The sequence below is a fragment of the Neocloeon triangulifer genome, unplaced genomic scaffold (genome assembly GCF_031216515.1).
Source record: "Neocloeon triangulifer isolate White Clay Creek 2 clone unplaced genomic scaffold, ASM3121651v1 ptg000020l, whole genome shotgun sequence".
Lineage (NCBI taxonomy): Eukaryota > Metazoa > Arthropoda > Insecta > Ephemeroptera > Baetidae > Neocloeon > Neocloeon triangulifer.
In genome coordinates, this window is record NW_026775561.1 from 1,816,992 (window position 1) to 2,369,771 (window position 552,780).

The 552,780-nt window shown below is 37.7% G+C and overlaps 62 protein-coding genes and 1 long non-coding RNA gene across 102 annotated transcripts in view; 37 read left to right on the forward strand and 26 right to left on the reverse strand.

The window, feature by feature from the left end:
* The first annotated feature begins 22,886 nt into the window (after nt 1-22,886).
* Nucleotides 22,887-32,473, forward strand: LOC132203979 (proto-oncogene tyrosine-protein kinase receptor Ret). Of its 2 annotated transcripts, none has more exons than XM_059632160.1 (11): nt 22,887-23,066; nt 27,491-28,135; nt 29,084-29,281; nt 29,588-29,687; nt 30,160-30,334; nt 30,418-30,532; nt 31,328-31,517; nt 31,588-31,714; nt 31,768-31,897; nt 31,961-32,165; nt 32,214-32,473. In XM_059632160.1, the coding sequence occupies exons 1-11, from the start codon at nt 23,009-23,011 to the stop codon at nt 32,395-32,397; spliced, it is 2,127 nt and encodes a 708-aa protein (XP_059488143.1). In that variant the 5' UTR covers nt 22,887-23,008; the 3' UTR covers nt 32,398-32,473. The 2 variants fall into 2 exon arrangements, with proteins under 2 accessions (XP_059488143.1, XP_059488144.1); XM_059632161.1 differs by having other exon boundaries at nt 29,591-29,687; nt 32,214-32,472.
* Nucleotides 32,453-35,198, reverse strand: LOC132203980 (uncharacterized). Of its 4 annotated transcripts, none has more exons than XM_059632163.1 (9): nt 35,049-35,198; nt 34,805-34,983; nt 34,712-34,748; nt 34,405-34,539; nt 34,107-34,334; nt 33,751-34,050; nt 33,573-33,689; nt 33,378-33,523; nt 32,453-33,321 (listed from the first exon to the last, which is right to left on the reverse strand). In XM_059632163.1, the coding sequence occupies exons 2-9, from the start codon at nt 34,943-34,945 to the stop codon at nt 32,707-32,709; spliced, it is 1,719 nt and encodes a 572-aa protein (XP_059488146.1). In that variant the 5' UTR covers nt 34,946-34,983; nt 35,049-35,198; the 3' UTR covers nt 32,453-32,706. The 4 variants fall into 4 exon arrangements, with proteins under 4 accessions (XP_059488146.1, XP_059488148.1, XP_059488147.1 ...); XM_059632165.1 differs by having other exon boundaries at nt 35,086-35,171; XM_059632164.1 differs by having other exon boundaries at nt 35,089-35,170.
* A 134-nt stretch (nt 35,199-35,332) lies between these two features.
* Nucleotides 35,333-58,759, forward strand: LOC132203814 (calcitonin gene-related peptide type 1 receptor). Of its 4 annotated transcripts, none has more exons than XM_059631897.1 (11): nt 35,333-35,437; nt 44,336-44,602; nt 47,573-47,698; nt 48,166-48,272; nt 48,453-48,544; nt 53,078-53,204; nt 54,006-54,232; nt 55,115-55,412; nt 55,471-55,512; nt 56,861-56,950; nt 57,896-58,759. In XM_059631897.1, exons 2-11 carry the CDS (start codon nt 44,512-44,514, stop codon nt 57,941-57,943), a joined length of 1,248 nt encoding a protein of 415 aa, XP_059487880.1. In that variant the 5' UTR covers nt 35,333-35,437; nt 44,336-44,511; the 3' UTR covers nt 57,944-58,759. The 4 variants fall into 4 exon arrangements, with proteins under 4 accessions (XP_059487880.1, XP_059487883.1, XP_059487884.1 ...); XM_059631900.1 differs by having other exon boundaries at nt 47,576-47,698; XM_059631899.1 differs by lacking the exon at nt 35,333-35,437 and adding an exon at nt 41,197-41,336.
* Nucleotides 58,755-86,407, reverse strand: LOC132203813 (muscleblind-like protein). 11 transcript variants are annotated; one of them, XM_059631896.1, is made up of 9 exons: nt 86,065-86,402; nt 75,808-76,708; nt 73,117-73,293; nt 72,788-72,985; nt 71,352-71,387; nt 71,146-71,287; nt 64,140-64,285; nt 63,063-63,147; nt 58,755-62,127 (listed from the first exon to the last, which is right to left on the reverse strand). In XM_059631896.1, the coding sequence occupies exons 2-9, from the start codon at nt 75,991-75,993 to the stop codon at nt 61,829-61,831; spliced, it is 1,269 nt and encodes a 422-aa protein (XP_059487879.1). In that variant the 5' UTR covers nt 75,994-76,708; nt 86,065-86,402; the 3' UTR covers nt 58,755-61,828. The 11 variants fall into 11 exon arrangements, 10 of the variants coding, with proteins under 10 accessions (XP_059487879.1, XP_059487869.1, XP_059487870.1 ...); XR_009442467.1 differs by lacking the exon at nt 64,140-64,285 and having other exon boundaries at nt 61,985-62,127; nt 86,065-86,394; XM_059631886.1 differs by lacking the exons at nt 58,755-62,127; nt 63,063-63,147; nt 64,140-64,285 and having other exon boundaries at nt 66,334-71,287; nt 86,065-86,403.
* A 432-nt stretch (nt 86,408-86,839) lies between these two features.
* Nucleotides 86,840-89,454, reverse strand: LOC132203812 (asparagine synthetase domain-containing protein 1). Its single transcript, XM_059631885.1, has 7 exons — nt 89,200-89,454; nt 88,930-89,133; nt 88,243-88,869; nt 87,852-88,190; nt 87,608-87,793; nt 87,211-87,382; nt 86,840-87,159 (listed from the first exon to the last, which is right to left on the reverse strand). The coding sequence occupies exons 1-7, from the start codon at nt 89,440-89,442 to the stop codon at nt 86,891-86,893; spliced, it is 2,040 nt and encodes a 679-aa protein (XP_059487868.1). The 5' UTR covers nt 89,443-89,454; the 3' UTR covers nt 86,840-86,890.
* Nucleotides 89,455-89,553: 99 nt separating this feature from the next.
* On the forward strand, nt 89,554-91,143 carry LOC132203815 (small ribosomal subunit protein uS3). Its single transcript, XM_059631902.1, has 4 exons — nt 89,554-89,714; nt 90,156-90,475; nt 90,677-90,864; nt 90,930-91,143. The coding sequence occupies exons 1-4, from the start codon at nt 89,685-89,687 to the stop codon at nt 91,106-91,108; spliced, it is 717 nt and encodes a 238-aa protein (XP_059487885.1). The 5' UTR covers nt 89,554-89,684; the 3' UTR covers nt 91,109-91,143.
* Nucleotides 91,144-91,230: 87 nt separating this feature from the next.
* Nucleotides 91,231-93,029, reverse strand: LOC132203912 (syntaxin-12). The gene is made up of 7 exons (XM_059632078.1): nt 92,881-93,029; nt 92,558-92,690; nt 92,421-92,490; nt 92,120-92,367; nt 91,844-91,986; nt 91,637-91,792; nt 91,231-91,581 (listed from the first exon to the last, which is right to left on the reverse strand). The coding sequence occupies exons 2-7, from the start codon at nt 92,664-92,666 to the stop codon at nt 91,486-91,488; spliced, it is 822 nt and encodes a 273-aa protein (XP_059488061.1). The 5' UTR covers nt 92,667-92,690; nt 92,881-93,029; the 3' UTR covers nt 91,231-91,485.
* Nucleotides 93,030-93,238: 209 nt separating this feature from the next.
* LOC132203873 (Krueppel homolog 2) lies at nt 93,239-95,863 on the forward strand. Its single transcript, XM_059632024.1, has 6 exons — nt 93,239-93,376; nt 93,623-93,841; nt 93,901-94,082; nt 94,578-94,645; nt 94,700-94,833; nt 95,078-95,863. The coding sequence occupies exons 2-6, from the start codon at nt 93,660-93,662 to the stop codon at nt 95,310-95,312; spliced, it is 801 nt and encodes a 266-aa protein (XP_059488007.1). The 5' UTR covers nt 93,239-93,376; nt 93,623-93,659; the 3' UTR covers nt 95,313-95,863.
* A 1,446-nt stretch (nt 95,864-97,309) lies between these two features.
* LOC132203848 (troponin T) lies at nt 97,310-103,518 on the forward strand. 2 transcript variants are annotated; one of them, XM_059631994.1, is made up of 13 exons: nt 97,310-97,457; nt 98,436-98,486; nt 98,797-98,805; nt 100,512-100,545; nt 100,604-100,729; nt 100,814-101,029; nt 101,093-101,311; nt 101,370-101,440; nt 101,499-101,520; nt 101,580-101,660; nt 102,332-102,410; nt 103,065-103,292; nt 103,351-103,518. In XM_059631994.1, exons 2-12 carry the CDS (start codon nt 98,461-98,463, stop codon nt 103,289-103,291), a joined length of 1,110 nt encoding a protein of 369 aa, XP_059487977.1. In that variant the 5' UTR covers nt 97,310-97,457; nt 98,436-98,460; the 3' UTR covers nt 103,292; nt 103,351-103,518. The 2 variants fall into 2 exon arrangements, with proteins under 2 accessions (XP_059487977.1, XP_059487976.1); XM_059631993.1 differs by lacking the exon at nt 102,332-102,410 and adding an exon at nt 101,981-102,059 and having other exon boundaries at nt 97,311-97,457.
* A 709-nt stretch (nt 103,519-104,227) lies between these two features.
* Nucleotides 104,228-137,138, forward strand: LOC132203960 (ryanodine receptor). The gene is given in 92 exon segments (XM_059632138.1): nt 104,228-104,514; nt 108,794-108,898; nt 111,509-111,607; nt 112,733-112,810; nt 112,902-112,977; nt 113,032-113,144; nt 113,412-113,611; nt 113,664-113,846; nt 113,919-114,090; nt 114,144-114,313; nt 114,370-114,494; nt 114,551-114,751; nt 114,807-114,976; nt 115,031-115,221; nt 115,571-116,005; nt 116,069-116,279; nt 116,501-116,709; nt 116,769-116,859; nt 116,931-117,154; nt 117,215-117,294; nt 117,349-117,436; nt 117,488-117,608; nt 118,330-118,429; nt 119,226-119,424; nt 119,487-119,711; nt 119,768-120,033; nt 120,083-120,294; nt 120,349-120,644; nt 120,716-120,890; nt 120,949-121,095; nt 121,153-121,364; nt 121,425-121,622; nt 121,674-121,917; nt 121,971-122,133; nt 122,185-122,348; nt 122,410-122,508; nt 122,560-122,709; nt 122,760-122,880; nt 122,936-123,026; nt 123,086-123,268; nt 123,387-123,564; nt 123,629-123,843; nt 123,897-124,051; nt 124,101-124,225; nt 124,286-124,486; nt 124,541-124,819; nt 125,370-125,590; nt 125,753-125,843; nt 125,895-126,205; nt 126,268-126,436; nt 126,517-126,802; nt 126,860-126,983; nt 127,045-127,249; nt 127,309-127,427; nt 127,853-127,963; nt 128,020-128,122; nt 128,181-128,316; nt 128,369-128,450; nt 128,508-128,671; nt 128,729-128,921; nt 128,976-129,091; nt 129,154-129,311; nt 129,369-129,548; nt 129,605-129,736; nt 129,797-129,955; nt 130,014-130,253; nt 130,414-130,526; nt 131,103-131,196; nt 131,261-131,500; nt 131,661-131,840; nt 131,903-132,393; nt 132,448-132,593; nt 132,648-132,718; nt 132,784-132,849; nt 132,915-132,994; nt 133,056-133,217; nt 133,277-133,433; nt 133,489-133,699; nt 133,702-133,945; nt 133,998-134,177; nt 134,229-134,366; nt 134,421-134,547; nt 134,604-134,723; nt 134,813-135,076; nt 135,129-135,259; nt 135,314-135,472; nt 135,526-135,586; nt 135,641-135,787; nt 135,856-135,987; nt 136,044-136,200; nt 136,260-136,425; nt 136,479-137,138. Coding segments are annotated over 92 exon segments (15,291 nt in total). The 5' UTR covers nt 104,228-104,460; the 3' UTR covers nt 136,639-137,138.
* A 75-nt stretch (nt 137,139-137,213) lies between these two features.
* On the reverse strand, nt 137,214-138,206 carry LOC132203959 (histone H2A-like). Its single transcript, XM_059632137.1, has 3 exons — nt 138,050-138,206; nt 137,665-137,872; nt 137,214-137,527 (listed from the first exon to the last, which is right to left on the reverse strand). Exons 1-3 carry the CDS (start codon nt 138,069-138,071, stop codon nt 137,344-137,346), a joined length of 414 nt encoding a protein of 137 aa, XP_059488120.1. The 5' UTR covers nt 138,072-138,206; the 3' UTR covers nt 137,214-137,343.
* A 974-nt stretch (nt 138,207-139,180) lies between these two features.
* LOC132204109 (large ribosomal subunit protein uL15) lies at nt 139,181-140,458 on the reverse strand. Its single transcript, XM_059632377.1, has 4 exons — nt 140,312-140,458; nt 139,684-139,845; nt 139,418-139,570; nt 139,181-139,360 (listed from the first exon to the last, which is right to left on the reverse strand). The coding sequence occupies exons 1-4, from the start codon at nt 140,312-140,314 to the stop codon at nt 139,232-139,234; spliced, it is 447 nt and encodes a 148-aa protein (XP_059488360.1). The 5' UTR covers nt 140,315-140,458; the 3' UTR covers nt 139,181-139,231.
* Nucleotides 140,453-149,296, forward strand: LOC132204107 (abnormal spindle-like microcephaly-associated protein homolog). 2 transcript variants are annotated; one of them, XM_059632371.1, is made up of 21 exons: nt 140,453-140,563; nt 140,866-140,990; nt 141,052-141,249; nt 141,320-141,523; nt 141,587-141,796; nt 141,853-143,002; nt 143,057-143,499; nt 143,558-143,699; nt 143,751-143,892; nt 143,944-144,127; nt 144,194-144,369; nt 144,431-144,647; nt 144,705-145,791; nt 145,846-146,118; nt 146,181-146,525; nt 146,584-147,905; nt 147,957-148,040; nt 148,090-148,354; nt 148,411-148,589; nt 148,648-148,767; nt 148,831-149,296. In XM_059632371.1, the coding sequence occupies exons 2-21, from the start codon at nt 140,928-140,930 to the stop codon at nt 149,020-149,022; spliced, it is 6,996 nt and encodes a 2,331-aa protein (XP_059488354.1). In that variant the 5' UTR covers nt 140,453-140,563; nt 140,866-140,927; the 3' UTR covers nt 149,023-149,296. The 2 variants fall into 2 exon arrangements, with proteins under 2 accessions (XP_059488354.1, XP_059488355.1); XM_059632372.1 differs by lacking the exon at nt 140,453-140,563 and adding an exon at nt 140,635-140,784.
* Nucleotides 149,297-149,752: 456 nt separating this feature from the next.
* On the reverse strand, nt 149,753-152,677 carry LOC132204108 (interferon-inducible double-stranded RNA-dependent protein kinase activator A homolog). Of its 3 annotated transcripts, none has more exons than XM_059632374.1 (8): nt 152,557-152,677; nt 151,645-151,892; nt 151,418-151,586; nt 151,052-151,360; nt 150,881-150,999; nt 150,495-150,641; nt 150,298-150,412; nt 149,753-150,240 (listed from the first exon to the last, which is right to left on the reverse strand). In XM_059632374.1, exons 2-8 carry the CDS (start codon nt 151,768-151,770, stop codon nt 150,104-150,106), a joined length of 1,122 nt encoding a protein of 373 aa, XP_059488357.1. In that variant the 5' UTR covers nt 151,771-151,892; nt 152,557-152,677; the 3' UTR covers nt 149,753-150,103. The 3 variants fall into 3 exon arrangements, with proteins under 3 accessions (XP_059488357.1, XP_059488356.1, XP_059488358.1); XM_059632373.1 differs by having other exon boundaries at nt 152,451-152,632; XM_059632375.1 differs by lacking the exon at nt 150,495-150,641 and having other exon boundaries at nt 152,451-152,632.
* Nucleotides 152,678-153,762: 1,085 nt separating this feature from the next.
* Nucleotides 153,763-155,044, forward strand: LOC132204032 (coenzyme Q-binding protein COQ10 homolog A, mitochondrial). The gene is made up of 3 exons (XM_059632248.1): nt 153,763-154,006; nt 154,248-154,394; nt 154,454-155,044. Exons 1-3 carry the CDS (start codon nt 153,921-153,923, stop codon nt 154,920-154,922), a joined length of 702 nt encoding a protein of 233 aa, XP_059488231.1. The 5' UTR covers nt 153,763-153,920; the 3' UTR covers nt 154,923-155,044.
* A 42-nt stretch (nt 155,045-155,086) lies between these two features.
* LOC132204027 (NUAK family SNF1-like kinase 1) lies at nt 155,087-192,624 on the reverse strand. The gene is made up of 7 exons (XM_059632243.1): nt 192,298-192,624; nt 169,227-169,439; nt 168,738-168,876; nt 158,345-158,471; nt 157,687-157,735; nt 157,296-157,475; nt 155,087-157,230 (listed from the first exon to the last, which is right to left on the reverse strand). Exons 1-7 carry the CDS (start codon nt 192,516-192,518, stop codon nt 155,601-155,603), a joined length of 2,559 nt encoding a protein of 852 aa, XP_059488226.1. The 5' UTR covers nt 192,519-192,624; the 3' UTR covers nt 155,087-155,600.
* On the reverse strand, nt 188,107-189,388 carry LOC132204069 (heparan sulfate 2-O-sulfotransferase 1-like). The gene is made up of 6 exons (XM_059632316.1): nt 189,271-189,388; nt 189,102-189,213; nt 188,883-189,050; nt 188,540-188,827; nt 188,310-188,464; nt 188,107-188,246 (listed from the first exon to the last, which is right to left on the reverse strand). The coding sequence occupies exons 1-6, from the start codon at nt 189,386-189,388 to the stop codon at nt 188,107-188,109; spliced, it is 981 nt and encodes a 326-aa protein (XP_059488299.1).
* A 2,570-nt stretch (nt 192,625-195,194) lies between the features above and the next one.
* LOC132203998 (ataxin-7-like protein 3) lies at nt 195,195-197,830 on the forward strand. Of its 3 annotated transcripts, none has more exons than XM_059632192.1 (6): nt 195,195-195,352; nt 196,017-196,324; nt 196,380-196,600; nt 196,647-196,885; nt 196,939-197,033; nt 197,096-197,829. In XM_059632192.1, exons 2-6 carry the CDS (start codon nt 196,024-196,026, stop codon nt 197,383-197,385), a joined length of 1,146 nt encoding a protein of 381 aa, XP_059488175.1. In that variant the 5' UTR covers nt 195,195-195,352; nt 196,017-196,023; the 3' UTR covers nt 197,386-197,829. The 3 variants fall into 3 exon arrangements, with proteins under 3 accessions (XP_059488175.1, XP_059488177.1, XP_059488176.1); XM_059632194.1 differs by having other exon boundaries at nt 196,659-196,885; nt 197,096-197,828; XM_059632193.1 differs by lacking the exon at nt 195,195-195,352 and adding an exon at nt 195,360-195,544 and having other exon boundaries at nt 197,096-197,830.
* Nucleotides 197,831-197,908: 78 nt separating this feature from the next.
* Nucleotides 197,909-199,736, forward strand: LOC132203999 (carbonyl reductase [NADPH] 3-like). Of its 2 annotated transcripts, none has more exons than XM_059632195.1 (7): nt 197,909-197,982; nt 198,290-198,334; nt 198,476-198,604; nt 198,674-198,805; nt 198,858-199,111; nt 199,170-199,378; nt 199,456-199,736. In XM_059632195.1, exons 2-7 carry the CDS (start codon nt 198,311-198,313, stop codon nt 199,578-199,580), a joined length of 873 nt encoding a protein of 290 aa, XP_059488178.1. In that variant the 5' UTR covers nt 197,909-197,982; nt 198,290-198,310; the 3' UTR covers nt 199,581-199,736. The 2 variants fall into 2 exon arrangements, with proteins under 2 accessions (XP_059488178.1, XP_059488179.1); XM_059632196.1 differs by lacking the exon at nt 197,909-197,982 and adding an exon at nt 198,120-198,143.
* Nucleotides 199,737-200,685: 949 nt separating this feature from the next.
* On the forward strand, nt 200,686-202,792 carry LOC132203968 (glycoprotein-N-acetylgalactosamine 3-beta-galactosyltransferase 1-like). Of its 2 annotated transcripts, XM_059632145.1 has the most exons (8): nt 200,686-200,924; nt 201,063-201,151; nt 201,208-201,363; nt 201,422-201,563; nt 201,612-201,730; nt 201,792-201,905; nt 201,961-202,130; nt 202,506-202,792. In XM_059632145.1, exons 1-8 carry the CDS (start codon nt 200,755-200,757, stop codon nt 202,707-202,709), a joined length of 1,164 nt encoding a protein of 387 aa, XP_059488128.1. In that variant the 5' UTR covers nt 200,686-200,754; the 3' UTR covers nt 202,710-202,792. The 2 variants fall into 2 exon arrangements, with proteins under 2 accessions (XP_059488128.1, XP_059488129.1); XM_059632146.1 differs by lacking the exon at nt 202,506-202,792 and having other exon boundaries at nt 201,792-201,926; nt 201,982-202,077.
* A 558-nt stretch (nt 202,793-203,350) lies between these two features.
* LOC132204077 (uncharacterized) lies at nt 203,351-209,015 on the forward strand. Its single transcript, XM_059632325.1, has 23 exons — nt 203,351-203,585; nt 203,663-203,843; nt 203,896-204,008; nt 204,100-204,255; nt 204,308-204,446; nt 204,513-204,631; nt 204,687-204,797; nt 204,861-205,018; nt 205,071-205,205; nt 205,800-206,062; nt 206,122-206,222; nt 206,286-206,441; nt 206,491-206,629; nt 206,684-206,796; nt 206,852-206,956; nt 207,007-207,167; nt 207,335-207,539; nt 207,589-207,744; nt 207,797-207,935; nt 207,988-208,106; nt 208,159-208,269; nt 208,327-208,484; nt 208,538-209,015. Exons 1-23 carry the CDS (start codon nt 203,558-203,560, stop codon nt 208,673-208,675), a joined length of 3,204 nt encoding a protein of 1,067 aa, XP_059488308.1. The 5' UTR covers nt 203,351-203,557; the 3' UTR covers nt 208,676-209,015.
* Nucleotides 209,016-209,239: 224 nt separating this feature from the next.
* On the forward strand, nt 209,240-210,829 carry LOC132203966 (glycoprotein-N-acetylgalactosamine 3-beta-galactosyltransferase 1-like). Its single transcript, XM_059632143.1, has 8 exons — nt 209,240-209,414; nt 209,466-209,557; nt 209,614-209,763; nt 209,817-209,955; nt 210,006-210,124; nt 210,175-210,288; nt 210,344-210,498; nt 210,550-210,829. The coding sequence occupies exons 1-8, from the start codon at nt 209,266-209,268 to the stop codon at nt 210,736-210,738; spliced, it is 1,107 nt and encodes a 368-aa protein (XP_059488126.1). The 5' UTR covers nt 209,240-209,265; the 3' UTR covers nt 210,739-210,829.
* A 166-nt stretch (nt 210,830-210,995) lies between these two features.
* Nucleotides 210,996-213,431, forward strand: LOC132204031 (glycoprotein-N-acetylgalactosamine 3-beta-galactosyltransferase 1-like). The gene is made up of 8 exons (XM_059632247.1): nt 210,996-211,219; nt 211,282-211,379; nt 211,436-211,591; nt 211,653-211,791; nt 211,845-211,960; nt 212,021-212,122; nt 212,173-212,333; nt 212,839-213,431. The coding sequence occupies exons 1-8, from the start codon at nt 210,996-210,998 to the stop codon at nt 213,337-213,339; spliced, it is 1,497 nt and encodes a 498-aa protein (XP_059488230.1). The 3' UTR covers nt 213,340-213,431.
* Nucleotides 213,432-213,457: 26 nt separating this feature from the next.
* LOC132204034 (uncharacterized) lies at nt 213,458-214,656 on the reverse strand. The gene is made up of 3 exons (XR_009442496.1): nt 214,499-214,656; nt 213,811-213,952; nt 213,458-213,725 (listed from the first exon to the last, which is right to left on the reverse strand). It is a non-coding gene; the product is annotated as an uncharacterized LOC132204034 (long non-coding RNA).
* A 400-nt stretch (nt 214,657-215,056) lies between these two features.
* LOC132203965 (uncharacterized) lies at nt 215,057-215,806 on the reverse strand. The gene is made up of 3 exons (XM_059632142.1): nt 215,671-215,806; nt 215,400-215,532; nt 215,057-215,303 (listed from the first exon to the last, which is right to left on the reverse strand). Exons 1-3 carry the CDS (start codon nt 215,704-215,706, stop codon nt 215,122-215,124), a joined length of 351 nt encoding a protein of 116 aa, XP_059488125.1. The 5' UTR covers nt 215,707-215,806; the 3' UTR covers nt 215,057-215,121.
* A 1,116-nt stretch (nt 215,807-216,922) lies between these two features.
* LOC132203928 (glycoprotein-N-acetylgalactosamine 3-beta-galactosyltransferase 1-like) lies at nt 216,923-218,713 on the forward strand. Of its 2 annotated transcripts, none has more exons than XM_059632099.1 (8): nt 216,923-217,028; nt 217,085-217,318; nt 217,366-217,521; nt 217,599-217,710; nt 217,765-217,883; nt 217,935-218,045; nt 218,141-218,265; nt 218,320-218,713. In XM_059632099.1, exons 1-8 carry the CDS (start codon nt 217,019-217,021, stop codon nt 218,500-218,502), a joined length of 1,050 nt encoding a protein of 349 aa, XP_059488082.1. In that variant the 5' UTR covers nt 216,923-217,018; the 3' UTR covers nt 218,503-218,713. The 2 variants fall into 2 exon arrangements, with proteins under 2 accessions (XP_059488082.1, XP_059488081.1); XM_059632098.1 differs by having other exon boundaries at nt 217,569-217,710; nt 218,320-218,708.
* A 197-nt stretch (nt 218,714-218,910) lies between these two features.
* Nucleotides 218,911-281,157, reverse strand: LOC132204033 (uncharacterized). Of its 2 annotated transcripts, none has more exons than XM_059632250.1 (4): nt 280,919-281,157; nt 220,177-220,428; nt 219,679-219,904; nt 218,911-219,354 (listed from the first exon to the last, which is right to left on the reverse strand). In XM_059632250.1, the coding sequence occupies exons 2-4, from the start codon at nt 220,210-220,212 to the stop codon at nt 219,011-219,013; spliced, it is 606 nt and encodes a 201-aa protein (XP_059488233.1). In that variant the 5' UTR covers nt 220,213-220,428; nt 280,919-281,157; the 3' UTR covers nt 218,911-219,010. The 2 variants fall into 2 exon arrangements, with proteins under 2 accessions (XP_059488233.1, XP_059488234.1); XM_059632251.1 differs by lacking the exon at nt 280,919-281,157 and adding an exon at nt 220,882-220,898.
* Nucleotides 222,820-228,775, forward strand: LOC132203997 (uncharacterized). Its single transcript, XM_059632191.1, has 4 exons — nt 222,820-223,016; nt 224,416-224,521; nt 224,578-224,638; nt 228,364-228,775. Exons 2-4 carry the CDS (start codon nt 224,417-224,419, stop codon nt 228,567-228,569), a joined length of 372 nt encoding a protein of 123 aa, XP_059488174.1. The 5' UTR covers nt 222,820-223,016; nt 224,416; the 3' UTR covers nt 228,570-228,775.
* On the forward strand, nt 236,864-245,311 carry LOC132203946 (doublesex and mab-3 related transcription factor 3, truncated). Its single transcript, XM_059632118.1, has 4 exons — nt 236,864-237,331; nt 243,509-243,673; nt 243,838-244,094; nt 244,347-245,311. The coding sequence occupies exons 1-4, from the start codon at nt 236,881-236,883 to the stop codon at nt 244,884-244,886; spliced, it is 1,413 nt and encodes a 470-aa protein (XP_059488101.1). The 5' UTR covers nt 236,864-236,880; the 3' UTR covers nt 244,887-245,311.
* On the forward strand, nt 259,676-262,972 carry LOC132203880 (CCR4-NOT transcription complex subunit 10). The gene is made up of 14 exons (XM_059632032.1): nt 259,676-260,026; nt 260,098-260,280; nt 260,335-260,464; nt 260,522-260,712; nt 260,760-260,939; nt 260,998-261,098; nt 261,158-261,297; nt 261,381-261,559; nt 261,622-261,737; nt 261,793-261,967; nt 262,022-262,242; nt 262,301-262,467; nt 262,525-262,637; nt 262,695-262,972. The coding sequence occupies exons 1-14, from the start codon at nt 259,898-259,900 to the stop codon at nt 262,830-262,832; spliced, it is 2,163 nt and encodes a 720-aa protein (XP_059488015.1). The 5' UTR covers nt 259,676-259,897; the 3' UTR covers nt 262,833-262,972.
* Nucleotides 265,129-266,494, forward strand: LOC132203987 (uncharacterized). Its single transcript, XM_059632179.1, has one exon. It carries the CDS (start codon nt 265,164-265,166, stop codon nt 266,436-266,438), a length of 1,275 nt encoding a protein of 424 aa, XP_059488162.1. The 5' UTR covers nt 265,129-265,163; the 3' UTR covers nt 266,439-266,494.
* Nucleotides 266,602-267,956, forward strand: LOC132203988 (uncharacterized). The gene has a single exon (XM_059632180.1). The coding sequence runs from the start codon at nt 266,655-266,657 to the stop codon at nt 267,915-267,917; it is 1,263 nt and encodes a 420-aa protein (XP_059488163.1). The 5' UTR covers nt 266,602-266,654; the 3' UTR covers nt 267,918-267,956.
* LOC132203888 (uncharacterized) lies at nt 269,049-270,450 on the forward strand. The gene has a single exon (XM_059632042.1). The coding sequence runs from the start codon at nt 269,111-269,113 to the stop codon at nt 270,371-270,373; it is 1,263 nt and encodes a 420-aa protein (XP_059488025.1). The 5' UTR covers nt 269,049-269,110; the 3' UTR covers nt 270,374-270,450.
* Nucleotides 281,158-302,181: 21,024 nt separating the features above from the next.
* LOC132204028 (golgin subfamily A member 6-like protein 22) lies at nt 302,182-307,566 on the forward strand. 2 transcript variants are annotated; one of them, XM_059632244.1, is made up of 5 exons: nt 302,182-302,350; nt 303,154-303,224; nt 305,426-305,867; nt 305,944-305,991; nt 306,090-307,566. In XM_059632244.1, the coding sequence occupies exons 1-5, from the start codon at nt 302,333-302,335 to the stop codon at nt 307,149-307,151; spliced, it is 1,641 nt and encodes a 546-aa protein (XP_059488227.1). In that variant the 5' UTR covers nt 302,182-302,332; the 3' UTR covers nt 307,152-307,566. The 2 variants fall into 2 exon arrangements, with proteins under 2 accessions (XP_059488227.1, XP_059488228.1); XM_059632245.1 differs by lacking the exon at nt 305,944-305,991.
* Nucleotides 307,567-310,403: 2,837 nt separating this feature from the next.
* On the forward strand, nt 310,404-315,130 carry LOC132204030 (uncharacterized). The gene is made up of 6 exons (XM_059632246.1): nt 310,404-310,492; nt 311,523-311,578; nt 312,996-313,607; nt 314,065-314,320; nt 314,382-314,550; nt 314,622-315,130. Exons 1-6 carry the CDS (start codon nt 310,448-310,450, stop codon nt 314,933-314,935), a joined length of 1,452 nt encoding a protein of 483 aa, XP_059488229.1. The 5' UTR covers nt 310,404-310,447; the 3' UTR covers nt 314,936-315,130.
* Nucleotides 315,131-315,226: 96 nt separating this feature from the next.
* On the reverse strand, nt 315,227-328,074 carry LOC132203893 (sodium-dependent proline transporter-like). Its single transcript, XM_059632054.1, has 12 exons — nt 327,886-328,074; nt 323,602-323,940; nt 321,005-321,136; nt 320,687-320,933; nt 320,431-320,563; nt 320,238-320,372; nt 320,072-320,175; nt 319,558-319,795; nt 319,366-319,494; nt 318,916-319,116; nt 318,535-318,829; nt 315,227-318,390 (listed from the first exon to the last, which is right to left on the reverse strand). The coding sequence occupies exons 1-12, from the start codon at nt 327,980-327,982 to the stop codon at nt 318,338-318,340; spliced, it is 2,103 nt and encodes a 700-aa protein (XP_059488037.1). The 5' UTR covers nt 327,983-328,074; the 3' UTR covers nt 315,227-318,337.
* A 1,115-nt stretch (nt 328,075-329,189) lies between these two features.
* Nucleotides 329,190-330,873, forward strand: LOC132203898 (mannan endo-1,4-beta-mannosidase-like). The gene is made up of 8 exons (XM_059632062.1): nt 329,190-329,343; nt 329,403-329,561; nt 329,650-329,891; nt 329,948-330,114; nt 330,176-330,288; nt 330,344-330,465; nt 330,534-330,653; nt 330,704-330,873. The coding sequence occupies exons 1-8, from the start codon at nt 329,268-329,270 to the stop codon at nt 330,833-330,835; spliced, it is 1,131 nt and encodes a 376-aa protein (XP_059488045.1). The 5' UTR covers nt 329,190-329,267; the 3' UTR covers nt 330,836-330,873.
* A 92-nt stretch (nt 330,874-330,965) lies between these two features.
* LOC132203892 (pyruvate dehydrogenase phosphatase regulatory subunit, mitochondrial) lies at nt 330,966-334,758 on the reverse strand. The gene is made up of 13 exons (XM_059632053.1): nt 334,180-334,758; nt 333,917-334,129; nt 333,696-333,859; nt 333,403-333,639; nt 333,240-333,350; nt 332,811-333,179; nt 332,576-332,752; nt 332,344-332,510; nt 332,140-332,288; nt 331,788-332,085; nt 331,560-331,739; nt 331,305-331,505; nt 330,966-331,243 (listed from the first exon to the last, which is right to left on the reverse strand). The coding sequence occupies exons 1-13, from the start codon at nt 334,413-334,415 to the stop codon at nt 331,031-331,033; spliced, it is 2,715 nt and encodes a 904-aa protein (XP_059488036.1). The 5' UTR covers nt 334,416-334,758; the 3' UTR covers nt 330,966-331,030.
* Nucleotides 334,591-337,780, forward strand: LOC132203897 (myotubularin-related protein 9). Of its 2 annotated transcripts, none has more exons than XM_059632060.1 (11): nt 334,591-334,981; nt 335,139-335,318; nt 335,403-335,565; nt 335,624-335,781; nt 335,836-335,961; nt 336,016-336,165; nt 336,221-336,332; nt 336,390-336,618; nt 336,678-336,940; nt 337,003-337,312; nt 337,373-337,780. In XM_059632060.1, the coding sequence occupies exons 2-11, from the start codon at nt 335,172-335,174 to the stop codon at nt 337,512-337,514; spliced, it is 1,800 nt and encodes a 599-aa protein (XP_059488043.1). In that variant the 5' UTR covers nt 334,591-334,981; nt 335,139-335,171; the 3' UTR covers nt 337,515-337,780. The 2 variants fall into 2 exon arrangements, with proteins under 2 accessions (XP_059488043.1, XP_059488042.1); XM_059632059.1 differs by having other exon boundaries at nt 334,593-335,021; nt 337,373-337,779.
* Nucleotides 337,381-340,451, reverse strand: LOC132203896 (early endosome antigen 1-like). 2 transcript variants are annotated; one of them, XM_059632058.1, is made up of 10 exons: nt 340,325-340,451; nt 339,856-340,264; nt 339,686-339,797; nt 339,430-339,625; nt 339,219-339,343; nt 338,846-339,151; nt 338,656-338,787; nt 338,357-338,593; nt 337,989-338,296; nt 337,381-337,938 (listed from the first exon to the last, which is right to left on the reverse strand). In XM_059632058.1, the coding sequence occupies exons 1-10, from the start codon at nt 340,359-340,361 to the stop codon at nt 337,800-337,802; spliced, it is 2,001 nt and encodes a 666-aa protein (XP_059488041.1). In that variant the 5' UTR covers nt 340,362-340,451; the 3' UTR covers nt 337,381-337,799. The 2 variants fall into 2 exon arrangements, with proteins under 2 accessions (XP_059488041.1, XP_059488040.1); XM_059632057.1 differs by having other exon boundaries at nt 338,846-339,154.
* Nucleotides 340,452-340,599: 148 nt separating this feature from the next.
* Nucleotides 340,600-348,695, reverse strand: LOC132203891 (uncharacterized). Of its 3 annotated transcripts, none has more exons than XM_059632051.1 (13): nt 348,510-348,695; nt 348,048-348,306; nt 347,727-347,933; nt 345,550-347,504; nt 344,816-345,484; nt 344,520-344,763; nt 344,285-344,462; nt 344,037-344,228; nt 343,820-343,983; nt 343,597-343,771; nt 343,346-343,537; nt 342,955-343,287; nt 340,600-342,895 (listed from the first exon to the last, which is right to left on the reverse strand). In XM_059632051.1, the coding sequence occupies exons 2-13, from the start codon at nt 348,275-348,277 to the stop codon at nt 342,092-342,094; spliced, it is 5,343 nt and encodes a 1,780-aa protein (XP_059488034.1). In that variant the 5' UTR covers nt 348,278-348,306; nt 348,510-348,695; the 3' UTR covers nt 340,600-342,091. The 3 variants fall into 3 exon arrangements, with proteins under 3 accessions (XP_059488034.1, XP_059488035.1, XP_059488033.1); XM_059632052.1 differs by having other exon boundaries at nt 343,597-343,762; nt 348,048-348,309; XM_059632050.1 differs by having other exon boundaries at nt 340,601-342,895; nt 348,048-348,309; nt 348,510-348,694.
* A 120-nt stretch (nt 348,696-348,815) lies between these two features.
* On the forward strand, nt 348,816-351,037 carry LOC132203901 (protein immune deficiency). Its single transcript, XM_059632065.1, has 5 exons — nt 348,816-348,892; nt 349,986-350,172; nt 350,229-350,369; nt 350,424-350,581; nt 350,786-351,037. Exons 1-5 carry the CDS (start codon nt 348,884-348,886, stop codon nt 350,930-350,932), a joined length of 642 nt encoding a protein of 213 aa, XP_059488048.1. The 5' UTR covers nt 348,816-348,883; the 3' UTR covers nt 350,933-351,037.
* Nucleotides 350,973-352,718, reverse strand: LOC132203900 (deoxynucleoside kinase-like). The gene is made up of 6 exons (XM_059632064.1): nt 352,348-352,718; nt 352,094-352,275; nt 351,743-351,876; nt 351,565-351,683; nt 351,346-351,503; nt 350,973-351,294 (listed from the first exon to the last, which is right to left on the reverse strand). The coding sequence occupies exons 1-6, from the start codon at nt 352,415-352,417 to the stop codon at nt 351,166-351,168; spliced, it is 792 nt and encodes a 263-aa protein (XP_059488047.1). The 5' UTR covers nt 352,418-352,718; the 3' UTR covers nt 350,973-351,165.
* Nucleotides 352,719-352,837: 119 nt separating this feature from the next.
* On the forward strand, nt 352,838-356,986 carry LOC132203894 (uncharacterized). 2 transcript variants are annotated; one of them, XM_059632055.1, is made up of 15 exons: nt 352,838-352,998; nt 353,277-353,582; nt 353,946-354,144; nt 354,269-354,408; nt 354,463-354,589; nt 354,645-354,803; nt 354,868-354,968; nt 355,023-355,143; nt 355,195-355,295; nt 355,350-355,551; nt 355,613-355,731; nt 355,796-355,947; nt 356,001-356,117; nt 356,178-356,327; nt 356,398-356,986. In XM_059632055.1, the coding sequence occupies exons 2-15, from the start codon at nt 353,286-353,288 to the stop codon at nt 356,501-356,503; spliced, it is 2,091 nt and encodes a 696-aa protein (XP_059488038.1). In that variant the 5' UTR covers nt 352,838-352,998; nt 353,277-353,285; the 3' UTR covers nt 356,504-356,986. The 2 variants fall into 2 exon arrangements, with proteins under 2 accessions (XP_059488038.1, XP_059488039.1); XM_059632056.1 differs by lacking the exon at nt 352,838-352,998 and having other exon boundaries at nt 353,471-353,582; nt 353,827-354,144.
* A 382-nt stretch (nt 356,987-357,368) lies between these two features.
* Nucleotides 357,369-359,846, reverse strand: LOC132203899 (phytanoyl-CoA dioxygenase domain-containing protein 1 homolog). Its single transcript, XM_059632063.1, has 6 exons — nt 359,659-359,846; nt 358,422-358,568; nt 358,251-358,364; nt 358,040-358,190; nt 357,738-357,983; nt 357,369-357,663 (listed from the first exon to the last, which is right to left on the reverse strand). Exons 1-6 carry the CDS (start codon nt 359,683-359,685, stop codon nt 357,488-357,490), a joined length of 861 nt encoding a protein of 286 aa, XP_059488046.1. The 5' UTR covers nt 359,686-359,846; the 3' UTR covers nt 357,369-357,487.
* Nucleotides 359,847-360,668: 822 nt separating this feature from the next.
* LOC132203865 (anaphase-promoting complex subunit 2) lies at nt 360,669-363,954 on the forward strand. 2 transcript variants are annotated; one of them, XM_059632013.1, is made up of 11 exons: nt 360,669-360,892; nt 360,948-361,094; nt 361,167-361,669; nt 361,720-361,855; nt 361,906-362,068; nt 362,131-362,372; nt 362,426-362,591; nt 362,649-362,823; nt 362,891-363,002; nt 363,061-363,189; nt 363,243-363,954. In XM_059632013.1, the coding sequence occupies exons 2-11, from the start codon at nt 361,020-361,022 to the stop codon at nt 363,825-363,827; spliced, it is 2,286 nt and encodes a 761-aa protein (XP_059487996.1). In that variant the 5' UTR covers nt 360,669-360,892; nt 360,948-361,019; the 3' UTR covers nt 363,828-363,954. The 2 variants fall into 2 exon arrangements, with proteins under 2 accessions (XP_059487996.1, XP_059487997.1); XM_059632014.1 differs by having other exon boundaries at nt 360,669-360,888.
* An 892-nt stretch (nt 363,955-364,846) lies between these two features.
* Nucleotides 364,847-369,512, reverse strand: LOC132203876 (suppressor APC domain-containing protein 2). The gene is made up of 9 exons (XM_059632026.1): nt 368,927-369,512; nt 368,356-368,862; nt 366,969-367,458; nt 366,846-366,916; nt 366,681-366,778; nt 366,473-366,622; nt 366,222-366,404; nt 366,078-366,169; nt 364,847-365,256 (listed from the first exon to the last, which is right to left on the reverse strand). The coding sequence occupies exons 2-9, from the start codon at nt 368,459-368,461 to the stop codon at nt 365,166-365,168; spliced, it is 1,281 nt and encodes a 426-aa protein (XP_059488009.1). The 5' UTR covers nt 368,462-368,862; nt 368,927-369,512; the 3' UTR covers nt 364,847-365,165.
* A 1,436-nt stretch (nt 369,513-370,948) lies between these two features.
* Nucleotides 370,949-373,533, forward strand: LOC132203875 (microfibrillar-associated protein 1). The gene is made up of 7 exons (XM_059632025.1): nt 370,949-371,148; nt 371,301-371,430; nt 371,578-371,721; nt 371,791-372,074; nt 372,136-372,296; nt 372,354-372,686; nt 372,740-373,533. Exons 1-7 carry the CDS (start codon nt 371,073-371,075, stop codon nt 372,977-372,979), a joined length of 1,368 nt encoding a protein of 455 aa, XP_059488008.1. The 5' UTR covers nt 370,949-371,072; the 3' UTR covers nt 372,980-373,533.
* Nucleotides 373,534-381,467: 7,934 nt separating this feature from the next.
* On the forward strand, nt 381,468-437,626 carry LOC132204004 (homeobox protein Nkx-6.1). Its single transcript, XM_059632206.1, has 6 exons — nt 381,468-381,692; nt 383,405-383,876; nt 391,896-392,191; nt 435,902-436,221; nt 436,359-436,549; nt 436,612-437,626. The coding sequence occupies exons 2-6, from the start codon at nt 383,411-383,413 to the stop codon at nt 436,725-436,727; spliced, it is 1,389 nt and encodes a 462-aa protein (XP_059488189.1). The 5' UTR covers nt 381,468-381,692; nt 383,405-383,410; the 3' UTR covers nt 436,728-437,626.
* Nucleotides 437,627-440,398: 2,772 nt separating this feature from the next.
* Nucleotides 440,399-442,343, forward strand: LOC132203982 (BTB/POZ domain-containing protein 6-like). The gene is made up of 6 exons (XM_059632168.1): nt 440,399-440,542; nt 440,606-440,736; nt 440,786-440,990; nt 441,049-441,381; nt 441,431-441,649; nt 441,876-442,343. Exons 1-6 carry the CDS (start codon nt 440,444-440,446, stop codon nt 442,230-442,232), a joined length of 1,344 nt encoding a protein of 447 aa, XP_059488151.1. The 5' UTR covers nt 440,399-440,443; the 3' UTR covers nt 442,233-442,343.
* A 1,684-nt stretch (nt 442,344-444,027) lies between these two features.
* Nucleotides 444,028-447,172, forward strand: LOC132203967 (cuticle protein 19.8-like). Its single transcript, XM_059632144.1, has 4 exons — nt 444,028-444,139; nt 446,301-446,408; nt 446,476-446,648; nt 446,723-447,172. The coding sequence occupies exons 1-4, from the start codon at nt 444,089-444,091 to the stop codon at nt 446,988-446,990; spliced, it is 600 nt and encodes a 199-aa protein (XP_059488127.1). The 5' UTR covers nt 444,028-444,088; the 3' UTR covers nt 446,991-447,172.
* Nucleotides 447,173-447,485: 313 nt separating this feature from the next.
* LOC132203935 (uncharacterized) lies at nt 447,486-450,322 on the forward strand. 2 transcript variants are annotated; one of them, XM_059632108.1, is made up of 6 exons: nt 447,486-447,600; nt 448,127-448,383; nt 448,450-448,602; nt 448,658-449,156; nt 449,219-449,619; nt 449,677-450,322. In XM_059632108.1, exons 2-6 carry the CDS (start codon nt 448,147-448,149, stop codon nt 450,271-450,273), a joined length of 1,887 nt encoding a protein of 628 aa, XP_059488091.1. In that variant the 5' UTR covers nt 447,486-447,600; nt 448,127-448,146; the 3' UTR covers nt 450,274-450,322. The 2 variants fall into 2 exon arrangements, with proteins under 2 accessions (XP_059488091.1, XP_059488089.1); XM_059632106.1 differs by having other exon boundaries at nt 447,494-447,703.
* Nucleotides 450,314-454,986, reverse strand: LOC132203934 (iron-sulfur clusters transporter ABCB7, mitochondrial). Its single transcript, XM_059632105.1, has 13 exons — nt 454,676-454,986; nt 452,796-453,032; nt 452,549-452,744; nt 452,322-452,488; nt 452,168-452,269; nt 451,939-452,115; nt 451,708-451,882; nt 451,503-451,660; nt 451,288-451,451; nt 451,092-451,221; nt 450,890-451,033; nt 450,708-450,839; nt 450,314-450,650 (listed from the first exon to the last, which is right to left on the reverse strand). The coding sequence occupies exons 1-13, from the start codon at nt 454,856-454,858 to the stop codon at nt 450,429-450,431; spliced, it is 2,187 nt and encodes a 728-aa protein (XP_059488088.1). The 5' UTR covers nt 454,859-454,986; the 3' UTR covers nt 450,314-450,428.
* LOC132203936 (SET domain-containing protein 4) lies at nt 453,130-454,668 on the reverse strand. The gene is made up of 2 exons (XM_059632109.1): nt 453,736-454,668; nt 453,130-453,676 (listed from the first exon to the last, which is right to left on the reverse strand). Exons 1-2 carry the CDS (start codon nt 454,432-454,434, stop codon nt 453,188-453,190), a joined length of 1,188 nt encoding a protein of 395 aa, XP_059488092.1. The 5' UTR covers nt 454,435-454,668; the 3' UTR covers nt 453,130-453,187.
* Nucleotides 454,987-460,575: 5,589 nt separating the features above from the next.
* LOC132203925 (rootletin) lies at nt 460,576-470,224 on the forward strand. The gene is made up of 29 exons (XM_059632096.1): nt 460,576-460,585; nt 462,208-462,309; nt 462,370-462,564; nt 462,626-462,834; nt 462,886-463,030; nt 463,086-463,295; nt 463,358-463,504; nt 463,559-463,752; nt 463,807-463,921; nt 463,982-464,218; nt 464,273-464,570; nt 464,625-464,755; nt 464,812-464,979; nt 465,046-465,240; nt 465,292-465,651; nt 465,702-465,894; nt 465,954-466,137; nt 466,191-466,366; nt 466,418-466,603; nt 466,669-466,913; nt 466,966-467,181; nt 467,237-467,557; nt 467,616-467,792; nt 467,852-467,959; nt 468,015-468,194; nt 468,251-468,463; nt 468,521-468,829; nt 468,891-469,205; nt 469,258-470,224. The coding sequence occupies exons 1-29, from the start codon at nt 460,577-460,579 to the stop codon at nt 469,504-469,506; spliced, it is 5,787 nt and encodes a 1,928-aa protein (XP_059488079.1). The 5' UTR covers nt 460,576; the 3' UTR covers nt 469,507-470,224.
* On the reverse strand, nt 470,201-472,051 carry LOC132203927 (neuralized-like protein 2). The gene is made up of 5 exons (XM_059632097.1): nt 471,906-472,051; nt 471,240-471,564; nt 471,008-471,178; nt 470,665-470,952; nt 470,201-470,602 (listed from the first exon to the last, which is right to left on the reverse strand). The coding sequence occupies exons 2-5, from the start codon at nt 471,547-471,549 to the stop codon at nt 470,487-470,489; spliced, it is 885 nt and encodes a 294-aa protein (XP_059488080.1). The 5' UTR covers nt 471,550-471,564; nt 471,906-472,051; the 3' UTR covers nt 470,201-470,486.
* A 496-nt stretch (nt 472,052-472,547) lies between these two features.
* On the reverse strand, nt 472,548-475,064 carry LOC132204022 (ras-related protein Rab-2). Its single transcript, XM_059632237.1, has 6 exons — nt 474,904-475,064; nt 474,650-474,721; nt 474,518-474,585; nt 474,273-474,448; nt 474,042-474,222; nt 472,548-473,983 (listed from the first exon to the last, which is right to left on the reverse strand). Exons 1-6 carry the CDS (start codon nt 474,947-474,949, stop codon nt 473,888-473,890), a joined length of 639 nt encoding a protein of 212 aa, XP_059488220.1. The 5' UTR covers nt 474,950-475,064; the 3' UTR covers nt 472,548-473,887.
* A 74-nt stretch (nt 475,065-475,138) lies between these two features.
* Nucleotides 475,139-476,199, forward strand: LOC132204024 (uncharacterized). Its single transcript, XM_059632240.1, has 3 exons — nt 475,139-475,454; nt 475,517-475,699; nt 475,753-476,199. The coding sequence occupies exons 1-3, from the start codon at nt 475,403-475,405 to the stop codon at nt 475,968-475,970; spliced, it is 453 nt and encodes a 150-aa protein (XP_059488223.1). The 5' UTR covers nt 475,139-475,402; the 3' UTR covers nt 475,971-476,199.
* LOC132204019 (uncharacterized) lies at nt 476,018-478,809 on the reverse strand. The gene is made up of 6 exons (XM_059632234.1): nt 478,381-478,809; nt 478,056-478,323; nt 477,542-477,966; nt 477,086-477,486; nt 476,767-477,030; nt 476,018-476,711 (listed from the first exon to the last, which is right to left on the reverse strand). Exons 1-6 carry the CDS (start codon nt 478,608-478,610, stop codon nt 476,503-476,505), a joined length of 1,797 nt encoding a protein of 598 aa, XP_059488217.1. The 5' UTR covers nt 478,611-478,809; the 3' UTR covers nt 476,018-476,502.
* Nucleotides 478,810-479,060: 251 nt separating this feature from the next.
* LOC132204021 (solute carrier family 35 member F5) lies at nt 479,061-482,193 on the forward strand. 2 transcript variants are annotated; one of them, XM_059632236.1, is made up of 10 exons: nt 479,061-479,267; nt 479,319-479,428; nt 479,486-479,610; nt 479,688-479,831; nt 479,890-479,946; nt 480,009-480,281; nt 480,338-480,520; nt 480,576-480,883; nt 480,966-481,235; nt 481,290-482,193. In XM_059632236.1, the coding sequence occupies exons 2-10, from the start codon at nt 479,377-479,379 to the stop codon at nt 481,369-481,371; spliced, it is 1,494 nt and encodes a 497-aa protein (XP_059488219.1). In that variant the 5' UTR covers nt 479,061-479,267; nt 479,319-479,376; the 3' UTR covers nt 481,372-482,193. The 2 variants fall into 2 exon arrangements, with proteins under 2 accessions (XP_059488219.1, XP_059488218.1); XM_059632235.1 differs by having other exon boundaries at nt 479,061-479,428.
* Nucleotides 482,190-489,208, reverse strand: LOC132204018 (protein MTSS 2). Of its 3 annotated transcripts, XM_059632231.1 has the most exons (17): nt 489,056-489,208; nt 488,768-488,864; nt 488,379-488,440; nt 488,239-488,312; nt 488,065-488,149; nt 487,857-487,948; nt 487,528-487,799; nt 487,362-487,469; nt 487,086-487,301; nt 486,827-486,922; nt 486,170-486,505; nt 485,989-486,112; nt 485,793-485,926; nt 485,546-485,648; nt 485,353-485,448; nt 484,626-485,197; nt 482,190-484,565 (listed from the first exon to the last, which is right to left on the reverse strand). In XM_059632231.1, exons 2-17 carry the CDS (start codon nt 488,828-488,830, stop codon nt 484,107-484,109), a joined length of 2,892 nt encoding a protein of 963 aa, XP_059488214.1. In that variant the 5' UTR covers nt 488,831-488,864; nt 489,056-489,208; the 3' UTR covers nt 482,190-484,106. The 3 variants fall into 3 exon arrangements, with proteins under 3 accessions (XP_059488214.1, XP_059488215.1, XP_059488216.1); XM_059632232.1 differs by lacking the exon at nt 486,827-486,922; XM_059632233.1 differs by lacking the exon at nt 485,353-485,448.
* A 67-nt stretch (nt 489,209-489,275) lies between these two features.
* Nucleotides 489,276-491,180, forward strand: LOC132204023 (gamma-glutamylcyclotransferase-like). The gene is made up of 5 exons (XM_059632239.1): nt 489,276-489,437; nt 490,075-490,252; nt 490,309-490,442; nt 490,502-490,591; nt 490,650-491,180. The coding sequence occupies exons 2-5, from the start codon at nt 490,079-490,081 to the stop codon at nt 490,873-490,875; spliced, it is 624 nt and encodes a 207-aa protein (XP_059488222.1). The 5' UTR covers nt 489,276-489,437; nt 490,075-490,078; the 3' UTR covers nt 490,876-491,180.
* Nucleotides 491,181-493,873: 2,693 nt separating this feature from the next.
* Nucleotides 493,874-552,780, reverse strand: part of LOC132203977 (discoidin domain-containing receptor 2-like) — a 64,452-nt gene continuing 5,545 nt past the window's right edge. The window contains exons 2-15 of one of the 2 annotated variants that reach the window (XM_059632159.1): nt 551,981-552,086; nt 523,830-524,061; nt 518,128-518,275; nt 507,055-507,240; nt 505,897-506,030; nt 503,927-504,140; nt 503,711-503,869; nt 501,574-502,011; nt 500,411-500,658; nt 500,143-500,298; nt 499,148-499,425; nt 498,234-498,326; nt 497,541-497,682; nt 493,874-497,386 (exon numbers count right to left, since the gene is read on the reverse strand). In XM_059632159.1, coding sequence (XP_059488142.1) covers nt 497,078-497,386; nt 497,541-497,682; nt 498,234-498,326; nt 499,148-499,425; nt 500,143-500,298; nt 500,411-500,658; nt 501,574-502,011; nt 503,711-503,869; nt 503,927-504,140; nt 505,897-506,030; nt 507,055-507,240; nt 518,128-518,275; nt 523,830-524,061; nt 551,981-552,086 — 2,843 coding nt within the window. In that variant the 3' untranslated portion in view covers nt 493,874-497,077. Of the gene's footprint in view, nt 497,387-497,540; nt 497,683-498,233; nt 498,327-499,147; nt 499,426-500,142; nt 500,299-500,410; nt 500,662-501,573; nt 502,012-503,710; nt 503,870-503,926; nt 504,141-505,896; nt 506,031-507,054; nt 507,241-518,127; nt 518,276-523,829; nt 524,062-551,980; nt 552,087-552,780 lie in introns of both variants that reach the window. The other variant, XM_059632158.1, reaches the window with a different exon arrangement.

Consider the following 552,780-nt stretch of genomic DNA (forward strand, 5'->3'; position numbering starts at 1 on the left):
TATTTTTAATTGTTCAATGATGAAAATATTATGTATAAATAATGTAAAATGGATACGAATTTATTATAAAATTAAGAAAATCGTGTTTTGCTTCTTTATTCATCATCATATGTCTCTATGATTTTATCTTTTTTATTGCTACTTTTTTTTAGCGAATTTTTAAGCAATTTTTTGCGGGAAATAAAATCACTTTGATATTGCTGTTTTGAAATTTCTACTGTAATCAGTCGTAAAATCGTCATGGATTTCTGAAAGCAGTAAAGTGCATTAGTTTTATGCCGGCAGGAAGTTCTGATTTGGTGTTAGTGCAGAATAGACTCGTTCCTGGAAAAAGACAAAGCAGCGCCAAAGCCATTCATTTTAACACGCGTTAAAAGTTTATGTGCAGCGACCGCCATTAAAGAAGCTCCATCGGCAGGAGAATTAAAACTAATTGTTAAAAGAAAAGCCAGCCCTGTCACATTAGTGGTTGTGTGTGTATCCCTGAAAAGAACCCAAGCCACAAAAGATCCATTTTGATCTTACCTGCGCAGCGGCCACCAGAATACCACGCACTCTTTTTCTTTTTATCTTGCTTGGTTTCCGGTGCTGCGCTGCTGCGTGTATTTTGTTAGCGGAGCAAAGAGGATTATAGAAAATGGATTTGCTTGAATATCTTGGAAATCCATTCAGGTTGTCATAAGAATGTCACAAAAAAAGCCAGAAGAGGTTTTCATTACAGCAGGTGTAAATATTTTCTCAATTGAGGGTGGCCTCAAATCCAAATCTGCTGCGAGATTTTCTTTTCGGCGATTTTACAGAACAGATATGTTTCATCAATATATAAAATAGTGGTCGCTTTAGGAGTTTGGTGAATATACACTTTACTTTGATGATGAAAAATATCAGCAGAAAATGGAAGAATTTTAAGTTACCATTAATTATCCCTACATATTTAAAATTAAACAAAATATTCATACTTATAAAGGCAAATTTAATTTGCTTAATATTTAAAATGAAGACATAAAATACTTTCTGACAGTTAGAAATTTTTAATTAAAAATAATTTTTTAAGCAAAAGTATTTTCTTGAAATGTAAAAAATAAATTAAGTGTTGTTTTATTAAACAAAACGTTATACGATAGGCGGCGGTGTGGACCTGGGGAAATAAAAGAGAAGAGTTGCCTCCTCGATGTGTGTGGTCCAATTTTTGGGGCTGCAGTGCGAGAGCAAAGCCTTGTTAGCGGCCGGGCCGGCACCGAGTATAAAACGGGCTGCCTTGTTAGAATTATAATGTTTTTATTGTACCTGCATGTAATTTAATTTAAAATAAAAATACTATTCTTTCTTGGCTAAGTTTTATTGCCGCTGATTTGGAGGAAATTTATGGCGCGCAGCAAACGGGGGAGTGCTGATGGGATGAGACGCCAGAGAGTTGAATGAAGGCTCGCAGCTTTATGGTAATTCGCTGCTGCAGCGGCGGCGGCAGCGGCCAACTTCTTACAAGAGGAGGCCGCGCGCATATATAGGTGGGTAATTTGGATGAGGCTTTTTTACTCCGCGCACCTCCCCACCCATCCACCTTGTTAATAAAAGAAAAGGTACCGACACAGAGGCACCGTTCACAACCCAAATTGCCTTCTCCTTGAAGTTATAATCTTATAAGCTTTGTGGTGCTCAAATATAGATTGCTGGCCCAATGGATATCAAATGCATCCAATTTTAACTTTTATCGAGGATCAAAGATTTTGGGACAAGATCGAGACGGTCTTCGCTTTTATGCTGTTAGCAAAAAATTTATAATGTATTAATATTATTTATTTTTTATATAAAAAGTCTAGTCTATGCCAAATTTTGTTCATTATGCAATACAATGTAAACTCCGTGGCAATCTATTAATTAATTTCTTCTGAAATATATCAAATTAAATCAAGGTAAATTATAATCTCACACTATTTCTTCCAAATTAAGCTATCATTGCTGACGCAGCTAATGTCTTAAAAAAATTAATGATAAAAGGTCCCTTTGATTATTCAAACTTAAAAATATTCAATATTATGGCAAAAGGTCTTGTTGAAAATAAGATCAGAACCTGTTGTATCGCAAATACTATCCAGCAGAAACTTCCCTGCTTCTTATTCGTTTGATCCCCTGGGTCTGCCCGCCCGCACACCTTTTCCTCACAGATAATAGGCATCAATTTGCACACTTTGTAGAATGAAATCTCGTCGGCAACAAAGCGGCGAATTTGGCAGAAAATGACATGAGAAATACATTTTTGTGGCGTGAGGGGCACAAAAAATGAAATAAAAAATAATGTGGCTGCAATGTGCGGGACCGTGCCTTGTGCAGCTCAAATTTCAAAAGGAAACCGCGGCTGTTGCCGCTGCTCAAGAGGATTTCTTTCTGATCTGCGCTGCTGGTTTGTTCCTTCTCGCAGCTCGTTTGCAGCGCTCATCGCCTAGGGATTTTGTTTCTAACAAGGCACACCTTGAATTCTTCCAATTTGTAAGCTTAATTTTTTATCAATGGAGCAGATCGTTTCGAGGCTTTCCAAGTAAAAAAGTTTTTCCTTAAGATTTAATTATTAGCATGTCAAAAAATTGTCCCCCTTTTGATATATATAAAAAAATCTAAAAATGTAAGCTGCTTCTAAACATTTTGAAAGTTCTCTTTTCTGGATGCGGTTGTGAAAAGCGGCGGAAAACTTTTCATGTTTTATAAGGTTGTTGGTTTTTTCAAGCTGATTATGCACCAACCTTGTAAATGAATAGGCTGATGTGAGCAGCGCGCGGGGCAGTTTCTAAAGCATATTTATTCAAGCCTGGTGGGGGTAAAAAGTGGAGCTGTTATGTGAAAGCTACAGGCCAGCATAGCATCACAATGGTCTGCTGTCTATTCAGTATCATAGAGTCCCATCTCTTGCACACATATTATTGTCACAAAAAGTCATCAATCACACACCGTGTCACACCTTCAAATATGCATAAAAATTCCACCTTTGATCTTGGCGCACGGGAAAATAAATGCGCGTGAACTGGCCCCTTTGGAAAACCTTTCATTCCAAATTCAAGCAGAACCATTTGCAGCTTTTTGTTTATGCGCTCCGAAAAAAAAATCTTTAAGGGGAAAACAGAGTGAAAGAAAATACAGAAAACTGTTTCATCGTGCGGTGCCCGTGTGGAAATTTTAATGGTGAAAATTTATTCCGTGGCTCCTCCGAAGAGCCGTTGCTCCTCCAAAGAGCCGTGGCTCCTGCGAAGAGCCGTGGCTCCTGCGAAGAGCCGTGGCTCCTCCGAAGAGCCGTGGCTCCTCCGAAGAGCCGTGGCTCCCCAGAAGCCGTGGCTCCTCCGAAGAGCCGTGGCTCCTCCGGAGAGCCGTGGCTCCTGCGAAGAGCCGTGGCTCCTGCGAAGAGCCGTGGCTCCTGCGAAGAGCCGTGGCTCCTCCGAAGAGCCGTGGCTCCTCCGAAGAGCCGTGGCTCCTGCGAAGAGCCGTGGCTCCTCCGAAGAGCCGTGGCTCCTGCGAAGAGCCGTGGCTCCTGCGAAGAGCCGTGGCTCCTGCGAAGAGCCGTGGCTCCTCCGAAGAGCCGTGGCTCCTCCGAAGAGCCGTGGCTCCTGCGAAGAGCCGTGGCTCCTGCGAAGAGCCGTGGCTCCTCCGAAGAGCCGTGGCTCCTGCGAAGAGCCGTGGCTCCTCCGAAGAGCCGTGGCTCCCCAGAAGCCGTGGCTCCTCCGAAGAGCCGTGGCTCCTCCGGAGAGCCGTGGCTCCTCCGAAGAGCCGTGGCTCCCCAGAAGCCGTGGCTCCTCCGAAGAGCCGTGGCTCCTCCGGAGAGCCGTGGCTCCTCCGGAGAGCCGTGGCTCCTCCGAAGAGCCGTGGCTCCCCAGAAGCCGTGGCTCCTCCGAAGAGCCGTGGCTCCTCCGAAGAGCCGTGGCTCCTCCGAAGAGCCGTGGCTCCTCCGAAGAGCCGTGGCTCCCCAGAAGCCGTGGCTCCTCCCCAGAAGCCGTTGCTCTTCCGAAGAGCCGTGGCTCCTCCGAAGAGCCGTGGCTCCCCAGAAGCCGTGGCTCCTCCGAAGAGCCGTGGCTCCTCCCCAGAAGCCGTTGCTCTTCCGAAGAGCCGTGGCTCCTCCGAAGAGCCGTGGCTCCCCAGAAGCCGTGGCTCCTCCGAAGAGCCGTGGCTCCTCCGGAGAGCCGTGGCTCCTCCGGAGAGCCGTGGCTCCTCCGAAGAGCCGTGGCTCCCCAGAAGCCGTGGCTCCTCCGAAGAGCCGTGGCTCCTCCGAAGAGCCGTGGCTCCTCCGAAGAGCCGTGGCTCCTCCGAAGAGCCGTGGCTCCCCAGAAGCCGTGGCTCCTCCCCAGAAGCCGTTGCTCTTCCGAAGAGCCGTGGCTCCTCCGAAGAGCCGTGGCTCCCCAGAAGCCGTGGCTCCTCCGAAGAGCCGTGGCTCCTCGGGTCTCCTTCCCGTCCCGTTCCCGCTGCTCTTAAAGAAAACGGTGCCTGTCCCGCGGGAACTCGTCGGAACTGAGTCCCGTCAAACACTCTAGTCGCCAGAAAACACGAATTTTTTTTAGTTTCGAGGCCGGATCTAGGGGTGAGGGGGTAAAAATTACTATTTGCCAAAACTAGTTAGAAATGATCAGAATAACCTATTCAAGATTTTTTGATAGTCGCCAAAAACCATGATTTTTTTTAAATTTTTAAAGATGGGGTCGAGGGTGGATCAGATCTAGGGATTAGGGGATAAAAATCACTGTTCACAAAAAGTATCAAGAAACGGTTAGAATGGTCTCTCCTGGATTTTTGCACAGTCGCCAGAAATTGTGAAAAAAATGTTTTATTTTTAATTATTATTATTTTTGTTAAGGAATGAAATAATTTAACTTTTTAAATAAATTTTTTTTCGTTATATTTATAATTCATAATTAATTATTATTTTGAAAACTGAACTTTAAAAGATTAATTTTTTAAATAATATTGTTTCGGCTGATTAGTGATTGTGTCGTCAAGATTTAATAAATTCTAAATGAAATGAATTATGAAGCTTGAATCATATAATGTCGTGAGAAAATTTTTGTTCTATAGCAAAAAAGCAAATGAGCGAATCGAGCAAAATTTTTCGCTCCAAACATTATTTGCCTAAAATATTTTTCGCAAATTAAATATATTTTTCTTTTTAATTTGTTTCCACTTTGTCGGGCCCCGCGGGGCTTACCGCGACCCGGTGCCCTTGTAAATTTCCGCCCTCGACACCCTTGTTGCCGCCACTGGAAAACTCCAATATGTATGTCAACATATTAATAACGACAGATGATTTTTTTTATTGCAAATAGTTTCAAGATACCATTTAAAATTAAGGCTAGATGGTAGTATTCAAAATTAGGTGGATTAGGTAATATTTGAAGACTGATTTTATTAAATTTCTTCTACAAGATAGGCCCGACATTAATTGACAAATAAAAATTAACCTCAAAATTTCCGCCGTGTTTTAGTAAAACACAAAGCCTGTCAATAATTTCAATGAATAAAAATAATACAATACTATAAATTCCGCTAAATTCATGAAATATATTTGAGGATTTATGAGTTTTTAGTAACAATTTAAAGTTCTCATTTCTCTGAAAATATTATTTGAACAGAAAAATTTTGGGCTTATAAATTTATGCATAAAAGTTGAGAGCAGATGCGCACATATGGCATAGCTGTGGGTGAGGGGAAGATCTGTCATCATCGCATCGATTTGCAGCAGTGCGTGACAGCTTTTTAATTTTGTCGGCACATCAAGGCGTCAGTTAGAAAAATGTCACAAAAATGGGCTTTAATAGAAGTGAGAGGGGAAGAGAGGCGTTGTGAGATGCGAGGTAGAAAAATGACTGCACTTGGATCAGTAGTTTAGATTATATATCTGCCCTTGTGTGTGGTGAGTGCTTTGCCTTTGAAGTTGCCGCATCACCCCAAAATGTCACATCCCTTAGAAGGCCTCAAGTCTGTGGGTTGACAACATCTAAAGCGCATTTCATTTTTATCGCCTGCGACGAATCTTTAGATGACGCTTGACAATCTACGTCCCATAATTATTAATTATTGCTACTTAAAAAGTTAACTTTCATTTCACAAGAAATAATGATTAAAAGATATAAAAATGAATAAAAATTCAAAAAATAATGTGATCAAATTTTATTAATCACCAAACAGGGAATAATTTATATATAATAAAAGAAATTACATTAAAAAAAAATGAAATTTTCAAAAATGCAAATAAAGTTTTGATAAAGGATCAACAATATTTCTGAATAAAAAGCAATGATATGCTTGATGTTATCTTTTTTCTTAATCTCATTGTAAACTTATAAAAAGGTTAAAACAATGATTATAATCTTATTGTAATCTTGAAAAGAAAATACTGTAGAACATAATTGCGTTCATGATTATAATTCGCATTTAATATTCTAATTCTCTTTTGGCTCATTCAAATTAATTTGATTTTATTGATATGATAACTAATAAAAATAATTATCAATGAAAATAGAATTTAAAAGAAAAAAATATTAACATAGAAATCAAAATTCAAAAATAGTTATTTCTAAGAGCTTATTTTACCCCATTTTACACATCGAAAAAATATCAACAAAACAGGAAAATTTTGTGGAGTTTTTATTTAGACTGTAGCTGAAGGGAGACATCTTTTGCCACAGCATGAAAGCAGAATAATCGATTTGATTCAATGCTAATACGGGAGAGCGCAGCTCTTACCTCAACGTCACCTAAACCTTCGTAATTTTTATATCAAAATATAAAATCAATAAAAATCTGTTGAAGTGATATATATGAACATTATGAACGTATTTACTTAATTAACTTCTAAAAAAAAAACCCTTTAAGTCGTGCTTCTTAAAAAATTACAAATAAAAACTTGGTGAAAATCATGAATTTAATTTTTTTCCTTTAACCGCCAGAATATATCTTATTAAATTTTATTGTTCTGGCGCATTAAAAAACTTTAATCAAACGCGCTGGCCAAACCGAGTCAATATTAAAAGTTGGATTCTGTAACAATGTCTGGTAATTATTTTTATTTATTTGGGTTACTTTATTATCTATTTTGTTTCCACAAATTCGACAAATTCTGTATAAATCGTTAACGAATATACATAAAACACTAGTTTTTGCATAATTTATTTGAATCTTTTGAATTCATGTGAAATAAAAAACACAACATTTAAAAAAAGTTTTACGTCAATGATATGTTTTAATGGCGTGTGTTTTAAATTTTGCTAATTTTTTTCCTTAGGGTTGCAGACCGTGACCGAAAGTGGTAGATCCGTTTTGTTTTTGAATAAAAACAATCTTAGCAACGAGGATAAGTCCCAACTCTTCATTTTTTTTTTTTTTAAATAATTTCAAATGAAATCTTTATATTGAGTATTCTCATTAGAAGCTACAAGGAGTAATCAGAAGTGCAATAAATGATACAAAATGCTTAAAATTAACGTAGAGGGTTAAAGACCATTTAGATCACAATAATTGTAAATAAAAGTTTAATGAAATAGTAATAAAAATGTTTAATCACTTTGGCTCATCAGCCCAACAATCCATCAAGAATCTGGAAGAACTGGCACTAATTTTCTTATTCATTCGTTTGATCTGATTTTGAAATAAATTGTGTAAGAAGTATAAAGAACTTACACGGAATCAATTTTGAATTTACATGTCAGCAGTGCGGCGCGGCATGTAACGGCACTCAAATTAGTCGCCTAAGCCGTTTTGGTGATACAACGAATCACGCACGTAGCTCTTTAAAATAAAAGCAAGCCCGGCCTTTTATTTTGCCATGGCGTGCCGCGTGAAAGATCGATGCATATTATACACTCGTGCATGCTGCGAAATTTATTTGGCAGTCCAAAATATTAATTGCCACCCACCCACTAATTCCGCTCCTAAGTTAGTCCAGCACTGGAGACGACTGGCGGAAAGGTGCGTTAATTTATCACCGCGGCAGATCGTTGTCGGCCTCTCTCGCTCTGCCTCACGTCTACATTCATTTTCTCGTTTGCGTCTCCCCTGTCGCTCCTTTCGCAATCAATCAAGTGTCCTCACTTCCAGCTTTGTACGTCCACAATGAGCGCGATTTGAAGAATCTCGTTGCGGGTTGCTCACACCGCCCGCCCGTGTCATCATTATTATGCGGCCCTCTTGAATATTAATTGCAGACATCAGGGGGATGAGCCCCTATATTTAGCAACCAATGTTATCACATCTTTTGCTAGATTAATTTGAACAACTTTAGTTTATTAATGACAGTACTAAAGTTTTATTCCTTTATGAACTTAATTTGATTTTATTTCATTTTATATTATTGAGGAAACTTTTTAACATAAATAGTATAAATCTATGGAAAGGTTCATTCCCTTCGGTTCTATAGGTAAAATTTTATTTTAAATTAAAAAATGTATTCAGTTATGTCTCACAATCGATATTTTGTTACCTTTAATTAGTTCCAATGACCACTCTATAAGATTTTTTTAATATAAACGATTTAAACAATTATGTACTAAAATACAGATCTTAAAATCTAATTTTAAAATGGTGTGAAGTAAGAATGCCTTATAAAAAATTTTGATTTGCACAATAATCGCGGAATTAAATTTACCATTAATTTTATTGAAAACCCTGTCACAAAAGTTAGTGCTGCGCGCATACATTCCCATTTTTGTGCTGTACAAATTTCCAAGCTGAAATTATTATTATGAATTTGACCACACATTATGCACGTTTTTATCGTTTTTATTATTTTTAATTTTGGTTGGAGCGTCAGTCTCGCCAGCCTAATTAAGTATTTATTTAGCCCCTGGGAACTAAGATGACCACACCTGTTTTTTGCACTGCAGATAATACTTTACTTCCTCTATACCTTGGCGTGGCATATCCATTAAAAATGATGAGCCCCTGCGCTAAATTATAAATCATGTCGATCCCTACCCGTTTGCGGAAGGTGCAGAGAAATGATGTCCAGCAAGCTTGGATACCTCAAAGACTAATTTAAGGGTTCCAATTTCCCAAACCTTTGGTGTTGATTTGCAGCTCACGGTGTTGCGGTGTTGCATCGTCAAACATCCCCTCCCTCCACTCCCAAGCAAGATTTTTGTGTTAGCAAATTAGGTAATGCTGGTGAAATCCATGTGATATCGTGATGTGCTGGCCTGTTGATGGTGGTAAACTAAACATCTGACTCAAGACAGCAAATACCTGCGATATTTTGGCCTGGATTAAAGTTAGTCCTGCCATGCTTAACTGTTATCGTTATTATTTTATTTTGTCTTACAAATAAGGAAGATATTTGGTGAGCGGGCAAGAGAGAAAGCAACGAGTGCAGGTACATAAAAAAAGTAACTAAACAACAAACGCCGCGCGTTGCCTTGAAATTTGACTTCGTGCAATGCTTTGGTTGCTTTCTCAAATTTTAATTATTTGAAGGTTCCGCGATTAATATAGGAGCGAAGCAAAAAAACTCTGCTTGCAAGAGTTAAATAATGTGTTGAGGCGTCTCTTTCACTTCATTTTAAAGCTATTTTTCTAGATTTTAAAGTGCTTCGTGCTTCGTGCAATGCTTTGGTTATTTTCTCAAATTTTAATTAATTGAAGGTTCCGCGATTAATAAGATCGAAGCAAAAAATTCAGCTTGCACCAAGTTAAATAAAGTGTTGAGGCGTCTCTTTCACTTCATTTTAAAGCTTTTTTTCTAGATTTTAAAGTGCTTCGTGCTTCGTGCAATGCTTTGGTTATTTTCTCAAAATTTAATTAATTGAAGGTTCCGCGATTAATAAGATCGAAGCAAAAAAATTCAGCTTGCACCAAGTTAAATAAAGTGTTGAGGCGTCTCTTTCACTTCATTTCAAAGCTATTTTTCTAGATTTTAAAGCGCTTCGTGCAATGCTTTGGTTATTTTCTCAAATTTTAATTAATTGAAGGTTCCGCGATTACTAAGATCGAAGCAAAAAAATTCAGCTTGCACCAAGTTAAATAAAGTGTTGAGGCGTCTCTTTCACTTCATTTTAAAGCTTTTTTTCTAGATTTTAAAGTGCTTCGTGCTTCGTGCAATGCTTTGGTTATTTTCTCAAATTTTAATTAATTGAAGGTTCCGCGAATAATAAGAGCGAAGCAAAAAAATTCAGCTTGCACCAAGTTAAATAATGTGTTGAGGCGTCTCTTTCACTTCATTTTAAAGCTTTTTTTCTAGATTTTAAAGAGCTTCGTGCAATGCTTTGGTTATTTTCTCAAATTTTAATTAATTGAAGGTTCCGCGATTAATAAGATCGAAGAAAAAAATTCAGCTTGCACCAAGTTAAATAATGTGTTGAGGCGTCTCTTTCACTTCATTTCAAAGCTATTTTTCTAGATTTTAAAGTGCTTCGTGCATCGTGCATTGCTTTGGTTATTTTCTCAAATTTTAATTAATTGAAGGTTCCGCGAATAATAAGAGCGAAGCAAAAAAATTCAGCTTGCACCAAGTTAAATAATGTGTTGAGGCGTCTCTTTCACTTCATTTTAAAGTTTTTTTTTTAGATTTTAAAGAGCTTCGTGCAATGCTTTGGTTATTTTCTCAAATTTTAATTAATTGAAGGTTCCGCGATTAATATAGGAGCGAAGCAAAAAAAAACTCAGCTTGCACCAAGTTAAATAATGTGTTGAGGCGTCTCTTTCACTTCATTTCAAAGCTATTTTTCTAGATTTTAAAGTGCTTCGTGCTTCGTGCAATGCTTTGGTTATTTTCTCAAATTTTAATTAATTGAAGGTTCCGCGAATAATAAGAGCGAAGCAAAAAAATTCAGCTTGCACCAAGTTAAACAAAGTGTTGAGGCGTCTCTTTCACTTCATTTTAAAGCTTTTTTTCTAGATTTTAAAGAGCTTCGTGCAATGCTTTGGTTATTTTCTCAAATTTTAATTAATTGAAGGTTCCGCGAATAATAAGAGCGAAGCAAAAAAATTCAGCTTGCACCAAGTTAAACAAAGTGTTGAGGCGTCTCTTTCACTTCATTTTAAAGCTTTTTTCTAGATTTTAAAGAGCTTCGTGCAATGCTTTGGTTATTTTCTCAAATTTTAATTAATTGAAGGTTCCGCGATTACTAAGATCGAAGCAAAAAAATTCAGCTTGCACCAAGTTAAATAAAGTGTTGAGGCGTCTCTTTCACTTCATTTTAAAGCTTTTTTTCTAGATTTTAAAGAGCTTCGTGCAATGCTTTGGTTATTTTCTCAAATTTTAATTAATTGAAGGTTCCGCGATTACTAAGATCGAAGCAAAAAAATTCAGCTTGCACCAAGTTAAATAAAGTGTTGAGGCGTCTCTTTCACTTCATTTTAAAGCTTTTTTTCTAGATTTTAAAGAGCTTCGTGCAATGCTTTGGTTATTTTCTCAAATTTTAATTAATTGAAGGTTCCGCGATTACTAAGATCGAAGCAAAAAAATTCAGCTTGCACCAAGTTAAATAAAGTGTTGAGGCGTCTCTTTCACTTCATTTTAAAGCTTTTTTTCTAGATTTTAAAGAGCTTCGTGCAATGCTTTGGTTATTTTCTCAAATTTTAATTAATTGAAGGTTCCGCGATTACTAAGATCGAAGCAAAAAAATTCAGCTTGCACCAAGTTAAATAAAGTGTTGAGGCGTCTCTTTCACTTCATTTTAAAGCTTTTTTTCTAGATTTTAAAGAGCTTCGTGCAATGCTTTGGTTATTTTCTCAAATTTTAATTAATTGAAGGTTCCGCGATTAATATAGGAGCGAAGCAAAAAAAAACTCAGCTTGCACCAAGTTAAATAAAGTGTTGAGGCGTCTCTTTCACTTCATTTTAAAGCTTTTTTTCTAGATTTTAAAGAGCTTCGTGCAATGCTTTGGTTATTTTCTCAAATTTTAATTAATTGAAGGTTCCGCGATTAATATAGGAGCATAGCAAAAAAAAACTCAGCTTGCACCAAGTTAAATAAAGTGTTGAGGCGTCTCTTTCACTTCATTTTAAAGCTATTTTTCTAGATTTTAAAGTGCTTCGTGCTTCGTGCAATGCTTTGGTTATTTTCTCAAATTTTAATTAATTGAAGGTTCCGCGATTAATAAGATCGAAGCAAAAAATTCAGCTTGCACCAAGTTAAATAAAGTGTTGAGGCGTCTCTTTCACTTCATTTTAAAGCTATTTTTCTAGATTTTAAAGTGCTTCGTGCTTCGTGCAATGCTTTGGTTATTTTCTCAAATTTTAATTAATTGAAGGTTCCGCGATTAATATAGGAGCGAAGCAAAAAAAACTCAGCTTGCACCAAGTTAAATAAAGTGTTGAGGCGTCTCTTTCACTTCATTTCAAAGCTATTTTTCTAGATTTTAAAGTGCTTCGTGCTTCGTGCAATGCTTTGGTTATTTTCTCAAATTTTAATTAATTGAAGGTTCCGCGATTAATAAGATCGAAGCAAAAAATTCAGCTTGCACCAAGTTAAATAAAGTGTTGAGGCGTCTCTTTCACTTCATTTTAAAGCTATTTTTCTAGATTTTAAAGTGCTTCGTGCTTCGTGCAATGCTTTGGTTATTTTCTCAAATTTTAATTAATTGAAGGTTCCGCGATTAATATAGGAGCGAAGCAAAAAAAAACTCAGCTTGCACCAAGTTAAATAATGTGTTGAGGCGTCTCTTTCACTTCATTTCAAAGCTATTTTTCTAGATTTTAAAGTGCTTCGTGCTTCGTGCAATGCTTTGGTTATTTTCTCAAATTTTAATTAATTGAAGGTTCCGCGAATAATAAGAGCGAAGCAAAAAAATTCAGCTTGCACCAAGTTAAACAAAGTGTTGAGGCGTCTCTTTCACTTCATTTTAAAGCTTTTTTTCTAGATTTTAAAGAGCTTCGTGCAATGCTTTGGTTATTTTCTCAAATTTTAATTAATTGAAGGTTCCGCGATTACTAAGATCGAAGCAAAAAAATTCAGCTTGCACCAAGTTAAATAAAGTGTTGAGGCGTCTCTTTCACTTCATTTTAAAGCTTTTTTTCTAGATTTTAAAGAGCTTCGTGCAATGCTTTGGTTATTTTCTCAAATTTTAATTAATTGAAGGTTCCGCGATTAATATAGGAGCGAAGCAAAAAAAAACTCAGCTTGCACCAAGTTAAATAAAGTGTTGAGGCGTCTCTTTCACTTCATTTTAAAGCTTTTTTTCTAGATTTTAAAGAGCTTCGTGCAATGCTTTGGTTATTTTCTCAAATTTTAATTAATTGAAGGTTCCGCGATTACTAAGATCGAAGCAAAAAAATTCAGCTTGCACCAAGTTAAATAAAGTGTTGAGTCGTCTCTTTCACTTCATTTTAAAGCTTTTTTTCTAGATTTTAAAGAGCTTCGTGCAATGCTTTGGTTATTTTCTCAAATTTTAATTAATTGAAGGTTCCGCGATTAATATAGGAGCGAAGCAAAAAAAAACTCAGCTTGCACCAAGTTAAATAAAGTGTTGAGGCGTCTCTTTCACTTCATTTTAAAGCTTTTTTTCTAGATTTTAAAGAGCTTCGTGCAATGCTTTGGTTATTTTCTCAAATTTTAATTAATTGAAGGTTCCGCGATTAATATAGGAGCGAAGCAAAAAAAAACTCAGCTTGCACCAAGTTAAATAAAGTGTTGAGGCGTCTCTTTCACTTCATTTTAAAGCTATTTTTCTAGATTTTAAAGTGCTTCGTGCTTCGTGCAATGCTTTGGTTATTTTCTCAAATTTTAATTAATTGAAGGTTCCGCGATTAATATAGGAGCGAAGCAAAAAAAACTCAGCTTGCACCAAGTTAAATAAAGTGTTGAGGCGTCTCTTTCACTTCATTTTAAAGCTATTTTTCTAGATTTTAAAGTGCTTCGTGCTTCGTGCAATGCTTTGGTTATTTTCTCAAATTTTAATTAATTGAAGGTTCCGCGATTAATAAGATCGAAGCAATAAAATTCAGCTTGCACCAAGTTAAATAAAGTGTTGAGGCGTCTCTTTCACTTCATTTTAAAGCTTTTTTTCTAGATTTTAAAGAGCTTCGTGCAATGCTTTGGTTATTTTCTCAAATTTTAATTAATTGAAGGTTCCGCGATTAATAAGAGCGATGCAAAAAAATTCAGCTTGCACCAAGTTAAATAAAGTGTTGAGGCGTCTCTTTCACTTCATTTTAAAGCTATTTTTCTAGATTTTAAAGTGCTTCGTGCTTCGTGCAATGCTTTGGTTATTTTCTCAAATTTTAATTAATTGAAGGTTCCGCGATTAATATAGGAGCGAAGCAAAAAAAACTCAGCTTGCACCAAGTTAAATAAAGTGTTGAGGCGTCTCTTTCACTTCATTTTAAAGCTATTTTTCTAGATTTTAAAGTGCTTCGTGCTTCGTGCAATGCTTTGGTTATTTTCTCAAATTTTAATTAATTGAAGGTTCCGCGATTAATAAGATCGAAGCAAAAAATTCAGCTTGCACCAAGTTAAATAATGTGTTGAGGCGTCTCTTTCACTTCATTTCAAAGCTATTTTTCTAGATTTTAAAGTGCTTCGTGCTTCGTGCAATGCTTTGGTTATTTTCTCAAATTTTAATTAATTGAAGGTTCCGCGAATAATAAGAGCGAAGCAAAAAAATTCAGCTTGCACCAAGTTAAACAAAGTGTTGAGGCGTCTCTTTCACTTCATTTTAAAGCTTTTTTTCTAGATTTTAAAGAGCTTCGTGCAATGCTTTGGTTATTTTCTCAAATTTTAATTAATTGAAGGTTCCGCGATTACTAAGATCGAAGCAAAAAAATTCAGCTTGCACCAAGTTAAATAAAGTGTTGAGGCGTCTCTTTCACTTCATTTTAAAGCTTTTTTTCTAGATTTTAAAGAGCTTCGTGCAATGCTTTGGTTATTTTCTCAAATTTTAATTAATTGAAGGTTCCGCGATTAATATAGGAGCGAAGCAAAAAAAAACTCAGCTTGCACCAAGTTAAATAAAGTGTTGAGGCGTCTCTTTCACTTCATTTTAAAGCTATTTTTCTAGATTTTAAAGTGCTTCGTGCTTCGTGCAATGCTTTGGTTATTTTCTCAAATTTTAATTAATTGAAGGTTCCGCGATTAATATAGGAGCGAAGCAAAAAAAACTCAGCTTGCACCAAGTTAAATAAAGTGTTGAGGCGTCTCTTTCACTTCATTTTAAAGCTATTTTTCTAGATTTTAAAGTGCTTCGTGCTTCGTGCAATGCTTTGGTTATTTTCTCAAATTTTAATTAATTGAAGGTTCCGCGATTAATAAGATCGAAGCAATAAAATTCAGCTTGCACCAAGTTAAATAAAGTGTTGAGGCGTCTCTTTCACTTCATTTTAAAGCTTTTTTTCTAGATTTTAAAGAGCTTCGTGCAATGCTTTGGTTATTTTCTCAAATTTTAATTAATTGAAGGTTCCGCGATTAATAAGAGCGATGCAAAAAAATTCAGCTTGCACCAAGTTAAATAAAGTGTTGAGGCGTCTCTTTCACTTCATTTCAAAGCTATTTTTCTAGATTTTAAAGTGCTTCGTGCTTCGTGCAATGCTTTGGTTATTTTCTCAAATTTTAATTAATTGAAGGTTCCGCGATTAATAAGATCGAAGCAAAAAATTCAGCTTGCACCAAGTTAAATAATGTGTTGAGGCGTCTCTTTCACTTCATTTCAAAGCTATTTTTCTAGATTTTAAAGTGCTTCGTGCTTCGTGCAATGCTTTGGTTATTTTCTCAAATTTTAATTAATTGAAGGTTCCGCGAATAATAAGAGCGAAGCAAAAAAATTCAGCTTGCACCAAGTTAAACAAAGTGTTGAGGCGTCTCTTTCACTTCATTTTAAAGCTTTTTTTCTAGATTTTAAAGAGCTTCGTGCAATGCTTTGGTTATTTTCTCAAATTTTAATTAATTGAAGGTTCCGCGATTAATAAGAGCGATGCAAAAAAATTCAGCTTGCACCAAGTTAAATAAAGTGTTGAGGCGTCTCTTTCACTTCATTTTAAAGCTATTTTTCTAGATTTTAAAGTGCTTCGTGCTTCGTGCAATGCTTTGGTTATTTTCTCAAATTTTAATTAATTGAAGGTTCCGCGATTAATATAGGAGCGAAGCAAAAAAAACTCAGCTTGCACCAAGTTAAATAAAGTGTTGAGGCGTCTCTTTCACTTCATTTTAAAGCTATTTTTCTAGATTTTAAAGTGCTTCGTGCTTCGTGCAATGCTTTGGTTATTTTCTCAAATTTTAATTAATTGAAGGTTCCGCGATTAATAAGATCGAAGCAAAAAATTCAGCTTGCACCAAGTTAAATAATGTGTTGAGGCGTCTCTTTCACTTCATTTCAAAGCTATTTTTCTAGATTTTAAAGTGCTTCGTGCTTCGTGCAATGCTTTGGTTATTTTCTCAAATTTTAATTAATTGAAGGTTCCGCGAATAATAAGAGCGAAGCAAAAAAATTCAGCTTGCACCAAGTTAAACAAAGTGTTGAGGCGTCTCTTTCACTTCATTTTAAAGCTTTTTTTCTAGATTTTAAAGAGCTTCGTGCAATGCTTTGGTTATTTTCTCAAATTTTAATTAATTGAAGGTTCCGCGATTACTAAGATCGAAGCAAAAAAATTCAGCTTGCACCAAGTTAAATAAAGTGTTGAGGCGTCTCTTTCACTACATTTTAAAGCTTTTTTTCTAGATTTTAAAGAGCTTCGTGCAATGCTTTGGTTATTTTCTCAAATTTTAATTAATTGAAGGTTCCGCGATTAATATAGGAGCGAAGCAAAAAAAAACTCAGCTTGCACCAAGTTAAATAAAGTGTTGAGGCGTCTCTTTCACTTCATTTTAAAGCTATTTTTCTAGATTTTAAAGTGCTTCGTGCTTCGTGCAATGCTTTGGTTATTTTCTCAAATTTTAATTAATTGAAGGTTCCGCGATTAATATAGGAGCGAAGCAAAAAAAACTCAGCTTGCACCAAGTTAAATAAAGTGTTGAGGCGTCTCTTTCACTTCATTTTAAAGCTATTTTTCTAGATTTTAAAGTGCTTCGTGCTTCGTGCAATGCTTTGGTTATTTTCTCAAATTTTAATTAATTGAAGGTTCCGCGATTAATAAGATCGAAGCAATAAAATTCAGCTTGCACCAAGTTAAATAAAGTGTTGAGGCGTCTCTTTCACTTCATTTTAAAGCTTTTTTTCTAGATTTTAAAGAGCTTCGTGCAATGCTTTGGTTATTTTCTCAAATTTTAATTAATTGAAGGTTCCGCGATTAATAAGAGCGATGCAAAAAAATTCAGCTTGCACCAAGTTAAATAAAGTGTTGAGGCGTCTCTTTCACTTCATTTCAAAGCTATTTTTCTAGATTTTAAAGTGCTTCGTGCTTCGTGCAATGCTTTGGTTATTTTCTCAAATTTTAATTAATTGAAGGTTCCGCGATTAATAAGATCGAAGCAAAAAATTCAGCTTGCACCAAGTTAAATAATGTGTTGAGGCGTCTCTTTCACTTCATTTCAAAGCTATTTTTCTAGATTTTAAAGTGCTTCGTGCTTCGTGCAATGCTTTGGTTATTTTCTCAAATTTTAATTAATTGAAGGTTCCGCGAATAATAAGAGCGAAGCAAAAAAATTCAGCTTGCACCAAGTTAAACAAAGTGTTGAGGCGTCTCTTTCACTTCATTTTAAAGCTTTTTTTCTAGATTTTAAAGAGCTTCGTGCAATGCTTTGGTTATTTTCTCAAATTTTAATTAATTGAAGGTTCCGCGATTAATATAGGAGCGAAGCAAAAAAAAACTCAGCTTGCACCAAGTTAAATAAAGTGTTGAGGCGTCTCTTTCACTTCATTTTAAAGCTTTTTTTCTAGATTTTAAAGAGCTTCGTGCAATGCTTTGGTTATTTTCTCAAATTTTAATTAATTGAAGGTTCCGCGATTACTAAGATCGAAGCAAAAAAATTCAGCTTGCACCAAGTTAAATAAAGTGTTGAGTCGTCTCTTTCACTTCATTTTAAAGCTTTTTTTCTAGATTTTAAAGAGCTTCGTGCAATGCTTTGGTTATTTTCTCAAATTTTAATTAATTGAAGGTTCCGCGATTAATATAGGAGCGAAGCAAAAAAAAACTCAGCTTGCACCAAGTTAAATAAAGTGTTGAGGCGTCTCTTTCACTTCATTTTAAAGCTTTTTTTCTAGATTTTAAAGAGCTTCGTGCAATGCTTTGGTTATTTTCTCAAATTTTAATTAATTGAAGGTTCCGCGATTAATATAGGAGCGAAGCAAAAAAAAACTCAGCTTGCACCAAGTTAAATAAAGTGTTGAGGCGTCTCTTTCACTTCATTTTAAAGCTATTTTTCTAGATTTTAAAGTGCTTCGTGCTTCGTGCAATGCTTTGGTTATTTTCTCAAATTTTAATTAATTGAAGGTTCCGCGATTAATATAGGAGCGAAGCAAAAAAAACTCAGCTTGCACCAAGTTAAATAAAGTGTTGAGGCGTCTCTTTCACTTCATTTTAAAGCTATTTTTCTAGATTTTAAAGTGCTTCGTGCTTCGTGCAATGCTTTGGTTATTTTCTCAAATTTTAATTAATTGAAGGTTCCGCGATTAATAAGATCGAAGCAATAAAATTCAGCTTGCACCAAGTTAAATAAAGTGTTGAGGCGTCTCTTTCACTTCATTTTAAAGCTTTTTTTCTAGATTTTAAAGAGCTTCGTGCAATGCTTTGGTTATTTTCTCAAATTTTAATTAATTGAAGGTTCCGCGATTAATAAGAGCGATGCAAAAAAATTCAGCTTGCACCAAGTTAAATAAAGTGTTGAGGCGTCTCTTTCACTTCATTTCAAAGCTATTTTTCTAGATTTTAAAGTGCTTCGTGCTTCGTGCAATGCTTTGGTTATTTTCTCAAATTTTAATTAATTGAAGGTTCCGCGATTAATAAGATCGAAGCAAAAAATTCAGCTTGCACCAAGTTAAATAATGTGTTGAGGCGTCTCTTTCACTTCATTTCAAAGCTATTTTTCTAGATTTTAAAGTGCTTCGTGCTTCGTGCAATGCTTTGGTTATTTTCTCAAATTTTAATTAATTGAAGGTTCCGCGAATAATAAGAGCGAAGCAAAAAAATTCAGCTTGCACCAAGTTAAACAAAGTGTTGAGGCGTCTCTTTCACTTCATTTTAAAGCTTTTTTTCTAGATTTTAAAGAGCTTCGTGCAATGCTTTGGTTATTTTCTCAAATTTTAATTAATTGAAGGTTCCGCGATTACTAAGATCGAAGCAAAAAAATTCAGCTTGCACCAAGTTAAATAAAGTGTTGAGGCGTCTCTTTCACTTCATTTTAAAGCTTTTTTTCTAGATTTTAAAGAGCTTCGTGCAATGCTTTGGTTATTTTCTCAAATTTTAATTAATTGAAGGTTCCGCGATTAATATAGGAGCGAAGCAAAAAAAAACTCAGCTTGCACCAAGTTAAATAAAGTGTTGAGGCGTCTCTTTCACTTCATTTTAAAGCTATTTTTCTAGATTTTAAAGTGCTTCGTGCTTCGTGCAATGCTTTGGTTATTTTCTCAAATTTTAATTAATTGAAGGTTCCGCGATTAATATAGGAGCGAAGCAAAAAAAACTCAGCTTGCACCAAGTTAAATAAAGTGTTGAGGCGTCTCTTTCACTTCATTTTAAAGCTATTTTTCTAGATTTTAAAGTGCTTCGTGCTTCGTGCAATGCTTTGGTTATTTTCTCAAATTTTAATTAATTGAAGGTTCCGCGATTAATAAGATCGAAGCAATAAAATTCAGCTTGCACCAAGTTAAATAAAGTGTTGAGGCGTCTCTTTCACTTCATTTTAAAGCTTTTTTTCTAGATTTTAAAGAGCTTCGTGCAATGCTTTGGTTATTTTCTCAAATTTTAATTAATTGAAGGTTCCGCGATTAATAAGAGCGATGCAAAAAAATTCAGCTTGCACCAAGTTAAATAAAGTGTTGAGGCGTCTCTTTCACTTCATTTCAAAGCTATTTTTCTAGATTTTAAAGTGCTTCGTGCTTCGTGCAATGCTTTGGTTATTTTCTCAAATTTTAATTAATTGAAGGTTCCGCGATTAATAAGATCGAAGCAAAAAATTCAGCTTGCACCAAGTTAAATAATGTGTTGAGGCGTCTCTTTCACTTCATTTCAAAGCTATTTTTCTAGATTTTAAAGTGCTTCGTGCTTCGTGCAATGCTTTGGTTATTTTCTCAAATTTTAATTAATTGAAGGTTCCGCGAATAATAAGAGCGAAGCAAAAAAATTCAGCTTGCACCAAGTTAAATAAAGTGTTGAGGCGTCTCTTTCACTTCATTTTAAAGCTATTTTTCTAGATTTTAAAGTGCTTCGTGCTTCGTGCAATGCTTTGGTTATTTTCTCAAATTTTAATTAATTGAAGGTTCCGCGATTAATAAGATCGAAGCAAAAAAATTCAGCTTGCACCAAGTTAAATAAAGTGTTGAGGCGTCTCTTTCACTTCATTTTAAAGCTATTTTTCTAGATTTTAAAGTGCTTCGTGCTTCGTGCAATGCTTTGGTTATTTTCTCAAATTTTAATTAATTTAAGGTTCCGCGATTAATAAGATCGAAGCAAAAAAATTCAGCTTGCACCAAGTTAAATAATGTGTTGAGGCGTCTCTTTCACTTCATTTTAAAGCTTTTTTTCTAGATTTTAAAGTGCTTCGTGCTTCGTGCAATGCTTTGGTTATTTTCTCAAATTTTAATTAATTGAAGGTTCCGCGATTAATAAGATCGAAGCAAAAAAATTCAGCTTGCACCAAGTTAAATAAAGTGTTGAGGCGTCTCTTTCACTTCATTTTAAAGCTTTTTTTCTAGATTTTAAAGAGCTTCGTGCAATGCTTTGGTTATTTTCTCAAATTTTAATTAATTGAAGGTTCCGCGATTAATAAGATCGAAGCAAAAAAATTCAGCTTGCACCAAGTTAAATAAAGTGTTGAGGCGTCTCTTTCACTTCATTTTAAAGCTTTTTTTCTAGATTTTAAAGAGCTTCGTGCAATGCTTTGGTTATTTTCTCAAATTTTAATTAATTGAAGGTTCCGCGATTAATAAGATCGAAGCAAAAAATTCAGCTTGCACCAAGTTAAATAAAGTGTTGAGGCGTCTCTTTCACTTCATTTTAAAGCTATTTTTCTAGATTTTAAAGTGCTTCGTGCTTCGTGCAATGCTTTGGTTATTTTCTCAAATTTTAATTAATTGAAGGTTCCGCGATTAATAAGATCGAAGCAAAAAAATTCAGCTTGCACCAAGTTAAATAAAATGTTGAGGCGTCTCTTTCACTTCATTTTAAAGCTATTTTTCTAGATTTAAAAGTGCTTCGTGCAATGCTTTGGTTGTTTTCTCAATATTTAATTAATAGAAGGTTCCCACGCACGCAGCCCGCACTTTTGTGTCATCTCTATGATTTTCACAAAAATCTGATTTGATACAGTTTTTTCCTTGAAATTTTGCCCAAATTTTTTAAAGTTTGACGATCTTTTTATAACCAGTTCATTTGAATTTAGCTCGAGTCAAATGTTTGTCCCGACGAGCGGGCTAAGAAAAGTTATGACAAAAAATTGAAATCGGGATAAAAAATATTTAACCAGGGATATGGATTTATCCCTGGATATCTTTTATCCCGGGAGAGCTAGGTCTATTGAATCTCCCCCAATATATTTGAAAAAAAAACTCTTTTTTTAACATTGAATGTAAAAAAAATAGATACTTGGTAAAATTCCAATTTCCCACATTTTTAGACACTTTTATATGCATTGAATATTATTTAGATTTTAGCAAGGTTTTTTTAATACTTTTTGTTTTGATTTCAATTTTTAATAAAACTTGCAATTATATTTTGCAAATGTCAACAATTCGATTTTTTGGTGGTTAACATAATAATGAAACTTTTTCATCTCTTTCAGCTCTTTAATTGGTTTGGATTGGACCGAAATTAACACTATTGAAACGTAATGGTAAAACAATTTGCAATCCATTAATATTGCCATCAACTTGGTTTGGCTCACTTTTTAAATAGCAGGGACGCCCACCGTCTTTATAAAAGCATCAAAAAGAAAATCGACCGACATAATGAGGAAAAGTTAGCAGCGGGTTAATAAAATAACGCAACCCCGCCGGGTCGGCATTTTCCTGCTTGCCTCTCGTAATTAATAAAATGGGCCCTGCCCACACATCAAGGTGAACGTGCAATGTGTACTCACTAGCTTATGCATATACATGTTTGGCACGTTAGTGTACAGGGGATGGGACGAATGGGCGTGAGGGGTTGTTGGACTTTTGTAAGGCGAAACGATACCCTTTGGTAAAATTGAGCGCTGCAAATGTGTACTTTCTTGACACAGAAATTTTAACAACATTACAAGGTTTCACAAAGCAGGTGCTCTTGGAAAAGTAGGCGGAAATAAAATGGAAAAACGAAACGGTTAAAAAAGAAAACAAACACTAAATACATCCATAAAAATGAAAAAATTTAATTGTGTCAAATCATTGGTCTGAAGATGATAATATTTTTAATATGCCATAAGAATATATGTTGCTGTTTTTTTTTTTTTTTTTTTTTTTTTTTTTTAATAAATTAAACTTGACAAAAATAATTAGATTTTGATGTTAAAAGTAGTTGCAGGATTTATATTTTTTCATTTTAAAATTCTTTAAAGATTTCAAAAAAAAAATTAAATTGCCGATATGCAATAAAAAATAATTATTCATGTAGTTCCTTGATGTAATTGTCAAAAAAATGAATTTTTATACTTTGGCCCTCATTGTTACAATAGTTAAATCCGTTTTAAAATTTAAAAGTTTATTATTTTTCTACAGAAATTAAAAAAACGGATAATCCCTTGTCCCGATGGCCGACTCGCCCTCGTGCGCCGGCAGCCTCGCTCCCTCCGAACGGAACTAGACGACGCGTGCGTCTAAGCCTCTGATACTCGCAGTCAGTCTCTTTTGTACGTCAGCAAGTGGTGTGCGCGTTCCATTATTGCTGTTGCCGTCTTTGGAGGCGGCTCGAGCGGGGGCGGCCCACTAATTGCCATGGCTTGATCCAACTTCCTGTTCCGAAACTAGCCTAGACCGGTTCTAGATGCTGCTCCTTAAGGCGACTCTCTTCACCTGTACCTCGCTAATCGTTCTTCAGTCAGGTGATTAAGTTATCTCTCCAAAATTATGTATTTCCTTTTACTAATTTTTACCGCCTCAAAGAGGAACAGTTGAAAAGATTTTGTTAAACTATTAATTTTTAATTACCAGGTTGAATATTTATATAATAATTCTATTTTTTGAAGACCTGCATGGTAAAATATTATATTTATAATTTTTTCACAATGCTTATAAAATTAGAAAATTTAAAATTTGCTTGACCTTTGGTCTGTAATTGTCCGTAATATTTAGTCTTCAGCTTATTAAATAAAAAAAATCATTACTTTTTATTGTATTTTTATGTCATTAATTATAGTTTAATAATGAAAAATTCCAGCCAATTTTCCAATGTTTTTCCATAGAGCCAGAAAAATATCAAAAATGAAACGTGACATGAAATTAAAAGTTCAATTAATATTCTGTTAATGTTAGTCTGAAATTTAAATATCAAGCATAATAAGCTTTTTGTAAACACCTGTTATATTATTCAAATTTGTCCCTCCACTTTAATGTGAAGGCCGCAAATGGTATTATTGTGCATTACTTTCGTGTTTCGACATCTCAGCATTACAGTTTTTCCGCAACTCATTAACCCCCTTCACGGTGCCGCAGCTTTTCATTTTCTGCGTCTTAAATATTGCTATTAGGAGTTGAAAGTGGCTCGCGTGCACATTTGTTTAAAAAAAAGTGCAAGCAGCATGTGAGCGTGGTGTGGTGCGCCTAAATTATCGATTGCAGCAACCACCAAAGCAAAGGGACATACTAACCCCTCTGTTTTTATCACAGTGCGGCAGATATAAGGCACGCGTGGGGTGGGTTTTTCGCGATCCGCCTCCAGCTAGTGGGAATTAATTCAATTTGGATCCACTGTTTATTTGTTTTATGTTTTTATATACCTCTGACCTTTCACATCAATGCGCTGAGTAGACAAAATTGCGGCAGAGTAGAAAGCACTCAATCATTTTGATCACGGTTATTCTTCTATTTCCTACAGGATAAATTTAAGTCTGGATCAGCACAAATAAATCAAAAAAGTTTGAATTGGTTGAACAATATTTTATATTGATTTAACAAAATCATTGCCCATATTGAAACTTATAATACATTATATACAAATTCAAAGTTATTTATGCAGTTGAATTAAGAAAATAGAACAAAATTTAAATCTCATTGCTTTATAAAATTGTTATTTTAAAAAAAAATTTTAAAAAGACATTTTAAATATAATATTCTGACACAAACTTTCCCATAATAATAAAAATATATTTTCTTGTGCTTATCGAAACGGTTTATCGAGATCATCTCGACGAGATGACGTATTTTCTGCAAATAGAAACTGACAGAAGCATAATATTATAAAAGGCACGCGTGTGTGCTCTTTGAGTATGTATATTTTCCTAGTTTCTTTGAAAAAGGCGGGTGAAGGAAATAAGCTGGATTTGTTACTCTTCTTTTTCTCTCTGCGTCCAAAGCGCTCAAACCCCGAGCAATTTATGACCTCTCTGATGGAATGGTGTTCGTTTATCCACCTGCTGTGCCCTGATATAGATCGCCATTTGTTAAGCGATATAAATTCCCATCCGCCTCTGCCTCAGCCCGAAATAGCTCTACCGCTAATTAAAATTGTCAAAACGAGGGCATTTCGTGCTGTCACTTTTTGACATTTACGTTTATGGGATTGGAAATAATTCTTCTCTCGCGTTTAATTTTGCGTGATTAAACACAAACACGACGGCGGGTAAAAGTCTGTGCCGCTTGTTCGAGCTTGATGGATTCATATGACGGTTTTGCGCGGCGCAGAGAATAGGAACTTTTGGCCATTATTGTTTTATAAAATCTTGAGTTTGTTCCTGCTTTCGAATAATGAAAAAGAAATTTCCGCGTCATTTATTTCAATCTGATTTTTCCTTACAACTTTTCCGTGCTGTCACGTTGATTAATGTCTTGGCTGGAGAGGCTAATTCTCATCCCCAACTCTTCACACAGAAGCGGCTCAACCATTGTTTCTGTATTTTGCGGCGTCAAAGGAGGTAGCTGCGGTTGTACGCGCGGAAATAATTCATCCATTGTTATCGCGAATCGTGCCGAGGCTAATGCTTTAATCGTTAGCGCATATGGCGTTTCGCCACCCTCCGCCCTCGTCAATTAACGCCCAATTAGATCACAAATCTCGTCTCGAAACCTGCGCCGCGATTGTCTCCCCTTTCCAAGAAATCACGTCCGGCCTGATTAAACAGCCGGGGCAATTATTATATTTGGCACCAGAGTTAGTGTATTGATTTTGCGGCTCAACTCAGTCGCATGAATTTTGCACACTATCTGTGTGATCAGCGCGAATCAATCGCCTTTTTGCGCCCTCGACTGACGCCGGGAATGTCAAATTAACGAGCATAGTGTTCTACAGGGCAGAGATGAAATAGCCCCATGTAAGTCTCATATTACACGAAATTGATTTTCACTCATCGTTACAAGCAGACCAATTATTTCCGATGAGTATTACATTTTTTTTAAAGACAATTTCAGTCTTGGAAAACTTCCATTTGTAATATTTTGGAAATAAAAGTTTTCTCCAAGTTAATCAAGACAGACTTGAACTTGCTTAACCCTCTTACCATGTATTAAATTATTCAAAGAGAGCCTGAGTAGATGCTAATCAATTTAGCTAGGCGGTTGTCGCCGAGGATCATGTGATGAGAGCTGCATGTTTACTTGCGTAGGCGTAATAAAGCGAAAGCAAGCGAGCTTGTGGCGGGCAGGCGCGACTCTTTGCGAAAGAGAGCACCTATATTATATCCTTTGCAGGGCAAGGTCAGACACTGCCTCGGGGCGGGGTTATTGAGGCATAAATCCAAGTGACAAGATAATCCGCAACAGACGCAAGTGCATTAATATTTATTGTTGATTTTGATACCACCGCCTTATATTTTTGCGTGCCGCTTATAAACATCTCTCCCTCTCTTTTGTTAACTTTTAATACCCCAGACGAAGCGTTTGTTTCATCTAGACTTGATGTCCCCAGCGACCGAAGAGCAGAAATAATCTCTCCATTAACCATAGAAGGTGGACCATTTCGTGCACCATTTTTCTCGCTGGCGCTCGACTTTGACGAAGTGCGGTTTTTCTGTCAGCAGGGCTAGATAACAACTCACTTGGTCGTCGCTAACTCGCGTAGATCCCGCAAATAAAAATCTTTTTATTGGCCAAAGCCGTTTGTTTTTATCCCCGCAGTTTCTGCGGCTGCTCGTGCGGTATATATGACGGCGCTTTTTATCGCTGGCGCTAGCAAATAATAATCCCGCGGACCTTTATCTCTCAGCGCCTGCCGTTGTCCCCGTGGCAAGCACATGACGCAGTGTTGCTGCCAGCTTTCTTCATGCATTATGCATTGTGCGCCGATTTAAATTTATCAATTCCTAGAAATTGGCCGCCGCTTTCAACGCAAACACTAGTTTCTTGGTCACGGCGGTGCTCGAAGCCTGCGTATTTGTTGCGCCGAGCGAGCAGATAATTTGATTAACTTTTCCTGCTTTTCCACCGCGCCAGCTATCCTAAATTGTCGTGAAAAGACTCTCCTGCCTCCCTTGACGTCCGATTGGGCCGAGACCGTGTGTCGTTTTATCAATTTACGAGCTTTTCACGCCGGCTAAATTCGCAGCTCCGGAAACAGTACACATGCGCAATGAAATTCACACAAAAAAGCACACACAAAAATAATAATAAATACATCAAACATAAGAACACAGATCTGTGAATTCGACAATGATGGAAAATCCAAAAGACGTAAAAAATTAAAGCTTCAAATAACTACTGATACTGAAGAAGAAAGGAGACGAAAGTAATTCCTTCAGATAAAAAAAGCTAGACAGACTTCATTATAATTTTCTTTAAAACTTTTTAGTTTCTTAAGTCGAGTATAAAAATTTTAGGCTCTTCTTTAAATCGTTTCCATAATTTGCTGCGGAAACGCCTTTACAACTACTTCGTCGACTTCTTGCGACGCAAAATTTGGCAGATATAATTTTTCCCTGGTAAGAGACTGATATAGAAGAAAAGTTAAAATCGCGCTTTAATGGCTCTCGGGCACGAGCAGCGTGTTAAGCAGTTATACATTAAATTTATATATAGCATAACTAAACGTAAGCCTCTTCTCTTCGTCGCGCGTCTCCTCCAGGAATTAATCCGCAATTTATCCTTTTCTGGAAAGTTAGCCCAGTGATTAAAAAACTTCCCTTGCCTCAGAATATCCGCAACTTTTTTTACACGCCTGCAGTCTCCAGGGAGAGGAATAAAAAAGAAAATCAGAGCAACACCTGAAACGCATTTATCTTGTCCTTGCCTGCGGTGCTGACAATTTATACAAAATCAATACAAAGGAAAGCATTTAGTTGAAAATCTTGGTTAATTCCGATGTCTTTTTGGTTCGCAGGCTGCGTCCATTCAGCGAAAGAGGAACTTTTATCATCAACTGCATCTCCTTCTTCCAAAACGGCAAATAGAAGCAACAGATCAAAGGAGCGACTCAAAGGGCCTCTTTATCCGGCAACAAAGTTGATCGTTTCAAGAAATTCTGCACTTTTTCAACGAGTTTCGCAGCCAAAAGGCGGATTCAAACCAGTTAAAGGGTGGAAGTTTAGATTGGAAAGCTCGACTGAATGGGCGGCCATCACACCAAATTCGGGCATTATTTACATTTCTAACCCAAAAGCCCTTCACTCATACAAACAGGACTCGGAAAACTTGACAGTTTCGGTTTACAAGGCGGCTAACGAGTCCGAGAGTTTTTTGCATTGGATTGAAATTGAGCTGGACAGAAATGAAACCCAGTGTGGCAACGATTCCGAAAATGAAACTCTTTGCGCTGAATTTTCCACAAGAGAAACATGCAGAAAGGGCTGCGGCGTGTCAACTTCATCATTTTGCTCATGGCGCAGCGCCCAAATCGCACTTAATGCCACTTCTAATTTTACGCAGATTTATGCCACCTGCACCCCCGACATTGTCTTCTGCCCTAATAGAGTTTGCGATGAACTCGAGGAGATGGATTTTCATATTTGCCCGCAAGACTGCACAGGTATAAATAAACTCGTCATTTACGTCACTTTTTCCAAGTCATATGCAATGTGCGTAACTTAAGTTAATATAATAATCTATAGTTCAAGCGCTCTTTGCGTTAAATCGATACGCTATATTTTACTAGAAAATTCCTGACTTATTTAAATGCGTATGTAATAATTTATTAGCACCTCTTTTTAATAAAAGTTCTCATTTTATATTTACAAAGCAGATCTAAAAGAAAAAAATCAGAAATGCATTTACTTATACGGAAAAATGTGACCAATCGTCAACGATCAGTCAAAATTTCTTTCATTAATTAAAACATGAAAAACAATAGCTACTTTTTACCTATTTTTTATTGTAAATAAATTTGTGCGCATTGATAATTTATTATTTTCACTACCGTTTAGCGGCGCGCTCAACGCTTTATTAATTTTCGCAATTTGTGCCAAAATTCAAACTTATATACGCGTTGTTAGCGATTGGAAGGCTGTGTTCCAAGAAGGCGTTTGCAATCATGAACACGTGAATGACGGGAATCAAATTATAATTGAATCGATGCTTTTGATTATATAGTGGCTTTGCAATATTCTGCTTAAGGCAAAATCGAAAACCGGCGATGTTTTAAACATTGAGCGTGCAGGCGAACTGGTCGCATATAATAATTCAAACGTAAAATTTTAACATTAATTAAGTTGATTAATAAAACTTTGTTAATATTAAAAATCTATATTATTCATAAATTAATTACGATTATCATTCAAATGATTAATGGCATCGACAGATTACAAGAGAAATGTGTCATAAATTTGAATCTAAATTTGTTGAGCTGTCGTGTTTGTACAAATCATTACAAACAACTATAGATATTTTTACCTGTAAACTTATTATTGCGCACCCGACATTTAAAACTCATTAATCATCAGGTATAAATCCCTCGTCATGAGAAAAATTAAATTCACAGAGTATGTTTACGGATCGGGCATGCTGAATGATGGGGAAAGAGGCGATCGAGGGATTAATGCTGCCTCAGGGGTCTGCTTCTGCAACAGTTTTGGCAAATGCACTTGCTCTAATGAGAAAAGTTCAGCCGCCTCATTTCGAAGTCAAAAATCAGACGTCACTCGCGGCAGTCTGGCGCGCGACAAGCCAAAGGAGAACTGTAAGTATATCAATATAAAATTGTTCAAACTTTGCAAGCTGTGACACATTGCCTGGGAGTTAATGATTTTCATTTTAAATTAATCATGTTTTCCAATCAATATAAACCGATCCAAGGCTTATTATTTAATTTTTTTAATTGTCCTAGCTAATATTGTACTTTATGCAAAATATTGCTGTGATTTCCCTGGTTCCAACTTCCAAGTGGTTACTTAATTCAACCTCTCTTTTCAAGATTTTTTTTTTATTATTATAATATTTTTTTAATGAATTCGTTAAAAATTACAAACGTATTTTGTATTTCAAGCAGCAAGTAGCGGGTGTGATAGAACTTGCATGGTTTTCCTCAGTGGGTGCGTAGTTCTCCTTCTTGTAATCCTGCTTGCAGCAACCGTTTACACTAAAAGGTAAGCGCACATAATTTAATTCACCAATTTCAAGAAAACTAATTGCTTCAATTAAAGCTATAAACTAACGCAATTAACTGTTTATGATAAAAGATAAAATTATTATTCAGATTCTTGTGGCATCAGCACTTTAATCGTTCTGTTTATTTTTATTGATTGTCCACCGCAATTTTAAAATATTTTACTTTTATTTAAAATCAACCAGCATGGTATGAATTTGGTTATTAAGTTAAAAACGTGATTATTTATGTTGAAATCGAATACATTTATTGCTCGCCATGTCACGTTGTAAATTGTAAATTAACCATTCAACTAAATAATGCATCATCAGCAGCAGAAATTTAAGCAGTCAACTGTGGTTTCCAGTACACGCGCTTCAAATATTATTTCACGTTTTTTTTTCAATTCGAGGAAGCATTCATTGAGTGTTTATAATGAAATTATGAAACATATTTCCTGTATATTATTGCAGACTCGTACATTTTGCGCGAATTATTCTGACGAGAAGAGAGGCTTTGCTGGAGCCAAAGGAGAGTTCTCTGTGCGAGTGGGGCGCCGCGCAAACAATAGAAAACGCTGGTGCAGGAGCAACCTGTGACGAGCAAGAAACAAAACTGTATTGTGTCCCCAACGTAAAGTACTTGCCGGTGGGTTCTTTTTTCTGCAACTTTGTCCCGTCAGCCGAAATTAAAGTGAGCATTAATAATTCGCGTGAATATTTTACACACAGCTCGATCCAAAGTGGGAATTCCCGCGCGAAAGGCTGCACATTGAAAAGGTGGTGGGTGAGGGCGAGTTTGGCCGAGTCCTGCAAGCATCTGCTATCGACCTGCCAGGTGTTCCAGGTAATGTCTATGCCAAGAACGCACATAAAAAGCAATTTATGTTGCTGCGGCGCTCGGCGCGTGGGCGTCCGGCAGTCTCTCTCGTCCCTCTTTTGCTGAAAATTTTACTATTGTGGATGTGCGCTGAAAAGAGCGAGAAGGGCATGCAAACGGTGCTTGCGTAATTCAGCCTCGGCTTGCTTTAATAATTTATGAATCAGCCCTTTTAACTCTAAAAACTTTAACCCCTGTCAGCGCTCGGAATGAATTAGAGCATTTGCATTTTTTTTTGTCGCATCACTTGCATGTTAATTCGTGTTTCCTCAAAATTTATAATAAATATTTTTTTAAAGGGCAAAAAACTAGATTATAAAATTTGGAAGTTTTTCCTCAATCGAGGATAAATTTTTTATTCAAATCTGCTCTGGAATTCAATTTCTTGAGGTTAATGGAACCCAAGTTATGCAACCTGCTCGCCTCGTTGGACATGCGGAATGCATACCCAATTTAAACGTGTAGTTTAGAGACAGATATCGATTTTCCTACTCCTCTTTTCGCACCTACACATTTTTGTAAGCTAATCAGAGCCGCTCGCTCCTGAACAAACAGACGCTGCTCTGTGAGCCTATCCCGTTTATCAATCTGCGTTTCGTACGAGAAACACATACATATATAATATATGACTTTGTGACTCTTGCAACCTTCGGGGTGCCGTTAGGGCCCTCCATTGTGCGTGCAAATTGATTTTTTCCACTCGGGGGAAATTCAAAACAAATATTTGCTTGCTGAAATCGGCTTCCTACTTTTTTCTCACAGGTCGAACTATGGTGGCTGTGAAGGCGTTGAAGAATGGTGCTGGCAGCAATGAACTCAATGACCTACTCACAGAATATGAGCTACTCAAGGAGGTGTCACATCCAAATATAATCCGTCTGCTAGGTGCCTGTACGTGTACGGGAGGCCCAATTTTCATCATTATCGAATATGCAGACAGGGGGTCGCTAAGGTCATTAATCAAGATCACAACCATCATTTTTAATCTAAATAAAATATGCTATTTATATTAAATTTAACAGGGGCTATTTAAGAGGATGTAGGAGGGGAGGGAGAGAAGCTCTGGAAGCCGAAAGACTCAGTTTGAAAACGTTGATCTCATTTGCTTGGCAGATTAGCAAAGGAATGGAATATCTTAGTGAAATGAAGGTGAGCACATTGATACTGAATGCGAGAAAAATAATAATGAAAAATACGCAAAGATGGTGCACAGAGATTTAGCGGCTCGAAACATATTGCTGACTTCCAAGGGAGTGTGCAAAGTTTCAGACTTTGGGCTGTCACGAGATGTGTACGAAGATGATACATATCTAAAGCAAAGCAGAGGAAAAGGTTATTAAAAAAAGGAAAATTTTCACAAAGAAAATCTTTTGTTGATTATATTATTTTAAATAGTTCCGGTCAAGTGGATGGCCCTGGAGTCTCTATCAGAACAAGTCTACACGAGCAAATCAGACGTGTGGAGCTACGGTGTTTTAATTTGGGAGCTCCTTACCCTAGGACTGGCGCCGTACCCCGGGATTGCAATACAAAGCCTCTTTGATTTGCTCCGAGCAGGCTACAGAATGGAAAATCCAGTGCCAAATTCTAATTGCAAATTGTAATTAACGTAATCATTGAAATTATTTTTTTATAATTAATATTTTAGGTATCATTTGATGCAAGCCTGCTGGGAAGTACATCCTGTTCGAAGGCCGAGTTTCAAGCACATAACCTCAATTTTGAATACAATTCTACAGGAGGGCTCTGATTACCTGGACATTACTACAGACATTGTTATCAATCAAGAATATATGCACATTCAGCCTGATGGTCTTGATGTTGAATGTTAAAATATGATTATTATGTTGGTGTCTACTACAGAAAATGAAATAAATGGTCTATATGCACCTTTTGGACCAATTATATTTTCAAACACACACATACATCAGCACACATAGCAAAATAATTATATTAAAAAAAATAGTAAAATACAGCATTAGCATATAAAACTTATCCCTTTTACAAATAGATAAATATTAAATGGAAAAGATCAATCTCATTTGAAAAATATACAATTACACAGATTTTCTTGTTAAAATTATTTTGTGCTTAAAACAGATCAAACTCTGAGTGGGTCAGGAACGCATAAAAGACGAATCTTAAATTTTCTCATTCTCGAGCAAACTTCTTATTTGAGAATTTCCCTCCCTTCCGTTATCGCCATCTTCCCCGAGCAACTTCATTCTTTTCATATCTGGGTATTGAGATGGGCTTTGGGGCTCGGTGGGAACTTGTTCGTATGACTTAGTTTCATTGATTTCGTCAGCAACATCTTCAATCAGTGGTAATGTTACCATGCTGCCTTTTGTGTCTTCTTGAACATCATGGGCTTCCATATAAAGACCCGCTTGGTAAATGTTTTTGTTTAAATTGATCAAATCAGAACCCTCCCTTTTAGAAAAGGGTAAAACAAGTGCGTGGGCCGAATTATTTAGATTGTGCACAAAATTAATAAGAGAAGTCATTTCTCTTGGGATGTTAAATATTGTGTAGTTCATCTTCGCAGGAAAATCTCGGGTGCTGCAGTATGGCAACTGAACGCGGACAAGACGACATTTTGGTTGCGCCACGTTGTTTCTTATTTCTCTTTCCATCGCATCATATACTTGCCTTCCGTAAATCCCTTCACCTTTATTAGGACAGCAGGAGGGACTACTCACAATGAGAATAACATCAGCATTGTAGATGACACCTGAGCACCATTTTGATGGGTCCTGTAATTAAACACTTGACATTAAAAACCAGAGATACCGAAGAGTAAAAAACATACAGGGTCAGAAAGCTTTGAAATTTCATCAATGTCAAGATGAATGTCCATATTTTTTGAAGTAAGAAAATCTGCGAAATCCTTGACAAGGCTCGAATGGAAATCGTGGTTTCCATTGTACATGATGACAACTGACGGCTTTGGTATTCCTAAATGATAATATTAATAAATTTTTTCTGATCAAAACCATAAATTTACCAATAAGCTGGTGCCTTCTCTTTGTAGGAATATAAACAAAAATGAAGAGTGCAAAGATGGCAAGGACAATCAAGATGGGAACGATGGAAAAAACAAGAGCAGCGTAAGACGTAGGCTCTGAAATGAATTAATAAGACATAAACAGTTATTTTCTCTGCAAAAATATGACCATTTATACCATATAAAATAGTAAGGGTTTTGGCAATGCGGCAAGCATTGCGACAATTCTCTCCAATAGGCTCCACGTAGAAAAAGAGAGGAAGCTGAAGTTCCGAAGATTTGAAAGTAGCCACAGTCGAATTAGTCAGCTTTTCTGCGATGATTTTCTCTTTGCCATCAACTACATGGACAGCCTTAACTCGGTAGGAAAAATTTCCAAACTCTTTTGGATTTTCCATGTGGACGGAGATTTCTTCCTCGGAAGTCACATCTACGTAGGTAAAAACTTCCCATTGATTTGCAGATTTGGCAACATGTTCTATTCATAAAAATTTAATATACTGAAAAATATGACTTTTATATTTTAATGCTCACCGTGATATTCATTTTCTTGAATTCGCAAGGCAAGTTTTTTATATGTACGCTGGCTCCCTTTTGCGAGCATAACCTCCACTTTCAGCCTTCCTTTTTCCTGGGATATATTCCACCAATTGCAATCATAAGTGAGTTCTTTCTCAGGCAAGACGATCCCTGATATTTCAAACGAACGGCAAAACATTTGTTCACCTTCTTTCCCATGCAATGTGTATCTCATTATGGCATCTGGAAGCGAATATAACAAATTTTGCCTTTAGCAATTCGACAAATCTACAAAAATATTATTCAATCTTACGATCCCATTTGATGTTTGAAAAGGAAATATTGTATGAGACTAATCGAGATGGTTCCAGGTTGTAAAAATATGAATTTATAGTAATTTTGCCAAGATCCTCATTGTTTTCACCACTGAGTTGCTGATTGGGACATTCTATTCAGACAAAATAGAGAAGAAATTAATACAAAATGCATGTAGTAAAATATTAAATGGTTAGCAATAAGTATGAGAAAGTGGGTATGGATTGAGAAGACTTAAAAATGTTTTTGAAGTTCTTCATATACTGCCTCTATATTATTTGACATTACATGAGTAATAAACCTACCACTTCTTTCAATTTTTTTCAACTCGCATGTGTCCGACTGGAAGTAAAAAAATGCATAAATAGAAAACTCTTGGTGAAATAAAGGATACTTACCGAAGTTTTATGCTCTCCAAAGACTTGCTCAGAGCAATCATCTAGCGTTTGATTGTTGCAATATCTTGATGGTTGTGAGAGAACAATCAGCAAAAAGTGAAAGAAAACTAGCCAGTTCGGCCAAATTCTGTCGAGGCCCATCCCGAATGATTATTTTGGTTACGTACAAACTTGACGTGCTGAAAAAAATAAGAACTGTTAATTCTTAATTTGAGGGACTAATATAGAATAATGCACTGCATACACAAATAGGGTACAATAAGAGAGGAAAACTTATGAACCACCAGACATTTGACGTCGAAAATAATTTAGCTTCGCTTTTTCCTGGTTTTAGTCACATTTAGCGTTTCTTTCCTCAGAACCGTCCAATCAGAAACTGTTCCGAGCAAAACAAAACCAACGCCCACTTCCATTCAAGCCTTTTGCCCGCTGCTGCCACCTAACGAGTGAAGCAATGCTTAAGCCAATGCACAGCGATTGGTTGAAAGGGACCCTAGCAACCAATCAGCGCAGAGTTCAATGGGAAGGCGCAATCATTGTAACTCGGAATGAAATCCTCCTCGTAACTCGCATTTTCACTTTCGGGTCTGCTGAAAGGGAAAACTGCCGTCGTGCCGGGAACCGCCGGTTGAGGTAAGTGCAAAATGACTCTGCGACCTTCACCCCTTTTAGTTTACTAGACAGCACTAGACAGTTTTAAATTTACAATTAAAATGGCCAGATAAAAATTAAAAGGAGAAGAAAGATAACATGATGCATGGTCAGATTTCTGCAATTGACAACATGCGCGCAGCCCTGATACAGCCGTACATAATAAATAGGCAGGTTACTATTGATTGATTAAATAATTATTAATAGACAAATTATTTCAAATTATCTCTCTAAGTATGAACATATTTATAAGATAAAATAATTTTGACAAAATTTTTGTCCTCTTGCAGAACTTTATTAATATACGTCTACGTCTAGCCTACAAAAGTTGACCTACATGAACAGAAATATCAAAATTTAATAATAACAAATTTAATAGTTCAGCATGGTACTTTCATCCTAAAATAACAAAATCTGCGCCTTTCGTGAAAGAAAATATTGCATCAGTTATTTGAAGTAAAAAATTTACTTTCAGTAATTTAGAAATTGAACTAGAAAATTTCAGGAAAATTTAATAGAACGGAAAAAAGATCGAGGTAACTTAAAATCATACAAATTATATCAAATTTGAAGAGGCGAGAGCAGAGAAAGAAATCAAGTTGTATAATCAGATGAGTGAAGAGCTAACAATTCATTTTTGCATAATTCGCCACTCACAGGAGAGCAAACAGAAAATCTGTGAACGTGTTTCATGCGGCTCCACGCATTTTCACACACGCTTCATTCAAATCGAAATTTTTCAGCAAACAATTTTATGGCAGCCATAAAATTTTTACAAAAATCTCCAGCAAGAGAGTGTTTGCGTTTTTCATATCAGTGGAACCGCTAATGACATTAACCACTCGGCTAATTAAATGTTTACCTTTTATACTGAGGCAGCCCGCACTTTGTGGAGACAAAATCAATAAATTTGGCACACATATTTTGCACATTGTCGGGCGAAAAATCTTCCCGTGGGTGTTTCCGACCTCGGCATCCTCCCCGCGCCCGCAAAAGCTCTGGATTCTGACCGGCTGCGCTGCTTTCTCACAAAACAGAGCGAGTGAGTCGTCATATTTTATACTCAAGTGTTCGTTATTGATCATTGTGTCTCATCCTCACTCATAAATCAACCTATTTTTGCAACTTCTTATTCCATGTTAAAAATTTATATTGTCCTTGTAAAAATACAATCCATTAAACAGAAACTTCCGCGGAAAACAAAGCAATCAAGAATATGGTGCGACCAAAAAAAAAGTGGACGGAGATTCTTTTCTTGAGCTGATTTTCTCAGCTGCCCAATCTAACAGTAACAAAATATATCCAGAGTGTATTAAATTCTGCTATAAATTCAAAATCTTTTGTAAATGTGTGTTGGATTTTTGACACTTTTTATTTTATCTTAAATTTTTTACTATTGGTAGCGAATATAAAGCCAAAAATTCCAATATAATGTTTAACAAATAAATTCAAATTGCTGCTTATTCTAGTGAAAAAATTGACAAAGTTTTTATTTCTGCCGGATTTAAATTAAAATCTGCTTATGTTTGTTATGAGGGATTTAACTTTTAAAGGAAATATTTTTCATTGAAGCTATATCAATCCAAAATTCTCATAAGCGGATTTTAATTTAGTTAATAACGCTTTTTTTCCTATTCAACAGTTGTACTCATAATTGGTATATTGTTACAAAGGATTATAATTTTTATTGAAACATAAAAAAGTGTATAAAAAACACTTTAAAAATAATTTCGCAAATTAATTGCTGTAAAATGTTGTATTCAATACTTTTACTATTAATAGCTCCAACACTTTTATCCTTCTTGCTTTTTTTAGAAGGAGATAAAACTTTGGAATAATTTCCGGCGGGCTCGTCGAGGTTTAATATATAAAATATGAAAAATGGGATGATCTGTCGTCAACATGAATAATGCATGATCTGCGCGCACTTCATTCCAAGACACGCACCAACGACAGATAGGGTGTCCTGTAGTGCAAAGTCCCGAAAGCATGCTTTGCAAATAGCCTTCTGAAGTTATATAGAAATCGATCAAAATATGTGCCGTGAATAAATCACCCCTTGGATTTGCCAACAAGTGCCGCACACTTCCTACTATGCTGGGAGACATAATATCTGGTGTCAACGGGGGGTATATTAAGGCCGTTTTAATTGGCACTTATTACAAAGCTCGGAACAGAGAACAAACATGGTCGTTGACAAGCGAGAAGCGAATGGTGATTGATGCGCTCAATTCGAGCAGGGGCTCATCGGATTTCAAAGATCGAACGCGCACCTTGGGCGCTCCTCATTCTCGGGGGGATAATTTGCTGACAGCTTGCAGAATTAATTTTCGAGTGCCTTCTCGACGTCGCAGCGAATTATACTAAAGGGTTGATATCGCCCCTCGTATCACAGAGTGCCTTATTATTTGTCAGCGAGGTGTGCACGCGGCATCCATATATGCATTAGAGTGCTGCGCTCGCAATCGAATCATTCAATTTCTCGGCGTTCGTTCATTTCCCACCATTTGTATGGATGTAGTAGGCACCAATAATGCCAGCAGCCGCCTCCATGTGTACAACTTGTTGTCGGCTCCATTAGCCCCATATCCAGGCACCTCATGCTCGCAAAAATAGAATCGCGCTCGCACATAATATGTGAATGGGGGAATTTATTACAAATTTTTCCTTGCCATTACTGCCCTCTTTATCGCAATCAGAGTAATATCGTGGTTGTTGCTATAAAAATGTCCGTTTCCTTTTTTTCGCCGGCACACTTTCTTGATTAGTGCAGCCAACTGAATGAGAATTTGGAGAATTTGACATTGATCAAAAACTTTGTTTTAATCACTTCCTTATTTTTTATGAGGAACTGTTCTTAAATATTGCCAATAATTTTAGATTTTTAAATTCATCAATAGCTTATTATTCATTCTCATAGTAATTTAAATAAAACCAATGAAGGCAATAAACTATTTTACATTTATGACCATTGCTAATATTGACAAAATCCGATGATATGAAAAGACCTGAAAAAAATACGAAGCTAAATTTCGATTTTTGAAAACACACCGTATGAAAATATCCTGGACAAAAGTAAAAAATAAAGCAAAAAGGGAAGCTTCTTTTTCATTGAATTGGATTCAATTGTCATTGCACACTGAATGACTCTTTATAGTGCTATATGAACATATAAATAAGCACATTTTTTTTTTAATAGCACACACCTTTTATTTGCCTTTGCATAATAAGCGGAGACTGATGAAATCTCAGCTTAATATACTGAATGGATTTAGCAAACAAGAAGAAAATTTTACTTTTGAAAAATGGTCTTGTTAGCAAAATAAATATTAAATACATATATCACCAAATACTTTGATTAGCTTTTGTTATTTGGAGTTTGAACAGTGAATCAATTTAATTATATGCTCAACGCGAATAGACCATTTTTATACCCCCAAGGATCGTCGGCAGCAGGCATTATGCCAAGAAATCCGGTGTTTCCTCTTCTCTTTATCTGCGCAGCACGCTATATTAAATGAATGGGCCGAGCAAAACATTCGTCTCAAACTTGAATCTCTCAATTCATTAAAACTAAGAGATGCTGGAAAGATATAATATATTATTTGACGTGAAACAAAACAAAATTGGTTAAGGCCTGGGGGTGCGTCAAATGGAAATTCTCCCGTTAGACGAGATGCGACTTGTTGCTAAAAATCCTTTTTCCTTTTGGGAGGGAGATATTTCAATTTCATTGGAGCTTCCTGCAAAAAATTTGGTTGAGAATCCATCGTCGGCAGTCGCTTGAATTCAATAAAAAGACGATTTTTATACAACTTGGTGCGACTTGAGAGCGCGAAACAAAAGCAAATCCGACCACGGCTCCATGGCGGGGCGCGCTTGCTCTCTCGCCAACATATTCTTTTTCACTGCGCATATGTATATTTGAACAAAAGGACCGAAAAGGACCATTGTATATTTTTATTCGCACGACTTGCTTGAGTTTTACGACATTTTGCTGCGGGAGGAAAAGACAGTAAGAAGGAAAAGTCATGAAGAATGAGGCGTGAAATGTTTCTTAATTTAGAACAGCTTTCTCGACAGCGTTTTTAAGATTGCTCTTGATAATAGAGTAATAAGTTTCAACACATTTTATGTCATGCGGTGTGTGGTAAAATTGTTGCTAAACTTTAATGACTTGTAAGCACACCAACTTTGCTTAAGTCAATACTTTAATTTCGGCTAAATTAATACTTCAGGAGGCCCTCAAATAGTCTTATCTAATATCTCTTGTGAAGGGAGTAGCGCAAGTTTATTGCGTATTAATTACAAGTTTGTTGTAGACACACCGATGACGTCACAAACGTGCCATTAAAAGGCTCGAGAGACTTTCCAAAAACGGCGAGCTGGTCTAATTTTGGGAAGCTAGCCGGATTTTTCATAGATTATTAACGCACACCACGTTACGGCCAACTCGAAAGTTTGGCATTATCAAGAGGAAATTTTCAGCTCGGGATTTTCACCTCAGGCTGTGGGATGTACACGTATGTACATATACTTAGTTCAAATCTGCTGGGGTTTCCTCTTGGCTTTGCTACACGAAATGCCTTTTTATGTGAGTTGCAAGTTATGGCGCCGGCTCGACTCCATAATTTATTAACGTAGGTGCTGGATCTGGCGCGAAGAAACCCTTCAGCCAAATACAAGATGGAATTTTAAACAAAATAAAAGTCAGGGGCCGCGATCATCATGACAAATTGCAAGCAGGTCTTGCGTGTAATAAAGTTTTCACGCCAAAAGGTCAGCGAGGCAACCGACCCTAAACCATTTATCTTCGGCGCTCACCCCGCGCAACAGCCGCGAGAATGTCTCGTCCACGCGCATAAATAAAATTTTACATCTGCTTCCAATCACCGAGGCAAAATTTTTTATTACCTGCGCACATATAATCTTATTTGTCATGTCAAAGTTGGACGAAATGATGCTGATCAGGACCAGGAGAAATGCCAGGCCGTAAGTCAGTCATATAAAAGGTTTGTTTTTTCAGCAGCCGCCACCGCCGTTCCGCCACTCACGCATTTATATTGATCTCGGCTCGCATGCTGCCGGGGTTGATGCCTTCAACTCTCTCGTAATGTTCTTCGTTTATCTGCGGATATTTACTGCTGGGAAAAGAAGGAGGAAGAAGAAAGTTGCGGTCGGGAAAGTGAGGACGACTCCTCGTGGCTTATCTGGCGCGATAAATCGGGCGCACCGCTGCCTGCCTCACTTTGTTTCACAAAAGCAAAAGCAGCAGTCGCAGATACTTTTCGCAGAGCAAAGGTCAGCGCCGGCCGGTTCAGCCCAAGGGTCAAAATCGGAAAGAGGATCCTTGATGAATTTATTAAAAAAAAAGAGTCAGAGATAAATTGAACGCGTTGGAGCGTGGAAGGGAAAATAGGAAAGAAAAAAGCAGTGACTCTCGCATAAAGGCTTAATGTGCTCGGATGAACAACGTTTCATCCCCGTGGGAGTCGCCTAAAGTTAAAAGATGAGTTAGTATATTATGTAACTGCTTTTATCTGCAAACCAGCCCCTCATTTCACATTTATCCTCGCACATACCCACACACGTTATATGACATAAGCAGCCGAGAGTGCATTTGTGTTATATTATGTGTTGTGCCTCTTGCGTGGCGCGGCTGGCGCTCATGGCGCTTCATGCGCACCATTGTATCCACAATGCACAAAGAACACTTTTGTTTATGAGAGATCGACAGGACGGCGGCTGCGGTGGCGGCAGCGGCGGCCCCCCCTTCCACACGCACGCCCGTGATACTCTTTTTTTCACATTGAACACCTTTGCGCTCACAGTTCAGTCTCAGTCAGTGCGGTGTGTACCAGTTGCTCTTTCCCTGCGGAAGGTAAGAGAAAAATCGTGCACGTGGTGAAGTTGCACCCGCTTGGATCAGAGGGTGCACCAGCGAGCGACCCCTCTTTCGATGAATCCCTCTTTCTTTTGTGCGCCACTCGGGAGTTATTTGTTTGCGAAAACTCTTCTTTTCGCTGACGGTTTGTGCAGCAGTAAAGTTTGTTTGGCAGCATCAGCCACTCATCGCGTCTGTCTCTTTGTGCGCGCCGGCCTTTATATGTGTATGTTTTTTGCTTGATTATTTCCTCTCGGGGGATGAGAGCGCAATTTTCATTTCCTGACGATTGCAGCTGGAGGGAAATATCGACGCGAATCCGAGTTATGGCCGGGTTTAAAACTCGTTAATGGAAAAAAGTAATGCCATTATACTGTCACATCCAAGGTGAAAGGAAATGGGCTCCGAGCCGAGTTATTTCTTAGTCGTTATTGCTCTCCAGACCCCAGCAATTTGTCACATCTTCGTCTCCGGAGCTGCGAAACACGGCGGCGGGTCTTTTCTTCTAATCAAATCCCAAAGGAGCTTCTCTCTTTGTGGATTAACTGACTGGCTCACACAATTAATCAAGTTGTATCGAGAACGATTGAAGTTCTTTGGTCTCGGAATTGAACTCGCGCAGATCACTAACTAACTAAAGGAAAGATGAGATTAGTTTTCGAAGCCAATACCTTTTCTCCATAATTTACTGTTAACTTGTTTTGTAAAAATTTGTCGATTGTAGGAGAAATGTTCCATGGAGAGTTATTCCACAACCTTTTGTTCCATTGCATTTCAATCAAAATATTGCTTTGGTTTTAATTTTGTTCTTAAATAATCAAAGACGTAAGCAAAAACACATTTTATAAATTCTGTAGCTAGTACCTATGAAACTTGGTTGGAATTTTTTTAATTTTTCTGATTCTTATCTTTTAATTGTTTTCGTTAAATTAAGATATTAGTAGCTTTTTCCATTTGGAATTTTTAAACAATATAATTTTGTACATTAAAGCAAAGCAGAAAATTAATTCTCTAATTTAAAAGAAACAACTTTTGACGCAAAATAATAACACACAAAGCAAAGACAAAAATAAATAAATTTCATTTTAATATACATATTTTAAATTTTTTTTAATACCATTGCAATAAAATTGTTGAATTAATTAATTTAGTAATTTAGTCAAATTGAGCGTTGGAGTTTCTAAATTTTCTTGGGGTTTCCAATTTTTTTATTTAAAATCTTGAATTAAATTTTAGTGAAAAAAATGCTTAATTGAATTATCAGTAATTCTCCGTACACCAATTTTTCGTGCGCCTTTTTAATTCAATCAAAAACTGCCGTAAAACATGTTTGTATGTGTTTATATGATTCATATATAAATATTTTTAAATTACATATCTAAAAATCCTTGGTTTTAAATCGCCTGAAATTTGATGAATTTTAATTTAACCCTCTTATTATTATTTGTCCTCCCCCGTAATTGGCACGGGCACGCTAAAGACGATTGAAGCACGTTTTTACAAAGAAAACTTTGCCGAATTTAATCCAATCAAAATTCCTTTTCTCTGCAACGCACACTCGACTCTTCGAAAGGCGACGGCTCATCAAGCGCAGGTCCTCATCGCACGTATAATAAAGCAGAGAACTTTTCGCGTCGAATATCATGAATAAATTAGATTTCGGAGCGCAAAAGTTCTGGTGCGACTAATTTAAACGGCGCTGCCATTAAAAATTCCATTGGCACCCATAATTCAATTCGCTCCCCTTCGCGCGACGGTACACATGCAGACAGGCACGCTTTTTTGCTGGTGAGCAATAACACGTCCCTATTATGAAGGCTCCATGGACATTACACAAGGCAATTTTATTTACTACAACCCGCCATAAAAAGACGCACGGCCGCATTTTTTGTTTGACTGGGCCAAGTTTACGATCCGATTGTTTTTATCAGCGAATTGGCGAGCAGCATCACTAATGCCACGGAGATGCAGAGCGCCGGGCTCGATCTCGGCGGCCCGGCGGGCGGACGCGCCGCCCGAGTGTATATGAAAGGACCCCAGTTGGCTCGGCGAAACGCACAGGGCGTATGATTTACGACGCACAAAGGAGGGTACTGTGCGCATAAATTACATCTCCTTGCATCTCCACCGATATTTCATTTTTCGCAAACACTTGTTCCTATAAATTGGCCCACGCGAAATCAAGAAGTTGGTGCCGAAAGACATTAAAAAAAGCAGTGTGGAGCTACCAAGTTTTCTTCACAATCAGATCGATGGAAAGAAAAATTGTTTTTCCTCTCGCTTTCTCTGCAGGCGACTAATATCTAGAGAAGAAACGAGAGGTGAGGATTATAAGGGATTTATACGTGAAGAGCTCCGTGTAATATGTTAGGCTTCGGAAAGTTTCATCAAGAGTTCAATATTGTATCTCCTTACATTTTATTTGCCTGAGATAGGTTGTTTCAATTCCAAAGAGTAAAGCGGAGCCAGCAAACTTTTCAAAGACATCTAAGTAGATTGAAACTTTTCCGTTTTAATTATATACCGGTGTATAAAGTCTCCTGACGGCAGCAAAATATCTGCCAGACTGAAAATGCGATGCTGAAAAGCATTACGTCATTTACAATAATTGTCTCGCGGGAAACGTTAACAGTAAAAAAATAAAAAATAAAAACGCCTCGCTCTCTTATCCATTCTACAATGCTGGACCAATTTAACAAGCAATCAAGTTTCGCGGCACGATTTCCTCTTAAGATGGGCAGACACGGAAAGATGGAGGCGCGGTTTTGTAAATCCATGAATCGCCGTCGAGCGTTTAAGATCAGATTCCAGAATGAAATGAGAGAGAGGAGTTGTAACTATTTAATATTGCTCCAGGTCGAACATAACAGTATCATTACTCTCTTCCACTCCAACTTTTTCTCCCATATAATCGCTGCTTTTATCTCTGGCGCTGGTTTTTATTTTTCATTCTCCTCTGGCTCGCAACACGATGAGAGATGAGTTTTGTTTTAAAGTTTCAGCATCGACCTGGGCGGCAACGGCACACCATGAAGCGGACTACTAAAATTAGATCTCCTCACCTGTTGTGCTGTCGCTGCTGTTATTGTTGAATCGGCGCGGCGGAGTGCACGCTGCTTCGCTGCCGCTCATGTCGACGGCGGACTTTCGCTTGGCAAATTGATTTTCCATTATGGAGCTCATTGTCGAGGAGCGGCTCAAGCAATGCACCGAGAGTCCCGACGTCGTAAAAAATTCATCAAGCCCGGCTGAGGCGCGAGCAGGTAATGTTAAAAGATGTGTGAAATTAATTAACGCGTGGCCCTTTAACCCTTCGCTCTTGCAGCGCGCTTTGTTATTCAAATATACGCACACGCATGAAATAATTAGTACCTCCATTGTGCACACAGACTGGAAGTGCAAAATGCTGTTGCCAACTCGCATATTAGTTTCCACCCAATTTCGATGTTGAATGTTTATTCTGTAGTAACTCCCGCCGTTTACGCTTAACGAGTTTTATAATTGGGAGCTTTTGTTGTTGTCATTAGATCATAATTCGTCGGCTTTAACCAAATTTAATTACTTGCATGCGAAATTACAACCATTTGTAAGGCTTAAGAGCCACAGTGATGCTTTTAATACACATTTATTTGTAACCCAATCCATTTCATTTTGCAAACAACTCAGTATCAGATGATAGGGGAAAATTTTTCGCAGAAGCACAAATAAATCCATTCAACTTGAAAAATAATCAGGCTCGAAGAGAAAATATGATTTATTCCAATTATTATTTTTTCATTCCATTTTAATCTGGAAAATTGACGGAAAATCTTTCAAAATGATGTCCTTTTTTAACAAGTTTATGATACCTTTTAAGGAAAAAATAATTTCTCAGCAATTCATACAATTCATAAATGAGATGCCGACTTCCTGGGTCGCCGCCAAAAGTTAATAAAATTAAGAGCAGAGCTAAGTTCCCCCAAGAGAAAAATTTTTCACCGCCCCAATTGTGCATTCTTGGCCTGTGGCTATTGATTTTCTGCTCAGTAAGTGGCTCTATTGGGAATTCTCAGTCTCTCGTATAAATTAAATTTCTAAGCTAAACAAAGGCGAGCGCTCACCCTTGAAAGCAACTCATCCCTCACTTGCTCGACCCCATCCATATTCCTCGTTTTGAGCACTCGCGGTTGAGATGCTTTACTGCAGCAAAGGCTTCGAGGAGAGACACTCGAATTTGCATGAGCACCAACCAAGAGAAAGAAAGTGGTGGGAGGCTCAACAAAATCAGCACGGTGCTGTCGCCTCACATTGAGAGGAAATTGATAATTTCCGCAACTCCTTTGTCAATTCTAAGAGCATTGTGTCATGAGAGAGAGCCTATTGTGTATTGCTAATGAAGTGCCGCTGTAGATCAGGTGTAACTCATGCACGCAGACCCCTAGTCTTCCACAATGTAACCTTGCGCGTGCTGTGTACACCCGCGAATATTCATATCGACCCTTTGCATGTGTTACATTCTGACCAGCCTGTGTATGTGTTTTGTGCGCGAGAGGGTTGCTACAGAGCCGGCCGGCCTCATATCAATGTGCGCGCTACCCAGACTTTTGACATTCAAATTAGCAAGGCCGACTTCAAAGCGTTCGCTATCATTACCCATGATACCCAATCGTTCGAGCGAAATACACGCCAATTATATTTGCATTATTTGCCAACTCCGCCCCTGTTCCGATATTCCGCTCGCTTTTTGCTCTCTTTCTCTGCAGGAGCCATTGTTGCAAACGACTCAGCTTTTTGCTTAATGCGGCATATATCCCTTTTCCTCGTTTTAACAAGGGGTTTTTTGTGGCTCAGCGAAAAATTGCTGGCATCAAATGTGATGGAGAATTTTTTTTCTTATAATGAAGCTCTTTCTTTTGAATTATTCTAAAAAGAGAGGAAAAAAACGTTTTTTAAATCACTCTTTATTGAAGTTTGCCCGAACGAACTTCAATGAGCGAACAAGGAATTGTCGCGCAAACTTTTTTTCGTTCTCTTGAAACGTCCACGATTGAAATATATATGAAATATGATGTTCTCGCAAAATTACGTCACTATCACGTCACAAAATATATGCCTACAAATCAGCAATAACAAAATTAAAAAAAATATATTCATATTATCATACTTTTTTTAATATTATTATTTTTTACATAGAGTATACCGGTCAAAATTTTAACTTATTTTAAATCAATTTTTGGGAGGAAAGAGGAAAACGTTGAATTGTTCAATTGCTCGATAATAAGACACCACCACTACAAATAATTATGCTAAAACTTGGTAGATTAATAAGACCTATAGACTTTGATAAAATTCAAGTTTTCAGCTAAAAAGTGACCCAAAAATATTGAAATGGAATTGAGAAATAGATTTATATAATTTTCAAATTAAATTTTTCCTATAATAATCTTATTGTACCTCAAAAAATAAATACCCATTTAAAATATTTGATTTTTTTATATTTGTTAACTATTCAAAAGCTCAATGAGATCAAATTAGAATGAACCCAAAAATTATCATCAAACTAGGAAGAAATACAAAACATTAATAAAAATCCATTTTTCTGTTAAATCGATCGAGTTCAACGGTTTTGGATTTTGGAGGGATTGCAATATATAATAAATGTGAGCCGCTTTTGTTTGCAGTACGGTTTCCCTTTTGCCCAGTCACCAAGAAAATTCATATTGCTCGCTTCAGCGGATATTGAATCATGCGTGCCCCGCCGGCGTCCGGCATTTCTTCGCAATATTTAAAAAGCAAAGCAGACCAATTTGCAAGCCGCACTGATCTAATATTCGGCAGGGTTTGAACGCAGCAGACACACGTGAATGCTCCTTACGCGCCTTCATTATGCATGACCCCGAAAAAGAGCTCGCATGAAAAAAAAAAACAGAATGAAACAAAGGGGCCGCTCGCATTTGCCGACAAAAGCGGCTTAACTTGGCGAGCGCAAACACCCGCTTGAATGCCACACATTATTTTCCGCCGTGTATTTGCATGAAATGTTACACGTGTTGCTTACAAGTCGGGAGCTTTTCTGTGTGGGCTGCTGCGAAATGTTGGAATGACCTGTCAGCATGCAAGTGCAATATTTGACTAGACGAGTGGAAGAATTTATACCTGCGCAGAACAATGAGTTGCGTTGATGGATGGATGTTGAGAAAGTTATTATATTTCTGCCTTGTTGCTCAAATTCGTTTCTTCTTCTCTGTTTCCAGAAGGCGATGACGGAAGACTTTTTTGCCCTCAAGTCTTCGACGGCTGGTCATGCTGGGCGAAAACGGCGGCTGGCGGCGTGGCTGAAACGGCCTGCCCTGACTTCATAACAGGATTTGACCCCTCCAGTGAGTGTGCCCGTTCATAACTCACCGCAAATATTAATTAAAGTGTCTCTACACGTGTATGGCGGTTATAGGGACTTGGTAAAATATTTTCGCCGTCATAATAATTTGCCAGACTTTAGATTTATGGCCCAACATTTTTCATCTACCGGCTCTCAATATAGAGTTCATTTTTTGAATAATAATCTTCAGGATGAACAAAATATATTAACAAAAAACGTTTTCAATTTGCATATATGTAAACGAGCTAAAAGCAAATCTGCAAAACTGTAATATCCATTCATATTACGCCTGTATAAACAAGCACGCAAAACCACTTTTTTATATGTTATCATCTCTGACATGGCGATCATTCAGTTTGATTGACACTCGGAATCCCGAGTGCTGCGGAATTGTCACATAAGAGGAAAGCCAGTCTCGTAATATCATTTGCGCTTCGCCCGTTCTCTTGAATATTTGATGTGTTGCAGGACTGGCTCACAAAGTTTGTAATTCGAACGGAACGTGGTTTACACACCCAGAATCTGGCAAACCCTGGTCAAATTACACCACTTGTGTCAATTTAGAGGACCTTGAGGTAAGAGGCTAAACGTGTGCTATTTTGACTTGAATACATTATTATTAATTATTTTTTTTTAATTTCCTCAGAATTTTCTGAAACCATTAATATATTCAAATCTCAAAGTAAACACATGTAATATATTATATTCTTCAAAATAGTAAATTGTGCATGCTTGTCTGTTTCTCTTCTGTGTAGTGGCGACGTCAGGTTACTAAAATTTACGAAACTGGCTATGCAATATCATTGGCAGCTATAATAGCATCGCTTTTCATTTTTATCTATTTCAAGTAAGTAAACTTTTCACTCTGAATTTTCGCTGTATTTGTGTACATAACGTAGATGAGAATCGTTCTAGATAGCAAATGTTCTGTGCATCCATAATGTAATGCATGTCGCGACCAACGGCGAGTTTGTGATGCGGCAATAACTTAATCGAGCAGTCGGCGAGTCGGTCGCCGCTTTTATGCGATAATTTAAGTGGAGCGCCTGACTGCGTTTGAATTTTTCGTTTCAACTCCCATACACACACACACAAGCAACCTGGTGGCCGTGTACTTGATTACTCTCTAGCATGCTGCGCGCATTCTAATGCTGAATCCTAATTAGACGCGACGGCATTTCACCTGCTTTTGCCCTCCAAGAGCTGAATAATGAGCCTCGTAATTACAGAGAGCATTGAAAGCGATAGTGCCGGCCGGCCGGCCGGCTCTTTTGTGCGCTGCATTTGATTTATATGGTACCTCAGCCAGTAAACTTGCAACATCTTTTATGCTTGCAGCTCGTTATGACTCGTGGAGGTTCTCCGCCTCCGAACCATTCATCGGCGCCTTAAGCGCTTTTGGATGCTTGACAATAAAATGAAACCATGGTCAGCGGCCGATCAGTGGATGAGTTATGAGTGTACTGGCAGAAATTGAAGGTGCATGCGCAGAATGGAAAAGTACTTAGAACAATACCTTCATGACTTGCTAATGGGTTTATTTATAAAAGTATACGTTTGCAGAGTTGATAATACATCTGCACATTAGCACGTCCTAAAATTTGATTACGCCCACGACTGTGCAAGCGGCATTCATAATCTCCTACAATTTCTCATACAAGCACATTGATAATAAAAAATAAAAAATTGAAAATGCCAAATCAACAAATATAATAATTAAAAAAAACTTTTACATTTTGTTTCAAGTTAGATTTATAATTAATTTTAATATTTAATAAATACTCAATAAAATTCATAGTTTTTAAATTATTGGAAATAACTTGAAAAAAAGTTTGGAGCTTAAAAATTGAACTATTTATAATTTTGGTTAAGTTAAATTTGTTAATTTTTAATATTCAATTTCATATACTTTATGCAACCAAAGCACTCTGAAAGTAGGGGGACTGCGCCTTTTTTTAGATTTATTGTACAGGAAGAAAAACTCTTCTTGACTCATCCTAAATTAAAAAGATCAGGTTTTTTGAGCTATAAAAAGATCCGCGCTGAAGGGAGTGCGAGAGACTTGAAATGTGCATATATCATTTTTTTTGCTTGATAAAAATTCATTTGTCAACGCTTTAAGCAATTCACAGCGATTTATTTTCATTTTTAGAAAGGGAAAGGGCACAAAAGTATTAATTTCCATTGTATGCTGGTGTCCTTCCGTTCGTGCGTCTTGTATAAAGTAATCTGGCTTAATTGAGTTTCTACCGTGCGCTCCCAGCTGGAAGGGTCTTTATGCCACCAGCCAAGCTTGTGTCTCTTCGATCCGAACGCGTAGTTATCAGACGACCCACAGAAGCAGGCCGAAAACTGCGGGACACGCGCTCCGCCAACAACACTGTCCATTGATAAAATCTGCTGGCATGTGTGGTGGAAACGCACACAAATCGTCTGGTCAGCCAGAAAGCGAGTTGAAAGCAGCGTTTGCGGCGCACCTTGCATTAGCCAGGCCCGTTTTGTTGCTCGTTCCATGTGCGCCGCTTTGAATTAAAAGAGCTGCAGGGCTGCGCGCGTGTTCGAAGCAGGTCAAAGACAAGGGTGCAGGCTGGAGGGTGGTGCTGTGATGTTGACATATAATTAAGCCTGGTGCAAAATCATTGCAGTAATTAGACAAAATGAGGCTCCCCAGGGTTTCGAAAAGAATGAAGCTCGTCGTACCGGCGACTTCGTACCAGCTGTGATTTTTAGCGTAATTAGGCTCTCAAACACTCTTGCCTCGTCGCAAGCCTGCTTGAAACTGGAGCCACTCTTTATCTTCTTCATGGAAATTTCACATTTGCAACGAAATTGCTCCTCTCAAGCACACCGTACTCAAATCTTTAAACGTATACCCATTAAAATAATATGCATTATTCATTAGCAAGTGCTTGCAAGTGAAACTTTGTATCCCACTATTGTATTGCGAATAATTTATGGTGCAAATTTTCATAACAAGCAGTCTGGCTGGTTCGAAAATCGTTTCTTTTACAGCAGAGAGAAAAGTATCACCTCGGTCTAATTTTTTCTCAAGCTTAAAAATTTGATTTTAATCGCCTATTATTATTGTCATTAAGAGTTTTATTGGGCCGTAAACAGCTTTTTATAAGTAGATTTATAAAATGCTTTTATTGCCTTTTTTAAATAAAAAAAATATTAAAGTGGATTCTTTGAAACGGTACTTTTATTATGATTTTTGTCTGATCCTAATATTATTTTTTTTTTCTGTTCAGCAGAAGTTTTATTTTTATCACAATCGTTCAATGAGCAAACAATTTAAATCGCTCTGAAAAATTGCCTCTGTTTTCAAATTTGTAATAAGCTTAAATAAAGCTGTGGAAGCGCCCTATTCATTTTAAATCTCTTTGATGTCAGGAATTTCTTTGAATGATCTCATTCGCGGTGCGTACACGAAAGAACCTTTGACGTGAATCAAAACTTTTGAAACACGCAAGAGTGAAAAATCGAGCTTAAATCTGCTTTTAACTCTCTGCACAGCCTCTTTCTGTTTCGCTCCTGAGCCGAGACCCCAAATAGTGACGCCACAAATTTAGAACCAAAACCATGGCGATTCTGCATCACATTTAATATAATTAAGCGAGTAGTTTGGCGACAGGCTTGGTTTGCCGTGACGAGCTTGCAAGACACAGACAAAACGTTCATAACATTAAGCTGCTTTTTCAGTTTACAAAAGCAGCGCCCATTAAGTGCTATACTAATAAAAAAAAACATCAACAAAATAGCTGACACCGTATGAACGTCATCATTATACAACAATTTCCTTGTAAATTAGCACTTAACGGCATACATACTTAAAAAATTCCATTATCTCTCGACCGAATGGGCCACAGGCAAAGCAGAGAATCTTATCTGAAAAGATGCAATTAAATTGTAATAAATTCAATTTTCGGCATGTGCCAAAAAGTTAGTTCAATTTAAAACTGAAATTGCTTTTTAACCAGCTGCTTTGAGGTAAACTTTTGAGTTTGAGCAGTTTAATTTTAACTCACAATATGATAGCCGGCAGCGAATTTTGGATTACGCGCCTCCATTTGACAGGCGCAACTCTCAAAGGATTTACAACGCTAATAACTTTGGAGCCGTCGTAAAGCTAAATTTAGTTCTCCACGGGGTGCACTACTGTCTTGTTTGTTTGTTTTTTGTGAAATTTAATGTTCGCTCATTTAATATCCGCCTTTCAACAAATCTCCTATTTCGTGGCCACACTAATTGATGGACCAAACCCGTTTCAAATATAAAATATAGGCTGAAAGGCTCGACATTGGCTTGAAAGATAATAGTGGTCAAAATGGGCTTCTGCGTCCGCTTCATCTCTTGGTCGAAAATTGCGTCTCTCTCATCATGCATAATCCGCCAACAAAACCGAACTCGTTTGCCGGTTCGCCTGCTTTTGCAAACCTTTCATGGCGCAAGTTAATGAGCCGCTCAGGCTTTTTTGCAACAGATTCGCGGAAACAACGCGCACTGACGATGAAAGTTTTTATTTACAAAGAGCGTTTTTATTTTGTGATGCTGCGACAAGCATTTGCTTTTCCGGCCCGCCACACGCGGGGCGTACGTACTGCTTGGGGAAATGCTAACTTTGCGTGGCTGCTGAAATAATGCTGAAATGCGGCGGCGTTACGGATCCCAACTGACACTTGACGCGTGCTAATCTCTGAGCTCGCAAACTCTTGTGAAGGAAAAAAGGCCCTCTTTTAAAATGAGAGCTGTTTGCGCTTCCCAAAGCATCAATGTTGTTTATTTTTGTTTAACACACCCAAATTACTTTGAAATTAGCCTTTTCCGCATGCGTCTTTTTGAATTATTTGTGCTTTACGTTTGGAAATAATTGGAATAATTTTGATTTATATGGAGACTAAAGAATTATCCCGGTTAATTTAATATTTTGCTATTTAATGCATGTTAAATATTTAGCTGTATAATTATGTATTATTTACTGTATTCTTAACATTTTAAATTACAAACAATGATGATATTTATTAAGATACTTCACTTTTTTAAGGTTGTGGAAAAAAGTTTAGAATTTAAAATTTAATTAGTTTAAATGTATTGATTATTTAAAAATTATAATTATTATTTTACGTGTATTTCTTATTGATAGATGTTCCCCCCTAAACGATGTTGTCTCTGTCACATTATTTTCGTGGCAATTGTCTTGGCTGTTGACTTCTGTCAATGTGGACTAGACATGCTATAAAAACGCTTCTCTCCAATGTATCGTAAAATTGAGCTTAACGATATTACTAAGCATCTTGTTGGTAATTAACGACGCTTTTTTATGTCTCTGCCGTAGCTGTAAAGAGCGTCAACTTAATGTTCTCGTTTGTAAATTTGGTAGGTCGCTGCGATGCACGCGCATCATGCTGCACATAAATCTATTCATCTCATTCGCAACCAACAATGCGCTGTGGATCCTGTGGTACAGACTGGTAGTAGAACAGCCGTCCGTGTTATCAGATAATGAGGTTAGTGCCGAGATTGATATTAACATATAGCACAAGCGCACACAGTCATTGTTCATGCGTGTCGCTCCTAATGTGTGTATTGTGCGTCTTCCTCTCACGCTCCCCCGAAGGCAAACACCACTAAATTAAACGCTGGCATTTTGTAAATGGAAAATAAGTTTTTACAACCGTCGTAAATTATTCGCGTGCTCCTCTCTCTCTCTCTCGCCCGCGCGCACACACACACTGATATTCATACGGACCGCCGCCATCATAGTACAGCAGAAGAATAGAAGTAGTAGTTGTGTAATCTCTTTAATGCGCATCCACTCGGTGCCCAGAAAAAGGGCCTGAAATTTCATTCGCGCAGTTAAAGGGGATGCGTCCATAAGGAAAAATGGGGAAAGAAGTTTTTCGATCATTGTGACACAGAGCGGAAAATCTTTTTCCTCTGAAAAAGTTTTCAATTTGAGCCCCGTGCTTCCTTTTCATGCGCGACCCCAAAACTCTTTTTAAACCGATTTGCGATATTGAATAACATTATTGTCACAATTCCATCATCCTGTAACTTTTTCCTGGCTGAAATAACTGCAAACTCCCCAACCAAAATATCCCCAAGGCAACCGTGGCTCTTTCCCAAATCGCATTTTGATGCAATAAAAAAAAACACATTCTCTCGTTCTATATTCCTCCATCAGAAAAAACCTGGCACCAGAGTTATAAATTTTTTCCGACTAGACTCACTCAATCTGTCCCTCTGGCGCCTTTGCGTATTGTATTGATTACGTTTTGATCTCATGCTCGCCTCTCACTAATCTTCAGGTCGGATGTGCCCTTCTCCACATAAGTCTCCATTACTTCCTGCTCTCCAACTACTTCTGGATGTTCTGTGAGGGCTTCTATCTGCACATCCTCCTGGTCGCCACCTTTACCTCCGAGGACAAGCTCAAAAAGTGGCTCTACCTGTGCGGCTGGGGCTTGCCGGCGGTGGTCGTCGTCCTCTACACTACCCTCAGAATCACCGACCACGACCCTCTCGAAACCTCCGAGTATGCATCCAATCGATAAAAAAGGCACATTCGCCGCCAACAGAGTCGTTCGCTCGTTTGCCCGTCCGTGAAATTTATTCCAGACCTCCCTTTTCTGCGTTGAAAACATTGAGTTCGCTTTCACCCGTGGCACAAACATCAATGCAAAGATTCCCCTTTCACATGTTTCCATTCGTTCGGAAAAAGCGCTTGGTTTATTATTAATTTTTTTTTTAATAGCAGCAACCAACAACAAAGCCTTTTGAGTATGATCGCTTTGATCCTCCCAAAATTAATCAACGAACACCTAAGGCCAAAAAATCTCTTGTGAATTGTTTTTATTTTATTATATTTTTTACTACTTTCACGGGCGGGCTACATTTTTTGTGAGAGTATTATAGGGGCGCTTAGCAAAAAATGAGGCAGGAACTTTGAGCTGCTTGCGGTATAGAGAGGCCCTCATAATTTTTCTTGTCACGTTGCAAGGCTCACATCCTTCTTTGATATAAGACTTCTTTTGTGCTGCCGGGTTCTCCCTTTTAGATTAAAATTGCTCTCTTACAAGTCCAGTTCATGTGTCCTATATTGCTATATAGTCCAGTTCAAAAAATTAATTCATCAAAATTTTTTATCTAAGAAACTAGAAAATCAGTCAATTTCAATATTAAAAATGAATAATTTTTGTTCGAGAATATATTAAAAATTATCAAATATGAAAAATCGGCCGCTCCTTACAAAGTTTTTGTTATTATTTTTTTAAGGAAAGCTGTCCTCATTGTTTTTCAAAAGAAAATAATTCTAAAAAAATTACTTATTGCAAAAGAGCCCTACTTTTAATTCTTTAAAACAGATGATCCCACCTACCAAGGAAGAGCCATTTTTGTTTATTTATCATTTATTTAGGTGTTGGATCCATGAGAGCAAATTCAACTGGGTGTTGGTGGTGCCCGTGTGTCTGTCCCTGGCCGCCAGCTTCACCTTCCTGTGCAACATTGTGCGCGTGTTGATCGTCAAACTGCGCGCCGGTCCGCACGTTGGCAGCGGCCCTTCTCCGTCAGCCCTGCAGGCCGTCAGGGCAACCCTGCTGCTGCTGCCGCTGCTCGGACTGCACTACCTCATCACCCCCTTCCGTCCAGAAAGCACCACTCACCCCCTCCTGAAAACTTATGAGGTCCTCTCGGCCGTATTCACCTCTTTCCAGGTTAGAGTCGGAACGAATTTTGCATTTTCTTTATCACAGTCGACCCTTTTTGTCGCAGGGCCTTTGCGTGGCTTTCCTTTTCTGCTTCTGCAATGGCGAGGTAAGTGATTTTTTTGCATATTTATCTTTATTTGCAGCAAATTAAGGTGGTTCTGTTTTTGTTCAAAATATCACATTGCTGTAACAAGCCACTGAATTTTTTTATATATGCCATGCGCGTGTTGTTGCCTTTTGGCGTTTCCGCATTTCAATAAAGTTGTTAACAACTTGATCTAAATTCAAGAGTTGCGTGCAAAGTCAGTGGCGCATACTTAAAAAGCTGTGTCAAGAAAGGGAGGGTCGATTTGCTTCCAATTGAAATTTTAATTCTCCAATTAAAAATTTAATCAGCTTTGTGCGAGTGACGTCCACTTAACCTCTGCGTCTTTTTTTCTCTTCGCTCAAAAACCAAAGCTCATTCTCCGCATCATTAACCAAGCCATTATGCGCCCGTTATTTACCAAACGACCAAGCTCAGAATAAAGAACCGCCCTCGGTGGTCTCTAACCACACATAAATCGTTGCAAACTCAGTTGTAGGAGAAGAAATCTGGCGTGAGTGTCAATCTCAGCAGTACTGTTTTGCTAAAAAGTTTTATAGGCAATCGAGGAAGTAATTTGAAATAAAATACTATTTTTGTGTGCATAGAAAAATTGATATGATAAAAAGAACGCTGAAACGTTTTTTGCAATTTAATACCACAAAAACAAAAATATAATAGAGAGGATGAGGTTTGATTGGTCCAATAATTTTTTTATTTGTTTCAGTCTCTCCATTCAGAGATTTCTGTAATGATCTTATAAAGAAACAAAACCTCTTGTGGCAGACCAACTATAAAGAAGTTCTAACTTACACAGATCAAATATCAAATCAAATTATTGCAATAACAATAAAGTCATTCTCCTTATTTTATATGAACGTATTGTAATTAAAAATAACTTAAAGTAAAATGAACCCTGATTGAGAATTTACTTATAATAAATATTGTATAAAACAAAGACTCTGCAGCACTAGATAAAGTTGTATTAATTCAACATATTTGCAAATAAAAGCTTCCATTCTACTATGGTTCTCATTTTTCACCTCTCACGAATAGTCTGGGGATGCCTTTTCGCCACCCAATAAATCTGCTAACAAGGAAGTTCGCGATCTCGGCCATTCACAGCGATTGCTGAACAATAGACGTGGGATTCGGTTCGCAATGAGTTAAAGCACCCCCTGACCTGGCGTCAATCACGTCCTCTAACTTCGACCGAGCGCTCAATTTGGACCAACTGCCTCGGGCCATTTTAATCCGCCCTTACCCTTTATCACCGTAGACTTCTTCTCTAATCCTTAATTTCTTTTCGACTTCAATTGTCTTCGTCTCTGGAATCGCCGCAACTGATTAATTCAATTCCAAATGTCAGGTAATCACCCAAATCAAGCGCAAATGGAACCTCCACGTGTCGCAGTTCAGGCCGAGGGCCAGTTCGTTCACTGCTGCTACAACAGTCACAGTAAGTTGTTTTGAACTTATATTTTTTTACCTCAATCTCGACGTTTTCTTCTTTATTTTTGAAAAGTTTCTCTCTTCTTTTCAAAATCTTACCAAATTCTAAGTAGATTCAACACTATATCTAATCAAATAATTCTGGCCTTTTTCAAAAACCAAAAGGAAAGAACATTTTGAAAATGTGAGTTTTTAGATATGCGTCCTAGATTTTAAATTTTTGTGTGCTAATTAAATTTTATAGTGCACTGATTTAGAAATTCAATACGTTATGTTTAAGAATAATTAGATTTTGCAATCGCATATTTTCGGAAATATCTTATACAATCTTATTATAATCTTTTTTCACTTTTGTAAAAATCTGCTACTCATTTTAATTTTGCATGATCATGCTTATAATTATTGATTTTAAACATAATTTTGGTCTTGATCGAGGAGCGCGTCGAATTTAATTACATTTCTTATCCGGATCATCCGAGAAATATGTAAATATTTTTGTGTCGAATAATTTCTAGTGCTATGTATTATTTTTTAAATTCGTTTGCCGTTCAAAGTTCAGCATATATTTTTGCTAAGCTAGTTTTTAATAGAAGTGCTGCACAATTAGTCATTGCGCACAAGCAGCGCTAATCAAAAGTTATGCACAAATTTTTATAATTACCATTTTCAACTGAATATTTTTTGTTTTAAATTTCTTATTGGCAGAGATTAATCAGAATTTATTTAATAATTACCTGAAGTTTTTTTTTACGAGAATCTGCTAATTATTTTATTTCTTTGAAACTGCTTTGAATTGAGTCATAATTGACTTAATAATAATTAAGAGAATGGAAAAAGATTTATCAATTGCAATTGGTTTCGGCACTTAAATTTCTCATTACATCAAATTTTCAAAAATATAAATGAAATATTTATAAAAGCATAAAATACGGAATGCTAAATATTTTCACAGTTTATCCGCTCGACTGCCGCACCCTTACCTGGCGAAGAAAAAGTGTAGATGAAAAGCTCAAATGTCGTGATTAGGTCAACTAACCTATAGAAATCTCCCTGGAGCCAGTTTTGAGCGAGGAGCTTACGAGTCGTCAATGGAAGGGTTATGGGCAGAAAAGAAGACTTACAAAACTACTCTTAATTCATCTTAATTAAAACTGAAACTAAAGAAAATAATGCTCCCTTTCATATTGATAGAAATTGATGAAAGGAATTAAGGCAACAAATCAAGAAATAAAAATTATTTTGGAAGATGGTAATAAAAATTTACAAATTTGCCCAAATTGCAAGGTTAAATTCCTTTCCTTTGTATTATTATTATTACTCGCGACCAAAGTCTTTGACTATTGTTTTAAGAAAACCGTTTAGTATGGTGTCTAGATTGTGTGCCACACAGCCCGGGATCGATTTCCGAGGCGTGAGACTTCCTCCCAAGCGAGCACTCTCTTTGTTGTGGAAAAATTTAAGACAATTTACATGCATAATGCATAAATATAAATGTACGTAAGTATTTTTGATGTGAGTGCACGTGTGCGCAAAAATACCGAGATCGACGAGGCGCACAACAAATTCATGTGCTGGCCAAGTGTTGTGTTTAGAAGTCTATTAATTAAACACATTTAACTGTCATGGATGTGTCCTCTTTCCCTTTCTACATACCAAAAATCAACACAGGCTGAGCCGCAGAAATATTGTCTGTTCATTGTCAACTTATACACGCAAATGAAATGGTAGCAAAGAGATGGTATATTATGATTGTATAAAAAAAAATTATGTATATAAGAGAATTGAAAACTCTCGAAATAAAACACTCGAAGTGAAAACACAAAACTCGCCATTTTCTTTTATTTATTGTTTCATCCAAGTGACATAAATATAGAGTATGGTAATAATTATACTTTCCAATACATTGCAAAAATTATTTAATAATAACAGTAGTTAAATAATAATTAATTACTATTATCTGACGTGTGTGGTGTGTGTGTTCGCCTCTATAGTTAAAAATTATACAAGTAATATCTTTTATTTCGAATAATATAATATAAACGTTTCTCTTATATAACTAGCTTTTCTTCTTTTCACGCGTTGTTTTCAAAATTTTTCACTTTTATTTCTCTAGTGCATTTACTTACAATTAGTAATGTGGTGTGTGTTTGGGTGTGTTCTGTGTGTGTGTGTGAAAGAGCTGCCCTATTTGATTTTCTGTTTCCTTTTTTCCCTTAAATCATTAATGTTATAATTATATACTCTCGTTTTTCGTTCACCTTGTCATTCAATTATTTAGAAAAATTTGCTGCTTCACAAAATCCACCTCTCGTATTGTATTAAAAATTAGAAAAATTATCATATGTGATTTTGACATTGTGTCACTGCTTTAGTTCTCAAAGATGCCTAATGTAATTGCCCAAGAAAGGTATCTTTGCGATCTAAAGTTTTGTAATTTGATTTAAGGCTCAATCGAAGCACATTGGCAACTTTGTTTGCTCTTCATATAATTATCGCTTCGATTTACTCTTCGCAGTTGCAAACGTGTTTAGTTTATTATCATTATATGTTCTACGCTTATTAACTAAATGAGATTTCATTCAACAAATATAATAATACACGCTATTAGTCACTTTGAAAAAAAAATTCGTAATTCACCATCAACGAGGACAAAATTTATTTTTGATTAAAATAATCAGATTTTTTTTATTCGTCGGTTATAATCGCGATTTATAATACTTTGGAGGTTGCGAAACTAGAGAAATCGTCAATCAGTACTTTTGTAAAAAACATGCACCCATTCGTAATGGAAAAAATGAAAGTCCTCTCCTTTGTTCAACTACATTTTTATACTGAAAAAGGTCTTTAAACATTTTACGTGTGAGTGTTAATTTCTACATCCATTATTCATAATTTGAAGAGGTACTGTGCTATTATTTTACTTTGAAGTACTGCTTGCTGCTTGTGATGTCGAGATGCTTTCAATCGTAAACTGACACGTCTTGAGTTTTGCTCGATCGTTTTCATTTAGATTTTAGATCTCTCCTTATGATTGATTTTTTTCAAAAGGAAAAACGTACACGAAAGGCTGTCCACGGAAAACTGTTTGCTATACTTTTCACTTTTTTTGTTTTGTCGCCGTGTACGTGAGTGTTTGTGTGTGACACATGCATGAGAACAATTAATAGCAAGAGTATTATACCTCGATATTATATTATAAACTTATTCTAAAAATAATTATCTTGTATCACTTTAGGGTCATTTTCGCAAATAAATGCCAGATAACATCAAATTTCTATCACAGATTCACAGAAAAGTAACACATTTAATATATGTATGACAGTTATCTTCAGTGTCTCTTAATTAAAAAATTTCATTTGTTTAAAACAAAATAGATAATATTTTGTATATTTATAAATACTTGCGTATTTCATTAGAGAGAGAGAGAGAGAGAATAGAGAAATCACATCACAATAAAAATGTAATTTTTAACTTAATACTTACTAAAATGGACTATCGCTAACTAAAGTATTTGACGCCTACGATTTAAAAATTATGAGGATGTCGCATCTCTAACACAATAAGTAGTAATTGATTTTCATTTTTAAATTACTTATTATATAAAACGCAAACGGTGAAGGAACCAATTTTAATGGCAAACGATTACTCTCGAATACTGTACGTAACAACTGACTTATTTTGATAGATAAATAATAAATTAGCCTCCTGTGAGGACGAGACTGAAAAAATAATGCAGACAAAATAAACTTTCAAAGACAAACAACGATAATATGTTTCTACTGCCAACAAAATATAAAAACTACCTACGACATTTTTAAGTTTCCTTTCCCATTTATAGTTACATTTTGATGGAAATATTAACATTTACTTTACTTTAATATTATATTCATGTTGATTTTTGACCATTTAAGTTTCTTCGTTCTCTTTCTTCAATAAAATTAGTGTGTATGCAGTACAAAAGAAATCGCACTTTATAGCCCAGACATCTTTTCATCACCATTTCAGTAGTGTTAATATTTATATATTAATTATAATTAAATTTACATCCACGTTTCTTGTTGAAAGAGTTTCATTTCCTCGTCGGGAAAGTAGTGTGTGTGTGTGTGTGTGAGTGTGTAATAGTAGTGTGTGTGTGTGTAGTGTGAGGCTTTTAGCCTGCGCTCCTAAGTTAATAATTAATACCTATGTTTGATCTCTGTAATCATTCAAAGTACAAAATTAAATGGCATCAGGACGAAAGACCCTTTGAATCAAGTGACATGAAGCGACAGTGCTTTCGCTCTCCTAGCGCTAACAACCCACTTCTCGCCCGCCGAGCTGAAAGGTTTTTGATCCGCTGGGGTTTTGGCCAGCGTCGGCTCTCCAAAGTAAATGGCATCTCAAATCCCTGAGCGCTGCGTGTGATCGAGTGGAAAAACGCAGAGGATAGGGAGTGACGAATGGCCGTGTTAAGGAATTTCGAAACGGAATAATTTAATCTGCAACTTGGTTGACTAAGTTGACTTTTGATTTGGAAAAATAATAATGAAATAAGCCGCAAGGAGGCACACCAATTTTGCTTTACTTAGAAATTTCAAAGTTAGAAATGTGTGGAAAAATAATTGATTTTTTTCTTTTAAGTAAGGTAAAAATTTTAATAGTGTACGCCCCTCGAAGCCGTTCCAAAAAGTCCGCCCGAACGGTAGGAAATTTGTTGAAAGACTCTAAAATATGAATTGTTTCGATTCTTTTCTTGGACTCAAAAGAGACAACCCCATATTTTGCAACGAGATCTAATAATATTTTTCCTCTATATTTGGTAAAAATCAGCAAAAACCTTCGAGCTCGGCGTTTGATACTTCTCATAGCTTTCGTTTCTCTGCCTCTCTTTGAAGGCATCATATTTTTAAGGTCCATTATTGTTGTTGGCTAGGGGTGGCTCATTATCGTTGGCGACCCATGCGTCGGGAGCGGCGTAGACGATGGGGGCGGCCTGCTGGTGCACCACCGTCACTTCATGCTGTTGCTGCGAGGAATCCAACTTGGCCGCCGACGGTTTGTTGACAAGGCTGTGCAAACGGGCCATTTGCGGAGCTGGGGGCAGTTCCACAGGTATATGGTAGTACTTGCAAAGGGCGCGCGTGCACCGGCCGCTCACGTCATCACGACAGACAGTAACGTGGTTGTCAACCACCTCCACATTACCTGCAATCCAACCACCCTGCTTAGTCGTGCGTGCGTCATGGCCGTGTCAATAAGCCACCACAATTTGCTGCGCGCACTCTCTCCGTCTATTATGTCTTTTTGCTCATTAAACAAAATATTTTCAAAGGTGATAAAAAATATTTACTTTATATACGAATATTTTGAGAAACTTAATGAAGTTTAAATAAGTGCAATTTTAACTCAATTTCTCAAAGGTTTTAATTCGACAGACCCATCAATATTTTGTATTAAAATTGAAAGAAATTATTTAAAAAAAAGTTTCATTTTAGACGAATTTTTTCCTACGTCGACTTTAATTTCTTTAAATCTTTGAACGAAAATGTTTAATTTGAAAAAGGTTTTAGCGGTTTTTAGTGCTTTTTGTTTCTTAATCCTATCCCAACATTTTTCCCAAAGCTATTGTTCGCCTTTCTCTGATCAATAGAGCCGTATTTTCTCAAAATAAGCCGCTACCCCAAGGGATAGAGGCGCCGTTTAATTTGTGGTTATGGACAAGTACCGACGAGACGAGAACTTCTCCCTCGCTTCAACACTTTAACGCCCTGTGTGTTATAATTAAACTCGGGTCCGGAGCAATTACGCTTTCATGGCCCGGGTGCGGCGGATTAGTGACCCTGGCTGGGATAAGAAACAGAGAACGGAGCTGAATTATGCATTTGGGGGGTGCGAGGTGAAATATGAACGTCGAAAGAATTGATTCTGAATCTACCGATTTCGAAATGTATGCAACCATCGTAACAAGTGGGCCGCGCCGGTTGCATACGCCGGCGACACGCAGGGGTTGTGCTTTTTCTCAAGTGTTCGTGCAGACGTGGAATCGCGGCAATCGACGGAGAGAGTGCGTGGCTGCATTTTTTTTTTTTCAATAAATATGTAATGACGTGGTGTGTCTGCTTAGCGTATCTCGCACTTACTCTCTGTGAGATGAACAAACTTGCAGGCCGGTCTCTTGCAACAATTTCGACTAAAATCTTGGCAAACCGGGAGGGTGTCCAGCAACTACAATCAAAACATGAAAACCCCCTCATCAATACCCTCTCAAGCCGCAGCAAATTGGTTTGTTTGCAACCACTGAGACAGAAGAGCATCCAACACAAGTAGTGCCGCAAAACACTAACCAAAAATTAATCAATCTCGGTTAATTTGTATTTTTATATTTTTAGCGTACATGTCAATCATATCAGTGGTGGTGGTGTTAGAAACTGCTGCAGAGAAACACGCATGCAGATGGAAAATTCGATAATAATGAATGGTAAAAAACAGTCAGCAACTGGCCTATATGGACTCATATAAAAAACACTGATAAGCGAAAACTGCAGGACAACAATGTATTGCAAAAAATCGTGTCTGTCTTCGGTGGGTATCTTTTTTTTGGGACGTGTTTTCTTCTTCTCGGTTTTGGTTGTTTGTGTGGAGAGATGTATGTCAGTGTTTGTATGTACATGTTTGAGCAACTTTTTCTACTCTGCCCATGTAGCCCTTTGATAAGCACCAAAAGCAGTGGCGAAACGGTGGTGCAAGCCAAACACTACACACTAGTTGTTTGTATTTATAGAAATTTCCAGCTCAAAAGGAATAATTTTAAGAAATGAAACTCTTTAACTCTTTTCGTATTAAAATAAAATTGAATGAGGAAGAGGAAATAAATGTTTAAAAAATTGATTATATTGTGCGGATATAAATTTTATATTTATTTAAGGCAAAGATAAATTCAGGCAATTTTGGTCGATCAGAAAAAATCGATTATATCTCCATGAAAGACGTGTAGGACAGACCATATATATATATTTGTAAAAATTTCAAAACCTTTAATTTTTATAGAATTTAAAAAATATTGTTCATCTACGTGGCGTGACTAAAGCCAAGTTTAAAAGACGCGGCTTCGATTGCAATAATATTACGTCCTAGCATACATAATAAATGGCGCTCGCCACTTGTTGAAATTAAAAGCGTTTTTTTTTTTTTAAATATAATTTTGCTTGTTTTTGTACCTGTCCTTCTGCGTCTGTGTACACGACCGAGTGAGCATTGCTAATTAGAGGCGTGAAGGTGATCTTTTCGGCCGGGTTAAGAGCCGCGGGGACCATGAGGCCCTGCGCGGGGCCGCTGGCCGTCTGCTGCGAGACCGTTGGAAGCACTGAGACCCATGCAGCCCCGAAACCCAGCAGCGGCAAGCCAAAAGGACAAAGAAACGAAAGGCGGCATGCGGCAATTCCGGCGTCCACGACGAGAGACAAAACATTCATTTGCATGCAAGAACAGAAAGAAATCAAACCGAGGGTGACGTGTTAAAATTTTGATCATTTTTAATGAGAAAAATAATAAAAATGTTCCACAAGCCGGCCTGCTCGCGTGATCCGAGCGTTGGCAGCGCGACAAGTTATTGATTTTCGCCTCTTTCCACAGCGACGGTTCACAAACAGGTCGGCTGTTGGGACTTTGGTTAATACTACGTGCAAATCTACTTTATGCTAATGACCACGAATAGAGCGCGGTGGAAAAAGTTGCGTGAGATTAAGATTTTCACTGAAAATCGCGAGCGGCCAGGCAGGAGCAGTTTTTCCTGCAGGGGAAATTTAGTTAACTACATTTTTTCCAAGCGTAAAAGGAAATTTAAAATGAATCGAATGAAGTACTGGAGTAATTATTAAATAAAAAGTGAAGAGATTTTGCCAACACTAAAAGGTGCAAAAGCCAAATAATAATATTTATGCAAATTCAACTTAGCCTCTAAACACCAAAATTTACTTCACAATCAGCAGTGATTTTTGTGTGTGGTAAATCGTAGCTCAAGGCTGAATTCAGGGGTAAAAATACAGACCACCCCTATGACCAAGGTCTGAATAAAAGCATGGGATATGAAACTAAAAAGAATTAGGCAGCCGAGTCAGCGGGGCAAAAATGATCCCAAGTGTAAAAAAATGTTCTATTAAAAAAAAATGAAATTCCAGCAGCGGGGCTATCAAAGCATGCAATGAATTATTGCAAAAGAGAAAGGGGGCTGAGGGGAATCGTTGGTGTGGCAGCAGTCTGAGGTCGCTGCAGGTCAGGTGGCGTGCGTCGTCCTCTTCTTCTCTGCTTTGTGGACTCTTGCAATCACCGACAATCAGCAGACAGAAATTTTTCGTTCATCCCCGACGCGATCGAATCCTTATTATTTTCTCGCGTTCAATTTGTGGCGCACCAAGGACCATCTTTTTTCACAAAAGAAGAGCTGCAGGTCTGACAGACTGAGAGAGCGTATGTGAAGTGCGAAAAATCAACCCATTGACACAATCATCAGCAGAACCAGCGACAGCTTTTTTGTTTCATTTTTTTTTTTAGCAGAGGCGCACACAAAAATTGTGAAATCCTCGTCGTTTTTTTTTTTTAAATGAAAATCAGAGCGAGAGAATTATTTTGAACGCAAAGAGAGCAAAACTCGTGTGCTATCAAAGTATATATTTTTTGTGTATAGTAAATAAATTAGCGCTTCTAACTGTAAGTAGGAATTCCAAAGCAAGTGGCTGAACTTAAATTTCACTTTAGCTTCCTTCCACCTATTAAGGACAAGGACAGTCAAAATCGCTGCTCAGACTAGCGTGCTTGTTTGGCATTATTTTGTTTTCTTGCCGAAGCATTTTTCAAATATATTAATTAATCTAAATTACTATCTGGGTGTAAAGCGAATGAGAAAGATCGTCCGTGCCCCTAAGCGTCAAAAGCGAGATTTGGAGAACCTGATTTGTAATGCAGTGGCTCAGATCAATTGAAATATTGCTAAGTTTATTTTTACGTAATGAGGTTTAGTCTAATTAAATGCCACTGTTTTCAGCACGCTAAGATCCAACAAGGTGCGCCTTTCTCAAGACACGTCAGCCGTGCCATTGCCTGGTTGCAGTTTTTTTTCTCGCCATATATTTACAGCGAAACACACAATCAGTTGTCTGGACAACAAAGCTACTGCTAATAAAGAGTATCACAATGAATAAAATAATGAGATAGAGAGAGAGAAAAAAATGACGCCAATGAAATTGCCGTGACTTAAGGCTGGCAGAGAATGGCATGCAGATTTTTTTTTTGCTGGCAACCAGGCGATGGCATGGCAAAACGTTGAAATTTTGAATTCAAGGGCGGCGGCTTGGTTTGTGTGTCATAAAAAGAGGAGAATGGAGCTAGGAGTTTGAAGCATTAATAAAACAAATATTCATGCATATCAGGCAATTATTATTTCCAAAATACTGGGGCCATCCAAAAGGAAAAACGAGATACAAGACATGGTCAAGTGCGGACGAGCCAAAAGTCGCTCCAGCAGCCCTTTCGGAAAGCAGCAGCGAGTCGGGCCCCGACTCGCTCTCACTAACGCGCGTGTAATTTTGTGTGCGTCTAAGGAAGCAGCTTGCTTGAACCTTTTGGCTCACCCATGCACTTGCAACAAAGCTTAAAGCACCAGGAACAACACGCAATAGCTCAGAAAATAAAACAAATCAAACACTTTGCCTCAACAACTTAATTGCATCGAATATACGAACTTTCACAATAATTATTTAAGATAGGCACTTGTATATAATAATGTATATATATTTTTTTCTGCTTTCACAAACACTCTTCTCGAACTATAACGGTGGTCATAATGTGGTTGCATGGTATCATTTTTTTTTGCATCATATATAGAGCAGAAGAAGCTTTTTAGGACTGTTCTGGTTTGGTCTTGTACAAACAAGGGTAGTTTTGCTTGACCTTGGTGTGCGTCAAAATGCAATTAATCAGGGCAAAGTGAGAGCAATCATATATAAATAGGGAAAAGCTAATTCAAGGAGTGGAACTCGTGCCAATTTTTAGCAAAGCGTGATCTACAAATACATGAACAACTGTAATTATGTGGCCTATGCAGCTGGTAGCAAAGTGTAGCATCAATCGATCCAGTCATGTCGCAGTACATGGATTCTGTATTCGTTTTTTTTTAAGGTCTAGAGCAGGGGACATTTTTCAACCTTTTCTTGTTCAACAAAAAAAACAATACGACTAACAAATTTTAGGGCGGGGTCGCCTCTTGGAATGGAAAAGAAGTGTTTAAAAATTTCTCTCTGATATCACAGTCCTGAACTGGTCGCTCGGAGTCGTACATTTTTTTTTCTTTCAAATCCGACCCAAAACACTCCAAGTGACCTTACATTCCGAATCTTTACAAAATTTCTTTGCGTTGTATGAAATGATGTGTGGTGTGAATTTTCCGAGGAACTTTGCTCTCCTCCAAAATCTTTTCACATCTGTTTGTATGTTTTGCAGCCTATTTGAATCAACAATCACAAAATAAAAGGCACTGTCACAAATTAGAAATCAAATTAGCCCGCGCGGGCCGCTTTTTTTCCAACACATTAGTGTTTTTTCTTATACCAATGATAAATTCAAGTCCCCAGCATATACATATTTCCAAAGGAAACAGCGTTTAAGCTTAAAATGAATAGACTTTTGACCATACGTGGGATTTGTTTTGGTGCCTAGTTTAGTGAAAAACCAAATGCTCTCTTCAAACAAATCCTCTTGCATCACATCAATTCTTCAAGATAGCCCCATACGACAGCCGTTCGGCCTTAGGGTTATTCCATTATGTACTACCTTACACGAGTAAAAATAAAACAATATTAATAATACGTTATCATCATGTCATATCTGTACGTGGTAGTATTATACGCATGTGACAGTATCAATTAATGAAAAAAGGCAAGAGGCACATGATTTTTTTTACTTTACTTTACTTGTAATTCGAATGCGTTTCTTCATTGTATTCCATCCTACGGTTTTAATTAATTTCTGTTCCTCTACATTAAACTACGGCAAATTTTTGCTTCTGCATCTATTAACTGTTTCAATATAATATGTACACACACATCATTGTTGTTGAACATAGAGTATTGCGAGATCTCCAGGATCTCGATCTGTGTAGATTGATTTGAGAAATGGCTACTTTAGTGTTGGAGGCTGGCGACGGGCACTGTCCGAGAGCGCGGTTTCACGGCAGACATCAGTGGCTGTTTCAGATTTTGCTCTATTATTGTCGTAAAAAATAAGACGTGTCGCGTCACAAAATATAAGGCAAATTTTGGCGTCTGTTGAAACTGGCCGCGCCCTTCGCAACTCCCGGCAAGCCTCCTCACGGGTGAAAATCATTCGTTATTATAACTAGTAGATTATACTTAAAATGCTAGGAGACATTTTTAACAATACAATATATATATAGTTCACGTAGGAACAATACAAATCAAAGCGTCAGGCCTAAAGTGTATGGAAATACTTTATATTTGTGACCGATTTTCATTTTTTTTTTCTTTCATGTATCAAAATTGATTTTTGTGGTCTGTATTAGAAAATATATCTGCGTTTCTGTGACTTATTCTTGTTACGTTCAATCACTTTTTTACTTGTATAAAAAGCATGTCCAGATCAAAACAAAATAATTATCAGTTAGTGTTAACACCAACAAATGCAACAAGCTTTTCACGAATAAAATTAAAAGATAAACAAACGTCATTACATGTGAATCAAAATTTTCATACCAACAACAAAAATTCGAAAAATTAACTTGGCTCATTTTTGTAATGATTTTAGTATGCCGCCGACGGCATATTCTTTTACAGAATTTATCACATAATTTTTAATGACTACACAACAATAATGTTATAATCCATATACATAAAATTTTACTCAGTTTCTAAAATTCACATCGTCGCTACAACTTAGCATTCAAGGCAAAATATGCGAGATCTGCCTTGTCTGGTTACTTCTCTTAGTAGTGATTCACTTTTATATCTGCAGCTCATTTCATTGTGAGAAATCAAATCTGTTTAAAAGCTCTGCAGGGTTTTGCGCTCTCTTGGTAATCAATTGATGAACGAATGCTTAGTCAAACACCATCGTTAAAAGCATTTATTAGCAGAAAACAAAAGTAGTATGTGATTGGTGCGCATTGGAATTTGTCTCGTTAAATGCATCTTGAGAGTTAATTTGCTTTTCCTGAATGTTATATTAGAAGTGCGTGTGAAATTCAGATAACAAAGATTTCTTAGCCCGCTGTTATTATTAAAATACAATTATTTCTATCTGTCGAACATCGGTCTGTGGAATTCAAGCGATCAAGCAAGTAGTGTGTCACCAACAAAAGCCACCTTCCACAAGCATTGGATCCGCCTCATTTTGTTGCACAAATTTTTAAGGGAAAGCTCAAGAGTCCAGTGAAAAAGCAGATGATGTGTACTGTGTACTTGAAAGCAAATTTCCCCTTTTTTCGATTCGAGACTGCAGTTGAAGTCGCTTTTTATTATCACAGCTACCCTGTGTAAGGTATTTTTTTGGGTTAATTTGGACTGATGCAATTTTTTTTATGTAAAAAAAGAAGAGGGATGTGATTTTAAAACGGCAGCAAATGACGCGATTTGACAATTTAAATTAAAAACACAAAATTACTTTCCTAAATAGACTAGTAGGAGGAACTAGGGGAAGAGAAACTGATTAAATTTGAACCCTAAATAATCAAAGTAGTGGATTTTGTGAGTTACCTAATAGTAAAAAGGATGGGGGCGTTGATGAGGCGCGCACTAACAATGGAAGGTAAATAGTTTGCGACTGCACGCATTTCAATAGGATTTCATTTCCACGAGTAGGATAGAGCTAGGGTAAATGTGAGAACTACTAACTGCTATTGGTTATGTCTTTATCTTCTACGTACGCACATTCAAAGCATTCTAAAGTCTAAGTTTCTGTTCGATTCAGTGAAGGGAAGGGGTAGATTCAAGCCAGTGGCAGGAACTAAACAGGAGGAGAAAAATTAAACGAGTATGCTTGAGTTGACGGGGGCATGGCATTTTGCGACTAAATTTGTCAATTCACATTCCCTTGTACTGTTGCATATATGCGAGTGTCACATATATTTTTTTTTTCACAAAATACGAAAATACAATTTGTGTATTTGCATCGGTCTGGCTATTAAAAGGCCTTCGTCAGCCAAAAAATGGAAAAGCCACTCAACTTCCGCCGCCTCCCCTGGTTCACCATAGTATGGCACAAATGCAAAGACTTTTTTTCTCGAGCGAGTCTCGGGGCAAGATTGGAGTGGACCCAGCGATTAGATCGACTTCATCTTTTTGTAGGAGAGGGCCGCGGCGGCCACGCTCTGCGGCGTGGAGCCGACCGCCTGCTGGCCGCTGGCGGCCGCCAGGGGCAGCGCGTACGGGTGGTAGTGGTGCAGCTGGGCCTGCTGCATGAAGCTGGGGTGTGCATGCGGCTGCGAAACCTGCTGCATCATCCCGAACTGGCTCAGCATCTGCGGCGACAGCATCAGCCGCTGCTGCTGCTGCTGGGCCGCCATGAACGGGTTCAGGTAGGACATGTTCATGGTCGGCTGCATGAGTTGCGAGGCTGCAGCGGCTGCGGCCGCCGCCGACTGGCCCGACGCCGCCGCGTTCATGTTGGCCCTCATCAGCAGTTGCTGCGAAAAGGCGTTTTGCGCGGCCGCGGCCTGGTTGCCGGCGGCCATGGACTGGAACGGCAGTCGGGCGGTCTGATTGATCATCTGCTTGTTCAAAGCAACCCCCGTGTAATTCAAGGCAGTCATCGGACTTATGGAAGGCGCAATGCTCGTGATTGTGCTTGCCTGTGACATTTTTGGTTGGTAATAGGCAGAGACGTCGCACGTCTCTGTTACATTGTTGTTTTTCTCGTTTTCGGTTTCGTCGTTTCCGTTCTCCGTTGGCTTCTGTTGCAGACTGTTTTCAATGAAAGACTGAGGCAACAGTGAGGGTGAGGGGTTTTTACTCTCTTCAGGTCCATCGGTATTGTTGACCAGAGGGAAATTAGTAGCCAACGTAGGTGTGCTTGCGGAAGGGGTTAAGGATGCGGAGGAGGAAACAGAGGCCATAGAGTTTGTGATCATCAAGGCAGAAGCAGTGGTGCTTGTTGTAGTAACATGGGAGGAAGAGGCCTGCGGGTTGGTGGTACCACCGGTACTGCTTGAATACTCACACGTTACAGGAATATACGAAGTAGGCTGCTGTTGCAGGGTCATCAATTGTTGAAGTGTGTTTCCACTTGGTTGCGGGTACACAGGCACACCTGACTTGTCAGTGGCTGCTCTCTTGTAAGGAACGGCCATTCCGGTAAATGCCTGCGGAAAGACGCCAGGGGCTCGGTTAGTTTTCGATGAGCTGCTTTTCTACCGCATTACTTACGTCGTAGTAAAAATTGCCCAGTGACTTCACGTCCACCTAAAAATCGTGAGCAGCATTGATTAGACAACGGCACGCAGATAAAAGTAAGGAACTTCTTTAAAAGGGTTGGGCCTTGCTTTCATGCTCCAATAAGTTTTCATCCACCCAAAATTTCACTGTCTCGGGAAAAACTTTTTTTAAAGCTTACTGGCGCGTTGCTTTCCAAAAACAAAACATTTCATACCGCATTGCTCATTCAGTTAAAAGTGCAAGGAGTATCAAAAGAATGTCACACAAGAAAAAGGAAGTTAGTTAAGTTTCATGCGAAAAATCCCAACACAAAAGAGTTAAAAAAAGATATTCTTCCCGAAGAAATTAAAAGTATAAGGAAAAATGCGGTCTACACCGCAAAGAGCCCAAGATAGAAAAACTGCTTTGCCCGACAAAAAAAAAATGGGATAAAGAGAAATGCCCCTGTTCGCACGAAATGCTTCCTGTCTTTCATTAAGTTATATTGAGCGCAGGCAGATCGAAGTGATCCCCTGCGGGGGTCGTTTGATTGGATCCAGAGGGTGTCCATCGTGGGTGATTTGTGGCACCGCAAGGAGTCGGCGCCAAACTTTATCATTGGGAGGTGTGTGTGTACCATTTGTAGGGAATCCTCTGGCAATCCAGCGTTAAGGACTGCAAGTGGTGCAGACTGCGGTGCAGGTCGCTTTCTATTTGCTTTAGTTTCAGCAGACAACATTTGGAATGCGTTATCTGAGCTCTGGTGAATTACAGGGTTGGAATCTGAGTTGGGCAATGCAATGTCAGCAGCTGATGCAGTCTTTTAATTGGCGGGGTAAAGTGAGAGTATTACATGCAGAGTTTTCGACACAGCCAAGCGGCACACCAATTTTTTTAAGCAGCGTCCCATTCCGTAGCCATCCAGCAGACAAAGCAGCGCAAGCAAACAAACACAAGAGAACTCGGTGTAGAAAGCTTTATTATTTCGCCGGGGGTCAGAAATAGAGCCCAATGATTCAAATGAGACTGCCAGCCAAAATTCTAATGCTCGTGACGCACACTTTTCATTGCAATACTTGCCAAAATGTGGGTGGCAATATGCATAAATTTAAAATTTATTGCAAAAATAATAATTATCAAAATTATTTAAATAAGAATTTTGATTAGTTTTTTGACTATCGGTTTCATTTGAATGCACGTTGGCCAAAATATATTTTTCGACATTAATAAAACAAACCATCAAGAAGTAGTCAGCCGAAAAACGAAACTAATTGTTAGAAAGAGAAACCATACCGATGAAACTAAAGCCCTTAAACTTAATTGTACGGTTGGTTTAAGTTGCATGCAAGAGAAGTTATTTTTATCATCCCATTAGACAGGCATTGGCTTATGTAGTAAGTTAGTGGTAATAAATTTGATTAGTTGGTAGAGAGAATGCAAAATCTTACCTCAAGACGATCTGATCGAGCTAATTTTTGATGACCAGTGACGCCCTGAGGCATGACTGCCAACTGTGAGGCAGAGTTATCAGCAGGTATTACAGGAAGTAGTCCAGTGGGGACAGAGGAACCTGGTGTATAAAAAGGGGAGAAGGAACCTGCAGCAGCCACCTGAGCAGGGATACCCAGGAAGGGAGCATTACCAGCCTACACAAGTAAAAAAGAAAACATTCAATTAAAATTTGGCACTACACAAACCATTCCGGTGTATTAAAAAGTGAGAAAAAAAAAACAGCAAGTCAGTATAAATATCAAGACAAAGGATGTTGCCATCTTACCACGGCTGAAGCAGGCATCTGTCCTGGCACCAGGGTCTGTCCTGGGGCCAGCCCCATTTGCTGCATCAAGGCGTTCTTCAGTGCCAAGTGGTTGCGCCCGTTGATCAGGAGTTGGTCCTTCAGGTGCTGTGGAGGGTGGAAATACTTGCATGGTGGCTTTTCCCGGTTGCATCGGCCCTGAAAATTAAATCGTTTCAATAAATAAATAAATTAGAAAACAGCTTTGTAAAAAAAGGACAAAAACGAAGGCTCTCGAGATTTAATTTTGTTTTTTCAACGCAAATTGAGATAAAGTAGCAGATGTTTTCATTTGTCGGAGGCAAACATTGGAGGTAGTTTCGATCAATTTCACTTTATTGCGGGTGTGTGTGTGCAGGGGGAGCGCGCTGGCTTGCTTGCTTGCCCGCTCCGTCTGTCATCCCGTCGAGGTTTTGTATTTATTTGGGCCTCCCAATATGGTGGTGCCGTGTGTCATTTCTAAGGGTCCCACCAAGAATAACTTTGTACGCTGCGAAGCCTTAGACACGAGAGAGGGCTTATGTATTTTAATAAAATGTAGCTCGCTGGCGCGCATGCTAGCTCGTGTAGAGCCAGGTGTATTCGGCAGTAATGAATGTGGAAGGCGAATTAATAAAACAGCAGCAGCATTTCTCTAGCAGCCCAGGCCACTTGAAAATGCCGTTCATCTTGTCGTGTCCCTTGCAACTAACTCTCCTGCCAGAGATGTGTTGGAGTGCGTGCGCGGTCGGCGAATTAAATAAAAAGCCTCGTGCTTACACATCGAAATTAATTTTAGCAGGGGTAGAAAAAGCCACTTCCTCCTGCCGTCCATTCAAACTTTCGGCCTGGCCCCACTTTTTCTTGGCGTCGAAACTAAAATGCGTTAAATTTTCTTGCGGCTTAAATATCACCGGGGATAAAAAGCTTGACGTTCCCCCAGCAGTTGTTATAACTTAATTACAGGCAGATGCGTCACCGCGAAGAGATTTAGGGGACTCTTGGTTTCTAAATAAAATGAAATTATTTCCAGTTTGATTGAAATAATAATTTTTTGGATTAATTCACCTTTCGTGAAAACGACACCCCTTATTTCAGCCCTTTGATTAAAGTTAAAGAAAAAACAAAAGACGCTGCCTAGCAGTGTGATTACACGATTTTGTGGTCACGAAGGCTTTTAACTTTTGTTGACCTCAAAAAGTTAGCAATCTAGCCTCGCGCTGAAAATCAGCAATAAACCCGCATTAGCCGGCGGATGGAAATAGAGCGTCTGAAATCGAATTAAGGTTCAAATCCAACAAGAGCTGTGGATTGGAAATCGATTTTGCAATCTAGAGAGGACGCACAGGAGCAGGTCGCAAGCAAGCCGTTTTGCATAAATTTTTGCGGTGGCTCGGCGGGGCCGAGCGAAAAACCGCGACGGGACAGACAATGCTCGAAAAACAAGCTAAGGAGCCGCTGCACGAAATCGAGCGCGAGAGTCACTTCTTGTCCTCCTGATGCCGGGGTATTGAGTACGTAAAAGGAAAGTTGCTGAGAGTAAGGCAATCAGCTTTTTTACAAAATTGCAGTGCACCGAATGGCGTCGGTGCTGCCATAACGAACACGTCTGCATTGGGCCAGCCGGCCTAACCGAGAGGGACAAAAAGACCAAGAGAGAGGAACCGGTTCTCCACTCTCGGGCAACCTGTTTCTTTGGTTTTGTTTTACCGCTTTTTGCGTGCGGGCAATCGGTGGAAGAAAGAAGAGTGGTCTCCCCGGCCAGCTCATCTCGTGGGCACAATTATTATTATTATTTAAGAGGGGTGAGTTGTTCCAGCGGGGAATTGTTCCATTAAAAACGCGAGTTATTCCGGCCAATCACAAGAGAGTAGCTAGGGGAATTGTTCCAAGGCTATATTAATATTTGAGCGTTACCTGCACGTAAATTTAGGATACAATTTATATGAAGTAACTTTTTTTAACATTGAGATAATAATTAAAGAATATGGAGTGTGGAAATCCAGAAATAAAAGAAAAACATCAATATATAAATATGTAAAATCTCAAACTTTGTAAAATTAGTTGTAGGGTAATTGTTTGAACATCAATCATTAACAAAATTTGTAAAGCAGTACACTTAAATAATTTAATATCACAATATAAAAAATTTGCTCTCTGAAACGTTTTGAATGCAGTCTCTAATTTCATGAAATATAAGAGCAGAATGTTTAAAAAATTATTATATTAACGTCTCAAGTTTTTGTACCAGGTTTACTATTTACTATTCGGTAGATTCAAATCAAACATATTTTTTTAACATTTTTTCTTCGTAATTTACCTTTTCTATAGCGAATATTTTTACTACAACTTCCTCACTACATTGATCTTTAAGAAATGCATGGCTTAATTGCTCATTTTCCATAAAAAATTTATCACATGAAAAAGTTCAACTTTATATCAACTGATTTCTACTTAAATCATGGTGCTGGATATGAAATTATTATTTTGCAAAATCTACTGCCAATTCCTTGTTTTTAAGAACCGGTACAATATACCCAGGTTCCTTTACTTATTGTCATGCATATATAATTATTCCCCTAGCGAAGTTTGGAAGCGGAATCTCTTTTCTGATTGACCGGAGCAACTCACCATTTAGAGGGGCTGTTGGTTGGCGTGAGCCGCGCAATGAAAGTGGCTAATGAAATGACTCACCTTGATTGAATCGTAGCAAGCGGTGACGCGCCCGTTCTGGACCTCCACGTTGGCAGGGGGGTGTGCGAACTTGCACTCGGTGTCCGGCCTTGAACACTTGTTCCGCTGGAACTCACGGCACACTTCCAGCTGCAGCCACCTCGAGTCTTTTCCGTTGAGGAGATTGTTCATGTTTACCATCGCCATGTTCGTTGTCGTCTTCTTAGTCGAGCTCCCGACACTTGCAACAACTGTTTTTGGTCACACAAAAAGTTGCAGTTGATTGTTTTGTTGTGTTGAGGTCTCCGAGTCAGTGAAACTCAGAGAGGTGGTGGCCGCCGCGCTGTTTGTTGTAACAAATACTTATAAAAACTCGCATGGCTTGCTTAAAAATTTAAAAAATGCAGCTTATACAGAAAGTCATCACAATACAAAAATTGTTGTTTGTATATGCAAAATAGATATCGGGAAAACTAAGATTATCACAATACTAGTGGAAATACATTCCCGCCTCGCTTCAGAGTTGTTTTTCAAGTTGTGTGAGTGTCCTTGGTTTCTTCTTCTTCTTACTTTTTTTTTTGTTGGCGATTATTGTTTAAACGAGATGCTGATTGCTGTAGTGTTTAGAATGGGCATTCTTTTCGCTGACCATTTATGGAGCTCAAATTCAGGCACAAATCCACCTCATAGAGGACATTGACTAGTTTTCATGTGTTTATAAGAAAAATCATGGCTTCTCACAAGAAAGATTTGGCCAACCTTTCCGTATCACAAGAAACAGGTGCTGCTGCTGCTGCTGCTGCTGTGGCTGGCAATTTCGCTGAAATGGCTTTCTGGCTGGCTGCAGGCGAAGCTTCTTCAGTGAATGCAGATCTTCTTGGGCAACTCCAGATTTGTGGCATGGCACGACAACCGAAATTTCCTGAAACCAAACGGACAATTCCATTAGTGGCCCGCTTGGGCGTTTTTGAGTTATTTTCGGGGGCACGGGCCATTGGCTCTGGCAAGGGAGGCGCGACCGCCGAAATGAATACCTGCGTGTGTCACAACACGCGCCGCCGATTTACGGCCAATAAAGCGGCGGCCCAGAGACAATAAAGACGATGCATCTCGTCGTTAAACGCAAAGTGAAATGAGTCTTGGGTGATAAATGGCGAGCATTTCGCGATCGGGACAAATTACGCGCGGCGCGTGGCGTGAAATTCTTCTCGCGGCAGCCTAACGAGGATAGGCAGCGGCAGTACGACCAAGACGACCGACCGCGCCAGAGTGCGAGAGCGGCGCGCGGCTATTTTCGACTCATGCGTATTAATATTCTATTTCCATAACGTTACGTAGAGAATCTTTGGCACACGAGCGTATTTTTAATACTTTCAAAAATATTCCTCCCATTTTTAAATAGACGTCGTTCAATGAGCGGCTTGACATCGCTTCGTTTACCATCCGGCCAACTCGTCCTCAAAAGAAATGACATTAGACACGTTCCATTTGAGTACATCGCAAGTGGTGTGTTTTTAAACATGGGCTATTGTAGGATGGATTAATTCAATTTTTTTTTATAGTTCAATCTTTTAGTAAAATTGTTTTATTTGCATTATTTTAAAAGAAAGGATTTTTCTTCTCTTTAAAATTCAACGTTCATTCATCTTGTTATGATTTCAAAAACTAAATTGTATTAAAAGTCCAAATTTAATTTTATATGATATTAATCTCAAAAATTTCCCAGGAAAAAGGCTCACTGAGGCAAAGGGCGTGATTTTAATCTTGGAAGTTTTAGATTATTTATTTATTTAAGTAGTGTAAAAAATAGTTTGGTGCAAAAATTTACTTTTTAAAATTTTTTTTCATTGTAATTTTTGTAGCAATCTGGAAAAAATTAGAAAAAATTTATTAACAATTTTTTGGGCTCCAATTTGATAAATTTGGTAAAAAAATTATTTTAATTGAAAAGAAGGTTGTATTTACAGAAAGGTAGAATAATAAACTAAAAAATTCAAGCTTATAAATAAGCGGCGTAGACGGTAAATCGTGCGGCTTTTGAAGTCGCTCACCCCGAGATAATTTGGTTCGGCGCGTGTTCGCCCAAATACCGACAATTTTCCTCCCTGGCCCAAGAATCGATATGCGCACCTCCGGCAAGTTACGTGTGTCTCATGTGTAGCGTTACGTGCACTCTGTCTTCCTCGGCTGCCTTTGTCGGACGCGAGGCAGCAATCGATGCGAATCAATCCACTCAAAATTCTGGCGATCTGATTTCGTATTGAAATGAGGAGAAATTGTTGCTGCCCGACAGACACGACTTGGTCAAGGGACCGACTTATATTTTATTTATACCGCTATACCGCGGATTTCCCGAATCCAAATAGTCGGAAAAAAAGAGAGAGCCTCTTCGCTTTGAATAATTGGTGTGTTGAGAGGAGAATCGATGCCGCGACACGATGGCAAATCAGATAAAAAAAATTGTGGGCTAATGCAGGTAATCCGCATGACATACATATCACGTATCACGCGTCTTGCTGTTTGTCTTTTCTTTACAAGCTGTTTGCATTTCCATAATTAAGCTCTGCATTGATATTATTACTTATTATGCTTTTTGGGTAATTATTTTCCCGCAGAAATATCAGGTTCAACGATAATTAATGCACTTCTTCGTCAGTACTGCGACAAAAGCATGGGAGCGTGATTTGGAATAATCAAGTTGAATTTATTAAACTTCCGGTTTAACGAGCAAACTCGGCTAACAACCGTCAGTCTCAATTAATTTTTGTGCTACTTATTATAATTATTTTTAGACGTCATGCTGCTACTTTATATTTCTATTTAAATATTTTATTTTTTGCAATTTTCTTATTTAATTTATGAATTGAAAAAAAAGGAAATTTTCTAAATAATTTGAAATAATTCCAAATTACAAAGGGCTATATATTATACAGATGCAACCGAGGAATACTTCAATATAATTAAATCACAAACCAGATTTGAAAGAATTTATGAAACCAAATTTTCAATACTTTTTTTATAGCAATTTGCAAAATTTCTTAATTACGTTGAATTTTGAGGATTACGATTACATTGTGTAAAGCAGCCGAGTGTCAAATTCTTCTCAAAGGTTGTTTGTGACAAGGTCGAGTGGATGGTAATAAAAGCGAAAACTAGCCATGTAACAATGCCCATTAGGATAGTCTGGGTCGGAAAAGTACGACGGAATAGGAGTTGGCCGGTAACTCGAAACGGACGGGCACCACTGCGGCTGAAAACGCCCCTTCGTGAGCCTGGTTAAATAAACCACGAGGCTCGGCGGCGTCGGAAAGTGTCGATGGATCGCGAGCAAAACACGCTGCTGCTGCTGGAGATGCCGTGGCAAAAGTTGGCTGGCAGACTTCCGAGTGAGAGAAAGAACGAGCGGCGTGATGGATAAAATCAATTTTTCTAATTACCCGCAATGGAGAAAGAAAGAAAGAGGTCTGCAGCAACCCTTGCTTCCGTCCTCGGCCGGCAAACACAGCGCACGAGAAATAATTAATTTGATTTCAAAGCAATAAAAAGCGATCGATCGGGTGGTGCGGGAGGCCAGTCTGGCGCCGCGCACACACGAATTATGGCCGGCAAGACGCGCTTGTGCATGTACGCGAGCACTCACTCAGCCCACTATGTAGTCGTAGATATAATTTTCCGGTCGAATTAAGCAAGCGGGCGAGTGCAGAGAGCCGCCGGGAAAACTTTCCGTATCGCCGGAAGTCGGGAGCCGCGGTGTTTACCAGCAGAGAGTCGCGAGTTCGCCGGACGATAACACTTCTTTTTTCAAAACCCAATCCAATTAAAATACATGCACGCATGTGAGTGAGTGAGTAGCAAGCCTGACACATTTTACCATACATGGGCAGAGCGCACTTTGCGCTCTGCGATCTGCGCTCGCGCTCTGCGCTCATGAGCGCGAGCGCAGAGCGCGATCGCACGATTTTCAAAATCGTGAGCGCGAGCGCAGAGCGCGAGCGCATTGGTCGCTGAGCGCAGCGCTCAATTGCGCTCATTTTGCGCTCAAACCAAAAGTAAAAATTCCCAAATTTGATCAAAAATTGTAACGAAAAACAGTGTTTTTATACCAAAAACTTCAAAACTGATCCCAATTTTTGTAATTTAACTTCAACTTTATCATTTTCAATAACCGATGGATTTTTTTTTATATTAAAAAATTGCCTAAAAAGTCGCACTTTTTCTTCGGGTAAAAATATTTTTGAGCGCAAAGCGTGAGCGCAAGACTTTTTAAAAAAATGAGCGCGAGCGCAGAGCGCGAGCGCAACATTTTCAAAATCTTGAGCGCGAGCGCAGAGCGCGAGCGCACTGTTGCCAGTGATCGCGAGCGCGAGCGCGAGCGCAAAATTGTTGAGCGCACCCATGTATGCATTTTACTACCCACCACTATATTTATGGCGACGTTGCGTCGGCAGCCTGCGGTTTTGACAGAATTTTTTGTCGCCTAGAGTTTCCGCTCCGAATGTTTTGATTTAGTAATCTATTTTCAGAGTATGTGCAGCAACCAGCTATATAGGCAAAATTTCAATTCAAAATTTAAGGCAGTGTATACATGAAGAAATGGTATTAAAAAAAAAATGACACAACGATTGCCAATTTTTGGACACCTTTGTACCTAAAGAAAAGGACGCTGCATTAACCAATAATGGTTTTATTTTTGAAAAAATTAATTGTTTCTATTAATATTGAATAAAATATTAAAATTAATTACACAAAATTTTCGGCTTCAATTTTCCTAAGCCATTTTGTAATTCTTATAAAAATTTCATTTTATATCGTTAACCACTCTAATAATTGTGTTTTTATTTTTTAGAAAAATCTTACAAATAATGAATGATATTCACATGAAAAGTAGAAGCTTAAGAGAATTGCCAACTTAGCGTGTTCATATTTCCTATTAAAACTAAAATTGTAATTTAATTTATAATATTTTTTACTTATAACTATACCCCACGCTGAACTTAATCTTAAAGCAAAATAATTTAATATCCATTAGCCATGAATTTTTGCAATAATAATTATTAGTATAATTAGTATTATAAATTCTCAATTTACCACCTCTGATTGAAATAAAATTGGTTCGATGGTCTTGAGCTGATCGTTTTTTAAACAATCATTGCCGCTTTTGGTCTCATTTCAGGCGGCCAAAGCCTTTTGATTTAGGCATCCCGCCGAATCCGTCTGCAGAGAATTTGCCTACTTTGGCCCATTTCAGGCATTTTACGAAATTTCTTGCCGTCAGTCATCGTTTAGGTTATTATAAAAATGATTTTCGTCACAAGTGCACCTGCCGCTGAAAGCCCTTCAAAGAAGAGCACTGATTATTGATTGCGCCAAGTGTAGGTTTTCCTCTCGAAGGAAAAGCAGGCAGATTGCCATTGATTAAAGGGGGGCGACAATCTCACTTCAGCACCTCTTTTTTGTCCCCCATCTGTGTGGCGCATTGTTCTCCGGGCCTGGCCCGGCACGAGTGATTAGATTAAGTGGCTTAATTGGCAGATTGTGTTTTATATGCGCGCGCGCTCAATTTCCCAGCATAACAGAGAGACTGCTGCAGCCATTAACTAATTAGGCGGAGCGGCACAAATGTATAATATTCAGAGAATTGTATCATCTTTCCGGGGACGCGGCCAAACTCCTTCCCCGCCGGCTTCCTCGCGGGATGAAGCCATAAAATATATTATTTTTATTCCGAGTGCCAACCCGAGCGAGAGAGCGAGCGAGGGAGTCCTACGTGTGAGCTAGGCGCGCTCGCTATTTACTTAAATTCATGCACCCAGGTCGGCGACGCGCACCAAGCGAGCGCACAGCCTCAAAAACGCCATAAACTTTTCAAATTATACTACAACTTTTATATTCGCTCGTATTACTCGGCCGGCCTGTGTGCAGTGCATAAAAATACGGCTTGGAAGCCATAATAGTTTGTTCAGACGCCAGAATACACAATGCGCGCGCGACTCCTTCCTCTTCTTATTCGAGCTGCTTTGTATTTTTCTCTGCCCGGCAGCGAACCTAAAAAATCTGGATTAAACGATTAATAATGCAGAAAACAAACGTCTGCAGTGCCGCAATGCCTCTCACGCGGCCCTCACTCACTACATCATTGTCCTTGTGTGTACAAAAAAAAAAAAGATATTGCGACGAATCTCGTTCACGCCGTGGGAAAATGTGAAAATTCGTGTCTTCATTACGGAGGTGTTAAAAAGCGCGTCTCGTCGCCTTTTATTGCATTATTATTAAAATCCCGACGGCACTTTTGGAGCTTTAATTCGTCTGCGCGGACAACTTGTGTAATTAACTCTGTTAGGTGAATCGAAAGTGCTTCTGATATGCAAAGCGTAAAAAACGCCAGCAAGCTTTTTCCCGATAGCACATGGCTCTTGTAGGACGTTATCGAGCTGGATACAAAAAACAGGGGCCGGAAGGGCAGACCGCTGTTTTCACTGATAAATTTTCCTTTTCGCCGTATCAGTTAAATTTACCACACTGATTGGCATTTCCTGACATATTTCACATAGAAGCATTTGTAACTTAACGAAAAGTAGGAAAATCAGATATTTTATCATTTTCCTAGAAGCTGAAAATAAATTATTAAAATATGTTTATTTGAACTGGAAAATTTACTTTCTATAAAATAGTTCAATTTGTTTTGTAGAATTCCTTGGAATTTTCAAAAGAAACACGGAAAATAAAAATAAATGGATAGATGTATTTCTTATAATCTTTGAATTTTAGTAATTTTTATTGGATGAACAAAATACGCAATTAAAAGCTTAATTTCCGAGAAAAAAAATATTACAGTGAAAAAGGGGCAAATTTTTTTTATCTCGGGTGTTTACACAATAGCGTGCCACCCTCCACGATTCAGGGAGCAGCCTGTCTAAAAACGAGGCCACAAATTAATCGCAGCATCGAAAATCGGCCCGAATGGAGGGAGTTTCTGTCTCCCCACCACAGTGATAAAGGACATTTTAAATTCAAAACATAGAGCCAATAATTTATGACTGCTGCTTCTCCCGCGCGCACACAAGAAAGATAAATTGCGAAAATGAGCGCACACTTGACCTTTCCACCTCTTTTGATAAGGAAGCGCTTTGCTGACTCGGGGAGCAAAAACAAACTCGCACTTGTGCCACCACAGCCTGGCGAGTAATAAAAATGTGCGCACCCGCCCTGAAATTCGAGTAAATAATTCAAACCCCCGCTTTGCTCGCTCGCTCGGACGACGAGATATGTATGCATGTATGTGGAGTGCACACGCAGGGCAAATTCATTCGTCGTTCGCATTAAAATAATTGCGTCACGCATAAGCGCTTGCACCGACAGCAAACACACGCTCGTCGTCAAATTGGAGTAATAAAAACCGGCTGCCGCCTCTAATGCACTCGGGCGCAAAAATTTTTCTAAAGGGTTGACGTCGCGAAGGGCTGTTTGCAAGAGGGAAAACCGACTCCTTTATGCGCTCCCTCCGTACTGACGACGCCTATTCAAAACCAAGGTAAATAAACGGTGCAAAAATTTATGCTCATGAATACTTTGCGAAAAGCGCAAAAATCTCAATTTGGCAGCGACAAAGAGAATTTCAAAGTTTTTGCGAACACACACTGGAGCTCAAAGAAACCATCAAGATAAAAACTTTTTGTTAAAAAAATTAACATGTTTGGCCAAATTTATGAAATAAATTAATTTAAAAATAAAAACAATAAATAATTGTTAGTTATTTCAAGAAAGATTGAGACATTTTCATAAATTATATTTGTAAAAATATATTATGTTTACATTACATATTCGTCAGGCAGCGGTTTACTGATAAGGTGATATCACTGAACGCACGCTCGACCAAGCAGTGTTGCAAAAGTTATGAACATTTCTTTATCCACCAATGTACTTTGAATTACTTCGAAATGGGAAAAACCAAAAGTGAACGAAAAATATCATAAATTATTGAAAAAAAACTTATGTAACTATCATTTAGGAATCAATTTTTACGGAACTATTTTATTTTTTATTTTAAATATTCATTTTTAATAAGTGGCATTGTAAGCCTTGAAAACTCCAATGTCAAATTGTGGAGTTTGAGGTTAAGAGATTATTATTCCTTTCGAGTCACTAGTCACTATAAAAATAAAAATGTGGAAAAACAGAGAAGAAGGGTTTAAACAAAAATAGCAGAGGTCAGCTGACATTAAAAAAAAGAACCGCCAGAAACCGATGATAAAAATTTAGAAGCTAATTTAAAAAAAAACTGTAAGCAAAGTGGTATGAAGATAAAAAGTCAGTAATAATAATACTCTATTAAGATTGATCACAATATTCTCGCAAGTCAAAAACAATAAAAAGCTATCCGCGCAAGATTGCTCGATTCATATAAATAAAATAAAATAAATAAATTAAGTCAATCTCGGCAATATTTATTTAACCCTTTTTGAAAATGGTTCTTCTGTCAAATAATAAAAAAAAATAGTGAATCTATATTTGTCGGCTGACGTCAAGGAAAGATTGGACGCGATTTTTCGATTTTACTTCCAGGAAAAGATGACGGGAAATCCAGAGAATTACGCCCCCGAGTGGTGCCAGCGCGCCCCAGAGCACATACATAAGTAAGAATGCTGGCAATTACCCCGGTGGTGTGTGTGGTACGTGCCTTAGTGGGTGCACTGCTCTTTTGCACAGCCCACTTGCATGCCATTAATTACGGCGGCGACGGCGGCGGAAAAAGGGCGAAAAAGGAGGAACTCACAAGCAGTCAGGCAGGCTGGCGACGACGACTCTGCACTGGTGCTGCTGCTAGTGCGCGACATTTGCAGCAAAGCAAGAAGCGGCGGCGGCGGCTGTGTGGCTCTGGCCGGCGGCGGCGACCAACTAACTAAACACACACACATTCAAAAGTCTGCACTGCGCCACAATGGTCGTCGGCGGAGGAGAAGAAGACGAGAAGCGGACCAAGATAAAAATAAAAAAATGAATAATAATGGAGGGCAGAAAAAAAAATAATAATGTTAATATTGCAGTGCGTACGCGGAAAATCTGTGCTGCCTGCTGATTTTCTTAAGGATTAGATTGAATTACACACTCTGTTCTTACTCGGGCTCGGCTGGTGAGAAATAAGGGGTTGGTCGGTCGCTTGGTTGGCTTTGCTGAAAGTGACACTTGATATTGGATCGCATCCTTCGACCTCCAGCCAACTGTGACGCTTTGTTCACAAACGCGACCCGCGCGGATGGATTAGAATGAGAGAGAAAGAGAAAGAGCGTCCCGAACAAACGCTCACTGCTCGCCCGAAGGTGCTACTTCTTAATAATACCTTTCTTCTTGTTCTCCGTCTGTGGAGAATGCACTGGCCTACTTTCAGCGCCGACTGATTTCCCCCGCGCTCGCTCGCCAATAATGCAGATCTCCGATAATATCTCTCTCTCGCATGCATATGATATATTCGGAAGGACTAAACGCTATAATTGCCCACCGCCAAAATAATTAACTAATTAAGTGGTTGCTTTGCGGTTGTCTCACCACTCTGGCTATGCCCGCCGCTGAGAAATTAATTCGCTGCGATAATGGGCACCAAGGAGCACCGTCGTTCGCCGACACGTTTTTAATAACAGTTCGCTGATAAGATAAGGAGCCTTCCGCTCTCGTCTCCGTTCAACCGCCAATGTAATTCCACTCTGCACGAGAATAATATGAAACTTTTCCCTCGGCAACAAAAGCTAAAGGTCAGATCGCAAAAGGCGAGCCATTTTGGTGACCACAGACAGTCCGACTATGCTCGCGCCCGAAGTGCGTTTTGACGATCAAATTGAACGCAGATTGGCTTGGAATGGTGGGCGAAGCAAAATAAACCCTTTGCCGGAGCCGTTGGGCGCGATTAAGGTTGAATTCGGCTAAGGGCGTTGTTTACGCAAGTGAGTGTGTACGTACGTACGCCATTCAGCGACAAATCAATACCTGCAGTATATAGACGGTCGGGCAAATCAGGGGGCTCTGCTCACCTTACGTCTGCGGAATTGCAGCGAAATGACAAACGCCCGAAATGCAAGCGCACGGCGTCGGCCGAAAGGGTCTGGCGAACGGTCAGGTCAAGAACGCGAAAATGCGGTGGGCGCGCGAACGATTGCCTGTCATTGCGCTATATACACGAGAGGAGCGCGGAGAGGTGAATTTGCGTAATGGCAGGCGGACGGTTGTTGGCTAACTAAAAACTTAAGTGGCATATGATTATGCACGCAGATAAAGAGACTCACTTACTGCCAGTCAGATTCACTCATGGTTCGCTCTGCTCGGCCCAAGGTCTGGGTGGCGCGTCTCGGGGTGGGTGTCTGTGGTGGTGGCTGCTTGGTGTGCACACTACGGTGTCTGTTTCCGGGGGCGGCTGCAGGACAGTGAATGCACTCTATTCCACTCGCAACGGACGTTCGGCAGGTGGCGGAGGAGGACTGCTGATTAAGAAAAGCGTGCGGGTTGTGGACAAGAGAGTTCAAGATGTTTTTCAACAATATGTTATATTGGGTGGGGCCGGGATAAAGCTGGGCGCGACAGGCGACAGAAGAAATGAACGCAAGATGCAGAGGGGTAAAAAATAGGGCGTGACATCGCAGAATGCAGTGCTGCCAACGGAGCAAAGCAGACTTTGCGGCGGCACGTGCATTCGTGATCAATTGCCGACTGCCGCGAATTGCCTGCACGATTTGCACGGCAACTTCCAAGAAATTACTGATGCCATCGTGAGAATTGCTGTCCATTCGGATGGCTCGTCAACGGGTTAACGTACACCCCCAATCCAGACAGCCATTGCCAACCTTACAGGGGCACTGCAGATGAAAAGCAATTAACTTGTGACCTCCTTGCCGCCATGGCGTCAGCGCAAAGTTGCGCTATCGTTTATGGTGCTGTTTCAGCCACCTGTAGATTAGCATAAGAACGGTGGCGCACTAATGCTCTGGGCAGTAATTTGTATGAGCCCTTTTTTTCTCTCTCCACTTATTGCAAAAAGATTTTAAACAATAAAATTCTTCAACTTGAAACGTTTCAATTTTTTTCTTTTAATTAAATCTTTTAAAAGCAGATATAAATTTCACTCTGGCAGTAACAGTCTTGGACAAACATTATGACCCTGCTCGCTTTTGCCCTCCAGCCCAGCAATCTTTGAGCCAAACTGCAAAGCCCTCTTTGGAGCTGTCGACGACACTTGCAGTCCTATACTATATGCAGCCAAGCGAAGAAGCAATTTTTCTCCAACTCCAAGGGGCAAGAAGCCAAATGGAGCAGTCCTAAGATATGCTGGCACCGTTGCGATAAACTGCACAAAATTTTCCGACAAAAATGGGTAGCGGGCTTGACGTCCTAGAATTTAAACAATTAATTTTTACATTGTTTTTATTTCTGTTTTACTACCTGAATCACTGACAACTCGGTCATCTCTTCCAAGGTTTCTGTAGGGTATCACAGCTAAATCATGGGCTAATAAGGTTGCTATTTTTAACCAGTCTTCTTTTTTTCCAAAGTCTTTGCGATACTTTGAGTAACCACCTAACAGCTCATCAGCTCCCATTCCAAGCAGCAAAATCTGGAACAAGAAAATTAAAATTAAGCATCTCTATTTATTTATACACATTTGGGCCAATATTTAATAAATATGTAGTAAAAACAGAAAAAATGGCACACTGATCTGATAAAGGAACCAAAGTGTTATAAAAACACACCTACTAGTGCTTTGTATTTTTTTTTTTTTTTTTTTTTTGATAAATCTAGATTCAAAGATGTTAACAAAAATAAAATACTTATCCCATACATTTGCTGTTGATGTGTATTCCCGCGAAACAATTTGTCCGGTTGAATTATGCTTGATGCCTTTTCCCCTTGCAGCGAACCACAAGGCACACCCCAAGCTGTCATCCAAAATTGATTTAAGTGGATATATCAGATCGGCAATATGCTTGTTTCTGTTTTCTATGAGCTCATCTTTAGTAACGTTGACCTGCATAAATGAAACATTTTATATCTTGATAACTCAGTAATTCTAAATATCAGTATACCTCAATAAAATTTAATTTAGTTGTTGGGAAGATTTTTGACAATTCTGCAAAAGAAGCTTTCCCAGTTTTTCTATCGGGGGTTTCGTAGTTAGGATCAGTCTTTATGAGTAGCTCTTCAGGTATAATCTTCTCTCCAACATTTATAAACGGATCTGCAGGTTGTTTCTTTTTTGATGAGAACGTTGGTTGTGAATAGGGAAAGGAGACATTGATGAGGTCAATGCTCCTGTTTTGCTGAACAGATGCACAGGCTAGAGCGGCTATGAGTGTCGAGTCCAGCCCACCAGAGAATAGAACAGCCACGGTGGAGTGTTCGCATTGGGCTATTCGACTAGAGGCCTAAAAATAATTTTAAAAATATTTGCATATAATTTTTTCTTAAAATACCTACGCAAGTTTTGCATTTCACAGGTTGGAATCTGCATCTCACGTCAACAGCTAATTTCAACTCGTAGATTAATCTTTCTACACGGGATTTCACTTTTGGCTCCGTCAGAAGAACTTCATAAAACGTTTTGACGTCAAATTCTTTAGTTTGATTGGCATAGTCCTTGATTAGGCCGATGAAGTTGTCATATTCAGCAGGCACTTGAAGAGTACTTGGGCAGTAATTCGAGACCACTTTCACATCATCAGAAATTCTTAAATTCAAAATCTTTTCCAAGTGAAAAGTTTGGACAGCAGCACGAATTTCTGTTGTATGCCAAGGGTACAGTTTGAGATTAAAATTCTCATCAGAGATATTGCCAACAAATAATCCAATAGCTGGAACCTCTTCTAAGTCGTATCCACGTTTTCCAATTGAAGTCACCACTAACGAGTTCTGCGACTTAGTATTCCACAATAAGCTGTGTCTGCCGAGCGCATCTCTTCCAAACCAGAGTTCTTTTTTATCTTCGCACCAATAGATGAAACTCCAAGGTCCTTGAATGGAGCTTAAGACTTGGAGGATTTGTTCGTGAGATCCTCCAGTTGCTTCCAGCGCTTCTGACAAACCAAGGGTGTCACTCATGCCTTCCTGAAAGATTGCAAAGATGATGTGTGAAAGGATTAAATCAACATGATTAAAAATAATTACTGCAACAGGTAATCCTCCAAAAATGTCTCCATTCCATAATAGAATATTTCTGTTTTCATCAATCTTTGGTTGTTGAGCTATTTCATTTCCTTGAAGCCACAGGACGGAAGCAAACATGCATACTCTCCAATCATTTACTTCAAAACATTCTTCTCTGCAGTAATCTGGACCTCTTCTTTGGATAGCATTCTTGACAAGTGGCAACTGAAACATGATAAAAATACATATTATTATTTGTTATTAAAATAAACGTGCAAATTTTATACGCACCAGCCTCTCATAAATTGCTTTTTCAGCAAATTCATCTCTTCTGCAAAGGGTGCATAATATTCCGCACATTTTATGGCAAAGCAAAGTTTGCAGATCGAAACAGGTCACCAAAATAAAAACAAAACATTGTTCAAAACTTAAGAAGAGCGTTTTTGCACGAAACTCCTGATTTATATGCAGTCCCGCATCCCGCAGCATGTGCGTAACGCGTAACTGCGTTAGGACCTGGTTAGGACCGGTCATTTTATACTTCTTGGGACCGGTTAGGACCAATAATTTCAGAAACCTCCTTGTAAACATAATATTCATTTTCACTCAACTTTTCACTCGTGATTGGTAGCTCACAAAACCTTGCACCAATAGGATAGCCCCATAACCAGATTTTGTAATGTGATTGGCTGTGCGGTTTTGTGGAAGTTTCTGTTGGACGTGTAGTTTGGTCGTCCTCCTTGGCCTCGTTGAGTCCACCTTTAACACGTTGGAGTATGGCGGCACAAATTTCCAAAAAGCGAAAGGTGAGTTAATCCTCATTTATTTCTGTAATCGCTGAATTCCAGCGCTATATTTCATTTCCGAATTAAAATTTCACCTTTGCTGTTGGTATTGAAACTTATAAATTCCCAAAATGTTTTACCCTGCTCTCAAAAATAGTGGATCAAAAAAGTCGCTCTCAAGTTGTCATCCAATTTCATACTGTTTCATACGTTCGGCATGTTTTTATTTTTTTAGTAAATTTTATCAAGTATTCATTCATTATAGATAATTTATATCAAGTTGCAAGCAAGCGTTTATGATTTCTGTAAATTCAATAATTTAAGTTTTTTTTTTTATCTCAAAACGTAGAAAAAAAACGTAAACAAAGGACATGTCACACCGCTAAAGGCTTTTCCAGACATTAGATAGCACATTAATTAACAGACTTTGAATAATTAAACATTAATTTATTGTGTTCTTAGTTCGTCGGCGACGGAGTCTTCAAGGCTGAGCTCAACGAGTTCCTGACTCGTGAGCTCGCTGAGGATGGCTACTCCGGTGTTGAGGTGCGAGTTACCCCAACTCGTACTGAGATCATCATCATGGCCACCAGGACACAGAGTGTTTTGGGCGAGAAGGGTAGGAGGATTCGCGAGTTGACCTCTGTTGTGCAGAAAAGGTTCAACTTCGCTGACCAGTCGCTGGAGTTGTATGCGGAGAAGGTGGCCACCAGAGGATTGTGTGCCATTGCTCAGGCTGAGTCTCTCAGATATAAGCTCATCGGTGGACTTGCTGTCAGGAGGTATAATATATAATATGTTTGAATAAGAACTCAGATTAAATTAACATATTTATTTGCTAATTTTCTGCCTTGTCACGTCTATTTCAAATTACAAAAGAAATGTATTTTGCAAATAAATTAGATTTTACTTTCTTATTAAAAATATTAAGAGCCAAGAAAGGAGGTTTAATATTGTAAGACTAAGAAATTTCTTAATTTCAGAGCTTGCTATGGTGTCCTGAGGTACATCATGGAGTCTGGGGCGAAGGGTTGCGAGGTCGTTGTCTCTGGCAAGCTGCGTGGACAGCGTGCCAAGTCGATGAAGTTTGTTGATGGACTCATGATCCACTCGGGAGAGCCCACTAATGAATATGTTGACTGTGCGACTCGTCACGTGTTATTGCGTCAAGGTAAGCACAGCAATTTTTTCACCCAATAATGTGAAGATAATAATTTTAAAAAATGATATCCTCAGGCGTGCTTGGAATCAAGGTGAAAATCATGTTGCCTTGGGACCCACATGGCAAAATTGGACCCAAGAAGCCCCTTCCTGATAACGTCTCTGTGGTTGAGCCTAAGGAAGAAGTTCTGCCTACTCAGCCCATCAGTGACCATAAACCTGCCGTCGCAGACCCTCCTACGAGGATTATGTAATTCTTTTTTTTCCATCAATAAAAACATTAAAACAACTTTTTGAGTCATTGATTTAAAATAAAAAGACCAAAAGTTTTTTTAATATTCAACAATATTAAAACGCAACTGGATTTTCATCAAAATTATTTTTATTCTCTGAGAGCAGATAGCAAGATAATCTAATTTAAAGTGTTGAAAGAAAACCTTTATATTAGAATAATTAATAATGACAATAGTAGGTTTGGAAGGGTGCAAGAGATGTTACAAATTATGGCAAAAACAGAAAAGGAACTTTACTGGTGATAGATCATAATTGGAATGACAATGAGTATTTAGAATAAATAAATCTATATTAAGAAGATCCTAAGTTGATCATATCTGTATAATATATTTCCCGATTAATTTGATAATTCGTAAATAATATATGCAAGGATCACAGCCACAACAAACGCCAAACAGGAGAAGAAAATGAACTTCTTCATCCGCGCCTTTGACTGAAATCAGTTGACTATATAAACAACACATTTATCTGACAGCAAATTAACAAACCTGATAGGTGCTGGCTTGACGTAGCTGACTTGTTCCTTCAGAGACAAAAATCTCAGTTTTCTCGACATGAGCTTCTATACTGTCAATCACCTCTCCTTGCTCATAAACCATCTGACCCAAATCCTTGAAGATTTGGTTAACATCTCCGATGTCACTCTGGAGAGCAAAAATTATATAACATATACATCATGGGCAACCTAATCTTACTTCTAATTGCCTGATTGCTTGTTCCCGCTCCTCGAGTTCCCTTAGCTCGTGTTCCTCTTGTATCTGGGCTTGTCTCATTTCTTGCTGGTCCTTTAGTTCGATTAGTTGCTCAGATTGTCTAGTGCTGGCACCACCAAAACCATCTAGTATAAAATTCAAAATTAGCAAATTCACAATAAAAACTTAAATTTTAGTCGTCTTATGTTCACAGAAATATATCTTAGTCAAATTAATTTATGAGAATTTATCATAAGCAAATTTTCAAAATATAACTACCCATCGACAAGGCAACTCTGCCTGATGCTTGCTTTGCTCTTTTAATATCATCCTTCTCCTTCTGAGCTTCTAGTCTCTGGACTTCTTGGAAAGACGTGAGGGCAGATGTGAATTCTTCGGTGAGTCGCTCCTTCTGCATTTTCCATTGCTGCTTTTCAGACGGAATCGATGTGTTGATTTTCGAGAGCTCCTTTATGTTGTCGTTTGTATCTTTCACCAATTGCTGAGTGTAATGCTGAAGCTGGCGCCTACAATTTTAACAATTTAATATCTGAATATTGTTTGTTTAGGAGAAATTTACAATTGAGATTTAAGATCCGAGCTCTCTTGCGGGGTTCCCAGCTGACTGACCATTCGTTGCATTGAAGTGACTGTAAATTTAGTAAAGAAAAAAAATACATGAAGTGATAAAAAATGATATTTAAAATTGAAACAAACCATTTTTGGAGATTTTTTGGATGCTGCTACCTATTGAATGAGCCAACTCGTTGAAATCGCGCTCGCCTCTGCCGCCGCTGTTCTGATAGAGCGAATAGCCTACATCCATTGTGGCCAGCGGAGTGTAACTCGTCTGGTAAACACAGGTGGAAATTATCTTAGTTAGTGCGTCACCGACAAATAATCCGATTATGGTCAAACCCAGGGCCTCATCGCAAGGAAGAATTTCAAAAATAACAAAATCGAGCTAGCTGATAGGATTTATCTAAATTGAGATGCATCTAACTTAGCGATTACTGCACGCAAAAGAAGTAGAGTCTTACCTAAAGATCAGAATAATCTTTATCTGCAGAAGCAAACAAGATAAACCTATTCGAACGCTAAAATAGCGGCGTGAAAAGGTGAGGAAACGAGAAAAATTATGTACAGAGGCAGAAGCCTTGGGCAGAAGTGTCAAAATTTCAGAGCAAAGTCATCTGATCGCAAATACGAGTGCCAACATAACAAAATATATTCATATAAAATTAAATACCTTTTTCAACGAAGATTAAAATAAAAACGATTAATTTAATCGAAACACGAAAAAAAGTGAAAAATAATTTTTTTAATACGCCGAATTCAAGCAATAAAATTTATTTGCGTATTCTTTCCTATTTTTGGAAAGTTGTTACCACTGTTGATGACTTGCCGTGCCCCGTTTCGCGTTTTGCTTTCGCTATTCATTTGTCCCGTTTGATCGTTGGTCGGCCAGTCTGAGGAGGTCAGAAACGAGAAAGTCCTGCGCTCCTTCGACCCTTTGTGGGCCATATCAATTCTCTGGTAATTTTCTTCAGTGTGTTCCTGTGCCATTTATCGATCCATCGGGAGATCTTGAATATTTCATGAATATTTGCACAGCAGGTCTTAAAGTGGTGCTTTCGAGTCATAAAAGTGACCACGCAAATTCCCTTCAACACATTGCAGGCAGGGCCTTGGGGTGCTTTGCAGCTGTTTTCTGTCAACTGCAGTCTCATTTATCCGAATAACACCGTCAGTTAATACCAGTTGTTTTGCTTTTTGTCACAGGTTTCACCGACAACCTTCAGTAATTAACAAGCTAAAAATGAGTTCAGACGCGAATTCAGGACCTGACAGCGCGCAGCAAGAAAGTCGGCCTGCGGGAAACCCTTTGAACTGGAACGGACTTGTCGACCACATCAAGGCGCACAAATTGGATTTTGCCTTATGGTGCACAAGAGTTTGTACAATTTTCTTCACCATCATGTACTTCATCCCACTTACTGGGTAATAAAATACTTTTCAAACTATGAACAGGCATTTAAAACCCTTTGGTCTTCCCACAGGAATGCATACAGTTGCTACTACAAAGCTCTGATGGCTAATGCTGCTACAAGTGCCCTGCGGTTGCACCTCCGTCTGCCTCAAGTGCAACTGTCACAACAGTTCTTTGCCCAACTGGTTGCTGAGGACAGCTGTCATTACCTCTTTTTCTCGCTCATCTTCCTCTACGTCTCGCCGCTGGCTCGTATCCTTTCATAATTTAGCACTGGTCGAAGGAATAATAGCAAAAAATTTCTTGTAATAGATAATCAGCTGAAATTAATGCCACATCACAAATTTTTTTATCTATACTAGGTTATTATTGAAAAGTATAATGAGAATTTGATCCCTCATAAAATGCTAAATTGCAATTTGAGCTCAACTCAAAATATGTTAATCAGATAATATGCTATGTAATTTTTCTCATCTATCAGAAGTTCCTAATTACTATTTTGAATTTTTAATGTAATTGAAGCAAGATCGATTTACTATCGGACATAATATTCCAAGTAAATCATTACCTAATGTTCTATTCAGGATATTGTAGTTTGGCTTGTACAGGGCTAACGGAAAATTTTATAGAAATTCTTTTGAACAAAATTTCTTCTTTCTGAATTATTTTCATTTTGTAGAAATACAATAGTAATTTGATTGATAATTTAAATCATTTGCAGATATTTTCTTTGACCATTTATTACAGTGGTGCTTCTGCCTGTTGTTTTGTTTGCCATGCTCCACTCTGCCAGCTACTCCCTGACACTCTTGGATGTAAGGATTTTTTCTCATTAAAGCAATCTCCCCAAACTTTTAATTTAATTTCAGCAACTGGGCCAGAATTCTTGGTGGGGTGCAAGGATGCTCATTTCCTTAGTAGAGTTTCAATCAGTCAACATTCTGAGAATGGTAGCCTTCACGGAAATTTTACTCATGCCATTCGTCTTCATTATGATTTTCTTGTAAGTACTCCAGCCTCAAATTTTTATTTTCGACAATATTGGATATGGTACTTGCACCAGTGGTCGCACTGTTTGCTTTGTCGCACACGCGGCTGCGCAGCCCATTTACCAAAATGGCTTATGGGCCGCGCAGCCGTGTGTGCGACAAAGCAAACAGTGCGACCACTGGTGCAAGTACCATATCTAAACTACAAAAAATTTCTCAAAAATGTTAATTAAACTGATTTTTGTGTTTGATTTTAAGGGGCAAGGCTGGTCTTTTGACACCATTCATCTACTACAATTTCCTGACCCTTCGCTATTCTTCAAGACGCAACCCCTACACAAGAAATATGTTCCGGGAGATCAGAGTCAACTTGGAAAACGTTGCCAACAAGCCCAGTTTCCCTGCCTTCTTGAAGGGTCCTGTTCACAGTGGAATAGCACTGGTGAGCCGCTTGGCTCCCAGGCAGGTAGAGGCTCAACCCACCGACCAATAATTCAATCACAAGACTCTCTCTTCACCTATTTGTAAATGCACATTCCACTTCTTACAGCCCAATGATGAATTTATCATAACTTTGCATTATTTTGAAACTTAAATGAGAGCTGTTTTGCCTTTTTCGTAGGACTTGCTCTTTTCGCTAATTTATTTCCTGTGTGCTTTATAAATTTTGATTATTGAATGGTTCTTTCAATGGAAATGGAATATAAGCTGGTCATAGTATTAACATGCGAATCAAACTAACACTTTTTAAAATGTCAACAAGACTTAAAATAATAGCAGAGTCGGCTGTTGCTTCTGCTATTTTAAAACAATTTATAAAGGGCTTACAACATGCCTGCTAATGTAATAGAATAGGCGGGAAAATGCCTTGCTTTTTAACATAAAAAAATGGAACATTCTCTAGAAACCAAAAATTGATATTTGGTTACATGTACTAATTTTCTTTGACCAGCTATAGCCTTTTAAATTATGTATTCACTGGATCCAATGATGTTATTGTTTGTTCAATTCATTCTTTTAATAAATAAAAATGTAAAAATAAAATGAGGTTCATTTCATTTTGAGAAAGAAAATAATATTGCAATTGAGCCATAAGAATTGCTTAAGCAAGAGAAGCAGCTTTCAAGCGTGTTGAGTCAAGCTGACATCTGGCTGCGTTGAGCGAAGTTCTTCGGCGCTAGCCAAGTATTTTTAACCTGTAGAGCAGACCTTCTCGCGTTACGAAAGTGTCCTCCTTAAAAGGGATGCTTGCCAGATTAATTTAGACTGGCTCTCCGTCTGCAGCCCAGCGCTGTGGGAGGAGAGAATATCGTAACTAGGGAGAGAGATTTTGGATCTTTCGTCTCCGACTGCCACCTTTTCTAAAATTAGCTTGTATTTAGATCTGTTCATTGACCAGAAAATTTTTAATCTATTACGAGTGGAGGATTTCAAGTGCGAAATAAATTTGGCACTTCCAAGATTAGGTTTTGGCTGTGAAGCTGTCATTTACGGCGGAAAAAGTTTTTGCAAGTGCCAAGAATAAGAACTCATTTTTTGTGCTCTTTCACTTCTGCAATGGAAGACATATTGATTGTAGGAAACCAATAGATAAAATCTAACAAGCAAGTGCGATCTTTAGACAGGCGGTTCTGGCTGGCCTGTTGAAAGCAATTTCTGGGTGACTAATCTTTTGGCAATGTCTGCGTCAGTTCAGTCAGTCGATACTCAAGGTAGAACATTTTTCGGACTTCTATTGTTAGGCCAGGCGCGCTGTTGTATTAACAAAGTTAATGAGCATAATTATGTTGTCGAGTATGTGGTGGTGATTAAGGTGGAACTGAAATTAAATTTTGGCAAAAGGAAAGTCCTTGTATATGAATTTTTATCTGAGAGATTGCCTAATCAATAAGTGTGAATTTTAGAATCGGCGTATATTTTCTTGCTTATATGGGATATTCCATTTTCCATTCAGATTCTTTTTAAACCTTGACTTGGGATTGTGTGATCAATACATGCATATTTTAAATTTGAGTTCTTCTTGGACTGACACTTCTATTGTGACACAATAGGCACGCACTTACTAAAGCTGCGGTTTGCGTAATGTCTTTGAAAATAAACTGCATGATGTTTCCTCTTTAGAAGTCTTCAATAAGATTGTGTCAGTAACTCAATTTCACTCTCTGAACTGTTTTTAAATCGCAGCAAATTAAAGCTTTTTATGACGTTAATTTATAAAAGATCAAAAGATCATGCTTGAAAAAAATTTAAAATTGTATGATTAAATAAAATAACATATAATAATATTTTTAATTATAGAAAAGTAAAAAAACTGACTTTTTTATGAATTTTAACTTTTTTTCAAAATTTAATAAAATGCTTTTTTGTAGCAGCAATCTAAATGTTTATATTAACTTAACAGCTTCACCAATTGTTTTAAAAATTAAAGAATCCTTTATTCAAGGAATGCGCCCCTCGAGTCGGGCGGTGGACCGACTTGAGCAAAGAGCGAGAGCGCTGCGTGCCCTGCGCATAGGCGTTCTCTGCAGAGATGGCTCTGAAGGAAGCGCCAAAAAGAGCCACTCACATTCCAGGCTGCTTTTCTGTTTGGTTCTCGGGTCTTGCACGTCCACTGCGAGACCTATTAATTCCTAGCCAAGTGAGTTGCCTCTTTCTCTTTGGGGTTTCTTTCCAGTTGTGAGTGATTTTGGTGAATTTTTGTGAATCAACGGGACTGTGGAATATCAGTGCTTCGATTTTTGTGAATTTTCGATTTTTTTACCACAATTCGGTCTACACTAAGTGCCACAATCTGAAACTTGCATCAAATTTCAATTGTTTTAGCTTCAAGTAAAAATTTTAAACACAAGATTTTTGAAATGCGGACTCATCTTAAAAACTGCCCTTGCTTTTTTAATATTTAGATTTAGACACTGTCAAAATTACTATATTTTTGTTTTACCTTTTTATATAACCGTGCTATAATTATTTTAAATAGATGTAAATTAAAAAATCTCAGCCACTCCAATTAATTAAAAAAAATAGATTTTCTAAAAAACGGTTTAATTTGCCAGTGAATGGATCTGACTCAAAATTAACTTATTATTTTAATAAACTTTCTCTCTTAAAAGCAATCAAATAATAGAGTTTCTAGCTCAAAGACAATAATATAAAACAGGACGGCTGCACCAACAGCGCTCCTATATTTGACCGTCGGCTGAAAATAGAACACATCACCGTGTTTTCTTTCTTTAGTCTTTGCGCTCCTCATTTTACATTAACCTCAAACTGTATTTGCTATCCTCACTTCAACTCTCAAATAAATTTAAAATACAAAGTAAACATCACAAATTGCTTAAAATGAAAAATAAAAAAATTAAATAATGATACCATTCTTTTAAGAAAAGAAGAGAAAATGGTGAAAAGCCCAATAGTTAAAAATACATTTAAACAAACGAAACTAAATGATGAATTAGTTCAATCTAAAAATCGACTGATATTTGTTAAAATTAACCAAATCACTCAGGGGGGGGGGGGGCAGGGGGGTAATATTCTGATCCACAATTTTAATATGATATTCTGTATCATAAAAAATGGAATGATTAAATGTTTATTTAAAAGTTTTTAATAATTCCAGCCTTTGAACCTCACAAGCCAACACCATGTCGGATGAAGAGAGTGTTTACTCGTAAGTAATCTTTTTTATAATTATCTAAAAATAATAAAATCATAAAAATAATATCTGGCTAATATTTGCAAATTTTTAATTTAAAAGTGCAGTGAGACAAATTATAATTCAGTGGTGCCATAAAGCACCAATGGCTGTCCCAAATTTGTTGAACTCAAAGTTGGCTGCCAACCAACTTTTGGTCTGGGTTAAAAATAAAGCTCACGTCACTTTCAACATAATCGCCCGTGCCGCTACGTCCGGCCAAGATTTCCATGCAACAAACACCAAAAAATATAAACTGATCAAATTCCTTTTTTTTCTGTTTCAGCGATGAGGAGTGAGTATTGCAAGATTAGTCAGCGACTCTGAAAAATTTTAGTCTCGTAAATGCTGAGAATTTTTGAAAGTAGATATTTTCAAACGAGCAATCTAAAATACCAAATTTTTCCTAGACAACCGCCTTAGTCATAATTTTTATCTTTTTCAGAAAGTAAGTAAAAAAACGATTCATCGCAACCCACTTTTCTTTACAAGTTTGACCTCTGGGACACAAGTAATGGGTGTGGGTTTTTGTAAAAATGTAGAGTAGTCGTAGTAGACCTCTGTCGTGGGTAAGTCAGAAGCATTTCCATAAAAAGCTAGCTAATATTAAAAAATATGCTTCTTTACGTGTGCCCAAAAAATGGTAACAAATGTAAATTGAAACTTGTAAAATGTGTTCAAATGCACTTGGGTTGCACGTAGCAATAAAAACTGAAAATTTTGAGACATATATTTCAAACATCAGTCTCAAAATGCTCTAAACTTTTAATGCTACCAGACCTGCTAAAACACAAAACGTAAATCAATTAAACACAAATAATTACAATCATAAATAAAATACAGACGAGCAAATTTCAGCCCCCAGTCATTGAAAAAAATGTACCTATGTGTAAACCCTACGTCAGTCGACTAGTATTCCAAATTCAGTCCCATCGTGTGCTCCTAAATGTAAATAGGAAATATAAAGCCACTTCTCAGCTTGCGTAACCTTTCAAGTCCTAAGTAGAAACCTGTTAGGTCATTTTTTTATTCAATCATTAATCTCCAATGCTTGTTCCCTTTTCCTGCCCTGCCTCTGACCTGATTTGGAACCATAAAGGGAGGAAGTTGAAGTTGAACACCACACCACGAAAAGCGTAGCCGATGAGTAAGTTTGTTCAACACAAAAAACAAGAAAGCATAAATGAAAAATTCTTCGTTTCGCTTTCAAGTAACTCAAATTTATTTTTCACTGATATAATATATTTATTGTTGTTTTTATAATAATTTATTTTTCGACCAGCAGACTAAATTTTTGTTGTCCGCAGCAGCTTTTTGTGAATAATGTTTTTCACTATTTTGTCTGTCCACAATATTTTATCGTGCTTTTGCTTTTTGCTTTTAAACACTACTTTATGATATATTTGACATTTTGGTAGGCAACAAGTTAAGCACTTTTGAATTGGGGTTGCATAACTGCATAATTTTGCAGGCGCACTCCTCCCCTAAATGACTATAATTATTAAGAGGCACCTGATGATCAAATTAACGATCTTTTCTACAGTAAGGAGCAGTCCTGCTGTTTCCCTTTTTTATGTATTAATTGCGCTACAAAAGTTTTCTCCCTTTTGAAATTTCACCAAAACCCAGCATACGCAGTAATCCCCCTTCAGTGCAAGATTTCTTGATTTAAAGCCCTATCTTCCAAGTCAATATGTACCACGTCTCCATTCATCTACATGTCTTCTGCATGCCTTTTTAGCAGTCCTACATTCCTTTGTGGTGTGTTTCTAACCCGAATAGCTCACTGCAATTTACACAGAGCGTATAACCATGTGAAACAATTCATTAACAGTTAAGCAGTCACACAGAACACAAAGCTGCGAAACTGATATCTTTTTGTTTAGTTGGTTTCATAATAGTTTTCGTATGTTACATAAATAATACAATAAAAAATGTTACATCTTTTCTCTATGTGCGTGATAAATGTTAGAAAAAATCTAATGTAAAGAATAATTACAGGGATGAGAAGGAAGGAGGACCCGAATTCATCAAGGTATATAGAATAGCGTTTTAAGAATTTACCTATTTTATAAATTTCAAATGTCCAACAGACCCAGCAGCAGAAGAGCTCCAACCTCGATGAACAGCTGAAGGAGTACATCGCTGAGTGGCGAAAACAGCGCTCAAAGGAGGAGGATGACCTCAAGAAGCTGAAGGAGAAACAGGCCAAGCGCAAGGTGAATCGCATTAAATTTATTTTAATAGAAAAAAACCTAAAATTCATTGACATTTCGGAATAAAAATATATAAATTGTCTACAGGTCGCCCGCGCTGATGAGGAGAAAAGGTTGACTCTGAAGAAGAAGGAAGAGGAAGAACGTCGCCAGCGTGAGGCTGAGGAGAAGAAGCAGCGTGAGATCGACGAGAAGAGGAAGCGTCTCGAGGAGGCTGAGCGCAAGCGTCAGGCCATGATGCAGTCCATGAAGAACCAGGCCCAGAAGGGACCCAACTTCACCATCACCAAGAAGGACAACACCGTAAATACGACTAATAATTATGCCCTATTTGAAAAATTGAAAACGATTTTAACATGATTGCAGTTCAACCTCTCCAACGCTCAGATCGAGCGTAGCAAGACGAAAGAGCAGCTCGAGGAGGAAAAGAAGATTTCTCTGAGTTTCCGTATCAAGCCCCTGGCCATCGAAGGACTCGGCGTGACTAAGCTCCGCGCCAAGGCCAACGAGCTCTGGGAGGCCATTGTCAAGCTGGAGACAGAGAAATACGACTTGGAGGAGAGGATGAAGAGACAGGACTACGACGTGAGTTTTTGATTGTTTGTTCTAATTTCAAAAATTTTGACTCGTTTCGAATCTCCAGTTGAAAGAGTTGAAGGAACGTCAAAAGCAGCAGCTGAGACACAAAGCCCAGAAGAAGGGTCTTGACCCTGAGTAAGTTAAAATTTAAGGTTTGAAGAGAGCATTTTTTTAACTGCCTTTTAATTTGCAGAGCCCTCACCGGAAAGTATCCTGTAAGTAGTCAAGGAAGCCTTTAAAAGCGTCAGCAATCTTTGGAAAAATTATTTTTCAGCCCATGATCCAAGTAGCCTCCAAATACGAGCGACGTGTGGACACGAGGTCGTACGGCGACAAAAAGAAGCTCTTCGAGGGTGTAAGTTGGAATTTTCAATACTTTTGGTGTTATTTTATTGGACAAAATATCTTTACTTCCATCCAGGGAAAAACAAATATACTTAACACAGACTACCAGCACTTCACTGTTGAAGTAATTAACACTTTCTCACACCATTTTTCTTCGTTTAAGGAAATGAGCTTGAGAGGAGTTTCTCCGACACCCTTGTAAAGCTTCATTTAATCGCAAAACGGTCTGCAGATTAAAAATCCAGAAGGCTTTTCAAAATTCGATAATTTGAAGCTTTGCGGGCAGTTTTAGGAAATTAATAACCTTTGAACCCGTCATTAACATTGTAGGGCTGGACCACTATTAGTGATGAATCGATCGAGAAACTTTGGAAACAAAAGTACGAAACGTTCACTAAGAGGAGCAAGAGTAAGTAAAAGGGCCCTAAATATACCGCCTGCTGCCGGAGATGTTTATATTATACCATACCGAATTTTCTGCGATGAACCAGCAACTCCCGAAATTTTGAAACAAAAACCACTGCTAATAATTTTTCTACTAACCCTGCAAAGATGATGGGACGAACGCCTGCTAGCTGCCCCCTCTAAAGCTGACTAAAATTCAAATGCAAAAACATACAAACTTTGAGTGTGGCTTGCTTTCCGAGTTTGTGGTTACAAATTTTTGATTCACCTGCGCAGGGTTTAGAACTTCTAACCAAAGAAACTATGGAGCGTCAATGGGCAGATAGGTTGGAACAGTTTGGCCAACGTCAGAAATGTAAGTTTTCTTATCAAATGACAGAGAATTGAAAACGAAAAATTCAATAAGACAATTAAAATTTATGATTTTATGATCCAATTGGCTTTAATTAAAACTAAAAATAATTATCTTTTTTATTTTTGTGTATTTTCCAAATTCACGTTGTTCTCATTTTACTTTTGTGATTTATGTTTTGCTAAAAAAAAATCATTTTAGCGCATTTCATCTGACTTAACAACTCAACCTTTTCTTTATAACTTAGCACAGCAAGGTTTTTCAGTCTTTTTCCAGTTTCAGTGTCGATATGCAAACAATTATCTTAGAGCAATCTACTGACATGTAATAGAGATATAGAACCTTTCTGTTAGCTCTCAGGGAATTATAAGTAACTGCGTGTGCACGATTTCTTGGGTTTTGGATTTGGATTGAAACTTCCTATTCAAAATGCATGATCCCCCCTCAATAATACTAACATATTTTTTTATTTTTTATTTAGATATTTTTAAATTTTAAACTATATTACTTGTGTGTTATTATTATAATTAATTGTGTGTGGATGTAAACTATCAAAACAATCAAATGGTTAAAAGGGCACAGCAAATATTCTGTGTTCGTCTGTCAAGAATTTTAGCAAATCCAAAAACATTTTGACGATAATTTGCACAATTTCAGCCAAGTTGCCCAAGTGGTTCGGCGAGCGACCTGGCAAGAAGAAGGGCGAGTCCGACACCCCCGACGATGAGGAGGGTGGCAAGGGAGCCGCCGACGACGACATCCTGGAAGAGCCCACCTTCGAGCCTGAACCAGAGGAGGAGGCCGCCGAGGAGGAAGAAGAAGAGGAAGAAGAAGAAGAGGAGGAGGAGGAGGAAGAAGAGGAAGAGGAGGAAGAAGAGGAATAAGGTTTGCCACTTGATAATTTTCTTGATACAAATGAACTAAAATCATTTAAAATTTTCAGCGCCTGGAATCAAAACTCATCTGCGCCAAACACGAAAATGCAACACCAATCAAGTTTCTAAGTCCACAACTCAAATCTCTTTCTGTATCTTTTTCTCAAGTGTCAGTTTGGATTTGTAACATGAATCAGTGTATTTATCATCTGCAAATAAATTTAACATACAGATAATTTTAATGCGAATGATTGATTGTACAAGATAAATTTTCGGAATTGAGGCAAATTATTGCAAAAGCGTCTCTATAAAAAAGAAATTCTGCGACTTTTAGTAAAGAAAAGCCGCTTATGTGAACTCCCTAAGCTTACAGGATCCAGTCGCTACCATTTAATTGGTTTTCAGCCAGACGCGAACTTGCAAATTCAGCTCAGTTAATATGCTAATAAAATTGAGCTTTCTTGAAGTAGATTTGCATGCCAAAGTTTGCGCATTTCAGGCACAAAAAACTTGTTCCCAGGTAATGAAATGGTTTGATTGGTTCAAAGTTTTATCAAAGAGTTAGAATTGAACAAGCAGATCGCAATATGCAAGTAGAAATTATCATGGAAAATTATTTAAGTTTAAGCAAACAAAGAAGAGAATTGGAAGAAAAGTATTTGAGAAAATGAAGACTTTATCAAGCGCAGATGTAGTTTTGTCTGCATCATCTGGGATCGGCGTCGGAGAACAAAGCAAGCGAGCAGCAATTTGGCCGACGACAGGCGGAGCATGCAAATTTCGCGAGGCACGCGTCGCAATTGGCGGCGGGGCGAAAGTGTTATCATTATCAGAGGGGGTGTTTGGGTGGTGTGCGGCGCGTCCAGCCCTGTGCTGCTGGCTGGCGTGGGTCGTGCGGAAAACGTGCGATTGTGGCGCTCACTCGCACTCACTCAGTCAACACAGGCCGGGCGGAAGGCACTATTTTTGACCAGTGTGCTCCTGGTGCCGAGCTCGAAGAAGAGGTGCTTGAGCGCACTGAAGCCAGCGACCGCACCGACCGACTCGGCTCGCTTGGTCTCCAAGCAGGGCACTTTTTCCGATATGTCAATTCTGCTGCCGCACTAGGCAACTGGTTTCGCGCAAAAATCACCACCGATCTTTCCGCACAGGATTAAGCAAGACTCTCCGACTGCACCATGGCGGACAGCGAAGGAGGGTCCGAACAGGATGATGTTTCATTCCTTAGGACGGTAAATAATTTTTTTCTTCAATTTTGTTCTTCAATTTAAATTTAGCTCTGAATTCACGAATTTTAAAGAAGCGACGGGAAAGGCTAGAAAAAAATCATAATTGCTTTTAAATAATTAGTAAAAACATTTTTATACGTTGCACAACAATTGAAAAGTGCCCAATATAAATCTGAAATAGTTTCAGATATTTTTCTGTGCAGCAGTATTGCAGAGAAATCTCGTAAGCTCCTTATAGTGATCAAGTGTAAACTTTACCTCCAGCTGGGCATATAAGCGTGTTAGCTCAAACATAAATAATACGAGCAGCAGGAAGTGAAAGGATGTGATTTCAATTTTCCAGCTGACTAAAAACCTTCCAAATTAGAATCGAAACTTTTCCTCAGTTAAAAAATAATTAAAAAATATAATTTATTTTTAATTATATAAGTTGCAAGTCTAAAAATAATTGTAAGGGGTCTACCACGAGGCGTTTTTAGCATGTAAAAACAAAGGACTGTGTTTAATTAGCTACGCTTCCCCTCTCAAGCATTCCGATTGAATTCAAGTTTGCAGATCCCCCTATTAGAAATCAAATTTACTGAGCCAAATGCACGGTTGCAATATTATTTGATAGAAATGCGAGTAAATTTTTTAGTCATTACGTAATTTAATGGTATTTTTTTTTAAGTGCCTTTTTAATCCATTTAATAATATAATTAAAAACTTCTATCTAGAAGCTCTAATAATACTGGCAGAGAAAAGTGTGGGGTTGGGTTAATTCCATTAGTGGGTGATTGTGACAGTCAGGGAAATAGACCCGCCGCTGACCTTATGCATGATGCGCGTTTTCTATTTCGGCTCTGCCATTTTGGCCGATAAAGAGCTGCGGCCGTTGTTGATCTGTTGCGCTGCTGCTTCTTGAGAGGTTTTGTTTTTATTGCTCTCGATCCGAGCGGCTGGCCGGCCGGCCGGCCTCTCGCTCACTTTCTTTTCCACCCTGCCCAGCTCTGCTGTATCTCCCTTTTCCGCGGTGCGCGGTGCAGCATGCGGCAATTCCAGGCTCGGCAACGCTCTGGTTGCGCTTCTTTTGCACCCAGACGGATTATTCTCTTTTTACATCATACACGCTTTGCTCGCAACGCTTCCCTCTTTAACCGAGGGGCAATAACACATTTGCGCAAAAATCGATTTCACTCGGCCGGAATTGTTTTCGTTATTTCATTTTTCCCCCCGCACAACACACTAGTTGCTGAGAGGGCACTTCCCATTTAATTATGTATTTTTTTTTTTACTGCAACTTTGGGCAAAATGGGTAGTGAAAATAATGGGCGGTTTGAATTTGTGGAGGTGTGCGTTTCGGTGGTGACAGGTGACAGCTCAGCCAGCTTTGGTGGGAAAAATAATGATCACACGCCATCGCTGGCGAAAGTCCCTGGAAAAAGCACGTACGCTATGTACAGAATAAATGAATGGTGCGGTTGTGCAGAGCAAAAGAATCGGAACCTGAGCACTTGTTACGTGTCATGCTTCTTTTGTTCGACGCACCCCGCTAAAGAAACACACTCTAAAGCATTTTATTTTGGCGAGCACTGCGGCAAATTAAAAAATTTATTGTAAAGTCTGCGCGAATGTCATAAATAAAATGAAGCAGAAATACAATAAAAGAGAAAAACTATGGCTGCAAAATTTTAGCATTAAATATAAATGTACCAAAAAATTTTAATAATCACATATTAATGCGTGAAAAAAATGACAATGGTCAGCAAATTTAAAAAGAGAATATTTTGCTTCTTAAAATTTAGTCTGACAATTTTTTTTTGTTAAAACTGATTGTAACAATATGCTGTTCCAAGATTAGGATTATTATTTTTTTTAATTATTGTTGTTTATTTGTCCATTTAAAAAAATGTAGTTTAATAGATTTTTATTTTTATAAATTCAATAACTCAGCATTTTATAAATTACATCCACAACAATGTAGTGTTCCCTGTCAACAATATGGCAAATAAAGAACAATGGTAAAATAATGAATTTCAAATTTATAAACAGTGCGTTTTAACAATCAAAATTTAAAATACAAATTTATAAAATTGAAAATATCGGGGAGAATTCGCACCTTACATTTTTTATTGGTCTCTTTTTTCATCCAGAAATTTTGCTCAAATGTAGAACAAATGAGGTAAAATATTGCGTTGATTATTATGGAAATGAGAAAAGCAAGGGTTTAATGCATTAGACCGATAACAAAGCAGCTGTTTTGACGTCAGATATCAAACAAACCCAGAATTTTAGTATGATAGGAATGTTCCTCTGAGATAACATAAATTTCAGCCTATTTAGCATTTTAAATTTGAACAAATGGCTGCGGCGTTTCATGGAGCCGCTTTTTTGCAGTGGTCCCAAATTGAATACAAAAATATAAATGGCATTTAGAATTACAAAATCAATTATTATATAACAAATCAAAATGGATCAAAATGGAAAAGTTTCAAAAATAGCCTTTGGTTGCAAAGAAAAGTTCTCGTCGTTTTTAGCTCGAGTTTACCTTTATTAGAGTGCGATTGCAGCAGCCTCTTGCGTCCTCAAGTAATCCCATCAATTTTGCCCGCTTGCTAAAAATACCCGAGATCAAAGTATAAACATAACAGGCTGCAAGAGCCACGATCGTCATCGGGTGGCATTTTGCGCGGTTCGTGGGGTAGGTCAGGAAACATACATCAAATAAATTTTTGCCACTCGGAAACACGTCCGTTCGCCCACCTCGAGGGTCAACCGGCGAGAGAGTGCTCGGGCCTTAATTAAGGTGCTGTGCTTCACTCGAATTCATTTTGCCGCATTCATGAGAGTGCGGCGGAGGGAAAAATGTCGAGGCGTGAGAGCGTGGTTCCGTGCACATTTCCGTATCGATCGGCCCAACGTGTATGATAATCATGCAGTATTCATACTTTCGTGCCTCCTGCCGGCGGATCTGCATTGCAAAATGCCTCTCGCTGCGCCGCTGTTTTGGCAACACAACCATGAAATCTAATGCAAGCTAAATGTCTTTTGTGGCAAATTATAATGAGAGGTCTAGAGACACTTTTCATTTCCATTTTAAGAGACAAAAGAGGTTAATTCCGATTTTTCCCATTCAATCTTTATAATCGTTGTTTGCTTTAAAGCTATACACAATTTTTAAGGATGAAAATTGTTCCAATTCAGACGCATGAATTAAAAATAAAAATAAAGATTATTTTAATAAAATATGAGCTTGAGATAAAAGTTAATTTTTATATAATAAAAAGTGTCTATAGTCTATATGGATTTTTTTTGGTTATTAAAAAAATGCTATATTTGTAGCTAGTAAGTAAATACAATCTTGTTAGAAGACCAAAATTCTGAAAAATATTGCAATTGCGACAAAATTTAATAAGTTTCTTGAAAGCAGATTTAAAGATTTTCACATTGTACAGTATTTTTTTAAATTAGTTTCTCATTTCATTAAATTTCATATTTTAGCATTAATTCAATTGTAAAAATTGGTGAAATAAATTTTTGAACAATTTAAATATCTTAAAATGAGAAATAGAAAATCACATTGATGTGATTGCTCATTTCTAAGCGGAAATTTTAATTCTCTGCGTTTCAAAGAGTAAATATTGGTAATTTTCACTGAACGAGGTGAACGGCTGCTGGTGCTTCAAAGCTTGGACCCGAGTGCACAAAGCAGCCTCCGCTCTCACACACGCACAGCAGTGAGTCTGGTTTAAAATAGATCATGAAAGCTGTACATAGGCAGCCGGGATTCTTTGGTCCTCTTCAAGGTGGTGTCACGCTGGTGATCACCCCGAGACAATAAACGGCGGAGGCGAATTTCCCAAATCAAAACTCTGAATCAATTTAGAAACATTAAACGATGTTGGAAAATTAAATTAAAAGCAACATGTTGTGTGCAGTGAGAAAAAATTCTAGGATTTAATTAAACATGGGTCCGAACCAACAAACAAACAAAGTTACTTTCCCGGTAGTAAAAAAGCAGCAGCTGGAAAGGACTAGTTTTGCGCTTTAGAAAGTCGCAATCCCGACCCGCAGTCCGCAGAGGCAGACAAAGGCCCCCAAATTAGAGCAGGCACGAATGCCCTTTTGCCTCTTTAATCCTGCGAAATGCACGCGAAATAAAGAGAATTTTACGAGCTCACTTTATTGCGAATTTTTACGACACGCGCGGTCTTTGAACAAAAGCAGCACTTTTCCTTGCAAAAGTGACGTTACAACATGTTATATGCGCGGTCACTAATTGTGTTCATGATTAATATTTCAGGAAGACATGGTTTGTCTTTCGTGCACTGCCACCGGCGAGAGGGTTTGTCTGGCGGCAGAGGGCTTTGGTAACAGGCACTGCTTCTTGGAGAACATCGCAGACAAGGTAAGTGTCAATTTATCATTGCTTTCAACCCGACCGAGCCCCTGGCGCAGGGGGAGTGCAACTTTAAACTCGAAAGAAAAAATTCCATTTTTTTTTTTTTTTTTGTGTGAGCCTAATCTCCTCCGAAGTTCCGTAATCTACTTTAATTTATTTTAAATAAATATTTAAACATGCTCAGTTAAAATGATTTAAAAAAGGAAATTACTGAATAACTGCAGATTTACAAAGTGTGATAAAGCAGAGTTTCCATTCTGTATTCGCACCTTGAACTGAAGGAATATTTGAAATGACGAAAATTATTGGAGCTTCAACAAGTTTGAAAATAATAATTAATGGACATTTTGGCAACAGAAGATCTCTTAATGTGGGGAATAATAAAATTTAACAATTTTGTATTCTTTATATAATAATTAGTTTTTTATTGTTTATAAAATGACCACTTAAATTACTTTCAATTTAATCTACTTTAAATTCAAACAAAGCAATAAAGATTGTCTTTTGAAATGATGCGCTGGCTCCATTCAACAGTCGGGAAGCTTCACTTGATTTATTAAAATGTGAAGCAGAAATCGTTCAGGTCGAATCACGCAGCCAGCCTTGCACATTAATTAAACTCTGCCTTTTATTCGCCATGTGCAAAATATTTGCAGCCGTGTCGACAGCTGAATTTATTACGAAATACCGCCTTTGCCTTTTGTCTGTGACCCGCAGACCCAGCAGCTCGGTGCTTATTGTTAGCCATCCTACCACATCGCACTCCACCATTCATTCCACTTTTGTTTCACCGCCGTGCTTCAAAACTTTGCTGCAGACATGATTATCGCTCCGCTAATTGCGAAATGCTGTCGCCTAATTTAACACCGTTCATTTTTCAGCCGCAATTTGGAATTCAACGGCGTCAAATTGATCTCATATTTTTAGTAGGTATGCGTGTGGGAAAGGCATTTTTTATTTTTGCTGTCATAACTGTCTGTAATCCGGAGTCATGAAAAACTAAGTGCGTAATCAACAAAAGCGACAGACCTGAAAATTAACAGCACTTTCACTAGCGCCGTGTCGCTTTTAACACACGATCGATACAATATCCTGCAAGTTAATTTTGTGAATCAAATTTAAGTAGCATTTCAAGGCGGTACATCTTTTCCAGCCAATCTGCCTGTTCCCAAATTGATCTGCATAAAAGATCAATTTGAGTCTCTCGAGAGATTGGAGTGGGGGAGAGGAAATTGCGATTTCAACCTCGCGCTTTAAAAAGAGTTCTCCGCGTTTGCGAAGACGACGTTTTATTATACAGTGCGTCACCAACGTGACTCGCTTAGTGTCTCTGTAAAAGGTTGGTTCATTCACGGGAATATCAAGAGCTGGATGAAAAATGGATGTCGCCGTGCAAATTCCACCCAGAGGCAAAAAATCCTTGTTTACTGCGCGCCTCGAGAGCATCTCGAAAGTGGTTTGCTCAGCGATGGTGTATGAATCATTGATGCTCTTGGAAAAAGATTGCCGCAACTGTGCAGACTCCCACGTCGCCTCATTTGCTGGCAAAAAAAACGTGATTTTTTTCCAAAAAAATCCAGAGTCATTGGAAATATTGATTTATAAAAAGTTGCGTGTTTCTCTCATTGATTTAGAATTCACATCGTAAAAAATTAATAACGCGTTTCCTTAAAAATTAAAGGAAAAACGGAATCAGTTCAAATTGAAATTCAGTAAGCATTTTTTTTTATAAATACGGTACAAATATTTGTGTGGATACTATTTTTTTTTTATCAAACAGAATTTTCTTGTCTTTGCCTCGGTCTTCTGGTTCAATTTTTATTTCTTTTTTGTAGCTCTTCTTTGCTTCTTTATGCGGAAAAACAAAGTTTCTATGCGCAAATATATAAACTTAAAATTATTTTTACTCGAAAAAGTTTTACTACAATATGACATAAAATTTAAGTTTGATAAATTTTTACCCCAAAACTAATATGTTATAAAGATTTCCTTTAAGCATCTTCTTTTCTCAGCTCAAAAGGTCAAAACAATTGCTGCTGGGATTTGCAATTTATGTCTACACGAGTTGAATTCAAAACGAAACGATTACGATTTCACAGCAGCTCGGGCTTAAATTCAATTTCAGCTGATATGTTTGCCATAGGCCAGGTCGACGGGCGGATTCAGAACTTGGCAACGTTCCACAATATTTCACATGTGAGCGTCCCCATTCTCTCTCCTAATAACCAAATCTACTTGTGCATTTTGTTGTTTGAAGGCGAGTAAATCCCAGAACTGCGCAAGTCTCCGGCAAAATTCATTCTAGTTGTCGATGCCAAATGTACATACACTTGATGGCTCACAAATTTGTGTACCGGGCCGTCTGGAATAGGAATCGATACCCCAGAACTTTCTCAATGACGTCTTGTCTGCTCTCGTCAAATTTTGAATGATAATCGATAAGAGCGTTCCAATTATTTTCTGAACCAACAATAAATATTTAATTTCTTTTTAATTTGCTATTTTTATAAATAGCAGGAAAATATTCCTGAACAAAGGTTAAAAATTCCACTGCCAAAGTAATAATTAAAAATTCAGATTTGGGACAAACCTGATGCTATTTTATTTTGATTGCAGAACATCCCTCCAGATTTGTCACAATGCGTGTTTGTCATCGAGCAGGCTCTGTCAGTGAGAGCCCTCCAAGAATTGGTCACTGCAGCAGGATCTGAAACAGTGAGTTGTGAAATCATTCGGCGTCAGTTTGCAATTCCGCGACACTCCCACCAATTTAAAACTTTTGAAATATTAATCTCTGATTCTCATTAATTATCATGACGTGCGTGTTGTAAATAATACTTCACCCATAAAACGAATTATAAAAAGCTAAGAGAATACTTTTTGATTAACCACGCAAGAGCACTTTTCATTGGCGGGAATTGTTATTTTTCCACATATGTCGTGTCAAATACCGCTTTTTACCATTTGAATTTTGTTCTCTTTCAGCAGAGTAGTAATAATGCCCTTGTAAGTACCGACGGTGAATGCTTTCTTTCAAAATCGTTTCTTTTCTTCTCGAAATTTGAAACCAACTAATTATTGCTGCAGTTTTTGTGCTTTATTTCACTTTGGCTCCGCTAATAAAGAAATAGCATTTTACTGTTTGGGAGGAAAGGTTCATTGGACAAAACGAACCGCAACTGCCAAGTGGCCTCGCCTCCAACTCTAGGCTTTTCATTGTACTCATACATAATTTTCACTATTTAGTATATTTATGCACATCAATCAATTACAGCACTCATTAACTCTCCTGCATCATGAATCGGAGGATGCTCGTGTTTCAAAAGTTGTTATCAATTGGCAATTTATTGGAACGAAAATAATGAAATTTAACTTGACTGGAAAACCAGTGAAATGCATGATTTGTTGCAAAACAAATTTGGTCAAACTCACAATTAAAGTTGTTTGAACAAAAACCGGACGAAATTAATCGATTCATGAATTTTCGAGAGTGATTCTCCAATATATTTACATTCCATCAAACTTAAAAACATTATAATTTTACAAAAACACGTAGCTACGTAAGTGAACTGATTGAAAAATCACTAGATCGTTTTTATTGTTTAATATCTTGTAATTGGAATCATTTTCAAAATTGAACTCGAAACAGAAAATTAACCATTTTTGTGTTTCTTTGAATTCGATTCGGATTAAAAGAGTTTATAGTAACTTACCCTTAGAGTTTGCATTTGCAATGCACTTAATTGGTCTTAATTATGACAAGGACTTAGATTTAGAAGCTAAAACGATTCTATGGATGTAAAATTCACTTAACTTAAACAAATTACTAATCAATTTTAGGGCAAAGGAACTGGATCTGGACACAGAACTTTACTTTACGGCAACGCTATCCTCCTCAGGCACCAGAACAGCAACATGGTAAGCGCCTGCAACTTCCTAATTATGCAACCGGCCGAACACCTCTCTTGCAACTGAATCAAGACGAGTACTAAAAATTTATTGATTTCAGTACTTGGCCTGCTTATCGACAAGTTCCTCAAACGATAAGCTTTCTTTTGATGTTGGTCTGCAGGAGCATTCACAGGGTCAGTGCCAAAAAATGTTGAATTTATTTCGTTAAAATTTTTTCTCAACATCAGGTGAGGCATGTTGGTGGACGGTCCATCCTGCCTCAAAACAGAGATCTGAGGGTGAGAAAGTGCGAGTCGGAGATGACCTCATTTTGGTCTCGGTTGCCACCGAGCGCTACTTGGTAATGAAATCAGAGTCGCCACATTATGCCCTAAAAATTGCATGTCAGAAAATTGAAAAACCCCAGATATCAGAATATTTTTAGAAAGAAAATAGAATTTCAGAAATATTTTCTAAAATGTCAGAAAAAATAAGATTGGAATATTAAAAATTTTACTGGCATTTTTTACAAAATTAATTTCAAGAGGTTATAATTATATATAAAAATTAATTTTTTAATTGGCCTATAAAAATAAATAAATAAATTTGATGTAATAAATATTTGCAGCACACTGCCAAGGAAAACGACATCTCCGTGGTGAACGCTTCGTTCCACGTGACCCATTGGTCAGTGCAGCCCTACGGCACCGGCATCAGCCGCATGAAGTACGTCGGCTACGTCTTCGGGGGCGACGTGCTCCGATTTTTCCACGGCGGCGACGAGTGTCTCACGATACCATCCACGTGGAGCGAACAAACAGGGCAAAAGTATAACACAAACCTCATCCTCTTTCCAATCTAATTGAGCAAAAAAATACAGCATTGTAGTTTACGAAGGCGGCAGTGTTATGAGTCAAGCCCGCTCTCTTTGGCGCCTCGAACTGGCCAGGACAAAGTGGTCTGGGGGTTTCATCAACTGGTACCACCCGATGCGAATCAGACACATCACCACTGGTCGCTACTTGTGCGTCAATGAGAACAACGAACTTTACTTGGTGCAACGGTGAGATTTTATTTTATGTTTTTAAAAATTACCAGGTGATTCATTATTTTTAAAACATATAATTAATTATAGAGACAACGCGACGATTTCCTCATCAACATTCTGTCTGCGTCAAGAAAAAGACGATCAGAAAGTTGTGCTTGAGGACAAAGATCTTGAGATCATTGGTGCGCCAATCATCAAGTATGGTGACAGTACAGTCATCATGCAACACGCCGAATCAGGGCTTTGGCTGTCTTACAAAGTAAAAAATAAAAAATAGTTGGTTAAGTTTAAATTATAATGAATTATTCGCAGTCGTATGAGACAAAGAAAAAGGGCGTTGGCAAAGTGGAAGAAAAACAGGCCATCCTTCACGAGGAAGGAAAAATGGACGACGGTCTGGACTTCAGCAGGAGTCAAGAAGAAGAATCGAGGACGGCTCGTGTCATCAGAAAGTGCAGCTCGCTTTTTACCAAATTCATCACGTGAGAAAATTTTGCTCTACACGGAAACAATGTGCTAATTTTTTGTGAATAATTAGTGGTTTGGAAACGCTCCAAATCGACAGGAGGCCATCGTTGTTCTTCCAGTCTGTTAATCTTGGCGAGATGGTCATGTGCTTGGAGGACTTGATTAATTACTTTGCTCAACCAGAAGAGGATATGGGTAGGAAGAATGCCAAAATAATAGAAGCCAAATCGACAAATTCATTGCTTTCACAGAGCACGAAGAAAAGCAGAACAAGTTGAGGGCTTTGAGGAACAGGCAGGATCTGTTCCAGGAGGAGGGAATTCTGAATTTGATTCTGGAAGCCATTGATAAAATCAATGTTATCACCTCGCAAGGATTTCTCGTGTCCTTGGCGGGCGACGAGTCTGGCCAGAACTGGGAAAAAATTTCTGGCTACCTTTATCAATTGCTCGGTTTGCCGGCCGAATTTTTTACAAATAAAAAATTTAAAAATAATGAAATTTACAGCTGCCATCATCATGGGAAATCACACCAACTGCGCTCAGTTTGCCAATTCGAACAGACTGAACTGGTTGTTCAGCAGATTGGGTTCTCAGGCGTCCGGAGAGGGCACCGGAATGTTGGACGTGCTCCACTGTGTGCTCCACGACTCGCCCGAGGCTTTGAACATGATGAGGGTGCGAGATTTTCAATCAAAATTTTATAACTTTCTCTAATTAATTCTCATTTAGGATGAGCACATCAAAGTGATCATTTCGCTTCTTGAAAAGCACGGCCGCGACCCAAAAGTTTTGGACGTGTTGTGTTCACTTTGCGTCGGTAACGGTGTCGCCGTCCGCTCTTCGCAAAACAACATCTGCGATTTCTTGCTGCCTGGCAAGAATCTGCTTCTGCAAACTATGCTGGTTGACCATGTGGCCAGGTAAAGTCAATTGAAATAAATTAGCTAAAGAGCTGAAACATATTTTATGTTACTTAAAAGTAAATTAAATTAGATTTAGTTATTTAATTTAAAGTGAAAATTTTCAATTTTTATTAATACATAAATTATTTTTAAATAAATAAAAGTTCAATAAATTTAAAAATTATTTTTTCATTGCGTCTTTGGTAAATAAATCATGAATTTCTATTTGTTAGAAGTTTTAAATAAAATTAGCTTTCACTTTTTGATGTGAAATAGAAGCCGTCATTTTTATATTCGATAAAACCTTAAAAACACTTCAATTTAAGTAAAAAAAATAATTATATAATGGGAAAATTGTAATTTTTAGTGTGCGACCAAACATCTTCCTTGGCCGAGTGCAAGGCTCAGCCCAGTACCAAAAGTGGTACTTTGAGGTGACGCTCGACCACATGGAGCAAACCACCCACATGATGCCTCATCTGCGCATCGGCTGGGCCAACACGGCCGGATACATCCCTTACCCCGGCGGCGGTGAAAAGTGGGGCGGAAACGGAGTGGGCGACGATCTTTACTCCTTCAGTTTCGACGGCGCCAATTTGTGGACCGGCGGCCGCTGCACCACGGCCATCCCCGAAATGACTGAACCGTACATCAGAAAGGGAGACGTGATTGGCGTCGCCCTTGACCTCACCATTCCCTGCATTTCTTTCACTTTCAACGGTGCCCGAGTCAAGGGCACCTTCAGAAACTTCAACCTTGACGGCATGTTTTTCCCTGCCATCAGTTGCTCCTCAAAGCTGAGGTTAATGAAAATAATAGAATTTTATTTCAAAAACTAATTTAAAAAAAAAATATATTTTAATAGCTGCCGCTTCTTGTTTGGCGGAGACCACGGCAGGCTGAAATATCCTCCACCCGAGGAGTTCTCGCCTTTGGTCGAGAGTTTGCTCCCCAACCAAATTCTTTCAATCGACCCGTGTTTCTACTTTGGAAATTTGAACAAGGGCGTGATGTCAGGTCCTTGGCCAGTTGAGGACGACACTGCCTTTGTTCCTGTGCCTGTAGACACGACCACGGTAAAGAAAATTCAAAGTATCAATGTCGTCGTTATTTAGGTCTAATTTTTAATAACACTGAAAATATTTCAAATTAATAATTGCTTTTCTTACGATTTCTCTCTAAATTTTAGCAACTTTAGTTTGTATCAATTGATTTGAGTTGATTAATAGAAAAATATAAATGGAAATTAAAAATTCTGAAATTGCAATTAAATTAATTGCCATCGTTTTCCTTTCAGATTTCTCTGCCTAGTTACATAGAGAGTATTCGTGACAAACTGGCCGAGAACATTCACGAAATGTGGGCGATGAACAAGATCGAGGCTGGCTGGTCTTACGGCGAACGCAGAGACGACATGCGACACATCCACCCCTGCTTAACGCAGTTCGCAAATTTGCCACCCGCCGAGAAACGATACGACTCGCAGCTTGCTGTGCAAACACTAAAGTGAGATTGCGCCACAAAAATAAATAAATTTGGCCTGATGAAAAAAATCTCGTTCGCAGGACCATCCTGGCGCTGGGATATTACATCACCATGGATAAACCGCCCTCGCGCATCAAGAACGTGCGCCTGCCTAACGACCCTTTTATGCAGGCAAGTTATTCTTCTTCCGGCGGAAATGAAAATGCATCAAATTTTAATGCGCAAAAAAAATATGTTTCTAGGGCAATGGGTACAAACCGGCGCCACTCGACTTGAGCGCAGTGACTTTGACGACAAAAATGGAAGAGCTGGTCGATTCTCTTGCCGAAAACACTCACAATTTGTGGGCCAAGGAAAGAATCAATCAGGGCTGGACCTACGGCCTAAACGAGGACCCCGACATGCGTCGCAGTCCTCACCTTGTGCCCTACAACAAGGTCGACGACCTGATCAAAAAAGCAAACAGGTCTGCAATAATGAAAAAATTATTGTCCGCGGCGTTTTGAAACTCAAATTCTATAAATAGGGACACTGCAAGTGAAACTGTGCGAACCCTGCTTGTTTACGGGTATAATTTGGAGCCACCAACCGGAGAGGCGCACGAAGGTTTATAATTTGGAAATTAATACGTGGAAAAATAAATTAAAATAATTATTTCAGCAATGCTTGCTGAAGCGGCCAGAGCAAGGAGAATTGAGTTCAGAACCTACAGAGTTGAAAAGAACTACGCCTGCACCAGTGGAAAATGGTATTAAAATTTGCCTCTGTTAATTCAATTATGTATTATTTTTTTATCTAGGTACTTTGAGTTTGAAGTTTTGACCACTGGTCCGATGCGCGTTGGATGGGCGAGAGCCGATTGTCCCCCGGGCTGCCAGTTGGGCAGTGACGAGTTCTCTTGGGCTTTCGACGGCTACAACGTAAGATGAAAATTTCATACATTTTTTTTTGCTTTGGGTAAAACATCGGAAAAATTTTGGGGAATGCGCCCACTTTTTGCAAATACTATTAAATCTGATTCTCATTTCGCCTTTCTCTCTACATCTTGATTTGAAAAACACGCAGGTTACTAAGGCTCATCTTGGCACGCATGAATCTTTTGGCAAAAAGTATCAAGTGGGAGATGTAGTTGGCGTTATGTTAGATTTGCACGATAGAACGATCAGTAAGTAAAAAAGGAGACGCGTCGAGATCTAATTAAAAAAATGTGAACCCCCCAGCAGCACAATCAATTAATACGAGTGCCTATATCTGTCATTAAATAATTTTTTGTGCAACCTCAAACTATCCCTCTCTAGATTTCATTATTTTTTTTTATACGTACACATAACTAGATGCCTGATGTGGGATATTGATAGTCACACACGTGCCACTGTTTTGTAAATAAAAATAAAATAATACCTTTCACTGATATTCTTAGCAAAAAAAAACAGACCAAGCAGACACTCTGTTTCTCTCTCTCTCCACCTTATTTGTTTCGCACTTTCAATCCCCCTCTCAAAACCTGAACCCATGCAAAAGAGCGTCTTTCTTTGATATAGGTGGGCTGACAGTTTTAAAAAAGTTGCAAGTCGAAAGGCTTTCAGAAATTGGTTCAAAGGACGACTGGCTTGAATGTTTTTGTGCAATTTTGTTTTAAAGGAAGAAAAAGTTCACGGCGGCTCCGGAGAGACATTTGGCAAACAATGGGTAGTGGGCGATGTTGTTGGCGTCTGCCTCGATCTAATTGATCGCACGATCAGTAAGTCAAAAAGGATTAAAGAGAGCCCACGCATGGCTGGCTCTGCATATTTATTTATTATTACTCTTCTGGGAAAAAAGTTATTGCCACTGTATTGCCGCTGCAGAATGCATGACCATGCTTTTTAGTGGAAAATCGATAATATTCAGTCGGCTTTTGCCTATCACGTAGACGTAGTTTCGCTCGCTTAACACTGGTTCTAGCCACAAAACCAGCAGGCCTGGATGATCGTTGAAATATTCATTAATGCATCAATATTCTCTAATTAATTAGTGCTGCTCGCAGAGGATCATTTGCCACTTCCCCAGCACTTCCGAACCGCGTTCAATCTCATTTTGCTGATAATATTATATTAATTCGAACGAAAAAAAAAACTTATTAAATGTCATTCCAATATTAAGCAACTTATTTTGATTCGGCATTACATGATTGAGTTATTCAAGCTGTGCGTCCAATTGGAGATGTTCCCTGGAATCTATCAATATCAGCTCATGTTATTCAAACCCCACACCCAACCCTAGCCCTGTTTGCTCAAAAGCACGAAATTGTCCTTTTGAAAATGAATTTGCCTCTGCACCTCTCTTCACTGTTGCATTTTTTTGTCAAGAGAAACCCCGTCTTATAAATTCATCCCAATTATTATTTTAACAATCACCTTAAAATAATGTAACTCACAAACTGTATATCAAAATTTACTAACAAAATTAAAAAAAAAATGCATTTTTGCTTCCCGTCTGGTCACACGCATCCACTTTTTAAAAGAAAGGACGCGAATTGACAATTAATTTATATGAAGGTTTCTCACTCAATGGTGAGCTTCTGATGGACGCACTCGGAGGTGAGACTTCGTTTGCCGACGTCCAAGGCGACGCGTTTGTCCCTGCCTTCACCCTTGGCGTAGGCCAGAGGGCCAAACTCACCTACGGCCAAGACGTCAACTCGCTCAAGTTCTTCACGATGTGCGGCTTGCAAGAAGGTTACGAGCCATTCTGCGTGTGAGTTTTAAATGATTGAACAAATTTAATGAAGGAAATAATTTAAAATATTTTTAAAACAGTAACATGAAGAGGCCAGTTACGTACTGGTACACAAAAGATCAGCCAATATTCGAGAACACAGACGATATGGCCGACACCAGAATTGACGTGACAAGAATTCCTGCCGGCTCAGACACTCCACCTTGTCTGAAAATCAGCCACAACACATTTGAGACCATGGAAAAGGCCAACTGGGAGTTCTTGAGACTTTCACTTCCAGTCATTTGTCAATCATCTTTCATTGAGTAAATTTAGTCAAAATTTTTTTAAACTTAATAAAAATATTTTCCTTTATTTTTAGTGAGCATGAGAAAATGATGAGGTGGCAGGAGATTAAAATCAGGCAGCACAGGCTGCTTTCTGAAGCCGACCAAGTCAGCCCTGGACACATTGAGCAAATTATCAAGAGTGGTGGTTTCAACATGAACGACATTAAGAGCCTCCAGAGGGGATTTTCTGAAGACGGACCCGAGTCGGACGAAGTAACCGGAAGACCTGGTTTTCCCAACAGACCACCACGCAGGGCGTCAGTTTCAAAGACAAACGGTTATGACGTTACTGATCCTGGTATATTCAACAAAATTATTGCACTTGCAAATATAAAAAATAATTTTAGGCAAGAGAGCCTTGAGCGAGAACCCGACAAACGGATATGAAGAACCCGACGACAAGAAGAAGAGAGGAAGGTCACCTTTCAGGTTCTTCTCCAAAAAGAACAGGGATGCCAGCAATGATCGCGGCAAGAAATTGGGCAACAACCTTGAAGTGCCCTCTGAAAGAAATAAGCCTGTCGACATGAAGAAAAACGCTGCCCTTAATATGTCATCGGTGAAAATAAAATTTTCAGTCAAATTTCAATATACATGATAATTTAAATTTTAGACCGACTTGAAACTGGTTCCGCCCTCCGTACCTGACAGGCAACCCAAGGCTTTGAGTGGCTCCCTGTCCAACTCCAAGATCGAGACCATTGGCAACGAAATGTACGACGCCGATTGCCTGAAGCTGATTAACGAGTACTTCTACGGAGTGCGAATCTTCCCTGGCCAAGACCCGACCCACGTATATGTTGGCTGGGTGACCACCCAGTACCATTTGCACAGCAAGGAATTCAACCAGGACAAGGTCAGGACCTCTGGCGTCTTCATTGTGGATGAAATCGGCGACGTTATTGAAAAGTACACGAAATATTTCATTTAATTATAAACAATTTAAAATTTTAATCAAACTTTTTCTTTAAATTTGGCAGCGTCGACCGCCAGAGTTGCTACATGCTGAGGGCTGACGAATTGTACAACGAGGTGACCAATGATGCCTCAGGAAAGGGTGCGAGCCAGGGTATGTTTGTTGGCTGCTGCCTGGACACAGCCACTGGCTACATGACCTTCCACTGTGAAGGAAAAGAGACGAAGCACAAGTATAAGGTAAAAACAATATTTTTAAATTTAAATGAACTATTCATAAAAATAAAATAAATTATAGATGGAGCCGGGAACTAAACTGTTCCCTGCAATTTTCGTCGAGGCCACGAGCAAAGATATCATGCAGATTGAACTTGGCAGAACTTCCACCACACTGCCACTGTCAGCTGCCGTCTTGCAGAACTCCGAGAAGCATGTCAACCCCCAGGTATTGAAAGAAAATTTCCTTTTAAAAGGTGGTGAATTTAAATTTGAATATTTTTAGTTCCCTCCGAGGCTAAAAGTTCAGTGCCTGAAACCCCACCAATGGGCCAGAGTGCCGAACCAGAGTCTCCAAGTCCACGCTCTGAAGCTGTCTGACATCAGAGGCTGGAGTATGTTGTGCGAAGACCCAATTTCCATGCTGGCCCTGCACATTCCGGAAGAGGACCGGTGCATTGATATTCTTGAACTTATTGAAATGGAGCGCCTTCTCAGGTATAATGATACAAATTATCATAAACGCAAATATAATTTTATTCAATACTATTTTTTCAGCTTCCATTCCCACACTCTGACTTTGTACGCTGCTCTTTGCTTCCAATCCAACTACCGAGCAGCGCACACGCTTTGCCAACACGTTGGACAGAACCAGCTTTTGTATGCAATTAGGTCTGAGTACATGTCTGGTCCGTTGAGAAGAGGATTTTACGACCTTCTCATTGCCCTCCATTTGGAATCCCACGCTACAACCATGTAATAAAAAATTTTACTTTCCAATTTTCTTTCTTCACTTAATGTTAATAGGGAGGCTTGCAAGAATGAATACATCGTGACTCTGAGCCCTGACCTCAAGGAAATCTATAGTGAACCTGACATGTGCCACAGCCTCCACTCCCTTCGCACTGAATCCGTTCAACCGACAATGAAAATGACAGACATCAATGATACTATTGACAACATCATGAACCTGTACAGTCCATACTTCCCTCTCGAAGAGCTAAGAGATTTTGCCATGACTGCGCTGGAAGAAGCTGTTACGATCAACCAGGTATTATTTTACACATTTCAGTAAGCTTCAATTTAATTTAATTTTCCCGGCAGGTGCATAACCGAGATCCAGTCGGAGGAAGCAACGAAAACCTTTTCCTTCCGCTCCTCAAACTTACTGACAGGCTTCTGCTTGTTGGAACTTTGTGTGACGAAGATGTAATGAAGTTGCTTATCATGATTGACCCTGACACTTGGGACCCTTCCTTTGAGAGAGGTCACTATAAAATTTAATAATTCATTTTGGAAATTTAATTATCGGTTTCAGAGGGCAAAGATGAGCACCGCAAGGGACTGTTGCACATGAAGATGGCCGAAGGAGCCAAACTTCAAATGTGCTACTTGTTGCATCACTTGTGTGACGTTCAATTGAGACATCGCGTTGAATCAATTATCGCCTTCAGTTATGACTACATAGCTGAAATTCAGACTGTAATTTTAAAATGAAAAAAATGTTATATTTTCTTTTAATATTTTATTTAATAACTGATAGGATCAACTGAGGCGTTATATTGAAATCAAAGCATCTGATTTGCCATCGGCAATCGCTGCAAAGAAAACAAAGGAATTCCGCTGTCCACCAAGAGATCAGGTTTGAAAAACTGCAAAGGGAAATTCAATTTATTGGAAATCAAAATTATAGATGAATGCAATTTTGGGATTCAAAAACCTGGAAGAGGAAGAGAAAGAAAACTGTCCATTGGGCGACGAAATGCGTGAGAAAATGAATGCACAGCACCAAGCTTTGATGGAAATAGTGTCACTTAATGCACTGAAGGAACCAGAGGAAGAAGTAAAACTGCTCTCAATTAAAGATTTATATTTTTATAATTTTTTTTTAAGTGTGAAGCTGACAAAGTCAAGCCAGGACCGATTCAGCGTCTTTACAATTTGATAAACGCCGTGAAAGAGCTGGAAGAGGAGCCAAAGGAAATTCCTGAGCCAGTTAAAAAAACTCCCGAGGGTAAAATAGCTCATAATTTCAATTGTGTTCAATCTATTTATTGGGAAAATTTCAGAGGTGTTCCGCAAGGTACTGATCAAGACAATTGTTAGGTGGGCAGAGGAGGCTATGATAGAAACGCCAAAACTTGTGCAGGAGATGTTCGAGTACGTTTTTAAATAAATTAAATGCGGATTTCCAAGATTCAAATATTAATTTTAAATAGCTTGCTGGTTCGGCAGTACGACACTGTCGGTCAATTGATCAGAGCCCTCCAGAAGACGTACGTTATTGCTGCCAAAACCAAATCTGACGTCGAGCTGATGTGGGTTGGACTGAGTCAAATCAGAGCACTTTTGCCTGTGCAAATGTCTCAAGAGGAAGAGGCGCTAATGCGCACCAGACTTTGGTAATGAAATTTTCAAATAATTCGATGAAGCAATAAAATTGACAACAAATGCATCACCGGTTGCATAAATTCGAAACATGCAGGCGTTTTAATCCGAGTGTTTATTTTCTCTTTTTAGGAAAATGGTCAACAATCGCACTTTCTTCCAACACCCTGATCTAATCCGTGTCCTCCGTAACCACGAGAACGTCATGGCCGTGATGATGAACACCCTCGCCAGGCGCGCTCAAGGTCAATCTGACCAACAAGCTCAAGCAGCCAGTGCAGAAGGCGAAACTGCGGCTCCCAAAGAGAAGGTGCGCGCCATGATTTATTTTACAAATATTATAATTTAAAAAAATAAAATAAAATTAATTCCAGGACACTTCCCACGAAATGGTGGTAGCCTGTTGCCGATTCCTTTGCTACTTCTGTCGCACATCGAGACAGAATCAGAAAGCCATGTTCGACCATCTGGCTTTCTTGCTGGAAAACAGCAACATTTTGCTTTCGAGGCCATCCTTAAGAGGAAGCACTCCATTGGACGTTGCCATCTCCTCTTTAATGGAAAATACAGAGCTTGCTCTTGCTCTCAGGTAAAAAAAGAAAATACCAAGTTTTCAATAAAAATTTAATTAATCGATTGCAGAGAGCATTATCTGGAGAAGATTGCTATTTACTTGTCACGTTGCGGTCTGCAATCAAACTCCGAGTTGGTTGAAAAGGGCTACCCTGATTTGGGTTGGGATCCCGTTGAAGGCGAGCGATACCTCGACTTCCTCAGATTTTGCGTCTGGGTCAATGGTATTATCGATCGGTTCAAGTTATGCGGTTACTTTTACTTACTTTCTAGGTGAAAGTGTGGAGGAAAATGCAAACTTGGTCATTCGTCTGCTGATCAGACGACCGGAATGTCTTGGTCTTGCCCTGCGTGGCGAGGGCGAGGGTTTGCTAAACGCGATTACTGAGGCCAACAAGGTATTTTTTTTTTTTCGAAAAAGATGGAAAGGAAAATAAATTTTTAAACTGTGACTTCAGATGTCTGATAGAATAACCATACAAAGAAAAATGATGGACGAGGCCGAGGGAACAATGTCAACGGCTCACTTTGATCATCCCTTGCCCGAGGGAGACGACGACGAGGATTATATTGACACTGGCGCCGCAATTCTCAACTTTTATTGCACCTTGGTTGATCTTTTGGGAAGGTGTGCACCTGACGCATCAGTCATTGCCCAGGTGATTTTTAATTACTTTTTTTTATAATTTTTTTTATGTATTTAATATTTAAAGGGCAAAAATGATTCGCTGAGGGCACGCGCCATTCTCCGCTCGCTGGTGCCCTTGGAGGACCTCCAGGGCGTGCTGAGTCTCAGATTCACCCTGCAAGCCCCTGCTGCTGGCGAAGAGCCACCAAAGAGCGACATCCCGTCTGGTCTCATTCCCGGACACAAGCAGAGCGTTGTTTTATTCTTGGAGCGAGTTTATGGCATTGAAACGCAGGAGCTCTTCTACAGACTGCTCGAAGACGCTTTCCTGCCTGATTTGAGAACGGCTACCATGCTGGACAAGGTAAGACGTTAGACGATTACGCATTTAATAAACGGCAAAAATTTTAAGCTTTGAAAAAAACTGCTGGTTGCAAGCTGCGTAAAAGTAGTGCTCAAAAGTAGTGCTTTTTCAGTTTGTAGAGATTTTTCATTTTTTTTTCCTTTTTGCCTTTTTATTAAAACTTACTTTTAATAAAATTTTGTCAAATTCTCTTCAAAAATATTAGATTAATTATATATTTTTAACTTAATATTTACTCAAACGTCAATGAATATTTTTTATGTGATTGTGGAGAATATTTGGCACAAAATTTATACCTCTATGCGAAGAGCGTCTAATTCTTTTCCTCAATATTAAAATTAACTTCCATCGGAATAGAACTCCATGGAAATGTTAGGGCCATTTTAATGCATCTTCTATTCGCAAATTCATCTTTCCACGCAAAGCTGTCAAGTAGACCTGAATTTGGCGCTGTCTGAGAACATAACCCTGCTCCGCTGCTGCTGCTTTGGCTGCTTTCATGCTAACCTGAATTTCTCTGTCACGAATCACTTAGCCAATTACTGCTCAGAATGACGGCTATGAATCGGCGATGGGACTGGCAATGAATCGCTATATTGGCAACTCGATCTTGCCGCTGCTCATCCAACACTCGGCTTTCTACAATGAGGCTGACAATTATTCCAACTTGTTGGACGCCACCCTCCACACAGTGTACAGACTTTCAAAGAACAGGATGCTTACAAAGGGACAGCGAGATGCGGTTTCTGACTTTTTGGTTGCGCTCACTAGGTAAATTTTAACGAAATTATAGACTAACTTTTTAATTAAAAAAAAAATTGAAACAATTTCTTATTTAACACTTAATTGAAGTTAATTTTGTATTAGATGAAAAGTTTAATGAAATAAACAACAAAGTTATCATTTTTAAGTTTTACACAAATTGCATTTCAGCCAAATGCAGCCAAGCATGCTTCTAAAGCTTCTACGAAAACTCACCGTTGATGTCTCCCAGCTCTCTGAATACACCACCGTTGCCCTCAGGGTAAGAAACGCATTAATCAAAGTTAATAAAAAAATAAAACACTTTCTTCAGCTGCTGACCCTGCATTACGAGCGCTGCGCCAAATATTACGGCTCTACTTCAGTTTCTCAGAGCATTTACGGCGCTTCGAGTGACGAGGAAAAGCGCCTCACCATGGTTTTGTTCAGCAACATATTCGACTCGCTGTCCAGAATGGACTACGACCCCGAGCTTTTCGGAAAGGCGCTGCCTTGCTTGACAGCTATCGGTTGCGCTCTGCCTCCAGATTATACACTTTCTAAGAACAACGACGAAGAGTGCTACGGAATCAAGTCCAGCAGCCCGGACGGCCCTTACGATCCGCAGCCAATCGACACTAGCAAGTAAATTGCACAAAAGGTTCAAAATAATAACCAGTCATCTAAAACTTTACATTTTTCTTCAGTGTGCAGCTGAATAACGATTTGGTGAACATCATCCAGAAGTTCAGCGAGCATTACCACGACGCGTGGGCGAGCAGAAAACTCGAGTTCAGCTGGCAATACGGAGAACAGTGGTCGGACAGCTCTAAAACTCACCCGAGGCTCAAGCCTTACAGCATGTTGGGCGAATTTGTAAGTTTTTTGATAAAAAAAAAAGAGTTAATTGTTTGAATATTAATTTTATTTGTAAAAAATTCATTGTCACCAACCAGGAACGTGAGCGCTACAGAGACCCAGTGAGGGAATCAATGAAAGCTTTGTTGGCCATCAACTGGAGCGTCGAGCACGCCGAGGTCGAGGACGAGTCGAGGGGCAACTCTGGACGCAGAGCTTCAAAGGGCCCAGGCGACACAAACAACCCCTTCGACTACCACCCCAGGCCTGTGGACATGACGAACTTGACGCTCAGCAGAGAAATGCAAAATATGGCCGAGCGTTTGGCTGAAAACGCGCACGACATCTGGGCCAAGAAGAAGAAAGAGGAACTTCTTGCATGCGGTAATAATTATGAGAAATAAATTTGAAGTCACTTATATGGTTAATCGCCAAATTTAGGTGGGGCTGTGCACCCTCAGTTGGTGCCTTACGATCTTCTCACCGACAAAGAAAAGAGGAAGGACCGCGAACGCTGCCAAGAATTCCTCAAGTACCTCCAGTACCAAGGCTTCAAGCTCCACAAGTCAGTTTATTTTTCATTGAATTTATTGACGGAAAAAGAAAAATCAAAATTTCTCTCATAGGCCTACACGAGGAGGATCTGTCGAGAGTGAGGGTGGAACTGCCGGTGCAGCAGTGGAGCTGCGTTTCGCCTACAGTCTGCTGGAAAAGCTCATTCAATACACCGACACTGCGTCCATCAGCATGAAACTTTACAAACCGTCCAGCACATTCAGCAGAAGAAACAGCTTCAAAACTTGCACCAGAGATATTAAATTCTTTTCAAAGGTAAATAGTTGAAATTTTTTAATTATAATATAATATTAAATTTTTTTGATAATCTTAAGGTGGTGATGCCATTAGTGGAAAAGTACTTTAGCGCCAATCGCAACTATTTCATCGCTGTTGCCACTGCCACGCACACTGAAGGAGCAGCCTCCTTGAAAGAAAAAGAGATGGTTGCCAGGTGAAAATTTTTTTAAATTTTTTAAGTCAAAGATACATTATTCTTTTGCCGCTTTAAAATGATGGAAAACTTTGAAAGCTTCAATTTTATCTCAATTTTGTGACGATTCGTTCAACTTTCATATCAAAAATTGTGAAAATATGAAATTAACAAATTACACGTCTGCAATCAGCAGGACTAAAAAAATACGATTCGTTTATTTCCCTTGGCCGCCACAGAATTTTTTAAATCAAAGATGGATATACTTTTGCCGCTTTAAAATGATGGAAAACTTTGAAAGCTTCAATTTAATCACAATTTTGTGACGATTCGTTCAACTTTCATATCAAAAATTGTGAAAATATGAAATTAAATTTATTTCCCTTAAAAAAATTTTAAAATTAAAAATTAATTGAATAAATATTTAATTTCTTAAAAATCTTCAGCTTGTTCTGCAAGCTAGCCAACCTGTTGAGAACAAAGCTGGCAGCGTTTGGTGCAGATGTGAGGATCACGGTGCGCTGTCTGCAAGTCCTTGTGAAATCAGTAGACGCAAAGTAAAAAACTGAACCAATAATTGGAGCCACTTTTTTCCTAAATCAATTTTCTTTAGATCTCTGGTAAAGAACTGCCCAGAATTTATTCGCACATCTATGTTGACGTTCTTCAACAACACTGCCGAAGATCTGGGCCATACTGTATTGAACTTGCAAGAGGTGGAATATAAACTCCTTATAAAAATGCAAGATATGTCTAATTTTCTTGATTCTGCAGGGAAAATATAGCCACTTGAGAGGCACCCACCTCAAGACTTCCACCTCCCTTCAATATGTGGACGGAGTCATTTTGCCAGTGTTGACAGAAATGTTTGACCACTTGGCGGCCTGCGAGTACGGCAGTGATCTTTTGCGTAAGAACAAATTGGTATTTTCATTTGAAATATTCCAATGTCAATTTTGCAGTTGACGACATTCAGTGTGCGGCGTATAAAATCCTGGCTGGTCTGTACACACTTGGAACAGACGGATCACTCACAAATGACAGGTTAATATTTCAATAAATTAAAAATTATTATTTAATTATCATTATTTTGGCTTACAGAAAGTTTCTGAAAATTGAGCTGGGAAGACACAGACCAGCCCTTGGCAGCTGCCTTGGTGCATTTTCGTCTTGCTTCCCAGTAGCATACTTGGAGCCGCACTTGAACAAGCAAAATCATTTCTCAATCCATCACAGAATGGCCGACCATTCTTTGGAGGCTCAAGGTATTCACAATAATTATCCTCATAAAGTGAAAATTCAAGTTCAAATTTAATTCCTAGACGTGATGGCGAGAATGGACGCAACAATGCCCACGTTGGAGACGGTCTTGGGCCAAGTGGAGGCGTACGTTGAGTCGGAAAATACCCATGCTGACGCGCCTCACATAATTGACGTTATTTTGCCCATGCTCTGCTCGTACTTGCCCTTCTGGTGGTCGCAAGGACCAGACAACGTTGGTGCCAATCCTGGCGGGTAATTTTTGCTGATGATTTTTAAAAAAAAGGTTTTAAATTAAATTTCTAACAGAACGTACGTGACAATGGTGACCAGTGAACACATGAACCAGCTGCTGAAGAACGTGCTTAAAATGATCAGAAAGAATATTGGCAACGAGAATGCCCCTTGGATGACCAGAATTGCTGGTATAATAATTTTTTTACTAATTTACTTCAGGGAAAATATTAAATGATTTGTATGTGCGCAGCTTACACCCAACAAATCATTATCAATTCCTCCGAAGAATTGTTGAAAGATGTGTTTCTGCCTTTGGCTGAGAGAGTTCGCAAGAGGACAGACAATATGTTCCACAAAGAGGAGTCCATGCGTGGCTTCCTGAAATCTTCAGCTGACGACACCTCTCAGGTTAATTTTAAATTGACATTTTAATCCGAGTGAGAAATAAAAACAACTCAATTACAGCTGGAGTCTCAGATTCAAGAGGACTGGCAGCTGCTTGTTCGTGATATTTATGCATTTTACCCTCTGCTCATCAAGTATGTCGATTTACAAAGGAATCATTGGCTCAGGAATAATATCGCTGAAGCTGAAGATTTGTACAATCACGTTGGTGAAATCTTCAATATCTGGTCAAAATCACAGGTTAGACCGATCAAAAATCTCTGAAAAATTGCTTCATTCAATCATTATTTTTTAAGTACTTCTTGAAAGAGGAGCAAAACTTCATTTCCGCCAATGAGATTGACAACATGGTGCTCATCATGCCCACTTCCACCACTAGGAGAACTGCGGTTGTGAGCGACGGAGGAGCTGCTCAAGGGGGTGGAAAGGTTTGAAGAATTTTTTTGTAATTCTGAAATTTCTGAATAATAATTTTTTTGAATTAACAGAAAAAGAAAAAGAACAGAGAGAAAAAGAAGAACAAAGACAAAGAGCTGCAAGCGTCTTTGATGGTTGCTTGCTTGAAGCGTCTGCTCCCAGTTGGTCTCAATTTGTTTGCCGGACGTGAGCAGGAGCTTGTCCAGCACTGCAAGGACAGATACTTAAAGGTTTCCTTAAAATATTTTTATTTTTCCAATTTGCAAAAATTTATTTTATTCTCTGCAGAAAATGCCAGAATACGAAATTATTGACTTTGCGAAGACGCAACTCACACTGCCAGACAAGATTGACCCTGCCGATGAAATGTCCTGGCAGCACTACCTCTACTCCAAATTGGGCAACAAAAAGGAGCCCGAGGGCGAAATTGCCGGTAACACACCGAATAATAATGAGAAGACCAAGATGATCGACGACGTTGTCGAGAGAATTGTGGCCATGGCCAAAGTGCTGTACGGTTTGCACATGGTGAGTCCCAGACTGCACTTTATTGATAGTTGGATTTACACATCGCAAAATATATACAAAAACTTTCTTTCTGTAAAAGTATGACGGCCACAGTCACTTGATTTTTTTTCCTATGCTTTTTTTGTTGGTTTATAATTTAGTTTTCTTAATTGAAATTCAGATTGACCACCCACAACAACAACAAAAAGGCGTCTATCGTTCTGTCGTTTCGACACAACGCAAACGAGCTGTCATTGCCTGCTTCAGGCAGGCCACTCTCCATTCGCTTCCCAGGTACAGGACGAGACCCTAAAATCGTGCTACAGATTATCTTTCTCTATGTCGTGTTTAGTTTGGTGTGTAGTTAAAATGTTTTAATGATTTATAATTTGCCAACTATAACCGTCTAAAATAATTTCACTCCAAATAACAAAAACGTGCCCAAAAACTCTACCAACCGATTCTTACTCTGCTGTGTTTATTTTATTAACAATTAACTTTTTAGATGAGTTTTAATAAATGTACACAACACACAATCTAAAGCACTAACACAATTGACAAACACAGAAAAATGTAAATATATATTTTTATTTTTGCTGAGCATTCAAAACTAAAATAGACCGAGAAAAACTAACACGACTAACCGATAACAGGCGCAGAGACCACCAAAGCCCAAAAAGAGCAGCTGGAGAAGAGCAATTTCAGCGTACAGGAAAAGGGCTGCGGTGGCTTGCTTGAGAACGGTACCCTTGTATGCCATTCCAAGGTAATGACTAATAAACTAACTACCGATTTTCAACTAAACCATAAACCATTAACTTTTAATTAAACCGACTTTTTAAATTAAATATTTCGTTATTTTTTAAACAGGCACAGAGCAATCAACTTCTTCCTGCGTTCCTACCACGAGCTCTGGCTGCAGGATGAAAACGTTGGAACTGAGATTATGATCGAGGACTTGACAGTGAGTGAATGAAAAATATTAATATAAAACAAATCATGCTAATTAATTGTTAAAATTCCAACAGCAATCGTTCGAAGACTCTGAACTGAATAAGGGAGAGGAAGAGGAGGAGGGCAAGCCTGATCCTTTGACCCAATTGGTCACCACCTTCTGCAGAGGCGCCATGACTGAACGAAGTGGCGCTTTGCAAGAGGATCCGCTTTACATGAGTTACGCGGAAATCATGGCAAAATCCTGCGGCGAGGAGGAAGAAGAGGGTGGAGACGAGGGTGGCGAAGGTGAAGAGGGTGGCGCCTCTATTCATGTGAGTGGATTTGCACATAATTTTTTTTTTATTAATAACTAACAAAATTAATCTAATAAAGTCAGCAATGGACAAACTTGTGGTGGGTACACGCTAACTTTAAAATTAAAAGCAAAAAAATTTCAAAAAGCCGATTTTAAAATTATGAAAAAATGTTTAGGAGCAAGAAATGGAGAAGCAGAAACTGCTGTTCCACCAGGCACGTCTTGCAAACAGAGGCGTGGCAGAAATGGTGCTCTTGCACATTTCGGCCAGCAAGGGTCAGCAGAGCGAAATGGTTATGAAGACATTGCAACTCGGCATTTCGGTGCTCAGAGGAGGCAACCTGGACATTCAAATGGTGAAGAACAATTTTTTTTTCAAAAGTGTAAAAATAAAAGAAAAATTTTGTTCTGAATTTAGGGTATGCTGAACCACCTGAAGGAAAAGAAGGACGTCGGTTTCTTCACCTCAATCGCCGGCCTCATGAACTCCTGCAGCGTCCTTGACCTTGACGCTTTTGAGCGAAACACAAAGGCCGAAGGTCTCGGCGTCGGCGCCGACGGCGCCGCCGGAGAGAAGAACATGCACGACGCCGAGTTCACGTGTGCCCTTTTCCGATTCATCCAACTGACCTGTGAAGGTCACAACCTCGAGTGGCAAAACTATTTGCGAACCCAGGCTGGCAACACGACAACCGTCAACGTGGTCATCTGCACGGTCGATTACTTGCTGCGCCTGCAGGAGTCCATCATGGACTTCTACTGGCACTACTCGAGCAAGGAGCTCATCGACCCTGCGGGCAAAGCAAACTTCTTCAAGGCCATCGGCGTCGCTAGCCAAGTGTTCAACACCCTCACTGAGGTCATTCAGGGCCCTTGCACACAGAACCAGCAGGCGCTTGCCCACTCCAGGTTATTTTGGTGGTAAAAAAATTGAACGCAATTTTGAGCAGAAAAATATTGCAGATTGTGGGACGCCGTTGGTGGTTTCCTTTTCCTCTTCTCACACATGCAAGACAAGTTGTCAAAACACTCGAGCCAAGTCGACCTCCTCAAAGAACTGCTTAACTTGCAAAAAGACATGATCACAATGATGCTCTCTATGCTTGAAGGTTTGAATCTACGTGATATTTTTTTAGTTTAAAAATTACATATTTTGATGCTAGGTAACGTTGTGAATGGTACCATTGGTAAGCAGATGGTGGACACCCTGGTTGAATCTGCAGCCAACGTTGAGGTGAGACTCGTAAACTATAACAATTATGTAAAAATTAATTCAAAAAATTTTAATTTTTTTTCCAGTTGATTTTGAAATACTTTGACATGTTCCTCAAACTCAAGGACCTCACTGAATCCTCAAGCTTCCAAGTAAATATAAAATAAATTTTTATCGTTTTAATATTTACTTAAAAATCCGTTTAATTGAAATTCAGGAAGTTGATTTGAACAAAGACGGATGGGTGTTCCCCAAAGATTTCAAGGAAAAGATGGAGCAGTCCAAAAATTACACTCCGTAAGCAAACTTTTCTTGAACCGCAAAGATTTTATCCTTTTTTTTTCTTTTAATAAACTAGCGAGGAAATCAGCTTCATTTTGGCATGTTGCGAAACCAATCACGACGGAAAAATTGACTACGTCACTTTCACTGAGAGCTTCCATGAGCCTGCAACTGAAATTGGTTTCAACTTGGCTGTGCTGTTGACCAACTTGTCTGAACATATGCCTAACGAGCCTCGGTACTTTTAATTAAAACCCCCACATAATTATTTTTAACTAACATCAAAATTAAATTTAGCTTGGCGAGATTTTTGGAGACTGCCGGTAGTGTGCTCAACTACTTTGAGCCTTTCTTGGGAAGAATTGAAATTTTGGGCGGAAGCAAGAAAATCGAGCGTGTCTACTTTGAAATCAAGGACACAAATATTGAGCAGTGGGAGAAACCACAAATCAAGGTTTGATCAAAAAACCACAGTTGAAAATTAAAACAATAGTTAATTATAATTTCAGGAATCAAAACGCGCCTTCTTCTATTCCATTGTAACCGAGGGCGGAGACAAAGAAAAACTGGAGGCCTTTGTCAACTTCTGCGAAGACGCGATCTTTGAAATGCAACACGCGAGTGGTCTCATGTCGACTGACGATTCCGGAGGTGTTGGAAAGTCACGCGAAACTTCATACAACTACCTCTCCGAAGAGGAGGAAGAAAAGTGAGTAAAAGTGTGAAAAGGTCAATAAGTTATTTTAAAACCTTAAAATCCCTCAGACAAGCAAGCCCGTTACAAAAAGGTGTTCAATCTGCAAAGGGCGCCCTTCATGCTTGCATGGCCATGTTCTCCCCTGCCAATGTCAAACTCAAATTGGCTGAGATACAGCAGATGAGTGTTCCTGAGCTGGTAGTCGGATTCTTCAAACTTTTCTTCTACATTTTCTACTATTCAGGTTTCGGCGTTGCCACAGTCATTCGGTAAAAGAAAAAATATCAGACGTTGCAAATTTCTTTAATTATTTTCCTTCAGGTACTTCACTGGTATTTTGATGTCGTTGATGAGAGGACCTCAAGTTGAAGAGCCCGTTGTTGAGGTTAAGGAGGAGGAAAAGATAGGTGTAAGAAGACACGCATTACCAGCACCACCGGTGGCTGACGAATCAGCTTCGCAGCAACTCGCCTTGACTGACTCTCCAAAAGACGAGGCTGCGTAAGATGGAAAAAATTATAAATGAAGGGAAACTAAAAACTTATTTTTTAGAGCAAGTGCTGAGGGTGAAGCTGCTGCTCCTAAGACCGTTGCTGAAGGAGAGGGCGAGGCCTCTGCAGAGGAGGGTGGCGAAGAACACAAAGCTGAAGGTGGCGAAGGTGGAATTATTTCGATTTCAGACCTTCTGGGGTAAAAACTTAGCGAAAATGTCAATTCGTATGTACAATTTAAATGAAATTTTAGAGGAGAGCAGGCGAAACTGGCAGCCGCCGCTGCAGCCGAAGCTGCTGCCCAACAACAAGCAGCAATGGCAGCTGTCGAGGCTGAGCAGAAGCAGGAAACTGTTAAAGAACCATCTCCTGTGTCTCAGGTGAGCGACAATTTTTTTTCTGTAGTTTTAATTTTTAACAAAATTTGCGAATCTAGATCAACTTTGGCGAGTACAGCAAGCATTTTGTCAGCTACTTGGCTAGGAACTTCTACACGATGAAATATGTGGCTCTGGTTTTGGCTTTCAGCATCAACTTCATGCTTCTTTTCTACAAGGTACAAGAAACAGGCAACCTGCCCAACACGAGTGTCCAACCGGTTGCATAGTACGAAGATTTCAGGCGCTATTAATTTTTATATTTTAGGTGACAACTTTGGGCGAAGATGACGAGGACGATGATGATGGAGGCGCCTCTCAACAAATGGAGGACTTGATTGAAGAGCTTTCTGGAGAAGTGACGAACTCGACAGAGGGGCTTGACGACGGCGATGATGAGGACGAAGAAGACCCTATTGAATTAGTACACGTGGATGAAGATTTCTTCTACATGGAGCATGTCTTACGCTTGATGGCCGCTATTCACTCTCTGGTCTCTTTGGCTATGCTCATCGCCTACTACCACCTGAAGGTACGACCTTTCATTTAAAGAAAACGAAAATTCATGCCCATCTCTATGTTAGGTTCCATTGGCTATTTTCAAGCGCGAAAAGGAAATCGCTCGCCGGCTAGAGTTTGACGGTCTTTACATTGCAGAGCAGCCCGAGGATGACGACATAAAATCGCACTGGGATAAACTCGTCATTTCCGCAAAGTAACTGAATTTCTGGACGAATAGATAAGCAAGGGTAAAAAATTTAACTTCCAGGTCGTTCCCTGTAAATTATTGGGACAAGTTCGTCAAAAAGAAGGTGCGCACAAAGTACAGCGAAACGTACGAATTTGACGCAATTAGCAACATGCTTGGAATGGAGAAAACGTCATTTGCTGCCGCTGACGAAGAAAAGCCAACCGGAATACTCAACATGTAAATTTTAAAATTTTGATTTTATGATTGTTCTTAACTTTTTCCACTCTTAGGATTCTCAATATCGACTGGCGCTATCAAGTTTGGAAGGCTGGCGTTACTATCACAGATAATGTAATATCTACCTGCAAGTTTTTTATACGAATTAAATCTTTTTTCGAATTCTAGGCTTTCCTATACAGTTTATGGTACTTTACATTCTCTATCCTTGGAAACTTCAACAACTTCTTCTTTGCGGCCCACTTGCTTGACGTTGCAGTCGGTTTTAAGACATTGAGAACCATCTTGCAGTCAGTAACACACAACGGAAAACAGGCAAAAATTTTAATGTTTTCCTGACTTAATAATCTTTTAATTTTTTTTTTTTTTTTAATTCTCCACAGCTCATATTGACTGTCATGTTGCTGACTATCATTGTGTACATCTACACCGTCATTGCTTTCAATTTCTTCCGCAAATTCTACATCCAAGAGGAAGACGATCAAGTCGATAAAAAGTGTCACGACATGGCAACTGTATAAGATTTAAATTTACTATCATAAATGAATTTTAATTAACTTTGCATTTTCAGTGCTTTGTGTTCCATTTATACAAGGGAGTACGAGCTGGTGGCGGTATTGGTGACGAAATCGGAGACCCTGACGGAGATGATTATGAAGTTTACCGTATCATGTTCGACATCACGTTCTTCTTCTTTGTCATTGTCATCCTGCTGGCCATCATTCAGGGTAAGAAACCGGCGCGTGCCCAAATAAATTCTAAAAAATATCAAATCGTCCTTCCGCAGGTTTGATCATTGACGCCTTCGGCGAGCTCCGTGACCAGCTTGAGAGCGTGAAGGAGGACATGGAGTCCAACTGCTTCATTTGCGGCATAGGAAAAGATTACTTTGATAAAGTTCCGCACGGATTCGACACTCACGTTGCACAGGAGCATAATTTAGCCAACTACATGTACAAATGCTAATCAAATTCCTAACTATTTTACTAAAATTATTCAATTTCAGGTTCTTCCTGATGCATTTGATCAACAAACCTGACACAGAATACACAGGTCAGGAGACCTACGTGTGGAACATGTATCAGCAAAGAAGCTGGGACTTCTTCCCAGTCGGAGACTGCTTCAGAAAGCAGTACGAAGACGAGCTGGGTGGCGGGGGTGGATAAGTGACCAACCCCCAGCACATTTTATAATTCAATCACCCCCTTTCTCTCTTTTGTATAATAATCTCATCAATTTCAATCTGTAATGGTAATAAAGATTTCCTTGTTGATTTGTGGCCCTTAGAGTACTTCCCGTCCATCTCAAGTGGCTCTCTCGTGAACCTCTCTCTTGCCCTCGTGTTAAAATGTAAGACACACGTTTGATAAATTAAGTGGTTGTGACTTAATAAGGACGCATGATGTACTTGCCCACTTCCTTGCGTTCTCAATAATAATAATATTATAAAAAAGATTAACCGACCCAGTAGCTTTTATCATGTTGTATCTTTTGCAAGCAATCCCCGAGAAATTTTAAGAAGGCATGCGGAAATAAAAGGGGACTGTACTCACCAGTAACAGTGCCTTTAAAATCCTTGGGCACCTAGATAATTCAAAGTTATGAGAAAATGTTGTTTAGACTTATAAATAAAATATTCAAATCTTCTGAGATATGTTGAGACATACCTTGTAGTTTATTTCAAGTGAAGAAATTTCCATGGGCTAGTATTTTTGGTCAGGTGAAAACATTTTCTTTTCAAACCGTTTTGAAATGGTTCGATTAATTTATTCACAATAAAAGTCAATAATTTAAGCCTGAGCTTTGAGATTAAAACTGACAGAATATTTTAAATTTACGTAACGAGTAGTAAACCAACACACATCTAAAGTCTAGAAGTCCTGGGAGGCTTGTTTGCCGCCGCCGGACTTGGCAGGGCCAGTCGAGGTCTTCTTAGGAAGCAGAACTGCTTGGATGTTTGGCAAGACACCGCCTTGGGCAATTGTGACGCCCGACAGCAGCTTGTTCAGTTCCTCGTCATTTCTGATAGCCAACTGGAGGTGGCGAGGAATGATTCTGAAATATTAAATATTTTTTTCAGTTAAAATAAGCTTTTTTGGAACTATTTTTACATTCAATGAATATTTTATCAGAAATATAAATATCATTGAAATTTTTTGTGAATTTCTTGGAATTCTTTTTTATGTACAAACCTGGATTTCTTGTTGTCACGCGCGGCATTTCCAGCCAATTCCAAAACTTCAGCAGCCAAGTATTCCATGACCGCAGCAAGGTAGACAGGAGCGCCTGCACCAACACGTTCAGCATAGTTGCCCTTGCGAAGCAGGCGGTGGATTCTGCCAACAGGGAACTGCAGTCCTGCACGGCTAGAACGAGACTTGGCCTTGCCCTTTGCTTTTCCTGCAATAAGAGAGAGTAAAAGAACGATCAGTGCGGGGAAAATGCTAGATTTTCAGGTTTAAAGCGACTGAAAAGTAAAATTCCTATCCAATCCTCAAGTGCAGGTGGTCATGGCGAAAATCAAACCGAATTTTTAACTAAAAACCCAAGTGAGTTGGATTTTTTTGTTATCCTCACCTCCCTTTCCTCGTCCAGACATCTTTCCTGAGTTTTCGTGGGGTTGCGGGTGAAATTAACACAGGAAACACGGAATTCCTGCTCCAAAATTAAAGATGAAGCACACGCGAGACAGAAAACGACACAACTGTGGAAAACTGCAACGGTCTGAATGAGCGGGAATATTGACCAATGGGAGTCGAGCTTTGCGAGGAGGTTTTTCTTTTTGCATGAGAAAGGCGCGCGCATAAATTTGCTAACTTGTAATTTCAGAAAAATTTATTTGGATCCTTTTTGACAGAGAAGTGGCTATTTATCCATCTTAATTAAGAATAATATTTTGCAAAAATTTCTGTGAATCGTGGATGATCTTTGTTACATTATTTAAAATCTCTTTTAAATGTAGAACATAGGCTAATTTTTGTATTATTTGATAATTAATTTCATTTTTATAAGACAGTATACAAATTTTTAAATTTGTATAGAAAATTGAGGAGAAAAATTGATAGCAAAATGTTAAGAAATTAAGAAAAATGGGACCGCAGGCGCAGGATACTTGTCCAAAATGCATTATAAAGGTACCAAATATTTGGTACTTTTATGATTATGATAAACATATAACAAACATAATATTGAATGACTGAATTCAGTAATCTCATTTAAAAAAAGTGAAAAAAAGCTTAACAGCATTATATAGTGCAGGATTGATTTTACAACTTTTATTTTATTTCTGCTGCAAAGTGCAATCATGCATTGATTTACTAGATTAAATTATTAGGTCCATGGCTGCAATTTAATAATCTTGGTATTTTGCAATAGCGGCGCTGTTATGAACATACAAAACAAAAAACGATCGAAAGAACTAACTTTACAAACAGAATTAGGTGTCTCCTTGGGCAGTCAATCATGTTACATCAATGCTATCTTTAAAACCGATGCTTTTACCAGATGACCAGAGAGCTTATTTAGTAGGTCTTGTAACACCATTTATAACATTTTATAACATTAAATTATTGAAATGTGATACAATTAAATGATGTTTTAACTAATAACTGCAATATTTAAGCTTATACCATAAACAGCGATCAACAGACGTTAGTATCATATCAAATATAAACTAACAAAGAGGTTGTCTTGATGATACTCATAATACCGATTTTCAATTTTATCCTTCTTTTTTATTTGCATACAAATATGGAAAGGTTACGCCTGAAGCACACAGCATCCACCCACAGATTTAATTTTCTCTTCTGCCAGTTTTGAGAAGAACTTGGCTCTTACGATAACAGGCTGCTTAGGCAGACGTCCCTTACCCAAGACTTTGTAGTATCCCTTAAAAGGCAAAACAAGATTAAAATGAGACTAAGCCCAAAAAGAGAGCAAACTTACAGCTCTGACAACATCAATAACAGGGGCTTTGCCATTTTTGCTGTCTTTGTAAGCCAGTCTGGTCTGTTCGTTGACAAGGGTCCAAATCTTGTCCAGGTTAATGGTCGGGCAGAACTTCTGATTCTTTCTTTCGTGGAAGTTCCTCATACCAACCTACAAAAGTTTTAAATTTAATTACTTTGATGGTGCGCTTCAAGACCTGCATTATGATTTTTAATAAATGACATGAATGGATGAGATACAATTATTAAATTGAAATCACAAACCTTGCCAAAGTAACCAGGATGGTACTTGTCGTAGTTAATCCTGTGGTGATGCATACCACCGGCATTACCACGGCCACCAGGATGCTTTCTGTGCTTGCCAATGCGGCCATGGCCATGACTGACATGACCTCTCAACTTCCTTGTCTTCTTCTTTTGTGTGGACTGAAATAAACAAATTTCATATTAAATAAAATTTTATGTTAATTATGTATGTGTTGACAGCTTTCTTTGTCTCAAATTGAGCAAGTTTAAATGGTAACTTGTATTATTTGTTTACAGTGTGGAAAAAAAACAAAGGATCTTTATTTCAATGCAATCATGCAGCTTAAATAAGAAATAAATCCGCAAGAAATTAAATAAACAACCGGAACAGATAGAAAATTGAAAAAATTGTTTTGAGTTTCTCAACTTGAAGCTGAAGATCTCAAAAACATGTGTGACTGTGAACGTGTCGGTAAAGACCGAAATTGCAAGTATGATTAGGCTTCAAATATAACGTAGAAGTAAAAACTAATAGGAATTATTGATAAATAACATACTTGGGAATATTAATTGAAAGTTTTGAGCGAGAAAACGGCCGAAATAAAGAGGATGTATATGAATATTAAAAATGATTTCGGTCACTCACCATTGTTGATCTGCTTCCACTGCAAAGACGTCAACAAAGAAATTTCTCCTTGGTAGATGCCGGCGAAAGAGCGAAAAACAATTTTAACCTCCTTGTACGACTTCACGAGATTACGCTCCACCCCCTTTCCCCCTAACCAATCCTAGCCGTTTGCATCGTTGCGCGTTGTCGTTATACGCAGGGCGCCTATTTATAAATTTCTGTCAGTTCGAATTCATGGCGATTTCGGTTCGGATAAACACGTAAATACAGGTAAATTTGACTCCAAATATTTATAAATGCCGAGAATGTTGCAAATTTTCAAATAACTCACGGCAAAACATAATTTTTAGTAACACGAATTGTTGGTTTCACGTCTTGCTCTCAAATTTAAAATTATCTCTGCTTATAAAACACCAAATTCCTGACAAGAAGCTTGAGTATGTTGGAGTGTATTTTATTTTAGATAGAAATCGACACTCGATCCTTAATATGTATGTAATTTATTCCTCACGGCTCAGAAAACATGATTGCTTGATCTTTCATGCATGTTCCATGCTGTTTCGTTGTTCTAGAATTTTTGCGTGCAATGGGATTTTTTGCCGAAAGCTGAATATTTTGAAACTTGCCTAGCAAGATGGATCGGACAAACTTTGCTATGACTTCCTATAAACAGACGACGGTCCAGACGTTTTTCGAGGCAAGTGCCATGTGGAAGTTCGCATTTGGCATGCTGAAATAATATTTTGTTGCATTTATAGGTCAGTCCTGTTCGAAAGGTCAAGTCTGCACCTTCAGGATCTGCAAAAATGTCTATGGGCGACGTAGAGGAAGAAAAACCAGAATTGGTCTTAAAACCGTTTGCTGCAAAACCAAGAATTGTGTTCAAAGGAGTTCTTGTTGGTAGCACAAAGTGCCAAAGTTTCCTGATCACAAATCCAGATTCTAGTGATTTGGCGGTAAAATAATTATTATTTATAAACCATTGCAAGTGTTATGAAAATAATTTTTTTCTCACATATTATTTAGGTTGAGATCACAGTTCCAGACTGCTTCATTCAAGTAGAGTCAAGTCATTTCCATGTCCCAGCCAAATCGTCCATCGAAGTCAACCTTACTTGGAGCCCACAAGAGAAGGGAACATTTTCAGAGTCAATCCATGTGAAAGATAGCAAAGGACGACGTGGAATGGTGTCTCTAGCACTTGAAGCTTTGGTTCCCATGCCAAAAAAAGTAAAACAATCAGTTATGTGACCAATTTATTTTTATGATTAATGTATTTTGCTTGTCCAACAGGGTTTGAAAAAGTCTGCTTCAATGAGGCCTTCTGTCAAAGGTCCTCCAACTGTGAAATCGAGGGTCCAAAAGCCAGTGCCTTTAAAAAAAGCAAAGCCTGCTTGGCAAAACTCGTTCCCTTCTGACGTCCCTAGAGAGGTTCTCAAACCTGTTCTTGCTTCTGCTCAGCAAACACAACCATGGAATAATTATGAAACTGAATTGCCTGTTGTAAGACATGAATTATTAATGTTGTGTCCACCATAATATATTTGTTAAAATTTCAGGAAAGTGAACCAGCTTGCAACACCCCTCTCCGAAGGGAAACATTTCTTGTGAGTGGGAAAGAAAATGATGGCTCACCAGCTCTTCCAAAAACTCCTGCATTTGGGAACATGTCTGCTGACAGTCTTGATATGTCTCCTAAAGTCAAGAGCACCACTAAACGACTAAGACACTTTAAGACAAGACCGGATGTGCAGGACCTTCTAAGAGAGTTTATGATCAGCCCACAAGTGAATAACTTGGCTTCTGTGTCTGAGGAAAATTCCATCTTGGAATCCAGGAACGACTTTGCTGATTTTGATCCTACACTTCCGTCAATCAGTGAAATTGAGACTCCTAGCTTCGAAGCCCGCCGTTGCTCCACGGCTTTCAAACAACTCTCTGCTGAAATGATTCGTAAGCCCAAAGGAGTCTCGCCAAGAGAGCTGTTTCAGTTGACAATGCATCAGGAGGTGCCAGAGAGTCGTTTAAGCAGCGCCACATACATTGCCGATCGAAGAGAAAGCAATGAAACCTATGTAGCTGACAGAAGAGTGAGCAACGAGACTTACGTGGCCGAAGGTAGGCTCAGCACAGACACATACGTCCTAGGCAAATTAGACAGCTTCGAAGGAGCATCTGGCGATTTGACAGTTCTTCAAAACTTAGTCTGTTCTCCAGGACTACAACCACTTGCAGCTGGTGCTGGATGTGAAATCATCACGGCGGAAAAGATATCTGAAGCTTGGGAAACAAAGCAAACTGGAGAAACTAGTGAGGTTGACATGGTTGATGTTCATATCCCTCTGGACAAAGAGGTGTCAGGCAATTCGCCTCAATGTTCTGAAAATGGAACACCTACTGTAGATGCACCGTCGACTCCTGACCGAACGATCAGTTTGCCAGACCCTGCATTGACTTATACAGAGAAAAAGAGTAGAAAACGATTTGGCAGTGAACTAGAATATGTTCAGTTCCAGTTGCACAGCTCTTTGGACCAAGAAAATGGAGAAGATCTGCCAAGGTACAACTTGAGATCATCTGGGAAAGTGGTCCATGTCCAAGAAGTCCAGTCTCTAGCTTCTGTCACAATGGACATTTCACCACCAAAAAAATTTAAACTGCCCACTCTTGGCTCGACTGAGAAGTGCAGTAACCAAACCTTCATTCATAGTAAGCAGAAAGAAACTAAAGTTTATTTTGTAATATATCATATTTTATTTTAAGGTACACAGAAGGCTGACAAAACGTTTGTGCTTACGTCTGCAGCATCTGCCTTATACATTCCATTTGGTACTAAAAAGAAGCTCATTCTGGAAAAGCCTGCTAGTTCTGCCACAAATAAGCAAACGGCCGATGTTGAGTTTGACGCACTCCCAAACACGGTTGATGACATCTTGATGGACTTTGCAATGGCTAAAATGTCTACGCCGGGACTTTTAGAGGACCCATTCTACATGAACCCACTTTTGAATGATGCCATATTAAATAAGTTTGAAATCGACTTCAAAAAGTGGCTCAACTCTGTGTTGACTCCACCTGAAGAGCTGGAGTCAAACGATCTGATCAAAGTAAATGCAGCAGAAATGTGGGCTCAAAGCACCAAAACTGTTGACACTTCCCTGGCACCAAGTAAAGAAATGGTCTCATCTAAATATCTCTCTGTCAAGGTAAATATAAACATTATTTAAAGATTTGCTAAATATTTAATCTTTTTTACAATTCTAGTCTCGTCTTGATCAGCTAAGGCACGCAGCATATTTACTGTTTAGCAAACATGAAATGAAGACTGTCCTGTGTTGCGTTAACTCTAGAGTGGACAGTGGAAACATCAAAATCAGGCAAGACAAAGCTCTGCATATTGACCAAGGTATTAGTTTGCAAATACGACTTGTCTTAAACTTAAATATACATTATTCAGGATTAAAACATGGTGTCCTAAATTTGTTCATGAGCTACAATCCTTTGTGGCTGAGGATCGGATTGGAAACCGTTTGTGGAACTCTGATTCCCATGAGATCAAACACTGATGTGCAAACGCTGTCCTATTTCTTGATCACAAGGTAAATAAATTAATATAAAAAAAGCATTTTTAAACTCATTTGTAATATTAGGATACTCTCTCCAGAGGCAGTTGTGGGCAAATCTTATTTGCTGCTTAAAGATGAGTGCAGACAGAAATACAACAGATTTGTTGTCAAAAAATTCCTTATGCTTGTATACTTCTTGGACAAGGCCAAATGCTTGAAGTTGATTCGCCATGATCCTTGCCTCTTCTTGAAAAACTCTACCGTCAAGGTGTGTGCCTCTTTTATCATTACTTTTTCAGATATTAAAAGAAAATTAACAAAATTTATATTCCAGACAAGTAAAGATATGTTGACTTCTTTCTCTCGAATGGTCCTTGCTGGTGAGGGTGACATCACAAAACATTTGGGCTACATGGGCTACAAAGTTAGCCACGTCCAAGGCTACCTTGACGAGTTCAAATTTTCTGTCGAGCATTTAGGAGTTGACTTAAGAGATGGTGTCAGGCTAGTGTAAGTTGATTTAAGTGAAATGATAATGTATCATAATGATGATTTCCAATGTTCTTTATAGGAGAGTCGTTGAACTTGTCACAGGATCAACTGGTTCCAGTGCAAAGCTGAGAGTTCCTGCAATTTCTCGACTTCAGAAAATCCACAATGTTGAACTTGCCCTGAAGCGTCTGGAGGCTAATGGTTTTTCAGTTAAAAATTTGACAGCCCAGGACATTGTGATGGGACACAGAGAGAAGACATTGTCTTTGATTTGGCAGATTATTCACGGCTTTCAAGTAAGACTAGCACTTTTTATTAATTAACCCACATTTTACAATGGCACATCCCATTAGGTTCCACGTTTCAACAAAGCTGCTTTAGTCATTCAAAGGTGGTGGCTGCGCCCTTCCCTCAGAACTGCCGTTCATCGCAGAATACAGAGGAAGCAAATCTTGCATGCCACAGTCGTATTCCAAAAGTTCACTAGGGGATACCTGTGCCGCAAAAACCTGGATAAGCTGAGGGCACAGATCAAGAATGAAAGGCTGAGAACTCGTAGCGCAACTGTCATCCAAAGAGCTTGCAGACAGTTTTTTCTGAAGAGACGGGTAGCACTCATGGCTCGCAGATACAAAGAAAATGAGGCTGCCCGGAAAATTCAGTCTGCGTTTCGAATGTACAAGGCTAGAGGAGTTTTGTTGCACTTGAGGGAGGAAGCTGTCATTGAAGCGACTGCCAAACGAGAGACGGCAGCAATGAAAATCCAGGCCAGTTTCAGAAGAGTTGCTGCACAAAGGAAGCTACAGGCGTTGAAGTTTGAATATACTAAGAAAGTTGCTGCGGCTTTGAAAATCCAATGCTTCTGGAGGCAAAGCACTGCCATTCAAAAGTTGCAGCACCTCAAAGCTGAAATGCAGATGAAGGTACATGCAGCAAAAGTGTTGCAGAGCATTTGGAGAATGAAAAAAGCTCAAGCGGAGCTGAAGAAATTGAAAAAAGACCAACTAGAGAGGCAGTTTTTGGCAGCCTCAGTCGTGCAGAGATCCTGGCGATGCTATACTGCTCGAAAGATGTTGCAACTCCTCAGATTGAAGAATGAGCAGAGAAGGACGTCGGCTGCCTTAACATTGCAAGCGGCATGGAGATGCGTCGTTGCCAGAAGATTGTTGCAAGAGCTGAGACTGAGGAACAGTGCTGCTATCAAGATCCAGTGCGCTTGGAAGTGTTTGTTAGCCACAAGAATTTTGCATAAATTGACAGATGAAGAACATAAAAAGAAGGCTAACGCTGCCAGCACTAAAATTCAGTGCGCTTGGAGATGTTTGGTTGCGAGGAGAGTTTTGCAGCAGTTGAAGGCTGATGAAGAAAAAAGGAGAGCTAATGCAGCTAGCACTAAAATTCAGTGCGCTTGGAGATGCTTCAAAGCAAGAGAAGCATTAGGTTTGTTATTTACCTTGAAGCGATAACTTTTAATTAAATATTTTTTTACTTCAGCACACCTAAAAGCCATGGATCTTGACAGGAAAAATTCTGCTGCTTCAAAGATTCAGTGCTTCTGGCTTTCATACGTAGCTCAGAAGGAGTTAGCGAGGCTCAAATTTTTGCAGCATCAAAAGAGAGAAGCTGGAGCTCTCACCATCCAGTGCGCCTGGAAGAGTTATTTGGCTCGAAAAATCCGAAACGGACTGCGTCTCCGCGCACTTCAAAACTCCGCAGCTCTCACAATCCAGTGCTCTTGGAGACGATTTGCTGCAAAGAAACTATTAGGTATGCTATATATGCAAAAATAAAAAAAAAATTACAATATAACACATCAAATTTTAATTTAGCTCACCTTGTTCAAGAAAACATTGCTAAGGGAAATGCTGCAACCACCATTCAGTGCAGCTGGCGATGCTTCAAAGCAAGACAAGAATTGGAAACACTGAAACGAGAGGCGGCAGCTTTGGTTTTGCAATGTAGTTGGCGATCCTTTGTGGCCAGACAAATTTTGCTAACACTCAAGACCGCTGCACGAGAAGCAGCTGCACTGAAGCTGCAATGTTCTTGGAGGAGCTACTCTGCCAGACGTACACTGCAAAAACTGAAAGAGGAATTTGAGCAAATGAGGGCCCATCTTGCAGCCGTTAAAATTCAGACGGCTTGGAGATGCTACTCTGCCAGGCAGACACTTGGTAAATAATATAATCACAAATGAACCATAATATCTATAGCTGATGTAATTTTGTCTAGCTCGCTTAGTTGAGGAAGACATAGAGAGAAAAACAAAGGCTGCGACCTTGGTCCAGAAGAGATGGAGAGGAAAGGTTGCCAGGCGCTATGTGCAGCAAATGAAGAGGGAGTTGGAAATCAAGAGAAACACTGCAGCAACCGTCATTCAGTGTACTTGGAAATGCTTTGCAGCCAGAAAGGCGCTCTGCCAGCTTCGTGAAGAACATGACAGGAGACGAAGCGCGGCAACCAAAATTCAATGCTTCTGGAGACGAGCGTCTGCCCAGAAAACGTTGGAACATTTGAAGGTGCAAAAGTTCAATCGAATCAGCTATGCTGCCACTGTTATCCAACTGGCGTGGAGAGGCTTTGCAAAATTGAGGCATGAAAAGAGGACTCAAGCAGCACTGAGGATTCAAACATTCTGGCGAATGAAGTTGGCAATGAAGGAGCTTGCTGAATTGAAAATTCAGAGATTCGTGTTGATGTCCTCTGCTGCCACACTAATCAAGTCATATTGGCGGAGACATGTTGCTATGAAGCAGCTCACCTTCCTAAAGGCTCAAAGGAGAAAGAATGCAGCAGCTCTGAAAATCCAACTCTTTTGGAAAAGATACATTGCTGATCGAGAGCTTTCCAATTTGAAACAAGAAAAACTGGCAAAACTTAACCATTCTGCAGAAGTCATTCAGTGTGCTTGGCGGTGCTTCCTAGCCCGGAGGATTTTGCTGCAGCTGCGGGAATTAGCTCAGAAACAAAACAACTCAGTAATTAAAATTCAGCGTGCTTGGAGACGCCATGCAGCTCAGAAACGTTTATCTGAGTTGAAAAGTGAATTTGCCAGAAAGCAGTGTGCTGCTGCCACTAGGATCCAGTGCGCTGTCCGCTCCTTTTTGGCTAAACGAGTCTTACTTAGACTTATTCATAAGAAGAGATCTGACGCAGCCATCAAGCTGCAATCCCAATTTAGACGCCTGCAAGCTGTGCGAGAATTGTCAAAACTCAAGCAGGAGCAATTGGAGAAGAGAAAGGGAGCTGCTGTCACAATACAGAAGTTCTTCCGCGGACAGCAGGCTCGTCTGCAGGTCCAGAAAATAAGAGCTGAAGTGGCAAAGATGAAGGCTTATGAAGTGCAAAACAAAGCTGCTTTTAAACTTCAAAACTTCTTCCGGATATTGCTTTGGCAAAGGGCTGTTGCAACCACAAATCTTGTCAGAAAGGAGTTGATTGGAGTGGAGACTGAATTGGGAATGTGGGAAAGGATCCTACTTCAAGACGATGCAACTTTCCTTAGTTTCAGGATTTTATTGTCTGTTCTCAGAAGCCAACGCGCTCTTAGAAATGTACGGTGACAAATCGATCTCATTTTAATAACTAATTCATATTTTTTATAGAAACACCACCTGTATGCAAAATTTATTCAACAAAAGTGGCGGACATATTATGCTCCAAAAATGAAGGCTGCTACAAAGATTCAGGTATTTTTTTCTCCCAGCCTAAAATTTTGATCTCATATTTTATTTTTAGGCTCTCTGGCGTGGGTACAAGTGCAGAGAGAAAATTAGACAAGCTGCGATGGCCAAGAAAGCTGTTGTTATCACAGATCATCAAGTGCAGCAGGAAATCAAACTAGACCAAAAGGTTGCATTGCAGTTGGTTAAAAAGTGCGACCAGATTCAAGAGGCCAGCAAAAATGTCACCGAGGAACAAACTGTCGGATACAAGATCCTTTACGCTCTTCAAAATTGGCAGAAGACGTTTGACTTTGAAATTGGAACATATACACTATTTAGTATGTTTTTAATTTTATTATGCTCAAACAATTATTAATTACCTTACATTTTATAGATGGTTGTCTTGAAGCCTCTGGCTCATTAGTAATGCTGATCCTACCAGGGATACCAATGGTGGTTGAAGGATTTTTGGGCAATAACCGGTCTGTGCCTGCTATGAAATTGGCTGTTTTAGCATCGGAGATTTTACTGAGCGTCGTCAAGTTTCCTGAAGCATTGCCAGATTTGAAAAAGGTATGTAATTTGGGACAATATTATTAAATAAACCATTCTAATGTTTGTTTTCCATCAGGTATACAAAATGATTGATGCCGTTTTGTTCAACTTAAAAGTTTCCACTGCTAATGACAAACTGTTCCTGAATTGCTGCACCATTCTTTGGGTTCTAGCCCATGATGAAGAAATGAAAAAGGTGAGCATCCAAATTTTGTATAATTATGAATGCTAGTTTAAACACAATATTTTTGTTTTTTAGAAAATTTTATCCACCAAAGGCATAGATTATCAACTCCGTTCTGTTAAGCCTAAAGAAGGGAAACAAACTAGAGGGAATAGCAGAGTCGCTGTTGAGTTACCAAGCTTGAAACTGCACAAGCAGCCCAGATGCTTCTCCAACAAGCAGCATGCTTACCAAGCCCTAATCAAGAAACTTGGAATGCAACCTTAAAATCAGACTTCTTGTGTGCCAACTGCGACTTGCTAACAACTATGAAATATGTTTATTTTAATATTGACAAATTTCCTGCACTTATATTGCTAAGGAAAATGTTTTAAAGGGTGCCTTAAGCTTCTCCTTTTACGTGCTATCACATTGCTTAATATGAATTAAGAGAAAAAGTTTTGTAATCTCAACAGATATACTTATAATAAAAGTTTTCTAACTATCTCTTATGTTTTTAAATAAAGTACTATATAACATGAAAATATTTGGAGTAATCGTCGCTTTTTATTGGCCTCTTGATTTTAGGATTATTTTATAAAAAAAGCTGTATTTACTTTGAAGTGAACAATTTTATTTTTTACTTATATATTATAAACACCAATCAAAGTAACTACGAAAATAGTATAATGCAGAAAGTGGAACACCTTTACGCAAGTTATTTAATGGTGATGTTCTAAAAAAAAATAGTATCGTTAAAGATAAAAGAAACATTTTTCAATAAGCTTAGTTACAATCAGTTACATTAATATATGTGGCCGCCTTCATTAGCCCATAAGTTAAAAATTACAACGTCTATACTTTGCATTAAAATAATGCTAATTTTCCTACTGGAAACCCAGCAGAGACGTGTTTGCATCAGAAAAATGGATATTACCAGGTCAAAACTGCTGTACAATATGATTCTTGGAAAATAAGATAATTGACAATATATTGGATCAATAGCTCATCCTCAAAGTTCACGATGCGTTATATATATTTGTCAGCAAGTTAAATATTTGACTTCTGCGGGTTAAATAAACTTGTGTACTCAAAATATTAGTTTCAGCAAATAGGGAAAAGTCCACTAATTCCATGCAAAGTATAGTTTGTAGAAAACAGTAGACTCAGTAGAGGCCACTCTCCAACTCTACAAAAATTTAAATTGTTTTTCTTCTTTCCTGTTCAGAGTCGGAATAGTGGCCTGAGCCAAAGTTAGAAACTTGGCCTGATTGTGGCAATGAAATTTCTAACCCCAATTAGGTTGAAATTTTAACATCGCCCAATTTTAGCTCTGACATCCTTAAAATGTAGATAGCAAGTTAATTCTTCATTTCTTTGTCATAATCTTCAAATACTCCAGAGCATTACGAGCAGCAGCAGACTGCGCATCTTTTGGAGTTGGTCCAGATCCATAGCAAACTGCCACGGGCAGAGTTGATAATTGGACCAGACACTGGACCGCACCTAAAACATGGTATAAGATAATGAAATGCTTGCAGAATACTATGGATTTATACATACCAGATTTAGCCTTCTCTTCGATATCAACAAAGGTGACCTCAAACTGCTGTTCATGAGAAATTTCCTGCAGAAACTTGATGTAGTTGAAATTGGAATCGCTGACCAGCGACGTGTTCTGTGAAATAGAAAATATAATAATTCATCTGGCTCTTCAGTAGGTGTTTTTGGTGTACAAAAAAATTGAAAATCAGACCAACCTGTAGCTCAGTAAGCTTAGGGCCTGAAGCTGATTTCAGCGATTTGTGGAACATTGACACTTTTTGGCTATGAGGAGGAGTCAAGGTGGCAATTTTACTATCTTTTAGTTCAGCAAAGTGGGAGCCTGAAGAAGATCTTTGGGCAATCTAAAACACACATACACAGCACGTGTAAGTACAACGAAACAAAACAATCTGACAAAAATTGTATCTTTAACCATTTTTTTCACCATAATTATCTTCCCCAGTTTACCACTGACTAACACTAAGAGATAGCAAATTTGCAGAGAATAAGAAACTGTGAGAAACAATAATTTTCTCAGAATTTATTTTCTTTTGGGATATATGTACAGAAAAGCAACGATTAATTAGCATTCTAAATTTACCTCATCATCGTCCTCCAGTCCCACACTGGCATTAGGCTGCTCAACGGGCATGTCCTTCAGTTTCAGCCACATCTTATGAGCTGCCTGACGTTTGGCCAACTTCTTGGACTTGCCAGTACCTGGCAAAAATTTAATTAGGACATATTTGAGCATTGTTGATCAATCATTTACCTGTTTCAACGTTCTTGAATACACAGCATGCAATGGTGAAGAGCCGCTCGTGTGGCAGTCCCTTTTCCGACTTCAGATCATAGACGGGAGGGGGCCAACGCCGGGACATGCACATTTCTTGCAGAGTGCCGATTGGGTTTCCAGGGATTTTGTCATCAAACGGAGACACAATCTGGCTAGTCACATCAGGGATGTTGCTCGGGGGTCCTCCTCCAGGGAGAGCGCTGTCACTCAGACCCACCAATTTGTCCAAAATGGCCTTAGCAGCAGCATGCTTGGCTTCTTTCTTGGACCTTCCTGTGCCCACAGCTGAAATATTTAATTCTAAATTGTTATTTTGAAGTTTCAAATTATCCGTCAACCAACCAATCACTTCTCCGACAGTGACTCGATAGCGGAAAGTGGGCTCGTGAATGGCTCCCTCGATTTGGACGAGCTCGTACTTCGGAGTGGTTCCTCGTCGACTAAGCAGTTCTTGCAAAACGGACACAGGCGTCTTTGATGGAAGAGCACTGGCGCCATTCTGAGCCGGTCTCTGAATTTATTAAATAAAATTTTACGGGTCTTCTAAAGGGCATAGTTCAATCTATAACCGGTTGGGGTGGCTGGTTGTCCTGCATGATGTGGTTGTTCTGATATGGAGTGATGGGTGCTCCATTATTTAACGCATGCATGCCCTGTGGGTTGCCCATAATTGGAAGTGGAGTGCCTGCAGCCATGGCGTAAGTCTCTAATCCTGGCGGAGGGTAGATTTGTCCGACGTCTCCGTCCACAACTGACACAGGATGCACAAACTGCTGCTGTTGACCAACTTTGTTTCGGCCTCTCGGTTGTTGTTTCACTAAAAAAATAAAAATATATTAAATAAATTGAAGTCTCGATTAATCAACTAAAAAAAAAAAAATCATAAATAGAAATAACAGATTTAACAAATAAAAGATAAAAGAAACTAAAAAGGTCCATTTAATAGATGCACACATAATAAACGCCCAAAATAGATTTTTCTAGAGAAATATTTTTTTTATGTAATAATCATCTTGATCTATTTAATGCAAACACTTCAGTATAATTATTTATATGAATTATGATGTACTTAAAGAAACTAATAAAGATACATACTGAAGTTTTTGGAATAAATAAATATAAGTTGTTATCAAGCAGATTGTGGTGGCACTTCAAGATCATTAGCAGAGATAAAATATCATATTAAATTTGTCACAAATTAAGGTTGTTGCAAATGGTGAATATTTAAAGCTCATATAACCAATAAAATGAATAAAACAATATTATAATAACACACTCGCTATAAAAATTAAAATTCGGATATACAAGAAGTTCAATCAAATTAAAAAAACTCCAACGTGTGTGACGAGGCAGCGTTTATCTTTTTTATACTAACTAGCTCTCCAACTCGGTAGATTATCGATTGGTAAGTTTTTCTGGCAGCTCAGACGTGGGTGGAAGATGAGAATTCGGATTTTACGAAGCAAAAGGGTGCAATTTACCACTACTCCAGGTTTTGACGAACGAAATCAATATGCTCGGCCTTCTTCCTTCTTTGCACACAAATTTTCGGATACGGATGCAGTGTTGACGGCCTCCACGCCATTGAAATGTTGGCAGGACTGAAAACACCAGCTGCCAAAATCGACTTAACCAATTGTAATCAAGGAAAGCCACGTGCGCCAACTTGAAAGAAATAATACTAACTCAGAAATAGCCTTGGAATTTTCTTTTTGCATTTCAATTCCATTATTTTTGTTTTTTAATTAATATTTGCTGCTTCTGTATTTTAATTTTCCTTTATTCTGATTGAAATAGAAGCTGAGATATTTTAATGTGATTATTTTGAGTGGAGCAGTAATATGAAAAATAATTTTATGGATAATTTTCTCCACTATAATATCTATGTCAATAAAATCATATTGAAAGTCAATACCAAATCGTTGGAAAATTAAGCTAATTAGTACAAATGACATTTTAAAAAAAGCCCTACAATGGAAGGGAATTTACAAGAAATACATTTCCAAAGGGTCAGCCACTGTTCTACTGATCTTAACAACAAAGATCTGTTGAGAACATTGACCCGGTCACCCTTTGGCGTTCGGAAAGTTTGGTTTAACATTAGTAATTAATTCTTCCTTTATTATTTACACAGAATCATGACTCAATCCATCTACACAAACGAAAGAATTGGGCAGGTCTCAGTTGGGGACGTTGACTCCAGCAGAGCGGGCCAGGTCATCGAGTTCTTGCTTGGCGAGACGAATCTTCTCAGCAGCCAACTTGGGGGCGAGTTCCGCCTGCTTCTTGGCCTCGATTTCCCTTAATGCTGCCTCCTTCTTGGCCAAAGAGCGGTGTCTGCTCATGCCGTAGAGGATGCCCACGGTCAGCAAACTCCACCGACCGAATTTAATCAGGGGCGAAACTCGCACCGGTGCTGGAAGTTCTACAGCAGTCGACATGTTTGCAGATCGTCTTTCGAGTCTGTCCAAGAAAAAAGATGGCCGTTGACTTTCGATTTGCGTTATGATAACTGAAAATCGTGTAAAATTATGATTATATCACATTTTGTAATTTTCTTAAAATTTAAAATTAATTTATTCTTAATTTTATTTACAAATTTTATTGCAAATAAATTTATTTTGAGTGATAAAGTTTATGAAGTAAGTGATTTGTCTCACTTTTTCTTCCCGCGAAATTTGAATATATGTGCAACATGATTGAATCAGCTGACGCTGAAAAACACAAGACTGCTTGGCTAATTTTTGACAGTCGTAGCTGAGATCTTCAGGACGTCAGTGCTCAGGAATAATTCAAAATACTTTCTCTTCTTCTACCCACTTCTTAAAATTTACAAATTTAATTTATGGCTTCATGGGGCCTCTGTAAAAATATAACTTCGCTGCGCTCCTCCATTAGATTTTTGGGCACCAACCTGAGCAATAATGAAAGGTACGCATTTTACTGGTTTAACATTAACAGTGTGTGATCATCTATGTAATCACTGAGTGCTTAAAAATAATCTTGAAATATTTAATTATTTCTTAATAATGTTTAGATCAATTCTATTGTGCTTTTTTGCTTGTTACGTACTGCCCACTGCCCCAGATCAAATATGGGTCAACGTTCAATGTCAAACAAGTTTGGCTGTGTTCCAATACAACTTATAAGTCTATTATTATTTGTTTGCCAGAGTCAGCATTCGATTCGTCTGCTCCTCCTGTACCAATGGAAATAAAATTGTATTGCGAGAAAACAGAGACCAAAATGGAAGACGGACTTTTTTCACATTGCCAGGCACTAATAAGAAGAAAGAGTACCAGGGAAGAAAAATCGTTGGGTAAAATAATAAAAACATAAGTAGTGTGAAATAATACAATTACATTAATTTTCTTACAGTTACTCCATGGAAGAAATGTTCCTAGTAGTATCCGACGTGGAGCACTACCGAGATTTTGTGCCATTCTGCCAGAGGTCCTTAGTTACCACAAGAACGGCAGAGAGGCTGCGAGCAGAGCTTGTGATAGGCTTCCCTCCAGTGCGGGAAAGCTACGTGTCCAACGTGAGTCTGGTAAAACCCAATCTGGTGAAGGCCGTGTGCACCGAAGGACAATTATTCAACCACCTTATCAACTTCTGGAGATTTAGCCCCGGGCTAAAGGACAATCCCAGGTCTTGCACAATAGACTTTTCCGTGTCCTTTGAATTCAGATCAGTTCTCCACTCTCAACTGGCTCATGTATTTTTCAATGAACTAGTCAGACAGATGGAAAAGGCCTTTGTCGAAGAGGCCCAACGACGTTATGGGAGAGCCTCAGTTAAAACTCTAGTTTTGTCGTCTGGCACTGTTAATCAAGCTGGTTCTTGATTTTAATTTATTGTTACCATTAACTTCCTTAAATCAAAACTAGATAATTGATGATGGATGCTTCCTTGTTCCGTTTGTTTTGACGGGTATTAAAATAAACATTGCGTAACTGACGAGCATAATTTTTTGGGTTTATTTTAATTAAAAACAGAACATCATTATGGTTTAGGTTTTTTTATTTGCCAAAATGCAGATTACAGTTATAAAATTTTCAAAGTGTGGCTTTTTTAGTACAAAAAACATTTAAAACTATTAAAAAAAAATAATATAATAAAATTAAAATAGCTGTGATCTTTTGTCGGGTAATAGAGATTAAGAATTAGTACTTTTAACCAATTTAGCCAAAATTGAAATTTTTAAAAATAAATAAACTGGTGGGCCAACAGAGGCTCCTTCAAGAGCTGCTCATGGAAAAATACTCAAAAGAGATGAGGACTTTGAAGATTTGTCAAAACGCTCTAATTCAAAGTAAAATCAAAGAAAATTGATTAGCTCTCAATTATTTGATTTTGAAATAATAGTATTTTATACATTTTCTTTTGTCGAGCCGAGCGAGTCCTGTGAGCAAAATCTCAAAGACAGAAATATCAACCTTGCAAGTGAGCGATTTGAATTCTGTGTCATCTGAATTCACTGACTAGTATTTGTATGCATTAATTTCTCTCTCAAAAATAAAACTCAATTTTGTGTCGGTGTTTTAATCAGCGGGCTTGATTTCCGTCTTTGTCGTTCGCTGCTCGCTTGCTTGGCGTTGCTCTTGTTGTTGAAGCGCTCCATGGCCCTGCTGTAAGACCCAATGCACACCGTGCCCCAGGGTGGCTTCAACGAGTCCACCTGCAAGCTAGACGAGCGCCCTCTCGGCGTCTTGGGCTTCAAATCGGACGGCTCAGGTGAAGACTTGTCCACCTCCTCCTCCTCCTCCTTCAACTCTGCCTTTTTCTCCGGAGCAATTTCTTGCACTGGGTTCAGACTGGTCGGAGGCGACGGCTCCTCCAGAGAGACAAGGCTGGACGCGCCACTCAGCGTGTCGTAGCCACTCGCCTCACTGGAAAGAGACCCGGACCGGTTGAAGAGGCGCCCGGGCACTTTGGCGCTCAAATCTTCACTGCCCACTTTCAAGTACTGGGAGTGAGAATTGTTATTTCTGTCATCCAGCAGAACTTTGCTGTCTTCGACGCTCGGAACGGGAGACACGCTATTTTCCGGAGAGGTGGCGCTCTGTTCTTTAATCTCGGACAATGGATCCAAACTGCTGCCCAACACTCTCGGCATGGGACTCCGCTTCCGTTTGCTCTCCTCAATGACAATGTCGGGAATGAACAGACGCAGGGCATTGGCGCCCGTGGGGAAACTTGAGACAAACTTCAATTTACTCGGCAAGCTCTTGTCATACGTTTTGGCGGAATTGGCCGCCACCTGGTCATTTTTGTTGAACGCCGTGACCAGTTGGGCCACCGAGTAGCGCGGCTCTTCCTCCTCACTGCTGGTCGGGCTGTAGCTTTTTCTGCCCGGCCGCCTCGGATTGACTACGGTTTTGTCCGAGCCGTTGCTGTCAGTCTCTTCCTTCTGCTCCGCATTGGCCGCTTCCTCGTTTTTAGGCTCCGGAGTCAGCAAAGGCGCCGCAGGAGTCGGCAAAGGTGTCACAATATGATTTTCCTTGTTTTCCTCCTGAAGGGTCACGATTGATTCGCCCCCTGCGACCTTTTGGGTGTTGATTTTGGTCGGGGCTATGCACGCGGTTTTGACGCCCTCCACTTTGGAAGCGACGTCCACGTCTTCTATTGAGGTGATGGTGATTTCTGGAGTGCTGATGGCCTCGACGTCGGGCGTCGGCGTTGGCGCCTCCGAGTCCCGCATGCACAGACCCACGCACTCACTCTGGTACCGCAATCTGTGCTGCGTGGCCAGCGCCGGGCTCAAGGCAAACAGTTCTTTTGTGCTCAACGCGTCCTGCGACTTGGACAAACTGCGCAGACCGTACAGCTTTTCTATCGAGCGGGACGACGGCTCCAACATCAGCAACTTCTCCCTCGACTTGGACACAAGAGAAAACTGACTTTCGCACAGCCGCTCTCGGGATTTGGACAGAGTTTTCCGCAAATTGCTGCCGGAGACGCGCTCGAAAAGGGCTTCTCTCGATTTCGACATGTACTTGCGCAGATTTTTCTGGGACGCGTGACTTGTTATTTGAGGCATTATTGGTGATTCGGAGCGGGATGAGATATTTTTTGCAGACCCACCAAGAGGCGTTCTTGGCTTTTTGGCCAGCCAGGGGTGTCTAAGGCACTCTTTAGATGTCATCCGTTTACTGGAAGAATAATTAAAAAATTATTTAATATTAAAAAAAAAATGTTTTTTTTTTTTAATTTTTACTTTGGTTGTCGAACCAGAAGACGAGCGACGAAGTCTTGCGCTTCGGCGGACACATCCTCAAAGAGCTCTGCAGGGAAGTCTAGGTTGCAGCGTGAAATATTTGCAAATGTTTCTTGGTCAGTTTCGCCTCCAAATGGTGAAAATCCTGTCAGTAAGACGTAGACCGTAACACCCAGTGACCTGCGATTAGATATAAGAAATTAACGCACAGATAATGTTGATTATTTTTAAAGCTTTAATTTTCTTTACCTATTATAAAATTAATTAAATGTAAAAAATTTTGTGTCCGACAAAAGATTTTACTTGCTAATTTAATGTTACACTTTACTTTTATTCATTGGTTTGTTATTCATTGCATTTTTTTATCAGGGATCACACCCGCTTCACTTACCACATATCAGCTCCAAAAGTGATTGGCTCGTAGTGAATAATTTCAGGAGCTGTAACATAAAAACGAGCATTTTATTACCTGTGCATATTAGGGAAACTTTATGACTGAAATTTAGACATCTCCGAATGAGAATGGCTGAAAAAGGCTACTGGCGCGACAGTGAAATTTTCCCAGCGTGCGCGCATTACACAGTGAGAGCCATTCTGAGAGTCACACACACAATGCAATAATCAATTTTGACGAAAAAGTATCGCTTTCCGCTGTGGGCGCGAAAGAAACGATTAAGTTTGGCGTGATGAAACCTACGACCCCGACGAGTATCAGATCTCATGCTGGGCACCCACAGCTTTTGTATTCACTTCATAAATTGAAAAAGGAAGCAACATCTCTGGCCAGTGTCATTTTCAAATAAATTGAGTGCCGAGATGCGGCCAACAGTGTGATTTAATGACCCTCTCCAATGTCTCGCGTTCTCGACTCATCTATCACGAACCACGCAAATATTTTTTTTGTAAATATTGTTCCTCATTTTCAACTCCAACGTCGCAGAATTCTTCTCCTTTTGAAGTAGCAAATCTCGGGGCCATCAATTTATATCGGCTGATTTGGCTTCGTTGAGTCATCAATTTGCCATGTTATTGGAAAACCTTCAACTTACCAACATAGTCGGGGGTGCCAAGGATTTCGCGCACTTCCACGCCTTCCAGCAGCACCCTGGATATTTCAAAGTCACACAGTTTGATGTCGCACTCGGGAAACGGTCCCATCATCACGATGTTTTGCGGCTGCAACAAGAAAAAGAGGGAATGAGATCAAGTGACCCGCAGTGGTTGGGCAATGCGGTTTAGTATCAATAAGGCGACGCCGCGCTCCGCTTGATTAAAGCCGCGCTGCATTTTTTTTTATATGGAGTGTCTTTCGCTCGTAGCAAAATGAGTGCTCTGACTACATTATTATATACACTCGCTGATTATGATCGCAATAATTATGTTGCACTTTTGAAACCTGTTTTGAATAATGAAATTCTTGTTACAAAATAATGATAATCACCTTCAAATGTGCCAGCGGCAGGCGAGAGACAAACAATATATCACACATTATTCTAGCGCGCGCTCATATTTATTAGTTCCATGTTGGGCACACGTAATGACCATTAATTTTATTTACAGCTCGCTTATTACGTTAAGCACATTACGGTGCTCTGCCAGAATATATTAATTGATTCATTAATTATTCTCCCTCTTCCTCTCTGAACGCAGAGAATTCGTCCTACTTATAACTTCTCACGATTATGGATCGTCTGCACGTAACTTGAAAAATTCGCACCGACTTTGAGAGAGGTGCGCGCGGTTTTTTTTTCTTTTGTGATTGTCAGGACGGTGTTTCTAAATTTAGACAATGTGTGGTGCGCGTTCTTAGGTCTCGTTTTCTGGAGCCGCTGTTGTGCTGCTGGAGGAGCAGCTTTTCGCCCGCTTCAAATGTACACGACCAGAGTCGGCGATCAGAATTTTCATCGGGAACTGGTTTCCTTTGTTTATCATGCATGTCGCGATTTTTGTGTGGACGTCAGCCAGAGAAAATACACGACAATTTCACTCCCAGCCTTGCAGTTGGATGTGTATTGCGTTAATACGAATAATATGTATTATGCCTTTGCAAGTGCAACAATGGAGCTCAAATTCAAGCGCATCCTCAGTGTCGCCAGAGAGAATATTTTTTTTCATTTACCTCATACTGGCTTTAAAATTTATATGAAATATAACATTTAAAAAGAATTTATAATGTTAAATAATTATTTATTTTATTCTTTATTCTGAACTGGCATCCCTGAATTCAATTGAATTTAAATGAAAAGTTTTGATTCAAAAGTGTGGGTAGTGGTTAACTTGCGTTAATATTTGTAATATCGGTGTAACCCCTCAATTGTTATTGATATATATGTGTTTAACAATAATTTGGCAAGAGTTAAAGATTGGTAATTTGGTAGAGCGCCTGCGTTTTGAAGGACATAGGCAACCTGCGCGACACTCCCTAGCTTCATTGAAACTGGTTGCGCTGCCCTCATTTCGCTAATTTGTCTTCGTCTTGTTCGTTTGTGCAAGTTTCATTGTCACGACAGGTAAAGCGATTAAATTTTTTTCAAACTATCACACGCATAAATTGTCTCCTGAACCGATTATGATGGATAACATGCGTTGCTCTCGATATAGCAGGTCTTTTCTCACATGCATGCGCGATATGGTCCACACACACACACACACACACACACACACACACACACACACACACACACACACACACACACACACACACACACACACACACACACACACCGAGGCGCTTCTGAATGAATGACTCACGCGGTATCTTGCTCAGTTTAGAAATGTTGCTGGGAGGAGTTCGAGCGCATTAAAAAAATAATATACACGAAGCTTAAAAAATAAAACGAAAATAAAATAAGCAAACAGCGTGTGGGTGCCATCAAGTCTGGAGAAAAAAACCTAGTGAGAGAGAACAATCCATTAAAGCTGCCGCTGCACCTACCAGTTGTAAAATAAAAAATAAAAAATCATAACGAGTACGACCGGCGGCGTTGCCTAATAATATCGACACCGCGGTCAAGAGAAAGAAAATAATTGCGAGTGCAGTATAAACAAATTGGACAGCAATTTACGAGAGGGCCGAATTGGCCGACGCTGCTTCACAGTGCATTGAATATAAAAGCCAGTTATTTTCGTGCCCACACGCAATTTTGAGCGGGATCAACTACCGTGCACACCGGTGCAAAATATTAATCATTGTTCGTCAAGCGCAATCACGATTATTATTAAGCCTATCTAACACGGGTATCAAGCGAGCGAGCGGCGCGAGATCTTTCTTCTTCTTTGCGCCTCGAGGTCAAACGTGCCCATCAATTCACTCGGCATTTTCCCTCCTTATAAATATTGCCGAGACTTTTTCTTACTTGTCACATAAGGATTTCGGTTTCTACTCGAGGGTCGAATATATGAAAGTCCCCCGACTGTGAATAGCAACGGGTGAATCAATTATTATTATCATTATCGTTTAGCACAGCGTAATCTTTTTCTTTGTGTGCCGTCAAGTCTCGCTTGGTTCTTGCGTCAAAACACGTAGGCCCTTTTCACTTATGTGAACGGTGATTTGAACGATGGTATTAGTCGAGTTTATGAAAAACAAGCACTGCAAGATTTAAGATTAACAAGTAACCTGACAGTGAGCTAAAAAAATAGACCCCGTTAACTTTAGCACGGAAGATTTTATTCAAAATAAAATTTTCTTTCAATTCTCATTCCTGGTTTTACTAGCATAATTTTTAATTTAATTAGCAATTACTGCCTCGATAAAAAGTAAAAGAAAATCTAATACATTAACTTTGAATTAATTTATGTAATATTGTAAATCAATCCGCTTTTAATAATAAAACTTTTTGAAGAACTCATTTAATTTTTCTTTAGTCTTGTAGGATTGATTAAGCAATTCAATAAAACGTAGATGGTTTTTCACTATTCTATACGCAAAGAACGTCTTCTCGAGTACCAACGTCTTTTCTAAATTAAGATAATTGTAGTATTTTTTAAATGCATGTAATATCAAATAAATTTATTACATTTAAAATACAAATTAGAATTCCAGATCAAGACATCAGACGTGTTTTCTCATTGAAGCTCATTTGACATCGGATTTAGAAATATTTAAATATATTTGCTCCGTGAGACTGAAGAAATATTTTATAAAATATTTCTGTAGCCCACACGCTTTGGCCTCTCAAACGGAGCTTTGGTTATCCAATACAGTTTGTTATATTTTTAATGCGTAGGCTACTCCTCTGCTGCTACTCACTTGCTGGCTACACCGGAATAGGACCAAGAAGTGTGTCAGTGAGCAGGCGATTCATAAATAATTAATTTATGCACAAGCCCAATCAATCATATTAAGCATAATGAAACGAGTTCGGTGACCCAGCCGCCGATCGCAGACTAGAAATTAAGCCGAGCCGATGAGAGAATCTGACACGACCGCGCGTTTTTCACTTTGGCCTGATTGAGTTTTGGGTGACACACGCAGCCGACCAGACGCCCACTCAAGCAAAGTATGTTTTCTGCCCGAGGTGAATTTCGCGTACTGGACAGTCCAGCATTCACTTTTCACTCCAATAATCGATGCTCTAAATTTGGTAAATTTGTATCACTGAAAAGAAATCAAGGACCTTCTCAAAAAATCAGTAAAATTTCAGAATTGATAGCGTTAACATTTATGACCTTCTGTAATTTGATTAAATAATTTTGGAAATGTGAAAGTTTCGTGGCTCTGTTGATGCAAAAACAATAATCGACGGGCAGAGACAAACTAAAAAAAATCAAAGCGCGCGCGTGGTGCTCTTTCATGCAAACCTCAAATTAAGTGAGGTGTGGTCAAGTTACCTCTTCTGAAAGCGTGCTCGGCGTTTTCCATTTACAGAATGAGAGAGAGACATAAAAACTTCCCCCATTTGTGAAAATAATGCCACAGTGAGCACAAAGTGACATGCGGTTAGGCTTTAAAATATGTTCTCACGTCGCGCGGTGGGTGGAAAATTATTAATGAACTTCCCACACCGAGCTCGAATCAAAATTGCCTCATTTTATTATTTTTCTCCTGCACGCACGAAAAAGGAAGACGAGTGAATTCTCATGGCTGATTTTAAGTGTGGAGATTGTACGAGAGTTTTTCTTATTCCTTATTCCTAATTTATACAGTGTATATTAAATTATTATTACAGGGCAACTTTACTGAGAGAAACCATTAGTACAGCATTAAGTACTTGTGCACGCACCTTTTTTAAACAGGGAGTTCAAATGAAAAGGGACTTATTAAGTGAATGCACTGCGTTTTTTGAGAGATTTATATTTGTCACCTTGCACTTAACGCGTGCTCTCTTGCTGATTTACGAATGCTAATAATGCATTTCTTGCGCACCATTAAGTGCAATCAGTTGTGTCGCGACGGAAATTACATCCAGTCTGCACTGATAGTGAGAGGAGTGTCGATTGGGACTCGTAAAATTTATTGGCATTTAATACATATATTAATCAATAATATATATAGTTGCTTTATACATTCCATTTGCATCTGTATTGCATAAATTATATGTTTTAATTTTCCTCTCTTAATTAAAATTTTTTAACAAATCTTTTAATACTGAGTTATAAATTTTAAAACTAATGCGAGACATTTAAAATTAATATAATTTATTAATTTATTTTTATCAATTTTATAAAATCTGTTTTTTATTATTTAATTTGTGAATTTTGTGAACTGTATTAACACAATAATTGATAAATTTATATCATTTTGAAAAAAAATTGAATAAAGTTTTGGTAGGTCTCAAATTATGAGAAGCCAAATAGAGCTTTTTAGTTATAATTCTTGTAGTTTTTGCATACATAGATGTTTGAAATTTAATATAATTAACTGTGCTGAACCAATACATTTTTCGCTTTAGACACGCAAAGCTTTTAGAGCATGTTGTCGGTCTTAACAAGCTCGTGAAATTAAGCAATGAAATATAAATCTCAAAGCCCGCGACCTCTGACCCGTCTGCGGGCGAACACCCACGAGCGCATGAGCTCCTTAATAAACAACATTAGAGCAAGGCAAAAAGCTATGAAGGCTCGCATAAAGCATCTCGCGAGTTGTGTTATTATAAGAGCGACCCACCCTGTCCGAGAAAGGTGTTATGTTTTAATCTTTCACACAGCACTTGAGCCGCAGCGAGCGAGTGAGTCACTCGAGCGGGATTCCGATGAATTTCTCCAAACCAATCAAGCAGGTGTCTTTCTAAGAAAAAGATATATCCGCTGCCAAATTACATTTCATTTCGCGAGCTCTTATTTAATTACAGAAAACGAGAGGTGCCATTTATATGCAAATTTTGTCTCCGTCTTTATTAGGATTGATAATCAAAGCTCAATCTTCTCGCTGCTCTTTGTCTCCTCTCTGTCTCTCGTGCAACTTTTAATTTATTTTGCACAATAATCTGATTATGGGCACGCCGGCGTATATTTATTTTTATTAGTGCGCCGCCGGAGAAAGAGATTTAATCGGGGGCGACGCCTAATTTGGGCATGCGATGCTAATCATTCTGGCACATCCCTCGGGATTCTCGTTTTGGTTTCTCGTTATACATAGCCGCGCTCTCATGCAGCCACCGCTTTGATGGATGCGCCTTTCATTAGTGCTAATTTATTGCAAGCTCATTAAATTGCGAGTAAAATTTTTAACTAGCACCGCGGCTAGGCGGTTTAATGCAAATATATCCCTCAAGAAAAAAACAACAAGACCCTCATTAAACGCCTCCAGTAGAAAGCTAGCTTCGCAAACTAGAGCAAATATATGTTGTAAAATTCAAAACTGAAATTTTGATGGTGTTTAATTTTAAAAGTATTTCATTGAAAAAAGTTTGCAGCATTCTGAAATTTGTAAATTGATTTATTAAGTAATGATCCGATTGATTAATAGATTGTCCTAATTGACCAAAATGTTCAACTTGTTTTGCAACATAATCATAAATTTGCGAATGACACGTTTCTTTAATTTAAAATAATTTTACTCGCAGCTTTCTACTAATTGACCTGCTCTCAACGCATATTCATTCTATTATCAGCGACCCGAGATCTGCGAAATCACTTTTTTCGACACACGGACGCCCCCGTTGGTTTGAACATGGAGTGTCCAACCGCAGGTGCTGCGTGGCTTAAAAGAAAAGCAATTAAGCACTGTCGCGTGTGGGACGCTAAAATTATAATTGTCTGCAACTCACATTACACGCATCACAACCCTGGGTGTAGTTTTAAAATTCATTAAGACCGACAGTGAAAAAATATTAAATTGTATTAAATTGCGACATTATTACACATTATTTCTTGGCAGCAGTAATTGAGTTGTTGCTTTTTCTACTTTCAGCACAAGAAAGTGCACTTTGCGTATTTATGGCGTATTGGATCGCATAAAGAAGTTGAAACCTTTTCTCTCTCCTACTCGAAACGCGACTACACACAGCTACCTTTTATCTTTTCCACCTTTCCTCCGGCACTGATTGAGCTGCATTCTGTGGTTTATTCATATGCACAAACATCTCTACTCAGGTACGTCTGCATGCTTTATGGTCGCATGCATTTCCATAAAATACAAATAATGCTGGGTGTATTGTGTGCATATTACAATTTTCTTCGACCAAGAGCTCATAAATCCAAAGAATCTTTATAGTAAAAATACAAAACCGGAATAGGAGAAATTTTTAAAAGATAACTTGGTAAGAGTTAACGATTTAAATAAAAATGCAAATTTTGGTCCTTAAATATTTTCAAGCAAAATAAGAGCTTCACAATTGTTTACAATTATGATTTATTTTTCATTTGGGAATTGCTCTTGTTAAATTGGATTCGTTTTTAAAGAGTAGCTTAAATCCTAAAATTGAAGTTGAAATAGCGAAAAAAGAAAATAAGTAGTTTAATTCTACAAACAATTGCGATGGTTTTATTGTGTTTGCTCTAGGTGGTTTTCTCAATATTTAGTTTCTCCAAACGAATTAATAAATTTTAGTTCATGATTTTATTTGCATTAGAGAGGCCAATAATTTACATTGAAATATTTTCTAGATGAAATAAAAACCAGCAAAAATCAATGTTTCTTTTAAATGCATTTTTCCCTCTAATATTCACCAGTTTTTTTTCTATTGCAGTCTGTTTGGTTTGAATATTAACATTGGTTTATTGCATCATAAAATTGCATGACTCCTCTGCTCATTCAACAATTTTGATCATATCTTCAAGCAGCAGAAAATCGACTTATTTATTTTTGTCGAGGTATAAATCTGGTTTTTAAATATATAAATAAATTAAATTGTCATAACCATCATAATAAGAAAATAAAGTTTTTCCCATTACGTACGAATTTTCAATAATGTCACCGAAAGACTCAAGTTTAAAAGCAAAATTCAGATGAAAACTTAGTTACATAATTATTGTCCGCAGCTCTTTACAACGTTGATTAATGCCCATAAGTATTAATTACAAAGCAACATAAACATCGCTTAGCGTCAAAAGCACAACGTGAAACGTCAAAACTGCTGCTCTTCAAGCTGCGCAATGAAAACTCATTTCCGCAGCTCGCTCTTTGCTGGAACGTGTAACAAACATAGCTGCGAGCGGAATGAAGAAGTGCTTTCAGTGCTCTCTTTCCAATTTGCATATACGCACGCAGAGAGCATAAAAGCTGAGAGCAAAACATATAAAACTCGCTCGCTCGCTCCCTTCGGAACATTTATTTTGCTACAAACTATATCTGCAATACATATCTAAACCCACGTGCGTGTGCACTAGAAAAAAGAAGTGTGTTTGTGCTGAAATGGTCAATTAAGGCAATCAGGAATCGTTTTGCATTCGCAACGAACGCTCATAAAAATCACTTAAACACGGCTCTCTCCGCGTCAATTTACAACTTTATCTCTTTAGCGGGAAATTCTCTCTCTTCCTTCAAGCCCGGCCCTGAGTGAGTGCAGGTTATGACTCAAGATGATTCCAATGCCGCGCATTTTGCTCACCGCGGAATACTATAAAATAGCTCAACTTTCGTTTGTTGTTTTTGTTGTCGGTGGAAGCGTGTGAGGCCAAAATTCCTTTTTTGGGGAAGCGGCCTTCACCTCTGCGGGCACCTTTTCCTATCTGATTTCCCCTCATTTTTTTCATCTACGTGCAACCATTGTTTTGTTTCCCGCCACAGATAAATCGTTACGCGCTAACAGCTTAATTGTTTGATGGAGAGTGATAAAGGCTCCAGTACAAAATCAGTGATCGCCAAGTCGTGAGAGGCTAAATTCAATGAGAAATAAATTGCCTGTGGCAAAAATGAATATTATTACGCTAAAGTGTGAGTTGATACAGTGTAATGTAGCCAAAGATAAGTAATCTCTAAATATTAATTTGGTGAGAAATACAACACATAAATACATTCAAAAGTTCATTATAATTTATAATACAGAGTCCCTGCGGCTAACTGACTTACTTCAGAATCTGCTATTTATTGGCTTTCTATTTTAATATCAAAACTAATTTTTTCAAAGACAACTCTAAACTTACTAGGATTTAGCAACACTAAAAAATGTCCCCGAACGTCCTTTACTTTATTAACAATGAGACGTACCGTTTTAAGAGAGGGTGTAAGCAATTCAGGAGTGAAAAATGATGGAAATCCAAATCGGTCGTCGAAACAAATACCGCAAGTCGCGTCCTGATTTCGCATTACCTTTTTGGTCAACCAACCCATTAAAAAAGCAAATGCGATTTTTCTCATCTCATCTCTCCAATGGGCGTTGCTGGTGGTTCATTTAATATAAAAAGCCGCAGCCTCAGAGCCTTACTATATTTTGTGTAGGATGTTTGCGCTTTTTCTGCTGTTGAATTCCGTACTAAATTTTGAAGCTTAGTTAGCTTTCAAGCCTTAGCTAGGCAATGTTATGAAAATCTTTGTTTTGAATTTTAATCATTATTAACTGCTTTTATAATTTTATCGTTGCCCTTGATTTTGTTTTTGTGGGAAAAATCGTTTAAAAATTACTTTCGAATCCTATTATTGAGGAGTAGAAGCAAATTCCTTGGGGGAAAACATGAGAATTTGCTGAGCAAATCTAGAAGTAAGAAAAACAATTCAAGCGGTTCTGCAAATTTTTTCTGCACTGCCGGCAGTTGTTTGCTGTGCAGGTGGGCAGCTGACTAGAATTATCAATGAAAATGCTTTCAGGCGACTCCTCTGTTTGCTCTTTTGCTTTTCTCAGGTGAATTCTGGGAACCAGTACTGTTTTTAGATTTGCGAGCGATCGGCAAAAAATATAAACGTCTAAAATCGTTCTGAGCCGGTCATTCATGTCGTAAAAGGAAGCATTGCTGTGTGTAATGAGCGCATGTCAAAAATTCCCTTGTGGTGCCTTTTCAAGAAAACGTTCGTTGTTCAGGAGCCGCATTTTTCTCATGTCCCTGGCTGAGAATTGAAATAACTGCTGGTACACGAATCTGCAAAGAGTAATGAAAAAAAAGGCAGACATGAACAAAATTAATAAACAAGTTTCGGAATTAAACTTTTTCCACGACCTCTAATTTTTGGCGACAAGGATTTTGGCAAACGGGGCAAAAGGACATCAATATTTATGTATTAGCAGCCGGGCGTTGGTGTTGGTTTGTGCGAAAAGCGCGTCCAATCCAATTAGGCGACAACACTGCGACGAATTTGATCAGACCTTGTTCCTAACACGCTACTTAATTGCCTTCCTGTGCATATTTATTACATTAGTGTTTCTCCAAAGACTAACAAGAAAATGAAAGGCGTTTTTGCCATAAAAATGGATAGTTCATCGATCCAAGCATTTATGTATACTGATTTTAAATAAGCTTATATTATTATTATTATTTTTTCGGACTGAGCAATAGCAAATGTTTGTCAGAGCAGGTTTGTTGCAAATGTGATTCATCCAAGGACGCGCAGCAGCAGGTTGTGGTTTTCCTTTTAATTACCGCTGATTTTGCTGGCAAGACAAAAGGAAACCGGACCCGCGGACCTTGGCAGTAAAACTGCTGCCGAATAACTCGATCGTCTGGTCATCCGACAAGGCTTTATCCCTTTTACTTAATAATGTGCAGAACAATGAAAGAGGGCCGAGGAAATAACTAACGGCTTTTTTCAGGCAGCGCTCGAAATGGAAAGTGCCGGTTCGAGCCGGCTCAGGAATAAATTATTCCGACTTTTTCTGGACCCGCATATATTTTGAACAAGGAACAGAGCAAGCGTCTCTTTTGGCCACTTTTGCCGAATAACCTTTAAGACTCATTGAACAGGTCTAGTGCGCCTTTATTTGTATATTTCACCACACCCCCACACAAACACTCAAATCGGGCAAGGTTAGAGTGAAATAACACGGCGGCCGGAGCACTTTTTCTCTGATTTTATCAAGGTCTCCCAGGATCCCGTCCATATTTGTGGCAAAAATTAAGTGCACGTACCTTAATGTCGAGATGCACAATCTTCCGGTCGTGGATGTAGGCGAGTCCCTCAACCAGTTGACGCACAAAGTGCTGCACGTCGGACTCGAATGGTACCATGTTTTCGTCTATGATGGTCTGCAAATCTCCTCCAGGCGCACTATAAATATTTGAAAAATTCAAAATGAAAATCTTTAATTATATTTACATATTTGTAACAGAATAATAATGAATAAATAATAAAAAAGTATACTCAAAAAGTACAAAATATGATTCTCAGGAATCAGAGAAGGCTATCAAATTGATATAAATTAATTGATTGCTTTTTTAGTTAAATAATATTTGGGTGTCATTCAATGGCTTTAGAGCCTAATATTATTTACAAAATTTTCCTAAATAATACATTTTACGAAAATTGTATCTGAAATTTTCCTCTGAATCAAAATGAATAAAAATATTTTTACTTTTTTAAACATTTGAAATCTAGTTTCAGAAGAATGATTGACTTACTATTCTGAGAGGATGATGATTTCTTTTGCCGTTTCAAATACGTCATGTAGTTTGATAATTCTGGACGAAGGCGAACAAAGGGACAGTAGGGTGAGTTCGTGGTAGATCTCGGCGCTGCAGTCCTCACCGTAGCGAACCCTTGAGCAGAATTTGGCAGCAAACAGCAGGCCCGTTTCTTTTGATCGGCAACGTCTGACCGACGCAAACATGCCACTGAAACACGCAAGAACAAACAAATAAATTTTAATGAACAATTGAAAAAAAATTATTTGCACGGAAATTTACACTTGAGAATGATTTTTTAATCCAACTTTAGATAATCGCAAATTGATGTATCAAGTTAAAATTTATTGTTGTTGACATCTGATAAATATGCAAGCTCCAAAACTTTTAAGTGGACGTGTCCGCGAAAACACGCATCAGTTTCAAGATCACTTCCATTTCAACCTTTGCTGAGCGCGTGGGATCAATAAATCCTGCACGTCGTGTGCTCGCTTCCTATTTTTCGAGATTTTCCAGCAAATTAAATTATTCCACGCGTTTCAAGGCGCGTGCGTTTATTAAGTGCCAGTCTATTTGCCAGATGATTGAAATTGATAGTTGGAGCGCCGGAGGAACGCGCTCCAGTCGACACAGTCAGCAAGTGATTAATTAAGTATGCATTGCTGGCCGACCTTGCTGAATATTAATTCCTCCACTCCTTTTTGAAACAATAACGCTGCGCCAGATCATCATTTGTGCGCCGAGGAAATGAGCAAATACCGTGTAGCCAAGGTAAATATATCTGCGGCAAGTTCTCAACACATTGTATTTTATTTGATCAGTTTCTTGCCTAATGCATCTAATCACACTTGCATCACTATGTTAACACGCTGAGGTACAAACGCGCTAGTCGTTATGCAATTATTTGTGAATTTTCTCATTCTCATTGAAAAATTAATTTCCCAAATTTTATTATCTTAATTTGTAAATTGTTATTTTATTTACAAATTCCGTGTTAAAAGGGGTAAAAACAGGTAAAAATGATATTTTTATATTTGTAAGAAAATTCGGCAATTAATTATTTTCATTTAATAGTAAGATTAATATTTATGTAGCCCGCGTAACATTGTGAAGTGAAAAATTAATGTGATGTAATTTTGGTTAATTTTTAATTCCGACTCTCAAAATACCTATCAATTTTTATTTAATTTTCACGTGCAAAAAGAATTTAAGTTGTAACATTGAATATTTACAAAAAAAAAAAATGATAAAAGTGCTAATTTCAATACAAAAATGTTAAATATAAATTACTTGTATTATTTTACTGCAAAGGTATATAGCTTTTTTTTTAAATATTAAAATAAAAATAAAACTTTTCAAAATGAACATAAGATCACTAGTTGAGAATTTTTAGAAGTAGCATAATTAATTTTGAGCTGAAAATTTAAATATTGATCGTAAAACATCAACAAGAAGAAACGCAGCGCTGATTGAGGTGGTTTGCACACCTCAGTCGGAGACATTTCTCAAGCCAATCAGAGAAAACCGTGCGACAAAAACACATGCACACTTCAATCACGCAGCGAGTGCCAGAAGAAAAACGCACTTTGCGGCGGTCGCTAATCCATCCGCATCAGACGTTTTAATTAATTACTCGTCAGACGTCACAAAAGGAGCATCTCAGTGAAATCACAAACAACAACACTTATTACTAAATGGCTCAATTTGGTAAACGCACTTTCCTCCTCGCGACCGTAAAGGCAAGAAAAACACCTTCCTCAACCCTTTGGCCGGACAGAAAAAAGGTTGCGGCGCCACGATGGCGAGCGTCCTTGCCACCTTGATCCCCTATTGCTTTTGAAAGAAGCTCGCGTGCGCGCCAATCAATCATAATAGGCTGCTGTGCCGCAATTTATGTGGCGCGTGCAATAACATCGATGACTCCTCCATAATATTTACTGCAGAGACGCCTCTTGTCCCATATACTGCGACTGGAGCACACTTTGGACTTGACGAGTGCTGGCGTCGCGGCCAGAAGAAAATTGATATATTAAATAATGCAACTTGGTCACTAGACGCGACTCTAGGAGTGTGAAATTGACGAGAACTGCAGACTGCAGCACATGAATAAACCATCAATCGACATTTTCCTTTCGTATGTGCTCGCTTATAATTCACGGTCTTATACATGCTATATTACCCATGCTATTACCCATGGTTTGATTTATGATGCAAATTTTATCGACGTATTACGCTGTGATCGAAGTGTGTTACACGCAGGTAGAAATTATGAAATTAATCAGCATCGCGTTTTGAAAATAAAATTTAAATTATCTCTGATCTAAACTCTAACACTTATACTATTTTCTTTAAAAATAGGGCAAAAAATAGTATAATATATGAAAAAAATTGGATGACAAGGTCATTTCTGTTTGAAATTAGTGAATTCTTATATTACACTCTGCAAAATTTGTGAAATAAATGTTTCCAAATTGCATCCTTATTCTGATGCATTAAAATTATAGGCTTCCACTTATTGAGTATGTATTTTTTAACTTAATAAAAATGTTGAATCCAATTGTAGTTCTTATTATTGTTTGTGTGCTCATAATAAGTCACCGTGCCATAAATAGTTTAAAACATTTAACATTTCCGCGCAAGAGATAATAGCATGATATATTATATGGCACTAATAGCATTAAATAACCATCAAGAATTTGTAAACAATAAGGAAATAATTGGAATACACTCTCCAATCTGGCCTTGGTTGCCATTTTCGTTCATAAATTGTGCCGCGGTGGGTGGGACTTTTATTTTTATTAATGGTACCAAATAATCTTCCTTGTCGATATTGGCAGTCCGCGATTAATCAATTCGGTTGCAAGGCAATAATATTTTGACTTGCTCTTGTCTACGGTTCGGTGAATCATATTCCAATTTGCTATTAATTTTTCTCATTATTCAAACTCTTGCTTGCCTGTAAAACCAACAAAGAGCGTCGACATCAGTCCAATAACATAGACATTCAATCAGTGTTAGGCCGAAAAGAACAAAAAGTTGGTCTGTGAGTGCCATGACAAGAGATGCTGTCGCGCACTCTCTTGCATGGATGGTTCAGCATCCAACCTAATTTAAAGTCAAAGAAACACTTTGTGGCCAACAGCCATACGCTATGTTCCATAAATATTCACGCTTAATATGAATATGGAAATGCGCCGCCTCGATAGACGATATCACTTTTTGGCAAGGCCGACAAAAGGTATAGGAAGGAAAAAGAAACACAAACTGCCTCCCGCAGACAGCGGCGTATGCAAATTTAATTTCGTGCCGCCAAGTTGAAACCGGAGAAGAAGCAGATTCGAAAATTATCATCTCGAGTGTGAATAAAGGTTTGCGAAAAAACGCGTTAACCGTCATGTTCACAGATAGTTGCGGCTTCTACATTTCGGTTTCGACCGCAACCATTTTGCATTTAATTCTTACAGCATCGATAACTCCTGTTCAAATAGTTTGTATTGCCATTAAAAATCAATTAATAAATGTAGAAATAAATATAAATTTTATTTCCCAACGGTGGTGGCTAAGGAAGTTGTTGGATTCACATTTAAGTGCGCAATAAACACGTAGTTGACAATCGCGCGCCTGTCCATGAACCTGATATTTGCCAACAGCGAGAGACGCTTCTCTTGTGTACAGATGTGTTTGCACGCATCGTCAGGAAAATACTTTTTATGTTGGTTCTGAGTGGACATTTTATGTTACTCGATGCTAAAACCACATGGAAAGTAAATGCTTTGGTTGTAGGCGACAAGGTGCAGTAATTTGAGAGAATAACGAACGGGTGTTTTTTTTACTCTAGACCATTGAACAAACACACTGCAGCACGTACAATGGGGGTAGGGACCTTCCCAACGCGTGGAATTCAATTAATCAACATGAAATACAAATGTTTTCTTTTGTACATCAAGAAGAAGTCTTTTCTTCCTCTATTTTAATTGAAAAGTAGCTCTAGCTCTGTCATGCGGGTTGTACGGAATAGGTATGAGCGTTCAATGAGCTCAACCGCATGTCTTTGAATAATAAAACGCTCATCTACATGCTCCTTATAGTTTTTTGACCTCACTTATTGTTAACCAAATGTTAACTGTTATTCAAAGCAAGAAAACATAATTAGCAATTAAATTAATCAATTTACAGAGAAAAAAGATTGTTCTGTCTACATTTGTTAATATTACCTGCTCACTTCAAGTTTTAAAATTTTTTCAAGCATTTCCAGTATTTGTGTATGGATTAGTGGTAAAAGTATTCATTTAACAAAGTAAATAGAAAATAAAAATTGAAAATTTCTTGTCATTATGAATTGCAAAAAGCACCTAATTTTTAATTTTGCAAGGTCAAAAATCTTCCTGATTAAAATGTATGTCTGATCCAATCTGATCTGCTAGAAGAAAAGTCTTCTCTGTATCTGTATATTTTAAAATCTATCTGTTACTGTTTATTTAATTGCTGTTGGAACTCCTATGTTTAATAATATACATACAACTAGATTGCCTGTAATTACAGCCTCAACAGAAACCTATGGTTAATTAAGTCAGCACATTTTGCAATTGAATAAAAATGAGCGCGCAAGACAGGATTTGCAATCATACGTGCAAATCTAAAAATATAACTTGTTCTAAATTTAATATGTTGCTATTCTGGTTGGGGAGATTTACTACTTCTGTTATTTCGCAATGCAAAAGCCATACTGACTACTTCTTGTTTGCATAAAAAGTAGCGATATGAAAAAGCTTTTTGTGAAATCAGAGAAGAGCAGAGAAGATTAGTTTTAAAAATGGAAGCCGCGCCGACATGAAATTCAATCCAAAAGCCGCTCGCCGGAGGAACTTCTGTACGCACACGTACGTAATGTTACGCTCGAAGCGAGCGAGCAATTCAATTCAAATCACGTAACCCAAGCCCTTTCTCATTTATCACCAATTCCACCCGTTTTCTGCTCACCGACCGACCGACTAACTTGACTCGACGATTTATGAAGCAGCCGTTTTATCAACGTAGAAAGAGAGAAAGAAAGACTTGACTGCTGAGACGTTGACAGCAATTTTCTCAACTCTTTTATGTCTTTCCGCTCAATCCGTATATTGTGGATTTATCAGGCAATAATCTGCATCAAATAGCCTCTTTGCTTGATTTGAGTTAGGAAAAGATATAAAATATTGGGCTGTTTATAGATGTTGTGAGGCTACTGGAGTTTAAAAGCCAGTTTTTTTTATTGCTCTGCACTAATTATGGTTTGATGAGGCCATGTGATAAATTTTTAACAAAATTGTTGCAAAACCATTATTTTTACAATGAATTTTGTTTAAATTATTCAATATTCGAGATTTTGAGAATTATTTTTGTTATGCATGATCGATATTAAACTAATAATTGTATAGATTGAATATCTAAAGAAATATGTTATACAAAATCCACATTTCAAAATGCCTATTTAAAAAAAGGTACAAAGTATACAATCTATAAAATAATCCGAAATAATCCGAGAATCTGAGCATGAGCTGCTCATGAGCAAGATTGAGCCGAATTTCGTTCATGAGCAGCGTTGATCAAGGGTCTATTGAGCATGAGCATTGAGAACATGCTAGTGAGCACCCTACAAGTAAGCATGCTCATGAGCAAAATTAGTTATACATGAATTATGTAAACGTTCATGCTCAGAAACCCTGAAAATAATATATTATAAAACATATGGTATTTAAAAATGGAAAAAAATGGAAATTTCAAATTACATAAACTATAATGTAACAAATTGCATTAAAAATTTTATTTATTTCAAACAGACAATAATACCTTCATTATTTATAAAAAAATATTTTTAATAGAAAAATTATTTATTTGTACAAATGTACCCAATTAAATAAAAATTATTGTAGCACCGTGTAATAAATAATTATGAATAATCCTCTATTAAATTAGCAAAGAAATAAAATGGCTTTGTTAGTGCGCGTATTGTTGCTTTTATAATAATGACCAAGCCGTTCTCTTTGCAAGCGTCTTTTTTGCATCCGATGCCGTGTGGAGCATTGAAAAAAATACGCATCACCAAATGCACGCGAGTCCCTCTCTCCTGACAAAAGATTAGTTACGCATAATCACTCACAAAGTAAAATAATAGAATTAGAGATCTGACGTAGTTTGCAAAAGGAAAATCACGCCCGTTCGCTGCTCACGTGCGCGCGCGTCTTCCGCGGTCCAAAAAGGCCACAAAAACATTCGAAAATGAATCAGCCTTGTTGTGGTGCAGAATTTTCTAATTCCACAAGGACGCTGCAGCCTTTCCCAACGGCGATCGATTTGCGATATCCAAATGGGCTGGTAATTCATTCGGGCCATCGTCATTATTGTGATTCTGCGTGAAGAAACGAGCGGCTTTAGGGCGTCAACAGGTAGATTGGGCTCTCCCACGTATGCTCGGTCATCAGCGTTGAGCTGAGGTGACGGCCTACGCCGGCCGCGACCAGATCCCGCGAACCTTGTACAGAACAGAAAAGGTTCAGAAAGAGGGGGCCCGGTGTGCGCCAACACTACCTGCGATTATTCATCTCCGCTCGCAGAAAGGAAAGTCCCAAACATTTCTGCATGGCCTTTTCTAGTTTCAGGAAAATTTTGATGAATTTCCAGGCAAGCCAAATTTGGCACAACAATTTCAACAAAACGTGCAAAAATTCAATTTTAATAGTGGACGAATGAATTTTTGTTATTAAATGAGATAAATTATCCAATTATATTTTCAGCACACACACAAATAGTTGTCTTTACTTAATAATTATCTTCATTGTTAACAAATCTGCGGTTTATTAGAGTTTATTATAAAACTATGAATATTTCTTAATATTTTCTGGAAAAATCAATGGAATCACCTTATTTAAAAAAAAAATGCAAAATAGTTTTTATTTTAATTATTTCCTCTCGATGTAGCCGCGAATAAATTGAGCTTATTCCGTCAAGCTGACCTCTCTGTGAAATAAGATTTTAACTACCGCAAATAATATTTTACTCAGCCACCCGTGGCGAGAACGATTAAATTTATGCCTGAAAGCAATATCAATAAAATTCAACGCCAGCATGGTGCTGCACGGAACCCGACTCATAAAAAGTCGACGAGATCCAGTGGAAAATCACGGTCATTTTTTCAAATGCATCTCAGTCATTATTTCCGTATATCGACAGGCATGGGCGATCTCTTAATAGATTGGCGTTAAATGTGCAATAAAAAGCGTGATTGCTATTAACTCATCATTGAGTGGCAGGTGCAGCAAACACAGAGGAACTACCATTTTTCTCGCTTCCATTATGAGTAATGAGCGATTTTATGTGCGCACACATACCGTCGCTCCGATTCATTTTAATTAAAAAGGGGATAAATATATTCCGCGAGGCAGAAGGACTTATTTTCTCGAGAAGTCACACGTGGGTTTGAAATAATTACAGATCCTTCAATGGATCGCGCGAAATTGGCTGAATTTAACACGGGCACTGTGATGGCTTTATCGATTATACGCAGGATTGAGCAAAAAAATTTGCATCAAATTGAGCCGTCTGCCTTGTAACTTAATTCCCTTTTGAGTGGCGGCAAAAAGATTTCACTCATTAAAAGCTTCCGATTAAGGACATCATTTGTTGATAAGACCCATTATTGGACGAGCATAAATTTTATGGCTGCGCGTCTTAATGCGTATTTTGCCTTTAGTAGTCGTTTGCAGCTTTCCTTATTGCCAAAAATGCCAATACTGAATTTGGCAATACCTAGCAGCAGCAGCAGTGCATAAAATATTGACGCTCTACTAAAGGGATCATCCATTGATTGCCTAATAAGTTGCAAAAAATTAGAGAGTTACTTAAAGCTCGGTGAAGCACGCGTTTTTGCTGTTAACTATTTGCGAGCAACGAACAGTTGATTTGCACGAAAATCAATAAATAATTTAATTGAGAGTTAAAAATAATTATGTCTTAATAAAACGTAACTATAAGTGACGGTAAAATTAAGAAGAGAAAAATAGTTTCAATTAATATGATTTCTATCCGCGGGATTCCATTTATTTATATTGTAAAAATAGCTCTGGAAATAATTAATATTAACATTTAATATCATTTATTGAAAATTAATTTCAAAATATTTTAAAATCATTGAAAAATAAAAATTAAATGATTTCTAGTGTTTATAAAAATAAAATCAGCGACGTAGACTTGACCTACACAATAACATTTTATAATTAACTTATGCAGGATATATACATAGCTGATGTCACATCTTTTGAAAAACTGAATTGGAGTATTATCTGTGCATAAATTAAATTCTCACTTGAACGTAATCGCGCTTAAACATCGGCGGTGTGTTGCCGTGAAACAAACAAATAAATTATTCAACGTATCTTGGCAAAAAATAAAAATTAAAAATAGAAACGCTGCTTACTTGGTGCATTAGCTCTTTTTATACCATTTCAAGTAGCAAAGGGCAAATGAATGACCAAGCAAGCGTGCACTACTTTTGCATTAGATGTGCGTGCGGTGGGTGACATTGAAAGGACGGATGTTTCAATACATACTCTCGGGTTTCTCTGGAAAGTTTATTACAAATTGCAGCACCTGCCCGAGCCGCGACCAGTAATGCTCACTTCACGAGCACAACAAACACTCATTACTCTCCAACCTGCCACCCACTTTGGCTTAGCGCAATAACACATATTTTTAATACGCTCGCCTTATTTGGAATGCGTGCATTGCCGGCGTACGATGTAAAATAGCAGCAGCGAGCACACATCGTCCAAGTCTCAATAAACCTCATCTCGAAACGGCGTTAATTAATTTAGAGCTGAATTTATAGCGCTGTTGTTAACGTTTGCGGTGCACAAATTTCGCTTTGACGTTTAGATGAATGAGCCTTATTAGCGCAAAACCTAAAGACCGGTGCTCTAAAGTTGGGAATAAAGTCGAAAGGGATTTACTTTTACGACTCCACAGTTTGAAAGGTTTCAAAATTAATGTGAGCGTGTAATACCATGTAATGATTCCGTTTAAGCATCACTTACACTGTATCCGCAATAATTGTGATGTGGGCTTCATAAGAGAATTATTTAAAAATTTTGATATTTAGTTCCAAGTTTTTTGGTTAAATTTATTAAACGCAAATATAATTTGCGTTTTATTTATTGCTCTAAAATAAGATGCGTATATACTTTACAAATTATGATAATTATGATGTTTAAATTTATTTAAATCGATGTTGTTTATATAATTGTATTTTTTTTTAATTATATATTTATTTTTATTGTTATAAAAACTATTTTATTTTATAAGAGTGAATATAAGAATAATTTTCTTGTTTTGGCAAAATCTAATATAAATAACCTAGGTTAATTGGAGAGCAAATTGATTATTCAAGAGGATATTTTCTTAATCATAATGGTGGAATGTGCTTACAGCAATGCGTCTTTTGATAAATCAAACAATATTTAATAAAGGCTCTAAAATTAAGATAGTATAATTTCAAAATTAATTTTTATTATTATCAATTATTTTTTCTTCTCGGTCATTACAAGAATATTTACATAGAAAAATAGAAGAAAGGGTTTCAACTAGCAAATGTCTGCTAAAACGCATGACATTAAAAGAGACTCGGCCGCCGCGGTGAACCCAAAATTTGAAGGATTTTTTTTTTAATTAGAATTAAGTACTAAAAAATTTGTTTAAATCAACATTAAGTTGCGTGACCTAAAAATATAAGTTGTAATACTTGATTTTTCAGAAAATATATACCTAAGTCTAAGGAATTATCACCAGAAAAGACTGTTTTCAACTCAAATAAATTTGAAACTCACCAAGTTACCAACGCACAATAAGACACTTGATTTGCTCTCCCACAATCAGCATGACTCCAACTCCAAATAAGGATGAAATAAGGAGAGACAAGAATCAATAAAAGCGAGCGCGGCCATTAATTTTCTCCCTGCTCTGCCCATGCAGCAGCACCGGCCAAGGATGTTCCTGCCTTGGCGGAATTGATACAAAAATTAGCATGCGCGAGTCATTTTCATGCTAATTTAATTAAAAGCACCTATAATTAAAGGGCATTTGCCTAAATCGAGCGCGGCGGTTTTTTCCCGTGCGCGCAGACACCTCAAGGTGCTTCAAAGCGTTTTACTCGATCTGTGTGTGTCACTCTCGGACGATTCTCACAAAACGCGCGCGATCAGCCAGTCAGATACGTTGTTCCCTAGCCGTGCTCATAGAGAAACACGATGCTTGATTTTATTTATGCCGAGTCGTGTTTTCCAGACACCTTTGCCGTGACATAAAATAACAGACTTAATCGCATTTAGGCTGAGAAACCATACAAGAGCAATTAATCAAGTTGAATAATGTGTGGTCGGTGAATTTTTGCGTTTTGTTTTCATAAGTGGAAGAGCAGAACGTTTCCTTTGCCCCCCAAGGTTATAGAATGTGTTGATATTTTAAGAGGAATTTCAAAAGCGAAAAAATATGAATTTCTATTTAAGGTAACAAACGATTAAAAATGTTTTTAATTTTAAAAACAGATATAGAAATTTTTGAAAATATGATTTTATTGACTTTTTTTAAGGAAAGATTGGGAAAGAAAGATGAATGGATATTACCTTAATTCCAGCCTTCATAGTGTTTTAATTTTCTTGTTTCCTACTTCAATAATATGAAGCTCTAACATAAATTTTCTCTTCCAGCACCCCATTTGAAAATGGGAGAAAAATGCATTTGGCTCAAGACGTCCACTCATGGGTTTGAGAGCCAAACGGTTCTGATATAGGGTCCCATATTTGGATGCGCTTTTTACTGAACGGTCAGTGACTCTATATGTGGAAAGCAGGTCTCTAGGAGAAATATACGCTCAAGACCTGACCAAGTCGCCATTGCCGAGTGCAGGATAAACAGAGACCCACACTTGTGCTTTTAATTAAAATGCTACATAAAAGCTTGCACATGCATTATTTTAATATTTATTTCCTGTTCGCTGGACTCATTCACCTTGTGTGAAAACCGAGTACCATTTTTAGGTATCAGCAGGATATCAAATGACTAGAATAACACATTCCAATATGGATAAATTCAAATGAGTTTCATTTTTTAATCGTTCCAAACGCCAAATAATAATAAGAATTACGATTCCTTTATCAGACACTTTTATTTTCATATTGAAATTTCAACTCATTACCAATGGAACTAGGTCAATATTTTATTTTTGTCCATGTCATTTTCTGACACGTTTTAGTAACAAAAAGATAGAGGTGTTGTCTCATTTTTTCTTTCGTGCTGTGTTTAAAAGAGATGTCTTGAGATTTTACGACTTGACTTCATTTACTACAGAGTAAATTAAGCGGACGGTCATCAATATAATAGAAACTATTACATTGTGGTGCACACATCAGCACGCATAGTAAGTAGTTGGTGTTTTATTTTTTCCGCACCCACACTCCTCAAAGAGCAAAAGGGTCTCTTCTTTGGTTTGTATTTTATTCAGAAAGCACGCGCACCATTAAACGCCTCGCCAAGCAATGACCTTTCCTTTCTTTTGTCATCCGTCGCAGACATAAAAGTGATAATTTATCGCCGAATCGCTCAAGGCTCCTCCGGTTGAGGACTTTTTGAAATAAAAAAGTGACGCTGGCGCTGACGCCGGCGATCCTTTTTCTCCTTTTATTTAGTGAGGGCGTGTTGGAGAATGTGTCTCTAATAATCTCATTTAACATAACAGCAGTTCCGAGTGTGTCCTCCGCGTTACCTTCCATTTATCAATGTTTTATATTCACCTGGTGGGCACCGAACTTCACTATATTGTGGGGGTCACTGCGCCAAATAAAGATATGTCGCGCCAGGACGGGTCCAGGACATACATAGGAATTATTTACGACGGAGCATTTCACTATCTGTGACTTTTATTGGAAAGGAAGAATTTTGCAGGAGGTCGTTCAAAGCAGCGGAGAACGATTAAGTTTTATTTTAATTCGCGTGAAACGACAGCGCGCTTGCGAAAGATTGTTGAATAAAATACTAATCGAATGATTGCGGAGGCGATTTTCAATACCATATATCCCACCTCTCATTATCCCTCCCGACTTGTGGTTATAGCAGCAATGATTATGTATCAAACGCTCATTAACTATAGCATCTAAAATAGGAGTTATCACTATGCGTGCGCGCCCAGAGCTTAGCTCACAGCTAATGCAGCGAGACAAGAAATGAACGCGCAATGATTGTAATTTGCACGCTGCACGCAGAATAAAATCAGCTTTTGCGCATTGCACTCGCCCTCCGAAAAAGGCAAAGTCGGGATTCTTGTATGATAATAAATATATAAATTTTCGAGCTATAAATAGAGTGAATGCGCGTGTGCAACAAGATTTATAAATTAATGTGCACAAGAGATCTTATTCGAAAAAAGAGACGCGCATTTTTCTGTCAGCTTGTTTTACAATGCATAAAAGAGAATAACAACTGCATAATAATATAGTGGTGTCGTTTATTCTACCATCAATTTTATTTAAACCAACTTCCATGCATTGAAAAGTTTTCTTCTATATGAATTAAAAATGGGTTTAATTTTTACGCACGTCCATTGTTAACGTTTCATTAAATATAATGATGATATTTCACTTCGAGAGCCGGTTGCCTCACTAAGCTTTGTGAATGGCTAATGGGACGAGTCTTTATTCTTGTAAACATGAGAATTGGCGTCGAAAATCTGTGGAACTAAGCTGCTGGTTTTCCCGAGGAGTGTAAATATTTATATAATTTAATCTCTTCAGCTAGGAGTCATTCTTGTTTTTGTTGACAAACAGGATTTGGCAACTGTTGCCCAAAGAAGGGAAAATTTTTGCTCATTATACCTCCATAGGCTTAGTCAATACAAATATTCAGTTGGAAAATTTAAATAATTATTGCATATATTTTGCTATACTCACATTTATTATTGTCAAATTTTGATTACAAAGAAACGCGTGAAATTTTTAATGCAGCGTAAATAAGCCTGTATTGAATTATTGTCACCTGCCTCATTTCACAAAACCGCCTCGTTTTAACCATCAATTAAACCTTGCCGTGCAGATGACATTATATGCCTGTCAAAACCGCACATGACTTTTATTGATATTTGATATTTTCAACATCTCGCCTATTCCTATAAACACACCGGCAAAGAGCAAACAACGCTGACCGGTCAGTTACATAATTCCAAGAGGCAGCAACGCCCTTTGACTTTCTGTGGAGTGACACGTCTCGTGAGAGCGCCACTCACACACACAATATTACCAAAGGCCGACGCTATAATATCGAAGCTCCTTTTCTACATATCATTTCACGTGTAACCAGCTTCATTTTTATTGTTTTTGCTGCACTCGTAAAATAAATTTGTCTTGAGAACAAGGGACAATGGCGTGATAGGATCAGCCGTGTAACTGGTCAGTGTCAGAGGGGTCAGGTGCATGTTATGGCATGGTTTGTCGAGCTGCCCACGCAATTCTAACTCACAAAGTTCCTTTCAATTCGATGACATGTTACAGTATGTTTTTTATTAATGTTAATTTCGTAATCCACTAGATAATATTTTAAATTAAACATTAAATTAAAATGTTTTCTAATTATTCTATGTAAACTAGGAAAAAAACTTATGTATTGAATCCTTCTCGTGCACCCATAAATCAGCAAGGTTATATTTATAATCTGCCAATGAGGATTAATTGCTAATTGTTTAATCAAGCGTTGGACGAAGAAGTGCACCTACACAGGTTCGCGCGCGAAAGGTGCGATAATATATCTTTCCGATGTGACCATTCTTGGTTTATACCAATTTGTAGTTTTAATTACTGCCTTGAGCAAGCCTCTTATAATATCGCTAACACCTGAAAAGTTTTATTATTCCGGCGGTGGTTAAAATTAAAAAATAACAATAAATGGTGGGTCCGCCTCCTCTCGAGCTAAAAATAAAGAGCTGAAAATAGAGCGCCGGCAATTATTATTGAAAGCGTGTCACACATTTGGGCACTGATTTGAAAACAATATGAAGAAGTCATTTTGAGTGACGTCTTTGCCACCTCTTTCTCTTCGCAACCACGCCAATTGCCACACACAATGTCGACAGTAATTTGCCATTTTTCTATTCAATTTGCACACATATTATGCAGCCTAGGGCGTTCCATTTCTCTGACAGCCGGGGCGAATTTTCTTTCTCCAAAGAATCTTCCTCTCACAATCACATTTTAAACTCAAATTCTATTTGCTTTTCTGCGAATAATAAGACAAGCAGGTAGACCTTGAGTCGAGATTCTTTTTTGCCGGCCGGGCCAACAGGAATTTACAACGTGCGCGCAGGGTGCCCATTGCTTTGTTTTCTCTCAATTATTTATAAAAGCGTAGAGGCACCCAATAATGTGCTTGCCTTTGGCCTTCCTGGGAGAAGTCGCAACATTAATTCAACGCCGAGCCACTTAGTGTGTGAAATAAAATCGCGGATTCCGACTCTATATGGAGTAATAAAAACGCAAAAAGTTTTAAAATTATGACTTAATTGGAGTGTCTGGAAAGGAAATAAAATTTTGTCGTACATGACTTAAGAAAAACGAATCTGGAAAAAAATTACTTTAAGCCTTGGTGATAAATTTTCAAAGAGAGCTTACAGCAAGTAAGCAAGTCATAAGTCTTCGGCTCAATTTGCTTAACTCATAGGCGCGATAAGGTGGCTGCAGTGGCATAAACAATTTGTGCGTGTGTATACCAATAAGAAGATAACGCAATGCTTTACATCTAATCTGCCGCTAAGCCGTCGCACTGCTCCTTGCTAATTTATTGCTTATGCAAATTGAACTATTCAACTTGCTGTGTGCACCTATGAAAGAAAGCGATCGAACGAACTGCTGCATTAATTCGCAATTATACACGTTCTGCGAATAGCCGTCCATGTAGATCAAACACTCACGCGCCTTGTAGAAAAGAAACTTATATTCACAATTAATTAGAAGACTTATTGTATTGTGAACGCCACGAGCTGTAATTTATGTGCTAAAAGTAATTTGATCCACAGGCAATTTGCTCTCTTTGAATGCGACAGAGAGAGAGAGAAAAAGAGCAGACAACAAGTTGTTTACATGTGCCGTAATTCTTATATGTAGGAAATGATTTTGCAACACCCTCCATCTTGCTGAGAGCCTCATTCGTCTCAATATCTTCATAAATCATTGAATAAAAAACAAGACTTTTTTTTTAATTTACATGAATTTATTATTTTGACCCCTGAAAAAAATTCCAATGTATTTATAAGAATGGAGAAAGAAGGCTATCTTTTCGCCTTCATTTTCTTACAATTAGTTTTAAAATGTGGAGAGAAAAAATTATGTTTCCTGAATATAGCAAATATTTAAAAATTATGCTAATAAAGCCATAAAATTGCAGGAAATAAAAAAATCTGACGTTATTACTATTATCCCACTTTTGACCTTTCTCTTTCTTGGTATTATTGCACGCGGATCCAGCAGCAGCTTCCAGCTATAAATTACGCGCGCCAGAAAGCGCTTGAACTTGAGAGAATGGTTTCTGTTTTTGCTAATAATACCTTTTAGGGCACATTTGAATATTAAAAAGGTTGCTGCCACTGAGATTGTGCATATCAATATTGCTGTCTTTAGAACCTTTTAGGCGTTGTTTACTGCGAGGAAAATGGCAATAAATTATATGATCTGATTAGAATGTGGACAAATTCGAATCCAATATTATACGCATTTTGCCTTCAACAATAGAGCCTAATTTGTCAGCGATAAAAATAATATAGCTTTCTTTCAATGCCATATTTTTTTTCATAAATTCTTCTGAAAAAAATTTGTGTTGAAGTCAATATATGCAAATTTCATAATTCTTTTCCTGTTCTTGTCTATCCATTTCATCTATAGTAATAACAATGCAAATTTGCTTATTTAAATTTAAAATTTAATCTATAAAGAACCCCCCTAATATTACAATTATTTTGCCTTTCCCTTCTGTTGCGAAACGTTTAAGCAGAATAAATCTTAATTTTTAATGCCTACATGGAGAAGCCCTGCACGACTTTACATAAAATGCAATTACACCGTACAATTCACTTTCGTGATTTTATGTCAATGGATTAATTAGCTCTGGCCGGACAAACATAAACACGCGTCTTTCAAGTTGGCATGTGTGGACTATTCAAGATAATTTTATAGAACACGCCAAGGGTAGAGCTTAATAGGGACTAAAACATTTTGTTCAGTAAAGCAAAAAAGCTGGAGCGTGATTTACGGCTCAGAACGCAAAAACGAGTCTAGTTGATTCTAATCTATGGCCCCGGCAATTCAGTGTATACTTTATAGATTTACGGCTGTGTTCAATGTTTTAATTAAGCAGCTTGCTCAGTATTTACTCGCCGAGAACAAGCGGCGTGTCGTAAATCATGAGCTAATCATCGCAGCTTTTATTGCCGCTACACCTTTTAGGGCGGCTTTTTCGCGCCTCTACACCGATTTATTGCTACTTCCACCGGTTCTTGCGCGCCGATACAAGCGGTGTGGGTAACATGCATTAGTGCCCAAGACATATTAAGTGGATGCAAATTTACGGCCACATTGGAGAAATAAAAGAACTGGAGTGTTTACACTGTTGTAGATATTAAGAAAGGCAGGATCTGCTTAAAAGTGCTTAAAAGTTTGGAGATAAAAGCGACTAAATTTTATTTATTTATTGCAAGTTCTATGTTTGAAATTATTATAGTGATAAAATAATAATATTTCATATCAGTTTCTTCTAATCAAAGAAGTTAAATGTTTTAATAAATAATTTCATTAGAGAAAATTCAAATTGAAACAATGTGGCGTATGCTCTGATTTACTTATTTAATGAAGATGCAATTTAAATTTGATAATTTTTAATTTTAAAGTTATTCTCTTGGGTTAAGGCATATAATTAATCGTTAAGGTTGTTGCAGAAACAAGGAAAAACTGTTTCTTATAATGCAAGTATATTTTATTGTAATGTAATTCATAACCACCATAACCAGAGAAAAGCAGAAATAAAAAATCTCGCAAGTTAATTTTTTATTCGGCATTTTCCTCTGTGGTTGCGAAAACCACAAGTTCATCAATACATCATGCGCCATAGCACAAAATGTAAAGATACACCAACGTACATGTCACAAGCAGCGCCGCAATTGAAACAAAACGCCATGACCTAGTATTGATTAATTTGAATTAATAATGGATATGGCGGCAGCGTTGGTCGCTGAATTTACACATTTATTTTTTTCTTGGCATCGTTAAACCTCGCGGTAGTTAATTGCTTTCCTTGTGCGAGACTGATAATTAAACGATTTTCCTGCTTTGATATAGAGGGACCGCCCGCAAAGATTAATTTTAATTACAGTAATCCATGCGCGCGGGTTGCAGAACGTCCGATCGATTGATCTCGACTCAAATATATATCTTGATTACTGTAAAAATATTCAAGAGCGACAAGTTTAATAAAAACAGACAAGAGCTGCTGACATTATTCTCTCTTGTCCGATCGACAGTCCATTTCAAAAAGCTGCACAGTGTGTCACAAATAAATGACTTTCTTTATTCCTTTGAGAGAGCAGGAGTGCCAAGCACATATTTATAAAAATTGTATTTCACAAGGTGCCTGACTGAGAGGTGAAGTGAATATTAAAAGTGAAGAGGATTATACAATGACAGCGAGTGGAAAAAGGTTACGCTAAAATAATACATAATTGTCCTACTCTAGAGATTTATGACGAGTCATTCGTGCTGATATTTATCCACACATTGCGAAAATTGCAAGTTCAGAGAGCCAACGGCAAACAGCAAGGGCGGCTTGTCAAGAGGGTGCGTCTTTTTCTCGTCGCAGGCGAGAACACAGAAATTTCGGTTTGTGCATGTTATTGGGTCCCATAAATATGCACGACATGGGTGAGAACGCCGAGATTTTGCAATGCAATAAAGTGCACAATCACCGATTCACGCGCGCCGAGCAAATATATTATTTTACAGCTCGGCAACCCACACAGCACACTGGTTTTCAATTAGAGTGTAAAAAATAAATGCCGTCATTTGTTGTTTGTTTATCGTGGAGCTCATTATGCCCATGTCGAACAGGACTCTTTTATTTTTTCATTCAAATGCCGTGGACGCCGGGCGATGCATAGAAGTTGCGTGTGCAGCCTCTTGTGCAGTGCGCGGCCAGTGAAGTGAGCAGTGCCACGGCTGCTCTCTCGCATAATAATTAGTGTGGGCAAATGTTATAATGTCTGGCTGCGAACTCCTTTCTTTCACGTGCATGTTTCTCTAGCATTATGTGATTAATGTGAATGTTTGCGATGCGTGGGGTTTGAAAAGTATTTATGAGAATTTCGGCAAAACATGACTGCAGCAATAAAAAAATTGGCAAATTTTAAGTAGAGAGGTGTAATGGGATTTATAAATAATCAACTTTTAGCCATTAAGTTAGCTGAAAATACTTCATTTTATTTTTAATAACGCAATGCGATGATTGATTTTTTAATTGATATTAAAATATTATATTAAAACGATTTGTAAAAAAGAAGCTAACAAATTAATACATCATATTTTCACTAATTCAGTAAATCTATTTAAAGAAATTTTGCGTTAAATACTATTTGTAGTGGTGACATTGGTGATAAAAGTAATTATATAATAATAAATGAAAATAATACCTATTCTTAAAAGAGACTATCTTTTAATTTTAAACCAGTTTTAAACGATCAGATTATTTATATTTAACAGAACTATTATTATGAGCATCAAAGGCCACTAAATATATAAAAAAATGAGGATTTTCTTATTAACTTCAATCACCTGGAGTTTAACACATTGTTCTGAATGTCAAGCCTGCGCTGCGCAAACCGGAACAACTCGATGTCTAGTGCAAGTACTTTCATCAACCTCCTGCGAACCACTGGCGTCAGGATTAGCTCCTCCTCCACGCCTAGGTCTAGCGTTTCAAACAGAATTAAATTTCGCAATGCACGCGACAGAAACCAAAAAGTCAACTTGCTTGATTTGCGGTACAAAGCGCCTTTCATGAAAAGAGGCAGATACGCCTGAAGGGCGCGGAGGGTGTCAATTTCCATGCCGACCACCCCGACCACGGAGAACTGCGACTCCATGTTGAGTTTCGCTATCTGCAAAGCCTCTCGGCTGAGATGCTTTCTGCAGATTGCAAGTCAATTGTTTTTTTGTTTTTTTATTCAATCTCATATATTTTTAATATTTTTTAAAACTTGCTTGCAGTCGGGCGCTGTACCGCAGAATTGTGAAACGAGCGAATTCCGAATGGACCCTGGCTTTGGCACACATTCGGTATCGCCTTGCAAAACGCAGGAGGAAAAGTCTTTTATCGCCCAGGTCGAGTTCAGAATCGCTTTCATTTGGAGGCGGCGCTTTTTCTGTGGCAACTTGGACAGACGCGCCTGCCAAAAATGTTTGGTGCGATTCGCGGCAAACGCCTTTACAAATGTATCCACAGGATGCGCCACCAAGGCGGCGTACGCAGGACGAGGCATGAAGGCCACCCTGGTTATTTAAAAATTAATTAAGAGTGTAGAAATTTTTAATTGCTAAAACTAGCCTCTCGAAATCGACAAACGGGTGATATGCGTCGTAGATGACCGGAGTTTGCTGCCTGTCGGCGATTACTGTAATACTCTGTGCAAATTTGGCGCTTTTTTCCTCGTCCGTCACGGCGTCATAGAGATCAGACGATGAAATGTGCGTCAGGTTATTTTTGGCAGACATTCTAATTTGCAAGATCAAAATGCAAATTTGAATTATAATAAGTTAAAAGTACCGTCGGAAGAGTTTTCTGGCACTGGTTTCTCTGGCGAATGGTGCCAGGCTGAAAATCAGCAGATTCGTAAAAAGCGGAGTTCTGTTTCGAGCACTCGCCAGCTCCACAAACTCTTGATTATTCACAAAACCTTGGATTAGATCACTTTTTATAATTTAAAAACTCCCACCTCCAGAAAAATCTCCATCTTCTGGGATGGCGTAGTTTGGGGTGCGGGGGCGCAGGACCAAGTACAATCCGACATAAAAGGTGACCGATATTGTGGCGGCCAGAAGCGTGTTGGCCATTTCTTTACAACTATATACGCCGCTACCGAGTCGGTCACCAGCAGCTGCTTCCGCTAACAATAAAAAGCCCCCGCTAAAGTTCTTCCGTTCTATCTCACTGGCACGTGACCGTCGCAATTGGGAAAACTGATTCATTTGTGTTTTTCAAAATAATTGGGAGCTCAAAAAATTATTTTGGTTATGAAATAAACATTAAATGCCTAAACAAAAAATTATTATGAGAAAATATACATATCACTTGCTGTGTCGAATGTTTTTTCATTCCTAAGCTTTTTTATAATATTTCTAGGAATAACAATTTTTGCCTTTTTTAAATAGTTCATCAATTTACTTGAGAAGAATAAATAATAATAATGATTTTTTTTTTTTGGGAAAAAATTTTAATGGCTGATTTTATGGCACCTTATTTTTAATGGCCGAGCGGTCACTCTTTACGCTTTATAGAATGGAATAATAGATTATAAAACAAAAAACAATAAACGATTGGAGCCTTTGAGGCTTGTCTATATACAAAAAAAGGAATAACAAATTGCCGTTTTTATGAATTATTGGCCCTATATACGAAAGAGCGTGGGCCCTGAAACACGATTTCGCCTTTCGTTGCCAGTTTTCTGGGCTCGACTTCTGCGGGGCACACATCCAAAATAACAAAACCCGCTGCGCTCGGCGAGTTTATCCGAGCGCAAAATTTAAAATTTGCATGCATACATTATGCCCCACAACGTCGCGTGGCAATTTATCAAAATGCTTTGTGGACTCTTTCATTCGCACTCCTCTGCACTTATGGTGATGAAACCTGAGAGTTCTGGTTCGAACTTCTTATTTTTTTCATCCAAGTCTGAGCATGCGAAAATATAACTCAGCTCGCTTTATGAAAAGAACGCTTAAAATATTCGTGTGGTCGACGCAATATATCATAAAAGCGGCGACAAACTTCTCTCTTTTGTAAGTAATGAACATGGCGGCGGTGGCGGTGCGTTATTAAAAATGATTATCAGCAACTGCTAAGCACGGTTGCTTGGAACTTATTAACAGCCACACCAAATAAAGCAAAAAGACGTCCGCATTTAGAGAAAACGCGAATGAAAGCGCCGCGGGCGTCGCTGTAGAAGCAGAAGCGCGAATATTTTGATTCGCATCTTCTCCGAAAATGGCAGCGACCAAGATAAACAAGAAACATAAAGACGAGTTTATTTGGCGCCAGTTTTCTGCAACATCCGACCTGGAGAGCGCTTTATGTCTTTCAAAATCACCGCTGATAAAGTGAAACGTAAATTTGGAGAGAGAGAGAGATACAAACGCCCATAAAGAAGTGACCAATTTGGGGCGCCGCGTCGTTGGAGATCCTTTTTATTTTGTGACGCTATCGAAAGAAATATTCGAGAGAGATGTCGGCAAAAAAGCATCTCAAGAGCGTTAGATTGAAGGTGGTCGGTCGGTCGTGAGCATAGCTGGCGCGGATTATGTGATTAGAGGCATGTGGGAGGAACGCATGACTCACAAAAGCAGCGACTCGCACGAAAATAAAAATGTGCCTTCGCGCGTGTGGGTCGTCCGAAAAACCACTCGCCTGATCAACGTTGCCCAGCAAGTCCGCTCCCGGAATTGATCTCGCATTTAAGAGTAAAGCGACCGGTCATACAAACGGATTAAAGTCAGTCCAATTACACCGCAATACGTCAAGGCCGCAGTAAATTTTAAGTAACACGTTAAGATGAAAAACTTCGAAACGATAATTAAATTTAAAAGAGTCATTACTGACAATGAGAAGGAATTTTGTTATATAATTCATTTTTCAACCAGAATTATAAATAAAGAAGAAATTTGTTTTGTTTTTCAATATCATTGAAGGTTTTAGAAAATTGCACAAAAATAAAAGCAGTCAATTTGTTTAAAATTTCAAATTTCTCATAAAAATTGTAATCAATCCTTAGGCTAAAACAGCTAATTGAATTATTCTATTTCATTGGGACTAAACAATAACTTACGCCTTTGGCTGCCCTGATAAATTGAAATCCGTTCTTTCTCTCCCATAATGGCAGTGCTAATTTTATTTGTAATACTCCCCGCCGTGCCAGATTTATGAGTTATTTTAGAAAAGCCGCACCAATCATAACTCACGTATATCAAAGGGTGGGCGTGCGGCATAATGATATTATTTATGTTTTTTTTATTTCAAATTGATATTGCATATAAAGCCGTGCTGATTAAATTATCTCATTTCCACAAAAGAATAAAAGGGAAAATCCGAGCATGGTTTAAAAAAAAATCATGTCACGTATAAATATTGGCAATATTAATGAAAGTGTCTCTTTTACACAGTTATAAGAATTTCCGGCGTGATTTATTGAAGCATAATCCATCATTGAAGTCTCTTTTTACATTTGATCTAACAATAAATTATGCAAAAACGGTCTACATATTAAGGATACTAACATAGAGTAAATAAAAGCTCCTCTTGTACAAAATTTTTAGGTTAGTTAAAAATCATCATCTTTTTTTTCATAATTAAACAAACAAAAGTAAAAAAAATAAGGAAGTGTAAATTTTGTGCATAAAATTTTATGAAAGTCTAAAGCGAAATAAACTTAATTTACGTCATTTATCCATTAGCGGGTGAATTATATTACTAATCAAACTAAAAGCCTCTTATAAATACCAAGGTCACCATAATCCTGCGAGCGTTTCTCTAATTGCAACAAGAAGCACCCCTGCCATATAAATCCTTCCATTGTCTTTTGTGAAATCTCCCGACTCATCCTCTATTATCTCGTTTCGACGCATATACTTATATTTTTATACGCACTTCAATTTTTTTTTACAACTGAGCGGAAAAGAAAATAAAAATATAAATTTTTGATTGCGATCGGTGCAGAGAATGGAAATAAAAAATCAATAATGCAACTCACGTGGCAAAAGGTGCCGGGTCCATGTCGTAGTACTTCTCGATGGGCTCCCTTTTGATCAGCTTGGCCAGCTGCGTCTCGTCCACGATCACCAGCCCCTGCTGCACATTCTGCTGCCGCCACTGCACCACCTTCTTGCTTCCGCCCCGCATGCGGCGCGCTCGGCCGCCCCCAGAGGGACCGGCGCCGTCGGCGGCGGCGCCTCCACCAGTAGGGAAAATCATGGTCAGCACCCGCAGACCAGCATCCACCGGACGTAGGACAGCAAGACGCTCCGACTGTTTAGCAACCTCGGAGGTTCAGGTCTCGAGCGCGAGTGCCGAGTCGCCGGTTGGTGCCGAAGCAGCAGCCGCGGCGGCCCCCACTTCCCCCGCGCACTTGTTGTTGCCTTTTTCATATATACTGGCACGTTCAAGCTCCGCCTAATCTTCTCTACTTGGAAAACGGCAAGGCCGAAATCGAAAGAAAAAACTTTGTCAATTGAAAGTGTAAATAAAATATTATATAATTGGCAATAACAGCTCATCTAATGTTTACAACAGGTGGTCGTCATGTGGGTCTCTGGCGGTTTTGTTTTTAAATTCTATGTCCAGCTGGTCAGCAGAAAAATCATTATAATTCATAAAAAGTGAAATGATGAATTATTTGCATACAACGTGTCTATATCAATCCGAGCGTGCTTTAGAATCTAATTTGTAATGTCTGTTTAACTTTGGTGTTAAAAATTGCATGGCTTTCCTTGAATAAAACGAAAATATTTTATAAAAATAATGCAAATGGTAAAAAGTTGAATCCATTTAAATTCACTTCTTGTTGTTCAAATTTTAAAAAACAATTTTGAACAAAATCATCCAAACTTTAATAATTGCTTAAAAATAATTGCTTGTGTTTATTGTAACTAGAGGCATGTGCTATTCTGGTGAATTTTATTCTCATCATCTGCAATTCATTTCTTTTAGGAAAAATAGTCGCTCTTAGCAAATATTTTTCATAACGAACGTTTAATAATTGAACTGAATTGAACAATATTTATTTTTCTTAACAGAAAAATTTTCCCCGGCTGATTTAAACATTTTCCAATCATGATGTGAAAATTTGTTTTTATTATAAATTTTTTAATCATTTGATCTTTTTAACTTTTAGCAATGTTAACAAATTAATATTTGAAGTTAAAAGTAGTTATTTGTTATTCTTAATTAATTGTTTGATCCCAAAATTTTGATACTCTTCATGACAACATTCAGAACTTTAAATTAAGTTTGATTTTGCCATTTTATTTTAGAATAAAACTTCATGAAAATTTTATTCATGCAAAGTTAAGAATAAAAATATTTATTGTTATTTAGTTGTCTCATGTCGATTATTAAATTGAGATTAATTAAAATAATATCAAAACATAAGTAAATATCGTAGATGAAGTAAAACGTATTCCAATTTAATTATTCTCTTTTGTCCATTAAAATTCGAATATGAACCATAATGTATTTTCTGTTTTCGTCTTGAATTTTAATTCTTACTTCATTTTGTATTTCATTCAACTAGGCAAGACATGCCCAAAGGGTAGTAAACATTTTTTGGCTTATTTGGCGCCACAAATTAAATCATTGACTCATTAACACACGCGTCCCTTTTACATCTCGTAAACAACGTTCTTATTACCTTTATGAAAATAATGATGCAAACGTCCACGCTAATAAATACAATAAGCGCAACTAATTAAAGCGAGCGGCGCCACGGTGCACAGTAGCGATGCCCGACGTTTGTATTTTTATTGCAAAAATGGAAAAATGCTCGCGGAAGAGTGGCGCCAACTGCGAGAAATACTTCGCGCATATTCTTTTCGCTAGAAATCGCGTAATTATCATGAAAAGCATGATATTTGCTGCCGCGGTCTCGTCGCGCGAGCAGAGAGAGCTGACATCAGCAAAGAGAGCTTTTACGATTTCCCATTCGCTGCTGCTGCTGCTGGCGGCGGCCTGACTCAAAAGGAATGCAACTTTTATATTATTTGATTTGCACTGCGGTGTTTGCGGTGCGCCATTACTATTCACGGTCGATGAGATGCTGCAAAAATTCTGCAAGAATATAATAAATTTTATTTTTGTTTGCACAGGTGCTTATTTGCGTGTACTCAATTGAGTATAAAATATTGCTTAAAAATCTTTAAAATCTTTTAAAATTAGAGACTTTTGCTCAAAACGACACTTTATTTTTTAGTCTATAAAAATTTGCAAGGCTGGTAGTTTTTTTAAACTGAGCTCAAATGCTTTGAAGTGGGCGACTAATTTTTAAATGTGATATATTTTTAAAGTTTGTTCTTTGCTGATTACAAATAATCAAATTTTACAGAGGTTTTGAGGTATGTGACATTTTTTTTTATTTGCAGATAAAGTTATTTGGAGCAACAGAAAATTCTGACATCAGAATGATCAGAACCAATCAGAACCAAAATAATATAGGATGAAATAAAAATTTGTTTCAAAAGTTTGATAAGGAATAAAATACAAAATGAATAAATATTGAAAAGTTGCAGTGCAAATTTTAAAAAATTATTACTAGAAAAAAATAAACAAAGGAGCTAATTATTTTTGTTCTTTCAGTAAAAATAAAAAATTAAACGAATTAAACAAAAGATATTGTAATTTAAATTAAATATCAATATTTTGAAGAAATAATTAATTACGCTTGAAATTAAAAAATAATATGCCTCAAATTCGTGAGTTGCAACAAAAATTCTTGAAACTAATTCGGTGTGATCTTGTTGGCGAGTGTGATATAAAATACAAAGTACCATTCATTGTATTGCAGGGTTACGACACGGAAAGCCTGTTGCTGCAGCCACTCGGCCCCTGCGAGGCACGCCGCGCCGCAGCACAGCAGCGAGCTGCGATCGACGTCGGTTGCCTGCTTTACAGGGGCGTGACGTCATCACATAGAGGTCTTTGTCAGCTGTTGGGTTTGTTTGCGGCACGGACGGTGGACGTTGATCGCTCGGGACGAAGCCCTCAACGAAATGCACGCCAGCCGGACGCGCTCGCCGCCCGTCTAGCCTTCCAAGGTACGATCGGCGCCCCTGGCCGCGTTCGGGGCCGCCGCGGCGCCGCTTGCGGGGCCACCGAGACGGCGTGTGTAACGGCATTGGCGGAGCATTGACCCGGCCAGCTGTCATTTCGGCCGCTTAATTCTCGGCCCTCTCCAAATCAAAATTGCCGAATTCAGGAGGCCGATGTGACTTGCTCGAACTGTCCTGGTTTGTGTCAAAGTTCGATCTGCAGTTCAATCGCCATTTTGCGTCGGATTTTATTAATAACCCGATTTTCTAAATTATTTTAATCCTCAATCATTATGCATTATTTAGTGTTTGTTTTGATCTTGTATGAATACGAATTGCATGGATTTAATTGATATTCAAATTGACAAAAAGTTGCTTCTGGAGATTTTTCGCCGATATTTTTAGCCGGAGACCCTTGGAATTGAATTGCGCAGATGCAACGCACTTGCAAAGCATAACAAAAATAAAACATTAAAAATGTCCTGAGAAACATTTTTCTTCGGAAACAAGGAGTGGTCCGAAGCATCGCACACATAATAAATAAAAAGTTGCAAAAATATTAAATTTTCCTTTTTTGTTCTGAAAATTTAAAAAAGTTGTAAAATATTAAATAGAAATTAAAATTAAATTGTTGCCCTAATTTTGTTTTAATTAATTTTCTTCATTTTAGGGGCCAAATGATCAACATGGACGGCCTGGTGAGCCGGTTGTCCGCGTCGGTGCTCGAGGAATTGGTGGACGACGCCGTGATGGGGGTCATATTTGATGTGCACCGCGCCTCCAAACTCGGCTTCCTGGCCGTCGAGGACGGTTGCAAAGGCAGCAATGGCGAAACTGAGCAGAGCCATTCCATCGTGATCGGGCCTAACCTGGACGTCTTCGGACAGGCCGCCCTAAAAAACAAACAGCACGAATGCATCTGTCCCAGCTGCAATCGCACCCTCGCCGCCTCCAGATTTGCACCCCATCTTGAAAAATGTTTGTTTAAAAAACTTTTTTATTCAAATAAATTAATTTTTCCATTCATTTGTAGGTATGGGTATGGGCAGGAACAGTTCGCGAATTGCAAGTAGAAGAATCGCCAACAGTAGCAAGGAGGGGAACGGCACGGGCAGTAACGGTGGAGGCAGCAGCAGTGCTTTCCCGACCGGTATCCTCAGTGACGACGAGGATGACGCAGATTGGACTTTTGGAGGGACGGAAAAGAAAAGGAAAAGAAAAGACAAACACAACAACAGGAAGAAAAATTCAAAAGTAGCTCATTTATTTGAGGTCATTAAAAATGAAATAATTACAACAGAAAACTTTGCAGGTAAAAAACGGAGCCTCGGCGTCAGTTACTGCGGCGGCGGCGACAGTTGCAGACCACAATTTCGCATCGATGGAGGGTGCGGTTGTGCCCGTAGAGCAATCTACCACCCTTTCGAATGGTCCTCTCAGTTACGAGACTTTAGGAGTTATGGACAAAAAGTCACTTTTGTTGCAAATGTGCGGAGTCGTTTCGGAACACACAGGGAAACTGTGCACTAGATCTTTGAGGTAGCTTTTTATTTTGGGACTTTGTGCGTAAACTTAATTTGGTAAATTTGCAGGTGCCCTCAACATTCTGACGAGCAGAAAAGAAATATCAGATTAGCCCTTCTGGGTTCTCAGTATGAGCAAAATCAATTATTAGGGACTTATATTAGTAAGTTTGCAATAATTTAAAATATTAATTTGGCTTTGATTACTAATCACAAATTTTTACAGAGTCTGAGCCAGTGGATAGTGATAATGTAGGTAATGTCGACGTAGATTCTTACGAGGACGGGGATAGTCAAGCAGTACGGGATGCCCTGACTCGGGGAACCAGTTGGGACCATGCAACCGAGCACTCGGGCACCTCATCCCCTGCGGACTCGACGTCCACCACTAGCTCCTCCTCGAAAAAGCCAATAACTCCTAAAGGCGGAAAGAAAGGCAAAAAAGGCTCTAAAAATAGCACACCCCCGAGCAGTATTGCTGGTAATGCTGCTCTCGAAGATTTGTATTCCCATTAAGTTTTTTTAGGCAGTATTCCGTACTTAATTATCTTTTAAGCCAAAGCTCATTGTGAATAGTAGCCATGTAAGTCAAACGTCTGCTCCGATTTGTACTTATTGTAAAGCAAAAAAATCAGAATAATTATGGTAACTGATCGACACATTGTCTTTTAAGTGTGGCAATAATTGTAACGTGCATACGAGTAATGATAATTTATTGCAGAATTTTAAATTGTGTGATATACTTTTTGAAATATCAAACATGTGTCCAGTTTCCTCCCAGATTAATAAAAAGATAGAGCGCGCCGTCTGAAGTTAAGCTAAACAATGCTCATTGTTGCGACTGATGTCTCCTATATTCTTAAAATGGACAAGAAAAACGCGGAAAATAAAAAGAAAAATAATTCTCTGTAGGTGTACGATAAAATGTAATAAATGACATGTTACAACTATCAATTCAGCTTTTGTTCATTTAAATTAAAAAACATCTCTTGAGGGGACAAGCTATATCGAAATGTTGGTAGTCCTGAGCGGCAACAAACCAAATTCAAGGCCAATGAGCAGGAGAATCGAGCTTCAAGCCCCCAAGCCGAATTCTGTAAACAAGATTGAAGTGTAGGCACTCTTTGCTGTTTTTTAATTTTTCGTTTATACTTAAGGGCACAAGAGCAGTACAAAAGTCGCACCAAAATAAGTCTTAAATTTTAGTTTAGATAGAGTAGAATTTATCGAATATAATTAATTTTTATAAGCGTTTTAGGAGACTGAAAATATTTGTGGGTGCCGGCTTTACGATAAAAATATAATTTAAAGAACTAAAGATAAACTCCCCAACTGAACCTTATCAATGTTAAAAATTTAATAGGCTTTAAAGGAGATGTTTGATAATAACTTCAATTTTTAACTAGAGCTTGATTTTTAGTGTGGAACTGAGGTCGCAGAAATGGCTGGAGTAAAAGTAGCAGTGGTAAGATTAACTTTTTTGTAACAATTTCTCTGTATATTTTTGGCGCAGTAGAATATGAATATTAAGCATTATCGTATTAATTAATAAGTAGATTCAATATCAGATTAAACATTGAAAATAAATTCCAAATCATCACAAAAGGTGACTGGTGGCAACAAAGGAATTGGCTACGCCATAACTGCAGGGCTCTGCGAGAGGTACAATGGAACCGTTTATTTAACAGCGAGAGATGAAGTCAGAGGCAGGGAGGCCGTCGCCAAATTAAATAAGGTATATTTTTAATCAAAAGTCAGCCGTAAAAATACAATTTTGAACAATAATAAAAATGGATATTTTCAGCTGGGCTATAAACCTTTGTATCATCAACTGGACATCGATGACCAAGGAAGCATCAACAGGTTTAAGAGATTCTTGGAGGAGACGCACGGAGGGCTGGACATGCTTGTCAACAATGCTGCCATTGCTTACAAAGTAAAATTTTTAAACTTAAAAAGGGAAAAGATTCTGAACTTTCTCTGTTTAGAATGATGCTACTGATCCATTTGGGCAGCAAGCTGAGGACACGATCCGAATCAACTTTTTTGGGGTCTTGAACACCTGCCGCACACTTTTCCCTTTGCTTCGCTCCCACGGACGAGTGGTCAATGTTTCGAGCTCCTGTGGCCACTTGTCCCGCATTAGTGGCCAAGAGCCTCAGGCCTCTGAGTTGAGAGCCAAACTCTCCTCTCCCAGCCTTACTGAGGAGGAACTCTGCGAAATTATGACCAATTTTGTTAAGTATGCACAAAAATAATTTAAATAAAAAAGGTTTCTATTTACCTTTTCTTCACTTTAGGGCAGCAAAGGCTGGAAACCACTATGAATTGGGGTATCCGAACAGTTGCTATGTGGTTTCGAAGGTTGGAGTCAGCGCCCTGACACAAATCCAGCAGAGGACCTTCGACAACGACACTTCCAGAGTTGACCTAGTGGTCAACAGTGTACACCCAGGCTATGTGGATACTGATATGACCAGCCACAAGGGGCCTCTCACCATTGAAGAAGGTAAATATTTTGTTGCCAAAAGTTTTGATTTTTATTTTTATAAATGCAAATGGAAATACTTTTTTTCTTTTTCAAAGGTGCTGTTGCCCCACTGCATTGTGCCCTTCTGATACCAGATGTGAAGGAGCCAAGAGGCCAGTACGTATGGAAGGATTGCTCGATTGTGGACTGGGTCAACGGCCCGACACCATCTGGAGTTTAAACTCTGCCTCTCATTATACATCAATACCAATAGAAATATCCAAACTATTTTGCTAGCAGCACATTACATTAATGAGATTGACATTCCTGGTGTACTGCATGTTATAAATTAGCATCATTGAATAAACTATAATAGTGCCTAAAACATCAAACTCAAAGTTTTAATCCACAAGCGACTTCAACTTAAATTTGCTGAATTTGATATCGTAGTAGGTGCATCAATTTGATCAATTATTGCTTTTTAAATTAAATGAATATCGATTAATATAAATGAAAAAAGTAATTCGTGAATATATTGCAAGCTCAGTAATTACAACCGCTCTGATTATCAAGTAGTAACACAAGATTTAAGTTTTATTTCCATGAGAGAGCTTCTAATTTTGATTATTATTTCATAAATCATTATTTGATTTATTCCAATGATTGAGGTACAGTTTGGAATTAAATTTAAAAATACCTTTCCAATTGTTTCCAATAATGTATGCAGTTTTTTTTACAATTTAAAGATAATTTTTATATTTATTTCGATCAATATTAATTACGCAGAACAAATTGAAAAATTCCAAAAATAAAATTAAAACCATACACTCCGGTCTTAATTTTATATGAAAATGAAATGATTTAATAACAAATTTACATTTATTAATTAAAGCTATATATATTGTATTCAAATTCATTTAATTTATTCCTACTCTACCTTTATTACCATTTTTCTGAACTGATACAAAATGAATTTTAAAAAATGATTTTAATTTTTTTTCTGATGAATTTTTTTACATTTGTACAAAGAAAATTTATTCTCTAAAAAAACTTCACTGTCTGCAGCTCGGTGACTTTTGAACCCCAGGAGTGGTACTTATACACTACATAAAAAATAATTATTATTAATAACTGCTAAACATGCAAATATCTTCTTCATGACTGCCTTTTATTTATAATTTGTTTAACTAGTATTAAAGAAAAATGTCATGCATGAGTTTAAAGATAATATAACGAGCAGTAACTGTCAAAGAAAGACAAATTGATGCACGTCCATCACGCTCTGTATTTCCCCAACGCGTGGTTTGACTTATTACAGGAACTTACGCAGACGGTAAAAAGCTGCAATGTGCCCTTAATTTTCGACTGAACATGAGCATTGTTCGGATAAAATTTAGCTTCACCTGTTGTTAGCAATGGCTAAATACAAAAAAATTGCCTACAAAAATATTTATATGGTTTCAATATTGGAGCAGTGTTTGTACAATATTTTTGGTGCATTCTTACTGGGATTTTTGCTGGGAATGTTCATGGCGATGTTAATGTTCAACGTTCCCAAAAACCCAAAAATGTTTCTCCAGGAAAGGTAAAAAAAATGTGAATTTGGATGTTCAACTTTTATTAAACCAAAGAGGTATATCTAAACGGTTGGATATTAAAAATTCATCATTTTAAATTTTTACACTTAAATGAATAGTGTTTTTTTTTTGTTTTTTTTTTCCAGAAATAAGGGAGTAAAAATTCGAGTTGACACTAAATTTATTACAAACCAATCAAGTAAAAACATCACTTTAGCAAGAATGTTGGATTCAAGTAGACTAAAAATTTAGAGTGCATTTCGATTAAATTCAAATCTAATTTGCGAGCAGAGGCTAAAAATATTCAAGGAGCGAAACTTGCCCAAAGGATGCGAATTCTTTGTTGGGTCATGACGGCCAAACGCAACCACAAAACCAAAGCACAGTCTGTGAAAAGAACGTGGGGCCGGCATTGCGACAAACTTCTTTTTTTCAGTGAGACGGAAGGTGAATAAAATATCTCGATCAAATAGCCCGGCCAAAAATTTAATAATCTTCATTGCAGACTCCGACGTTCCCACAATTAAAATAGAAAATGTGCAATCTGAGCGGTACGGGCTGTGGACAAAAGTTGTCGGTGCTTATAAATATATTCACAAGTACCATAGAGAAGAATATGATTGGGTCCTGCGAGCTGACGATGATACGTAAAACCAGACTTAAAATTTACAATTTGAAAAAACAACATTTCATAGGTATGCCATAATAGAGAATGTCAGAGAAATGTTGCTTCCCTACAGCCCTAACCAGCCAGGATATTTTGGCTATAGATTCCTCCCTCATTCTCCAAAGGGCTACTTTAGTGGCGGAGGAGGCAAGTGTTCCTCTTTTTTTTAAGTAAAAATTACTATTAACAATTTTGTTTTTAATTTTAGGTGTTATTTTAAGTAAAGAGGCTTTGGATAGGGTTGTGACCAAGGCGTTTGACAATAAACACAACGACTGTCCGAACATCACTTTTTCTGCTGGCGACGACGACGTAAAAATTGGTTAAGTTCACATTTACATCGGTGTGAAAATATAACCAATTTTGCCTAAAAATAGCACAATGTCTTTACTCCGTAGGTGTTTTGCCAGACGATTCGCGAGATTTCCAAGGGCGCAGCAGAATGCATTGTTTTAACGTGCAAACACATCTTTCAATGAATCCTAATATCATAAGAAAAGGCCCGATCTCGTGGTTTTGGCAATACTTTTATTGGACGTGGAAAAAGGTGAATTATTCAAATTTAGATTCAATGAAGCCTTTGGGAAAAAAATATGCGAAACAAGGCCAGAAATCATTTAATTTTTTGGAGAGGTGCGGAAAATGTAAATCAAATTTTTGGGGATTTTTAGAAAACCCAAAGAGGACGAGAATAAAAAAAAACCATTTTCACTGATCTGTTATATTCAGTTCTATGATTTATCAATTCATTTTTATTTTAAAACACTTTGTAAACTCTTCATAAATTTAAGTAAATTTAAAAATTTGTGACAACTTTGACTATATAGTCAGTAAAAAATGTAACATTATAAAATATTGAAATATTTCAAAACAAATTTTCAGTAAATTTTTGATAAATATTTATTAATTTGATTTTTTCAAGGGCTTAGCGTGTTGCGGAGAGAACAGCATCGCCTGGCATTATATTCCTCCATTGAAAATGTATACCATTGAGTACTTGGCGTACATTGTAAGGGTGGAAAATGTCGTGTTCGTATCACAAGCCATTGCTCCTGAAGAAGGAATACCAGAAATCACTTCTTCTACTACTCTTAAGTCAATAGGTATGCCTGTTGGCGGCCACTAAAAATAAACGTAAAAAAGAGCACTTTGTGCGGTTTTTAATTAATTATTTTGACATGTTTGAAAATAACTCAATAAAAAAAAGTACACTGCAAAACTGTAGAGTTGTTTTTTAGGACTAGGCTAAGGTTTTCTTTATTTCTCACAGACCTCACAGTTCATTTTATAATTAAATGGTGATTTTTATTTTGAGCGCTTAAACTCCAAAAACGTGTAAGGTGGAATTAGCTCTACTTTTTGAGGACTTTGAAAATAGTGAATATATATTTCATTGTTAGCTAAAATTATTCAATATCGTGAAAGCTTTCAACGCATATCAGTTTATAATTTATAGTGAAAATCTCTTAACTACCAAATTCACCGCAATCTAATAATCGCTTTTATTATTTTTAACACTTGACAAAAGATAAAAATTTGGGAGCAGTGTTAAATGTTCCCAAAAAATAATGTTGATATAAATGTCAAATGAATCAATTGATTACATCAAAATCACTTTTTGTGACTTTAATTATGCGTATCTAAGGCTTATCTTATATCACACTCTGCAGATATACCGATCCAAAAAGTTATAAATTCATAACTAAAATTTTTGCTTGAATACGCTTCGTCCGATAGGATAAGTTTACCGATTTTTTTTATTGAATATAGGTTGCACTTTCAGAGATAAGAATTTAAGAATTGCCTCACCTATAGCGATAAGCAGAACGCGGAGAACGCCAACATTGTAAACATTTTTCATGAAACATTTAGGCATGCATCATGCCAGCTGCCAAAATAACTGGTAATTCAATAAATTTTTATAATCTCTGCATTTGATTTTACGGTGATTGATGACGTGAGGCGGCTTTTAAGATGATCAAAATGCAAAAAGCTGATGCTGGTAAGATCATATTTTCTCACTTGTAAAAAATTAAAAAACAATAAAAACTGTAAATTTGATAATAATTTCTATTTTAGGGCCAATAATTGTAAGGAGTAGTAGAAGTTCAGCACCCAGGCTTTTGTGTGCGTTCGCTGTAGGAATTGCGGTTGGCTTTGCGATGTCTTCAATTTTAGTGTCGCACAGTTTTTTAGAGCAAGATCTATTTGTCAAACTGAAACATGCTACTCACCACGATGTCGCTCAATTGGAAATGGAGTACGAGTTATTGCCTGAGATAATTTTTTTTCTCAATTTAATTAATTGAAAGGACCAAAAGCCCAGCAGACTGTCCGCCGCAGGAGGCAGCGCAGAAAAAGACGCTTTTACAATTGGCCCATGACATGGAGCTTAACTCGTCCTTAGCGTTGGAGCTCCTACGCAGTAAATCAATTTATATTTTCATTATTTATTTCTTTTTATAAAAAAAAATAATATCACATGGAAAAATATTTATAGATCTGATGATCCGCAGGTGCGGAGGAAATGAATGCGAGAAATTTGGCGAGCAAAGTGCGAGTTTTGTGTTGGGTGATGACGACCGAATCGAACCACAAAGACAAGGCATTTCACGTCAAAACTACTTGGGGGCGGCATTGCAACAAGCTCATATTCATTAGTGACGTAGCAGGTCCCCCGCATTACCAAAAATAGAGATCAAATGCTGATTAAATTCTACACAGATCGCGAACTACCCTCAGTCAAACTGAACGTGCCGTCAGATCGTAAAGGGTTATGGGCAAAAACCGTGGGCGCTTTCAAGTACATCCACAGCAAATACAAGGATGACTACGACTGGGTCATGAAGGCAGATGACGACACGTAAGAGAACATTTATTAAATCAGAACACCGTGAAAAGCAAACGATTAAAATATTTAAATTAAAAGGTATGTCATCGTAGAAAATCTGAGGTCAATGCTCCTTCCGTATTCTCCTAAGGAACTGATTTACTTTGGATTTCGCTTCAAACCACACGCACCACTTGGCTACATGAGCGGAGGAGCAGGTTTGGGACAGAAATAAATTTTTTTGCTGATTAATTTCTTTGCAAATTATTACAGGCTATATAATGAGCATGGCAGCCGTGTCGGGCCTGGTAAATGATGCATTTGATGGGAAAATGAAAGGCTGTGCTGACGATAAAAGTGAAGATCATGAGGACATTCTCATTGGTATGGGTTTTTTTAAGTTTGATTTCTATAATAATTTAATAATTAAAACATTTAAAATTTTAGCTGAATGTCTCTACGTGATTGGAGCAAGACCTGGCGACTCTCGGGATGCTCTAGGCCGAAACCGCTTCTTTCCGTTTGCGGTAGAAGATCACGTAAATCCGTTTCAAGGAAACCGAGACTGGTGGTACTGGGAATATGTTTATTGGCCAGTTGAAGGGGTAAATTAAAAAGTAAATTCTAAAAATTGTTCAACGATTATATTTTTTATAGGGACTTAACTGTTGCTCTGATCAACCAGTATCTTTTCATTATTTGACCAGCACTAAAATGTACATGTTGGAGTATTTGATTTATCACGTCAAGCCGTTTGGTGTGATGCATTTGACACAATATGAAGTACCTCAAATATGAAAATCCTAAATACTGCTGACAATTTGGAAATAAACAAAAAGTATGATTGAATGCTTGAACATTATTTATTTTAATTTTGAATGCAATAACTAATTGTATAAAAATTTAGTATAAAATCAGAAAATAGTGCGATTTGATTTCACAAATTTCTATCCAATTTTCAAAAATTTAGTACACAACTTTTACGATTTCCAACTAAAAAAGCCCATTGTTATGAATGTTATATTTTTTTGTCGCGTGTTCTTTAAAATTATAGGTTAAATCTGGGAACGGATGTTGAGGGGAAAGCAAGACTGTAGTTGCAGACACTTTTAAATTATGCACCAGTTGACTAAATTATTTAATATCCTTTTTTTCAAGAAATGAAGACGGCTTAAATTAATATTTCAATTTTAGAAAAAATTCTCTTAATAAGAAAGTAAAGAGTGAAAGTTTCAATAAATATACATTCCAAAAACGCTTTTTGATTGTGAGTTGGTGATGAAAAGTGGGACGTATGCCAGCTGAGCAGGGAATGATTTTTCAGGATGTGACGCGAGACCATCACAATCCACTCACTGGCGGCGGTTGCAACATTGATCTCACTTTCATTTGCTTCTAATTTTATGTAGTTGGTCAATTATGTTTGAAGAAAAACGGAATTTAATCTTGCCGGTCACCATCTCTAATAATGATCGAAAATCGCCTTTAAAAGGGACTTGCCCGCCAAAAATCGTGTTCACGTTTACGCTCGGGCTGTCGATTGGGTTCACTTTGGCGACGCTAACACTCACTCGGTATTCGGCTTTCGAAAAAGCAAAACTGGTGAGATCTGACATCGTCAGCAATAGTTTGTATATTGAAGAGGATACGTAAGAATAATTTGATTCGTCACTTTGTATGAAATAAAAATTGTGACTTATATTTGCAGGTCTTTTGCGAAAAATGGTTTAAATATCTCTAAAAAAATTAACAAGGTATTTGAATTGAAAATTGACTTAAATTCAACGTTTGTACACGAGCTTTTGAAAGGTAATATCTAGCGTATTAAAAATAACTCTAATTAATAAATGGTCTTACCTTCTGATGGAAAAGGCTCTGAGGAAGTTGCGGCGCGACGCCTTGCTCATGAAATCCGCATCGTTTGTCTCGTCTTAATCACCACGCCTAAAAAACACAACGACACGATCCACGTGCGAGACACTTGGGGCAGGCACTGCAACAACATCCACTTTATCAGTACACAGAACGGTTAGGCCAAAAATTAATATGACTTTGCAATGGGATAATTAAATTTAAGACTCTTTGCTGCCAACGACCAATGTTGAAATTCCTCCAAACCGAGATCTGGAGTGGGCGAAAATGGAAGGATCATTTAAATTTTTGCTGAAGAACAGGATTGATGCTTTTGATTGGGTCGTTAAAACTGACCAAGACACGTGCAAAATTTAGTTCTGTCAATAATTCGTCATAAGAATTTGTTCATTTTAAAGGTATATTGTTGTTGAGAATTTGCGAAAAATGGTGGCCAGCCATTCCTGCAATGTTCCAATTTACTTTGAGCTAAATTATGAATTGAACCAAACCAGCGGATTAAACTCTGCAGGTTCCAAATAATTTAAAAACAATAACTTATTTTGAAATACATTGAAAATTTTAAGCTTATGTTTTGAGTAAAGAGGCAGTTCGGCAACTTGTGACGAATGGGTTCAACGAAGAAAATATAACCGAGTGCAATGGCGCCAAGAACAAAACAGCAAAAATAGGCAAAATTAAAATAATAATTCATCACTTAATTAATTTGAAATTTCTATAGGCAATTGCTTTAAGGCACTTGCTTTTAAGGAAGAGAGTACGTTGGATGTTTATAAGAGAAGGAGGTGCCTGCCCATCACTCACCAAAATAATTTGTCAGATATGCAAAACCAAAAGTGTGAATGGTGGAATGATGATTATGTTTTTTGGCCCATGCATGCTGTAAGAAATTTTTTTTATTTCCTTACGATTTATTTACGAACAAGAGAAACTGTTTTAATGTATGTTGGTTATTTAGTACAAAATGATATTCATATTAAATTGAATATTTAATTGATTTTTAATTATTCGTATAATAATCTATTGAAATTAATTGCTTGTTAATCAAGGGCTTGAACTGTTGTTCTTCGGAGCCGGTTTCCTTCCACTTGGGCAAACCGACGTTCATGTACATGCTCGAGTATCTAATTTACCACGTGCGTCCGTACAGTGTAATCAGACGCACAAGAGTAAAGCAGGAGCAGTTCGAAGCCCAGCCAACCGAAGAAACCAGAATGATTTTAAGCAACGCAAACAAAAGAGCAGGATACTCGGGTACAGTGCAAAAAACTAAAAAATAACGAATACATTTGATGATCTGTAGGTGTGGATGCAATTAATGCAAAAAAATTGGCGAACGAAGTGCGAATTTTGTGTTGGGTGATGACGACCGAGGGAAACCACAAAGAAAAGGCATTTCACGTCAAAACTACTTGGGGCCGGCATTGCAACAAGCTTATTTTCATGAGCGACGTAGAAGGTACATCGTAATTAATTTAAATTACTGTAAATTATTTTTTCGCAATGGCCAGATCTTAGTCTACCCTCAATAAAACTTGACGTGAAGAATGATCGCGCTGGATTGTGGGCGAAAACCGCAGGTTCCTTCAAGTACATCTACGGGAAATATAAAAACGACTACGACTGGGTCATGAAGGCTGACGATGACACGTGAAAATTTGAATTAATTCAGTGAAAATAAAAATAATGACAAAAAGAGTAGGTATGTGATGGTGGAAAACTTGCGGGCGATGCTCTTACGACACTCCCCAAAAGAACTTATTTACTTTGGGTATCGCTTCAAACCTCACGCACCGCTTGGCTACATGAGCGGAGGGGCAGGTTTGTTTTATTTATTTATTTTTTCATTTGGCAAATTCGTAAATTAATACAGGGTATGTTTTGAGCATGGAAGCTGTAGCGCGACTGGTAAATAATGCATTTGACAAGAATAAGAAGGGCTGCGCTGACAGCAAAAATGAAAATAGCGAGGACGTTAATATTGGTAACAAAAAAATTAATTATATCCTAATGAATATTTTACAAAATTATATAATTTTAGCTGAATGTCTCCACGTTATTGGAGCTAAGCCTGGTGATTCTCGAGACGCTCAAGGCCGAAATCGATTTTTTCCGTTTGATGTGGAAAATCACGCAAATCCAGATCAAGGAAAGAAAGATTGGTGGTACTGGGAATACCTTTATTGGCCAGTCGTTGGGGTAATATTTTTGCTCATTTATTGTAAATTTCCATTATTTAAATTTCCAAACAGGGACTCAACTGTTGTTCCACTGAGCCAGTGTCATTTCACTATATTCCTAAAGCTACATTGTACATGTTGGAATACTTGTCTTATCACGTCAAGCCATTCGGAGTGATGCATTTGGCGAAATTTGAAAATGAGCACTGAAAATTTGGCCACCTGTCAAATGAATACAATGGAAATCTACTTTTTTGCTGCAGTTTACAGCTATGATATTTAATTTAGTTTTTATAATTTTTTACTACATTAAAAACGTAAGAAACTAAGTAGTTTTTTTTTACTATGTTTAATTTTTTTAATTGAACGTGTTAAAATGTTCTTTAAGGAAAGAGATGCATGGCGTGTTTGTTCCGAGTGATTGCAATAAATATACGTAAATAAATATTCAAAAAATAATGTGAGACCAAAGACTTTAAATATCTTGTCAAGCGAAAATCGTTGTGAACTCTTAAGCAAGGTTAAAAGTTGTACTCTATGATAAGTTTGAAATAAAGCAATATGAAAAGGAACAAGTCGTTTTAAAAGTAATTATCGTTGATTATTATAAACTTGATTAAAAATAAAAATTAATATTGAAAGAAATAACGATAGAGTCGAATAAAATTTAAAATGAGAATTAAATGGGTTGAGGTGATGTGTGATGTGAACCGCAGTCTATGGCTGTGTTGTGTGCTGTGTGACGTTGTAAATGATCACATAGCGGCACGCGTCGTTAGCCACACGGCACAATTTTCACCATGGAGCGACGGACACGGCACGAGACTGGCTTCCAGTACCTTTTCACCCTTGGCATTGTCGTAGGCGTAGCAATCGGGCTCATCACCACTTTATTTCAGATCAACCCATTTATAAGTGATGAACTGCTTTTGTCACAAAATACTGATGAGTATGGCGAAAGTCGCATTTAATTTAATTTTCAAGCTTGTTTCCTGTCTAGAGATGACAGTTACGAATTACAAAAAAGTCTTCAAATGATATCCGAAAATCAAATTCAACCTTCTTCAAACCTCCCAGGGACACTTTTAAAAAGTATGATTTTTATTATATGTAAAAATTTTACTTGCGCAACTAAACAAAATTTTAAGGAGCTGAGGAGGTTTTGGCCAGAATGATCAGCGCCGAGGTGAAAATTCTCTGTCTGGTCATGACGAATTCGACGAGAAAAGCTGCTCATCATGTGAAATTAACTTGGGGTCGTCATTGCAACAAACTTATTTTTATTAGTGATGGAAATGGTATTCTTTTATGTCAAATCTTAAATAACTTAAATTAAATTTATTAAGTAAAGATGAATCGTTGCCCAGCGCTGACGTTGGCAAAGAGTGGCACAGAGAAGGCTCCTGGGCAAAAACAAACGGAGCTTTGAAATATGTGTGGCGAAAGTACCGAGAAGAGTTTGATTGGATTATAAAAACAAACGATAAAAAGTGAAAATTCATCAAATATTGAAAAAAAAATCTTAAGGAAATATTTTTAGCTATGTTTTTGTTGAAAACTTGCAAGAAATGCTGTTGCCATACACGCCCGACGAACCAATTTTCTTTGGATTCAGAATGAACCCAATTCTACCTCAGGGTTATATGAGCGAAAATGCTGGTAAAACTTTCGACCTATCTGCTTCATTAACTGAAATGGAAAAAAAATAGGTCTGGTTATGAGTAAAGAAGTTGTCATGAGGTTGGTTAATAATGCTTTTGACGGCAAAGACAAGAAATGCCCTCAGTGGAATGATAATAAACATCCAGACGATATAAAAATGGGTGAAATTCAAAGTTACAAATTTTATTATAAAATTTGAAAATGTTAAAATTGAAGGTATTTGTTTGGCGGCGGTGAACGCAGTTGCTGGCGATTCTAGAGATTGGGAGGGACGAAACAGATTCTTCCCCATGGACGTGGCGACTCACGCCTTCGTCCAACCGACAAAATACAAGTGGTTCTGGACTTATACTTTCTGGCCGGCTTTTATTGTAAATAATTAAAATAAAAAATGTATTTAAATAATAAAAAAAAATTGATAGGGCATGGAGGGCTGTGCAGACACCCCCGTTTCTTTCCACTACATCAAGCCTGCCGTGATGTACGCAATTGAATATCTGGCGTTCACTGTTCGGCCTTTCGTGGTAAATCATTTGGAAATGAACACACCTGCTCCTACGCCAGCATCAGCGAATCTCAACCAAACTACGCCCGCTGTAGCTGGCAAATAAATTTAATGTTAAATTAATCATTATTACGTGCAGTTTTATCATTTTTTTTATTTGAATTTTCTACATTAGTTTTGTTCCTATTTTGCGATAAATAAAATAAAAAAAACAGAGGATGCTTCTCTTTTAATTGTGATGCTGGGAAAGTGGGGCATGCGTGATGTGCCAGCTGAGCAGAGAACACATTTCCAGGATGTGACGAGTCTTTTTACAACATTTTCCCTGCATTTGTTTGGCCTTTTGCTTCACTCAGTATAGCAATGCACGAAGAGACGCGGAATTTAATTCTGCCCAGCACAAGTAATGAACGAAAATCGCATCCAAAAAGGGCCAGTCTGCCAAGAATTGTGTTCACATTTTCACTTGGGCTCTCTTTTGGGTTTACTTTGGCGACGTTGATTCTCGCCCCGTACTCAACTTTTGACAAGGAAGAACTGTCGAGATCTGGAGTCTTCGGCAAGAGTTCTTTCATTCAAGAAGAAACGTAAAAAAATAATTTAATAAAAATATATATATTTTAAGCAATTTTTAATTAATACATGGCAGATTTTTGGGAAATGGCGTGAATGTCTCTAAAACTGTTCAAGAGGCGTTCGAAATGAAGCTTGACCTAAATTCAACGTTTGTTCACGAACTTTTAAAAGGTAATATCATAATCTTATAAATTGACAAAAAAAATCTTCATACCTTTTGATGGAAGGATCGGAAGAGGTTGCGGCGCGGCGCCTCGCTCAAGAAATCCGCATCATTTGTCTCGTCCACACCATGCCTCACAACCACAATGACAGGGCGGCCCACGTGAGGGACACGTGGGGTAGGCACTGCAACAACATCCACTTTATCAGTTCAAAGCGGGGTGAAATTCAAAATATTTTCAATAACATTAAAAAAATAAAATTGATTTTTTTTTAACTCAGACCCTACGTTGCCCACAACCGATGTTGACATTCCACCGAATAGAGAATTAGAATGGGCAAAAATGGAGAGCTCGTTTGATTTTTTGCTCAAGCAAAGAATTAAAGATTTTGAATGGGTCGTCAAAGCTGACCATGCCACGTAAAAAATTAATAATTAATAGCCACATGCATTCACTGACTTTTATTTTGAAGGTATGTTGTGGTTGAAAATTTGAGAACCATGCTGTCCAGCTATTCCTACAATGATCCTATTTACTTTGAACTCAATTACGAAATTAACAAGACAATCACTGGATCAAATAATGCAGGTTCATAATCAATAAAATTTATGAAATTTACATTTTCTTTTGATTGACTAAATTTTTAAGCTTACGTTTTGAGCAAAGAAGCGATAAAGAAGCTGGTAATAAACGGGTATAATGGAGACAAGCCAGAATGCAAGGGCGTCAACAATAAAATTGCAAGAATAGGTACTTAAAAATAACTGATTCAGAAAATCATTATAATTTTTAATTTCAAGGTGACTGTTTCAAGGCGCTTGGTTTTAAGGAAGAAACCCCAGTGGACGAGTTAAACAGAAGGCGGTGCCTGCCTTTTGATCGCGATAATAGTTTGAGAGACCTGGAAAGCCTCAAGGGGGAATGGTGGAAGGATGATTATGTGTATTGGCCTATGAATGCGGTAAGAAATTTTTCATAGTTGACAAATTGCTTTATTTTAAACTTTAACTCATTTATATTAGCCAATCTCAATTTGTTGTGAAGATAAAAATATGAATGTTGTGGAGATGTAAAAATTCGTTATAATTATGCCTTTGCAGCTGATGTTTTTATTATTCATACTATTTTTATTTAATTAAAATATATCATTCTTTTGCACTGAATAAATACATTAAAATAAGTTAAAATTTAATGTAAACAATTTTTTTTAGTTCTTTTATTACCAGCATTGGCGTGAAAATTATTCTTTCAGCCTTACACCAATTATAATAATCAACCCCTGACAGGAACCTGTGTCTATTATGGGTTGTTGATATTTTTTTTACCTTTTATGAAAACTTATTATTTTGATTTCGGCTGGATTTTGACCATTTTATTAATATCACCTGTATATATCAGATTTTTCTTAATTTAAATTAAATAAAAATTTTAATTAATTCATACTTTCTCATCTCTGTCCTTTATAGGGTTTGAACTGCTGTTCTTCCGAGCCTATTTCCTTCCACTTGGTCAAGCCGACATACTTGTACATGCTGGAGTACTTGATTTACCATGTTCGTCCGTACAGCGTGATCAGACACACGAAAATCAAGCTGCCGATTGCAGACGACCTAACAACCGCGGCACCAACCGAAGGGACCACGACGGCCTCGAGCACCACAACCAAAAGCTCAAACGCGTCTTTGAGTAGCACTTCTGCTAAAAGCGTGACCGCCGCAAAGCTGAACTCCACAAATTCTACAGCAAATTTAAACACACCGATCAGTGCCAACGCAACATCCACCACCAGCCCTTCCACCACTGCAAAAACTAATGCAACAACAGTGGCAGCGTCGGCAGCGATTGCATCAACGTCGACTGTTAAAAATGCTTCCATCCCTTCTACCGCCGGTGCAACCACCAAGGCTGCAAATTTGACGGTCGTGGCAAATGCAACTACCAACACCACTACAGTAAAAATTACATGAAAATCGTTCAAATTATTTTACGTGTGAAATTGTGCATGCAAACTTCAATGCTTGATTTTTTTTTTAAATTTTATTAAATAAAAATAAAAACAAATATATTTAATATTCTTTTTCCTCCTTGATAAAAACAAGAATTGTGCAACTATATATGACCCGATATGACCATAGTAAAATTTACTTTAATAAGTATTATGACATATGACATTACATTATTCAACGAAATCGCTTTGTAACTTGTACGCTACATATAGGAAGGCGACAAATTTTGTCAGCAACTTTTTTAACTTGTTGTTTAACTTTTTTTAGTGCTTTCTTAATTTTTTTCCCTATGCCTCTCTTTTTTCGATTAAGAGCTTCGACTCCATTCACATTGTCTTGTTCGGCACCTTTGCATAAAAATAGCCATTAAAATTAGTTATTATTTAATCAAATTTAAAGTTCAAATAAAAGCTTATTATTTATTTTCTTTACCGATATATTGGAACTGTGCAAATTCAGACTGTCCTTCCAGAATCTCAGATTTGTCCTTTTCAACAGTTGCTGAATTTAAAAACAAATCTGTTGAGACGGGGTCAACATGAGCTGGAGCGCTCTCATTACCGAATATTAAAACCTGCAACAAGAAGTACATTATTAATAAAATTATCGTGACCGTGATAATTATAAAAATAATATATGGCATAATAAATAAGCCTAGTTTATTATTGTAAATGGTGTATTTTTTTTCAAATTTAAATTCTAAAGTTATGATTATGATAAAAGTCTTAATTGTGTCAAAAATTTTTGGGTAACGATTCAAATCTTTGAAGAAGCATGCCGGAAAAATGTAAAAATGGCTTGTACTCTATGGAAGATTTAGAAATTGATAACTTTATTCAAAACAATGCTCTTCAAATTATTTCGATTGTAACATACATTTCTATCAAAATCTTATTCTTTTATTTTTAATTTTTGGAAGGAAGGTTTCAGTCCATAAATATGACGTGATCTTTCAAAATTCAAATCACGAGACTAAAACTGGTATAGCTTGGTTTTTTAGGGAAAAAAAAAATCAATTTTCAACAAAGATGACCACTTTTTTTGCTTTTGTTTTCTTGAGTACCCAATTCTACCCTCAAAATAATTTTTGAATAATAATTATGAAACATGAGACACTTACACAAATCAACAACAGAAAAATGCTCCATCGGGCCATCATAGAATTGGTAAATTTTTCTGGATATTGCTTGAGCAGTACCTGCGCAGCCAAACTTTTATTCGATAGAGTTGAATGCAGTTGGAAACGCTCTTTAAGTATCAAGTTCAGAGCCTTATCAATTCTTGTACACGACGATTCAAATGCGTCTCGTTATAATTTTACATGAGAGATGGGCTTAGCAAACAAACAGTGCATGTTCCACGGCAATATAATAAATTTAATGGTAATCTAATAATTGTTGAGTTACAAAATTTACACCGACGCAACAGCTCCAGGAAATAAACGGCTTAAATCAACAAAGAGATAAGGTTTGAAATTTAAATAATAGAAAATGAATGTAAAATCAAGTGGCATTAATTAGTAATAAATTTTTTTTTGCCTTCTGATTGTTTCAGGATTGTTTATACAAATTGCGAAAAATTTAGCAGAATGAGCATAATATTCTAAGCTGAGCCCATGAAAGCAACTTTAGATTTGTGGAGAAATAAAGCTAAATGTAAATTGAATTAAACACACAAATTGTGAAATGACATTTGGAAAAGAACTTATTTTATTTTATTAATATTATAACGCTGGACGTTGACTCATATGGAACAAATATTAGGAACACGGCAAATTATAGGAGGAATTTTTTTAATTCCCTTCCAAACATCATCTGCTGCTTTTTTCACTGCATCACCGGCTTTTTTCAACGCCTTTCCTACTTTTTTCCAGAAGCTTCTTCTCTCTCGTCTCACAATTACAACTGGCTCCTCTTCATTGGCACCTTTTCAAAAGTAAAAATTAGATCAATTACGTTTACCACGTAATGTTGATGGTGTGAACATAAAAATTTTCTTTTAATTTGTAAGTTTAGTATTACCTGCTACAGGTCCGTACACTGCGTCATCTTGAAATAGCTTTTTCAGTTGTTTACCCACTGTTGACTCTAGACTTAAACTGTCTTCGTGTGGGTCAAAAGGTGCAGGGGCGCCTTCATAACCGAGAATCAAAGTCTGAATAAAATATGAAAATTTTTAGTCATGTAGAGCACTCCGGATTTCTCATCTCTAACGTAAAAATAATTTACAAGTCTGTCTTTATAATGGCAGGAATAAAAAGTTTTTTTTTTCTTATAAAAACACAAAGCTTACGCAAATAATTAACAGCAGAATGCTCCATCTGGCCATCGCGGAAACTAAACGATCGGTGCCTCGACTCCTCAATGGCAAATAAACTCGAAATGAAGATAGGGCAGAGGAAAAGCTTTTATATATTCACTACATACGAGTCACCCTTATCAATTCGGGTAGCTATAGGTGCAGACTTATGCGCCTCATTTTAACTACTCAAACAAACTTAAGGTGGTTAGTGCTTGACATTGGTACAAGATAAAATAAATTTATAAATGCACATTTAATATCGGCTGTCAGAACTGCAGCAGAACATTATTCAAAATTCGCATTATTATAATTAGTAAATAATGTTGTACGCTGCATGATTTTCTTGTAGGCAAACAAAAAAAATAAAACTATGTAATCAATTAAAATTTATAATAAATTTATTTTTTATATTGAATTTGATAACACTCAAAAAAGTTATGACAAGAAAATCATATAAATTTTTGCATGATTTATTTTTAGAAAGGGGTGAAAAATAATACAATAATTGTTAATTTATAACATGCTTAAAAATACTCAATTAATAAAATAGATGAATGGAATATACATTACACTATTGAAAATAACAAATATTCGTTAAAATAAATGTTCTAGTGAAAATACGAAGTGTAAATAAATTATACTAATTTTATTTGCTATCTTTGAGGCCCAAAAAAGTTCCCTCAATGGTAAAGGTTTTCAAAAGTGGCAACAAGTAACACTATCCAGATAATTTCGGTTTATTATCTTTTATCTTTTTACATACAAATGAACAGAAGCTACGGTTAAAAACAAGTGTTGAATTTATGCTTCCCGCTCATCATGCTTGCTCTGCACTCTGTATAACATTCAGTGATAGCAGCGCTACCGTTGCATTTAGAATCGATCCCAGACTGTTTATTTTTATTGTCGATCAATATTAGAATTCATATATAGAGATTTTTTTTTTAAATCTGCTTTTTTAAAATAACGTGGATAACGGGATAGCTTGATATTGACTCAAAACGGGGGAGCCAAGTGAGGCCCTCTGTGTTGCAATTATGAGAAATCAGATTTGTTTATCCCAGCTTTAAAGTTAAATTTGCAGCATTTATCATAAAACTCGTTTTTAATGTAATATGCTTTAAAATAGAATTCTCAAGTGAATGAGGTCATAGCAATGCATTCAAATAAGCCTGCACGATTGTGCGAACAGTGCAAACAAGAATTCCTCTTATCTGTTTGCACATTGTTAAATGTATAAACACAAAGAAGTAGCGTTGTTAGAAATCAGTATCGTCTGCTTTGTTCAATCAAAGCCACGTTATTTTTTGTTTGGTAATTTTACTTAAGGAACATTCAAATGCAAATCGGTAAGTTGCACATCAATTTACTTTAACTTTTGTTAGCTAAAATTCTGAATTTACAGATTCTGCATTTAAGCAACGGCGTTTGACGCCAACAAATGTGTGTGTATTTGCATTTGGACTAGTCGTAGGATTTGCAATTTGCTCCCTCACGTCATTGAATTTTTGTATGGAAGAGAGTTCTAAAATAAGCCTGGTTCCGAACAACACTGTTAAAACCGTAACTGATAAAACTTTGGTCGAGATGCAACACGACAAAGAACTGAATTCTTCATTGGCCAAAGAACTTTTGCTCAGTGAGATTGAAGATAAATTATTTGACCTAGCTTACGGTTTTCTTTAGGGGTGGAAGAAATGGAGGCGAGAAAACTGGCCGAAAAAGTGCGCGTTCTTTGCTGGGTGATGACCGCCCCTGAAAACCACGAAGAAAAGGCTGTCCACGTAAAAGCCACTTGGGGACGGCATTGCAACAAGCTCATTTTTATAAGCAACAAGGAAGGCAAGCATTCAATTAAGTTAATCATTTAGTCAAAATCGATGGATCAGATAAAAGCCTCCCGGCATTGGCATTACCAGGAGTTAAGACGGGAAGAGAGGGACTGTGGAGCAAAACTGTCGCCGCTTTTAAATATGTCCACGAAAATTGCAGCGACGAATATGACTGGGTGATGAAGGCTGATGATGACACGTAATATATTTTCATCCAAGATTTTCTCTTTCACTTTAATTCTTATTTAAATAGTTACGTAGTTGTAGAAAATTTGCGCAAAATGCTTTTGCCGTATCCACCAAAGGATCCACATTACTTTGGGTTTAGATTTAAAACGCATACGCCTGTAGGCTACATGAGTGGAGGAGGAGGTCAAGCATTTACAAATTTGAATTAAGTATGTAAAAAAAAAATTACTCCAGGTTATGTGCTCAGTAAAGAGGCGGTTAGACGAGTTGTTACTGAAGGGTTTGATGGGAAGATAAAAGACTGCAGATTAAGTACCGACACCAATGCCGAAGACGTCAATATGGGTTTTTATCTAAAATGAAGTTAAAAATTTAATAAATATTTTTAATGATTTACTTCGTTAAAAAAAACGAACTTAACTCTTTGGGAGTTATACCAGGAGACTCCAGAGATGCCCTCGGGAGAAATCGTTTCTTCCCATTTGACCCCCAACAACACACTCACGTTGACACAAGTGCAAGGGGCTGGTGGTATTGGGATTATATTTGGTGGCCGACTGAAGAGGTGCGATCATAATTGTTAATTTGAAGTTCGCTCCTGATTTCAAATATTTAATAGGAGGTCGACAATTGCTCTGATGAGGTTGTCTCTTTTCATTACTTGGATAAATTCAAAATGTACATGATGGAGTATCTGGTTTACCATGTAAAACCTTTCAGCGTGCGACATTTAAAAAAATATGATAACATGGAGTATATCCAGAGCTTACAGACAGATAAGAAAAGCTCAATAAAAATATAGTATTGTATTTTTTTATTAAATCTCAAAAATGTAAAGTATTTACAATTGTATTTAATTATAACAAAATTATATATTCCGGGAAAAAAATAATAATGGCGTTCTCACCCTGTGGATGTCAAAAGTGTAACTGACAAAATTGATTTAATTTGCTGATTACGTACGTAAATCTTGGCAAATCTAATAAATTGAAAACAAAAATTAAAACAAAATATATATAAAAGTGCTTCATTAAAATTTATGGCTGTTTTTGTAAATATTTTTATATAATTTATTTCAATTCAAGAAATTTGCAATTCTTAAAAGCCAAAATAATTTTATTAATAAGAAAATTAACGGTAAAAAAATCTCAGCAATGTAGAGGCATGAGAGGTGTGTTAATTAAGGCAAGCATTATTAAAATTTTACAGACATAAGTTTTATTGTATTGTAACTTTTACACAAAAGAATTTTGGGGCAAAAATATTTCAAGTAAGTGGACCCCCCTTCCATACAGTCTCTTGAAAATGGATTAACCATGGTGTCCCCAGTGACCGCCATGATGACCTCCGTGGTGTCCGCCATGGTGTCCACCGTGATGACCGCCGTGGTGACCGCCGTGGTGTCCTCCGTGACCTCCCCAGTGCTGAGGCTCAGGCATGGCTTCGCGACGGTGTCTGTGGCCGCCGTGATGTCCATGGTGGCCGCCGTGATGTCCATGGTGGCCTCCGTGGTGGCCGCCGTGGTGGCCGCCGTGATGACCTCCATGCCATTGGGGAGATCGCTCCTGACGAACCAGCAGCGGCGCGACGGAAGCGACTGTGGTGGTCTCTTTGCTTTCTTCAGACGAGGACGAGGAATCAGCAGCTTCAGGTTCTGAAATAAAATTAGAAAACAAACATTGATAATCTTTAAAAAAAAATACACGAATTTTAGAAAAATAGTCTACAAAAACTTTAATATTATTGCAAAAAGATAAAAAAAAATGAAAGTAATTTATTTAATTGAAATTAAAAAAAATTAATTTAACAATGATCTGTAGTTTACGTGATTATTAAAAATGATTAAAATGCAAGTTATTTCAAAATTAAAAACAAAAAAGTTATTGAAATTTGAAATAGTAAGTTAGATAAACTTTCTAGAAAAAGTGATATAACATAGAAAAAAAACTGAAATAAAATGATGATGGAAAATAATTACCTTTTGCTGGTTCGTCGTTGATCATTCCAGAGAGGTCGAGGTCGGCGTCCTCCAGGTCTTCGATGACAGATTTGTAAACGCTTGGGTCGTCGGAGGGGAGGTCATCTTCCTTCGGAACCTGAGTGATAGTCAGGTCGAAGGAAGAGGGCAGGGTGAGGACTGGGGTGGAGTCATTGGTGCCAGTGATCAGGGGGATGGAAGCGCTCAGGGCAGCTCCGCAGGCAATCTGTTTACATAATAAAGTACAAAAATTAGTTGCGGAAAAAGCAAGGAAATTTGAACACGCAAAACGCATAAATTTTAAAAGATAAAATATGTAAAATTATCCTTCATCCAAATTAATTATATCAAATTATTTACAGAAACTAATAATTAAATAAAAAAATAAACTTTAAAATTAAAATTTGGCAAATCAGCATAGAAATCAAGTGCAACTTATGTTTCCAGATCAGAAATCAAAATATTAAACATTGACTGAATTTAATAAAATAAACATACCAAAATTGAAGCAAGGAAGAGAAGTTTCTTGGCCATGACTGCAGCAGAGGTGGATTTGTTTTTCGATGGAAATTTCAGAACTGAATGAATGCTCTGCTGCCCGGTCTACCCATTATATACAGTGGCATTGTGGACGCTGTGACGTAGTGTCCGTCCATCAGCCACCCTTCAGCACAGGGAATCGGTGGCGCTGGCCGGCGAGTCAGCCAGGATTTCTGGAAATCGCTCAGCTCGAGGCGCGCGCTAATGCCACTGAAATTGAATGGCTCATCAATGGGCAGGAAATTGCCTTCCTACTCAGCAGTTCACTCTGGCGCGATATTTCAGGAAATATCTGGTTTCAATTTGAGAGTCGCCTAAAAGCATTTGAGCTGTAAAATAAACGCGACCTATGGCACAATTCATGGCACATACGCCAATTCGCCATGGATGAGTAATTATTTTAATTAAAAATTGCTATTTCAATTCCTTCCCACCGACAAATTATTAAAAAAATGTTATATTATGTAATTTATTGAATTTCAGCAATTTATTCCTTGTGCATTTGCCAAATTAAGTTATTTTTGTATAGCTTTTCCTGGTCAGCGTGCCCAATATTGTTGAGTGTGTGCAGTGGACGTGAAAGCATCTTGCCTTTTGTTCTCAAAGTGTAACTTTCCTATGGGAATCTAAGGCACTATCTCGTTCTATCATCGATCCGCTTACCATTTTATTGGGAATTGCACAAAATAATTCACAAGGTCGCCCGTGCACTGCAGTAGAATTAAAGCGGTGAGAGGATCTCGCGGGACAAGAAGCGCGTGACCAGAATTGCAAATCGCACATTTCAAGCCACACTCGAACCCACACATACCGGTTCGCACGCATCTTAAATAAATACCAAATATAAAAACAATTCAATAAACAGTGCATTCAGTGCCCATTTTCACATATCCGATTTCTTAATAAAAAAAATCACGAAGCAATCTTTTTTTTTTAAATTTTTTAGGTGCTCGTCTTCCGAGTGGGAGTTCATAAATCAATGAGCGCTTCAAGCTTTCGAAATGCGTTTTGGCAAGTGGCGAGCGACTGTTGCAGATAAAATCAAGCAGCAGGATAGGGTTGATGGCCAATAGCCAGCAATAAAAATCGCAGCCTCTTTGGTGCATGGAAATAAAAATATATTTTCAGCAGTGAGCTGCTGAGGCCTCGCGAGTTCCCACGCATAAAGTATTTCCATCGGCACCACAATATGCACGAGAAAGTATAATACATACAAAATAAATTGTCGAGTTGTCTCACGTCGGAGCGGCCAGCAAAATTTGCGCCTTAATACATATTAGATTACCCACATTACTGGCGACAGCCACGATTCATCGCCATACCTACCCAATAAATCAATCACATTTCCATCAAACATTATCGTTTTCAGGAACACATAATAATAAATTATTCAACTGAGTGAATGTCATTTAACGTTGGAATTTTTATTTGTTTATTGCATTCAAGGTTTTTCAATAAACGGAATTAAAGTGAGTGTCAAAAGTTGTAACTTGAATAGTTGAAATTTTAGTAAAAAAGAGCACATACAACTTTTAAATTATTGTGATAAAAACAACAGAAAAGAGTTCCAAATGAGGAGAATTTTTTTTTTTCAAATTTAATTAATCACAATCGGTGAAATGAATAGTTTTATTATTGGGCCAACGAATTTAGCACTCCTTGATTAGATCACCGATAATTCAATGAAATAAGAACTAGGCTTGTGAGAATCGTGAGAATTTAAAGTGCTGAAAGAAAATCCGCTCCACTCGGCAATTGATAATCAAAATTGCTGTATTTATATATTATTTTATATTTTTGCAATCTGTGGGCCAGGATCTTAATGCCGAATTATTTTAAAATAAACAAGATTCTAGGAAGATTTGTTCTTGTGCATTATTAAACCTTGGATAAACTCTACACTCATTCTTGGGAAATTGCAAACAAAATTCAGGCAAAAAGAAAAATTTTAATAAAAAATGCCGTTACAAAATATTAAATTTATTTGTTTAGGTTGCAACAGAATTACGAAATTTTTACGATTCAACGTTTATTTTGAAGAACAAAATTATCTGATAAATTTATATTTTGCAATATTGCAAACTTAACAGATGATCGGGTTAAAACATAACTCAACGTTCGAAGTCTCATTTGTTCTTCTTGTCCTTATTCGACGCACGCTTTTAATCGATGCAGGGAAAGACGTACGATTCTCGTAGCGGTTTAGCGCCAAGAACAAAAAACCTGCTGATGGCGCGCGCGGAGATCAGATCACCTCTATTTTCGCAATGAGAGTCATTGCTGGCCGCGCGCATACAGTTGTACTGTTCATTTCAATCCAGATCGGACTGCATTCCACAGAGGCAGCGCCAGAGCTTAAAATTAAAAAAGCGTCGTCGTCGTTTCTTTTCTAGAGAAATAAAAGCGGCAGATGGGTGGAAGGAAGAATTGCAGCACGCCGAGAGGGCATTTTTTTCATTTTAATTTTCCTTTTTCATTTTTCACTCTGCACGAAGACACCGTGCGATCGCTGGTGGAGGGAAAATATAATGTAAGTTGCACTCACTCGTGGAATTTTAATGCTTGCAAAAAGATTTTAAGCAGCGTGTGAGTGGATTACATCACAAGGACGACGGCCACCACTTTTATTTAGAGCCCATCTCGCTATATAAAGCCGGCAGTGAGTCACCAGCGGCTCCCACACTCTGGCTCTCGGCTCCAGCAGCAGCAGCACCGACCGAGGCATCTCCTCTCTCACTTTACTCAGGGTCCCTCAGCCTCAAACCTCCAGACAAAGCTGCTCCCGCAGCCTCATAAAGGTACAAGATAATTAGCAATTTATTTGATTTTTTTTTTTTATCTTTTAAATCCAAAGTTATGCATTTTTTCATCACAATAATATTCCTGTTTTATTTTCTTTAAATATTATTTAATTGAATTAAATCAATTAAGCACCTCTGTGCTCATCATAATAATTATATTAAAAAATTTTCAATTTTACCCAAATTTCACCTTCGTAATTTTTGAATAAAATTTATGTTCAAATTAATGCTATCATTGATTAATTAATTCAAATAAAAAAGATCAACAACGGAAAAGCTACGACCATTTCACTTTGAAAAATACCAATGCAATCATGCATAGATTTAATTTAATTTATCTTCCTGCATTTTTCCAATTCAATAGGGAACACAAGACAATAACCTTTTTTGGTTTCAAATTTTTCTTCAGGCCTTTCTACGTATAATTTTTGCAAATCTCTATGTTGGTAAAATGGTGTTTAAATAATTTATTTATATTAGTTTTAGTCAAACTTCTGCATCTTCCGGCATAGAATTTGAAGTATTTGAACAAAACCAACTATAGGTAGATTTTTTGCAGTATTTTTACTCATTTAAAGGTTCACAATTAGCAATGAAAATTGATTCAGTGCACTTCATTAACAACTACAATTTTTATTAATTTTTTGCCAAAGCGTCGTCAATTATTAAATATAGATAATTATATTTTATATTTTTGTAGAAAAGAATCATTTTATTTTTATTTTTAAATTTTTTTTTATTTATATTTTTTGTGATATATTTTTGTGTAGAATTTCTCAAGACGAATTATAGTGTTGAGTGAGGCAGAGGCAGTGAGTATAGCTGGAGTTATTCTCGGAATGCAGAACCCATTTCACGCAATTGCCCACGGCCAAATTCACCTCGCTCAATTCAAAGCTAATAAAGCAAGCGTGTTCATAATAAATACACTTAATTTTAATATGCGTGTATCCTCGGCGGCGGCGGCGGCGGCGCATTATTTTATTGACGTGCGAGTGTCATGCAATTATGTGGTGCTGACGCCGGTCTAATTAAATGTGCGGAGACATGCAGGTCAAGCCAACGCTATTTATAGCCTCAAAATTATCCACGCACACGGAAAATTCTCGAACAAAAGTAATTTTCGTGCAACTATGTAAGCTTCGTGCGTATCTGCCATTAAATTATGTTAAAATAATTACACACGTCTTTCATTATGGCCGCATCTCTTCACCAGCAACCAACATTCTACAAAGAAGCTGAAATTATTTGTTAAAAAGAAAATTAAAAACTTGCAATTTTCAAAAAGTTACTAATAACTCAACTATTTTTTTAGCATATATACATATATTTGTTTTTGCATTTGCAACCTATTTTTAATTCCTTGAAGTTATAATGCAACTATTTCTTATTTCAGGATGGCCCAAAATACGCTAGTGGCTCTCGTTGTGATTTTGTTGGTTGCCGTGAACTCGGTTTTATCTTCCACATTGCCAAGAGGAGATTGCGTTGAAAGAAGTTTGGTATGGAAATAAATTTTATTATTAAACGGCGCATTTTAATTCTTCTTTTTTTTCAGTGCTACCACTCGACTGATTGCTGCAGTGGATGCTGTGAAGAAAATCAATGCGTTAAACCAGGTACATAATTTAAAAACAATTACTTCAAAAAACATGAACACATTTTGGGCGACAGCGTCTCTCTTGAAGTTGAGCTTTTTAGCAAGCCAATGCTAGTTGTGACACTCTTCCTGCTAATTTTGAGAGTTTAACTGGAGGGAAAAATTAATTATAAAATGACATACAGAAATGTGATGACCAGGAAAATCAGCATGAATAAGTCTAGGCAGACAACGACTTTTGCTTATTCAAATTTATGAATTTATTGTCCCTCATTTATTACATTTCCTTTAAGGTGTTGTAAGCGATTGTCTCGTTGCCAACCTGACAAAAAAAGCAAAGGTCACCCAAATTTGATAAAATTTGGTATGGGGGTTCCCTTAGGTATGTTAACTAACAGATTCAAAGGATTTTGGAAAATTCTCAAATTTGCCTAATTTACAGGGTCCGAAATTTTCAGATTTTGAATAAGTGCTGAAAAACAGTGATTTTGCTAAAAAAACATTACTGCGTGAAGCTAAATACATGACAATTGATTTGGTAGTAGATATGATTTTTCCGAGTCAGGTCAGAAGGATCTCGGATGCATTTTCCGGAAAATTGGCCATTTTCAAAAGGTGTTCACGTTTTGGTCAATTTCTCAACTTCTATGGGAGCTAAAAACAAAACTTTAAGTGATTCTGAAAGCTGATTAAATTTCCTATCTTTCTGGTGTGAACATTAACTTTCCAACACAAGCTGCTTTTCCGGAAAATTGAAGTAAAAAAATAACTTATTTTTTTCACAGGAAGTATGCAACCCGCAACAGAAAGGCTAAATAGCCAATATGTAGCTTGGTTCTTTGGAGAGACACCCCTAAAATTTCAAAACTTTTCCTCTAGCCGTTTTTCCGCAATCGCTGATTTTTCCGACCCCTTTTGAGAAAACAAAAACTTATCCGGAAATGCATGTACGATACATCATTCGATTGGGCACATCAAGCAGATGCTAAAAATAAATTTTTATCAAAATCGGATCATTTTCCAATTTTCAGGGCAGTTTGAATTTTAAAATTTTTTAATCAATGAAAATTGCCCTAAAAATTGGAAAAAAGATCCGATTTTCACAAAAATTTATTTATCGCATCTGCTTGATGTGTCCAATCGAATGATGTATCGCACATGCCTTTCCGGAAAAGTTTTGGTTTTCTCAAAAGGGGTCGGAAAAATCAGCGATTGCGGAAAAACGGCTAGAGGAAAAGTTTTGAAATTTTAGGGGTGTCTCTCCAAAGAACCAAGCTACATTTTGGCTATTTAGCCTTTTTGTTGCGGGTTGCATACTTCCTGTGAATAAATAAGTTATTTTTTTACTTCAATTTTCCGGAAAAGCAGCTAGTGTTGGAAAGTTAATGTCCACAAAACAAAGATGTGAAATTTAATCAGCTTTCAGAATCACTTAAAGTTTTGTTTTTAGCTCCCATAGAAGTTGAGAAATTGACCAAAACGTGAACACCTTTTGAAAATGGCCAATTTTCCGGAAAATAACCAGTATGGAAAAATTACGTTGTTGTACTGTTCAAGATCCTCCAGTGATTTTCATATTTTTATCTCGACGCGGTTAATTTTTTTGGCCAATTTTGTAAATAAATAAAAAGTATGAACGGTAAAAATTAGAAATTATTATAATTTTGATAAACCTTTTCCTAGAAAATATATATTGGATTTTCAAATATTTACTAAAGTTTTCATTGTGCCAGTCAAAAACAAGGAGGTCGAAAACTTGTGAAGTTGAGCTTTCAGAATCCGCGGAGAAAATGAAAATTGGCGCATCCGTTTGCTTGTGGTGAGCTTATGAAAACTTCCAAGTATTTATTTGTTAGCTGATAATTAGAAAATTTCAAAAATTTCACAAATTAATTGTGTAAAATAATGGGAATATTCTCTCATACCAAATTTTATCAAATTTGGGTGACCTTTGCTTTTTTTTGTCAGGTTGGCAACGAGACAATCGCTAACAACACCTTAATTCTCTCTGTTAAGAAACTCGGAACGAACATAAATTAAGCGAGTTAAGTTAATGATTATTATGTATTGTGGAAAAAATGGAGAGATGGCACTCCTGAGGAGTTGGCGCTCCTGAGGAGCTGGCGCTCCTGGGGAGCTGGCGCTCCTGGGGAGTTGGCGCTCCTGGGGAGTTGGCGCTCCTGAGGAGCTGGCGCTCCTGGGGAGTTGGCGCTCCTGAGGAGCTGGCGCTCCTGGGGAGTTGGCGCTCCTAGGGAGTTGGCGCTCCTGGGGAGCTGGCGCTCCTAGGGAGTTGGCGCTCCTAGGGAGTTGGCGCTCCTGGGGAGTTGGCGCTCCTGGGGAGTTGGCGCTCCTGGGGAGTTGGCGCTCCTGAGGAGTTGGCGCTCCTGGGGAGCTGGCGCTCCTAGGGAGTTGGCGCTCCTAGGGAGTTGGCGCTCCTGGGGAGTTGGCGCTCCTAGGGAGTTGGCGCTCCTGAGGAGTTGGCGCTCCTGAGGAGTTGGCGCTCCTGGGGAGTTGGCGCTCCTGGGGAGTTGGCGCTCCTGAGGAGCTGGCGCTCCTGGGGAGTTGGCGCTCCTGAGGAGCTGGCGCTCCTGGGGAGTTGGCGCTCCTGGGGAGTTGGCGCTCCTGGGGAGCTGGCGCTCCTAGGGAGTTGGCGCTCCTAGGGAGTTGGCGCTCCTGGGGAGTTGGCGCTCCTGGGGAGTTGGCGCTCCTGAGGAGTTGGCGCTCCTGGGGAGCTGGCGCTCCTAGGGAGTTGGCGCTCCTAGGGAGTTGGCGCTCCTGGGGAGTTGGCGCTCCTAGGGAGTTGGCGCTCCTGAGGAGTTGGCGCTCCTGAGGAGTTGGCGCTCCTGAGGAGTTGGCGCTCCTGGGGAGTTGGCGCTCCTGGGGAGTTGGCGCTCCTGAGGAGTTGGCGCTCCTGGAAGTGCCACCTGATCAGGAGTGCACTTCCAGGAGACGGCACTCCTGAGCAGCTAAGTAACTGACCTCTTAAATATGTAATTTATTGATAAATTCACCGAAATTTAATTAAATTCGTGCTTGAACGACGAGAGCAAACTCATGTTTACGATTCTCGAGTCTCGGCCGCCGGCCCAGCTTAAGGAGAGTAAAATCAATATTTACTTCAAAAGACGTGAGTGAATTAATAATTTCTGCAGATTTTTAACGATTTCCTTGATCTGAACTATAGAAGACCGATATATTCTTACTCGATTTTTTATTTTAAGTCGATTAGAAACCAATTCTAAAGGATAAAATGTAAAGAAACAAAGTTATAAGCGAGAACAAAAAATCAATTTCCCTACGTTTGCTGCTGCATACCGACACCGGAGGGTTGGCAACAAAATATTTAATTCCTGGGTGTAATGTAATTAGATGTGATTTTTAAGAAAAAAATTACTCAAAAAATATTCATAGTCCCCTGATAATCGCTAACAACACCTTAATAAAAAGAGGAGTCTCAAAAGCTGAAAGTAAAGTTTTTGCAGATAAAAAAAATCTTGCAGAAAAAGATTCAAGTTGCAAAATTAATCAAAGGATACCTTAAATTTTTATCACCTGAAAATGATGAAAACCCATTTTATATTTTTTTGCCCCTATCAGTTGACCACGATTAAAATTTCAATTGAACCTTTTTTACTCATATTTTGAAATTTATCTAAAACCATTTGAATAATGAAAATCTAATAGGTTTAATTATAAAAATAAATAAATTTAAGCCGTTCCAATAAAACAGCAAATCATTTTCAGAAAACTTTGCTACTGTCAACCAATGTAGCGACCACAAAGTTGCTCGTGACTGCTCGACCCTGAAGTGCCCCCAAGGACAGGAGTGCCAGCAAGAGACGCGCTACTGCTTGATCGCTCCTTGCCCGCAGCCCTTGCCTAAATGTGTTGAAAGCTCTGGAAAAGTGCTGATAGAAAAATCACCTGTACCCCTGCCTGTGCAATTCTGAAAGACTAATTTTTTAAGTTTGCTTTTTGCTGCAAAGAAAAATGTAATAGGGAGAGATTACCTGTAGACTCGCGTTTTTGGTTTGTAAATTATGATAGTAAATTGCTAAATTGTTTTCATAAATTTAAGATAAATAATTAAAAATTTGTATCATAAACATAAAGTTAATAACACAAACTAAATGACGAATAAAAATGTGAATTTTTCTTTACCAAAAACATGAAATTAAAAAAAAAAATATATTTTTATGGAAATGAAGATTCGGGCTTTTCCTCGTTGCAAAAAATTGTTTTTTATTCAAAAACAAACGGCTCTACCAGTTTCGGTCACGGTCTGCGACCCTATTTCATGAGCAAGAAAAAATACAAAAAATCAGCAAAATTTAAAACCACATTTTAACATAAAAATAAAAATCTTAAAACTAACAAATTCAAGTACCAACCTATTTCATGAGCAAACGCGCTGCTCGCTGACTAATACAAGAATGAGCTAGCTAAAGACAGATTGATTGGGGGAGGTGATCTTTATTGGGTGATTAGCGCGCGGCGCGGCCGACCACGGGGGCGCCGAATGACGTCGGGCACATTATGCGTTTTCGAGAAAAAGCTGTTTGCTTCCTCTCTCAAAAAGGACATCCACCTTTGATCGAATTGGTGGCTCGGTTGGCTTATTACATTATTACCGCATGCCATTGCCATTGCTTCCAGCACTTTTCTTTTTGATTGATTTTGTTCGAATTTAATAACCGTTGCATCTGACCATGCAAAAGAGTGGCCAAATTCAGTCGCGTGTTGAGCTATTTGAAAACCATTGCTGTCCGTCCCAATTGAAGCCGGATCAAAAGTTTTTGAAATTGCCCTTTTATGCTCGTCAAATCGGAAATAAACGTGTCTTTTTGTCTCCCCAATGTAAACTGAAGAGCAATCGGCGCATGGCACGCGGTATACACAATTACGCAGAGCAGGTTCACATTTGGGTTTTACATGCATTAAACATTTTCGCAGATTTGAAGAGTTTGAGAAAGCAACTCGCACTCTGGCAACTTCTTGGCTGATGGCCCTGATTTTCTCTGATTTTCCTTTAAAATAAGGAATGACCATTGTGGTTGAAAATTGTTCGGGGGCTTTGGGTGTTGGAGGATTTTTTGCTTTATTGTGTGCTTTGTTGATAAAATTTACGGGGTAACAATTTTGACGAAGAATTTTGTAAATGTTGGAAATTTCTTCTTTCAAAGAAATTTCCCCTGAGCAATAACTGTATGCTCTTTTAAACATTGAGAGAGCAACAGAGAACTTAGTTGAGAAAGAGTGATTTGATTCAAAGTGGAGGGTTGAGTTGGTGGAGGTGGGCTTGCGGTAAATGGCAATGGCAATGGCATGCGGTAATAATGTAATAAGCCAACCGAGCCACCAATTCGATCAAAGGTGGATGTCCTTTTTGAGAGAGGAAGCAAACAGCTTTTTCTCGAAAACGCATAATGTGCCCGACGTCATTCGGCGCCCCCGTGGTCGGCCGCGCCGCGCGCTAATCACCCAATAAAGATCACCTCCCCCAATCAATCTGTCTTTAGCTAGCTCATTCTTGTATTAGTCAGCGAGCAGCGCGTTTGCTCATGAAATAGGTTGGTACTTGAATTTGTTAGTTTTAAGATTTTTATTTTTATGTTAAAATGTGGTTTTAAATTTTGCTGATTTTTTGTATTTTTTCTTGCTCATGAAATAGGGTCGCAGACCGTGACCGAAACTGGTAGAGCCGTTTGTTTTTGAATAAAAAACAATTTTTTGCAACGAGGAAAAGCCCGAATCTTCATTTCCATGATCATCTCCTCGAGTGTCAACTTCTTCAAACAAATATATTTTTAGCTAGACTTTTCACTTTTCCCACTAAAATTCTGATTTTCTTGGAAATTTATGAGCTTGATCGCATCTTTGTTAGCGCCGCAACCACGTTTATCTCTCTCATTAAGGTTGGAAATAATGATTGGGTACAGGACGAGGGAAGGTGCTTATATTTTTTAGAAAGCAGCAGGTATGTTGATTTTTGCGGTGCTGCTGCAGCGTTCTCGGCAAATATTGAAATAATAAAAGCTGCCTGTGCGAAAATCGACGTGCGGTGATCAAGAGGCGTTATCACAATAATGATGTCTCCAAATGAGAACACCTTGAGAAAAGGCAGAGGGCAAAAATTATTTCTCGCGTATGCACTCGCTGCGAAAGAACAGTTTGGCGTTCCCTTCCTTCCTCGCACTAATGGCTCCGCTCCAACGATTATTCTGTCGCCGCCGCCGCCGATTTCAAGTGAGCCTATATCAGATCACTCACGCTGTAGTGCCGATTTAGCCGACATCCGCCAGAATTTACTATTTAAATTTCGATATGATTTGCTAAAATAATAAAATTTTACATATAATACTATTTTATTTTTAATTTTATACTTTTTACCTGCTTTTTACTTCAAACAAAAATAAAAATTAAAAATGTCAACTGAAAAAGTAATAAACCAGAATTAATAATATTTTTTAATTTGATTGAAGTTTTTGGAAAAGATCACGCTTTTTAAGAAATTTGCAAATGTTAAAAAATAAAAATTTTAATGTTGGTTCCTGTTTTGTTGTATTAATTAGTTTATAATTTCTCTCTTTTTACTTAAATTTTAATTCCTCAAAACACTTGGAAAACTTTTTGAAATCGTTTTGTATTAACCCTCACAGTAAAAATAAACGATATATAAAATTTTACTCACTCGATAAGTTCTTTTTAACACCAGAAAAAAATTCAAGAGAAACCAGCAAATATTCCAAAATGCTTTGAAATTCATGCCGCTCGCTCAAGACCACTGCATTTATTTGCAAGGCATTAAAAATTTAATCGTGTGGCACAGGAAATGCGAGAGAGAGAGAGAGAGAGAGAGAGCGAGGAAGCGTCTCCCTCGAGGTGGCTTTTCAGCGCAGAAGAGCGCCGAGCCCTCTCGGCACAATAAACGCTCCTCTCCGCCGCACAAAAGGCGACGAAAGAGAAAATTTAATAAACTGTCTCTGCCGAGTGTATGCAAATTGAATCCTCTTTGGTATGTGGATCAATTTATTGTAACCCTGTTGAAAATATCCGCAGGCAAGGGTGAAAATATCTTGAGGGTGATTGGAATGTCACACTCTCTCTCTCTCGCCCTCGGCGCGCACAAGGGTGGATCGCTGGGGTGAGAATTGGGAACGGAGAGAGCCGGGTTTCGTTGCCGAGCGATCTTTCACTTTATTAACTTTCATTCAGTGTACAAGCTGCCGAGAATTTCGCTTCATTCTGGTTTGAGCTATAAAGGAGTTGCACTCGGTGCCAGTGGAATTATTTTGGGATGCCTTGCAAATCCCAAAAATTGTACAGAAAATTGCAACTCTTAATAAAGAAGATATAAATTTTCATTGTTATAAAGATAATAGAGGGATTGAATAATTTTAATAGCAGAAAATTGTGACTGTATTGTAAATTAATTTTTTTTATTTTTGAAAATCAAAATAGGATGTAAACAATTAAGGGAATTATTAAATTATTACTTAAACTTGCATATAGCATATAGCGTATTATACCATACAAATTTCACATTCATTGTTTCTCTACAAAAAAATAATCGATATTTATTTTCATTTCTCAATCATATTAATTTAAATTTCAATTTAATTGAAATGTATTCAAACACAGGTTTCAAACGGAAATTTTCAGAATCATAAGATACAAAAATAATTGTAAGCATTTTTTGCAAATGTTCCGATAGTTTTTAATCCTTTTTTTATTCAGAAACCAAATCAAATTGGAAACTCTCAAAGCTTCACAATGCGATTATCTTGAAGCACAAGGCATTTGATTCGTTTTTCCGTGACCTAAATGTTTGCTGCTGTGACGGCTTGCTCAACCCCATTAGAAAAGCATTGATTAAATTCTAATTGCAGAAAAAGACTGCAATTAATGCAGGACGCGATGAAAAAATAGAAAAACGCAGCAGACATGCTGACGTTCTCTGGTGGTTGTGTTTACGTGCGCACACAATAATATATATTAACACATATTATACGTGCAGACGGCCAAATAGGGCTCTTTGTCTGTCAATAGCAGCAGTCAGAGCGGGGGGCTGACGGGGGTGGAACAGAGAAGCGAGTTCGATGGCTTAGTTTTCTATGAGAGCGCATATTGTATGTGTAATTCGTATGTGATATATATATCGCATTGTGCGCTAGACTCCATTATTTATTGTATATTAGTGGATGAATATACGCGCGTCGTCGGCTCTGTGAACTCAACTGGTCGATATATAACTTGCCAGGCTAGAGTTCTCTCTCTCTCTCCTCTAGTTTGCCGCATTGTATTCATGTGACGCGAGCATTCACAGATCAAATGCATGCTGCTGAGAGTCAGTCGCCAGGGGGTGGATTCTACCCTTGTGTGTGTTTTATTATTTCACTTATTACTGAAACCGCCCCGCACTTTCAATGAGCGGTTTTATATTATAGACTTGAAAGGCTGTAATTGTGGCATGAATAATACTCATTGAAAAATAAAATCACTGAGACACAGAAAAAATTATTGAAAGCTGCAATCACTAAACTAAATTCACAATTATATTACTCTTTTTTAGGAGAAAATCAATTTTCCTATAAAATTAGTACTGGAAATAATAATTTATTCTATAAAATATTTTGTATTAATTATAATTTGTTTTTACAATGATATAATGTAATAATTTTTCTTGTAACAGCAATTATTATCACATCTAATTTCGAAAATTACTTTGAATAAAAGTAATGCAAAGAAAATTTGTCCGATTTTCTAAAATGTTTCAAATGATCCCTTTCGGTGGTGGGGGGAGGAAATAATCCCCGGTATTTTAGCTCACATTACAACATATCATTTAGAGTTGCTTAAAAATACTTTGTATTCTTCTTTACAACATATTTTATGATACTCTATATTCCTTTTACAATGTGGCACAGCCCGATTCATATTTCAGTTCACTATACATGATTAAGTGGAGTGTGTGAAGTGTGTCATTAAGTGCTTTAGTGCTACAAATAGTATATAATATTTAGTTATTATATTGTATGAATAACACTTTTGTGAGAAATACTTGAGGGGGGCGATATAAAGGTGTGTTACGGCAAGGTGTGAAAATATTATTTTTTTCTATAGACGCTTCGTTTTATATTTATTCTATCTATCAGATTTAAAACTGATGAGATCTAAATGCCAAAACATTGTTTAATTTTAATTAGATTTTGTATCGACGAGAAGAATAAATTATAATAAGAGATATACCTATGTAATTTAAAATTTTTTAACTATAGGAATAAAGAATGTTCTATAAGCAAATATGAAAAATCGTCGAAGTTATTCAAATAACTCAAAATTGTGTACATTAAAAAATTGAATGAAAAAGGTATGTTTTTGAACTTTTTGATTCTGTTCACAAAATAATTAAGATGAAGTATTAAACGCAGATGTTACCATTTTCTAATAGAATAACGTTTTAATGATAAATATTTCGAACGCATGAGGAAGTATGGGCCAGTGCTAAAATTACCCCAGTGCAAATATTAAATCAATATAAGAAGGAAACTTAAGTGGAATTGGGAATACGATATCGCGCCTCGGATGGCATAAACATCCAGGGGCTGGTGAGCTGGGTGGGGGCTCGGGGTGGCCTGGGCGCCGGAGCACAGTTGCATGAATGTGTTTCATCTGCCTGCTATGTAACATTATTGATCGGCGGTGCCTGCCGGTGGAACTGTAGCTGCGAGCGCCGCGCGAAGAGAGAGATTTTGTGTCTCTGACGAGAGCCCCTATCGGATAGGCCGCTCGCAACGCTCGGAGGATGGAAACAGTTTCAAACCCCGCCCTGGTGGATGAAAGGATTGGATACAATTTCACTTGCAACATGCGCGGCGCCGACTCTTGCGTTTGCAACAAATTCACTATTGGCTGCACAGCTGGAGTGTCGGGTCCCTATTCGCTAAAGTGAGCACCATTCTCACCGAACCTGCATTAGCATTGCCTTTCAACGCTACAGAATGCAAAATCTAATTAAAATGTAATAATGTGTAAAGCTTGAGCTTCAAATTTGGCGTTGAAATTCTCAATCATAGAGTGCAGTATATTATTATTTTTTATTATTAAAATTCACACTCAAATACCAGTGAATTAATTAAAAGGCATAAGAAATGTAAGTGGGAAAAATTCCTTTAAGCTTATTTCACTCGTAGGTCTTTTAATTTGTAAAATGATAAAAACCCTTCCAAATTAATTTTTAAGTGACACGACTCATCAACTTTCAATGGAATGACATTTTTAATTATCATTAGAAAGCCTAGATCTCAGCAAGTCGCTCTGGTGCTCAACAAATATCAAATAGGAAAAAGCTAAGAATAATATCATCAATGATATATTTATCTTTCAAATTCTATAAAAGAAAATCTAATTTCAGGATATATAAAGATCCTAATAATTTATGGTGTGGACTTCTTCGTCTAAAACGGGCCAATTTGGCAGTCAGGATCATAAAAGAATAAAAAGAAATATAATATGATTCGACAATGTTCTGTAGATTGTTGTCAAAATTAAAAATTGGAAACTCATTTATCATTTTTTAAGTTTAACATAATATTGGTTTTAAAATTATTTTTATACGATTTGTGAAAAGTCCAAAATATTTGAGTTCTGATTAAATAAAATATTGATCTGGTTGAACCCAACACATTGATTTTCATGCATCTCGTTTATATAGAAAAAACATTGCGAAAGGAAAACGCTTTTTGGTCAGCGTGTCAGCGGAAGACAGATGTGCCAGGCAAAAAATATAGAAAGTAGTCTAATGGTCGAAAAAGGAAAGGGAGTTAACGATATTTGAATGTGCGCTTTATCAGCATAAATATCAGTGGCCAGAAGAGCGATTTGCTGATGTGAGTGAATTTTGAACAGACATTAGGGAAGAAGATATAAGGAGAGCCAACCAACATTTGGTTCGAATGCGCGCCGCAAAAAAATGGATATCCCACCTCCGTGTGCCGCTGCATAACTGTTGAATTATACGCATCTGTAAGCCTTTTATGCGCTCGAGAGTGAACAAAAACGCGAACGCAAAGCCTGCTGCTTTTTGTGAGTATAATATTATAATATCGAGCGAGCAAGAGAGATATCCAACTCAACAGAAATGATAATAATACACTCTCAGCGGCATTTTTGTGTTTGTGTCTTGAGCAATGAAAAGAACAGAACTGAGCAGGAGGGCACGAAAGAGTAAGTTGCTCTCAATCAAATTATATCTCTCTCTATACAGATGCTGTGTTCATGATGCAATTGAATAAATTTGACGAATGATTTCTTGAATGTCCGGATGCTGATAAATTCCAATGATTTTTTCTTATTATTTATTCTACTCTAGTCAATTTACACAATTTTACACAACGTGAAGAATTTTTTATGTATCGATGAGAAAATTATTTCCACATTGCATGAGATTTCCTTCATTTTCTTATAGCTGCAGGTAAATCAGTTATATTTTGACAAAATTTTCTAACCTAGAAAGACAGAAAGTCGAAGTATGCAACCGGCCGGACATCAGTGCACGGCACATCCTCGCGTGCAGCTGTGCAGGCGCTGTTTCGCTCCGATGCCCGTCAGTGCTCAATGATTGAAAAAGGGTTAAACCGAAGTCAATTATCGAAACCCTTTGTGGAAAGGAAGCGGCGTGGATGTGTGCTTTGGCGGAAAATAAGGATTTTTCTCGTACAGCGCCGGAGAGAGGCACATCGATGGGCATGTATAACTTTTGAACAGTATATAATAGAAGCTCGGCGGCGGTGAATAGCAATAGCGAGCAACCAATTCAATTTGCGGGGATAATTGAGATGTCAGTGTGGAAAGCACGTGGTGAAAAGAGAGCCAGCTCGCTCCACTCGCGCGGGGAGAGCGAAACATACATTCACTTATAATTCCGTGTGTCTCTCTCTCCCGCTTGCTCTTCCGCCGACACTCGCGGAAAACCCAATCGAAACTGAGGCCCCGCCTATTGCAACCAATCCACGGGCTCAAAATTAAACTATGTGTCAACCAGCGCGCCGCCATAGGTTCGCAGACCCACAGGTCGAATAAGGTATACACACTAGCGTTGGGGTTGTTGCGTCGACGGGGGTGGGGGCCGCCTCGTGGCCACCACCAGCTTTCGGTCGCCGCCGCCGCCGCCGCAAGGGCATCCAGCATTCGATCAGCGACGACGCGGGCCGGACGAGGATGAGCAGTCTGCCGACGACGACGACGACAGCCGCCTCCTCCATGGACCTGAACTCGAACCGCGACGCGCTGGCCCTGATGTCGCAGCACTCGGTGCTGGGCGGCCTGCCGCCGGCCGCCTTTTTCCTGCGGGCCACCGAGCGCTACCAACGCACGCCCAAGTGCGCTCGGTGCCGCAACCACGGGGTCGTGTCGGCCCTCAAGGGCCACAAGCGCTACTGCCGCTGGCGGGACTGTGTCTGCGCCAAATGCACGCTGATTGCGGAACGGCAGCGCGTGATGGCGGCCCAGGTGGCCCTCCGCAGGCAGCAGGCGCAGGAGGAGAACGAGGCGCGCGAGCTCGGCCTCCTCTACCCGCAGCAGCCGCCGCCGCCGCCGAGCACCCCCAGCCCTGGGGAGTCCACCGGCGCGCCCTCCGCCGCCCCCGCGAGCAACGCCTTCCCCGGCGACCTGCGACGCTCGCCGCCCTCGCCGCCGGTGTCCTCCTGCAGTGGTGAGTATTTTTGCACGCACACATTTTGCCGCCGCCGCCGCGGCCCGCGCTGGCGTCCTCCAACCAGCGTGCATTCGGCGCTCGCATCCTCCCGTCCCAGTGGCACTCGCTCTTGTAAGTAGACACTCTCTCAACGTTAATTAACTCCCTGCTCTTTGTGTCTCTTCTCGATCCATCTCGTTTGTGCACTCCAGCAACTGACGTGACTTATTTCTGCCCTTCCTTTGTTTCACTTGCTGCGGGGACGATTCAGTTCTCGCCAATTGAAACAATAGATATGGAATTGCACATTCGCAAGCAGCCAGTTTTCCTGATTTTTCAGTGTAATTTTCCTTATTTTTGGTGCTCGTTTTGCAGTTTTCTCTCCTTACAAGTAGCAAGAAAGCGACCTCACTCGCAAACAAAATTGAGATACACAAAGTAATAATTATTGCTTAATCTGGATTCCTTTCAGTGGTTTCCATCTCATCATCTTTTCTCCCAATCAGGTTTTATATTTCTTTTATATCGATTAAACCTTTATTGAAGCAAACGTTTAATTTTGAACTCAGATTTCCTTAAATATTTATTTTTAAATAATTAAATAAATGTTGTACATAATCTTAAATACATCTGCTTATAATAAAATTTTAAATGATTTTTTTTTTTATTTAAAATTACTCTAAAATCACAGTAAATTATAAACACTAGTAATTCTAATTCCAATGAGAACTAAAAAGTCATCATTTGTAAAGTATTTATATTTATACACAGCCACTGGCTTGACAAAAATATGAATGAAATTTATACAAAACCTAGTTTATTGAAAATACCTCAACCGAGTTCAATTCTTCACTACAAATTAAAACTTATTTGCAATATAAAATTTAAAAGTTTGAATTAATATTTTTAACAATTATGAACATATTATAAAGTCACGTACAAAACATTATTTTTTGTTCTATTAATTTGGTGATTACATTATGAGGTGGAAAGGTTAATTTTAGTTAACATGAAATCCTGTATTATGAAATAATATTGCTAAAAAACCTTTTGGTAAACTGTCGGTAACATTTGATGAAAGATGAGTTTATTTTGTACCCTACTCTCTATTGCTCTCTATATAAAAATGACTCACGCACACAGTATCTTTTTTATAAGTCTCCGATTACTTCCAGATTTGAACGTAGCGAGGGTTCATTGAATAAATCTGCTCCCCCTCAAATTGCTTCCACTCTATTGCACTAGCAGAATTGCTACATTCACCAGAAAAAGATAACATGCTGCATTCGCTTTCAATCTGCTGTATGTAATTTGTAACAGATCTCCTCTCTCTCTTGCAGTCTCTCACCCACATTTTATCTCATCTGACCTCACTTGCCCCTTGCGAGGAGTGCGCGGCACTTGACAGCTTCTGCACCCCTCGCTTCAACGCACTGAAAAATATTTTTACAGCAAATTATATACAATAAAAGCCTCCAAAAGGAAGGAAATATTTAATTTTGTAAAAAAGCGCCACCAGGTTAAAAAAAAAATACTCCAAAGATATTCGCGTGAAGGGCGCTGTGACGCATTGAAAATTTCCTTCGTAATTTGCGCTTCCGCGCTCGGCTGCCTTTTGCTCAACTTTTATTAAACAAATTACACGTCGAGCCCGCTGCTGTGACTTTTGCGAGAGAAAGCAAAATGCCAACGTTTGTCCACCGACTTTTTTTTCTTCTTTTGCCGCCACCATATCCAAAAAGTATTGTGTACATATATATTTTTTATTACATACATTTGAGCACGGCAGAGGAAAGTGAGCCGCGTTTTTTTATTTAGTTGGTTTACTTTTTTGAGAGTTTTTAATGAGATCAAAGCGCGCTCCGCTCACGCACTCTCTCACTTCTTCTTCTGTGCTCACGAAAAGTTTAAATTTTACGGTGACTTTCATCGCAAATTATTATATTTTGTAGTGAAAAAAGGCGGCTTTTTGCGGGTGTACGTATTAATTTAACACAAGTGCTGATGAGAGGAGGGAGGGATGCGGTTGTATGGCGCGGTTTGCTTTTTCTCTCTCAATTTCACCCGCGCCGCACTTCATTAATATATAAAAGTTATCCCCGAGAGCTAAATTCATAATCGACCCCTGCACAGTTGCCAAGCATTTACTCGGGTGTAATAATTTCCCCGAGTCATGCACAGCAGCCAGTCAAAACATCAAAACTATGTGAGGCGCCGCTGAATGATTGAGCGCAAAAATGTCATTTAATTATGTGCAGTCGCACCATAGTCGATAATAATCCCTTCGCCGGCGACAACGATTCAGGCCCAGACATACTATTATTTCTGCTTGATCCTTTTATTTAACCATTCTGATTATTAAATTGCCAAATTTATTTAACTGCAAATAGTATAAATTTTTATTTCTGAATATATTTACATGCATATATACAAATGTTTGGAAAAAAAATAAAATTAGTTCTGACCTATATTACTTACTTCATTTGAAATGAAATAAAGTTTTAAAAAGGTCAATGTTTTTTCACACAATACGTATGGAAATTTATTTTCTGATTCTCAGACAAGATTTAAACATAAGTGTTGTGATAATTAATAGCAAATTCCAATAAAGTTATTCTAACTTTTAATTTAGGAATTACATTATTTAAAACTTAAAATAAATTTGAATTTTTTGCTTTTATTTTTTCTTTCGGAGAGGAAAACAATTGAAATATTTTTATTTTGAGCTGTCCCCTAACGCACGCAAATTAATTTCCCGCGGAAATAGTAAATCTGATACCAAAAAGAAAACCTTTGGATGCAGCGCGGAAATAATAAAAAATGAAATCAATCTATACATTTTTCCACAATTCCAATGTATAGGAGGCAGTGGAAAACTGCAAGTTATGAATTCAAATCTAAGGTTGAAGGGCTTCACAATCATCACGAGCATCCACCTTGGCTGAGAATCAATTCGTATTTTCATTTCTCTTGTAACAAGGGGAAATCCACGGCGCTCCGTACAAACGCGGCTTAATTAAATCAGTGAACAAGTTTGAAACTCGTCGGCGGAATATATTCTTTTGAATGGCGATATTGGTTGGATAAAATGATTTCATTTGAGGCCCCTCTCGAGGTAAAAGGCCAGTCAAGTGGTCGGTTACTCTCTCGTTGCGGTCAGCAAATTAGTGTTTTTCTGCTCGGCGCTCTCTCCCTTCTCTCAGTTAAGTGCCTCCGCCGCTTTTTAATACACTAATGGCTCATAATTGCAATATTGTCGGTAACCATGTCAAGTGCGTAATTAAAATTTTTGCATTCACATAAATAAATATGCTCAACCGATGGTAAAAAAACGTCTGATTGAGCAGCAAAAGGGAAAAGATGCGCGCACCAGAGATCATCGGAGAATCCTTATTTATCTTGAACGCGCCCGCCCGCTATTAGATTAAACGGGGGTTGGAAGAGGGTTGTTTTAATGTACTTGCTGAAGTTGACGGGCTTTTCCCTCTAAAGTACCACGAGACACATTTATATCTGTGTTTCGCTGCACTTCAATTTCCTTCACTCACGCCGCGCTAAGCAATAATTGTAGCTGCTTTGACTTCAGCATCAGCTTTTGTTGTTAGCCTCCAGCTAAACCTTTGACAAATGCTCGGCAACTCTCGAAAACGTTTTCTTATTCGTAACTCAGCCCAAGGCTAAAACGTCGCGAAAGAAAATCTTGTGTGGGTGAAATAAGGCAGTACAATAATTAGGCCTGAATATTGATGATACTGTGAATAATAATATTTAACATCTTTCATGTAAAATTAATTTTTAATCAGTTAATTAAAAATGATTTATTATAAATTTAAATTAATTAATTAGGTTAAACTATTTAATCATTATTAACATTGCAAATAAAATCTTGTATTTTGATCAATCGATAAACTATACGAGAAAGCTATATTATATTATTTATTAAGTTGTCCATATTTCAAATTCATTTTTTTACTTTTTTCCATTAATCAGATTTTAATATAATATGTTTTTTTTTTAAATCAAAATTTTTCTGTCGTTTTGTTCTGTGGTATAATTTCCAACGTGCACTGCAGTACATATAGTTGCAGTCCTTTTGTCGCATAAAGTAGAGTTTGAACAATGGCTTTTGGGCGGCATTCGGCAGTATATTTTCCGTCAGTGTCTATTCGAACGCGGCACCGCAATATATTATTAATTCGGCGAGAGCAGCAGGAGAGCGAGGCGCACAAATAAAATTAACACAATATGAAATTGCGCTATGAATTTCGTTTGCAGCGCTGTGCATGGCGTTAGCAGCAGCGATGGGCGGGTCGCCAAATGAAATACGGCAAAATTTCCACATGCCTTTCTACACTGTATAAAATAATATCTCTCACGCGCAGCTTCCGAACGCCGGCCCAACCCCTCTTTTGTCTCCAAATCTTTAAATTGCTTAATAATTCACGCAGACACAAATGCCCTCTCGCGCCGAGCAATAATTTCACAAACTTTAGCCCTGCCGAGCCGAAGCGGCGGAGTTAAAACTATAGGCAAACGAGTTCTCAACAATAGAGACGCGCGGAATAGAATTGATATGAGCCATTAGAGATTCTTTGACAAACTTTTTCAAGTAAATCAAAAGAAAAACTTGATATTTCTTTTGCCCTCTATAGACTCCTGCGTCCGCTCTGGAGCAGACTATTGTATCCTGCGATGAAAGAGGAAAGAAAGACTATTCCAGAGACAATGAAGGGGACAATATAGAGTTTTATTCTTTCCTTTTCATCTTTCACATGCATTCGCTCCCCCATTAAAAGTTTCCAAGATCACCGGCGCGGAGAATTGTTTTCCTCCGCCGAAGATTCAACCCTTTCCGATTTTGATTTCCAGATATAAATATTAAAGTAAAAAAAGTTTCCTCTGAGATTTGATCAAAAGTTACTTCACAAAATTCAAAATTAATATTTAGAAGAGAAATAATTGGTTTTATTACTGAACCATCCATGCATGCGTCACTGCAGTGCCGGTTGCATTATAATGGAGAGAGAAAACGATGTCTGCATTTCTGCTGGCTGCGTCATTAATTCACGTTCGCACCATTTAGCGTTTTGTTTGAGAGCAGTCTGGTGTATTCTTGACAGTCTTGCGACTATTTGTTCATATCGCGGTGATACTTGAACCCCGCTTATTATTATTCTCTCTCTCTCTTCATGTGCTCGCACGCTGCTATTCATTTCTTTCTCAGTATCCCCTGATGAGAGGGAGCAAGAGCGCGCTTTATTGAGATGAGAGATTCCACCCCAGCCTCGCCTTTCTTTGGCTACGCTAGCTGGCGTTAATCTCGATTTAATTGCCGGCAAGCGCAGTTGCGAATGATATAGTCGCTCTTTTGTGTTCGATTTGCGTAACCGAATCAGATGAGCGAGGCAGCGGCCAAACAAAAGCTTATTAACGTTTTGCAGCAGAGTTCAAAAGTCGAAAATAATGCTCCTTGAGTATTCGCAACAAAAGGGCCAAAAACAGAAGAGAATTATATAAAGCACTTTAATGGAGAATTCAAAAGTTTACAAATTGCTTTTCAAAAAGGGGCGAATTGTCTGTTCTATAACAATTGAAAAAACAAAAATGATTCAAGTTTCAATTCAATGCAATTTGGTAAAAAAGGAAACCTATACCTCTATGCTTCATACCAACGTGCGAAAATGGGATGGTGCGAGATGTGTCGCCGTCGAGGAATGTCAGAAATAGGAGTGAGAAGAGATAAAAAGAGTGAGAGTGGAGCGCCGTGTGAGTGTCTACTCTGCCACCCTCATATACCCCTGCCTCTCTATTGTAACCTGCTGTAAAATGATGATGGCGACACAAAAAGGAGGCAATAACAAATTGTTTGTGCCATGATTAAAAAATTCTTTCGCCGAACTGAGCTCAGACAATGCAGGGAGTAAAGTGATATTATGATAAATGCAATAAAAGCGGAATATAAAGGAAAAGGTGCCGCCGCGCTCCCGAGCTCAACGCGGATATATTTTATTAAATTTTCGCCACACTCTGAGCTTTATCTTTCTCTCTCTCTCTTCTCTTTTATTTTCGGATATTCTGTTGAGATCCTTTGTGAGACACGGTATTTTATTAATTTCCTGAGTGCTGGCGCTGGTCGGACGGGCAAACTAAACTATTGACGAATTTTATATTGAAAACGACACGTTTTGCTTGCAGGAGACTCGAAGAAAAGGGCGCGTATTTCGAGCGAACGCAATTCCGCAGAGAGAAATTTGACCGAGGAAAATGAATCCGACGAGGAACAGGGCGCCAACTTGCTGCGGGCAGTTAGTGACCGCGAGTCACCTATGTTGAGCAGCAAATCTTCAAAAATGCTAGCAGGTCAGCAGCGAATTTTTTTCAGTCATAAGTTTATGCTACCACAATCAAAACTATATTAGCAAATAAATTTAAAATTTTTTAATACATGTATAATTTTTTTAGAAAATTTGAAAAAAAATTGGCATGATTATTTTAATTTGAAATTGGTTTTATTGTGTTTCCAGTTAGCGCAGGGGAGTCGGAAGATTCTTCGGGAGGACCAGAAAATGCATCGCCTGCTCGAAATACAGGTCGGGAGTCGAGAAGCGCGTCACCGGAAAATTTGTGTTTGCCTAAAAACAGTGGTCCGAGGGCCAGTCCGCCGTACCCTGCATCCCCTGGCAAGGCTGTCGCCCCTCAAACCACTGGATTTCCTTCGCCAAGCGCAATCCAGCAACAGCAGTTCACGGCCATGTTCCAACAGCATCAGCAACACTACCAGGTCAGTTTTATCAGAAATTTTATTACTATTGTTGAATCAGAACAAAATTTAGTATTTTTGAGAAGTAATTTTGCGTTCATTGCTTGCTTTACAACTGTTTAAGCCAACATCTTAAAAAATTTTATGCAGGTCTACAAAATAAAAAAGCTAAAAAAATTTCAAAACACAAATTCAAGTTAATTCTTTTGTGTTACATTAAATTATAATTTTAAATAAAAATTTGAAGTAAATGTTCCAATGTTCTTCTTTCAGCGTTCACCAATCGACATTTTGCTGCGCGTTTTTCCGAACCGTCGGCGCTCAGAGGTCGAAGTGGTCCTGCAGCGCTGCAAGGGCGATATCTTGCAGGCCATTGAACTGCTCACTTGTAGCAGTGTGGCGGCCAACGCGGCGGCCACGGCCGCCGACCTCCTTCACCCCGCAGTTGCCCCCACCTCTCCCTTCCACGAAGAACTCAAATCCGCTTTCTCCCCGCTCGCATTTCCGGCCGGACTGGCGGCCATAGCGGCCGCGGCCTCTGGATCCCCAGGCGGCCACCACCGCTACGGAGCGGCCAACGCGAGCAGTCGCCGCTTTCTGGCCGCCCCGTACTCGGGCACCGGCTACCTTCCGACCATCATCCGACCCCCTCCCGACTTTTCGGCGTACGCGGCCAGCATCGGCCTCAGCAACGGGACGCCGTCGCCGCAACATTCGGTCATCGACTACTTCAACATTGATTCGGTCAGTGCCAAGGCGGCCGCTTCGCCCGCGTCCAACGCAGGCTCTGACAAAACTTCGTACTCAGATTAGTAAAATTATATCATGTGTGGTTAATGACTGCACGCAAACTTTACTTAATTTTACTGTCAATTTTCAAGTCTTAAAATGATATTATTAATTATATTATTTTTGCTCAATGTCTGAAATATTGGTTTATTTATGTTCATTGCATTTACACAAATATTTTACGTTATTTTTCCTGCAGAATTGCGACATTTTTGTTTCAAATTTAGATAGAAATAAAGATGAATGTTCTCATTACTGATATCAATAAATGTAAAAAAGAAAAATACAAAAATTTGAAGTTAAATGTTTACAAGAGATGAAATCTCTTACATATAAAAAAATAGGTTTCCATGTCACAAAAAACAGTTAGTGGTAAAGTAAAATGGCGTAGCGAAATGTAAATGTGCTGCTGTGTAAATATAACAGAGTCTATAAAATATAAAATCGGAACGCAGAGATTGGTGCATTTTTATTTCTATAGCATACTTGATGAAACGACAAACCCTCTCCATTGTGCATGTCATGCAAAACGGCCAACACAGTTTCTACAATTAAAATAGACTTTTATTAAATCTGACACTCGAACCGTCCGCGGAATAAAACATCATAACAAATGCGGCGAGTGTACTTTTTTCATTTTTTCAACTGCGTGCCGCTGTGTTTCAACAATTGCCAGATATGAAGGAAGAATGCGCCCCCCGCTAGCACACGACCAAGTGTCCTGGCGGCTGCGGATAATGGGGTAGCATTTAGTATTCATCGCCGTCAAACAAAAGCTGCACAAAAGCCAATAAGTGAACTCGAAATCGAGTATATAATGTCATAAAAAAGTACTTCTTTACCAATAAAAAGCAGCTCAGCCATTGTTTGCGGCAAAACGAAATTTTTATTCGCGTGCCAGCAGGAGACCAATTGATGCTGAATATTACTTCTGACTCACTGACTTCTGTCAAAAGAGAAGTGCATTGTGAGAATGATAAAAAAAGTTTCCTATACACAAAAAGAATTCTGTTATTGCTGTAGACTATGCGTTTGTTGCGTCTGTTCGATGCTGTTGATCAAAAATGGTTTTGTATTTTCACCACGAGCTTTTTATTAGTTTATTATCTGAATTCTGAAGAAATCCTATAAATATTTATCTATTATAAAAAAAAGATAAATGACAAAAGAGGTTATATCATTTTCAAAAATGTAAAAAAAAATTGAAACTAAATATGTCATTAATGGAACAAAAATCAATTTCATAAAAGAAATCAATGCTTAAATGTATTATTTCAGGGAAAGATTGTTTGTCGTGCATGTTTGCTTTTTTGAGTGGTGTTGGTGCCGAGTTATTATTTCCGCAAAATTTGCGTCAAGCTCCCTGTTCTTTTGCATATCAGCGGTGCAGGGAGGAAAAGCACAGGGGCGAGCGTACGACGGAGCGGAATGTCTCCGCTCTTTCGCGTTTTTAATCGCAACTAAACCAGAAACATTTAATGATGTTGCTAACTTGACTGTGAGCAACAAAATGTATGATGTTTTTTGTAGTGCGCTTCAACGAACCAACCCTTCGTGGCCGCTCTGCGCGTTTTCTGCTCTGCAGCTTTTTCTCTCTCGCGCGTATTTTTTTTTTTTTTTTTGTATTATTTTCCAGTTCTCTGTGCGCGAGTTGTGATGTTTTTGTGTTTCGCAAACCTTCACACGCGGCGCACGTCGTTTCACAATCTGACAGTATATTTCCCTGTGCCTTTTTAATGCGACAAGCTCTGCGGACGCACATTCAGGAGTCAGTCTAACGACATCGTCGCAACACACAGACGTCGTTCTTTGGAAGAACGCACACAATTTCTAACAGCAAGTGACCTGCACCGAGACTTCAAAGCCAAAGCCAGCGCCCTGTCAAAGCGTAATTAGGCTTTGAGCTTTCGTGTGACAAAAGAAGGAAAAATTAGAAAATAAAGGTTTTTTAATTAGGTTAAAAAGCTGCTGAAGAATAAATTGTAAATTAAATTCACATCTTTGCTTACAAGATGAGAAAGTTTTTGCGGGAAATTTTTAAGTAAAACAAAAATATACATAGAATAACAAAATTAAATTAAAAGCAATTAAATCTTCAAAGAAAATTATTTTAAAATATTGCTTGAACATATTTTCAGATATTATAATGTTTGTTCCTCTATGGGGCATATAGCTTCCCTTTAGGAACGTTATAAACATGCAAATTAGCATATTCCAATCCAAGTTACACAAAAGGGCAAAGAAACAAATTTCTAGTTCCGAACTTTATTTTTAACTCTCTAAATAAAATTTATTATTCCTGGGATAGTTTTTTATTAATAAAAAATAAATTTAAATTGAGGTTTATATTAAAATTGCTCGTCAAGAAAAGTATTATATAATTTTTTTTCTTTAGCAACTATTAATATTACATTCAAATTAAAAAAAAAAACCTATTTAAATAAAAGGCACACAAAGGCGTGGGGCACGTAAATGCTTCAGTTTTGCAGGCGTGGATTGAAGTCAGAGATGAGGGGGCAGAAAACACTGCACGCAGGTTGCTCATCCCTTTGATAATGGGGGATGACAAGAGAGATCAAAGCAGTGCGCAGGGCGTTTTGTCTCGAGAACACTTTCATTGTTGTTGTGATCTTTAATGTATACAAAATTATTTTATTGTCTTGACATCTTCTCTCTGAACATCTCATATTTATACAATGAACATCTGAAATAAGATAAGGAGAGCTCGGCAGGCAAGGCAAAGCGGGTTGTGTTTTGTTCTCGTCGCGGCGTCTTGTGCACTCAAATTCCCGGCGAATTACTTTTGCTTCTGTATATCCACTTAATTAAGTTCTTTTGTGACAAAAATCTTTGCTCAGCCAACCTTGATTAACTCTATTTCATGCCAAGTTTGCCTTCTCTGCTAATCCTCATCTTGCTGGAGCTTGATTATTTTTATATATATAATTTGCATTAAAAAAGTTAAAAATGAAAATAATATTTAACAATTTGAAATAATTTATTTATTTGCAATTTAGTGTCTTTCTTTTTTAAAAATAAAATGTTCCTCTTCAATCCACCGCTGATCCGCTAATCTAAACCAACATTTAAACAAGGATTTGCTTAGCAATTAAGATTTCCATATCCAAAGACAAAGATTCTCAAGAAATGGCCGGTGCGTGCTGAGTTTTGATAATACAGTGACCTGAAAGGCAGGCAAATATTTGACTTGAAAGCATCACAAAGTCACATCGAGGAAGAGTAAAATTTGCAGCTTGTCTCGGATTATTTGATTAAACCTAGAGAGAGCCAAAACCAAGTATATATTAAGTGTTCCAAGTATTTTCCTCTTCTGCACAGTAAAGTATGTTACGTGTTTTATTTGTGTGACTCAGCCTGTTTGCCGAAACCCATGCTGACTAAATTTCTCATGCAAATACACCGCACGCCGGAGCTCACACACAACACACTAATAAGCGATTTCGAGCGGACAAAATTTTCGAGAGAGAGAAAATTAAAGGTTAGAAGAATCGGCAGCGGCACAAATGATTTATTTGCTTCTCTCACAAGGCACTCAAGAAAAATAGCCCATCTGCTCCAATATTGATATTGTGCTGTATCCAAAAAAGTTGCTCCATCATTAAGCGGCGTCGCGCGGAGCTCTTTTTATTTTACTTCTTGTTCCGTCATCGGGCGGTGAGAGACAAAATACTGTTTGCTCAGGTTGAAATCCAAGACGCGACAGCACCGCCGATATAAAAATAACAACTCGCCACACATGCAGTTATAAGTTGGTCCGTGTCCCTCTTTATTCAGTATTTTAGATATATGTATGCATCTTTTTCTTACTTTGTTATTTGCTTTTGGGGCAAAAAATTATTCGAAGTTAAAAGGAAGTTGCCCGCGCCATTGTTTCATATGGTTAAAAGCATTTTTTACGTCTTTGCCACATTAGAGATTGTTTTACAGGTCAAACAAAGATGATCTTTCAAGTTTCAAAAGCACTGCAAGTCTCAAAAAGTACAAGGGACACCTCAAGAGCAAATTTTAAATCTTATGGCTGTCAAGCAATAGCAAAATCAATCTTAACCAAGCCTTATAGTGAGCAATCTTTGGTTAACTAGCAAACGTTTTGGAAAATTTACGTTTTTTAAATATTTAATATTTATTTTCCTTTTGTTAAATAAATCATTATTTTCAACAATTGCATGTTAACAATATATTTTAAGAATGTTGAAAAATAAATACAACAATAATAAATGAGAGAAAAAACATTTCAATAACATTTTAAGAAGTTAATATATTTCATAGCGTTTAACCATAAATTTAAAAAGAATCTCACCCAGACGGTTTGTTATTAAGTAATACCATGAGTATTAATATAAAATTGTATTTACGTCAAGGGCAAGGATTAATAAATAGACAGGCATAATTATCCTGTTGAATGCCGTTTTTGATCTTTCACTGCGACACACTGGCGATTATTTAAATGTATCCATTTTTTGTATTAACATCAAAAATTTCCCCAGAGTTGAAAGAAGAAGTGGATTGGGTGCTTGTGGGTGTGCAATAAGTTTCTACACTGGCTGGGCATTGTGATGCAAAGCGTTGTCGAATCAAATGCATGCGGAGCCGGCGCCGCAATAATAACACACCAGACGCGAGAGAGCAATATCGGCGCTCGGAACTGCTGCCGCCGTCGCTGCTCCGCTCAATTCCTACACACAATGGCACACCATTCCACTCGGCTATTTGTTATCAAGTCTGCGGACGACATGCCAACTTGTTGAGAAGTTATCCACCCAGAGAAGCAATTAACACACGATGAAGCAACTTTTGTAATAGAGCGAAATATCCTGCATCCCTCGCTCTCGGCGCGCTAGACCTCTCCACCGCATTCACTTCGGCGCGCGCTCCACTGATTTTCCGCTCTCTCGCTCCTCTCCAACACACACAAATAAACTAATTTCGCACACTGATGCTGATTTCCAGCAGTTGTCACAGGAGAAATGAAAAGCAATGAAAAATACAATAATAAAATACATAAATATACAAGAATAATAAGTTTAACTTTAAGGTGCATGCAATGTTCATATAAAATTTATTATTTTAATGCTGTGAAATAACGAAATTCTCAATAAAACAAGTATTTTGTAATATTGGATGCAAGATTATTTTACAGTTAATTTTTGCGCGGTTATTTTTTAACTATATTTTCCACGCGCAGTATTAGTGAGAATTATTTGATTACAAAGATCACTTGCAAATATTTATTAATTTTTAATAAGAAAAAAATTAATGATAAAATCACAAAAAAGTTCTTTATAAAAAAAACAATTGTTTCAATCATTTAAATTATTTCTCTGGCGAGTTTTTTTTTTAATATATTAAATGGAAAAATCATTCAATAAAAATAAAAATACAAAGCTATCTAATAAAAATTAATTTTAATTAAGGTAAAAAGGTGAGTCAAAAGCATCAATGCATCTTCAAATGTTAGCTTTAATTGTCGGTTGGGAACATAAATTTTTTAACTTAACCATGTGAAAATTATCAAAGTTTGAACTGGATTGGATAACAATATTTCGTAGACGAGCTTGCCCAGTAAAATAAAATCCATTCTCAATTGAGCAAACGGTTTAGTGTAAACACAGCACTACATTAATGAATAGATGCATTAAGTGGTTCGAAAAAATTCTGTAATTTAATTTAACCGAGCTCGCCAGACATGTCCATCATCTCGAAAGAGAATCTCCGCGTGAATAGCAAAGATGCTGCGGCGATATAAATAAAATATTTTCCGCTACTTTGACGCTCGACAATCAAACCAATAATAAAAATGGAGAGAGCATTCGAAATGGTTTTGTATGCGCGCGGGGCTGAAACTATTTATTTGTTCATCCCATCTTCCGCACCTTTGTAAATGTTTGTTTCGACAAGACTCGGATAAAAAACGTATCACTTGTCTGTCAAACCCAACAATGCACGGTGTTTTGTCTGTATTATTTTTACACAGCGAGCAAAATGGAAGTTTTTGTAGCTTGGAAGAGCTGAGGAGGAAAACGGCGGCACACAAGCTTTGGTTCTATTTTGAAATAATACAATTCTCTCTGCAGAATGAATTTGCATTTGAATCGAGAGAAACGTGCATGTCTTGAGGAAACTCTTCCAATGGCAGATCGGCTGCGTTTTCAGTATAACTTTATTATATTTATCCTGCCTCTCTTGCGGAGCAACTCAACCGGGAATCCTTCACCTTTTGTCGAGCTGATCACAATTTCATTAAACGCGTTCAATTGATGATGGCTTCTTGATTAGTTTTGATTCACTTAGGAAAGTTTTGTATGCGTTTCAAGTGTGCAGAGCGAAAAGGATATTCGATGATTGATGTTCAAGGTTTTACTTCAATGTGCATTTTCCTGTAAACTTGGTGAGTAGCGTGCAATTTTGTGAGTGTCAATACTTTCAGTAGAACTATAACTATATGAAACTCGTACGGTTTTAACAAACTTAATTTTAATTAATTAAAAAAACTGCGTTGTGAATATTTTGTATATTTTTAAGTTCATTAATAATAAAAAAACTTATTTTTTTAAATATCATTTTTGTATGAATAAACTAGAAATATTAAAGTATTTAAACAAATGCAACAAAATTGCTAAATAGAAAATAAAATTCAAATAATTTTTTTTAGACAAAGTTACCGTTATGGTTTTAAAGGAAGTGCTTTCGTAAATTTGTTCTCAAACAAACCACACACAATATACAAGGGCGTCCGTCTACGCCAGCAAAATCAATTGCAGTGTGTAATTTAATATAAGTGTTTCATTGTGAGCAGTTTTATTTGAATCGCCAAGCTGCATTTATCCAATTGATCGAAAAGAAAAAAGCAGACTCACGGTCTGATACCTGCCTACGAGCAATAAATATACATCCCTTGCAATACAAATAGTGCAGTCAGCTAGCACAGCGTGCTGTATAAATAATATTGAATTTCCACTTTATTGCTGGATTTGGAAGATACAAATATAAGGTTACCATTGATGCAGTCCACGGGGGAAATCGGCGCAGCAGCGAAGGCCAGAAGCAACTCTTTATTTTCAGCAGATACATCTCACGGATATTATTGTGTGGTTTTGACGATATTATTTCAACAGTAATTTTAAATGGTGTATAGAATCGAGTCTATTCTCTTTTGTGTGTGCTTTATGAATAAGACGTGCAACAACCATGGTGGTGGTGGTTTTGCTTGCTGGGCCGCTGTTTAATGTGAAATTTCATGTAATTCGATCAGCATCCCCTGTGCCTATGCCTGCTGCTTTTCATTCAGCTGACCTTGATCATTAAGTTTGTCAAATAGCAGACTCTGTTATGAAACACGTAGTACATTATTCCTGGCATACAACTTCCTCTTCAGGCTTTTGTGTCAAGTTGATGCTATATTTTTTACTATTAATCCTCCATTCCTTTTTGAATTGATTATTTTTCTTTGTCATTTATTTGGAACACAAAAATAATATTAAACGCAAAACTTTTAAAGATTCAAATTTTTCGGGGACTTAAATTGCTATTAATTAAATATTTATACTAGCCTATTTACTCTATTATAAATTTAAAAGAAAAATGCTATTGCTATACACCTTCCAAGATATTAAGAGATAACCAACTTTCTTTTCAAACATATCTGAATACTTGTTAAAAAGTTTTCAATTGAAAATCGCGGACAAAATACGCCCGCAAGCTCGATTTCTCCTGCGAAAGATATTTTCCTTTTCACAATCCCCTTCTATAAATATAAAAACTGCCAAATGCGCGCCGTTTGAGAGGTGTATCTCTGTCGGCCGGACAGGGTTTGCAAGAGTGTGCACTTGAGTCACAAATAATAAAAAATTCTTGTCAAAACGACCTGCTCTCCCTTTCAGCACATCTCCTTGAATCCCCCGCGATATCTCGCTGCTTTCTTTGTGGCGAGAGCAGGGCACGTTTTTTAAATTGCGCGATATCTCACCGCATCAAGATATCTGTGCTCAATATAAATGTCCCTTTCACGGCAGGAATTTTGAGGTTTCAGTCAGTGCAACAATTACAAAAGTGTATGAAAACGCTTTTATTTTCGTTTGAAAGAGCGATCCACCTTGTTATCTGCAATGTTATCGGAAATGTGCACTTGTATCTCGTCGTAGTGGTTGCGGCGCCCTCGTGTTTCTTTCAGAGAAAAAGTGTGACTCAAAAGATTTACTCAAGGGGTCGAGATCCGCGCTTATGATTAAACGCCCTAGCAATACGATTTAATTTCAACCAAAACTCGCAATCTGATACAAACAAACCCACAGCTCCAAATTTGTAAAAAGGGAAAGTGGATTTAAAAATTCAATGAAAATATCAAATTCTTGAGAATTAGATTATCTAGTTCGTATAAGAATTTTAAACTAATTTTTTCGTCATAAGATTTGGCAAATAAATAATAAATAGCACTTTTTTTCTTTTATTTAGTATTCTATTATTTTTAATCCATAAGCATGGGAAAAAAATTCTAATTTAATATATTTAGATAGATTAAAAAATTAAGCAAAAGTTTCGTCTTGAAGTAGAAGCAGTAAAGAAATGAATATTAAAAGTTTTAATTCAATAATGAATTTGAAGATATGACTCACAAGATCTCAAATTATGAGATGGGGAATGCATGATAAATGATGCACATGCAATTCCGAGCGTTCGCTCACTTTTGAATTCTGACGAACCGCCCCATCATGCGATGCTGAATGGGTATATATAAATTTTGTGTGCGTGGAAAGGAATGATAATTGTGCTCGGATCCCAACTACACGAGAGGCCACTTGAAACGAACTCATCGTTTGCAACCACAGGGACATCAAAATAAAATGCACACGCGGCTCGCTGCAGTGACCCCGAGTATTCTCCCTTACAATTAGCTCAGAGGGCGAGTTGAATGCAAGGGAAACAGAACCACTTACTTCAATTACAGGCAGAATGATATAGTTCTTGTCGTTGCTACATTTTCAACTGTAGCCACTTCTCCTTCTCTATTATGTTGCATTTCAATTAAACGGCCATCAAAAAGTGCCTAGCTCGTTTCAATTGCGGTGAGGAGCATCTGCCTTTGATTTCATGCCACAGTTACGAGAGCTCACCAGTAATGTGGATCAATGGAAAAAAATTTGCTGCAGGCCTCTTTAATAATTTTCATTGATTTCCTTTAAAAAGTATCCACTTGAATTAACAAAATATCAAAAGCATTTCTGACATTCCGAAAATTTTTCAAATATTTATGAAGACGAAATATAGTTAAAAGAAATATCTCGTTTTCCCAACTCTATTGCGTTTCCTTTTTATTGAATTGAAACCTTATTATGCAAATGATTTTATTTATAGGCCTTTTTATTAGAACACACTTTCGATTGCAAGTTAGATAGGCTGGCCCAGTTCATTTCAATTCATTAGTAACCCTCTCTATGCCATATTTTATCTTGCAACGTCATGTCAAAACATTGCTCATATTTAATTGTAATCTACTTTTCACATCAATTATTAACGCTCTAAATAAGACCTATTGTGACTGGAAGTATGTTTTATCTTAAACCGTTATTGAGAATTAATTAAAATATTCAAAATGGCAGGGATGTGGGGGAAGAGCAATGCTTTCATTGAAATATGCAGAAATAAAAATTAAATTAAAAAGCTGAATAAATAATTCACATAAACGCCCAATCTTACATTGGAGACGCAGCTGCCACTAGATAAAAAACGTAAAAGTTTTCGCTTTTGGAATAAAAATAAAAAAAAGCGAGGAAAAGACACGGTGGGGGCGCGAGAGGGCGTGAAAATATTTTTCATTTTATGTTGGCCGCAGAAGCAATAAAAATATCTGCCGCAGTGGTTATAGTGTGTGATTATTAAAAGTGCGCCAGTTTAATAGTGTAATTTTATGATTGCCAGTCTGCATTCTATTGCCTCGCCGCCACACAATATTCGCAGCATCCCCCGCCGCAATTCATCCCCGCAGCACAGTAACTGCCAGTGGCTGCTGATGCCGCCGACGCATCCTCGTTGCGGATAATGTGCGAGTGACAATTTAAAAAGGGGTTACATTCCTTGCGGCTATAAAAATTTTTCCACCCCTGTGCAGGCGACATCTAATATTCGCCGCCGCCGCCGCCGCCGCGATATTGCTCCCGCTTATTACATTACTCTTTATCTCTCACCCCTGCGCACCCCGCTTAAACTGTTTCTAATGGTTCTTTGCTGCAAATAGAGCCGCAATAAGTTATACAAATTGCACAACGGGTGGTAATACAATATAAGTGGAAACAAAAGTAACTAGACGTAAATAATTAGTTTGTTTTTGTATAAATAGGTTTATATTTTTACGTAACTAACAGAAGATAATTTTAATTGAGTTGCAATTTTTTCTGATTAGATCAACTTGGATTATTTAAATTAATTAGATAACTTAATTGTAAATAATAAAGTATTGTCAATATTGTAATTAAGTGTTAAATTTTTATTTTATTTTTAACTCCTTTTTTTGCTTAGATTTTAATTCCATAAAAACACGCGATTAAAATTCTAAAAGAATCAAGAAATCATTTTTTCTTTTTCTTTAAATTACGGTTGTCATTAAATTACTTATTAAGTATCAGCTGGATAAAAAAAGCAATAACATTTAATATGTTACATGCATGCTATAGTCATTTTAAAATTTAATTAACAATACATTACAAAATTTCAAAAATTTTCATAGTAAAACAATTCTGAAAAGTTTGGTTTCCTTTAGTTCAATAAATAAAATTTATTGCACTTAACACTAAATTTTGTATACTTTTTTCAATGCAGAAAAATAATTATGGATTTGATCACTTCAATTTTAAATAAAAAGAAGAAAAAAAATTAACTTTTTCTATAATCTTGACGCCAGCCCGTCAGACAGTTCAAAGAAACTTTAAATATCAGAAGTAAATAAAAGAAAGAAAGAGACAATGGGACTTTCGGGGACAATGGAAAGGCTTGCCGCTAAAAGGAAGTGTGGAAAAACTGCAATGTGAATGGTGGCGAATTTTTCTCGCCAATTTATCATGATCGCCGCGAAATAAAGAGTCTCCGGGGGTAATTTGATCGTTGTCCCCTCAACCCTCTCGCTTATATTCCCAGCAGCAGCACAAAAAGCGAAAAATAGACGACGACGACGCACTGCTGCGAACAGAGAAAAATTAAATGGAAGAAAAGAGTAATATGATAAAAAGCTGGCGTGCTTTTTTGTCTTTGTGAAAAAAGTGCGCACGGCGCGGCGACGGCGGCGGCGGCGGGAGAGAAAATAATTAAGCCCGCGGCGGAACAATGAGTGGAAACAAAGCGGGGGATGAAACAATTATTCTAAAACTTACTTGAAACGTGTCAACGTGTCATTTGAAGAAATATTGAATGAAATGAACCAGATAAGCAGCATTCCCTGCCGCTTTGTTTGCCCGCGAACAAAAAGGATGGAGTGAGGCGGACGCGAAAAGCACTGTTCGTCCCACATTATGCGCCATATTATAAATGGGACGTGAACAGTGAGCAGCATGTGATCGGTACGTCTGCACAAGCCCATTTTTGACATTTCGTACACTATACTGTACACGTCCAATGATTATTATATTTTCATCTCCATTGGGGCGCGCGACTCACTCACAGACGCCGCTTTGTATAAATTATGTGCGTTTTCTGCATGCACGAATCCACGCCCTCTCAACTAACGTCCATTGTTGATGAAAACGCAAATTTTATGATTCCAATGTATTGAGTTTCACTTTCTCAATAGGTTTACTTATAATCAAAAATTTTAAAGAAACTTATAAAATATCGTATACGACAGGAGGTGCCGTTTTATCCAACAAAAGTCCTTTCCTTTCAAATAAATTGCTCTGCAATACATTAGAACGTATTTTTTTCTACTTATTTTTACTTGTCCGATTTCTTTACAAGAGCGAAACCGCGCCACTAGAAAGAATAATGCATAAGAATAAGTCAAAATCAAACAGAATTCTTCTCTGTGGCAGGCAAGACTTTTAGAATGATATAAAAATTTCTCCTTATTTTTATGTATTCAATTGAAAGTTTAGAGAGTTTAAAGCCTAGAAAGTTAAATATTTTAGATACATTAATTAATTTTTTAAGCTTTTCAGGAAAATTTTAATATGAAACAAATTTTTTTGGTTTCTATCGCTTTGTACAGAAGCAGAATTTTTATCAATAAATTGAAATTAAAAATAAAATAAAGGTTCAATAAATAAATGAACAAATGAAGTCGCTTTCCCCCAGGTCTACTTTTTCATTGAAGTACTGTAAAAAAGCGAGACATTTGAGCATAATAATTCTACACAAATGGATTAGTTTTTTCATGGATGCGTGTAATCTACTTTTTCGGAGTGCTCATAAAACGGTATGAAAATAAATCTTTTCAATTTTTAACTTTCCACAAAATCAATTATTTTTTATTTTAAAATTCTCTTGAAATAAGCTGGCTATTAGAGCTAAATCAGTTGCTTTTTTTCGTGAAAATCCCCAAAAAATTAGTTACTATGCCGATCAGAGTCGAGGCAATAACAAAATTATTTTTAAAAAAAAATACGATTTCCAAAGAATTTTAGCAGCTTTAGTACTTAAATAAGTTAGTACTTACTTTTGTATATGATATAAAGATTATATTATGCAACGCGTCTTACTCACAATCAGATCAATTAATTAACTGCTCCATCACTACTAAATACGTTAGCAAAAACTGAATTTTTATTTAATATGCATATAATTATATGGCTTAATACCCTCCGTCGTTCTTACAAATTTTGCATTAAGTTATTTGTTTCCTTTGGCGATGTGAAATAAAAAAAATTTAACTTGCGCTGTTTTCTGGCTGCTTTCCTTTGAAGAAATGGCATAATTATATTTTAACAATTTATTTTTATCCCCTACAGTTCTCTACTAATGACCTTATTTTTTAAAGGGATTAAATAAAATGCTTGATTGAAGCAATTCCTAGGAACGTTGCAGCGAGAACATTTTCATGAAACAGTTTTTATATGAACTAACTTGTTAATTCAAAGGAAATAATCATGGATTCTGAATTGAAATTCCGCTTCAATGCAGCCCGACTTCCTGCTACTGCTGAACGAGCATTGCGCGGTTTAAACAAAACGAAGCAAAGTGGCTGCCAATTGCGCGTGTGTATAATATGAAGTTGAAAAATTTATTTTCGTCGTTGAAAAACAACAGTCGCTCGTTTTGCAAAACATCAGGAATAATGAAATCATGAGTGGCGTATGCACGCTTCAAAAATTATTAAGCAGCTTTTCTTTTCAACTTAATTGCGTCTGCAAAAAATGAGTCGACAAAAATAATGCCGTTCACTTGCGAGTTAAAATATTTGAATGCGGCATGAAAAATGCGAGCAGAGACATATTTATCCATGATCCAGATCGCATGAGGCATGTCTTTTTTTAAAATTCTCTTTTCAAAACATCTAATTAGCCTGATGAAATAAGTGAAAAGGTGCTTAAGTGGTATGCTTAAATTTTGGGACTCCTTGCTATATACACGGAAATAAAAATGAAGATTGATGACAAGTAATATTAAGAAGTTATTTAAATCAATCACCTAATGCGATATTCAGGCTGTGAATGAGCTTTTTTTAAATTTAAAACCTTTTTATTTGTGAAAAAAAAATTAATTTGCTTCCAAAGCAGATTGGATATTTTATAACTAAAATTCTCTTCAGTACATATTCACACAATAAAAAGACAATTAACTGGTTGTCACTCTCCCTATTGTACAAGGGAGACGAATTTCAAGAGTTGTTTAGAAAAGTAAGTGATGAAGCCACTCACACAAACGAGCAGAGGAAAATTTATCATTGAGCGAGAGTGTTAAAAAAGGGTGTTGCTTTCAAGAGGTCAGCGTCCCAAATTGAAATTCCAACAACTTCCGAATATGTTTGTGACAGTTTAATTTGTGCGAAGAGTGCCGATATAGAGTGAGGACGGGGCGGATTTATATTATTTCACCCTCGCCCTCTCTCGTCTCGCGATAATAATGCGCAGCGCCGGGCGGGTTGCGGCGAAGCACAATCCATTTGCACTTTCGCGGGTGACGCCAAAATTTAATCCAATCAAGCGCCATCATCAACAGTTTTATTTCTGTTCCAATTTGAGGGACGAGTGAATTGCTGCGGTTAATTGGCGGGGTGGAAATCTGAATAAGCGTCCACTCAATCCGCGCCACATCAAACTTGACAGAGACCACGCGCACAGATTTATATTTAAATTTCCTTTTGCTGTTCTGTTAATGTTGACAAGAAGATTTTTAGAAACACAATGCTTATTAAAATATTAATATAGCCCAGGAATTATTGTGCATTTAAGACAAAATAAATAAATTTATGTACAAATAATGTAAAAAGTTAGGTTAATAAAGAAATTGACAATGTTAATTCAAAATAATGTCACTGAGAATAATATATGTTCATAATAGATCAATTTGTGAGACTACAAAATTTATAAGATAAATATGCACACAATACAGAAATTAAAGTGTTTAATAAAAATACTTTTTTTACAGACAGATTTTATATTTAAAGACAAATTTAATTATGCTTACATCCACAATTTAGAGCATTTCAAAAGAAACGCATAATTTATTAATTATATTTTTAATTATAATATTTTTATTTCTATTTATTTGTTTTATAAAATTTTCAGAACGGCGCTTCCTTGGTCGCTTCTTGGCGCGGCTGCTCATTCCCACTACTTCCTAGTATTCCGATCTGCCGGTGGTGCCGCCACCGTCTTGTCGGTGAACATAAACAAAAAATTGTCTGACAAAATCAAAACATTTCATTCTGGTTCATTCTACACAGATTTTAAATTATTTCCTTTTCTCGTTCAAACGACCTGTTTAGGATTTCGGCAACGACAAATCTCACAAAGTCGCCGAAGCACCGGTTTGTCTATTTCCGTCACTAACGGACCTCGCAGAATTTGCTTTTTAATTCATACATATTTAAAATGAACGAAAAGAATTTTTCTGAAAAACTGGAGGCTTTTGGCACTCTCGGAGTAGGAACTAGTGCTCCAGCCAAATCAGAGGCAGTGAACGTGCCATCAATATCACCCCAAGAACGTGAGGTGGCTCAGGTAATCCCTGAAATTTTTGTTAAAAATTTTACAATTTTAGTGGATTTTAAAACAATTCTTCTATTTGATAGGCTGCACTCCAAGATTACATCAAGGGAAATTATGCTGGTTGTCTGGAGAACTTTGTAAAACTGGAGCAACTTCGGCCCAAAGACATGAAGCTCCATGTCAACAAAGCCATCGTTCATTTTTGCAATTCCAACTTTAAAGCTTGTGATGTATTCACAAAAAGCCTAAAAGCTGTAGAAGAACAGGTATTTTATTTATTTATGGTTTTATTTAATGCAAATAATACGGCTTGATTATAGGTCAAAGAAGACGAGCAAGACGTTTCCAGTTACATTCACTACAATCTTGCCCTCGGACTTTTTAATCTTGGCCAAATCAGTGCAGCTCAAAAGCATTTGCTTAAAGTTTTTCAATGCATTGAGTCATTAGGTAACTTGCCTAAGCGATTTAAGTGCCGCATAACAATAAAAAAAACTTTCGTTACAGATGAAGGTCTTGCACAAAGAGTGTGCATTTTGCTCATTGAAGTCTTCCTCTGCTTGAACCAGGCGCAAAAAGCTCTGGCTCTTCTTTCATACACTGAAAATCAACTGCTTAGTTCATACTTTTCTCATTCACTAGGATCTGTATCGGACAAGTCACCTGTCATCACACCAGGATTGATTAAGCACAAAAAGGTAGCTTTAGAAATAAGTATAAATTTTTACTTAAATCATTTAACTAGGAGCCGACCACAAAGCTCCCGGTAGAACCGACAACACCACCTCTTCCACCTGCTTTTGAAACCGAGTGGCTAAAGTCAAAGCTTGCAGCTCTGAGGGCGCGAGCCAGCTTGCAAGCACGACTTTGGCGCACGAATAAGAAGGATGTAAAATCATTGCTTGCAGTCAACAAGCCTCAATTTGTAAGATTATCACATTTTTTTCATAAGAGTGTCAATCTTATTTAATTTTGTTTTAAAGAATTCAACTGCTTTAATGGCCAAAACTTATTTGGACTTCTTGCGTGGGCAGTACAACAAAACGGCCCGGGTCTTGACGTCTGTTACGCCGGCAGAAGGATTGTAAACAATATTATATTAACGAAGTGATTGTTAAAAAACTACAATTTCCTTATTCTCAGGGAACTGGGTGACAATGTTTCGACAATGTGGTTCAACAACCTGGCATGTTGCCACTTCATGGGTGGAAGGAATCTCCTTGCTACAAATTTCTTCTCTAGGGCGATAGACGAAGCTGCCAAGTACCATATAAATCCAGCAGGTAACTTAATTTATAATTTAAAATTGACATTTAAAAAAAATGGCAATTTATTATTTCACGTTTAAACATTAACAAAATTTCAGCTGAGATGTCTGCTAAACTAGCGTATGCCCAAGTTTCAATGAACTTGGGCGTTGCCCTTCTGCAAGCAGGAAAACCTCAGAGTGCTTTTACCTACTTGCTGAAAGCTGTTCACGTGTTTCCGTCAAATCCAAGGCTCTGGCTCCGTATTGCTGAATGTTGTATTCAACATTTTGGACAGGTATAGAGCCTTGATTTAAAAGTTATTGCTTTAAGTAATAAAATTTTAATTTCTTTCCAAAGGACAATGCTGAAGTTTATGACTGTGAAAATCCAGGCGAAAAAATTGTGAAAAGCTACATACCTAGTATTTCTAGCACAAAAATTATATTGGCCAGCAGTCTGAGCCCAAGTGCAAGGTAAGAGTTATTTTTTAGTATACCACGTCTATGGTGACAATTAACAAAATTTCAGTATTGACAAATCCGTTAGCTCCCAGCCGAATTTCAGTCTCCAGTTTGCAAGTCTCTGTTTAAAAAATGCTCTTGTGATGCTCGATCCTAACTACAATACCCCAGGAAGCACAGGGGATTTACTTTCAACCAAACAGTCTGATGTTACAGACAGTCCGTCTGCCCAGCCTAACCAAGTAATTGTTCAGCAATAATGTCTTTTTTATTTTATAGCGTTGACTCTTCTTAAGACTGTTTCAGGTGTTTTTACACTTTTGGAAACTTTGAGTGCACCTTCCACGTTACCGCAATGTACCCCGTCAATACCATTGACAGAAACAGAGGCTGATAGTCTAAGGATGTCTGTGCTGGCCGCAAGTGCTTACACAAACTTGTGCTTGGGCGAGACAATATTGGCTGTGGAGCATGCTAAGAAGCTTCTTACGCTCCCAAATGTACCAGAGGGGATGAAGTAACAATGATTTTTTTTTTAAATCTTTTAAAATTTAACTAATATTGTGGCAATTTAGGTTTTTAGCCCAGCTGTATGCAGCAGAGGGGCTAGTCCGACTAGATCACATTTCTGAGGCAATAGAATTTTTGCAACCAGACACTATTTTGTCTGACCTTGTCTGGGATTTACCTGAGGTAGTGGAATGTGATAAAGACTCGGCAACTCCTGAAACAAGACCTACAGGTGAATAAGGAGGCTTTACTTATTTGCTAGTAAAATTAACATCCACCTTCTGTACAGCTCAATATGAACCATCGTCTCAACAAACAGCAAAAGCAACTATGCTTTACAACTTGGCCGTTGCGTATGCCATAAGAGGGAACTTTGACAAAGCGGCAGACACAATATCACTGGTACAAAATTATTTTTTTCTTTTTAAGTAAATAATCCTTTTCATTTAAAATCTACAGGTTTGGCAGTGCAAAAACAACAATGGAAAAATTCCCATTCATCTTATGATGCTCTCGATCTACATTGAACTCCAACAAGGCCACACACAAAATGCAAGAAATTTGTTGAATCAACTTGGTATTCCGCAAAGAGCTTAACAGCATTTGTTTTTGATCTAACAATAATACATTTAACTCACATGCAGAATAAAGAGGAAATAATCAATACACCTAACAATGTGCTGCTGTTTATGTTACTTTATTAAAATGTGGAGTCTAAATAAATAAAAAAATTAAAATCGTAATTATAGTACAGGTGAAGATTGGTTGAAATTATTTTATTATACAAAAAATGATGGAGTTGAGATCATAATATATGATTAATTTAAAAATGTAGACCTCTAGTGATGCATGCAATTTAAATAATCCTCCTTCATGCGACTTCTATTATTATTTTCTAATTCTAATTTCATGAATTTTCATTTATCTCATTCACTAGAAAATGAAAAATAATTCATTAATGATAAGTTCAAACTAGTTACAATTTTTCTGACGTGTTTAAATTTGCAATGTACCACGGTCTGTTATTTCTTGCAAAGGAATTTTGAAAGTAGTGATTTGTAATAAAAAAATACTGTAGGTTACCGCGCAGCAGAGATGTCCATCAGTTTGTGTTCAACAGGTGTCCCTTTGCTTTCATTATCCCTTGACAATTCCGAGACCACTTTCTCTGGGCACCACACACACATTAGTTATCATGTAAGCTGCCACCGTAAGCAGATGATTGATCTTAGCTCAGGTTAATTATGCATGGGCGGGATTAAATCGTTCAAGAAAAATTCTTTTGGTCGACTGGCGAGGACAAGAGCTTTTCTCGCTTTTTCAACGTGAGGAATTATAGCGCCTCTCAAATATATCAGTTGATTTTATGTATTGCCAGCTGAGAAGTGATTATTTTAATCTGCATAATTATGATGTGCGGTAAGATTTTTCAGTGGAAAAATGAATAAGAAATAAAATATGAAAAGAAACAAACTGTAATTAATTACTTTGTATTTGTTACATATATTTTACCAGATTACTTTCCGTTTTCATTTTTACAAAAAAGATAAATTTATTATAGAAGTTTTAATTCCAATTATTATATGAGCGAAGTTTCTTGTGTGATGCATTTTAATTTTTACGCATGTGCGTATTTCTATTGCAAAGAGAAATCATTTTTGAATACATATTTTTCCAATCTACAGATCGATTTCTTCCCGTTCATTGGGTGACACTCAAGTTTTTGAATGGATTATGCCGAGAAAGGTGATTCTATATCAGCAGGGCCTACGAGATCACTTTCTCGACGCATTTCACTTGTTGTCTGTTGCATCGCCCAAAGGCGTCAATGACAATGATCCCTGCATGCGCTGTGATGTATAAATATAAATATATTATGAGAGTAATATGAATTTCTGAAAGCGCGCATTTTAAAATAAATAAGTAAAAAAGTAACCGCACAGACTTTATTATTTATAATGGGAATAGAAAAGACCTGAAGCTTTTGTCCGGCCGTCTGCGTTTTTGTCACCCGGCGCTGGACTCGCATTGAATCAACTGAGCACGTAGCACAAGACAAAAGTAAGAGTTGGGTCTACTGAGAGCGTCGCCGCATGTTTATTTACGTATTCATTCTAGCTACACGCTGATTTTAACGTTTTTGCCTCCATTGTCCAAAGGCTTATGAGATTCTGGCAAGCGGTTTGAAGAAAGTTTTTGCCCACTCACCACTGCCTTTGCAAGACGAAACATTTTTTGTTTTTTATTTTATGCTTTTTACAACACAAAGGTGCGCGACTGGAATAATTTTTAGTAAATATAATGTGTAGTAAATTATATTATTGTCCACATTTCGCGGAATGTATGGTCCACAGAGGCGCTTTATACAAATCTCTGGATCTTTATCTTTAGACATATCGTGATCTGTGAACTTAAGAGAATTAGTGAAATCAGCAAATATTAAAATTTTTTTCGTCAAAAGTTGAATGTTGGTTATTAATATTTACAAACTGAAAATACTTTTAATCTTAAAACACCACTCAATCATTCATTTTTTTTTCTAAATAACAAAACTTTTGATAAATAAAATAAATAACATTTAATAAATCATCTGATATCTAAGCGCATTGAATTTTTCACATTTAATTATTCAAAGTAATTTTTTGCTTGTCTTTTTTTAGTTAGATCACAAAAAAAATATTAAACCAGGCCACTTGCCTTGTACCAAATTGATTACAGTATTTTTGTTTCATGACCGTTAGCTAAACAAATTGAGCACACTTCTTTTTGAGTTTAGTATTCTAGTTAAACATATTTGGGTCATTTAATCTATATTATATTATAACGTATATTAAAGTTTGCTGACAGATAAGAGAGATGGCTGATAAGATATTGAAACAGAGGATCTATGGTATTCATATTGGCACGACACCAACACTGCTCATCAGAATGACTTCCAATCCGGCGGACCTAAAACTGTTGGTCCACCCGGGTGACCTCCTGGCAGCAGTGAAGACCAAATTTGGGCCCACCGCATCCATAATCAACTATGAAGTCGAGTTGGGAACGGAGACGCTGCAAGGGTTTGCATCGCTCATTTTAAGGGTCGCAGCAAAGGTTCGAGTTAACGATTTTGAAAATGTGGATGCACGATTCATTGTGAAGAGGAAACCAGCTTACGCAGCCCACGCTGAAATGATGGGCGGTCTCGGTGACATCGGCCTGAGGGAGAGCAAGTATTTTAATGAAATTTTGCCCATTCTCGAGGAGAAGGCCGGACAGTTGCCTGTCGTTCGCGCCCTTGTATCCCACAAAGATGCGATTGTCATGGAGGACTTGTGCGAATCCGGGTTTGAAACTGTGTCCAAGACAATGACGGACATTGGGCGAGGAAAGGCGCTGACTCTGCCAATTGCACGTGTGGTAGCGAGGAAACTGGCCAAACTTCACGCCGCTTCGCTCGGAAGGAACTGGCTGGAAACAGAAGCAGAAATGTTTGAGAGCGATCCGATTTTTGACGGACCTCAAAAAGAAATTTTTAAGGGGATGGTCATGAATGCATTTTTGAATATCATAATTCCGATTATCGATGAATTTTTTGGCGACGTTCCTATTCTCAAAAAAGTTGTTGATTTCACTAATGGACCAAGGTATTTTGAAACTGTGGCAGAGGTAATAAAAGACAAAAGCTTCAGACAAAATGTTGTCCTACACGGAGATTGCTGGCTGAACAATTTTATGTTCAAGATTGACCCAGAAACCGAAAAGGTCATTGACATGCGGTTCATTGATCTACAGATTGTCAGATTTGGGTCTCCCGCAAAAGATCTACTCTATTTCCTGTATTCATCTTCAAGCTTAGAGTTTCGTGAAAAATATGAGAGGGAAATCTTGAAAACATATGTTGAGGCATTTAATGCAGAGGCAAATGAAACTCCAGATTTGCTTCAATTTGAAGATTTGGTTCAAGATTATGAGAAATCACGCATATTTGGAATTTTCATAGCAATGGGATTGCGCCCTGTTCAATTTTTGACGTTGTTTGCTCCCCCGTCTGGTGGAGGATTGGATAATGACTTTCTTGAGCAAGTCAAGGACCCCTCAAAATGGGCCGAGCCAGCAAAAAAACAGTTTCGGGAGGACGATATTGTGAAAAAAGAGTTTACAGATTTAATACATCACAGCATTGATGTTTTAAAACAATATATTGATGTAGAAGAATAAATTAAAAAATCGTTTTTCCAATAAATATTTAAACAGCCTAGTTTCATTTATTGTAACACGACAGTACATACACTTCAAATTTTGAGTTTTATCTTTTTCGTTATCAATAAAACTTGACTTGCAACCGCAGCCTTTGCATCGACGGAGTGATATGATAAGTAAGAAATTACACCCGCAAATTTTGTTTTAATTGTAATCGAGTGTTGCAGGCCGATCATGTCGGACGACAAGAAAAGCCTCGTCCACCCTGGTGACCTTTTGGCTGCCGTTAGAGCAATCTACGGTTCCGATTGCAAGATTTTAGGATGGGACGTAAAATTAGGAAATGAGACCGTGCAGGGTTTTGTTGCCTTGATGCTGCGAGCACAGGTGGAGGTAAAAACCCCAAACGGCGGAGTCTCTGAAGTCAACTTGATGGTCAAGAGAGCGCCAACGGTCGCTGGGCAATTAGCAATGGTCGAAAACTTTGGTAATATAATAGCTCGCGAGGGAATATTTTTCAGCACCATTCTACCTCGCCTGGAGGAAAACAGTCCCAACCTTCCCATCGTGAAAGCTCTGGTTGCACATAAAGATGTGATAATCATGGAAGATCTTTGCGCCGCTGGATTTAAGAACATACCTAAATCGATGCAAGATATTGGAAGAGGTAAAAAGTTGACGTTCCCCTTGGCTCGTATGTGCGTGAGAAAACTCGCAAAAATACACGCTGCGTCAGCTAACGAAAAATGGACGAAAATTATGCCGGTCGAGTTCTTTGACGTTGATACTATGGCGGACAGCAAAAACACCGAGCATTTCCAGCAATTTCTCAGTTTAATGTTGCACACAGTTATAATTCCAATAATGAAGAAAATTTTCCTCGATACGCCATCCATTGATAAATTTATTGAATATCTATCAAGCCCACAGCTCTTTAGCAACGCCATCGACGGCATCATTTGTGACAAAAACAAAGGACCTAATGTTTTGGTCCACGGAGATTGCCACTTGAACAACATGATGTTCAAACTGGATGACAACAGAAATCCAATTGATATGCGATTTATCGACTTTCAAATTACGAGATACGGACAAGCCACCACTGATTTGGTATACTTTTTATATACCAGCGCTGGGAAGGAGTTCAGAGAAAAATATGAAATGGACTTAATCCGCGCCTACGTGGAGGCGTTCAATGCCGAACTCTGTGTAACGCCCGACCTCCTTAACTTCGACAGTTTCTGGAAAAGTTACGAAGAAGCTCGTTATTACGGTGTTGTTGTAGCTTTGGCCATCAAGCCTATGCAGTTTTTGACGGCATTTGCACCTCCCAGTGGTGGAGAGCTCAAAGATGAGTATTTTGAAGAAAAGGATAAAATAGCGAATTTGCCCGCTATTGCAGCTGCCGCCTACGAAAATGATATACTTTTCAAGGAGGAAATGGACTGCTTAATTCCTCACGCAATGGCTGTCATGAACAAATATGTATTTGCTTAATAAAAAAAAAATGCATTCTTACATACTTGTAAGTTTATTTTTAATATTTTATTATTTGATAAACATCAAACATTAAAACTACCCAACTGACAGTTCCGCACATAAAAATTTGATAAAGAGAAAGAGATAACTAAAAAAGCTTAAAATTTTTTACCTTTGCGTATGTTTACTTGAACTTTATTGTTTATTCTGGTTATAAGAGCAAATTTAATAGCAACCCAGTTGAAAATAAATTATATTTCAATAATAGTACCAACATTGAATAAATTAATAACAGCATTATTGTGTTAACGTATTGATAAGATAATTGATATTAATTTATTTTAGAGTTCGGAGGTTATACCTGGGCGCCCGCGTTGGTGGCGGGGGCGTATTCATTGATGGTGCATTATTGGTATAAGGGGGAAAAGATTGTAATTAATTTGTAAAATTTCTTGAATATACTTTGCATGTTAATTTTTCAAAATTGTGCTTATAATTGGTGTCAGCTTATTTCATTTTACGGCTCATGAATTATGGTTGCAACCCGAAACCGAAACTAGTAAAGAAGGGATTTTCCGGATTTTCTGTATCATGCAGAAACAAAAGTTGCTCATCTTCACCAAGGAAGCTGGATTTTACTTTTGCCAAAAAAAATTTAGATATCAAATATGTAACTTGAAATTTATAGTTAAAATTTAATATAAAACTCACAAAAATTCAAACTAGGGATTCTGATGATTGTTTATTGGTTTTATAACGTTTTTTCAAAAATTAATTAATGAACCATAAATTATTCATACTTAAAAATTATTTAGTGTTTTTGAAAATTATTTAAATAATTATTTAATTATTTAATAATTCAAATATAATATATCAATTGATATAATAAATGAGGAACATATTACCAATCCATCTTTATTATACCATTAATTTCCTCAAAAATCTAAAACGTAAAAATGTATAGCTGGATGCAGTTATTGCAGCTGCAAGCACAGCAATATATTATAATTATAATACTCTTATTCTTAAATGAACTAGAATATTATCCAACCATTTTCCATTTATAAGGACTTAAAACGATAAGATTTATTGTTATCTATAAAAATGGGAGTTGAAAACCTTGAGTCGACAGAGATAGTGAAATACAAACAATCATTGATACATAAACTCCCTCGCACATTTTGCTTCACGTTTGCTCAGTGGCTGCAGTCATGTCGGTCGACAAAAATAGCCTCGTCAACCCTGGCGACCTTTTGGCTGCTGTTAGAACAATATACGGTCCCGATTGCAAGGTTCTAGGATGGGACGTGAAACAAGGCACAGAAACAGTCCAGGGGTACGCATCCTTGATGCTGCGAGCAAAGGTTAAGGTAAAAACTCGACATGGCGGAGTCACGGAGGTCAACTTGATGGTTAAGAGACAACCAACGGTATCCGCGCAAAGGGAGATGATTGAAAGTTTCGGCAACATTATTGCTCGCGAAGGTACATTTTTCAGCAGCATTTTGCCGCGCCTACAAGAAAACAGCCCCAACCTACCTATTGTTAGAGCTCTGGTCGCATACAAGGATGCAATGGTCATGGAAGATCTTTGTGACGCAGGATTCCAGACCATACCAAAAACGATGCAAGACATTGGACGAGGCAAAGTTTTGACTTTTCCATTAGCTCGTATGTGCGTGAGAAAACTCGCAAAAATCCACGCCGCTTCGGCAAACGAAAAGTGGACGAAGATCATGCCAGTTGAGTACTTTGATGTTGATCCCATGATGGACAGCAAAAACGCCGAACAGTTCCAACTATTTATAGGAATGACCGTGCAAAGCATCATAATCCCTTTAATGAAGAAGATGTTCCTTCACACGCCATCCATTGATAAATTTGTAGAATATCTATCAAGCCCGCTGCTCTTGAGCAAAGCCATCGACAGCATCAAGTTTGACACGAAAAAAGGACCAAATGTTTTGGTCCACGGAGATTGCCACTTGAACAACATGATGTTTAAACTGGATGACAATGGAAATCCAATTGATATGCGATTCATTGATTTCCAACTCGCGAGATATGGACAAGCCACCACTGATTTGGTATACTTTTTGTACACAAGCGCTGGAAAAGAGTTCAGGGAAAAATATGAAATTGACTTAATCCGCGCCTACGTGGAGGCGTTCAACTCTGAATTATGTGTAACACCTGACCTCATTGACTTCGACAATTTCTGGAAAAGTTACGAAAAAGCTCGTTATTATGGTCTTGTCATAGCTTTGGGCATCAGACCCATGCAGTTTTTGCCGGCATTTGCAGCACCCAGCGATGGCGAGTTAACAGAGGAATTTTTTGATATGGACAGGATAGCAAACATACCAGTTCTTGCAGCTGCTGCCTACGAAAATGATGAACTTTTCAAAGAGGAAATGGATGGGTTAATTCCGCATGCAATGGCTGTTATGAACGAATATGTATTTGTTGAATAAACACATTTTTCTTGTAATTTGATTTTTTTTTCATTAAAAAAATTAAATAAAACAATATATGTATCTGTCATATATTATCTTATTGCTTTTTTTCCCAAAAACTGGCATCACCCTCGCAATTAAAAAAAATTAGGAAATTTCAAACCTGATTCCAAACATTTCTAGCTCAAAATAAGAATTAGATAAATTTTAAAGCGAATAAATCACTGACTGAGTTACTCTCAGATTGACCTGCATAATTACAATTATATACCTCATATTTTGCTGCCAAATTTTTATTGGAGAGCAGTTATAGTTGAAAGGCCTTCCTGAACCCTTCTACTGTGACGCATTAGCATAAGCTTTTGGTAAGGCACGGCGGACTTAATAATGTTTGGAAAGTAATCGAATCACACACATTCAAATGAGTGAATGCATTATTCTCACAGCGAATCGCAGTATATGAAGCGTATTGTGCTCTTTGTGTGCAAAATTCTTATCATCTCACTTTCAATATATTTCTCAGGTGGAGAGTAAATTAAAGCGAGGCTGCACACGGACTGAATAACTTAATTTGAAAAATATTGCAGGAGAGAAGAAAGGAATTGTAAGAGAAAAGTTAAAGTTTAGGGTCATTACAAAGGAATACAAATTGTTTTAATTAATTATAATTTTAAGTCATGAAGTGCTTTAATGCGTGAAGTAAATTTTTCCTCTAAAATTCTAAAAAAAATTTTCTTTCATATATATTTGCTACAAATTTATCAATTTTAGTAACTTAAAATATTGTCAAATCACATTATTTAAGCATTTTCATTAAAATAATTTAAAGATTATGATAGTTTATAGCTTACATAATAGATTACATAATAAGGCAGATATTATCATTGCTCACAATCAGAATATAAATAAATAACCGAGTGCAAACTTGATCAAGGGTTTTTCATGTGGTGTGCTATCAGTTTAATTTTAAGCTGATAACAATTGACGTTTTCGACAATGCATTCAATCAATGGGACTGAAGTGAGTTAGGATAAAATAATTGCTTGAAATTTGTTTGCTCGCCTACAAATGTGACTACAAAATTTAAAGAACTTGACGAAGCTAAAAATTATTGTATTATTATGTCATCTTTAGAAGGTATTTAGCATGGATATAATTTTAACTTGCTAGAAACGGGAAGTGCATTTAATTACTCAAGAAAGAGACAAGAATCAGAAACTTGGAACACACTCTGAAAAAAAGCTTCTTACTCTCCCTGCATTATGCACACAGATTACATTGCTGAATTTATTATCAGATCATGGTGCCGCGATCTAGAGAAATTTCCGCGTGCTCACAAGGTTCACGCGTGAATAAAGGTAAGCGCTTCTCACGGCAAAACTCCAAATGTTATTAGGATTAAAAATAATTATTCAAGAGTAAAAAATCTCTTGACGCTGCAAAGAACATCTTTATTGGGAATCTGTGGGCGCCGCAGCATTAAAATTAGTTCACGCGGCGGCGCGGTGACAATAAAGAAGCCGACTCCTCAGCTCCGCATTTAAGACCTTAATAATAATTGAGGTTGACCATAACTTGATCCCCTGTGAAAAAGAAAAGCAGCCAAGCATTCGGAGCCGAACTTTCTCTTCGCATCATCAATACGCGCTGACCTTAAGTGACCAGCATCTCAGCTCCTATCACCTCATTATTTTTCTTTCGTGTGAGAACTCGCTGCTTCTCCCCACCACTGATGATTATACATAATACCAGGGTGCAACGCAAATTGAGACAAACAGTGACTGAGACTCATAAATTTCCATAATTGCACCCCTTCATTGCATCCAGTTTCCTTTCCTTTTCTTTGCTGGCTCAATTCGGCTCCGATTGTGAAACGATGATATAGATGTTTTCTTTTTTCTACGAACCGAAAAATATAAATTATCTGCCTCTCATAAAAGATTCACTTTCTCGCGCAATAAACGCGTAAAATGACGATGCCGTAAATTGTGTTATTTATTCGCGGGCTTTTCCATTCACGATGATGTTTCAGTTTTTTTGTGTGACTTGAAATTAAAGCAAATACGCAGGCAAGGTTAGGTAATGAATGTTGCAATAACTTTTTTGTCCGCTCGAAATTTAAATTGCAATAACAAACAAGGAAGCAACTCGCTCCTTGACAAGGGTTAATTATAATAATAGGGCGCGTGATTGTCCGCTGACATTAGAATGGCAAAAGTGCAGAAACCAAAATAGTTCATTTTAAAAGAGTGCTTGACGCGTGAGTGCACTGTGCATGTTTTTTTTTCTTAATAAAAACTATACTTTTGTGGGTATTTTGGGTCAAGGATAATAAATGGCATTAAATAATATTTGGAAAAGAATTTTCAAGGATAAAATGGAAATGTATACTAAAACGACTTTCAAAGTATTTCCAATATTTGTCATCTTTAAATCAGCTTCCATCTATAATATAAATATTTGCAACTACAATTCCAAATCTACGTCGCAAACTGTATAAATAAATAATAATCCTTTGCTTTCAATTAAAAAAAAATCCGTCTGGCTGTTTTTGAGAGATGTAGTTAATGTAGTTAATTAACGCAGCAATCCTCAAATAAATGCGTTAAGGTGTGAATCACACAAACTTCCGTATATGTAAGATCCCGCATTGTGATAATACGAGTGTAGCAAATCAGGAAACAGAGGCTTCCTCGGAAGGAGATTCATCTGCTGGAACAGAGCGCACAATTAAAGGAAAGAAGAGTTTGTTTATAATGAATGATCTGATGCAGTTTGGTGGATCTTGAAATCGTTTCAATATTGTGTTAACTTTCATGCGGAAATAACTGAAAGCAACAGCACGAAATTTACAAAATCATTTTCAATTGAATTTTAAAAGATTGAAAAAAATGTATTTCAATTGCTATGCATAAAATTTAAAAAAAAAAATATTCCTATACATTGCAGAGAGGACATTGAAATTCAAAATCAAAGCACAATATTCATTACACAATAAATTAAGTAACGCGTTGTTTTTTCTCTCTTCTTGCCAGCGATAGAAGACGCACTTTCCATGTCAGAGTGCTCATGTGTATACGGGCGTGCATACGAAATTCGAGTGCGTTTCTGAAAGAGCGAAAGTTTTTGGCACGGCCATCATCATCTAGAGTATTGTAATAATACATTTGCGAGCGTTCATAATGGACGTTTCTCACTTACGCACAATGCGCGCTTCAACACCACTGACGTCACACCTGGATAATTTTCTACTGCGGCAATGGCAAGGACGTCTGCAGCGAGTGCGTGAGGGGGAGGAGGAAGACGCGTAGCCAGATTGGTGCCAATGACCACACCTTGCGAAAACAACACTATTATGCCTTCCGAGGCTCTTATGCTTTATGTTTCTCCGCTGGCACATTGACCGACTCCAAATGAAGAAAGAAAACAGAATTACATAAACGTCCGCTGGCTACTTCGGTGCTATTAATTTAACGCATTGTGTCACCTTTGGCACAAGAAGTGAGTGTCGATTAGGAAAAAAGCAACCGCTTCTTCAGTATCTTGAAATAACTGAAGATTTATTTCTTTTAATTAAGTACATAAATAAGCTATGAGCGAAAATTGACCTTTATAAAGAAGTAAAATTTTGCTTCAATGCGTGTTTTTATCTGGAGCTGCACTGATTCTTTCACTTTTGATTCGCCGCAAGTTACAATTAATTTTTTGGAATTGAAGTCACTGGTGAACCAACAAGACGAGATTTCCGCGTCCTGATTAGTTTTATTGCCACCCAAGATAAACAGGCTAACTCGTGGTTTTTCAGTTGAAGCTCCTCGGCTTTTGTATATTAGTCATTACTGCTACCGGCTTTCGAACAAGTGCTTTTTTGCCACTAAACAATCCTGTAATGAAGTCATGATCGAAATTTTCTGCAATTGCCGGCCGCGACGCAATAAAAGCGCACGCAGAGTTTGGCAATTTCTCCTCTGAGCGACGTGAGTGTGCACTTACTTTTAACTTTATTATCCAGTTTCACGCTGCACAACTGAAAGTTCATTTTACTTATTGGCCAGAAGCTTAAAATTTAATAATTCATAAGATATAATTTTTTGGGTGAAAAGTTGTTCAAATTTAAATTTTAAAATTATATGATTTCATTTTATTCTTGTGCAAAACAACATATTATTATGGTGGATTGAATTTAAATTCGGCTTTTCCTCGATGGGTTTTTGTGAGTTTTTATTGTTTAAGAAAAACAATATCTTGCTCTACATGTTTCGGCTGCGGGCTCTCTTCTCTCGACCACCGCCGAGAAAGCTCATGAATTATGGCTGCAGCCCGCAGCCGAAACATGTAGAGCAGGATATTGTTTTTCTTAAACAATAAAAACTCACAAAAACCCATCGAGGAAAAGCCGAATTTAAATTCAATCCACCATGAATCAACCCTCGATCGTGAACTTCTACTACAAAACATATTATTACATTAAATTAACTCTGCCAACCTGTAACTCTTATGAAAATGCTGGTTTGCTTATTTGTTAAATACAATTATAATAGATAAATAAAGACACTGATTTTTCTCAAAAGTAAATAATTAACTTTTTCAGCAAATAGAAGAGTAAATAATTCACAATTCAATTACATACTCTTAACCAATGATTTATGTTAATTTGCAGATGAGCTGGAAGGAAAAATCAGACTGAAAGTGAAAGCAGTTGATGCATGTCAGATCTCATTATTATGCAAAATTCTCCCGAAGCTGCATCTGTGAGCAAACAAGCGCATCTACACTAGAAATCATAATTAATCTTTTTTCATATGGATGACGATTGCTCAAGGGGCAATTTATTTAATTTAACAGGCGTCTAATAGAATGACCAAGTCGTCAAGCGCATTTGATTGCCCTGCAATATGACTCTGGAGATGCAGCGGTGAAAGTGCTCGCAAGTGACCAACCCTTGTTATTATAAAATGACCTCTGCCGACCTTTTCATGTGCGAGCTGGTGAAACGAGCACTTTATACGCACACGCTTTTTATGAGTTACTTCATTATCTAAGTACTGCCTCCAATGCTGGCGGCAAATTACCCTTCGTCAATTGCACGGAAAGAAATATGGACATGACATCCAATTAATATTATTGCATCTAAGAGACGTCCGGCTATGGCATGCAAACACCTGCATCTGGATTGCATGGTGCGATCAGCTCATCATTTGAAACTATGACAATTTAAAAAAAAATTTGTTAATTTTTTTTTTAAAAAAATCATAAGTTAGATTAGAATAGCAGGTGAATCAAGAACATGTTTCCAAAAACGTTTAGCTTTCATTTTTGTAATTAGATATGGGCATTAATTTCTATTTTCTCCTATTTTGAAACGTTAAAAAGGGTTCATCACAAGATTTATGCAGCGCGTAATTTTGGCATTGAAGTGAAATATATTTTCTCTGTAATCGCTCCAAGACCACTTGATATTTAGTTTGAAATCTGTTTATTAATGTATATTTACCACATCGCAAACATATTTTATCTCTGCAGAATTGAACACCCACTACGCACACGAGTTCAGCGGTTGCGGGCGTGCTCACGTGCGGTGTGCAATTTGCACGAGAATAAAAACTAGGCTACTGTGCTAGAGTGTAAATCTAATAATCTGAATATACATCACAACAAGAGTGCCTATTACACCCAAGAGTGGTTTGCTTTTTGCTCCGACCTGCATAATTAAGCAAATTCAATTACTCTCAAGAGAAAATTAACAAACCTAACTGCATTTTTGCTTTTAATTATTTATGTAAATGAACTTTTTTAAGGCAATTATTCAGAAGATTCGTGACGTTTGATTTGAAGATTTTTAGAATAATTTATATAATTGAAACATACATAATTTAAAAAAAAAAATCTTTTGAGCCGTCTGCAAATCTTTAGTTTGGTGTTTGGTCTTCACCAAACTCCTATTAAACTGTTTTAAAAATTGATATACTTTGGGAATTTCTGAATTACTTTTTATCAAAAAAAAAAAAAAAAACTTCACAGTCACAATTCACCTGAAGAGTCATTTCTCAGTCCTGTGGTGATGAGCTTCAAGATATGTTGAAAAATTAAGGTCAGAGATTTTGTGTAAAAGTGAATCCTTAATCGAAAAAAAAAACAAACATCTGCCTGATGGACACTCCTTAGCAGTCTAATTATAGCAATTAATTATTTACGGCAACGGACTTAATAGCTTTTGAAAATAAAAGAGTGCATCTTCTTGTTTAGTTCTACTCTCACTGAGCAGAGATTAATCGGTTTATTTTTCGCAAATATCTCTCATCGCATCAAGAAAAGAAAAATATAAAAATGAATGCTTACTCATTCAAATTGTTCACAACATTATTTTCCAAAGGAGAATGAAAGTTTTTAATTAAGATTCGCATCCAAAGATATAAACCATTAAATTTTCAAGGTGGCACTTAATCTGTAGCTCTGCAATGCGATTAAACTGACGATAAAATTTTACGCCAAAATAATTAACGCTCTGTGCAGACAAATTGTGCGAGTTTCTATATTATATGTCTATGTAGAAGCGTCTGCAGTAATTGGGGCGTGCGGAGCGACGCGTGCTTTTGCCAAACTTATGCATCTGGGTAAGAAATAAAACACAACTTTGAGAGCAAGTTCACCTCAATACCTCAACGAAGAAAGTGCAAAGAAAACTCATCACGCGTGTGTGAGTGCGTTTGTATATGGTCTGGGTTTTCTGGTTTCATTTTCGGCCCTTGTACTCTCGAGAGCAATAAATTTATTCATGCGATACAAAAAAATAACGCGATCGCCAGCACTTATTATAGCAGAGAAGGCGTGGTGAAATTTCTCCAAGTTGAATTTAAGCATTGTTTGCACTTGAATATTCCAATCAGCACCAAAGGTACTTGACCTCTGCAAAGTTGGCGCCGGACTGAATCTCATATAAATAAAATACTTAAAAAGATGTGAAAATTTGTCGAATTATATTTTAAAGAAACGTTTTTTCAGATGAGCTGCCAATTTTTTTCTTTTTTGCAAGCTTAATTTGCATTTCTAATTATTTTCTTTATTTTATTTACGATTTGAATGCCCACGGCGACGGCGAGAGAAAGAAAAACAGAATCCGCGACCTTCTCTTTCACGCGGATCTTTAAAAGGGAAATTTCACAGCCTCCGAGTCTATTAGCACGTGTTATGTGGTCGCTTCATGTGCTAATAAATAGCGTGCCAATGGCATGGGCAGGGCTCGGCGTCGGGCGCTATTCGAGCCGCACATTCACACTCGCCGTGATCTCAATCCAAATCTATTTCATGAAGCTGTCAATGAAAAAATAAATTTATAAAAGGTGAACATCAATTGCCGGCCATTCTACAAAAGCACCTATAGAGAACAGTAACGCTTTCATTATTTAATGAAATTGTAAGTCAACTTGAGCTAATCACGATATCTGATAAAACGCATCCTCATAAAAACAACTGACTCAGCACGTTGCAATCTTGATTTGAATCTGTCCGTGTCTTTACACCAACTGTCAATGTATAAAAATTGTTTGACGTCTGAAGTTGAAGCCTAGGTCAATATTGAATTTTTAAACCCCGAGTTTTTTTTCAATTCAAACTTTTAAAAAATTATAAATTATTAATATTAATATTTATTTTTAATTACCTGAGTTATAATCTGCTGATTGCAGTGCGTACGGGCGTCTTATTTAGGATTTTGGTGTTATTTAAAGAAAAAAGTAACTAGCAAAAAAATTACAATTGGATTAAAAATAAGTAATCAACAACAAGTGCAGTTATGTTATGATTGATTGTAAAATACCAAAATACTGCAAAATATAGTGTTGAATTTTACAAAATTGGAATTGAAGAGATATTACATTTATTTTAAATCTTAATTAAAATAAATTATAACAAAAAAAATAGCAATGATGATAGAACAAATTGTCTATAATATGTAAATTGGTTTAATTTTGATTTCTCCTGCCATCGAGTTGATATTTCGCTGGTTGCATAATCTTACAGCCTCATAAGCAAAATCTTTACCTACAATGTCATGCATGTGTTGCTTTCTTTCAAATCAAGTTAAACTCGGAATCGTATTAAGGGAGGAGTAATGATTAGACTGCAGTGATCAAAGGTAGAGATCACTTTCTGTTATATCGACAACCTTTGATGCTCTTCCTGGCTGCATCTCTCACTTTTCACGACTATTACCAGCTAGTCTGGTAAACAGGTTTTCTAGTAGCTAATTACATTAAGAAGCACATAAGATATAAATAAATATGCTGCAGTGAGAAGTGCACGCGGACTGGGAATGCAGCCGGAGAGAGTAAGGCCCTGTCCATTTTATCATTTCTCTCGAGCGTGTTTCATTCAAGTGTCTTTAATTTGAAAATAAGACTGCAGTTTCTCATGCATGCACGCTCGCTGCAGGCGTTCCTATCTCTTGGTCCGTATCTTTTCAACTGCAGGATAGTGAGTTGCATGTTGCCGAGGGGCGAATGCATTTTTCTTATGCTGCTGCTGGGAAGGAAGTTTCTCTCTTCCGAGAGTCACCACAAACAAATTAGATTGTTACGAGATCGATTAATGTAACAACAATGACCTTCGGAAATTGAAGAAAGTGCGTTTCATTTTCTTCTCCTTTTTACTTCGTGATGTTGTGGAATGAGCTGCCCATTATTTTTAGGAGCTGTCACATTATTTGGTCATAATTCTTTGGCCACTTCGACCTTCACCTTGATTTTTATACCGATTTTATCATTTCCTCTTGAGAGGTCACCAAGATTCCTCGGTGCATTTCTCCTGCTGGCCGAAGATGAACATTCATAGCTCACAAGACGTGGATTGATGGCGTGACTCTCGGCCTTTCTCTCATCATTACTTTTTATGCTGTGTGGTTAACGTACAAAAAACTTAATTATTCAGGTGCACGTTGCAAGATTAAATGAAAATCAAATTTAATGGCTTTTCATGATTGTTTTTCTAGATACTACTTCATATATATTGCGTTTTGTTTCTTCCACTGACAGTGTTAAGTATTATGATGTTTGTAAGAGAAAACATTTAAAAAAATTAAAATCTTTTATCATTATTGCCAAAATAATCCAAGGAATTTTTAATGGATAAATAATTTGATATAGTAGCAGCTGATTTATATAAATCTTTTCTTAAATTTCTAACAAAATCTTTAAATTTCCATGATTTCCATATTTTACATTTTACGCAAATAACATTTCATCACTGCCCTTGTGCCCGTACAAACTTAATCCAACTTGAGCCCTTACTAATTATCCCTTTGTTTAAAAGAATGCAATTACTTTAAATTCTCATAATACTTCATAGAGAAATAACAAGCGAAAAATTATAATTACTTAACTTTTTTGCATTGTAAATGGAGTGAAAAGGACTTGAATGTACTTGGTTAGATAGTAATGAGGTTTTAAATATGAAATTAAATTCAAAAAGCTGTCGTAACTGGACATGCGAAACTGCAAGAAATCCCCACGAACAATTAAAGGACAACATTTAATGCCTTTTTATAAGTAGAAGTATTTAAAAAAAACTTACATTTTGCTTACAATTAGTGTTCTTGAATTAAAAAAAAAAATTATATATTTCACATCAATTTTAATTAAGTCATCGATTGCGATTTATTAATCATCCTTAGAAAAATATAATGTCTTGAAAAAAGCAACTTTTATTATACAGAGCCTGCAATTTAGGCTCAGAAGAAAATAGTAACGCACGCGAGACGAAAAAGGCAAATTAGATCAGAAGAGCGAATTCCGAGTTTGTCTTCCCACTCGCTGCACCTTGCATGTCTGGAAGAATTAAGCGGGTCGACAGTCGACATAGGCAAAGAAGAAAGTTTATTTATTTTATTTCACCTTTTTTCTCTTTCGCGCGCTCACTTTCAAGGCCTAGGTTATGTTACACGGTGGCTCACATTGCATGCTCCAGTAGCGAGCTTTTTTTTTTTTATGTTATTTTATTAAAACCGGAGTCGATAACCAGAGTGAGTGTGAAGAAATATTCACGGAGACACAATCAAACAATGCACCAAGAGCAAGACTGCAAGCAATTTAATTATTCCCGACTGCAGTGCTGAGAATTTTGAACTTTTCCGAAACACAATGGCTGAGAAAATTCGCAGATCTCTTGAACGTGTTATTTTAATTGAAGATGTCGGTACATTGGCGTACGTACACTTGATGACACGGGATGCGCATTAATTATCATGGGACGTGTCAAAGAAAAGAGAAATCGAGAACTGGAATTTAAGGATATCCTAAATGGCAAAGAAATTGCAAAAATAAAAATGTGGCGTGTTTTGCGTAACTTCCTTCTGATTACGAATTTCCTCAAATTAAAGCACTATAATTTACTGTCACCAGCAAGGACTTAATATTTTTATGTCCTTTGTACAAAATATCGTCCTAGCAGTTGATAACTTTACGATTACTGCTGTAAATACTTCAATAAAATATCTCCAAAGAAATTTTTCGAAATAAAGCAACGATTGTTGACATAATTTGCATAAGAATTAGTTAATAAGGCACCTACCTTTGCATGCGTGTCCTTGGGATGACTGTCAGTTGTGTATGAATCCAGTCCTTAGTCAAAAAAATGTGTCTTTCATTCTCAAACTTCAACCCTTCAAGTCCAACTTTGGTCTGTACAGTCTCATCTTGGAGAACACACGCGATTGCACTGAACGGATCTCACTTCTCACTAAAGAAGTGCGTAAGTCACTACAACATAAATAGGCGAGCTTGTGAATTTTGTTTGTCTACGCACTCGGGTCACAAGAGAGGGCGAATTGGGCGAAACACGCGTGGACTTGTTTTGTTTTCTTTCTTTCTCCTCCCTCTCGTCTCACGTCAGCGCCGCACAACGAGCCGGCGCACTGTTGCCAAATTAAGATGCTAAATATCGGACATTCCACCATATTAGCTCATGAAAATCTTACAATTTATGTATTAGACTTGTACGTGTGTGTCGGGAAGATGCGTCACGTGAACTCTTTGTCGCAGTTTGTGAACTGTTGGCGATTGAGAATTGAGACAAAGCTTTAAAGTGAGAACAAGATGATGGGGTGCGGAGTGCGGATGGTCTTTTGGCAAAACACAGCAGCCCGGCCCTGACAAGGAAATTTAAATTAGAGGGCAGCTGACCAGCAGAATCAAAGGTAAGTCCATGATTTATTTTTGAACGCTAGTCTTCAACTAATAGAAAAAACGGTGGGAAATCGGATGCTGCAGTTGTTAAACCATACTTTCCCCGTTGCTGTAATTAAAAATGATCGTGGCTAATTTATTTGAATGAATATTTGATTACATAGTGATATCTTTTTTTTTAAATTTAGATAAAACATATGATTTTATTTTCCCAGCGAACGCATTTTTGTTATTTTAAGCATGGTTTTCCCACAAATTTGCTTCATAGCTACATAAATTTTTGGTCTATGCTTTCAATTTAAATTTTTAATTTGGATAATCCCATGTAATTTTTTACAATTTTTTTTACATATAAATAAAATTTATTAAATATTAAATTTAATATAATAATTAACCATGTCTTCATCAGTTTCTCTAAAAAATTAAATGGTACAAAATAAATTTATTACTAAAAACTATCACACTTTGTGCTCTCTTTTTGTTTGCTATTTATTTCAAAACATAGCAAAAAATGCAGCATACTTATTATTCAGTAATTCAGAATGATAAAAGAGGATAATTGAAATGAACACAAAAATAATGCTAACATTATTATTTAACTCTGCCTTTTGTGCCCAGTTTTGCTCTCAATAAATTTCCATTTTGTGAAATAAAACATGAATCATCTGCACAAATAATATATTTTTGCACATATATAATTTTTTAAGCCCTTTTACAGACAATTTGGTCTGGGGCAGGTTCATTCATAATCCGCGTCTTATCCTCTCGTAAATTACACGGCTGGATTTTCTCACTTACAAAATCTCACACGCGGATGAGCTGGGCAAAAAGCGCGGCACGTCTCGTCGCGCAATTAATTCGGCGAGCGAGAGAGATTTTTTAATAACATGGCTTGCGCATGCAACACTGTTTTTTTTTATTCGGTTGCTGCTTTTACGTGTTTCTCTCTCTATAACCAAGGCTGATCTCCATTATAAAAAAACCACACTGCCCATTAGAAATCATTTCATTTGCCAGCAGACGCCCGTCTGTTGTTTGCATCGCTTCAACTCCTCAACAGAAAGTGAAATTAAAGAACCAGATTATACATTTTATCGGTTATTATATTTCATTTGAATTGGAAGTTTCCGAGCCGGGCCATTATGCGGAACATGGAATATATTTCACTTCGCGGTGTTCCTGTACAAGCGATTTTGTGTGACACGCGGCCGGTTTCACTTTCATTCTCTTAATTGCTTCGCGGCGTCCACCCTGGATGACAAGCTTTTCGTGAGAAGGACGGGCGTTCCTAACATTTCCGTCTGGTGCCGGCATAATATTTGATAAATAAAAGCACAATACCGCTTTCTGTTTTGGTGCGAAATGCATTACGTGAGCCGCAAACCACTGCCTTTCATAAATTATACAGTTTTTCCTTTGGTGCAAAAATGGAAACTTGTGAAGGGAGCATGCATGGCTTTGACTGTACTTACTTAATTTTGTGACTCTCGGCGTAAAATAATGTAAAATTATGAATCAAATATGCCAGAGTAAATGCATCCACCGCAATTAAATATTTATGAGAATAAGTATTTTTTTTTTTGGAAAACTATAAAATGCAAAGTTCTTTGTTTTATTATTGTTTATAACATAAATAAAAAGAATTATTCTTTTCTATGAGAATGAATTAATTAAAACTATATAATTTTTGTAATTTAATTACATTTCTTTTAATTCTAAAAATGAATATTTGCATTCAATTTATGCTTTAATGATTTATTTTATTGAAGCTTTTTTTATAATTTTTAATAATAACATTATTTTATAAATAATTTCCCATGAAAAAAACTGATATATAGTATGAATTTTTGTTAGCTGAAATTGAAAAATTTTAAGTCTCTGATTCCGTCTCACCAGGCAATTGTATAATTGCAGGAATTTCTCACCCAAAATAACAATTTGGAATTGTAGAAGATGTGAATGTTGTATTGTGTACTGTTTATCTATGCTTTCTCCAAAATACGAAGATAGAGTGAATGTTGTTTGTCAGTAAATATATTATATGGTTCAATGCGTATAAATATATAATATCAAATCGATTGAAAGCCAAGATCAATGATTATTATCATTGTTGCGGTCGGAGGAAAGCTGCACGCGGAAACCAGCAAAAATGGAAATTATTCAGACAATAACTTTCATTGGCCAGCCAAGTTCACTTTCCGTTTCTGGATGCAAGTTCAATAACATTCATCATATAATAACAACGCATATACTAATTACACGCACAGCGGTCGCAGCACAATCGCATCTGTTCACCTAACAAAGCATAAAATTATAGCAATTTCTCCTCAAATAGCTCAAAAGACGATTAGCACCTAGTTGCGGAAACGCACAATGGGACTTCTTTTTTATATTCCCTTGGCTAATTAAGCAATTCCGGCACTATGATTTTTTTCACTGTTAAAAGTTTCACTGTGTCAAGTTTTTCGCATTATATGCAGGCATAATTGCCAGTGTTAAAATCTTGAAAAAGCTTTCGTTTATTTATATAACGACGCACTTGGCTCCTCATCATCATCAACAACTAAAAAAAAGTTTAAAAACTGGCTATTTTTTCACTAAGGAGAAGATTAGACCGCTTTTGAGAAGAAATCATCCGCAGAGAGCGCGCGGATTTTCACTCAAACCAGATCAGAACGCCAGCGGCTGAATTATGAGAAGGTCCGCGTCCAAACGCAAACGCCGAGTTCCAAATAAAAAAAATTGGAGGCTCGAATCCTGTTCTTGTCCATCCCATTTTTGCAAAGAAGCCTCTGCTCTTAAACTTGCACTTGTCAGTGTGAACCGCAAGTAGTATAATTTTCGCCCGGAGAAATTTTCTAGAAACCGCAATATTAATTTTTTGCACCACGCTGTCACACATTAATATTATGCCGGTGAAAACGCGGAATTAAGCAACCAAATGCATTTTCGGTGAAGTGTTACAGCATAAAATATCGTGTTTACCATTACCACGCTGTTTCTGAATTTATGTTTCCTCCTGTCTGTGTTTCACAGTTAATAATAAATTATGGTGATCTAAATTGAAGTTAAAAATTGCAATTCATCCATGGTCTATAGCTTAAATTATATTACTAAGTGATTTTTATTGCATTTTATTTTTAAATATTTTTATATCATTTTTACTAAATCTGCTTTTTTTAAGTCCTGTACTAAGGTCTAAACTTCTATTTTATTTGGTACAGTTTTTCTGTAATTGAAGACAGAACTGGCCTCAATAATTTATTTTTGGAAAGGTCGCAAAAGGATTTAAAGGAATTGAAGTTTATTAGAACTACAAAATTTAGCTTGTAAAAAGTTTTTCAAGTAAGTACACAAGATTCAGAATTTCCTAATTACTTCATCAACCGGTCTCTACCGGATCAAGTGTGGTATTCACATAATCTTTCAAAGGCACATACTTTTTTACTTCGCGGTCATGCTTTAAGTTTAAATTGGACAGGTTGAGAAAGTAGCCAGTCAAGTGAGGTCATCTCTAAGCCCAGTTTTGGATAATTTTTATTTATTTATTTATTTATTTATTTATTTATTTATTAGGGTGTTTTAGGGTGTTTAATTGGCCGTTTAATTTTATTCAGTGTTTTGTGGTCTCAATGAGATTAGAAGAAAGAACTCGTCAAAACAAGCATATCGTCGGCTACGCGGCCAAATGGCCGATCTGGTAAATACCCCTGTGGGGAAAATGGCTAGTAGCCACTTTCCCCGTTGGGGAAAATGGCAGATGAGCCTTTTTTTAAATTTTACAGGAGAAGCAAAAAACTGATTATCTGCTCCAATTTTTAATGTTCAGATTTCAAAATTTGAACCAAAGTTCAGCATGTTATTGCAGATAATTTGGTAGACTTAATTTTCTTTTAAACCTTAATATACAACTGTTGTAAGAAATTTAAAGGGAATTAATTCCACACTGAAAGAGTAAAACGTACAATACAATCGAAATTAAACCACTTATGCGATTATTTCCTGCTTTTCTTTGTTCAATTTAACTTGATAATTATATTTTATAATATAATTTTATTTTAATTCATCGTATTTTATAATATTTTTATTATTTTATTTTATTTAAATTAATATAATTTTATTCTTTTATTTGCACAATAGTAAACAATTTTGGCATTAAAAGCATTTTTTTCTTATTTCACATGACCCGGCGTCACTTCTAATTATAATCTCATGAATAGTTTTACTGATATTTACTATAAATTGCAATAATTAGTGAAGTAAAATCTAGCTCGGATACAACATAAAGCTTCTGGTCGCATGTCAAATATTTTAATAAAAAAATATATTTTTTACTATTTATTTAATTTTAAAATTATATCTATTTTAAAGAATTATTTGCATTATCATGCAAAATGCATGAAAAAGCTGTCACTTTGGAAAACAATATTGACGAAACTACAGCTTATTCTGATATTTTACTTCCTACTTAATGTTAGGTATTTTATTAAATTTATTAAAAATTTTTTTTTATATTTTTTATATTTTCGATATTTTCATTATTTTTAACATTTATTGCATTTAAAACAATTTTGGCATTATTCAGCAAGCGGGAATGCTGCCTGCTTGCCTGTAAGGGGGCGTGGCACTGCCTTACTTTTGCTCCCTGAACTCGCGATAGTGAGACATCTACTGAGAAAGTTGATACTTTTATGGTTATTTCTGATGCAGATTTTTACACTGAATGCATTGGAACAATAAAAAAAATTTGTCCGGAAATTCTCATCTGCCATTTTCCCCAACGGGGAAAGTGGCTACTAGCCATTTTCCCCACAGGGGTATTTACCAGATCGGCCATTTGGCCGCGTAGCCGACGATATATGAATATTCAAATTACATAACAATGAAATATGATACATGAGTATGGCTCGACCCGCTTAGTGCATTCCCCCTTTCTTATACAAGTGGTTTAACACATCAAGGATCCATAAATCAAAGGAAGAAGTATCTCTTTTCCTTTTGTTCCGAGCAATTTAAGCACTTGCCTAAAATTTCTTGTGAATGCAATTGGATGGTTCGAAAAAGCAGATGCTGCTAGAAACGGTGGCGCGCATTCGTAATTAATGGGTTTGGCGGTTAATAGTGGTAGCAAAGCTAGACATCATGCATTAAAACGAGGAAGCCGCGCTGCTTGCTTTAATTTGCATACATTAGCAAAGAAGAAAGCTAAATTTTAATTAAACGGTTCCATGTCGCTCTCCGACTCGAGCATGCCAAGATTTGTGAGTTGAGATTTTCTTCCAACAACTATATTTTGGTTAGGCAACGTCTTCTTTTGCATAATAATCACGTACACGTCTATATATAATAAGAAATGTTTATAAGATCTGTAGAAAAAACCCTGAAAATCACACCAAGATAACATTCCTCAACACCATTTTTATTTAAACTAACACGGGGACTGCGAGAGCATAAAAAAGATGCCCTTATCAATATTGAGATCGGTGGCAATATGTTATTATATAAAGTAACTATTTGCGCAACAAAATTAAATTTCACCATGTCCTCTGCTCACTCGGATATGTTTGCTACGATAAAAGCTCAGTGTGGCTGAATAGTGTTGACACCACTAATGGAAATCTTTCTGCAGGACCACGATAAATTATTTCATCTGCTGGAGCGACGCGTTTGGAAACACTATTTGCTGCTATTTGTTTTTGGGGCCCATTAGAGTCATTCTTTCTGATTTTTCTGGTGAATTATAGGCGTAAGTTAAAAAACCAGTTTTTAAAGATAGAAATCAATTTTGCATTTTAAATGATACTTACTTTCTATGATAAATCAGCCAGCAGTATTATTTACAGTTTCAAATTGAATTGGTTTTTGTTGGTAAAATCTTTTTCAATCAAATCTGAATGGAGCGAGAAAGAGACTCCGAAACCGTTTTGCTTTTTAATTTGATCATATTGTGTTAATATCTCTTTATGCACTTTTTATGCTCCAGGATTTCATGCTGCGGTGGGTAATATAATTAACAGTGGCCGACCAAATTTCGCCATTCAATTAATACAAAATTTATTTTACGCATATTTTCACCTGTAGCACCTCCAGCTGAGCATGTGGTCATCTCTTTTCATCTTTTAATTTAGAAAGTTTTCTTTCTCGCCGCTCGCAGCTCTGATTTTTACTTTCGGATCTGCGCGTTATACTCGCATTAGCATAGTAATTTTTAATGATTTAACTGCCAGACCGGTGGATGAATTACGAGCGTGTCCGTCCGTGTTTTTGCTCTGCTTGCTGTTGGGAGCGTCATTACGGTCGCCGCGAGACGCTTTTTTGAGGTGGAAATGTATATTGCCTGCGAGAGATGGAAAAAAAGAAGAGGTGTCCTGCTGCAGACGTACTGTTGACGTCTAACAAGATGCTTTTAACCCAATTGGATGCTGCCACATCTATCAAACGCACACAGAATCCGCTTCGAGGGAAGATGAGACGCCTGTTGGAACGGAAAGAAATTCCATTTTGCTGCTTTTAACGGATTTCATTCGGCCGCGATCATGGTTCACATATTAGAGATTCGCCTCAAATGAAAAGGTGTGCGCTCAGACGAAATTGGCAGTAGAAATCTCATTCAGTTTTAATTAAAAGCCTGGTGCGAGATGAGATGAATTGGAGAAAAAAGAAAAAGACGCACCTCTAATGGTTATAATATCCCTGTAAGAATGGGGCCGCTCAATTTTCCAATTTGGGCTATGTTTTTATATCATGTTATTATTTTGCACGTCTATTAGAAATTTAAAAATAGTGACAGTAGTGCATAATGAATTTCCAAAAATGGTCAAATATTGAAAGTTCTTTTTTAATAGTGCTATACCAAAAATTAGCCTCTTTGAATGGTATAGAAATACAAGATGATTATTGGTTAAAAATACTTTCTACATTAATTTTTTTACATAAATAATTTTTTAAATTTCGAAAATTAATTGTCGGAATACAAAATTTTTGTGATAAAATCCTGAAGCAAATTCTCTTATGAAATAAAATTTATAAATATCTCATAAATTATTTGAACTCTGATTTTTTTATAACTTCTGGATAATATTTAACAAATATATGTAAACAATTATTCTTATGATTGTTGTATTAATTTTTTAATATCAATGGTAAAGATTGTACACGTTGAAACTAAAAAAATGTATTCCAGTTTGAACTTGCATTGATAAACAAAATTAAAATACAATGAGATGAATTCACACTCCTTTAATTATGAAAGCAAAAATCAATAATATCATAACCTTTGCAAAGTGATCGCCCATTCAAATCAGGAGAATGTAAAAAGCAGCCCAGACAAAGAGTGAAAACAGGAATTAGAAAGAGGCTCGCTATTTTTGGCAGCCTACGCACATCATTTGGAATCAGGGTCCAGCAGCTTCTTGGCGTCGACTCCGCCCAGTTGGCCGATTTGCTGACCGAGTTGTTATTTATATTTTTTTCCTTCGCTTGAGATGAGAGAAAAAATGCTCGGGCGGCGCGCATCCAATTGAGCAGCAGGTACACGCTTCTTACTTTCTCCTCGAGGACTGAACCGCAGGTTCCCTGAGGGCCACGGCCTTGTCAGGGTCGATTCTCCTTCTTTGTTCTCCAGCAGATATCAGGGGTCCGAACACACTCACGGTGTGATGAGAACGATTTTCATGATGAATAATCAAATAGCTGGCGGTCAGTCTTTGTTGTAATTAAGTAAAAGACGGGCCACATCTTATATATGCGCTAAGTGTTGCATTACGAAAGTGAAACGCACCTGCTGAATAATGCCGTGCATTCCGGGAAATTATATAAAAAGCCGAGACATGTGATGACTTTTTCCACGCTCCTTATAATTATGGTGCAGCAGGAAAGTGGCGTTGAAAGAAATATTGGATTTGTAGAAAAGAAAATTATCCGTCCGTCCCTTGGTGTCCATTAGTATCTCTCAATTTGAGCCTAAGTTAAATACATAATTTTATTCCAAGTAATAGTCGAAAATTTCTCTTTTTTTTCTTTTTTAAATCAGAGACGTGTGATGTTTATTCTGGAATCGTAATTAAGTCAATTAGATTTTTGTTTAAAATATGGCTAAAGACAAGGCAGAACCATCTAGAATTTTTGGTTGATTGATTGTGCATTCCAGAAATTATAGCTTAAAGAGAACGTAAAATCAAATCAAACTTTCGCTCTCCAGAATAAAACTAGAAATCGAAAGTCAAATGAGTGAATTCTGATCTAGTTTGGGTTTGTTCGTCTTGAGCATCTCTTGAATATTCACCAAAATAAAAGCCGGTTTAGCGAGAAACCTAATAACATATTGCAAAATTTCTCTTCTCTAATTTGAAGCAAGATGACAAAAAATTAGCAACTAATTATGACAATCCTTGAAGGGAAACCAAGAAAATAAATTTTCTTCAAAAACCACCATTTTTTGCGTCTATTTATAAAGAATAATTATCCGTTGTGAAATTCAGTTTAAATAACAACTGTCCCGTTCAGCAAATACTAAACTAGTTCTGCAGCAAAAAGTTATCGCGTCACAAATTTCTCCTCATTGTCTGCAAAAAAAAAATCAGCTCATTAGCTCTTTTTTTCTACCTTCGAGCCGGGAGCGAATTAAAACTTAGTCAAACACATTAACCTAATTAAGTAAAAAATTTCCATGTATCATATACATGCGTTTAACGATGTTACCTCACAGATGATTTCCCTCTTGTGAGTTATTTGTTTAGGAGCGAGGCGTAAAAAGTTGACATAATCTTCATACAAAACCCGTCAGTCTAGAGAATTAGATAATTCCCATGCAGAGGTGGTAAGTGGCAATAACCATCACCAGAATTCGTAGTCGTAAAATCCATATAACGAGAAACTTTTTCTTCAAAAAAATCTTCCTAATACTAACCGTGCCGGTTGAGAGATTCGGTAATTTTCAAGGAGGCCAAGGCAGTTTTATGGCTGCAGTGCCGATACCACAACATAATGTATTTTTTACGCATCAAACCTGCTCAAACGAGCTTGATCGCACATCTTAATAATGCAAACAAAGTTCAAATGCTTAATAACAGTTTTATGAGAACCAAATTATTGCGCCAATATTCAATTAAAATTTATGCAAAAATTATTTTGCAACGGTCACGAGGGTCAATATGTTAAGAATTTTGCTGCCGATAGATTGTAAAGAAAGAAATTATGTTTCTCGTGAAAATACTCTCTTTTTTTAATTTCTCTAATAGTCAATTGATGTAGTTAATAGGAGTGCGCGAGAAAATTTCCACTTGCTTAATACCGAAATTAAATTAGAGATTAACAAATTTGTATTGCAGACAAATTGCCCTGAGAGAGAAATCGCGAGTGAGAAAAGCTAAAAGTCAACTTTCGGCTTGAAATAAATTTGTCCAGATTGACAAGTAATAGTTTAAAATGCGCGTGCACAGCAAAGCGGCATAGACGTACACGAGAGATGGCTGTAAATTTTGTTTCTCACATCTCGGTTAGGATTACGATCCATTATTATTATTATACCGAATTTGCTCTTAACTCTGAAATTACACGTCTGGCAAATTGTCGAGGTGTATTACTTTCTTTTTGCGTCTTGTCGGTGATGGATTGTTTTGATAGGGGTTCTTGCAATGCTGCAACACGATCGCATGTTGAGCGGGCAATTCGCTGCAGGAAACAAAAAGAATAATAGCATAATTATAGCAGCGCGAAAAGTGATTGCATTACAGCTAAATTTATTATTTGTGTAACTTAAATGGTACAGATAGAAAGTTAATATGTATTAAATCGTCAAAAATGAAGTTGAAATATAAATGATGGAGGAAGAAAATTGAAAGTAAAACAAATTTAATTGGGGAAGAGAAACTGATACTTTTTTTTATCTTGAATTATGTGACCTGTGTTATGTGATATGTCACCGGATTACGAAACAGCATCACGCAAAAAGGTCTTAAATTGCACATGCTGGTTTTCCTACTGCGAAGGCGTTGTGATTCACCGTGTACCCAAACGCAAAATTTCTCCAGCTGCAAAGAAAGTAGTGCTTCTATTAAAGTGCCTGCGTTGGCCGTTTTGTCAATTGAAATGCAAAGACTAACGTGTAAAAGTAAGAGTCTTATTCCTTCTGACAACAAGCATGATATAATTTTTTATTACTGCAGAGTGCTCGTGACCTTCCATTTAAAGCCGTGCATTTTTCATACGTGCAGGAGAAAATAAAACAAAGCAATTGAGAGATGGGGGAGAGAAATGATGAGTTGTCTAGTGCATTTTAAAGTGACGGTAATTCGCCGATTATGCACAGCTATGTGATTACGTGTACGACGAAGAATAATAAATTCAGCGGGAGAGGAACAATTTTATTTTGAGCCCGCGTAATCACAAGGTGCTTCATAAAGCTGTGCCTTGAGGCCTTTGATCTGTCATGTCAGAATTCTATTGCCATTATTTATTGCACATTTAGGCGGCTACCGAGAGCCCTAGGAGCCCATTGTGCGTGCACGCGCGAACCACTTCATATGAGCAGCTAGAGATGTAATTTTATTATACACAACTTTCTTTCTAGTGAATTTATGCGTTAGTTCAACACCTATCGGCAATGTGAGTCCTTTTGACACAATGGCTTTAGTGAGACGCTTTTGAATAATAGATTTATAAACGTGGGTGCGATAAAGGCGGTGCTGCTTTCAGTGTTATGGTTATGATTTAAGTGCGGCGCCTTAGAAGTATAAATCAATAAATTCTTTGGAGGAAATTTCGCCTCCAGAATACGCATATAAATTTTGGTGTTTTGCTGATGAACTCTCTCTAAATTTATGGTGTTAACAAGCCCAATAATAAAAACCGATGCTCTGCTACCTAAGAGCATATTTATTGCTTAAAAATTATCAAAAAATGGAGAGGTAATTGATAAAAAAAAAAACTGTAAACTGCAAGTATAATTATTCATATTTTTGGCCATTTTTATTCTTTTTATTTGTTGAAGCATCAAACATAACATATTTTTTTAAACAAAACAAGCAAATAAAACAAATGGGTTTTAATTTTTATTAATTTTGTGTACTTGTTGTGAAATTGATTTCATGTGCTAAATGCATTGCATAAAAATTTAAACCCTATTTCTCTCCCGCTAGGAAAACAAAAAGCTCTTGTTTGTATAAACCTTAGCATTTTATGGTTTAGGAAAGTTCAGTTGTGACCAGCTCCGCCCCGCATATACTAAAATATTAAGCAATACTGTCGTCCTGCAGGTTTCGCATTTCAAAATATAAAGCCGGCTTGCACCAAGAGTTGCGTTGCATCGGACAAGTTATTTAAATTTACACCGCCAAAGTAAACATCTGCATAACATTGCATTATTGTGGTACAAATGAACCAATTGTGTGTAATTAATTAATCAAAAACATTGGACTATATAAAAGAAAGCTCTCTTTCTTGTGTGTCTCTCACATAATTTTGGTCGCAGAGGCTGACAAAGAATGTTGCACTTTTGTAACTACAAGTGCAGGAAGTTCATAAAAGTAGATGAACGCGTCCAGTTTTTCAATCGACCAGGAAAAACTGGCTCGTTTGTCTCCAGGAGATGGAGAGCAGATGCCAGCCGAGTGCATTTCAAAGTGCGAGGGAAAGTTTTGACATCCGCGCGCGCTCTCGGGATATGCAGTCTTTGAAACCAAATGTGTGCGTGCGTGTGTCGACGCTTGTTTCCAGCGTTTACTTTTTTTTTTGTCACCGTGTTGATTCAGATTCACTCATTTGGAGAGGCGAAAATGACTCTCGCAGAATTAACACTTCATTTTCACAGATAATCTCCTAAAGTGGTCCTGTCCCGTGTCTGTACAAAAGATTAGAAACTTGATTCTGCTTTATGGATCAGATTTTCAACCTGTTTCACAGTTTTTCACTTCAGTAACCGCCTACTCACCCAGATAATTAATTTACATTTTATTCAATTAAAATTGTTGCAATTATTTTTATTTGCCTTTTATTTGGCAATGGGAAGAAGTAATTAGATTGTAATTAACTTGAGCTTCTCTATAATTAACAAGGTGTTGCTCATTTTTTCTACACTGAAAGGTTGTTTCGTCAAAGCTTTCAAAGTGCATAAAAAACGTTTTCATTGCAAAAATACAGTAAGGCCAAAAGTCTGGTGCTAATTGCTCTACAAGTTCAGTGAGTGTAAAATTTGGGTTGTTTCTTGTTGTGAGTAATTGCAAAATGAATGCCCTTTCGCATAACGCAAAACAAATATTGCAGATTTTTCTGGCTTTTACGCTAATTCAATCAGCGACGTGCTAACAGCTAATGTTCGAATCGCTATAATTTCTTCGGCCAAGAACTCATCTGCAAATTATCTTAATTTAAGCCTTTCAAATTAGTCTTATTTATAGAGCCATCTACAGATTTTTGCGCCAATATCGTTTTTAACTTTCTATTCAACAAAACATACTGATTAAGAATTCATTTGTTTTGTGCTCCTTGGCCGTTTCGGCGCAATCGTGCTGGCGTCTTTATCACGACGAGATTAAGGTTGAGTCTCGCCTTCAGGCTGCCCATCTCTGTTTTTCTCAAGAGGTCACACACCAATTGATCGCAACATAGATTCGCGTCGTTCACCAAACACCGTCTCCGTGCTCCTTCTCGGAAACTTTTTACGCGGCAAAAAACAAGATTGCCATCTCTCTATTTGGTCTCCCGAACAACTAATGGTGCTCATAAAAATCCTCAGGCCGCATCAGACACTATTTTACCATATTGATTGTGGCGCCCGGTATATTTACATGAAAAAGGTCGCGTTTATGGCCAAATTTCTTTGCAATTTGAATAATAAAACTTTCCACTAAAATAATATCTCTAATACGCCAGAGGTGAATTTTTCACGCATCATGACACTAAATCTTCTATGACAACCGCATTTTGTGTGTCCGGAAATGTTTCCAGTAAATAGGCACTTTACAACTAAATAGGAAGCACTCATTCAAGAAAAAAAAATATAAAAACAGCTCAATTTTCTTCACACGCTGAAGCTCAATTTATGTTGATCTTTGCGATTTAATACACATACGCATACGCATGACGGTGCATAATTTTTGTTTATCTTTTATAATGTTCACGGAATATGAAAAGAAATTTTACTTTTTACTGGCGCAAATTAAATGATCAATTTAAAAAATTTCCAATTTGGCAAAGTTCAATATTTAAATTGCCAAAGTAAGATAGAAATCAAATTGGTGGCCCAAGGCCTTATTCGCGCGAATCTCGCCTCTATCTTGCATTGTTAAATTAATAGACTAATGAGCGGCACTAATATTAAAGCGTGAGCGTTAAATCCATCGCCCCATCTTTAGCGCGACTTTCCAACGTTGCACAAACACAATTGGCTAAATTAACAGGCGCCAAACTGCGAGATGTAAAGCCTGGCAGGCTCATATCCTACACTCTGTTGCAGGCGGCTGTCAATTATGTTTAATTGAAAGTTAATTTAATGAATTGATAGATTGTGATTTGACAAATTCGCCCAACAATAGAGACAGTTTATTATTATGTGCGCATGAATTATGCAACAATTAAATTCAACTAAAAAAAATCAAATTTTTTATTTTAGTTTTGGAGAATAAAATCTTTGGCTATTTTACTTTATATAATGTATGGTTAACTCAAATCTCTTCTTCTTATACAACTGGACCGAAAGTGCCCAGTCACGATGTAACGACTCCAGACAATGGCCTAAACTTTGAATCACCTACACGTGCGACTTTTATTATCAAGAGAGGTAAATGTGCCCTTTAATTTGCCTAAGCATACATAGGATTATATTATTATCCTCATATCTGCATCTTTACGTGTCGCTTATTATGCTAATCACTTCTATTGTTGCCACTTTTTAATTTGCTCTTCTTAACAGTGTGCGAGGCGTCGCTTGAATATTTTCATCGCTTGGCACCGTGCGTTATTAAATTCTTTATCCTCGCCTTACAACTTCATGGATGTATAAACTGCTTTATGTACATTTTTATACAGTGTGTGTGTGTGTGTGTGTGTGTGTGAACGTACTCAAAGTCGGCTGCTGTCGATCGCTGTTTTGCATATTAATACGATCAAGTGGCGCGTTTATGGGAGGAAAGTGAAATGAACGTGAAACATAATATCAATTCTTTCTTAATTAGCTGCAGACATTTTTTGATTCTCCACTTGCTGATTGCTATGCGGAATAGCCTCCCAAAAGAAAGTGATTGTTTTAATGCGAATCATGTGCGAATTTGAATGTCTGCATGCAAGCGCTCACGGCCCTTGTTTGCGAGATACTAAATCGGTGCAAGTTAACACAATCACATAATTTCATCTCGTGTTTGCGTGCACTGCGTGTCACCTATTACAAAATTACCTTTATTAATAAGTTTGTTGACGTTTTTTTTTTCAAAGTATGTAATTGCTAAATAAAGTGCTTTCTAATTTTTAATTTACAAGATAAATAGCACATATTAACACATTTTTAATTTTATCCCTGAACACAATGGAACTAAATTGTCATTATGAAATGGGCTCCTATTTGTGCTGTATGAACAAATTTTAAACTGTTGAAAAATCGTATTTTGTATAAAATGAAATTATTAGGAAAATATTGATAGATTATCCAAGCTCTTGCAAAGTTTATACGTGCGCATGGATCGGATAAATTTCATTTAGCAATTATCATAAATCTAGTCAAATGAAATGTATTACAAAACACTTGGACACAAAGGGAAATCTTTTATTTTAATTTGGTAATGTTGTAAGTAATGAGATACAACACCTTTCCAACGCAAAGGTTCGGCCGTGTGTGTGATCAAATACCACATACGTATGTGCATTCGGCAAATTTGCAAACCTACACGCCAGGGTCAATCAAGTCAGAGTGAGAGGCTGCAAGGAAAGAGACAGTTAAAATGAAGATGATGTCAGAGGCGGCGCTAATAAGTACCGTATATAATTCAGCAAACTTAATCTCATACCAAACAAAATATTCGAGTGTCCAGTGGAGAAATTCTGGTTTGTTCCTTGCTATAAAAGCGCATGTGGTTTAGTTGACTGCGTAGCCATCGAATAAATATATAGCAGGAGAGAAAAAGAGAGATGTATCTCCCATATGTTATACTGCTTCACCCAGTCGCGTTAAAAAGTAGATGCGTCAGGAATTTCTGATTTCACCTTCATACCTAGTTGTTTGGGCTCCAATTCTTGTTTTATGTGATGAGCTGGAAAGTTGAAAAGCGCGTGTGTTAAAAAGTGTTTCGGGTGGACTGGCGAGAGGACCAAACGCCAGTGGCGATCCGCGCTCAGGATTATTAGATTTCGCTCTCTATAATGCGTTCGCAGGCAAATGTCTTCCTTGCACAACATCTGACCGCCAGTTATATATATAAAAGTGAGCAGTCCTCTTAATTGGCCTGCATTAATTCACCATGGGACGCTTAGACATTCCGCCGGGAAGAAAGAAAGTTCACATCACTTTCCATCACAGTTCGCGCTTTTGACATATTACTATTAATGATGGCGGTGCTTTTATTTTTTGCTTTGAAAATTGCCCAAGCCAACTTTTGCTTTCAACATTTAAGTCACAAACAACACTTCTTATTTTAATAATCGGATAATCACAATGCTGTAATAAAAGGCTTGACCCCAATGGACCGTCTGCAGTTTTTTATTTAAATATAATAGCGTCAACTGAAGATGCAGATTTTTTCCTCAGCGAAGCAACCTCGCTTTTATAAAATAAGGCTGGCATTTTCACAACAACAATAACCTCTCACATTTATATTTGGGTGAGGAATAAATAAAAGGCGCAACCGTGCCGTGGACGTTTTAATTCCTAGCATCTTACCATATTGGACCCGGTTTATTTATTGCCATCCTGTCGGAGCGGCCCAGTGAAATGTTGAAATTGAAAGTTGAGAGCGTAATAAACCTGGTGCGGATAATGCGAAAAGCGTTTTGGAGAAATGTGGAGCAAAAACACTGGCGCAGCACATCCTTTCGGCTTTGGCAGTCGATAAAATCGTTCGGAGAAAGAGCAGAGGAGAGATACCAACCGCCAAATTGTAAAAGAGAAGATTGTCTTCTGCAATTTGCACCTTAGAAATTTTTATCTGGCGATGAGCATCGCATTAGCTGCGCGAAGATTAATTGCGCGCAATGCGCAATTCACTTTTACGAGCCGAAATCAAGAACGGGGTTTTAATTGCTGGTCGTTTTTAACACAACGAAAGTGCTAATGCGGCAGTTTAAATTGCAAAAAAATTTAAGCCGGCCGGTGCATCGCAGTGTCGGCATACGGGTAATGAGCGTGTGGAATTTATGGTACTATCAATTATCATTTTTTAATTGCACCTATAGCTATCTCTTCTCAACTGCAGCTGGAATTTCTGAAGCTGAGCAGAATTCCAACAAGATGCAATCTCTCTCTGTATTCCTCAATGTTATTGATACATTTTCTAATTTAAAATCAAACAGGAATAAACGACCGGTTAGAAAATGAAAGCTGCAAGGTGCAACCGCAATTGCGAAGCCCAAAAAACCCGAATTGGAAATTTCCCTTTTGAATATTATATTATGCACACAATCAAAAGTTTTTGATCCTGATGTTACACAAACTTTTGGTCTCGAGATTGGCTATTAAAAATTATGTTGTTATTGTCGCCGCACAAAATCGAAAGTAATATACGGTGGGTGCATTGTGAGCAGGAAAACCAAGATTCTATTGGCCATTTCTCGACCCTTTTTTGTCGAGTGCCGTGAGTGCGTTCTCATGTGTGCGCCATCAATTCCGTCCACAGAATCGGAATGCAAGATGAGTGGACGCATGCAGCTCTTATAGAGAACTTTCACTTGGTATGCAACAAGTGCCCAGTTGAGTTCTTCATGCCGTGCGTAACAATACGAAGCTGTTAAATTCAATTACTCTGCGACCATAGTACGGAAGCAAAATATAAAAATTTTGATGGCAAAAAGAGCATTAAATGCTTCTCATTGAAAGCATACTGTTTGAAAGCAAATTATATTTGTGCCAAAATATGAAAGAGGTTTTTGACTTTTGACCCACAAACGGTACAAATAAAAACAAGCCTGATAAAATTTTGTCACCACAAAGAAAGCAAATTTTGCTGGAAGTATCCAAGGTCACTGGGATTATTTTGCAATAATTTCACATAACTGACCATCTCTCCTAGAGGTTAGGGAGTCCCAAATCCTAAATCTATTCATAATTGCTGAGCAGGTTTTCTTGTGCCGTTACGCAAAGCTTGGGTCATCTTTTCTCGCTAGTCGACTGTAAATCCTTGCATTATCTCAACTCACAGCAGTAGTTTGATAAATGAGAGGAAAATAAAAACGGCAATCGTTTGCTTAAATGATCTCTTGTTTGCGCTTGCCAAAGCCTATTATTTATTATAAATTATTTTATAATTATATATCTTTTTAATATTACTCACGTCAACAGAATCAAAGAATATAAATTGATTTAAGCAAGTTTCTCTCCACCAAGTATGAGTAAAAAGTGATTGTCTTGAAAATTAAAACTTCTTGAAATTGGTCTAAAAAAAATCTTTCAATGGCATTTTCGCACCAGTGAGTGCAGAGTGCGCAGACATCTGTTTGTTTGTGCACATCTGCACTAGAGAAATTGCCGGTGCAAATCTTGTATCCGGCGTGCAGAGTAGAGAAAACATTTCATACATTTTCACATTCCCTTCGACTATGGAGTCCATTGTGCAGCATCTGCAAATCTCAAAGGAGTAGCTAGCGCGGAGCAGCGCATCAGGTGCGCACGATCTGGAAATATCAGCTCTCTAATGAAATCTGACTTCACTTGCATTTTATTGGAAATTTAACACTGACTTTGAGTGGAGGCTGGGCAATTTTTTCTCCCCTTCCTCTCGCAAACTTAGCTATTCAACAAGAGTAACGCATCTATAATTTATAAATTAATATACAAATAATTTGCATTTAAAAAAAAAATCGGTATTCTATTTAAGTATATCTTGAAGAGAATTAATTTTAAATTAAGAGCTGAAAATCTGATGACGTTTTAAGTGCAGAATATAAATAATTTATTAAATTTGTTTTATTCTCAAATAATTTTATTTTATTGAATTATCATCATCATCACAGGGAATGATAGAACTGAATTTTAAACATTTATAAATTATAAAAATAAATTTCTATTAAATAGAACATCGGTGCATATTTCTTCTTATGTGCTCATAAAACATTTTTCTGCTACAGTTTAAAATGGGATAGAATCTTTAAATTTAAAAATTGTTAAAACACTGCACGAAGTTGCGCAAATATTGGGGTTTCTTCTCAGTGATGCTGTATGTCGGATTACAAAAAAGTAATTTTCTTTTTTCACTGCTTATCTTACTTCATGTTCTCAAAGGAGAACGTGCTGGAAGAATCAAATGAACTCTCAAATTTTCAATGTTTTTGTTCTGCTCGCGGCGGCCGTTTCATCAGCACTCGGCTCATCATTTCGCACTTCCTCAAGCGATTGAAACCAAGCAGACAAAGGTCTCGTCATCCGTCGAACTCTGGCAGGCACAAAAAAAAAAAAGATCGAGCATTTTCGCATTTCATTCTGCAGGCGCGCCGAATGGAAAAGAAATAACACGTTATGCATTTGCAGAGCGCGTAACAGTTTTGCGCGCGTCTCGTCATTGACGCAGCTTATGACTGTGCAGATATGCAAGCATATTCACTTTCTATCCAAACGGCAGATAGAACATCATTAGCGGTAATGAGGACATTTTTAATTTTAATTCTTCGCAGTGAAATGCAATAATTGCCCATGAATCAAAAAATGCTGTGGGATCAAAAAGAAATTTGATCGATTTTCGCGTTGCTAATTTCAATTCGTATACATATAATGACGCTGCTCGAGGTGTGTGTCGAGCAAAAAAGGAAAGAAGCTGCGCGAGCGGTCATGCGAAAAATACATAAATATAAATCAGTCTGCTCGTCATTAAAATAAATTAAAAACATTTCTTTGCTCAACACAGATGGATTTTTTTTGCCTCTGCAAGAAATTAAATTTCACCTGAACGACTCGAAAGAGTGCAGTGTTGCGAAAGGGGTGTTACATTAAGAGGTTTTTTGTGCTAAATTGTAGTCTGCCTGGATTACGAATTTTTCGGCGCTAGAGGCACTTTTCGCGCTTATGCATAGCGTGCCAATTGCCCGTCGCTGTCCAGGGGCCAACTCGTGACACCGGAATGTGTGTTTGTGTAACGCTCATCAACTTTTGGGCGCGCATATACACATGCGATGTTTCCTCTTTTTATGTTAATCTCACTTCTGGTTTCCCCGTGAAAGTTCACCTTTTTAAGAACAAGAGCCAAAATTTATAAACGGAAAATTTGCAGCATCAATTCGTAACATATTTATAAACTTCTCTAATTTTTTCAGAAGTAATTACAAGTTGAATTTGCACGTTCTCTAATTGCTCGACTAATTGTGTGTTTGCACGTAGGTACCGCGATGAATTTGTTTAATTTCGGAAATTTCACTTCATGACCACCTACGTGCCAGGGCTGTGTGAATCCACCATCAGCAAATTAAACCATAGAGCGAGTACATTTTTGCACGCGGCGGTCGTAAAATTTCATTTTTGGCGGTGAGCGATTTATTGGCGGCGCGTCGTGATTTTTTCGCTAACATATTCCGCACGCATTTGTTCTTGGGTTATGCAACGCGTCAGGCGCAGCAGGAATCGGCGTGTGTTTTTATGGTCCACTCGCCCACCTCCATGATGATGAATGTTTGCTGCCGAACAATAAAGAAAATGAGGAAACTATCAAATATGCAAGTGGATCACGCTGTAGACAGTTAGCTCGTTAAAACTGAAATAAATTTTTACACGTTGAAAATGAACCCTTATATCAATGAAATTAAAATGCTTCCATTATCTTTTGTGGTAAATAATGAATGAACTTCTAAATAGAGTCATAAGGCATAATTATTAAATACTGGTATAATTCAGTAAACCCTTATTGCTTTGTTTTATTTTAAGTTATTAAGAAGTAAAGTTTTCGCGCATAATATCACATGACTCCTGGTTTAAAATTTATTGTGTATTTATTATTTTTATCGCTTGCTACATTTTTGCGTAAAATCTATTGAAAAATTTTGTTAATTCTCTTGAAATAATTGAAACGAAAAATTAAACCATTGTATCTGTAATGGTGAGCAGAAAAAGAAGAAATTACGTGTGTGCATTATGTGTTGGTGTGGAGGACAAGTGAAATGATGGGTTCAAAAATCGAGCACCGAGAAAGAGGAGGAGAGAGAAAGAGATCCCACCCTTTACAATGAGAGCCGCCGCCAAGGATCCGAGCATGGAGAAAGTGAAGCACTGGCGCGCTGCCGCCTTTTGTGCGACTAAAACACACACGCTGCTATACATTAACACACACACAGGGGGGACGATTTTATATTTGAAACACATAAGAGCAGTGGTGATGGACTCGCGGCGGCAGCGGTGAAAAAAAAACGAGCGTGTGGCGGGGATCATTTCTTTATTCTTTCTCTCTCTAAAATATTAGAGAGTATCAGCCTGCAAAGGGGGGATACGCATTGAAGATATACCCGTGGTATATAAAGCACTCAGGATACCGCGTTTTGATATCAGTCTGTCAAGAAAAGTAGGTGTAGGTCCACAGAGCCTGCAGCCTACACCAAGGGAAGAGCCAACCGACCAACAGAGTTTCCACCCCAACAGCAACCATCTCAGCTGTGGCGAACAGAGGGTAGTCGCCGCACCAACATGAAGACCCTGATCCTGGTTAGCCCTTTGGATTAATTCGAACCAGGCAGTGAATTGTGTGCAGTGAATTTGGTGTGTACCGAGATCGCGTTCTCCATCGCATCGACTATCAACACTTGGACTTTCCGTGAATTCGCAAAGAGCTAGTGACATAAAAAGTGGTGTTCTTTTGTTTTCTTACAAAAAGCGGCTCAAATTCGGAATAACTTTTTCTTTTAATTTGTGATATTTGATCACATTTTTTTCTTCTCATGAGTGACGCTTTAGTAAAATTATTGCCACTGGCTCTCTTACGAAAGATCGGCAGAACATGTGATGGAGAACCGTTTAAGTGTACGCCAAGCTCAGTCTCACAACTCACTACCGGCGGAGATTTCAACGCACGATGAGTATTCGCATTGCGAACACACTTTTTTTTCTCTCTTCTCAGCTTTTATTGCTCACTGGCACGCAACTTTTGCGCCTTCAAGATAATTTCCTGCTAAATAATTTGCATTTTAAAACTTTCTTTCATGACTTGACAGTTTATTTGCTTCGTGTAAATTCCGCGATTTCATCAAAACACACCGATTTTACTTCCTTAAATACGCGCAAATCGAGAGAACGTTACTGTGTACAAAATTGTTTGTAAACACAAGTCATTGTTTTGGAAAATCAATATTTCAGAAGATTAATTTTCAATCTAGCAATAAGTGTGAAAATATTACGTAAAAGTTTTTATTCAATGTTTTGCTGAGATTTGATAAAGAAAGCTAACAATGTGAATAATGATCATCGCTCCGTTGAATGACCAACAAATTTTAATTATCTTTCTTTTGCAGGTGCCTTTAGGTGCCTTATTGCTTTGGGCAAACCTCGCCACAGCAGACCCTATTCCACCAGTTAAGCGAGAGTAAGTATCTGCGTAATTACATTGACCTGAAGAGACCTCGGTTTGTTCAGGTTTTAATTGCCCGCACTGCTTAATTCTGCGATTTCTCCTATCGTAATTTCTCTAATCAAGAGAAGTGCAGAGAAATTGTGCCCAAATTTCAGTGTGTAAAATAAAATTTTCAAAAAAATATATAAAATGTGTTGCATTTGCAATAGAATAATATCATTTAAAACGTGAAAATAATAAAATACAGTTACTTGTATTGTTTTTACTCGGCGCTATTGTTTTGATAAAATAATTTCACACTCCAAATCCGATTAAGCTCGTTTGTATTTGATCCTAACCATCTAGTTAAGTGCGGTAGTCTTCGTGGGAATATATATAAACGCAATAACTTTTTTGTTTGACAACAAACGGTGTAGGTTTTCACGTGTGTTAATAGCTTTCATTTTAATATCCTTCGAAGCCAATATTTACTTTTCTCTGCAAGGCGACACGGAAAAAGATAAACAGTGGGAACGCGTCGCAAACAGATCACGGTGCTCTTTGACTTGTCATAAAAAGTAAACAACTTTCGACGACGGTAGCATCTCATTCGAACGCGTCTCTCTCACAAACACGCATCACGACAAAAGCAATAATAAAAATAAAAAAATCGTCAGGCACGCAATTTTTCTGCAATTAAACTTGGCGAACACGCATTCACTAAATACCTAGCGATGCGGCTACACCTGCCGCACGCAATTAAAAGAGAGAAGACCTCTTGCTTCTCTCTCTCCCTAATCTGACATCGGAAGGAAGTAAGTGTGTTAATTAAGGCAGTGGCCGGTCTGACGGGCTGCCCTACAATTTAGGCTGCAGCCGGCGATTTCGAACGCGCGCACGCATTCTTCGTAGGCCGCAGAGAGGATCCGGCGTTTTTCTCTCCGGCTAATATGGAATCGCCGGCGGCGCGTGCCTAAAAAGCGTGATATGATTTGAAGGTCATTAACGTGCTCTAGAAAACTTTTTCCACGCATTCAACCCGTTTTCGCGAATTGAGCAGCATCGCATGCACTCACTGATGCTGGGTGATCTATTATCTGGTGCAATTTATTGAAACGCGAGCTCTTTCACTCTCTCTCCTTTTAACTCTCTTCAATACAATCACTTCATCTCCCTCGCGCATGAAAATTCCAATTTCCAAATTAGCATAATCATGAGATCCTCTTGAGTTCATTTCTTATTTTGCACTTCTAAAAAAGTAACCCTTTCCCTTGTGAAAAAATAGCTTATTTCTGTTTGCAGCGAAAAAAATTATTAAAATGTGGCACTTTTAAATTTTTCTCACATTAGGCGCGGCGAAAGTTGTCAAAACTGAAATTATGCTTCTTGCGGTTTTCTTGTACGTAATTATTACTGCATGTGAATTTGAAAATTTCTTTGCCATAATGACTCTATTAAATAACGGAAAATTTTTCTCAAAAAGTGCTCCTTTTACTTTCTGTCTTGTCAGCGTCGCAAACAAAGCATCATTAAGCACTGACAAAATCTAGTTCTCAGCACTGCGGGACTTCACGTCGTGACTCGTCTCGACGTGTCAAAGGTTGGCGAATTCAAACGCTGCGTTTTTCACGAGTTAGACCGCGTTTTCGCCTGCAATTTATTTATTAACTCACGCACGCACCATCAAGTTCATTATCTCCTTTGTTTTTCTTTCGTTTCGCTTCGGTGCGTTTTTCAATCTTCGCGTCGGACTAAACTCTCCATTCATTCAAATTAATTTGACCGACTCTTTTTTTATTAAATTTCGGTGGGACTCGTTGATTATAATTGCGTTCGCGATTTTTTCCTCTTCGTTTAAAAGTGGAACGCGCACACATCCTTCTTCTTTCACTCGCTGCAGCCCATGCAAGATAGATTAATGAGCAATTATTGCTTGCTTGCGTATTTACATTTCACTGCGCACAAACTCACTCGATTCGTACACACTCTGCCGACACGGCAGCTTGGTTTTAATAAGAAAAAGGTGATAAGCTACACATTTCATGCATTCTTTTGTATTTACTGAGCGAGTGCAACTTTCTCTGCTGCAAATGCATCACAAGCTTAATATGTCTTTGTTAATTGTTGTTTGTAAGATAATCAAACACTCATCTTAACGTTCCCATCCTTTTTATATAAATACGGTGAAAACAATAAACACGTCAAATCTTAATTAATTTCCTGCACTTTTTCAGCGCCTCGCTCGACTTTGGCGGATATGGAGGTGGTGCTGCGGATCTAGGTGGCGGCTACGGAGGTGGTGCTGCTGATATAGGTGGCGGCTACGGAGGTGGTGCTGCTGATGCAGGTGCCAGTGCAGTTGGTGGCTATGGAGGCGGTGATGTTGGCGGGTGGAAGCCTGAGGAGTCTCATGGCTGGAAACCCGAGGAACATCATCACCACGAGCCAGAACCCCAAGGCATCTGGAAGAAGAAACTCGTCTGGAAGGATGAGTGGGTGAAGATTTGGCGCAAGGACAAGAAGCTCATCTGGAAGCCTGACTGGAAGAAGGTCCAGAAGCCCGTCTGGAAGGAAATTCAGGTCCCTGTCTGGAAGGAAATTCAAGTGCCAGTCTGGAAGGAGGTCCAGGTCCCCATCTGGAAGGAGATCCAGGTCCCCGTCTGGAAGGAAATCAAGGTATGGTATATTTTTAATATTTTTTAATTTAATTTCAATATATTAATTTAAATTTATTTATCCTTTCTTTTTTAAGGTTCCCGTCTGGAAGGAAATTCAAATCCCCGTCTGGAAGGAAATCAAGGTATGGCATATTTTTAATTATTATAATTTTTTGTTTTAATTTTATTTTTATTTTTAAAAAGGAAATTAATTTAAACTAATTCATCCTTCTTTTTTAAGGTTCCCGTCTGGAAGGAAATTCAAGTGCCAGTTTGGAAGGAGATCAAGGTGCCAGTTTGGAAGGAAATTCAAGTCCCCGTTTGGAAAGAAATTCAGGTTCCCGTCTGGAAGGAAATCCAAGTTCCTGATTGGAAGGAAATCAAGGTCCCCGTCTGGAAAGAAATTCAAACACCTGTCTGGAAGGAAATTCAAGTCCCCATCTGGAAGGAGGTGAAGACCCCCATCTGGAAGGAAATCAAGGTGCCCGTCTGGAAGGAGGTGCAAGTCGAAGACTGGAAGAAGATCTGGGTTCCCGAATGGCAGAAGGTTTGGGTTCCTCTGCCCAAGCACCACGAGGTCCATCACGAAGAACACGGCTGGGATCGCTCTGGACATGGCTGGGAAGAGCAGCACCACGACCACCACGAACCTGAAGGAGTTTGGAAGAAGAAGTTGGTCTGGAAGCCCGTCTGGAAGAAAATCTGGAGGACCGAGAAGAAGCTGGAATGGAAGGTTGACAAGCAGCTCATCTGGAAGGTCGACAAGGTCCAGGAATGGAAGACGGAGAAGAAACTCGAGTACAAGCATGACAAGGAGCTGATCTGGAAGGTGGACAAGAAACTGGTCTGGAGGACTGAGAAGAAATTGGAGTGGAAGACCGAGAAAAAGCAGGAATGGAAGACCGACAAGGAACTCATCTGGAAGATTGAGAAGAAACAGGAGTGGAAGACCGACAAGCAGCTCATCTGGAAGCAGGAGAAGAAACTTGAATGGAAGACCGACAAGCAGCTCATCTGGAAGCAGGACAAGAAGCTTGAATGGAAGCCAGAGAAGAAGCTGGAGTGGAAGACTGAGAAGAAATTGGAATGGAAGACCGAGAAGAAGGAGGAGTGGAAGACGGAGAAGAAACTCGAGTGGAAGGATGACTGGAAACAGATCTGGGTGCCCATCTGGAAGGAGATCCAGGTTCCTGACTGGAAGAAGGTCTCAAAGCCAGTTTGGGAGAAAGTTTGGATCCCCATTCACCACCCTGAGCCCGAGCACCACCATCACCCAGAGCCCGTGAAATCCGGCTGGTGGTGAGCCAATCAGCTGAATTAGTTATCAATTAAATAATCCAGTTGACTGACCCCCTTGTAAATAATTCCAGTCCCCAACGACGAGTAAAGTAATGATATTTTTCCTCTTTCTTCTCCGAGTACAAACATATCCCCCTTCCTTACCATCCACTTCAACGTGCTTCATTGTTGTCAACAACGCAGGGCACTCTTGAATTTTCTATTATGGCTTGAAGCAAGTCAAAAGTTATGTGTTTATGGAGAAGTGAAGTGCATCCAGTATTCAGGGTCCTGTTGCCTGTAATGAACCAACTTGTAAAACAGAAAATTACATATAAAAATCACGCATGCATGCAACTTTTATGTTCTGCGAAATATTTTTTTATTTCAAGTTGTACTGATTAACTTTTTGTACAGTAAAACGAACACTTTTTTATAAATACTTTGTTTTAATAACTATTCCCCCATCATACCTTGCAGCTTTCAAAATATATTCAAATAAGATTTCATTATCTGTGGCGCCGCAAATGTCTTACGAGTTGAATAGCATATCATAAAAAGTTTCGTGCTTGGTCAAAAGAGGCGCCCTGGCCTAAAACTTTCCCTTTGGTGCGTTCTCCGAACCTTGCACTCCGCATCACCTGGTGAAGACGACACGCACCACACTTTGGAGAAAGTGGCTGGCGGCCACATACATGTGCGCTCCTCACAATCATTTTATAAAAATTAGGCCAATTCGAGAAAAAACCTTACTACCTGATCGCAGTGACCGAACAAGTTTATTGGCCCCTTGGCCGTTGCCCAAAAATATGCTGACAGCTTTCATCTTCAAAAGAATATTGCTGCAATTAAATAGACAGCGTGGAATAAATTAACAATAATTGTTTTTTAAATTAATGCATTATATTTGTTTTAAGGATTTCTCCTGTCACACTACAGAGAGCAAAATCGTTTTCATCGATGCATTTGCGATAAAATTGTGCACGTCTTTTAAAGGGCATCGGAGAATAAAAGTTCAAGCAGAAATCATGATCTCACACAAGATGCGGACTTTGTCGCCCCCTGGACTTTCACTGCTTTTATTTTTTATTTATGCATCACTTACTTTCTCCTGTATCTGCATGCCCACGGTCAGTCGTCTCTGTGGCGCATTTTAATACAAATCTGCTTGAAGCACTTAACACCTAATAAGAATCTCTCAATCAATAAAATTGGAATTTTTTAATGTAGTTGTTATTGTGAATATTGTGGTATTTAAGTAAAAATATGATTCGTATTTGAATTTAGATAATTAAATTAAATTATAATATAAATTTTAAGCCACGATTATCCGTGACCACAACAAACAAGACGCAAAAGAAAATACGCTTTTCTACAAATCTAACAGTCATCCAAGCTGAATTATGCTTCAAAGCGTGCACAATGAATAATAATAGACGAGAATCTAGTCATTCCGCTAATTTAAATAAATATATACACAGACGTCGGCTGACGAGCACTCTATTGTTATGAACTGACTGATCTCTTTTAGCTTTCAAATAGTTTTTAACCGTCCTAATTTTATTTTTACACTCCACTTGAACCTAATATTAGTTTTTTGCTTCAAATATAAAATATGAAAAATAATTAAGGAATCATTAGTGTGAAATTCCAGTTAGAAATATAACAATTTCTCCTCAGCTGAGACATAAAATCCAGAAATAATTAATATTTTGAATTGAATTTCTCTCAACAATCTGTCAGAAAGGAGAGAATCGAAAGTTTGCGTTTAATTTTGTAAAATGACTGTTTTCTGAATGGATGGCGACATTGAGAAATTTTCTCGCCTATTGAGCAAATGACGCCGCTACTTTTTTGCGATTGAACAAATTGATTATCCTATTTATCCACTTAAGTATTTACATCTCACCTGCAGCAAAAGCGTTAGTTGACTTTCTTATTATTATTCAATATTGATTATCAATTTAAACTTAAAAGGTTTACATATTTTTGCACCATGTATAGAATTGAAGTAAAAAAAATTGTATTTTTCCTTTTTGAAAGCAAATGTTTTTTTTTTTAAATTAAAAAAAGAAGCCTCAGACTTGAAGTGATAAAATTTTTTGGCCTTAAACTAAATTTAATCAATAAATTATTTTCTTTAAAAGTCATTTAATTTTATTATTCTTTTACGGTTGATCTGGATTGGTTAGCTAATTTCTAAAAATTTTGGAGCAAATATGCGTTAAGTAATTTATTTTGCTCTAATAAATGCAGAGGGAAATTTATCATCCGTCGGCCTAAAAAATTCTTGTTCAATTGATGACTAGCTGAATACAGCAAAATTAAATTAGATCTGTCAAAAATAATAAATTAAAATGAAATTCTGGTATAGATGACCTTTAGATTCTCACAAAGAAAAAAAACTCCGGGAAAATTGGAGAAGAATGAAACGTGAGGGTAATTTTATTCCAATCAGGCCTTGTAATTGAAGAGTGAAAACACGATCTCTGACCGGCAGAATAATGCACAAGTTCACTGCCGTGATAAATAAAGGTCAGCGCGCGGGTGATTTCACAGCAGGCAAAATAATGTTTTGAGCTTTGCAAAGTAAGAAAGAAAAGCGGATTGTAGAAAGAGAGAGAGAGGAACGAACATTTCCATCACACAGAATTTTCATCCAGCACACATTTGCATCGCAAACAAAGGCAATTATTTTGTATGATTGTGCTGCGAGCACGCTTGCGGTAGGAACTTTCAGGACCTACTTCTCTCGCGGCGGCGATTCACGCGCGGTCGGCTTTTCGTCCGGGCAAAAAGCCGAACTGATCTATTATGATATAGTTATAGGAAACCACTAGAATTATTTGTATCAACTCTATTCTTATTGAGATATTGATTTGTACATAATAATTTTCTCACGTGTGAGGAGCAAAAATAAAATCAGACAAACTGAAACGCGGTGGCCTCCAGCGAGAGACAGGAGCGAAGGCATTGAACTTGCAACCGGTGTGTTTACACACTTTCTGGACCTTGGCACTCAAACTGGACTGATTTTATTGTCAAGTGCTCTTTGCAATTATTATGAAGCATAATTAACAGACTTTATACAAAATGATTAATTAATTTTTAATTGCATTTTGAAAGGGAAAGGGGAAAAATGCAAAATGCTTTTTGGAGCCGGATGTAGAAAGGGAGCAGCTTGTTGAAGAAAATGGAAAGGGTTGGGATTTTCTCGGTGCCCACCCCACGTAAATTGGTATTGTCTTAGGGAAAGTCTTGTCAGCTGATGCGCATCTATATAACAGAGTGGAACACACTCGCGGTGCTCATTCCGGCATAATGCGGCGAGCGCAGAGGAGGCCTCAGCGCCCTCCACTTTTACCGGTGCGTATTTTGATCTTCTTTTCTTATTTCATTCTATTCCGGATGCATAATTTTGTTGAATAATTACATGATTTACAACAGGAAGTAACTGTCACACAAATAATCCGTCTCTCACAAAGTTAACATAAAAAATTTATCAATCAATCAGAGGAGACTTGAATTTAAAGTCTACTTTTTGTGTTGTTTATTGTTTTAGTATCTTTATTAAATTTAAATCCCCTTAAATGAACCTTCGATCATGAAATTATTCTACACAATCAATTAAAATTATTGGAATATTTGATTCTGAATCGGAACTTCTGAATTTGGCCAAATTAATTTCATATGTTTTATTTAGTTCCGCTCAATTGAATTTTGCTAATTTTCTTCACTAATCAACCATCCATAAATCAACATAAGAACTTTACTCCGCTTGCTTATTAAATTATAACGTTCATTAATTATCAGCATTCACGTTCTCTTGACACCATTTCCTCCAACTTCTTTGAAATATATTCTCCTTTTCACCCAATCGCTGGTAATTGCGGGCGAGGAACAGGTTCTCTGCTCTCAACCAAAATAATTATATCCCACGTGTTTGCTTTGAAAGATGAGCCTAATTTTTTTATGTTTGCACGCGTTTCTTGCGGATATGGATATGAAAAACACACACATACAATTATTAAGCTCTGTACAGTGGGTCAAACAAACAAAATGCGATCGAAAAGTGTGTTGAACAAGTCGCACCTCACTAACGCTTATTGGGCTGCATTTCACTTTGGGTGCTAACAAAAGTGACATACTAATGTGGGATGCTCTCGAGACGCAGGTCAACCTCCGGAAGATTAAATAATCGTCGGCGGGACTTTCCCGCCGAAGAAAGTTCCTGTCATAGGCGTGGGCGCCCAATGCGCTCATGCGTATTTCTCCGTATTTGGTCAAAGGTCACTTTCGTTTTTGCATCCACGCAATTTTTTCATATGTAAATGTGCGGTTATTTCATTTCACTTTCGCCGTCGATGGCTAAATTTGGCATTCGGATTTTCCACAGGCTCTGCTGGCGTTGGCGATTTTCTCGTCTGCTGCGATTGTGACAGCCGATCCCAGGTAAGCACGCACACGCTTTTCGAGGAAACCCTATTGCTCGGCTAGGAAGTAAAAGCGGACGCCTGGTCGCGTCTGCTGAAATTGGCACGAGCATCTTGTCACATCTTTCCTCTCTTTTAATAATGCTGCAGCGTTATTATGCAACGCCTTTTGTTTGAAACGATGAGTGACAATTTTCTGTCAAACACTGAAGTTCCTGTTTACGAAAGTTACAAAATATAATTATTTAATTGCTATATTTCATAATTTCAGAATTTCTTATTTAAAATCTTTAAAATAATTTTTCATCTATTGTACAAAAAATTTTGTTTTCGCCCGTTTATTTAATAACCAAGAAAATTAGAGACGTATATAAAAAGCAATAGAGCGCATAGTGAAGTTTATAGTTCTGCTCACTGTTTACCTTGCGCTTGACCCTTATCGAAGAATGATCATCTCCTGCGTTCTCTCTCAGCCGCATCTTTTGCCCCAAATTAATATTTTGTCGAAAACAAAATTTCGCTAACCTTAAGCACATGTGTGTATCTATGGAAAATGTTCATCGGAGGAGATCGCATTTTAATTGATGGGTGAAAATAAGAGAAGAGTCGATTTCTCTCAAAATATGCTGCATTTCACGTTCATTTTCCTTTCTGATGCTCTTACATCTGGCAGATGCTCTTGTATTTTTAACGGGGCCTCTCGCCTTGGTCATTTAAAAATTGTGTGCCTATCTTTGGAACGTCAAGCGTGATATAAATAATTAGTCATATTTGGTTCGGTTGGTACATAATTAAGAAATTTTCACTTATTTTAAATTAATAACTTATCGTTTATTATTTACAAACTAATTCGTAGTTAAAAATTTGAGACCTGATTTTTAAAGAATGATAACCATGATCGACATTCAAGCTGTGAAAATATTTTGATTAACCTCTCCAAAGGAAATATGATTCTGATCATAGAAGTTTCCGGAAGTTTCTAAGATTCTGTTTAAAATTAAGAATTGCAAATTCAAGGACGGTCAAGGGCATTCTGCGACAAATAAACAAAAATTTCGTTTTTTTTATTTAAATCGCTGCATCGAATAAAATTATGCGCTTTCCCTTCTTTGCAACTTCTTGAAAACCTGCCGAGTGAAATTTCGTTTTCTGCGCGCTAAATATAACGTCTCGGGGGCAAGATTCATCAGAAATGTAATTGCCTTTGAATAAGTAAAAGGAGAGAGAACACTGACAGGTGCCCAGATTTTTATTAGGAGACCTATTTTTTAAAGTGGCCTGGTCTCGCATTTATTGAGAGATCGTCTCTCGTCTAATTATTGGACGAGTTTCCTTTGCATGCCGACACTCCTAAAAGCGCTTTCAAAATATTTAAGATTTTTTCTCATTTGAATTAAATTATGTGGCCCACCGTTTTTTATTTTCTTTTATTTTAGCCCTGGGGCAGTTTCTTTTCCAAACGATGGCGCAGTTTCGTCTACAAGAACTAGTCGAGGACTTGGTGCAAGTCTCACCTTCCCGAAAGACTCGCAAGACGAGGGTGTCAAGGTGACCAGGTCGATTCTGCCAGGACAAACGTCCAGTGGATTCGCCTTTCCCTCGCAGAACGACGACGGCCCGCGCCAGTCCAAGAGACTCGCATTCCCCTCAGAATCTACTTCTCCGTCTGCCCGACCTGACCCGCAACCCTTCAGGGCGCAGCGAGGGCTCAAGTTCCCTGGCAGAGACGCCGAGGACGGAGATTCGGCAGCATCCGATAAAAAAGAAACGAGGCACGTCAACTACGGATTTGACTATGACGAGGGTGGCTACGGAACCGGACAAGGATTTGAGGACAGTGGTCATTCCTCTGGAGGCGCCGGTTACAACGGAGGTGGTTATGGGGGCGCCGGTTACGGAGGCGCCGGTTACGGGGGCGCCAGTTACGGAGGAGGATTTGGAGGTGGTGTTTATGGAGGCGGAGCAGCGCCTGAGGAGTACGGACACGGAGGTGGCTCAACGGATTATGGATATGAGGATGAAGGAGGTACTGGAGGATATGACGATGGGTATGACAGAATTTAAAATTTATTTGTCTCAAAATTAATAATTTGGGTTTTGTATTAAAAAATGAAGCAAAATTATTAATTAATATTAATTTGAATTAAAACTTTTTTAATAGTTTATTTTGCGTTGTTGTGATGTGGTGGAAAAATGTGATGTATTTAATTTATTTATCATTTAAGTGGATTTTTATTTCAAATATATTGATGATGTAAATTTTTTTTCATTTTAAATTTGTTTACGTTCAATTTTTCTTTAGAATTTAACAGCAAGTTAAGTAATTTTTATCAGATTTTTTCATCACTTATTATTTTGATTAAAGCTTATTATCTATTTTGTATTGTTAAATAGAAGTTGTTTAAAAGTGCTTCAATATTGATGCCATATTTGGTTCTGTTAATAAATTTAATTTAATTTCATACAAACTTTTAGCGTTGTTGAAATTATTGTTTTGCTCTTCAGTGGCTTTGGAGAAGACGAAGCTGCCAGTCACGTGTCTCATGGATACGATCACGAGGAGCACAGCCCAGTGCCACACAATCACAAATCCGACGGCACGTGGAAGAAGAAACTAATCTGGAAGCCACGTTGGAAAAAGGTGTGGAAACACGCAAAAAAGCAAATTTGGAATCCACACTGGAAAAAAACCTACAAACCAATCTGGAAAACGACGTGGAAACCAGACTGGAAGCAAATTTGGCTGCCTGCATGGAAACAGGTACGATCTAAAGTTGAATATAAAGTTGATCGTTTAATTTATTATTTTTACTTATCGTCAGATTTACAAGCCAGTGTGGGTAAAGCAATATGTGCCGGGTGATAAATCGCATGGCACCGATTATGAAGGGTGGGAATATACCTCACACGGACTGTGGAGGAAAAAGTTGATTTGGAAACCCTATTGGAAAAAGTACTGGAAACCAGGTCAAAAACAAATCTGGATTAAAGGTAAATTTTCAGATTTTTTTTTGTTTTAATCCTTATGTTTAATAATTTAATTTTTTTTTTTACAATTTTAGGAAAGAAACTTATCTGGCAGCCGGCATGGCGCAAAACCTGGGTTGCTAGTTGGAAACCCGTCAAAGTTCCGGCCTGGAAGAAAATCTGGACGCCCGTTTGGATTTCCGAGTGGGTGCCTTTCCCAGACCACGAGGAGGTTTGGGATCGAAAGGCTGGAGCTGGCGAGAGTCAACAGCCAGCCGCAGAGGACCGAACTACGAGGGAAGTTTCAGCCAAGCAGAATGTGGCAGGGTTTCGTTTTCCTCAGGTCGCTGCGTCTGCCGCCGCTGGCAAAAGTGTAGACCCGAAAATCGCGTCGTGGTCCTGGCAGTGATTTCCCACATCAGGTTTCAGAATGCGTTTGAAAAGACTTTTGAGGATCCGTGACGAGATAATAGGATGAATGCTTTTAACAGTAGTCAATAAGATAATTTTTGTGCTTAATTTATTTAACTTCCATTGCCCGAGTCAGTTGTAATGTAAATAGCGTATATTTTGTGTAAGAATACAATAAATTCATATTATTGATCACTTATTTTAGAATTGTTTTTTAATTCAAATTTAAATGGGTATTATTTTTATAAATTAAAAGAAAATTCAATATTACTCTCTTTTTATTCTCAATTTCAAAATGTGTGACATTCTGTTGTTGGTAACCTGCACTGAATCACATAAAAAATAACAAGGCCTAAATTTCAAATCGCTCTATATCATACAGTATAATAACAAAAGGGTTCTCATGCTTTAATTGGACATTCTTTAGTTGTATCATATAATTAAAACTGACACTTTCTTGGTTCCACACTCTGTAAAATACATATTGCCATTTGTAAAGAAATCGTTAATTTTCCTCAAAATTGTTTTACATTAATCTGTTTTTACAATAATTGAAATGACATGGCATTGGTTTTGCAGATTTTTTACATTTTACAATCAGCACATAAAACAAAGAGCAACAACAATTATATTTCAACATGTTTATTGGTGTTGATGCGCTTTAGGGGAATATGAAGTAGATAATTATTTTACACACAATCGGCGAACCCACAGCGTTTATTGGGCTTGCTTAACTTTTTCGTTCATTTGTACTTCCCAGTGCTGGGAAACTTCTCTGCTCGCCGCTCCCTTGAGCATGTTCGGTCCCCCAATAACATAAAATGCTCATATGAAAAATAATTTTACTTCATTATGTTCACCAATTTTATATGAGCAATTTTTATACTTGTATTTTGGGCGCATTTTCAATATTTATGGAGTCAAACAAAATATTCAGTTATTGCAGCACTAAATGGATTTAAATTAGAGAAAAGCAGGCAAAATTTTAAAATAATTTTTGAATATCTCGTTCTATTGTGCTAGTTTATCATTGTTCTCAAAATTTTCAAAATTACTCTAATTCGATATACGTCGTGTACAGTGAGTGTGCTTACAACCTAGAGTTTTATTGTTCTGGAACATGTTGAGCGTTTATCACTATTTTGTTGTTGGGGCAAATAATTCGCATAAATCAGTGACGGCCTTTCGAATTCTCCCTTTCCGCGCCATGCTGAGAAACTCCACGCCTGATAAGACATACGTTAACAACAGTTACTGGCCCATTGTTCACTTCTTACAGGACTTTGTGATATTTTTCTGCTAAATATGTCACTATAAATTATTTTTGAACTTGTTAAACATGGCCATTGAATGGGGGTGTATAAAGGATATAGAGAGTTTTACTTTGTGTTAGTTACAATGAACACTGACAACGGCTTGATATATTTATATATATATTAATTGTGTTGTAAATACATCATCTCTCTCTCTCTGCTAAAAATAATGCACTGCAGGCGAGGTCAAATCAAATCTCGGCCCAATCGACTGTCAAAGTGGAACATTAACGCGACAAGTCAGTGATGGCAAAAAGGCACTGAGGCACTTTATCGCTTTATTTAAATTTCTAATTTCCATTAGTTGATTCAATCTGAGAAAATTCTAGAGAACGAATGAATTTAAATATTCAGAAACATTTTTTTTATACTAATTCGTTTTAATTATTGTGTTACTTTTGACCTGGGTATTGGACGTGATGATTCAGCAAAGATTTGAATTTGACCTCAACTCTGGAAATAAATAACGTCTCTCTTCTATCTATATCTGAAAATTATTGATCGTCAGAGAACACATCAAGAACACTTATTATCAACCACATATCATTTTTTTAAGTGTGACTGAACACGGCCCGCAATAGTTGGCTGTACAACGCCAGGATACCAAGTGGACCATTTCTTCACAGTTACGATTTTTCTACTCCACATGACACGTCTTGCTTTGCCAAACATTTAACATTAATAATGTATACAGTATATCATTAAGTTTTGCACCAGCATAATAAATATATCATCTTGGTTTTTTGTATAAATATACCGATATATATTTACCAACTCTAGGTTATTATTGCTTGTATTAACAGTGAATTTAACGTTTTAGGGACTTTCAATAATTCAACATCTACGTCGCTTCCTAAGTTTGAAAACCCTGCTTTTTATAATATTTGTTATCCTCCCGTTTAAGTCTCAATTACGTAGGTTAAAACCTCTTGCCTTGTCTAGTGTCAATCGTCTATTACAACTTTTTAACCATTCAACATCAATATATAACTTTACTATTTTTCCCAGACATGTATAATTGCGTCGCAATATCGTAGTACGTTATCAACATTAATATAATTACGCAATCAACAACAGTACACGTCTAGTGCTCAAATTTCTCAGCTGTGGAGCGCTGCAGCTTTGTGACTTTAATTGAGAATTTTATAAAAAATTCTTTAATTTACTAGCTGCCCTAGAGCATCAAACCTTAAAGAAAAGGATTTCCTTTTTACAGGATTGCAGTCAGAGGGCATTATTTATTTAGCCTTAAAAATTGCTTTTAAAACTTTAAATTAATATCTTAACAAAACTCTAATATGATATTTCTCGAGTAATTGCTCCCTAAAATATTACAAAGCAGCGTGTCTTGACACATATTAATTCAGCATCAATATAATGTTGATTATTTGTTTTCTCTGCGCTTTCCAACGAAAAATTGAGTGTCCATGAAAAACTTAATGATTAACCAAAAAATTCACTTGTCGTGTGATTGATTTCAAGGTTTCAAACATAATGTTATTTTCCACGTCTTATTATTAAATATGACAATTAAATTAAGGAACAAAAATTAATTCTGTTTTCGCGGAGATCACAAAGTCTACTTTTGGGTTCATTGATGGCAAATGACTAGTTCGTCAGTAAATCAGAATCCCAAACACAAATCAATTTGTAATTTAGCAACAAAAGAATCCAGATTAGAGTTTCCATTTGCGCTTTGAGCTCCCACAAGCGGGAGACTGGCTGTGATAAAAGATCCCAGCGCTCAATTCAAAACATACTCAACATCAATTATAATAGCCTGGTGTCAAATTTACAAAAATATGCGGCGGCGCTTAATTCAATTATTTAAATTATTGTGTTAGTGACACGAATCCAGAGATGTATACAGTCCACAAGTGCAATTAATTCCAAAGCAATAACTCTGTCATACCAGCGCACTCTCTGAGATTTAGTCAAATCGTTTTCTTTCATTTTCGACTAGCGATATTTATAAACAAGGTTAAAATTTCATCTCACTTCTGCTGAATAATTTGCCGCCAGAAATGACAGATCACATTAAGCTTGACCTTTCAAACCGATGTCACCCCATTAGGCTTTTCCTGACATCATAATGGTTCTCCTATCTTGTCACCAATGTTGATTGGCGTGGAGTTGCAGTCTGCATTAAAATGAAAAATATTGAAAAGTAAAATTAATTTTTGTATCTACGAGTTTGCACTTTCATGCAAAAATAATTGAGAATGCTCATTTAATTTTTTTTATTTTCCCACTGGATGCTTCAATTAAGTTTTTGATTGCTTACCTTTCCGTTGTTCGGTGAGCAAAGTTCCTGGCACATTTTGCTGGGTAAATGCAACCCAGTCGGCCCGTAGAGTCGAGTCCGAGGGTCCCCATTCAGGGGTCGATCTTGCGGACATTTTCATCTTTTCCCACAACGTGCCAGATGGCTGTTTCCAAATCATGTAAATGGCCCAAATAGGAATTTGCAGCATGGAAACGCAGGCCAGGGCCCAGCCGATCATGTTGGCCCAGCTAGGATATAAGTATTCTTCATAGCGCAGGGGCACGTGGAATACCAATGAATACAGGAAAATCAGCTGAAATAAAACATTGCATAGGGAATTAACATTAAGGGGATTTTTTCTATTAAAATATTTGTTCAAAATGAAATTATCGCAATTACCAGGAGTATGACGGGCGCGAGGAAAGACCAGGTGATCCTCCAATAAGCGTTGGGTCTATTTCCAAGCATGAACTCGAGATCAGACGCAATTCTGCCTAGACCGTATATCCAAAGCAGGCCAATACATTCTGCAATCGCGATAAACAACACTCCAACGCCGCCACCGTACACATCCATCAGAGTAAGAACATAGTTGCCTCCCTAGAAAAACATTTTAAAATTAATTTTGAAAGAGATAAATTCAACAAGATACAATAAGAAAGGAAAAATTTGTAAAGAAAAGTTAAAACGCTTCACGTAAAATTTATTTAATGGACTTTGAATTAATTCAATAATAAAGGAATTTATGGTAGATGCAGATTGACTACAATAAATAAAACTGTTTATAACATTTTTTTTAATTAAAATATGGCCTTTAATCTGCCGATTTTATAATTAATCCGGACTCACGTGTGTGACACAGGGTAATCCAACAATATAGCAGAAACACGCCGTGACAACGCAAAAGATGAGTTTGTGGTTCCTCAGCCATGTAAACTCGTCCGATATACTTGTGAGAACATTTTCCAATAGGGCAAACTGTAATGGAAAGTTTATTTTAAAATATTTATATCTGCGCGAGAATGAGTATTATTTATTTACCTCGCTATCCAAGCCCAGCACAAAGAGCATCAAGAAAAAGAGAACAGACCAAAATTGGGGACACGGCAATCGGAGCAGCGCCTCAGGGTAGGCAACAAACGCCAAGCCGGGACCTTCCTTTACAACTTGATCGATCGGCACGCCAAGATCGGTTGCCATGGCACCCAAGATAGAAAAAGTGACCATCCCTGAGATGATAGACGTTATGGTGTCCAGCACACTTACAACAAGCGCATCCCTGAAACGAATAAGAAAGAAATGTTTCAATTTAACATTTATTTAAATATATTAATTATTTGTGATATATCAATAAACACAATTTGCAACTATTAATTAAAATAATATATAAAAAATTTTAAAATGATTTTTTTCTCTGTAATTCAGTTTTTATAACGGGATCTTAAATAAACTCTTTCCAAAACAATCAGGGGATAAAAATTTACATCGCTTTGGATGTTATCAAATATTTCAAAAAGCCATTTTAAGACGCAAAATGAAAAATTCATTCTCATACCTGTACACATTGTTCCTGAAATCATTGTAACTGCTGTACATAATGAGGCCTCCCATAGAGACGCTGAGTGAGAAGAACATTTGTCCTGCCGCAGCCCGCCAGACCTTTTGGGACACAATTATAAGTAGACAGGTGATGAGCGGCGTTGAAAATAATTGGCACTCACCTGTATGTCCAAGAGTTTGCTCCAAGTGGGCAGGATGAAGAAGAGCACTCCATCAATGGCGCCGGGCTGCAGAAGACCTGTCACCAGCAACGTCAACAAGATGACATATGGGAAAGTCGCCGCGAAATACACGACCTGCGTGGAAAATAATGCCCGTGTTTTTACAATGACCGAGACTCGTGCCAAAACTTGCCTTGCCGGACGTTTTGATGCCTTTCACAAGACACAGCACCACGATGCACCATGAGATGAAGAGGCACAGCGCCAGGTCCCATTTGATGGGGCCCAAATCTTCAATACCGCTAGATAAGGCCAGCACTTTTCGTCTGGGGAAAAAAAGATTTTAAAAAATTACGAAAAAAATTGACATATTGAGTTATAAATTATATCATGATTTACCTGGTTTTTAATTTTTTGTATCATAAAATTTCAAATTAAAAATTACTTACTCCCAGTACTGCAAACTGGCAGTTTCTCTATGCTTGGTAGTGGGATAAGGGTCATTGTCGGAATGGTTTGTGTTGGTGGCGCCTCCCCGCACGTAGCAAGTTTCCATGTCGGCCCACTCGGGGTCACACTTGGCCCAAGGGACCTCGGCGGCCAAGGAGGCACCCATGTAGTGCAGGGTGTAGGACATGATCACGTTGTAGTAGATGCACACAACCAATGACACAGTAACCATTGCACAGCCAACACCTGCAAAATCACGTAAAAAGATTTTTAATTTAAAGTTTTTTATGTTTATTTTTTTTACAGTTGCAATTTACCTTTCATAACTGGACAGCAATTCCAAAGAGCGATGGGCCCGACGCCTCCAAACTGTCCAATGGCCAGCTCGAGAAAGTACATGGGTTTGCCGGCAAGGGCAAGCATTATAATATACGGGATAAGGAAAGCACCTGAAACAAACATTTTTCGCGTGCATAAATATTTAAAAGTAGTAAATCAGCTGGAAATTGAAATGATATGAAAAATAAGCTTGTCGTGAATTTAAACTTTTAACTCATTTAAAACAAAAGATTAAAAGAGAAAACGAAATTTAAACATTCGTTGTTACATGGAAAATACTTTGAAATTTTCCTTTAATAAAATTAAAAAGGAAAGTAAAGTAAAAAGGCAATTTATTTTTATCTTGTATGGCTTCTTCTATAACAAGGGCTATTTTTATTTCCATCTGATAGTTCAAGAGAGGCCGGGGCGCTTTGTCGTTTGGTGTCCCGAAATACACCCGGCGCTTTCTTTCTTTCTTTCTTATCATCAGCAACACATTTGCCTCGCGGGCGGGCGAAAGGGCCGAGGTCCATTGACGAAGCGCCGGCGCTTTTTCCGTTCTCTGTGTCGGGGCGCTCGGCGTGGCCCATTTGGCCTTCAGCCGCTTTTTTTGCCTCACATGGGCTCTTTGACTCTTCTTTGGGGTGCGCATCGTAGAGAGAAAGAGAGGAGATCATTAGCGCATTTTAGCAAAATAAAAATCCAGTTATGACGCTTGCGTCACTTGAGAGCACATTAGGGGTCCCTTTGTCGCCCTCCACTTCCCTCAATATTGATCCCTGCTCTTTCCCTCTCTTTCCCTGCTGCTAACGCTGCCGCTGCTTACGTCAGCGGCCCCATTGGATGCGGGGGTGGATGCGTGTGTATCATCATCTAGAGGTGGAGGGTGCCCAGAGAGTGAGAGAGAGAGGCGCAAACGCCGCCTTCGTCTCTATTGTGCTGCACTTTGAATTTTCATAGAAACTTTATTTGTGAAATAAGAGTTAAAAATTGCACCATTTTTTATTTGTTTCTTAAATTTTATACTATATAATAAATGAATAATTTAAAAGCCATTTAAAATGTTTTTTCAAACTGTTGACTTGATTATTACATTTTGATTATTTTTTTATGCATAATCTCTGTTACAAAAGAAAGTTTCACATGGTCGCACTGGAATTTAAGCCAATTCCGGTTCTGCGTTTTTTTTTATATAAATAAAATTCACTGAAATCGAAAAGCTTGTTTTTTGTGAGGTATAAATTGACATATTAATATGAAAAATATGAAAAGGAGCTTTTCTAAGAAAATATTTTGTAAAATTAGCTCACAGATAAATTTTTCACGTGTTATGCCCAAAATTGTTTGCGCCTCTCTGCCATTATCAGTCATGCAATGGGAAGCATAGCCGCGCAGTTGAGAGTCACGTTAGGGGTTAAAGGCAACAGTACGCTTCTATCATTATTCATCAACCATTGTATCATTTCACATGCTCGCTATCGCCACCGTCAATCGACCAAATTGAATTTGCTTTTGCCGCTGCTGCTGGGCTAAAAATATGAACAGGGTTGTGCGTTGCAGATCGAAAATCTGTTCGGATTTCGATCAATTGCCCATTACCAAGGACGAGGGTGCGTGAGAGTGAGGAATGTGGCGAGACAAATAAACGGCCAAACCACATTTAGGGGTTTTTGCACTTTGATTGTTAATGTAGAAAGGCATTTAAAACGAGACGTAATTTGGATTATATAATATTTTTTCTTGAAATAAAAACATAAAAATCAGGAATATAATTTTAGTTTTTTAATTCTTAATAAAGAATTGAATAAGTAATTTATATAAAACAGGTAAAAAATGTTGATTTTTTTTTTTTTTTAAAAATCACGTAATTAAGATTTTTTTTCAGTTTTTTCCTTCTTGATACAATGGGAGATTTTCACCCCTCTGCCCGGAGGCGTGAATCAATTAGCTGCTCAAGAGGAAGAGTCTTTAGCCTGGATAAAGTCTGATTATCGCCATTAATATGACAGGGTATTGACACGAGATGGGACGAAAAATAAATGAGCTTGCGTAGACTTGGCAGAAAGATCAATCAGCCAGACGAGCTTATAATTTTTTGAGCAAGGCAGTTAAGACGCGTTTCTCAAATCGGATGCTTTATCATTAATAATGGCCACGGGACCTTTTGGGATGGTTGACCGTTTTCATACTTCATGATCCCCACACCACTGCCGAACACAAATAAATTATTTGTGCCATCATGGGTGACGAGGACAAACCAATATTGGCATTTGGAAAAGCAAAGTTTCTTCGGGGAAAAACAAAAGTCATACTGTTCCTTTGAAGCGGTTAATCTTTCTTTCATCCATAAAAGTCAGGGGAATATTAAAATTTAATTATGTAACAATTTGATCATCGTCCAAAATCGGTTTTATTTAAGAATGTATATTCAATATTTAATAAACATAAAAAATATTAAACTCAAGACTCATCTTAAAAAAATCCTCTAAAAATTAAACCGAGCCTAGGAGGCAAACAATTCTTTCAAAATAATTGAAATTTCAAATATACTTGTGGTCATATGGAGGCATGGAAAAGGTAAAAAGTTACTCACCACCGCCATTCTGATAGGCTAAATATGGGAAGCGCCACACGTTGCCGATGCCGACGGAGAGGCCGACGCACGACAGAAGGAACTCCCAACGGTTGCCCCAGTTGCCCCGTTCGGCCACTGAGGCCAACGAGGGCCTCCGTATTGACGCATCCAGCGAGGCGCCGCGTTCAAACATGGACTCGCGGCGCGCCACAATGTGGGCCGAAAAACGACGGTGCCGGTTGTGATGGGCCGGATGGTCTTTGTCCATGGACCGGTGTCGTTCCCGTAGAGAGCCTCCCCGGGGCACCCGAGGGATGTTGGACGTTGTGGGGGGTGGGGACATCGTGTTGCTCCGTCCTGAAATTCAAAATAAAATCAATCTGATTAGCTGTGTTGAAATTACAATTACACTTCCTTCAAAATTTTACCCAAATTTGCTTATTTTTACTACTTTAAACATGATTTGTTTCGTAAATTTCTCTAATCAAAATTTTTGTTCCAGAGTTTGAATTCTTTGCATTTAGAACGATTTTAATGAAAAAAATGCAATAAGTTTTGAAAAGCTCAACGTGACATAAGTTATGCGAGCAAAGTTATGCAGCGAATCTCATCTCCTTAGAGTTAAATGGCCTGAGAATTCCAGCGGATCCATATTGGCTTTGTGCCAAGGCTTAAAGCAGATCTCAAGTTGTGCTTGAGAAAAATGTTTGCGCATTTACATTTTCATTTCACAATATCAGTTTACAGACTTCCAATAATAAAATTCCATTGAAATATATAATCGATTCCATTTATTTCGCGCTTGTCGCGGCGAGGGAGTAGAATATTGCGATGCTGTGCCGTGACGCGGAAGAGTCGCGCAGGTTGCATAGCTCGCCACTTCAACTCGCACAGCGTGTCGTTTGTCAAGGACCTTGCAATTGTTTTAATTAAGCCTCAGTGGCAGACTCCTCTCATTTCAATTCATCACAAGCGCGCCTTTATGTAATGCCAGCAGTGTTTGCTTTACTTTGCGCACGAAAGCAAAAGCCCCAGGCTAAAAAATTGCAACCGCTCTGTTTATGCTGACTTTTGCAAAAAACCTAAACATGAATGGTATACAAAGCGTGTACGTGCACATGATTCAGGAGCGCTAAAAGGCCGAGTCGCTGCCGGCACTTTTTCGGGCAACGAAAAAGAGCTACAGCCGCTGTGCACATCTGGTGCGCAAAAAAAAGAAGAGATGGATAGGATGAATATAGCAAATCAATATGCGGGATGTATAAGTGTGCGCTTTTTGCAACACACCACCAGCTACACGTCAGCTGAAAGGTATGGAGAAAAATTCGTAGACTTTTACTTCTAATATAAATCTGGAGCAATACAAATTTGAATATACATATTTTTGTACAAAAATTTGATTTTAATATTCTTTTAAGTTAAATTAAAGGTCCGTTTAAACAATAATTTTAATTATTAATGATTAAATTGTTTAGTGATCATTTAAAGCTAAAAATGAAATTAAAAATTTTAAAACCTCATTGATCCAACACTAACGTCTGAATTCCAAGTTTATTAAATAAATATAACTAAACTATTCAATCAAAAGACTTTATATTAGATACGCTAATATTAAATTTAAAAAATAAATTCTGTAGATATGAAAATGTTTTTCTTTGCTATATTTAAAAATTTTGGTTTTGTTGCATTGTGAGTATTGTGACCTATGGATTCAGTGAAAACAGGATTCTAGAGGGCCCTTTCAAATACTCTGAGTGTGAGAAGAGTATAAAGGGTTGAATGCATCAATAACAATGGTGTGCCCCACATTATGCATATGCGGGACGGTGGCCAAATCAAGACAAAGTGGGTCACTGGAGCTGCCTTTGCACTCTCGCCTGCTGCGGCTGCTGGTTGCACACTTTACGCCCCCTCGCCGCTGTATCAATGGAAATCTGCTCTGCTCTCCACATACATGGAGAGTGAGGATACAAGAGCAGGCACACTTCTGCAGCCAGATTTTTCCTGCAGCACTTGCGAATGAGAATTTATAGCCTCGCGTTTTGCCGCAGCATCCCATCTCAAGCTTATTTTTTATAATCTACAAATTCAGAAAAAAAACTATGAATTTCAAGAGCTCTTGAATATGTTATCTTGCGTATCTTTTATTGAACTGTACATCTACAGCCAGGTGTGTTTTGCAAAAGCAATTATTTAGACAAAATCTGTTTTCAATCAATTGCTAAAATTTTAATGTAATATTGAGGGCGAGAAATTTGTACAAGAAAAATGTCAATTATTTGGTGCAGTTGAGTGAATGAATTTTAACTGAAAATAATGAGAAATTTTAAGTTAACCAGATGCGAAATTATATAATGATTAAAAAAAATCTTCGGGGCAAGCAGGTCAAGTTGATAACAATTGCAGAATGTGGAAAGAGTGCGAGTGGTCGCGTCATGCTTTTCGCTGCATTAAGTGGTTCTCACTCGTCTGCCCCTTAAGAACTTGACTTTACACTGCTTGCAGCCTCCAGAGCGCCGAGATTGAAAATCGATACGCATTGTGCAGCTGGCTGCCAACACTTAGTTCTCGCCCGCGTACATGCTTATGTACGTACATAATTTGCATTACGGCGCGCACGCACACACGTGGACGCAGCGACAAAGATTTTCACCCTCTCTTTGTGTATGTAGCACACACGCCTAATCTTCCCCATAAGCTTTTTGGAGGACTCCCAAAGCGTCGAGTAAGCCCAAATCTCTCACACTGCGATGAACCACCTCCATCAATTACGTTGAAAAATCGTTTAATTTAATCTGATTTTTGAAGGCAAACTTTTAATAATACGTATGCATGTTCTTATTGGAAAACGATTGAAAAATAAAACGGATATTAAATATGTAAATAAATCCATGCCAATTTTTGGCTGCAAGGGTTAAAATTTTATTCCAATACAAAATGAATAAAAAGCAAAGCCTTAAGATAATATATTAGTTTAATAAAAATTGGCACTCAAGGAGGCTATCATGGAAGTGAAGAAAATTGGGCTTTTTTTTGGGAAAATATATTATTTTTTATTAACGGAAACAAACAGCCAATTATTATTTGTTTTTATTTTAATATTAAAACTAACTAATAATGTAATTTGGTTGTAATTTGTAAATAATTTTTTATTTTTTTAAATTTATTTTAATAATACTGATAGTAATGTTGCTTTTCTCTCTTTACTTCATTGGTCATCACAAAACAAATATGCTGTTATTAATAAAATCCAGTTTTACTTTTCTTTATTTAGATGGTTAGTAACAATCTGCAGCTACATGTTCCATTTTTGAATCCAACAATTATTATATGAATTTAATTCAGTACAAACATATTATATAAATCTGCTTTTGATTATTTTAATAAATAAAAAGCTTGGAAAAGTGACGGTTCCATTTTATATGTCAGTCACTTATCAGAAAAGCAAGGAATGAAGCATTATGTCTTGAATATATTATGTGCCTTATTTGACCGATTCTTAAAAGATCTGCGTGGTGTGGTTTTGTTTCAGCAGTTATCTTGCCGCCGAAGAAAGATTGCGTGGCGGCTCGTTCGAGAATTTCTAATATTTATTCCATCGGTGTTTCACACCGAGTTGATTTGAATACAGGCACGCACATCTTTAGATATTCCAATATGTTGCGCGTTTTCTCATCTGAGGCTCCAAACAAAAATAGGCTTTGGAAAGCGAATGAGATTCTCTTTCTGCTCTCGTATCATCCTTTGCATTTATAAATATTTGTGTTCTTACCTCCTTTCAAATGATTCTTTTGATAAACAAAGCTGGAAGTCAATCACGGGTCCAGCAGAATCGGGCTTTAGATCACCCGTTTGAATGTTGCTTTCAAAGAACACAGGCGCTTTTTATTTAATTGACTGTGGTCGTCTCAGCGAGATAAAAGGCGCAATAAATACAAGCGATAGAAATCTGCTTTTAAAATCCCTTTTTTTTAATTAACCCCAGCTATTTCTTCAACATGATGTTAGTTACATTACATAATCAAAAACCTAAAAAATCAATCAGTTTTAGTGAAAATTTAAAAAAAAGTTATATGAAAGTTTACATTTTAAATGCGAGATGTTATTGCAATTTTTAAAATGATACCCATTTTCCCCAAAGATTACTTAACGAACACATTTTTCACAACATAAAATTAGTCTGTAATTAAATTATGCATGAATGAAAATAAAGGTTGCATCTTGCCAACCTTCAAATTTTAAGATCACAGGGTCTTTCTGTGTCAGCTGTCATTGATTTTGATTTCTATTTTACAAACTTACCCAGCTTTGCTCGAAGTGGTGGCACTTTGTCCTGCGTAGCGTCCTCTTGTTCCTTGGCCATGCTGGCAGCGACGGTGGGTTCTTCCTTCGATTTCATTTTATCACAAAGGCAGCCTTACCACTCCATGAAGAAGGATGAACAGAGCGAAAAAGAGCGGCACACAAAGGGGTGAGCTGCACCCTCTCAGCGTCCCGGGAAAACTGTGTAGGAGCCTGGCGCCGGAGCGTGCGGCCAGAAAACGGCGGCTAACGCGCCGCCGCCGCCGCCGCTAGAGAGAGCATATTACATACTCTACATGCTCAAATCTGTCGACATCTTCCAAATAATGATGCCTCCAAGTTTCCTCTTGCTCAATTTTTCCCGGACCATTACAGTCACTGTCACCAGGCACCTCAAGTTGCCAAAAGATGACACACTCTTCTCATATCACTCTGCCAAAATTGGCTCTTTTTTAATGCTCATATTTCTCATTGTTGAGCTATTTTTGCCCGCCTAGAAAAGGATTTATGTAATTCTATATTTAGTCTCCAAGCGTAATTATAAAAATGAAACATTACTCGTGGAACCTTTATTATTTGAGACAGAAAACAAGTAGGATTAGGATGCAATGAGAATATGTTTAAATCTATGGGGAAAACCACAGAAAATTATAGCGAATGCATGTATTTTTGGGTTAATAAACAAATATATGCAAAAAAGTGCAGAAGTTCGCCTTCAACACATTTCAAAGAGACCAAGTTTAGCAGCGTAAATGACGTGTGCAAATGTTCACGACCACGCGCTCGTTTGCTTTGCCAAGCAATGACCAACGAGGAAAACATACCGCGGATCATAAGAGCTGCATCAAATTTTAAAATAAACCAAAATTTCCGACGAATCCTCTGGTTTAATGAAAAAATTGAGGTTGCCATTAACCATGCGCAGCAAAATTTTAATTTGATTTAAAAAATACAGAGAGAGAAATTTAACTTCTTGATTAATAATTCAATCCTTAATTCGCTAAACTTTCTTGTTTTGCTGCTGTTTTTTTTTACTGAACTTTATACTTGTTATTGATAATTCTTCAGTCTTTGGGTCCAAAACTTCGTCAGGTATTTTCATCAAAATACACAAAACTTTGATAAAGCTGTGCTGATTTGCATGTACAGTTCTGGTGCTGAAGTACTTTTAATTGATCTTCAGACTCCAGATCAGCGTCAGATTATAATTTTTTGAATAAACAAAAAAAAATCACTCAATAACATTAATTTTTGATAAGAAAATGTGTGATACAATCTTGTCCATTCACTTCAATATTCCTAATCAGCGCTGCTGCCTCTCCTTATATAATAGAAGTACACGCAGTGCCTTTTGACAGTAGAGCAAATTCACAAAACCAAAGATGCGTTTTTTGCCGATCGCAGGGCTGGTTTTTATTGCCGCCCTTTCCAATGCAGGGGTCCTCAAAGTTACCTCAGGTGATAGTTTATTCCCAAATTTATATTGAAAACTAAAACTTTTAATTTACATTTATTAGGCTACTTGAGCATAAATGGCCAAAAAGTGTTCCTCTCTGGACCAAATATTGCGTGGCAATCGTACGGCTATGACTTCGGCAATGGCATGTATGATGTGAACGGCGGAGCTCTGGAAAGCCAACTCCGGTCTATCAGTGCCAATGGGGGCAACGCAGTTCGTGAGTGAAATTCGATTTTTGATAGAGATATATAAATTATATGATAAAATAAGAAAATTTTTTTATATTCCTCAATAAATAAAAAAAGGCATCTGGATTCACGTCGAGGGCGACAACACTCCGCAGTGGGACTCGAACGGCTATGTCACTGGACTGGATAACACGGGTACTATGATCAATGACCTGAGGCGCTTCTTCGACGCAGCTCAAGCGCAAAATATTGTGGTGATCCCAGTTCTATGGAATGCAGCACTTATGAGAAATCAAAACGTGCTGAATTTGCATTGGGACGATGCTAAACTGCAGTCTTATATTGACAACGCTTTAATAGTAACATAAATTAATTTTTTACTTATATTATAAATAATTTTTTTTTCAATATGAAGCCAATGGTGTCTGCCTTGGCTGGCCACCCAGCAATCGGCGCTTGGGAAATCATGAACGAGCCCGAAGGCTCTGTTCTTCCAGGCTCTCACCCTGACCCATGTGCTGATACTTCTGCTTTAAGTGGCCAAGGACCTGGTTGGTCCGGTGCCAATATCCCAATGGAAAGGTTTTTAATAATTGAAAATATTTGAAGTAATGTATCTTTATTAATGATTTTGATAAAAAAGGATGTTGCGGTTTTTGAATTGGCAACTGGCTGCAATCCGAAACACAGACCCCAATGTTCTCAGAGCTGTTGGAACTTGGTCTGAGCAATCTGCTTCTGATAGCCTTGGAAAGAGTTAGTAATTTTTTTTTCATTATTATATTTTCATTTGGCTAAATTATTTTACTAGAAAACTATTACACTGACGAATGTCTGGAAAGAATTGGTGGAAAGCCAGGTGGAACTGTTGATTTCTACCAAATCCACACCTACTCTTACAATGGAGCTTTTAGTTCAACCTCTCCATTTAAGGTGCGATATAATGCAATATTTTAATTATTAAAATAATTCAATATATCAAATGTTTGCTTTAAAATCAGCACACTGCATCGGAGTTTACGTTGGACAAGCCAGTTTTGATTGGAGAATTTTCGGCAAGTTGTGGAGAAAATTTGGGCCTGCCTACCATGTTCGACCATCTCTATTTCAACGGCTACAGCGTAAAAATAAACATAAATAATTAGAGGTTTTGACTAATTTAATTTTAAAGGGAGGTTTGACTTGGATGTATTCTGGTGCATCTGATTGCGGCGACTCGCAGCAAGTTCAAAATGATGGCTATCAGCACATTAGGAACTACAATGACCCAAACAATGGAGGACTAGTGGAATTTGTTTTTTAAATAAAATAAATAAAACTTTTCTGATAATAATGGTTATATTTAATTATTATCATTTGTTTCAACATTCAGATCACAGATTATGTTTAATGTATTTTTAAATAATCGATTCCCTAGTAAGTCACTATATAGGTATAGCATGGCACAAATATAAATTAGCTGACAAACAGAAGTCTTATCAATCTTATCATTAGTTGCTTACTTTATGTGCGGCCGAGTAGCTTGGTAACGAAGTCTCTCAGGGTCAATGGGGGTGTATTTGGTTGGCAGGACGGGCGAGTGCAAATTGACTTTGGCTTCGTACTTGACTCCAGCGATGTCTACCTGGTATTCCCCACTCAGAACATAGTCAGTCGTCACAAGACCAGTGTTCCCTTTTTCGTCCCGGTTTTGAACAAAACCCAAGCAGACCTGTTGAATTTAATTTTATTAGCTAGGTCTTTACGACGAGCAGTGCATTCAATAAAATGACCTGTCTGCCAAGAGTGAATCCGTAACCAGTGGTGGTTGTGGCACCAACATAACGGCCGTCACGTAAAATGGGTTCTCCTCCCCACGGCCAAAGGTCAACTTCGGGATCATGGTCTTGAAGAATTAACTGCACATACATTCTCTTGACTCCCTCCTCACGCTGCTTCAAAAGAGCATCCTTCCCGATAAAGTTTTCTTTTTTCTAAACAAACTTTTTTTTATTAAACTGTCTCTTTTGTCTAGAAGACTGACTAACATCAAATTTAACTCTAAATGAGCGCCCACATTCTAGGGGTGTTGTGCTTGTGTCCAGGTCTTGACCCCAAAAAGCGTAAAACTTTTCTATTCGGAGTGCCCTCATTGCGTAGTATCCGCAGTGCTGCAAGCCATACTTCTTTCCAAACTCTACAAGGCCGGAGTAAACATGAAGGGCAAACTGCAAATTTTTTTATTAGATCAGTTCAGTCTGTTTTTTTTCTAATACCTCATTCGGAATATACAGAACGCAGCCGAGTTCTCCAGTATGGGTCAAATTCATGGCTCTAATGCCACTGGCAAGCCCAACGTCAAGTTCTTTGAAAGTAAAAAATGGAAAGAAGGTCGGATTCAGGTCCACGTCAGCAAGTTCCGACAGCAGAGGGATGGCGTGAGGACCCATCACGCAAATGGCGGTGTACATGGAAGTGACGTCTGATATTGCTACAGAACCATCAGACGGCTTATGTCGTTTCATCCATGCCTTGCAGCGAGTTTGCTGAATGGTTGGTGCTATCATCATAAATCTAAGCAAAAATTTAAAGTAGAAACACCAATTTAATAAAATTATATAATTTTACCTGTTCTCAGCAAGTCGAGCAAAGCTGCAATCGTTTTCATAACCTCCCCGTTCGTTTTGCATACCAGTGTGAATAATACCACCAATAGGAATATCAACATCATTGGAACAAATTCTTTGCAAAAAGTCAATAACTTCAGGGCCCTTAGACTGTGTAAAATAAAAATAACTGTAATATTGAAATAACAAATAATAAGAAAATTACCCATAGATCCATTTTTGTAAAAGATGAGTAATCACTCAGTCCAACAGTTTCGCGACAAGCTGTGTACTCGGACTCTACTATGTCAAACCATGGAGGTTTTCCAAAGGTGTTTGTGTTTGCAATCCTGTAAGGTCTCAATCCATAGTGTTGCTCGTAGTCGGGCGAGTCTAATGATAACCACATTTTAAATTGAGTGTTCAATAATAAAAAATAAAAAAATGTCAAGACTAACCTGCAGAGCTTGCTGCTTCACTATCAACTGATGTATCAAAGTAAGAGGGTCTTTCGTATCCCATAACTTGCCCAAAAACGGCACCATCCTGTCGAAGTCTCGGGTAAATTGGGGACATTCGTAAATTCCTGCCAGTCGTGAATTCTTGGAAAGGATATGGCAGTTTGAAATGCATGCCTACATATTGAAAACCATTTCAGTAAAGTTAATTTTTAAGATTTCTTACTATTTTTACCTGGCACTTCCTTGACCCTATCTCTTAGGAATCGTCGGTTATTGTGCAACCCCAAAAACCGACTCAATTCCAAGTCATATGAATCTGCTGGCATCACTCCCTGTTGGCCAACAATCAGTCCTGCGGTAGCCTTAGCAAGTCCACCAGCTGCTGTCAGCCCTACTGTGTTTGCGCCAGCTGCCACGTAGTAGTTCTTCACCTCTGGGGCTTCTCCCAAAATCCACTTTCCATCGGGAGAAAAAGCCTCAGGCCCATTACAGAGTCTTTCGACGACCACATCACTCAATGATGGGATGCGATGCAGCATTTGTTCCAATAAAACATGGAAGTGATCCCAATCGGGAATCAAACTTTGGTGGGAAAAGTTATCTAAAATTATTATTATGTTTGTTTTTAATTGTTACTATTGTATACTATTTTTTTTTCTACCTGGAACTTTGCCATCTTCAAACGCAGGCTTTGCGGATAATTCAAAGCCACCTATCAGCAGCTTGCCTTCGTTTTCTCTGAAATAAATCTGCCCATCCTCGTCTTTCACAACTAGTAACAAAATTAAATTCAGAACATGTAAATTGAATTCAAGTTTTTATACCTGGAGTATTGGGGTCTAGTCCAGGTATTACTTTTGTGTGCAAACAATAATGCTCTGCTGGGTGTAGAGGAACTTTAACAGGAGTTTGACTTAGTTTTCCAACTCGGCGGGCCCAGAGACCTCCGCAATTTACAAAAACATCACACTGAATTGTGCCTTTGTTAGTTTCAACAGCTGACACTCGGCCCTTTTCCTCCAAAACTTTCTGGATGTAACAGTTCTCAACAATTTTCACGTCTAGAAAATAAAAAAATTAAACTAATCTTGACGTAAAATTTTAAAGAGGAGTCAACCTTTTTTCTTAGCTGCAGCAATCAAGGAGACACAAATCTCGTACGGGTCTCCTACACCATCTCCAGGCACCCAAAGTCCGCCAAGGACGTCCGAGGTCAAAATGATAGGACACTTGCTAGCTACTTCATTCACGGAAATTATTTCACAAGGAATTTTCCACGCTCTGAAAAATAAAATTATTTTTACAAAAACTGCATTTTTTTAATAAAAAAGGCTCAACTGGGCTCTGGCTTTGATTCTTCTAAACATAGTCATCCTGTCTTTAGTCCTGGCAATGGACAAACTGCCGCACTGCCTCCAACCAGTCTTGAGGCTCACAGCATCCAACTCATTGTAGAGTGCCACACTATCCTTGGCCAATCTGGTCTCTGTGTATGTGTTCCTCAGGGTGGAAACAAGACCTGTTGAGTGCCAAGTGCTGCCTCCACCCAATCTAAAAACAAAATCTTAAAACAAAAAAATATTAAACAAAATATTATGTACCTTCCCTGCTCCAGCAAAACAGTTTCGTTTCCAAGGCCCAATTTTGCCAGTTCGTACGCAACCGCCGCCCCTTGAACTCCACCACCGCAAATGACCACTCGTGCCTTTGACGGCAAAGCATCTTCGTTGGGGGTTGACTCCACTTGACTTTGGTTGATCAGTCGGATGGACTGCCGGAAAAGAAGAGGTCGGTTTTTGGCTGCCCTTAAATAGAGGGCCGGATGTGCAGCCGACATTGTGCGTTTGGATTTTCGTTCGGATTGTTAAACCATCGCAGGGGGCTATTTTTAGCGAACCAGCTATAATAAAATGCGTATGCGGCTATATCACGCTGATCAACTCATAGAAAGCCTTTGTGCCCAAGACTGAGAAGATCGGATGCAAAAATTGAAACCGATATTTGAGCGGAAAAAGCTCAGCGGATCTATACGCAAAAATTTAATTTCTCCTGGTGTCAATATTTAAAGTGAAGCACAAAAGTTTCAGCTCGTGGCACCCTTGGCCTTTTCCCAATTCTTCAGTTGCGTTTTTGCACTTTTGGCTGCAGACAACACGGGTCCACAAAAGTCAACACCCGGTCAACAAAAATCGTCACGCCCCCTATTTCATCCCCTCTTCGCACTTCGCACACCTGATTGATAAACATAGGCAGTAGACATAACAACATAAAGGGCTACAAAATTAAACTTCCTTGTGTTCTTGTGATCTGTAAATTTCAAGTAGCAAATTGTGCATGCATTTGGAAGCACTTTTACATCGTTAAATCCTCCATAAAAATTATGAATCTACAAAGACGTTGCAAGTAATGGGAATATTCATGAAAAGAGAGATTTAGAAAAGTGGTTCGTTGTGTGCATTAATTAATTTATTTTTAGTGGATCTTGTTTTAACTCAATTAATTGTACTATGTTTTCACCTCCAATACATATCTAATTTCATATTTTAATTTATTTTTGCAGAACATAATAGGAGATTATTGCAAGATCTGAAAAATGGAGTTTGTGGAGCTCATAAAAACGTCAAAGGTGGACAATGTCACCTTGTATACCCACAATGGCAAACAAGTGGAGGTTTCGCTGTGTGTCAGCTCGCACCACCTAATCCTGTCCGCTAGGAAAGAGGGAGTCGAAGAACTTTGGGTTTGTCCCTAAACTATCCGGACCATTTAAATATGATTAATTCTAACATCAATTTTCTCTCTTGACTTTTGCAACTCTTATTAGATCCTGCATCAAAACATAGATACTGTTGATCGAAAGCCAAACGGAGTTGTCGGTGGTTTAATCATTGTGAAATGCAAGGATTTCAGAATCATTCAGCTGGAAATTAATGGCTATGAAAAATTCACAAACGTTGCAAACTCCCTGGAGTGGCTGTCAACCTTAGGTTCAATTAATTGTTAGAAAAACAAACTCAATTGCTTAATGTTATTTATAAAATGCAGATAACATGACTCTCCTCTACCCGTTTTTCTACCGGCCTGTTTATAACATGCTTGAGGATGGTTGGAGTGCATTCAACACCGAAAGCGAATTTTCGAAATTACTTGTGCCCGGTTCAAACGAAGAGTGGAGGATTAGTTACGTCAACAAGGATTTCTCAGTAGGAAAAATTTCCCACATTTCAGCACAATCTTTAAAAGCTGTTGTTTTTAAGGTGTGCGGCAGTTATCCTAGTGCTGTCGTCGTGCCTAAAAATATAGACGATGACACATTGATCGCAGCATCAAAGTTCAGACAAGGAGGGCGGTTTCCTATTTTGAGCTACAAACACGAAGGAAGCGTAAGCTAAAATCTTTTCAATTTGGCCAAAAAATTGATTTTTTCTTTTTAATAGTCCGTGCTTCTCCGAGCAAGTCAGCCACTGGCAGGACCGGGAATTAAGAGATGCAAAGAGGACGAAAAATTAGTTAACTCAGTTTTGGGCCCTGGCAAGAAGGGCTATATTGTTGATACAAGATCTCAAAGCCTTGCGCAAACTGCAAAAGTAAAATATTTCTATATTTTCAAGTTAAAGGTATTTTATAAATATCTGTGGATAGGCTCGAGGCGGTGGTGTTGAACCTGAGGCGCACTATCCTCTCTGGAAAAGAGTTCACAAGCCTATCGACCGACAAGCAGCGTACCTGGACAGCCTTGCTAAATTAGTTGATGGTCAGTATAATAAACTTTCAACTAGAATTATCATTATTTATTAATTTTTTTTTAAAGCTGCCAATGACGTCACTAGTTCTATTGACAAGTGGCTGTCTCGAGTTGAGAATTCAAACTGGCTGAGTCATGTGAAGGATTCATTGAACTGCGCTTGCCTTGTCGCTCAGTGCCTTGACCAGGAAGGTGCGTCTGTTCTGGTGCATGGATCCGAGGGGCTAGATTCGACCCTACTAGTGGCATCTCTTGCCCAAATAATTTTAAACCCAGATTGCAGAACAGTCAGAGGGTTAGAAACTGATTTGATTTAAAAGAAAAAATTGGGTGCTTATTTGATTATGAACTTAGGTTGGAGGCCTTGGTTGAGCGAGAGTGGCTGCAAGCCGGTCACCCTTTTACATTGCGTCATAAGAAGAGCTGCTTTTCAGTGGGAGGCAGCAGCGTTGTTCCAGGGAGCAACAAAAGTGGCATTGTCAAAGGCCAGCAAGCTTGCACATTCCTGCTCTTCTTGGATTGCGTTTTCCAAATTCACTGCCAATTTCCTTGCTCTTTTGAATTCAACACCCATTTGTTGACCTTGCTCTTTGAGCATTCGTACAGCTCCCAATTCGGTATTTGCCTTTTAGTTATCATTACTGTATAAATTAGTAATTGCCATTTATAAATATTTTAGGCACATTCCTTGGTAACTGTGAGGCTGACAGAGAACAATTAAAACTTTTTAAGAAGACAGTGAGCCTTTGGTCTCACCTCAATAGGCCTGAGGTACTACCGTCGTTGATGAACACAATGTATGAACCCAACTCAAGGGTCATTTGGCCCTCCGTCGCACCCATGAGTTTGATTTTGTGGAGGGAACTTTTCTTACGCTACTCGCCTGCTTCGGCTGACGGTGTGAGCACAAGAATGAAAGCTGCCAATGATGCAATCATGGAACTGAACATGAAGGATAAAGAGCTGAGAAGTAAAGCTGCTAAATTAAGGTAGACTTTGTTTATAACTTATAGTTTTTATTGGATAAAAATTTATCTCTCTATTTCAAGACGGCAGTTGATGGAACTTGAAAAGGAATCTATTGAATTAGGCGTTCTTGAGTCTCCAATGTCCTCTGCTCCAACCCCTGCTGATGGAAACATAGAGGTCAACGAGGGGCTTGTGGAGGTGCAAAGTAATCCCTTATTCTAGTCAGTATGTATTAAAACCACGCTACATTGCTAACGGTTAAATCTAAGTTAATTAATATTTGTGATGAATCACCAATAAGGTCTGATTGCAAGGTAAATTTGGGGTTTCAAGGGAAAATTTTTCTGTTGTTATATAAAGCTTATACACATTTTTAGTAATAATTTTTAGTGTTATCCAAAAACACAACATTTAAAAGTTTGTTGTTGCATTTAATTAAATTAATCATCTGTATAAATCTATAATGAATAATCTATTTACTCGGACTCAAAAACTTCCTATAGTATTTTAAATCAACTTGGTCAAAGCAACTTTCAGATGGGCAACTGTCTCATCGTCCTCTTCGATACGAACTGGCACGTCCAAGCAGACGGGTATATTTGGCTTAGCCACATTGAGGAGCTCAGACAAGGGCAATTTTCCAATCCTGTGCAAATTTTAACTGAAAAGGGTTTTTAGTAATTTTATGTTACTTACCCTATTTCCGTGCATGCGTCGTCTGGTTCATTATCATTGTCAGCAACAAGATCAAACTGAATGAGACAATCTGTGTTTCCGAAGAGACTTTGATGCTCTTGAACCTGCCAGATATGCTTGTGCCCTACAATAGCTGGGCTGAGATGGGAAGTTGGAAGTGGGTAATTTTCTGGAGTTTCACGTATTTCCGATTGTTCGCCCTTTGAGGTGACCAATTTGAACTCGATGAAGAACTTCTTAAACTCTGATATTCCCGCAATCAAGCTTTTCTCAGGCACCTCAAGACTTTCTATTTCCAAAACAAGCTCCTGCAATATGATACCAATTAAGCAAACATTATCAATAAGTAGGGCAGAGGGGAAAATTGCCTTTGTATCAGGTTCTGCACAATGTTCTTCAGCTTTCCTAACAGGATTTGAGATTTTTCTCGGCTTTGGTTTTGGAGTTTTCTTACTCGGCTCAACATCTGCTGTCACAACTAACTGGTTGTTGATGGTGTGGTTTTTCAACTGCTCCTGCAGAGCTTTAAACTGGGCCATTTCAAGGCTCAACTGACGAGCGTAGCTCTTTCTCTCCGTTTGCAGTTGATCGTGGAGGCCCTCAAGCTTATATATAATAATTCTAGTTTATATCTCTGATATTAAAACAATATGTAAATTGACTTTACTTCCTTCTTGTAGGACTCGCACATGCTCTGCATAGACCTCATTGCTTGCTTGTGCACCTCGACCTCGACACTCATTTGTGAGAGCATCTGATCACTCTCTTCGTTGGTTAATTCCACTGTGGCCTCTGGTGGCTATACTTGGAGAAATTGGCATTTTATTTTATGTTGCATAAAAGGTATATCAAATTGCCTTTAAATCAACTTCGAAATTAATGGTCTGCGTCATCTTGTGCTGGGTCGGCTCCTTTGTCGGCAGCTTGTGGCACTGCAGCCCATTCAGTTTTGATCTCAGCTCTTCCTCGTGCTCTCTGAAATTTGCTAAGGCTTGACACTTTTCCTCCAATTCTTGCTGAATTTTCTTCAGGTCAGCGGCATGTTCTGTTCTCAAGACGTCGAGTTGCTTCCTCAGGTGCTTTGTCTCCAACTCCAACGCTTCTGGCACTTTTCCTGCCTCGCGAACCACATTATTCATCTGGCCTTGTATAGCAGACTTTTCCTTCTGGTGTGCAATTTTTTCATTATTAATTTTGTTTACTCCGCTTATTTCAAGATGAGACTTATACCTTTAGATCTTCAATTTCTATGAGTAGCTCCGAATTCCCCCTTTGCAGCTGCAAGACTTGTGATGCTGCTTCCTGAAGCTCGACGTTTCTTAATTTTTCAGCCTCTAGCTGTCCAACCACATCCTCTAAAATTAATTACAAATTTTGTCATTTTCTATTAGTTATTTTTAAATTTAAAAAAAAGGTCCACCAAATTTTTATTTCAATATACCAAACTTCTCCTGAAACTTTTTAACTGCATCTTTCAAAAGCCTATTCTCGTCTTGTATAGTTGTGAGCTGCGCCATTGAATGCTTTGAGGCCCTTGAGGTGCGAATTAGCTCCGCTGAGTCCAATGTGTGAAGCCTCAACATTTGGGCTAGTCGCTCTTCTGTGTCTTTCAGTCTTGTGACTGCTTCTGCAGCTTGCTAAAATTATTAATGTGATTAAAAAGGACTTACAAAAAAAATAGGGCGCCTTAAATGTACCTGTTTATAGGCAAGTGCATGACTTTTCCATTCGTCCATAGCTTTTTTAACAGCAGCGTAGTGGCTATCAGAAGGTGTGGGTTTATCAGAGCACCGAATTGGCGTGGCCAAGCTGAATTAATTTTATCCCAAGAAAATTATTTTGTTATTTTATTTTCATAAAAATTTACTTGTGTCCGTTATTTTGAAGCCTCTCTGCGTTCACAGAATCTTCAGGCACCCTTAAAATTTTGCTGCAAACTTCCTCGGGGAAATCTTTGTTGGACTCTAGCCGATCCTCAAGTTTTCCAATAACGTGTTCATAATGATGACACTTTTCAATGAGCTGCGAATTTTGCATCTCCATAGCTTTTAAGCTTTGAGCCTGCTGCTGGGTTTCTTTGCTCAGGACGGCTTCCTGTAAATGCGCAGGCCAGCGAAGCCTTGCCTTCAACTGCCTCAAGGAATCTTGGAGCTCGTTATTTCTTTTCTTGAGTTCATTGCTCTCACTGAGCGACTTTGCAAACTTTTCCTCTAATTCGGCCCTATCCAATAAAGACAACCGGCTGACTGACGAACTCCTCGCTTGAGCGCTCATTGCTATAGGAATTAGAAAATCACAGTGTGATTAATATAATAAAAATAAATAAAAATTCTTACTGCGGCTCTTTGGGTAGCGCCTTTCGGAATGCAACATTTGAAAGAATTTTTCGAATCAGATTTTCAAGAATCTAATTTTAAAACACCGAAGTTGATTGTTGTATTTTAATGTTTCGCCGTGTCTTTGTTGGTGCATTGCTTAATAGTTGCCATGGTTACAGTTCTGACCAATAAACATTTTAAGCATTAGAGCATGACCGAGCGTAGCACGTGTGTGTGACGCAGGTCGATTATATAAAAATATGGAGTAAATTCAGTTTTTGTTCATGGTAATACCTTCAGTGCTTTATTTTTCCATAGAAATGAAACACATGGCCTTCAAAATAACTCAACAAAAAATGCATTAAAAAACGATTTGCCTATTAGCAATGTAATTCCAAAATATATATTTCTTTAGAGGGATAAAAATCATAAGTGTCAAATCTATTTTTGTGGCCGCTTTTTACAGCTCACATTACACATTACAGTACCCCTTAGTTAAACAAAATAATTTTATCTTCTCCAATATAAGACGTAATAAGTACTTTTGTGGGAAGAATTTTTAATTTCTTTCAATCTCAACTTTTGCTTTCTCTTATCATATAATATAGTTTATTATTATTCACCTTCTTAGTAAATATTTAATTTTGTGTGTGAAGTACTATTACATTTGTATGGATATATTATCAGCAAAGATGAGCTGTTACATACAACAAGTTTAAATTTCAGATAGAAAACACAACCAAAACACGATATTTAATATAAAAATGCACATTGCACAGACAGTTAAGTGACAAGCTTGGAGTAAAAGGTAAGTACTTTTTAAGCAGCAAAATATTTCATTTACATTTAAAACAGCAAGTTTGTGGAATTATTAAGAATTAATAGTTTCAGGCAGACACAAAATAATGATCGCAGCTTGTGAAATTGCAAATTACGCAATTATTTGGCTATGAGTGCTGTGACAAAACACAAATTGCATAAACCAGGTACTTAAACATATATTGCAAATTTATTTCACCGTCTATTCCTAAATGAAGCATTATATTATAGTACATAGGTTGTTAACTATATTTTTTTGTTTTTGGTTTATCGAATAATTGTTAACAATTTTAAACACTATTTGCATCATAATTGCAATTTTGGATTGATAATTTAGTTAATATTGTTCTCATTTGACTATACATAAATAACCATTAAATGTAGTCACAATTTGCAACTATATGACCTTCATTTAAATAATATCAAACTTAACTATGCTGAAAATATCAAGGATGCTCTGAGTCAGCCACTCAAATTAAATTCACTTCTTTCACACAGTCAAAATTTAGCTAGATGTGACTATCACAGAACAATGAAATGCAACATAAAATCCAATTAAAGGAGTTCCACTCAATCATTACATCTGAGGACTTCAAAGAGTGTAGAACACTTTACTTAAACAATTTAATTTTAGGATAGAACCAATGGAATGGAGAAATTTTCTAACTTGATTTTGCATACAGTGATGCATACAGAAATTTCGAGATTCCTAAAATTATGTAAAATGCAATTAAGTCTTTTAAGTAGAAGCGTGGAACAACAGATATTAAATGCAGCAAAAGTACAGGAATTTTAGTGTTTGTGCTGCATAAATGAAGCAAACCAATCCTAAAGCACAACACCATTCATTTTGACAGGCAACCTCATAACTAGTTTAACAAAAATGTGATTAGCTGACTAGGGGCTCAAGAGGAACTAGTAAAGGGTATGTTATTAATCATTCTTACTTCAAAACATATTTCTATCCTATTTAATTACTGGCTTTTTGAGAATAGTTGGTTCATCTTTAAGGAAGGTGCCTGACCGTGAAGAATTGCTTAGGAGTTTCGGTTTAAAGCCCTTGTTGATAGCCGGTGCCGAGCTTGATTGTGACAAAGGCATTGGCTGACGCCGCTTCAATGGCTCTACTTTCTTTGCAACGACTTTATTTTCTTGGCCTTTTAGAGGTCGTTTGGGGGCCGCTGCCTTTGCCCTCTCCATCAAGATATTTGGTTTGCGCTCTGCTGACGACGAACCTCCAAACCGGAAAGGTGGTCTTTGCTCTTCTTTAGCAGGTGGTTTCTTTCGTGCTGGAGATGACGGAATTGAAGGGTTGCTGGCCTGCTTGGCTGGCGAGGACGCTGTTGAACTCTTGCCTCCAATTGAACTGTTGGAGGGCCTTCGATCAGTCAAGCATGGTTGAGACGAACGATTCATTATGCGGGACCTAAGTGCGGGAATAGGCGAGTTTTTGGTTCGCGTTTCCGAAACGGATTTACTGGAGGCCGAGTCAGAAATGCGAGAGCCGCGAAGAACTGGAGAGAGGAACGGTTTTGCGACAGGAATATGCGATGATGACGCCGACTTCATTGGCTCTAGAGGTTTGCGTGCGGCTATTGCTTGGGGACGCTGCTTGTCCTTGAAAGCTGGAGAGGACGTCCTGGAAGACTCGGAACTTGACTGCTTGACACGGGCAGGCACGGACGACTTCTCCGGAGTTGCTGTTCTTGTGCCTGTGGCACTGGAGCTGTTGCTGGTGCCAACACCCTTTTGTGCTGCTTTGGTTTGGTTCTAGTTTTAAACAAAAATTATTAGAGTGCAATATAATATAATAGCACAAATAAATATACCTCCATAACTTTTTGTGGCCACGACTTTGGTCTCGATGAGCTTATATCAGATTTTGTCAGTCTACTCTCAACTTTAGTGGTCGCTGATGGTCGTCCTCTGGTCTGTCTCTTCCGCAAAACAACTTCAGGATGGTGAGTGGATGTGGAAGCCTCTGGCGCTTTTCGCTGTGGCATTGGCTGGACCGTCGCAACTGGTTGGCCACGAGTCATAGCCAAAGTTACTTGTCGGAGGTCAAGGTTTGGCGGAGCTGCTCCAATCAATCGACCCCCTTGGTATCTTGGGGCCGAACCATAAGAACTGCCTGCACTTCCTCCTCTCGAACGTTTACCATTCTAAAATTATTAACAACAATTTTAAATGTTGTATTTTAAACAAAATTAAGGAACTGACCTTTGTCAAGCTAAGGGAGCGCGACCTTCGAGAATCTTCTACGTCATGTCCAAGGCAAGCAGACTCTTGTACTTTGGTCCGAATACTTGACGCAAGCATAGCCCAAGATTTACACCTCATGGCCCTAGAGCCCATTCGAATTAGCCCAGCCTCAACGCGAACTTTGATTCTTTCAAGCAACTCGACAAAACTCTAAAAGAGACAAAAGATAATATCAAGAGATGATTTAGAACAGAGAGAAAGCTACTTACAGCACTCCACTGCATTTCGAGTGGTGGCTCTGGTGCAGCAGCAACGGTTAAAATTCTGCTCAGCTTTGTGTGGCTCTGGCAGGCCTGTTCTGGTGGAAGGCAGTCTACTGCACTCATGATACTGTCTTCCAGTCTGCTGATATTCCAACTCAGCTCTTTGCCCAAGCTAACAAACCTGTGAAAATTGTTACTTTCTAAGGTTTTCAAATCAAATCAATCACACCTCTCGCTGGACAAAACGCTGCTGAAATGCTCAGCCATGAAAGTAACGCAAGCGTCCAGTAATTGTGAAGTTAGTGCATACACTGCTTCTGCCCAACGCACACTCGGCAATGTGGCCAGCAGGCGATCACAGCTCATAACAGTGTCAAGAACATTGTCCACGCTCTAAATAAAAACAAATGTTAATTTAAAACAACACTAGCTGTTAAAGACCGAACCATATGAACAACATGCTGGAGGTAGCACTTATCTACCAATTCTCTCGGCAAGTTGGCAAACGCTTTGCTTGGCCAGATACGAACAAAATACTTAGTAATCCATTTTAAGCTCTTGTGATAAATTTCATCTAGTCCATAAGCAGCAGCAAGTGGCAGACATTCCAGCACACCAACCGCACAAACAGAACAGGGCTAAGTTTGAATATGGAATTTTAGGTTCCAATTGAAATTCAATTAATTCCTTTTACCTTGTGAAAAAAGTGACAGTATTTTACTTTTAAAGTATACATTATCACTTCCTTGAGGCCCTCAAGCCCTAGCATATCAGTCAGAGTGGCCAACTCCACAATACTTAAGCTGTCCGGTATATTGTTGGTTCCAGAATAGATGTGGCTCAAAGCAAAATGCACTGCATGAAAGCTAAATCTACAGAAAAAACATCAATAGTCCCATCGGCGTAAAACAAAAAAATGTGCTGTTTACCCTTGAATGGAAATCACATTCCCAGCGCTCTCGACCCAACCTCCACTTAACATTGCAGCAAAATATTGGCAGCGTGATGACAAAATACACTTGTGGGCTTTGATCCTTCGTCCAGCAACATCCACCACAACATCCGTGTTTATTTCTTCAATAAACATCCTTAGTAAATCTTCTCCCAATCGCGAACAAGGACCTCCTCTGTGAGGCAGAGATGACGAAATATCCGTTTCCTCAGTGCTAGCATCTAGGCGGAAATAAAATGTTTTACCAGTAAAAATATGAGGCGTTCCAATTACCTATAACCGATCTGTCCACACTGCTCTGCATGCTGCTCATTTCTGATTCATCCGTGTCTTGGTTGGGACTGTGGCACATCAAAAGACCTTTGCCAGGACTTTTGCTTCTCATCGAGCTTCTGGAGTCTCGAACCATCAACTTATTTTCAATCCAAGACGTCTCTTCAACTTTTTTACTATAAGGCCTTCCTTCTCTTGAAAGTTTGCTATCTGGCCTCAGTGTGCTCCTATTATCCATATCAGACAGTCTAACAAAGGTCCTTGATACTTTTGTGTATTCAGACAAAGTTTCTAAGTCTGACTTTGCAGCCACCTTTTTCTCGCAGATCAAGGATTCGTCAAGGCTGCACGATTCCTTCTCAGACTTATCTTTGATAGAAGAATCTTGTCGAGAGCCAGATTCTATTTTTGTCATGGAGTCAGACTTTTGAAGACCATCAGGTTTAATTTCTCCAGACAAACTCTGCGCCCGCTTGTGCTTTTTTTGGTCTTCTGCAGCCTTTGCTTCATGCCAAGAGAGACGATTTGTGCTTGATTTGATGCTATGGCCCGATCTTCTTTTAACCACAATTTCATCATCCTTTCTTTCCTCTTCTCTTGACACTTCTCTAGAAAACGGTCTCCTCTCAGCAAGCTTCTTTGGAATTTCAGATTTTGCCTTGCCATTTCCTGCAAAAATAACCCAAAAAATTTAATCTACTTGGAATTTATAAAAAAAAAAAAATAAGCCTTACCAATATCTATGTAAAAGAAAGAAGATTTCTTTTTGTCTTCTTCGGGTTCTGGTTCTTTTTCCTTCTCTTGCCGCGGTGTTGTCTGCGGAGTAGTATCACTGTCGGAAATGTCCACAAAGAAACCAAGTCCGCTATTTTTCCGCTTAACGTTTTCTGGTTCTTGGTCTTCTAATTTTACTGTAGCAAGTTGTGATGAGAGAAAATTCTTCTTTGGTTTTTTCACCGCATTGCAATTGACTGGCTCTCCCATATCCACCACCCAGGCTGTGGCGTCAAGTTTCCTTGCAAAGTATGGGCTTGACGTAGGAGTTTCAGTTGGAGGCTTGATACTTGCAGACTTTTCACCTCCAACTTTGCATTCTTTACCAACACTTGCGTTGTGACTTCCAAAATCTTCATCAACAATACCATTTAAGGAGTCAGGAGTCTGCACATCTTGGGCAGTGGTGTTTACTTTAGTAAAGTCTATGCTAGGAAAGGGAGGTTCCTCTAATTTGTTTCCAGTCAATTGTCCCTCAGAACCTGTGACGTGTTTTGAATAGGCTGGTATAGAGCCTTTGAATAGGAGACTTCCTTGCTTTTTCTCAATATCTTGCCTGTCGGGAGGGTCACTTGCTTCTTCCTTGTACTTGGCAATAACTTCCAACTTGTTTTTAAGTACCTGTTCATGTTCTGTTAGTTCCCTTTTTTCTTGTGCTCGCTGGACTTGTGTTATTAAAATTGGGCTTTCCATGTTAGCAGCGGCAAAAGTTACAAGGTTTTTTGCTGTAACATTTGGTGCGTCACTACTGCTAGAAGTGGTGACTCCGGCTATTGATATTTTTTCATCTGGTTTGCTTGACATCCAGTCGGTGGAAGGAATTTCTGTTTCGTCCAAGAGCGAGGATGCGTCAATGAAATAATTTCCACTGCTCCTGTTTGACGACTTGTTGACGTCGTAAGTGTTAAATTGAGGTATAGCAGAGCTGTTGATTTTGCTTGAAGTTGCAATACTGCTCAACTCTAGATAGTCCTGCTCAATACTTGTAATTAGACAAAATGGTTCATCCCTCTTAGGCTCAACACTTTGAGTTGATCCCACGTCTTGCAAGAAAATCAAATCTTGCATTTCTAAAAGTGACTTGGAAATTTGTTCACTAAATTTTCCATTCTTCATCCTGGAGGCTGCTTCAAGGTTTGGTTTTTTCACAGGGCTGTCACTAAAGTCAATTAGAAGTTCATCACGCTCTTCACTTTTCTTCTCGGACTGAAGTGAATCAAGACTAATCAGCGCTTCAACACTTTTCACAATTTTCTCTTTCTTCTCTTCCACTTTGTTTTCCTCCAGAGGTAAATCCTCTCGATCGGATTCTGCGTCAGAAATGCTAGCCATTGTAGCACAGGCGTTTGCTTTCTGATCTTCTAACACACCTGAAGTGTCACTCGGAGCTAAACTTTTGAAAGTTTCGTCTGTAGTGGTATACAAGCCACTTTCCATCCCAGAGTCTTGAGTTCGGCTCATCTCTTCAGGCGTGTGCAGTGAACATGGAGATGACAAGCTTGATTCAGTTTGAACTGGTGGGTCTACATGTATTGGCGGTGTGATTTCTTCAACCAAAAATGCTTCAAGTTGTTTTGTTTGTTCGGTGCGCTGACTAGTTCTTGATAAATTAAGGTAGGTTGGTTTCTTTGCAACTTTGATCTGTTGAAAAGAGCGAATTAGCTCGTCTTGTTCTTCAAGCTCTTGTTCTAATAAGTCCTTTTCCTGGTCAAGTTCGTCAAGAGTCACTAGAGAGTAGTAATATGAGCTGCTCCTTTTCAAACTTTCCCTGACTTGCGGAATGTCACTGATGTCTCCAGGCGTTAGTTGTGGTGTGATGTAAGCCTCGTAATTTGGACTGGTAGCCAGGCATTCGTCAATATGGCTGATGATAAAACTTTCCTCGTTGAAAGTATCCTCCTCTTTATACAAGTTCCTGATAACAAAAGAAAATAAAATGTTTTGGAGCTATAAATTAAATGTACATTTCAGGTATGAGAAAAACGTCTGACAAACTGGCAAGTTTAAGAGAAACTGGTAAAGTGAAGTAAATTTTATGCAGAAGGCCATAAATTTAAATTATTAAATTGAGTTTACATCCCTGTCCTTCATAAGTATTACAAAGCATAACGCAGTGTTTGCATTTTTCACTTCTTACCTAAGAAATCCGCTTATTAAATTTTCCGACACTCCAAATGGTAAAATTACTCTCCAAGTGTCCTTGTCTGTTTTTGTTTTCTTCCCACAGCAGAATCTAAGGTAAAACCTCCGAGCTCTTGCTTCGACTATGCAGTTGTGGGTGGTAATGGTTTGTGTGTGATTGAGTTCTAATTCCAAATCACAGAAGATTCCTTCAGCAGAGGCCCTGCAGAAAAAATTTACAGCATTAATAATAAATGTTAAAATTATTATTTTTTTTGCAATATATACTAAAAAATTGTTATAATAATTGAAAGTGAAGTTTTTGTTCTTATCTTACTTTGATATGTCATTCTTCAGTTGATTTGCCAAAACTCGCTGTAGTTTGCTATGCTCGGAGTCACAGCGAGTTCCAAATGTTGGTGTTTGACTTGGGTTGACTCTCTGCTGACTGTGATTTGATGAAGTGAAAGGGCGAGAGTGTTGTTGCTTTTTGATGCGGCGACTGTGATGAGGGTATGAAATAGAGCTGTCTCGACTGTTAATCTTGGGCCCAGGCCGCCCTGCCATGAGTCATTTTGCCCTCACTCAGCCATAACCTGCTGTAAACGGAACTACGAATTAGGCAAAATATTACACAAACATAACTGTAGCGGGCTTCTTTGTTCGTGTGCGGAGCGAGGAACAACAGTTAATGTGTAGGCAGGCAGCCAGTCAAAAAGATCAATAAACTGTTCGATGGCCACCGACTGCTGGGCCGAAACCATCCGGACGGGAGAAATTTCAGTGAAGTAGTGCTCACCTTTATTGTGGTCGGATTTTCAAGAGGCCGCTGTCCGCATTCATGCTCCACATATTCGTGATTTCACTGACATCGATGCAGTGACAGCGGAACTGCAGGAAGCAGGACCCTTTGATAAATTGCACACAATGGAATGGGAATGGAGTAGGATGGGCCCGCACCTTTTGCTCAAGCTTTTGCTCTTGCTTGCTAGAAAAACCACTTTCCGGTGAATGCGCAGGATATAAAAATTTCAGATGCGCAGCTATTCGGCTAAGCTTTACACAATATTCGAAGGTAGTAACAAAAGAGTCACGTGACTACTGACAAACCTGGACCCAGACGACCCAGACCTCTTCTACACTGCACTTAGGACAAGGACCCAGACAGAAACTATGAATGTAGTAATCTAGTAATTATGATTGTATCAATATTAATATAATTGTAGCACACAGGATTGCAAAAATCAAATATTTAATTTTGTACGTAGCTTAAGAGGCGATAAAATAAAGTCGGAGGGGAAGTTGCAAGTTATTTTCTATTCACATCACATGCAGTGTGATCTATGGTCTCATCAGCTCTTGCAGGCGCCGCGACAAGGTTGACAGTTCACAAGAAAAGTTGTAAATTTAATATTTGTTCAACGCACATTCCCGACGTGAAATTTTTTTTTGTTTTCTCTTTTGAACACCCACACACTGCATATTATGAGACGCTAAATTTATCTTGACCTGACCCATTGAGTACAGTACATATATTAATGCCTTTTAACTTGCTTATGTACTTCTAGATACATAGACATATAGGTGCGCCAGCAAAAAATGCTAACTGTATATTTCGATCATTTCTGCACTTTTCGTATCCATGATCCATGAGAATTCTGTGTGAGACCTTTCGTCCGCATCGGCAGTCTTTTTTGCTTTTAGGATCTAACAAAATGTACTTTAGAATTTTATGAGGTCATTTTTTTCAATACTTTCTTACCGATATAATTACATAAAAATTGTGGGCCACACGGGATGACATTTATTATGTATATGTACTATATTTGTATTTTTATCAGAATATTACGTATTATATTATGATGAACGTTTCTAGATAATTTGTGGTTTTATGACGTTAAAACCTGAGTAAAATAATACAAGCGAAACTAGCATAAATATTAAATATAATATGTAATATTTTGTTGCTTGATTTAAATTTTTAAGATCATTTTTAATCATATATAAGCAACTTGTGGAAGATTATAATTATATAGAAAACCAATATTGATTTAATTATGCAATTCTAAAATTATTTAAATATTTTTGTTTAGAAAAAACTCAATCTATAGATAAAATCAGAAAAATTAGAGACACTAATTTTCTTCAAAACAGATCGATTTCCATTTTTACACTGAATATAACTTAATTTAAAACTTATGTAAAATGCATTTTTTTTTTAATCGATATTAATAAAATCGAGCGCATTTTAATAAAAAAAAAATCATTCATTTAGGCCATGGATGATGACCACAATATTGTAACAGATGCCGCACCAACTCCACAAACCCTGGCAACACTTGTGGGCGCCAACCTGGAGCAGCCAAACAATTTTATGACCCCTCAGAAATTGCCAAAACAGGAAGCATGCAGCACAGTGATTAAATCACCTCCCACCAACAATTTCATTCAAAATGCAACAAGTGAGTATAGTATATAACTTATTTGCAATTCTGTACGGTAATAATAAAAAATTCAGGTTCTTGCATCAATTTGGAGTGTTCGAATAATTTTCAAATTGGAAATAATCTTACTTTCAACTTTTCTAAGTCAAAGAATAAAAAAAAGAAGAAAAATAAAATGACAGTGGCAAAGTCATATGAAAGTACAATTCTTCCTGGTAGGTTAATTAAATTTAATTTTTTTTAATACTGATATTTGTTTTTAAATGTAGCATTACTTGAACGAAGTGATCTCCGAGTTACCACTTCAAAGATAAAGGACGTGAGAATTGGGGAGCCGTGGCGATTTGTGATGAGACACTTGGGAGTGACAAATCCAGAGATTGAAAACAAGCACGAGGAGTACATCAATAAGGGAGGAATTGAAGAGGTACTTTGCGGTAATTTGGCCCAAACATTGTTAAATTTATGTTGAAACAAATAGCACATATTTTAAAATTTTTAAGCTCCAATGCTCATGTTTGCCCTTCCTGAGAATACACGTCCTTACCTCTGCATTTAAATGAGGGCAATGTCCTTTGCATTATGCACATTACGATAAGATAAATTTTTATTGCGATATTTTATGAATCAGGTGATCTACCAGCTTCTGCGGCTGTGGATAGAGAAAAATGGTTCTTCTGCTACACTTGACAAGCTAAGTCGGGCTTTGCTAATGGAAAATCAAAAAGATGCCTTGGATAGCCTTTACCATGCTTATACAGTGGCAGAGCCTATTTAACCATTGGATGAAATTTTGTGATATCATTTAAAGACCTTCATTTCATATTCAAAATTTATTTTTCTACACAATAAAAAGTGCAAATGTCAAAACTTGTTGTCTTTTTTTTTTTTAATTAATTCTATTTAGATAATTGGCCACAGATTCGTAGAAATAAAAATTTAGAGAGGAATGCTTTTTACGTTGCTAATAAATGCCTCTACACAAACTACCATACTTTGAGCTCAACATTCTCACTGCAAGGTTTCCAACTCCAACAATTGGTTGTCGTTGTTAACTGAGCTCTTCATGATTCTTTCTCGGCATTCATCAAATTTGGCTGACAACTCGGACAAGTCCTTGTTTGCATCAATCTCTATCACCTTTTAAATAGAAAAGGTAAATTAAGAATTTTTGAAGCGCAATTTACTTACTGGTGCTTTGCAAAATCGCTTCGTTAGTCCAGATCGAATGAAGTGTTCATGCAAGTCATGCAAAGTCTTTAGGTAGCTCATTGAAATCTTTTTCTCTTCATTTCTATTTCTATGTTGAATTCTCTCAAAAGCAGTCTCTGGGGTTGTGTACAAATAAACTGGAGAAATTGCATTTAATAATAATTTAACCTTGGTTTTCAAAAATAAAGTAGCGCAAACCAATGAGATCAGCATTGACATCCTGTGTATTGCAGATCCACTTGTACCACTCATCAAGAACGGCACGGTTGACACTCGCAAGGAATCCAGAATTGTAGAGGTTTTCCACAAAACAGTGCCTGTTAGGTAAGAAGCGTGTAAATACCAAACCTTATTAAAAATTTAATATTCTTCAAACCTTGCGCTGTGAATCGAGCGTTCCATCACTTTAATGGGAACGTCAAAGTTTGCCTGATGCATCTCCAGCATTGTCAGTTGGACATAACTTTGAAAAGCCATTGAATATTTAGATGGGTCTTCGTACATCAAGTCCTGCATTGAAATGATTTTTAATACATAAATATACCATAAGTTTATAATGTGATGAGTGGTGAATACATGCAATTTAACGTATGAATTTTCACTACAAGAAAATCAAATGATAATTTTTATGTTCCGCATTTTCTACCCGTTTTTTAGATTATGAATGAAAAAAGCTTGACACAGATAGTTAAGTATGGAGTAAATTAAATGATTGAATAATGCATACTAGAAGGTTGTGCCCATTTGCATCACGCCACATTTCAACGGGTTCAGCCAAAGCTATGACTTCTGGCATCCTCTTGAACTGGTTTAGGAAGGTTGTCTTGCCGCTGCCAATATTTCCTTCCACCACGACAGTAAAAGGCCGATTTGGTTTGCTCGTCATACTGCTGAATGTTCGGCAAAGCCCTGCAAGTGAATTAATCATCATCCAGCTCAATTTTTTTAGGATTTTCCGAGAAAAGTCGCTGTGAAACTCACTTGACGTAAGGACGCGTCCGTATCTCCGTACTACGCAATGCATATTAACCCGCCAAAACGATATAATCATCTGATTAATACAATCAACTGGTTTTTTACCGCTCAAAATGAATAATAAGAAAAAACGTGCCAAACCCTTCTGATTAACTCCTCCTTATATAATAGTAATCTGGAGGAGGGGTGGTGCTTGAGGGTTCACAAAGTTTACATAATTACAATATTGCGCATATATCCTTAACTTGATTTGCTGTGGTCAATAAACGTTTAAGAGTGCCATTAATTTTGTTCCAATGTCATTGAAATCAGTGAAAAATTAACTTAAGAGCATTTTGTGTTGTGAAAATGTGAACGGTGGTTGTGGTTATTGAAGTGATAATGATCGATGATTAATGACTAAATGACTTATTTACCATTTCTCTTTGGGTTTTTCTCCACGAGATGGCACCACCACAACCAAAATAGAAATCTGACATCTGACCAACAAGACGTCTGACGTCACTATGACGACGAAATTAGAACAAAAATAAGAAAACGAAACAACAACATGAGGTTACAACATGTATTGTCATGTTTTGACAATATTTGCAAACCTGTCGCTAAGTGCTTGCTGTGAATATTGAAAATTTGCTTATTTCCTCGCATTAATTGACAGTAGGTTTAGCCCATAATCTCATCCTTAATTGTTGTTGTTTCTAATTTTACTCGTAAACGTTTTGATATGTACGGCACGAAAACAATTTACTAGCAAAGAAATAGTCTGGAAATTTCTTATTTTTAGTTAGAGAATGAGATCTGTTCGCTGCTGGATGTTTATATTCTTTTTTTTTTTAATTTCTTTACCCATTTAAATTTAAATTATGACCAAAAATTTTAGTTCTCTCATTGGAAATTTATGTATATTATGTATTAAAATTTTTTGAAATTTGCAGCTCTTAATAATGGAGAACCAAAAAGCAAAGAGAGCTAATAAAGGAGGCAAAGATTCCAAGCTACAGCGTGGCCGTAGCTTTAAACATGAGCCAGAAACAAAAGCAGAGATTGTTATCGACGACGACCTGCCACATGGTTGGAAGGCTCATGTGTCAAAATCCAACGCTCCGGGAAAGATTTTCTTTTTCAACACGGCAACAGGTGAGAAATCTTGGACTAAGCCAAACATTTCATCCCAACAGAAATCCTCTCGGCAAGACAGACCTAAAAATATCAAAGGAGAGATACTCAACTCACTATCAAAGGTATCATAATTTCTTAAAAATACAATAAAAACTACATTATTATAATAATTAGCATTTTACACATTATTCCCAAATTATATTTAAAGAAATTGGAATATTTTTCCTGACGGACTGAGGTTATTGTAATTATTGGCAGGGGATTTAAATATTTACTGATATTTACATTCATTAATTCTTGTAATTGTTCTGTCAGGCCACAGAAATTTATTTTGTATTATTTGTAAATACTGATTTACTGATTCAGCCATAAAAATATGCAAACGCTTGCCATCCTACGCAGTACGCAAGTGCCAAGTGCAATTAGATACCTCAGACAAGCATGCTTGCTGCTGTTATTCGCTAATGGAAAATGTGCCTCTGCAGCAGTCTTGTCAGGAGAGGAGGGAGCGACGTGCCAGTTCTTCTGTTAAGATTGAGGATATTAAACCAAAGTTAGCTAAACGTCAGCACTCAACTGGTGACAGTGACATTTTGAAAGTGAGGAAAATGCCGTCTGAGCAAGCGGAGTGTTCAATGGCCTCGGCAGTACCATGCTCAAATATTCCTGTTAAAACAGAGAGAGGTTAGTTTCGGTTAGTTTGATTAGTGTAAAAAAAAACATTGATTATTTTAATTTCATCCTTTATCCACTAAGTATTTAAGCTCGGTATGGATTAAACGATGAATATATTTTAATATTTAAACAGAGTCTGCCTGCATCTCGAATAATGTTGGAATTGTTTCGATCGTTGAGCCCGTTGAAACAGCTTACAACTGTAAACAATTTTGGCTGAGTTCTCATATAAAAGATGTTGAAGTGGAAAGCATGGACTGGGAATCGTCTGATGTATGACAATATTAATAAATTATAAAGTGAATTAAAATTTTTTATTTATTTTAGGATCCTGTTGTAGAAGGGTTCAAATGTGATGACGTTTTGCCCTCTGCCTGGCATATAGCTGTTGACACAAATGTTTTGCTAAACAATCTGGAATACATACACACTCTGAGAGACACTCGCTACCAATGTAGGGTAGAATTTAAACAGTTTTATTAAATATTTTAATCTTCTTTTTTTTCCAGCCTTTGGGGACATTGTAATTACAATTCCATGGGTGGTGCTCCAAGAGCTGGATCACTTCAAATCGGGTTCAAACAAAAATAAACACTTGCAGCGTCCAGCTAGAAATGCCATTTCTTTCATTCACAAGAGTCTGTCAATGAGTCATCCAAAATTCACTGGTAATATAATTTTTTTAATTCTGCTTTGCTCTACTTAAATGCTTCTTGAAAATGAATTTAACAGGCCAATTTTCTCTCGACGAGGAAATGAAAAGTATCAAAATTAAGAATGATGACTCTATCATCAAATATTGCCTCTCACTTCGAGATGAAGGAAAAAAAGTAGTAAGTGTGTATTTTTATTATTATTATTATTTAACAAAATTTGTTGCCTTTTAGATGCTCTTGACTGAAGATATAAACCTTTGCAATAAAGCTGTGATTGCATCCATTGAGTGTCATTCCGTTGTTAGCTTGAAACAATGGATTGACTTGTCACAAAAAGAAGCTGATATAGAAGGTTTATTTTCAAAGTTTATTTTTTAAAATCACTCACTACAGCAAATTACAGTGAAGCAAGAGGTCAAAAGTACTGTTGTGGAATGCACTGATGCTCCACTTGCAAGCATAATCAAAAGTGCCAAAAGAACAATGGTAGACTTCCTTGGAAAGGTTAATTTTTTACATTCGATTTTAAATTATTTACTTTTAATTGCCTTGAAACAGATATTGGAATCAGAGATGAAAGCCCAGTTCAAGGAAACGTGGTTAAGGATTGTCTTGCTTCGACCTCCCTGGTCCTTTGAAGACATCTTAAAATGCTGTGAAAAACACTGGATGGCTGTTCTATCTTTTGTGTTCGATGTTTCAGCTCAAAATCTCATCAAGGCTGCCTCGAAGTTGCCTGCATTCAGATACAGTCAAACATGTAATTTTGCTATATCAAGACGCTTCTTTTATAATTTGAGTTCATCACTTTAACATTACAGGGGAGGCAATAAGGAAAAATGAGGTCAAAGATGCATTAAACCTTTGCTTTGACCTAAGCAAGACTGTGAAATCTGCAGAGTACAAAAAATTTGGTAATCAAGCCGCTGATGAGATAAAAGTAGGAAATCAATGATCTATTCAATCCCTTTGTTATCTTTTTTATGGTTCAAACCTTTTTTCAGACGCTTTTGGAACAACTTGAATCCGGAAAACTTAAAAAGGAAACCGTTTCTGACAGTCAAGTTGCTATGCAGATGGAAAGTGGCCTTGGTGATCAGCTGAATAAAATACTTTATTGCTATGATGCTTTGTGCAGTAATGTTCGAGCGTATTGGTAATGCAATAATTAAAGCTTTTATATCGTCATTTAAAATATTTTTCGTTCAGCACGGAAGTCGAATCATTTAGAGTAAATCCAAAAGATCCCCAACTAACTCATAGAGTAGAAAGTAAAATCCTTACTTACTACAGACTGATAAACTGTGTTATTCAAACCAATGACAGGTGAATATGAGTTTAATTAATTTTGCTTTAATAGTAGCTTATTTATTTTATTTTATCAAGGCTACTGAAAGCTAACGGAGATTTCCAAACCAATGATCTCAAAGAAATGAGTAGTTTGTTGATGCATAGTTTGACCCTTGGAGACCAAGATAGTAATGGCATAGAACCTGCAAATCCTGAAGTGCTTGGAGAGTTTTATGTAATTAGAAGGTAAATAATAAGAGATAAATTAACTATTAAACAGGCCTGAAAATGATAATATATATCATATATATTTTAGAGAGGATTTACTACAAGCTCAGGTTTTCCTCAAAGACGCGCGTGCATCCCTTTCATGCGCGATGGGCATCTTGAAAGGTCGCGCTTCCCTCAATCTAAAAAATTAATATAGTTCATGATGCCTGCAAGTCAATGAAACTGAAGACTGCCTACCAAGTAAAAACAAAATCTAGTAAGCATAAAATAGTAAAAATTGTTCTTGAATTTCTGCAGTCGGAAAAATGAGGCAATGAATTCAATAATCAAATCAAAAGAAGAAATTTGCATTATAATTAAATATATAGATTTTTAAGCTTTTTTAAGAAGATCGATAGGGTTGTGAAACTTAGACGATCGACTATTTTTTTCTGGGCTTTGGTTTGGCCTGAATTCATCAAATGTGCACGAATCATGAAATTTCAAGACGATTGACACCCACTTAAAATCGTCTAAAACGCCCAAAACCGTCTAAAACGCCCAAAACCGTCTAAAACGCCCAAAACCGTCTAAAAGCGTCTAAAAATCGACTAAAACAGTCTAAAAGTGTCTAAAACTCACCATTTCGTCTCCTGGGGTCTGATTCTGTAAGGCCAAAACGACCCGTCTTTTTGGTCCTACAGAATCAGAGCCCTGGTGCACAAAATATTAAAAAGTGAACAGATTTTTGTTTACCGCGCATTCTCGGGAGTCGGGACTTAAAATTTCATGGTTTCTGGCGACCATCTACAAATCTCGGACAGGCCATTCTGAGCATTTCTAGCTAGTTTTTGTGAACAGTGATTTTTACCCCCTCACCCCTAGATCCACCCTCGGCGACTTCTTTTTACAAGCCAAATTTTCAACCTTGGAAAAACAGTCTAAAACCGTCTAAATTGGATAAAACAGTCTTTTTCTATGAAAAAAGTGTCTAGAAGTCGACTATTTTAGGCAAAAAAAGCATCTAAGTTTCACAACCCTAAAGATCGATTTTGATAATGATAAATTCAGTTTGTTAGCAGCTTCCGAAATATCATGTTTATTTTAAACATTTGCTTAGTGTATTACATACATTAAAATAATGTTTTCATTATATTCATTGATTTAAATATCTTAAAACCAAATGACATTTTTGACTAATTATTGTACAAAAGTGGAAAAGGCAATTCTTCTGAAGGCTGGAGCCAGTTTTCCTCGGAATACACACAGTTTTTTCTCTCAATCACATGAAAAGTGTAAGCGTGCCGTGGGTTAGAGCTCCTGTTAGGGTCACTTTGATGCACCACCAGACCATGAATCAAAACGCAGCTACCTATGGCAGGAATTCGCAAATTAAAAATATTAATTTAGCAAAATCAGTTCAAATTGTGAGAAATTTTATGCTACCTCTTTTGACTGGAACCGATCGAAAATTTGATTGGGGATACGTCAGTGCTGGAGAATCGTAGCCCACAAGTTCGTCAGAATTTGGATCATTTTTCCTCACATACCTCCTGTGTACACCTCCACAGTGGGAGCCAGGTGCAAATTTAAGACACCCATTCTGCATAGTAGCATCGTCCAAAGCAAACCAAAAACCAACCAATTTCATGGGCTCGGTATAAAGGAATGTTGCGTCTTGGTGGGCACAAACTAAATAATCATAATTAGTTGTTTTCAAAATTACCTGGAACTTGTAAAATTCGTACCTTCACTTCCTACACCAGGATTTTTGTAAATGTACATGCTCTGTGCAATGGCAGGCTCTTCCAGGCCTATGGCACGGCAAACGTCTTTTATTTTGTTGCTGAAGGTAATTTCTTTGAAATCTGGGTGCAACCAGTGGAGAGCATGCCCCACCTAAAATATTATAAAAGTTTAAATAATTCCCGGATCACGCATTTAATTAAATTAGAATACCTTATTCAGAGCTCTCCCTTTCTCAACTGTTAGTTTGCCATTTTCACCAACTGCTCCAGTTTCTAAAAAGTATCTGATTTTGTCTCCACTCTCAAGGAAGTAAAGATCTTTATTCTGTGTGAAAGGAAAAATATTCAAAAAATTTATTTGACATTGAATAATATGAAATACTTGAGGAAGATTGTCAACTGTGCTAAACTGGCCTATTGTGACCGAATCTGGCATATCCGTAGCGAGCGCCTCTCCAGCATGACGTAACTTGAGAATTTCATCCTCTGATAAAAAGTCCTCCAAAACCACAAAGCCGTCAGTTTGGAACTGTAAAAATATACAATATTTAACATTTATAAAATTTTATTGCTGCGTGCGTGCAAGCAATTGATGATAGGTTTGCGATTGATATAAAAGTTATATCAAAGAAATTTCATATAAATTCCTTGGCCCGACCAGGCTCACTAAGAGATTAATTTTTTTATTGGGTTTTGCTTACTTACTTTTACACTAAAAATATTTCATTCAAAATTTATTTAATATATTATACAAGTTTTGAATAAATTTTAGGCTACTTATTTATTTTTGAATTCATTTTGAAAAAAGTTATTGTAATATGTATTTTGGATTTAGAAGTGAGCTCTTCATTTACTTGAATATCATTAAAATTGCCAAGCAAGCTGAGCTGTTAAACGCCTGCAGCCCATTATTTGTAAAGGGGCTTTGCTTTTGACCTTGACCCTTGCCACAATCAAGCGCCTTTATCTCCGATCTTGGACTAATAAAACGGATTTATTTGACTTGGTGGCGCTAGAATTTCATGCGGTAAAATATCATTAAAATTGAGGCTCTTCATTTATTTTTAATTAAATTTTATTTAATTTCGTAGTAGAAAAAAAATGTGGTGAGTCTTAACGTTTTTAAATTTACTTTTTGAATCATTGTACGGGAATACACCAACAGGGAGAGATACAAAGACGGACATCGGACAAGCTAAGCTCTAAGTTGCCCAAGTCGAGAAGAGTCATTTTTCTTTTTCTTCCTACGCTCTTCGTCACACTTGGGATAAATTTCATTTGCGCCCAGCAGCAGAGAGCGCGCGTTAAAACACTGCGCCACCTCTTATTTTTAGAAAATGATTCCGTGCTGGACCTTGAATGGAATGGATTGTGGAATTTTTAACTCTGGCCATCAAGTCGGCCGATGAGATTTTTATTCTCCTAACAGAGAAATGATTTATAAAATAAACAAAAGTGCATAATTTTGAAAATAAGTTATTTGAATAATTCCTCCCAGACTGGACCTTTTTGCCAAAGTTAAATTGTAAAATACTGTAACGCGATAAAAGTTTTCAATTAATTAATATAATAAATATATCTATGGTACAGGGAAATATTGACCAAAAATTTTAATTTACCTCCTCTAAAATGCTTGAACCTTTCATTTTTCGTTATTAGCACTTTTACAACCAGTTTCTTGCGTCTTTAACTGGATGTAACAAAAAGTGGATCCAAGAGTATGTTTTTTTTCTTCTAAATTGTGTAAGGAATAATCGAGACGCTGCGCTACGGCAAATAAGATGCTGAGACACTGAAGCTGCGAGCGAGATCCGTTGAGGCTTCGACTTGGCTCTCCCTACCTTCCCACAAACACACGGTCACCGAAGATCTTGAGTCTGCGCGTCCACTCGCACTACCGTGTGGTGATCACGTACGTTGGTGCTCAAAACTTGGCAACATGATTTTCATGTGGTAAAAAAATAATAAAATATAATGGAACGCGCGAGACATATAATAATATGCGATTTATATCATGCAAACTGACCGGCGCAAATTTTATTTTAATTTTGACGGATATTCCTTTTGATAAATCCATACATTGATAATAATTCAGCATCACAATTAAACATAATAAGTTTTTACATAAATTTTAGCTAAATTTTTTTTATTCGCATGTTGCATGCAAAAATTGAAAAAATTATCGATAGCGTGTTAGCTGTAAGATTGTAAATATTTTTAAAATTTTTGATCTGATTAATATTTGTTTTCTCTGCTAGTAATAAATTAATATTTTTAATTTTTGATTCTTTAGATCTGTTACTGTGAGAATGTGATTAGATTATTGTTAAGTTGTAAAGTAATAAGATTTTACTACAAGTGGTCAGAGGGTCAAGAGTTGTTTATTTATACGAATTTTATTGTTTAATTTAAATTCTATTTTTTTCTCTTCTACGTCGCTTTTATGTTCTTATTTTATAATACAATTTTCACAATTCTATTTACTTTTTCCGCTTCCTTTTTCCCGGGATTGGATTTTGGATTGGCCAATTAGAATGTAGAAGTTTAATTCTCCCCTCGCTCGCCCTCCTTGCGCTCGCCGTTCACCCTCCCAACTCCCACCCCCACCACCACAGTCTGCCTTTCCCTTTCCTTTTGCCTTTGCATTTTGTAAACAAAGACGAACATGCGTTCTGTGTTGACGAGAAAAACTTTGAAATAATGCTCTAAATATAGTAGAAAATTTGTTTAGAGTGAATTTGTGGACTCTTCAATATCGTAAAGTCCTTCAATATTTGCAATAACTCAAAATACTTCAGTGTATGTACATAGTCAAAAAATAGCTTGCTGAATTTAAAATTTTTATCTCAGTGAGTAAGTAAAATTGGTTCTCCTTTTTTCATTTAAGTGACTAAAACTGTTTGAAAAGGTTGACCCACGATTTGAAGCAAAGAAGAAATAAGAATTTGCTAAATACAATAATACCTCTAATTCTGCTGCGATGGAATTGGAGAGTCTAGACTTGACATTAGCTTGGCAGAAATTATGTCGGCTTTTTCCATTGTTGGAGGGAGAGGTATAATTTGTATAATAATACACGTATTTGAAGAACACTGCTAATTCATTATTTTCTATTTTCATTTTATAGAATCCCCAAATGACTATTAGTCAGGCCGAAGCAAAAGAAATAATAGATTTCCTTCTAGCATCCAATCTTCAAGGGCTCTGCTCGAAACTCGTGTGGGCCAAATACCAGTCAATTTTATTACACGAAGTCGCTCCATCCTTTTGGATCAATTTTGAGAAGTCGTACAAAGAGGAAAAAGAAGCATTCGACGCTTTCTACTCTGCAATATCTGAGCTGCACTACAAACTGAAATTATTCGATGATACCTTTTGGGCGCTCAATTTCTTGGAATCTGGTTCACACGAGAAGTGCAGATCAACAATCCAAGGTGTATTGCTGGCAAGGGCACCTTACAACCACCAGGAGCTTGTAAAATCGTTCCTTGACCTATCGTTCAAAGTCTTTTGCCACTCTGATAACGGCCACGATGATTCTGCGGAAAGTCTTTTCTGCCAAGGTTGCAACCAAGAAATAGACCAATGCATGTGCAAGGAGATTATACTGAAATTCACCGAAGTTAATGAGTAAGTAGTTTTTTTTAAGGTAGCCATTATTGTATTATTATTCTGTTCAGACGCTTAGTTCAATTTGGGATAATGGAAAGACTGGCTGGTGAGCAGCTAAGAGAAATTCTGCAGTCGAGAATCAAAAGTCACGTCCAAGAAACATGCAAAGGCAGTTTTTCCTCTCATTTGACTGATTTGGAAAATGTGAGTAATGAAAGTCTAAAAATTAAAGTAAAATCTAACAAATCCCATAGTGGTTGGATACTGTGGTCATGGGCTGGCTAAAGCAGGTGTATGGAGAGCAGCTGAATTCTGTTCCCTCGTCAGAATTGGAGCTCTCACAAAATAAGCTGCAACATTTTCTTTACGAAACATACACCAAAACGCGAGTTGAAGAGTTTTTCAACATAATAATAGGTATTTCTCATTTTCAGCTCCACCGATATTGGTATTAATATGTTGTGAATCAATATCCATAGAATTTCCCGAATCCCAGCCAGCTCTTGAAGATTTGGGAATATGTTTGCAGAAAACCGATTTGCGCTCATACCTCACGAGTAAACTTCAGGGTGCTTTGGAAACCCGGCTGCTTCATCCAGGAGCCAATACTGTTGATATACTCATCACTTATGTGGCTGCAATTAGAGCCCTTAGGCTTTTAGATCCATCCGGAGTTCTTCTAGACACAGTAACCACTCCGATAAGACAGTATCTCCGACAGGTAGAGAGTTCAAATTACTAGCTATTAGAGTGTTTTATTTTTGATGTCTCTAGAGAGAGGATACAGTTCGTTGTGTTGTCACAAGCCTCACTGAGGAGGGTCCGAGCGAGCTGGCCGAAGAGTTGGCAAAAGGAAATGCATTAGACGAGGCTGTAGATTCCGACGATGACATGGAGGACTGGAAGAACTGGAAACCACCCCCAGTAGACGCTGATCCAAGTGATGAATTTTCACTGAAGTTTTATGAATTTTTTATTAATTGCAATGATTATTTAGGTGATTCTGGACAGAGCAAACGAGCATCTGATATTATATCTATGCTTGTCAGCGTATACGGCAGCAAAGATCTCTTCGTCAATGAATACAGGATACTTCTGGCTGATCGTCTTCTATCTCAATTTAACTATAACACAGACAAAGAAATAAGATACTTGGAGCTTCTGAAGCGCAGGTTAATCTAAAAATATTTTCTCTATAGGTTCAGCTCACTTAGAATTCATAAATTCTGTCTCCTTTAGATTTGGTGACTCGCAACTGCATTACTGTGAGGTGATGCTGAAGGACGTTCAAGACTCAAGAAGAATGAATTCTCACTTGCATTCCGATTCAAGCTTTAGGGTATCAAACGAGGTAAGTTAAGAAGAATGTATCATTTGCCCTTGGCTTAAAAAATTTCTTGCAAAAATAGGTTTTTACGTGCACTGCTATCATATTGTCAGCTCAGTTTTGGCCACCCTTTAAAGAGGAAAATTTGGAAGTCCCACCCATTGTTAAGGAGCACTTACATAATTACACGAAGGCATTCGAAACACTAAAGGTAAAATTGCAACATAGAATCCGAAATATTAAAATTAAAACATAAGTCTCCAGGGTAATCGAACGCTATCTTGGAAGCCACATCTGGGATACGTCAACCTTGATATCGAACTAAAGGACAGAAAACTAAACGTGACCGTCTCTCCCATTCATGCAACCATCATTTGGCACTTCCAGGAGAGGAACCAGTGGACGATAGAAGAGCTTAGCCAAGTGATGAAGATATCAGGGTCTCTGCTGAGGCGCAAAATTTCCTTCTGGCAAAGCCAAGGAATTTTGCGTGAGCAAAGTCCAGACGTGTTTGTTCTGATGGAAGAGGGCACTGCAAGAGCCGGGTCCGCAGGACGCACTGTTGATCATGTTGCTTGCGAGGACGAAGAAATGGAAAGTGCTCTTGCGTCAGCCCACGAGCAACGAGAGGGCGAGCTGCAAGTGTTTTGGTCTTATATCGTGGGAATGCTGACCAACCTGGACTCGATGCCCTTGGAAAGGATTCATCAGATGCTAAAAATGTTTGCCTCCCAGGGTCCGACAGCTGTCGAGTGCAGCCAGCAAGAACTAAGGCACTTCTTGGACAGGAAAGTGAGAGAACATCAGTTACTTTTCAGTGGTGGTCTCTACAAACTTCCGAAACCGTAATTATAATAATCATAGTAACATGATAAAAAAATCTTCAAATTCCAATTTGGATATATAATATTTTGAACATACTTATATGAGAATTAAAATATAACAGAGGAGTACAAAATTCATTGAAAGAAAATTTTTAAATATCATAATTATGTCCATCACACAATTCTCTTTTATAATATTAGGTTAACTTGAAGTTTTTCAGTTGTTTAATTTTTAATTAAGTAATGCAACAAATTATTTATTAAGTTTGAACTGCTATAAACTATAATCCCAATCCCTCCATCATAAATACATAGCTGAAAATGAGCTGGAGTGGAGGGCTGAGGGGAATAGGGAATACAAGGCAGCCAAAGCACAATGCAAGACTAGCAAGCGCAAACCTCTTGTGTTGGCGCAAGTCAAGCCTCTGCAGCAGATGGGCGTATGCTGTGTGTCAGCTGCGGCTGTTTTTAGATGCGCTTTTGCATCAGATAATAGTTGAGATATAATTTAATCCCTGCCATAATTTTAATTTAGGTACTGCCAAATGCAGTAAATCAGCTTAACTTCAATTGAACACAGAGCAGGAATTGTACTTAAATTTTAAATCAGTGTTCGGAGGAAATTTGGTGCAAAATATGGACTTGCGATTACGGGACAGAATTTTTCCTCGGAAGCTCTCAAATTTGGTCGCCTTCTGGTTCTTGTTTTTGGTCATCCCCATCATTTACTGGTTTGAGATATTTATTGTCTTGCCAACTATTCACGAACCATGGACCTTTGGATACCTCTTCCACTCTATAATGGGCACCTTTTTGCTCATAAACATCACTAGCAACTTCCTCGCAGCTGTTCTGGTAGACCCTAGCATTAAAGGGCGCATGCTAGAAGTTCCAAATCCTCCTGACAGGTACATAATATTAATTTTTCTTTTAATTTATTGCCATTTAAAGTATTTTAATTCATTTTTATAGTTTCTATAAAAATATACCAACATGACTGTATAATTATGTAATTTTGCTCTAAGAAAATTTTTAAAATATTTTTTTTTAATTTTTAGGTGGCATCTGTGTGCAGTTTGCGAGTCTTTTGTACCACCTCGATCTTGGCACTGTGAGGACTGTGGAATTTGCATCTTGAAGAGAGATCATCACTGCCTTTTCACAGCCTGCTGCATCGGCCATCACAACCATCGATATTTCCTCGTGTTCCTCACACTCCTCTTCATCTCCACCTCGTACGCAACTTATTTTAACGGGGCGTTTGTCTGGCGGTCATGGGAAGCTTTTACATGGTATTCAGCTCTGAAGCTGATTTTCCCAATGGCCGTTTTTCTTTTCGACTCGTCCATCAACCAGTTTTACCTCACTCTGTATGCCATAAACATCGCCGGAATAGTTTTCGCCGGCGCACTCCTCGGCTACCATTTGATGATGATGTACAGGGGACAGGTAACCTATGAGAGTGCAAACAACATAAGGATATACGATTATGGCTGGAAACAAAATTTGAAAGAAATCTTGGGGGAAAGATGGTACTTGACGTGGATATTTCCGACTGTTGAATCCAAATTACCACACGATGGCATTAAATGGCACACCACAGAGCAATGGCTTGCAGAAGCACAAAAACATCGATAAGTTTTTTTTTTGTCAAACTATATACTTGATTTGATTAATATGAAATTTATGCTGAGGGTTAAAATCTATCTTTGACAACAAATATGAAATCATAATTATTGGCACCTAACTAAATTTAAATGAAGGTTGACTGCAAATTAATTGTTCAAAAATAGGATTTCACTTTCTTAGTTGTCAGAACTATGCCTTTACATTTAACCGAAAAAGCTAGAGTCATGCAGCATGAACTACTGCAGTACATTTTGTGAAAAGACTGCATCTCAAACGGTGACACCAAAGACTTAAAGTATATAATGAGGTATATGCATGAATGATAGGAAATTTTTGCAGTTAGTCATAATGATTTATTCAGTGTTAAAAACATGTCATTAATAAAAGCAAAATTTCACATTTAACAAAGCGCTTTAATAATTAATAATAAGCACCAAGATTATGTAGTATGTAAACAAAATGGGAGCATAATATATAAAAACAAATTTTCAGACAATTGTCTTGTTGACTTAAAAATTTAGACAAGATACCATTTTTCTGCATTAGAGATCATTATTCGTGGCAGCACTTTAAATTCCTTTTTTTTTAAAGCAGCGCAAGCTCAAAAAGAGATCAAAATGCCATAATAGTATGAGTACTCCCTTACTCTTGCTGGGCCCTGGCTTGGAAGAGCTCGCGGATCAAGGAAGCCTTTTCCCGCTCCAATGCTGTGATGATTTCGCCTTTCTTGTGAACCTCCTAAAATTTTTTTATGAAAAAAATGGGACGAATTAGTTTGTCTTATCCTTACCTCGGACAAAAGATGGTTTTGTTGTTTGAGACGGCTCGTGTAGTTTTCTGAAGCGTTCCCAACAGCCAAATTCATGTGCAAAGGTACAGACGGATCTGTCAATGCAGCAAGCTGGCGGTTAACCTCTTGAACTCTGGCACGCTGCATTCCAAGCCTTTCCATTTGCGCTTCAGACCATTGCTCCTTTTAATTAAAATTTATTTTAATAATTTAAAAATGGTATTTATGAAAAAAAAACCCAGGCTACTTACAGAGTGGTAAGTGGCATCTCGGCCTAGGAAATGCATTTTGTCATTAAGAGCCGCTAACTGCTGCAGATACCAATCCCTGGCCCGCTCGACTGCTTGCAATCCTTGTAAAAGCACTTCCTTTTCCTGCTCCAGCTGTTTCATCCGACGTAGCTGCAAAATTGAGTCTGGGTTAACATCATCGAATTACTACTATTAAGGTTGGGTTTACCATGTTATAATCGATTCCATTCTGCAGCGTATGTCTTCTCGGATCACGTCGCCTACCTCCAGGTTTCCTATGTGTTTGCAAAGCATTCTCCATTTGACCTTCAAAATAACAAAAATGAGAATATAGTAGCTATAGCTATAAATAAAAATTAAAACATCGCATTACCTGATGGTTTTCCATCACCCAAACTCCGTCCAACATTTCTTCCAAGAGACGAATAACCGTTTACTAGATTCCTATTAAAAGAAAACATTAGCTTAAAGTTATTTCTCTTATAGAAATATCAACTTTTTGTTATTGTCTGCTTGAATAATTCCCATTTGCCAATTTTGAAGAGCTGTCCGTATCTCCAATTTGTCGATTCCTCTCTCTATGGCACCTGCGTTTGCTCCGAGGCTGAGACGGGGTGGTTTGGGTGGTCCCTGAGTGATTGCTTTGGGCAGGGGTTGCTCCTCGTTTGATTCTTTTGCCACTAGCTGCGGCATGCTGACCGTTCGATGTGCATAGTTTTGGCGCTGGACCCAAGGTACTGCTTTCTTGGGAGTTTTCGGCTCATCCAAATCTAAAAGGGGAGCCGATGGAGGCCTAGACGGGCGGCTTGTTTGCTCCTCACCCAATTTTCCTTCAACCTTCTGGTTTTTCAGCAGGCAGATTTTTAAACCGGTGCAAAAGCGCTCAAACGAGAGCAGGCCATTGGGTGGAGTGACTTTGCGGAGACTCTCAATGACGCCCTTTGGCAAGCCTTTGGTCCCATCATCTCGCCAACGGTTTTCAATTTCTGTTTGGACCATGAAAAATAGCTTATTAATTAGTTTGCTCCGACCATAAAAGTAGGTAGCAAAAAGCAAAAGCAGCTTTCGAGGACTTGGCAAAGTCTCGAAATGCCAGTTTGGTCACACTTCGTCAGCTATGGATAATATAAATGGATGTTAATTGCTAAATGCGCAACATTTTTTTTATTCCACTCTATATTGTTATTCTCTTTAGTAAAAATGAAAATACATTGAATTTCCATATTAAAATTGAATATTCAAATCTTTTTAAGAAACTGAAATATTTTAATTTTCCACAGATTGAAATACTTTTGAATTTAACAAGATTTTTTTCTCTACTTTTATGTGCGTTTTTATAATATATAATATTATTATAAAAAGTTTTACATAAAAATTCTTATTAAAAATTAATAATGAACATTCCATGTGTTAAAATTTTTTAAATCAATAAATAAAATAATAAATTCACAATTTTAACCAAAGTAATTATTCATCATACTTTAATTTTTTTCACTTATTATTTTAAATTTAAATAATTTCTAAATTTGACAAATTAAAAATTCACAAATACGTAATTGAAATATCATAAAGAGGTTAAGGTGTAATAATTTTTAGTTACAAGACTGACATGCGTGCTACTTAAATGTACTTAAATGTGCTTAAATGGATACGAATAGATTTTAATTAATATCCCAAACTAGACAGATTTAATAAAATTCAATATGTACTGCATTATTTAATATTGATCCCGATATATAAGCAAATAATTTTTTAAGAACTGTAAAAAAATGGAAATAAATTAAGGGGACGTGTGAGTACCACGGATTAGCAGAGTCAACAAAAACAGGCCATTAGGCCACCACAAAGAGGAAACGGCCATAAAACAGTCGTAAACTACTCACCCGTAAATCGCACGAATCCCGTTTTTTTGTCGTCCATGATGTCGAAAAGGGTCCTCATGGCGTGGACAAACTGCTTTGGCAGTCCTTCGAGAGGGCCGGCAGACATGGTCAACAGGAAACCGAGCGAGAGCCAAATTACCACAGAATCGCGAGATGAGAAAAACGCTACGGGCAGATCTAGTGTACGACGACACCTGTTGTCGGTTGGTGGTGCACAGGTCAAATATCGTTTTTGTCGCCAGTAGGGTGCAATCCCAAGGAACAAGGTAAACTCCTGACCTCTTCGGCTCACCCTGAGCTTGTGGCTGCAGTCGCACGCTGCTCTTCCTGTCTGCCCTTGGCCGTTAAGAAAAGATGTTAACGTTTTTAGCAGATGACAGCCTCCACAGGTAGGGTCTGGAGCGGCTGTGCATAGTGGTACCACCTGTCGGCACGGCTACCTCCGGCTTCGCTGCCAACCGCATGTTGCAGCGCCTTCAAGCGTCAAGCGTTCAACGTTCCGTGAATCTGAAATTTTAAGATAACAGTTTTATTCATCTTATTATTATTTTTTTCATTTAATATTACTTACGTCTTGCAATTATATTCTCGATTTATTACCTCTGAAGTAAAGGCGCAGAATTTTTAGCCTTAATTCATGAAGTTTTTGTCAAGTTGCTGTAGCCCGCGGGAAAAGAGCCCAATAACCTGACAAGTCGAGCCTCTTCACCTCACGCGAGCTTCTGTTGTTCCTCATTTACAGATTGTCCCACATTCCACTTGCAGGCGTTAAGGTCTCCAGGAAATTCGACTTTCTTTTATATAAAATTTGTCACTTGGAAACTAGTTAATGAGCACAATCGCATTCCAGCCTGAGAGCCTTTTAGTGCATTTCTCGTCTTAAAAAACTAATATATATATATAATACTTGAGAGAGCGCAGAAAAAAAATGATGATAATGAGCCTAATTATCCTTTACAGCGAAATTTTCAAGAGATGGTGTTTTAATTAAAATTGTATGAATATATAAAATATTTATAAAAGTGCGTTAAAAAAATTAAAAAAATTATTTTTGTCAGCTTATTGCTTTTAAAACGTTAAATGATGATTTTTTTTAGGCATCAGGAGTGCATGGAGAAGCTGATAAAAATTAAAGCCTATCTGCTTTTTTTTAAATTACCAATCGGACATATTGTTAGTAAGCATCTTAGTAAACTGTGGAAAAATTATCTTTTACTAATCTGCACACACAAAAATTGAGCAATTGTTTTTTTTTTTTTTTTTTAATATTTTGCACACAGGTCTTTCTGTAATTATTTTTTTTATTGCTATGCATATTATGACAGGACTTCATCGATCTTCATCTAAGCTTAAAAAAAATGAATGAAATGCCTGCACTCAAAATTAAAGACTCCATGACTCGAGAGACCTTTCTGAATTATACCAATTTTTTAAATCTGGGTAAGGGCAGTCTTCAATTATGTAGAATATAAAATAATTAGATTTTGTCTGAATTGGTCTGAATCATAAATTTATTAACATGAAAATTTATTTCAGCTCAATTGAACATTTTCATTTTGATCTCTACCCATTTTTAAAATTAATGCACAGTCTTTAGGTGTTTGGCATCAGAGCATTATTAAGCAATTTGATATTAAGCTTTATTTAATTATTTAAAAAAAAAGACCGACATAAGGTATTGTTTGTTGACTATATATGTGTCAGTGTTGATTTAAAAAATATCAAATTTATTTATTATAATTTTATCTGATTTAGTCTGCACCTATATTATAATAGCCTCATCAGATCAAATAATTATGATACCTTTTTTAGCTTTTAAGCTAGGAGAGCTTTATAAATCTAAATTGAATTGTAGGCATCGTTGAAATCCCTTCGTCGAGCGTAGTATCCAAGGCAGGCAAAAAAGGCAATTATGGCAATCCCGAAGATCAACACCAAAGAGAAAGAATCGGCAAAGGTCATCGCGTGAGCGCCAGGACAAATTGTGAGGATTGACAAGACCAATACAAGTGTGGATTCCATCCTTGGAGACAGACCTGAAAAATGGTCCATTTTAAATACACAAAAAGCTGAAAAAGCCTTAAAATTTAATTCAATCAAATGAAGAAAAGCAAACTTTAAGTACAAACAAGCCGAATTTATGAAAATTAAGATTTTTGATTGAGAATGTGAATTTTACATGATAATACATTTTGTATAAAATTTTAATTGAGAATGAAAATTGGTTAAAAGATCGAGCAATCAAAATTGCAGTTCGGTTGAGAGCCAAAACTTTATGATGGATTTACCAGATCACTTTACAATGGACGGTATCTCTGTTGTAAAACTATGGTGAAGAAAAATCAACTTCAAGGCACAGACGAGCAATTTTTGAACATCGTTTTCTCTCAGCTCAAATTTTTTGTTTTCCATCCTCTTTTGCTTACTTTGCCATTTCGATATGACATTCCCCATGTCACGTGCGCTTTGTTTTTCGCTACCCACTGTTCAGATTGGCTGATTCAAAACATGCGGGGTTGAATCATCCAATCGGAATGAAAGAATGGCCGTCTGTACGACAGTTTCTGATTTCGCCGGTAGAGGGAATGTCAAATCAGCAGGGAACAATCTCGCGTTCGGACAAAAACACAAACATCAACAGAGAACGATTTCTGGCACTGGCAACCTCAGAAAACTTGATTTTTATAAATTTTTAGGCAATTTCTAAGACAGGAAATATGTCTGAAAAGAACAATCCGGCCCTCGGGGGCATCCAGAGCACGGCAGGAGCTATTCCTGTCCGAAATAAGAAAGGTAAAACCGAAGGAACTTTTAAAATTAATTGATCATGCTTAGTTTTTCTTGTTTTAAAAATTTAATCAAATACCTCTTGTCGCTTTAACATTGTTTAAGTGGCAATTACGTATAATTAAATTCTACATAAATATGTTCTTATATATTTCTAGGCGAAATAACCATGCAAAAAGTCAAGGTGCACCGCTACATTTCTGGAAAGAGGCCTGATTATGCTCCGGACACAAGTTCAGAAGAAGAGTCTGACCGCGAGGATTTCATCCAGTCTCAGAAAACCAAAAGGTATTATTATTTCTTTACTAGTAAAGCAAACTAATTAGATTTAATACAGACTAAATTTTAACTTTTGAAACAAGCTATGTATGTATAGTTTATAGAACTTTGTTGACGAAATTGTCCTTAAATTAAAACGCAATGTTTCACTTCCAGATTTAAAGAGGAGGAAACTGAAAAGATGAGCATTGATGTTGTTCAGGACAGACGTTTAGAACGATTAAGAAGAAAAGAAATGGAGAAATCTGAAGAAGAGGAGGACGACGAAGATGATATTGCAGCTCGCAGACAGAGACGAAGGTATATCACAACGCATGATATTTTAAAGCTCTCAAAATTAAAAAAAAAAAAATGTACTGGATATTTTAGGGCAGTAGTTGAGCCTGAAATCTTGGAGGGTTCTTCCTCAGAAGATGAGAAGGAAAGGAGTCATTCCATGGGCAAAGTTATGATACCTGGTGATGTGATGGAAAGTGATGATGATGACGAAGTAACTGAAGAAGACTTGGAACGCAGACGTGCATTAATCAGGCAGAAGCTTTTGCAACAACGACGCACTCAAGAAGAAGAGGTTGATGTTCTCATGGAGGATGACGAAATTAAACGGGAAGAAGAAACTTCAGACGATACTTCTGAGTACGAGGAATACACTGGTATGCTGCTTTTTGATAATTATAAAATTATTCCTAACATGCGCTCACTATTTTGTTTAAGACTCTGAGGAAGAAGATTTGGGACCAAGGTTAAAACCAGTTTTTGTACGCAAAAGGGAGAGGCTCACTGTTGCGGAAAAAGAAAAGTTGGCCGAAAAGGAAAGATTAGCTGAAATTGAAGCAAAGCGAGCTGCCGACGAACGGAAACGACAGTCGATCAAGGTACTGCTCCGTGAAACTAAGGAAATGAATGTTTGTTCTAAATATTTCAATGTGTAGATGGTTGAGGAAGAAATTCGAAAAGAAGCAGCAAAGAAGAAACCTACTGGTGGCACTGAGGGTGCAAAGATTGATGATGTCTGCACTGACGATGAAAACGATGAGCTTGAATACGAAGCTTGGAAAATTCGAGAGCTGAAAAGGATAAAGAGGGACAAGGAAGAGAAGGAGCAACTAGAAAAGGAGCGCATGGAGATCGAACGATTGCGAAATATGACAGAGGAGCAACGGAGACAGGAGCTTCGCAACAGACCAAAAGTCATCACAAACAAAGCAGCCAAGGGCAAATACAAATTTTTGCAAAAGTACTACCATCGTGGTGCTTTCTATTTGGTAGGTTTTGTCAAAGGTTTACCTTGATCAGTTCTAACTTTGTCAATTTTTAGGACGAGGATGATGAGGTTTACAAACGAGACTTCTCTGGAGCAACTTTGGAGGACCACTTTGACAAGTCTGTCCTGCCCAAAGTCATGCAGGTCAAAAACTTTGGTCGCTCTGGACGCACCAAGTACACTCACCTTGTGGATCAAGACACCACTGCCTTTGACAGTCCGTGGTCCCAGGAGACGACTTCTAAAGTGGGAACTCTCAAATCAACTGCCAGTACCAGTTCAAGTAGGAATTAGACTTTGGTAATGTAAATATTGAATTTTCTACCTTGTAAGCAATGTAATAATATTGTTTCACCAAAAGTGGTGCACTAAACATGAAAAAAGAAAGTGAATGTATTTAATTTTTTATCCAAGCCATATTAAAAAAAACGACTGCCGCATATTTAAAAAAAAAAAGATTTTATAACATTATCAGGATTTTACACTCTAAGCTTATTATTAATAATATTTCAAGTTTCAACCATAATATAATATTTTACATTACTTCTGATCATAATTATATTCCGTGAAAAAATCTTATAAACTTCACTAATGCAATTTATTAACTTATTTTACCTTTCAAAACATTTGAAGAGGAACCAAACAAAATATTTTTTAGTCGTTTGTGGTTAATTTAACACAGCCTCAATCACAATTACATTAAATAAGTTATCAAGGTGCAAACAATTGAATCTGTTGTCTGCTGATCAAAACAGAATAATGTTGGCATAATTTATTTTTAATCAAATTAGGATCAAAGTAAATGAAATAAAAAGTGAAATAATGAATTATTTCTTTAAGAGCCCTTAAAGCTTTTTTTGTTTTTTTCCAAAATAAATAAATAAATTCTATTAAAGTGTGAGTCTCGTAAAGGAACTGGTTTTTCAGACCCTCCGCATAGATTTACCTGTTGAAGATTGCTGACTGAGATAAAAATACATACAGACAAGCGCGGAAAAAAGAAGTTTGTAGAACGTTGCGGGCACTTATTAAATTATTATTCACGCGTGGGCTGCCAACTCAATATAAATTTATACCCGTCACCAGTGGCCGACTTTGATGTTGAAGGTGAGCCATGAGAATATAAAAATTCGCGTAGTCGTTGCAGCAGAATGAGTTGTGAGAAAATTTAACTCGACGGCTGTTTCATTTAATGATTTCTAAATGATATACACCTCCTTATTAATATTCAATTAATCTTTAATTGAGCTGTGCGGAGCTAACTAAGGAGTAATTCTTTTTTAGCAGCAGAAACTTCTCGCAAATCAAAAAGTCGACTCGCAGGAGAGATAAGTATCTCACTTCGACTGGTTATTAAGCAGCAGAAAACATGCAGACTTATTTAACATTCTGAAAACAAAACAGCTACTGTGGAGTTGAAAAGAGCAAAAAATAGAAGCACCGAATACGTCCCGCTGTGGTCGTCTGACAGAAGCAATTACCATCAGCAGCACAGTATTTTCAAGTAAACTGCACGACTGCGAGAGCGGGTGGGACTGGCAATATATAAAATGCTCATTTGGAGAGTTCCTAATTAATTAAATCTTCTTTAAAGCAATAGCTATACATTTATTACAAGAACGTGATAAAGACTAACAACTATGAAAATCGTAATATTAATAATTAACTATGATAAATTTTTTATCATTAATCAAAAATATTAAAATATCCTATTTTCTCTAAAGTAATAAAAAGGCACCAAATAATTGTAGTTAAAAATTTGACTTTTTTAAAAAAAAAAATGAAGATTATTTTAAAATATGCTAAACAGGGCAATAACGAAATAGAAGCGTTGCGGGTGCGAACTTCAAACACGCGCGCGCGGGTGTTAATCAAACATTAGAGCGATGAGAGTGTGTCGGCGTAATCAGCTCACATACATACGCACATGTATAAATGAAGTCCCGCGAGATGTTTGCTTTGCAGATCGAAGCAAATTAACGTGTGTGTAGGTCCCGTGCATGCATGTGAAGCGAGTGAGGCAATTTTGATTACATCCTGCAGCACAGAGACCGACCGTCGCCGCGCGCCGCGTGTACAGAGAGAACGAGCGAGCGAGCGAACCGAACCAGTGCGCGTTCGTTCATCCTCCTGAGATTTCAGCCAGATTGGATGGATGAGGACAAAGCTATTTAATTAATACCCCCATGTTAATTAGACACAGCACTGCAGCTAAAAGCGGTGTGGCGGCGGCGCGCCAGTTGGCTCTGCACAGTTAAGTAGGCACCAATCACATTGACTGAACTGCTGAATGATAAGCCACCAAGTGACTCGTTCTCCGCTTCATCTCGCTCGATTTTCTGATTTGCACTCACCTGTGCACCCCTTTTAATGAGCACCGTCAAAATTAAAAAGTTAAAATATATTGAGAGTATGCAAAATTGATGGAGGTTTTTGTTAGCATTTATCGTAAATATTAAATAAAAAAATTGCATTTTTAATGCTAATTAAAACATATTTTTGTCCCATTTCTTAGAGTTCTACCATCATTAAGAAACTTGAATTCTTCAATGATTTAAGGGTTCTTTATTGGCATAGTCAAATCAAGGCCATTTTTGGCAATTATTGAAAAGAATGTTAAATTTCCACCACTTTTTGTTGTAAAACGTTGATTTGACTAATTAAGGAATCCATAACCTACTGTTTTCTATGAATTGTTTTTTTTTCAAACATCGTTGAATAATTAAAATTAGAGAATTTAATAAGGTTGTCATTTTTTTTCTGATTCAACCTCATCGCAAACAAAATCTAAACCCCTTTTTTAAAATAAAAATGGAAAAAAATCTTTCCTTTTTTGGCACACTAAAAAGCTGTATCAAAATTTTAGCTTTAAAATTTTAGTCTTAAAATTTCAGTAATAATTAATACATCCCTTACTATAGATATTCATCACACATGAAATCAACAGCTAATAATAAAGCATATATTGCAATAGAATAAACCGCTGAATGAAAATAAAGAGAAGTTAATTAAGTCAATTATTGTTCAGTCGCCTGTCATAGATGGTCACTGCATATTTGATTATTCCGTTCCAGCAGTCAACAATCGAATAAGTCACAGGCATCAATAATTAACGGATACAATTTCAATTTGCCGCCCAACTAATTACCAGTAAGGAGTGAGTTCCTATTTCTGTGTGTTCCTTTGTGTCCGATGGTCGACTCATGTGGACAAAGCGTTTGGAAGTGCAAACGCTAGTAATTATAATTTTAATAGAAACGCGCTTTGATTAATGTTGCCACAGGAAATTAATTACCTTTTGGCATTACCGATTGTCACGCACACACAAATAAATTGATTCATTATATACACGTTGCATAATCCCCCACATATTGTCGAACGCAAACACAGCTCAAATTTAGCGCAAAATGAGCTCAACCAGGCGTAATTGCAGAAATCAATTAAATTTACGCTTTGCCAATAATTAATACAATTTAATTAATTAACTATCCACAAAGTTGAAATTAAAGAAGGAAAATAATGTTTTTCTTGCTGCTGCGGATGTTATTTATTAATATTTTATTCTTTATCATTATTTTGCTTTTGAAATAATTAATTCAGTGCGTATAATAAATAATCACTTTTGATAATTTACCTGCTCCCAATAAATAAAGAGAAGAGCCTCGGGCAGCAGCTTGTTTGCGTGCATTTGGATTACTAAATTAATAAATTCAGCAACGTTCTGGCACTCTCTCGATTTTAATTAAAACGCACTTTTCCATTTGCAGGCAACCAATGATTTGAAAAAAGACTTGCAAAAACAACAAACGTCACTAAATAAATGATTGAAATAAAATAATACAATGGAAGTATCGTGCCTATCAAAACCATTATATTGCGCCACAAACTGGCATTTTGCTTTTATTTTTGTTGTTTTGTTATTTGCATAAATTGCTGGCCCGCCAACGATCGTTTTTGGTGCAAAAGAGAATGTATTTATTCACCTGCCGCGCACCAATAGAGAGCGTCCACTCATCACATCACCGCTGCCGCAGGCCGGAATTTGCCGAATATTTAATTTGATTAAATTTCACCGATGACGTGCTGTAGCAAACATAATTACAATCCCATTTTTCATTATACCTCTTGACTGGTGTTATAATTCAAAGTGCTGTCGTCGTACCACAGGATCAATTGAAAATTAAATATCATTTCAAAAATATGCTACTGCGTTTGACGTTGGAATATTTTAATTAATTGGTTGTGCCTACATCAATCAGCAAATATAACGCAATTTTCTATTTGAATAAATTATTTTCGCAAAATAATGCAGGAAAAATTAATTTCCAAATTGCATTACGACCACGATTATAAAAAAGTTTTGATCCGTAAATAACTTTGAAGAATTTTATTTTGTAACAATGAAGTAATCACATCAAGCATAATCAGCGTCAGGTGCTATAATGGTAAACCTCCGGAGTTTGTGTTTCTGTTTGATGCTAACGTACATGTAAGGCTGTCACTTGCAGACTGCATGCAGCACACACACACTGAATTACTCAATTCCATAATGGTTTCAGTGATGAATTAACGACCTTTGTGCATGTTTGTGTTGGACTGGTCCAGTGTATAATATTCTGCGTGCGGAGCGTGTGTTTGTAGGCGCTGCACTGCAATTGGAATAATAATTATTACCCTCCCATCCACTCTTATCCACAGCTTCTTAATTATTACGTCTTTTAATGTGAAACTCTTGAATTGCTTTAATTGATTATAATAAATTTCATCAACTTTAACTCGTTAAAAATTATAAATATCTCCATTTACAGAATTGTTTTTAAATTTTAGTCGTAATTCTGTTGTGATTAATCATAATGTGAAATTTAACTAAATTCTTATACTAATTTTAAAAAGAATTTTTGTTACAATATAATGCATAATTGAAGGTTTTACAAAAATCTGTGGTGTGTTATGTGGTAGATGCAGATGAAAATGAAAGGGAGTTTTGATTTTTATTGAGCTGATTTTTTTGGAGAAAAAATAAATGGAATTGAAACCCTGTTTCATAAATTTATTATGCAACTTGCGTAACGCAACCTGAATAGCTCTCCTACTATACCGGTTGCCTACGCAGCGAGAGTCTAGGCGTCATTTTAACTTGCGTAAACACCCAAACGTGAGGATACCTAAATCATATACAAAAGCCTTTACTTGCTTATTTAGACTGCAGGTGGATTGCAAGAAAAGAAAAGATTGAATGGTATATACCTATAATCTTTTATTCGAGTGTCACAATTTTCCTTTTGTTCTTGAATTTTGTTGTTGTACTATGAAATTTTACCAATTAGAACAGAAAAAAACACGCACACTAACAACTATCTGGAAATTAAGACATTGCTCCAATCGACAGTTGCAAAATTTCAAAATTAAAGAACGAGGAAAGATTAATCACGGTTATGGAAAAAATAAGATACAAAAAACGTTCTCAGCGTTATCAGGCTGACTTTGAGGACTTCTTGAGAGCAAGGGAGGCATTTATTGAAGCACTCGTATTTCCTCTCTTTTCGCTTCCTTCAATCGACAAGTAAGGCTGTTTCGGAAACACCCTCAGATCTAACTGCAGCAGCGAGTCGTTTGAAATATGAAGGGATGTTAAGGTCGACAGTTGTCTAACCTCGGCGCTTTGAGTAAAACCACCAGGCTGTGATTGTGACACTCCTAATTATGGCCGCTGATCTCGCAGAGCGGCAGAAGCAGCGGCAGGCGTTTAAAAAATTCCTCGTATTATTGCGGGCGCAAAGCAGTCGTTAAAAACACACTTGCCGGCATTTATCTCCACTTGGCACCGAAAGCAGCAACAACCCACCCCAAAAGAGAGATGCACTTTGGCTAGACGTAACAAAATTACGCGTACAGCAAGATAAGTTTGGCGTCAGATTTTCTTATAAAATAATTGTATACAAGTATGTAAAAATAGTATCATTAAAATAATTTGATTTAAAAAAGTAGGAATAAAATAAAAATTCGTAAAAAATACAACTGTTTTAAGCTCTTACTTAGATTGGGTTTGACAAATGTTAAACTGATTAATATTTATCGTTTACCCTTTTTCAGTTTTCACCATTGGCCTCATCAATCAAAATCATTTGTTTTTGTCACACAGGCATTTTGTTGCAAATGACATAGTAGATTTTATTCAAGCAGCAGACGACGAGCGCCGCTTCATACATCACGAGTTGTTTAATTTATTGTGCTGAAGCTCGGATAGCGTGATGATCTCATTTTAGCATCAACAGCGGCAGCTTTAGCGCGCGAAAAGGTTTAAGTGGCCGCTGAATTAACTCTGTGACGCAGCTCGGTGTACACGGTATAGGCGGGTCGGATGCTATTTATTTGTTTTAATGCCACTTTTGCCAAAGAGGGTGCAAAAACATGCGGCAATTTAACGCCCGCTCTGCGCGCCTGTTTGTCGCCGAGCCCTGCAGCTGAAATGTGCGACGCGTTTTTTATTTTGCAAATGAATTAAATGCTTCTAGGTTGCTATTTTTTTTTTAATTTTTTGTGAGATATTCGTATTTAGTTTGTCCCGGGAGAAATCTCTGTTCTGCAGGATGTTATACTTCAAAAGAAAAAAATGATTTTGCGCCTGATTCTGTTTAACAGATATTTAACACAGGAAGAGCCGCTCTGTTCTGCGGCTCGTAATTCTGTTGGGCCGTATTTCTGGGCATAGTCGGTTGGCGAAGAAGTCTGCACCAGCTGGTGTGTATAAAAGATAGAAGAAGGTCTGACAGCTCGGATGAGTGTATAAGAACGATGTGAAACTTTTGACAGACCCCTAGGTACTGTGCACTTTGAGATGTGCCGCCCCTAGTGTGTACTGCGCGCTCTCTTCCCTCCTGTGAAATGTTAATGGCCCTTTTTAAAAAGCTCATTAGCCTGCTCTGAAACACAAACCTGCTGGCTTCAACTTGCGTGTCTCCTTTGGCTTTGCTCATTTTATTATTTCTTCAACCGCCCCCAGTCAAGTATAGCACACACATGCACTTTTGGCACTAACAAACGACGCGCTCCCTAAACAGTCACACATAGCAGATTTTTTTGTTTAATTTTTTTCTGGTAGTGGTATATGTTTTTAATAAATATCTTTTTACAAAATTAACTTTAAATCAAATTATTTAATTTATAATTATTTTATTTTAATTGCACCTTCATCTCTATAATGGTGTAAGGAATTTTTATTTCAGGCGATAAAATTGAAACAATTACATTAAGTTAATTTATTTACTAAATTGACTTTATTGGGTTCTAATTGTTTGATTTAATTTATTCACGGATGACATTTTTGATTCTATAGTTAATAAAAAAAGAATAATAGACTCAAATTTTATCCAGGGAATCGCACAAAATTTTGTTCCATTTGTCTGTTTTGTATAAAAGTGAATTGCATGACTTATTCTTTCTTCTCTGCGCACGGGTTTGCGTCGTTCTGGCGGACGGGGTTGTTGCCAAGAGCAATTTTATTTGATTCAGGGGCTAAATGGACCTCAGGACGATCTCCCTAAAGACCATCGCATAAAACATGGGTCTACCAGGCGAGCGGAGAGCGGCGCAATAGCGGCGCGAATTGCGTCGAAAGTATGTAATCATTTGGCCTGTGCTGGAATTAAACACATTAGACGAGGATAATGTGATAAAATCCGTGCCGCTCTCGCAATAAATGAGGCGTAACGCAAATAGCAGAAACGGCGGCGGCGCACACGTTACTTTTGCTCATCATCGCAGTAGTTGTTGGCGGATGAGGGGGAGGATCATTGATCTTCTAAACGAGCCCCCAGAAGCGTTTGAGTGCAGTTTAAATGTGTTGAGAGCTTTTCTCCCCTGATGTTAATTCAGCGAGCGTTTCAGCCAGCGCCAACACAGCGCCGCAGTTAAAAAGGCTAGAGATCTGAGAAGGAATGATTTGTGATTTTCAAAAAGTAATATAGATTTCAATTTTATTATTTTTTTTTTAATAATTAATTTTACTTTTATCTCCCTGAGAAGATTTTTGGAGGGCTCATTAATCCAATTGATAAACAATTGATAATTTTTTAATTTGTTAATTTTTGAAGGGGAAGGGAAAAACTCTAATTGATTGAAAGATAATGTAGCTAAATCTACGGTGTATTTCATCGATTTTTCACAAATTGGCAGTTTTATTTTTGTATTATATTCCATAATTATAAAGATATTTCCTCCCCTAATTAATCAAGTTAGAAAGGGGCACGTAAACACGGCTTAAGTTATTAACTGAAGATAATTTAAGTATTTTTTTTTCTAAAACAATAATTACTCCAATTGTAATCATCAAAATTCTAAGCTTAAGTTAAACTGGGCTTAAAAAATATTAATTACTTGAAAGAATTTTTTTATCCAATTTTTTTTTTCAAAAAATTGGAATCTTTATCGTCATTGCAAAAGTGACACAGATTATTGCAAATAGTTTTGCAAAAAATATTAATCTGCATCGTGCAGAACTCTAATTCGGGAACCAACTAAATCGTCTTGCAAATATATCGGCAAAAAGCGATCAAAGAAAGATTTGGCCGGACCGGGTGAATTAAATTTCCTGCCGCGGTTTGCAGGGCGAGCTGCATCAAATGGCAAAAATACACTCACACACATTCAGATGTAACTCGGCGACGCGGCACAGCCGGTTTCAGGGGCTGGCAAATGAGTGTGGCCGATAATTGGGCAATCAGCCTGGGAGGAGACTGCGCCGCCCGGCGCGCCAGCATCACAAAGCGCGCCTATCAACTAATAGCTGGCTGCCGAGAGAGGCGCAGTCAGTGTCGGACCCGCGAGCTGAGCGGAATCACCTCCGACGCGTCTCCGCTTCGCTCGCTCGCACGTGCACTCCACACACACACACCACGCAAAACTCTCGTTTCAAAACATTCAAGCTTGGAATTCATCAGCTTCAGGCGTTTTCGGCTGCGACTGTGCGAATTGCCGGCTTGGCATTTTCATGTTTGCTTGGCTCTAGGTAATTATAATGCGTTTGTTATTGTTGCATTTTTTCAATTTATTTTTATCTAGTAGATAAATTACATAAAAATTACTGTCATTTAAAAATAATGTGTCTATTGCAATCTTGGTGACTTATTTTAGTCCATGAATTGTCACTTTTTCAATAGAAAGTAATTGCTTTAAAAATTTGTTTGCATTGTATTGTTCTAATTATTCTTAGGTTTTTATTTAATATCACACTTTCGTGTGATACTTTACATTCTTTCCAAATAATATCATTGAAATTACACATTTTTTTTAAAATTATATAATGTTGTAACTAAATAAATAATTCTATGACAAATTTTGTAAAAAAAATGATAACTAATAAAAAATAAATTTTTTTAAATTTTCACAAACTGTTATCCTTTATATTAATTGATCTGTAGACTTACTAATATTTTAATTTGGATTTAACAAGATATAAATTTAATTTAAATTCTACTTTCAACAATAATTTTTTCTCCCATTAGATGATTTTTGTTTCTTAAATATTTTTTTCATCGAGACTCATTTGATTTCGATTGCAAAAATTATCCACGACATGCAAACTGTCATTTGTCTATAATTAATTCTCTGGTAATTGATTGAATCATCATATTCCACAGAACGATGTTTGGTTGAAAATGTTAAAGTTGTTGGATAAAAAAATGTTCTATCTTTGCTTTGTAAGTCTCCCTGCCAGAAACTGATTTTGTATGCTGTGAAAACATCAACCAGCGTACATTAATTTTATTGAACGTTTCCAAACGGCACTAGTCTAATTAATTACCATGAATGCATGCGGGCTAGAACGGAATGACTGTGCATTATTCATTGTGAATGTTTCTCTCAATATAAGTTTTTAAATTATTTACAAATTGAATTTTTGTTATGAAAATAATGAATAATGATTTATAAGTTATTCCTTTTGTTCATTGGTAGATTACAATTATTATGTTTTTGGTAGTAAAAATATTACAAAAGCTCTAGAACTATAAATTTTCTCTGTTTATAAACCGAATGAACATTAATTGCTGATGATAATAGTGCGCAGTTATTAGATATGGCTAAATTTACAAGATAAGTGGTTCAATAAAAGTATTAGTTTCTTTCTTTGCAGAAAGCAAATAACTTGTTTTAGAATTTGCATTTAACATATTTTGATATTAAAATGTAATTCAAAATTTGAAATCACATTTAAAACCATAATTTTTGTTGTTTATTTGTCCACAGTGTTACGTTAATTTGTTCACATTTAATTCTTGGAAAAGAATTTACTTAAAAAAGAAATTGTTCCCCAAAACGGCACTACCACTACAAAGAATTTTGCAAGAACTTTGGTGCTCAGGTCGCCACAGTAAAGGATAGGAAAGGGGCGGGGCGAATCTTTGGTTGGGGTGTAAGAGCAAAACCGCCAAAGCGAAAAGATTATAAAAAGAGCTCATCTGTCGAAGTGAGCCTTGGTTGACAAGTTTTTGTTCACATAAATGTTCTGTTTAATTCTTTGTTTTGAGAAATGGGCAATGTGCACTTCATTGTTACTAGAACAAAAAAAATTAAAATTAATCTTTCTGAATTATTACACCCAAAAAATGTTTTTCAGAAATGTCCCAATTAGTATTGTCCAGAGTATGTGTTGTAATAATTTTTATTAATTTTTAATTAATTTCAATCTGAATCAAATCCGCTCTTCTCTTCACTTTGCAGACTTTGATGATGGACTCCTCGGCCATGCAGCAGTCGTCACAACTTGTGGACCACCGCTTGCCCCTGGTCGTGCCCAGTCCCAATCGCACCTCGCCCCACAGTCCCGAGGGCTGCGCCGAAGACTCGCCTCTTCAGCCCCCCAGTGAAACGTCTTCGTCGCCTTCGCCCCACACGACCGTCTCGCTGTCCACCACAGTCAGCGTGACCAGCGCCCCCAACAATTGCCCCTCGTGGTGGCATCCGCATGTCTACGCACGGCCGCCCAAACGCCCCACGCCCCATTTCATAGACAACATTTTGGGCAAGGCGGTTGACTTGGCCTCCGACGAGCAGCCACTGAATCTGACCACCAAACCCAGAGAGGCCACTTCCAAGAATGGTCCACCCAGCCCCGTCAAGGCCTTCCGCGAACCACCCGTTCTCAACGGCATCCACAGATTCGACACAAAAAGTAGTGCCATCCCAACAAAAGGTAAGATTTTCTTACTATAAATTTGCAGGTTATTTAATCATGGAATATATTTTTTTTTCTTTAATTCGATATTTTATATTTTTGAAAAGAAAATACTCTAAATTAATTTTATTTTGTCTTAAATCAATAATAATATTGTACAATTAATCAAAAACATCGTTTTCATAAACTAATTAATACTTTTATTTGTAAAAAAGGCTGCTTGCAAAAGTGATTTACAATAAGTCATAAAATTATGATAAATCCAAGGGAACATAACTGCAGAATTTTAGAACTGAAACCCTTTAGAATTCTTAATTGTTTTTTTATTATCAGAATCCAAGAATAATGAATGAGTGCGGACAATAATGCCAAAACAAATTTATGCTATGTGTTGTAAAAATTTTATTATAATTTCTAGATTATAAAAGTACACTTATACTTGAAATACGTCACCTTAAAAATTTTCACGTGCTTAAAAACAGCCCATTGAATCTGTTAAAGCGACCAATTAGACTTGCTTTGATAAAATTAGCTGCAGGCTTGAAAAGTATTTAAATTGCAAGAAATGTGTAAGACCGTTTATGAATAATACTCTCTCGTGAATATTACTCTCGCACGATATGCCAGGCGTCTGCAATCGTAAAAAGAGTTGGAATTTGAAATAAAAAGGCGCAGAGCGCTCACGCAATAATTTAAAAAGCTGTTCGAATCCAAGGAAATTTTTTGCCTCACGCTCGAGTGAATGTGATATTTTATATTTCGCACATGGAAACTTTTGATCTTGTAAAATTGAACGGCTCTTTTAGTCTTTTGAAAATGTTCATGTGAGAGGATAAATTTTTGCACGTAGAATAAATTGAGAGGGAATAACAAGAGTTTATATATTGCCGCTGGATATGGGAAGAGGCGGTTTTGCACTTTTCATATCCTGCGTGCAATTTGATATCGGCTCGCAACGCGTCTCGCGCATTCCTATTAAATGAACGTTTTTAGCTGGGTGATATCCGCTCAATGAGCTGATTCGATGCTTTTAACAAAGTCGCTAGTGAATGAAAATCGCACGCACACGCACCTTTTTGTCGCAGGAGGAAACTTCATTTGTGTAAAGCGAATTGTGCATGCATACGCACAATCGCCCGTTTTATTTAGTCAAGTGGCACATTTGAATTAAAAAATAACGATGATCGGAGGGAAAAATTAAAACTAACTTCCTGTTGTTCAGCACTTGTCACAGTAATAATTAAAATTATGTTCCATTTTCTTTCAATTAGAAAAAATAAGCTTTTTATTTATATATGGGTTATCTTGCAAAAAATAATTCTTACCGATCCGAAAATGCTTGCGGTGAACCTAATTAACTTAAATCTAAATGCGTCACGATGCAATTAAAATATATTGCGCGTAATTACCCGGGGAAACAAGCTCTCTCCCACCCACGAAGTTTTACACGGACAACAAAAATCAACGCCTTTCTCTTGATTTCATTAATAAAAGCAGTTTTTTGCCTTTGGTATATCGCGCGGCATCCGCAGTTGAGCTTTGGAAAATAAAACGCTGCCGTGTTACACTGAAAGGCATTTAAAAATTTCCCACTGCCTTTGCAACGATTCTCTAAATTGGTTTGTAAATATTTAATCTGAGGAAGTTGACTCTGCTGGTGGGCGTTTTTCTGACCCGCGTTTCAACGCATACAGAGGTTGCGTTCTTAATGGGTAAAAATGCAGGACCGTGGCATTTATTATTTACACAAATATGATTCATTACGGTCCATAAACGTGTTCAGCGCCTCTGAACTCATTCCCCTCCCTCTCATAAACATGAGCTGAGCGATTTGGAAACGTTTTTTTTTTTTATCTTTTTGACGTACTATTTTTATAAAAATTGATAAGGTGATCATTTTTTAATTAAGAGCTCATAGTTTTACTTCAAAACAAACACACATGTTGATACCCCAGCATATCATAGGAATTTCTACCATAGTTTTTATATAATTTTTTTTAGATAATTTTCAGCAATTTTTTCTTGTTTAATTGTCCAATCCAGTCAAATCAACACATTTTCCTAGATTATTAATCTGAATGTTAAAATATGAAATTAAAAAGAAAACAAGCGACGTGGTTTCTATTTTTTATCTTTAACACTTGCTAGCTATTTTATGTTCACTGCACATTATAAAAAGCAGAATTCAGCAGTTTCTCACACGGAGAACAACCGCATGCATTCATTTGTGTCGCGAGTTTGAAATGCTGCTGTTGTATATTATTTGTGTGTGTGAAAATAATGCAGCTGCTGCGTCGCAATTCGCGCATCTAGCATGAATTGCAACGTCGAGCATGTTTGCCACCGCCGTTGTCGGTGCTCACTCGGTGTTCATTTCCTTCTTTTTTGCCTCTAATCCGTTTGTCGGCCTCACTCTCCAATCGCATTTGAAGGAGTCACTCTCACCACGTCCCACTTAATCTGCATTGTTCGCGATTCTTTTTCTTAGGGAAAATAGAGACAAAAAGATGTTTCAGCGAAAAGTGACATGCGGGAAACAATTGGCACAAAAACACTCTGTTGTAATCTGGTTTGGCACTTAATAGGCTTTTGATTACACGCTTTATGAATTTGTAGAGCGTAGTTTTATTTTTAAGAATTAAACAGAAATTTGAGGAATGAAAGTATTAATACAACAACAACAAAAGAAAAATAGTTAAATGTAGTATATAATTTACTTTTTATTGTAAATTTGTATATGCCAAAGGTTTTGTCAAAGACCCTTTTTTTTCATTTAACGTAATTGTTACGTTTATTCTGTTCCTTTTATTTTGTCAACCCTTTAATAAACGGCCCGCAAATAAGAGATTTTCTGGTATTTTCATCAAATGAAAAAAATAACTGAAAAGATGCGTGTGGGAATTAAAATTAAAAGTTTAAAAAATGATGAGGAAGTAAACATTTTACTTGTCTCTTTGTTTCCAATCAATATCTTGAATCATGACTAAGAAACTTGGAATTCTTAAAGACCTGCATTAAAATAAGACAATGTTGGTCAGACTTCTCTCAATCTGAAATCAATCAATTCCCACAAGTTTCTCCTCACAGACGTCAGATCTCGATTCTATTTGCCTTTCCCATTTTTGCAAATTCCCTTAATTGGTTAATTAAGAACAGTAGCTTGTTCATTCTCGCGGACACTGCTCCGTGCGCTTTGAAATCTCAACACGAATCTTACTTAGAGAGAATTCCTTGGTCTTATTGCCTCGGCGTGAAGTCGAAATCTGACGACAAGATCTCAATTACGCTAAAGAGCTGTGTATGCGCGCGGCGAGTACAATTTCACGACGCGTTGCTGCCGCTAACAACCCGGCCGGCCAGCGCTAAAATAAATAAAATTTATATAATGAAATGCAGCGCAGGCCAACTAGAGTAATGCGCGCGGCCGCAAGTTGGCATGGCTTTGTTGCTGCGCGGCTGTGAACCGAACTGATGTATTGGATTGCATGCAACACAGTTCGCTCGCTGAAGGGCTCTGGGAATAACAAAGTTGTTATTTTGTGTATGCAGAGTGGAGTTGCGACTAGCTAGTGTGGCAGACAAAGACTTTAATTGAATTGCAGATGACTATCGTGCCGCGGCGGCTGATTGCCGTCAAATATACAACACATAACCTCCCCTGCAGCTTTCGCCGCCGCGTCAATATATCGCACGCAAAACCCGCGCGACTTTGCACACACCTTTGACATTCAAACGTTGTGTTGAAGTAAATAAATCTTGCATAATCGCTGAAGCGTGCTTAAGAACTTAATTCGCGGCTAAATATGATTTGTCGTTTTGGTTAACGCGGTCGAAATTAATTGCTCTCCGGCCGTTTGTCCGAGTGGTAATTGAGTTATTGGTGTGTCTTCAATTATCAACGCCGGTGGTGCCAAGAAACGCGGTTAAAGATCTGTCTCTTTTTCTCGCTCGCTCTCGCTCCTCGCCCGTCAGCAGTGCTCTTTCTTTCTCTCTATTGTAAGAGCCAGATCCATTCATAGGCAGATAAATAAAACCGGCGAGAGAAAGATTTGGGCGAGGTCCAAATTCCCTGCCTGCCTCGCTGAGTGACTAACTAACTGACTCGCGAACGAACCTATTCGCTAAAGAGAATCCATGTGTAAGCGGGCCGAGTCTTCAAAATCTCCTGATCATTTTAAAAGCAATTCACGCCTCAATAAGTTAAACTGATGTGAAATTAAGTTAAGTTGAGCTGCTGACAGATGCGAATAGAACCATTTAGCTCAAGAAAGCTAGGAGTTATTCTCAAAAGATTTGTGTTTTGTTGATTGATTACCAAATCAAATTCAAATTGAATAGAAAGTTGTACATGAATTTAACAAAAATATATAAAGTATTGCATTAATTTTTAATGTATAAACTTGAAAGATAATTAATAAAAAGCTAGAAAACCAAAAAAACTCATTTATAATTATTTTTATTTAGATGTAATAAAATTTCATGCAAATACGAGCAGTATAATGTAAAACATTTAAAAATACCTAATAATTTTTTCTTAAAAAATTATATTACTTTATTAAAAAATTATTAAATTTTGATTTCTACATTTGAACCTATTTTTTTATGCATATACGTATATAATAATGATTGCCTCTGATAGATCAATAAATATAGATGGCTTGCAATGTGATATCATTCCTGAATTGCCTTAATAGTAAAAAAAAAACTGTGTACTATGAAATATATAAATTCTTAAGCCTCCACACGCCACTTTTTGTATAAAGGTCTGATAGACATCACGGACTATAGTTTAAATCTGCAATAAAAAATTAATTAGGGAATGTAGCGTGAATTTGGTCTTTGCTTCTTTTGTGCGCACCAAAGGGCAATTTAATAATTCATGGGAGGTGCAATGAAGACAAAATTGAAGTGAGCAATCAGAGAGTTGGTCACGCGAGGCCATTACTCACGAAATTGCAGCTACCGCGACTAGTGAGAGAAACTATATCGCGCAGTACGTAATGTATTATGTGCGTATATGTACACGTCCGTCGCTGCATAATAAACAGACAAATGTAGCACCAACCTCTCTTATTAACACGGAGAGGCATTCGCCGAACCAATGACGTCAACTTTGATACACTCTATCACATAAACGAGGCTCAATCTGCTGAATAATTGAGCAGACGTGGCGTGCGTTATTTCTTCTGCGCGGCGGCGAAGTCATTGGCTTGGCATTTCCTCGACGAGTTAAGAGCCTTGCTTACTGTCTTGTATGACCGGCGAATTAGGTTACAAGGTAATAAAACAGAGATATTTCTCATCCACACATATGGCCATAAAAAATGTGCTGGTCTTATTGAGAAAAAATATCCACCAATTTAAATTTATTAATTTTTGTTAATTTTTAAAATTAAATTCAGGCCCTTTAAATGAATTTATTTTTTCCAATTTTACATAATTAATAATAATTTGAAGGTTTTTTTTATTTAAAAATGATTTTATTTGATTTCATTCCATTTTGATGGAATTATTATTGATTTGAAAGTTTTGCACTTAAAGTCGGACAAAATGCAAACAACGGCTTTTTGCGCGTAATTCAAAGAGGATACGGAGCCGTGTCAGTAAGTTTTCCCTCTCAGCGCGCAGCAGCCAGATTAGAGGGGATGAGAGGCTCAAATTTTGCCACTTGTAGGGGCCGCCAAGACGAAATGGGACGAATATCTCAGGCATGGCGCTGCCGGCTGGCAATGATGGATGTGTTTGATCCTCGAGATACATCACAAAACCAGCCAGCATCCATCAGCCCCAGTAACCAAGGCAACCCCCATGCCATTGCGCGTACACTACTTTTGTCACTGTGGGTCGTGTTTCTAATGGCAACTCTGCGATTAGGGGGGGACACATCAAAAAACACACACACACACACACGCACTCATTCTCTATATAGCAAACAATAAACGGCGGCGCAAGTGGCGCTGTCACAATTGATGGCACAATTTAATAATAATGCGCTTTCGAGGCTCACAGGCAATTCGCTTTATTGCGAATTCGTCATGCGGCTGTCTGGAAACGCGCAGACGCTCTTTAGAACCGTTTAATTCATTGTTCCTGTCAACGCCAGTGCGGATAATTTGGATAAAATAACTAAAATTAATATACATTGAATGAACCATTGCTATTTATAAAAAATAATTTCTTTTCATTGCATATTTGCAAGAAAGTTGCATAACGTCTTGAGATTAAACGCTTCGCTCGCACTACTTAGAGGAGATTCCCCTTCACAAAGTTGCAGAGAGAGAGGCTTGGTCTTAAAATGTTTGCTCTTCGTATTTGAAGTTAATTTGTATTCATTTACATGGGAGCTAGCATTACGGTGAAAAATGACTCGGCAAGAGTTATCCGATCTCACGCTTGTTATTTTGCTGCCTCATTAGCGTACCAGCAGCCGAGAGCGTCTTATATGCAAAACTCTCTCTGCCACCCAATAAGACTTTGAATAAATTCAATTTTACTTTTCAATGCAATTCATAATAAAAAGCTTATTATCCTACCAATTTAAAGGTGCAAAATTTACAATCATTATTTGACATAACATCATAAATCTAATGCACTTTTAGGAAATAATATAGTTTTTGTGCTTTTTCTTTAAAAAAAATTCAGTTTCGTTTAATGAAAATATTCCCCTCTCTGTAATCGAATATCAAACGCCAACAATTTGCTGCTTCCTTTGCAGCTAAACCGAAACTTGGAGCTCAAGTATTCTGGCATATATTTTTATATATAGCATTTTGATCCCTCTGACTTGCTCCTTCGCTCTCCAACTCTTTTACTTTTTGGTGGTCTCTCTGGGAAAGGCAGCAGGTATATTATGTATTTGCCGCTGAATGACTGCTGCTGTGTATCCAATATATAAAACAAGAAGCCGCCGCTCTGTGTGATACTCGCTGCTCCAATATTGAATTATCAAAGGGTTAAAGGGCCCGGAAGCCGCTTGTTTACCAGTCACGTGCTTCTAATAAGGGGCAAAGAAATGCTTCTGCGCGCGCGAGACCGCACCGGGTTACCATAGAGACGCTCGAATCCTTGAGGCGCCGCGTTAATTCCTCGTTAGTGCCCACCCTCCGTCTTTTTTCAATTCATTAAAAAGTCAACTTAAGTCGAATGCGGGACGACGCTATTCAAGAGACACTGGAGCTTTGAGAAATTTAAAAAGGACATTAAAATTTCAGATGGCGCTCGTCTCTTTGGCAAAATCACCTTTCTAAAATGGTTTACGGAATATAAAATTTAAAGACTTTACCGTTGCGCGAAAGAAAAATCTCGATTTAAACAGGCAGAGCAACCATTGCCGCCGGATTGAGTTACAAAAATAATAATAATAGTAACTATAATCTCAAGTTGAAGCCCGCGGGCATATAATCCATTAGTGAAATTATAAACGTGTATTTTTTATTGAGACCACTTAAGACAGCTTTTATGAGCGTTAACGAGCTGAACCACAACCTGGCGAGAGAATACACCCAGCAGTATGCTCGCTCTTGGGCTCATGAAGTGTTTCCCCCTTGGTAATCTCTCTCGCTGCCACTTTTTATATGCGAGCACCTTATTTAAATAATATTATGTATCATTATTTCAAAGAAGACCAACTTGATTTCTGCGTGGGCAACTGATTTAAAAGCTCAAGCCACAGAGAGCTTTGGCGATAACGCCGTGAAATGCCGGCGAGGATTGAGTGCTAATTCTAGTTTTAATTGGCTCTCGCGTATGAGCCACAAACGCAACATTTAATATTCCATTTTCAAGTAATTATGCAAATCCAATCCGTTATGTGACGACGGAAGAGGTCAAGCTAACTTTTATGCATTACTTTGAACTTTTACATAAATTATGTGCTCAAGAGAAGCTAATAAAATAATTTATATCAGTATTATTGAAACAAATAAATAGAATTATAGGATTGAAATTTTTAAGGAAAAAAAATGAATTTTACCATTTTTTAAAAAAATTAGAAATAAGCAATGATATATTACGTATTTTTCTGTGTTTTTCTTGCAGACGTTCCCAGCAAAAAGCGCAAAAAAGAGGCGGCGGTCACTTTGAATGGAGCAGCCCCGCCGCCCCCACAGCCACCGGCGCCTGCAAAAACCCCTGACGGGGTCCACAGTGAGGATGGTGGCAGTGCCAGCGAGGACAGCGGCTCTGGGGGTCCGGGCGCTAAGAAAAAGAAGGCGCGCACCACCTTTACTGGCAGACAGATCTTTGAGTTGGAGAAGCAGTTTGAGATCAAAAAGTACTTGAGCTCCAGCGAGAGAGCTGAAATGGCCAAACTTCTCAACGTCACGGAAACGCAGGTAGGACACAATTTTTGTTACTATTTTTTTCCGCATTAATCAGATTTTTAAAAAAATTATCGTAAAAACTATTTGGTTATAAATGATTGAAAATGTAACACCATTAGTTTTTATTCGTAATTAATTATTTAAAGGTTTTGGCACTTTGAGGGGGGGGGGGAATTACACGGCGTGCAAAATCAGATATTTGACGCTAGCGCACCTGCGAAACCATCAGTCAAACTTTGCTGGGGCGGCTCTTTGGTCAGTTTTCATTAATTGAATTTCGAGATTGGCATCGCGCGCGCCCATGGCTGGGGATGCGAGAGTCGTGGAGAGCGAGTGTGCTGGACCAGCGAGCGCGCGAATAATAAATTTTCAATCAACGCCTGCCACAAGCCATTTAGGCTCGCAGTCAATTTGCGCTCGTAAATGCGCGCAGCTCATTGAATTGAAGAGGTGTTGGAATATGAGCGATTGGGTGCCGCGCCCATTATTTAAGTGGGCTTGACAGCGTTTAACAGAAGAGAGGCAGGAATGCAGGTGTCTCGCGCGCAGATTGCTCCTCTTACTTTTCGTTTATTGCGAGATGGCCTTTTTTGTCATCGCCGCCGCGCCGAACCTCTCTGATCTTCGAGCCCAATAAAACGGACTTACGACCCATCAGCCCCACACTGCATTATGCCGCATGTCTATAAATCAACTCGGAATCGTTGTGGAAAGCATGTAAATAGAGAGGTATGGGCGGACGATAAGCTTAACATTACCATTCGCATTGATGGCTATAGCTTTTGACACTTTTGCAAAGTGAATTTCGCCAAGTATACAGTTTTTAGAAATGAAATTGGATTCAATAGCTTTTATTTTAATTTGAAACGAAAAAATATTTTTCCTTTTTTTAAAACCACTACCAATAATGAGCAAAAATTCCTATCAGTTAATTTCTTGATAACTGATACAAATACGAATGAATTAAAAAATTTTAAGGCTTGAATTATTTATTTCTTGGGATTTTATATTATTTGTCATATTTTTTTTTACACCATGGGATTTATTTGGAGAGTGAAATATATTAAGTGGTTTTGCCCGCAGGAGTGAAATACGGATGTACCCTTTCGTGTACCTATTTTCTCGCTCATTTATCTTGCATTTTGGTCTTGGCCCGCATATATATGATGTGTCTGTCCTCCTGTGGTGTGGGCGCGCGCGGGTCTTCGCATACATAAAGTTTCAGAGCAGCCGCACACCCAAAGAGTTATTTATAAATGAGCTCTCTGTCAAAGACATCTCATTCAGAGGAAAGGATGAAACCTGGTGCGCGATTGCGGGACTTGTTATTTTTTTTTTTTTTTTTTTTTTTGCGCCGCGAGTCATCTTCGCGTGATGCCAATCGCTGCCTGGCGCTTTTCAATCTACTTTTTGGCACCGTCATAGGATAGCGCGCCCTTTCTTTCTCACTCGCGTCTACGTGTTTGTTTTTGGCCACCCAAATAACCAAACGACGAAATTGGTCTTCAAACAGATTGACTTTGGAAGTGGCGGTGTCGATAGGTTAATTTCCAGCACCAACATAGAACCTGCAGCGAACACAATGGCAAGGAGGGTTTTGAGGCTATATTTATTCAAAGTTCGCCCTGCGCGCGCTTTCTCGCCTTTGAGGCGTGTTTCGATTAGCAAACAATGCGCCGAGCTGCTCCTCGGTGGGCAGACTCTCCGCTTCGTCTTCTCATTATGCCATTGTTGTCGCCTGCTCTTTTAATTGCCCCTTGGAAAGGATAAGAGCGACGCGCATTCATTTTTCCCTCCGCTCTCGTTAATTACGAAGCATCTTTCGGAGAAGCTCCTGCTTTACGGCACAAATTAAAAATCCCCGCTTTTGCAAAAGTTGAAAAAAGAACTCATGGTATTCGCAGAATTTTTATTCTCATAAAAACGCTTCATATTATTATATTTCCTTCTTTGGAAGCCTTTTGACTATTAAAGATTTTTTTAATTGTCTCACAAAATTTTTGCAGCCGCTCACTCTTTTCATTGTTTTCATATTGAATTCTAACGTGACGATGAGAGTAGGATTCAAATTATATAGAACTGCATGCAAAGCGCTTAGCCGCTTGATTAAAATTTCATCGCGTAAAATAAATTCACGGCAAGCGCGCTCAATTATTGCTATCATCATCTGGCGCATAAATTCCCACCGTCGCCAACGTTGCAGAAGAGAGCGCGCGTTGCTCAATTATAATAATAAGCAATTATCGTTAATCACCTCGCGCGCTCTCCGTGCAGTCAAACGAATACATTTGTATCTGTAACGTGCACACATATCTACATGGAGCTGGAAAGCTCAAAACACAGCAAGAGTGGGAATCTACGCCGCACGGCCCAAGCACCAAAGAGGCGCTCTTTTGACACAAATTGCAAATTTGCCCCACACACGCCAGCAGAGATCAAAAAGCAATTAACCGTGGATTTTAATTGCATATTATGCTGCAGCAATGCAACTCTCATTGCAGAGGCATTCAAGTGTGAAATACTGTCTTGACTAGTCAAGTCTCTGTTCATGGTTTTTCTTATAAAAAGTTCTCAAGTAGTGTATGAAGTTAATCTCACTGTCAACAAGGCAAATATGTATTGCGTTATGCACACTTAAACAGTATTTTTTTTCATTTGAGGTGTATAAAATTTGTGTTCGCGGCTGTTTTTATTAAAATTACATTAATAAAACCATTATTAGTTTAAAAATTATTAGGAAACGCTTCTTGTTTATCTTAATAATTCATCAATATATATTTCTATTTTATAATTTCTTAAAACGCACCACAGGACATATTTTTACGAAATGGTCTTGCATGTTCGTCAAACATCAATATTGAACGTTTGAAAGAATGAGTTACATTGTTTTTAAGGAAAAAAATTAAACTTTTTTTTTTTTAGATTCAAGCAAATTATTGTGTATATGAAAGCCCTATATTAGACTCTGACTTCATTGAAAAGTTATTAAATGAATAAATAATGCATTAGCCTATACTAAATTGATAACAGATCGTCCAAAAACGTTTCAAGAATTAAAAAGCACGCAATCGGGTTATTACAGGTAATTAACAGGGACAGGCAAGAGCAATTAGTGGGCCATTAATTATTTGCCGAGATATAACTGCAGTGCGCAGATCGAGCGCGCGCGGTGAAAGTTAATTAAGGCGATAAGCGATATTTTAACAAAAGGGGGCCGCCCGCGGCATTATCGCAATAAACGCTCTCGCGTATGAGTCAGGATAATATTAATTGATCGGTTCAAGTGTTCGCGGGATATGGTGTTTGGAGGAAATGAGCCGGGTTCAGCGTCGATCCCCAGTCCTGACGCGATAAGATAGCACCCGTGTGTTGACCGACGAGATGGAAAAGTGTCAATAAGCGCAGCGCGCACACCGCTCAACCATTTATTGCCCGCGCGCCCCAAAAAAGATGACGTGCATTCATTTATCCTCCGATCAGCTCAAACTTATTTTTGGACGGCGAACGGAAAAGAATGCCCCTGAGTGATCCAGAATTTATAGCGTCTTATCGTGGTGACAATTCTAATTTATTTCATTTTTTATCATTTGCGATGGAATATCTCTATAGATTTATTGAGAAATACTTATATGTGAAATTTTGACAAAATTTCGTTTTGTTTTATGCGAGTGTACGAAGTGAAAACACGGGGAAAAAATCTTTACTATGACGTCCTAGAATTTTTCCTCATCTGTAAATTCCTTCCTTGATCTGAATCTTTTACGGCCCATTAATGGCAGGGGCAGATTTTTTCCTCTAGCGATAAAATAAAGAGATCTCTTCTCTCTTTCTGGCATAGTCAATCTGAAAGCAAACATCACAAAAAGAGTATAAAATGTGGGATTTTAATTTTCCTCCAGCCGAGAGGCATTTAAAATCCAATAAAACGGCCAAATTTCCTCATGTATAGCTCGTTAACGCACCAGCAAAAATAACACGCAAAATCTTAATAGAGAAATATAATTGTGGCCTCGCGGAACTCGGGAAAATAACCACGATATTTATCTCTTCATTAGCACAGCTTTTAAACGGAAATAAATTTATAAAGCGTAGATCAATTTAGACGCGCGCACGAAAGTAAAAAGCTGCGCCTCTCTCGTCGTCGGGTGTGGTTCCACATAATATGACCGGGCATAAAAATCTCACGCGGCCTGTTCTCTGTGTTATTGTTATCCGAATTAGAGTATGACGTGTAGCTGCAAACCGCGCTCGCTTGTTTTCCACCTATTAATCATCATAAACACTCATGCATGCAAACCAACATCGTATCATTTTTATCGATCTTTAAGTAAATTAAATAGAAAAAAGAGCGGTGTCTGACCTTCCCTTTCATTCTGTATGAAACAATTAATCAATCAGAGCCTCGTTTAGAAGTTCTTATACAAACCATTCGACGATTTCCAGACCAACTTCCTGACTTTAAAGTTGCGTGCTCAGCTCTCAAGTTTTTTTTTCGCCTGCTGGGATAAATGGGCGTTGCGGCCCAGGGGATCATTAATTGATGCGGTCCGTTCTGTTGATCGGAGAGAGAATTTTCGACGCTCTAAAAAGCTAACAGGCCCACGGTTTGTGCAAGGGGAAGAAGAAGTTTTAATGGTTTTGATCCTTGCGCCCAAAGATATGATCGAAAGGTTCCTCTAATAGATTGAGTCGTTTTTGATACTTTTATATCAGTTCTGATTTTCCTTTCTTTTTTTTTAAACCAAAGAAATTGATTGAATAATTTTATGCCCTGTTTGATAGTGGAATTTTTTTAATAGGCTGGCGTGTAGTTTGGTGGTTTCAAACGCATTCACGTTGAACGGCTGCTTCTGCGAAATAGCTTGTGATCCGAAGCCGTTACCGACACATTAACACACACACACAGTCACACAAGTTGAAACCTCTAAATATGATGTTCTCTTTCCACCCCTAAGCGTATATGGAAATATGCGGACGCGCCAGAGTGTAATTTTATCCAGTGAGAGAGAGAGAGAGAAAGAGAAGTTCATTTGTATGATTTCAATACCTACAGAAAGCATGGGAGGTTCTCTTTTTGTTGACCCTTTAATATTATTAGTAGATATTATAGTGCACGCTCCGTTTGCTTTTGTAATATCTCGGCCCTTGTGTATATGCGTATTATATTCGGTGAAACCTTAAATTACACTCCCGCAGCAGCAGCGCCTCACGGCATTTTCAAAATGATTATTCGCCGCTTTTGCATGCACACTCCGACCAACACTCATACACAATGTAGCTTTATACAAGCGGATACATAGTCATATATATGAATGCAAAATGTGGTGTAAAATGTGCGCCGGTATTTAACGAGCCTAAAACATTGTGTATCCAAACTTTCATATACACGCCCCTGTGATAATTATGAGCTGGAAATTAAGCTTCTTTTCAACTTCTGCATATTGCGTTTTATATTCTTATTATTTTATGCGACTGGGACAGACAATATTCGTGATTGAAATTAACAGTGGTTCTTCAAAATTGGCATTTTACAAAATAAGTTTGATTTAAAATTAAAAATTAAGCAAAAATTTTACATTGATTTTTATAACATTATTTGAATTGCCTCTTCTAATTAATTATTGTTTTTAAAAAAGTGCTTCTTTTTGTTAAAGATAAATTTTCGAAATTATAAATAAGTGATTGTTGAAATACAAACCTTTTTTTAAGTGCTCACTTTTGATATCTGGAGAGGCAGCCGAGTTTGTTTAAAATAGACTTCCCGTTGGTCATGTTTGTCAAATAATTGCCTAGATCAATTTGGAACTCTCAGGTGTTTTGGGCAAAGTATTTCTCAGCAAAGATGTCTGAACACCAGAAAGAATTTTGCACTGTTGTCCCTTAAGAACAAAAGGCAAAAGAGATCAATTGTTTTGAAAATAATTTAAAAATAGATCAGTTAAGGGTAATTCATACATGAAATAAATTCACAAAAAGATGATCAAAGACGATACATTTTCTGAACTAAAAATAGAAAAACTTCTTATAAATAAAAATTGTAATAAATAAAATATTTAAATTATTGTGGAAAATTAAATTATTAATAAATTTTATTTTTGAAATTTCGTTCCTTCGCAATTTAGTGCAGAAAAGTTACCTCTTTTGAACACTTTTGAAGGAAAACTAGAAATTTTCGTTTGAAATCGTAGCCAAATAAGCAAATGATGCTGATTACTAAAATAGGAGGAAAAAGAGAGGTCAGTTGTCATCATCATCATCATCAATTTCCTTGCTTGCATTGCGAACAGAAATCTCCTTCGTCACAAGCGGTCTTGTTTGCGAAAAGGAAAACAACACACAGTGTATATAAAGTAATTGGCAAGTGGTGGGCCAATTTAACGCCGCAGTGACCGCAGCAGAGGCCGAGAGAGCGCGGCGCGAACGAGCCATATTAATAATCATGTGTAATATGCAGCGGAGAGAGAGAGAGACACTCACTTGGACGCTAAAGAGGTCTTGGAGTGGATGAGTTATGGTTGCGAGCCCCGGGATGGGACAAACACGCGCGTCGGCGGCTCGCTTGCTCGCTCGCTGGACCATTATGTAACATGTCGTGCTGGCGGAGTTATTAAGGGCCATGTGTTTGATATCCAGCCGAGCGGCGGTAATGTGCAGCACACACACAGCGCACCAGAACGACGGCGTGTTGCACGTCGGTGGCACACCAGAATTATGTCATCATCACACTAATATTCGCCCCCGACGCGAGATACACCACCATTAAAACATATACTCGCCGTTCTTAAAATTAACGTTGTGCGGCGGGCCCGTAATAAAATCTGTGCTGCACATTGCGTGCCAAGTTTTGTTTGCATGAATGGGCTAAAGACAACCCTGAATGTCATCGGTCTCTGAAAATAAATTTTGAATTCTCATTTAGATGGATAATGACCTTTTTTGTAAACACTTTCTTATGTGCAGGTGAAGTAAAGTGAGGAATTCGGAATTAACCCTTGTGGCGTGTTGGGAGTCTAATAAGGGCGGCAGTTTCGGGAAAATAAATCCATTAAGTGGCTTTCATTCTCCGCCGAGTCTATATGGTGGGTCGATGCGCAGTCGGATAGATTAACTCGCCAAGTGCACTATTAAAGAGCTGCTGCGCCGCAGAGGAGTGGCTCTAAAGCACGCTGTTTATACAGAGACGAGTTGATTCCCTCTGATTGAGAGCGAACATCGCCAAAGAGCCCCATAAAACATCTAAAACAAACATCCAGCATGCTTTCAATTGCCCATTGTTGGTTTTCTTAAATGGCTGCGACGCGCGTCATTCTTAATATGCGGACATAAAAGAAAGTAAACATTGTCTTTGCAGGCAATGAAACTTATTTTCTTATTAGCATTTGCAGCTTTTATCAATGACTATCTATAAAAGTGTATGAAAGCATGTGTTTAATATTGCAAACGTTGATAAATTTTTATTGCGCATTATAAATTGAAATTCCCATCATTGAGAGCGCAATTTCATTATAATGTTGCTGACACGTCCTCTCATTGCACAGCAACTGTTTTTCCGGTATCATGACATATTGCACCTGTGCACAGAAGTTTCGTACTTTTTTTTCCTCTTTGAATATATACTATGCATCAAAAACCATTTGCTGCTGATGATATCTGATATCGCCATCGGACGCAGCAGTGGTTTGTCAAAAGTTCTGATGGTCTCATTTCAAAATTGCTGTTCGTGGCATGGGAAAAATTCTCTCATGCTGACTGGATTCACCGTCAAATTGAAATCACTATTTAGTATTTTGCACGTTTATACCACGTCCGTTTCACATTTGCTTGCCAAACAATTTTTTCAAAACTGCGACATCATTTTTCGTTCCCATTTAATCCACTACTTGCCGTTATAATTTAAAAATTTACAATCAAAAATTAAATATAAATATTATCTAAGGTCTTCAGCTAAAAGATTTCATTTTTTAAGAAGTACTTAAAAATACCTTTCTTGTAGCAAAATTAATTAATTAATTATTTTAATAATAACCTTTCAAGAGCTGTGATTGATTCTATTTCTGAACCGCTGGTAAATCAATGAATTGTACAAAGAGCTTTTCACCGAAGAGCGACGATAAAGCAGCAAATGAAATTCGCCAAACCCTGGAAAATTCGATTTGTTATTGGCTGATCAAAGGGTGGCGATCCGGCTCGATGACGCACACTCGTTTCCGAACGATCAGTGCGCGATGGTCAGAGGGGCAGGAATTCACACACTGCGATTTTGCACTCGTGCGCCGAGTCATTCGGTGCAGAAAACAAGCGCTTTTATTGTTTCATGCAGGTGTACGCACAAACCAAATGAAATGTAAACAGAAACGCATTTGTCCAGTTCAGCACAGCAAAAACACAAGGCATGCACCCCGTTGACAAATGGGCAAATCATTGTTTCAGCTGAAAATGAGGGCTCGTGCAAAATTGATATTCGCGCAAAAAAAAATCAACAGCTAAAGTATTTTTGTGTCACAAAAACACCGCAAAAGTTCAACATGTTGGAAGCTTTTTTTATTACAATTTGTAAACCCAACAAGAGTAATCTCCCTTGTAAATCTTTCGCATTTTTTTTTGTGCTGCGAAAGGACGTGGCGGCATTTTTGTGGTTGAAAACTGAAAAGGCAATTCATGCACGCTGACAAAAAAAGAACAAAGAAATAAAGAGATGCGAGGGCGATTGAGCACGGTGCAGTTATTAGAGTCGACAAAGCAGAGCAACCCTCTCTACTTTGGCACTCGCAGCAGCCTGTGCCTGCTTATATTATACAATTGTGCAAATCTGCTCAATAAAAGCGACGGCGAGAAAGCCCCGTGCAAAGAGCCGCCGCGAGTTTAATTAACACTGGCGGCAAAAATCGGCACAGAACTTTGTGCGCAGGTCTCTCTGTGTGCCTCTCTCGCTCGCCGAAACCTTTCCACCGTTAAATCATTTCGGCGTGTTTGCCCTAATTGAAGCCAATTACGCCTCAACTCCAATTAGTAACTTTTCAATCAAGCCGAGATATATATCGACTCCGAGTGGATTTCAGCACAGCTTGCAAATAACGGCATGAACGCACTTCTCTCTGTCAAAAAAGAACAATATAATACAAAGTTAATAAGTCGATTAGTAAAATGGTTTTCAATTATTCGGGAGTTTTTATTTCACTTGTTTCCGAATTTATTTTATACACATGACTGGTTTTGAGGAGGAAATTATGGAACTTGTAATCGATTGTGATTATTTAGGTATAGCAATAAGCCCACAACACTGATCTGAATACATAATATTATTTTATAACAAGTATAGTTTTTTTTTTTAATCTTTAACACTTTTTTCTTTTTTATTAACAAAAAACTATTTTACCTAATTTGCTTTCTTTTTATTTGGGAATTAAAATATTTTGTAAGGAAGAGATATTAAAATCAAGAAGATATTGTCTCTTTCAAAAGCTATCTGAAATATTATTTTTTTGTATTTTTTTTCCTGAGAGATCAAAGTTCACTATTACGAAAACACTCATTGGATATCAATGAAGGCTTTTCCTCGTGAACCGCGCGATTTAAATTGAAACCGGCATTTCCGCGAAAAACAAATTTACATGCCGGCGCTATTTTCGAAAAGGGTTCGCTCTCGCACCAACGTTTTAATCGGTTTCGCCATCAATTATGCAGCGAGCGCGCAGCACAATATTGGCCGCGGCGCTTGCAAGGAGTAATCCCATTCAAGCGGCAGCCATCAGCAATTGATGTGTTTTATTAATGCGCGCGCGATTTGGACCGACATAATATTAATAATGCAGGCGCCGTTTCACGTAAATTGCACGTGACGTGCCGGTTTTTCGGCCATCAATCAATTTTCCAGCGTCAGCCGCCGCCGCCGCCGCCGTTGGCTATTTAATGAATTACAAAAGTTGCCGCAAAAAGCATTGTGCGTCGCGCAAATAATCGATTTATTGCGTTATTAAATTAAACCAAAATGGAAACTTGTTCTCTCTCTCTCGATGTGAAATACAAAAGCGGGGAAAAAACGGCCGCTTTCCTCTCAAAAGAGAACAATTGGATGTGCGCGCCTCTTTTATTAAATGAAAAAGCAGCGCAGCTTCTTAATAATAAAAACGCGACGATGCTGGCTGCCGGAGTAAGGAGCAGCCCTTTTGCTGCTTTATAGTGTTTCTCTGCAGCTTCTCCTTTGTTGCAGCAGAACGCGATGAGAAAACTCGCGGAATGCTTATTCTCCGCTGCCGAGCTTGGGGAATTGATCGGTTTCGCGCGTGAGCAACTCAATTTTCCCCTGTCGCCGCAGTTTGTGTACTTTCTGCAAGCCTGGGCAAAAAACTTTAACTGCAGATGGAGAAAAAATTGATCAATCTGAATGTTGAAAACATTTCCTTTCGGTTCCTGTACAGCATAAATTCTTAATCTAGAAGAAATTCAAGAAATCCAATGAAATTTTTATTCCTTGGATTATTCGACATTAGTTAAGGAAATAAAATGATTGGAAAATTTTTAGCACAAACAGAACATAACAAATTTCTACGTTAAATTTTTGAAAATTCAGGATCACAAAAACTGAGACTAGTTTGTCAATAAATCAACCCAAACATATCTTATTATTCATGCTTTTTACTGGCTGTAATCGATAATTATATTATTTTAAACATTTGGCGTGGAAAAAACCACCCATTTTTCCCAAACGCATTCAAGAAATGAAATTTATAGGACCGTCGATCGTAACGCCATCGAGCACATTATATCATTATATGCGAATTTAATTCGCGCTGCACTGCAGTGGTGATTAAATTGTTAGCCGCCCGCGCTTGTCGGTCGACACGGCGCTCACATTGCCGAGCGCGCGCAGGGTAATTATTCCAACAAGGTGTTCATAAATACATGCGGACGAGAGAGAGAGAGGGAGAAGATTAGCGAGCAAACAGATCGATACTTAACAAGTGATTGTAACGGGGCGGCCATAAAGCGAAATTATTTGACATGCGCCCCTCTCATCTCTCTCTCTCTCTCTCTCTCTCTCATCGCAGCCAGCAACTCGCTCGCCATCATCGTTTAATTTCCAACCCTCCTTTATTATGCATGCATTTGAAAAGTAACGCTGCTCGTCATAACTACATGACGGGAGGATGCAGTCGATAAAGTGCATCGTGCGTCATCCTCCCCGGGTATGAATCCAACTCAGTCTCAAGCGCGCATGGACGCGCGATTCTGCATTCCCACGAGAGGTTATTTGCGACCGTCGTCTCCCTGCAAATTGCTTTTGCGCCATCCAGACGCAGATTAATTCCTCTTATTAATCTTGCCCTGCAAAGGGTTGTTGCGCCAATTATTGCTGCGCAATCTGATCTGCCGCTCTTGTGCAAAATAAAATCTCTTTGGAGGTCCTTGGCGTAATTAATGCTGATGTGTCACGAGTTGAAAATTATTAAGCGCCAGCAAACGTGGATTAACAAACGGAAAAAAAAATTAGTTATGAAATTGTGCTTCCAAAATTATTATTTTTAGAATCGTTAATTTAAAATCTCCGCATTTCTCTAACTGAAAAGATATGAATTATTTAGTATGTGAATTCATAAATTGTTTTAAATTCAAATTCTCTCGCAAAATTTATTTTTTTTTTAATTTCTCAAAATCTTCAAGCATTATAATAGTATAGAGGAGCCGCAGAATTCAATAAGCTCTTATTATTCAAATATGCCTTCAAATAACAGATGAGAACAACAGATTCCTTCGCCTCCGCAATTCATTATTGCTGCACATATTGAACAAAGTACTTGACAACTTCACTGAGCATTCCCTGCCAATTGAACGTCCTATCAAATCTACACACGTAATGAGATAAAGCGAACAAGATGCCGAGCATTCCTCAGATTCTACACTCGCATCGTTTAATTGCCCACTTCTGATGTGCACTGCGCGTATTGCTTTTTTATTCTCTCCTCTTGTTGTATTATTTTGATAAAAGGAAGGGGCATTACCCCCTCCAGACTGTCTCATCATAAAAGAGCGAGGATGAGAGAGAAGAGAGAGCGGCTATTTAAATTATTATATATGCTGTGTTGTGAATAGCTGCATGATAAGTGGCGTCCATGACAAATAATGTTTTATTGTCCTCGGGGTGGAAACGATGCATCAAAAACGAATGCGGACGTGGCGTGGCCGCTGATCGGCCAGAAAGGGGTGCATTATTATTTCGTTCAAATGGCAATATGCAAATTGAGTGAGCTGCTGGCTTTTGAAAATGCATGGGAAATAAATAATAGAGAGCAAAATGTTTGGAGCAGTGACAAAAAGAAGAATGAATATAAAGAGACCAAACGTAAATAGGTTTAAAAATTATTGATGTTATAAAACATTCAAACTCACACAATAAGAAAGAAGAAATTGAAAATCATGATTTTTTTGATTGCACAGTTTTATGAATAATTGAATTATGGCTGCATATTATTTATATAAGTATATTTTTTTGGTTGTTTTTTATTAACAAATATTACAAACAATTAAACGTTATGATAAAAAAATATTATTGTGAAAATAAAACCAATAATGATAGGATGGATCTCGCTGGAAATTTCACAGTTTTTTAGTTACTATTTTTTTTAGAGGAATAAAATAATTACTATCAGATTATTTTAAAATTTAAATTAATTTTAATTCCAAACAATTTTAATCAAACAACCCTGTTTTTTTCTTCATTGAAAACTTTTCAATTGCACAATTGGCATATTAATGAAGAAAATTTGCATCGACGTGACCTGTTTAACGACTGCAATCGCTGGTGTTGAGAGGCTTAATTCCCTCTGAAGCGTTTTCGATTGCCTCGTTTATTGCGTGGGCGTCACTTCAATTTATCTGTTGGCCAGCAGCATTATTTATAGCCGCACCGCACAGTCGCCGCCAACCAGGGTCGCAAAAGTGAATCCAGCGAGTCAATTAGCCGGTCCGACGGTCGGTCATCACGAACTTGAGAGGCTGCATCTCTTTGTGAATTTGTATGTATTGTGACGGTGGCGCTGATAAATTTAGTAGTGATGTAACGAAGGAACATTTTGCAGCAGGCCCAACTTGATGAGTAGCATTTATTCCATGCACCATGAGTCATCTGCACTTTCATGGCTTGATTGCATGCTTCAAATTGCGAGATCAAAGAACAAACAGCGCGGAGGCCGCGCGCTTGCTTTTCCCCCTTGAGCAGCCAGCGCTAAAAACAGAGTTTACAAGTGGCGTATAATGCACACACACACACACACTGATGGGCATTCATTAATTAATTGGCTCCCACATCGTACTATATGCCCCGTGCAGAGAGCAACCAACCACTTCGCTCTCGCACGAATTCAAATTTCCTGTGCGTCTATGTGAAAATACTTGCCTGCGGAAAACGCCGCTCGCTGCTTTTATTTTGCGCTGATGATATTTCGTTGCAGCTGTAAAAGCAGAGCACCCGCACCGCTTTTCCATCTCGCGATGTGAAATTGTGGCACGATGGGAAATGTGTGTGTACGTCCGCTGCTTAAAATATTTACCGCCGCACGCGTTTAAATTCAGTCTGTGTGTGTTTGAAATTTAATGAGCTGTGCAAATTAAAATTTGAACGTTTAATTTGCCCCGACGTTTATTTACAGATTAAAAAATTGCATGCAATTTTAATCCATTCAGCTATGAAGTTGAATTATTGGAAACAAGAAATATAATGAATGATTCAAAATTCTCAATGTCCATCATAGCCTTTTTTTAAATTTTAATCAATGTTTTTATATGATTGGTTGTTACTTATGCAAAATTTTAAATTCTCGCATTTTTTTTTCAAAGGTCTTCCATTCAATAATGTATTATTAATTTTTATATTGCATCCTATTAATTCCACATAATTAATTTAAGATCTCATTGTTGCCCTAAATGGAAATTCATATTTTAAATCTTTTTTAGATTTATATATTTTTTATTATGAGACATGGAAAAATTTGTATTTTTATTTCAGTAAAACTAATTGTTAATAAGCTTAAGTTTTTCAAATTTCCATTGTATGAAAATTTTTGAACCCAATAAACATTTATTTGAAACTATAAATATAGAGCCTTCAAAATATTCAATTAATTAATATTAATGTAACATATCAATAATTTTATAATTAAAATAATACTCAAATAATGAAATTCTTACTTGATTATAATTTGAATTTTAAATAGATTAAGTTTATTTTTTATAAATTAAATAAAAAGTTTAGACCTATGAAGAAGCTAATTATAATTATTTATTATACTCTAGTTATGCAAAAAAAATCGAAATTCGAAAAATGAGCAGAATGGGATCTGGCTTATTTTATTTTGTCGACGATCTCAAGCGTACATGGGAACGCGACATATTGAACTAAACGGGTTGCGTATTTATTAATTCTGCACTGACGAGGCGCACTTTGTGTCGAGTCAGGCCAACCGAATGTGTAGTGAGTCGTCGCTACTGTGATGACGAGACACGCCGCGTTTGACGAACGTACTTTTTTACTCTCGCGCGCTCATGCCAGAGAAGTATTTGAGGTAATTAAAATGTAAGAGGGGCATCGTTCAACTCTTATTCAAATAGCTTTGCAGACTGACAGCAGCAAGGGCGGAATGAATCTAATTAGATTGGCCCGAAGGCAACTTCGTAATTTAATGACAGGCAGAATTGCGAAAACAATTAGCAAAATTCAGCGGAGTTGTTTAAAAAGTTTCAAAATTAAGTTTATGCCATAAAAGATAACAAAAATTAACATACAAATTTTGGAAAAAAGACGAATATTTTTTATTCTGAAAATAAAAGTTGCAAGAAATTAAAATTCAGAGTTTCGGAACTTGAGACTCTAATTTCTTTGTATCAGTTCAAAATGGAAACTTTGAAGGTAGACTTGTTGAAATATTTAATATGTTTTCACATAAAAATCAAGTTCAAAACTTTTGTTTTTTGCAATTAAATGTAGACATAAATTGTTTTGGAATTCACGAGATTTGTTTTGAATGTTTTTATAACTTTGTAAGTTTTGCAAAGCGAGTTTTTCCATAGAATAGTTGAGGAACTTTGCATAAGAAACATCGCTTAGACTTTCTCGTTGGCAACATCTTGGCGTTCCTCCTCTAATTTCCGAGTACTATATACGTCTCAATTCCAGATGATTCAGTAAAGTTTTATCACTTTTATACAGTCTATTAACGGCGTATTTTAAATTGCAATGCCTGCGCGGCGCAAAAGAAGAAATAATCTCTCGGCAAACATGGCAAAAACTTGATCCGGGCTAATTAAGCTCCAAAACCACTCGCCTACCGGCATCGTCACGAAAAAAAGCTGCAGCTCTTGGGGGGAGATGAAATGAAGTAGCTGCCGCGGCGACGAGGGTCAAATTAAGGTGCGCATTCCAGCGGCTTGTCTCTGCAGCAGCGGCCGCGATCTCGGCCGCCTCAAATGGACCTTAATTATTATTTTTTGATGATGACCGCCGCTTAAAAGCCGCTCGACGTTTAAAAAGAGCAGAAGCATTCAATTAAACACGGTGCGACGATAAAGAAGAAGTTTACGGCCGCGGCTAATAACGTCGTCGCTCGCTCGTCTTTCAGAATCTCAAGTGAAAAAGTTTCCGCCAGCGTTAATAGAGTGAGAGGGACTAGTCGAGCTTCTTTTCTTCTTCTTGTGGGTCCCGCGCGTCCATAATCGTAAAACACAAGATTGCGGCCACTCTGTGTGTTCATTCCTTAATTTCCCAGCAGCGCAGACAGAAACACTCTCGGCAGCGAGCTGAATAAATAGAGTGGAGGCCAATTCATAAAATAAAACGGCCCACCGCGCCGAGATTTATTTTGCGCCGGTTTAATGGGCAGAATAATATTCGGGCAGCAAAAACTTCAAGAAGTCGGCAGCAAAACGTTTTGCGGACTTTCCTCTCTTGGCACGTCGCTGTTTGAAATTTATAATAAATAAAACAAGACTTGTGCATTCCAGGAACTTTTTTCACTTACTTTTAGTGCTTTCATTGTAAAAATTGAAGAGCTTTAGTTAAGTTTGTTAGCCTTACATTCCAAATCAAGCACAACAATACATTTGTTTAAATTAAATTTTTTAAATCGCTGGAAATGTTAAAAAGCAAGAATCGGCACAGATTTTTGTTTAAATTTATGTTAAGCTTTTCATAGTAGTTGCTTTTAATTTAATTTTGGAGATTTTGTAATTTGAACATTCCAGGCTTTACAATTTAATTTCATCAAGTGCACAATTGTGTGTTTTTTATTATTATCTTAATTTCCCATTTATTGTAAACTTGGAATTTTGCAAAATTTAAAACAATGAAATGTATCATCCTTTGCAAATTTATTATAAGGGGACAGTTGAACTCGAAATTGTTCAAGTAAATACATCCTCAAAATTCAAAATTTTGGAAGATAATACTTAAATATCTTTTAATTTAAAAATATTTTAACTTTTAAATATGAAAATGAATTTGTAAACTATAAGAAAAAATATAGTGTACATATCAAACTAACTTCCTGGTTCTATTATAGCCTAAACATGTGTCACACTTTTTACTTCGTTTAAATTTAAATTTATAATATTGCACATTACTTTCTCCCCTTTTCTAATTTTATTTTTACCAAAGCATAAAACTTGTAAAAAAAAATGTGTACATTATCCTTGCTTTTAAGCTCCACCATTCGCCCCAAATCTGCAATTAGCGGGCAATAAAGTTGAAAGCTAAATTGTCATTTGGAAATCTGGCGCGCAGGCAACCTCCCATAAACCATCATTCACATATAAACACTCTCTAAAAATTCATAATCCGTCCATTTGAAAAAAAATCCCACCCAGAATAGCATGCATATATATATTATACAAAATTTTGTTACATTGAGTGATTCACCTGACGCCATGCTCGAAAACACATAAAATATATATAAAAAAAGCGCGCGTATTAATAATTCGGCAGGCGTAGAGAGACGCGCCAAAAAATTTACACTCGCGGGGCTGCTGGCTCGTCATTAATGAAGCCATTAGTGTGAAAATAAAACGGGTGGCAATTAAAGTGTGATATCTTGATGCTGCTGCTGTTGGAGCTGGAGGGAGATGAGTGGCGCGATAATAATTCATAATGGCTGTTTTCATCGCCAGCAGTGCGCGCGGCTGTGTTTTTTTTTACTCCGAGGCCAAATTATTTTCAACTCCACCCTCCCGCCCGCTAGCTCGGCGGGATTTACTTGGAATAACCCCTTAGCGGTTGTCTCGGTCGACTTCTTTATAGCCGTTCGCAGGAGAGATTCATGAATGTTTAACTTGTGTCACGCCGCATTTTATGCTAACGGGCAGGGAGAGCGCCCTCGCTTCATGTGTATAAATTTAAACGTGTTATGTGTCGGTAATTTGGCTGATGGTGCTCACTATACTCGGGCTGTGGATTTTAAATAACAATAATTAATTAATATTTTTGGCGACTTTTTTAATTAAAACTACAACTATAAAATTATGAGTTTTGTTGAAAATTTTTCTGGATTAAAGGGACAAAAGTTTATTTTGTGTGAAGAACATAGATTTAAATTTAAATTGGACCAAAAATATTAATAATAGATTTAGGCTAAAAAAATTTGGATAAAAAGTTAAATGTTTGAATAGTTTCAATGAAATAAAATTGAAACTAGTAAAGGGTTGAGTTTCATTTTTCAAAAACAATTTTGAAGCTACTATTTTAATCAAAATTTATTTTATTAAATTTAATTTTGAAAGGTAATGTTAAATGATGTTTATATTTCCTTAAACAAATTTTTTTTTCTTCAATATCAGAATTTACAATGCTATCATAATTTAGAGATTAAATTAATTTGACGTGTTCGTGATTTTTTAGCTCAATATGTCATACAATTCACGATTGTAACTTGAAGAATTGAATTTTTATATAGATAAGAGAACACAAACGTTTTAATTTTTTTGATGGCTTCTTTATAAATAATGACACTGTTCAACTCTGTGGTTCAAAATCCATTTGCCTGGCGGATTGCGCGTCGTCAGGCCATGTATATTATCGCCTCCAACCGCGCGGCTCTCTCGTGCTTGTTTACTCAAATATTATTTCCTCCCATTAAAATAACATTTTTTATAATGCGCGTTCGCTGCTGCTAAGAGCGTTCTGTCTGCGGCTGTGCGTTTAAAATGAGCTTCATCTGCTCGGTCGCTCACTGCTCTGCGATAGATATAAACGCGCACACACATACACATTCGGCAGAATCTCATCCGCCTGCCTTTCTCAGCTCATTCATGGAAGCAACAAACTTGTTAGAGAGCAGAGGGCCTCTTAACCATCCTGCTTAATTGGCGGAAACCAAAGGGCATTAAATAAGCACCAAAATACACACCCGCTGGTCTCTCATCGCCCCCAAAAAAATATGTGGCAAGCGTGTGTTTCACGCTAGTTTGCTATTAAAAATTGGCCCTCTATAAAAGAGTTAAAAATATATATAACCATTTCCTAGAAAATTCCTGATATAGCAGATTAGCCTTTCACTTATTTGTAAATTATTAAATATTGATGAGAATAGCAATTTTATTTACAAGAATAGATGTATATTTTTTTAAATGAGATGAGAAAATGATGTGCCTAACCAAATTTGAGACCAAATTTACACCTTGAATTCAAATATAAACAATGTAAAAAAAACTACTTTACATTGCGGTCTTTAAACAGTAAACATAAAAAAAAATTTAAATTTTTTTTATATAATATATTTGTGATTATTTTTTATTTTATTATTAAAAATTTACTTTCGCTATGTTTTTATAATAGTTTTTTTGTTCATGTATTTTTTAAGAGCTCTTTATTTGCAAATAAATATTATAATGATAAAAAATACATTGCAAACACTTCATTCTTTCATTGTAGACAGACAAATTCTGAATATAAACGAAGTCCAGTGTTACAAGTTAAAATATTATTTAAATTCTATAATAAATTAACATAATTAATATTATGTATTCAATTCAGTGCATATACCAATTAAGATTATTTCATGTTCCTCTTTCAAAATGTTCCAGTTTTAATCGTTAAATTGCGGTGGCGGACCTTCGAAGTGTTAAAAAACAAAAACACCCATCCTTGCGGCATTTCATACTGTTAATGATATAACTCTGCTCTAATGAGGCTTGGAAATACTCTCTTAGCACAAAATTAATGTGCCAATTTCTTCAGCCACCGTGGAGGCCGAGTTTTAATTAAGAGTTGTAGCAAAAAATTCACTTGCCTTTTGTCGATTTAACTTAATTGCAAAAGCAGGCGAGTCCCTCAAAATCACACAGGTAGCACCTCTAAATTTTCCCAGCACTTCTAATCGATCAGATCAATCTAATCTGATTAATTAAAAATAAAGAGGGCCGTGTTTTTGTCGCAGCTCGTGACGGAAATTTCGGGATACATCCAAAAGTGGTTTTGTGTCTCTCTTTATTTAATTTTGGGCGGACATGTTTTATTCATCTGAACGGCGACGACGACGGTGGCGCGCAGGAGAAATAAATTTCTTTTAAACGAGCCAGTGGCGTGCACATATTATATATGTACATAAGGACCACCAGCTCGATTGAGATAAATAATATCACTTCAAAGCAGCAAGCAGCCAATTTGTTGGGGCGCACGGCGCGCGTATTAATTCTGCCCTCTCGGCGGCGGGCGCTGATGGTCTAAATTTGTCAAAACCATTTTTCAAAAGGCGGAGGGGGTGTTGGGATAAATCTCGTGCGCGACACGTATTTTTGAAATGCGTCCAAGAAGCTGCTGGCGCTGATGATGATTTTTTGCCCGTGTGAATGATCCTCTCTCTTTCTCTGTTCCTGTTGGGTGCGTTTTTTCTCTCTGCTTCGGAAAGGCAGAGCGCGGAATGAGCCCACACAAAGAGATGAGCACACTTCAATAACTACTCACGCCGCGCCTCGCATGCTCACCAAACCATTCATCTATTTACATGCATAAAGGAGCATTATTTTTAGAGCCACCGTGTAGTCATTGCTTTGCTTTTGGGGTGGATAGACGGACGGACGGACGGACGGACGGGTTAGTCGGACGGATGGATGCGCGGCTCGAATCTCTGCGTCATTTCGCGTCGGACCCTCTTGTCAACGCCTCCACACACGAATATTGGCTTTTGTCGACATCTTCAAAAGAAAAATTGAAACTGAAACGAGTTGGAATTCTAACGAGCGGCAAAAACGTTTTATTTTAGTTTTAAATCTCATTTTAAGAATGATAGTTTGCAACTTAAAAAACTATCGTACCAAGAAAAACTTCTGTATTTTATGCTAACAATCTGCATAATTATAGTTAATTACTATCTTACTTATTCAAATTGTATTTTTTTACAGAATTTTAAATTTAATGGAAAAGTTATCACTATAACAGAAGCTTATTATATTAAATATTAATTTTTTTAACATAATTTATGAAAATAAAACAAATTTAGAGTCTTAAAGGGAGACAACTTTACATTGCCCAATTACTAAATGAGCAGACAAAAATTGAGCGACAAGATATAATTCTTGCAATAAAATTTTATACAAAATTAATAGAGTGAATTCCGTCACAAACAATTTATGCAACCAATGAATAACATTAATATAGCTCAAAATAAGATCATTGTCTGTAAATAAATGTTTATGAAGTTTCCTTCAGAATATACTATGATTATTTTCAGGCAGCTTATTTTACATTCAGTATTTGCCAAAATGTTCAATGATGGTTTAGTGACGAACTCAAATTCACATCGAAGCTCATACATAAAAAATGGCCACCGCGACCGACGCATTAGCTCCGGCCGCTTAATTACAATTTCAATTAGCGAAAGCGGCGGTGGTGGCGGCGGCACAGCTTTTGCATCGTCAATTTCGCGCGTGCTCAATTCAGAAGCACAAACGCAGACCGTCCACCTGCAACCGTTTACGCATCCAAACGAAAACTCAATTTCAAGCGTGCGGTGAAATTGAGTGCGCGGAAAATAAATAAAACCACCCGACGCACTAAAGCGAGAAGTCAAATTAAATCCTATAGAGACTTGTTGATGGCTTATTTTATATTGTTCTTCTGGGAATTTTTATTACAAAAATATATATTTAATATATTTTGAAATTTCAATTCAATTTCCGCCAAGTCGTCCTAGCTATTTGACAGAAATATAATTCTTTGGCAGAATATACGGCGCTCAATTTAATATACGGCAAAAAGTGTATTGATCTAACGTTTGGCGGTGATGGCGAGTCCAATAATCGATATTGCCAGGCAGTTTCTCTCCTCGAGCTCTGGCAGAGAGTCTGCTGTGTGACGATGATATTGTAATAAAATGAAGTAGCGAGCGACGATTTGCCATCAGCGGGCTGGAAATAAATGGGCCACCGTGGTGGATCTGCCTCTTTTCCGTCCGTCCTCTCTGGCTCTCGTTATATCGGTTTCCGATTATTGCTGCTCAGTCGCCTCAAACGCTGGACGCTGCATGCATGATGGAGTGCCCCTGGACTTCATCTAATCCGCATTAAATGCGAGCAGGGACGATGTTGCTCTCCTCGGTCCATATCTCGAAACAAGCGCCTCTTTTAGGCACTCTCGGCCAGCTCGATCGACGCTCCCAAAGATGGTCCCAACATAATATACCTGGAACTCGCTCATCCCCTCTCTGCTCTGCTCTCAATTAAGGGCCGGAATCGAGTTAACTTTTCCGCCTCAAATATCAGCCTGCTATCCACTAAAGGAGCTCTCTTTGTTTTGCACCCTTTTTCTCAAAGCAAATTTTCCTTTTTTTCCTTGATAGTATTTTTCAAAACTTTTTATTTTGCGGATTCAATAAGGGAAAAAATCTTCTTCAGTTTTTGAAGAATAATGTATGCATTAATTATATTGTGCTATGCTAATGCTATACTTAATTCAGATTCTTTAACAAAAATTTCATTTATATGTTGAATTTGTGATGATTAAAGCATTAAAAGAAAAACCTCATTTGAATGCAACTTGCAACTCAAATTAATTTTAAATTAAGCAATAATATTCCGTCTGCAAATACAATGCTCTAGCTCCAAAATGTCTACAGAAAAAATTAATGCGCTTTGCAAGATTTGGACAATTTTAATGACTGACTGAAATAACTGACCACAATTTAAAATCTTTTAATTATTACATTATAAGAAATTAAAAATTATTGCAGTTTTCCTAAAAATGAATTTTAAATTTAAAAAAAACTAATATTACCATTTATTATTATTATTTTGTTATATTAATTTTACGTTTTTTTTTAATTAATTCATTTTACTTATATGGATACAATTTTACAATTTCTTCTTTCATTTTTTTTTCAATTTAAATTTTTAATTCTGTATCAGTGCATCAAAGAAAGATGAGATAAGATAAATTTTTCTCCCTACTGCCTATGAATTTTGTTTATATAGCAAATGTTTATCAAAATTAAAACCAAATAATTAAAAATTATAAATCAATGAACGAATTATAACTCTGATTTCCCCTCGGTGAGTTCAAGTTTATTGTATTGTTTTTCACGGGTCGTGAGTGCGTACACGCTTGAACAAGGAAAGGGAATGCGGCGCTCTCGTTTAATGGGCCATTCTCTGCATTATGCTAATGGCATGCAAGTTCTGTGTGTATGCGTGTATGGGCGCCGTATTATAATTCACGCCGTGCTCGCCGCGCAACAGGTTCATCATCATTTCCTCAGCTGCTGTGTGCCAGTTTGTATGTTTATAATATGTTGAGGGTTTGTATAAAATATTCGTTCGTTCGTGAGAGCGAGCGAGCGGTGCAAAAGTTTTGCGTGCGCCGCGAAACACATCTCATCAGCCAAATTGATTCTCTCTGCTCAATACATAGCAGCTTTCGCGCCACCGCGCGAGCTCTTCTAGTACACAATACATCAAACTCTCGGCGGCAGCATCATGCAAAGCGAGCGGATAATCGCTTTTCAACGACCCCGTGGCTTTTTGCGTTAGCTAAATGCCGTGCGCGCGCATTACTGATGCGCCATGCCCTTCCACGTAGGACGAAATAAGCACCTTATTGCAAAATTGCGACTTAAATTGAATTATATTGCTATTAAATTAACACCTTTTAATATTTTAACTAATATTTATTAGTCTTTTTTAGTAATTTAAAATATTATTGTGTTTAAAAAATTTAAATACATATTTTTTTCAACAGTTGCAAACATGTTAACACAAAGAAATATTATTTATACTCTCATACAAAGGGAGTTTAAAAAGTAATTTAAAAAAGGGTATATCATTGTTAAGTGTCATACGTTGGGTTATGTTAAATTACTTTAAACTGAAATCTATGTTGTTCATAGAAGGGTCCCATATTTTATGTTATTTTCTGATGTGATTACAAAATTACTTTAATGATTAAATAAATCATATAAAATAATTATCATAAAGGAATCTGAGCCTCATCAAATTAATCATATGCACAGGCCAAGAGTCTGGACTGCATTTCCAGGAAATTATTTTAAAACACGGATCTCTCAATTTTATTATTTAACCTCCATAAATGTGATCAAAGAATTATGTTCAATGAGATGAGCAAAGAGGTTGATAGCCGCACACACGCTGGATTGTATACATAGCCATGCTCATCAATCACCTTTTGCTCTGCGTTGTGCCAATGTTGCCTGCCGCTGATGGCCCTGCGCAAAGAGAGCACTGACCTGCAATATTCGCATTACACAAGCATGCGAGTGTGTGTTTATTCCGATCAAACAAATAAAAAATTTCCATTGCTCAACGGTATAGCGGAAGTAGCGCATTTAGGAGCTTAAAATTTTTGAAATTCAAAACACCCAGGAAGCACAAACATGTGTTACTGAGAAAGAGAGATTGCGCTTTTTGCCTGTTTGTTAAACGTTTTTGGAGACTCGTCGCTCCCTCCTGGGCCAGCGAGGGCCAAGTATGGCCAGCAGATGTTACAAAAAGATGACCACCGTGCCGCATTTCGGTTGAGCAAACAATGCGGAGCGCCTCTCCGAAAGGAGCAGAAAGAGAGACATTTATTTTAATTGGCCTGCACGGCGGCGAGGGTCTCTCTAAAGTTGTTTCCTCTTCTGATCACAGATTAAGCCTGAAATATTTTCCGACGGCAGCTTTATAACTATTTAAACAATAAAGCCATTTTTGTATGAAGTTTGAAATAAAAATATGTGTGTGTATCTTTTTTTTATAACTGCGTAGCTTGCTTTTGCAATTACTACATATTTTTCGGAAACGCTTTGTCCCTCCTTTTTCGTGTCGGACCAATTTAAAAAGAGCTCTTGAAATTTAAACGACTGATGGTGCGATTTATTTAACAGGGCAAAAAGCAGATAGAGGGAAAGGGAACGAGCATGCGATTATTTAAAAGTTGGCACCAGCTTTTTGGCGTGAATAATGCGAAAACGGGCGACGCGGATAAAAAGTTTACCGAATACTTGAAATGCCACCTAAATTTTGCAGATCAAACAGCGGAGAATTAAGAGCAGAGCCGGTTAAAAGCGAGAGAGCATCGTGCAGCAGCAAGCTTTCTCGCGTGTGTGTTTTATTAATTAATTGCGTCTCTCGGTAGGAGGTCCTCCGTCTCGCTTCTCAGCAGCTTTTCGGCTGCAGATGCTGATTACTAAAACAGCCCCCTGGCTCGAGAGAAAGAGAGAGAGAAAAAGAGAGAGAAAAAGAGAGAGAAAGAGACGCCGCTCTCTGCTAATTGTTATTATTCGAGTGTGGGATGAGTCAGTCAGAGTCGCATCAAGTGCTGAGAGACAATTTTCTCTCACACGCCAGTTGGGATTTTGATTGATCATTTTACCAAATTCTAAAAAAAAAACATCTCAACTATAAGAAGAAATAAATTATATAGAATATTTTTTTAATATATAAATAAATGGGCAAGAAATAATTACAATTTTAAAACGTATTTCTAAAAGAAAAATGTTGCCGAATTAATAATAATTTTAAAATATTGTTTTTGTGCAGTTTTCATTCTTGTTAACAAATTGAAAGATTTTGTAATTGAAATTGTAAGCTCTGCAACTCCCCCCTATCGGTTTGGTCGGCAACAAGCAAAATCAAATCGGAGCAATGCAGCGCGGCAGCTCCGATTCGGTGCGGCCCTTTCGAGATGTGTGTATGTTATTGATCAGAGCAGCAGCGCAGCATTGTGTTGTGACGTATTGCAATGCTACTGTATAACTCAACCGGCGGCGGCACACCTACGGCCAAAGCTCACTCCGGCGGCGCGTCCAGTGCTGTTTGCTATTATATTATAGCACCGTGCCCTGCTGCAGGACCGGCTCGATGCAGAGAGAGCGAGCAGCGATTCAATAACAACCACCCTCTCAGCACACAACCCGTTTTGCATTAATCAATGTTCTTTGCTGCAATCACTGCGGAGATCGCCGGCCGACCTCTCCACTGCAGCGATCAAATGAAATGATACATATTTTTACCGCTACATATAGAGAGACATAAATTCACAGATTTTCAATATAAAGCATTGCATTTTGGATATTAAATTTTTTAATATTGTATTCAGTGATTCAGTTTGTTCATTACAAATCATCAACAGTTAATTAAAATTTTAAAAGCTCAAATTATTATCTCCTATTTTTTTTTAATATAGCTTTGTTAATTTTTATTATTTATGAGTGAAAATTTTTAATTTTTCAAATATAATAAATATTTTATTTAAAAAAAATTTAACGAATATTTAGCAATCTAAACTTACATTCAAGTTTTCCTTCTTTTAATTTGCACCTATATTTTTTGTCAGGGATAAATATTTTTATAAATAATTAGCCAGGAACATGGAAACGCCTATTCTGAAACTGGTATATCTGCATTTATAGTTTTGAAGTGTCATGAGGTGATTGAAATTCAATTTTGAATTTAATTATCATTAATCTTTAAATGTCTTATACATACAAAAGTAATACTTGTAAAGTGGCAGGTTTATTTGGTTTGTTACAAATTTACATAAAAATTAAATTAATTACCATTTGATTTATTTAATTCAACTTGAAATTAACCATGCATCAACAAAGCTATTATGAGCAATGGTCATTTGGAGCGATAGCTAACTAAAATTCGCGTTGGTTTAGCGTGGAGCGCAGCAAGCGCAGGGTGGATGGCATTTTAATTACCCAGGTGATCAATAATAAATGGGTCCATTCTGGCGTGCGGTCGATCCATCCATCTGTACCCCGGTCGGTCGGTCGGTCGGTCGGCAGGTCCATCCAATTTCACTGCCGGCAGCATTAAATAACACAGGTTGACGACGAGGCTCATCGCTAATGGATTTGTTCTGTTGCAGCGCGGCTTATAAAGTTACCGGTAATTATCAACTCGTCTCCGCGGTGGGGGCAGCTTTATGTATAGGGACTGATAAAAACGAGAGAGGAACACCTCTCTGCATTACTATACACATTAATGTCAAACTCTGCATTTTTATTAATTTTTTTCTCTCTCTCTCTTAAACCGTGCCTGTCGGAATCTCTCTGTTTTATATTTAATCCGACCGCGGCTGGAACAGAGAATTTTCCCTTCTTAATTGAGCTGACCAGTTTTGCCTCAAAATATTCCGGAGCCACTCTCCTCAATTTTGTCTGAGGAGGGCCTGTCGTGGCTTTATTTTTATTTATGATCCCAGTTCTCGTCCGTCTCTCTTGCCAGCTCCTTAATGCGATCCTGATTGTTTGTTTTGGAATCTGTCGGCTTTGTGTGCGTGTGAATTAAGGCCAAGAGGAAGATGAAAATTGGCCCGATGTCTTTTGGGGGGCCATTTAAATAATAATGCACTTCTTAACATTTTTAGGAGAGCCCAGCCTGACTATTTAACACGCACCAAGAATTCTGTCATGCAATAGAGCGATGTTTAAACACTTAACATTCTGATGCTGTCTAGAATTTAAATTAATTTACCAATTCAAAGGTCGCTATCATTTTATTTTCCTTCTCAAAAACGCGAAAGAACTGGATTTATTTTTGATTTTTAATTAACTCAACAATTGAGATAATTTTCTGCTTTGGTTCACAATGTTCAAATGTTTTGAACCGCGCATAAAGCACCAAAAGATGATGCGCAAAAAGTTTAATTTCCGAGTAAAAGCTCTTCGCCGACGGCTTGTTATGCTCAAACCCTTTTTGCAGCGTGGAAAGCGCCGGCGGGGAGCCGGCGCTGGTCAAAATGAATGAGCCAAAACGCTCGCTCGTCTCGTTCCGGCACACAAAACCTTTTAAATTGACTTTTATAATTGACGGTGTACAAAAAGAGCAGCGCCAGCGGGAAACGTTCCGACAGGAAATAAAGAGGCACAAATTTGGCGGAAAACACTTTCCTCGGGAAGGGGGGCGAACTTTCAGCCGAACGAATAATATATCGATTTCGCAAAACCTTTCAAAGTTAGTGCTCTTGGATATGGAGTCAGTCATAAAAGTGGTGTTGGCGATTGTGGCACGATTACTGTCAAGCGTGTATTATTCAAATTGATGCACGTATGCTTTTACAAACAAGCGCACAGATCAAAATGACTCCGCCTCACACGCGCTATAAAGTGCGGCGAATAAAATAAGCGAGGGCCACGCCTCTGATGAAGCACTTAAGATCATCATGTGGGGCAATAGTTAAGCCCTTTCAGCCACCACGGCGCATCAATCTCGAACTCGCTCTTGAGCATCCGAGAAAGAGAGGAATGGTTTTTACTCGGCTGGCGACGGCCCTCTTGCTTTTATGCCTGGCTCGATCTCTCGCTCGGCACAACAAACAGTCCCTAATTCAATTCAATTGAGCCACCAGACAACACATTTATTTATTTTGTGGCTGCTCTCCTAAAGGATGTTGGGGCTCACGGAGACGACTGAAATAGACACCCCGCTGGAGCTAATTTATGATGATGCACGGACTCAATTGTTTGTGTTACCGCGCTTGTATAATTGATAGATCGTGAAATGATTGCTAGGAATTAATGAGCGGTGATGAGGGGCTGATGCCAAGAAGTAGCGATTACTATTTTTTAATTGTTTATTCAACCAATTTTTTTTACTCCAATAATAATATTAAAAGTTTTAATTGTTAAGAGCTAACAATTCATTGTGAAATTTAATAAATTCAAATTTTATTTATATGGAAAATTTTTTTAATTAATTTTTATATTATTACAAATTTCAGTGATTTAACGGTTTTTGTACTTGATATTTAAAACTCAAATCCATCAGTTTAACAAATTGAAAAATATTTTTAATTTGATATTATTTTTATATAATTATAAAAACTCTGTAGCGGTTCTTGGAAGTTTAATGATTTAATAATTGATCGGTTAGTCGTCTCGTCGTCTCGTCGTCTGTATCAGTCTGTATTTTGAAGATATATCTTAAGCATTGGATGTTATGATTGAGATTATTAATATGAAGGGCACATGTTAACTTTTGTAACCAAAAGTTATTAATAAATTAATATTAATGCAATTTAAAATACAAGGAAGTACAGATTATTTACTTTTCTTGTAATTATATTTGAATATTTAAAATTTGTTTTAAATAATTTTACCAGAGCTTCTGCGGTAATGAATATTTTTGTTCATATCAGAAAGTACAAGGATAAAAAATAATATAAATCTGATTTTGCGACAAGCGCTGTTGCACAAGTAAGACCAAGTCTCATTTAAATTTCATTTTTGTCCTAAATCTAGGCTGCATTCATATATTTTCCGAATGCTGATCAATCAGCTAAAGAGTTTTCAAAATCCATATTGTGTGTTTATATGAAAATAAATGGCAATTGGGCCGATTATCTCCGCTTATTTTATTAGGCTGCCGTAAAATAAAAATTCGCCATTAAGCAGGCAGCGTAATAAATCAAAGCCGCCTACCTCTATGCGCCGTGTGTGTGCGAGCGAGCAGAATAAATAACGAAAAGCGGCTCTCTCGCGTGACTCACTGCAGGCATATCATACTTGGGTTTCATTTAGCCGCAGCATTTGCGTCCATCATGTGTGTGTGTGTGTGTTGAATTAAGAAATTATAAAGTGAGCATTAGAGTGTTTTATGTTATTGTTTTATGAGGCGTAATGCATCTCGTTTATTTCGCCGGATCTGCTAAAACGCACTGTTGTAATGTGTGCAGGATGAAATAGCTGCTGCCAACGAAGCACCAAACAAAACGCAAACGAATATATATAAAACCAAGAGTAATGTATGCAGCGCACTCACATCAGAGTCATGGGGCTTTTAACACTGGCAATAATAACACGCCGTTCCCTCTTTCTCACTCGGCCGCTCTGCAATCCATTAAGAAGCTAAACTAGCAGTCACGAACCTCGAGCCTCGTTAGAAAATTACTTAATATCATCATCTGCTGCTATATACGAATGTGTCTACCGCAGTGGTGGAGAAAGAAGAAAGAGCCGAGAGCAGACACAAATTACTGAACTCTACCTACCTCAAATCCTGCAGAAGCATCGAGGGGTAGAATTGAAAAATAAAAAATAATGTGTTTGCTTCTCTTCAGTCTTCAGCAATGCATCATGTAATTTCGGATTGAGTGGGAAAATGAGGCTGATAAATTCAGAAGCAGAACCTAAAATAATTGCGCAGAAAATTTGCGAGTAATCAAGGATTACTAAAAAGCATTATTTTATTTTATTAGAAAAATTATATACTATTGTACGCAACCCGCTCAACACACAATTTCAATTATATAGAAGTGGTGGAAAATAGCTGTTTATTTTTCTACTTTTTTCAAACACCTTCAAGGGTTGAATTTAGTTCAACCAACCCTTGTCGTTATATGTAAAATCGATTAAAACTTCTGATGTTAGAGGACTGTATGTCACCCAAGCAACCTTTAGTAATGTTTCAAAAGGAAAGGAAAAAAGTACTTGAAAAGTAGCTCAATTTGTATTTCTTTTCAATATAGTTTTGAAATATCTTGATTGTATAATATTTAATTTCAAATTTTAAGTTCATTGATAAATACCATAAATCGAGATACATCAAACATATAAATAAATTCAAAAATTATAAACGAAGAAAAATAAGTCCAAATTTATTACACTTTTCCAAGAACGAAAAATTTGATTTGAAAAACAGTCTCATTTTGACAACTTTTCCTCGCTTTTTATCCCCTTCAGCTTTCTCTGCTCTCGGGCTGGCTCAGTGAAGTGAAAAAGTACAGGAGCAAAAGCTGCGCGTCGGCGTCTTTCAATCCAATGAAGAGAAACACTCAATCAGTGGCAGCAATCCGCAATTAAGGATCGATAATTCTTCTCCCCACTTGGCTCGTTTCCTCCATCATCATCATCAACGGAGCCGCTATACTGCTGCAGTAAGCGAGCGAGGAGAGCAGCAATTGTAAAAATCCAATTAAAAGTGGAAACGCTCCCCCATAGCAGGCAGCGGCTGCAGGTTTTCCGTCTCAAATTTTACATCAGAGCTAAAAAATACGCATCTCTCGCAATATTGTTTATCATTTTCATGTTGGTAAAAGAGCGAGAGATCATTAGCGGCTGCATCGGATGGAGAGCAGCGCAAATAAAAACACACAAGAGTGCGTAGAGTGGGTGGATGGATGGATGGATGGTGTCTCGATTTATTGATCTCGGCGTGCTGAATCACTGGCTGGGTGTGAAACAATAAAAGCGGCGGCGGCGGCAGCAGCAGCTCAGACAACGAAACTGCCTCCACTCGCTGCTTTTCTCTCAAATAGGGGCCATGCGGGTGGGTGACAGGACAGAGACAACCCCTCTTTTAACTCTCGAGCGCTGCTCCTGGTTCTTCGCGCACAGACGTCTGCTCAAATGAAAACACGCTGCAGCTGTTTTTTTCCGTCCACTAATTAGTATGGGCGGATGGGGGAGCACTTTCGTTTCATCAACCGATCTAGCCTCTTGCGAAAACAATTTTAATTGGCGAATTTTTGGCAAGTTTGAGGCTTCTGTTTGCTCTCGAAACCTCAGGTGGTTTTGTGCTGCACGTGCAAGGAAGAGCGAAAAACTCGATTTGAGTGTTTTTTGCCTCCTAATTAAGACGCTGTTTTGTTACGGCAACAATATGCTTCGGAAATCTAGAAATTTCGTTAATTAAACTCAAGTTCCGTTTTTCAACTCCTGAGACCTCTTAAATTTTCTTAGTTAAGATGACAAAGAGAAAATTATTTCTTGGCCAAAATTAGCAAAAAAATAATGAGCAAATTGGCTGAAAAACTTCTTTTGATAAATAAGAGTGGATTTTTTTGGAAAAATTTTAAGAATAAACAATTTCCGAATTTAAAAATTGATTGCGTGACACATGAAAATTGTGTATAATTTGTTGCTTATTCTTCATCTGCTTTGTATTATTAAAGGATAATTTTCCTCTGCTGCAAATCATCATCTTTTTTTTGAAAAAATGAGAAAATGCTAGGGAACAGTAAAAAATTCACCAAAGAATTCAGTGAATTCATGATTTAAAATCCCCCCCCCCCCCCCCCAAAAAAAATCAACAATATTTTTCGTTTTAAACTTAAGCTTTGGCTAAAAAAGATATATATGAATTTTTCATATAATAACCAGCCTTCTCATTTTAATATAAATTAAATTAAACTAACTTTCGCAAAAGACTCCACCGAAGTCATAAATTACAAACTCGTCGGATTAAGATTCATGAATTTAAAATTCAAACCGCACCATGCAGATCGTGCAAAACTATATCATGTTCAAACGTGTTCACTCGATCTATATGAATGAGAGAAGCATGATACTGCAAAACCTAACTATATCGTCCTTTTATCCTGTGCATGTTTCAAAATTTGAACGCCCGTCGAGATTAAATGAAAAGAGATGCCCTGCTCCACACTATACATGTCTCGCCGATCCCGCAGTGCCAAAACGAGGCGGGCGTGTTTCTTGCGCAACTTTCACGTGCGCTACACAAATTGAAAGCGAGCAAGGTGTCGAAGCTTCACACAATACCATCTGCTCTCTCTCGTCATGCATAAAAGCATGTTTACGATGTTTGGAAATAGCGGAGGGCGCGTACATAATTAAAACGCGCAACTCAATCCCGCCGCATCGTGTTGATTTATTCACGTCCATCAGAAGCAAAAGCGGCTGCGCTGTGCTCCTTTGAATTTTGTGTAAAATCACGCGCTCTTTCAACTGGGCACAATGGGGCTCGAGGTGATACAATTACGCCGGTGACAGCACGTCCGCAGAGTGTATGTACCCGTCGATGTATTTCGTATGAAACAGGTGTTGCCCCAACGAGCGAAATTTTATTCATGCATACGTATTATTTCGCATCCAGACCAGAGATCCGTCGTTATCTCTTTCAAAAGATGCTGTACAATAAGGCTGACAAAAGTTACCATTCAATTTTAACAACCTGTTTATCTCCAGGCTAAATATTAACAATTGAAGACTGAATGTTACCATGATGTTGCTTTTTATTACATAGAAAATTGCTAAATTGCCATTACAGAATCATTTGTTATGAAATTAAATTGAAGTTGGCTATCCTGACCATGATTGGGGAAATTTTTATAATTTCATTTAACCGTAAATTTGCTCTGAAAGTAAAAAATTACCCAAAAACAACATTATCAAACTTTGATAAATTTGAATATTTTGACCTCGAAATTATAAGCATTGGACTTTGATAAATAAATGAAAAAATAAGCATACAGGGAAACATTTGTCAGAAATATAACAAAATTCAAACTCAAAAGATAACCTCTTTACTGCGTGTTTTATGAAATGCAAAGCTTTGCCCACACTCGTGTGCAATGCTTTTGTGCCAAGCGGGAAACGCAACCCCACGTTCTGTGTCCACAAATTTAGCATATTCCAACAAGAGCCGACGTAGACGTTAAAAGCCCCTAAATCTTATCAAACCCCTGAAAAGTGCCGAGTGTGCACCTCATCAGTCAGACAAGAGGGTCTGCACAAATTAACAACAAATAAAGCAGGGGAACGCTAATGCTTTGCAGTGGGGATTTCCTTCCTCACACTCTCTCTGCTAAAACTAATAGCTCGCGAGTGCCGAGAGAAAGAACCTAGTTAGTGCCGGCTCGGTTTGTGTGTAGAAGCAGCGCCATACGTGACGTTCGAGTTATCCTCGCTGCATTTAGCGAAAAGATTTATGGCGATGGGACGCCTTCAAATTAGCAGAGGACGTGGGAATTTCATTCAGCGTTCTGTTTGGAGGTGCAAGGAGAATCTGGATTATGGCCAGAGATATAATCCAAGAATATAATTTCTGAAGTTAATTTAAATTTATATATTTTTTATTTAAATTAATAGAAATTTATAAAATATTTTTTTACAATTAAATTTAATTGCAAATTGCCAATGGATTTCTGGAAAATTTTGCTGCATCTAAAACTTTGAAGTTTAAATTAAAATTTTTAATTGCTTTATGTTAGCTAATTTTTTTTAAATTTGTATTTTCATTAATATAAAGTTGCTGCAATTTGGTATGGGAAAAAAATTATATATATTTTTTTTAATTTTATTGGAATAAATTTCTTCAATGAAACAAATTGAATTTGATTCAAAATGCGATTTCCAAATTTCTTTGTTTTCAATCAAAATTTAAATTTTATTCATTCCACGGCTTGAAAAATTTTCGCGTGTCAAAGTATTGGACAAGCAAAACAATTCTGTCTCTCCGCCAATTGGTTCGCCCCTGAATATATCGAGCAGCGCTCGTTCTCTCTCTCAATTATTAATAAAATCAATCGCCATCGCGGCAGTTTATTCATTTCGGTTGATTGCCGCTCATCCAATGAAACCGCGCCAGCGCGCCGCTCGCTCGCTCTCTCTGTTTTGGACGTTTCAATTTTAATTGAGCGGGGTCAGACGCCGCCGCCGCAGCGTTTGACTTGTGCGCTCTGGGGGCGCTCGCTTGTGATGCTGTGCGGCGGCGGCTGTTGCGAGATCGGCGGCGCAGCATCTGCCCGCCGTCATAAAGAACGTTTTATTGCAGCGTGCTGTATCGATTTAAACATTAGAGCAGCGATATCATCGCCACCGAGTGTTGTTTGAGCGTCAATAATTTTATTAAGCAGCAGCGGCGGCGCGCATCGCCGTGCGGAATTAACCCCCGCGGCGGCGACTGACGGCCGTGATTAAACTTTACAGGGATGAATGGGCGCCAATGCCATCTATCAGCCGCCACCCTCACTCCCTTCGCTAATTAATTCATTAATTAATCCAACAATCAGGGAGGATAGAACCATCAATTAAAATAATTTACTTTTGATTCCAATTTCACTTCAGGGAAATGGCAAAATTCTAATTTCGAAATATCTTTGAGAATTTGATTGTTGTGGAGTGAAAGGATCATTTTTTCCGCTTTTTGATAAAAAAAAGGTTGAAAACTAAAATGATCTTCCTATTACTTATAATTTGGGCAAGATAAATTAAAAACCTTGTCTTTAAAACTATGATTTTATTTTAAATCTGAAATATTTGCATCTATAATTTTATAATATTTAAAATTTAAAATATTTGTTTTAATTTTAATTTTTAATTATCATTTTATAAATATTTAAGGTTTTCAAATTTTTTATTTTTTGAAAATCAATATAGAGTATGTAATATAAATTGCGAGAGTAGCAATCCACTTTTAAAATGCATTATTGCAATTGCTTCGAGAGTTCCAGACTCCACCTTGTTTGATGGTTTTAATTACAATTATTTAAATAATATGGGGTTTTTAAAAAAATTATAACGATGTTAAGAAATAAAACATTCATATCGTTGGTAATGTTCTTCTCAGCTTCTCACATACGAATGTCTCCTTCTGTCCCATTATTTATTATTTTTTGTGCTCGTCTAATCAAAAAAGAGTTTTAAAAATTGCATTCTTTTCATTCTTTGTTTCTGAAGATATATCCTAAGAATCCATTAAATTATTTTTAATGTTTTCACTTCAACTAACAATAAAATGGAAAGAATCATATTTATTTCTATGGATAACAATCAAAATTAAATAAAAATAAAAATCTTTAAAAAACTCATCAACGAAAGCAGTCTACGAATGCTGAATAAATCTTGAAATTGCGCCTGCCAAATTGATCAAAGTCTGGAGAGTCATTAGCAATTTGCATGTTTTGTAATTTCCTCTCTTCTCTCTCTCTCTCGCTCTGCACTGGTTTCTGCGTTTGTGTCGCGTAATGATCCCCTTTACGAGCCGATGCAGGGGCGAAAGGAGAAGTTAAACGTTTTAGCTCTCTCGCTCGCTCGCTCGTTCTCTCTCTCTCTCGGCTAGCTAGCTACACTCGCACAGGAAGGTTATCATCATCATGACACGTTTGCTATCGATTTTACAATTTGTAAGGTCGTATAAGAGAGAGAGAGGGCTAAATTTCGCAGCGCGGCCATGATTTATGTGCTTCTCTCTCTCTCTCTCGCATCATCCCCGAGTAGCAGCGCCAGCAACCGTTTTATACACCGCACCGAATAACACCCCTAGCAGTCTTGCTGCTGCTGCTGCCACTTTTTGTACACATAAAGGAAAAGCACTTTACACGCTAGTGATGTGGAGGCGGCGGCGACGGCGGAGCATTTTCATGCCATTTCCGCGCACTTGCGACTCTCTCGTGCCACAAAGAAATAACGCTGCGCGCATTGACTCTTCCGCTTTTTCTAAGGGTTTAACTGCGACTAATTACGCTCGTTTTGAACGAAATTTTGGTATTATGAAGGAAACAAAGAGGTTTCGACTGACTTAGGCTGGGGAAAAATTAAGTTGACTTTTGAATCTTTTTACAGCTATGTGATTGCGTGAAACCAATTTAACAAATTCAATTAATTTGTTAATAAAAAATCATCAATTTTTTTTTATCATTTTTAAATATTCTTTTTAAAACTTTTATACATGTTACTTTTTTTATAAAAATGTACATTTTTGTGAACTAAACATTAAATATTTTTGCTAATTGCATTCAGATAATCAATAAATAATGAATTTTTAATCATGAAAAAGTACCTGAAAAAGAAAGAGGGACATTTAAAGAATTAATCTAAATTTCAATTTTCATTTTGATTATGGAGTATAAAAGCCATTGAATTATGTATTAAGTTACGTTCGTCTATTTTTTTTCCAAAAAAGAAATTCCAGCTTTAAATAATTTATTCTTCACTGGAAAATCAATTTTCTTCCCCAGCCCAAAATGTTCGACCCACTCCTTCCGAAACGGCGTGGAATTCGTCATCATTTGCGTGCATTATTTATGGCGATGGGAGTCAAGAGTTCGCATTAAAAACAAATAGGACGTCGTGCCGGCAGGGCGGACCGCGCGCCGAATATAATATATTATTTATTTATTGCTCTTGCCGAGTCATTGCGGGCCAATACCACCCAGCACACGGCATTCTGAATTATTATAATTTCCAAATCACATTATTCGGCCCACGCGCGTCTCCTCTCCTCAGTCAAAAGCATTTTACGTTTCTACTTTGTCAGTCAATATATGGTCACGAAGCCGGAACTTTTCGCCAGTGCATCTCAAATTAATTTTTCACCACACTCTCTTCTCTCTCCATTATTGAAATCAATCGGCTTCTTTCGTGACCGTCTCGAGCAAAATCAATTGTGATGAGAAAACGAATCTCTATGTCTGCTTTGGCGGTGGCAGAGATGCAGTCGGATGGCGACCACCCAGTGAGAGGCCGCGCGCATTTTAATCTATAAATATGGGTCGCTGCCACGAGATTTGCATTTTTATAGCCTGTCAAAAACAACTCGTCCGCGAGTCACTTACGAATTCAATCAAATGTTGAATAATAAAACAATGGCTCCGTTTGAATAAAAAAGCAAACTTTTTGCTGTTGATTGATAATTTTCAAACGCTGGATTTTGTCTGATGGTAAAGACAAGCAACGATCGCAAAAATTAAAGTGGTAATTTTCCTGAAATTTTGAATATATTTTAAATTTTGAAAATTGGATGCAAATTTTGTTTATAGATTATTATCAGTGATTCAAATCAAAATGAATTAATTATCGATTGACGTTTTTCTTTATTTGCTTTTAAATCATTGAAAGAATAATCATAATATTTGCTTGAACTTGATGGGTGACAGACAAAGAAGACCCTGTGTATAATATTGTGTACTTGCAACTTTGCAATATTCAATTTCTCATTCTCCAATTTTTCCCCCTCTCTGATAGTTGGATGGGGTAATTTATCTTCCATTCTCGAGGAACAATAAATGCTCCGTGGCGCAACGTCGGGATGAATCACCTCCTTCTCTCTTCATTCTTTCTTTATTTCTTTCTTCGAGAGCAAACTTCCATGAACGCATTACATCCACGTCTCTCTTGCACTGATAAATTGCAATTAACATTTCAAAATTGCTTGCAACACGCGAGCGCTGCACTTAATGAATATCGAACTCGCTTGCAAAGAAGAACATGTTGCATCATTATTTCCATTATTATTGCAGTGATGAAGATTAATGTATTTGCGCTGCGGCGTGGTGATTAAATTACCATTAGGCGCCACATTAGGAAACGCAAACACCCTGGCCTGCGCGGCGGGGCAGCCCACCGCGCGCCTATGAATAATAAATCAGTCTCGCGAATTAAATCCGTGCCATTTGAATTTTTGCGCGCGCCAGGTGCGCCTCTGCGATTTCGGTTGGATCGAAGGCGAACAATGCAAAAATGAATTCCGCCTTGTGCAAAATAAGTTGGCGGCTTCGGTCGGATTATGCAAACAAGCACCACCAACAGATCTCAGCTTCGAGAAGAGGTGATTTTTGTTGGAGGGGGAAGAAAAGCAATGGGAGAGTGCAAAAAGCTTTAACCTCCACACTTGGTACTAGGATTTTTTTTTGTTGATAATTTTATTTGAAAGTTTTGATTTAAGGCGCAGTGGAATTTAATTTTTTGACTAATCATGTATTTAGGAATTAATTTTGAACTGATTAATTTTTTTCTTAATCTTAAAAATAATTACTTAAATTTTTATCAGCTGTTGCCAAATGGGATCAATTTTGGCAGAAAATGAAATTACTGCAAAAAACAATAAATTATAATATATGCAAAAGGTCCAGAAATCTGAAAGAAAATGAATATTTCTGGGGGGGAAAGGGAAGAAGTTGTATTTCATAAATAATTTTTATTAGAATAAACTTCGTATACAAAGATTCATTTGCCGTAATGAATTTTGAAGAATGGAAAAAAAATCCAGTGTATTTATTCCCCCATTATTTATAAGGGCATTTTTGTGAACAAAATTGTAACTTACAATTCTTTTCTTTTTTTGTTATATTTCATCAAATGTCGTGATAAATCGTGAAATATCATCAGTCATTCTTTTCCATTCCTCAAAGGCAGTATCTCTGGTCCGCTGACTGGTTGGCCGAGGCAACAAAGCCAATTTTTATTTACCGCATAGACATCGAGCGTAGAGAAAACACAATATCTTTTGCTCTTTGATCGAAGTTCGCTCTTGCCGAGTCGGCGGAGGGAAAAAATCAGCAAAAACTCCTGTGATGTTTTGCGGCAGGAATATAGAGAAAGACCGGAATCAAAACATGATTGCAACGCGCAAGATTAAGCTCTCGTTCTTCTTTCTCTCTCTCGCTCGCCCTCTAATCTCTCCCCGCCCCTCGCGAGCTAGCCCAGCTAGAGAAGAACGCGCACGCTTGCATGCCCCTGACGGAAAGCCACACACAACGAACCCACTCACATTTGAACTGCTTACACACATTTCCGATAAACCCTCTTTCATGACAACTTAGCAAATCCCTTATCAAACGTCTCTCGCTCGCTCTCTCCATCCGCCACACCGGCCGTCCATCAAAAACGTTATGCAGCCTGCACTACATGCCTGTCCGACCGGTTGCATACCAAGCACTATAACGACCCCATTTTTATTAATCTGTCTTCAACCTCTCAATACGGCTTAAGTTCTGCGATCAGCTAGAAATTCGGGATTATCCAAAGATGGTTGACTTGTGTTTCTTTTTTAAATATTAAATATTTTTAATATATTAAACAAATGTTGATTTCTATCTAATTATAAATTATTCTATTTTGAGTCAATTAATTGTGGAAAAAAGACGCGAGGTAACAAAATAAATGTCAATAATTTCTTATTTTTATTTGTGTTCAAATATTCGGCTTTCTTAAATGCAGAAATACGGAAATTATTCACATCTATTTCTTCATATTCAACGTTTTCAGTAAATTTCTGCATAAATCTGGCTTGAAAATAATTAAATTCTACTGAAACAGTTTCTTTTTCGTTTTGCATTTGTTGCTAATAATTCAGTATATTTATTAATTTATTGACACAATATTCAGACAGCCAAATTCCCAATTCCTGCAGAGCTCGATTTTCTAATCGCTGTCCTGGCTCATGGCTGAGCTTGCTCTAGAACGTCTTTTCCGGCAAATCTGGCCGACTATTCTTTCATCAGGTCTCAAGCCACGTAGTTGCTTCCTGGAGGGAAATCCTCAAAAAGCATAGAGCGAAAGCACCCTCCTTTAACTTTACAACTGTTCAAAGTCTTCCTCCTCCGAGTGGCACACGTTGACGTCGGCAAGCAGCTCAGATATTTTCTCTTCCCGTTTTTCCGCCGTTCGATTTATCCCGAGGCTGGCGATTTTCTTTCTCTTTGCTGAACACGCTCCTTTTTCTTCTTCTCTCTCCCGCCTGCTCGCTCGCTTGCCCCGTTTGCTGCTTGTTTGTGGGCCCGCTCGCAGTTTGTGGCAGTCGGAATGACGTGAAGTTGCTGATGTAAACTCGCAGGCGCATGTGGCACCGCATACAAATCAGCCACTTTTTACGGTCATTTCAATAATAAAAGCCCCTCTTCGCTTCTGGCCGCCCTTATGTGCCCGACGCCGAGAGAAAACTTCCAGCCAAATCACAATCGCCAGCATTTCACCAGGCTAATTTGCCTGAAGAGAAAGGGAAAGGAGCGTGTAAGAGCCTCTGAAATTGATTTTCCGGCAACATCTTATAATATCCTCTGGCATTTTGCACAGACGCTCTGCGATGCTTATGAAAACACCGTCTTTGTTTAAGGTTCGGGAAACAGATGCTCAACAATTCGTTTTTATTTTGTTCAGTTTTACCAAATTTCTGTATCCGCCGCGAATTTCTTTCCTTTCAAACAGGTAATTTGACTGTAGAAATTAAATAATTCAATACCTGGTGTAAAATTGTTCCCTTAATTTTTTTAAATTAATTTTGAGTATTGATGATATGAGACGCGCAAAAGTAATTTTCGGGCTAGTGAAAATAATTAATCTCTTTATTCAATATTCAAATTTAACCAAAATATTCCTTTCCCTTCAAGTTTTACGTTTCAAAAAGTTAACTTGAACAAGAAGAAAATCGAGCACGCAGTTAGGAAAATGTCCAGAGTTCTACAAAGTTGAAATTATAAAAAAAAATTGCTTCCGCAGTTGACAAATGAAATTTTTAAGAGATATTCTAGAAGCTACAACGCATAAACAGAGAAAATACAATATTTATATATTACAATATTTGCATTTAAAACTAGAAATTTTAATTTCTCACTTGCAAAGCTCAAAAGAAACCAACTTCTTATCCACATTTATACAGCGCTCTGCATTTTTTACGAGCTTTAAATTTGGTCTCGCAGCTATTTAATTTTTTTGAAATGTCTCCGTCAACATTTTAAGGGGCAATAAAAGTTACGCTAATGCACTGTGGCCACTCGCTCGCTCGCTCGCTCTCTTTCTCTTTCGTCCTGCGGGCAAAAAAGAGAGATAAAAAGAAGCGGGCGACGAGCATCAGCAGCAGAACATTTTATTTGTTCTCGTCGTCCCCCTTTCCACCGTGGGCAATCTCTGGCGTACGCTCCATCAATCGAAAAGTGCAAGCCAAAAGGAAAAGAAAGAGAAACCGCCCTGCTGACAATTCGTGCTGCGGTAAAATCGGCGTTATAAATAAAACCAACAACCGGCTCCGTCGACCCTTGAATGCTGAAAGGCCTGAAAGCATGAGTATAGGTTTCATCTCTCGAAAATCTATTTCTAGAGATGAGGATTTTACCAACTCTTCAGTACTTCAGGTGTTTCATCTTGCCTGAAAAAATATGCTCCAAAACGTTTTTGCTGGAAGGAAAAAATCTTAAGGCCAAGCAAATGTATTTTTTATTTTCTTTTTATAATATTAGAGAAGATGGGAGATTTCAAGTTTATTTTGAACTAAAATAACAAAATAAAATTTTATGTGGAATCCAGAACCTGATTGAAGAAGATTAATTATTTTGATTTTCTTAACAAAACAAAAAAATTTCATTTTTTGGAAGAGATGGAAGTGGAAAGTTAATAAAGAACATTATTATTTTAAATTAATATTCCAAAATAAAGGCAAACAAGAAAAATGATTTCGAGAGTTAGTAAATTATTAATCAAAGAAAAGATTTTAAAATGTTAAAAATAAAATTTTAATTAAACTTTGATTTTATGCGTCTCTTTATTTTAATATTCCATAATTTTTTTCTGATAACATGTTGTCGATTTTGAATGAAATCTGCATCAATCTCGCGGCCCACGTTGAGCGTTTAAATCGTACAGAAGCGGCCACTGGAACGGAAAGACCTGCGGACTCGGCAATTCAGTGTGGCGCTCTGGCTCGACTGTGTGCTTTAATCGCTCTTTGTAGCAGCGAGCGAAAGATTAAATGGAGTTGTTAGCCTGGGGAGGCAATTATCATCACCCCAGCCGGAGCTACCTGCTGAGTTAGTTTGTTGGTAGCAGCATTCAGCTCGCAGCGGCGGCAGAGCAGCCGAGCTGAGCACCAGCCCGCCCCGAATACCTTGATCTGCAGAGAGGGCTGCTTGCTTGTGTATATGTGCTGTTTACTGCTTCCTTATTCAGAGCCGGCTGTGAGTTAGAGGCATTATATCGACCCGACCACTTTATACTCGCACACACACACACCCTCTTCCATAATACGGCTTTATTGCTGTAACAATATTATACAGTGTGTGCGCGCGCGCTCCTCCATTACGACTCGCTCACTCGCCGCACCGACAATTTACGAGCGGTGCCGCCCGCCGATGATAAAAATGTAAATAATGGCCTGCACAAACAAACGCAGATACAAAATGCACCCATTTTGCCAAACGCAGACAAATTCTGCCAAATCCCCTCTCGTGTCACGGACATTGAACGCGCTCGGCGCCACTTGTCAAATATTATTACGCTTCGATTTTGATGTCAAATATTACGGCCGGTCGTCGAGTCCTTTGCCAATCAGACTCTTTTACCCGTTTTTAACCAGATATATACGAGCTCTGTGAAGCATAAATTTTTATTTTTGGGTTATTTAGATGATAAAAATGGTTTACAACGTCATTTTTACAATCCGAATTGGCATCGTTGATTTTAGTTATGCGCAATAACTGTCTGTTAATCCTTCCTGATAACTTATTTTGAATTTTATTGTTCTTTTTTAAAATCGCCTTTGTTTGAAATCACATTAAGTTCGATCAGTTATATTTTAAACATTATTATTTGATTTAATTTTCACCTCAATAAAAAATTAACATTTTATTTAAAATTGTGTCATTTTAGGTAAAAAGTTTAGAACAATTTAAACTTGATAGGAGGTGAAGGACGGAAATAGACTGAATAATAATTCAATAATTTCTATTTTTTATTTTGTGCATCATGTGCATGTCATTTTGTACTCAATTTTTTCACTTTTTAATCTATGTTTTTTCGTCAAATTATTTCTTATACCGAAAAACGGGAAAAACTTCATCTAATTGTCAACTTTATTAATGCATAAAAGAATAAATAGGCTGGTTACGGACAATGGAAAATACAAATAATACTTTATTCCTGATATATTGGTGAAATTTTTATGTTTAGTTATTCATTATGTTTTAAATGCTTTAATATGCATAATGAAGGCGCGGCTTTACCCTGACAATTAGGCAAATTTAATCACTGACCTCTAGTTTGCCTCACAAAATCAAAATCCACCCTACCCATATGCATTCAACCGCAAGTCTCCCCTCTGCTCCATTAGCTCCAATTTGCATGCGAGTCAGAGAGCAGCGCAGTACGTCTCTCGCTGATTCTGATTCTGACATGGAGCCCGAGGGAGATAATTAAGGTGGGCGGGCGCCTTGAAATCGCTCGATATTAATTCGGAGAAGAATGCGGGTCTGTTACACAAGCCAATTATTTCGCTCCGTAATAATTAATTCACGTTGATGAGATAACAAACTGACTTGCACTACAAAGTTGCGTTGTTTGTCGGCAGCCAAGAGTTGTTACATAATTATGTGCCATCATCGCGCGCAGAGCAGTCGCGCGCTGGCAGGCAGCGAGAGAGCAGGCAATCAAAGCATCCTTAATGGCTCTCGTCGCTTAAGCGAGGGCGGAATTAACCCCGGCCAACCCCTAATGGGGTGCCACGTCATTAAGCGCAATGTGCTTAGCCTAATTGAATCTCCCCGGCCGCGCGCTTGCAAATTGCTAATTGGCTCGCGCTGCACCCCTTCCGCGACCCGCGCCGCGCGCGCTCTTAAATGCCGATTTGTGCACAAATATTTTTTTCTCCTCATATTTGACTCATCAAGATGCGCTCTTTATCTATTAAAATGTCACTGAGCAAATGGAAATAAATACAAGACATTTACAAACATTTTATTTTAATTTAATTTTCAACAGTTCTAATACATTGTTTTGCGTTTATCTTTGTTCACAGGTAAAAATCTGGTTCCAAAATCGGCGGACAAAGTGGAAGAAGCAAGACAACATCAGCAATGCCGAGGCAGCCGAACACAAGAACGTCAACTCTGCGGCAAAGGAGAAAACCAAGCAGAAGACCAAACTGAAGAGTGACACCGGCGAAGAGCTATCACACATCTCAAGTGGCTCGGAGCACGAAAGTCGAAGTTTGGCGAGCCACAGTGAGAACTCCCGAGTGGCGGAACCTCCAACTAATGGCCGAGACGAGGAAGCTGACGATGACGACATGGATGACCCCAGCAGTCCGTCCGGAAAACTCATCATTGACACAGACATGTGAGAACATCTTTTATTAAATAAACATTGGGTTTTTAAAATTTTTAACGATGAAACAAAAATTAAATTGTTTACCAAAATGTGATATTTTATTGCCATTTTTCTTCAAATTTTATGGATTTTTATCTTTCTTGTAGAATGGAGACTGAAAGTCCTGCGGACATCCCAGTTGGCCAAGTCGAGGCTGTGTTCGCTGGAGGACTGGCTGGAAAACTCGGTGGTGACAGAGGAGCCACAGTGCCATCACCAGCGCCAGGGAAGACGCCAGTAGCCCCTTCCCTACCAATAATCACCTCAGTCACCGCAGCTCCCTTATCAGGTTCCCCTGGTAAAATCGGATAATTTTTTTATTATTTGAATGAAATTTTAAATTCTCATTTTTCCTCTCAGGTGAAGGCGAGGCGGTGCGAAGTTTGAAAATCAAAGTCGAACGAATGGCGGACAGGGCGGCAGAAGTGGCCCGAGTGCCGCCCATGGCCTCACCCGGCGGCCACTTGAACAGCTAACAAGCGGCCAACCCCCGGCCAGCAAAGAGCAAGAGCAAGTCGGGAAGGCTGATTGTGAAAATCACAAGATCTCCAAGGCGCTGATATTGTTCAATAGAAATATCAAATTTACGTGTTACCAAACGAGTCAGGACTTGTGCAGTGCCAATTTTAAAACAGCGACATAGACGCTTAACAAGAAAGAGTTTAATCTACAGTGGCGATTTATACTAGAATTAAGAAAAAAAAAAAACAGATGTTAGATAAAAGTGACAAGTATTATCCTGCATGAATATATATGATGTATTTTTATGTAAAACAAAGGCAGTGCAACTTATGTATAAAAAAACTGGACACATATTGCCCAGACAACAGGGAATGGTTTGTCACAAAATTTAAGAATTTATTGAAATAAAATTATTTGTGTCTTATACAGAAAGGGCAGAGTGACCCAGAAACTCGCAGATATGTATTTTTGTTGTTTCGGTACAATATTTCAATGGTTGTTTGTAAACATCTTAATGTGCTTGAGTCATTGGCAAAGAATCTCTGGTTCCGATTTTGAGGTGTGAGAGCGTGTACATTTTAAAGATGGCTAACATATAATATGATACACACATTACAAACTGTACTATACTTGTAGGAAGAGAATTACTGTCCCATGCAACACATGTTATACGATTACAAAAGAAGTCTCCTTTCAACGCGCCAGAGTCGACCCTGCTGCTCTTTTCGTTTACACTGTCTGCATTTCTTCACACAAAGAGAAACTTAATTAATTGTCAGCTTTAATCTAATCAAATCGAGAGCATTTCGAACATGTTGAGTTAAAATATAGTCATTGCTTGTCAAAAAGGCGTCTGAACAAATTATACTGGCAGAGCTTTAAATGATAACTTTGTAAATAAAAGTTAACTGGCATTCAAATGATTTACTTGTATTCATTTAGCTACAAACTATTTTTTTTCAAACACAAATGCGCAAACGAACGAATCATCTTTTCCTTGTCTTCTCACTAACTCGTGGGATTGCTCTTTGAAGAATGGAGGCGTCTCATTTGTAGGGCAGCTGCTCGGGTATTTGCCCTGCGTGTGGAACAGGACTTTGATTGATCCACCTCCTGAAGGAATAGTCACCGGGCTATAAAATAAATCATAATTTAGTTAAAAAAGGGAAAAATTTTTTAGTAAATAATTCACAAAAAATATTACTATTATTTAAATAATAAGTAAATTAGTTAATTAAATATCTACCTAGTCAGCATCACATTAAGGACCTTAGCTGCATCCATGGCACACGCATTTATTTGTTGCAGTTTCAACCTCTGGCTGTGCAAAATAGTTTGTCTTTCGCTAAATACAACAAAAGTCATGTCCTCAGAAGCAATACAGTCGTCTCCTTTCGTGACTCTGGCTGGAATTTGAAATCCAATCAAACGCTTTCCTCCTTTAGGAATCGTAGTTAACGTTAAGATGTCAAAGATATTTTTATCAGTAGTTCGGTTGCATGTCAAAAAGTCGACCCCCGTCCCGCGAATATCCAAAATTTCTGGTTTTCGCAGCGTCAGCGACGGACTGTGCAGAGCAGACGGTTGGTAAACCTATGCATTTGTGAATTAAAATAAGATTTGCCAAAACTTTATTTTTCTCACGGAATTAGTGTTGTAGAGAACATCAAGTGCCTCACTGTAAGTTGGATCGCTCGTTGAGCTCCCCTGGTTAAAGTCCTGGTAATTTAGCATGACCGCTTGCAAGCTTTTAAAAATTCCACCCAAGACGCCTCTGATGGACTCGGGGTTATTCGGATCGAGACCCTTTTTCTCGGCAGCTGAAACTGCCCACCGGAGAAGTGCGTCAAAGAGCTTCATTTCAGCCGAAACTGAAACCGGAGGAAGAGGCCCCGAGGATGGAATTGGAGCCGCGTATCGCGTCGTCATGTTCAGCGTGCGCATTTGCAGAATCCGAGACACCGCCGAGTGCGGGAGGTCCAGGAAAACTGGGTTGGAAATTAATTCCTCCGTCCTCCAAGAAATAACCTGAGTTGCATAAAATCATTTTAAACGCTGATTGGTAAAAAAAAATAGGAATCATTGTTTTACATTTAAAGCTGCATGTGTTAAAAAGTTGTCGCTGTTCTCCTCAGCGCACTTGAAGGTTGTCCAAACACTGTCCGGGTACATGTTGACCCAAAGGTGGGTCTTCAGCTTCTCCTCAAAAACGCTTATCTGATATCTTTTGGCGTGTCTCAATAATCCGCAGGCCTCGTCGACGTCTTTCGCGCAAAAGGTGCCTCGATACAAATACCTGCAAAAGGTCGAGTATGCAACCGGTGGCACTGCGTTGTCGAGCGGGTGGCGTGAGTTTTACCTTTGAATGGCTCTGAATTCGTTGGGCGAGAGGTCGTCCAAATAAACAGTGTTTGTATTGTTTCTCAAGTAAGCGGCTAACACAGGACTGGCGCGTGACAAAAAAATCTTATGCGCTTTCATCGGCTGTGAAATTAATTTTATAAATTTTCCCTCTCAAAATATGAAAATATTTAAAAAATCCATACCTCTCTGTCTGGACCGACTAAAATGGTGCAGTCGGTCATTAGGTCATTTTCTAATAAATATTTGTTTTTCTCCACCAGATTTAATTCCGTTCTCCAATCCTCCTCAACGATTCTGGCAGATTCATTCTATTTTAAGAAAAAAAAATAAATCAATTAAATCGTATCTTTAAATTTTTAATTAAACTGTTTTACTAACCCTTTCTGATTGCAGTGAAACCAAAAACTTTTCAAAGTCAATTTCATTCCTCGAACGCCTGTTTGCCTGTGACACATGTTTTTATTCAACTGAAAACTATTTTTTTTTTACAAATTACAAAGAACTTTTTCTTACCTGCACTCCCAAAGTAAGCGCAAACGTGATACACAAAAGCAGTAACAATTTTCTCCTTAATGCACCCATTGTTCAGATCACAGACATTCTCACAATGCCGCAAGAATTTGAGTGTTGTGCTACAGATAAAGCATTTTCATTCTTTGACCCGCGGCCACGGCGACAAAAGCTATGAGAGGACAGGACTTTATTTTATATAGACCAAAGTCAAATAATAGATAACAAACTAAAACAAAAAAAAAACGGTCGCGACATTTTGACCTTACACGTGCCGGCTCAAAAATTGAATCCTTTAATTATTGAAGATTTTGAATGACTTCATCTTTTTCCATCCATCTAGCAAAAATTTTACAGCGGTGAAACAATTACAGTTAAAGTGAAATAAAAATTTAATTTCTCTGTTTCTAAGTAATATAAAAAAAATTATAGATTTTTATAAGATAATTATTTATTTAAATATGAGAATATAAAATTATAATTTAATAAAATGTCTTGTAAACTTCCCTTCATTCAGTGAAATGAACTTTGTTCTTTGATTGTTTTATCTTTAAACCTCTCATAGCGCCTTCTCTTGCTCTTGATATTTTACATTGAGGCTGCTGATATTGTTCAACACTCCCCGTTTTACTACCATAAAAGTAGTTACGGAGACGAAAAATGAGGCACCTAACATTAATTTTATATTCATTTTGCTGCTTCCTTGTTAATTGGAATTTGGTGCATTGTTTTACCACCGTAAGTACGAATACTTTCCTTTTCTTTGTGCAAATAAAGTACTAAAATTTAGTAAGAAAATTTGAAGGTTGGGATTTCAGAGGTGACCATAGAAAAATTAAAAAACCCGCTTTCAACAATGGACCAAGCAGATATTGCAGAGATGAATAATAATTTGGACTTGCTTAGAAGCGGCGCATTTTCGGATTGCACATTTGTCGTTGGATTAGACAAAAGGGTTGGATTTTTTTAATAGCATTAATTATGATTAAGGAGAGAAAAATAAATATAAAAATTTTAGACCATCAAAGCGCACAAAGTCATTCTGGCTCGGAACTCGCAAATTTTCGAAAAACTTTTCTCCAGGGCGGATGCCCCAAGCAGGGTGGTTCTGAAAAACATAGGCTTTGACGACTTTTTGCCAATTTTAAGGTTTATTTTAATATTTAATGATTTGGGAAATTTACATTTAAAAAAAAAGATTCATCTATGCTGGAGGCGATTGCATCAAGTCAGTGGAAGAGGCTTGCGCCTTACTCAAATACGCCGAAAAATTCCAACTCGAAGGGGCTTTGGACAAAAGTAGGGCGTTTCTCTGGGCCTCTATGTACCCCGGCAGAATTTGGAGCACATACCGATGCGCGATCGCTGCGAACGACGACCAACTTGCTCGCGCCGCTATTGATGTAAGATTATTTTCCAAAAATAATTTTGAAATAAAAAATTAATTTATAAAAATTTTAGTTGGCCAAACAAGACACCGCTCAAGCACTGCAAGAATCGGACTTCAACGTGGTTCCTAAAGAAATTCTCGCCGATTTTCTGCACTCGGATCAACTGTCGTTTGTACCTCAATCGGAAAAGTCACCGCAGCGGCACTATTTGGAGGTCAAACTTTTAAAAGCAGCCATTAGATGGGCCAAAGCGGAGGCAAAAAGACAGGGTCTGCCGTTAAATCCCGTCTCTTATCGAACTGTTCTTGGCCCTGAACTTCTGATGCCTCTCAGGGGACTTTTTCTCACCACAAATGACCATCAGTCTCTTGAGTTTGGGTCGAAAAAGTTCGATTACGGCAAAGTATGACACGTGAAAAATTAAATTTTAAAATAATTTATTTTTGCACTAGATAATGGCGTTGGTGTTTAATTTGGATGAGGAAGGGGACGTGGGCCAATTTAAGGGCCCCCGTCTCGTCAGTGAAGCCCAACGTGTGCGCAAAGTGGTGGGCGCCGAGTTCTGTGGGCCTTTGCGATACTTCACCGGACAGAACTCCACCTTCTCGTTGGTCAGCTCGGCCCAGTTGGATTTCCTCGGCATGCGGGACCCGCGTCTCGTCGGCCTGCAGGTACATTCGCGACTATAGTAATTATATACAGAGTCGCGGTTTAATTGTTGCACTTAGGTTTCGCACGCGCATGTCATAACCCTGGCAGAATATCTGTCAAGGGCCGCGACATGTGCGTCAATTAGCAATTTTAATTGTGATTTTTTCTATCAATACTTGCGCTGGGGAAATTTATTAATTATAACCTTATACACTATTTCATTTTTTTTTTTAATATTTCACACAGGTTTTGAGAAAAGAGGGCTGTTTGCAAAAAGACGAATTCACCGTGTTAGTGGTAAAATCAGCGGAAAACAAAATAGTCTACGGAGCTCGCGTGATAATTACAGAAACGGGCGAGTGCAAGAAAGGGCCTCAGAGAATCGAAATTAAGTTTCCGCGAGAAGTGGCCCTCGATGGTGATTCCTCGCAGTTCAAGGTGCAAATTATATTTCATCAATCCGGAGAATACCCATCGTACGATCACACGGCGCCAGTGGACGCCCCAAAATTTATTAACGCAAATACTATGGTGAATGTGAAAACGCCAAAGGGAAGCGGAATCATAACTTCCATCATCACAACCAAACCAAGAGGAAGTTAATTAAAAATTTAATAATGAATAATTAGCTAGCGTCAATAAAAAGAAATATAAAACTAAAGATTAAGTAATAAAAATTAAACATTGTGGTTTGTTGGCAACTGTAAAATAAAGTTGAAGGACCTATCGAACATGAACTGCATTTAATTTTTTCATAAATGAAACTTAAAACGTTTTGTGAAATGATTCTGCCTAATTCTGACGATAAAATGCAAGAAGGATGTGTATAATAATTTCCCACTGTTATTCAAATTTTATGAATTAATATTGTATGCCGTCTTTTGAGATGGACGTTTTGTGTTGTGAGAAAGACAGGCATGCATTTTATGGCCCCTGCGCTTGCAAGTATAGCATGATATTAATTTGTTGATGAGATTGCGTGTGTGCATTTATTTTTGTTGAGCAATCGTGAATGGTGGTTACTCTCGTCCTAAGCAAATCCGCAGTTAATTCCTTCCACAAAGTCTTTAATTTGATGCACTTGTCTGAATATTAAGGTGAACTCAACATTCAACGTGACATTTTACACGAGCGCGGCGCTCACCGCAAGAAGAACAATATTAATAATAAATGGCAAAAGCGGTCAACGGAGAAGGCGTTTGCCCTGTGCAAATTAATCTCTTTCACTGCTGCATTTGGCGTAGCAAAATGACACTTGCACATCGCCACGTACATTTTTCAAACTTGACGTTTCGCTTTGTTGTTATAATAAAGAAAAGCGTGTTTTAATGGATTATCATTTAGGGCTTGCTTGGCAATGAAAGTGTAAATGAAGGTTAAAAGAATATTAAAGCTTCATGAAAGAAGTGGATCACATCACAATTTCTAATATAAATGTGGACTTATACTTACATTAGGAGTCAATTCTTTGTAATAAGTAGTAAACTACATAATTTTAAATATTTTAATTAAAAAAGGAACTTGTACTTTTAGCCATTGAATAAATAGCAATGACAATCAAATTTATATTTTTATGTTTATATTGAATGGAGAATAAAGAAATGAAAACTTACAATGAAATATATTTTTAAAAATTGGTAAAATAAATTACAATGATGTTATAATTATTGCGTTTAAAAAAATATATAATTAAATTACTAGTTTCACTATTACAAAATTTCAGTTTTTCTTTGGAAAAATATACAGTACTTTTAAAATTGAAATTGAGTCCAGTAAATCACAGTAAATAAAAATATAGCAATTAACCCTGCAGCCATTGAAGTCACTGACCTCAAGAATAATGTGCGCTTACTTTTTTCTCTGGAAATTGAAATCACTTTGTCCCAAAATATGCAATTATTAAACAAATATAATAATTTTTTCCTACACCGTTTAGATCTTTAGCACGTTTGATTTACCTAATGAATTGTCATAATTTTATTTTCAATTTTCAATCTATGTAAAAAGATTTTTTAAATTTCACTAAATCCAAGCAATATTACACAAGTTTCATAATCGGATCGTAAATGCTGCTTGCGAAGTAAAAACAGCAAAGTGCAACTAAAAGTGATAATAGTGAGGTGTGTGGGTGCTGCGCAAACCGCCGATGGATCTGCAGCGCGCGATTGAATAATAATCGCGACCGCACACATGTAGGAAATGAATAAAGCACCGGCGGCGCGGTCGGCTTTCTTTCTTTGCGCATCACACGCGTCTTGATTAACAAGAGACAAAGTAACATAAGACCCTCTTTTTATCGCAGAAGATGCACCGAGCAATGCAATTTTTTAGCGTGGGAGCTCGCACGAAAAACACATAACACGCGCGTTTTGCAAGAGACCCGCACTCTTGTGCGCTGCTGCAGGGGAGGAGTGGTCTCGTTTTCTGCACGCTATAAGTGCCAGTGCGGGCTGATCCTCATGCTCATAACTACAACTATCATAGCAGAGAAGAAGATGATCTACACCAAGGTACTGTACCGCTTATTTGTTCAGCGTCACCTTTTACAGTTAAAAAACAATAACAGTTTAACATAATCATTAAATTATTATATTGGTTTAAAAAAATTGAAGAATATAATTATATTATATTAATATTTCTTTTAAACAATATACTTTTTAGATTTGCAACAATATTATTTCCTTATGCTTTTTAATTTATTATTGACAATTGAGTTAAAAAATTAACTGTATACTTTTGAACACTTTTAAGTAATCTTTTAAGCAGAAAAGGTGATGAAAATAGTTGATCTTCATAACTGAAATGGCACTACCTAGATCAATGCAAGAATTAATTAAATTTTATTAGTTTTTACAAGCTATTTTCTTAATTAAATTTTATTTATCAAATCATCCAAAACAAATCAAGGAGGTACTATAATTAATTGAATTTAAAAGTAATCCAATTAGTTAATTTATTTTTAATTATTAAAACAATTTAAAATTTCTATTTTTACCATTAATGAACGCTTTTATTATATCAAATAGATTAAGTTGAATTAACTCTATGAGCACTAGAATCAGCAATATTGTATTTAAAATTATAATTAATTGAATTTCAATCATTTTTCCTCCTTATCAAAACATTCCGTTGCATCTCTGCTATTTTAATTGCTATTGCTTTAGCCCGCATAGCGCACAATCCCATTAAGATTTTCATTAATTTATGCATTCAAGCAATATGTAACGTTTGACTCGTCACGCGCCATTAATGCTACCTATAAACACTTGGGCGCCAATTTAAATTCTTGGTTTTTCTTAATATTTTGTATAGGATACCGCAGGAAATAAGTGTCATTTACAAATTGCCGCCGTAAAAAACACGCGGCTTGATTTCACCTCGTTTATTATTCTCTCGGTTATAGTTGAGTTGTTATACGCGTTCTCGATCTTTTATTTTCGAATCTCTATACTGCTCCTTTTTATATTTGATGTGTCCTGTGGGAAGAAAGCCCTTTTACGGCAACTTGAATTATTTATAGTGACAGCGAAGAAATTGAAAATGCGCACGCAAACTTGAGCTCGTTTTATTTCCCATTTAATTTAAATATACGCGTTTTTGATTATCGCGAGCAAGAATTTTTTGCTCCTCTCAACAGCAAACCGTCCTCTGTGCTCACGATTAAAGACGTATTGAATTTTTAAATATCAACATTTACGCAACTCTTCTCACTTCTCGATTTCATAACCAACAATAATCCATCAAGTTTAATCATTTAAATTGAATAAAAATCAATAAAATCGGGCTCAAATTAGCATTCTCTGTCCGTTTGTATAATAAAGCTCAACTAAAAGTGTTTTCTACACGATAGGATCTTATTCCTGCGCCAAAATATGCAAAACGAAATAGCCTGTCAGATGAGACAAGCAATTAACAATTCTGATGGGAGCGAAGTCTTTGCAAGTGCTGTTTTTTTCTCGCGTGCGGTGTGGGCAGCAAGATAGCCAGTTTCTTATTCAAACCAGAGGCCTTTATAAACGTAAAATTATAAATTATATTCACCTCTATTTCATGCTTTTTTATTACATATTGTTACATTACCAAGCGCGTGGAACACTTAAATTTTATTGAGTTTTTTTAGCACCCCCGCGTCCCCCGCTAAATCTTTAGAAGAACACAGGGCAAAAAAGAGAATTTAAATTTTATCCTTAATTCAGTTTGATTTTCTTCATCTCAAAAAAATGGTTTATTCTTAATTTTAGTATAATAAGTTAAAAAAATTAATACATAATAATATATTTTGATTTCTTCTCTCTCAATTTTTATGCTTAATTAAATACTTTTTCAAGAGCAAATATATTTTGCCAAGGCCAAGAGCTGGCCAAGAGTTTGTTATTTTAGAGAATGAGTCAATGAGTATCCTCTTAAAACTTATAAACCTGTAAGTGTTTTTGGCACCAATAAATCAGTTGGACCATACTTTCTTAATTGGCTCGGAAACTCATCGCGTAGGCGCGAATCGGTCTCCTAAAATGTTTGAAGAAAATGCTAAGCAGCTAGCACAACCTTATAAAAAATCCCACCTCCAAAATCTTGCACTTGGGAGGACAATGTGGTTCAAAAAATAATAATTTGGCCCGATCTCCGATCATAATTATATATGCAGAAAAACTTACAATCATTATATTACAGTTTTTGGCACTTCTGCTGACTCTTTCCGCCTACGGCGCCTCTGCTCAAGAGCTGGCAAACCGGCTCTCCACAGTAGAATGGGAGGCATATCATGACCACGAGCACCAGGCAAGTTTTTTTAAATTTTATTTAAATTCTCTTAATTTTCATATAAATTTGCAATTAATTCCGTCAGGGCCCGGGAAGCTACGCGTACGGTTACGACGTGCAGGATCCCTTAACAGGCAACGTCCAGTTCAAAGAAGAGTCCCGGAAGCCAGACGGAACGGTCAGGGGCAGCTACGGCCTTGTCGAGCCCGACGGCAACGTCAGGATTGTCCATTATGTCGCCGACAGCAAAGGATTCAGGTTTGCCCGATTTCCTTCTTAATTAATTAGTCGCATTTTTTAAAAATTTATTTATAAATATGAATTAATTTCAGGGTCCGCATCGAGAATTCAGCCAAGCCTGACGAATTCCATCCGGCGCAGAGGAGAATCGACGAGGCTCCGGTGCACCGCCGGCTCATCGATGGCAAATACGGCCAAAGATTGCTGCGGAGGCCCATTGTCGTGGGGCCCGTGGCACCCACCGCTCAAACCCAACTTACAGCGCCGGCTGCATCTCAAACTGTCTATGTGATACCTGCAGAAAATACGCACACTCAATTCGTGCAATACCTGCAACCTGCGTATTTCCAATCAAAATAATTTTTGATGAAATTATTTTTTCAAAAATATTTATAAAAGTTCAAATCAAATTAGAAAATTTGAGATTGTAAAATTTGGGTAAATATTAAGTGTGAAACTTATACTCAATGTATTATTTGATTGTTTTTGTGTTAAATGTGTATTTCTTATTTTATAAGTCCTGTATCACTTTTATTTTTCATAGAAACACTTTGTAATATAAAATCATATATAAAATAATTCTATGTTTCGCTCGATCATGTATAATTTTATAAAAAATCGGAAAATGGAGTAATATAAAAAAATAAAGTCAAATAATCCAGTCTGTCATTAAAACTTTGTGTCTTTTTGTCAGTTATAAATATAAAGTTAATAGTCATTCAATCTCCAGCATAATATCCATCAATGATAATAATTATGTATCCAGAAATATCGCACGTGTCTCTATACTTCGTCAACGTTCCCGCCAGTTTAGCCTCTCGAGCGCCACTGCGCATGTCGTGGTTATAACTGTGCGTCGACCATTTTTGCGATGCAGCAGTGAAAAGCGACCCGAAACTCGGAACTGATCGTACCAAACCAAAACCTAACTTGGGCCAAAGATCAGACCTTGTCGGACTTCCACCGAAAGGCAAGGACAACTCTTTTTGCGAAATGCAGAAGAGCTAGGAAAATAGGCAATTAGGCAAACACTGACGAATAGTGCTAAAATTGGATCCGCGCCGTCTTATCGCGTATGTTTGTAAACATATTTTACGTTTTTGGACCAGGAAAGGCAGTTCATACACATAACCTGCATTGATTTTATTAATTCCACTTCTATTATTTATTTCTAAGAAATCAACACATTATGGATCTTTTGTTTAAAATAAAAATATATTTATGCATGAAAAAAAAACGAAAACAATATTATGATTTATTATTTTATGTACATTATTATTAATTATTTTGGTTATTTAAAAATCATACTTCATTTTATATAGCCCATCAAAATTAATTATAAATTGATTCTTTTAAGTATGTATGATTTTAAAAAGTTTAAATTAAATAATATATTAAATTTATTTTGTAGCATTGGTGACATTTTAATGATATAACTTGATTTTTAATTGAACTGCATAATATATGTATTTTCATTGAGAACTTTTATTTTTCAGAATCAGCAGCGCTTTAAAAAATGGCAGAATCTGAAAATGGAATAACAGTCAGGATTTCTCCCTCAAAAGACCTCCCTTTGGAAGCCAACCAAAAGCCTATAAATGCAGAGCCTCAACTTGGGAAACCAATAAAAATTTACACCATAAAATTAAAAAAAGCTGACACACCCAGCCAACCTGTTGTCGCTGCACAAATTGAACCTGCGGCCACATCTGGGATCAACAAGGAAGACATCCAGAAACTTGTTGCGGACTCGGTAATTAATAATTAGTTTGTTCTTAATTGAAATAAAAATAATTTTAATTATGCTATTAATTTTTAGATAGGCGCCCAACTAGGGAAGTTGGTCGAGACAATTGCGAGCTCTGTGGAGGCCAAGTTATCTCCGAGCCTTAAAAAGCGAGTTTTGCAGAAGAGGCGAAACAATGATGGGACCCAAAAGCATACTCTTGCAAAGCAAATTAAAATTGATAAGGTAACAGAAACAAGTTTGATTTTGGAACACTGTAATTTAAATTACTTCTTTATAGCCCTTGCCATCATCAAATGCAAAAAATTCAGCTCCTGGTACTTCTGGTTCCGGCAGAAGCAAAACTCGAGAGTATTCAGGCGAAGATGTGAACAGCGCCATCGAAGCTGTCCTCAATGAGGACTGGACGGTGAGGAAAGCCTCAAAGACATTCAATGTCCCGAGATCAACTTTAGCAAACAAGATGAGGATGGTGACAGAACTTGGTGCTGTGCCAGATATTGCAGAGCTGACCAAATCACCAGGGCCAAGACCAATCTACGGAGTGGATACAGAAGAGGAGCTCAAGAAATTTGTCTTGCAAATGTTAGAGCGAAGCTTCCCTTGCAACCACGAACTTTTGTGTGACTCCATCATGGACATTGCCGTCGAAAAAGGGTCTGTGGAAAATATTGACGCTTTAAAGAAGCCTAGCTCATCGTGGTGCCACCGTTTTTTGGATCGACATCCCGAGCTGAAAGGGATTCTGTCTGCTTACCATCCCAGAGCTAATAAAAAAGGTAAATTCTTATTTAATCTAATGTTTTTAAAATATTTTATTTTTAATTAAATGTATAATTAGAGGGTGATGAGGAATGGAGGAGCAACCTGTGGACACGGCTGGTGAAACTGGGCTGTGAAGATTTGCTCTCGCAACTGAACCGCGTCTTTACTCTCGATGAAATCGCTGTGCCTTTTGTCGACTCAAAAATCTGCAGAAGAAATGAGAGTCGCTGGTTTTACTGCTCCAACAAGGATGCTGTCCGTCAAGCTTGCATCTGCTTCAGTGCTGCTGGAACGTTGACACCTCCGTTTCTGACTTTTCCAGAAACCAAAAAGGCCTTCACAGTGGTCCAAGGAGTGTGGGCCACAATTGCACCCCAGGGTTGGATCAAATCCGACACTCGCTACATCAACATTGTTGAGTTGAAAAAGCATTTCATTGCAAAGAATCTGCTGAACCCCAATGATAATAATAAGAAGGTAATTTAACATTACTGCAGAATAATTTCTTAAATATATATTTATTTTTAATAAAAGATCCTCTTGCTGGTTGATGGACACGCCTCTCCTATCTCATACAAAATCTTCCATTTCTGCGAAGACGCTGGAATCATCCTCTGGAGTCTTCCCCCAAAGTCAAAGATTACAAAGCACCCAGCCGACGCCGCCGTAGAAACTATCCAAGCAGCTTGGACCACCATTCTGAAGAGGCAGCAGAACCCCAGCCCCAGTTTGATGACAGCTCTGCACTTTTCGAGCATGTTCAAAGATGCCCTTGGAACCCTGGAACGATCTCCTGCAATTTTGAAAAAAAGTTTCAAGGAGTGTGGAATTGCTCCATTCAATATGGTCAGTATTTCAGCAGACTTCCCCGACATAGTGCAGAGTGCTGTTGAAGAAGACACCGTGATAGAACCCGATGTGGTGCCAGTGCCTTTGGAGAGCAATTGTCAGTACGTCGATGAGAAAGCCCTGGTTGGAGGGTTCAACTTTTTCTGCTCTTTTCTGCCTCCAAAGAAACTCAAGCAGTTTCAATCTGGCAAAGGAAATGGCAAACTTCATGAAATTTGGAAAGACTGGTCCAGAATGGTTGACGAGTACACCTCTGGCAAAGGAGACAACTTGAAAAGCTAATTGATTTAATTTTAAAATGGAAAAGTCAATAAATCATGGCTTTAAAACATGTGTAAACTTTATATTTCAACACATCTAAATCTGTACAAATCACATTTTTAACAGGTAACTTTTTGTAGCAAGCTACATTTTTAATTTTACACCCCAGATTAAATTTATGCCCCATTCATTGTGAGGCTGCCTCCCCTTTGAGCACGCCAAAGGCGGCTGTAGGTACTGTCAAGATTACGGAGCAGTTCGACATGGGTGCCATGCTCCGCAACCCGGCCAGCCTCCAGAACAAAAATTTCATCTGCGTCCAGGATGGTCGAAAGTCTGTGCGCAATGCAAATTGAAGTTCTTCCAGTTGTGGCCCTCCTGAGGGCTTCAAGAATATTCTGAAAAAGACAATTATTATGATTTCGAATTTTTTTATTTTAATTAAGTTGACTCACATGTTCAGTTATGGAGTCCAATGACGACGTTGCTTCGTCAAAGATTAATATGGGAGAATCTTTAAGAATTGCCCTTGCAATTGCAACTCTCTGCTTTTCCCCACCAGACAGCTTCAGGCCACGCTCTCCGACCTAGGAGGTTTTTTAATCATTTAAATTGTTGTCCAATAATTTTTACAAACCCTAGTTTCGTATCCCTGAGGCCACCTTATCACCGATTCGTGAAGATCTGCCATTTTTGAAGCAGCTAACACTTCGTCCTTTGATCGAGCTAAATTTCCATACTGAAGATTGTAGAATATTGTTTCGTTGAACAAAACTGAGTCCTTAAGCATAAAAAATTTTAAGTTCCAATCAATGCATTTGTCGGTACACGACTCTTACTTGCGGAACAATTGCAATAGTTTTCCTCAGTGACTCCAAGTCTACATTCCTTATATTTTGTCCGCCAATCTCAATACTGCCAGAATTAGGCTCAAAAAATCTGAACAGTAGTCTTATGATTGTTGATTTACTGAAAATTTTAAATTGAAATTGTAACATAAATACAGGCATACACTAAGTAGAGTTCATTCTTTACCCTGACCCAGATCCTCCAACAATTGCAACCTTTTTTCCAGGTTTGATTTCAAAACTTATGTCTTGTAAGACAGACTTTCCAGGCACATATTGGAAAGCAACATTATTGAATTTGATGCCAGAGTTGCTAGGGACGATTGAAAGTTGTGGGGCTCCAGGGGCACTCTATGAAAAGCAAACTATAAAAAAATTTGGGTGGAATAAAATTAATCCTACTTTGATGTCTGCGTCTGTCGCCATCAATGAGAACATTGTTCTCATATCAATAAGAGCCTGCCGTACTTCTCTGTAGACAGAACCCAGAAATCCCAAAGGAACAGATAGTTGAAACAACAAACCGTTTACAAGCACCAAATCGCCAACAGTCATATTTCCTAAAAAAAGAAATTAATGTAAGACCAATAATTTAATAAATATCCACCTTGAGAAATTTGTTTTGCAGACAGGAGCATCATTGTTGCCAAAGACATGTGAAATATGGCACTTTGTCCAAAGTTGAGTAATGCCAAGCTCGTACTCGTTTTTAGAGATGCAACTTGAAATCGCTTAAGTGCATCGTCATATCTATCAGCTTCATGTTTCTCGTTATTAAAATACTGTGAAAGAAAATTTTTTCATATAAACCGAAGCTTTCAAAAAATAATTGCATTACCTTAACCGTTTCGTAATTAATAAGTGAGTCGATTGCTTTGTTTCCGGCCTCATTTTCAGCCTGGTTCATGTGAACTCTGAATTGTGTTCTCCATTGAGTGACAAGCAATGTATAGGTTGCATAAACACCAACATAGCCCAGAGCTACGCTAGCAAATGGCCATCCAAACTTTGACCCCTAAAAAACAAGGCTCACGTCAGCATTGATTTTTATTTTTGGATTTTTTTACCAAAATTGAGCTGACCAGCGTCAACTCGAAAAAGGTTGGAAAGATGTTAAAAATCATTGCAGTCAGAACAAAATTGATGCCTCGGCTTCCTCTATCGATGGTCTAAAAAAATGATGGAATCTTTATGCTGTTTTTAAACGCAAAAACATCCTACCTTTGAGAGAGCACCAGTTTGTCTGTCCAGGTGGAAGGACAAGTCTAGATTATGCAAGTGAAGGAACACATTTTTGGCGATTTTCCTGATCGAATGCTGCGCCACTCTCGCAAATACAGCATTGCGAAGTTCATTGAAACCTGCTGCTGTTGCACCAGCAAGTCCGTCTAAATTAACATTGAAAATATTACATCTAAGCGTTTTGCATGAGTCCTCAAATTTCTTACAACAAACTAGAAGTGTGGCAGCAACAGATGCCATTGAATCAGCACCACCAGCAAGTGACAAAACCACATCAGGAGGATTGTTGTTGAGTGTGTCTAGGCCACACTTGAATAGGAAAGGAACACACACGGCAATTGATTTTGCACTGACTAATAAGCCCAAGGATAGAACAACCCTTTTCTTGATAGACGAATCTTCCTGAAATTTTGAGTCTTAAGTTAAAAAAGAAAACGGTTTGTCAAATTTCACCTTTGGCCAAATGTAGCTGAAGAGGCCCTTGAGCATTTCTTGAGCTGTCACTTCTCGTTTGATGTTGAGGTCTCCTGCCAACGAGGCAAGTTGCGAAGCACCAGGATGGAAACAGCCACGGACGCTGCATGGTTTGTTCAGAAATCCAAGTTTTCTTGGTAATGACAGAAAGCTGCTTCCAGTTGTGCACTTGCAAGACTTGAGGCCGCCTCCCGAGATTGCTTGGCTGCTGTACCTCTAAAATCAGGCAAAACAATAAAATTTTTAATTTCAATTACTGCAGGATATATATTTTTCTTTTAATTATATTTGAAATTTATCGATTTGGCTGCAGTTTGAATAAAATATTTTATTTAGAGTTAATTATAAATTATAAAGATTGCTTTATTGCTCTAATTACGCGTTAAGGTTGCCAAAAGGGCAGTTTTTAACAAATCCAAATGCTCCAAAATAAGCTCTTTTACAACACACAAACTTTCACACAAATCTTCAGTCAGGTACTTTTCTATCTGCAATTCAAGGTTTTTAATTTTGCAGCAGATAACTTTTTCCGATGCTCGTAACACTTTCTCATTTTCAGCAAAGTTAACAGCACTTAAGTTTATGCATTTGGACACAAAAACTAAAGCGGTCCAATTAAGTCCTTCTCTTGTACACCACATAAGTCCATCAACTTTATTGATTTTCTTTTCTGGCTCCAACGATTTTAAAATTTCTTCTTCGCTAAGCAAAACTCTGTCGTTTGGATTTCCAGGCACAACGAATCCATATTCCAAACACAAGGTGAAGTTGTCATGAGCTCCATAGCTGATGAAAGCTTGGGTGTGCTTCTTGAAAGATTCGGAAGCAACGATGTGATAAAAATCACCATTCCAACCGACCTGTTAAAAATCCAAATTTTTTTTAAGAATAAATTTATTATCATTTTAATAATTGCTACCTTATTAGGTCTGATATTAGGAGAATGGTTCAGCAGGTCCAGATAGGGAGCCAGAGCAATGTTGTCTTTATCTCTGCAAATTTTGTCGTCTTCACTGGGCTTGACGAAGACGGCTCTGGTGTTTACGGCGAACCAGGCCCAGCGGTACTCAGGCCACAAAAACTTCTCGATCTTGCATCTTTGCAGCTCCTGATTGGCCCAGTCCAAGGAACTCTTCACTCGCAATATTTCAGATTTAACTTTATCACTCAAATAATCAGGCAGTTTGTTAAGGTCAGTGGCAAAATGAGGCGTAGTAAAACTCTTTGGGATGCTTTGAAGGTACAAACGCCACTCAGACTCTTCCTTTCTTTGCTCAAGCAAGAGGAAAGTTGCCAGAATTTGTTGAGCTATTGGAAACAAACTGCTACTGCACGAGCGTTTGAAAATTTGATCCATAAGGGGAGATTTAATAGCACTTGTACACGTGATGATAAGTTCCTTTGGGATGCTGACGAGGACATCACCTTTGGAAATTGAACAAAGTGCCTGCAGACCTCGACCCGTGTTAGGAAAATTAAAAAGGCGCAATGAGCAAGTGCTCGTCCAGTTTTTAACGCTCATCCACTTGCACAGGTCTTCTACTTCAGTATCACGGATGATGTTCACTGGTGGCTGATTCCGTTTCTTTCGTTGACGGATCCGAAAGGCTCGGCCCATTTTAAATTAAAATTAATAAGTATGGCGTAAAAACGTTTATGTATTTTCAGTCGGTTATAAGAGTGAAAATATCATGACGTCTCGTAATTCGGGTTTCAAAATTTTGTAAGTATTTCATATTATCAAGAAAATGAAATGTAAATCAATTAATAAAATTATATTATGAATTTAAGATGTAATACAATTAAATATGAATATGGTTTTAATTTGATGAAATTTGTAATTTGCATTGAGTTTTTACCAAGGACTGAAAATATCCAGAATTTGAGGGCAGCTTGGTCGCAAAAGTCTTCGAGTCTGCATTGAGCGGAGACAATCGTCTCCGCTGGTTGTCACACTGGACGGTCACAACACCGAGGGGTCTGAATTTTGCGTTCTGCGCCGGCACAAGAAGCCGGCTGCACTTGAGAACCGAAGCTGCCATTATGCCATAACGTCTCAGATGTCACAAATCGCCAATTTTGTCCATGTCAGGACACTGGACGGACCGAAAATCGATGTCCCGAGATCTGTGTGTGTTGAAATCAGGACAGATGGGATGGGCCGTGGGTGAAAAGGGGGTGTAACTTTTGGATTTGATCACCGATTCGCTGATTGGTTCTTGAATTACAAACGGAAGCGCCAAATTTGAAAAATGTAAACATATGTGTGTTGAGCTTCACATGTAAATGCCGATGGTGCGCACAGTTTGTTTTTGCAGATGATTTGCCACAAATTGGATAAATTGTGAGCTCTTTCGCTCGTTCAATCCAGGCAGGTGATTACGGAAACTTCGTAGGTAAGCATTCATCACAATTATTGGGTTGTTGCATTCTGAAGAAAATTTAAAATTACTGCCAACCTGCCCTAGGATTGCCAAATTGAGCGTCTATATGTCTATAAAAAGCAGGTTGCGTACTTAAGTATGTATTGAACATCAATTAACTCGCAATTAATCGTACCATAAATTTTGTAATTTTAAGTATTTTTATTTGCTCCAATACCGACTTCACATGACTCACTGTCCTTCTGAAATTTGATTAAATAAAAATGTTATTTTCTAGCACACATTAGTGTAAAGTATATAAAATATAAATTAAGCATTTCTTTACATTCTTTTAGATTAAATATTAATATTCATCAAAAATATTTGTGAATTTTAATTGTATTAATTTGGTTTCTATTAAAAATAAATGTAGTTTCACTGGGTTGCACACAGAAAGAATGGGTCTTTAACTAACAATTAATTCACTAAAGCAAAATCCTAGGTAAATTATAACCTAAAAATAATAATTAAATTTAAAAAATAAATGATTTTTTTTAATATTATTTATTTCTTTTTTTACCAAATAATGTCCGGTTGTTTGCATCGTTACAAAAAAAACGATAGAGAGTGATTTGGGAAAATGCATCATTTATCTGTTTGATTGTTGCAAAATTTAAATTTATACGAAAAATTATATTGATTCGTGAGAAAATGAACATATTTAGGAGAGCATTTTTTGAAGGAGTACTGGAAACTTTGAACTTGCTGAGAATAAAATTTTCAAATTTAATACCTCGTCAAATTGACAAAATGTAGTAAAAGATGCGCGTTTTTCTTGGAACTATATTACATAAATTTAGAAAACTTATTATTAATTTTAATATTAAATTTCTTATGAAAAGTAAGGAAATTTGAATAAAAATTTTTAGAATTAATTTAATTTTTTAAACAAAATCCGTAGTAAATCGGCGCCGCAAATCGGTGCCGCAAATCGGCACCGCAAATCGGCGCCGCACAAGCGCAAGCTTTTTTAAATAAAAAAGATCAAAAATTTTTTTCGTAAAAAAGTTTAAAAATAACTACATTTCATAAATTTAGAAAACTTATTATTAAATTTCTTATGAAAAATAAGGAAATTTGAACAAAAATTTTTAGAATTAATTTAATTTTTGAAACAAAATCCGTAGCAAATCGGCGCTGCAAATCGGCGCCGCAAATCGGTGCCGCAAATCGGCACCGCAAATCGGCGCCGCACAAGCGCAAGCTTTTTTTAAATAAAAAAGATCAAAAATATTTTTCGTAAAAAAGTTTAAAAATAACTATATTTCATAAATTTAGAAAACTTATTATTAAATTTCTTATGAAAAATAAGGAAATTTGAACAAAAATTTTTAGAATTAATTTAATTTTTTAAACAAAATCCGTAGCAAATCGGTGCCGCAAATCGGCACCGCAAATCGGCGCCGCAAATCGGCACCGCACATCGGCGCCGCAAATCGGTGCCGCAAATCGGTGCCTCAAATCGGCGCCGCAAATCGGCGCCGCAAATCGGCGCCGCAAATCGGCGCCGCAAATCGGCACCGCACATCGGTGCAGCACAAGCGCAAGCTTTTTTGAAATAAAAAAGATTAAAATTTTTTTCGTAAAAAAGTTTAAAATAACTATATTTCATAAATTTAGAAAACTTATTATTAATTTTAATATTGAATTTCTTATGAAAAATAAGGAAATTTGAATAAAAATTTTTAGAATTAATTTAATTTTTTAAACAAAATCCGTAGCAAATCGGCGCCGCAAATCGGCGCCGCAAATCGGCACCGCACATCGGTGCAGCACAAGCGCAAGCTTTTTTTTAAAAGAAAAAAAAACATTAAAATTTTTTTTCGTAAAATAAGTTTAAAAATAACTTTTATTTATTAAAGTTGCAGGCAAATATTTAACATATTCATTATTAGTCGCATTTTGATAATTTATCTACAAATATTTAAAATCTTTTCATCTACAATGTACAAAAATAATAATATAATAATAAAAAAAAATGGGTGGTAGGCACCGCTAATAAAGGGCACACTTATTATTATTTTATTCTTCTGACCAAAAAAAAATAAAAATAAAGTTGATTCATATATTTTCATTGCTTCTTATTTCTTATTAGATATTGTTTCAAATAAAATTCAGATGAAGTTTCAACTATTTTTTAAGTTATTCTAGTCAATGTGTAAAAAAAATTCAATTCTATTTTGTGGTTGTAATATTTAAAAAAATATATTTTTAGTAATGCACCTGTATAAAATCTGATTTATCATTGTTTGTTATTCACTAATCAGGTAAAAAGTGGTAAAAAGTAAATGAGAGAAAATGCATTATCTGAGGACTGAGGAAATACCTCTGGCAATCAAGTTTCTAAAACGTGGGGGGTCTTGCAAAGAGATCTGCATGCTAAATTATAACTAATTATTTTATTATTATCATAAACAAAAGAATCACTAAAGTAGGTATTTTTTAATAAAGCTATTTTCTTAATTTTTTAATTTTCAATCAGGCCCAAATACTTATTTTGAATGCAAAACTGGCAAAAACTAAAATTTATTTGAATTAAATTTAAATATTTGAATAATTCAAACTCTGCAGATCTCAAATTTGTGTTAATAAATATGATAATATTATATTGTTGATGAAAAAAATGTTGTTAAAAAAGAAATGCCGTGAACGATTTGGAATTTTGCATTGGCGAAGCACTTGCGCCTCCCAGAATATAGACTCTTCTACGTAGCTGGCAATTATAATAACCCACTAATGATCATGTGCTAGGCGCTGCTAAAAATCCTTGCACATTTTGCTTTCTCGCCGACTCGGGCAGCCAGTTTTCCCAAATTAGTGAATCGTGTAGTGGCATGTGATGCCAATAATTGCCTGTGCGCGGCCGGGTGTTATCTAATCCTCCCTGCGAATAAAATAATATAAGCTCGTCCTGCGAGCGGTGCCTGGCACGGGTGTCTCAAAAACACCCCCAACATGCGATACCAATGTGTGTTGCTGATGGATAATACCCACCCCATTTATCACAGCACGTGCACGAACTCCAACATGGCAATAAACTAATGCTCGCTCGCTTTTTCCTTCTTTTGCCCTTCCAAATAGCTCCGAAGAAAGATCAAACATCAGGGCAACGTACTTAAAATAAAATTCCTAGCTTGAATATATTTGAGATAGTTTACTAAAAAATTGCCGACTTAATTTTAGGGAATATTACAGAGTGCTTGAGATGAATCCAAGCTATTTTTTGTTCAGAAAAAAATTAAGTAACAAAGAACTTTTTTTTGTCAAATTACTTTTTTTTAATTTTTTAACGAGGCCAAGCGCAGTTTGAATTTTGTCATGAAATCGTTCTCAAGCGTTAACCTTCAATTAATTGTCATCAGCCGAGTGTAAAATTATTTATTACATCATTCGAGAGTAAAATTATTTTTATTTATATCATTCAAGTGTAAATTTATTTATTTACATTAATTTTAAATAAACTTTATTTAATATTAATAATAAGAATTAATTGGGTTGTTCACCTCCTAGAAATACTATTAAAAACAATTTGGCACCGTGATTTGCATCCGTAATCTGTAATTCTTTTTTAATTAATTCTAAATTCGAGACATGCAACCCTATTTCATTAATGAAATATTTGTTTATTTTTGTCTTCTTCTTCTTCTTCAATAATTCCATAAAACATAAAATAAAATGTAAACAACGCTTGCTGTCGTTAGGCGACGGGCAGGGTACCATAGTTTGTCAATAGACGCAGACGGGCTAATTTTTGGTCGGAGGCAACCCGAGTTTCTTCCGGCACGTAGCTGGCACCGCGAGATCTCTCGAGACATGCATTGCTGCGAGTAATAATAAAAAAAGCTTAATCCATCAGTGATATTATATAAAACACAGAACGAAAGACAGAAAAATAACTTACAGGAGTGCGTGATGCTTTAAATTAGATCCGACAACAAAACTCGGCTGCTCAAAAGCTTGTAAAAACATGCATGCTCGGCATACTCTCGGTACACCCGCTTTTTGCCTTCTCTAAAGCAATTTGCAGCTAAGTATGACACGAAAGTCCGCCAATCTGTGTGAGTGGGAAATTATTGTCAAGACTTTTCGTGCAGCATTGTCGATCCATTTCATTTGTAACAAACGTAACAACTATAAATGGCAAGACGCTTGCATCATATTCTAGATACTTTTTGTTTAAATTTTTTTGTCGGGCAAATTATCAAAAATTCTTTTGTCATATGAAATAATTGTAGATATATGAAAAGTTATAGATAGGCTTTTTGCTAGACGTTTTTGTCATGCGTGCTGCATACTCATTCTTTGCAGGAGCTCGACATTTTCAATTGGAGTTGCAAATAACCAGACCAATCTCATTTAAAGTGTATGAAAGGTGCAGATTTAATTTAACTTACACACAAAGAGTATTTTCCTGATTTACACTATTTTATGATAATTTTGTTATTATAAAGCCGAATTTCATGCTGTTGTTTAATACAAATTTTTGCCAGGAAATTTTTCAAAAAAAATTTTTTAGCACAGATTTTTTATTAAGAATATTTTTCTGCTCGAATTAAGTTATCACATTTTTTTAACTTATTAAAAATTATTTAAATTATTTTTTATTTTTCAGTGTAAAGGTTATTATATTTTCCCAGTTTTATTATTTGACTAAAACAATCTTGTTTCAATATACGCCGTAGAAATAGGAGCAGATTCATAGAATTCCAATGAGCACCAAATAAACCGATCGGCGTGTATTACCAGACGTGGTTGGCACGCGCCCTTATGGAATTACTACACAATGCCCATTGTGTTCCGGGGCATTGTTGTGATTGTGAATGAAATTCCTGTACTATCAAGCAAACTGGCACCTATTCAAAATATAGGCAAAGTTTGGGTCTGAAACCGTTCAGAGCGGCAGTCGGTGAGGAGATTTTGAGTGATAACGAGTGTTGGTGTTTTGCAAGGAAACTTTTTGCATCGCGGTTTTATAGCATTTCATGCTCCGTGGGTCTTTTATTTCACCAAAGAAACTTTTCATCGCAAAAACAAGGAAGTTTTCGTTCGCAGACGTTGTAAAATAATAATTTTGTTGTTGCTGGCACTGCTGGAAAAGTCAGCAGCGCCATAAATTGAAAAACAAAGGGATTGACAAAAATGGGTTGCCATGGCGAGTGGTCCGTTTTACTTGCAGGGGTGGCCCCACGGTCGCGTGCACCCTTGTGCGAACCGCCCCGTTCTGAGGCGAATCTGCTGTGGCTGCTGCACAAGCAGGCTGAGCCCCGAGCTGGGCACAACCCAATCTTCGACGCGCAAACACATTCACTTGTCCACCCCGCTGACCAGCCCTCGGACATGGCCAGGGTGAGGAAATCAAAATCTAGCGTTCATCATTCATTTTTAGTTTCACAAGTTTATTATATTTTTTCTAGCTGCACTGCAGTCAATCATAACATAATTGGTTTTTTATTTTCAGAATTCAAATTGATCCAGAATAAGAGCTTTACTTTTTTTTGTAAAGTAATAACTATAATGGGTTTTTTTTATGGCGATTTGAATTTAAAATCGGGTTTTTCTTGATGCGTTTTGTGGTTTGTTTATTTTTTAAGAAAAAACAATTCTTAAACAATAAACAACTCACAAAAATTATTGAGGAAAAGCCGATTCAACCCTCGATCGTGAAATTCTAAATTTGTCAGTTTTTTTACAAATGATTTGATTGCTAATTTGATTATTTATTTTTAATTATTCAGAGCCGTTGTTGAAAAACTTTTTGTTTGAAATTGATTAGAAAAAATTAAACTAATGAGTGACATTTTTGTTATTAATATTTCAAGCGTGTAAAAACTGACAAACTATAACAATGGAAGTGTTCAGGAAAAAAGTCGTGCCCAAGAAGGTATAGTCGTGCCACTCAAAAAGTCAAGCAGTAATTCTTTCGTGCAAAGTTTTAGCTCTTTACTCGCCACAGGCTTTATTATTTATGCCTTTAAAAAACTAAAAATTACCATTGCAAGGACTGACGTGTTATTTGTGGAATGTGTTTGGAAAGTGACGAATGAAATTCACAAGAGTTTCATTACGTCAAAAAGACTTATGGAAATTCTTGCATAAAAAGGTCTGCTGGAATTTTATTACATGAAAAGAGGAAACGAGAAACGCAATGACTAAGTTTCAAACATTCAATATGCATGTCAAAAGCCCATCCTGCGAATTGCGTGCTCTTCCGCGCGCACACTATTTTTCATATTTTTACAGCTCGCACACACAAACCGTCCTGCTGAATTTTTGAAATTTATGGCCCGACATTCTGCGGGACGGCGGGCGGCACCACGTCTGCCTCCGCACCAGGGCTTGCTGAGGGCCATAATCGTTTAGATGAAATTGCCTGATAAAGTTAGGGGATGGGAAACGCCGGCTCCAGGTCGGGCCGGGGTTGCATCTGGTGTGTGGAGTATTTGTGCGTGTTTGCCGCTGCTGAGTAAACGCTGAGAGTGATTTTGCTCAGCATTTCTATTGATTGTGCCAGTCTGGGCGAGGCTCCAAAAAAGCAAAATAGTTTCGTTATCACCGAAACCCGAGAGCAAATCAGCGGTTTGCAATTTATTTTTCAATTGCGCAAATTGATGATTAGATTATTTTCGCCAACGATCTCCAACAAGTTTGGCTCTTTTACTAAAGCAATTTTCCCTTAAAATCTTTCTCCGGCAAGTCTTAAAACTTTCGTTTCACAAACTTATATTACACTGCCAAAACTTTCGTCATTCTGAGAGTTTAAAGCCACTGCAGAACCGTCACTCTTAAACATTTTGTTACCAAATTTCGTGACCTCGCGTGGATAAGGGAATGAAACTTTGGAAACTTTGAGAGGGGGACTTTCTCATTAAAAACACTCTACATTTTCCCACAAATTTTCAAAGGAACCGTCACTTTTATATATGAAAAATGACCATTAAATTCTAAACTTCTAAAAATTCTGTTTGCAGCAAGTTTCGATTCGGGAGCCTCATGATTTGACCTCACAGTATCGACCGCCAATGGATCAACGCAGACCAGGTGGTTCTTACCCTACAAGACCTGTGTCAAAGGTGAATTTTTGGTTCAGAATAATTTGGCTTGGTGATTTTAACGCCTGCATTTGGGTGCAGGGTGGGATACGACAGCCTCCAAGAGGCGGCGGCGACCCTGAAGGCACGGACGGCGGGGTGGACACCCTGCAGCGGGAAAATCAGAGTCTTAAGAGGCGACTTGATGAGGAATCTTCTAACTACCGTCGTCGTCTCGACACATACAAACAAGCGCAGCAACACCAAGCTGCCCTCGTCAGCCGACTCCAATCAAAGGCAAAAATTGATATATATTTTTTTTTCATTTATCAAAATAATATTGTAAACGTAAATCCAGGTCCTACAATATAAACAAAAGTGCTCAGAGCTGGAGAACCAAGCTCTTGATGGAGCTGCTGAGCCGTCCCTTGCTTCAAGAAGTTATTCCGGTCCGAAGTCTTTAGATTTGTCCCAACAGTATTTATCAGCTAGCTCTGGGGACGTCAGGGATGAAAGAATTCCAGATCTTGATTCAGCAATACGCCGCCTGGATGAAGAGAAGCGAAAGTAAAAAAAATCCTATTTTATTGACTTGTTGAGATTGGTCTTATTAATTAGAAATCTGCGCTTGAGAGAACAGCTGGAAGAGAGCTACATATCAAATGACACGCTGACTTCCGATTTGCAGAAACTCACAACTGATTGGGAAAATTTGAGGGATGAACTTCTCGTCAAAGAGGATGAGTGGAAAGAAGAAGAACAGGTATTATCAAAAGCTGGAGAATAGCATATTTAACTATTCAAATTTAAAATTTCAGAGCTTCAACGATTATTATTCTGCTGAACACGGGAGACTTCTGAATTTATGGCGTGATGTAATTTCCATGAAAAGGGCTTTTGTTGATGTTAGAGCCACAACAGAACAGGATCTGGCCAAGTTGCGCTCTGAGCTGACAAATTCCACTCATGAAATGAACTCTGCGTGCCAAAATTTGGCAAATTTCTATGACAGATCTAATCGTTCGGACGTAAGGGAGCTGTGCTTATTTAATTCGTTTCTGTGAATTAAATAAATGTACAATTTTTTCAGGAAAAATCACAGCGCCAGCAAGAGCAAGAGCTTTCTCACTTGCGTGCTGAAATAATTAAGCTGCAATCCATGTTTGACGCTGCTCAAGCAGATATTAAAAGCAAAGATGAGCAAATCCAAGCATTACTTCACGATATGAAGATCTTGGTAAGGAACCGCAAAGTATTTTGAAGCAGAGAGTGTATTTTAAAAATTCCACAGGAGGACAAGTGCGATAATGCTGAGCAAGGAGCTTCTCTAGTGCAGAGAGCACAAGAAGAACTTGCCCTTCTGCAAAATGCGCTCCGTGACATCGCTCATGCCGTTCTGCAAGATGCCGAAAATAAAAACGCAGACGCAAATGTCCAACCAGCTAGTCATCTGCATCTCTCTGCAACACCAATGATGCCACCACGGTGAGATTATATCGAAATATTTTGGTTCACTTAATTTTATTTCATGGGGTCTAGCACACCCAAAAGTAACCTTATGCGGACACCAACATCGCCAGCTTTTGCTGAGAGTACCATTTCAGCTGTTCAAGCTGCTCTTCACAAACATCAGCTCCAAGCTCATGAGTTGCATGTAAATCTTTAACTTTTTCTTTATTTCATATGATGAAATTAAATTGAAAAAAAAAATTAGAATAAGCTGAAGACAACACAGGATCAACTTATGTTGTTCCGTCGTCAGTGTGAAGCATCCGATGAGAACGGTCAAGCCTTGGAGAATCATGTTGTTGATCTTACGTCTCAGCTAGACAGCACTAAAGCTTTAGCTAATCAACTAACTCAGGAAAAAGATTCCCTGCAAAAGACATTGGAAAACCTTCGAGCCGACAAGAATAAGCTAGAAAGGAATCTGATTGAGTTAAAGGGGAAGGTAATTATATATATTTTTTTTTAATTCAAATTTAATTTTAAAGCACAATTTTAGATGGACAGCTTGAGCTCTGATTTTGAAAAAGCACAAAAATCTAATGCAAAGCTTCAAAAGTGGGCCGAGAGACTTGAAAACGATAAAATGATCATGCGAGATGACATCGAGCGCATGAATCGAGATTCTGAAATCAGAGAGTCTAATTTGAAAGCTGAAGTAGAGCGTTGTGGCAGACTCAGAGAGGACCTAATTAACACCAGGGAAGAGCTCAACAAGCTTTATCTTGCTAAAGATGTGTTGGAGCAGCAAAAAATGGACTCGGAGAGTGACATTTCTCTACTTGAAAAAAGCAAAAGTAATCACTCATTTTAAGTTATTGTATAATTAAGCTAAAAACCAACTATTTTAGGTGCTCTTGAAATGGAGCTGGAGCAAGCACTCCTTGAAAGATCTGATGCTCATGAGACCCTGGTCAAGTTGGATAATATAAACAAGAGCCACGTCCAAGATAAAGCTCGACAACAAGATGATATTAAGAGGGTAAGTATTTATTCTAATTCTGCTTTAATCTACATTAAATTGATTTCTTCTTTTAGCTTTTGGATGAAAATAATAACCTAAAGAATCAATGTTCTGATCATCAAAATGACATTGAAGCTCTACGCAAGGAACTTCTTCAGGCAGAACAGAATCGTCTAGATTTGGAGTCGGAAAAGATATCCCTTCTTGAAAAAATCAAGTATGGCGACATGGACAGGGAGAAGGTATAATATCGCCCTTGCTATCATACTTAAAATGTGCTCAAATAATGTTATATTTTTCTTAACCAGATCCATATCGAGTTGACACAAGTTTCCCGAGAGCGCACGGAGCTGACAAAGCAGATTCCAATCCTTGCTCGTCAAAAGGAAGAGTTGAACGAAGAAGTTCAAAGAATTAAACAACGATTGGAGCAGGCTATTGAAACAAATGCCAGGCTGAATAGGGAAATGAATATTTTGGTCAAAGATAAAGAAGAAACACAGGTTTGAGGAATAATTTTTGTTACAAAAATGAAAATAGATTATAAAATTTAGGTGATGCTTGAAGCAACAGAAAAAGAGTTGCAAAGGTTGCACGAACAGCACGCTGCGCTTAGAAGTGAAAAGGAGGCATTGGAGGCTGTTCTTTTTGACACTCAAAGTAGCCTTGAGGCTTCAGAAGTCAGAGTTGTTACTCTGGAGAAAGAGCTGCAAGCACTTCTTGTAACTCAAGAAAGCCTCAAAGGCCAAGTGGCACGACTTCAATCAGAGCTAGAAAATACCCAGAAGAATTTGAGGGAAACAAAATCCAACTTGCTGCAGCAAATGGGCAACAAAGACGCCGAATATAAAGAAACCCTTGCCTCGTTGAAAAAACAGAGTGACGAAACAACAAGGAAGCTGGCAGAGGAGCGTGTATGTTGTTATTATTTTTTTAGTACGCAAAATCAAGTTTTTTTTTATAGGAGCAAGTAAGGGCAAATTTGGAAAAACGGATGCAGCAAGCTATTCAACAATTGGAGAATGAGAAGGAGCATGAGACAGGACAACTCATGAATAGAATTGACGAACTGCAGGCTCACATGGAAGCTTTGATTCAGCAACACGAAGAAAATCTACTCAGAGCTGAAAATGACAAACAGCAAGCTCTTTTACTTGGCAAGTCTTCTTAATTTTGGCTGACGGACGCATCTTAACCTAAAAATTTCTGTGTTCAGCCCATCATGACATTCAAGCTCTACAGGATAGACTGGTCCAGATGAAGAAAGATTTTGACGAGGAGGCAGCAATGCTGGAAAGGGTCAAGCGAGAGGCAGCTTCAAGGGCTGAGCAAGACAGGGGTGTAATGAATCAACTAAGAGATGAGCTTTCTAAAATCAAAGCAAAGCTGGAAGACCTCAAGTAATATTTTTAAATTGCATTTACTTCAGTTTTTAACAATGGTTTTACTGTAGGCAAAGAACAGAAGACGAAAAGAACCATATGGAGGCGCGCATTGCTGAGACGAGGAAAGAAAGAGACTCGGTTCAGCATGATTGTGACGAGCTTAAAGTTCAGCTGCATTTGATTGAAGATAGATCAGAGAATTTGCAAACTGAGCTGCATGAAACCAACTTCAAATTGAAAGAATGTAAAGAGTCGTACTTCTTAAAATAAATTTAAAACAAATTTTGCATTGCAGTGGAAAATTTGAGCGACACGTTAAAAAAAGATCTTAATGACACTAGACGGCAACTTGCAGAGAGTAACTGCGAAAAAGATAAATATGGCCTTACAAACAAGGATTTGCGAGAGCAAGTGAGGAGAACAGAAGGAGAAAAGAGAGAGCAAGCTCGAGCTCTTGAAGATGCATTCCAAAAGATAAGCAGTGAGTTTTTACCGTAAATAAAAATCGTTTCCTCAACTTGCTAATTCATAAAATTTATTTTACAGTTCTAGAGGATGCAAAGACAGGCTTAGACACTGAGCGAACACGGCTTCAACTTCAATTGCGTGACGTTGAAAATGCTGCTCTTATAACTGGTCAGCAACTGTCGGCAATGAAGGAAGAAAAGCAAAAGTTGGAAGCAGCTTATTCACAACTCACTCAAGTGCACAGTGAGCTTTCTTCAAGGCTTACAAATGAGACCGACGAAAAAGAACGAGCACAGCAAGAGATGCATCAGCTCAGAAAACAGGTATCTTTGGATATTAAAATTGTACTTCTTGGCTCATTTTAAGCAATCTTAGATGTCGGAGCTAGGCAATGGTTTGGAAATGAGCAGACAAGAGCTGTCCAGAATCCGCTCAAGAGCAGCAGAAGAAGAGGAGAGGTGGCGAGGCAGTGAACAAGCTCTGTTGGTGAGGATCGAAGATGGTCGTGTGCGCGAAAGGAAACTGGAAGACCAAAAACACAATATCGAAGTTTGTCTTGCCGATTCAAACCAACAAATCCAGGAGCTCAAAGCAAGTAAATTATAATTTAAAAAATTCATAGGCTTATTATTTTAACTTTTGGCAGGCCAAACTTGGAGGTGCAGAAGGCAGGGTTAAAGCTTTAGACGGACAACTAAGCAACCTAGAGGCTGCAAAGAAGGAGACGGAACAACGATTAAGCAGCGTTGGCTCCACCCTTAGAAGAATTGCGGGCATTCAGCTTGACGGCAGTGTGACTCTGCCTTACAGACTGTCGAGTCCATCAAGGAGATGGAGTCCCGCAAGATATCACAGGAAAGAAGCAGAAGAGAAAGGAGCGGCTGAAATGATTGACGTTGACCCAGAAGTCGTGCGTAAAGGAGTACGATCTCTGATGCAACAAGTTGCTCAGATCGAAAGAGATAGGGTTTGTTTGAAAAATTTACCAAATTTAATTTGTAAGCATTTTATTATTAAAATTTTAGGATGACTTCAAGAATCAAGCTTGCGCCACTCAAAAGCAGTTGAAGGAGGCTTTAGACGCTCAGGGAAAAGGAGATTCGAGATTGACTAGCGCAATGCAAACTATCAGAAGCCTGCAGGATGAAAAGAGCAAACTTGTTTCCAAGCTTGGACAAAAAGATGTCTCTATTTCAGCGCAGGTGTGCCATATTGCAAATTTTCTTCCTCAAACAAAGCTATAATACAATATTTGTTTCAGGCTGATGCTCTTCAGCAAAAGTCAGAGGAAATTTTGACTATGCGGGAAAGGGTGACTGCGCTTGAGCTGAACCTGCAAAGTGGGCATGATGAAAAGGCTCAGTCAGAGGTGAATTACAGTTAAAATAGTTGTAAAACTTTTTCATCAAAAATAATTAATTTAGGAAAAAATTGATCGCCTCCGTCAAGCAATAAACCGTCTGGACCAAGAAAAGCGCAGCCTGCAAGAAGAGTTGGCTAGGAGTGAATCTCGGGGCACTAAGCTTGAGCTTCAAAGAATGTCCATGGAGGGAGACCTGCAAAGATTGCAAATGATGATTCAGGAAAAAGATTCTCACTGCCAGGTTTGAAAAATAAAATAAATAAAGACTAAAATTTTAATTTGGATCTCCTTCTTTAGAAATTGCAAGACAAGGCAGAGGCTCAAACAAGAACAATCGCCAGTCTGGAGGAGAGATGCGCCTCTCTTAAAACCACAATCGACCAGCTAAATTTGTCCCTTGAGCAAGCAGCTACATCAGATAGAGATCTGAGAACGGAAATCAAAGATCTCCAGAGAACATTGATGGACACAAGCAGCTCATCTCAAAACGCTGGTGAAAAATTAAAACAGGCAAGTGAACAAAATTTTTGCAAAAAGTCCTTTTGAAAATTCTTTTGTGTAACGCAGATTCAGAAAAGTTTGCAAACTAGTGAAAACGAAAAAAGAGTATTGGTCGAAAAACTTGAGTCAGCACAAAGTTCTGCGACTGATTTGCGACGAGCTCAGTCTCAATTGACAGAGCAGATTCAGAGATTGCAGTCCGAGCTTTCGAACAGCGAATTGAAACGCTCCAGTTTAGAAACACAGCTTCGACTCTCATCCTGGCCAAATAACAAAGAAGCCACGGAACGAGACGAAGAGGCACTCAGGCAGTTACAAACAGCTCAGAGGGAAAAGTTGGAGTACAAAGCAAAGGCTGATGCCCTTTCTGATAAGGCGAGTCTCACTTTAAAAATTTTAAATAATAAAATGAAAATTAAAAAAAAAAAATCAAAAGGTTCGGCAGCTGGAAAGAAATTTGGACAGGTCAAAATCAATGTCAAGAACATTTGATGGCTCTGCAGACAAGGGCGATTCGACAGACCTTGAACACGAGCACGAAATTCGGGAGTTGAAAATGAAGATTCGCCATCTAGAGAACCAGCTGGCTGATAAGGGTGCTGATTATTCAAGAAGCAGATCGCATCAGACGTCTATGCTTGACCAAACAGCAGAGGTTGAGAGGCTCCGAAGTTCCCAACAACAAGCGGAACGAATGCTCGATAACCGAGAACAATCTCACAGGCAGCAAGTTATGAAGCTTGAAAATCAGGTAATTGCTTGAAATCTTATCTGTGCTATTTATCCATTGCTGCTTCTTCCAGATCCAGCTCCTGCGTGAACAGCTAAGCCAAGAGGTGAAACGAAGGCAACTTTACATTTTGCGTAGCTCGAGGGCTGGCCGAGAAATGCAGCAGCTGCGGCAAGCCCTAGGCGATTCCCTTCACACAGTGGCCCATGACCCTGGCTTGGATTCCATGCTCCTGGAGCACGAGGCGCGGAAACTGGATTCAGCCACCAGTTTGGTTCCCGACCTAGGTCGAGGTCGCTCGACAACCCCTCACAAGCAGTAAATAATATTAATCACTGTTGCTGTTCGAATCTCTATTAGAATCTTATCCTATAGTTAATTGTTGTTGTGATGCACCCTCAAGGAAGTGCACCAGTGATCAACAGCTGGGTTTGGTCTTGTGATTCAAGACCAAACTCTAAGTTAACACATGATGAAACTTTTTAGTTTTTTCCATTTATCATTGCTATGATTTTTGATAACAATTTCTATTGAGAGCATTAATGCAATATTTTTTAACGCAATGAGACTTGGATAAGTAACCAAAACTATTTGTACTTTTAAAAAGTCTGCATCAATTCTTGCTTTGCAAGAATCTTTAACAGATGTCCAGACGGTTTTGTCTCATTGAAAGTTAAACATTGTACTTACTAACATTTTATAATTTGATATTTTAAGGTATGGAACATATCATCAATCTTGCTAGTCTCACAAAATAAGGGCTTAAAAGTTTTGTAAACCCGTGTAGGATTAGTAAAAAGTTATTAAAGCATAACCTAAATATGTTAATTTTTCCACAAGAAAAACGAGTCTTGGTCTGTGCGTACAAGAAAGTTAAATGCACAAAGTGATCATTTTTTTAGGTTTTGGCTGCGATGCAGTCTTTTAATTATCCGTCCAAAGTAAAGTGAATGTTTTAAGTAAACAAGGATAGCCTACTGACGTGTAACTGATTTCTTTTTTATATAGCAAATAAAAACAAAATATAATTATAACTCATAGTAACAGAGTTTTATTACACATTTATATATTAATTACTTACGAATATCATTATTTTAATGTATACATCTTGTCAAGTTCTGTACGCTTAAATATGATGCAGAAGCATGATTTTAAACCATTGAAAATAATTGAGGCTAACATTTCATTGTATAAAAATTAGGGACATTTACAGGAAAGTGGTTTGTAACTACTACTTTAAAAGTAAAAAAAATAAATGCATAAATTGAATCCAGTATTTAAAAGGAGTGCGGTCGTGTCATTTCATATCCTATAGCGGAGAAAATCCTTAAGGGCAGCTGGTATTGGCAATCGATTGACGGAAACGTTTGAAATCGTTTGCAATATCACTTCTCGGCAGATATTCAGTAAACTTGGCACTGCAATTGAGCAGATGGGAGTTTTAAATTACAGAGCGGAAACAAGAATGGGCGATACTGACCTCCCTGATAGAGTTGGAGCAGGCGAACCTGCTTTGTCGATCCGTAAATATCTACCACAGCATAAAGAGGGCCGGCACCATAGGGAATTTCCCTACAGCACGGTCCCTGATCTTCACCGTTGATTATAAAGTGCATGTCAGCGAGTTCAGGGGTGCGAGGAACATAAATTAGACCAACCCTAGAACCCTCGTCGGTTGGACAGGGGCCTCGGGACATCACGGGAGACGGCAACAACATACTCATTTTCACAGGTCCTTTTGCTGTAAAAACGGTGTCGCCTCGAACTCCTGCATTTAAATATTACATAGAGAGGAATACATTAAGTTATTTATAATAATTCACCTAACACTGATGACTGGCTGTTCGGTTGTCTGTCATTTTCGTTTTCCCAGTTCTCAGCGTGAGCATCTTCCCCTTCGTAAACATAATTTCGATACTTGGTGATCCCGTAGACCCAAGTTTGCCCCATGTTTGTCAGATCTGGAAGGGCATACTGGGGAAGGGGATGCAACCCTGAAAATCACAAATCTCTTGTAAGGAAATTTAGAAAGAAAAAAATCAGTAAAAATCAAACCATCGGGATTGAGTTGAGTCAGTCCGAGCCTGAGAAAACCACTCCAGCCCCGTTCGTTGCGTTCGATTTCAACAAGAAACAATTCTCCAGGCAGGATAGGTGTAGCGCTGAAGGTGAGGCCGTTGGCAAAGCTGCTGTCTCTTCTGGCGACCACTCCATCCTCGATGAGATTCACGTTTGCGCCGTGGTTGGGGTGGAAACGGCTGTTGTGCTGCACCATGAGAGATCGGAAACCTGTCGACTCATCAGTTTTGTCTTCACTGTTGCTGCTGCTGCTGCTGCTGCTAGTGCTGTCTCCAGACACAGACATAATTCTTCGGCAAAGCTGTTGGTGAAAAATAAAAATTAATTTTCTGGAACAAAATGCGTGAATTGAAATTTTTGCATTAAGGCAACGCAAAAATACATACATATACCGCAGATTATAACCAGATGCATACATAATCTGGTACGGCCGGACGTAAAAGTTTAAAATTTTTACAAACTCAAGTCATTAAAGGTTTTGTTATTTCTGTTTATTACAATTAAAGCGAAATAAAAGTTTTAAGCGGATAACGACACACAGCCAAACCAGAGATTGTTTGAAGCAATGTTAAAAAATTTAGGCGTTCCTTGTACTTCGTTCTAGTTTTTCAGTAGGATTACTAAAGAGTGCAAATTTCTCACCAGTTTATCGAGCTCCAGAAAGTTTATAAATGCTTTGAAATGCCAAAAATATGCTGAGAACCATCGCGTCTTGCATTTTTCTTATTCGATGTTTTCGGACTTCATGTCGTGTCGTGTTATTATTAAAATTATTATTTTGCTCACCTACGGCGCTGCTGTCGCACATTCCGATCGATTTGGATTTGGAAAATTTTGAAGTCTTTTCTCATTGCTTTCCTCTTAATAATTTTGCATAATAATTATACTGTTGCACGGAGGAAAGAAGATATTTGTAAATGTGTCAAAAATTAAGAATGAAGTGGGTATGTAATGAAAAAAAAAAATAGATTGCCAGATGGCGAGCCAAAATTTGAATAGCAAATAATAAAACGTAGTAAAAATCGGTGTAAAAATAATTATCATCATTATCATTGATATAATATAATTAACAAATGACAATGCTATAATTTACAATAATTTGATTGTATTATTTTTTATTTCACTCCTGTAGCAGAAAAATCAAAGTGACAAAATTGCATTTAAAAATTTTCAAGCATAAAAAAATTAAAAAAATCTATGTATATTGCATTTTACTGATAATAACTCTTTTAATTATAACCGAGGATTGAGGATATAGTAGGGTAAATGAAATTAATATTTGCATACATTGAGGTACAGTGCTTAAACTGATTTAATGATCATATCATATTCAAAAAGCTAATAACACAGAAAAATATAATAATTTTCAATTTGAATGATTAACTAGTTTTATGATTAATGGTAATAATGAAAAGACACATTTCACGTTTTAACATGTCAAAAGAAAAAAAATGAGAATTATGCCAATAGGGAAATTATAGAGACCATTTTACGACAGAGAGTACTACAATCATTTCAGATGGGGGAATGACTTCAAGAGGTGAAGACATTTTTGGTGCTATGAGATATTAAAATATAAAACAAATCATAATGTAAACTGAATTAAATAAAACCAATCGATAAGATTTCTCTATGAATTATCATTGAGAAGCTAAGACTAGGCACAAGTTAAAAAATGCCTATAGACTCATTTTGTCACTACGGAGGGTGGATTAAACAATCTAATCAAAATTTTACAAGCCTTGAAAACGGCACCGGATATACGCATACGCAACAAAGGTTTGTAATCGTTTCAAGCTCTATACAACAAATAACTAGGTTTTTAAATTAGACAAAGCGTTTTAGCGCTTTGTGATAATTTCAAACCCGTCTCAGCTACAGCAAGCAATCATTCAGGAACAAAACCACTCTATATGGGATATTAGATTAGTTAACACCAGCCTTATATATCATTGAAACCCTGCCCTCGGAAATTTCAAAACTTGATCGAATAAATTACTAATTAATTAGCAAGTGACAGGATTTCTTTACAAAATTGATCCTCATCCAGCCGTTTCACACAGCGGAAGGTGTTTTAGAACAAAAGGAGTCTTTAGACAAATTTTTATCCAAGGTAATCAGCTTGACTTAAATGGATTTACAAATGTGTTAAAAATTAAGACGTTTTAAATATGCGTTGTTTCCGACAAGAAGGAAGAGGTGCATTGATAAATAGTTACACATACATGATTATATAAGTGTGACTGCGCCTATCTCAACGTTGTCGTTAATATGCACATTTTCAATAATCAAGCTTATAACCACAAGTTAAAGATACCAAGAGACAGAATTATTAACACAAAATTTAGTTTCCAAATGAAATGACCTGATTACCAAGTAAAATTTGTGAGAGCACAAAACTGACTTATTATTAAAGTTTTAGACAGAAATTTCAGTGAAGACGAGTAATTATAATTTAGTTTGATTGATTACTGGGGACTTGTGATGGATACGAAACGTGTGCCAAGCAACAAACCAGCCTGCCCTATCTTGAGAACTGCACAAATCATTATCATGTCATAGAAAAGTTAGGTAGGTGGAGAGGAAACTTAAATTATCGCCAGTCTCAGGTGGAGGAGGTGCTCTTAGCAACAGCCACCACCTTGCATGCCACCCTGTCCGCCGGAGGGTAACGAGGGGTTTGTGGGAGAATGCTGTGGTCCAATTTTAATGCCGTTTGCCTAAAATGATGAATTTGTTAAAAAATCATGTTTTCAAGAGTTTACAAAAGAAAATTACCTCATTGTTAATGTCGAACACTCCTTCCTGGATTTTTTCGTAAACTTCCTTCGCGGTGTTAATAAAGGCTTCCTCCACATTAGCAGCAGTTTTGGCAGAAGTTTCCATGAAAATTAGGCCATGCTCTCTGGCAAAGGCTTCGCCTTCTTCTCTCTTAACTTCTCTGCGGCCTTCCAGATCACTGTTATTTCAAGTTAGTTTTACAGAAAAGACAAATATCTGGAAATAAACCTTTTGTTTCCAATCAGCATAATGACCATGTTAGAGTTGGAATGTTGACGAGCGTCTTCCAGCCAGGTGGTTAAGTGGTTGAACGTGTCTCGACGTGTTATATCATAAACGAGCAAAGCTCCAGCTGCTCCTCTGTAGTAAGACCGAGTAATTGAGCGGAATGCCTCTTGGCCGGCCTGGAAAAATTATTTCATTTAAACATTGACCTTTAATATGCTAGAGTTGATCTTAAAAATAACACTTACTGTGTCCCATATTTGTAGCTTGATCTGTTTTCCGTCAATGGTGATCATACGGGCACCAAACTCGACGCCTACGTAAATAGATAACAAGAGAGCATTGAGACTTTATTATTTGAACCGAAAAACTTAACTCACCGATCGTGAGATCATGAACGGGCTGGAAGCGTTTGTCTGTGAACTGTAGAAGGAGACAAGACTTTCCCACGCCTGAAAAAGCAACGGAAAAATTAAGCTCGCAATTAGTTGAACGTACAGTCATAGGAACATGACTACTTTTTATCATATGGCCGATGACAACAGCCAGTGGCATAATCAATAATTGGACGCACTTGGCATTTAACTCGTTTCAGGGCACGGCCCTGATCTCTAAGCTACTGAATACCACTCACCTGTGTCCCCGATAATGATGTACTTGAACAAGTACGCGTATGACATTATAAGTTGGAAGTTTTCGTTGGAAATTCGCCTGAAATTCGACGTGAATTTCTTCTCTGTGATTTCAATCGTGGTGACGGCTTGCGCAAGTTGACTTACTTCGAAAATTCACCCATATGTGGCTCCAATGCGCATGTCAAGAATGAGCAGCCAATGGAATTAAGAGAATAAACGAACAGTTCCTCCACGCCTCTGCATTGTACCTTGCATTGTAGTTTGTGGTTTCCTGAAAGCTCCTGAATCCTGAATGCAACCCTGAAAAGAAAAAAAAAATCAAGGAGTGGGGAAAGTGAAGAAGCGGCACCTGTTGTTAGGTTTCCGAAGTTATTGATACTGTAAACAGAAAACAGAATCGTCAATTTTTTTAGGCGTGGTCCAACGTTTCACTCAAGGGTTTCACTCTTTTCTAAAATTTTCTTATTGTGTTTCTTTCTTTGTGGTAAAAAAAATAATATGGCTAGAAGTTTGGCGCACCTTTGCATTTTCTTGGCAACTATCGCTTTTGGTAAAAAAATATTTGGGAGAATTTTAAACCATGATTAATTAATAATATTTAACTTCATTTAGCAAATGCCATCAGATGCTATCAGTGCTCATCTGCTCAGGATCCTAAGGGCGAAGACAACTGTGGGGCATACGAAAATTTCGACCCTGAAAATCATATTGCTGTGGACTGCATCAGCGACGAATCTCACACTCCTGGCACTTTCTGCATGAAAATCACTCAACAGGGACCCATTGGATTCATCTGTATTTTAACCATATTATTGTTGCATCAATTTGTTAATTATTTTTAATTTTAGGGGACGGAAGGTGGCGTCAAGTGATCAGGCGTTGCGCCTCCGTGTCCGACACTGGTGTTACAGGGGTCTGCAATTGGGGAGTTTACGAGAATGGTGTCTACTGGGAGGAATGCTACTGCTCAGGGGACGGATGTAACGGCTCAGTCCACGTTAAGCCTCAGTTGGCAGTAATAATTCTCTCAGCTGTATTTGCAGCTTTTTACACTTTGCTGAGGTAGACAACTTAATTTAGGAAGCAGCCATTTGAGACATTTTTTTATTATTATTAATGTCTCTTTAAAGTTAAAAATAAGAATGTGTAAATGACTGTATTTTTGATATTTTACAATCTATAATATTTAGCTTGAACGATCTCTTAGATCTGAACTTATGTAATTGTGAAACTAAATCATTCCGTCCAAATCCGTCCACAATAAAGTACACCATAGAGTTCTATGAGGTCAAAAGTAATAACTTTGATTTTTATTTATAAATTATTACAACTTGGAATTTCACTGTTTAGTCTATTAAACAAAATCACCACGTTCAAAAATATTCATCTAAATTTAAAACATTTTAACAAGCAGTTCTCATAAAGAAATAATAATGCTCAGAATTCAGATGAACTGAATTTCATTTTATGACTTTGCTAAGTAGAAAGCGCTTAATTTGGTACAATGATGGAATCATTATTGGCATGGTTCCCATGCTCATCAGGCACTGATAGAAACATGTAGGGTATCATTATTATGCAAAGTAAATGTAGCAAGTCTATTCCAAATTACCCACACTTAGCAACGACTCGATGGTGCTGCAGAAAGTGTTAGTGCTCAAGTACACTAATGTGATGCCAGAAACACACAATAGTGGCAGAGCAAAGGTGAGAGGAGGGTGCTGGTGATGATGGCTGCTGCCAGGAGAAGTAGGCGAAGGAGACTGGTTGCTAAATGACTTCGCCCTCAAGATTCCAACAACAGTGCCTGAAATTGCACACTCAGAGTTACTAGAAACCGAAAATTATTATTTGGGTATTACCTAAAACATTATTCGTGACCCATGGCAAACAGGTGGTGTGAAGAAGAGACTGGAGATTCTGGTCTCGACTATATCTGGACAGAACGTCCGAATGGGACACTGTTGTTGTACCCTGTTCTGCCAAACGCAACCTGAGTGCCTGCTCAGTTTGCAGGTGGTTAGGTTCTGCCATGGTGAAAATACCATTACTGTTTGCACCAAAGATCATTTCATGCCTCGAGTGGTCGGTAGACGCATGAGAAAATGTAACTATGGGAATGACGCCTGAAATAGCACACGGTAAAAAACAATTCAATCTTAGTAATAATAATTAATTCACCTCTACTCATCCAGAGTGTGATCAGTTTACACAAACTGCTTGTGAGAAGCTCCCTGGAGAGGACAGGGAAAAATCTGGCTCTTATTCGGCCAAGAGATATGGTTCTGAAGGCTCTTGCCAAGTCGATGCCAGAAAAAATGGGATACGTCTGGGCAAAAGGGTGAAGGGTTGAATGGCACGCTCGGTAGTGAAGGTACCCTACGACAGTTTGCGGAACAGACTGCATTGGGAACGCTTCACTGAGAAACGTGACAACGCTTTCTCTACTTGTGTCGCAACCAAGGGCACTCAGAGCATAAAAAATAGTGTTGGCTGCTGCATAGAGTGGATTTGACGATGGCTGAACCAACTCTGCAGCTCGACCTTGTGACCAGATCATGACTTCTCCACATGTCACCAAACTATTGAATAAATTTATTAAATAATCATGTTTTTTATTTCAAAATTTTTCATTACCAAGGTGCTCTGGTTGGAACTCTTAAGACTGGTGCAAGAGGAGGTGTCGGAGGAGGCTCTTGCACAGGAGGAATAGGAGCCACGTCTGGTGTCTGCCTGTTCTGTGGAGGTTGGGCGACTTCTTCGGGCTGCTGCTGGTCCTCGTCTGGACCAACCTCGTCCCCGCCCCAATCTGAGCTGGGGTCAAAGTCCATCTCTAGATAGTCCATTTCAGGAGACGAAGAACGATGTCTTTGCTCATCTTTAGGTGGCAAGTTGTCTAAAGGCTCGGCAAGTGGGGGCGCGTCATCCTCGCCTCTGTACCTGTAGAAGCACTCGTCACCTGACGATAAACTCTGTTGGTCCCAAGAGCAAGAAGGTGACCGAGACTTGTGGGTTTCCAATTCGCCTTCTCCTGAATCCGGACTGCTCCGAATGGGCAGAACCTAAAAAATTTTTGATTTGTTTTAGTAAAATTTAAGGGGCTCAGTTTGATTTTTCTTCTTTATAATATAACCAAGGAAACCTGACGTACTTCTAAAAGGAGCTCTTCTCCACCAACCGCACCCTCTTCATCGTCATCACCTTCGTCGTCAGATTCTTCTCCGTCAGTCCTATCATCACCATTGAAATGGCACGATTTGTACTTGCCGTTGGTAGTTCGTCCACAAATATCACAGTCACCATTGAGGGTACACAAGTCTTGCAACAACTGCTTCGGCAGCACGTTTAAGTCTGTATCACATTCGGGAGGCGGTCTTTCCACGTCCTTTGGCTGACTAGTTAAATCCTCCAAAACCCAGCTGTGAATAAGACAATTTTTTTAAGATCCTGAAATATCATTATTTTAGCTTACGAACCTTTGCGTGCAGTTCAAGGTCACAGGGCGTGCGAGCGCTGATGATGTTGATGGGAGTGGAGACGATGACCGCCTTGGTCTCACCTCTTCACACCTTTTGTCCTCTTCATCGCTGTACAGAGAGCATGTCGAGTTGTTGTTGTCGCTGCTTTGCTCGGGCACCCCATTTGTGGCGACCTTTGTCTTCGGGATGGCACCCTTTTGAGCTGAACCCTCCAGCGAACCATTCATTATTTTGGTGGCGCGTTCTGTGTTGTGACGCGGAGTCGACAATAGCTTTGCATCACCGGAAACGGGATACGGCGACTGTCCGAAGCAACACTGCTTGCAAGTGTCCGGCAGGTCAAGACGAAAACACTCCAAGGCTCAATAATGCGCCGTTCAACACGCTCTAATGTTGACATTCCACCATGTTGGATTCGTAGAATGACGGAAAATGTTTTAATGAATGCGCAACATTGCGCGAGGTTTTCAAACGAAAAAAACCGGTTTTAATCCAGTGAAATTTTTATTTCTCTAAAAATCAATTTCTCAAGGTAAAATTTTACAGGATTTTAAATTGAATAAAAGTACTTTTAAAATCGAGATATCTGAAATATTAACGTTAAACTTCCTGCTTGGAGAAATATTTTATCCTATTCATTAACCGGTTACGCTTACAAGTCAATAATCGGTAAAACGGGAAAAACAAAACAACAAAGAATAAACATGGCTGCGTGATAATTTTTCACATCGGTGACCGAACTAAAATTTTATCAATCAAAAATGACGATGGAAATCGTAGTGTTTCAATTCAATATAGGAATTTAACGAGTTTTAACACGACGGAAAATAACCCAGATGTTTCAAGTGTGAGAGTTGGAGGCCTGCCATTCCGCCACCGCTTTGGTGATTCTTGTTAAATCTCAAAGCTCAAAGGCCATTAAAAAATCTTCGCAGAAAAGTTTTGTCTACTATTTATTGTCTGCGTGGTACTTGTGGGTGCTCAGCTTCAGTAATGCCAGCAGAGCCGTCATCTGCAATTATAACTGATGAAACAAGTTCAAGCAGTAATATTCTATTTTAAAACACGCATAATATGGAATAACAAACCAAACTTTTTGCAGGCACAATGCTAAATTCCAATGAAGACTTTCACATAGGACTGAATAGATCTCAGAAGTTCACTTTGGGAATTGTTTTATTGATACTAGTGGACATAATTTGGGTTGCATCGTCGGAGCTAACAAAAGTATAATCATATTAAATTGTTTGGGTCAAAATTTTGACAGTATTTAATTTTGACATATATTTTGATGTGCATTTCAGTATCTGTATGAGGAAGAATCCTACCAAAAACCTCTATTCACAACCTACGTCAAAACTTCCATGTTTTGTGTATACCTTTTGGGTTTCTTGGTTTACTCTCCTTGGCGGGACATGTGCATATGGAGCACTGCAAGTTCATACGTGGTAAGGACTAAGAAGAGCACTGTAATTTAAATTTAAACTATTAATTTATAAATCTCAGCTGATGGATCCAAATGTTGAGGATTCAAATTATTTTGCTGACCAGCCCACTGCATTGGTAAATTAAATCAATTTAAATAAAAACAACCAAACTAAAAAATAATAAAATCTATTGAATAGAGCGAGCCATCTTATGTTCCTCTGAGGAGGCCTGACAGTAGCAGAAGTACTTCGAAGAGTTCGGGAACCGAGAGTGACGATTCGTCTGTTAGATCAGTGCGCTTCAGCAAATTGGCAGAAGTTCGACAGATGTCTGAAGAAGAGGCAACGGCAGCACTAATGGCCAGACTTTCCTATTCAGCAAGTGTCCGTGCTGACCAAATTGCTAGGAGGGCAGCAAGTAAATTGCCTGTGGGCAAAGTTGCTTGGTTGGCATTTTCTTTCTGCATTTTGGTAATGAAACGTTTAAGCAAAAAGTGGAAAAACTGATTATTTTTAATCTGACACAGTGGTGCATGGCCAACTACAGCTACCAAGCGGCTCTTGAGTTTGGAGAAGCAGGCTTAGTTTCTTTACTGTCATGTGCTGCTCCTCTTTTTACTCTGTTACTATCAGCAGCCATGCCGTCGGAACCAATGGACAGGATTAGCTTGTCGAAAATTGCCGCAGTGGGAATGAGCATAGGAGGCGCAGTAAGCTATTCCGACTGGAAGCTAATGTTTTGAATTAATCACAACACCCCTGCAGAGCACTGTATGCTGGTCAAGCATGAATCCCAGTTTTCCACTCGGCGCCTCTCTGGCACTTTTCAGTGCATTTTTGTATGCTGTGTACTTGGTCAGTCTAAGGAAGAGAGTCCCTTCGGAAGAGGCACTTGACGTTCCCATGTTTTTTGGCTTTGTTGGCCTCTTTTGCTTCTTTGGTCTATGGCCTGTTGTTGCTGCTTTCCATGCTTTGGGCCTCGAGAAATTCGAGTGGCCAACACGACCCCAGTGGGCTGTGATGTTCTTGAATGGACTTATTGGAACTGTCCTCTCTGAAGTGCTGTGGCTTTGGTAATTTTTACTTTTACATAATATAAAAATGCATTTTGTAATTGTGTCAGGCTTTTAATTTTGTGATTTTTTTTTATTCCAGGGGATGCCTTCTTACATGCCCGTTAGTGGGGACATTGGCTCTCACGCTGACAGTTCCGTTGTCCTTCTTGGCCGATGCATTGCTGTGGCAAGTTCATTACCCATTGAGGGTGTACATTGGAGCGATTCCAATGGTAGCTGCATTAGTTTGGGCTGGGATATTATCCTCGCCAAGTCCGAACGGCGAACGAGCAACACCGAGAGACCCTCTTGCTAGATGGATTTTAATTGGTTGGACTAAATTAACCTCACCTAGGAACTCGTTCAACAGGTATTTTTACCAAACTTGAGATTGTATGTTGTGTATGGAATTTTGACTTTGTAGATTGCAAGGGGAGCGGGAAAGAGAGCAAACCGAATCTTTAATAGGAGTCAACAGTTCCTCCACTAGTGATCATGATGCCTAAAGTAGCTCGCGGGTCAGCCACCCACTTTAGTTTCTACATTCCATTGCTAAGAAAATTTAGACTTAAATTATTTCAGCCAGCACACATAAATGTCTGATCGAAGTGATAAGTAAACATCTCCTCTAGGTGTTCACATGTCTTAAATACTCGCACTGTCACCTTAGCATAAAAAAAGAACGCTTTTTGTGATAAAAAAAATGTTAGCAGAAATATGGAGCACATTCAGAACTACATTGTCCACGTTAATCTGTGCTAATTAGCAGCTACTGTGCTGTTTTAGTGATTTCGTGAAATATTTTCATATATCTAGTCCTAAATTTTAAGTAAATCCCAAATAGATCACACACTTTTTCCATGAATGGAAAATGGCATTTTAGTTCAGCACAATACATTAAAATGCCAACTTAAAAAACTTAAAAACTGTTCTTTTAAATATGAACTCTAAATTTTAATATTATACAGAACTGAAGTGTTTACTGAACATTCTGAATAACTCTAAAGAGCAGACAATACACAATCACCCTTTTCTGTTATTTTATATTTTATCCGAATCGATATTTATAATGAATTTAAAATTTTATTCAAAGATATAACATGGGATTTTTTTAATTAGTGGTGCACATAGCACTGCAGTCTGTTGATGATTGACTTAACTTAATCCCATGCTGTTTATGAGTTGAATTTTGTGATAGGTCCATAGGAGCAAATTTATTTAAAGGGCACTTCTTTCGACTAAGAAAAAATGTAAACAATTATTGTGTACCAGACTACCAGTGCAAATTTCTGGGTTTTATTGAAAATAAAATTCCTGTTGCAAATTCATATTGAAGCACTCATTTATTTGTTTCATACTTAAAGAAAAAAAAATCAATTTTTAAGACAAAATCACATTTTTGTTTTTCTTGCCATAGTGTAAGATCAAACTACATATAAATATAAAGAAATAAATAATGCCATAGTGCAACTAAACCTAACATATGGAACAAAGGAACTGAACAAGGGGGCATCACAACAAGTTGTATTGTTTGCATTTCTTATTGTTGCTCAACTTTGGTCAGTCACCCAGCGAACAATAAAAAAGATACCGACTACTACATACACATGTAAAAAGGGCTGCTACTACACCTTAATAAGTAAGTTTTATTCTTGTGCTTCATATGTACATGAAGAGTGATATAGCAGATTAGACATTTCGTGGTATCTGGAGGAAGGAAGAATCCAAGTATCTGATTAATTATGCTGAAGGGAGTGATATGCACACTTATTATAATACGTCGACTTGAAGTTATTTAGTCTTTATGCACACCACATGACATATGTATTACAGTTAGAGGAAACAGGAAAGTAGGTTTCTTACAAATATCTCGTATGGTGTAGTGCATTTTCGATTATTTCTATCCACATATATTCAGTTATGTGGTTTTGCTATTAAAAATATTCTTGAAATGTGCATTTACCATTATCAGTATAGGATGGAATAAGAAAAATAATTGCAACCTTATTTAGGTTGCAAAAAGTCTGCTAAGCAAAAACACTATGTGAATCAAAAAATTTTCCACAAATCTGCCATTTTTTTCTTTTAGAATTTTTTGTGTACCTTAAGTATGACCATACAAAAATCAGAGATAAGTTCTCCAGTCTTGTACATAAGAGAGCATAACAGCAATAATAATGAATTATTTGTTAGGGACACCAAGCAAGCAAATCGAGTCAAATTTTGACTTTTGCCTTGTGTGTTCCAAAATTTTGTTTAGTAACTAGTTTTTCCAAGTCTTCTTTAATCTAACAAATAAAATCCTATAGATTAATTTTGAAGATTAGTATGCATTTTAGGTTTTACAATCATCCTGAGATTTTCTACTTCCAATGTGTAATTGGAAGCTTTGCTATAAGTGCAGGTCTTTGCAGCCACTGGAAGCATGATTCCGCGATATAAGAACGAACAGGTAGAATTGCTTGATATACTCAATTCACTACTTTTTAAGACTTACTAATTAACCAGGTCATTTTCAGACTTGAAGAGATTATCAAATCAATTTAAGTTACTTTAGTTTTGAGCCTCCATATTTTCTCTCAAACTTCTGAATGTAAATATTCGGCGATTCTCTAATTTGAACACTAATAAAGATTTTTGACTAATAAACTACTAGTGAAAAAAACAAATGCAACTTAATCAATCAAGAGCCAATTAAAAATAATAGGTTGTACTCAAATCACCTGCTATTAAGATAACAACTTAAACAGGTAAAGAATGTGTTGAAATTGTGCATATATAAAACATACACCATGAAAAAGGTCATAATTGGGAACATCGTTTTTCAGTGGATTTCCGTCAATGTACAGACAAGTTTTTAATGTTTCTCTAACAAGATGGAGAGATAATTGACAAGGAGGCAAACACCACAATTGATATTTAAGTCAACAGCATTTCAGTTAAGAAATTGAAACACTTGTTAAATGGCAAGCCTCGACTTTCAAATGTACACAGCTAATCAGATTTCAATTTTCAATTCAACAGCAAGGCGAAATTTGAGATGCCCAAAATAAAAGCTGTTTCGAGATGCACAGATATTATTGTCCTGTAAAATAACATTTTGTTGCTGCATTGTTGCCATATAAGGCGCTGCAAAAGATAGCTCCAGATGTGATTCTGATTCTAGTTTGCCAGAATTTTAATTTTTAAGTGGTAAGTATTTTTTTGATTACTTCTTATAATTATTCGGAATTATTGCTGTTCAAGAGAACTGAGGATGAGCGTGCTCATCTGTGGGAGTAGTGCGGAGTCGAGTACCCCGTTTAATCTGATCCATCAAGCTGTCATGCACCAGGGTAGGATCCTTGACCGTTCGGCTGGCAATCAGACTCCGCACCCGCAAGGCTTTGTTGTTCATCTGCATCTGTGTCAGTCTGGTGGTCAGACTTTGCAACAAAAATGTCTGTTGCTGCGCCTCTTGAGGCTTGCTGTCTTCCTCAGAATATCTCCTCATGATTTGCGAAGGGTGCCCTTGACCTGCACCAGCCTTTTCTTGTTTGAGCTTACTGATTTTCATCTGCTGGATCAGACGCAGCTTGGATGGGTCTTCATATTCTGGATTTCGGGTCACTTTGTAAATTGCCTGCTGTTGTTGCTGTTCAAACATTTTTCGGCTGGTGCTAGGACTGTAGTTAGTTGTCATTTGGTGGTCCTGATATAACTGAAAATATGGAAAATACATTGATAAATCAGTCGTAAAATCTTATATAGCCTTTAATACCTTTCGAGTGGTAGCAGGACTTCTGCTTACGTAAACATCATCTTCTATCAAGCTCAAATTTTCATTAGAAACTCTCACATTCCTTCTTTGTTGAATGGGACTGGCAGGCTGGTGCCTAAGCTCGGTCAATGTGCGAACAGTGTCAGCAACATTTCCTTTGGCATCCTGGTACTGCCTTTTCATGGCGTCGGCAACAGGCTTGTATATTTCTTCTCCTGGTCTCCAAGATGGTTGCTGGCTGAGAGTGCGAACCGTATCGGCAACAGTCGACGTTCGGTATATTTCTTCCGAGGTAGGAGGCCGTCGGCTCTGACTAGGCATGTGTGGCACTTCAGTGTAGCTCCGCATGTGACATTCTCCGATATTGCCGTACAAGTGCTGCTGATTTTGCTGGTGCTGTTGCTGCAAGAAAGAGGGTGAAGGGGGCGGCGGAAGGTCGTCAGCGCCTAGTGGCATCTTATTGACAGTAGATATGGACGAGGTTCTGCGAATTGGTGGTGGAGGAGGAGCACTTGTGCTGCCGCGTCTTGGGATTCGGAATGAGCCTGTGTTGCCACTGTGAGGAGGAAAGCCTAGAACGAATTTGATTTTTTTTTAATGTTATTTTTTGGGAGCCCAAAAAAGAAAAGAATAAGTGTGATGAAGCGAAGGGGTTAGTAGTTTCTAAGAGCTTATGATGTGTTTAATGAAAGTTCAAATTCAGAAGTGCCACTTCTCATTAGGTTACCTGAAAATGACATTGGTCTATGGAGTTGGCGAACAGGTCTGATCATCAAAGGAGATGGAGGCAACGGAAGCATATCAATCAGATCATCATTTTGAACTGAAGTTGCCATGGGAGAAAAATAAAAAAGCAAAAAAAATTGTAAATCATAAAATAAAAAAGTATAAATTCAAAACAGGCGATCAAAAATATTTACCATCAGGATGTGGAAGATCTTCATGGGCACCATGAAGAGGCATCGTTTGGCTGCCGTAACCACTAGACGACTCATGCGAGCTTTCGCTGCTATTCTCAAGATCCTGCAAGACGTTATTTTTAAATAAAATTTATTTTTGTTTTTTTAAGTCACTGCTAAATTGTATCCAGCATATATAAATACAGCTGCAATATTGGTATCCTACATTCAATGCAATTAAAAAAGTATTAATAAATTGAGATAGTACTTTGTTTTCAACAGCAGTGGCACCAGCTCTGTCAGTTGATTTGTTAGCTGCTAAATTGGCAAGTTCGTGCATGTTGACGTAGACAGGGCAGACTATGACCTCATTTGTGGGAGTCTCTTGGTCGTATATAGCATCTGAAATTACAGCAATAGATAAGCACAGTTCAACTTATGTGCACTTTTGACAATTAACTTACCAATGCGAGCATGAGCAGGCTTTGGAACTAGGACAGAGGGACGTTCAGGTCTTTCTAATGAAGAACACCGCTTAGGCACAGCTGGTCTTCCATTGGCACCTGCGCCTGTTGGGGGCCTAGAATTCTGGAGATATTTTTTTCATAAAAAAATATTTCTTGGATTAAAAAAAAAAAAATTAACCTGTCCATCAGGAGCAGGGCTTGAGGGTGGAGGTGAAAAATGGTATGAAGCTATAGGTGGCCTGGCAGTTGGTTGGCCGTATGCGGCTGATATAGTATGCGGTCTGCGCTGGTTCTGTTGAGCAGCAGCTGGACCGACTTGCTGTTGCTGCTGGTCAGCCATTATGGCACTTGCTGCTCTTTCAAACTGCAAGGTTTCTTGAAGATTTGGCCACGAACTGGGCTGATTGGCAGTGCCAGAATCCTTGCAATCAGGTGCAGCAAGCTCTTCCATAATTCCACCGCTGGTTGTTGGAGTGCTACAGTTGGAACCATCTCCATTCGCAGTGTCATTCCCCTGATTGACAAAAGTCATGTTATTAAATTTATTATTGATAATCATCAGAGGTGCATCGAAGTTAATACAGAATGAGTCATTTGATGCAAATCAATGATCAAGCATTTAAGAGACTGCACAAAATTTAAAATTTTTCTAAAAAAAAAAAAATGCAAGAAAAAATAAAACTTTATAACAAAAAAAAAAAAAAATCTTGTGCTAAAATTTGATGCAGCAAACGTTTAAAAAACACAAAACTTTTGTTACAAACAAATTTTCAAGCTTATCATGCAATTTTTTTTAACAAAATAATAAAAATAAACTTGATGCACTCAAAAATACCTTTTGGCCAAGATAGTAGGGGAAAAGTCTATCTTGCGATGAGACGAATCCAGAGTCTTGAGACACAGCACGTAACCATGCAGGAGGTCTCGAAAGCTATGTAATAGAATGTAAAAACAAAAGAAATTGACACTCATAACACGCCGACGGTAAAATAACTGAATCTACTTTACATTCAATCACCATGCTTTTCAATAAATGAACAAATGACATAGGAATAAAAAGAAATGTTTGGCAAACTTATGTAAGAAAGGGGTACCTTGCTCATTGTGTTTGCTCTTTGGGGCCAGGCATTCTGACTAGCTGCAGCACCTCCACTGTGGCTGCTCAGACTTTGCAGAGAGGCAGCAGAGCCAACAGAGGACTTTCTAGAACCCATGCTACTGGGCGGGGACGAATCTCGATTGTTTGTGTTGGATGCATTTACCCAAGCTGCTTCTTGAGCAGCCGAGGCATTTGTCAGCTCTTGCAAAGCCTAATTACGCAAAATTTTACTCTTGTCAAAGTGGAAAACTAAGTTTCAGTATATATAAACCTGTTCAATAGTATCTGGTAGAGTTTTAGGATCTCCAATGGCTTTGTTGAGCTCATCAAGTGCCTCCTGGACGTGACTCAGTTCCCAGAAAATGGCTACTTCTTGTTCCTGATTTTTTTTAATACATTAATATTCTAGACAACACGAATTAATTTTAATTACTCACAAGTACTGGTCTTAGCAAAGTGACAAAAATGCAAAATCTGCCACGTCCCTCTGCCAACACAGCTCGGACAGACTTGCCTTCACACTCTCCTAACTGCTGTATGCCAGACTGAAGTAGTTTTTGCTGAGAGTCAAGAGGGTCCATTGCTGCAGTGATTCCTTGAGCCAGAGACGAAGATGAAGAGGTGCTAGTCAGGCCCTTACGAGCTTTCTTTTGCAGGCGCAAAGTGTCAGTCGAACGTTTCTTGAGCTCCGATCTGGCTCTTTTCGTTTCTGTAGTTCAGAAATTAATATAAAGATAGTAAAATGTGTAATTTTTACAAATATTACCTTTGCTGTGTTCCTTATCTAAATTTACTGTGGCTTTTTTCCAATCTTCGAGCCTGTCTTGCAGAGGATTTACAAGGCAATCCATAATAGCACTAAAGGAAAAATAATGGACGGATTAGAAACTTTTAAAAAAATTAGAGAGATAAAGTTGAGATAATTTTAGCATCCATAATGAAAGTGAAAGAAATAAACATAAAATATTTATTACCTTGTAAAAGATTTAACTCTGCTCTCCACTGCTCTCTGACGCAAGCAAATTCTCGTGAGGGCCGTGCCAATATCTTTGGTTGCTCCTGTAAACACAGATAAAAGTTTTAAATCAAACATCTCTAGAACATGGAGAGTAAACAAGAGCTGCAGCAAAATTATAAATTTATCAAACCTTTAGAGTTGGTAGCTGCATCTGCGATTTTCTGAAACGCCTCCAGATAAAGTCCAATTGCTTGCAAAGTTGCCCTACATTGAACACCACAATTATTGTAATTGATACCATGTGCACGAGAGATGAGTAATGATAATTACCGTAAGCATGAATGTAGCTTGGTAGCTTTGCTGACAAAGTCTTCCCATAAGGGGGCCCCATTCTGCAGAACAAAAATAACACGCCAATAAGAAATAAGAAATTTGAGCAATAATCAAGCAAAAATTATGAAATCATTTTTGGAGGGGGGATCAATGAACTTTTTAAACCATATGAATTTTGAAACCAAAATAAAAACGACAGAGGGCTGAAAGTAACCAAAAAATTGTCTCTAGAAAATATTATATTCCTCGGAGCAAACTGGCCAAAGCTAGAGCAGTTTGCGATTCATGAATAAAAAATGCTGAATCGAGAAAAAGTAGCATCTGCAGCGAACATAGCTGTAAATTATTATAACATGGCCCCTATGAACGATCAGCTTGTTTCATACCTTCATGTCAGTGATGATGTGCTGGAAAAGCTGGCCGAGGGCCGTTGTCTCCTCGATGTCCATGGTAGCAACCCTTTAGATCAGTTCACCATCGACTCTGCAATGAATCTCGTTCAAAATTGATTTGCCAAGGGGTCATGTCCGTATGTAATACGAGGTCAGTGATCATTTAAAAGGCAGCTTGAAGCTAAACAGTCTGTCAGTGCGACGTGCTCTTTACACGAAACTGTTGCAAAAAGCAGCCCTTGATAATTGCAAAAACAAGCCCTTCGCGAAAACCATGCTTACCGACAAAGGGAGGCACAATCACGGCCGCTAGACGCTAAAATTCGTGATCATTTTATCGCCGTCTTTTAAATAAACATGGCCGGCTGCAGTGATACTTTGCTGGTAGTAGTAAAAAGCGGCGCTCTGATTGGTCAACGCACTCCCCTGACTCCCCTTTCGTGGTGGGGGTAGCGTATCGAGCAGGCTGAGATGCTCGTATGTTTTCCTTCCATGTTTGGCTCTCGCCCTCCTTCACTCGCCGTGAAAAAGTAGTCCCGTTAAAATTGGTGCGAACCCGTGAGAAGTGAACAAGAAGTGAACGTCATTCACATGTGATTCTCAAGGACAGTCGTTCGGGAGCGGCGTAAAAACGTAAACACGACGATTTTTCGCACATCTCCAGGTTTGTTTACCTCTTAATCTTGCCACTTTTACTTTTTTGCGACAAATCATCATTGTACGTACTTTAAAGCATGCTGCGAATTTATATCACTATGTATTTTAGCAAAATGTTGCTGATAATTATGCCCTGTTTTTTTTCCAAAATTTGCAATGTTAATTTCCTCAACCAAAAATAATCATTAACTTCTTACCTGAGATTACTCTACTATAATATTACTCCTGTAAGAATGCTTTTTTTCAAAGCATTTCAATTGAAAATAATAATTTATTCACTAAGATTAGTTCTTTATATTTTTATGAATATTTTAGAATAAAATCATGCAAATAAGAAAATAATTTAAAAATTGTCTTCTACCTTTGATTGCTTTCAAATAAATACACAATTTATTTTTTTTCCCAGTATAGTAAAATATTCAAACAAAATAAAATATTTTACTACTCTGGGTAAATGTAAGTACTTCTTATATCATTGATTCATTTAATATTCCTTTTCATTTCAAATATAACCAGTTTAATGCATATCTTCTTTAATATTTTTTTCTCTTTATTGTGGAAATGGAAAATATTTTGAAATTTTATTATCTATTTTTTTTATCACTTTTTACTCTCAAAGATCAATTTTTTTTTATCTTTTCCAGTGTGATGCTGAAACGGCTCCTCTTCTGTTGCGTGCTCGTGTTCCAAATCGCAGCATCTGCAAAAATCATGCCTGGAAGAGGAAAATTTTGGTATTTTGCCTATGGCAGCAACCTTTTGGATAAAAGAATCCACATCAACAATCCATCGGCTGTTCGACAGACTAATGCAAAGTTGCAGGTAATTTATAAATAATTTACTTAAATAAATGATAATTAACATCAAACTAATTTTAGGGTTACAGATTAGATTTTGCTGGTTTTTCGAGGAGATGGGGAGGAGCTGTTGCCACCATCGAGCCTGAGGAAGGTACACACATGTGGGGAGCTGTTTGGAAGATGGACACTGATCAAATTGATTCACTTGATCGGTTTGTTTTTCACTGCTTTCTTAGTCCATTGCATAACTATATTTCTTTTGTTTTTGTAGTCAAGAAGGTGTGAAAGATGGGGTTTACCAGGTTTTACATGTGAATGTAACTGATGCTGCTGGCTCGACTTACAACTGCAGGACTTACAGGTTGATTTCACTTTGGCTTCATTAATAATAGAAGTTTCTAAAAAATTATAATTTTCAGATACAATGCAAAAGAGCCATTGACCGGTGGAACTTACTCAAAAATTCCGCAAGCTAGACGTCCATCGCCAATTTACCTCGAGACAATTTTAAGGGGTGCAAATCAGTCTAGCCTGCCAAAATCATACATTGACAAATTGTCGAGCATCCCATCAAATGGACATGACAGCGGAATGACTTTAGATCAGTTTCTGAATCGACCTGCTCTAGTCAACAAGAAAGATTGAGTGATGAGGTAAATTTTTTTTATTTATATATGCAACTATTTTGCAATTTTAAAAATTGCCATATTACCCACTCAAATTGACAATTACTTTATAAAGTGTTGTTGAAATACGGTCAACAAAAAATATTTGCATGCAAATGTAGTTTATATTCATAAGTTGAAATTTGCTGTTATTTATACTGGAATATTTCATATGGATTTTATATTGTGGACAAAAAAAATGCTGTGCATCGACATGATCCAAAATTTTATTTTAAATTTACTTGTTGACAAAATATATCGAATCTATTTTAAATAATATCACAAGTGAAATGTTTTTAATTTTGACCACTTTATGGTGAAGCAGAGACCCATAAATTTTCAGAAGTTTAAAGCAGGGCTTAGGTTGAAATAAATCAAAATTTGCATATCAGCTAAATTGTCCTTGGGCGTGGATTGCAAACACAAATGACACTACACACACATATATGTTTGTGTGCAACTAAATAAACAACACTATTGTGCCTGCCGGAATTACAGCAAAGTGGGGTTTGGACATTTTATGCGCACACTGATTACCATGCAAATGGAATAAATCTTGTGTGCCTGCGTTTAGAGGTCTAATTCCGCCACATGCTCACTCTGGCGCTCAGAGTCGCACTCCAATATAAAACTTTGCCCACATAATGTATGTATGATGATGATAAAGTAATAAGTAGAGTGCATGCTGGGACTTAACGAGGGATCTGCTGGCTTTGCCAAAACACCTGCGGCCTCGCATTCAACCACACCCTGCGCTGCTCTCATGGCCGGCCCTTTCCTAAAGTTGAGAGGCATTTTACTTTCAAATCTTCCAAACACCATTAAATGAATTATTTCATCTAAAGCACAGCTAAAACTGGTGTTTGAAAACAAGAGAATGAAAAAAATTGGAAAAAATTAATAGACATATACTTTAAAATAAGAAAAACAAAATTTAGAGAATAAAAGGTCATACAATTTTTTCTTACAAAGAAAATTAATAAATAAGTAAATAAATAAATATAGAACATATTGCTCAAAATTATCTTTCGGAAAAATTGATGTGTGGTCATTGATTATTTTTTTTACTGATTAATGAAACACAATAAATAGATCTTTAATTAAAAATACTTGCATTTTTTCCATTTATCTAAAAAAATTATGCAAAAACGTGGCAGAAAATTTGATTAAAATTAATTTCAGTAATTGAAAAAATTTTTTTTATTTACTTCATTTTTAAAATTTTTTTATAAGATTACAATTCACTTCATTGTGAAGCAGAAATGTAGATTTTTTTTTAAACTGGCCTGACAGTTCATGAGGACCTATTGGTGCAAATCAAGTGATCAGTTTTTGTCAGGGGTTGAGATTTTCGTTGCCCACATGTTTAATTGGCCGTCGGTCTAACCGCTCGTCGTCCCAACTGTCCTGCGATCCCTTTTTGCTCCTCTGCACTTCAGTTTGACGTTTTAGATTAGCCGCGCGGCTAACACGAGCAATGCATAAATTGCATGTTCTCGAAATTACACACTCTTGTGCAGTCAAGGGGTGGTTTTGTTTTACACCCGTGCGACGAGGGTGCGTCACACATCCACCCTGCGCGCGTATTGTAATCCCACCCCAGTACAAAACATTATGCGCTCCCGTCCCATTTCGCTGTAACCCAGACGCATCCTCTCCAGTCTGCCTTTCTAATTATTACGGCGATCATTGTGAGCGCGCCTCAGACAATATGCGGTACCAATAAATTATTGGGGTGGAGGCGCAGTTTCATCTTTTTTGACACGCGTCACTTATTAAAGGAAAGCGTAGCAAAGGCATTTTACATTTTATGAATACAGTTTTATACGGACATATTTCGGACAAAAAGCAACGAGGGTGGAATTTCCAACCATGGTATTTATGTGATACACAAAAATACCAAACCTCCATATTATAAATTTTGCATTCTAGTTTCATTTTTTTTATTAAGAACTGAGTGCATAATATATGGGTTGAAAATTTTTTTTTGTTATCATGCAACCTGTTAAATTGTGTAACAAGTTGTAAAATAAAAAGACTATTTTTATTAAAATCAGTATTATTAAAAAAAAAGAAACAGTTATAAAATTTTTAATGATTAGCCGAGCATATTTTATTGCTAATAGATAACTTAAGAGTTATTAAACCTAGATTTAATTCATATAATTGTAAATTTTAATACAGCAAAAGTATACGGATGCATTTGCTAAATTGACAAAATTAATTCATGTATGCATTTATAATGATAAAATTAATATCATTATTTTGTACGAAACGATGAATAAAGCGAAAAAAATATACTTAAACAAATTTTTAATAAATGATATCACATTTAACAATGTGTCAGCGTAAAAAATTATGTTATTTCCTTTTCGGAAATTTAAACTGCGATAAATCATTAAGATTTCTTTCCTCTCGCTTTATTGCAGTGTCTCCCCACACACAAAAGAATATTGCACACAAATAAGTTTCATTTGCATGAGAGAAGCAAAATGATAAACGCCATCATCTATTATTTCCCTTGCACGATATTAAATTTAAATGCCTCGAAACAGGCAATAGAGATGGTTATCGCACGAGTGTATTTTTTGTTATTTGCTTCGTCGCCTCGCATTTAGCCATTCATTCTCACCCCCTGTAGTATGTGCATAGGATACACTGGACTTTTGATTAATAGTGCGAGTCAAAACTCACCCCCGTTACTGATTCGAAAACCTTGAGCGACAGCGTTTTCATTACGCGCGCAGGAAAAGAGGTGATCCCTTTCTAAGCCATGAATGCACAAAACATTTATTATTCATGTTTCACCAGGGGCAATGCAAAACACAAAATGCGAGCAGGCAGGCGAGAGCGCAGAGCTCTTTGAATATTTATAACATCCAGGAAATTGAGTTTTTAGTGTGTGCATTAAGCACCATTTTTTTCCTTCAGTGTTCTGCAAATAAATGGAGGAGTAAAGTAATATTGAAACGAAAATCTTATAGAAGCCAACACGTAAAATGTTTTATTTTCAGACTATGTGGTCACACATGAAATGATGAAATACAAAAAAGAAGATGTGATTTTCTTCACAATTCATATTTCTGCTTAATTTGATAGATTTCAACATCAACAAAAATTGTTCGTACACCTTCCTTAATTATACAATGTTTTGATGGTAAGACATTTTTGTGAATACGGCATAATCCTGCGTAATCTTTTCTTTACATAATTACACATCTTAGTCAAATCTGATATGTGACAAAACGCGGAGAATATCAATCTGAGAATCAATAATATATGCATATGGACACAACATGATAATTATATGAGAATTCATTGCTAATTTTTTTTCTGTGCAAGATTATTAACAAATAATTTCATCCGCCTCAGTCAAATTCAATTTGCACAACACTCATGTCAGCAAACGTTACACAAAGACATAGCATAAAAGCAATCATTTGTCAATTCCATGGTTAAAAAATATTATTAGAATTAAAGAACTTTATTAAATCAGAGATCAGGTTGCTGGTTGGTTTTTAATAAAGTGTCTTAATATGCTAAATAGTTTTCTCTCGGTCGGGAAATCGATCAATATATTGTTGTGATTTATTATTCTAATACTAAACACTACACTGGTGATATGATTTGCTTCAAGAAAATAACTAGAGGATGTGTTTTTGGCACAATTTAGGGAATTCCGTCTGAAGAATCGCCGATAAGGGATTTTAGACCTACTGAAGCGACAATATCAATTGCTCCGTGATATTTTCAGCTATTCCTGTATTTTTTTTAGAAAGCGCCATTTTCCATTAATTACTGAAATTCACAGGCGATTGTCGGCTTTGATATACAGGGTCATTTTGGGTGAGAACGATTTCTACTTTTTGGCAAACAATTCAGCCACGGGTCGTTGAGTATGAAAATACAACAGGAGGAAGATCGTCGAAGAGCCAACTACATCAGGGAGAGCTACGGTATAGTCTCGTTTTATTATTAATTTGTTTCTCGTGAGTGTTTCCATAATCCTAGTATATGCTTATGTGCATATTGAGGAATATTAATTTACAAAAGAAATTTTTGCAGTGGATGCAAAAGTACAACTATATATGTTACAAGTTACAGCGGCGATATCAGATCACTGACAGCTTTATTTTAGGCGAAAAATTTCAAGTTAACTTTGGACTTTGCTTAAAATTTTTACATTTTCCTTTCGGCCAATTACAATCTGCGTTCAAAGTGGTCATTTTTCGCCTATACGCTGCCTAAAGAATGTTCAAATCAGAGATAATACATCATAAAAATAATGCACGATATTATTTTATATCGCAAAATTTTTAGACCTTTTTCGTGAATTATTCCTTTATGTAAAATACACAGTAATCTCACTTGTACTCTTTCATCCTTACCTCTCAGCGTCGCTTTTATTTTTGTTTTATTTTATCAATAATTACACGATAGCTAACTTTCTCATGTGTGTATGAAAATCCGAGCTGAGACATATATTTGGCACCGATAGACTAACAGAATGATATTGGGGTACTGTGAGCTGATGAAAATGGAATGCAGGCAAGTCAGTAAACGACCTTATTATGATACCCATTATTGATTGCAAACTGCACAAAAAGTTTAAATTATTGAAAATGTTAAATTTTATTAACAGAAAAAGCCAGCATTCCATCTTTTGAACACGCCTCGTCTAGCTACAGTTTCAAGTTAAATCTCCTTATACCCTTTTGGTCTCCGAGCTTGTGTCAAGAAAAATTTGGTAACTGCAATCAGCTCGTTTCTTTTACTCCTTTTCGCTCTCAATTCTATTTCACTTAATTGTGTGAATTTTTATTTTTATCTAATAAATTCAAAATGGAACTACGTGCTTGAAGATAACGTTTTTTTTTCTTTTAAATTCACCATCGACACTCTAAACTAACCACTAATGAGAATGTAAAATGGGAAATCAACTACGCGACTTTACTTTTATTGAAAATAGGCCCGTGTGCCCTTAACACTGGAATTGAGCTTTTGTGTCGAGAACGCTAGCATAAAATTCGCCGTTCGCGGGCCCAATGATCGCCGAGAAATCTTTTGCTGGGGCCTCTTGCTCTGTACTCGCTGCTTTTTCTACGTCTGTTATAGGGGCGGGTGCTCTCAAATCATCGTACAGGATTGTCAGTCAATTCTATGTTTCATCGTTTCCGATTTTGTTGCTCTCCTCTAATGATATAATAAAGTAGCTTTTTTAAATCTCTTAAATGTACAGTATTCATAATGAGCTTTTAATAATTATTTATTTTCCCTCTTCCAACACCCATTCATGCAAGCGCAAACATCTAATCAAAACCACACGACGTACGAAATAAAGAGAAAATCTGCGAGTTCGTTGTTTTTTTCTTTTGCACGTCTATGAGTTATGAGAGTTTGAAATTCTGGAGGTTAATACCACAGCGCCCAGCTCGGTAACAGGATATTTAACACAATTTCCATTAAATTTGGTCCGCTCTCTGCATCAAATTCAGCTGTAATTTTCTAGTTTTATATCAAATTAGGGCTTATTTCTGCTTCGGAAAAATGTTTTTGCTGCGCCGCAAGCGCTCAATTTTCTTAGTATTTTCTTGATATAGTAATTAAATTTTTGGAACCGTAATGAAAGAATGAACCAAAAAATTCTCGTCGGAGGTTAATTGCGCGGTGATGAAAACACTACCACTCAGATAGATAAACACATACATCAAACTTCATCAATGCTATTATAATTTTTAGCCAGTCCGCTGGATTATATGACGCACTATATCACATCACTTAAGGAAAATACAGTTTATTTCAATGTTCGCCGCGAGAAATCAATTGTTACTGATGATGAGATCCACTTTGGAAAATGTATTTACACAATGAGGGAAGGAAAACACCAAATAAACTAACGTAGAACCAAGAAGTGTATAGCAGTCCCTGAGCTCACGTGTGCAGAGGGACTGGAGAGTTTATACGTAGAAAGACTATCATAGGACAGGCACTCAGAGAGATGACAGTTTTAAAAGAGGGGCTGAAGAAAGTGGCGCTGCAAAATTTGTGCAATTTCTTTCTCACCGATAACAAATTTGCACCAATATGACAACAAAAACAACAAGCTCTTGCGGCCACTTCCTTGCAACCTGTTTTTCAGACAAGCAAACGAGAGTTTTTTTTCTTCTTTTTGCTCAGTCAGTTCAAGCCAACGTGGGCGGTGGAACAAAGCCGAGGTTTTTGCGTTGCAGGAAGAGATGGATCTCAGAAAAACGCGGCCTGTCTGCTTCGTGTCGCCTCCAGCATTCGTTCAGCAGGTCGTAGATTTCTCGGGGGCACGCGGCCGGCCGAGAAAGTAGCCTCTGGTGGCCGTTGTCTTGGTACCAGTGACTGCAGTTCTCCACAACCTGCTCGTTGGACAATTCTGCAAAAGGTCTGCCCGAGCCGAGCTGGAGGACCTCCCAGAGAGTCACAGCAAACGACCAAACATCACTTTTGCATGAGTGCTTGCCCTGCAAAAAAAGAAGAGGAAAAACAAAATGAAAGCTAATTTTATTTTTTTCAACTTTTTTTTTGACATACAGAGTATATGTCAAAAAGTGAATTCTAGGAGAGGGCGACTAAAATTAATGGAGTTTGAAAGTTGGATAGCAAATAATTAATTACCAGAAGGAGACTTTCCCATGCCATCCAGCGAATGGGAAGTCTGGCTTTTGTGTCACTGACGTAGTAGTCTGCCTCGTAGCGATTGCAGAACATCGCATGGTCCGAAATTTTAATGCTGTAGCCTCTCCCTACTGAGCAATTCCTGCAATAAAACCGACAGAACGATTGTGAGTAAGCTATTCAAATCGTGATTCGTATTTAATGAAAAAGCGCCACGTTCCTTGATGATAATAATAAGTATATCACTTGAAAAATCCATTACCAACAAAGTTTGTAATGAATTTCGACGCGGCGTGCCAGCCACTTCCCCTGCCCTTCATTTACCCTCTCTAGCTGGCGTTAATTAATATTGCAAAAGCGTGAAAAATTAACGAGAATTCGTGGGCGAAAGCGACGACGGTGGAGAGCTTTGGCGTGCTGCATCTGCTTGGGTGGAAAGTGACATGCATTCTATTAAGGGCGCTTTGTTTTTGACAGCAATTCGTTTTCGAGCCAGGCGCGTGTCGCGAATAATAAAAAGCCGTCTGACTGAGGGCGGAAAAGCTATCAATTTTTCCCAATACGATATTTTGCCGACAAGGGCACCTGCGAACAACCCTAGCGCTTAGCAGCATTTTGCCACTAGAATTGAAATAAAGGCGAAAGAAAAAACAAACAGAAATAAAACTCGCAATTTCCGTTCTGATTGCTTACCTGGCTGCCAAGTCTCGGTGCACGATTCCTAAGCTTTCTAGGTATTTCATTCCAGACGCGATTTGCGTTGCAAAGTAGATCAAACACCCATAGCTGAAACAAAAATAAACCACAAAATAAATAATCAATTTATCTTTAAATAAAAATTAATGAAATAGATATTGATAAGTTTTTTAATAATTGGGAAAAAATATATGCTGTGTTTAAAAACGGTTAACTTATTTTAAACGCGGATAAGAAGCAGATTTAAAAAAGAGCGGTGGAGGTGGCCGCGTTGAATTGTGTATTCCGTCATCGTCAACTGCTCCTCCGAAGTGCTGGCTGCGTATGTGTAAAAAGTTAATCTGGGCGTTGGGACACGATATATCCATTTAGAACTGGCTGCTAATCCCTGCCGTCTGTTGGGCTCTCCACTCCAACTTCACTCACACTGGCGCGCAGCTTTAATCAATAGACCCACACGGTTTGAAAAGGGCCCTCCTTTTTCCTCAAGTCGGCCACGCATTCACATCTCAGGCAGATAAGGAGAGGCTGCGACTCTTGAGTGCTCCAGACAAAGGAGAGCGCAAAAAAGTGCTCTCGCTCCACTTGCACGGCCGAGGCGCGCGTGCAGATTAAATCGCAGTGAGACTAATTAAACGGCCCTTCTTTGTTGAGTTTCTCCATTTCTGGTATCCACTTCAAAGACCGCGCGAGTGTGTGTGCCACTCAAACTTGGAATTTTAAAGCAGCCCGCCGGTGCTGGGTGCTAGTGCGGAAATCAATAAGAACTCTCTGTGATTTGCTACTTCCTTTTTAATTAAAAAAAGCGTCTCCAGACGGAGGGACGGAAATAAATTAAAAGCTCCATTCTCGTTGTTCCAGATGTTTACTGCCGTTCTGAAATTCGTGCGAAAATAAATTTATTGTCCTACCTGACGGGGTGTGGAGCGTTGGGCTCGGATCCCTCTGTGAGGAAAGTCGGCAGATCTCCCAGTTCCGGCGCCTCGATCAGGGAGCACAGCGGTTCCTCGGCGGTGCACAGCGACACAACGCGAGCTAAATTGGGGTCCCGAAGGGCCCATGCGAGCCGCCTGCTTTCCCGCAGGAATTCTTGCCTGCTGCTTTCGGGGCAGCCGCGCCACAGAGACTTGACAATGACTAGACGTTTGCCGCTGCACTCGGGCACTGCGTCGGCTTCACAAAGGTGCACCTGAGGAAAAAAGAAAAAGAAAAAGAAAAAGGTTAGCATTAAGTAAAATTACCACGGGGAATTGAAAAATCCTTTTCTTTTTTATATATATTTTTTTTTATCCTTTTACGGAGCGAACGTGTTTGAGGCAGCGGAAAATCGATTAGCACACGGGCCCAATGTGGCGAAAACACAGGCCACTGCGTCTCCCGTTGCACGATTTTATGAGCAACAAACAGGGTTACAAGAATAGCAAAGTGTGCAAACATTTGAGTGTGAGCCTGCGTGCCACCACTTCCACAGTTTGTTTTATGCTACCCTCAGTCACGGTATCGTATAACTACTTTTTAGTTGTACGCCTATGTACGGTATATCCAGATGTAAAATAACAGTAATAATGATTGACTCAAATAATCTTGAAACTTATTGTTTACATCATAGATATTATTTGCCACCATAATGAATTATTATTGATAAAAATATTATGTATAATATTTTTTATTTTGTATACATGCTTGTTTATTTTTTAAAAACATTTTTTTAAATTATTTATGAATCAATTAAACCGTCATAACTATTCCAAAATTTGGTATCTTTAGTTTTATTTTAAAATATAAGTCAAATTTTTATTTAAAAAAAAATTAGCAAGGCTAACTTACATATTATTAATTTTTAAATGTTTATTTTTGAGGTTAAAAAGTTAATATATTTAAATATTGATATAAATATTATTTTTACCATTCCAAAGGCTCCTTCACCTAGTTTCTCTAGAAGCCTCAGCCTGTGCCTAGGAAATTCAAACACGGGGCTCTCTTGAGCGCCAGCTGGGGTCTGTTCAGGTAGCAAAAGCGGCGTGAATCGTCCTGGCGTAAAATGTTGCTCCCTGCGCTCCGTCTGTGACAAAAAGTAATGCCATTTAAGAAACCCATCCAAGAAATCTTGGACTTTAAAGGGCTAACAAAACAAAAGGAGCGTAAAATAAAGGAGTAAATTTGCATTCACCGACCTTTACAATATCAGTGGCTGCGTAGAAATTCTCCTGGGGCGCAGTTGGAGCCAAATTCGCCGAGACGGGGCCTTGTAGAGTCTTGCTTGAGGCGGGCGTACCAGGGGTCTTTTGTTTGCTGGGGGTCTGCTTTGTGGGGGCTGGGAAAGTGGCTGAATTGGTCGGTGGCCTTAGGGGTTGAGTGAGGCAGTAAAAGGACTGTGACGAGTACTTGATTTCCTCTTGGAAACTGTTCACGCTTGTGAAATCTGCTGGCAAAGCGGAAACGCAATATATTTATTGTATTCATCACCACGATTAATTTTTTTTATTGGAACTCTCTCTTTATAAATATTCAATTTTGTCTTGTAAATTTATTCAATATTTGCTATCGAGCCGCGAGGGCGCGTTTGAACATCAGGGTAGGGAGCTTGTGCGCACAAGGGGCACGATATTAAAAAGCAAACAACAAACGCATTAATAATTGAAATTCCATTTCCAGGTTGGATGTCAAAAGGGATTATTTTATTAGCGCTAATTGAAATGAATATTTACCCCTGCGGAGTATGATACACTCGTTGTAGCAAACAATATGCAAATGATTAAATTTTGAACTGACGTTTGTGAAGAAAATTAATGGAATAAATTATTGGACGCAATACCGCGGTTGTTAACTTTGCGTTGTACTGTGCAAAACATAATTATAGGCAATGGGTGTACAAACAATATTTTAAATGAAAATTGTAAAAAGAAAAATTAATTTTCAAGCTCGAGTTAAAATGAATTTTCTTTATGAAATGTATTTTGAGCATGATTTAGAAAATGAATTCATTACTTCTTATTGAATTATGAGCATAAAGAGGGATGAAAAATAATGGGACGAACATTTTTGTTCTCTTTAATGAAAAGCGTGTTTTTGAAAAGAAATTCTTTCTTAATTACTCAACCTGTGTTCCCTTTCAGAGTGGAACAAAGGGGCAGGTAAATTACAGAGGTGCCTCGAGGTCATAAATCTAATTAAAAGTGCTGCAAATTAAAAAGGTAGCAAGAGAAAATTGTTCAGTTTCCTCGCAAATGACAGTATAATTATTAAATATAAATTTTTCCGAGAAATCTGCCTCTTCCTTGTTTCATCAAATATCTTTTAATTGACCTGTTTTCAAGAATAAATAATAAAAACTCACCTGTGTAGTCCCCAGACTTGCTGAGATTGTCCTTTTTCAACAAGCACCCATACTCCTGCTTGCTGTTAGGGAGTTTGAACGGCTCGTGGTAAACAGAGGAGGTCTCGCTGTCTGTCTCGTCGCCCATCACGTGTCCGTAGAGACCCCCAGGTCCTCCTGGGGTGCCGTTTTTCTTACCAAGCGTGTTGGGGTTGGTATTGCTGTTGTTGGACATGAGACCATTGCTGATCGGCGTGAGACTCATGCTCATGCGCAGGTCCCGCATGTTGATGGTGGCCCTTTTGTCAGGGAGGGGTCCTTTCAGGGCGGTGTGCAAAAGGTCCTTCTTGCGCGTGCGCCTGATGACGAGGCCCACCGCCGAACCGAGAAGGATGGCCAGGACGGCGAGCACACCGGTGACGAGTCCAATATACGCCTGTTCACTTGGGGCGCTGCTCGCTGCAAAGTCACAAGGGTGAAAAAACGGGGGGTGAGAGAGATGGAGGCGAATAAATCAAACGAAATACTGATTTTCCGCAAAATTGAACGCAAAGAGCTTTTATCGCCCGAGTTCATTCTTTTTTCGAGAGCGAGCCGGACAAGGGTAGAGACCAACTCCTTCACGATATATGAAGGATGTCATTCTGCTCGGCCGAAATCCTTCTTTGGCGCACAAAAGAGAGCGCCCTTTTTTCTTATTTTAGCGATGAAAAGGACCGTGTTTGAAGAGTATGCAATATTTTGATCTGTGAAATCATAAATAGCCAAATGAAGCCGTCAAAAGTGAATGGAAAATGAAGGAGGCACAGCCTCTTGTCTGCGACCGGCGGCTCTCCTCTGGCGCTCAATATTGCCTTGCATGAAAGAAAGAAAGAATACAAAGAGACTATTTAGAGATTGAGAGTGCTATTGTACAGCCATATTGTGTAACTCAGACAATGAATATAATAAGCCACAAAGACGCAATATCTTGAGAATAGACACCGTTATCGTTATGTAATCAATTTGTACAGGGTCAGAATATTATGTAATTTTTTATCGAATAGCAAAAATTAATAAAGTAAATAAATATACAATATCGCTTTATTTGCTTTGAATACAACTAACACATTTCCTATAAAAGTTGATTACCATTTATATTTTTTTACTTTACTTCACTATGCAACCTGCAGTACGAACGTGTTCAAACAGTTGCATACTCGAACTTAAATTAATTACTATTTCTTTTATCAGATATGATCTAATTTATTAGCATATAAAATTCAATTTTATTGTTGTTCTGTTAGACGAGAATATGAACAGTAGGATTTTTTAGTTATCTGAATAATTAAAATTTGAATCGTGGATAAACTTTTGGCTCTGAAATATAAGTAAAAGTTCAAAATTCATATAGAATTTATATCTGCAGGTTGCCCAAGTCTTGTCTCGAATACTGCCCACCGCATTTTCATTAGCAACGTCAATCAATATGTTACTTCAGCGCAACCAACGTAACCTTGATCAAATTTGTCAGCACACATGGCTCAGCAGGTCAAACAGGCGGCGGTCCCGTGCACACACCCTGGGCTTATCCAAGCAGCACGCGGTGGTGCAAGCTCACGGTAATTGGCCTTTCAAATTATAATGCCGACGCGCGATATGCACATTGACGGCTTGCACGACACAAAGCGATATGCACACCACGTGTATGTGTGCCCCCTGCGGATCCCCCGGGAGACGCGCACTTTAACAGACACACACACACAATGGCCGCGCGTCGCGCGATCCAGATACGAAGGGACCGCACACGGCCGGACGTCAGCTCAGGTATGATCGGGGGATTAGGCCTGAGCTGGATCACGAGTGTTTGATCTGCCAACCAGTTAATTACCGAGTGCTTGTCTAGCTGACGATGTAATTTATCAAATTATCCCTGTGGCTCCCGGGCCCCGGCTGGCGCCACGAACACGCGTCATTTTGCTCATTTAAATGATTGATGATAGTTTTTGCGCGTGAAACGCACGCAACCATTACAACCACCCACCAGCCGGCGACCCCCATAGTTCGCAAAGTTTCGTAATTACGCCCGAGATTTGGCCGACCGCACGCTTGATTTGGATTAATGTGATTTTTACGACGTCACAATGTGTGAATTTTTAATCCTTTTTTTTGTACATACCAGGCGAGACCTCCTTCCTCGCATGGGTCGTCTCGCCGGACTTTTTCTGCACGTCGGGATTCAGGTTGCTCTGCTGGAAGTGGACGGAGTTGTCCACTTGGCTGTCTTGGCCGTAGAACTCCTCCAGAAGCTCCTCGGTTATGTTCGAGTCAACGGGAGCTAAAAAAAATTCATTTTTTAGAATCAGAAATGATTTTTATCAAATAATTTTTATACTTGAATCAAAGGAAATCTCGCTGAGGAGAATTAGAGGTGCTGAAAAAACGAGCTGGACTTTGACGTAGCGACCCAGACGGCCCATCAGAGGTACCGTGATGTTGCGGGAAGTGTCATTTGTGGTCATGTTGAGAAACTTTGGCGATGCGTGGACAGCGTTCGATTGGAATCGATCTCCGTCCAGACCAAAGTAGATCAGGGCATGGGCAAAAATCTGTAAGAATATCACAAAAGTGACGATTTGATTTAAAAATCCACGGATTATAAATAAATTTTCACTTTCAAATTATAAAAAAATAATATTTTGCACATAAATTATAAAATCAAATAAAAAATCTTACTTAACAAAATTTTCTTTTGTCATCAAGAACAAAGAGAGCATATCATGAAAAAATCTTTCTTTTTTAATGAGGCACCCTAGCACGCAAAAATTGTGCGTGAGAATTGCAGTCAAGAGTAAAATATAATATATAGAGAATTGCTGCGGGATCAGAAATGCTGCGTCGCTACTCTCACGCGAGGGATTATTCATCACGAGAATCGTCGGCGCGCGGCAGCCTTTGTATGCGACAGCGAATAAATCTGCTCTCGTGTTGATACTGAAGCAGCCTTTTGTCACCCGTATTGTGGTTGTAATTATATAGGCTAATGCATTTCTCATGCTCCCACTCGTCGGTGTGGCGCGCGAAAGGTATTTGTAACCCAAAAGGCGAGAGAGACAAATAGTTCCGGCGCGCTACTGAATATCGCGGCCACAATGGACCCCGGCGAAATGTCGAAAGTTGTCATCAAGCCTGCTCTCGCACTGCGAACCATTTGTTGATCAGAATTATTCGCAACCCCCAACCGAGAGACATGTTTTCAAGGGAGAGACAGATTGCCGAAGCAATCGAAAAAAAAACTTCAGACAGTTCGCTCTCTGCATAAATTTTTTCTCCACAAACAGGAAAGTTTTTATTTGTGTTTACAAAAAATTTAAATGCTTTTTCCACTCGAATGGATTCTCCAATCGCACAAATACCCCTGAATATTTTCTTTGTTAGTCCCTTGCGTGTATTTTGTCTGAAAAACGAACTCTCCTAAGTGTTTCTGATTCAGCCGTGGTGATGTCATTTGCAAATTTTCCCCAGTGATCACAGGGAATGAGAGAATGGAAAAAAGAGAGAGGGGGCGCGCTAGGGAGCGACGAGAAGGGTAACAACGATAAATACCCTCTACCTTCTAGAATCAATAAACACGATTGTTTTTTGAGAAAGTTGATCTGGAGTGCGGAACTTTGTTCTTTGGAGGGCAGAGAGAGAGAGAGAGAAACTGGGCACACAAGTGGCGCGGAGGAGAAAGCTCCCCCCAGCTGCTGTTGCATCCCGCAGCTATAAGTCTGAGTGCTTTTACCGAAAGTAACCATCTTGGCTGTGATGGTTCCCAATGCAACGCGAGGCATTGTGTGCCCACTGATGTTTATTTCCTTCGCAGTCTCTAGGGCTTTAAAAGACGGCTACAAAATGAAAATAAAATTCATAATGACAGCTCGGTCGGGAAATGGAAAAATAAATTATTTCCCTCGCGCTTCGGCGCCTGATGTGGTTGGAAATAACTCCCAGAAATTTAAAATCTCATTTAGTGTTTGCCGCTACGGCATCTATTGTTGAAGTGACAGAGAGTGCTGGAGCAATGAGATTTATTTCCTGAACATCATTTAACGCCTCATTCTATTGATATTTAAATTCAGGAGTTGATTATTGCTGATTTTTTTCTAAATTAAAAAACAATTTAAAGTCATTTAATATTATGGGACGTTGTTAGTTCTCAATTTAATCTGTCTAACCTTTTTAAATGTAGGTAAAAAAGATCTTGAGAAAGAAATAAATAAAATTTTTGAATGTAATGAAGAAAAATGTTAAAAATTGTTTATTAAAACAATAGATATATATTATTAAAAAAACAAAACAAAGTTATGTTCTTAGGCTTACCTGAACACCTCGAGTCACTGAGTTGCTGGCGTGCAAGTGAACAGCCGTGAATTCGCGCAGAGTATCAAACTCGAAAGTTATTTCCAGAGGATGCCCAGCTAGACTGTCATTAAGCCAGGCGACCCATCTGTAAGCTGAAAAAATGAATTATTACCATTAGACACGATCGCAGAGAAAATTAATAGAAATTATGAAATGATAGCATAGAAAATTTTAAATACAAACTAGAAAACTCTGAACTGAATCGTCGTCTGGGCGCTTTGAAATGTGCACATGCAGTGAGTGCGCTAATTAAAAAGAAAAATTAAATGGGAAACGGCGGCAGCAGCTCAGGCGTTAATATTTGGATGCACGCTGCGGCAAATAAATTTTAATTAGAGCAGGCCAGGCGCGGGCAGATCTCAGGGGTAGTTTGTCTGCCAGCCCGTGTTTATGTAATTTGCTTGGCAAACTAACAAACACAGAGGCGCGCAGAACATTTGTCTTTCGCGTCGAATTTCAACGGTCGTGGTCGACGATTCTGGATTTCACATGCATTAATCGGCAGGGCAGGGAGCCCAGGGAATATGATGGATGCTGGGTAGGACGCAGTGTGCAGGCAGGTGCTCGGGGCCGACTTCATATATAAGCAGGTAAGCCCGCTTGACAGGCGGCCATGCTGGCGGACGCAACGAGCTTCCTCCGAGTTATGGCTCACTACATTTCATTTTCTTTTTTAATAAGGTGGGTGCGCGTTGGACATTATTCGTTTACGGTCGGCGTCCGAAAAAATATGGCCAGACGCGGGACTAGTGTACAAAATGGTAGAGGAAGAAACATGCACACTTGACATTTAAATTCCAACTGACGTGGGGTGATATAAATATTTATGAGTGCATAAATATGCAAGAAAGCAACTTTGAAATAAGCCTTTAAATTGTGCAGCCACTTTTTAATGCCACGAAAGTTGCAGAAAATACTTTTTGTTCTCTGAATTTATTATAAATTCATTATCCTTGATTCATATTTTCTTTTAATTTTACAAGTCTTGGACTTTTCACCTTTTCATCAGGACGAGATCGCAAAATTTTATATAAAATAATAATACACACGCAAAAAATAATTGAAAACAAGATTAAAGTATTATCACAAGCTCTAAAATTGATATTTGGCACTCACCATCAGTAGTGTCGTCAATGTTGAGGTCGTCGGGTCCAAATCGACCGTCCGTAAGCTGACCAAGCCCACCAGACATGCTCCTGCGCTCAATCTGCCCATCATAGCTGATATCTTCCAAAGGATCAGGCTCCGAATCGATCGAACTGTGCGATCCAGCTCTGTTGGCCGAATAACTCAAAAGTCCCTCTGCAACAGAAGAGTGAGAGAAATTGTCGCATGAGTCGCGGTAGTAATTGGACCTGCAAAGATATTAAACGCGCGGTCCCCGAGGAAATGAAAAAGTCCCGGGATTACATTGAATCTAATTTTATTCAGTTTCCGCGGTGTGAACAAACTGGCATGCAAATTCACATGGTATTGTGGCATGAAAAATTCACGTTGTTGTGCAATTTTCATTTCAACACGAGGTGTTCTCTGTTGGGAACGAAACCGCACTGAAATAATTCCGACTTTTTAGTACAGTCTTGGGATGTACACGAGACGCGCGTGCTCCACTTTTCGTCGGATAAATGAGCTCGCTGCTTTGCTCGGGTCAACATGAATATTTGAGTCGCACTGACTGACTTGAAGATTCAATTTGATGGCACCGCCGCTCGGCAAAATTATGACCAGCCGTAAAGGCGGGCACAAATTTTACCGCTGCAAACGTGCAAAACAGTCGGCACGGGTGGAGAATAATAAAAGCAGGAGGGCGCTGCGTCATTCTTTTAATGTCATCTTCATCTACCTGCGCGCACAATGTCTAGCAATAAAATTGCCCAAACTGGAGAGAGTGCATTAGCAAAATGAATAACGGCACTGCCTAGTCCTGAATGTAAATGCTCGTTTAGAAAATAAAAATATATACACTTCAACGCAATTACTTGCAGATATTTCTGTATTTTTATTAATTTTTTTTGTTTTAATAAGGTGAATTCTGTCTTTAAAAGTGTGACTTTTCTCCCCTAAAAATTATTTCTGCAAGATATTTTGTGAGACATTAATGATTTAATTCAAAATAATCTTGAATTTTAGATTTAATTCATGTGAATTTTAAAAGTTTTCTTTAGATTTTTACCTCACTCAAATGCAACTTGAACTAAAACAATGAGTTTTAAAGTTTCACGATCACTATATATTAATATATTGTGTTTGAAATTGAGCAATTTTGTTTTCATTTACTTGCAATCATTATTAATTCATGAATTTCGATCAATACCAACACGGTCCAATATTCAAAAGGGTTATTCGGAAGTAGTGAATTATGCAGCCCGTCACGGCGAAAGGACACCGCCTTGCCTTTCTCTTCAAGACAAATCATATATTTGGATATTGGGTTCCAAATTCTTTTGATGATCAAACTCACAAAAATTTAAGTAGACCAACTGCTTGGGAAACGATTAATTTATTAATAGCTTTATTTGTATTTGTTAATATAAACATTCTGTTATTTGCGTATGCTGAAGAAAAATTTACCTTCAGTCTACTATCACTGTCACAACCAGTGCTTATCGCCACTATATACACTCTGATTTTCTCAAAGACGATTTTTCTTATAATTAAAAAAAAAACTCTATTGAAAATACTGATACTTGTGGAAAATATAATTTCTCTGTCCTCTACTTATCAAAAATCGCAAGAAATTATATTTGAAAACGTGTGCAGGAAAATTAAGAAAGTTTTAACAGTCATGATTATATTGACCTGTGGTTGTGTTATATGCATGGTTTTAATTTTCTTAATTAGTGGAACTAGTCTAAAAATGTATGTCTCTCAAAATAATGCTACGTTGTCTGCCAACAATAGCGAGGGCAATAGGCTTCGCAACACCACTCAATGGACTTTATGGGCAAACATTGTATACAACTTGCAAAGAGCAATCAGTATAGTGTTTACTATTAAAATGTATTCATGGACGGACTTATGCTTTTTATTCATTATTTTGTAAAAAAGCAACTCGATTTTTTAAACTTCTTATTTAAACAATACAAGAAGGAAATTCGCGCTAAAGGAAAGGTCATTTTCAGAAGAAGAAATGAAAATTGGTTGATCTTTTTAGAAATGTACGCCTTGTTGAAAAGGTAAACCAAATTTTAAATTTTTACTATAATATTCTTGAATATTTTATTACGCAGGCTTCATCAAATGGGGAACAACTTCTTTGGAGCTATTTTAATTTCAAATTCTGGCTGCAGCATCATTTTTCTATGCAGCATTGCCTTCTTAGCAGCTAGAGTAAGTAATTTTCAAACGAAAAATAAATGATTTCCTAATCTCCTGCATTTAAGGTACCTGCTTTAAACGTTATTTTAGGAATGTCCCAATTAGCTGTAGTTTGTATGGTGCACATTGGTGTTGCGTGTCTTAGTGGCCAAGCAGTTATTTCATCGGTAAGTAAAAAATTAAGCAAACTATACATCAAAATGATGTACTTGCATTGCAGGCCGACTCTTTGGCAAACACGATTTCGTCAGGTCCATGGCAGAATCTGGAAATCGAGCCAGGTTTGAATATCCTTGCTTTCGACATCAAGCGAACTTTCCAAGTGCGTGGTGGGCCGTTCTTTGTGGTCAACCTAAACTTTATCGCAACTATCATTGGATCGGTTTTCACATATTTCTTGATTTTACTCCAAATAAATAACTAGCGTTCATAGAAGCGAGTCGCCGTTATTTGTCCTAAAACTGATTTCTCTAATTGTGGTAAAAGCAAAAGTCCTAAAAAAGTATTCCCAAATTTTATATTTCATGTGTCTTAAATGAAAAGTGTCCTAAATATAAGTGACCTAATTGTATAGAATCTAAAATAAATCTATTTTGTTGCTTTTAAAGTTCATTTAATTAATGCATTCACTTTCAATGAAATTTATAAATGCAGGCAAAATTAAATAATTATTAATAAATCAGAATTATAAACTGAAACTATTATTGAGATAGATTTGTATTAAATTGACATGAGAATAAATAAAATTAATTTAATTAAAATTAAAATGTATTTAAAGAAAAATTATTTAATAATTAAAAAATTAGCATTAAATTTATGGACCTAAAAACCACCGAGACCGGCCGAAACCGCGAGACCGGCCAACACCCTGAGACTGGCCGAGACCCACCAAGACTGGATTGTTATCGGGGTAATGAATTTGGCTGTTGCTTACCGAAGCGGTCATGCAGTTGAAAAATCTGTACGTTTTTAATTTAGGAGTCAAATCATATTTTCGTACAGCAGGCCAATCAACTTATTGGTACAATGTCTGAGGGACCTTGGATGAACGAAACGTTGGAAGCGGGACTTTATTTGCTTACAATGGATATTCGAAGGAGCTTTAAATTTACCTTTGGACCATTTTTTATTCTGAACTGGGAGCTTTTTCAGCCATATTTCGCTCTTTTTTTACTTATTTCATAATGCTCGTTCAGTTATAATGAAGCAGTTTTCCGCTTGAATAATTAATTTTGTAATGACCATAACATACGGTCAGCAAAGGAAAGGCACATAATAGCTTGATATTAATTATTCACATCATACTAGCCCATATTTAAGAAAGCCTCTAAGGAAATTGGTGTTATTCACTGGTGTTTTGTGAAGAAATGACGGGCTTCAGCGCATATTCAGAGCTGCAGTTTATTTTGAAGTTAAACAAACTGTTGGGTTTAGTTTTGCCTCTCACAAAAAACAGAGCCAATATTTCAAAAGGGTGGATATTTTTTGAGCTAAGTGTCATTGGCTTTCTTTTGTCAGTATATTTCGCTATGGTCGAGTTGTTCACATTTAATACATTAGATTTTAAAGTTGCAAACTTGTGTCAGCCGATTGCCTTTTCAATTATTTACTTATTAGTTTTAGCTAAATCATGCTACCTTATTCTAAATAGAAAAAATCTAATCAGACTTTTGCACTCAGTTGATGAAATTATTCAATTTATGCCGTTGAAAAGGTTTCAAACAGAACTCGTGAAAAAGATTTCTAAACAAGTCAGAAATACAGTATTGATTCTGATTACTGTTAGCATAATTCCAAATGTGATTGCCTTCATAATATTTTCCGTTCACCAAAATGAAATAAATAATCTAACAACAGGTTCAAAAACTCCAAATGTTCCGTTTATTACTAAAAATTGGTCAAAATGGCATAGTTTTGTATTTTTCGTTAATTTTCTGACGATGCAGTTCATACTGTTGAAAAATATTTTTATGGACTGTTTTGTACACATTTTCCACTCCTTTGCCGCGGAAGAATTGGCGTTCTTAAACAAATGTTTGGCGCTTATGAAAATTGAGTGTCAAGGTGGAAATGACAGCATATTTTTTAAGCGGCCCGGTACATTTGATAGGACGTGGTTTGTTATGTTCAACAAAATTAAAAGGTATAAACAATAATTCAACATCAAAGAGCTGTCAATTAATCATTCTTTCATATCAATTCAGATTGAACCAAGAAGTAAATAACTTGTTTGGATGGTACTTGATTTTGCTGATCGTTTTCTCAATTATTTTGACGTGCTTTATTGCATTCACAGCTGCAAAGGTCCATAATATGATTGGAAATCTTAAGATAAGTTTTATAAGATTTTTTTATTTTTAGTTTCCGGAGCCGCTTGTTATAGTATCAATGCTCTTGATGGGCTTCCCCTACCTCTTACAAGTTTTTTATGTGTGCAAGAGTGCCCAAAACTTAAAAGACGTTGTAAGTAGAAATGAAATTTCTATAATTACTTTAATAAAAATGTATTTATCAGGCTGATTTATTACTGAGCACATTGTGTGATGGGCCTTGGACGGAGACAGACCCAAATATTGTGGCATATTTCAATTTGGTCGCCATAGAACTTCAAAGAAGTTTCATCACCCGTGGTGGACCCTTCTTTACAGTCAGCCTTGAATTTTTCTCTTCGGTGTTGGGGGCGATATTTACATATTTTATTGTACTTGTCAATATCAATGATTGAATTAAAATATATTACGCATTATATTACTCATATAATCAATATGTTTTCTTGACTCAATCATCAAAATAGCATTGACAATAGCTAAAATATTAATACATATTTCTTTAAGCAGCCGTCATAAAATATTCAAAATGCATAGGAAGTCCCTCTGTTTGCTTCAAGTTACGCCGCCACTAACATCAATATGCAAAGTATCCGCACTAATCAACATTTAAGGTTACTTCTGAAGTTTCACTGTTTCTCGGGACTTTGGATTTCACAAAACTCAAAGGACGATGGAAGAAACACATGGACATCCATCGTCGAGTTTGGTTCTCTTGCGTTGTTCACATTTAATTTTATTGCAATTATGTCTGTGCTAATCACGAATATGACGAGTTTCACGCTTGCGAGTTTGTGCATTCCAACAGTTACGTTTGCAAATCATTTTTTAGTTTTTGCAAAATCTATATATTTATTGTGGAACAAAGGTAAAGTTCTGAATTTGCTGATTGAAATCGACGAGATACTAAAAAATCCACGACTTATAATTGATCAAAAAAATATTGCAAATAGCACATGTAAAAAAGTAAAAAGAGTTTTTATATTTTTGAATTTAATTGGTTTATTATTTAACTTCATTGGATTGAAAGTTTTTGGCGATTTTCGTGATAGTACTTTTAAGAAACTAGCGAGCAATAATTCAGATTTGAATCAAATAACAGACGAAGATTTTAAAATCACAAACGACATATTCCGATTCGACAGATTGTCCACTTTAGAGTATTATGTGTTCTTTGTTAATGCTGCCTATTCATTGTTTACCCCTCTAAAAAATGTGGCTATGGATTGTTTGATGTTCTTTTCACATTTCTTTGTGGCCGATCAACTCTATTTATTAAAAGCAAAATTTTACGAGGCCCGAAATAATTTTTCACCCAAGAAAAAAGCATTTTTTGCTCCTCTTTGCAAAACACAGCCTGAGATAAGCTTTGACGAGTGGATGTTGTTATTCAATAAAATTAAAAAGTAAGCTTAAAAATCTTTTTCCCAATAAAACTTAATACTTGTTATCAGTTTCCATTGCAAGGTCAACGCTCTGTTTGGAATTTACACAATTGTTTGTGCCGTAACAACGACCGGCCTAATTTGCTTCCTTGCCCTCACTGGTGCTAGGGTATTGATCAAATTAATGAATATATCAAATCAATAAATGAAATTTCAGTTTCCATCGATGACCATATTGATTGCAATGTCCCAATATTTGATGACATCGGTTATTTATATTTATTCAAATTGCAAAAGCGGACAAAATGTAAAAGTTGCCGTAAGTTAATATTTTTAGAAAAGATATTTAAATATAATATTTAAAAAAAAAAAAACAGGCTGACGATTTGACTGAAAGCTTATGCAGCGGTCCTTGGCCGGATCCAAGCGTGATTCCTACTTTGCATATATTGGCAGTGGACGCGCAGAAGATCTTTGTGGCCCGTGGTGGGCCGTTTTTCATCTTAAATCTTGAGTTTTTCGCTACGTTGATGGGTGCTGTTTTGTCATATTTTATTATTCTACTGCAAGCAAAGGATTGATTTATTTAAATTGAAAGAATTTTTATTCCAATTCAAAACAATTTTCCTGATCAGAAACTATTAAATTTGGTCCAGAGGGGAAGTAACCAAAAATTGGGGCAATGTGGTTGAGTTTGACAGTTGAAAAAGAAACAAGGCAGTGCGGCGAATATCAAAAAGCTGGAGGGCGCGCGGTGATTATTACTAGGCCTGGCGCTACAAACTCACGGGCTGGGCCATTGTGTTGTTCAAAGTGTGCTAATTAAAGAAACTAATTAATTCCAGCTGTGGCGGCCCGGCGGAGGCAGCATGCTCTTGAGGCAGGGCCATATTTATTTTGCGAATGTATTAATTACATTTCGCGGAATGAAAAGTTTGGGCCGAGTGCGAGGGCCTTTCAAGTGCAGCCTCTTCATGCACAACACGCCAGAATTCTGCTATATTAACAGCAACTCTACATTTACTTTGCTCTCCATTCGCCTCTGACCCTTAGCTAGTAATTAAATTTCACTCTGCCGTCGAGCCGCCGCCGCCACCACCGCTCGTCTTCTTTTTTCTCCGCCGAGCTGCTGTACAATTTGACTGGTCTGCCATTCAATTCAAATGTTCGCTCAAAAGAGATGCCAAATTGCTTCATCAAGAGGCTGCCTGGTAAGCCAGCAGATGGACCGGGAAATTCTCCATCAAAGAAAATGAGCACCGGAATATTTTATTTTTAGCTCGGAAAATTTAATTATGGGGGAAAAAAGAGATACATAATTATTTTTGCTGGTTTCATTAATTTCATTTAGATTTATATTAGTTAATTTAACTTTTCAGGGATTGAATTTCCCTCTTAGGTTAAAAAAAAAATTAAACGAGGAAATACATTACATTTTTTTTTACTGCAGATATTCAAAGAGTTGGGGAAAACAATTAGGGGGTTTTGGGGGTTTCAGCGCTGTCGAAAGAACAACTTGCTGCCCTCGCGAGGTACCTCAAGTAAAATTGTATCAGCCTAGTAAATAGAAGAGAAAATTAAATTTAGAGTTTCATACAGCACAATTGTCGCCGGAATGAGCGCCACGCCTGCCAGCAACGCACAAAGCTAATCTGGCTTTTATGAATAATTGCACTAGAGCGGCGTAATGACGTCGCAAGTCAACCATTGAATGAATATTAATGTCGCAATTAAGGCGCGGTGCACTCGCAAAAGTACACACCGTGCGTCACTTGGAGCAAAAAGCGTCGCTCTAACAACAAGCGTGCTGCGACAGAGCCCGCCAAGGTACTTGTTTCAATTACGAAAAAGCAGCTGTGCACGTCAAGGTTGTTAGCTTCGGGTGCGAAAATTCGCTCTTGATTAAAGAACGTTTCGTCATTATTATAAATTATGGAGTTTTTCGAGCGTCCTAAATTCTACTTTAACCAATAAAATTTATCCACTTGAATGGGCTCTATCAAGGAGGAAAAAAATTAATATAAAAATAAATTTGATAATCTTCCTACAATTGATATGTTTTCAGTTTTCATTCAGATGGATCAAGATAAACCAAAAACTTGATTAGTTGAAAGAAACTGGTAAAAAAATATAACAATTTAAACAAATAAACAAAAATAATGACCTGCGAAATGTATGATTATGATAATGCCTGAATTAAAAAAAGAAATTATTTTAATTTTAACAATAAAAAATGATTTTTATTAAAATTATACATTTTACTAACCTTGTAATGAAATTTTTCCGAACGGTCTATGTTAATTTTAAATAATTAATTTGCTGCAAAGTTTTCAACTATGAAAAATAACCTTTGTTTTTCATCCTAATATTGTAATGTTAGAGTCTGCAAGACAGGAAAAATTAACTGCCGGCGAGTCTGGATTAAGTGGCAGGTTGGCAAAAGATGCCGCCGCGTGCTCTCTCTCTTGAGACATTGTTCCGTGGAGGAGAATAAGTTTGAAGGACCCTCGAAGCAGAATAATAAGCACTGCTGGCGCCGCGTACGCTTGTGTATTCGTGTTCTAGAATAATGTAGGCAAATCATTTGGCCACTCTAACAATAAGGTTCTTTTTATGCCAACGCGCAGCGCACGTTCCTGCTAATTAATTAGAACCCTTGCCATGCAGTCCGTGTTCCTTAGAATTGGAAAATAAAACTGATTGCGCAATTCTACGTTGCAAGCAAATCTAAACTAAACTCCCAAGTTTTAATAAAGATATTCAATTGCTGGATTTTTTTTAAATCTATGCATGAAGGTTAGGAATAAAAAACCGAGTTATGTAGAATGAGTCAAGCTTAAGTCAAACTTTCTATGTATAAAATCAATAGGGGGTTGAAAAGTAGCATTTCTTGGCTGCAGCTTCCTTGACAGGATCATCCCACCCTCGTGGGGGTGCAGACAATCAAACACGCGGAGGTGTTTGGCGGTGCAGAAGAGGCGTTGTTTGACCTGGCCAAGACCGTTCGACCGTCATTAGTCTGGCGTGTTTGCCTGAGGGAATCGGACGAGAATGTGTGTTTCGGCCGGTGCGTGCGTAATCTCGACAAAATTCGAGGCACGTCGCACGCCGAGACGTCTGCTACAATAATCTGGACCGCTGCCGGCTGTGATTGCATCCGAGATCCGAACTGCAGGCGCCAAGAATAATTTCTCAATCAAATGATCTCCGGGAGAAGTTGCCGAAAAGAAAGTTTCCTTCTGGCGCTTTTTTATTTGCACTGCCGGATCAGTGCGATTCTTATCGGACCGCTTGGTCAGACGCTTGTCGGAAAACGGCACACGTTAAATCGACTTTACGCAAGCTGACGGTAATTCTACGCCAGACGTTTGACTTTTTAAACAAATAGGACTGCGCTTTGTTTCTCACCAGACGCAAGATTTAATCTTGTTACTTGTTAATTCCATTGAGTCGGTCTGTTCAAACACGAATGACTATAATTGTTGCAATTTGCATCACTAAAATATCAACTTCCACTTAAATTTCGAGTAAAAAAGATCAAAACTATAAAAAAAAATTGGCATTCACACTTGTGATATTATTTCGGGGGTGTGTCAAAACTTATAATAATAATGATCAATTAGTATATTTACGTATTGGACACATATTGTAATTTTAAAAGCTGAATAATTCAATCAGGAAATAACATAATATAAATTTAAATAAATTTTATTTCTTATTTGTTTTAAAATATTTTACAAATTTAAATTTTATATTATGAGTATTTATTTTTAATTTGGATGATTTACTTGCGACCTTTTATAGACTAAATGAAATTATAACTGTGGGTTTTCAGTTTGTAAGCTAGTATACAGTTAACATAACATCAATTGAACTGTCTTATGAATCACAATAATTAACTTGCAGCAAGAAAGTAAATAAATGTTCATTTCATTCAATTAAATGAAGGATAACACATTTTTATATGGAATAATATATAGCTTTGTAGATTGAGCACGATCGCTACAGCTCATCGTGTCTATTTCCAGCGAGTGTAATAACCATCAGTGCAATTCAACTGCCACGTATATGAATTTTAATACACTTGGCGCACACAAAAGACTGACCACGCCGCGAACGGGTGCGCGACACATATGAAATAGTGTCAGTAATAATAGTTATAGTGATTGCATGGGAAAATGCAAATGCCAGAAAATTGGAAACACGGATGGCGGCAGACGGAAGTATAATTATATTGATACGCTCCAATTGATTAGCATCGCGGCCATTCTTTTGAACGAATGGCTCGGACGATAACACCATCCGAAGTTCTGTTGTGATGGAATCGTGTTTTAATAATGCCATAAAGGTGGGGGAAGAGTTTTTTTGTGTTGATGCTAAATGAAAAGTTAATTTTGCATCGCGGTGCGCGCGCGCGCACCAGAGCGGGGCACCCTCGCTTTGCCGTTCTTTTGCGCGTTTGTTGTTCGCGATGCTAGTGTAATAATGCCTGATGAAATTTAATAATTTAGCGCTCCACCATTATGAAATGGTGCATTATACATTTGCGCCCCATAGCGCGCAGAGGGCTTTGCCGCGTCGTCGCTAGAACTGCGCTGGAATTTTTATCGCCCCGCCAAAAGAGAGAACCGGAGCGGCAAAAATGAAGCACCTGAGTGCCTGCTAAATTATTAATCGCAGCTAGTAATTAGGCGGGTAAAAGTGAGAATTAACTTCAAGCATTATTCCGAAGCGGGAGAACCGCACAATTAAGCGGTTATTGGCTCATTCGATGGCTGATTAGATTACATAATGTTCGATTAATAGAAATTTTGAGGTTAAACTTCCACCCTGAATAAAGTTTTTCAATTCTTCTTCTTCTAACTAGATCCATTAATACATTGATGCGAGATTTTGACACAGAATTGTTTAATTTTTGGAAGATTATTTAATTTTAATGGGTTAAAATTATTTGTATTGATATTTTTTTTTTAAATACACCCCTATTAACTTAATTATGATTCTTCTAATGTTTATTTTTTTCAGCACTTGTGCATTTTTGTCTAAAATAAAGTTTTATTTTTAAAAATTTTCCTTGAACGATAAACACGAAGAAATATATAATGTTGAAAATATGGCAAGAAAAACAATTTTTCAAAAATTAAAAAAAAACCACTCACCGTTCCAGGAGCAACCGAAGAGCTCTACACGCATGCAGACTGTGCGTGGATGTTCACTGAAGGGGATGAAACGCACCCTGGAAGCCACAAAGGGCACTTCCAGCTCGTTCTTGTTGGTGATGTAAGTATTGGTGTTGCCAGGGAGCACCTGTGGAGCAGAACGGCGATAATTTAAAAACGCGAATAACATTCTCCCGGAGCCATAAAAGAGCATGCGAGAAATTTGGGGGGTTTTCCGCAGTCAAACTGCCCGAGGGCGCAATTCATAATTCATTTTGCGCCACCGTGAAGTGTGTGTGATGAACGAGAGATAAAAATTTTAAGCTCGGGGCATATTCCGGCTGAGCTGACCACATATGCACAAAGAGGCTGCTGCTGGGCACACGTTGACCTTTGCAATGTGTGTATTTATAGGTTGCTCCATTGTTTGTGGCATTCTCATAAAACATAAAGTCTGATGAAACTTTGCGCAGACCTCAAGGGAAATCTGCGGACCGCAGAGTGACAGGGTCTCCGAGCAGCCGAATGTTTGCGCACCGAAGAATCCCTGCCAAGGCTTAATAATAATAAACGGTCGTCATTAATTTCTCCTGGGGAATTTTTTAATTTGTTAAATCTGGCCTGAGACGTGCATGCCGCAGTTACAAGGGAGCGGAAGAGGAGACGACAGCGGGCAAATAATGAAAGAGAAGAGAGGTCGTGACATCTTGGCCCGGTCTAATCTCAGTCAGTCTCGGGGAATGCGGCGAAAAGATAAGACTTGTCAGCCAAGACAAAAATTCCATTAATCAGAGCTATCCCTGCAGGTTCGTCAAACGCAAAATAACTATTGAGTCAGATTTCATGCGTGGCGTGTGCGTGAGCCAAATGGATTTCAAGCAGAGTCAGCGACTGTGAAACGAGTGGAAAATAAAAGCGGGTGTCGCGATGTGTTTTCGCCCTGCCGGAAAAAGTCAGTTGGGAATTCGGCAGAGAGAGCGGAGCTGCTGGGAGACGTTTTTACTATTTTGCATGACTGACGCTCTTTTCAGGACGAAATTTGTGGGAGTGGGGTGGAAAAGATCTCGCCTGGCCTTGCGCTTTGATTTTATTCACTCACTTTAAGAAATAAAAAATGTGCCGTAGATGAAGGTAAATAATCAGATTCAGTTCACAATTTTGTCAAAATTATTTTGATCAAATTTGCAATTTTTTATCAAATTATTTTGCATTCAATGTTGGACAAATGTTCTTGACTTTGCGTTAATAATTAAGCAAATATGATTATTGAGTAAATAACCTTACCAGTTTAAATTACCTTATTGTAAGTCAATAGTGACTTTTTGTTATTATATTGCTTCTTATTAATTAATAATGATTATTTTTTTTTAATTTGGATATTTTTTACCTTTTTAAAAGTTTATTATTTATAAAAAAAATAAAAAGTATTTATTTAGCGTACTTAATTCATTATTAAAATTGGAGTTTATGTTTAAGAGAAAGCAAAATTATCATGCTATTACTTAATGGAAAATTCATTTAAAAAAAACGGCAACATTTTATTATTTAAGTTTACAGGCTGAGAGCAAAACTTATAATAAAATTTATCTTGCACGCAACGCAACACATTTTTCGGTTTTAATTAATTAATTAAATAGTAAATCAATAATAAATCTGAATTTTCAAATTCAACGAAGAAAAAAAAATGAAACATGTAATTCTAAATTTATTAATTCAATTCATTCGAAGAAAGCAATAGTTTGTTAAATCTTGCAAAGTACTGAAATATCGCTTTTACTTTCATAATTTTTGAAAGAAGGTAGAAAACCACTCGTACTATACTGAATTAAAAAAATGGGATTGAGAATTTATAGCACAGCTTTGCTACGGAGAACAACACCATAACAATGAAAAGGGGTTGAGAGCAAAAAGCGACACTTTTCCAACAATCACACACATCAAAAGAGTTGCACGCGTTTGTGGCAAATGTCACTTCATCTAGAAACTTGTGATTCCGCCCCATTCACAGCAATGCGAGACGAACGCACTCACTTGCAAAGAACAAAGAAATCACTCTTTCAAAGCGACAAAGAGCGACCCTTTTTAATTTACCCGACGCGTCTCTGCAATGGTGCAATAAATGAGTGCGTGTGTGTTTTGGTTTGGCTGCAATCACATTTCAAGTGTCTCGCTGTGATTTGATGCAGCCGAGGGCAGTCACGCATAGATAATTATATGCAGCTAGGGTTCGTGAAAGATCCCGCCGCACTTTGGATTTATTCGCACCCTCGCTTTTTTTAATCCATTCCACGCAATGTGCGACGCGAATGCACTCTTTCGGCGAGAGCCATTAATTTGTGTAATGGAAGAGCTGCAACGGCGTTCAAATTAGAATTTATGCGCGCGGCCGAGATTTATCTTTATATGAATTTTGCCGAGCACGTTTTGTTTCCAGGCAGGACTTTTGGTTCGGCGGACGAGAGTGGCAGCCTCCAGAGCACAATTTTAAAAACTCATTTGCAAAAATGTTTTAAACGTTCTCGCGCGAATAATGCATTATGTCCTCCTCCCTCTCATCTCGCGGGCGCAGTCGAGAGATGATCTCTGCAGCGCACACCGCCGCTAATGGAGATTGCTTTCTCTGCAGTTTATCCTCGGCAGAACATAAACAACACTCGAGTGCACTTTGTGTTCTTAGCGGCGCGAACAATTACACTTCGCTCGCTCGGCCGGCTCAAATAAAATGTGCAGATGTGTGAGTGTCTCTGCGTATCATTTTTAAGATGTTATTCTTCATTTAGACGAGTTGATATGAAGAGGAAAAAAAAATTCTTTTTAAAAGCCCAAGCTTTCTTTTGTATTTCTTTCACTCGCTTCCACTTTAGAATGTTATTTTAAGGGAAAAGAACTTAAAAACCTGTATTTTAATTCAGATGAATCTCTTTTCACCCCGTTTTTTCAGGCAATTTTTATTTATACTTCGTATAATTTAATTCAAAGCTAATAACAAAAATTGTATTTGTAATCCAAAATATGCAATACTATATTCAAATTTATCAATCTAGTCTGAATCTGATTATCTCCCAAAAAGGCTGGAACATATTATTATTGAACTCTTGAATCGATTAAGCTTTAATTAATTTCGGACGTCTAAATCATATATTGTTCCAAAGAGCGTGAGTGAAAATTGTTGCAGCGTGGAATTCCATGTTTTAGCGGCGGCGGGTGCGAGAGCGAAGAAGCGATGCATTAAAAATGAACCTGCCACTCGTGAATATTCATGCATTATCTTTTGTTTGTTGTTCGAGCTTAATGATAATCATACGCACGTTAAGCTCCTGCCGCTTCTATGCAGCTCACAAAGAGAGTAAAGTAATTATCCTTTCGCCACACACATAAGCCCGGCTGCCTTTGTGCCTTGCAAAACGCGCGCACGTGGCCTAAATAATAAAATACGCACGCACGCCGGTGCTGTCCGGCGATAGAAGAAAATAAAAAACAGAAAAAGTGCGAGCGAGTGTGTTTTATTTTGACTAGTCGCTTAAAAGTGTGGTGTGTGCGATGCGTGAGCTTTCATTCCGCTTTTTGTTTACTATTTCAACCTCTTGCGGAAATGATATATTTATATTTTTACAGAGCTAAATATTTTCATTTTTATCATTTGGAGAAAAATTGCTTTTAGACAGAACGAAATTTTTTAATTGTTTGGAGAAAAATATAATGAATTGAATTGGGAGTCTTATGAGAACACGAGGCCAAGTTAATTTTTAAATAAAATTTATTTTATTATGAAGAAGGAAGGTGAGTTTATTTTAATTTAATTTAAATTTTTAATTAATTAATAAAATAAAAGTTTGGGAAAATATTTTTTGCTGCTCAATAAATGGCATTTAATTTTTACTTAATTTTGTTTAATTTAATATTTTTGTAATTTGTTTTATTTTTACATAATGTGAAATAATTTTTTTTTAATTAAATCTAAATAAAAACTTTTCATGATCCTCACTGCTCGTTTGGTATTTAAATTGATTTATATAAAATATTTCTTGCTTTTCAATTGCAAATACTAATGTGATAATCATCAATGATAATTTGTTTTGTGACAGTTTTTTACTGATCTTTCAAATGAGTCCTAGGTATCAGTAGTCGTGACTAGTAAACAGTTCATTTGAGGATTAGTGTTCATATCGGAAATATATCATATTGTTTCTATGTCCAAACAATTCCTTAAATATAAAGATTAATACCCAAACTAAATTTCTAGTTTAGTAAGATATTTAGATGTCAATAAAGAGAAGTGATGATTTCACTAAAAGCATATAATAATAATTTGCACAGTATAATATTCCAAGTAGAGCCGTTTTATTTGTGAATAAAAACAATTTTATAACAAAAAAAGCCCGATTTCTTCACTTCCATAAATTTTTTCATTCAAAAATTTGATGAAATATTTTTGAAGTATTAGAAAATTGTGAGATATGAAACAAGTCTTTTCATTTCATTGGAATAATTTTAATACTTAGCCAAAATAGAGCGGTGCAGTGAGTCTCAAGTTTTTATTTTCATAAAATTTGTGCCCCTTTTGCCAGAGGGCAACTTATTTGTCCAGCAAAGAGACCGGACCTCAAAAGTGGGTTGGTCAGGGCAGATGGAGAAGCCGAGACATTGTGAAGAGCGAGTGGACGACCGGTTTGTCTTTGTCATTATTGCGCAGGATGCAATTACTGTTTCTGCAAACATCCGCAAACACCCCCAGCAGCAGCAGCTCCGGACGGACCACCGTCGGGGCGGTTTCGCGCGTTGTTTGCGCCCACTTCGCCGTGTAAATATTAAATGCGCGCGCTACATACACGTGTAATAAATATAATCAGAGGCAAAGGCCCCCGCATGCATACATGTTCGGCTTTGTGCGCGCAAACAGACGCAAAATGCCCTGGGATTAATTCGGCTGGGCCTAGTGCTGGCGAAACGAACGCTTTTTGTGGCCGCCCAGAGTACTTTCAATATGTATGAGGGATTAATTTGAATTAACTCATATCCGAAATTACTCTCTCATCACATCATTTTCACGTGCGTGCTCATTGAAATGGGCGGATATTGAATATTGTTCATTTTGCTGAATTTCAGATATGCATAAATATAAAATACGAACTGGAGCATAGAATTGTGTCTAGTTAATTCAAACGTATTCAAAAGGATTAAATTGGATATTGATGGACTAAAAGCAAGCCTGCCGATTAGCTTGAATTTAGGTACGGAAGATTTGGGAGGAAATTTATTTAAAAAAAAATCAAAATATTAGTATTCAATAAATATTTAAATTTTTTTTTAATTTTTCTATTCTTAATATTTTGGAAAAGAATGAAAAACAATGAAAAAAATTAGGCTTGATTTTTGCGTGAATAAAATATTAAAAATAGAGCAATTAAGTTTTTTTCTGAACATAAAAGCTAGAAAACATTAATTTTTATTTTTTAGGAATAATTATATTAAAAAATAAAAATAAAAAATAGCTATCAATTTCAGAATTTCAATGTAAAATTCAAAAATTTATAAGCAAATTTGGGAATATTTTTGCCACCTGTTACATTATCTGTTTCAAAACTGTTGTCAATTTTTTAATCATAAAACCGAAGCCATGAATAAGGCCGCCTCATTTTGTGGGATGAAAGTGACTTTTAAATATTAAATGGTATTAAGAAATTACAAAATTAAGCACTGACCTTGTCGCCTCTGGCGTCCCTGTAAAGGACCCATCGTCCTAAAGTGTCTCTCCAATACTCAATGAGATACGCCTCCGCAAATTCCTGGCCTTGGCCGTTTCCGAAACGGCCTTGCGTCTCCAGATGGGTCACCAGGTGCTCGTGGGGCAGTTTGACCTCGAGGAATTCGCGCACTGATCGACTGATCACCTCCTTTGGACACCACGCGCCTCCGTTTTTCTCCTGCCGGACTCTGAAAGCAAACGAAAAAAAGTGAAATTAAAATTGATAAATCGTCCATGAGTTTGGGGAAAAAGCAGTTTGCTCGTCCGTTGGATAAAAAATTCCTCTCTGCGTTTTATACGAAAAAAAAAAATCTTTTTCCAACGCACAACTTTTCATTCGCGCTGCGAGAGTGGCCGCGCTTTTTAATCCATTATTTCAGCGGAAATGCTGGCAGCCGCAAACTGCAAATCGATACCGAAACTTTTACATTTGCTGAGCGCGCGGCCGTTTTTCCGCGGTTTGACCCCAGGAAATAATAGGATGGATGGAGAGCGAACGGTCGGTTGACAATGCGCGCGTGCAGTTATGAAAATGATTTCCTCTGAACTGAACCAAAAAAAGAATGGTTTTGTGCACCGACGCTTTGATGTGGCACTGCTGTTTTGCATACACAAAAACGCTAATCCGTAATCCCTTGGACTGGAATATTATTTCATGCGATGAAAGAATACATAAGCCTCTCTTTCGGTGGCCACCGAACTCTTCTCACTCACACAGAGAGCACTGCCCTTCTGTGTGAGCGCCCACTCGGTCGGTCTCGCGTGCCCGTTTGTAGCACAAAGGACGCGAGGCTCAACGTTTTTTACGCGTTTTCTCGCAAATGAGCGCGCCGATCGGATTTGGGGCGGAACAAAAAGACATCGTTCCACTTGCAAAAACACATTTCACGTAATAAGCATTCCGTTTGAAGTCATTTGAAATGGCTTTGGAAGCTTTGGAGACGGAAAAAATAATTATTTGTAGCCATTGAATTATTTTGCAAGCTAAAATTAATTTTGAAAAATGAATTATTTATACATTTTTGCAAGCAGATCTTTTTCGTGGCCAAATTGGATAAATATAGCATTTTAAATCAAGGTAAATCAATCAATTAATTTTTTTTTATGCTTCTGTTAAATAAAAAATTTAATCAGACAAGCATTAAATATAAAAATAAATGAATAATTTTATATATAAAAATTTGATTAATAAATGTAATAAAATAAAATTAATATTAAATATTCTAAAAAAAAAATGCAATATTGTTGGAAACCTCAGTGTCATTTAAAAATATTATAGATTTTAAAATTAAAATAGAATATTTGGTATTTATTCAACACAGCTAGGGGTGAACAACAAGAATTTACATTGATTACAAAAAATAGATTAAATATAATAGCTAGCCATACAATTCTAAAGTAACATACAACGACTGTCGTTAAAAGGGTGGACCGCCTTTCATCCGAAAGGAATTTGTCCGAAAATGCCTTTTGGGACTTCATCCGAAAATTTGGAAATTGTCCGAAAAAAATCGGAATTTATCCGAAAGGAAATAGGCCGAAAAAAATCGGAATTCATCCGAAAGAAAATAGGCCGAAAATACCTTTTCGGACTTCATCCGAGTTATCCGTCGCTGGGGAATTAAATAAATTTTTGATATTTTCATATGTTCTTTTATTAATGTGATTAGACAAGTATAAATTCTGTTCCATCTGATAAATTTGTGGCATAAAAATAAAAATGGTAATATTATTATATTATATTATATTCTTTTTAAATTATTGCATTGAGCTTGATGTTGGCAAAGTTTTAGTTGGATAATTAAAAATTATTTATTTTATAACAATGCCTTAAAAATGCCAATTACCTTAGGAATGACTTACTGAAAATTGAAAATTTCCACGTGTAACTTGTGTCCCAATATATGCTGAGAAAAATGTGTCACGTGACGTGCGCTTGTGTCGCTTTGTCTGGTAAGTTTTGTCTGCTGTAACTTGTTGCCGCATCACAAAACCACACAGTTTTTCCAAACTTTTTGCCAGGTATAAGAAGTGCCATTTCCGTTTATCTCAAACTTGTTTATGTTCAAACTCCTAATACAGTTGATTGATAAAAAAAAAAACGGTATATAGTTTTCATAGCCGGTTTTCGGATTAATTCCGATTTTTTTCGGCCTATTTCCTTTCGGATGAATTCCGATTTTTTTCGGACTAATTCCAAATTTTCGGATAAAGTCCAAAAAGGCACTTTCGGACTAATTCCTTTCTGACTAAGTCCGGCGACCATTTTCGTCAATCAATGTTAATGCGCCATTTTTTTGCAAGAAAAAAAAATGGAATGTTCTAAATATAGAGAAAATATTGTCGCTTCAAAAGTGTATCATCAAATTTACATATCCAAATAAATAAATAAATAAGTTACGGTTTTTTTTTTTTTATTATTATTATTATTGAAATATTTATTAAAAATTTTAACTCGAAGCATCATTTTATCTACACCGATTCAAATGTACAGTTTCAAAAACTAAGTTAACGAAATCTAGTTTTTATTTTGGATTATTTTTTTGTAAAACGATCGACGAACAAATTAAATTTCTTGCTTTTGAAACAACCTTTTTGTATAAACTTTGAACACACACATACGAATACGCCCCCGTGCTATATGGCATTTAATGGATCCCCATTTATCACCAACATGAAAATTCGAACCTGTTGTTGACGAAAAACACCATCCACGGCGCCGTTAATTGTAATTAATTTGCGAGCCATGTCAGCAAAGAGCGGGTGGCGAGCGTACAAATTTACGCACACAACGTCTGTAAAAATGCGGCAGTTAATTAAAAAATGTGTCCACTGTAATTAATTCGAGCAGCGCGACGTATATAATTATAATTTAGCGCTCGGCGCCGACATAGACTCAATTTGCATCGGTCACAATTCGGACCTGCAATATATTATATATGTGTGTGTTCGGTTGAGCGTGTTCGAATGCTGAGCAGCCGATTCGCTTTGGCCGTAAATTATATCCAGCCTTGTTTTTACAACCTGATACCACCGCGTCCGTCCGTCCGTCCGATGAAATGAAAAGGGAGAGAGTGCGTATGTTGGCACATCGATTTTCAGTTAAACTCTCGCTTTATGTCCTTTGTGAGACAACAAACCGGTATTATTTCTGTCCTCCTAAGTGCGCGCCGTGTTTGCTCTTTCGCCGGCCCAAAACACATTAACCGATGATGTGTTTCGCGAGCAATAAACCTCTTTCTTTACAGGTGCAAATCTGCTTTGTTTGTCTTGTAATACTGCGTTTTGAGCGCACTTGCCTCGGCAGCCTTGATGGCTTTCGGCGTCGAAAGTTTATGAATGCCTGCGCGCCTCTTCCTTTTGGATTTCACGATCCGACTTTACGATCTTTTGGGTTCTTGATTTGAAATTGCATTAAAGTCACTCAACTGGATGAATTACGGAAGGATGGAGCACTTTTGTTGCTGCTTTATTGTCTACCATCATTTTATAATAACAAAATTATTATCAAGATTGAAGTTTGTAGAGAAAAATATTGAAAAGTAAACTTTGTATTAAATTATAAAATGGACATTAAATGTTAATCGCGAGCAATTTTAGAAAGATAAATAGTTTTGAAATAATTGAAAGAGTAAACAATACATTACATGATATTGAGAAATGTTTTGTATTAGAAGCATAAAATAATAATTTTATTTATTGATTCATTGTTCAAGAAATATTAGATATCAAATAGTTTTTCTCAAAATTGCTTACTTCAATGAGCCCATGAGAAAGGGGAATTTTAAGATTTCCATTAAATGGCTAAATTAAATTTTTAGAAAGAATGAAACTTAAACGCAAAGTTTAGTGTTTTAAATTTAAAAAAATGTCTCCTTATGAATCAACAAGCAAATTTGATTGATTCCTTTATTTATAATTCAACTACAGAAATTGAGTTTTATTAAAATCTAATGTAATAAGAATTTCAATATAATAATTAGTACAAAAATTTTAATCTAATATTTTTATGTTCTAATTAGCACAATTTTAATGAAGTTGAGACAAAATCTTATTAATTAAAAAAACTTTTCCATTGTCTAACCCTTACAGTTTTACTAAAAATTATTATGTAAGGAAGTTTTATCAAAGAAATGTCCAACTGATGCAACACCATTCAATAAAAGAAAATCAAGAGCAAATAATAATATGAGAAAATGCTAATTTATTAATTATTGTTTTCCTTAAAATTATATTTAATAAATAAAAATAGCGAATATGGATTTTCTGGCGACAAATCATTTATCATTTGCAAAAAAATATACAAATGAAATAAATTAATTTCTTCATTTATATTTGTAAAGGTAATAATTTCTAGTTAAATTAACAATCAAATCACGAACATCAACATGCTGTAATAGAAATGAGATTTCGGGGAACCGTGAGCAATGCAAAGAGAGGTGGGCAATTCGATGCATTGTTGCGTTGCGGGAGACGCGCGTAATTTGATAATGGCCGCGCGGCTGGCAGAGTGTGGCGCAAATTGGATGCTGCGTGTCCCCCGCGAGTGGCGCGTGCCTCGAGTATCGATCGGCCGCCGTTCCTCAACTTTGCTGCAGCCGACAACACACCTGGCCGGCTCTCAGGTCAGGTGGGCGTTTTTTGCCCATTGTCTGCCGGCAGGTCACCTTAAAAAACTCGCCCGTTCCGCAAATTCGCTTCGGGCGATTTTTTTATTTGCAAATGATGACGAAATACCCATTCAGCTCTGCAGCTGCTGCTTTTGACACGCCTTGATTGCCGGTGTGCACGTTTGATATTTTGCACAAATGAGAGAGAGAGAGAAGTGGAATTCAGCGCACATACCTAGCTATATATTTCTGATTGATTTTCACCGGCGTCGACTATGTTTTTCATTCAGGCAAAAACTGCTGGAGTTGACGCGTTCACCGAGTTTTAATACTTTGTCAAGTACGCCTACGAACGTATGGTCGGTTCCATTTTTCACGTTGGATTAAATTAAAAAATTTCAATTAAATGGAATGATCAAAGCAATGATAAAAAATGATTGTGGATCGAGACTCAGGTGTTTTAATTGAAAAAATTATAAAAAACTAATCAAAGCAGTTTTATTTTTGCAGGCAAGCTGATGTTATTCAAAATATACTCACAGGAAAATTCAAATTATCGGAAAATCGGAACGCATAAATATATTCTTCCCTGATAGTAAAATTAAGAATTTGGAGCCTACAAGTGAATTTTAGTTCATTGAGTAGTTTTCCATCTTGCTTCACTTCCTAACGAAAAGCTTTGATCACCAGTTGAAAGCCTAGAAAGCGAATGGAAATAGATTAAATAGTATTTTTAAGAAATTTTTCAGCAAGGAAAAGCTCCAAAACCAAAAAGTTCACTATTTCATGAGCTGAAATGTACAAAAATATATAGCAAAAATTAAATTGTCATATTTTTCCAATTTCCCTCCAAAACTGAGAATAAGATTTTAAAATTTGAGCCCAGTTAAAAAATTTAATAAAATAAAATAATTGAAAAAAATATGCTAAACGCAAACACAATATTAAAAAAAGGCAAATTATTTAAAAAAAAATTAACTTTACTTTTAATTAAAATTTGCTATACTGGAAGATAAATTATATAATGTATTATTTATTGATATCTCTTATACGCTTGCCTCAACCGCAAATTGGATTTATAAAAACTGTCACTCTCAATTTCTGACGGAATTGGTTTTGAGCCGCAGACGAGCTTTGAGGTTTACTTTTCAAATCGACCCTGCATTACGTCGCGTTCAATTGTCTCTCCCTCGCGTCTCGCGTGGTTTGTATTAAAATATGAATTTTTTTCTTGCGATAAATTCGGCGTGAAATGAAGATGTGCTCGGGGGAGGGTGGTATATTTGTGTGTGTGTGTGTGTGTGTGTGTGTGTGTGTGTGCTTTTGAATATTAATAGCCGCGATGCATCAGACACACAATGAATTTGAGCCGCGCGAGAGATCTGCCTGCGTTTCAAGCTTGAGGGACAGAAAAATTAATTATTTGCGCGCCACTTGCTGGCTAAAGGAAATATGGCTGCGTTGTCTCGCGAGGCTTGCGCGTCGGCCCATCACTCTTCATACTGCTCCCCCACGTTTCCTCTCTCACACTCCAACAGATGAATAAGTATGGCAAAAAATATTAATTAAGGACTGAGGCGCGCAGCAGGAGTGGGAAAAGGTTGCTTATCTCACTGAATATATTTGCTAGAAAAAGTTTAAGAAAAAGCTAAATAAATTTGTGGAAAAACAGTCAAAAATATTTTACTGAGAGAATCTAAAAAATTTGAAGAAGTTAACTAAAAATTTGTTCCTGATCAAAAATGTTTAATTTTTTTCACTTTAAATTTTTTTTTATTACAAGCAAGCAAAATTAATGTTTTTTAACTCTTCACGAAATTTGATTCTCCAAAGATTTACGCGGAGGCGTGAATTTTCTCCTCTGTCACGCTGCTCATCATGCAAATGGTATGATAATCATTTGGGCAAACTTCATTTCGCCGGCGGCCTGTCGGTAAATAATGAAAAAGGTCCCGCTTCCTTTTGCAGGTGCGCCTCCGCGACCCATAATGCGCCATAGGAAATAGGGGCGCATTTTTCCAGCACGTCATTTTCGGTTTTATCTTCTTCGGTGGCGCTGGCTTTTGTGAAAAGGAGCGTCATCCAGCCAGAGTAAAGGAGCAACCAACATGTCTCTTAAATTATTGAAACTCGCACACAATAGATGAAAAATAAGATAAGTTTATCATTAAAACATATTTATGTCCCTTAATAATTCCTGAACAAAAAAAGTTAAGGTAGAGATTTAAAAAAACAAAATATATAAATAAAATCGTGCTTGTTAGATGTCTTGACAATAGATTTTAATATTTTAATTCATTTTATATAATTTCATTTAATTTTTCAAATAAGAATTTCTAATTTTTTGTCTATGATTGTTGTTTATTTTGCGATTGAAAGAATAACTCTCACTATTTCGCAAAACAAATTTTCGTGCATACTATTTTAAAAATTTTGAGCGATGATTGTGAAATTGAAATACATCATATTTATTTTCTATGGCGAGAGTTGGCTGATGTATTCCCATGAGTGTTTATCAGATAAAGTTTCAATTCATGTAAAATAATAATTTCCAATAAAAAAAATACAAAGAGTATCAAAGTATATTTAGCTCATAAATTAAATTTCAAGTAGCGATGACTCCATTAAAAATTCCTCTCTCAAATTTTATAATTAGTATCAATCATAAGGTCGTTAATCATCCACTTGCACTTCTCCTAATTTAATTATTATGGTAATCAGTCTTGCAACTTACTTCCCTTATTGTAATTTGCAAGTTGATTTAGGCAACGCATCTTATGCAAAGCAAACTTGGCCGCCCCTGCATCAAAAACAAACACGGCCGTTGGTTGCACCGAGCGAATTAGCATCGCGGCGGGCGGGCGCGTGACAGGGATAATTGCTGCGGTTGATTTTTCCGCTTGTGCACTCACTCAGCGCGAATTTGCATAAAAATTTACCTTGTCTGCTCGCGTTTGTGCAACGAGCCGAGGGGGTAGAATGTACATGTACACAATGAGCTGTACAGCGAGTGCACAAACACGCAGAGAGAGAGAGAGAGAGAAGAGACCTGGCAAATATTGGGTTCTCTCCGCCGGCACATCATCATTCATCATTTGATCTGCTGAGCAAACACACGCCGCTCAATTAATGGCACTATCTGCCCTGCTCTGTGTGAATGGTGCATAATCATCACATCCTCTGCATGTGCACGCCACACGAAAATCGCGCGCGGCCACATTTATTCCATATCAACGAGAGCCGCGGGGCTCGGCCGAATCCGCTGCACTGAAAGCGAGCGGCGCACGTGAGCAAATATTTTTATTAAATTACCTCGGCGCGCGCGATGATATCTTCATGCAATCTGCCACTATCGCGTGCGCGCCTTTGTGTCTGACAAAAGAGGCCAAAAAATGAGAGAGAGCGAAATGTTTAGCGCAGCCGGCACGTAACACTGTGATTGATGCGGATCACGAAACTAATTGAATTAAATAACTTCTGGCCAAAAAGATTTTGAAGTTTTTAACACGCGGTATTTTTTCCGTGAAATGTTTGAGACTTTAAAACAATTTCATATCTTTAATTTTAATTAACAAACACACTAGTCTTGAATCTACAGTTGAAAAATGCATAATGTATAAATAATGGTGATAATAATCAAAATAATTTTTTGTTTCAGCTCTGAAAAAGTTTTATTTTTTCCAGTCACATTTAAAAAAAAGACTTTGTATGTAACAGAGAATGTTAATAATAAAATAAAGGAGAGGGAAACAAATTACGTCGAACTAATTTTAATAAAATTAAATAATTTTTTTAATTAAAATACTTTCAAATATAAAAAAATATTTATTTTAATTGTAAAGTAAAAAAAGGAAAAATTTATTGAAGCACGCTGAAATTTAAGAAAAAAAAAATAGCAAAGCTAAACTCATCATCTTCAGCTTACTCTAAGAATTCGTCGGATATCTTAATGCAGGGTTGAATCCCTGTAATGTTTAATGTTTTATACTCTAATTATAATGGTTGGCCTTTCAAAATTGATTAATAAATTTATCACGTATTTTTCTCCATAAATCGTGTTTATGTATTATGCAGACTTTCACAAGAAGGTAAAAAATTACCAGAGATGTACGAAATAGAATTTGAAGAGCTTGCACGAGGTACTTTTGGGTTGCTTTGCTTTGCGAGATTTGCTGTAGCGAGTGCGCCACGCACATTAGAAGAAGGAAAGCTTTTTGCCGTTGAAGAGCAAACACGCATACCTTTGGCGAACGTGTGGAAATGAGAAATTATGCGCCACGAAAAACACAGCTCAGTTAGATGAGCAGAAGAAAGACATTCTGGGACATAATTTCACGCTAAAAGCCTCTGTTTTGCGGCGCGCGCGTCTGGTGCGTGCGCCTCGGTGATAAATTTGGAGGGACTGCAAAATATGGCTGTTGCGTCGGAGATTATGGAGAACAGATGGCAGTCATTATAGGCACCTACATTACCCACGCGGTACCCAACGACTCTGCAATATAAAGTACTTGCCACGCCACAGGACTTGGGGGTGTCTTGGCGCCTCTAAATGAAAACTTACACCAAACCTCCATCAGACGAGGACTGTTAAAATGAAAAACAAAATGCCTTGCGGTGAACACGAATCTCAGACGCTCTCAAAATAAAATTTAATTTCAAATTCTTTTTTGCAATAAGTGGACTTTTTGTACAAGGAAACATGATTTTCAAAGCAGCTTGATTATAAGGAAAAGATTTGCATTTCAATATTGACTTGAATATATAGAATTAACAATAAAATAAATTTGATTGGTATTTTTAATAATATTTGATCTCATCAGGAAGGGGAATTTTCGGAATTTAGTAACTGGATAAAAAATTTGATTGATGGAAAAAATCGGCGTTGGTTGTTGCCTGTATTTTATTATGTTGCTTATTATTTTGCTATTGGATTGTGGTGTCTGTAGATACATATTTCATTAGGCCTGGGGCAAAATAAGTGACTTTTATGGGTGATAAAATGCGCCTATTTAATAGATTTATTATGGCTTAAATATGTAATATAATAGGTGATTTTTGTTGAAAAATATGTGAATATTTTATATATTCAAATCGGATCAAAATTATGTTCATTTTTTTTCTCAAATAAGCTTTTTTGTAATAATAAGTGATTTTAGGTTGAATTTTAACAAAAAAATTAACTTACTCGAGGTGAAAAATCTCAATGTAGGTGATTTTAGTTAAGTTGATTCTAAAATTTTCATCATTAAAGTGATATTTTATCTTTTAGTACATTTTATTTTATTTACAAACAGGTGAAAAAGGTTATCATTATCACCTTCTTTTCCCATTCCTAAACATTTCATACAAATTTAATTTTTTTTAAATAAATAAATAAAATATTTCAATTTTTGAAACCTGTTCCAATCTAAAAACTTCCTTCCTGAAACAAAAGTCCTCACGACCAACAATAAAATTTACAATTGATCGTAAGAAAATAGGTTTGCTTAAATTTCACAGCTGCTCTCTTATTAAGGAGATAATATTTTGCACACAACTGCTTTTGGTGGCGGTGGATTTGCTGCTGTGTGTTTTCGCATTGTTTTCGCAGAAGCGGGATTATGAGAGAGCCGAGGATCAACAAAAGGCGCGCTTCAAACACAAATATAATGCACGGGCTCTGAGGGACACACACACACACACACACAAAGTTAAACGCAAACTCGGCGACGGTGGCACGAGGATTTACAAAAGTGGGTTTAATGCGCGCAAGGTTTATTTCGTTTAGATAAATATGTACGTGCGCTCGCCAGACGTGCTTGTCTTTTACTTTGATGGAAAGAACAAAAAGTATAAAAAAAATACAATAGCTCATTGTTCGGTGCTCGGATGAAAACCGGAGCAAGTCCTTTCTGATGAATATTTTTAGAATCTTGATGCTAAGATTAAAAAGGGGAATATTAAGTTTTTACTTATTTTCAACCTTAATATTTGTTCTGCTGATGAAGTATATTTTGAAGGCAGGAAAAACTAATTTCAAGTCCTGCCAAATTAGAAAATGACAATTTTATGAGGTGCTCGCACGAATGGCCGCAAAACAAATGAAGTCTCTGCCGGCATAATTTCCGACAGAAAAAACCATAAAAAAGGCGCATTACAATACGTATTGCCGAGCGCTAAATTTTTAATCAGCTCAGCCTAATTGCATTCGGCACTGGTGGCACGCTTGGGTGGATTATTTGCTTTTGCCAACCTACACACATTTTGTGCGTGAAGCTCATTATTACGGGATCATATACATTTGCTGGTTGGTATTTGGCTGTAAGCGGTTTCAAAGTCTGCGGTCACGTCCACATGGCGACCTCAAAGCAAATAATAATTATTACCTTGGCAACTGCTTCATTATCGAATTCTAGTCAATTAATTGATTTTGATCTCACGGTATGGTATTGTAAGGCCAAGCAAGTTTTTTTTATTTTATTTGATAATGATCAGAAAAGATACACGAGCTTTACAATTTTGCATTTTAGTGAAAATGAACTAAAATTACAGTGGTATATAACAATACAGCAATTTTTAGAGATTGCCAAAATTGACCCGGAAAATTTGAATATTTTTAAGTTTCTCTTTTAATTAAAAAAAAAAGGATTTTTCTAGCCAAAGTTTTATTTTAGATGAAACAGAAATTATGTTTTCCTTCACATTTACAAAAAATTGATAATTTTTATGCAATATATTTGTTGAATTCAATTATAAATAGATTGGGATGAAAGCAAACACTCTAGCTGAAACTCGGAGCACTTTCATGCACATAGAGCGCGGTTGAGAAGTTAATCGCAAACACAGCGTGGGCCATAAACCTTCCATTATTTGGCTATGAGTAATTTTTGAGCCAACAAGGCGAATTTCCCGGGAGGGTGCACGCACTCGTCGTGTATAATCAGGAGCACGCCGCGCTGAAGCAGATGGACAAACAGCGCCAAGCATGATTCAATTAAAGCCGGGGTTTTCGCCACGCCTCACTCGGCAAGATCTGCGCGAGTCAATGTATAACTATTGTGAAATAACTTTCTAATCTCTTCCGCTGCAGACCGAGGAATATAATATTGTTTGTCGAAAGCTCGCAAAGCAAATAATTGTGAGTCGAAAAGCGAGCTAATGCCAAGTAGGGTCAGTGGCGTCGGTGAGGCATAGAATGAGAGTTTCTGCAGGAGAAAACGCAGTCGGCTGTAAACGACGCAAAGATCGCAAATCCGTTGAGCTCACAGTGCTCAACAAAATATCACTTGCAGATGATAAACTTCAACCTTACAGTTAGCAACTCTGCTCTCGACAAACACAAAAATATATCCAACTGGATTTTAATTTTCAGATTTGCATTTAATTGATTTGAATATAATGAAAAACTTAATAGAGATTGAAGTACTAAAAATTTGCAGACAAAATATTTTAAATAATTGCATTGGAATTTGGAATTAAAGAAAACCTCTCAAAATTAGATGTTTGTAAAATTTCATCTCTTAAACTGGAAAAATCGTATATACTTGTATCGTGCAAATTAGCTACAGTACTTATGGTTTAGTTGCAAATAGTCTTGATTGATCTATCACAGGAGCAATTGCTTGCCTAATACATTATTATGTACATTCAGAATTAAAATCATAAAATTTAATGTGATTGAGAGGAGAAGATGTACAAATTTAGGTAATTGTTATATCTGTAGAATTGTTTTGTTATTACAATTTGAATTCATTTTTCGGCTGAAATTAGGAAATACCTTTCAACCAAATATAGAGATATTTAATTTTGTTACAATCATTAGGATGTAAAAGTTTATCATTGCAAATATTTTCCCTTTCAGTATTGAAAGGTTAAAGTGGAAAAGCGTAAAGATCAAAGGGAAACAAGCAGAAAATCAAATTGTGTCACTTTTTTCCCGATCACGCAACTTTCCAGCAGTTTTTTTTCAACGCCAAAAGTCCCATTCAAACACGCAGCGCACAACAAAGGAGCCAATCAAAAGAAGTGCGAGCGCGTGGCGCGCGTTGGCGGATAATTCGGTGCTCTGTGGAATTAGAATTCAAGAGAGCGTGCACGCGCCGCGGCGCCATACACCGCATTCGGCGCGTGGGCTTATCAAGTGGCTCGATCAGCCAGACAGAATCTCATGCACATCAGCAACAGGTTAGCCCAGCACAACAAAATCAGAGACGGACGACGTCGGTGGCGCGATGATTTTTGCTCAGCCGACCGAAATCTCGTTTTCCCGGAACCAAAAAGTTGCCAGCTAATTAGAGCCCAGCCGGCCGGCCGGTGCTGCTTTGTTCGAGGGCGTGGCGGCTCGACCGAGAGAGCAGAACAGCGGCGAGCGTGCGTGTGTGTTTGGAACAATAGCCCAATTTATTACGGCCGGCAGCCCCGCAAAATTAGCGCAATCTCTCGAAACCTCTGCGCGCGTTGACGCCGGCGCCGGGCTTCTAATTTCATCATCGGCCCAAAATAATAAAGCGGCTGCCCGCTGGACCGACATAAATCAAACAGCCTTATCGTCCGGCTTATTAGCGCAAGACTTGCTGCTGGGATTAGAAATTCCTGCTGCTTGGCCCTTGATTAACGCATTCCGGGAAAATCATCAGATCGATAAAAAGGTGCTCAAGAGGTTGCATTTTGCTCCAAGCTGATGAAAAATAAATGCAGCAAATCAAAATTATAAATTTCTGCAATCTTAAAAATTTGAAGTTTTGTGTTCATCATACTTCGTTTTTGTTTCATTACAATTTTAATAGAATAAAATACTGGGTACAAAGGAATTTATTTAAATATTTCAAGCAAGTGCTACACTTGCATAGTTTCCAAATCTACAATAATTGTTTACAAAAATGATTATAAAATAAATAACTTTATCAAACTTTATTTCTAGCTTTAATTATAAAAATGAATATATTTATATTATTTCGAAAATATTTAACAATTTGAGCGAAATATTTATCAAGCAATATCAAGAAAGTATTGTAAAAATTGCAAGCTTTTTTCTGAATAAAAATTAGAACTTTTTTTATTCTCCTCTTCTAAGCCTGGTAAGCTCAGGTATTTTACTGACATTTTCATATGATTCATCTTATTGGAAATTTTAAAGAATTGAATAATATTGTATGAAAAGATAATCAAAATAATTGCGAGCGATGCTAAAGGAATGGAAACCTTGATTTGATTAAAATAATAAGTTCCGGTTTTTGTTTCCCTTGATAAAACACAGAAAAACCGAACAATTTTCAAATCCTCTTTCAGGACGTTTGAGCGTCATATTTTGTGTTAAAAAAACGCGATGGTTATTGTCATCATAATATTTGTACAAAAAAAGTTTGTCGTTTGCTAACAGGCCGGTAATTTATGACAGGCACTTAAACATGCGAGTCAGTGAGGAATCCAGCTTATAACACAAAGGCAAATATTGGACGGGCACTCGAATGCCGCGATACAAACGTGTGACAGTTTGATGCGCCATTAATCAATGGATCGTTTGTTCGCTCCGCGTGCGCCACGATATCAATCATACTTATAACGTCACTGACCATTTGTTTTCATTTTGAACGTGTGGCTCGAGCGCCTCTCGTTCATAAGCGAAGGGGCATATTTAACATGTGCTTCCAAAAGCGCTCAAGACTGTGAAAAATGATCATTTTTTTTTTTAGTTTTAAAGTTTCTTGAAAGTAAAAAAAAAATCTCTATAAAACTTTGTCTTGAGAAAAATTCATGTTTCTTGATATTTCTAAAGATAAAAAAAATTTATGGTTTTATCCACCATTGTTGAAGAAAAAATCGGTTGTATTAAATTGACTTCTGGAAACTTGAAGGATTACTTGATCTATAAAACTAACTTTTAAGTGAAAAAAGAATTCTGAAGTGTCTCTGCCTCATGTACAGTAATAAATTGCTATCTCAAAGAACGAAACTCGCATGCCTCTTTGTGAACACAGAGCAAAAAACTAAGTGAGCGACGTTGTTGTTGTTTGATGGCGTTGCCAACCGAACATAAAAGTGTCGATTCACAAGCGTCGTCTAGAGCAACAGCAGCGCACTTGCATCATCGGATTACCGGGGACATCATTAGACGCGGCGCCGCTTTATCAGCCAGATGCGGCCGAATCACTACATTGTCTTTGTCGTTATCTGCAGTTTGCACCGCATTTGCACCGAGGCGCGTCTCTTGCTATTGATGCTGGCTCATTAATCTTGCCGCGCCCATTATTTCTCGCAGCAAGTTGTTTAAGGCTTCGCTAGTTTGCTCGCTTTTCGGCCTGATAAATTTGCATGAGATCTTACAAGGAAGCCGCTCCTCTCGTTCAACACGGGCGGTTTCAAATTTTCAAAGCAGGAAACACCGCTCGCTAATGGAAGCCTGCGGTAACGGAGGTATGCAATATGCACGACATGCCTGCTCAACAATAAGCCTAAATTTTTCGACGGCCGGCGTAGCTCCTTCCACGTGGGCAGCTCGGAAGTTGCCCGTAAGTGCAGGATGATGTCCATTTTAATTAGTCATGAGCGATTTTTTCCTGTTCGCTTCATCCCGCCTGCAAAGTTTTGAAGGGTCTTCCGTTCTTGAGTTGGACATTTGACAACAACCATGAATTTTGCATCGCAGTTTGTGGAGTTTGGAAGCTCTTCAATAAATTTAATGATTTAATAATTTAGCAGCGCTTAGCTTTATATGAAGTACAGATTCATGATTTATTTTAAATAATTTATAATCCATTACCTTATTTAATTGGCACGGACAGGAAACTGTGTGTGAATGTTTTATATATTGAATAAAATATAAAAAATAACTAAAAATTAACAAGACAAAGAAAGTTAATCAAAAAGTTTATAAAGCACAAACAAATTAAAATATACTATTAAATAAATGAAAAATAATAAAAAGTATTGTAAAAGTCTATTATTTTAATTAAATTAGTGTATTTATTGAATAATTAAACGTTTTTTATTAACAAAAATTAACGTTAACAATCACAATACTTTACATACTCGCTCTCAATGTCTGAGCTGTTTGTATGGCAGCGGCCCATATGATGTGTCTTTGGTGCGCCTTAATACCCTGAAGACCTTCGAAGAAGATCGAGTTGGGTCGCAGCTCCACTTCTGCTTCCTTTTCTGCTGTCTGGCGATTTCTGACCCAAAACACTTGGATCCAAAAGTTGGACCCAACACTTGGAGCCAACAGTTGGAACAAAAACTGGCAGGTTACAAATTGTAAAGACAGACACATGTTCACCCGCTACTCTTGCCACGGTTTTCACTACCTGTTTTGTACAAATGCAGCCTACCACACGGCAGCAGATGACAAATGTAAATGTAAATTTTGCGATGAAAAGATTATTTTTTTTATCACTTATTCGAATGTAACAAGAGCAATATTATGTTATCAGTCGCAGCGACAATGAAAAAGTGAGAGACAACACTAAGTGTGAGAGACAATACGGATGAAATAATTTTTGTTCCTTCATTTGACCGATTTTTACTTTATTTTATGTCAAGTATGTATGTTGTATACCGTTGGTATTTAATAAATAAATAAATCAATCAAAAGTCTATTATTTTATAAATTAAGTTTTTTTTTTTAATTCGTGTTTAATTATTTTTGATAAAATTTTTTTTTCATAAATTCCGTTTTATAAAAAAACTTTCTAGTCGTATCAATCGGGGAGATTGTGAGAAAAAGAGCGCTTACAGGCTCTTAAAAAATCACTTTTGCGGTCGGAAAACGCGATAGAATATTAATCCACCCAGCACCCGTCTCGCTGGTTCCCTCTGAACGAATAAATCATGGCGAACAAACGAGATGCGTGAAAAGCAGCAGCCAATCAATCACCTCCGCCATCGCTCATCGCCGCGAAAGAATTTACCTGCCCGCGTGCATTGTGTGTGCTCGACGTGATTAATGTTTTGGCTGGCGCGCGCGCCACCCACCTTTTCTAATGAGCAAGGAAAAAGGAGTTTTCCGGCCAAAGTACACACACACGCACGCTCTCGTTATCATAACGATGGAGTGCCATGTGTATTTCGACAGAGGAGGTTTTGAAGTCGCGCATAATGCGCTTGGGTATTTGCACAGCGAATCAGGCCAATTATTTGCGCCGGCGGTCTTTCAAGGAGCTGCCTCTTTATTCTCCGAGCTCGCACTCCTGCATTATTAACGCGTGCGAGACGAGTTTGGTGCTCATTGTTGTGCACCTTTGTGCCCCAGAAATGAATATTTCGGCGCTGCACAATGAGTGAAAGGACCAAAACGCAGCTCAAATGTGGGTCTGAAAGTAAATGAATGCCGCGCTGCTGCTGGCGGTCGTGTGTGTTTGCTCAATTTTTTATTGGCTGGTTCAATATTTGTTGGATAGGTTTGAATTCAGCTACGGTAAACAAGGTCAAACGTGCTGCGTGTTTGAGTGCACCGAGAGAGCTACAACCTTTTTGAGAGCTTTTCCTTCCAACAAAGAGGGGGTTCAAGTGAAGGGCGCACACATAATACGTAAAATGAAAGTATACGCGAACGTCGCGAACGTAAAATAACATTGGATAAAATTCACTTTTTTTTCTTTGGTAGACGCTTCTTGTCTGCTATTTCAAAAAAATTTGTTCTGTATGAAAATATTATGGATGGAGAAAATTTGGCGATTTGCAATTTTAGGAGCTAGAAATTAAAAAAAAATTAACATCATAGGAATCATTTTAAAATAAAATTCGTGCTTCAAAAACATAGAAACCAAAACGACTAATATCTATTAAAAAAATAAATTGGTGTCATTAAAAGATGAAAAACTTTATGCAATAAATTAAAAGTATCACGTTTTTGTCCAGTAAAAATCAATATCAATATAAAATTTGAAGGAGTCGGGCTTTTCCTCGTTGCAAAAAATTGTTTTTATTCAAAAACAAACGGCTCTACCAGTTGTATTAGTCAGCGAGCAGCGCGTTTGCTCATGAAATAGGGTCGCAGACCGTGACCGAAACTGGTAGAGCCGTTTGTTTTTGAATAAAAACAATTTTTTGCAACGAGGAAAAGCCCGACTCCATCATTTCCATGATCATCTCCTTGAGTGTCAACGTCTTCAAACAAATATAAAATTTATTAGACTAAATTGACAATTTTAAGTATTGGGTAATTTTTAACAACGTGATATTTCATAATTATTAATTATAAATTATAATAAAAAATTTGACGTGCATATGATTTTGTTTGCCTGATTATATTTGTTCAAGAGGATTGTACAAATTTTCCTATTCCGAATGTCGTTACAAGTGATGAGATACAATAGCTTTTTGTTTGCCTTTTTCGCAGAATTTTCGAAAGGCACGGTTGCAACAAAAGAAACGAAATCAGATCTCAAGTTTCACTCTGCTCCACGCATTGTCATTTTACCACTCAGGTTACCCTGGCGACGGAGTTCAGGTTTCGCTTTGACCTGTGCCGCTTTGGCTAATCTCATACCACGTGCGCATGCAAATTAAAAAAAAAATGTCTATTTTTACAAGGCACATCTCTGCCGGCGGCGGCTCCAGTTTGACTTTTATCGATTGAGTAACTTGAGGTTTCACCTTGTTAGCGGCTCGAGTGGGAAGAGGAAGGTGGATGCTGGCGCAAAAGCAGGCGCAGGGTGGTTGGAAACGTGACACGCTCATCATCTACTTGACAATCATCATCAAGCCGGTTTTTGTCTGCTTCTCTTTCCACCCCTGCGCACCGCGACAAAAACACGCGCCTGCTCGCAATTAAACTGGGCATTCAAGTCGTTTGCACAAAAACATCCGCATCTTCCACTCGACTCTTTTCCACTCGCGAGCACGTGGGTTATACACACGTATGTCGGCGCAGAGTGCGGAGGAGACGAGCGGTCTTTCACAAAAATTGAAAAGCAGCGCACCAGGTCTTGAAAAGAGCCACATTATATTTTTCACTCTGCTTCCCGCGCAAAATGAAAGAAATCAAATGAACGACGCTTAATTCCGAGCGAAAGCAGCTCTGGAAGACCTGAGCGTGACGACTGATTTGAAATGGGAAAAAATGTGTTTCAGTAAGCTTCACTGCATGCTTTTTGTAAGTATTTCCTTGTGCTTGCTGGAAAAGCAAAACAGTTTGTAAAGACTTTCGCTTCATTTGAGATGAAAACTCATTAAATTCCAGACTTTCCTTGTCAATGAAGAGGATCAAATGAGATGAAGAAATAATTAAGTGAAAATAAATAAAAACGGAATTTTGTTACAAAACACCCCAACACAAATATAATTAATTTTTTTTGCCTATTTTTAGTAGAAATGAAAATTTAGAAAAATTGCAGAACTGTTTATTTTTGCTTTCCTAGTAGTTTTTACATTTAAAGCATTTTTTTTCTAAATGGATTTTAAATTGGATTAAAGACAAATAATTTTGTATCGGTACTTTGGCCTCCACCTCTCCACCTGGTCAGAACATTAAAAAGTGTCACGTTTATTTATTGGTCGCAGCCAAATTTATTTTATTTACGATGCCACTTATTACTTAAGAAAAAAATTATGGAAAACATTCACTATTAAAAATTTAAGTCAAAACTTGGACCATTTTTTTTATCAGCTACTCTGTTATTAAATTGTTTCCCTTTTTAACATTTTAGGGATCAAGGTATATTTTCTCGAGATCCTGAATCACGATTGATGGTTCCATTGTCTGTAGGCAACAGCAAAAAATACTCCATAGAATAGAATTCATTTGTCAAAAAATCAGCAATAAAGCAAACAAAGTTTTCAACTTCCATTTTCACATCTTTTGTTTTGTTGTACGTTGGATGCACTGCTGGTTGCTAAACCTCTGGGCAAACATGCAAGACCGTGTGTGTTTGATCAAGTATCACCGACCATCTCAAAAAGCAGCCCTTTTTGCTCCCTCGATGAGCTTTCTTGTTGGCTCGGTGCGCGCGCCGGGCGCTCTTTGTTCGCCAAACAAAGAGCAAAGATTCGTTCCATGCGCTGTAAAACTTTAATCGGCTTTGTTTTTGCTGATTACGGCAGCGTCGTTTACGTCTTGGCCCCACATAAAAGCGGGGCCATTTACGCCGCGATAGGTGCAGCCAGATAGCGCGCGCGGGTGTATCGATCAGCGGACGAAACAGCGTCGGCTATTTGTCATCTCTCACGCTGCCTGCACACAGAGAGAGAATGAAGCACGCGCCGCTTTCGCTCATTACGTGAGCGGGGCACGTGGCCGCACATTCATTTTGGGGCTCTGCATGCCAAATATTGTGCATGCCCCCTTTATGGCTCATAACCAGCACGAGGTGCAGCCGAATTGATTTCCGACGACAATTCTCCTCCGACAGCAAGACCGCTCTATGCGACACACCCAAAATACGTCCGTTTCCAATTTGAAATATGGTCGCCCTTTAATTTTATCACCAGACTTTAGATTATGATTCTAATTCATTAAGATATTCAAAAATTTAAAATAAAAAAAGATTATGTATTTTAATATTTTTTTTTTTTTTTTATAAATTCTTAGTTTGCGAAATTGTTAGATACTTTATATAATTAGGTCGATTGTGTTGAATTGCATACCAAGCCGGCAAAATTTGCTATTACCAAGTAGGTGTTAACGTAATAATTAAAATTGGGTTTTCAACTAGCGCATGCAATATTCATTTTTTAAACATAAAATGCGGCGAATTTTGTAACTTCTTAATTGTCACCATTGAAAATAATTTTTATATTGATTTTTTATTGAAAAATTAAATAAAATGCTAAAATAGATAATTTAAAATTATATTTTAGGTAAATAAATATACTATTATTTGGATAGATATGTACATTAAACATTTTTTAAACATTTAATAAAAATTAAAAGTTAAACTTTTTTTAAGTATTCTTTTTCAAATCATTTTGTTTGGATATACGATATGCCATTGCATTGTAAGTATTTGAAAATGTACTTTGATAAAAACAAAAATTAAAAGAGCACGATAACTCTCTCAAGTGCAAAGCCGCACAAAGAACACATATTTATTAATTAATCCCTGCTTTCTTGCTTTTCAGCAGCGGAAATGGAGCAGAATTGAAAAGGCAGATTAGTTTGCTGCGCAACTCTCTCATTTCGATAAGTAGCTTCTCGGATTCCGCGAATGCCCCACTACGAGAATAAGAAGAAGTCGTCCGTTCTTCCTTTGCCGAGTTTTGTACGAATAATAACTTTTGCGGTGCTGGCGAATGAGTTTCGGAATTCTCAGCCGGATTAAATTTCGCTTTTCTTACTTGCAGCCAGCGTGAGTTGCACGAGAGGACTGTGTATGCTATTATACAGCCGGATTTAATTTCAATTCCACTCGGAACACAATGCGCGCGCGAATGTTTGCGTTTCAAAGATGAAATGGCTGCGCCGCAGGGCGCGCACATGAATTCTTTATTGCGCGGCTAATAGATGAATACACGCGGCCGTTCTATTGCAATTAATTATTCACCGTGATAATTCATCGTGACAGACTTGAAAGAAAATCTCGCGGGATGCCGTTTGTTAGACAACGGAGGAGCAAAACCTCGCCTGTGGTGCAGAAAATTGAAAATCGATTTTGTACCTTTAGAACGCGGTATGCCTGGCATTTTTAATCAAAACGTGCTGCAAAAATGTGGTCATATTAGCATAGAAAGTTGCACGGAAGGAGTCACACAAAAGAATTTACTAGATACGCAAAAAGGCAGCAAAGCTCTCTGCGCTTCTCAGAAATGTTATTATTTGCAGATATCGTAGGTAAAGGGTGAATGCAGTGGAATAAAATTCTATATTTATAAAGCTACGCCATCCATTTCCTTTTACATAATATATTTTTTAATAAAATGGGCTGACCTTGTACATTCATGGACGGAGAATAAAAGTAAATAAATTTAATAACCAGAAAAGTTTGGTTCAAAATTATTGTAAAATGTAATTTTTTTTTACAAAACTCTGGAATTACATGAGAATTTTAGTTTATTCAAAATATCTAAAAATGTAAAATCAGTACAATATATTTAAGTCTTCTCCCCAAGAGCTTTTGTTTCAAATTCTGTTTCGTTTAGCCTGATATAAAGAGGCCAACACGGATTTGTACGTGGATGGATCGAGTAAAAAAAGCGTCGTGCAAAAATTTCTTCGAACGTCCCTTTTAACGTTTGGCACTTGAGGCATGTGATGGCGTGTGCCGAAGATGAGAAATCCTTGCCCCAGATATAAATCACAAGGCGTTATACCCTTATTATTATGTGTGTGAGCCGAGGCGGAATCAATTGGCCAATTATCGATATATACGGCCGTAAGTGATTCTTGAATGCGCCGTCATCGGCAAAAGCCATCAAATCGATCGCGCCCCAATCTCTCGTTCTCGCCTCTCTCGGATTCAAGTTTTCCGTCGCTCACAGAAAGGCAAGTTTTGACGCCCGCCTGTCCGTTAATACAGCGCTGTGCGTGAAAAATGATGCGACTTTTTATGTCCTCATTCCAACATCTTGTCGCGCGAGGGCGAAAACTTTCGCTCTACCCTTTTTCTGATTGACATTTATTGCCGTCGTTACCTTCCACCACGCTTTGATGCAGCAAACTCTGCGGTTCAACACTTTCCCTGAGCTTGCAATTGTCACCTTTTCGCCAACATACACTGAAGGTTGTCGACAATTTTAGTTTGAGAAAACTTTAATGAATAAAATAACTTATACTATACATGCACCTTAAGGAAGTTGCTATAATAAAACTTTTAAAAGTAATTTCAACTATAAAAAAATTAGCTTTAGTTTAATTTTTATAAAAATAATATTTAATGAAATTTACAATATTGAATTTTATGGTTTCATAATGCTGATTTTTTACATTTGCAGGGAATGATAATCATTAATGGCTTTCTAGACTTACGATATTTGGTAGAGCGTAGGTACAAGTCAAATGCCAAAAAATAATGTCAAGTCAAATACCCAGAAAAACTAAAAATACCATAAAAAAGTAAGCAATCTGCGATAATTTTCCATGAAAAGATGGTTTCATCCAGAAATATTGATTGGCTTCTGATTGGATTCCCTTGTGCGGAGCTAATTGCAAAATAATTAATTGCACTCGACACAGCGCAAGGTCAATCCAATATATCATTTGGAGCGACGTTCTCACGCAGCGAGCTGTTCCTGTCGGTGCCCCACTTGCTCTGCCGGAGCAATAATTACATCAGAGAAGACCAAGGAAGTGGCCTTTTGTGCGTCACTTAAAGCGGAGAGGGTCATTAGCGGGCCAACAATGAATGCGACGCGCATTAAAAATAATAATTGCACTCGAGCCGAACAATGAGCGGTGGCGCTTTTGTGGCGCAACGCGGGGGGCGACGGTTTTGCTTTCTCCACACAGCACTCGAGAGAATTAAGTGCAAGTGCGTGTACAATACTAGACGCGAGCGACCCTCCCAACTAAGCAAAGGCAAACTTGGCCGGCCACAAAGTTTAATTCCAGCCAGTTTGCAACTTTTGATTTTGAGCGATGAGCCAGTGTCGACCCCTCCTCCGTTTTCCCGGCAAATTTGTCAACTTTCTTGGTTCCTTCCGAGCACCCGGGCTTAATGCAAGATCCTTGTTTCCTCAGAACCGGATTATGCTTTTTTTCTGCCAAATTATCCACCAGCATAAAAATGCTCTTTCATCTTTTTTTCCGGAGGGGAGGATTTCCATTAGCCGCCGTTACCTGCTCTGCTCGCTGTGTAATAATTAAGGCACACACACACCCATTTGCACACCCACTATCAAAACCTCTCTGCTCCGCTGAAAAGGTAAAAAGCTGCGAGAGGTGCGGTGAAGCATTTCTTCGTAAATCGATAAACCGATATTTCCGCAGCGCAGCAGTCGATAAATTAAATTCGCGCAATCAGGAAATTCGAGTATACGGCTTTTCCTGTTTATGTATTTATATGCAGAACTTGAAAGGTAGGCAAGTTTGTTTTTCTCCTCGTTGGCAGCAAAAACGAAAAGCTTGCTTGCTCTTTGAAGTTGCAACAAAACTTTTGAAACGGATGAACGCCGCTAGTCAAGAAAAAGCTGCTTTGACTGCGAATAATGCGCGCAAGCAAAACCAATTCCATCTACCCCTTTCTCAAAACAAACGTCATTAAATAGTCCTGTGCGCTATCACCATTACCTTTGAAATCAAGTTTAATCATTCTCAGATTTCAAAAAGAGAGGACTAGAAAGCCGGAGGTAAAACGCGAAACTGGATTACAAATGAAATAATAATTCGCAGTCCGATTTATTCGGCCGGGCAAAAAAGAGAGGGATGAGAATAATATCCACGCACCGAGCGCGTTTCAAAAGGAAAATCCCATGCATATTTTTCGGAGCGCGAGAGATATAGTGATCTCATCACCAGCGGCACAAAAGGGGGAAGTATAATTGAATCGGGCCTGATTCGCTAATAACAAGCCAGCCCGGCCAATTATTGCGAAATTTCATGCGGAAAAGCAGCAGCTTTGGCGGAAAAGCTGCAGGGCCGGCACTATTGAAAGGTAAGTAAGTGGTGGCGTGTGCTCAAGCACCGGTGACGTCACGCCCACCCGCCGCACCGACACGCTCTCAAGCAGTGGCCCTTTGCAGATATACGACCCTTGCGATTTTCTCATAAATTATGGATGCCTGCAAAACTCCCAAGAGCGACCGACAACCATACTGTACACCCACATTTCGTCGACATGACTACAAACTACGGCCTATAATTTAAAAATTAATTTTTCATTGGAATCCAATTGCGATGAATGCCAAGAGAATGGAGCAAATTGTATAAATCAACGGTGTACGTAATGCGCCATGAATTCTTAGATTTTTACTACATACGCAGCTTGATATAAAACAGTGATTTTAAAATGCAGAACTCAGCATTGAAAGGAAATAAAATATAAAAACAATTTCAGACAACACAAAGATACTGGCAAAATAAGTTAAAATTTTTTTACAAAGCATAAAATTATACTAGAATTTAAAGCATTTAAATTTTAAATTAAATTTTTTTTCTTACTTTACTTTTTTACTTTTATATTTTATTAATGATAATTTGTTAAAAAATTATAACATTGATGTATTTAGCTAAAGATGTTTCAGCAGAGAACACAAAAAGTTTAAAAAAAAAAAAAAAATTTGCATTGCGATATATTTAAAAACATAAAAAGGTACTTGAGCATCTATTTACTTTTAATTAAGTTCCGGAGGATGTTAGATATTATGATGATTAAAATAATTTAAATCTATATAATATCAGATTAGGGGAAAACTGAAAGACCAAATCTACCATGGTTTCAAATTTTTTAAAAAAAGTATTAATACTTGTTCCAAGAGTTTCCAGACCAGCTAAATCCAAGTATGAAATCCGAAAAAGCATAATCTATTTTTACTTCAATTCAGCTGAAAAATTGTTAATACATCAGACAAATTATTAAAAATGGAATAATTGTAAGAAGTCGTATTATTTGTATTAATTAGTATTTAATATTCTCAAAGTGATCCTTAGAAATATGTTTTTTACACTCGGCAAACTAAAGCTGAAAATTATTAAGGATGCGGAGTTGCTGTAGAAGTTCAGCTTTGCGGTCTTTCTGTCGTTTGTCCAAGAGTGGCATAATTAAACAAACGCAATCCCCAAACGCGTGGCCCTTCATTAGGTCAGAAAGCTCGTTTTGCGGCCGAAGGAGGCGCCAGCTCCAATTAAAGTCCTCGGCACTCTGCAGTAGTCGTCCGCGTGTGTTTTAAGCGAGAATAAATCCCGAGTCCAGCTCATTATACAATTTGGCCGTCGGGTGAGAGAGAGAGAGAGGGACCATAATTTTCAATCTGCACACCTTTTTCCATTAGCGACGGGTAATGTGGGTCTGGGGGTCGAGGAGGAAATGGCATGTTTCTGCCGCCGAATGTGCACTTAAAGTAGGTGGGAATAAGAACATTTATCAAGCCACGCACACCGACGAGCGAGCGGCGCACGCGAGCTACACCAGGGATAATCACTTTCCCTCTCCATTATCTCTGCTCTGGACACGCAATCCAACTTGTTTTGTCCGGCAAAACAATGAAAAACACTCGCAAACACACTCTTTCTTATCTCCAGGCCCTGAGAATGAAAGAGGAAAACGAATAAGGTCCTTGAACGTCGTCATTAATTAAAACCGGAGAATGGGACAAGAGCGCACCTTGTTCTCTCGGAAAAACTAAGCGGAAAAAACACGCTCTTCTCCCTCGTTTTCAACCCCAGTAGTAAATTCCCGTAGATAAACAAGTGCTCAGCCCAGAACTAATTTTTCGTTTTTAAAAAGAAAAAGAAAGAAAAAAAAACATGTATGTAATTAATGAAGATGAATTTTTTATTTTTACACTGTTTAAAAGAAAATAATTAGATTTTTCAAATTTCAAAGTGTTATTGCATGAAATGAAATCATTTATCTGGATAATAGTGAAACAATCAAAGTTTGAAATATCGTGAGCAAAGTCTAATTTTGGTAAATTTTAAAACTCCTCGTTTATGGTGAATTTGAGATCGTATTGATTTCAAGCAAAAGGTCAAAACATCGTTGGCAAGTAATGTGATGTAAAAAACGGAATTGAAACAAATAGGAAACTGTCAGCATCAAAACTTGCTCTCAACGTATGCGGCAAAAATCAAAAGTCCTCGGGTGATCATTTGGGAAACTTGATTCCTCGCTAGTTTCCAAGGCAACAACCCGGCAAAGCTGGGCAACCCTGCAGGAGAGGGTAGAAGAGAGAGGAGCGGAGCAGCGGAGGGAAATGTTATTTTTAAATATACACAGCAGCCATCCAAAACGGCCCGACGACTCGCAGCCAGGTACAAAATAAACTCACGAAAACTGCGAGAGGGGACCGTGCCGGAGAATAATTAAATATAAATATTATTATTCCACGTGGCGAGGTTTTGCACATCAAAAGTGCTTTTTCAAAGTAATATGCATATTCGCTCCCAGGCACACGCGTTAATCTGCAATTACTCTTTTTTTTCCTTTGTTCAAAAACGAATAAAAGACAATGAAGAATAATTATTTCGAGAGATTCCCAAATGAAAAAGAAATTTTCTGTATACTTTTAAATCTGATTTTGTTATTTGAAATTAAATCAGAATTGAGTGCAAATAATTTCATATTTTTGTAAAAAGTTAAATCAAAATATTTCATCAGGTTATTTGGTGAAAACATTATTAAATGCAATTTATGTCTCTTTTTTTATAACATATAAGACTTTACTAAACAATTTTGCAATCAGAAAATGCACACGAGACAAATTGGAAGTGCACTCGATAGCTGCGGAATCTGATTATGCGGATCAGAGGCAGTCTTTGTGAAAAACGGTCGAGGGGAGAAACGGTCAGTCGCAAACGAAGCTTGCGAAATTCACGTTTCATCCCTAGGCGCAACGTGTCTGCCAGCGGCGGCCGACCCTGGTCGGTCTTTTTCCACTTTGGGGGATGAAAGCAGCTCATATTTTTGTATGCATGCCCTTTGCGCAGCTGATTTATATTCAGAAGCGAACTTGTGTGCATGCCGCCGATATTTCATGTCTTCAATATTTTACATTTCATTGATTTCTCTCTGCTCTCATCTCTCTTTGCCGACCAACCGAAAGCTAGCCCGGCCTTTATTAACCGCAATCCAAAAGGGACTTTTCTTATTTGACTTCTTTTGCTCTCTTTTTTTCCTTCTTTGCCTCTCTTTTTTAATTCTGGGTATTTCTTTCTCTCTCTCCGACTGAGCCAAGCCAAGGAAGAGGCCACTTTGTGTTGTATATATAATTATAATTCGCCTCTCGCTCTGTTCAAACTGCTTTTGAGAGATTACATCAGACTCATGCTCGACTGGATGCCAGAGGAGCAGTTTTGTTTTAATCTCGCTAATTAATTTCGTATCTAAGCCGGCGTCGAATATTTTGGTAATAACAATGATGAAGAAGGAGGAGGCCGAGTGGGGGCCGCGATTTTAATTAGCGCCTTCAGCAAAAAACCCACGACTCAACGGAATCCAGTTATTGATTCAGCCACGCGGAAAATATTGCAAGAAGACCATAAACAAAATAAAGAAAATGCGTATGTGATTTTTTTTTCTAACTCAAATTTTGTTTGTAGTTTTCATTTATAATTTTGAATATCTAGATGATGTATCTCGTTATAGGCAGAGATTGCCTTGTGGTACACCAATAAACCTAATTTGCAACTAAATTTGCAACTAAACAACAATTTCTTAAAAAATTTCAATATTAGGATGTAAAAGTAATATACCAGTTTTTATGAAAACCTGTTTTCGATTTTATTATTTTAATCTTTAATAGAGGTTAAGCTCCCACCCTGATGATGAGCCCGAACAAATTTAAAAAAATTATTTACAATTTATAACAAAAAAAGTCATTAAACATAAATATAATGATTTATAATTGCAATTGAACTTATTTAAAATAAGCTGTTTTATTCTTTATAAAATCTAAACCTTAATAGCAGTATTTTTTATTCATAGCTTACCTTGCATTCTGCGGCCCGACAGATTTGACGTCAAAGGACGACGTGGCCGAAATGGACTCGTCAGGAATGCGGCCCTCCTCCATGCCCAGAGCTCGGTGGCACGCGCCTGCAACAAAACGACAAAGGAAATCAATCGTCACTCCTAATTAAAAACTTCTGTCTCATGGTAATGAGCAGAGAAAAATGGCAATGTGTCAAAACGAGACGGAGCACCTGCGCCCCGGGAGTGGCGAATAAAACTTTCGCCAGAAACTCGCTTTCATTAATTTGATTCGGCGCTGAAAGGGAGAAAAGTAGTGGAGTGGGCGAGGAACGGAGTGATTTCGGTAACAGCCTCGTTTGCTTGCGAGAAAGTTTTGCAGAAGATGATATGGTCTCGGGATATAATTTATTCTCAATTTTATTTGAGGAACTCTGTCGAATTTTTTTCTTATCCTCGTAATGCGATTTTCGCGAAAAACCTGCTAGTCAAAGGGTGAATTAGAGAGAGAGAGGCCCTTCGTCTGCTCTGCAAATAAAAGGCATAAAAACAATCGGTCCGCTAATTACGAGAGGAGGGTGGAAATAATCAGCGCCAGCAGTGACCAATTAGAAGGCGCATTATATTGGCCTTTGCTTCCGAAGAGGACAAAGCCTGTAATTAGGCACTGTGTGCAAGCAGGCTGGCCCTGACAAAAAAGCGAGCGGGCCACGCACAGGCAAACATATACACATGGGCACAACACACAAAAAGTATAACAAACTTTGCCCGTTAAAAGTAGTGCCGTCTGGACAGCCATCGGCGCAGTCAAAAAGTTAAC

Excerpts from the sequence above, each read along its gene's own strand:
- LOC132203979 (XM_059632160.1), top strand. The coding sequence starts at position 23,009 with ATGCTGCTCCTTAAGGCGACTCTCTTCACCTGTACCTCGCTAATCGTT. Across the intron at positions 23,067-27,490 it reads GCTAATCGTTCTTCAGTCAG|GCTGCGTCCATTCAGCGAAA; the intron begins GTGATTAAGTTA and ends TTTGGTTCGCAG. Across the intron at positions 29,282-29,587 it reads CGACAAGCCAAAGGAGAACT|CAGCAAGTAGCGGGTGTGAT; the intron begins GTAAGTATATCA and ends TTGTATTTCAAG.
- LOC132203980 (XM_059632163.1), bottom strand. The coding sequence starts at position 34,945 with ATGGGCCTCGACAGAATTTGGCCGAACTGGCTAGTTTTCTTTCACTTT. Across the intron at positions 34,749-34,804 it reads TTGGAGAGCATAAAACTTCG|TCGGACACATGCGAGTTGAA; the intron begins GTAAGTATCCTT and ends TTTTACTTCCAG. Across the intron at positions 33,690-33,750 it reads AACCCTTACTATTTTATATG|AGCCTACGTCTTACGCTGCT; the intron begins GTATAAATGGTC and ends AATTCATTTCAG.
- LOC132203814 (XM_059631897.1), top strand. The coding sequence starts at position 44,512 with ATGGAGCTCATTGTCGAGGAGCGGCTCAAGCAATGCACCGAGAGTCCC. Across the intron at positions 47,699-48,165 it reads AACAGGATTTGACCCCTCCA|GACTGGCTCACAAAGTTTGT; the intron begins GTGAGTGTGCCC and ends GATGTGTTGCAG. Across the intron at positions 48,545-53,077 it reads TTCATTTTTATCTATTTCAA|GTCGCTGCGATGCACGCGCA; the intron begins GTAAGTAAACTT and ends TAAATTTGGTAG.
- LOC132203813 (XM_059631886.1), bottom strand. The coding sequence starts at position 75,993 with ATGGCGATGGTAAACATGAACAATCTCCTCAACGGAAAAGACTCGAGG. Across the intron at positions 71,388-72,787 it reads CTCGATCAGATCGTCTTGAG|GTGGACGTGAAGTCACTGGG; the intron begins GTAAGATTTTGC and ends CACGATTTTTAG. Across the intron at positions 71,288-71,351 it reads TGGGCAATTTTTACTACGAC|GCATTTACCGGAATGGCCGT; the intron begins GTAAGTAATGCG and ends GTCTTTCCGCAG.
- LOC132203812 (XM_059631885.1), bottom strand. The coding sequence starts at position 89,442 with ATGACCGGTCCTAACCAGGTCCTAACGCAGTTACGCGTTACGCACATG. Across the intron at positions 89,134-89,199 it reads AAGCAATTTATGAGAGGCTG|TTGCCACTTGTCAAGAATGC; the intron begins GTGCGTATAAAA and ends ATCATGTTTCAG. Across the intron at positions 88,870-88,929 it reads TTGGAGGATTACCTGTTGCA|GAAGGCATGAGTGACACCCT; the intron begins GTAATTATTTTT and ends GCAATCTTTCAG.
- LOC132203815 (XM_059631902.1), top strand. The coding sequence starts at position 89,685 with ATGGCGGCACAAATTTCCAAAAAGCGAAAG. Across the intron at positions 90,476-90,676 it reads GGTGGACTTGCTGTCAGGAG|AGCTTGCTATGGTGTCCTGA; the intron begins GTATAATATATA and ends TCTTAATTTCAG. Across the intron at positions 90,865-90,929 it reads TCACGTGTTATTGCGTCAAG|GCGTGCTTGGAATCAAGGTG; the intron begins GTAAGCACAGCA and ends TGATATCCTCAG.
- LOC132203912 (XM_059632078.1), bottom strand. The coding sequence starts at position 92,666 with ATGGATGTAGGCTATTCGCTCTATCAGAACAGCGGCGGCAGAGGCGAG. Across the intron at positions 91,987-92,119 it reads CAGAGTTGCCTTGTCGATGG|ATGGTTTTGGTGGTGCCAGC; the intron begins GTAGTTATATTT and ends ATTTTATACTAG. Across the intron at positions 91,582-91,636 it reads GTCAAGCCAGCACCTATCAG|TCAAAGGCGCGGATGAAGAA; the intron begins GTTTGTTAATTT and ends AACTGATTTCAG.
- LOC132203873 (XM_059632024.1), top strand. The coding sequence starts at position 93,660 with ATGAGTTCAGACGCGAATTCAGGACCTGACAGCGCGCAGCAAGAAAGT. Across the intron at positions 94,083-94,577 it reads CTACGTCTCGCCGCTGGCTC|TGGTGCTTCTGCCTGTTGTT; the intron begins GTATCCTTTCAT and ends CATTTATTACAG. Across the intron at positions 94,646-94,699 it reads ACTCCCTGACACTCTTGGAT|CAACTGGGCCAGAATTCTTG; the intron begins GTAAGGATTTTT and ends ATTTAATTTCAG.
- LOC132203848 (XM_059631994.1), top strand. The coding sequence starts at position 98,461 with ATGTCGGATGAAGAGAGTGTTTACTC. Across the intron at positions 100,730-100,813 it reads AGAAACAGGCCAAGCGCAAG|GTCGCCCGCGCTGATGAGGA; the intron begins GTGAATCGCATT and ends AATTGTCTACAG. Across the intron at positions 101,030-101,092 it reads TCACCAAGAAGGACAACACC|TTCAACCTCTCCAACGCTCA; the intron begins GTAAATACGACT and ends ACATGATTGCAG.
- LOC132203959 (XM_059632137.1), bottom strand. The coding sequence starts at position 138,071 with ATGTCTGGACGAGGAAAGGGAG. Across the intron at positions 137,873-138,049 it reads GTCTGGACGAGGAAAGGGAG|GAAAAGCAAAGGGCAAGGCC; the intron begins GTGAGGATAACA and ends CTCTTATTGCAG. Across the intron at positions 137,528-137,664 it reads CGTGACAACAAGAAATCCAG|AATCATTCCTCGCCACCTCC; the intron begins GTTTGTACATAA and ends TTAATATTTCAG.
- LOC132204109 (XM_059632377.1), bottom strand. Across the intron at positions 139,571-139,683 it reads ATCCTGGTTACTTTGGCAAG|GTTGGTATGAGGAACTTCCA; the intron begins GTTTGTGATTTC and ends AAACTTTTGTAG. Across the intron at positions 139,361-139,417 it reads TTATTGATGTTGTCAGAGCT|GGATACTACAAAGTCTTGGG; the intron begins GTAAGTTTGCTC and ends TTGCCTTTTAAG.
- LOC132204107 (XM_059632371.1), top strand. The coding sequence starts at position 140,928 with ATGGATCGGACAAACTTTGCTATGACTTCCTATAAACAGACGACGGTC. Across the intron at positions 140,991-141,051 it reads CGGTCCAGACGTTTTTCGAG|GTCAGTCCTGTTCGAAAGGT; the intron begins GCAAGTGCCATG and ends TTGCATTTATAG. Across the intron at positions 141,797-141,852 it reads ATGAAACTGAATTGCCTGTT|GAAAGTGAACCAGCTTGCAA; the intron begins GTAAGACATGAA and ends TTAAAATTTCAG.
- LOC132204108 (XM_059632373.1), bottom strand. Across the intron at positions 151,587-151,644 it reads ACAACCAGCCACCCCAACCG|AGACCGGCTCAGAATGGCGC; the intron begins GTTATAGATTGA and ends TAATAAATTCAG. Across the intron at positions 150,413-150,494 it reads CTAAGCTTACTGAGCTACAG|AACACGTCGCTGGTCAGCGA; the intron begins GTTGGTCTGATT and ends TCTATTTCACAG.
- LOC132204032 (XM_059632248.1), top strand. The coding sequence starts at position 153,921 with ATGGCTTCATGGGGCCTCTGTAAAAATATAACTTCGCTGCGCTCCTCC. Across the intron at positions 154,007-154,247 it reads AACCTGAGCAATAATGAAAG|AGTCAGCATTCGATTCGTCT; the intron begins GTACGCATTTTA and ends TTTGTTTGCCAG. Across the intron at positions 154,395-154,453 it reads CAGGGAAGAAAAATCGTTGG|TTACTCCATGGAAGAAATGT; the intron begins GTAAAATAATAA and ends ATTTTCTTACAG.
- LOC132204069 (XM_059632316.1), bottom strand. The coding sequence starts at position 189,388 with ATGGCCAACACGCTTCTGGCCGCCACAATATCGGTCACCTTTTATGTC. Across the intron at positions 189,051-189,101 it reads GCCAGAAAACTCTTCCGACG|AATGTCTGCCAAAAATAACC; the intron begins GTACTTTTAACT and ends CTTGCAAATTAG. Across the intron at positions 188,828-188,882 it reads CCGTTTGTCGATTTCGAGAG|GGTGGCCTTCATGCCTCGTC; the intron begins GCTAGTTTTAGC and ends TTAAATAACCAG.
- LOC132204027 (XM_059632243.1), bottom strand. The coding sequence starts at position 192,518 with ATGATTTTCCCTACTGGTGGAGGCGCCGCCGCCGACGGCGCCGGTCCC. Across the intron at positions 157,736-158,344 it reads TGGCACCCCCGACTATGTTG|CTCCTGAAATTATTCACTAC; the intron begins GTAAGTTGAAGG and ends TTTATGTTACAG. Across the intron at positions 157,231-157,295 it reads CTTCTGGTTCGACAACCAAA|TAAACGGATGACATCTAAAG; the intron begins GTAAAAATTAAA and ends TTATTCTTCCAG.
- LOC132203998 (XM_059632192.1), top strand. The coding sequence starts at position 196,024 with ATGATCAACATGGACGGCCTGGTGAGCCGGTTGTCCGCGTCGGTGCTC. Across the intron at positions 196,325-196,379 it reads TGCACCCCATCTTGAAAAAT|GTATGGGTATGGGCAGGAAC; the intron begins GTTTGTTTAAAA and ends ATTCATTTGTAG. Across the intron at positions 196,886-196,938 it reads CTGTGCACTAGATCTTTGAG|GTGCCCTCAACATTCTGACG; the intron begins GTAGCTTTTTAT and ends GTAAATTTGCAG.
- LOC132203999 (XM_059632195.1), top strand. The coding sequence starts at position 198,311 with ATGGCTGGAGTAAAAGTAGCAGTG. Across the intron at positions 199,112-199,169 it reads ATTATGACCAATTTTGTTAA|GGCAGCAAAGGCTGGAAACC; the intron begins GTATGCACAAAA and ends TCTTCACTTTAG. Across the intron at positions 199,379-199,455 it reads GCCTCTCACCATTGAAGAAG|GTGCTGTTGCCCCACTGCAT; the intron begins GTAAATATTTTG and ends TCTTTTTCAAAG.
- LOC132203968 (XM_059632145.1), top strand. The coding sequence starts at position 200,755 with ATGGCTAAATACAAAAAAATTGCCTACAAAAATATTTATATGGTTTCA. Across the intron at positions 200,925-201,062 it reads AAAATGTTTCTCCAGGAAAG|AAATAAGGGAGTAAAAATTC; the intron begins GTAAAAAAAATG and ends TTTTTTTTCCAG. Across the intron at positions 201,564-201,611 it reads CTGCGAGCTGACGATGATAC|GTATGCCATAATAGAGAATG; the intron begins GTAAAACCAGAC and ends AACATTTCATAG.
- LOC132204077 (XM_059632325.1), top strand. The coding sequence starts at position 203,558 with ATGATCAAAATGCAAAAAGCTGATGCTG. Across the intron at positions 206,630-206,683 it reads GTTAAAACTGACCAAGACAC|GTATATTGTTGTTGAGAATT; the intron begins GTGCAAAATTTA and ends TTCATTTTAAAG. Across the intron at positions 208,107-208,158 it reads CTACATGAGCGGAGGGGCAG|GGTATGTTTTGAGCATGGAA; the intron begins GTTTGTTTTATT and ends AAATTAATACAG.
- LOC132203966 (XM_059632143.1), top strand. The coding sequence starts at position 209,266 with ATGGAGCGACGGACACGGCACGAGACTGGCTTCCAGTACCTTTTCACC. Across the intron at positions 209,415-209,465 it reads TTGTCACAAAATACTGATGA|AGATGACAGTTACGAATTAC; the intron begins GTATGGCGAAAG and ends TTTCCTGTCTAG. Across the intron at positions 209,956-210,005 it reads ATAAAAACAAACGATAAAAA|CTATGTTTTTGTTGAAAACT; the intron begins GTGAAAATTCAT and ends AAATATTTTTAG.
- LOC132204031 (XM_059632247.1), top strand. The coding sequence starts at position 210,996 with ATGCACGAAGAGACGCGGAATTTAATTCTGCCCAGCACAAGTAATGAA. Across the intron at positions 211,220-211,281 it reads TCTTTCATTCAAGAAGAAAC|ATTTTTGGGAAATGGCGTGA; the intron begins GTAAAAAAATAA and ends AATACATGGCAG. Across the intron at positions 212,123-212,172 it reads CAATAAAATTGCAAGAATAG|GTGACTGTTTCAAGGCGCTT; the intron begins GTACTTAAAAAT and ends TTTAATTTCAAG.
- LOC132203965 (XM_059632142.1), bottom strand. The coding sequence starts at position 215,706 with ATGGCCAGATGGAGCATTCTGCTGTTAATTATTTGC. Across the intron at positions 215,533-215,670 it reads TTCTGCTGTTAATTATTTGC|ACTTTGATTCTCGGTTATGA; the intron begins GTAAGCTTTGTG and ends TATTTTATTCAG. Across the intron at positions 215,304-215,399 it reads AGTGTACGGACCTGTAGCAG|GTGCCAATGAAGAGGAGCCA; the intron begins GTAATACTAAAC and ends ACTTTTGAAAAG.
- LOC132203928 (XM_059632098.1), top strand. Across the intron at positions 218,046-218,140 it reads TGCCGAAGACGTCAATATGG|GAGACTCCAGAGATGCCCTC; the intron begins GTTTTTATCTAA and ends GAGTTATACCAG. Across the intron at positions 218,266-218,319 it reads TTTGGTGGCCGACTGAAGAG|GAGGTCGACAATTGCTCTGA; the intron begins GTGCGATCATAA and ends AATATTTAATAG.
- LOC132204033 (XM_059632250.1), bottom strand. The coding sequence starts at position 220,212 with ATGGCCAAGAAACTTCTCTTCCTTGCTTCAATTTTG. Across the intron at positions 219,905-220,176 it reads TCTTCCTTGCTTCAATTTTG|ATTGCCTGCGGAGCTGCCCT; the intron begins GTATGTTTATTT and ends TTATGTAAACAG. Across the intron at positions 219,355-219,678 it reads CAACGACGAACCAGCAAAAG|AACCTGAAGCTGCTGATTCC; the intron begins GTAATTATTTTC and ends ATTTTATTTCAG.
- LOC132203997 (XM_059632191.1), top strand. The coding sequence starts at position 224,417 with ATGGCCCAAAATACGCTAGTGGCTCTCGTTGTGATTTTGTTGGTTGCC. Across the intron at positions 224,522-224,577 it reads ATTGCGTTGAAAGAAGTTTG|TGCTACCACTCGACTGATTG; the intron begins GTATGGAAATAA and ends CTTTTTTTTCAG. Across the intron at positions 224,639-228,363 it reads AAATCAATGCGTTAAACCAG|AAAACTTTGCTACTGTCAAC; the intron begins GTACATAATTTA and ends AATCATTTTCAG.
- LOC132203946 (XM_059632118.1), top strand. The coding sequence starts at position 236,881 with ATGGACCTGAACTCGAACCGCGACGCGCTGGCCCTGATGTCGCAGCAC. Across the intron at positions 243,674-243,837 it reads ATCTTCAAAAATGCTAGCAG|TTAGCGCAGGGGAGTCGGAA; the intron begins GTCAGCAGCGAA and ends TTGTGTTTCCAG. Across the intron at positions 244,095-244,346 it reads AGCATCAGCAACACTACCAG|CGTTCACCAATCGACATTTT; the intron begins GTCAGTTTTATC and ends TTCTTCTTTCAG.
- LOC132203880 (XM_059632032.1), top strand. The coding sequence starts at position 259,898 with ATGAACGAAAAGAATTTTTCTGAAAAACTGGAGGCTTTTGGCACTCTC. Across the intron at positions 260,281-260,334 it reads TAAAAGCTGTAGAAGAACAG|GTCAAAGAAGACGAGCAAGA; the intron begins GTATTTTATTTA and ends GCTTGATTATAG. Across the intron at positions 261,560-261,621 it reads GTATTCAACATTTTGGACAG|GACAATGCTGAAGTTTATGA; the intron begins GTATAGAGCCTT and ends TTCTTTCCAAAG.
- LOC132203987 (XM_059632179.1), top strand. The coding sequence starts at position 265,164 with ATGACTTCCAATCCGGCGGACCTAAAACTGTTGGTCCACCCGGGTGAC.
- LOC132203988 (XM_059632180.1), top strand. The coding sequence starts at position 266,655 with ATGTCGGACGACAAGAAAAGCCTCGTCCACCCTGGTGACCTTTTGGCT.
- LOC132203888 (XM_059632042.1), top strand. The coding sequence starts at position 269,111 with ATGTCGGTCGACAAAAATAGCCTCGTCAACCCTGGCGACCTTTTGGCT.
- LOC132204028 (XM_059632244.1), top strand. Across the intron at positions 303,225-305,425 it reads ATTCCACCAGTTAAGCGAGA|CGCCTCGCTCGACTTTGGCG; the intron begins GTAAGTATCTGC and ends GCACTTTTTCAG. Across the intron at positions 305,992-306,089 it reads CCGTCTGGAAGGAAATCAAG|GTTCCCGTCTGGAAGGAAAT; the intron begins GTATGGCATATT and ends TTCTTTTTTAAG.
- LOC132204030 (XM_059632246.1), top strand. The coding sequence starts at position 310,448 with ATGCGGCGAGCGCAGAGGAGGCCTCAGCGCCCTCCACTTTTACCG. Across the intron at positions 311,579-312,995 it reads ATTGTGACAGCCGATCCCAG|CCCTGGGGCAGTTTCTTTTC; the intron begins GTAAGCACGCAC and ends CTTTTATTTTAG. Across the intron at positions 313,608-314,064 it reads ACTGGAGGATATGACGATGG|TGGCTTTGGAGAAGACGAAG; the intron begins GTATGACAGAAT and ends TTTGCTCTTCAG.
- LOC132203893 (XM_059632054.1), bottom strand. The coding sequence starts at position 327,982 with ATGAAATCGAAGGAAGAACCCACCGTCGCTGCCAGCATGGCCAAGGAA. Across the intron at positions 320,373-320,430 it reads GCATCAAAACGTCCGGCAAG|GTCGTGTATTTCGCGGCGAC; the intron begins GCAAGTTTTGGC and ends TTTTCCACGCAG. Across the intron at positions 319,796-320,071 it reads TTCAGGAACAATGTGTACAG|GGATGCGCTTGTTGTAAGTG; the intron begins GTATGAGAATGA and ends TATTCGTTTCAG.
- LOC132203898 (XM_059632062.1), top strand. The coding sequence starts at position 329,268 with ATGCGTTTTTTGCCGATCGCAGGGCTGGTTTTTATTGCCGCCCTTTCC. Across the intron at positions 329,892-329,947 it reads ATATTGACAACGCTTTAATA|CCAATGGTGTCTGCCTTGGC; the intron begins GTAACATAAATT and ends TTCAATATGAAG. Across the intron at positions 330,654-330,703 it reads TCTATTTCAACGGCTACAGC|GGAGGTTTGACTTGGATGTA; the intron begins GTAAAAATAAAC and ends TTAATTTTAAAG.
- LOC132203892 (XM_059632053.1), bottom strand. The coding sequence starts at position 334,415 with ATGTCGGCTGCACATCCGGCCCTCTATTTAAGGGCAGCCAAAAACCGA. Across the intron at positions 333,351-333,402 it reads ACTAGACCCCAATACTCCAG|TTGTGAAAGACGAGGATGGG; the intron begins GTATAAAAACTT and ends TTTTGTTACTAG. Across the intron at positions 333,180-333,239 it reads TGAAGATGGCAAAGTTCCAG|ATAACTTTTCCCACCAAAGT; the intron begins GTAGAAAAAAAA and ends TAATAATTTTAG.
- LOC132203897 (XM_059632060.1), top strand. The coding sequence starts at position 335,172 with ATGGAGTTTGTGGAGCTCATAAAAACGTCAAAGGTGGACAATGTCACC. Across the intron at positions 335,319-335,402 it reads AGGGAGTCGAAGAACTTTGG|ATCCTGCATCAAAACATAGA; the intron begins GTTTGTCCCTAA and ends AACTCTTATTAG. Across the intron at positions 337,313-337,372 it reads AGTAAAGCTGCTAAATTAAG|ACGGCAGTTGATGGAACTTG; the intron begins GTAGACTTTGTT and ends CTCTATTTCAAG.
- LOC132203896 (XM_059632057.1), bottom strand. The coding sequence starts at position 340,361 with ATGTTGCATTCCGAAAGGCGCTACCCAAAGAGCCGCA. Across the intron at positions 340,265-340,324 it reads GCGCTACCCAAAGAGCCGCA|CAATGAGCGCTCAAGCGAGG; the intron begins GTAAGAATTTTT and ends TAATTCCTATAG. Across the intron at positions 338,788-338,845 it reads ATTTCGAAGTTGATTTAAAG|CCACCAGAGGCCACAGTGGA; the intron begins GCAATTTGATAT and ends CTCCAAGTATAG.
- LOC132203891 (XM_059632051.1), bottom strand. The coding sequence starts at position 348,277 with ATGGCAGGGCGGCCTGGGCCCAAGATTAACAGTCGAGACAGCTCTATT. Across the intron at positions 343,772-343,819 it reads AGCGTTTTGTCCAGCGAGAG|GTTTGTTAGCTTGGGCAAAG; the intron begins GTGTGATTGATT and ends CAATTTTCACAG. Across the intron at positions 343,538-343,596 it reads TCGAAATGCAGTGGAGTGCT|AGTTTTGTCGAGTTGCTTGA; the intron begins GTAAGTAGCTTT and ends TGTCTCTTTTAG.
- LOC132203901 (XM_059632065.1), top strand. Across the intron at positions 350,370-350,423 it reads TGAAAGTACAATTCTTCCTG|CATTACTTGAACGAAGTGAT; the intron begins GTAGGTTAATTA and ends TTTTAAATGTAG. Across the intron at positions 350,582-350,785 it reads ATAAGGGAGGAATTGAAGAG|GTGATCTACCAGCTTCTGCG; the intron begins GTACTTTGCGGT and ends TTTATGAATCAG.
- LOC132203900 (XM_059632064.1), bottom strand. The coding sequence starts at position 352,417 with ATGATTATATCGTTTTGGCGGGTTAATATGCATTGCGTAGTACGGAGA. Across the intron at positions 351,877-352,093 it reads CAAATGGGCACAACCTTCTA|GACTTGATGTACGAAGACCC; the intron begins GTATGCATTATT and ends ATTTCAATGCAG. Across the intron at positions 351,504-351,564 it reads TGTCAATGCTGATCTCATTG|TTTATTTGTACACAACCCCA; the intron begins GTTTGCGCTACT and ends CAATTTCTCCAG.
- LOC132203894 (XM_059632055.1), top strand. The coding sequence starts at position 353,286 with ATGGAGAACCAAAAAGCAAAGAGAGCTAATAAAGGAGGCAAAGATTCC. Across the intron at positions 354,409-354,462 it reads TGGACTGGGAATCGTCTGAT|GATCCTGTTGTAGAAGGGTT; the intron begins GTATGACAATAT and ends TATTTATTTTAG. Across the intron at positions 354,969-355,022 it reads GAGATGAAGGAAAAAAAGTA|ATGCTCTTGACTGAAGATAT; the intron begins GTAAGTGTGTAT and ends GTTGCCTTTTAG.
- LOC132203899 (XM_059632063.1), bottom strand. The coding sequence starts at position 359,685 with ATGAAAGGTTCAAGCATTTTAGAGGAG. Across the intron at positions 358,365-358,421 it reads CAGTTGACAATCTTCCTCAA|AATAAAGATCTTTACTTCCT; the intron begins GTATTTCATATT and ends CCTTTCACACAG. Across the intron at positions 358,191-358,250 it reads AAGGGAGAGCTCTGAATAAG|GTGGGGCATGCTCTCCACTG; the intron begins GTATTCTAATTT and ends ATAATATTTTAG.
- LOC132203865 (XM_059632013.1), top strand. The coding sequence starts at position 361,020 with ATGGAATTGGAGAGTCTAGACTTGACATTAGCTTGGCAGAAATTATGT. Across the intron at positions 362,373-362,425 it reads TAAGACAGTATCTCCGACAG|AGAGAGGATACAGTTCGTTG; the intron begins GTAGAGAGTTCA and ends TGATGTCTCTAG. Across the intron at positions 363,003-363,060 it reads GCTTTAGGGTATCAAACGAG|GTTTTTACGTGCACTGCTAT; the intron begins GTAAGTTAAGAA and ends TTGCAAAAATAG.
- LOC132203876 (XM_059632026.1), bottom strand. The coding sequence starts at position 368,461 with ATGTCTGCCGGCCCTCTCGAAGGACTGCCAAAGCAGTTTGTCCACGCC. Across the intron at positions 367,459-368,355 it reads GGGATTCGTGCGATTTACGG|AAATTGAAAACCGTTGGCGA; the intron begins GTGAGTAGTTTA and ends TGGTCCAAACAG. Across the intron at positions 366,623-366,680 it reads ATGGAATCGATTATAACATG|CTACGTCGGATGAAACAGCT; the intron begins GTAAACCCAACC and ends TCAATTTTGCAG.
- LOC132203875 (XM_059632025.1), top strand. The coding sequence starts at position 371,073 with ATGTCTGAAAAGAACAATCCGGCCCTCGGGGGCATCCAGAGCACGGCA. Across the intron at positions 371,149-371,300 it reads TCCTGTCCGAAATAAGAAAG|GCGAAATAACCATGCAAAAA; the intron begins GTAAAACCGAAG and ends ATATATTTCTAG. Across the intron at positions 372,687-372,739 it reads ATCGTGGTGCTTTCTATTTG|GACGAGGATGATGAGGTTTA; the intron begins GTAGGTTTTGTC and ends GTCAATTTTTAG.
- LOC132204004 (XM_059632206.1), top strand. The coding sequence starts at position 383,411 with ATGATGGACTCCTCGGCCATGCAGCAGTCGTCACAACTTGTGGACCAC. Across the intron at positions 383,877-391,895 it reads TAGTGCCATCCCAACAAAAG|ACGTTCCCAGCAAAAAGCGC; the intron begins GTAAGATTTTCT and ends TTTTTCTTGCAG. Across the intron at positions 436,222-436,358 it reads CTCATCATTGACACAGACAT|AATGGAGACTGAAAGTCCTG; the intron begins GTGAGAACATCT and ends TCTTTCTTGTAG.
- LOC132203982 (XM_059632168.1), top strand. The coding sequence starts at position 440,444 with ATGGACCAAGCAGATATTGCAGAGATGAATAATAATTTGGACTTGCTT. Across the intron at positions 440,737-440,785 it reads GACTTTTTGCCAATTTTAAG|ATTCATCTATGCTGGAGGCG; the intron begins GTTTATTTTAAT and ends TTAAAAAAAAAG. Across the intron at positions 440,991-441,048 it reads TTGCTCGCGCCGCTATTGAT|TTGGCCAAACAAGACACCGC; the intron begins GTAAGATTATTT and ends TAAAAATTTTAG.
- LOC132203967 (XM_059632144.1), top strand. The coding sequence starts at position 444,089 with ATGCTCATAACTACAACTATCATAGCAGAGAAGAAGATGATCTACACC. Across the intron at positions 444,140-446,300 it reads AGAAGATGATCTACACCAAG|TTTTTGGCACTTCTGCTGAC; the intron begins GTACTGTACCGC and ends ATTATATTACAG. Across the intron at positions 446,409-446,475 it reads ATCATGACCACGAGCACCAG|GGCCCGGGAAGCTACGCGTA; the intron begins GCAAGTTTTTTT and ends TAATTCCGTCAG.
- LOC132203935 (XM_059632108.1), top strand. The coding sequence starts at position 448,147 with ATGGCAGAATCTGAAAATGGAATAACAGTCAGGATTTCTCCCTCAAAA. Across the intron at positions 448,603-448,657 it reads AGCAAATTAAAATTGATAAG|CCCTTGCCATCATCAAATGC; the intron begins GTAACAGAAACA and ends ACTTCTTTATAG. Across the intron at positions 449,157-449,218 it reads TCCCAGAGCTAATAAAAAAG|AGGGTGATGAGGAATGGAGG; the intron begins GTAAATTCTTAT and ends ATGTATAATTAG.
- LOC132203936 (XM_059632109.1), bottom strand. The coding sequence starts at position 454,434 with ATGGGCCGAGCCTTTCGGATCCGTCAACGAAAGAAACGGAATCAGCCA. Across the intron at positions 453,677-453,735 it reads CTAATATCAGACCTAATAAG|GTCGGTTGGAATGGTGATTT; the intron begins GTAGCAATTATT and ends GATTTTTAACAG.
- LOC132203934 (XM_059632105.1), bottom strand. The coding sequence starts at position 454,858 with ATGGCAGCTTCGGTTCTCAAGTGCAGCCGGCTTCTTGTGCCGGCGCAG. Across the intron at positions 452,489-452,548 it reads TGCCACACTTCTAGTTTGTT|ACGGACTTGCTGGTGCAACA; the intron begins GTAAGAAATTTG and ends ATGTTAATTTAG. Across the intron at positions 451,883-451,938 it reads TTAATTACGAAACGGTTAAG|TATTTTAATAACGAGAAACA; the intron begins GTAATGCAATTA and ends TTTCTTTCACAG.
- LOC132203925 (XM_059632096.1), top strand. Across the intron at positions 463,031-463,085 it reads AGTGGAAAGAAGAAGAACAG|AGCTTCAACGATTATTATTC; the intron begins GTATTATCAAAA and ends TTAAAATTTCAG. Across the intron at positions 465,241-465,291 it reads AAGATAAAGAAGAAACACAG|GTGATGCTTGAAGCAACAGA; the intron begins GTTTGAGGAATA and ends TATAAAATTTAG.
- LOC132203927 (XM_059632097.1), bottom strand. The coding sequence starts at position 471,549 with ATGTCTGTGTCTGGAGACAGCACTAGCAGCAGCAGCAGCAGCAGCAAC. Across the intron at positions 471,179-471,239 it reads GACTCAACTCAATCCCGATG|GGTTGCATCCCCTTCCCCAG; the intron begins GTTTGATTTTTA and ends TGTGATTTTCAG. Across the intron at positions 470,603-470,664 it reads GCTCCAACTCTATCAGGGAG|TGCCAAGTTTACTGAATATC; the intron begins GTCAGTATCGCC and ends GCTCAATTGCAG.
- LOC132204022 (XM_059632237.1), bottom strand. The coding sequence starts at position 474,949 with ATGTCATACGCGTACTTGTTCAAGTACATCATTATCGGGGACACAG. Across the intron at positions 474,586-474,649 it reads CGTTCATGATCTCACGATCG|GCGTCGAGTTTGGTGCCCGT; the intron begins GTGAGTTAAGTT and ends CTATTTACGTAG. Across the intron at positions 473,984-474,041 it reads TGTTCGACATTAACAATGAG|GCAAACGGCATTAAAATTGG; the intron begins GTAATTTTCTTT and ends TCATCATTTTAG.
- LOC132204024 (XM_059632240.1), top strand. The coding sequence starts at position 475,403 with ATGGCTAGAAGTTTGGCGCACCTTTGCATTTTCTTGGCAACTATCGCT. Across the intron at positions 475,455-475,516 it reads CTTGGCAACTATCGCTTTTG|CAAATGCCATCAGATGCTAT; the intron begins GTAAAAAAATAT and ends AACTTCATTTAG. Across the intron at positions 475,700-475,752 it reads GGGACCCATTGGATTCATCT|GGGACGGAAGGTGGCGTCAA; the intron begins GTATTTTAACCA and ends TTTTAATTTTAG.
- LOC132204019 (XM_059632234.1), bottom strand. The coding sequence starts at position 478,610 with ATGAATGGTTCGCTGGAGGGTTCAGCTCAAAAGGGTGCCATCCCGAAG. Across the intron at positions 477,487-477,541 it reads GTTCCAACCAGAGCACCTTG|TTTGGTGACATGTGGAGAAG; the intron begins GTAATGAAAAAT and ends TTTATTCAATAG. Across the intron at positions 477,031-477,085 it reads CACACTCTGGATGAGTAGAG|GCGTCATTCCCATAGTTACA; the intron begins GTGAATTAATTA and ends GTGCTATTTCAG.
- LOC132204021 (XM_059632235.1), top strand. The coding sequence starts at position 479,377 with ATGCCAGCAGAGCCGTCATCTGCAATTATAACTGATGAAACAAGTTCA. Across the intron at positions 479,429-479,485 it reads TGATGAAACAAGTTCAAGCA|GCACAATGCTAAATTCCAAT; the intron begins GTAATATTCTAT and ends AACTTTTTGCAG. Across the intron at positions 480,521-480,575 it reads GAATGAGCATAGGAGGCGCA|AGCACTGTATGCTGGTCAAG; the intron begins GTAAGCTATTCC and ends ACACCCCTGCAG.
- LOC132204018 (XM_059632231.1), bottom strand. The coding sequence starts at position 488,830 with ATGGACATCGAGGAGACAACGGCCCTCGGCCAGCTTTTCCAGCACATC. Across the intron at positions 487,949-488,064 it reads AGAGTTAAATCTTTTACAAG|TGCTATTATGGATTGCCTTG; the intron begins GTAATAAATATT and ends TTTTTCCTTTAG. Across the intron at positions 485,927-485,988 it reads GCCTGCTCATGCTCGCATTG|ATGCTATATACGACCAAGAG; the intron begins GTAAGTTAATTG and ends CTGTAATTTCAG.
- LOC132204023 (XM_059632239.1), top strand. The coding sequence starts at position 490,079 with ATGCTGAAACGGCTCCTCTTCTGTTGCGTGCTCGTGTTCCAAATCGCA. Across the intron at positions 490,253-490,308 it reads AGACTAATGCAAAGTTGCAG|GGTTACAGATTAGATTTTGC; the intron begins GTAATTTATAAA and ends AACTAATTTTAG. Across the intron at positions 490,443-490,501 it reads CAAATTGATTCACTTGATCG|TCAAGAAGGTGTGAAAGATG; the intron begins GTTTGTTTTTCA and ends TTGTTTTTGTAG.